Genomic DNA, 576,716 nt, shown 5'->3' with positions numbered 1-576,716 from the left:
GTCCGACTTACAGTCGGACAGACAGACAGATGCACGTGTGATCCTATAAGGGTTCCGTTTTTTCCTTTTGAGGTACGGAACCCTGAAAACGACTTTTAGGCGATTGCTCGACTAGTGGCGGTGTTTTTAGCCAAGACCGCCAGTGCGCACTCAGGTGGCCTAGGAAGCGCTGGTGGCCTAGAAGCGCTGGTGGCCTAGCGGTAAGAGCGTGCGACTTGCAATCCGGAGGTTCAAACCCCGGCTCGTACCAATAAGTTTTTCGAAACTTATGTACGAAATGTCATTTGATATTTACCAGTCGCTTTTCGGTGAAGGTAATTAAGGCCTAGTTTCCCCTCTCAGTTGGAAGGTCAGATGGCAGTCGCTTTCGTAAAAACTAGTGCCCACGCCAATTCCTGGGATTAGTTGTCAAGCGGACCTCAGGCTCCCATGAGCCGTGGCAAAATGCCGGGACAGCGCGAGGAAGATGATGAATGATGACCGCCAGTGCGCACTCACCCTAAGTGTAAGGCCTGAGTGGACGCTCGAGTTGGGCGTGCAGCGGGGCGGGGCGTGCGGCGTGCATGTCAAACAAATGTAAACGGATAAGAGCGGCCTTAGTACACGCTGCTCAAATCACTTGCGAGCCCGACGCCACGCTGCACGCCCCGCCGAACGCTCCGCTCCGAGCGTCCACCCAGGCCTTACACTAAGAAACCAATTTGTGATAAAATGGAGTTGTATTAATAACAGAAAACAACTTAAAGTTGAACAAAATTACGTCATTTCCACAATTCGAGAACAATTGAAACCTTTAATTGTTCTCTTTTCAAAGGATCAAGAATCTTTTTGTTAACTAAATGGAAGCTCTTAACACGTGTAAACAAAGGTGCGGATCAAAGAAAGCACTTCAGTGATGGGCGTTTCTTGGAACATTTTAGAAGCTTTTATTTTAACTTGGAATGTACCTAATGTGTTAACACGTGGTAATAATACAAACGATGAAACGTGCCGAGAAAAGACATGCACTGCCTTTTGCCCTCTTTGTCTCGTCTTGGCGGGGGCACGGCCGTGCCCCCAGATTTAATATATTTAGTATCATTGTACATCCAAGATAGCCGCCGCCGCTACAAAATGGCGGATATAAAACCGCCCAACTATTAGTTCAATACAGCAACTATGGTTCACAAGTTCAAAAGGTATCAATGTTCATTTTGGTTTACTGCGAGTTTTTTCTTTCATATGTATGTGTATACCTTGCCCTAGAACTACAAAAATATAGTAAACGACACACCTGGGGCCCGTTTCTCAAAAGCTTGTAACTTGTAATACAAGTGGAAGTCTCTTTCTAATGAAAGATGTCAAAAAATGACATCCGCTTCATAATTCCGGGTGATGTCACGGGGTTGTTTAAATATTGGTACCATAATCAAACCAATCAGGTGAGATGGGCAGGGGCTCTATCCGGTGAATACAAACTGGAGTGTGAAGTACGCCAGGGCGGGCTAACATCTCCGAAGCTGTTTAATATGTACACAAATGACCTGATGGGTGGGCTTGGCAGCATGCATGCGGGCTGCTATATTGAAAATACTTGTATGAACAATATAAGCTATGCCGATGACATGGTGCTGCTGAGTCCGTCTATCGGGGCATTAAGACAACTAGTGGCCAAGTGTGAAAAATATGCAAAAGAGCACGGACTTTTGTACAACGCTACCAAGAGTGAGATTATGGTTTTTAAGGCGGGTAGAATTAAACCATATTATGCACCTCCAGTGTCTCTTGGTGGAGTTGTACTGAAGGTAGTCAATAGTTTTAAGTACCTGGGACACATCATAACTGATGACCTTTGTGATGACAGCGATATTGAAAGGGAGCGAAGGGCGTTGTCGGTAAGGGCAAATATGCTGGCCCGCACGTTTGCTAGATGTTCAGTGCAGGTAAAAATATCGCTCTTTAAAGCTTACAACCAATCTTTTTACTCTAGCAGTTTGTGGGTAAGGTATACCAAATGAGCCTATAACGCCCTTCGCATTCAGTACAACAACGCCTTTAGAATGCTGTTGGGATTGCCTAGATGGTGCAGTGCGTCGAAGATGTTTGCCGAAACGTATACGGACGGGGTTCCATGCGATCATGCGGAAAAAGATCTCATCGCTAATGGGACGCGTCCAAGTTAGTCCGAATGGCATACTGAAGGTGATTGCGAGCAGATATAACTGTAGTATACTGGCACATTGGCTAGATCAGGTCAAGCCTTTGGCGACTTATGTAAAATAGGCTGGCCTGTAGGTTTTAAGAATAATTTAATTTATTTTACTAACATAGTATTTAAGTTTTAGCTTAAGATTTATTTTTATTTTGTAACTAACACGATATGGATGCTTTATCTGAAATAAAGAGAATTGAATTGAATTACTTACAAAAAAAAATCAGTTAATTTTGGACCATACTTGGGAGCTTTGAATTATAGTTGGTAGGTTTTATGGTACATATTTTTTCACAACCCCATCAATTTAAATATCAATGAAAGGGGTTGACTTGTAGAATACTGTAACACTGTACTTACAGTGTACTTACACTATATATGTCTATTCTTAAAAAAATCCAGTTATATTCCCAGTGGGAAGATTACCCAGAATCGGAACCGCATGCAAAGGTTCTTCACTAGAACCACCTACGACAGCTTAAATCCATCTTTTTAATGGTCAAAGCGAAATGATAATTTGTTACCAGGAATCGGTAACCATAAGTCTGGTACCGAGGCAGAGGCGAGGCAGGTACGATATATGAACTCGTATTTCAGCATGTCGTTTTAAAATGAGAGCGTAACTTCGATGAGGGTTGTAGCTTTTAGTACTTTTTTTATCGATTAAAAAAAATGATCTGAAATCTACCGTTTACTATTTATTCAAACTGTTGCCTCTTCAGCCTCTCAAACGGCTTAAACTCCCCCCCTCATTATCTTCGCCCCCCCTAACAGATAAGTTTAACAATAACATTTTATTTCTGCTGTTTTGCTTGGCCGCTAGTGATGTGCAATATCGAATATCGTACTCAAACCGTTAAGATTTTATTTTACCCGACCACTGCTAACCAACGCTAAAACGTTCTGGGCCCGGGCCAAAGCGTATGAAACTAGAAACATCACATGATTACTGATCACTCGTAATAGAAAATAATATAGAATATCGGATATCTCGGCCCGGAGCCTGACCGTTTTAGCAGTCATCATTAATACCCACCTGCCGGGTTAGCACATGATTGGCGCGACAGTATCTCGCGGCGAGATAGACTACCCGTCTCTCTTTTATTAACGTAGTTAGAAAAAGACGGGTAGTCTATCTCGCCGCGAGATACTGTCGCGCCAATCATGTGCTTAGGGTGCTGTGTCATAGCTCTGGATTCCCACCTATTCCGGAGCAGTGTTGGCTGAACTTAATTGCAATAGACCATTAGTACAAATTGAATCGTAAACCGTAACGGGCGATTACAGTTTGCGGTTCAATTTATAATGGTTAATGGTCAGTTGCAATAAAGTTTCGGCCAACACTGTTCCGGAGTGCGTATTTTGAGTTTTTTACGGTTGTTGTCTGGTTGGTATTGTCGATACTTTTGTCCGTCGTCGCACATCCCTAGTTCAGGCTAAACGATGTGAAAAGTCTTTCCTATTTGGATTTGGCTTCTAGTTTCGTAAAGCTTTTAACCATTATTTTGTTTTCTCTGTAAGTATTAAAGTTGAGTAAGCCATTAGCTCTTCAAATGAATCCTTGAGATCTTTGTTAAAGTGGTTGTTTTGAGAAATTACGAAAAGATAAGAATGGAATGATATTTAACCTGAGCCTATCTTAACAATATAGCAACATTAAGTCATGTTTAATAATATTAATATAGAAAACCGTAGTCAATTTTAAAATTCGGTCTGGCCACGTCGCTAGTGACTGCCTGTGAAGCTGATGGTCCTGGGTTCAAATCTTGGTAAGGGCATTTATTTGTGTGAAGATGTATTTGTATATTATATATATCGTTGTCTGAGTAAAATGTCATTCAATAGAACTTGCTAACTATGTAAACAAAAGTTACTAGTAAATTGACATTCAGTGTCAATTTTAGTATGGCGGTTTGTTTACATAGTTAGCAAGTTCTATTGAATGACAGTTTAGGTACCCACAACACAAGCCTTCTTGATCTTACTGTGGAGCTTAGTCAATATGTGTAAAGACCTCTTATAATATTTATGTTAATTATTTATGTAGAGTGTCTGTGTGGAAAGAGAAGACTCGTGGAATGTACTGGGCCCCATACATTCCACGACTCTTCTCTTTCCGCACAGAGTACATTTATTATAACACGGATTTTACGTGAAAGGCGAAAAATTATTTGGATAAAATAAGTGTCGGATCTTTTCGAGACAACAATGCAATTCATCCTAAGATCTAGACAGTGGCATCGTTGCTGGTGTTGCTGCAACGCTACACCAGCAACGCTGCTGCAGTCACAATCTGGATGTAACCTTAAGACACATGTGTGATGTGTTGTAACTGACGCACGCGACTTGTGCGTCACTCGTAGTAAAAACGTGCACGTGTGTCCACGTCAGCCGCACGCCCTAACGAATTAGCAACGTCAACAGCTCACCACACTAACTCAATATCTACCTTATCCCACGAACAAACAGTTTAAAATCCATTGACACATAGTAATCCTTCTATCCTGGATTACCTCCACGCAACAGTTATCGAGTTACAAATGTGCCGATTGAATTTAATCCTTGTTCCGTTGAGTTAAGGTCGTACTGGGTGAGGAGAAGATTCATTGATGATACTGGCTGCATGTATAAGCATGAATAGAGGCCGTAGATGGATTAATTTAGTTTGAGTTTAATAACCTTATTAAGAACAAATAATACAATTAGGTCCTATAGAAATTCTAAATGAACTATAAGAACCAAACACATTTTTAAAAAAGGTCATTTCTGTGCACAAACCGACAAAAGTTGTACGACCCAGGTACAAGTAGGTACATATATACCTATTTTGGACTTTTCTGCCCCAACCTCCTAAACCTACTAATGATTAAAACTTGCTAAAATACGTTTCAACGTAACAAAAAAGCCAACTCATTTTCTAACTAAAAGCTTTAGCATCAAGCGCTAATCCGTTAAAACATTAACTACTAAATAAAACCGCCTCAAAGCCGTAATAAATATATAAAGCCATTAATGGAAAATAAACGTCGCTGGCTCGATAAAACGTAAACGGATTACAATTAGGTGTAACGGAACAAACCAGTTTAATTGTGGGGTGTGAATAAATTGGTTTCAGGGACCCGACCTTGATGAAATAGTAACAAATACAGTAGCACAGCGGATCAGCATTGCCATACGACGGAGCAACGCTGCCAGCCTTCTGGGTACGCTGCCAATAGCCGGCGATTTGGGGCAAATTTTCTATCTATAGTTTATTTCTATGCTTAGTTTTTAAGCTTAGTTTTTAATTTTAGTTTGTAATTTTAATTATTTAAAGGCTTTTTATTAATTGTTATATACTACTTGTTTTATTCTTTAATAAATTCAGATGAGTAGGTAATTAAAAGAAAACAACAGTATTTTGCGATCTCAAAAATTATGCAGGTATTATAGAATATTTACGAAACAAATATTGTATGAGTCGAATGTTGTAGTCATTTTAAGTAAACAGGAAATACATATTTATTATGAAACAATAAAATCTCGTTAGACCCGTTTGTGTAATTAATTACACAAACGGGTCTAACGAGATATATTTTCATTGTTTTTACCTTTAAGGCCGTGCATCGAAAAATAACAGGATCTTAGAAAGGTGGCAGTGGCTAGCCCCGGAAACAAACAGTAGTGATTTTCGGATATATGTTTCTTGACTATATGATAAGAGATTTCGTAGTAGTCGAAACACGAATGCTTAAAATTTTCTCGATAGAAAATAAATCCAAACTTACGTGTTCATTTTTCGGTTTTAGCTTCGTGCAACTAGAAAACACATCCATATCCAGCACAACCCACCTTACAGCAAAGGTTTTCATCTCGTCTTAACTTTCAAAGAACTAAATATTAACTTATTATCCTTTACCGATGGATTTATTATCGATTTTTGATTTTATGAATTCAACAGCAAACGCCCATTTTACGCAGTTCCGTTTCTCTTTCTGTCATGCGTCAAAGTCATAAATGCATCCTTTATGCCAGTAATGTTAGATGGCCGTCGTGCCTCAAAGAGGTAAGACCTATGTCACTTCGCGCAGCGCTCCGAATTACGTAAAATGTTAATATCCAATAAACGTTGAGTCGTAACTCCATTGAGTAGTAACGGAATCGGAGGTAAACCTATGATGGTGCCTTCTTACAGGGCTATACGTTACGCATGTGTGCGTGTTTGCTTAGCTACGTCATGCTACGTCGAAATCTATACTCTTTGTCAGTTACAACGGGTTAGGAAATTTCGACAGATATTGAAATGTATCGGTAGCTGTTTGGTATTTAGCCATCAGAATCTAAGCGTAACTTTTTGCTTTATTTTTGTTTGAAAATAAAATATCTATAAGAATATATTTTTTGCTTTTTTTCTATTGTAATGATAAAAATAAATCTAGTATGTTTCATGCTCAAAAAATTTAAAATAATTGAATAAATATTAAAAACTAATTGATATTATTCGTTTTAATTATTATATTATTAAGTTTGTTTGAATAAAATATTTTATTTCAATAATACGAAAAGTTATTATATTTAAGTACCACTAAAAAAAGGTCCTACTTACAAAAACTCACTTGCACGGGCCGGGGTTCGAACCCGTGACCTCCGGTTTGAAAGTCTCACGCCACTACAATTTCACATAAGTAATTTACAATGACATGATACCGTAGAAAAAGTGAATATTACAATGTACTGTGTTACTATCATTTTATAGTTTATTTTGGCTTGACAAGGAGGAATGAGAAAAACGTGCAGAGCGAGAGGATTAAATCTCTCTGTCCCTTTCTTAAAGTAGCCAATCCTAATTATGACATCTGTTTTGATATTAATTCTTTGAACATCATTTGTCGATGTTCTTTTTTATATAATCGAGAAAGATTTTTATTTAAAAAATGTGTTGAATTTATATGTTTTATTTATGTTTTTTGGCATAAATTTCATTACTTTTGACAAATTTTGATTGTGATGACAAACGATTTGATGTGATGTGTGAAACGAACCATGTGATCAACGATTTATCTAATAAAACTTCATTTAGTCGAAAAAAATAGTTGTCTACTACCGGGTGGAAAAAAATTATGGGCCCTGGAGGGAAAGTGCCTTAAAACCTTAAGTTTGCTCATTTTACTTAAATGAAACATTATTGTTTTTTAAAGAAACAACTGCATTCAAAGATTTTTGAAGTGAAAACTTCTTTAGCGGCGCTAGGCACTTTTTGAGGTGGGGAAAAAATGATAAACTCGAGACAGCGTAACGCGATCATGTGACCGTAAGGTTTAGATGGCCAATCATTTAGATGGCATTTAAATCAATAAAGAAAACTCAATGACATTACATGAAAAAGGTTATAATCTTGTACGGGCTGAAATACGAGGATCTCACAGTATTATAACTTTATATCACTCAAATATAATTCAATAAAGCTACATCTTGATGAAATCGCTAATAAAAGTGAACTCTAGTACTGGTGAATAAAACTCAAAATATCATGACCAAATATATTTAGATGCGAGGTCTGCAAGGTAACTACAATTTCTATTCGAATTTTAAACAATTAACGCTATAAATTTGAATTTCTAATTTTAAACAAGCTCACTGACCAGCAATTTCGGAACCAAAAGTTTTCAATAGAAAGGAGGATGGGTCAATTATACATAGTGCTGCAGACATTTTGGACTAGTCATTGAGTTTTCACTTCTGTCGGCACTCCCGGAATGCAACACGTTGTTTTTTTTTAAATTCGCTTAGTCGCGCCCGGGAATCGAACCTACTTTTTCCACACTGTATAAAAGAACACAAATGCTTTTCTTCTGGTAACTTAAATGTTCTATCTATCTTGGTGATATGTCAATGCAATCAAATAATCTGAAAAAATAATAATAACCCAATTTATGAATTCCGTTCCTTCAGAAAAATGCGAAATGTACGTACAATTTTTAGGGATATCGTACTTTTCCCAGAGACAAATTTAGTTGGCTAAGAGACATTTTCACTGATTTGGGGTCTGGGCTCTAAAAATCTAACATAATATGATAAGGACTTAATCGTTTTAACCTCAAGAGTGAGTTTTCCTAAAGCTTTTTCTAAAAATTATGTCTTTATTAACGTTAGGAGTGCACTGCAGCATGTCAAATGTATGCCAAATTGTCAAGGGAGAGAACAATAAATTAAGTTTCAATTCCACTTCCACTCATCAGCAAAGTGATATAAGTATATCAGCAGTTTAAAGTTATTTTAGATTACAAAATTAGCGCATCAAAAAAATCAAAGTGCATAGAAAAAAAGTCTCCTGAGTCATAATAAAATTGATGTCTCTTGGGTCACCAGAAAAGTCACCAGGGAGAACGATGACCCAAATCACATTTAAAAGAAAATGTAAATTTTGTGTACTACCTACGAACATTTTTCAAAAAACTATGTTTTTATAACATATTAGACCCAGGATAGATCTAATACCTCTTTTCGTACCCCGGATAAAATGGTCGGCGACTAAAAAAGTAACTGAAACGTTACGTTATTAGGTTCACGATGCCGCGTTGTACCCTTGCCTTCGTTGCGATATGTTTGGTAAGTCAGGAAACTTAAAAAATGAGCCATGATTTTGGGACATATTAACAAATATTTTTTTGAATATATATTAATTTTAGCTGACTTTAATAATTTACCAGTTAAATTAGACGTAAATACCTTTTTAGTTAATCGTTAATATGATATATTAGTAGCAGTAAAACACTTTATTGTACAAAAAGACACATAAAACATGAAAAAACACACGTCCTTCGTATATGGTACAATATATTTTTCACACTTATAAGTAAAAACCAAAACCGATACGCGATTGGGATACGCTCTTTTTGTATGGGATACAAAAAAAAATCTCCAGGGTCACCAAGAAAAATCGACATATTAAAATAATTCAGTTCGTTTTTAAGTTCTAGTCAGATTGACTTTTTGGTTATTTGAGATAAATTACAATAACGCTTAGATTTGAAAAACATGATTTTCTATTTTACTATTTCTATTAATACGGCGAATTTGAACTTTTGTTTGTTGTCGTTGTAAAATGTATTAAAAAATAATGTAGGCACCCTTGACAATTGAAATTCAAAATTATCCAGAAAAAGCGGCCAAGTGCGAGTCGGACTCGTCCATGAAGGGTTCCGTATTTAGGGGATTTATGACGTATTAAAAAAAAACTACTTGATACTAGATCTTGTTCAAACTAATTTTCGGTGGAAGTTTGCATGGTAATGTACATCATATATTTTTTTTAGTTTTATCATTCTCTTATTTTAGAAGTTACAGGGGGGGGGGGACACACATTTTACCACTTTGGAAGTGTCTCTCGCGCAAACTATTCAGTTTAGAAAAAAAATGATGTTAGAAACCTCAATATCATTTTTGAAGACCTATCTATAGATACCCCACACGTATGGGTTTGATGAAAAAAAATTTTTTGAGTTCTAAGTATGGGGAACCCCCAAAAAAATTTTTTTTTTCTATTTTTGTGTGAAAATCTTAATGCGGTTCACAGAATACATCTACTTACCAAGTTTCAACAGTATAGTTCTTATAGTTTCGGAAAAAAGTGGCTGTGACATACGGACGGACAGACGGACAGACGGACAGACAGACAGACAGACATGACGAATCTATAAGGGTTCCGTTTTTTTGCCATTTGGCTACGGAACCCTAAAAATGAGTGTTTCAAAAAGGCACCCTGTATTCCTTACATACCTAAATAATCTCTTATTCAATAAAACATATAATTACTAAACACTGTGATTTATTTCAAATAAATGCAAATCGATCGGATAAAAGATATTAATACCTACCTATACAACAATGAGTACGAGTACAGTCAGCTGCAATAATATGTTACACACCGAAGGCCGTTTTGCGGTAGATCATGTTAGATCTTATTTGTAGAGCCATAAGAGCGTGTCACATATTTTTGCGGCCGTCGAAGAGTAACATATTATTGCAGGTGACTGTACCTATGAAAAATTCGAGGGTTAAAAAGCATTTCAACCAAAGCATTTATAATAATAACGACTATGGACGCCTGCAACCCCAGGGGTATTGTAAGGGGTTACAATACCCCTGGGGTTGCAGGCGTCCATAGTAACAATAAGGTTGAAATTTGCATTTAGTGACCGCAAAGTCAGGTGAGCGTAATCAAGTAAATCTGTTTTCATCATATTTTATCAAAAATAATCTCTTTTCTGTTCTTGTGCTATTTTCTTATTATCAATACTCTTAACTTATATGCTATATACGCTGCTGCTTCTATGCTGTTAACATCTTCCAAAACAACAATAAATATTCAGGTTTATTAATTAATTATTTTATTGTTTGCTATTATGAACAAGTAACAACGCCATCTGTTTAAATTTTTTCCGAATTTAAGTTTCTGGCCGACTGCAGCGACCGCGTATAATGGTAGTTACCTTTTGTAACGTTAGATGGTGCTAAAAGGTCACACAAACTTCACGTGCGGCGCGAAGCGTTTCCATGTGTGCGTGTTAGCGGGGAGGGAAGAACTAGCGGGCGTGGTTTACGAAGCGCCAGACGCGGCTGCAGTAGGCCCTTAATTCCGACGTTTCAGCTGAGTTGCACCAGCTGTGGTCACGGAAACGTCGGAATTAAAGGTAAAAACAATGAAATTATATCGCGTTAGACCCGTTTGTGTAATTAAATATGTGTACAAAACGCGAGAGTTTAAAATGTTATAATACATATTTAATTGTAATTATTTATTTTGGTTGTCTTTCACATTTCGAAAGGAAAAAATTAATATTTTCCATCTTGGATCGTCGCAAAAGTGACTTATAATTAATATTGTAGGGAAAAATGAGGTAACTAGTTTGCCTTTTAAGTCAAATAGAAAGCTGCATCGTTTTATTAGAATAAAATAGTATAACCCTAATAGGGTAGGTGCGTTAGTTTTCGTCCAGCTCTAGTTTTCGTCCACTTGACGAAATTTGAATAAAACCTACATTGGTGCGCAAATTTGTACGTATTGCAATCCTCAATGTCAAAAAAATACGTCTATCTACATAAAAATGATATTTCGCAAGTAGAAAATTAAAAATCTTATATATTATTTACGAATATATCAAGTGGACGAAAACTAGAGCATGGACGGAAACTAGCTCAATGACCTTATATTAAATAATACAAGAAAAACCTTTTTTCCTTTAGAAGTACCAAGAAGTACAGAACCATTAAAGGGTAAAAACTTATGGTTTTACTAAACCATTTCAACGTGTATTTTATCTGGTGTGAATGGAAAAATAGAGCCTTACCTACCTAAAATCCTCAATTTCACGCTTAATGTACCAGTATCGGAAAAACTACGGCGCGTAAAATATGGCGTCCCGTAAAAGAGTTATTTCTATACGGCAAACTTTTATTATCGGTTCTTTATAACCAACACTTCTTGTGGCAAGATTTTAATCAAGAAAGGTTTTTTATTGAAATAAGAATACATCATAATATTTTTTGTAGAACTTGGTAGAAGTTAATATAGAAAAAGTCATACTGAGTGATCCGTTTCCACTGAGTTCAAACTCACGTTCAAGTTCTTTTATAAGCCATTGACCCATTTGGATAAAAATATAAAAGTGCTATTTGTTTTAAAAGGGAGCAAAGTTGTTGTTTAACCGCTCGTGCTAATATTGATAGCCGAGTTAGCGAGATTCCAAAATGGAATCTTGAGCGTTGCGAGGGTTTTAAAACACGAGGGTTAAACAAAATTTGCCCCCGATATAACACAAAATTTTTCACCACACCAACCCGAAGAAAATATATCATACAAAATCAAACCAAATCAAATCCAAATTAATGTTTTTAAATATTTATTATGCAAAATCATCATTTAAAAGTCAATTCTACCAGCAAACATAAGAAAAGAACTCCACATTTGCATTTAAATACTTTGCCTCACATGTGAATAAAATGCAACTTTGCTATCAGTTTTTGAACAATCAAGAGAGCCTTTACCAGTTGGTGTGGTGAAAAATATTTAGTTACCTTTACACAAAAAATAGGACCTGCGAACTATGTTTTACCTACCTGTTACAAAATCTTTTATTCATCAGTAAAATGTATAGTTAAATACAGTATGTCGGCTCAGCAGTTCGGCTATATATATTTTTCTGCGAATATCGAAGCCTAAATTATTTTCCGAGAAGTTTAACCTCGCCGTTCAATCTTTCCTAAAACTTTGCACACATTGTGAAAGTAAATAGGTATAACAAGTTGGAAAAGTTGCCGAAATGAAATTAAAAATCTTAACGTGTTGTCAAGGTAAACAGAGAATAACCTCTAAAACTTCAGCAAATTGAGATATATTTTCAATTGGACAAGCAAACAGATATTACACTCGGCGCGATTCGGAAAATGAATAAGAGATTCACTAGATATGAAATAGTAAAGATATGTGACGTTCCACGGCAAAAGGTACCATTGCCCCGGCTGAATATTGGAGCGGTATTAATAATAGCGTAAACCCCAGCCGCCATAAGGTACCTTTTGTCGTGGAACGTCACATATCTTTACTATTACATATCTGTGAATCACAAATTCATTTTCCGAATCGCGCCGACTATTACAAACAAAAGTCTTGTCTGCACTAAAGTTTGTGTTACCGCGGTAGGTAACAAGATACGCTCTAGAGAAGAGAACGATACGATATGTACTAGATACCTGGTAGTTTAGATTTCAAGTAGATATCTTTTGCAGCTCAATTCGGGCAACCAATGTCACTTTTACCTTAAATTATCGTATTAAGATCGTTTCAAAATCGTTTTAAGATCTAAAAATACATAACGAGACGTTTACCATGTCCCAATCTGCACGAGATGAGATCTCCGTTGTTTATACACCTGATGGGTTTACTGGCCTCGGGTTGAGCAAACATATTTGTGATTAAAAATGATGTTACATTTTCTTTGGATAAGTTAATTTCACGAAGTTTCGTGAAAGGCACTTTATCTTATTGAGACGTTAGAGTATGTACTTGCGACGTAATATTCTTAATGCGTATATTAATGGTCTAACTTCCATTCAAATCTAATGTTTATCATTACAACTGTTTTATGTTACAATTTTAAAGTATATCCAAACCATCAAATAATCAAATATAGTTGGTCAAACCAATTTATCAGTAAAAAAAACTATACTCATCCTTTTCTTTTGGGGGCTAGTACTAGTGTAAGACAAAGATAGTAGATTATCTCTGTCTATGTTTGAAATGAGACAGTCCTTTGACAAACTATAGTTACCTACAGTCAGACCAAACTAAGACTGCTTAAGATTTGCAATTGAAAAGTGTGGCAATGTCATCATGAATGTCAAATGTCTATGAAAATAATGACACTATTTCACTTTGTTCTATTGAAGTCCGTGCAAAGTTAGCTGAGACGGACTCCAAAAAACTCGACAACATCTTCAATGTTGATGTGTATTTAAAATTGTTCCTCGTGGAGGCGACAAAACAACAACAAGACAAGACAAGACAAGACAAGAGGGCTGTCTCATGGCTCTTACCTCGCGCAACGCATTGGCATTGCCGTCCAGGGCTATAACCGCGAAAATCGAAGTTCGCAAATTGCGGGCATCTTTCTCTGTCACTCTAATTACGCTTTCATTGGAGTAAAAGAGAAAAATCCCCGCAATTTGCGAATTTTCGTTTTCGAGTGGGTCCTCTGCGCGGCAATGCCGCCAGCTTTCTACGCACCTTGCCACAAGGCAGCGAGTTGGAGCCAGTTTTTTATACTTAAGTTTAGTTGTAGTTTTAGTTTTAATGGTTCCCCTTTTTTTATTTATTTTAGTTTTCTGTAGTTTTGTTGAATATTATTTGAAATAAAAATTGAGAACATTCAAAAATACTAGATGATCTCCTTTTTTCCTCGATCATACAGCGTTTCTTATATTTATATAAATATTATTCGTATAAGACAAACAAGCTGAAATGATAATAAAATGAAGCTCGAAGATGCTCCTTGACTTTCTACAACATTTTGATGTACTTACTTATAGGTAATTTCTAAAATACACTTAACTAATTCAATTACGCGCAATAAAGTGAATCTAACAGCAATAAATAATCAAGAAATAAAATTCAACTTCACTCCATGAATAGACGGCTAACTTGAGATTTCTAATAAAATATTACCCTCGTAGCTCTAGACTTTTATGCAATTTAATATGTCGCACTTTGTCAAACAAATGTTGTATCCATTTGAAAAGAATCTCCAACCAACTACGCGTAAAAGAATTCTTTGTGCTATGCTCGCCGAAGTCCATTCGTTTAAAAAAAAGAAAAAAAAAACATTCTGCATACAGACTTTCAAACCTCTTTCAGAATTCTTGGCGCCGAGAAAACGAAAAACTTTCAAGTTTCTGCTACTAATATAGGACTTTATGATGTTGGGATTGAGTTCTTTTTTGCTTGGCCCGGGAAGGTGTTAGTCTTGGTTGATTAAAGAGGTTTCATTGACTCGAAGTAGTGGCACTGTTCATTTAACACTTCTTGTAAAAGTATTTCTAGTGTTATTAATTGTTCTTTCTTTCGTACGTATGTATGTTATAAATTTCATAGTCTATTTGCCGCACCATTGGGTTTAAATGTGCTATTTGAATATTTTTAAGTTACAATTTTATACCTACAAATGTGCGTAAATGGGCCGTTTCAGAAACTTGTTCTGGTTCGAAAAGGGAAAAAGAATGGATTCTCGAATTGTCGACTGCCAGCATATTTCGGATCGGCTTGACTCCTTGGCGCTGCGTAGAGATGTGACCTCGCTCTGCATTTTCTATCGCATGTATAACGGCCGGGAGTGCTACACACATCTAAATGATTATGAAATTAACTGTGTCGCACCGTTTTGCTTTTTTGGCCAATTGATATCAGTTTTGAATACCACTCCTCTCATTGCGGCATAGTCAATTAGGCCATTTTGGCCATTTTTAAAGGGCTCTAGCGCCTCAAAAAACAAAAATATCAAAAAAAGACAAACGGTCCGACACAGATATTGACAATATTAATCTGTGTTGAAAAAATCATTCCTCTAGCTTCAAAACCCACGGAGGAAACAGTCGAGTACGTTTGTATGGAGATATGACCACTCCTGTTGGCTCTTAAGAACCCGTCAAGCTTTTTTATTTTGTCATCAATCCAGTTCAAATTCTATAAATAATTCAAAATCACCAATAAAAAAATTGTAGCTTTGTAATTTTTTTTAAAATCTCAATTCGATTGCTAGTCGCTCGTACTATTGTTCGGATTGTGATGTACGAGTATTATAAGAAATCTCAAAGCAATATCTAGTTGTGATAAAATTATTAAAGTTCTTCAAGAACCTTACAGTAATATCTTGTTTATTACATTACTAGCTGTGCCCGCAGCTCCGCCCGCGTGGAATTCGGTCTGTGTCAGTAAGCGGCTAATTTATTTCTTTCTCTCCCTCTCCCCTGGAGCGGAACTTGAAGTAAAGTTGACAGATGGATACGATTAGAGGACTGAAGTCCAGATAAAATATTTTACAATTAGGTAGGTACCACTAAATAAAACTACACTCCAAAACCAATAGTTTTTTTCGCCCTTATTCAAATTTTTGACGTGATTTAAACGACACAGAGTAGCAGGCATATAACGGACAATACAGTACCTACTACTTTTGTATTTTTTCACACCTCCTATTCGGAAAAGAGCTTTTTCTTCCCTGCTAGGAGGGATCAAAGTGGCACTTTTCCTCCCTGAAGATTTATTTATTTTCCTCATAGTTGATGTGAAAAGCAATATGTGTCACACGGTATCAAAATTTATTTCGTCTTGGGCGTTAACACTTGAATCCCTCATTACGCTCAGGACTACTATTACGTCCTTGACTGTAAGTACCTACCATACAATTCTATCCTCTAGTCAAATCAGTCTAAGCATGAAAAGTTAAGAAATATACACATAGAAATCCATACTTCCTAACAAACTTTCGAATTTAGGTCTAATATTATATTAGTTAGAAGTAAGGATTAGAGGAAAGGAGAATAGATATCAAAAACTTGAGGCCGAGTATTTACACTTTATTCACAGTTATGTTTATGTATGCACAAATTGCACAACTAAATATTTTCATATATGACTGTATGTACCGGGGATTACTTTTTAAAAGTCTAAAACATAATAAATAACACTTAAAGGGGTAAGTATAATATATTCAAGAAGTATGTATGTCATTAATTATACTTATATAACACTTAAATTAAAAACTTATAATTAAAAACTTGGCCTAAGTTGTAGTCGCTGTGTCGTGTGTCGTGTGCCCAGAATAGCACCTTTATCAAAGTAGGCTCAATCAAGTGTATAAACAGATAAACAGACAAAAATTCTAAAAACTTTTGGAACGTGTTCTGTTATCGATTCTAAGTATCCCCAGCCAACTTTTTTTCGAATATCTTCCATGTACAGACTTTCGACCCTCTTCAGCTTTATTATATGTATAGATAGATGTATATATGTATAGATTGTGCCTCGAGCGAGGCCCTGCCATAAGTGGTTCTAAAATAGACTTAATTAAAAGAGAAAACCGTCGAAGTGAGGATAATTGAGTACCCTCCAAGTGAGAGGAAAATATCCCCGCATTTATTCTTATAATTGAAACAACAGCAATAGGGATGACGACACATGTTGAATTTTATAACAAAATCTAGTAAAATAGATAGCAAATCACAATATTGTGGAACTTAAAAAAAATATGGAAATGATACAAAAATGCAGCACCTGAAAGTATCATAATTTAAGTTTCTTTTTAAATTCCAAAAACGAAATAAGTAAGGATACCATTCGATTCCTCACATTTTACCCAAAAAAAGATTGTACAGCAACTATATACATAAACGCAATATTTCACCGATAAAAACGCAATTTTCTTGTTTTGTTCATACTTCAAGATGCGATCTCAGTGAACTTGACGTCACGTTCACATAGCGATTTGTTCGGGGCGTTTCGAGAGTGAAGTACGGCTGTCGGACTTTGACTATGATTTCTGACTTTTGTATTGCTTTAATGCAATGGATCCCATAGAGACATTTGATCCTAAAAACAAACCTGATTTATTGATGCCATAAATGAAAATTTGTCTTGTAGCCTATTTCACACAAATTATAATGTTTAAAGTTAGTTTAGGATATTTAACTGTATTCAATTACATATTTTTAATATATTTTTTTTAAATTATCTTGGTTATGCTTGTGTGAGACTCAATCCGTGTCATTTTACCTTCCAATATTATAAATTTCCAAAACTATAGTAAACGTACTAAAGTGTCATTCAATAGAACTTGTTAACTATGTAAACAAACCGCCATACTAAAATTGACACTGAATGCCAATTTACTAGTAACTTTTGTTTACATAGTTAGCAAGTTCTATTTCATTTCATTCATTTATTTCATTCATTAACAATATACATTGTGTTTGAATGTCATTCTATATAACTATCTTAATTAACCTTAAATATAAAAATAATATTTACAATATAAAAATATTACACTTTCATAACACATAACTAATAATGTTGTAAAAATTTAGATATTATTAATAATTATGATGACATGTCGAGATTAATGAGATCATTTAAGGTTAAGGTATCATACAAGAAAAGAAAATATACATAATTAATTATTTTTATCATTTATGAAATCAATTACCGAATAAAAACATTTTCCTAAAAGAAACTCCTTTAGTCTTGCATTGAAAATGCGATGGTTGGTAATAGTTTTGTATTCCAATGGCAAACTATTGAACAAGAAGACGCTTGAAATGACACTTTAGTGTTCGACATGCTAATGCCCAATAGATGACACCCTGCTGTCACCTCTATTGACAATGACTTAAGTTAATACGTTATAAGTTAAGACGTTATAATATAAACGTCAAATTCCTTTCCGATTTGTGGATAAAGCTAAATAATATTAGCTAGCTATTATTAGCTATTTAAAATAATAATTATAATAATAATTTGAGCCTATATACGTCCCACTGCTGAGCACAGGCCTTCTCTCATTTGCGAGAGGGCTTGGGCTATATAGTCCCCACGCTAGCCCAATGCGGATTGGGGACTTCACATACACCTTTGAATTTCTTCGCAGATGTATGCAGGTTTCCTCACGATGTTTTCCTTCACCGAAAAGCTAGTGGTAAATATCAAATGATATTTCGTACATAAGTTCCGAAAAACTCATTGGTACGAGCCAGGATTTGAACCCGCGACCTCCGGATTGAAAGTCGGGTCGGCTATTTAAAATAATTGCTCGAAATTGGCTATCTTGCTAAATCAAAATTCCATGATTAATATTGTCGACAGCAACATTTTCATTATAAACGACCTTCCGTTATCACTAGCTAGGGTCCTCTACTAATTAGAAAATCCCGGGTCACTGAAAACATAAGAACAATTTCTTCATATAATTAATTATGATTTACGCGTGTATCCTTTACTTTACATCAATGTGAGTCACAGACAAGACATCCTCTAGCTAGACTGAGCATAGTAACGCTACCCCCTCTGCCACTATATACGGTAGTTTTACTCCATCTTCGAGTCAAAGTGTCAGAATCCCGTGCCGTGATTGGTCCGTGTCTTTGAACGGACCAATCACGGCACGGGATTCGCTCACCTCGTCCCCCACCCCCGTATTTTTGGCAGCATCGGTTTCATGAAATAATTGCTCTAAACTCCGTCTAGAGGATTCCTAGTCTATGATGTGAGTATAAGGAAAATGCCGCGTCATTGCTTTTTGCATCGGCCCTCAGATTCATCCAGTACAGATATTATTTTGTTTTTATTTGTTGTTTTTGACATGTTTTTGTGTTAATTACAAAACTTCCATAGGTATTTAATACTAGTAACCCGTTCCGGCTTCGCACGGGTTACACAAAACCATAACAAACTCTACACTTAAGTGTTTAAACCTTCAAGAATCACTCTATTAAAGATGAGAATCGCATGAAAATCCGTTCCGTAGTTGTTCAGTTTATCGGGAACATACAGACAGACACGGCGACTTTGTTTTATAAGGTGTATAGATGATGTGATGGCGATGATGATGGTGTGTGTGTGTGTGTAGGTGTGTTTAGAGGTGTGTAGATATAAGGTGTATGAGATGTGTATGAGTAATCGTGATTCAGTGAAAAGTACGGGAGGCTATTGTCGTCATCCGAATTTTACAAAAACTGGAAAACTATTTTGCGTACAGAATGACTCACGTTAGACCGGGCCGACCGGGCCGGGTCCGGGCCGGAGCTTCCGGCGTTTACTTTTCTATGACAGGTGACAGGTTATCACGTGATGCTTTCCATATAAAACGAAGCGCCGGAAGCTCCGGCCCGGACACGGCCCAGTCTAACGTGAGTCATCCTTACTACGTCGGTGTTCAGTGTGGAAGAAAGTCCTATTTAAAACCAAACAAACACTGACCTAATTTAAAACAAAAGCTCAGCAAAAGTAAACAATTTACAAAAATGTTAAAATGTAAGCAAAAGGCTTTCAAAATCCCGCTCAATGTAAACAGTTTTCTTAAAGAAGATTAACCCAGATATTTTTAATGCCACCCCTTAAGAGGAAAGTGGAAAATCGCTTCTTCATACAAATGTAGTACCCATTTTCCTCTCTGGATATAAATATTATAGAAGATATTTTTACACAATTTAATTTGACATAGGTATTATAAAAAGCTAGAAGCTTTCAGAAATATACCCACAATTATATCGTAAAAAAATATTTTCCATATCAATATTCAGAGAGGAAAATGGGGACTACGTTTCCATGGACGAGCGGTTTTCCACTTTCATTTTAAATAGCCTTTAATCTGGTACGTGGACTAAGACAATGGAACGGGATTTCATTTGTCGACTCATTCAGTGAATGATTTACCCATTCACTCATTCACTGAATGGAACGGATTGAAACAAAGACCGGATTGTTTTAAAACGACTTTTCCTGCCGTTTAATGTTGTTTGCAGATTTCTTTGATGATATCTTTGTGTTCTTTATATTAAATGCTTAAATGCTTTATTCAGTGGCGTAGCTAGAGGATATGGCGCCCGGGGCAGGCACCAAATTTGCGCCCCCCCCCCCCCCCAAACGAAATGAACTAACGAAAGGGTTACTTTTTACTTATTAAAGTTTACTTTTGATTTAGACAAATAAGTGTACAACTGCCCCACCTTGCCCCACCGTGGGTACGCCTATGGATCTGTCTGCCCCAGAATAAAGTATCGCCTCCCTTTATTGAGCACACCGAGTTTTTTGGATACGAGCGCAGCCTACCCAGCAAGGTGGCTACGAAATTATTGGACGTCACTGATGGAGATGTCAACACCGAGGCTCCCAATACTCCCTGACATGGGAAGGGTTGTGCCACTTGTGCCTTGAAAATGAGGTTTTCTTAGCGGTAAACGCGCAAAATTGAGCCTAGGTGGGATTGAATTGGACTAAATTCTCCCGATCCCACACCGAAACTCTGGATAGAATGCTCTCAATACCTGACACAGGTTTTTCACGGCATTCTAGTATCACAGAACGAGCGATGTTGGCACGGCATGTGTTATACAGGTTGGTCCAAACCTTGCCGTCCAAAATTTTTTTTTAGATTCCTCACGCTGTGGGCTATCAGAATATGTATGTTAGCCGACTTTTCGTAGTTTTCGAATTATGATTTTTATTTTTATTACTTTTTACTTTTGTTGAGAAATTCCGGGGTGAAGCAATTATTTATTAAAAAAACTATTGAACTTTTTTGAATATTTCTTTTTGTAACATAATCCTTCACAAACGGCGCAGTTGCTAAAAACTGCTGCTGTATACAGGGTGGCTAAAAAATAACTGCATTTCCGTTGCCAGGGAGGTTTTGGGATTATACTGAGCAATTTTTACTATGAGAACAACCCCTAACCTAAGTCGCGAAAAAAAATTTGACTGTTTCCTACATTTTGGCTGGTCCATTTTCTATGGGAGGTCATTTGCCCATTTTGGCGCCCCCCTTTGGACGGCGCCCGGGGCACGTGCCCCCCCAGCCTCCCCGTAGTTACGCCACTGGCTTTATTATCGGTTGAATACTAAAGGAGCGTTTATTAATTTTGTTTTCTTTACGAATTTTACGCCTGACACTTTGAATATCAATTTAATTAATTTTATTAACCATATTTTTCGATATTAAACTTTCGTGAGACATATTTTTAACTTTTTAGACGACAACGGTTCCACTCACTTGAATTTTTAGTCTCTATTGGCGACATATTTCGGGCCCTTCGGGGGTCCTTCTTCAGGCTCGAGTGCTCGCGGCGACTGCAACTCGTGCACTGAGCGTGCCGACTAAAAATTCAAGTGAGTGAAACCGTTCACGTCTAAACAACAATATTTTTATTATTATTCAGAGCCCACTGTGTCCATGCTGTGCAAAGGCCTCCCCCCTCTTTTACCACTCCCCCCTTTTTTAACACGCTTTTATTAGGTCGACCTGTATGAAACTATGTAATGGAATCTTGCAAGTTAAATTTGATCCACTTCCCGGTTTCCGATTGAGCTGAAATTTTGCATACACATGTAAGTCTGGTGACAATGCAATATTATGGTACCATCGAGCTGATCTGATGATGGAGACAGGAGGTGGCCATAGGAACTCTGTGATGAAACCACGCAATCTAATTGTGTTAGGGGTTTTTAGAATTGTCTCGATGAGTATTAGTTGTCTGTCGTAAGAAAAGTACAGTCAGCGATAAAAGCGTGTACCAAAAATTAAATTTTTGCCAAAAACTTATTATATTTAGTGCTTTATCTGGCCAGTCTCACAAAGAGGAGTCCAAGTTATCCCGCCATCGCCGATGAGGTTTGCCGGATGGGGATCCGGCTTTACTTTACTTTCTATACATCTCGCTCGCACTAATATGCGAGTACGAGCGGGCGTGGCTCACTCCGCGATTTCGTCCCGTCGCTACAAGTACCTAAGAGTACATGCGGCCCACACCAATTTTGGTGTCTAGCCATAGTAGTTGCCGCGCACTGCTGCTATAAAAAGTAAGTTACGCATAGCGAATATGTCAGTGTGAAACTGGTGGTGTCCGTACTAAACCAACCATTAGCGTAATTTTTTTGCAGAATCGTACCTAATCCAATTATAATCAGGTTTACCCTACATTGTTTAATTCTATTTGTAGAGTGATAAAAGTTTAAGTGCATTACAATGTTTAGATCAGGCGCATTCAGGTTGTTAACATATGATTTTGATTTGACATTAGTCTTAGTATTAGTCACTGGAACTGCTACAAAAGTGCAATTAAGATGTACTGAGATTTATAAAATTAAAATCACATTTTTTAAACAAGAATGCGCCTCGGCTTGCCCTTTTACGACAGATTTCTTATCTTTCCGCGTTCATTCTCTATAAAGACTGCTACAGTGCTATTAAGTTTTTAGCACTTAAAGTGCACTCAATTAAGTACAGTGCCGCAGACAACGCTTAGACGAGTACAGTCAGCGGCAGTTAATAAGCGGGCGGGGTATTTAAAATTAACAAAATCTAGACTTTTGATAAATTAATAATTAAAGAGCGTGTATTTACGCTCGCAAAGCAAACAAAGTGTCTACTTATAGTAGACCATTTTGAACACCTTTCTTGCTTAGCCACTTATGTATCTGCTAACTACCTATGCCTACGTACAATTTAGATATTAAACTGTAAATTAATATTTCCTTTTGTGTACCCAAGAGTATTTTAATATCCCATTCATGCTGGATTTTTGGGATGCTGTGAGTAACCCAACATTCGCTGAAGTTTAAAGGATGACTCACGCTAGACCAGGCCGGGCCAGGGCAGAGGTGTCCGACACGTTTTCTATGACGGCTGATCGGTGATCACGTGGTGTTTTCCATAGAAAACGAAGCGCCGGAAGCTCCGGCCCGGCCCCGGGCCGGTTTAGCGTGTGATTTTTTGAAAAATCGCAGTGCTTGTTTACGTATTGGTTGCACAAAATATCAATATCAATCTTGAGGCCTTTCTCTAGTAACTCTTAAACTTCACCGATTCTAAACACAAAAGCTCTGCTGAACCCACTGAACCTAGGTGACAGTCCATTCCAACTGCAGCTGCACTATTGTTCATTTTACTATGGAAATTGACAGTAACAGCGACGCGTTCAGTACCAGTAGTGCAGCTGCGGTCAGAAATGGAATGTTACCTTCGAATACGACCTTCCCATTACTAAGAATTAAATATAAATAGAGAATTGGTAGAGTACTGCACTATTTTTCAAGCTGTAATGTTTGGCATGGCTACGCTATGTTGAAGCCACTGTTGACGGTACTTACAAAATTTTGATTTAGATGATAATTAACCTTTTCGACGCCGTGTCAAACACAAAAGCTTATACCAGTGCAGACGCGGTCAGAAATGGAATGTTACCCTAATAGCGATATGAAAAAGAACATTATGCAAAAGCTCCCCAATAAGGGCTGGTTGCACCAAACCATCTGTCAACGTCATCGCACTTTATTAAAAGCTAGTCTGAAAACTTTGACAGTTTTCTATGGGATGACAGTTGCCGTCGCCATATGTATGTTGATCGTTCGTCGATCGTTAGTGATGATGTACGACAGCTTAAATTACCTAATTTATGTGAACGCATTTAGGCACAAAAACATACCTAATATAGGTGTAGTTACTTAAGAGGCCGGTATCGATTTTAGTCGCAAAAATGTAAAATTGATAGATTTAGTCAATGAAATGGTCCACCTTTTGTTACGTAATAGAAATAACAAGTACTGGTATCTATTAGCACGTCTTCTTATCTTGCATTTGTACTGATATTTTTTTTGAAAACTGACTCACTAAATTCGTAATGATTTCTTTTCTGAGAGACGTTTAGGTAAACGCGCGTAAATCACTGATTTAGTCGATCTTATTTGTAAATTTCGTAATGTTTGGACTGCTAAAAATGGTAATTTTGTATTACACATATCCTGTACTCCAACTTTTATAGACTACATTTTTGTTATATGATATTGAACAAGAGTAAATGAAAGTTAGACGAAATCAATTTTCACCAGAAATTACTTCAAAACAAGTTAACATTTTAGTGAAAATCGACTTAATTTCAACGTAATTTTGATACTTAAAAATAATAGTGACGCACGCTCGACACCTCATTATTAAAAGGCAAGATGAGAAGACGTGCTAATAGAAACCAATACTTGTTATTTAGATTACGTAAACAAAAGGAGTACAATTTCAACGACTAAATCTACCAATTTTACATTTTGGCTCTAAAATCGATAACGGCCGGGCCCTTAATTTGATGCATAATTAGGAGAGCAGTGGCATAATTGCAATACATCTCACGCGCGCGAGCGTAAAAAAACATTATAATTTTTTTAATATACAGGGTGCCATTTGAGTCGTGATCAGTAATATGTTTTTCTAATTCCATAAACAACGAGCAATTTAATGCCCCTACTCTTACTAAAATCAGACAAGATTTTTTTAATTTTTTTGTTTATTTTTTGTCATTTATTTTACTTTTACAAGTGGCAATGTAGTATTTAAACAGCTTTAAGATATTTCAAATGAAATAATTAAGTAAATTTTATTTATAACTGGGACAAATGACAAAATTGATGTCAATGACAGTTCCGATTCAAAGAGGCGATTCAATTTACTAATTTAAATATCTTAATAAGCCGTTGTAATATCCTAAATCCACTTATAAAAGTAAAATAAATGACAAAACATAAACAAAAAATAAAAAAAAACTTGTCTGATTTTAGTAAGAGTAGGGGCATTAAATTGCTCGTTGTTTGTAGAGTTAGAAAAACATATTATCACGACTCAAATGTCACCCTGTATATTATTCTGAATGCCGCCCTCAACAGGTCGATTCTAGTATGCAACATTTAATGAATTTTAATTAAATTGGAAATCGCGATACCGGCTCGTTAGTTTTTAATATTGTATCTTTTATATTTTATTTCTCAGGCGTACATTTGATTTGCTCACTGGCTCACTGGCCACTCCATTATCCAGAGGTCAGACTAGCAATCCTCTAGACGGAGTTTAGAGCAATTATTTCATGAAACCGATGCCGCCAAAAATACGGGGGTGCGGGGGGACGAGGTGACCGAATCTCGTGCCGTGATTGGTCCGTTCAAAGACACGGACCAATCACGGCACGGGATTCTGACACTTTGACTCGAAGATGGAGTAAAACTACCGTATATAGTGGCAGAGGCTCCTCTAGACTGAGCATAGTAACGCTACCCTTACTATGCTCAGTCTAGAGGATGTCTTGTCTGTTCCAGAGGTCAACGGATATGCTCTTTTTTTTATAGATTTCATATAAAAAGAGATTCAGTTCAGCTTTCATTATTCTTTGCCATTTGTAGAGATTATATCTAATTTCATTTTCATTTAAGTACTAGGTAGTTACTACTAGCTAATTAGCTACTACCATGGGTCCTAAAATATAAAAAAATCTGAAATAAATGATCTTTATTCTAATTCTTTACCTTCGTTTAATTTAACATCTTTCTTTTAAATCTTATTTATTTTATAAGTTATTTAGCATCTTTTTATTGAAAAAAATTAACGAGTTTAACCTTGCATTGACATTAATTTTCATTTAATTAGGCATCATATTATACTCTCGATAATTGACTTTTTCTAAAAATGAAACCTAGTCGCTTCGATGTTTTTTCATAAAATCTACGAAGTAAACCGAGGCGAATCCGATCACAGGGCGAATTGGATCAGACAAAAAGTCTGTTAATACTTAAAACATTTCTTATGACTGGCATAGCAGGCAAAGAGGAGAAATGAAGGTACGGTGCAATTTTAGTGTACATATTTATAAATATCTTATATATGTCGCAGTCGGATCATATAATCCGCCGTATTACATTACGGCTAGCCGTTTTACAAAACAGGGGCGTTTTGAAATGCGGCGGTTCGACGATTAGCCGGATTGAATGCGGCTGAATGAAAATCCGCCAGAATGTATTCGGCGCCATACGTTCTATATTATATATTATACGATCTGACTACGACATATATATCGTTGTCAAAGTACCCACAACACAAGCCTTATTGAGCTTACTGTGGGACTAAGTCAATTTGTGTATAATATTTATTTATTTTTTACTATAATATTTAATTAATAAATAGCCAAATTAATATAGATAAATTAATATAGAAAAAGCGGTGGTGGCCGAGTGGATATGACGTCCGACTTTCAATCCGGAGGTCGCGGGTTCAAATCCTGGCTCGTACCAATGAGTTTTTCGGAACGTATGTACGAAATATCATTTGATATTTACCACTAGCTTGTCGGTGAAGGAAAACATCGTGAGGAAACCTGTATACATCTGCGAAGAAATTTAAAGGTGTATGAAGTCCCCAATCCGCATCGAGCTAGCGTGGGGACTAGCCCGATAGCCCAAGCCCTCTCGCGCTTGAGAGGAGGCCTGTGCCCAGCAGTGGGACGTATATAGGCTCAAATTATTTATTATAATATAGATAAAAATATTCAAAACCAATAATTTGTATTATGGCAGCTTAAATTTTAGTAATTTTATTCGAATAATTAATTAGTAAACAAGCAGTACCCAATAAAATAGATTATTTTGTCCACTCTTTTTTTACGCTTAATTCGCTAAGACACATTAAGAAATAAGTAATTTTAATAGGTACCTACTTAATAAATTAGCACTTAAATTTTAGTTAGCCGCTGTAATAATCAGATTTTTTTAATACCGATAAAATAAGTTCTCTTTATTACTAAAATTAATAGACGAAAGCTATAAAAAAACGAATACGAGACACGAAAAATACAGAATGAAACCATGAAATACGAATCCTTATTTATCTGTGAGATATACCGAACCCAAAAAATGTCCCCGAAAGGCACTCACCTGTTGTACCCGATGATAACTTCCTCACTCACTCGCACGGCTTACAATATATACAATACAATACAATCCAATACCAACCAATCAGTTATTATTGTCGACTGTCCAACTTAACAAAATCCTCGAAAAAACAAATGTCAAGCGATCATCGCTGGTCCAGACATCGATTTTTAAACTGCGTTCGAATTTCAAAATTATTGTCGTTTTTTTTTAATTTATTGTCGAGGGAGCGCGCGTGTACAGCCGCGTCGGGGGTTAGACTGAAATTGTGGGCTGAAAACGGGGTTGTATACTTAGCTCAATGAGAGTGGGTGTTTGAGAGAGGGACGCTCATATACCTGAATGTTGGTGTGAGAAAGAGTGCGTGGAAGTGCGGTAAGGGGGATTTTGCTCACGTACAAGCTCTGGATGCCAGGAATTTGTAGGCGTCAGTAATTGTACCTTTGATTAGGGTTTCCGAATTTAATAAGTTGTCTTTGGTGTCTGCGGTTGATGGGTTGTCGTTGTCATTAGACAGTAGTAGAATGTCATGTAACTGCGACTTAGCCACATGCTCGTAAGCGGAATATGACGTAGGTAACGATGAATCAAATCTACGATGTTGCCTACAAGTAGATACTTGTCTCTGCCTACAATTTTGTCCAAGTAGAAGTAAATTTACAGAGTACCCCCATTTTAATTACGCCCCCAATTTTTTAACCCCCATTTTGTTAAAATTGTGGATTTCTGGGTTAATTTAGGTTAGAAGCTATCTATATTTCTACGAAGTAGTTTATGACATACATACATATAAACAGACAGACGCGGTGGTGGAATTTGTTTTAAAGGTGGAAGCTTGGAAGGTGTAGTGATAATACTCTTCCGGTGAATGCCCCATCTAGGGCGCATATGAAGGATATCGGGTAAGCTTCGGTAGCTCAGTTGGTAGAGCGATGGGCTGGTATCTCAGATTCGCGAGTTCTAGTGAGTTTCTCCACTTTTTCTTTATTTCTAAGCACTGTAGTATCGTTTGCAGACGTTCTATTTAATTAATTTCATAATTAAATACCTATCAACTGAGTAAAATATTGTACCCACGGTGTACGAAAGCAATTAGTGCTTGACATAATTAATGATTATTTAACTTAGACACGATTTTCTTAGACATATAACCCAAATTGCAGAATTAATTTAATACAATTATTTACAGTTATCGACAAGCAATACAATAATTCGCCTTTAGTATATAACTTCACCTTACATTAAATAGGCTACATGACTAATTTTCATTTATGGTATCAATCGATCGGGTTTGTTTTTAGGATCAAATGTCTATATGGGACCCATGGCATTAAAGTAACACAAAATTCAGAAATTGTAGTCAAAGGCCGACAGTCGCACTTCGCTCGCGAAACGCTCTAAACAAAACGATAAGGGAACGTGACGTCAAGGTCTCTGGGAGCCCATCTTGTAGTATGGACAAAACAAGAAAATTGCGTTTTTGTCGGTGTAATATTGCGTTTATGTAATGTAGTTGCTATATCTACAATATTTTTTTGGATGAAATGTAAGGAATCGAATGGTACCCTTAATTTTATCGTTTTTGGAAGTTAAAAAAAAAACTCAAATTTTGAAACTTTCAGATCCTGTATTTTTGTAATTTTTCAATATTTTATTTTAATATCCACATTATTGTGATAAATTGCTCGTTTGCTATCTATTTTACTAGATTTTGTTATAAAATTCAACATGTGTCATCATCCCTATTCCGCTACCTATAAATTGTATCATGAGATTCATTAGACATATCGAATAAATGTAGTCTGACAAGCCATTTCCGTCAGTAGAAAAGAGCGGCCAATTTAAGAATAGGGAAAGAATTACACGCCTTTTTCTACTGATAAAATTGTTTGATCGGCTATAGTATTAGATGTATGTTTTAGTTTTTTTTAGTATAATTCTTTTAATTTAAAATAATTAAAAGTCATAAAAACGTGCTAGTTTATTAGTACCTACTAACCCGTTATACTTACTAGCATTGATTGTCTAGCACTTTATTATTTCGCGGATTAATTACCAAAGTAATATTATTTGTTTTAATTAATACTTATTTCGCGGAAATTAACGCCTGATTCTATAAATTCTTTGAAAGGAAGTAAACTGTTGAGTATCATACATAAAATAAAAATAGATATCCCAATCTAAAATTTCCCTTGACCTTTTTACTTAAGTATTGGCTTGTAGAAGCTTGGCAAGTCAGACGGTATTAGGATTTTTTTTAATATCATCGAATTTAAACTGTGAGACATACTACATGTCACGCGAGTGACTGAAAACAAGTGTGTCCAAACTGTAAAATTATTCAATTTTAATATCAGTTTAGCGCTGCGAATTCGATTTAATAAAGCAACGCATTTGAAAACCTTTAAAAATATGGATATTTTTTATCGAGCATCCTTTTTGTCTATCAAAAAAAACATTAAAAGTTTACGGCTTCAGTCAAATCTCACTTCATTTCAACAACAATTTTCAACAAGAGGCCTATTTGGCCAGACGAGGCGACAAGTCATACGAATATATGACCAATATCCTGATAAAAATTAGGTGCCTTTAGTGATGACTCACGTTAGACCGGGCCGTGTCCGGGCCGGAGCTTTCGGAGCTTCGTTTTCTATGGAAATTTATGTTAGTCATCTGTCATAGAAAAGTAAGCGCCGGAAGCTCCGGCCCGGACACGGCCCGGTCTAACGTGAGTCATCCTTTTTAAAGTAGCCTAGAGACAGGCGAATTATGGATGGCTTTATCTACGTGATATAGAGACGGATATTATTTTTATCACGCTGTCACGTAAACAAATACGACCAGCTCTAGTAGCACGGTCGCATTTTTATCATTTATCACCATGCCTGTCACGTTCTAACAAGTATGTAAGTGCGAAAGTGACGGGCTTAGTGATAGTGGATAAAAAATGGAACCGTGCTGAGCCCGCAGCATAGGTATAGGCTATTCGTAAAGGGATCGAATACCGGTATTATTTTCACTGAATACCGGCGGTGGTGGGTGTTGGATAACGGTATTATGGATCTACGAGTATATGATTTGAAATAAATAAAGAATTGAATTGAATTGAACTGAATAGTTTTGTTAGAAATTAACCCCTTCATTAATTTCCATACCGCCGTTGTAAATGCATGTGTGTGCGATATTTTCATTTGGTAATTCATTGTCCTAGCTTAAATACATTTTAGTTCAGAGTAAATGAAAAAAATGAGCCTGTACAGGGTGCCCAGTAATTAATGGATAACCATCTAACCACCAACAGGGCACCTTAGGCTGGTCCAGAAAATGCATTTATAGGTCTAGTAATAGTTTCGTGGTTTTCGAGATAATCGAACTTTTCTGTCTTTTTTAATAGCTAGCACCATACTTCAAATTTAGAAAAGTGCGATTATCTCGAAAACCACGAAACTTTTACTAGACCTATAAGTGCATTTTCTGGACCAGTCTAAGGTGCCCAGTCGGTAGTTAGAAGGTTATCCATTAATTACTGGGCACCCTGTATACGTCCCACTGCTAGGCACAGGCCTCCTCTCTAGTTATTTAATATTTTTGGTTATGTACCGGTAACGACCCCCATGCAAATGAAATCGCCGCGATATGTCAAAAAATTCGCCTCAGGCGTTGACATTTTAAAACACTGCTAAAGCCATTAAACGTGTTCGTTGGAAGAGGAATATTCACCTGTACTTTACCTTTTTTTTTACCCGGCTGATGGATAGGGCGGGCAGCTTCGGGCAGAAGTGTTCTCTTTGCTAGGCGAGGCGGGCGCGCGCTCGGTAAACGACGCGACGCCACTTGTTATTGGATATGAGAATTTTCTGCTTTTCGATGATTACTTTTTATGGTGTTTAAGTACAAAGAATCCTTAAATTTTGGTGGGATGGTCCAGTTTCTCAAGATTTTTACAAAATTTCATAGATTTTTATTAGGAAAAAAGTATCATCGAAAAATAGAAAATTTTCTTGTCAGCGTTTTTGCATGTTGAAACGGTTAATTACCGGGATCTCAGCGCTTCTCATTTCAAGTTACATTGGTTGATTAAACCACTCGACTCAATCGGCCAATGAGAACACAGCTGGGTTTACTCGCTTCAGCGCTGCGTGTCGAAACGGTTAATCAACGGGATTTCAGCGCTTCTCGTTTCAAGTTCAAGTTACATTGGTTGGTTCAACCACTCGACTTGCCAGGCCAATCAGAACACAGCTGGGGCTTCAGCGGTGCGCGTGGAAAAGATTTTCAACGGGATTTCAACGCTTCTAATTTCAAGTATTATTACTGGCCGCATGGCAAGGAAGCGTAGGGATGGACGTATGGCCACACGTTGGGCGGACAGAATAACGTCAGTGACAAACGCCACACTGCAGGCTAGCATGCACTGGGCCCAGGACAGAGCGGCCTGGAGAGCACTGCTGAAGAGTGCCCACAATCGTCACGTCCCTCAGCCATGAGATTACGACAAGGAAGAAGAATTTCAAGTTCAAGTTACACTGGTTGGTTCAACCGCTCGATTCGCTCAGCCAATGAGAACACAGCTGGATTTACTCGCTTCAGCGGCCCTGCGTGTTGAAACGGTTAACGCGGTGTGGGCTGCGAGGGATTTCACTGCTTAATTGAAAGTCGCGTGGGATCATTTGTGCTTTGAGTTCTACTTTTTTTAGAAATTAGAAAAATGCTAAAGAAAAAAGTTCCGGTGAGGCCTTCAATATTCAGAAGGTGTTATGGTATCCTATACAAAATGACAAGTAAGCTTGATCTTTAGAAAAACATTCTTCAATCTTTTGTCTACAATCCTGCACTAGGTATAACTTTTCTGTATGACCCATTGGTTGACTGGTAGAGAATGCCTTAAGGCATTAAGTCAGCCATTTGTACAATTTTTATTGTGCAATAAAGTTTACATAAATAAATAAAAACGATTTAGCATAAAGTTTCTTGCATTGCCCATCTAAAGAATGACAAACTTAAATTTTAGACTTTTGACTATGCTTTCTATAGGTATTTACTTATTTAATGTAAAGCATTTAGGCCTAAAAATCTTTAATTTTTAAATGAATCTCGAATTTCAGGTCACATAACTTTTAGCGGTATTTCATAATTTTCAGCCGTGACAAAGTTCAGTGATTCTCGTATTTTACGAGTAATTTAGAGAGCGGCTATTTCCATAAATTATATCTAATATTGGGTCGTTGCTGGAGGGCGTCGGGCCATTCAAGAGCCGTCTGGCTGGGCTTTGTTCTCATTAGGGATTGCAGAACCGGTACTGTTTAAAAGAACCGGGATTTTCGGTACCGGGCAAAAATGGAACCGGGATTTCCCGGTATTTTCGGTACTTTCGGGACTGCCTTCAAAAATCAGTTTTCACATCAATTTTCAGCAAAAAAAAGCGTAAAACGACCACGACTCTTTCTTAAAACAATAAAAAAGTAGCACAGTGAAGGTACACACTTCTTTTGTGCCATAATATGTGTCTTTAAGTCACACAATCATTAATATAATTTGTTTTTCTTTTCCTAAACTACATGATATTATTTTGACTATCTTTGTTGATTAGCATAAACTGAATTGTGGCTCAGTAATATCATCATTCTTTTAAATATGTAAGACGTTTTGTGAAAAAGGATGAAAAAAAAAAATGTTTTTCTCATGCGTTCAAAATGGGCTGTAAACCTTCGAACATATAATAACAGAACTATCAATACGACAAATCAAGAAATTATTCAGCCAGAATTATTAATTCATTTAAAATATCATTATCATATGTGAGTTTCTTATACCGTGTTTGAATTTGAATTAAAAGTAGTATTTTATTAATTACAAAATTGTCTCTATTTATTTTTGCTTCTAGTTAGTATACAAATATGAAATAACTAATTGTTCGTATAAAATTATTTATTGTTGCGAACGCAGCCTTTATTTGTATAAAATCTCAATACCTATATTCCTAATGCAGTAGCTAAACGCGGCCGTCGGGCTCGGCTAGTATTCGGCAGCTTTTTCTTAAGCACCAATAGGAGCGCTCCACATACTTTGTATCGCGGCCAATTAGAGGCACCTAAATTTAAACCACCTTTTGTACTATTGAAATTATGCAAATCACTCTCTCATCAGCCTTCATACAATAACTACACCACTTCTACATATAACCGTTTTGGCAAGAAACCTTGTAAACCAGTACTTGGAAAATTATATCAGTTCACTATAAGAATTGAAGCTTTTTATTTGAGTCGTCGAGCTCCTGACCTGCACGGCGGCTATATTTATCGTACAAACATTTATGCCCTTAACCTTAAGTATCAAATTACGCAATTTTACATTGTCGGCATTGTCAAACCCTTTGACTTTTTTTTAAATTTATTTTAATGTAGTGGTCAGCCGTAAAAGTATTACCATCAGCCTTAGATTGATAAAATATATTTATTTTCTTTATAAAACATGATATTTCATGCTAAGTAACAGAAAGCCGTCAAATATTGTACCGGAAATTTTAGTCCCGAAAATCCCGGGAGTACCGGGATTTTAATTTTGAAATCCCGGTTCTTTGCTTGGCTCTAAATCCCGGGAACTCCCGGTACTTTCGGTACCGGTATTTCCCGGGAGCAAACCCTAGTTCTCATTAGTTGTGAGTTCGGGTGAGTCGAGTTCTAGAATAAACCAGTTTTAATCTTGAGACAGCTCTCTCAAAGTTTTACCGCAAACTTGCGTAAACAACTTAATTAACCTACTTTACCCTCCTATTTCAAATGCATCAAAACTTTTATTGGTTGGCACACGTGCTCATGCTCACTAATAGGCTCCCCCGCGCGTTACATGACCAAAATATTTATACAAAGCTAGACAATCGTCCATTAATTAAAAAAAAAAGTTTTTCACGTCACTTTACTTATTTGTAAAGCAATTTCTAAGCGTAGTCAATCCTATTGTTCGTTGTTGAAGGTCGCACCCATCTATCACTGTATACTCATATCACAGACAAGACATCCACTAGACTGAGCATAGTAACGCTACCCCCTCTGCCACTTATACGGTAGTTTTACTCCATCTTCGAGTCAATCCCGTGCCGTGATTGGTCCGTGTCTTTGAACGGACCAAATCACGGCACGGGATTCGCTCACCTCGTCCCCCCGCACCTCCGAATTTTTGGCAGCATCGGTTTCATGAAATAATTGCTCTAAACTCCGTCTAGAGGATTCCTAGTCTATGACTTATATACTGTATAGGTACCTAGTTATTTATTGCGATAGTTATTTTCTTTTTCAATAGGAACAAGAATGAGAAGCAAGTATTGTTAAGCATTACCTTTTGTATTGTTTTCGAGCTCCCGATATTTCGACGCAGTTACATGCATCTTGTTCACGGGTAACTGAAGATAGCGGGTGGGTGTCAAAGTCCTTGTTAGTAAAGGCAATTATACAATAATATGCGTTAGTATAGGCCAATTAAATTAGATGCATGAAAAGCGTTTTGAGAAATGTATTGCCAGCTAGAAATCGTTTTAATTTAATATTCATCTGGTTCTAAATGAGTATTTATAATTCGAGTTTGCGTAATCCCAGGAGGTGTGTATATGTCGCAGGGAAATGATCAAAACAGAAATTTGAATAAATCTCTAAGGGATATTATCAAATCACGCAGGATGTCAAAATGGCGAATCCATATCATCATTTCCCTAGAAAAATTCAGTCATTTGACCAAATCACTGACTCTGTTTAGTGAAAAGACAAAATCGGCCAATAAACGCGAAACGCATTTCATTTCACTAGATTTGTTTAGGAATTTGACAAAATCCCTAACCATGACAGTAAGTTGACGAAACGAACTTAAAAAGTCAACTAGTTTTATCATTTCGCTAAACAGGTTTAGTGAAATGATATAAAGTCTCAATTGGAAGATGGTATATGGTGATTTGATTAGATAAATCTCTGAAAGGTTTAGTGAAATGACGAAAGCAAGTAACTCTACAGTTAAGCGATTTGATCAAATCTCTGACTGAATCTCGATTTGAGTAACTCTTTAAATTTGTGCAGAGAAGTCTCTTTCATTTTTTCAGCCGATATTTTCAAAAATTTTCACTTAATCTAGTCAGAGATTTGATCAAATCGCTTAACTGTAGAGTAAACTGTTGTATTCTGTACTTGCTTTCGTCATTTGACTAAACCTTTCAGAGATTTAATCAAATCACCATATACCATCTTCCAGTTGAGACTTTACCATTTCACTAAACCTGTTTAGCGAAATGATAAAACTAGTTGACTTTTTAAGTTCGTTTCGTCAACTTACTGTCGTGGTTAAGGGATTCTGTCAAATTCCTAAACAAATCTAGTGAAATGAAAAAGCGTTTCGCATTTATTGGCCGATTTTGTCTTTTCACTAAACAGAGTCAGTGATTTGATCAAATGACTGAATTTTTCTAGGGAAATGATGATATGGATTCGCCATTTTAACATCCTGCGTGATTTGATCATATCCCTTAGAGATTTGTTCAAATCTCTGTTTTGATCATTTCCCTGCGACATATACATTTTGGAAGATACATTTGGGTTGCCAAACCGCTCGATGTAGAAGGAATCATCAATTACAACAGTAAAGTTTGTCAGACATTTGTGAAAAGGCGTTATCAGATTTTAACACGATCATACCGAAAAATAAAGTAATTCAAAAAATGGCGGCGATTTTTTTACTACTTTGACTACGAATTCATATTAAAGTACCTTTCAGATATCAATTTTCATCATGATCAGAGCAAGTTTTCCGTCGGACGTACCGTTTTGGATTCGTCGGCGACCATCTCTCGGAACTTATTCCTATCCTGTGCCATTCTGCTCAGGTTGGCAGCGTCATTAAAGTCCAGATTTGAATATTATCCATCCAGGCTAGCTTTCTTCTTCCTCTTCCTCTTTTGCCCTTTATTTTGCTTTCTATTATTTTCATTTTGGATTACATACAAGTAAAAAACTGAAGAGCAAAAATTTATTCACACCTCTTGGGATTGCACAAACTCGGATTACACGAGTTTAGAACCAGATGAGGGTATTAAAACGATTTCTAGCTGTAAATCAATATCTTAAAACGCTTTTCATGGATCTAATTTGATTGGGCTATGATTAGGAGCAAACGAAGGCATAACGATTTCCTGATACTGGTACGCATAACGCTCGACACGTGACGGCGAATCATTGGAACAGCATATATTATCAGAGGGCCTACCGCGAACCACGTTCGACGTGTTGCCTCTCTGTCGCACTTGTAAATTCGTACGTAAGTGTGACAGGGAGGCAACACGTCGAACGTGGTTCGCGGTAGGCCCTCAGGCCCTTGGTTTGTGAATGGAGGGGCGGCCCGCAAGGTTCCGGCAAGTGGACGGTTTTAGGTCTCATAACGTTAAGCGGTGTGGATTTTTAGTCTCGCAGTAGTCGCAGTGTGTAAATCCAATACGGGCGAATATTTCAACGGTGGTTAGCATAGGACCTAAGAAGTAAATCATTACACCTTATAAAACAAAGTTATGTCTTGTCAAAGCGCTTCTGTCTGTTTGTATGTTCGCGATAAATTCAAAAACTACTGAACGGATTTTAATGTTTCAAGTTTTTATCTATCGATAGAGTGATTCTTGAGGAAGGTTTGTGTATAATTCGTTAACCCGTGCGAAGCCGGGGCGGGTCGCTAGTTAAAAGATAAATGAAATGAGTTGCTTAAAAACATTTACATATTCCCAACCCACTCACTTCCATATCAAATTTTAATATTTTCTTTTTCTTTGTCTTCATGTATAAGTTTGTAATTTGTGTTAAATATTAATTAGGTACTGAATCACATTTTGACACTGCCTTTACTATTCTGAACTATCTTCTTGCTCTGGGCTCCACGGAAGACCAGCGCTATAGCATATACATATGTTAGAGCATATGCTGAGTGGTGTCCATTTGTAGCCTCTATAGCAGCATCAATACTACGATTATTATTGCATGTTAGTTTAAGCTACAAATAGTTTTAACTGTTTAGTGTATAAGATCTTCTTTCTTAAATTTATATGTGTGGTGCTGTATGTAGATGGTTTTTGCAATAAACGTTTTTCTATTCTTCTATTCTATTCTTAAATACAATGAAAATATTAACCATACAAAATAACTCGGCCCGCAATGTAAAGCAACACACAATTAAAGTTACAGGATACGAGCTTTTTAAAGTAACTGTCAACTGCTTACTCAGCGTTTTTACACCAAAGAAAGTTTCAGCATTGTGATCTAAGCTCGCGAAATCATAAAAATGTTAAAAAGCAAAGTTATGCATATTTCAAAACGTTTTGAAGTTTTTTAACTGTCTACATATTATACCAAAAACAGCTGCAATAACTTTGTAATTTCTCAACGTCTGGAAATGTAAGGAAAATAAAAGTTTGCCTTATTTGACCGTATTCCTTTTGCAAAGTTGAAAAATTAAAAGTGTTGACATATTCATGTGCTAACCTTGAGTTATATTCTTATCGCTTACAAGCTAATAGTAATAATGTATTTAAATGCAAATAAATATTTTATATTTCTATTTCTAAGTCAAAATTAAATAAATCATGTTGAAATCGGGTTGGAAGGTCAGATGGCAGTCGCTTTCGTAAAAACTAGTGCCCACGCCAATTCCTGGAATTAGTTGCCAAGCGGACCCTAGGCTCCCATGAGCCGTGGCAAAATGCCGGGACAACGCGAGGAAGGTGATGATGATGTTGAAACAAACAACAAGCATGTTATGTTATAGTGAAATTAGTGAACTTATATTTGTAACTTATTCGTACCTAAATCGTTTATATAGCTAAGTAAGTACATAAGTAATAGCTTAAAAACAGTATGTAAAGAGATCCAGCCTACATATTTATGCCAACAAACTTATACAGTGTGGCGGAGGTTGTACCTATGCAAAAATATGCTGTTTTCATGAATAGGTATGTACATATATTTTTTATCAATTCCTATCTAAATGCTATGTCACCATGCATGCATCAATTATGATGCTAATAAATGATGTTATTTAGTTATTATTCGCGCGTACAGGGGCCCGATTCTCAAAAGCTTGTAACTTGTAATACAAGCGGATGTCACTATTTGACAGCTTTTGTTAGAAAGGGACTTCCACTTGTATTACAAGTTACAAGCTTTTGAGAATCGGGCTCCAGTTAGTTCATACTTGTCCGTAACATGCCTACTTATATTAGGTATTGGCGCGAATGAGACGCACGAGCAAATGATTTTTGAAGTGAAAACTTCTTTAGCGGCGCTGTGCACTTTTTGTGATGGGAAAAAAATGTTAAACTCGCGAGAGCGTAAGACGTAAGATGTCATTGAGTTTTCACTTCTGTCGGCACTCCTGGAATGCAACCCGTTGTTTTTTTATTTTATATAATGTAATGTGTATTTTAAGAACGAGCAGACTGGCCGCCTAATGGTAAGCAGTCATCACCGCCCATGGACATGAGCAACATCAGAGGAGGCACTTATGCGTTGCTGACCTTTGAGAACTCTAAATACCGGCTTCTTGAAGAACCCCATGTCATAGCAAGGGAAACACCTCAGAAAATGGTAATAAACTGAAATAGATATCATACACTAAAGAACCACCAACCCCTCCCACCGTTCCCGCCTCGGCCACCGGTGGATTTGGTCACATTTTCTTTAACCCTTTATAGGGCAAGGGTCTCAAAAAAGACCACCCTATAACATCATCTTTTTGTATTTTTTTCTTGTACAAAATTTTTTGTGCTATAGATTGGCGGTGAGGCTTGAATTGAGGATTTTTTGAGCCTTGTCCGCTAAAGGGTTAAACTTAGTATTTAAAAAACAAATCAACATATTTTCATAAAATAATTTAATTCGTTCCGTAGTTGGGAAATGGTAATACCTAAAGTGTCATTCGATATTAGAACTTGCTAACTATGTAAACAAAAGTTACGAGTAAATTGACATTCAGTGTCACTTTTTAGTATGGCGGTTTGTTTACATAGTTAGCAAGTTCTATTGAATGACACTTTATATATAATTTTGACAGACAGGTTACGTTACACTGGATGTTCTGCATAATTTTTTCGCCTCTTTCCCACAATATAATTGTATGGTCTTTACGAAGTCGGGAAAACATGGAAACTTTTCAAAGTTGGCTTCAACTTGGGAAACAAGGTGTGTAGTTTGCCGTGCCCAAGTAAAACTATTTTGTAATGAAAATATGTTTTAGGTATTGGCATTATTTCACAATGGAAACACGTTTTGCGCACTAAGAAACATTTGCAATCTAATTCAAGAGGTTTTTGTAACTTCGTGACACAGTGTAGAATCGATTCGCCATCTTAACAATAGTAACATCATCATCATCTTCCTCGCGTTGTCCCGGCATTATGCCACGGCTCATGGGAGCCTGGGGTCCGCTTGGCAACTAATTCCAGTAATTGGCGTGGGTACTAGTTTTTACGAAAGCGACTGCCATCTGACCTTCCAACCCAGAGGATAAACTAGGCCCGTATTGGGATTAATCCGGTTTCCTCACGATGTTTTCCTTCACCGAAAAGCAACTGGTAAATATCAAATGATATTTCGTACATAAGTTCCGAAAAACTCATTGGTACGAGCCCGGGTTCGACCCCCGCGACCTCCGGATTGCAAGTCGCACGCTCTTACCGCTAGGCTACCAGCGCTTAACAATAGTAACAGTCGAAATAAAACTATCTTGAGTCTTACTTTAATAAAACCATAGAGAAACCATCTATTGTCAACTAGCAGTAATGTCCGCTGCTTGACTCTTGATGTCGACTTCGAAATAACTCGCGTTTTGGTAAGAAAACTGATGTATGGATTTACCACTCTTTCTTTACTTACTTATATTTCTCTATGGTTTACATTGTAGTATTCAATTCTAAGTACCTACAAGTATTTTTTTTATTCAGACCCTTTTATTTTCTTTACTTAACAAGTATTTACTTAAGCAAAGAGTCTGATTCTGATCAAATAAAAACCTTTTTCTTAATATGTTCCCGGCTGGAAAGTTTCTTGAACCAAAGTGTATTAAGAAAATTGGTAATATACGACATAGTTCCACTAGACTACGTTTTACTGCAGTCAACAGAGACAATTTTTTTAAGCAGTTTTCTTGTGGTAAATAATAACACAATATAAAATACTAGAGAACATATAGGGAATAAAAAAATGTATATAGTTATTTATGTCTACCAATTATTACATTATTCCTCCCTCAAAAATGAACTTTCCGAGGTTTTCTCAACATTATGGGTTCATAAAAAAAGAGTGCACAGGTTTTAAAAAGTCAACAATGCATGTGCACGTGATACGTATCACTACATCGGTAGTAACTAAAGAGGTACCTCTTTAGTTACTACCGATGTAGTACAAAAAATCCTATTTGGTTCATTTTGTTCAAAGTTTATTTCACTTTTATTAATTTAGAAAATTTAATGTTATTACATTCATGAATCGCTCTTTCGATCCTAGTGGGAAAAAAGAAGGTAACAAAATTTTATTTCCATTCAGTTGCCATTTCTCATACCCTTTTAATGATCGTACCGAAATGCATGAAAGGAAAAATGGATGTATAATTTGGGACACTTTTTTTCACTTTTAAAACGATCTAAAATCGAAAGATCGAAAGCTCGTGATTCTGAAATAATATAAAAATCCCCAAATTTGAAAAAAGACACAACTTTGAAAAAATGCCCGATCAATGGGCGTCTTTGTTGATCGGTGTATTTTGCGCTTAGCTGCTTTCAATGTGTTCAATAACGCTTAGTAGCCATATTTCATTGCAAAATATATTCTGCGAAGGTCAACTGAAACTACGCAGTCTGGAACTAATTTATATTTGGTCCCGTTTTGTATTTAGAACTGGGTAATTTATATTTTGTCCTATTTTCTCGAAGTGCGTACTAAGTAGCTGTCGTATTGAACGAAATGATGGACGATGTTTTTTCTTGTTTTCCGCTACTCATTAATTTTGTTGAAATTTGACAGTCTTTAATGGATGACCGCCTACAAGAGGTCTTTCGTCACATGGCGGACACGCCATACATCAAAAATAATTTGCGTTTATATGTGTGCACGGCACGTCTATACATGCGTCATTGTGTATGTGTGGGTAAGTCGCTTTAACTGAGAGGACGCCAGAAGTCCGCCAGATTCATGTCGCGGGATGGTCGCGGGGCGAGGTAATGCGAGTCGGGGCGGGGCGGTGCGTGGCCGTTCTGTATGATAATATTGATAATACTATTACTTATTCTGTGCTTTCTTGGTTTTTACTCTTGCATTTGTAAGGTTGATGAAATAAAAAGTGAGCCGATCTCTCGAACAAGTTTGAACAAGATCGGCTCACTTTATATTTCATCAACTTTACACATACATATTACACACACATTGATGAATAGGAATAACTGCCAAAGCGTGCAATATATTGAGTACTTCCATTGAAACGGGATTTTAAATTTAACAACAAAGCACATAAATTTCAGAACTGGCAGTGACAGCCACCCATTGTTCGATATGGCCTCAATTTTTGAAGGAATTCGAGTGATTTAAATTTTTTTTTCCATATATCAATCGGTATTGGCTTTTACCAGGATCAAATTTAATATTGAGCACAATTGCATTAAAGCAAAAATCAAAAAATTAGAGTAAAAGTTAGTCCTTAGAGACGGAGATAACATTTGGAACTGAATGATATAGGAAAAAGGATCAACTAGATCTTTTGCATTTTTTTAAGATCATACATTATATAGGTATTGAATTTGAGGAAGAAAAATTATGGTTTTGTAACCACCCAAACTCGAAGATAAAATTCTCACATAGTGAATTATCATGTTATATTAAAAAAGAAACGATAGTTGTTCACCTAACTTTAATGAGAGTCGGATAATCCCGTCTCATATTATTCTTACATAATAACCATACACTCACCAACAATAAACAGGGTTACTTTACACTCTGTTTACACAGAAATGTCCATGAAGCGACCCATTTTGTTTGCCCTTGAGTCCAGTTCATTTCGTAGGCGTTCGTTTCGATCGTATCTCTGTGACCTTTTGCTTCCACCAAGCACCAAAGCAGAGGGGCTACCGCGAAAACTGTTTTTCGCAAATTGCGGGGATCTTTCTCTTTTACTCCAATGAAGGCGTAATTAGAGTGACAGAGAAAAATGCCCGCAATTTGCGAACTTCGATTTTCGCGGTTATAGCCCAAAGGTCTTTATGAGATGCCGCATACAACTACAATACTGAATGATTTTGGGATCTAGAATATTAAAAATGAAAACAAGATTTCCCATGGGGCCGATATATAAAATTGTGGATAAATTTACCTCTACTTACTTTTACGTTTCGTCTACTTCGGGCAATTGAGTTTGTCGTTATATTTTTTTTTCGCGAATTTTTGGTTAGGGCGATAGAGAAATTTGTTTAGTATGAAGTATGAACATCTTAACAGCTTTTTGACATTCAAGATCACGACTTCTAAATAAAGACCTCTAAATCACACGGTAGGTAAAACCACACTTTAATCGTAACAATATTCGGTTTAAAGATTCTTTATTCTCATAAGAATTTGTACAATTCACTTAAAATGGTTCACTTTATTCTCAACATAATAGGTTAGTATTAAATTAACTAACCTCATTGGAGTTCTAATTAAGTTTGTAAAAAAACAAAAATGTTAATCCATACCTACAACAAAGACGAAAGCACAGTCCACGCCAAATAAGTATGTAGGTACTACGATATTTTGTTAATAAAATAAATTCTCGGTAAATAGCGGTGGGTAGTAAATCTTATGTAGGTTGAGACTTATATACCTACGTTATACATCTTTTGGTGAGGGCGTTAGTTGCGAAGTTGCAAAGCTCTTTATTTGAATAAAAAGCAGGATAAAGATAAGCAAGAAGGGAAACGGGACACGTCGAAAAACACGGCTTTATTCAGTAATAATAGTCGCTTTAATTGTAATGACAGGCAAAGTTTGCATAAGGTAAAATAAAAAGGTAAATACCTATGTGATCCTTTCATAGACCCTTTCCCCGAAACACAGATCCTTAACTAAACCCCAACCCTACATTTTCTAAAATGTACATAGGTATTTTATTTACTTACCTAATACAATGAACAGGGGTCGGACAAAAAGTGCCGATGACGTAAAAATGACGTAGTCTTGCACACAGGATGATGTTTGAGTTTGTATTTAAACTTCCGTGTGACATGTAGTAACAAAGTAGTATTAATGAAGTAACAAAATAATCGTAAATAAATCCATGGAATTAATAATACAGGTGGTAGGGTGATGTAGTGAATGCCGGCCACAATATTCGAGTACAGATGACATTTTAGAGCGTTTTCTTATACATTAGTAAATATAAATTTTAGCTAAATATAATCGTGAAGATACAATAGCTAAACAATAACGATGTCAATTTATTGTTCATCTGATTGACAATGTGTCAGTCAAAAACGTACTTACTCATTTCAAGTGGCGATATCGTTTAATAAAGAGTTGATAAATGATAAGTGATAATTGTTTATGAAAATCAAAAATACTATTTGAAATCATCCTATAAGTGGTTTGACGTCATCCGCACTTTTTGTCCGACCCCTGACAATGAATAAAGGTAGTAGGGATTTCTCAAGTATTAGAGTTATGCCACGCTAAGTTGGCAGAGGATTTGATTGCCTAGACTATGCAAGTGTTAATTTTAAACGTCATAATTCATAAAAGGTTCGCATACGGAGTCTGGCTATCAAAATCACGGCTAGCTTAGCTTGGTCTAACTCTATCTACTTATTTATAACAAAACAACAGACTTGAGGTCACACAGGATACTGGACATCGACAATGAGAGTACAAACACAACCGTAAAACCACTCAATTATAGTTGAAAGTTCTCAATTATAGTCCAAAATATTTAATTACTGCGAAATTTAATATACAGAAACGTTAAAGAGCTGAGTGGACCTTTCCATATTCCCTTGTCGGTCTAGCTTTGAAATATTTAATCAGCATTTAATTTTGGAGGAGGGTTTTGTTATAAATAAGTGACGCTTTACACTATAAAAACATTAACTCCTTAATAACTTTGTAATTAGGTCATCTAGATAGCTTAAAATTCAAAAATAACCATGTGGCCAAATTTGTAACGATATTGGTAAATAATTAAATATTTGGGGACAGTTTTACCAAACCCCAAACTAAGCAAGTATTTTACTATGAATACATAAATATAGCTATAAAATTGATAAAAAAGTGACTCCTTCGAGCCGGATTTGAACCAGCGACCTATGGACGACAGTTGCAACATCTACTCTCTACAGTCCACCGCTCTACCAACTGAGCTATCGAAGGCTGGTTATCTTCTACGAAATTACATATCATTACCTACTCATTAAGTACGTACCCAATTAAGTACCTCGTTAAGCAATATTGCACTTGAATGTAATGTTGTGATTAAAATGTGAAACAATATCTTAAAAAGAAATACGTGATCAAAACATGAAATGTGATTATTTTTTAGACTGTCATTGTAGAATTTTATTAATCGTTTTATCAATACCCGAAATACGATATCAGTTAAGGTCGTAAGGTAATTTAGTGTAACTAAAATGATAACTTATTTAAAATAAACTATAGATGTGCGATTGCGCGGCTCGCTGAGACATCTAAAAGTAAAAGTTACATTAACCAAGTCTGCAAGAGTAGAGTCCTATGGCAATTTTTTTTAGTTTTTGCAGTCGATCAGGTTTGTTTTGAGGATCATATGTGACGTATTGTATTGAAGTAATACAAAAGTCAGATAAGGGTCAATTTCTGAACACGATTTTTTTTCTGTCCGTGATGAAAATCGTGGGTTAGCATCAGATAATACTTACCATTTTTTTTTTACATAAAGAAGTCACACTTTCACACCGAGTTCCATATGAATTCACTGATTAATTGGTTTTTAGAGTACACTTAAAAATACCTAAAGGCTCAAATTACTGCTCCCGTGCCCTGTCCGGAATCTACTTTTGAGCATAATGAAAAATCCTACGAAAAATTCTACATTAGTATCACTAATTTAGTGTCAAATACTTAAACTAGATGATATTTACTATCACTGAGCACATACACTATTAACTTCATTGTGGTAAATAACTCGTGATCGATGTTTAAATTTTGTCCGAGCGCGCGAGTACAATTTCGTCGGCAAAACTCACAGGGCTCTGACAGCCGACGTCTGTATTTGAACCGCCTCGTGTCCCGCCTCACCTGTACTGACAGTATTCGGCTGTCTTTCAAAGCAAACGGATGTACGTCAAGCCGTGGCGTGTTTGAGCAAATCGCGTAAGTATTTCGGAATCCGGGTGGGCGACAATTTTTTTCTAATTTCGATGCCCCTTATAAATTTTATTTTCCACATAGCTTTTCAATAACAATTGTCATATTTAGGAGCCCTTTATGTATCTTTATGTAAGCGATAACATAACAGTTTGGTCAAACACGATTTAAATTTTTGGCGAATTTTTTTATTACGAATTCTAATTTCCGTGCCCTAATTCCCATAGCAAATTTACCTAAAACAGCTGATTAAGTGGCACGGGAATTAGAAAGTATTACATTTATTGTCAACAAATCTTTTATTGGGGGCACTTTAAGTTAATTGGCAATGTTTACGTCATATTATTATTACATTTATGTATATTGGCATTGAATATATATTATATGTAATAATAATATGACGTATATCTTTCTATTTTGCATTTAAGGAAATCTTAAAGAATGCACAAAAATTTGTGAACGGTTTTTTAGTATAAGTACTATAGTACATACAGGGTGGACCCGAATAACCCGGGCAATTTTAATACGTAAGGTAAGGTGGGGTAAGACGACACCGGGGTAAGACTATCACTTGTATGGAATCCTTGTACTGTTAGTCTTGCCCCACCTTACCTTATTCATTGATCATATTATAACATTAAAATATTATATAAACATAAAACTATTTCTGGAATTATTACATATTATAATACCTGTACCTAAGGTTACATGAAACAAAATGAATCAAATTTGCAATGTTTTTTTTTTGTAAATTTGACAGCTGACAGCGTATACCGTATAAAGTTTAAATATCTGGGAGACCGAGCTTTGCTTGGAAAACATATACCTACCTAAAAACTCAAAAATGCGCGTTTTCCCAGAGATAACACCTAGCTAGATCGATTTTTCACCCCAAAAAACCCTCATATATGATCAAATTTCATTCGAAATCGTTAGAGCCGTTTCCGAGATCCCCGAAATATATACAAGAATTGCTCGTTTAATAGATTAGTTGTTATAAATTAGCTTTTCTAATACAAGAATAAATATATATCCTATTCTTACTATATTATAAATGCGAAAGTATCTCTGTCTGTCTGTCTGTTGTCTCGTCACGCTTAAACCGCTGAACCAATATCATCTTGATGATATTTGGCATGGAGATAGTTTGAGACCCGGGGAAGGACAAAGGATCTGGGGGCACGGCAGTGCCGCCGCCAAGTCGAGCAAAACAAAGTGGCACGGCCGTACCATCAAATCTCAATAACATTCTATCAAAATAACATTTAATGCACTTTACAATCCCTTAGTTTTGTCACTGACACAATCACTCACGATCATCATTATTTTAAGGTACTTCTAGCATACCCAAATTTGAAACGTAATTTGGTTTTAGCTTTTTAAGCCAATAAAAATCTAATAATACTGCAATATTAGTCACGTTCTAAAGATCTAATAACTGCATAAATAAGTTTGTAATCCCATAGAAATATATGCGATAACAACGTTACCTTTTAGTTCTTACAATTAGTAGGGAAAGTAAAGGTACACTACGACGTACGATGTGAGTATGAATAAAGATGTGTATACATAGTATCAGTATGGTATGGGTATGATTACCTGAAAAGAAGGACAGCCTACAAAAAGAGATGGGATCCTATCAAAAACATTACATGTAAAAAGATGCAAGTCTCGCAACGCAGTTCTTCTACTACAAAAAAGTTTTGAGATGTAATGGGAAACCAAGTCGGTTATTTTAGTCAGTGCCAGGGGGTATTAAAATCGTAATACTATTAGATACCTTATTAGGGTTCCGTAGCCAAATGGCAAAAAACGGAACCCTTATGGATTCGTCATGTCTGTCTGTCTGTGATAGTCTTACCCCACCTTACCTCATATGTGGTCAAACAATTTTTTGTGTTATGAATTTATGAAGGCAGCATATTCGATTTCTTCAGATTAACTTACACAATAACTTCTTCTCACTGTGCCCCTATTTACTTATTTCTTAGTATCATTTCCTATACGGCCATATACCAGATCATACGCCTTGTACCTATCTACATGCAGATACATCATGACACTTTTTAATTTAATGAATAGTTTTGTATGTATGTATGTATGTAAGTAGGTATTGTTTTGAAATATGTACATTTTACTAAGAAAGAGAGATTAGTTGCCATTAAAATCAAGGAAACGATTAGTCAAATACGTAGTTTTTAGTGTATCATACTTTCGTAGATTTGTCGTCCGAAACTAAAATTAAAGAAGGTAAATATGTTCGATGCCGCTTCAGTATGGTTAAAGTACATTATTGTAGATTAAAATATACATAAATAATAGTTTTAACTACCAAAATAAGTTAAGAAAACAATTCCTGTGCCATGTTCTAATTTCCGTGCTAGTAAAATCTAATTCCCATGGACACACTAATTCCCGTGCCCTGACCAAAATTTTAAATTGAAATAACTTTTATAGTTTTATGAATATTTTTACCCCATAAGAAAATTAATGTTTATTATATTTTTTATCAAATTATCAGCATAATTTTTTTTGTGTAATGTTAGTATTTCAAAATTCCATGGGAATTAGACAAAAATGCTCGTTTGGTGAAATTGACCCATAATATTCAAAGTTGAAGCCGTCTTGATGTAGGTTTAGAAAACAAGACAATTGAATATTCTCTTGCCTATCTACCGTCTTCTCTTCATAATTGGTTTTGTGTATGTAGTTAAGTATATTTTATAGTTTTTGATTAAGTATAATCTATTTCTAGGTTTAACTTTAGTTTTGATTTTGTAATAGGTAGGTATTGTGTATAATTTAAGTTAGTTCATATAGATTGTTTAAGAGCGTTTTTAGTTACTTATGTAAGTTTAGAAAACCATTATACATCGCATTTATAGATTATAAAAAAGCGTTTGACTGTATATCGCACCAAAGCATATGGGAAGCACTGGAAAATCAAAATGTCACCAGCAAGTACATACGAATAATAAAAAACATATACTCAAATAGTACAAGCATAGTCAAGCTCGACCGGACTGGCAGCAAAATCAATATACTTAGAGGAGTAAGACAAGGCGACCCACTCTCCCCAAAATTATTTATATCAGTCCTCCAAAACATAATGAAAGAGCTGCCATGGTCAAAGGAAGGCGTCTACATAGACGGCAAATATCTCAGCCACCTTCGTTTCGGGGACGATATCGTCTTGTTCGCGGAAAGCGCCATACAGCTAGAAAGTATGATGGTAGAACTTCAAGCTGTCAGTAGTAACATCGGATTGGAGCTTAACGTAAACAAAACGAAAGCTATGACAAATCACACCCAAGACTCGATCCACGTAGCTGGATCCTCAATCAACTACGTCGACGACTACATATACCTCGGCAAGCAAGCGTCATTCCACAAGCACAGGAACGAACTAGAAGTTGATAGACGAATCGCTCTGACATGGAAGAAATACTGGAGCTTTAAAGAGGTAATGAAGTCCAATATACACCCATCGGTAAAGAAAAAAATCATGGATACGTGCCTACTACCATGCCTTACGTACAGCTGCCAAACATGGGTATTTGATGCAAAAGCCAGAAATAAAATAATAACTACTCAGAGAGCACTAGAAAGAAGCATGTTAAAAATAAAATTAAAAAATAAGATCAGACACAGTAAAATTAGACAGCAAACAAAAGTACTCGACGCTCTATCCTACGCCCAAGGCCTTAAATGGAAGTGGGCAGGTCACGTGGCTAGGTACCAAGATGGCAGGTGGACTAAGAAAGCGACCACATGGAAAGGGCCAGACGGAGACCGCAGACCTGGAAGACCAAAAGGGAGATGGAAAGACGAGATCGTAGAGATTGCCGGGGAAGATTGGTCAGAAATAGCATGCGATAGAGACAGTTGGAAATGCCTGGAGGAGGCCTTTACCCGCCGAGGGGTCCACACCTAAACAATGTGTTCAAATTTAATGACATTCTATTCTTACTGTAAAATCAATATTTTCTTAATTAAATGGACAATTTCTAAACAATGGAATAATAATATAACTACGCGAACATAAATAAAAATAATAAGTTATTAAAAAAATATAATAATAATATTCTAGAACACTATCAATTTAAAACTATTTTTAAATGCATGCTAGTTAGCAAGAAATAATTATAATGTAATGAAAGTAAAAATAGTAGTAATGCATGTTATGTAAGACTTTGGAATAATAAAGGCTTTTTTTTTATTTTTTTTTTTATTTTTTTTTTTATTATGTAACAAAAGCAGGATCACTCAGAAAATTGATATTTCTCGAGTAATCCTGCTTCGTCGGCGTGCAATGATAATGAAGATGATTGATAAAAATATACTATGTTTTTCTTGGAGATCAATCTATCCCCTTACCTAATTTCATATACGTAGCTTTAGCAGTTTCAGCGTGTGAAAGTGACAGATAGGCAGGATGTGCGTGAAGAACTGCCACTAAGGTCAGAGTAGTTTTCAACGCGTCCTGCAAAGGAACTAATACATTTTCTAGGTTCATGACTTCAGGCTACGTCATATAATCACCATGAAGGGTTATGTTAATTTTCATCCCGTTTTGAAGCTGAGCTTTGGCGTCATAATTCATAATAATTATAATTTATAATTCATATCCCAGTTAGAGTTGTCATATAAAATAATGGAATACCCCAACAGAAGCCCAAACATCACTCTAAAAATCGTGGATCGTGATTTCCTCAAAACTTTCGGTGATCACAAGACCTCTCACTACCTACCTGAGGTAGCTACATAATAACCTTTCCTTTTCTTTTCTTTTTCTTAACTTTTCCACTCTTCCTTTATTTCAAAAATTTTAACTCCGTTCGACTTTAACAATAATTTATCTCCATGAAGTTTAATGCTTATAATGTCATATTTAGTAAGCATAGACCAAATTTTCATTAATGACAAATTCGGAATGACCACAGGTTAAGCATTCAGGCCTTAGTCGATCCCCAATAAATATCATTCAGGTTGCGCCTGGCATACCGTAATAATGCCATTCCCATTGAATTTGATGTTATAAGCTAGGGCGAGTAAAGTTTTTGAGCGCCAGTGTAACATGAGCTCAAGATCCGTACAACTATTGTTTTTGTTTTATCTTATTAACTACGTATACTCTTCTTCACATCTTCAATTCATTGATGTCAAGATGTTAAAAGCCTCATGACGTATATTCGTAATCTGCCTCGATACTTCATGTCGGACTAGACTGTCATAGGTTCCTAACGCTGATTGAATTTCTGGCTTCCTAAAGGAACCTTAACCTCGTAAGTCGTAACCTTTTCGATTTCGGCTATCCTCTATCGCATTTTTATCGTTTATCACCATGCCTGTCACGTTCTAACAAGTATGTAAGTGCGAAAGTGACGGGCATAGTGATAGTCGATAAAAATGGAACCGTGCTGAGCCCGCAGGTTCAGCCTTTTTTAGTTTATCAGGCTTTTATTGAGGCAATAGCCCAGAATTAGGTGTCTTAGTGGACGAGCAAATTTCGATCTTAAATTGATATATTGTTGCGAAGCCTTATGAAAAACACCTAAAACCCTCGAAGGGGGTATCGGACTGGTCCCTGGCTGCCACCAAAAGTCGAATGGTAAATAATGCCATTACGTAAGGTAGTAGTAGGTTTGGTGCAAGTTTTGGTAAGTTGGTGGTAGTATTTGTATCTCGAATACTGGTTCGTCTAGTTGTTCGACTCGGCCGTTTCCGATGGGAGTAAAATCCTGAATGCCTGGCGTGCCCGCGCCATAACAATGCCATCGGCATCTGGAATTTTCCATCGCTGTGACGTCAGGCGCTGACTTATGGTTAAATTGTGGAAGGTATACCTATAGTAATAAATATGAAGGTAGTTTAAAAGTGGTGTAACTTCGGCGCTTTTATTGAAGTTTAAAAGCTTGGAATTGAAACATTGTCTTGAACTCTCACATTGCAGTACCATCGCCCACACTGTTAACTGTACATCGGTGGACCTTATGTCTTTTGTAATAAGGTCCACCGATGTACAGTTAGGAGTGTTGCTGTTTATATTGACAATCTCAGATGGGAGATGGATTAGCTTATTCAGGGAAAATACTGCAAACCTCGTTTCCGATGAAAAAGCTATAAACAAGTGGCTCAATAGTGACGGGCAAAGTGGCCAAATATATCGTAACACATCTTTGTTACTATATAGATCCGATGTATTTGCCTACTTTGACAGTCACGATCTATTTAATGCTGACTGCACTATGCAGCATATGTTGATCTTGTTTTTGAGTGTTCTAAATTTTAATTCATGGCCGCTGTTTTCTATTTATCTAAAACCCTAAACGTTCATCTGTACAATATTATTTAGGGTTCCGTACCCATATTTAAGTGGGGCTCCCATAAAACAAACGTGATATTTTTTCCGTTTTTTTGCGTAATGGTAAGGAACCCTTGGTGCACGAGTCCGACTCGTACTTGGCCGGTTTTTTGTAATAAGGCTCTCGCTCGTCGGATTCTGGGAAATACTTAATGCAACCCCGTTTCCGTTTCCTATGAAAAAGCAATTATGAACAAGTGGCTCAAGTGATTGATGGTATGGAACGAGCACGCCTGTGAATACTCCCGACTTTACCACAGAATAAGTAATAGTATTATCATACAGAACGGCCACGCACCGCCCCGCCCCGACTCGCATTACCTCGCCCCGCGACATGAATCTGGCGGAATTCTGGCGTTCTCTCAGTAAAGCGACTTACCCACACATACACAATGACGCGTGTACAGACGTGCCGTGCATACATATAAACGCAAATGATTTTTGATGTATGGCGTGTCCGCCTTGTGACTTTACTTCAACTTGTTTAGTTTGGGAACTTTTGCTTTTAGTTCTTTACTTCCTGGTTTATAAACCCCCGACGCAACAAGAGCGTTGTTTGACGCCAATGTTTGTTTGTCTGTCTGTGGCATCATAGCTCTCCTACGGATGAGCCGATTTAAATGCGGTTTTTTTACGTGAAAGCGAGTTTTCTTGCGGTTGTTTTTAGGTATGTTTCATTGAAATCGATCCAAATTTTTGAGGAGCATCCGCTTTTTATCAAAATAATGTAAGGCATATTTGACATTAAATTTATTTTTTTGGTATTTTTTTTAAATTAAATGTATTAAAATAAATGTAATGTATAGGGTACAACACCCATAAATCCCAAATGCAGTGTGTTGTAGCTTCCTTTCCGATTTTGGTACCGTTGTCAACTCAATTTGTGTAGTTTTATCCATCGAGGAGTTCCGTTAGCCTATTCTGACGACATGTATATCCATGTTAGCGTATTATTTATTTATTTATTTATTTATTATTGCATTGTCTTCAAAAATTTCAATTCAATCAGACTGGAAAGTGATTCAATATTAAATTAAGAGATTTCAATCAAGTTTCTACTATTCTTATTACTTTGCTTATACCATAGAGAAAAAAATACGTTATAGTACCAAATGAGTGATTGATTGATTGATTGATTACTTGACAATAGATGTAGCAGTACTGATAGTTCCGCTACTCGATGCTAGATGACATTCCACGGGACAGGCATTGCCTAGTGTGGAGGTCAGTAAAAACTGTATACAAGTGAATATTTTTCGGAAATAAACGATTTTTTTTTAATAGTCTGAACTGATGTATGGAGTGAGCACTCTTGTCTTCCTATATTTCTCTATGCTTATCTATCTAATACCTTTAAACGAGCAATTCTCGTTTATTTATATATATATATGTATATGTATATATATATATATATATATATATATATCGCGGAGAAGGAGAGGGCTAAATGTGTGGGGCTATTTGATAGCGGGTGGTGGGCATGGTACCTCGATGTATTACTTCACAGCCAAAATAGTAGGTATGCTACCAACGCATGAAATAAACATTCAGACTTGTTAACCATACTAGTGCCTACTATATTTCAGTACTAAATAATCAAAATAACTAAACGATCTTACGATGGAATCGGATTCAATTAAAATAAAAAGATCAAATAAAATCGTTCAAATCTTTATTTAAGTCAAACTACACCGGCTCCAATCCTACACCTCTGACCCGAGAAGATTTAACCCGGCAACAAACTCGGCGGGACACATGTTTTCAAAACAACACATAGTTTCTTTATTTTTACAAAAGTAAGCTTCTAATGGCACATAAGAAATCAAAATAACACTTGGAATAAAACACTTAGCTAAACGGTTAAAGAACGTGAGAATCTATAAGCTTTCAGAATAATCCTTCAGGTATAAGCCTTCAGGAACGTAGCGAATTAGGCACGAGGTATGGCTAACGATAACGTCCGATCTCTAGCGCGGTCCGATCAAGAAGAAGGAAGCCAGTTCCAGCGGCGGAGCCAACCGCTCCCGCCTCCAATTCAAGTTGGTAAACCTGCCTGACCAGTCTAGCAACATAACGACAAAAATGCCAACTCGTGCCTACGTTCACTCAAGATACAACTCTTGACGTTCCAAAGCCTTCTACCTGTCATCTTAGTTTAACAATACGCCAAAAGATGGTGGCGTTACTCACTACGCAACTTTATTATTTCGTTACAAGCAAATAATACGTAGCCAAACATTGCTAATCGACTTTATACAGGCGTCTAACTATGAACTGTAACGCTGCAATTCGTCCTTCTGGTGTCTCGCTCCGACATATATATATATATTTCGGGGATCTCGGAAACGGCTCTAACGATTTCGATGAAATTTGCTATATGGGGGTTTTCGGGGGCGAAAAATCGATCTAGCTAGGTCTTATCTCTGGGAAAACGCGCATTTTCGAGTTTTTATATGTTTTCCGAGCGGAGCTCGGTCACCCAGATATTACTAAGTATACATGCGCTGACTAGATGGTATTATAATTCAAAATCATATCTTAAGAATGTGAAAGGGGGTTTAATTTGCAACGGAAGTTTTAATGTTATGCAAGCAAAGTCGCTGACAGAAGCTGGCTAATAACCTTAAAATATAATCTATATTATTCATTTTGACATAAGCATAAATATTAGGTATAACTTTTTTTATATTATAAATGGGCTTAGGTACTCATGGCCAAAGACTAGCCGAGGCGAAGACGTGGCCTACGGTGGAGCGACCCTGCCCAGAAGGTGTCTGTTCACCCTTAATTTGAAGACACATTCAATAACATATTCAATGACATGCATTAGAAATAAGGAAATAACATATTGAACGCAAAACACTGTCTGATTGTGAGTCACAATTTGTGACCCAAATTATGTAACTTATTGATCATTTGTACCTATTTGTATTTTGTATTAAAGGAAGCGAAGTAAAAGTATGTAAAAGAAATACTCATTATCGCCTACATACGATAAATGAAGCGTCACGCCAGTTTTGACAAAAGCAATTAAAGGAATCGATCGATCAAGGGGGGAGTATATTGTAATTTGTACGTGATCGATGTGTTCGCGTGACATTCACTCAAAATGGATGTATTTTGAAACGTTGTTTAAATTGTCTGTTATATCAAAGAATAGAGTTAGACCAAAATAAGTCTGCAACGATTTTGATAGCACACGACTGCGTGTGCGTGTGCACTGGCAAGTGTTATTTTAAACGTCAAACTTCTATGAAGTTATGACATACCTATAAATAACACTTGCACTGCGTATGCTATCAAAATCGTTGCAGACTTTTCTTGGTCTAACTCTAGTTTCCTATTCAGCGCTATTTTGTACACTCATCTTCCTCGCGTTATCCCGGTATTTTGCCTCGGCTCGTGGGAGCCTGGGGTCCGCTTGGCAACTAAGCGACTGCCATCTGACCTTCCAACCCAGAGGGGGTAAACTAGGCCCGTATTGGGATTAGTCCGGTTTCCTCACGATGTTTTCCTTCACTGAAAAGCGACTGGTAAATATTAAATGATATTTTTATTACGAGCCGGGGTTCGAACCCGCGACCTCCGGATATCCGGATATCCGCGTAAAAAAAACATATAAAATCGGTATCATACCAATGTCGCAGGGCGATTTGGCTACTTTTCCCGGCTTTAAACTTGTGAAATTGTTTCTCGTAATTCATAATTAAACATAATTAAACATATTAGTTAGTACTAGATGCTTATTAGAAAATAAAACTTCAGCGTAGGATGTAGGTAACTCAATGTAGTAATGTTTTCAATCTGACTACACAATACAGGCGTAGCCTAGTGTGACAGTCATAGGTTAAGTAAAACCTGTAAAATTTTTGGCAAATTAAACTATTTTTATTTTATTTTATGAAATGCGCCCCTGGGAGTGAGTTTTGCATTTGTATGCAAAACGCAGCTGTCGTTTCCTCCTAATTACAAACTTTTAAAATTCGCTAACGCGGCGTAATTAGCGTAATCTCGAGTGGCATTCACGCTTATTATCTCATAAATACTAGCCTAACTTGAGCTGCGGGTTCGAATAGTTATCAAGTATTTCAAGGCCAACTAATATTCATGCGACAGTTGCATAAATATAACTCCTGGGCAACTTTTACAGTATAGGTGCTGACATTGAAAATATTGAAATCTTATGGCAAATAAAAATCTTAACCAAACCGAATCCATCTTATCTTCTTCAAAACAATAGACATTAAGCTCAAATATGTAAGCTTTTGTACCAAGTGTTTGCCAACTTCAATATTAAATAACTCCAAAATGCTATTTGTTTTCGCGGCCTTAAATTAAATATCCTGAGCTCATAATGTTACAGCCGCCGTTCAACTTGGTCATGTCTTAAAGAATTTTATCATTTAATCTTCAAGCTTATTTCATGGTGAGAATACTTATTTTTGCATGGGATTTTATTCTGGAATTGTGTCTAATTTGGTTGCGAGAGGATAAAGCGTAATAAGAGAGATTCGGCTCAGCATGAATTATTTTCTTAATGTAAAGCGACGACGCTTATAACTGGAGTGGAAAATTTTATTCCTTTGAGTTATTGGGAAAAGGATTTTCATACTCTCCGCTACAGTAATCATATAATACAAATGTATCTTATTGCTTGTACCGTAAAAGAAGCAGAATTAAGAAATTCGAAGGTGTGCTAGATGTGGTGTTTTCTATTTTTGCTTAGCTTACAAACAATTTCTTCTTAAAACGGCCTGTAATCACATTATATTCCACTGAAAACAACTACTTAAGGAGAAATTCTTAAATTTGATAGATCTTTCTCCGAGATGTCCTGAAACCATATTTCAGATGACTGAAAACGCTTGAAAAGTTTAAAAAATGTCGAACGAGTTTTTCTAACCCGCGTATTTTATTCCGTTCAGAGAGTAGAAATCAACTGTTACTTGAATGGAGATCAGATCTAAGTTCACATCGGCTAATGATATCTTGTAGCTAAGATCAATGACCCTTTTAATTTTCGTCATTCAATTTTGAACTATCCTTCACCGTCTTAGAGTCGCTTTTCGTCTGTTTTCAACATTGAATTAGGAAGCTTGGAGCATAGAAGCCCAATTTCCCGTCTGTCATCGATCACGCGGGTCCCGCCCACACTCTTCAAATAATCGGTCACGTGACACCGTGACAGCTGTATGTAATGACTTCTGTTATATGGACCCACCATTTACAAAAACCCTGTGGACTGTAAACAGCATCGTATTTTTATAAACAGGTTCTTCCCGGACGATAGCTGGTAAAGTATCTGCTCAGGGTACCTAGCCAAGGTGACAATGGTTTGCTCTAGGATAACGAATCGCTTTGTGTCTCTCTATCACTCTTCCATATTAGTGTTACAATGACAGTTGCGGCGCGTTTTGTTCGCTACGGAGCGTAAACGATTGGCATGTTGACTAGGTACCCAGAAGTAATGACTATTAACCCCTTATTCATTAAACTTAGCAACCTCTTAAAATTTATATCAAATTGTGTCTCTTTCCATCAAGCATAATTGTCAAAATAACGGACAGGGACAAACGATTATCAACAGTTTATCTGGGGGCACGGCAGTGCCCCCGCCAAGTCGAGCAAAACAAAGAGGCACGGCCGTACCATCCTTTTCTCGAAGCGATTCAGGCCATTTTCAACGTCCTGTAATTTTGTGCTGGCTGAAGCTAGAACCCTGAATTTTCAGTAATATATAGGGCTAAACATGCTTAAGATATATTCTCAAAAACATTCAATTTGAACTAGTAGTTTAAGAATTATTGTACGTCAAAGTTCCTTATTTTCGACACTGACACACTCACTCACTCACTCACTCACTCACCTACGATCATCACAATTCTAAGGTACTTCTAGTATACCCACAAGCTTCAAATTTTAAACATAAGTAGTTTTCAGCTTATCAAGCCATAGAAAACCTAAAAATATTGCAATATCAGTCACCTTATAAAGATCTAAGAACTGCATAAGTAAGTTTTTAATCGCATATAAATATATGCTATTACAAAGTTACTGTTGCAGTTCCTACAAATAGTAGGTAAAGTAAAGGTACACTATGATGTACGATGTGAGTATGAATGAAGATGTGTTTCTTTATGATATGTGTGTATACATAGTATGGGTATGAGTACCCGAAAAGAAGGACTGCCTACAAAAAGAGATGAGATCCCATCAAAAACATTACATGTAAAAAGGTGCAAGTCTCGCAACGCTTCTACTACAAAAAAGTTTTGAGATGTAATGTGAAACCAAGTCGGTTATTTTAATCAGTGCCAGGGGGTGTTAAAACTAAAACAGATAACTCTAGAGAATCAAAACCAAAAGAAAAGGTCAAAGTTTTTCTAAATGGGCCCACTGATTACCAGTCCGCTGGACGATATCGGCCTGTCAGTTGTTCGGAGCTGTCAACTTTTTGTTCTAACTGACAGGCCGATACCGTCCGGCGGACTGGTAATCAGTGGGCCCCTTGAAATCTCATTGTCAATGAGTAAGCACATTTTGACGCCTGCCAGTTGCAGAAATATTGTCTCGAGTTAATTTTTAACTACATTTATTTTTATTTTCTAAGTTATCTGCCTTCTGTTATGAATTGTTCATATCTTTTGCATGTCTGCCTCGCACTAAAAGGCGAGAAATCTGCACCTTTACCCCGAGACGGGTCAAGACGGATCCTTATCCTCAATCCGGTGAGGTTTTAGCGGCTGATAAATGGCGGCTTTCGAACGAAATTTGAATTCGGACGTAGCACATGCACCCGATAGTTTGAGGGTCTAACTTTAGAAGAAGAATTACTCGTAAACACAAATACAAAAGAGAAAAATATAAAAACAGAAAGGAGAAAATGCCACGAAATGACACGAAGTTTTCTCATTCAGTGCACATTAGTGGTAGGGAGTAAGCATGCGAAGCATAACCGTGAAAATCAAAGTTCGCAAATTGCGGGCATTTTTCTCTGTCACTCTAAATACACCTTCATTGGAGTAAAAGAGAAAGATCCTATCAATTTGCGATATTCGGTTTTCGCGGTAGCCCCTCTGATTCCTACAGGTCGAGAAATCGAGAGCCTAAAAATAATTGAAAAGAACAAGGAAGAAAACCAACCATTTACATCAGCGGTCGGCAACCTTTTAGCAGCCAAGGGCCACATAGTAGGTAACGAAGTTGACGCGGGCCGCACTTAGTTAATATTTATGACTAGAATAGACATTGTCGTTTGTCAATATTACATACAAAATGGCCAGGGAGGCTCGCGGGCCGCAAGTGACAGGTTCACGAGCCGCATGCGGCCCGCGGGCCGCGGGTTGCCGACCGCTGATTTACATCATCATTTGATATCACGGCCACTCCGACAAGTAAGTACTTGTACGTAAGTACGTACATAGTATGTTCGACGAGGGAGCGAAGCCAAGCAAAGCGAAGCTCTTACATTCATCTAGGAAGACACGGCTAGCTAGGGGCACGTTCCGGCATTCAATTTTACATATCTATTGTTGCTGCAGTTAATCTGGAAGAGAGTTACTATCGAAGCATCTATTGCTTTACTTACAACAAACGCTCTTAATTACTCCTATTCATTTGCATTTACTGCAACCATGGTCGCTAGCAGAAAGGCTCTCCTTAACTAAAACACAATAAATCATTAAACAAATCCATTTGAAAATCAACTATATCACATGCAAATTAAGTCAACAATAGGAAAACCATTTGTACGAGTTGAGATCTTTCGTTTCTACGGAGAGCAGTGGTCATCTATCAGCGTGAAACGTGTACTCGAGTTATATTAATACCAGTTAGAGCGAAACTCATGCTCAAACTACATGGCATTTAAATCAATAAAGAAAAACTCAATGACATTGAAGTAACAGTTTTTCGATCAGGTCACGTGTTCGTCTTACGTCTTACGGTCACGTGACACCTCTCGCGAGTTTAACATTTTTTCCCCATCACAAAAAGTGCACAGCGCCGCTAAAGAAGTTTTCACTTCAAAAATAGGTTTAGGTATTATTCAATTGTACAACGGGACTTATCGCGTGTCGCGCGACAATTTAAACTACGGGGGTTCGAAAATACGACGAAACGTGCCGAGAAAAGATATGCACTGCCTTTTGCCCTTTGTCTCGTCTTGGCGAGGGCACGGCCGTGCCCTCAGATAATGTGTAAAAATCGTGAAAGTTTAAATCAGTGTTAGGTTTAGGTATATTACATTTCTGCGTAATTTCATACTCAGCTGCTAGACTCAGACATACCAATATGTGATCGTATCCCAATTACGCGTAACGACAACGTGACGTCCACGAGTTGCGCCATTCATTCAAAATCTTTCATTCACCGATGACCTGAAAAGGAATGAGGTCACGGGGAGGCTGCGCTGAGACATGCGCTGTTTGGCGCCGGTTTGGGCTAAACCTATTCATAGATTTGAGCTAGCTCAGTATAACTTTGTACTGTAAGTGTTTTGGAACTTTGCCAAATAATTTAATAGGATGAAGCGTAAATCGCCATGCGCGATTATAAGTTCATATTAACTCGCATTAATTTATAGACGGGTCTAACGCGAAATTTCTTCAATTACCTTTATTTACCGACGTTTCGACACACCCCAAACTTTTTGATACACTTTTCGTCGGGTAGTTGCACAAATCTCTGTTTTGACGTTTTGCTGGGACATCAGTTAGCCGCGACCACGACCAGTGAAACCTGTGTCGAAACGTCGGTAAATAAAGGTAATATTCGTAGGTCATTTTTAATTTTCATGTGAGTTAATATGTGTTCAAAACGCAAAAGTTTTAAATATTAAATATATACATTGTCAATAACATCGACGCGTTCAGGCCGCTGCGGTATTGTCGGAGCTTTAGTGCAGCTGCGGTCGGAAATGGAATGCTACCCTTAGGAATATAATACAATATAACGCACAGCCGCTGCGTCGCCAGTTCTTTTCTTTTGTACTTGGCTTGACACGCTCTCGCGCGTCTACTAGATCGTATAATAATTATAATGTTTGGAAAACTAAAACCGGGCCGAGCTAACTGCGTGTCGGATTTGCAATGACAAAGTGTGAAATGTCTTTATTAACGTCAGATTTCTCTGAAAACATGACGTTTAGGACGTTTATAATGACACCTAACTTTGTTCTGTTCTTAGACGGACGCTAAACAGTTTATACCAGCGACATATCAATACACCTTATAAAAAAAATCCCCGCCACGTCTGTCTGTTTGCGTGTATGTATGTTCGCGATAAATTTACAAACTACTGAACGGATTTTCATGCGGTTTTCACCAATCAATAGAGTGATTCTTGAGAAAGGTTTAGGTGGTAATTTTTTAAGGTTAAGTGTAACCTTTACGAAGCCAAGGCGGGTCGCTAGTTCTAAACAATTGGAGGAGTAGTAGTTAAGTACTTATGACGCGTTGGCGTTTCAAACGCCCAGAGTGGACACACAGTCGTACACAATAAACACTTACGTAACTAATTGCCAGGCATCGGAGTTTTTATCGCATGGTAAGACTAATAGCAAGCTATGGAGTCGACATTTGCCATAAATGTAAACTCTTATTCATACTCATACTCATTTACATATTTCATTTATCTTAAAATGCCTTTAGAGCGGTCGGTCGTGTATATTATCTTAGTCGAATTATATATAAAAATATTTTTCTATTACATTATGAATTCATAACTTCAATTATTTTAACATACAACTACTTATACAAACTACATCACTGCGAAAGACCTAATGTCATGTAGGTACTGACAGCTGATAAAATTGATTAGTATTTGTCATGTGTCAATCACTGGTGATTGCAAACGTAGTAGTTATTTATATCTGTAAGTGGTAAATACGTTGTGGAATATTCCATAATTAATTATTATGCCTAACCCAGAAATAGCTGCAATTTTGGCATGGATAGAGCCATACAACGATTTACAATATGACTATGAAAAATCTGCTATAGTGTGCTTGAGTTGTGAAGTACAACTCACCCAATTAAAACATACATTTATTTTAAAACATATCTGTGTCATATCATCATTAAACTCATATACGTAGTAACTATTTAGTAATCGAGAACAGATTACTAAATAGTTACTACATATTAAATAAAATTAATCATGAGTATGAGTATGAATAAGAGTTTACATTTATGGCAAATGTCGACTCCATAGCTTGCTATTAGTCTTACCATGCGGTAAAAACTCCGATGCCTGCTAATTGCAATGAGCATCGGACATACGAGGCGAATACGAGCTATTAAGCGCTTCTAGTGACATTTAGGACTATTTATAGTGCTAGCTCAAGTAGTATACTTATGGGATGTCCGGTTCGTCAGGCTGTACATAATAGTGTATAAGTGTAGGTATTAGAGGGTCGTCCATTAAATGCCAAGACCCCCCCCCCCTGCCCCTATAGTTTTCACGTAGTAACAAGACTTCAAAAATACCGAGAAACATGATTTCCGTTCCATTTTATTGCATATAAATAGAAACCACTCATGCCAATAATATCTCATTCATAATATGAGATCTACGGAAAATACGAGTACCTATTATTAAAATACAGTAGCGCGGGACATATTTCATATCGGGTATCGCCCCAAACACCCAGGTTGGCTTATCATTATAAACGTCATATTTTCGTAGAAATAGGACATTATAAACTGGAATAGATATCATATACCTACTAATGAAAAAGTGACCAAGTCCAACGGTGGCCGAGGTGAGAATCGAACCCACGTCTTCAGCTTACGCGGCTAACGTCCTGACCACTAGACCACCCGGCCACGGCGGCACCCGTCCCAAATTCTCTGGTGTATGTGCAGAGATGCGATTTATTTGAAATACTTCTATTTAAAATGCAAATACAAAATGCAAAATACCTATTTTGTATTTTGCATTTAAATGCCTTTTAGTAAAAACCATTTTGTATTTTATTTGAAATACTTTTCGAGATGTATTTTGCATTTTTAATATTCATTTCAAAATGCAAAATACTTTGTGATTAAGTTTAGCCAAAATTACCAGTCAAACAAAATGAAATGAACGAATAACGCTTGTATTGCCGAATTTGACCGATAGAGGCGTCTGCTAGCCATGCGCGCCCTTTTTTAGGGTTCCGTACCCAAATGGTAAAAACGGGACCCTATTACTAAGACTCCGCTGTCCGTCCGTCCGTCCGTCCGTCCGTCCGTCCGTCTGTCACCAGGCTGTATCTCACGAACCGTGATAGCTAGACAGTTGAAATTTTCACAGATGATGTATTTCTGTTGCCGCTATAACAACAAATACAAAAAACAGAATAAAATAAAGATTTAAGTGGGGCTCCCATACAACAAACGTGATTTTTGACCGAAGTTAAGCAACGTCGGGCGGGGTCAGTACTTGGATGGGTGACCGTTTTTTTGCTTGTTTTGCTCTATTTTTTGTTGATGGTGCGGAACCCTCCGTGCGCGAGTCCGACTCGCACTTGGCCGGTTTTTTTCTTTGGTCAGAGTGCGCGCCTTATAGCCGTCATAGAGAAAAAAAAATACATAGAGTGCTCACTCCATACATCAGTTTTAGTACCAAAAAGACTTAGCATCTAGTATCGAGTAGCGGAACTATCAGTACTGCTACTTGACAATAGATGTAGCACCGACCGGAAAGTCTTATGCTGTTGAGATAAGACTTTCCGGTCGGTGCGACATCTATTGTCAAGTAGCAGTACTGATAGTTCCGCTACTCGATGCTAGATGTAGACACTGAAATTAATAGTCTGAACTGATGTATGGAGTGAGTACTCTTGTCTTACTTATTTCTCTATGTAGCCGTTTAGACTCGCGGCTCGGCTCCCGGCGCGTCTCGTGGCTCGCCTCGACACACTCGCATTCGGCTTGTCATTCGGTTATAAACCTTATGCCGTGCCGTTAGTGTTTAAATTATATTAGCTCGACGAGCTTGCGAGCCACGAGAGTCTAAACCGGCTATTATGTCTGACTAGTGTCAATGTGAAACGAAAATGACAAACATTATCTGTTCTATGGCTATTCTCATGATAAATACCTAAAATAAACAAAAATATCTGAGATTTGGTCAAAAGGTATTTTATTTTGAAAAAGCATTTTGAAAATACCTATTTTGCATTTAGCATTTGAAATACAAAACGCAAAACTATTTGGTATTTTGCATTTGAAATAGTAAATCTGAAAAGTATTTTGCATTTTGTATTTAAATGCTTTTTTAAAACCATTTTGTACATCTCTGTGTATGTGTCGCAGTCGGATCGTATAATCCGCCGTATTACATTACGGCTAGCCGTTTTCAAAAACAGGGGCGTTTTGAAATGCGGCGGTTCGACGATTAGCCGGATTGAATGCGGCTGAATGAAAATCCGCCGGAATGTATTCGGCGCCATACGTTCTTCAACACGGCTAGCCGTAATGTAATACAGCGAGTCATTAGCCGCCGCTTTGACAGTTTTTAGTTCCCATTTTTAACACTCGTGGCGCTGCCTGACATAACAACAACAAACTATGAAAAACGCTGGGGTGTCCATCAAATCTGGAGTTCGTCGGACTGTTTCTTTTCAAAAAACGTTTCCTTCGCAACTTAACTAGACGGAGCCCCGCTTCGCGGGGCTCCTATTTCTGAGCGGTTTTCCCTTCGGGCATCTGAAGCTACCTAACGAACCTAACCTACCTTATACCTATTGATTTAGTGAGACGTCCGTGAAAACATTACACTTTGGGGAAAAAAGCGTAGGTAGGTAAGTAGGTTAGGTTCGTTAGGTAGCTTCAGATGCCCGAAGGGCAAACCGCCCAGAATTAGCGGGGCTCCGTCTATTTAAGTTGTGAAGGAAATGTTTTGGAAAAGAAACACATGTAGTGCGGTGGGACCATGGTAAAAATAAATTAAATTGTAAACATTGTCAAACTCCGGTTACGTAGGCGACCGAAAGAACTGGTCACTCTACAATCTAAATAGTAGATACGATGCGGCTAAACGTAGGCCGCCTTATTGAAGAACGTATCGCAATGACAATCCGGCTAATCGTCGAACCGCCGCATTTCAAAACGCCCCTGTTTTTGATAACGGCTAGCCGTAATGTAATATGGCGGATTATACGATCTGACTACGACATATGCATCTTTGAAAGGCCTTTGACCAACTCTAAGGGCGAGCAGTGTGTATGTCGTAGTCAGATCGTATAATCCGCGTAGGTGTACGTAATACGCCTCAGCCATTTTTGAAACAAGAACTAGATATGCCTTAAATTATATAGGTATACATAAACATTCATTCAAGATACGGAGAAGGTTCTTGTATATATAAGTACATTGGTCAACATAATCTTACTAACGGTTCAAGAATTATAAATTTTCAAATTTCAATTGTATTAGGTATTGAATCAAAATTTACCGTTGATAATTTGATACTAGAAAATATTTCTTGATCCAAAACATTTTATTCCTTATACGAAGACATTTTCTTGTTTCTTTATATCGTAATTCAAAAAGATCTTAAGAGCCCATCAACTTGCATACTAGCGCCACTGCTAAATAATCGTAATTATTTAAATTTAACGAAATATATTTAAAACAGGGGGCCGCTACGTACTGTATCTTGTATTAAAGTACCTTTTGAATACATCAAACTAGTTTCTATGTTACTGGATTCGTCAATCCATGCGTCCAAAGTTAAAACGGCCGTTTTTGTTTTGAGTTTATAGATTGACTAATCCAGCAACATATAAGCTAGTTTGATGTACCTATTCAAAAGGTGCTTTAATACAAGATACAGTCCGTAGCGGCCCCCTTTTTAGGGTTCCGTACCCAAAGGGTAAAAACGGGACCCTATTACTAAGACTCCGCTGTCCGTCCGTCCGTCTGTCACCAGGCTGTATCTCACGAACCGTGATAGCTAGACAGTTGAAATTTTCACAGATGATGTATTTCTGTTGCCGCTATAACAACAAATACTAAAAACAGAATAAAATAAAGATTTAAGTGGGGCTCCCATACAACAAACGTGGTTTTTGACCGAAGTTAAGCAACGTCGGGCGGGGTCAGTACTTGGATGGGTGACCGTTTTTTTTGCTTGTTTTGCTCTATTTTTTGTTGATGGTGCGAGTCCGACTCGCACTTGGCCGGTTTTTTAAATATCTTTCGTTAAATTGAAATACTTAATCACGATTATTTAGCAGTGGCGATAGTGTGCACGTTGATGGACTCTTAACACAAATCGTGTTCATTGGTGCATGATCTTTTTTTATCTGTGTAGGTATACGCAGTTGTAGGATGTAACGGTTCATTCTGAAGGCACCAGTTGCTCCATGAATGGGTTCATTCAATAATGCGGGGGGCTGCGCGCGTGCGCGGTATCGATCGTCCCGCGGCGCGGTGTTTTCCATTTGGTCAGTTACGATACTTTTCAAGTCGTTTCCGACTTTATTAATATTGCTGTTTGCTCTCTCGCTATTCTTAGCTTTTAGAAGAAAATTGGTAGCCTAGTGGTAGACTACTGTTAGTGAGGCTGGCAATTTTTCTTATTTTCTTCCAAGAAGTGTTGAACAACTGAATATTTGAATATTTGTTCCTGAGTCATTTGTATATTATATATATCGTTGTCTGAGTACCCACAACACAAGCTTTCTTGAGGTTACCGTGGGGCTTAGTCAATTTGTGTAATAATGTCCTATAATATTTATTTATTTTTATTTTATTTTATTTAAATTTATAGTTTGTAAAGGACTGTCTCATTTCAAACATAGACAAAGAGAATCATACCATCTTTATCTTACACTAGTACTAGCACCCAAAGAAAAGGATGAGTATAGTTTTTTTTGTTCTTATTTGCTGACAATTTGGTTTGACCAACTATAGATTTCTGATGACCCCAAAAGGTGGTGAAAATTATTAATTACCTATTTCTACGCGAACAAAGTCACGGCCGGAAGTTCTATAAGGAAAAAGCTTTTCAGTCAAAAAATTCATTATAGGTACAAGATTATATCGCTGCGGCGGTAGCACGGTCGCATTTTCATCGCTTGTCACCATGCCTGTCACGTTTCAACAAGTACGTAAGTGCGAAAGTGACGGGCATAGTGACAGGCGATAAAAATGGAACCATGATGCGCGTGCTGGTTGTAATTCTTTTCAACAGACAACTACTTAATACTCATTCATCAAACACAATTTGGTTTCGTTGTTTTATCACAGTATTCCTATGGCCACCTCTTGTGTCCATCATCAGATCAGCTCGATGGTACCTACTCTAATACGTATTGTAATGTCACCCAACTTGCATTATATATGTGAAGTTTCAGCTCAATCGAATAATGGGAAGTGGGTCTAATTAAGCTTGCAATATTTGACCCAATCATACAATTGTACCTATTTATACTCGTACAAACATTGCAAGTTAAATAAAAGACGATCCGTGTCGGGCACTTACTTTCCGACACAGAAGCGCTCCATTGGAAAACCGCCCCCGACCGGTATGTTACGTTTTGGGTAAATACTATACTTATATCGTATCCTATCTCGAGACGACATATTACACAAGCACACACAATAATTGGAACTATGATGTAGTGTGCCTGGAACTATTTGTACTGGGCCTGTGATTAGACGTAATATAATATAAACACATCGTTAATAAAAATAAATATATCGGCAGTATGCAGCTATAAAATAAAAAAAAAATGCGGCTGATTGAAAGAGAGACGTGGTTAAATTATAATTAACAAAATAAATGTAATGAATTCCCCGAGACTTGTCTAGAATTAATTAAGAATGTATATGCAGATTGACGTATTCATTTGCGGCGTTGTAAAGTACTTAAGTTAGGTACTCGTAAGTCCCCACTTTTTCATACAAGCTATATATATTCCTGCCGGAGTCGGCTATCTTAATTAATAAATTAGCATTCCGAATAACGCTAAAGCTTAATCAATGGTTTACCTAATATTATGCAAAGCTGTGCGTTGCTGCGTAAGAACCAAGTTGGGTTATAAATGTTGCTTCCAGCCTGGTCTTCGCACAGGCGGCATAAATAGATAGGTATATCTACTTATATATATATATTATGTACTAACATTGACATACTTATTTCAAACATTATTTTTTAATTTAGCCTAAGGGAGTCCAGTTAAATTTTTAATGCATTGTAATTATTCTGTATTGATACTTGTGACAGTTGTGACGTCACGTCAGTATGCCAGTGTGACGTTTTGTATAAAAACAAAGTAGGTACTCGTACATTGAGTGCTGAATTATTTTATAATTTCATAATAATTTCATAATTTATTTATTTGCGTAAAATATATGCAAGTTCATATAAGATTAAACATAGGAATCAAGTAGGTACCTCGTCGCATAGTGACATGCAAATCATCATCTTCCTCGCGTTATCCCGGCATTTTGCCACGGCTCATGGGAACCTGGGGTCCGCTTGGCAACTAATCCCAGTAATTGGCGTGGGCACTAGTTTTTACGAAAGCGACTGCCATCTTTCCAACCCAGAGGGTAAAAGGCCCGTATTGGGATTAGTCCAGTTTCCTCACGATGTTTTCCTTCACCGAAAAGCGACTGGTAAATATCAAATGATATTTCGAACATAAGTTCCGAAAAACTCATTGGTACGAGGAGCCGGGGTTCGAACCCGCGACCTCCGGATTGCAAGTCGCACGCTCTTACCGCTAGGCCACCAGCGCTTCGTGACATGAAAATAATTGGTCTTAATCTACATATTATTTAAGAAAGTACAATCTCTACCGAAGCGGCTAAGGTGTTAAGGTGACAAATATGAGACGTTAAAGGGCATGTTCATATAATTTGGATCACCTTGGCCGCTCTGATATAAGTATCTGATGACGACTGTTCATTAGTTTTTGGGTATTAATAGAATAGGAAAATGTTATGCAAATTCGTAAACCGTTGGCTTTTAAAAAGTTTTAATGGAACGACCGTAGTGAACAGAGACGAGATAATTTTACCTACTGTCGATATGTAGGTACGTATGAAGTTGCTTTCTCCATTATTTTTGTAGCTAAATGATTTGGCTTAGGGTGGTATTCCAACTGGCCAATTTCTTTGTAAAATGTGCATTGCCTTTCAGTCTCTCATTAAACAAAATGTGAGACGCAAATACACATTGGACCGACAGGTGGAATTGTCAACCTTAGGAAGTTCTCAGATTCAAATAATAATTATGTTTGGCGATTTCCCGTTTGGTTGAGAATTGAGAATAATTAAGTTTATTTTTGCGTCAAATACAAATGTTTTTGTCTAGTTTTTTCTTTTTTCTAATGATAATATGATACCAATCACCAGTAGAGAGTGCTCTCTCCAGGCGTGTGTTGTGCATGGAAACGAAGGCCAATGAGAGTTGGTTAGAAGTTGTATATATTGCAACTGACTTTCCAAACTCCGTAAGCGCGATGTAGGGAATGTGTAGTCTGTCAACTAATTTTGTCAGTAGAAAATGGCGCGAATTCCCAATTTTCTATGGGCGGATAAACCTTCGCGCATACATTTCTTTTTAATTTGCCGCTTTTTTCTACTGACAAAAATGGTTTGACAGTTTAATTATGTAAATAAGTAAATGTTCAAAAATGTTTGACAGACTATATATAGATTCATTTAGGCTGCACTCTTTGTAAGGAAGTAGCTGTAGGTAGTACCTACTAGGTACTAACGCCATCTGTTAGATCTTGTGACGACGTTGAAAGTGTCAGAGGAGCCACCACAGATAGGTATTTCTGTCATGTCCTGTATTTCACCCATTACCAGTTGCTATTTAACTTGTCTTTATTTACTCTCCCGAGGTAGACCGCCAGTGGGCGTGCTGGAGACAGAATGTGAAGAGTTGTCGGAACTTTGTTGTAGTTCCCGATCGATTCCAGAAACTTCGTACCTCTGAGCGAAAACTTGTGCTTAATGGAAGTTTTAGAAAAAGATTTCTCCCCGTATTGTATGGTTACAAAAACTTTCGAATAACTCATTAATAACTATACTCCCAGTGGTCTATATTTGCCAGGTAGTAAACGACCTTGATGTTCTAAATTTCTAATTGAGTTTTGATCCTTTTTGCCAACCCAATCCCATCGATAGGCACTATTACAACTACAAAGCTGTCTTTCTTTGAGATGAGCGGAGATTATATTAGAGGCACGGGCATCATCCAATAGAATTAGTTATTTTCCACATCTCTTTTCCGCTCCGCTTGGTTACAACCAATGCTATACTTTAAAAAAAGTCTGCTCAAACGAGCAATTATGAGCATATAAGAGGTAGATAAAAAAATTCAATGAAACATATTGATTTGTATATTCTCGTTTAATTTCTAGAACTCATGAGGTAAACAACACTAATCTATTTTCCATACCAATAGTTCTGTAATCTCAAACAAACTTCTAAACAAAGGTACAGATATTCGGAATACATTCGGATACTACATACAAATACACAAAATCAATTTTGTACGAAACTTTTATCAATTTAAATACTCTAGCAACACTCCTGTCTCGTTTTTGTGCAATAATATTTTAATAGAAATAATATTTTTAAAGTATACCCACTAAATTAAAGCTACGTATACTAAAATACATAAATACGCGATTAAATTATTTTTAAGTGTTTATGAGAGACGAAAAACATAAAAGTGTCGAAATAAAAACATTAAATGTAAAATTAGATAACAAAACAAGAAGAATAACAACCAATAATGTGAAAAATCATATTTTAATTGCAAATAATTGTGACTACTTAGCTGCCAATGCCAATAAAAATAAAAAATGAGAAAAAGAAATCCAAATTAAAGTAATCAAAGTTTTACAAGTGAAAGGTAACTTAAATAATGTTTGTCCAAAGTAGTCATAAGTTTAAAACATGACTACTTATTATATGGCACGGAGTTGATAGACGTAACAGTAGATAAACTAAATGAAGGACATTTACAATGATATAATTAGGTAAAGAACACAAAATTGAAACAGTACATTCTGCAATAATGAAAATACCCATTTACACAAAAGACTTATTAATTATTAATAAAACAACAAGGCCAGCCCTAGAATTGAGTGTACAAAATTACAATAAAATACAAATTCATAATATCATTTGATATTTACCAGTCGCTTTTCGGTGAAGGAAAACATCGTGAGGAAACCGGACTAATCCCAATACGGGTCTAGTTTACCCTCTGGGTTGGAAGGTCAGATGGCAGTCGCTTTCGTAAAAACTAGTGCCCACGCCAATTACTGGGATTAGTTGCCAAGCGGACCCCAGGCTCCCATGAGCCGTGGCAAAATGCCGGGACAACGCGAGGAAGATGAATTCGAAACCCAGGAGCAGATTTTAATAAATATTATGAACAATATTTCAAAATTGTTGTGTAAATGGGTAATGTGCGAAGAAATGACATAGGAACAATGTGAGAGAACTTACACTAAAAAAATACTGATACAAGCTAGGTATAGGACTCAAACTGGTTTGGTCTTAATACTGTCGTTAGAAAACGCAGTTCACACTTTTATTTGACTACTTTTCTTAACGACTGGAACCGTTCTAATTCTACAAAGGAATGAATATTAAGGGACTTACGCAAAAGTTACTAAATGTTAAAGGCACCATTATAGCTAAACAAGATATAATATGTAGGTACCTATAGTATTTTAATAGACAACAACCTCAAACCAAGTTTAGAAATCTTTTAAAATGTTATAGGATAGGCGATCCTGGGTAGTTTATACTCAACACTGATGCTTATACTTTTGGTGTTGGTGCAGTAACTTTTGCGATATAGACCTATTTAATACCGGGAATAATAAAGGAATGCAAAAGGTGATTTCCGAAGGACACTTCTGACTAATTTAATACTGATTTAAATTAATTTCAGCGATTATTACTAAAATATTTGTATGAATATGGCATTTTATGGCTACCTCACGAATCACAAACGTTAGCACTTGATTTATATCTGTACAGATCCGATTTTTTATACATACTATACCAATATATTTTTTATTAACAATGATTTTTAATATACTCTAAATTCTTATTTACATTGTTTATAAAATTGACGATTTAAATATTTTTTGTTAAGTTATAATTTTCGAGTTAACCTATAGCGGTAATTTTGACAGGGAATTTTGTAATTTAGTACGTTTTGTACTCTGTCAGTTACCACGGTATTGTCACGTTAGGTTTCAGGCACAATGGCGTTCAACCAAAATTAATGCCTTACTTTAAAATTTTACGAAGCCTAAATTAATAATACTATTCGTAAAAATGTCTTTTCTTGGGATAGTAATAAATATATAATTTTATATAAACTATCATCTAAGATTGGTCAGGATTTAGGAAAATACACACTTTAAATATATCATGCAATTTTGTAACTATTTTATAATTTTATCTCATCTAAAACCGTTTTTTCATACACATTTTGTAGAATATAATTTTAAATACGTGCCCTATTCCACAAAAAGGCGTGAATGCATAAAATGTCTCTAAAATGCAATCTTCCAGTTTAAATAGACTAACTCAAATCTTCAAACCCTGTTCTATTATTTTAAATTGTCCTCACACTATGATTTCTATTTAATAGAATAAATACAGTTAAATTAATAATATTTTTTTTTATATATTTACGCCTCTTCTGCTAGTGGAATAGGCTTTGCTTAAATTACAAAATCTAACAATTTGAATAGTGTTAATTTAATTTGGCACTTTTTTGCCACTAAATCCGTTCAAAGCGTCTAAGGCACTATTTTGAGGGACAAACACACTTTACAATCAAACCTTTTCAAAATTATTGCTCTCGTTTAGACAAAGTCAATATTTAGGTATAAAATGATAATTTTATATGCAACACACATGCAGTTTCCGTCAATGTCCATACCTATTCAAAACACAGTAACACATTTGTTAAGTATTTTGTTCACAAATCATGTCAAATCCTTAATCTAGTTTCACTATGTTCATCCAGTACAATCTGGACTTTATCTTTGAGCCATAAGGTCGTGATTCAGCTGGTGGCGCTAGTGCAAAGCCCTCTGGATGCTTATATTTTTGAACACCTCGTATATCCAGTTCACAACGCCAGTCTGAATTAGACTTTATCCTCTCGGTCATAGGGTCGCTAGTCAGTTGGTGGCGCTGGTGGAGGGGCCGAGGTTGGCCTCCTGGTGCTTGTACTTGTGTGACGTCATCTGGGAGAGGCCTAGCACGGCGAAGCCGCACTGCAGACAGTGGTAGTGGGTTTGCTTCTTGCTGTGAATGCATTGTGGCTCGTAGCCGCATGCTGGAACAAACATTTTTTTTGTTAATAACGAAAAAAGCCTTCCAAGGATCATTTTTTTTTTGTTAATAACGAAAAGAGCCGTCATTTCAAATGGGGGGTGGTAGCATGACGTTGGAGGAAACGGGGTCATTCGTAGCATGAGGGGGAGGGGGTCAAAAATCGTCAAAAATAGATGACGTAATTTATGAACCTTTGATTTAAATATATTGGAAAGTATTTTAGGTACACAAAAAAACTGGATCAGAAAAGAACACATTATTCATATTTTTCGGCGATACTTTAAACATCAAAATAATTAAATGACTGGATCGACTTCAAGATATTCTATTAACTAGTATTAACTACAACCTTCCAGAATAAATAGGTCAAGGGAAATTATCTATACGAACTGTGTAGTGTATGCGATTATGCGAGTAGCTGAAATAGCATACATACGCTGTCTCGTGTGTCCTTGTGTTGGCGGCAAAGGCGTAAAAAGTAACTGTCACTGTCTATGCTACGATGGCCGCGGGCTATACGACTGCTGTTGTGGAAGTGAAGTTATATTGTGTTTGCGAGGGCATTGCCGAGCCGGTGTTCATGTGTAGGCGTTACATAATTACTAATTTAACAAACACTATAGGGGGGATTAATCTGTCTAAGGGTCGGTTGCACCAACTGTTAGTCATCGTTAAAGAGTTCGCTAAATTTTATTGTATGGAAAGTTTCATAGTAAACCCGGGCGCGCGCCGGGTGCCGTTGATCAGTCTGTCAAGTGCGGATGGTGCAACTGGCACTAAGTCTGATAGAAGGATGGATGTAACTTACCTTTACTCGGTGGGAACTTCTCGAAGCCAGCAGCCTGGATGCTGTCCAGCTTCTGGTGCTGTCGGCGATGCGCGACCACCTTGTTCGTGTCCGTGCAGACGAAGTCGCACTTGAGGCAGTGGAAGTGCGAGGCCTTGTTCTGGCCTGTTCCTGACAGGAAACAATGTCGGCATGATACACGGTTTTGAAAAAGAACTGCCGGTATTTTACAGAAAGAAAGCGAAAGATGCTGGTGCAGATTAGAGAGAACCAACAGCTATAAACTTAGAATAGACAACAAGATTAAAAACAGGAAGCCAATTACAGAAACTCACAGGTAGTTACAAAGTACAGTAGTTTTACAGAAAGTAAGCGGGGCTATAGATGCTGGTGCAAAAGTTTTATTGATACTACTCTAACATCTCTAACTCTAACTCGGAAAAACATCACTTTTTACAAAAAAAATTGGCTGATATTTATTAAATATTTTTTTAACTTCCCTTCTCATAAAATAAACCTAATTAGGAACTTGAAGTTTAGCAAGTGTAACACCTTGGAAATTTTACGAAAATTTTGCAACTAAGTTGCTATACTTAAAATAAAATAATGCATTAAATAATTACCGAAAGTAGATGCATGCGGACAGTCCGGCCGCTGGCAGTACACGTTGGCTCGGTATTGCTGGAAGTCTCCGCCCATCAACGTGTCCAATCTGAAAAAAGTCATCAACTATTGAAGAAAAGGAAAAGTTGACCCTAGGCAGAACATAATAGACAAGACAACCGCAACGGTGGACATCAATGAAGCCAAATATGAAGAAGTAAACACTAAGCGTGTAAAAACAATAGACCAACAAAGCGAGCAAATCCCTTTTCTTTGTAAGAGGCGTGTGGCATTATTAGTCTCACCACAGATTTTTTTCAGTGTTATTTTGAATATATCAATAGTTTTGGACGAAGCTTACCTTTCATGTCGGGCTGTGTGTTGCACGAATCTGGTTTTATCACAGAACGAGTAGCCGCAGTCTTTGCGGGTGCAGTGGAAGTGGGTTTGGTGCTCCCTGAAAATTAAAATTAATCATAACAAGTTAATAACCCAAAAGTTTTCAATGAAAAATATTGTTTTCCTCTGATAAAAGTTTAAACTATTTGAATATAAAATATTTAGTCCACAACAGTTTAATTCTTAGTCACTATTGGCGACATGTCACTATTAGAAAAACTCAAGTGAATGTAACCGTTACTCTAAATATTTTGAAATATGTCTCATGAAAGTTTAATTTCGAGAAAATAATCCATGTTTAAATTGTTGGGGGTATTGCGCTAAACCTGCCGAAAAAATCAGAGGAAAAGGTCACAGTACCATCGTCTTAGATAAAAAGAGTCTTCAAACAATCCCAATTCGATGACTGGTAGAAGAACGGCACAAAAATTTGGAAAGAACCAACGCCAAATAATGTGAACAGGGATAGGAGGGATGGATAGAGATATGGAAGTTAAGTACCTGTATCCACAATGCTGGTAGGCACAGTCTTCGTTGAATCTGAAGCGCAGGTATCCCTCAGGGATGGGCTCATCCTTCAGCACTCGCATGTGGGGCCCTCTGGTGGTGTGTGAACGTCTCCTGAAAACATTCATCATTATTAATAAGCAGAAAAAAGAGTATTTCCGTTTGTTGCCTCTTCATGCTTAAACCGCTTAACTGATTTAGATAAAAATTGGTATGGAGATGGTTTGAGGTTCGTGAATCATCATTCCACATTTAGGATAAAAGTCGTATATTGGATTAAAACTCAATATATTGTATTTACTCCTCCTACCCTCCTACTTACTCTTTATACCTAAGATGGACTAATCACCTACCGTAAAATGGGGTGAGTAGGCGCAAAACTAACATTCAAACCTTGATAACATTTTCTTTTTACATATGCCAACTGAATGGTGTATATAATAAGTGTTCCGGACGTTTGTATTTTAGTTTTTATTTTATTTTGGGTAGTTCAATTTCATAACTTTGACGATAAACAGGAAAACCCACCTCACCCCGTAGTCCCTCGTATTTGGGGTGAGTTGGGTTTTCATACAAAGGTGATTTTGGAAGATTGTTGGATCGATTTTTTTTTATTATGCGTATTACTATAGCTCCATTATAAATTGGAATTATTTTTGTAGCAGTAGCCTTAAAATCCCTTCTCACCCCCCTCTCAAACCTTCTCTCCCCATTCAAAACCCACCTCTCCCCGCGAAACCTATTCACCCCGTTTTACGGTACCTATCTAACCCTTTATAACTAAGAACAGCTGTAAAAAGTAATGAAATAAATGCATATTGCATTTAAGAATAAGAATAAGAATTGTTATTTAAGCGCTGCTGATAGAGAATTCTGAATATAGGTACAACTTACGATTTAGCAATCATCTCAGCCTCTTTGTCCAAGCCTGGTGGCATGCCGTGACCTTGTAACAGGCTCTGCTCTAAGAGTAACTCTGGCGGGTACAGCATCGTCGGGTACAGTGGGAAGGGGGAGCCACTGAAAAACAAAAAGATTAAATTGATTTCTGTACGAATTTGGCATTTGTATTGGCTGATTCACAATGTATAATAGATAGTTGAACCCCTGCATACAAATGTTTACGCAAGGGGGCTCAAACACCTATGCACAATAATATGTATACCTATAATAATTATCACTTAATAAATGTCCTTTAGGTTTGGATGAATTTACTTCTCCTTTGATATGGAGGCATAATTTACATCCAAAGTATTTTTTTTAGTTCGCAATCCATTTTACGAAGGAATAACATTTCATTGCTGCTACAGTAAACTGTGTAGTCCTTCTTTCTCGTCGCCGTAAATACATGAGAATTGTTTAATTTAGTTATTAACGACTTTTGAGGACAACATCCTCTAATATAATAAAATTTCCAGGTACTCACCCCTGCGAGAACAGCGCCACTTGCGCCAGCCCCGGCAGCCCGGCCAGCGAGGCGGTGTACTGCTGCTGCATCTTCAGCTGCTCCTGGAGGCTGCCCTTCCGGCCGCCGGAGAGGTACTGCTGGAGGAGCAGGCTTTGGACGGCTTGGACCTGGAATTCAAGACAAAAATTTAGAGAAAAGCTCGATTAATGAAAACATACTACGGACACTTGTTCAAGTTCTAAGAGATTCCTGCAAGTACAACAGTTTATGTACCTAAGGCCCACTTGCACCATCCCCATAACCCGGGGTTAAGCGGTTAAACCGTTAACCTAGTGTCAAATTATACTGGTAACCATGGTAACTCCAGGTTTAATCGGTTAACTCCGGGTTAGTGGAATGGTGCAAGTGGGCCTAAGTATAAGCGCTGGTGGTAAAATGCCGGGATAACGCGAGGAAGAAGAAGAAGATATAAATTTTTTCACAATCGGTCGGAGAATGGGCCATTTTGGTCATGTCGTTACGAACAAAACTAATCATTGTGCTTTTGTTCAAAAGCGTTTGAAAATATGATATCTGGTCTAAAGTTAAATTGGATTTTATTTGGATTCTGTGTTAAATGAAATGAAATTTGTTTATTAATAACAATTGTTACATGTCAAGTACAATATTACGTATTCAATAGAATATAAATTTTATTAATTTGAATTATTATATCGGCTATTTCATTTTTCTTTTACTAATTACCTACTCACTAATCGGCTGGCTAAAAAACTCGTCATATGAGTAGAATGCCTCCTAGGCTATGTTAGGATTGTTAGGGTGAACTGACCAAATCTGATCCAATAATTAATTTAATTAACATTACAGCCGCAAATATAAAAAGAGTGTCGTGTAGAGAGAGAGAGATACATACCTGTTCGGCTGGGTTCGGTGGTCTGTGGCCAGGTGATGGCACTTGACTAGTTCCTGCTGACGATGCCGTTGATGGCAAAATGGAGATTTCAGGATATTCCCTTTCCAAGGTTTCCTGTTGAAGAAAATAATAACATTACTGACGTGACACACATTCTACAAGCTTGTAAGTTTATTTACGAGTAAGTTATAGAAGGGAAAACGGTCGCTTGAAATTATTTGTGTAACGGTATCGCTAGACTTGGTCGTGTTGAATTTAGCTCGGGTTTTAAATTAATGCAATATTTCAGAAAATTTAAAATGATTGAAATTCCTTACTTTACGTACCTTGGTAGCTGCTAATCCAGCAGGTCCACCGTCCATGGCATTACTATGCTTCTTCACCATATGGCTGAACAGCACCTTCAGATCCACATAAGGCTGGTTACAATGAGGACAGTGGTAATGCAGATTCATCCCCCCAGCGTTCTTGTTCAGAGGACAAGCTTGGTCATGACACGATGGCGGGATCGTTGGCCCAGACTTTGTGGCATCGTAAGGTTTCTTATCATAGTCCATGCGAAGCTTGAGGTCTTTCGATGGGGAAGCGTCGTAGATGCTGCGAGGTGAAGACGTGTTGCTCCTGAGGTGAGACGACGGATAGAAGGTTCCCGTCGCTTTTACTACTGGAAACAATGAATTGTATATTACAATACTGTTGAGGATTCCCAATAGTTTAAGTAGTTTCATGTGAGTTTAAAAAACACAAAAAGTATCTAATCTTAATAAGGCAAGTCAAGGGGTGAATTAATGATAAGTTAAGGACGAACACTCACCCGACATGTTATCTTGTTCTCTATCAAATTCACTCTTAATCGAGAAATTTGTGGGAGTATACGATTCATTAGGCTCTTTCGTAGAAACGACGCTGTCTACTGAAGCTCGTTCTTTTAAAGAATAATCTTTCACTTCCTCAAAAGGTCTGTCCTGTTCGGTTTCACTCTTGATAACCGGAGTTCCCCTTCCGTGTTTATGAGTAGCCAAGGCCGAGTATTGGGTCAAAATGGCAGGGCAATTGTTCCCTTGAGCACAATGGAAGTGGTTACGTAGCTGGTTTTTAAAGCAGCTCTTTCCACCGCAATGGTCGAAGGAAGCAAAGTAGTCAAACCCTTCTAATAGAGGGATGATAGAGTGAGATTCTCTCATGTGTGTTTCCATGATGATGTGTGTTTCACCAGCAAAACTGCAGTTGAAGCAGTGGAGATGCAGTCTCGTCATTCTTAGTTGACAGTTAGGATATGACTGGGAGCAGCCATCGGGCGTTGTGAAAACTTCGAAATGTTGGAATTTGATGCGCTGAAACGAAATTAATTAAAGTTAGGATCACTTTCGTAAATATCAAGAAACGTGATGAGTACTTTTGGTTGTTTATACTTACAGGAAACTCTTCAACTGTAGTTATAACAGGAGCTTGAGGGACGGGTGGTAGAGGTAGTTGATTGCTCTTTGGCAGTTTGAATGATGTAAATATCGCTTGAGGAGTCACCTAAAAACACAGATACAGTTTTAGTACACAGAAGCGCTTTTTTTTTCAAGTTTCATAAGTCACAAAATAACTTGTTCCGATACTTACATTGTCAGTCCAAACTTCAACCACCCTATTCTTAGGTGGCCTTCCTCGCTTCCTACTGAACATCTCATCCAGTGAGCTTGATGGATTAACTTGTTGAGGAACCAGTCCGTGATTAGGTCCAAGATTAAGCTGAGCTTGCAAATTCGGATTCATCTGCGAGGTCAGACTTGGCGTCATTTGTGCTAGCTGTGCCAAGTTCGGAGGAAGATTCGGTATGTTCGGGACTTGGCCGAGCTGAGCTGCCATATTTGGGTGCAGCTGGGCTGAGAGCTGCGGCGTGAAGTTGGGAGCGAATCTCGCCGCTAAATTGGGAGACATAGGGCTCAGGATTGCGTGCTGGCGATGGTGCTCCAGACGTCTAAATGGATGTTCTTCCGATAAGAGAATAACTGCTCCGCAATTTTCCTGAAAAATATAACATATGTCTTAACTCATGAAATTTGTTGGCGTGATATTAAGATTAAGGGATGTTCTGTTATTAGAATTGAAGGCAAATTTTAATGTAACTTACCCAAGTGCAATGATAGTGTGTAATGTCCCGGATATGTTGGCAGGCAGAGTTCGAGCAAGGATTATTCCTCGAGTAGGCCATGAAGTAGGCTTCAGTCACTTGATTCTGTTGTTCATGTTCCATTGCGTGTTTCACCATAGTGTTATGACAGCTGTAAAGGAGATTGTTATATTAATCATTTAAGTGTATTAAGTAAGTGGTTAAGACAAGTAGGTGGGTATAATCTAATTCTTTTCGATTTTGTGCTATGCCATGTAAATCTTCTTTACTCTTTATTTTTCTTTAGATGGCCATAGAATGCAGTCTTCGTGTGTTATATTTTTGGAACATAATTAAACAAACCTGTGAGCCATCTTGCAGTTTTCTGCCAAGCAATGGTAGTGCTTGTTAAAGGCACTGCATTTGCCGCATTTGTCTTCTGCTTCCGTCCCTCCGTTGAATGTTTCTATGTATTTACGAGAAACCTCTTCCACTACAGCTGGGTTCTGTAAAAAGAAACCATAGATTTAATGAAATTTTAGATCATCTTCCCTACACTAAGCAAATAACCTGATAATTTTGGTATCTAAGTATACCCATTTTGGTAGTTATAACCGATTTGTAAGACTAGGAAAGTATAGTGACTAAACAAATGTTTTGTAGATACTTACAAATGGATAAGGATAGTCCGAGTCCATCATTGAGTTGGACATATCATCGTCAATATGCAGATTCCCAGGAGAGTACATGCTGAGGTCAGCCCCTTGCTGCATTAGCGCGCTTTGAATCACAGATGTAGGTAGTCTGTGGAAAACAACATATTTTATGATTGGCTGCTCACTTGCTTAGCTCAGTTATTAAAGATAAGATAAGATAAAAGATAGTTTGTTCAAGTAGGCATAATTACAATGCGCTTATGAACGTCAAATAAAGTTACACCGGCTCCAACCCTACACCTCTGCCCCGAGAAGATTTAAATCCCCCCTCAATTGGAGGAGGGTATCCCAATATGGGACCGGCAACAAACTCGGCGGGACACATCTTTTCAAAAAAATTACATCTTATAATTAACATGCATTACGAGAAAATAAGGAAAAAAACACAATTTAAATTACTATAGAAATCATGCAATTATACACATAACATAAGGTATAATAGAAATTGGATTTAAAAAATATACATATGTACATGGAATCATACAAATTCGTAGCTCTTTCAGAAAATATTGCCACTAAGTTTATATATAAAAATAATTTGATTCAGTTGCTTCAAACGAAACATAATTAAAATGTCGCTTCGATGGGCCATGCTGTTTTAACTGTTTTTACTCGCTCGTAACATTGTATAGACTACTCCTGCTAATATGAATTTGTTACTGTATTCACAAACCTATTTTGTAATCGTAGCTTTGTTACTTTTAGCTTTATGTTGTTACCTAGCGCTATATATTTTAGATTTATCAGTAGGTAATCTAGTCATCTGTGGACGATGTTGTTGGTCTCACACTTTATTACCCTTTGTATTCTATTTCTGTGTCTTAACCCTGTGTGTTACTGTTTTTTGTCCCAAATAAATTGAAAAAAAAAAAAAAAAGTTATTAAGGTATTTATTGTTAGTGTGTAAACTATGCAATTGATAGCCAAAATATTTGAAAATCTCGAAGGATTTTTAGCAAATAACTCACCCGAAACTCATCTCCTGCTCCTTCCGCTCATGCTTCCTCTTATGCGTGAAGATCTGGCTGCTGGAGTGCAGCACGTAGTTGCAGTGCGGCCGTATGCAGTGGATGTGGTTGCAGGTGCGGCTGAAGCGGCAGTCGCGGTACGGGCAGGCCTCGTTCTTCATGTACTTCTTGAAGCCGTCTTTTGAGAGGGCTTCGTCCTTGATATGGTAGGTCTTGTGTTTTTCTGGAAGAAATGATTTGCTTGACTGAATATTTTATTCGATACTATGATGAATGACTTCGTATTTAGATTTTTATATTTTGCTTAATTTGGTGTCTCAGCGTTTCTTTTTCTTTAGGATACACTATTGATACAAATCAATTTGGCATGCAGAAATGCGTGAGTGACCCGGCCTCATAATCTTCCTCGCATTGTTCCGGAATTTTGCCACGAATCATCCATGGGAGCCTTGAGCGCTTGGCAACTAATCCCAGGTATTGACGTCGGCACTAGTTTTTACGAGTGCGACTGCCACCTGACCTTCCAACCCGGCCTAATATATTTAATATATCTGACATACAGATTTTAATCCAGCCTCTATTTACAGATTGAGATCCAAAATTTTATAACTTCAAAAAAAGGAAAACCTTTTGTCTGGCACCACTTACCCATATCAGCTTTATTCTTGAAAGTATACGTGCAGCCAGGCCGCCGGCAGTGGAAGTGCGTGGTCCTCTGACCTGCGAACACGCAGTGAGGAGCTGCGCAGCTCTCAGTGGCTCTGAACCGCTGGAAACCCTCCTGCAGGATGGCAGAGTCCTTGCGGTGGTAGTTGGCGTGCATTTGCACGTCTGACGTGGAGATGTACACCTGGAATGGATATAGATGACGATTAGATTTTGCACTAACGCAGAGAGTTTCTTGTCTCCTTCAAATTCTGTCAGACAGTTCAAACTTCTGACTTGTTTTTCTAAGAAGATCAATGGAGATCTTTCTTTTGGTGGATGTGATGAAGCAGTCAGAGATTTTTACGGTTTATAATCGGTCCATTAGCATGTTCAATATTTAATACGGCGTTTAAATGTGATGGTGCATTGATGACATTATTGTATCAATTATATTATTGTGATTGTGAGCTTTAAATCTATGGAGATAATAACAACTTAGTGTTAGTTAGTCATTCTCAATTAATATGAGACAAGCGATTCTAGCTTTCTAGCTAGAATTACAACATAAATGTATATAAATGAATTTTTGATGTACCTACATCAAGAATTCAAAATAAAAAATATATCCTAACAGGCCTAACATCGAAGTTAAGTAGGTACAAGTTAGGTAACGCAGAAAGACAGTTCTATAGAGAAGAAGATAAACAGTTAACGGGGGATTGTGTAAAGCTCTGTTTTCCTAGGATAGCAGTGCCGGCATATAGCGGCCGTCCCCATACAAAATAATACGGCTACATATGGATGAGCAGTATTTTGTATGAAGACGGCCGCCGCTAGACGGCACCGCTAGCTTAGGAAACCAGAGCTTAAAGCTCTTCAAGAGTTAGTTATTGTCCTTTCTCCTACCTTATCACAGCCATCCTGGATACAATGGTAGTGCGTTTGGCTGCGGTTGTGAGGACAGTCGCTGAATCGCTCTGAGCAGTCGTCCAGGGGAGAGTAACGCATGAACCCGTGCGCGAGCGACTCGTCGCGTTTCTTGTGCCACTGTTGATAAAACAAGATTATTGCATTAATTATTTTATATTCAAAAAGCGCTTATAGAATAGGGCGCTAAGTTTTCATGTATGGCGCTTATAGGGATATTTATGCATTCTTACTGCCACTTTGTGCAAAGTTAGCGTGCTCAGAGAATAGAAAATTTCAAATCAAAAAAGGCTTGTAAATGTCTAATACAAAAATACAGACTGAATAGCGAGATAACATTTTGCACACGGTATCTTTGTTATGCTTTCTATAAGCACAAAAAAGGGTGATAAATTGTTTAGCTGTAATTTGTTAGTACTTTCTGGAAAAGTTAAGAAAATCTTTATAATTTCGACGTCATCGGGTACCTTTTTTTTTAATTAATACTTTATTACCGTAACAAATTGATTACTTAAATTAGAAATGTCGAAATATCAACGTTTGTCTAAAATCTTAATAACTACTTACCTTAAAATGTCTGATCATCTCTTCTTTCTTGCAGAACACTCTGGCAGGGCAGTCCATGCAGTGGAAGTGTTCTCTGTAGCCCAGATCCTTGCAGTATGAGGAACCGCATTCCAAGGTCGAGCTATACCTGTACGTGGAAAAATAAAACTAGTGTAAGGCCTGAGTGGACGCTCGAGTTCGGCGTGCAGCGGGGCGGGGCGTGCGGCGTGCATGTTAAACAAATGCAAACGTATAGGAGCGGCCTTAGTGCACGCTGCTCAAATCACTTGTAAGCCCGACGCCACGCTGCACGCCCCGCCGAACGCTCCGCTCCGAGCGTCCACTCAAGCCTCACTTATGATCTTAGTTTAAATTCTTATTGTTCGAACAAGTGAAGCTCATGTAGTAACAGAACGCAAGAGTGAATAGGGTGTTTTTTCTTCTTTTACTACGGTTGTAGTTACCAAAGCACTATTTCGGGTGGTAGCTCGCCCTTTTTCCAGATAATAGTTGTAATAGATCATATTTTGATTATATATTCAATAGTATAATACTGATATTGTGTTACCATAATTCTCATACAGTAGCCTATATTTATACAAAAATATGTAATCACATAGCGTCTGGTTGACGTAACTGGTGACCGAAGAGCTGGCGGCTACCTCGCACAACGTATCAGCATTGCGATACAGCGAGGAAATGTCGCCAGCATCCTTGGTACAATGCCTCAAGGGCCTATTTTAGATTTAAGCTAGTTTTTAATTTCTTTTAGTACTGTATATATCTTGTTTGTAAATAAATGATTATTTTTCATCACATAGTAAAATTCATAGAATTCATAGAATAAGATTTATATTTAAAAGCAATCTATCATCATTCCATCTCCCATTCCAGTTCCCAGTGATATTTATCTAAAGAATAAACGCAATGTAAATTTTCTTTTCATAAAGCATAATATTTATGACGTGGGTACGCCTAAATCGAGTCCATCAACTATTCCTTCCTCAATGTTGCTTACGCAATTGGTGTCACTTATAGAGTGACATAAAAAATGATGTTCTTTAAATGGATGATTCAATACAATACAAATTATGATTCCAAGTATTAAGACCCTATTAGATACGACGCTTGCTCAATATATTTTAAGTATCATAGATAAGTAAAGAAAAAGTGGCAACTCCATACATCAGTTCTCTGACCAAAACGCGAGTTATTTCGTAGTCGACATCTAACGTCTAGTAGTGGTATTATCAGTACCGCTACTTGACACCAGATGTCACAAATTTCGCTACTGACGAAAAATGTACTGCTAAAACAATTTACAACTAATATTATAGGCGGAAGGAGTTGAAAATAGAGTTCCTGTGAATCCGGTTATATTATTAGCTGAAAATTGTTGAGCATTAGAGTTTTTGTTTGCCGCGACATCTATTGTCAACTAGCAGTACTGATAATGTAAGCTACTTGACGCTAGCTGTCGACTACGAAATAACTAGCGTTTTGTTTAGAAAACGGATGTATGGAGTTACCACTCTTTCTTTACTTATGTTTCTCTATGAAAGTATAGAGGAAAATACTGAAAAGAACTAAGATGATACTTGAGTTGCTAATGATCATTAAACTGTTGCACCTGATGATTGTTATATAAATTCAGACTGTTGTGAAATCCAATCTTAGTTGCCGAACCTGAATTTGAATGCAAAACAATGACATTCATTGTATTGCGCTGGTATATTATCTATTTTGAAACTGATAGTCTAAATTAGCGTAGGTTGTATGGATGTTTAAAAATGACATTTACAAATACCTTTTGACATATCTAGAGTAATCCACCGTCGTTTGCAAAGAATTCTTCCGCGCTTGGTCCAAATGATTCAAAGCCGATAGCAAACCTAAAAAAAACAAAAAAACATATGCTAATATCCTTGGAAACAATCATAACTAACGATACATTCAAGCATTCCTTTTCCGTCAAACTTATTCTTTTGTTTGGAACAGGCAAATCACCTCGATGCATCATATTCAAACGAACAATGTACTGTTTTCATCGTGTTGGAAATATTAACGTCACGCCATACGTTTACGTTATAGTTTCTATCGTTAAGAGGTTTAGGTCGAGAAAAAAGCAAAACTTTGTTGGTTGTGTAACCGGCCCCTCCCCGTATCAAGTTTTGGAGTATCAAATAAATTATTATGGTAATTAATCAATGTTTTCTCCGAGTCACTCTAGAGCGGGCATTGTGAGTGATCGTTGACTCTGCTCTAGTCTGTACATTGTAACTCGAAAGCGTTTTTGTGTTGCTCTTTACAAGTCGCCAAGACGCCGTTTTAAAGAAACAATTGTAATGATTTAATACCAATATTTTATCAACTTCATTCAACTTATGAATCGTTTAAGAAACATAATTGTTACAAATTCTGGCCGCATTGTTAATTAACTTTATCTGTAGTATCATCAGTGTTTTCTCACGTGAAACACTTTTGCGCACGTCATTACATCATCCACACACGTACCCACATTGTATTGAAAATTCGGATTATTCTCCAAGAGATTAAACTGGTGTTTGTGCCCCGGTGTCGACACTCCACCTCTGCCTTTTTTTACAAATTCGTTTTGAAACTCGAATTAATACCTATACTTATGTAGATTAGCGTTCAACACAATGGATGTTAACATACGGCTTGATAATTTGGCCGGTTACATAAGTCGTGCATGAATACTCGTGATTGTAACCAGTATTAGAGAGCAGGTTATTATTAATGAAACGGATCACCGGTTTCCGAGATCTTTCTTCACGTTAATGGCTCACGATTTTGTAACACTGCCAATATGATAGAGAAAAATAAGCATTGTTACACGTCAATAAGTGTTAATCAAATTTATTGCCTTTAATTTATGGAGATTAAAGATTAAGTTATGCGATAACGACGATATTTGACGAAACGTTGAAGTGAGATCGTAAAACTTTGGCCGGAATTGAATTTTCGATTCGTTGCGAGTACATGATGAATAATAAAAAGACAATGGACCGAGCCGGTATCAGATAATGCCCGTTCGACATAATAAACATTTATAATACGAAGGTGGTTTTTAGGAAATTTCGTAAGATATTGTATTGGCTCATTCAGCCGAGACAATGGGGTCCTCATAATGTTCTACATAATGGGTTTTTGAGCTCACTCAATGGAACCTCGGTGATCGACGAAAGTTGGGATTTATGATTCAAGAGAAAAGGGTGCGCGACTTCCTTCCTTCTTTGTATTCACGCTTTGATACACATATACGCAATGAACAAATTGCTAAATTCCACATTGCCTTAGTCTAAATGGATTCTTAAATTCGCAATAACCTACGAAATTACTAATCTTCTTAATTACTTCCTCGTTAGTATCCTTTAGTAAAAAGTTGATCTCGTTCACACGGCTATTACAAAAACGTCTTCTCTTCAACCGTTAATGCCGAAAACTAAACCATGGTTCTGTTATAATCCCTCACTGGCATTTACTTAAGTGAAAAATGTTCAAATGTCACTCCGCTAGTACGGCTTTACAATTCTGTCACTAATTGAAGTAAAATGTCATCCGAGATTTAGATAAATGCTCGAAAATGTTTGGTCTGGTGCCGCGTGGGGTTTGAAAGCGTCTTTGTTAATACAGTCTTCCTTTTGTTAATTTAAACTTTTTTACATTGTTCTTTTATGTAATTAATCTTTTACCAATACACAAATTCCATTGAATAGATAGTCAATCTGAGTATAATTTATTTACAATAAGTTGTAAAATAAACATCTCTTCTATATTTGTACTTTTTCTTACTATAAATAGATCCCTCTTTAAACGACTCCATATTCTGCGGGCCAGCCGTCAACAATCAGGTCATCACGAGTTCAATAACTGCGTCTTCAATTCCTCGTTCGTCTCTCAATTGACATTTTATTCTCTGCAACTATCTCTAAAATGTAAATGCGGTCTAGAGACATCTACAACATTACCAACTACATATCCGTTTGCATCGCTGTTCAATTCTGAATCTTATTCATCGACAAAAAGATTCAGATCAAAATTTACGACAGCAAAATTATCGTTGTCTTCAAACTTACACGTCCGGTCTTGCTTGAGACTTTATGCGGACTTGTTGACGGGTAATTTTATTGAATGCAAGAGGTCATTTTACGTTGGTAGATGTTCAGTATAATAGTACATTTTATAAGGCTGTGTATCGTATAGAGGAGGTAATGAGGCGGGGCCATGGGTGTATGTACGGACAAAGATATGGCTATTGACATGCTGTAAGATCATCTACGTATGTATCTTTAAGCACCTTTAAGCTTATTAACTACTCTTGTAACGAGTTTTGTCGACTTAATAAACTATTGTCTTTAACTCTTGAGTTTTTATAGATCTTTAAATTCCTCATAGACTCGCATATTTCTGATCATTGTATTTTACTTAAAGTTACTTAACATGATGGGTTGATTAGTATAAAAAGTTAAAAACTACTAACCTACTATAAAAACTGGTATTTTGAATACAATACATAAAAGGAGCTTCGTATATCTAATTCAATTAAACATGAATCTCGTATCCCTATTTGTACGTACTCCAAAACGAGATGAATCATGCGATCCTCGGAATATTACGTCAATATATGTGATCGATGACCAAGCTACAAATATACTCATACAACCTGATAATCATATCAAAACTTCTTTATCCCAAGGTAATAAGACTGTAAATGGTAAATCAGAAAATATAGTTGCTAGTAATGATAAAGATTGTGGTAACAGCGTACTTTTTATAACAATATTTCGGTTTGGAGATACTCCGATAAGGACAGACACGTCTAGTTTAATTTTTCCATATATCGATTAATGTATTGTGTCTTCGAGATTGGAAGTATCTTTAACGTTTTCCTGTGCAGATAATTTTTGTACTATTGTTATTTCCATCTTCGCGTGGGATCTTTTTGTGTGTTTTAGAATACCAGTTATGAACGTTTACGTGTTTCGTTTTTTTGACGTCTTCAGATTCTAATCTAAATTTCCAAGAATTGGTATCTATATTATTTTTGCTTACGCTAAAACATAAATTTACGTCAAGCTTTGGCGGATAACAATTTTTAAAACTAGCCTCATCAAAATAAACAATGGAAAATGCTCTAAGGCACATACTTTCTTCTAAGCAAGCTCATCAACTAACTCTCTAGTCGATGAATGGCCGACGTTAAACTTTAATTAGACAATAATTATAGCATTGTGTACACCATAGTTAATTATACATATGAAACGATCCATTAGCCAGTTGCCAATATGATTTGAGACATTTACACGGGTTGGAGACCCATAAAGTGAGTCGGCGGATGAAAGAGCCTGATAATTATGAACGTACGCATGCGTAGATCAAATCGGGTCCGTCGATAGATAAAGGATCTAGATGTGTTGCGCCGGCGATCGGTCGGCATTACGTGTCATGGCGATTGCTATTCCTATGGGCGCTACTTATTCCTATATGGCTATGGTTCAAACATAAACAAGACATCCTCTAGACTGAGCATAGTAACGCTATCCCCTCTGCCACTTATACGGTAGTTTTACTCCATCTTCGAGTCAATCCCGTTCCGTGATTGTTCCGTGTCTTTGAACGAGCCAATCACGGCACGGGATTCGATCACCTCGTCCCCCCGCACCCCCGTATTTTTGGCAGCATCGGTTTCATAAAATAATTGCTCTAAACTCAGTCTAGAGGATTCCTAGTCTATGGGTTCAAATGAACTAAGAAGAGATTGACAAAATGTTTAATTTTTATTTATGATTCAGTGCCTATATATACATTCTTTCTTAATTTGTACAACATATTTTTTTAATTATTCACAAGGACCTATTGTTACGTCTATCCAGTCCGTAGTTCGTGTCCCAGTCGCCCAGTCTATAGTTCGTGGATAATGCTTTCAATGATTAACCTATAAACCAGTCAAATATTCTTAATATACCACGTCGGTGGCAAACAAACATACGGCCTGCCTGATGGTAAGCGATCACCGTAGCCTATGGACACCTGCCACTCCAGGGGTGTTACATGCGCGTTGCCGACCCGTATACCCAAACCTGTATTTCAAAGCCGATATTCTAAGTATTGTAACTCGGTCCAATCCAAATAACTTGTGATTTTTCAGTGTTTGTTTGTTTAGGATGTCGCGGAGGGTCGCATAATGGCATAATGAAAACAAGTTACAAACAGGGGATATTCTTTTTGTACTTAGTGAGTCGCATTTAATGGGCTCAGGACCGCTTCGGCCTCAGTTTCATTTCGGCAACTTCTTAAGTAGTTCTCATTCGCATTTGGTCTACTGTTCCGATTCGCCAGCATTCCTATATCGTCACTTTCTTATCTCGCCCGCTTTCTTACGTGGGCCACTGTAGTAACTTGGTTATATTCCTAATTAGACTACAGTGCCGATTCGTCAACACTCCTAATTCGTCCATAGTGCTTACTCGTCAACATTCCTATTTAGACCACAGTGCCAACTCGTCAACTACATAGTGTTTGTGTGCCACGATGTACGTACAGGTCAGGTGTAGAATCGGTTGATCTCAACCTGAAAAACTCTTGTGTTTCAGCTTGATAAGCTTCCTCTACAAATCCAAGTAGTATTGATTGGCTATATTCGTTGTCCATCTCTGAAAAAAAAAACACTTGTAACTACCTATTTATCTGTCTTTCTTAGATACCTATTGAGCTAGAAAAAATATTTTATTTGAATAAAATGTGTGCTGCTTCTGACAGTTTAAGTGACAATCAGTATTAATTCTACATTCTCAATTCAAATAAAAGAACGCGGACGAGTTGGCACTTTGGTCGAAATAGGAACGTAGACAAAAATGGTATATTGACGATATCAGATATTGGACGAGTTGGCACTATGGTCAAAATAGGAATTTAGACAAAATGGGGTATTGACGATATCAGAAAGTAGGCAAGTTAGGAAGGTGACGATTTAGGAATTGTAGGCTGACGACATGGCACTGTGGACGATTTATGGAGATGACGAAATGAAACTGAGGCCGAAGCGGTCCTGAGCCATTTAATGTTGATAAACACTGCTCTATTAAATCAGAGTGGCAACTAAAATTTTCGGTAACGTTCACGCATCGCCATCGCAATCGCCATAACACGGAATTTCCATCTGTCCCGGCCTCGGCTTTGTTCGGCCGTCTCCGTCGGCCGTCGGGCAGTGCGAGCGCTGATTGGACTACGCAAATGATTCCGCATGATCTTGTTTAGTTTTTGTTCTGTTTACGCTGTCTCACTTGAGGAACCTTTTAGTTTGTTTTAGACTGGTAGTCAATTAGAGTTTTGCTGAGTTTTTTTATGCTTGTTAGTTTCCGCGGTTCGGGTGTCCGGAAATGTGTTACGGATACTTTTACTTTTGTTTTTGCGATAATCAAATTTCAGATTTGAGCAACTTGTTTGTTACTGTTATTATGGGTTTCAATACCGATCAGAGCAGTTTGGAATTATTTATTTGATCGCCGTTTTTATCAAAATGTAGTAGTTGAGTAAGGCTTTCAATCACAGTCATCAGATTATCGTCACGCGTCCAATGCTACACAAGAATATCCCGTGACCTTGCACTAATCGTCAAAATTTCATTCATCTTTCATTCCGCAAAAAGGTCTACCTTGTCGAGGACGCGACGCGTATGGTGGCTACCTTAATAACCTGCATAAATCTGCATTACTTATAATAATGTACCGTTGATATTAAAAGCTTAGTTATTAAACGTTATCATATCGGCTTTTTTGCTTTTTCCGAAGTGTAAAAAAAATCCACGTTACGTTACCAATTACGGGAATGCCTCAAAAGTTGACAGTTTCCAAAAAGTGCGATTGCAAAGCTCTGCAATTCAACATTGTAAATGTGACTACATACATACAATCGCTTTACGCTCACATCATTAACCTGGGGCTTAATTACCATTTCTGATCCAACTTATTGTTCGGGTCCTTAATAAAATAAAGGTAAACGCGCAATGATGGATAGACGGCGCAGATCGCATCGATACGACTGAATCGATTATGTGGATTAATGTGGCGATAATCGAGAACTTTGCGAGTCGGGGGCGGTATTCGGAAATGACAATGTAATGTCAATGTAGTACAAATTTGAAATTAATAAATATTGAAGTGTGTGCTGTTAAACATTTTTGGAAATATTTTTGCTAATGCATATTATGTACCTACTCGTAGCATATTGAATTGTTTCGCTTGTAAGCAAAATAGTACCTACTGTTCTGTATATGGCTATTACTATAGTTCGTTTTTTTAGCATTAGAAATAAGGTAAACAATCTTGATGTGTCTTTTAATTGAAAAACACATTTTAAAAATAAGTTACGGTAAATATGTAACAATTATGAATCTAATACGATCTTTTATAGTCTTTTGCTTTCATAAGTAATAGTTATTGATTTTTAAAAAGTGTTTTTCAATTAAAAGACATGTCAAAATCGCTTACCTTCTTTCAAGTTCTTTCTAATGCTAAAAAAAACGAACTATATTACACAGCACAAAAATTATGTAACCCAAGTCTAAATAGAAGTTGATTAAATTTAATATAATATAAGTATGGGATGTAATCACTTGTTTGTCTAGAAATGATATTTAACTATATTTATTCCTCTAAATTCTAAAATAAATCACGTAAAAATAATTAAAGATTTGATTAAACTTTATAAAATGTTGTACCAAATATCGGTTGTAAATATCACAAAGCATTTTGCGTGTAGCTTGCAAAATATCACTTACTTGCAGACTTTCAAGCGGCCGCGCACACGTAATCAATACGTTTCCAATATAATTTTGATACGTCAAAAGCACGTTGCAGAATAAAGCGTTTTACTTTTGTTTTTACACAGCAGATGTACGAACGAATGTGGTTTTGTTTTAATTTCAATAAGTTTAAAGAATTATCTTGATGCTGCAAAGTCGGCCGGTAAAGTCATTATGAATTGTTTGTTTTGTTCAAGAATAACTGCAGTAATTTAAAAAAAAAAAAAAACCTTGAATAAAGGAATTGAACGGTATAGTCGTGGGGCATCATCAAAATTGACATTAATTGTATTCGATATGTTCTAGACACTACCGACGAGACGCTTGTAATTATAAACCAGAAAAACTTGATCGTTTTCACATTTAGGTACGCAAAATTCGATTTCTGACATTCTTCAACTAAACACCAAAAAAAGTAACAATCGTAAATGTGCCTACTTTGCTCCTCCCGCTGGGTAATTGTGCTCCAACAGTTTTTATATAAAAAAAACTATATCACAATCTCATTGTAGTGTTACAACATGATAGGTAGTGATGGTCTACTTTAAGTCTGCATACCTACTCTTAATATCAACATAATTATCAGCCATAATATTATAATTTTAAAATTTAGAATTTTGGACCAATTTAGGCACATTTTACTTACATTTTATTTTTTAGGAAGTTTTTTAAATCGTGACAGAGCAATAAAAACATACTTTTCTTTCTCATAATTTTATTGGAACGCAATTGATAACCCTAATCAAGCGTTGTCATAACAGACGGTTGGCATGACCATAAATATGATTCCGTGACACGTATAAAATATAAAATCAGCATAATATGCTATTAACATTCTACGCATATAGGCGACAAATGAAGGGGTCACATGACTATTACGGCTGTCTATTACTAGAGATCTGTGTTCATATAGACTGTCAATGTCTCAATATGCAGTCACGTTGACTTACTTATTCAAGGAATGAGCGCTCAAAATCCGATTACTCTAGCAAACGGATCTTTGAAATTAAAATTTGACAACTCAGCCATGTTATTATGCAAATTTTATGTGGGGTCATGATAATTTTTAACGTTATTTTTTGAGAAAATCCAACAAGCATTGAAACCTCCCGTTGTGGCGCTACCTACAAAAGCAACTCAACTTTGTATAACGATTAACAGTCTTCATTTTCCATTAGTCTCTACTATTACATTTTGCCATTATTGTGAATTGGAAAGTAGGATACGACTTTTGTATGACTGTGACTGGTACTTAATAGAATCAAGTTTGAGAGGCGTTACCGCTGCGAATGCTCGTCAGATTGTTTATTTTTTTCTGTTTTCGAGGCGTTTCTTAAAAAAAGAGTTTATTTTAAATAAAATTGGAAGGTGTGGTCTATTGTTTTCCAGTTGGACAGTTTTTAGTATGCAGTTACGCCCAGAATTAGGCAATTCGGAGATTTTCGGTTAAATAATATCGAAGAATATTGTACGCACATGTTTATAAGTGTAGGTATTTCATCACTATTTTTAAACTAAGATTTCCCTAAGATTAAAAAATGTATAATGAGTCATTTTTGCAATTTTGAACACTTATTATTCCATTATTTTGATTTGACCTTCTGCTTTTAAAAATACATCGGGACTTAGAAGGATGTATAAGATTCTGCGGAACAAATCAAATTATTTTATTATTTATTAAATATTTTTGATGTTTTAAATAGTCACACTACTAGATATAGAAAATCAGCGTCTTCAGTTTACGAAGCTAAGATTCTGAGATTATCGCAACTAAAATCATTATAAGTTTAACATTACAAGCAAGAAAAACGCTGAGGCTTATCCCTTTTTTAGAAACAATCCATTTTGATTTAACACGCGTGCAAAAAGGTAAAATTAAACCATCGAAGAATGCTAGTATCTGCCTTTTATAACGTAAAAAGAAGAAGACGCTCCGGGTCACATAATGCATTATAATTTTATACAAAGATACAAACTGCAACTCTCAAATGAATATGCAAAAGCGTTGAGAGTGTATTGCGATTGAGTTATTGTGATCGCACGTGTGTGTGCATGGCTGATCGCTTACACACGCCAGATAGAGCGTGTAAGACAACTGGGGCATTACACAAAAAGGTCTACTTTGTCGGGGACGTATTGCAGTTACGTTAATAACCTGCAGAAATCTGTGTATATACTGTTAAATTTAAAGCTAATTTATCAAACGTTATCATTCTTAGTATGCAAGTGTTAAAAAGTAACGTCATGTACCCAACATTTTTCTGGAATATCCCAACTCAAAATACCCACGCAATACTGCATACTGGCGCTCAATATAATAATTTAGTTGGTACATGTAGTTTAGTAGTATGTAGTTTAGTAACTATGTACAAATATCAAAATTTAGTGGAGAAAAGATGAGTTGTTGTAATGTAAATTGGTGCTGGATGCAATTGGGTAGCGCGTGCGACTTATGGGGTGGTAGTATTTGTATGCGTGACCTCAAGTGTTCATATAATATGCTAAATCTATGTGAGGTAATCCATGCCCCTTCGCAAGCGTGTATACAGAGGATAATTTACGTCTGTGTGCGTCAGCGCGCGTGTGTGCAGGCAACGCGTACGCATCCAAAGAAATGCATATTTTATGACGTCTGTTCACATTCTGCGCGGTGCCACAAAGAAATTATACGCGCATTAAATCCATGGAGGTGTGATTTTTTTTATATATTTTCCGTACACGCTCTTTAGTATTTATGGAAGGGAAAAGTCGGCGGATCGCCAGGCTTTATTGCGAATTGACAGAACCTTTGAATATTAATAGCTTTTTCCTAGACTGGCTGGCTCTTGTATAAAATAACTTAAGGCTGAGACAGAGCTGTGGAGACGTTATTTATTATTTATTAAATTGCGTTTTTTTGTTGTTTTAAGTTATATTTTATAATATGTATGCTAGGTTTAAGAAATTTCCATTGGCCACAAGTTGCCTGAGAATAAAGCTGCGTTTCCACCAGAGATGTGCGAGGATGTATGCATCCTAGCGAGGGATGAGTTTGAAAACCAATAGAAAATTGCCAACTATTTAGAGCTGCGGTGAGTGAGAATACGTAAGTAAGCACACAAACCTCGCTACGCATCCTCACACATCTCTGGTGGAAACGCAGCGTAAAGATGTTGTATTTCATTTCATAACTTTGATTACCTACAAAAACAAATGAGGCATGAGTTCACACGCGTTCGCTTTACAAATTTTGTCGAATAACATCGTCCATTATTTTGAATGCGTTTTGGTAAATGAGTTCCATGGTCGGTACACATTCGCTCAACTGCGAAAAATCTGTTATTTTGTTTAAAATTAGCTTTTGTTGGGATAAATTATGGTGTCTGATATCCAATTGATTTCATACGAGTGTTACGTAATTAAATACCAGTGGATAAGGGAATGAGAATTCAACATTAAACATTCAAATCATGTCGCTTTAGCTTAAAAAAATATTTAGGACTAATTAGTCTTGTACGAGTAGAAAATAGATACATTACAACTACAAAAACATAAGTTACAACCCAAGTAAAACTACTTGTTAATATTCGAATTCACTTTACCTTTGTTGTTCGTTGTTCCTATATTCTGAGACCGATATTAATTTATTCTTATCGATACAACAGATCTTTTTAAATATTTTTAGTTGTAATGTAACCTTTCGACTCCACGCCACCTCTGTCTCGCCGACAGGATATGCAGCTCTAAGTTAATTAACAAAAGGGCTCGCATCCACAGTTCTACAACACTATATCTATACAACATTATGGAGGCCGATTCTAACGTAACAATTGTTATAGTCTTGTTCTTGTTATGACACGACCTAGATACGCAGTGCATCTCATGCGCACCGATAAGTGCGAGCGAATTGCCTAAATGATACGACTCTATCCCCGTAAGGTCCGCTATACAAACTTTTCCTATTTTTAATTTGAACCTTGTTGTGTAAGTAAGTTAAGATGAATTTCATTTGTTTGAAAAGCAATGAAACAAAAGATTTGCGACTATTTGGTTCATGAAAGGTTCGAATTAGATTGCAACGAATATGTACATTGAGCCTTATGGCCATTGCACCAACCCACTAACCGGGGTTAACCGGTTAAACCTGGAGTTACCATGATTACCAGTACAATTTGACACTGGGTTAACGGTTTAATCGGTTAACCACGGTTGGTGGGATGGTGCTAGTGTCGCTTATAAGGTTACGACGCGCGCACGCAGGGACCAGTCAGTCAGCGTCAGCGCTTGTCACAGTCGTATCAAAACAAGGTCAAACCCTTTTCAAATTGTAAAATCAGAATCAACCTATTCTAGCCGGAGGCCCCGTATTAACTAAGTGCCAATGTGTAACAAACCCCCTGAAATTTACGATTAAATCGATCCGAGTTTAATTACGGCTGATAGAATAGTTCGCGACACGATTGTACGTCTAATAAGATCGAAGGTATATTAATGCTACTTTATTTTCATTAGTACTTGTTGCTGATCAGGATACTTAAATTAGCAATGAGTGATTAGATTGGGTAGGAGCATGGCGGGAGGTTCCGGGTTCGATCTTGGTAAGGCATTTATTTGTGTGTGCATCACATATATTTGTTCCAGAGTTATGAATGTTCCCATAGTGTTTGTATAGTCTCATAGTATTTAAAATAAAATTACTGGAGTTACCTACCTATAAGTAATACCAAGGGCCATATACCAGGATCGCCGATACTGCAAAGCGTGACTTCATATTTAGTTCCCAAAAGTAAGGCAGATGTCTCTAGTAGTGTCAAATGTTGCAATAATGGTGATTTTGTGTAATTCGTTCATGGTAATACACAAGAAACAATAGCATGCATGCAATCCTCAATTGCATAGTATATAGTAAAGTTAGCTCCACACACAGACAAGACATCCTCCAGACTGAGCATAGTAGCGCTACCCCCTCTGCCACAAATATACGGTAGTTTTACTCCATTTTCGAGTCAAATTGTCTTTGTGTGACGTCCGTGTCTTTGAACGGACCAATCACGGCACGGGACTCGCTTACCTCGTCCTCCGCACCCCAGTATTTGTGGCAGCATCGGTATCATGAAATAATTGCTCTAACCTCCGTCTCGAGGATTCCTAGTCTATCGCTCCACATTAACAAATCAGAGCACCACAAGAGGAACAATTGTCAATAAAATCCCAATTTAACCGGCCGTTATTTTCCGTGATATCCTGTGGGGGCCGCAATAGGCGAATCAGGCGGTTTCCCATTTACTGGGCATCTAGGTTCGCGTCCGGTGGGTGCTTATTGCCGTGAGAGCGGGCCGCCTTGCTTGGTGTCGTGTGTATAAGTTTATATGTGTGTATTTACTAATATTATGTATATTTAGTTATGTCATCTCATCTTCCTCGCGTTGTCCCGGCATTTTTGCCACGGCTCATGGGAGCCTGGGGTCCGCTTGGCAACTAATCCCAGTCATTGTCGTGGGCACTAGTTTTTACGAAAGCGACTGCTACCTGACCTTCCAACCCAGAGAGTAAATTAGGCCCCGATGTATATTTAGTTAATGTAAATGTTAAAATATGTTTGTGTCGATATTTAGATGTTTCAAACATGCTTGGTCGTCCATCGCCCAAAAACAGGATTAAAGATTTTAATATAATTTGACACACAGTCTGGGAAAGGACAAGAATTATTTTTATCTCAGAATATAATAATTATCCCCTAAGAAGGTGAAAAAAATGTCGGGGTGGGCTAGTATGTAGGTAAAATAAAAGTGCAAATTGTGACCAAAATATGTTGTCATGGTTAGTGGCGATATTTCTTTTCAATTTCAACTAAATTAAACATTAATCTTTCTAAAATATCAGCTACGTAGAGTAAGATACTCTGCTATACTGCTATACTCGAATAACCGATTTTTTGTACTCTTGTAACCGATTTAGTTTTTGATAATATATATTAGTTAACATACTTTACCATACCAAAAAAGTACAGTCACGAATTTGTGTGAAACAATATTTCTCATAGTTTAATTTTATTAAAGTTATTGAGATTAATATCTGACGAAATCGAGTAAATTATGAATACTTTGACCTCAAAATGCTATAAAAACTATATATTTGACGGAATAAAAAAGGTAATAATAGAATCCAGCCAGTTATTAATGCCAAAGCAGAAATTAGAACATATTTGAAAAATCAAACGCTGCCGCCGGCGAACTCACTGCCTAGATATCGAATGACAAATCGATTGTTTGATAAAATCATCGATTATCGACTCGCAACCTCCCACCGGTCCCAACGTGCCTAATATCCCTGTCCCTTTTACTTTAAACAACTTTATATTCCCCTCCTTTTCTATAAATTATTGTACCGTGCGCTCCTAAGGCGATAGAGATATAATTTATTAAGAATTTGTTAATTATAGCAATTAAAAACATGGCTTCTTCTATATTTTTGATGTTTATAGTGTGTTAGGGTATTTATCAATATTACAACGTTTTACACCTACATACAGAACGGTTTATGAATAAGTTATTCTAATTCGGTTGTGCTTGTAATCGAATAATTAATCGATTATAATCGATTAGGTTGTTGTACTTTTAATTCGATTTTGGAATGATTTCTTTATTACGACTCAATTTGAAAACAGTTAAAACTGGTTACTGTTGTTTTTTTGTGAAATTAGGCAGTAGTACACGGTTGTCATTAGAATTAATGTGGGTTAAGAAATATTGTGCTTAATTTTATGCTAATTCGATTTCGTGTATGGGCATTCTGATAGCCAATTTCTTGAAGTTTCGATTGATTATTGTCAATGCTTTCAAAAACACTGCGTAATAATTTTAAATTAATTAATTCTCTAATGATATATATCTGTATACTTTTAATATCTTTGAAACAGTGACCGATGATTAATATAATATTGACAATTCAGCTCATTTTAAGTCGAATAAGACACAAATTTAAACTTTAGAACACGTGAAATACATACGTCTCAGTGTTCGATATACTAATTTCACTCAAAATTGTATAGCAAATAAAATAAACCGTTGCTGATAATGATACTTCCCTATAAAACCCGAGCATGTCGTCCACGGTTCATCGCGGCGTATTTCGAAACGCAAACAGATCATGTAGCCCATTAGCTACAATTGGTTGAACTAGCTCGATTGAGCAGATTAGTGTTGCTCGCCGAGGTTTCTGAGACCAGGGGCCAGGAGGAAACGCCTAAAAATACTGACAACCTGATTTGAGGAAGGACGAATTAAATTAAAGGCCAAAATTGCGTGATCTTTGAACATTTGCCTTCTATTTTTATTTAATTGTCGGATGAATTGAAAATTACAAAGATTTTGAGGTTAATTTACGACAAAATGAATACAAAAGAGTCTAAAGGTTCAATTTTGAAGGTTCTTTTCTTGGTTATTTAAGAACATTTTCTGAGATAAATTAACTATATTATAGAAACATGGCATAAGGTTTAGTGTAAGTTTAAAAAAAAACTACGAATATTTCGAAATTTGTGTGTTTTCTACACCTTAAACATGAGGCTACATCTTCGTGTACAGAAAGTAAACAAGACCATCTAAATGAGACTAATGAGACAATTTGAAAATACTCATCAGACTCTCACCGGGTTCAACGTACAAGACCAATATTTGTGTGGAATCGATAATTATGCGGAAACAACAGAAATGGTTGATCAGGGAATAAATTAAGCGGCCGTCACTTTTCACGGCAATGTGTTAAGAATGTATACTTTTGTGGAGAACTTAGATCTTGTAGGGTCGACTACAAAGAGGTGTATCCACTTTTTCACCTTATTACAAGGCAGTATGGTGAAAAAGTGGATACATCTCTTTGTAGTCGACTGTACAGCGAAGAATTTAAGTTGTTTCTTGTACATTATTGTTGTTCACTATTAAAAATAATGTTTAAACTGACTTAAACCTTTTTAGATGCATGTAACTACTGTGGATTATGGAGTCCCATCTTGAATAAAACAATTTCTTTTATAACACCTCAAACTCAAAAAACAAATGTATACTTTGGCCCAGGACTGTCTCATTTCAAAAGTAGATAGGGAGAATCAAATCAAATCTTTGTCTTACGCTGTACTAGCACACAAAAAGAATGAGATAATTTTCCTGGGTCTTACTGACTGACAAGTTGTGTTTGCCAGACTACATTTTATGAGAAGTATATGTACAATTTTATTATTTATTTATTTATTTAAACTTTATTGCACAAAATACAAATAAAATGTACAAATGGCGGACTTAATGCCTAAAGGCATTCTCTACCAGTCAACCATAGGGCTAAACAGAGATGTAATAAAAATGGCGTGAGAAGAAAAGTAAGAGAATTTAATTTTGACTTTTAATATCAGTTTAAGGCCTTATTTCAAACAAATTGAGTTGTGTATAACATAAGTATAATATTGGGAATTATTATAACATATAACATGTATTAAACCGGTAATGTATAGTCATAATTTAAGATGATCGATCGCGTTCAAAAGATTGGTCATACCTATTTAAATCGTGTGTAATTTGAGCGCATATCATTACTGATACAGTTATGCGTTGGTTTGGTACGTTAACTGATAATAAAAACCAGTAAATATGTTCGATTAAACAAGCTTCTAAGCATGGAATTTCTAAAAATATAGGAGGTAATCGAGCAGACGCAAGACAGAGTTTGCAGGTAACTTCCTCATTTTAAGAAAACTTTTTTCGACATTTTCAAAAATTGCTTTCAGTTACATTTTAGCGAGAACGTGTTCGAATTGCAAGGTTGCAGTTCCAATGACACATAAACACAGTTTCGCCGTTAAAAGACACTAACGAGAAGAAACTGAGAGCACGTGTTAATTCTCTCGCACCTGGACTTAGCGGGTACAGGCGGACACGAGGCGTTACGACATAAATGGAAAATTACATTTTTATGGGCTGAATTATAATTTTTTGTCGTTTTTAAGGTTCCGTACCCAAAGGGTAAAAACGGGACCCTATTACTAAGACTCCGCTGTCCGTCCGTCCGTCCGTCTGTCACCAGGCTGTATCTCACGAACCGTGATAGCTAGACAGTTGAAATTTTCACAGATGATTTATTTCTGTTGCCGCTATAACAACAAATACTAAAAACAGAATAAAATAAAGATTTAAGTGGGGCTCCCATACAACAAAAGTGATTTTTGACCGAAGTTAAGCAACGTCGGGCGGGGTCAGTACTTGGATGGGAGACCGTTTTTTTGCTTGTTTTGCTCTATTTTTTGTTGATGGTGCGGAACCCTCCGTGCGCGAGTCCGACTCGCACTTGGCCGGTTTTTTTTTCGTCAGGTTTTGTAAAATTTGGTTAACAGATAGAGTTCTCTATTCTGTACAATTTTAACTATGTTCTAAAAATGTTCCTCTGAATTACGAAAACGTAGGGAATTTCCGTAACTCAACTTAGTTCAGCCGTGACAAAAGAGCAGTTTTTGTACAATTATAACAAACATAATATTAAGTATAATCTTATGTTGCAATAAAATATTAATAAAGTGGCTTAAAATCAGCGTGAGCAGTTCATTGGCAAATATTTTATAAATCAAAGCAAAATGTGTTTTGACGATCTAACGCTGGTCTAGATTGATATTTACTCGCATAATATGTTTATCATTTTGTCTTTTTTTATACCTATTGAGGTAATGCATCAATTTGGTGGGAAAATGAAGGCATTGTTGAATTAGATCAACCGTGTCGATTAATGTTTTTTATAAATTCGTAATTCTTATGGCATAACGTTAATATTTCCACTGGTGTCAAGACGTTACTAATCAATTATGTGTCAGTGTTAGTGATGTGCCGCCGAGAAATTACGCACTTACCGTAATTCTCATTAGTGGAAATTACCGTAAATTACCGAGAATTTACGGTAACTTACCCATGAAGTATATTAAATTAGGATTGAATTTTGCTTACAAGTTTTGTGGTTTAAAAGTATTTAAATGTTTTTTACATTATTACTATTCTGTGTTATTATTATTTTTATGTTATCTGACATGTGGTTGATTGGTATAATAATTTCTAGTCTTATTTCTCCTTATATTAGTCCCACCTCTATCTGGGTTTATATGTACGGCGGCGGAGACAAACCGCTTTATTCTGGGTTACCAATGTTACCATAGGGTTTAGGTTCTGGGCTTTCATCTCCCTCTTGATATTGAACTACCATGTGCCGGGAGGTCTTCGTCTTCCCAGGAATGTTGTGAGGATATTGTATTGTATTGTAGCACGGGCAGATTTCGACGAGAGAACTCGACGACGGGCGCCTTTTTTTCATGACGGGGGGTGGGGGCTAGTCCAGCCAACCCAACCCCTCAAGAGGAATGGTCACCCTTCCTCCTGCTGGATCCTGAAAGAGCGACTTCGTGAGTCTTTCATTGATACCAGGCATGGCCTTTCGGTCTCCAGCCTGGTTTAGCCAGTGTGCTGTTTCTTTGTACGTTCTAGCAGCAGTGAGCGTACCTTGCTAAAGTGGTCGGGAGAATCGTTTCCGGGCCAATCGCCTCCGCACCTAATGCGGTTTGATGTAATTATATGGCTCAGGGCGATTAAGAGTGCTCTACTGTCGGATAGCATGTGGATGGAGGATCCTACTACCCTCCTTGCAGTGATGGCAGCCGCCGCATTGATGATGCCCATGCACTCAGCTTGGAATATGAGTTATGGGCTCCTAGCGGATTGGTAATGGACACGTTCAGGTCTTCTGAGAAGGTTCCAGAGTCCGACTCACTGTTTGGGGATGGCCTCTTGCTGTATGTGTAGGTGAAGCGATGGAAGGTTTAGCATGCCCTGAAGGGCATGAATGGCTGCAGACTGTGAGGACTTCGTGTTTTGTAGGGATGTTTAAGAGATTTAACTGGCAAACTATCAAACGTTTCATGTGGCCGGACCGGACCATCCTAAGCCTTCTTTTAGTTTGTCATAAATAAAGGACCACTCTGAAAGATCCTCTTACGTGCTCATTGCGCTATCGATACAAGTAACAGGACATAGAAAAGTCGAGCGCTATAAATGCAGGATCTTGAGGGCCATCAGGAACTATTTTGATCCGTTAGTACCCACACAGTACAAAAATGCACTTTCCACGTGTTTTATTTTTACTGCGGTAACTGGGTACTTACATTGCAAACCCAGCTGATAACAATATAACCTGTTTACAATATAACAGCCTACTTAACTTGAAATAAACACGCGACGTAATAAAATTGTATCTTAAAACATACCTGTTGTAATGGAAGTCATTACAAATCAAACTTTACTTTACACATCAATGCTTGCTTACATATGATATTGAAATATAATATCTGGGAGACCGAGCAGCTTTGCTCGGAAAACATATAAAAGCTCAAAAATCAGCGTTTTCCCAGAAATAAGACCTAGCTAGATCGATTTTTCGCCCCTAAAAACCCCCATATAGCAAATTTCATCGAAATCGTTAGAACCGTTTCCGAGATCCCAGAAATATATATAAATAAATATATAAGAATTGCTCGTTTAAAGGTATAAGATATGTTTTTTTAGATTACACAACATTTTGAATTAGGTATTTAAAATCACTGTCATAACTATGAGATGAATTTTATACATTTAAGCTAAAATAATAAAGAACTCACTTTATTTTTCGTTATGCAAGTTTGATTCAACCTACTTTCATTAAAAACACTTAATTCGCACATCAAATGAAACTTATTAAACATTAGTAAAATAATGTAATATTATTGTGTATTTAATCTCTACCATCTAATTACTTACATCATTGAATTCATTGATAAAAGTTAAAATTTCTCTTAGAAAAATTACCCGAGAACATTCGCGGGGAAGATTGCCCGTAATTTACGGCGGTAATTTACGGTAATTTTGGTAATAAACTAGTTCCTCTTGCCAGATTATTTTGAAAATTTCTATACAGATTGTATTACATAAATAAGAATCAATTCTGTAAAAAAAAGTTTAAAAAAATTTAAACTTAGACCACTTTCTCGATAATTACCCGTACGGAGAACGTTACCGCGAAAGTTATCCGACGATTCTCTCTGTTCTCGTAATTTACGGTAACGGCACATCACTAGTCAGTGTCACAGACAATCCAACCTCTAGACATAGCATAGTCGCGCTCCCCCCTCTGCCAGACATACGGTAGCGTTACTCCATCTTCGAGTCAATCCCGTGCCGTGATTGGTCCGTGTCTTTGAACGGACCAATCACGGCACGGGATTCGCTCACCTCGTCCCCCCGCACCTCCGTATTTTGGGCAGCATCGGTTTCATGAAAGAATTGGCCTAAGCTCAGTCTAGAGGTTGGATTGTCACTGGTCAGTGTTTATACACTTTTATTGCCATTGAATATAGTACTTACCGCTCGCTTGCAGTTTTCTTTCTTGTGAATCGTCCGCATCATTCATTGGTTTAGGAAAGAAACCCTGAAACGAATTATAATTTTATTGATTTGTCTATTTGAATACTTATTTGTTAAATTGGAATTAAACAAAGTGTAGTCTTCTTCAGTACTAATCTCAGAATGCACTTATTGAAATTGTTTTACTTTTATTTTTGTAAATTGTAAGTTATGACCTTATTTACAGAAGTAAAATCCTTGCTCTCATTTTGGATTTCACGGGCCTATACGAGTAAATCCCGGTCTGATAGGCTTGAGTGGGGATATGAAATTCTTGCTCTCATTATTATTACTTCTGGCGTTATTCATAAATTTTGTCAAATCTCACAAACCGTAGATAATCGTTTGTCCCTATCCGTCATTTTGACATTTCTGCTTGTTAGAAAGAGACCAAAATTTAACAGAGGTTTGTAAGTGGTTGCTAAGTTTTATGAATAGGTAAGGGTTGTACACACCTGCATCTGCAGATTCGCTAAATCCTCGAGATTCTTGCGCATGAGTAAGCTCTGCTGTTCGAACTCCGACACGCTGTTGCCGGCGCTAGATGTAGTTGATTGTTCCTGTACAAATAAACACTGTTAAACTACTTAGTCATAGGACCGATATATACAAACGTATAAAGGTCCTGTTAAACAATAAATAAAAATAAAACTACTCAGTAAAAGATGGTCGGATCAATATGGGAATTTATAATAGGTAATGATAGCATCGGCGTCTGCGTAGAATGATGATGAGATGATTGACAGCTATATCTATGTCCTTCCTCGGGCTTCAAACTCTCTCCATACTAAATTTCATCGATACTGTTCAATGGTTAAAGCGTGAAAAAGTAACAGACAGATAGACAGAGCTACTAGCGTATTTATAATATTAGTAAGGAACACGAGTAGCTTACGCTTGCGACATTGCCCGTGTATCTTTTAGAAACTTTCAATCCCATCATATTTCTCAGGAACGAGACTGATTTATTTATATAAAAGATATAAATGACTATCTGATAATTATACTCCAAAAGTTTTACCTGTCCGTCAGTGTCTCTTGAGACGCTCAAGTCCAAGGTTTGTTCTCCATCATCAGAACCGCTCCCTTCTTCTTCAGGAGCCCTGCCAAACAGCCGCATTGACTGCTGGTTGATTATTTGTAGTGCTCTTTGTCTGTGAAACGAATTCTTATTAGCATCATAGGAAACTACTTTCATAAGGTTTTACTCGTATATGATAAATATGAGCAAACGAATCGCCTAATGGTAAGTGATTACCATCGCCAATGAACACCAGAGGTTGCAAGATGGGAGTACGCCCTTTTCTTCAGATTCATGTATAAAAATCTACGAGTATTCAGCTAATTGCAACTTTTGCGGGTAAAAATCTGGAGAAGATTTTTCTACTTCTAGGCCACTTTCTTTAGTGGAAGCTAGTCAAAGAAGGAAAGTATTATAGTAGGTACCTGCAATTGCCTGCTCATTGAACTTTTCACAGTTAAGCACAGGTGGTTAACTTTAACAAACCAATAAAAAGGAAATGAAGTAATGAATGATGATACCTTTGAGCCTCCATATCATTGTCAGGTGTCTTCGGTGGGGTTATATTAGTAGAGCCTTCATCCTCAGTCGCTGACGAAGACCTTCTGCGGATTTTGTCGCCGTCTCCAGAATCGTGCCTTCGTTTTAAACTCAGAGGCAGTTGGGTAAAAGGTTTACCTGAAAAATTATTGGTTAATATTTTTTTCACAAGTAAATGATTTTTGAAGTTTGGTTTTAAAGGATTACCTTGGAGTGCTTCCAAAGCTCTGATCTGTCCGCTTATAGCATCAGCTACTTCATTGGAAGACAATCCATAAATCCCTAGCAGTTCCTTCATCGTGTTCATTGCATAGTCCCTTAACATTTTGTTAGTAGCGTTTGACCCATCTCCATTTTGCTGTGTCTCGCTAACCTCCATTGGTTCTTGGTTCTCTCCTAACCTATCATTTGCATTTATATCTTGACCTTTGTTATCATCATCAGATTCCGACTCCCTTCTTCTAGGAGGCGAGTTAGTCTTAATTAACTGAGATATTGCAAAAGGATTTTTGGCACAGAAAGATTTATTTTGTAAATTACTAAAATTTAGGACGGTCCGATCCCTTTGGCCGTCTTGGCTTATTTGTAAGCTATCTATATACGAGCGCTGGAACGACTCAATCTTTTTGTCATCGGGTAACCTATTTTGGTAATTTGAATCTATGTTTTCATTGGAGTCTGTGCTTAGTCTCCTACTTAGGTCGACAGCGACTCCTTTGAGAAAATTAAAATTCGTTACACCTATTTTAGGGTAATCATCTTCTGTTTGTTCGGGTGTGGTTCTTTCGTTGCCGTTGACGGGGCTTTGGTCGCCATTGGCTCCGTTAGAGTCGTCCGAGAAGGTCGTGGCGTTGGGAGCGCATCGCGGTTTGAAGTTCTTCCTTTTGTTTCTTTTTGGCATGTTGTAGTAGGGGGAGGCGTCGATGCTGTGCTCGTCCTGCTGGTCGGCGGTCTCGGGCCAGGGCGCGCCATGGTGAAGATACAGGGGCTCTTCCACTGGCTGTAGCCTCTCGTGCAAGGATTCCTGGTGGGCCGCCATCGCAGTCATCGCAGAGCGTAAACTCTAACGCCTTCAACCGAAAACGACCTGCGAACAAGTCAGTTTGTCCAGTTTGTCATAAACAATCGAATTAAATTGAATACATTTTAGCGGCAATCATAACAGTGATTCATTTCATTTCGATGTAAATGAAACAATGTGTCCAGTGAACAATAGGTCTTTGTTGACAGTCAGATTAGCTGAATGCTGTGGAATGTTTTGAATTTAAACTTTAACTCTCGGGGATGTTTTTATATGGCTGCCGATTTTTTTTATATTAGGGTTGTCGATGTTTTTAAACAATTGAAATGATTCTAGCAAAATAACAATTGTGTCAGGGCGGTTACAGACTAGTGTTTTATATGTATTAACCAAATGTAACGTGCATGTAAGATCGTACGAAACGACCGTATATTTACGCGCAGAAAAATACGCTAGTCTGAAACTGCCCTTAAGTAAATAGTTACCTGTGATTCCGCTTCATGGATCACTCATTTCCTGACTAGTTGGCTTCATATAGTAAAACTAATCAGTCTTTAAGATCAGCCAACAATTGTGACATCTGAAACAAACAAAAAATTTAAATTAGTCGCCTTGATTTGTTAAATTGATCCATTTGATAATAGTTAATGAAGTACAACCTTAGTAACGACAACAAACAAAATCATAACACGTGCATTCCAACGAGACCAGAGCATATGTAAAGTCAACTAATTCAAAACAAGGTAAACAGAAATCGAGCAACGTTAGATTGATAGCCAACCCGAAGGCGTACGAAGGCCGAGTCGTTGTATTAATTTTAATAAGTACCTCCACGTTACCAATTTCGACATACACTCGTGGCGTTTTTTGCCTCACTCAATCTCGTTTTCTCGAAAATAGATCTAATACTTTGAATATAATTAATTTTACCGACCAACTTGATCGATGCGTGATATCCCGATTTTTTAGAATATTATTCTTAAATTACAGTAGATTACCTACGTAAAAATCTGGTTTTTGCGAGATATCCGTTTACGCGATTCTTGCGTTTGGCCAGTTTTTTGGCTCAGCCATTTCATTATAAAAGTAATTTCGTGTAATGACATAGAAGCCGACATTCGGTCATTAGACATAGCTGTGATTTTGTATAAACAAGATATCAGTTACAGTTACAAAAAAGTTTCGCATTTCGCTTAAGCGACTCGCCAGATTAATTTTATGCACAAAATATATAATAATTTTCTGTTATTAGATAAGTTTGTTCGGTACTTATTTTTTAAATATTATATCGGGAGTATTTTAATGAACTCTGGTGTAAGATTGCATTAAGTAGACGAAACCTATCCACGTGGAAAGCTTTATTGAAAACTGGTTCCGGAATGAATCTGTCCACATCAAATAGAGTTCCGTTGGATTTTTAAGCAAAAGGAAACCAGAAATAGCAGGCACTACCGACTATTTCTGGTTTCCACGGATCTCTAAAAAGGGCGTAAATATGTTATTATCAATTATTATCCGGTTTTGACATTTCGGTGAATGATCTAATAGAGGGCAGAGCAAAAAAAACTCTGATTCATGTGAAGGCAAATGGAAAGAATATATTAAAATATACAATTAGTCCATGTGAATGCCTTTTGGGAGTCCGTAGGGATTTCGTTTGGTGGTTTCATAGTATATTAGAAGTATCGATGTTTTTAGTATTAAGATGTTTTAAAGACAGTTAGCTACCTACTATGATTGAATGTTGTAGCCAAGCTTTATTCTTTTTCCCAAGATATATGCAGCAATGGCAGCATGATGTTGGTTCAAATCCCGAGGGGCTGCCGCGAAAACCGCAATTCGCAAATTACTGGGATCTTTCTCTTTTACTCCAATGAAGGCGTAATTAGAGTGACAGAGAAAAATGCCCGCAACTTCCGAACTTCGATTTTCGTGCTCTGGCTTGTACCTACTCAATCACTTTTCGGAATTAAGTAGGCAAGGCTTAAAAATCAAATAACATAAAATGTCATGCACGTGTTTCCGTTCTGCGAATTTATAAAATTTTGCAAATGCAATATTTATTCTTAAATACGCTTTTATCCTTCATTTCAACAAGGAAGGTTAATTTGAAACTAACGATACCCAACCTCACATTTGAGGAAAAAACCTAATCCAACATTAACCTAAACCAAATTGACATTTGAGACGTTCGTGGTTACCGATGCCGTCTCAGATTTAGACTTGTTTTTGTTCAGAAAAAACAAGGTTTAGAGTTTAGTCACGGATTCATTTCCAATTAAACCTTTTAGATTTAATCTGCCATCTAAAGTCATTCATAAAAATGTTTCTAACATTTCGTAATTGCTTTCTTTGAAACTATGTCTAAACACACACTCGTGCCGATCGACACATCGATAATGTATGTGTCACATCACTATTGACATCTCCGAGAAGTTGTCAACATGTCACGTCACTACGCGTAAATACGTTGAAATTATTTATTCAAAAGTTAAAGTGAGTCCATGAAAATTTAAAAAATAGATTGTAGTTCATAATGTATTTGATTTTTGTTCTTATACGATTACGTTACGAGACATAAGTTATATTCAACCGATTCTGATTTTAGTAGTTAACGAAATAACTAAAGGAAGTGAACTTATATCAAATAATAACTCATTATTACCAATACACCATTGTAATTTAAAATTAGATCTACCTATTCTACATTGAAACATATAAAGTTAAATTTTAATATTACTTCGGCCACCTTGAATTTAATGAAAGTACCAATACACGAGTCATTGTTACATTCGTAGATAAAATTTGTTATTAAAAACTTTTGTTTACTACTTAGTCGGCTAATTGACTTTTGACTCTAAAAGGTCGTGTAATTAAAGCATAGGTTAGTTACAAAACTATTGTAAAGCTCAGTGTGATTAAAGATAAAGATTTACTTGTAATAATAAGGCCAATAGCTTTTGTTAAAAGTTATGTACAGCCGGACCTGGTTTTAAATTACTTAGTTTTGGAACTCGACGGTTTTTTAAAGATAAAAAATTCTTAAATGATCGCTTTGAACCAAATGACTTGGAATTATTTAAAATTTTGACAGCTCTAAAAAGGGAGCATTGAATAAGAAGCGGATGTTAAAAGTTAAAGTTAACACGCAAAAAAAACTTTGATATTTCTATTCAGTAAAAAAATTGAAAGTATTTTATTTTAGCACAGGTTTTATACATATTGGTATCTTTAGTCTATAAGGCTTTGGACTATATATGGGGCATTATCTATGAAAAGGGACCTTATTGTCGATGGCGCTTACGCCGCACAGCGTCGCGCGGCATTGTATTTATATCGGAGCATCGTTAATAATGGCGTAACCGCCATTGACAATAAGGTCCCTTTTCATAGATATAGTCACATATGGCTATAGTCTGTATGTAGTCTAATCAAGTGCTGGTTATGAACTTCACTGTGAGGTTTGGTGTTTCAGGGGGCCTAGTCAAGATGACAAATGACAATCGTTTAATAGAAAAACGCCAATGGAAACTTAACACACACAAAAGGGTTATTAGAATCTTAAGCCCAGAGGGGCTATCGCGAAAACCGACATTCGTTAATTGCGTGGATCTTTCTCTTTTACTCAAATGAAGGCGTAATTAGAGTAACAGAGAAAAATGCCCGCAATTTACGAAATTCGATTTTCGTGGTTAAATATAACCACATAAGCTAATAAGCCCAGGATACAATTTGCACTCGCCACCTTATCAGAATCTTATTGGATTATAAAATTAAAATGTAAATGAGCCGTTATAACGTGGCATAATAGAATGATTCATTACAGATCATTATTAATTTTTATCACAGCCGTGCTCAAATCGGCATGATTATAGTATCGTTTCCGACGTCCTTCGCATATTTTTTCCGAAGCGGGCGGGTTCTGCCCAACTCCAGCGTATTTTATGGTACTTAAGTATAATTTTCTTAAAGTTTTTAAATAATTTAAGACATTAGAATGTATTATTCTACGTGTTGTTTGTATATTAATAAAATGTTAATCACATTAAAAAAAACCATTAAAATCCCTTGTAGTAGGGTGGAAAAATGTCACAAATGGATGTAGGTAATTTTATAACTTGATCTACCTATAGTTAAATAAATATATCAGTTATCAATCATTCGCGTGTTATTTTGCCTTGTTCACACAAGCATTAGTGCGAGCGAGACGCCCGCGCGAATGAAAACTTACCGATATGATTCCAATATCAATCCAATATCGGTTTGTAAACAGTGTGCGTTCGAATTGGCCTACTGACAGTTGGTTCTTCACTACTAGTATAAAATAAAGTCGCTTCCCGTTGTCTGTTTGTCCCTATGTATGCTTAGATCTTTAAAACTACGCAACGGATTTTGATGCGGTTTTTTTAAATAGATAGACTGATTCAAGAGGAAGGTTTATGTATAATTTGTTAATCCGTGCGAAGCCGGGGCGGGTCGCTAGTAATAAATAATAATAACTGTATTTAGAAGTAAGTAGAGTCAGCACTGACCCGCGTGATCAATCCGTATATACGCGCAGGTAATGGGACTGTTTTATTGTTATTACTGGATATTGTCCTCGGTGTAAAAGGCACAGACAGACATACATACGTGTTAAAGGATAATGGGCCGATTGGCATTCGGAGATTACTAGTTACAGTGTCGGGCAAACAAGTTTTGCCAGTAATAGTAGAATAATAAACTACACACCCCGCTTTTACAGCGTTTTCACATTTTGATTTTGGCAGAAAGAATCATAGGGCCCGATTCGGATTTTGAAATAGACATCTATAAGATATCTTTTAGTCATCACCAAGATATGATAACGATATCTTTAAGATCTAACCAGTCAAATTTGACATTTGCGCGATTCTGGAGATGCTCTTGAACGCTTTCCACAAGATATGGCTTAGAGATCTAATTCACATCTATTACATATCTAACTCTATCTAACGTAAAAGTGACATTGGTTGCCCGAATTGCGCTGCAAAAGAGAACCTGTTGAAATCTAAACTATAACGTATCTAGAATAGATCTAGTACGTGTCGTCTCTTGTGAATATCTTGAAGTTCGAATACGGCAGAAAGTCTTTTTATTATTATTGAGGGTGATAATAAAAAGAGAGTATGATTCTTTTTGCCAATGTTTCACTGATACACATCCATTGCTAAACTAGATTATTATTATGTATCTCTAAAAAATCTGTCTTTTTAAACCACTTTGCGCAGCTTTCGTAGCCAATAGACGGTTGTGTTAAGAAAGCAGTATGACGAACTAAGATAGTCATCTTCAACTTCAATTTAGTATGATATCCTTAATAATCATACGTCTATCTTTGATCTTAAGTAAGACCGACGTATCTTTCATCTTTATAATTATAATTAGCTAAAGTCTATTTTTTTATTCGATAGACTAAAATGACATTTCATAGTACGAGTATGAAATGACACATGATGTTCATACTATGAAATGTCATTTTAGTCTACCGAATAAAAAAATAGACTTTAATGTATCGCAATCTTTTACTATCTCTCAAGATCATTGGCGACACAGTTTATACTAATACTAATGCAGCTGATTACGAACAAATAGGTATAATGCGCGCTGTACACACTCGTCGAGAGATCGCGAGACAGGCCGAGAACGAGTGTGTAATTGTGTAGGTACATACTGTTCCTTTCTGGTCTCACTCGTCCTCGTCTCGTATTGCGCTAGGTACTCCGATTGGATCGGAGCAGTGCCGAGACTCTCGGCAACTCTCGGCATATGCCAGTGTGTACTGCTGGCATAAGATGTATCTTACTATGTTCCATAAAAATCCTTAAATCTTTAAATTTCTAGCTAAAAACTTATAATATACAGTCGGATCACGATAAGTTTTCGACGAGCTTCTTATGTTTGCATTCTTATTGCCAAGTTTGTGCAAAGTAAGCGTGGTCAGAGTACCTGTACAAAATTTTGTAGTGTATACTGTATAAGTAACTTGTTTTTACTCAAGTTCCCATTCCATATTTAAACCCTTACAACAATTTTAACAACTTTAGTTTTTCAAAATAAACGTTATAAAGTTGGACCAAGCTAATTCTGCATGCCATTTCCAATTACAAAGTGTGGCAATGTCATGATTAATGTCAAATGTCTATGAAAATATGACGTTTACAGTGACACTCCCTCACTTAGTTCTATTCAAATCGGTGCAAAGTTACTTTGACGGACTTTACCTGCTTTTATGAGATATTTGGCAAGTGAAGTGTTAATCGTAAACAAAACGCCATTATGTTTATTGGGATGTACCCCGGGGCTGTAGAAAGCTAGTCTTCAATAAAACGTACCTAAATTGGTATAATTGTACACAAGTATAGTTGGCTTCAACGGCAATGGCATGTGTTGCAAATTTTAGACTATACAATACTCTATATTGCACACCTCACCAAACTCGTAGTTTACAACAAATTGTACAGTAACATAAACAAAGACAATAGAGGTAACAACCGGCGGTCTTATCGCTTTAGAGGGATCTCTTCCAGACAACCTTATATATCAATATATGTAAGGTAAGGTAAGGTAAGGTAAGGTACTACCAATGTAGTACCTACAGTTTTTTTCTGCTATTATTGCGTTAGGTACTAATTAGGTGCAATAACCAAAATGTTAATGTAAAGATTAAGTTTTCAGTCGTAGAGTCAGGCTAAGCTAACTGCACTGTGTTTGATAGCACAGAGTGTGCAAGTGTTATTTTAAACGTCATATTTTCATAGAAGTTAGACTTTTATGATAACACTTCCACACTCAGTGTTATCAAACAGGGTGCAGAGTTCGCTTAGCTTAACTCTAGTTGAAATTTATTAAGTCGGTATTCATTATTTTATTTTAAAGAGATAACTGATACCAGGCTTTTCTAAAATATATGATATCAGGGGCCCGTTTCTCAAAAGCTTGTAACTTGTAATACAAGTGGAAGTATCTTTCTAACAAAAGCTGTCAGAAAGTGACATCCGCTTGTACCTATTACAAGTTACAAGGTTTTGAGAAACGGGCCCCAGGCCCTATCTTAAGGTACCATTCACTTACACGGTATAGGGTGTTGTCACTATCCATTTGGTGTTGACTGTACCAATACGACCAATAAACAGTTACCTAATCCATCTTGCCCACATTGCCCGGAACGTACCTTGATAAACGCCTAGAGCAACTAATAAATTATGGTAAAAACTCGCCAATTGAGCGTTCACGGATTTCGGCATTCCACGGCTTATATAATAATAAGACTTTAAAAAGGTACTTACGAAATCTTAATAAAATTTAAACGGAAATTTTTGTCGTTTATTTGGTGGCAAAAAACATAGATGCCGAAGCACCAATTACAGCAAAATGCGCGCGGAAACCAAACGGTTTCATTTGTGAGGAGTTCGTTCGTAAATCATCATTATCATTTCTATTCCTGCAATATAGTACCTATTATATTACCATAGTACTTATTTCACAATATTTCAGAACTACCAATACAAGACGTAACGTAAAATAAGCCAATTAGTATTTTTTCTTGCGGTCTTTGACCCCTTACAGTACTAATATGGTCATGAACTTGTTAAGTCATGTTATGTGGTCATTCTACGGATAAACACTTTTTTTCATCGATAGAACCCAAGTACTCGAAACAAACACCCACGCTAACTCTAATAAAATTATGTATCGATTCCGAATCGATAGACTCACTCGATTACGGTCCAATCGATTGGGATAGTCACTTTATTAATTAAGCCAGTTTCTGTCACTGTAGGTGGAAAGCGTAGCTTTTTATGTATATTTCATTATGTTAATTATTTTATTGGGATTAGTTTTAATTTAAATAGTAACTTAATCTTTTTTGAATTTGTAGCGAGTTATCGCTGTCTATTTTAAGGTTGTCATTTATCATGTTAAGGGTTTTAATTAATTAAAGCTTTCAAAGATAAGGCGGTACTAATTTCAAAACAAACTGAATAATATCAATTAGCGTCTTGTAGGTTATTTTACCAATATATTATACATTTAAAATAGACTATTGGCGTTATTCATAAACGGCTGCTAACTTAATCAGTTGATTATCGTCGTTTGTCCCTATCTGTCGTTATGCCATAGAGAGGGACAAACGACGATCATCAACTTATTAACTTAGCAGACGTTTATGAATAGGGGGGTATGAATTTAATACTGCTACACACCTCCTTAAATCAAGATAGTTTTTATTTACACACAATAACATTGCCACTTTATATAGCGCTATCGCATATTATTATATAGCGCTGTCGCATGATGACGTAGGCTTGTGTCAGTCACGTGGTCGGAAGAGAGTACCAGGCGGAGTATATTATTATACCATGAACAAAGGCAAATGCCATGAAAGTTATTGAAGTAAAACATTAAAACCCGCGCGATTACCAAATCTTCCGTCACACGTTTCGCGCGGCGCGCCATATCTTTTGTCAATTTCTAATTCCATAGATTTACGCCCTTTTAAGAAACCATTACACGACTTCAACTAGTGCTGGAACGTAACCTTACGAAGCTCCGATTTCTTTTTTTTTTGTAGTTTTCAAATAAAGAAGCAATCGCTCGATTTGGAATATTTGAATATTCGAATGGCGTTAATCGATTTTACGGCGCCTTTATGGCCAATAATGAACGCCTTGGCTTATTTCCCCGGAACTCGAACGTTTTTACAATGTTCCAATTTTGAAATTTTTGAATTAATCGATGCTGCTGACTGCCAATGAATATGGAAGTTTTTCAAGTAATTTTTCTTAACCAATTAGTTGGTGACTTTTTTAGCAGTTATGGCCTGGATGGGAGTCATTTAAGCCAAGTTGATGACATATTGAAAGTTTTTTTTTCAATGAGACGTCTCTTTTAAGAATAAATCTCAACAAGAGAGAAAAGAAGGGGTAAGACATAGAAAACAGACAGAGCAAGCTGTACATTTTCTGAGTATTTCTTTTAAACATATTTTGTTACAAAGACAAACATATCAAATTGTTTTGTTATGTAGGTGTTTTCTTTGTAATTTATAATTATTGACTGACAAGGTGACACCAAACTTACTTACGTAATTTGAATTTGAAGCTTAAACTTATAATTGTATTCAAATTTTTCTTTATCAAATACTTATATCTAAATTTGTTTGCAATAACACGTTCGTTTTTATTACAGTTTGTCTTCGATTAGCATAATTTATTAAGCATTAAGTACCTTGTTTTGTATGACATTTAGCAATAATTTTGTATTCAGTAAATTACATGTTTTCGTGGTGTAATATATTTTGAAGTCTTTATAAAAACATTTATTTGCCATGTATCATTTACATGTAAACTGTCCGGATATCTATTGAAGTGTTATTCAAAAAAGTTTAATATTCATTTATTATATTTAACTTCGTAGCATGTACGATATTCGTAGCTCTACGCGAATTAACCGCCATTTCAGTAATTCCAAATTCAAACCGCCTAGATTTTTCGGCCAGTATCATCGTCTTTCTTAACTGACAAATCGTATACCTTATTGCAAAGGCATAAGGTCTACCAATGATTAATTAAAATTGTTGCTTTACAAACATACACTAGTATTTGTTTCCAAAGGTCACGCATACTATACGAAATTCCTCATTCCCTACAATTATTATTTTATAACGTCTAAGTAATAACAGTCATTACAAAGTTCTTCATCTACTCTAATTGGCTAACTGTCCGTTCTCGATCAAGCGGTACTAATCTCTTAAAAGCTGTCAACCCGAAAAACGGAGAATTTGAAAACCAGTAGTTATACCTATTTGTTATACGGTAATGGCAGAAAAAAACTCACATTCGGCGTTCACAAAAAAACATAAAAGTCAACGTTCTAAATTCAAAAACGGCGTTCGAATTATGATTTAAAACGTGTTCCGGAGAAACTCGACGTTTCTAAAAACGAGCATCTAGCCGCCGTCATTATACATATGGGTAATGAGAGCTCACACACGAGTAAAGCGGACACATATATTGGTTGAACTATTGAACGGATTGGTACCTTTTTTAGCATTTTCTGTTTTAGGTTTTTATATGTTACAACCTCGACATTAAGCATGTGCTTTGTCGATTGTAAAAAATATATATGATTGTCTACTCCAAGCTGCTGGTGTCACACGGTGTTTTATGAAGAATCCTATAAGTAGGTACGGTACTCTAGAATCTCTAGATCCTTAGTAAAAATAACTACATTGAACGAGTAACAAAAAACAACAATAGTAAAATTAAAATGAATAATTTATAAAAAAAGAAAACGTTTGTCTTCAGCCAACTTTTTAAAATAAATTATAAGTGCAAGCTAATTAACAGTTATTAGTGTTATTACTATTAAGTAAGTTCATCAAAAACTGATATCTCTTGAAAGGATAAATTTCTACGTCTTAATAACTATGTAGGTACCACGAGAACCATTATCTGTTACAAAATTCTAAGTAGAAAGCTAAAGTTCACAAAAGTCACTAACTCATCCACTTTAAATATAATAATTAAATGACCGCTTTACTCTTAAGCTAAACGAAGATAGTGTACTTTATAATAATATAATGTTTCAAATATTTCAAGGCTAACCGTTCTCAGCTGTCAATCATAATAAGCTATCCATCTTTGTCTTATTTACATGAACGTTCGGACCTCTCGCTCGCTCGAGCTTACGCGCCCGATCGACTCAGAGTTCTTTATTTGAAAATTTGATTTTAAATGTGGAATGAATAAGCATTATCTTAAGGAATCCGTTCTTTTATTTGAATTTTAATTTCTTTTTTCTGCCTCACTACCGGCTTTGTGATTTTTTCGTTTTAATTTTCTTTCGGGATTTTGTTTTCGAGATTTATTAAGAGATGTAAATGTGTTCGGTTGAACTTGTAGTTTTTATTGGTTTTCAATTGAGCCGGGCGGGCTGTTTAGCGTTAAGTGCGGCGTGTTATTTTTTATACTTATAAAGTATTTTTTGTTTATGAAAAACGATACGTATCACACCTTATACAGATTCATGTTAGAGGAATTCGTCTTTTGTTTTTATAGCGACAATGCAACGCGTGGTATTTATTGCTATACCAAGTGCTTAAGCCATCCATTATAATATTGGTCTAGACATCAGTTATATTTCTGTGATTGAAGCGTACAATTATACTGGTTTAGAATTACTCGGTAAACGATGTGAATACGTGTTAAGTCAGCGTCTATCCGCCCACGCTCATTTGCAGCAGTTATGCTTATTAGGACATTTCTTAATTACTTTTTCTTGTAATAAGACATTTTAATTTGCAAGAAATCTGTAGCAGCTGCTACGTCATTCTACGCCGTAGCTATATATATATGTCGGAGCGAGACACCAGAAAGACGTATTGCAGCATTACAGTTCATAGTTAGACGCCTGTAAAAGTCGATTAGCAATGTTTGACTATGTATTATTTGCTTGTAACGAAATAATGAAGCTGCGTAGTGAGTAACGCCACCATCTATTGGCGTATTATTGAACTAAAATGACAGGTAGAAGGCTTTGGAACGTCAAGATGTGTATCTTGAGTGAAGGTAGGCACGAGCAGGCATTTTTGTCGTTATGTTGGTAGACTGGTCAGGCAGGTTTACCAACTTGAATTGGAGGCGGGAGCCGTTGGCTCCGCCGCTGGAACTGGCTTCAGTCTTCTTGATCGGACCGCGCTAGAGATCGGACGTTAGCCAAGCTCGTGCCTAATTCGCTACGTTCCTGAAGGCTTACACCTGAAGGATTATTCTGAAAGCTTATAGATTCTCACGTTGTTTAACCGTTTAGCTAAGTGTTTTATTCCAAGTGTTATTTTGATTTCTTATGTGCCATTAGAAGCTTACTTTTGTAAAATAAAGAAACTATGTGTTGTTTTGAAAAGATGTGTCCCGCCGAGTTTGTTGCCGGGTTAAATCTTCTCGGGTCAGAGGTGTAGGGTTGGAGCCGGTGTAGTTTGACTTAAATAAAGATTTGAACGATTTCATGTGATCTTTTTATTTTTATTGAATACGATTCCATCGTAAGATCGTTTATTTAGTACTGAAATAATAGTAGGCACTAGTATGGTTAATGAGTCCGAATGTTTATTTCATGCGTTGGTAGCATACCTACTATTTTGGCTGTGAAGTAATACATCTAGGTACTACCCCCACGCGCCCACCGCCATCGGGACCATCCGTCGCCGACATATATATAACTATCCTCCGAAGTCCCAGAGTCATTTTTGCTGATAATATTTTGGAACCTTCTTTTATTTCATTATACATAGTTCTATATTCGATTTGAATTTGTCCTTTTTAAAGGACATCGGGACTAAGGAGGTCATATTTCGCGCACGAAGTCAATCTTCACTTGTCTCTTACCATCACACTCTTCTGGTTTCAAGGTCATGTTTTCATGTACTTCTTGCGCGAGTCTTAGTGAAAATATCGTTGTTAAATTTATCGTTATAAAAAAATTAAATTTGAATTAATTTAGGCTCAAGACCACCATGTACAATGTACAGACCCACCGGTATTTCTACTAAAGTCCTACGCACTATCGTACCAGCAATCATGGTAACCCAACACCCAGACATAAACATAACGCAAAAATGTTATTGTTAATTCAAGAGGACCTTCAGTTTCTTCTGAGAACCATTCTTCATATCAAAACATTAATTAACCAAGTAAAATATGCTCTCATTCGTATGTTACGCCGAACTCAACTTTAACGCGTTGCAATAAGATATGTTACGACTTTTCGGAACGCATAATTATAATTGTCGCAATAAAGATTTGAATTTAAGTGGAAATAGTTTGAAATTGGAACGAGTGCGTCGAGTGAGATGCGATTGTGCTGTTTATTTTATTTACTGCTTACCTTCTTACGTTATGACAGAGGTCATTTTTGAACACCAGTAATTTCTATTGCGGTCTAGCATGAGTTGCGTTCTCGCGCGCGATTCCATACATCTTGCGCGACTTCAAGTATGGAGTCGCGCGTGAGAACGCAACTCATGCTAGACCGTCTGGATAAGGTTATAGTTAATTCTATTGCTGAAAAGAGAAACGACCGTGTTTTTTTAAATTCCTGTTATCTAACCAGCCAGTAACAATTTTGTTCTTAGTGTAAACTATAGCCGGCCAAAAAAGTATGTCAGAAGAAAATGGCGCGAAATTAAAATTTTCTATTGATGATCAACACGTACACGTTTTTTGAAGTGAAACTTCTTTAGCGGCGCTGGGCACTTTTTGAGGTGGGGAAAAAATTATAAACTCGAGACAGCGTAAGGCGATCACGTGACCGTAAGGTTTAGATGGCCACTCATTTAGATGGCATTTAAATCAATAAAGAAAAACTCAATGACATTACATGAAAAAGGTTCTAATCTTGTTCGGGCTGAAATACGAGGATCTCACAGTTACATTCTAACTTTATATCACTCAAATATAATTCAATAAAGCTAAATCTTGATGAAATCGCTAATAAAAGTAAAATCTAGTACAGGTGAATAAAACTCAAAATATCATGACCAAATATATTTAGATGCGAGGTCTGCAAGGTAACTTTACAATTTCTATTCGAATTTTAAACAATTAACGCTAAAAATTTGGATTTCGAATTTTAAACAAGCTAACTGACCAGGAATTTCCAGGAACTAAAGTTTTTCAATAGAAAGGAGGATGGGTCAATTATACATAGCGCTGCAGACATTTTGGACTAGTCATTGAGATTTCACTTCTGTCGGCACTCCCGGAGTGCAACCCGTTGTTTTTTTTAATTCTCATCCTTTTTTACTGTTATGGTAGGTAGTTTTTAAAGTTAGAATTATTTTAGAAACGGAAACGATTGGCTTATTTATTTCAAACATAATCCTTACGGTCATGGAATGACACACGCATGCAATATTAAAATCTTTACCGTTTGCTATTTTCCTGTCAACGGAGGACAGAAAGACGGACATTTATAATGCATTTGACTATTGCATATGGCGACTAGAATATTAAACGTGACACCATAACATTTATTATCGAGTTTTATTTGAATTTGCATATAGGTATTATGTGTACAGGTTTTATCATTCGATGTTGTCTTGAATAAACAAAGTTTTATTTTATGTGAAAACATTATTTATGACCTGAAAATCATAAATACATATAAGGTATCTATGTTACAAAAGAAATAAGTACTATTTAATAAATTTTATTTCAGCTTGTAGAGTTTTATAGACGTATAAAATTTCCAAGTACCTAATGCTACATGTGGAATCATTAAATTTTTAGTTGTAATAACTGGAAAGTCTGAAAACCTACACTCAATGGCAATAAAAACGAAAACTTCTTTACAAGGTAACCATTAAAATTCGTTGCACTTGAGTTTAGTATATACATAAACAAAGTATATTTACGCAAGCGCATCACTATCATGGTCTAATAAAACATGGTCTTCTCTTCCCACAGTGTCACTTGCCTACGTCACAATAACATTGCCACTTTATTTCAACATAACATGTTACATGGGTACATTATAACTATGGTTAATAAGTTAAAATATTTCTTTATAATTTTATAATTTTCATTTATATGTATTTTATCTTAAATTTTACAATAACACGTCATTTTTAATTATTCGTTAGCAATATCTTCCGATTCACGAAAGAAATTTCAGACGTTCGGGTAATTCTGTTTACACTACTAGCAACACAGGATAGCGCTGTCACATTTGACAATCCGCCATTTTGTCCCTGACCGCCATCCTTGTCGAACGCGTGTTAATTGTTATTTCCTTCTCGCTCAGTGTCAGCAGTCGTAGTGTTTTCCAAACTTGTCACGTCGTAAGCTTGGTAATTAATGTTTTGTTACGAAAATGGTTGGCTGCTCTATTCGGAACTGTAAGAGTAGGAGTGAAAAGTGCACTACAGATTTGTTTTATTTTACTATGTTTCTACATGAATAACTTAAAATTAATGCCGTTTAAATAATTTTCACCGTTGGTTAAAATTCTCCCACATTTTAAAGTTTGAGAACCTGTCAACAGCATGATGACATTGATGACGTAGGCAAGTGACAGTTAGGTCATTCGCGAATCTCGGAAGAGAGTACCAGGCGGAGTATATTATTATACCATGATCACTATCAACAAAACCGCCACGTTAAACCCTATCAAAATCAGGTTTGCACTTACGCAAGAGTTATGTAAGGCAATGTCACCAAATCACGGTATTAGGCTGACAATGAGCGGCATTAGTAACTGTCAGGGGAACTGTCACGGTTCTGTCAGGCTTTAGACGTTGCACAAAGCTTTTCCGAATTTCTTAATCTACTTAACTTGATATAACAATTGATTTGAGCTGGTACAGTCGGAGGTAGATTTTTTTTAATTTTACAAGTATAAGTAAACAAGCATATTGTGAAACCGTAGCCCATAGACATCAAGGGGCCTAGCCAAAATGACAACCGTACATCGACAAACGACAAACGAAAAGATAACTCGTGTATCGGGATGACGGATGCTATGAAAAGTAACTGTTTCCATACAATTTTTAAGTTTCGGTTGGCGTTTTTTATCAACGATTGTCATGTTGGATAGGCTCCCAGAAGCTTTAGTGGTTTTACAAAATCTGGGAGGAGTAGCAATGTTATCAGATTAAGAGACAAATGTTGGACCCAGAGCGGGAACACAAAATATTTAGAACTCAATTAATTTAAGAAGTGAGGATTTTCTTATGTTATATATGACACCGTAAGATTGTGAACCCGTTAGTTTATAATCTAACGTAGGTTACGTTAGGTTAGATTATGTATGTATGTATGTATAAACTCTTTATTGTACAAAACACAAAACACAAATTTAATCTCCCTACCGTCAGTTTATAATGTAACTAGCCAGATTATAATATGACGAGTGTTTACAATTTTACGGTGACATATACACACACTGTGTTATAGACAAAGAATAAGGTAGTACCATTTTAGTAAAATAATAGCATTTTTAATGAAACCAAAATCATCACATCAATTCCCTAATATATCAGATCTAACCTGCAGTACAGTACAGTTTAAGAATAGCACTTTACACAGAGGCCACAAAATTACCAGCTTTTATTGCTATTGAGTGTAATCATACCAATCTTAGTAGATATCGTAAGACGCGTGCCTTGCCTATTGTTCTATCAATGTCCAATCCGACCGGTTTTTTATTTCTATTGCTTAATTTCATCGTGATTTAAATAAATTAGGTGACTCATTACTACTGAATATATGAAACGAGTATGTAGGTACTTACTTACGGCGTTGTCGTTATATCGTATCGGAATTTGAGTTTAGTTTTGAATATTGAGAAATACTGAGAATGCCTAAATATTACTTACATCCCAAAAAGAAAAGAATACAGAGAATACAGGAATTCACTTAAGTTTAATTTAAAAAAGGTGGTTGTCACAAACATTTAGCAGTCTTCTTTTTTCTATTCTACATAAAAGTTGAAAGATATCGAAATAAAAAAACTTTATTTGTAACAAACAACCGAAAACCATACTAAACTGTTGATTTAGGAAGAGTAAAACGCCATTCAAACCAAACTGAAACATTTATTAATTTTGTAATTATCAATATTAGCACTTTAAATGTAAGACCACGGGAATTAATAGGTAGCTATAATCCGATTTGTGTTTTTAACGATCTACCAAGTATACTTAATCAGTTTGGCTTGCCCGACTCGGCAATAGCCCGCTATGGCAAACTTTATATCTTACATAGTACAGTCGCCATCAGATATATCGGAGCGGCCAAGGCGCTCACTAATATCTGAACACGTCTCTATTGTCAAGGCGTTAAAGTGCTTGTTCACATATTTTTGAGCACCTTGGCCGCTCCGATATATCTGATGGCGACTGTACATAATTGATAGCAAACCACAATCAATCACCGTTGATTACTTGAATAAATATTTAACCCTTTAATATAATATATGTTTGAGAAATTTAATTACATTTTGAATAGCGGTTGGACTTTGAGTTGCGGCCGTTTAAAACTTTTCGTTCGGATGTGGTAAGTAAATTTCGTTGTGAATTTTTCGTTTCTCATTCTCAAGCAACGGGTGTGAACATCTTACAGTCGATAACTGTATCAATTGTTATTTGGCAATTTTATGGTTACTTTTTACTATACCTTGCTCTGGGGTGGTTCTGATGATAATTTAATTTTTCTTTAACTGACCTGAAAAAAAAAAGAAATCACCGGTTAAAAAAGTCTTCTGAATTTTATATGCTAAGTAATATTAATTTTATCGTCTACAGAATTATATAGTATATCAACAAATAATCTGTGTATAATTCTTCAATGTTGTTTTATGATATTCATATTTACTTCGAGTACGGAATTTAATTTATTTCTTTCTTCCGCCTTTCTATATTTCACAGATACCATCCACAATTCCTTCGAAAACAAAACAAAGGCAAACACAACAGATGTAGAAATTCCAACCAAGTTATAAGATTACAATTTCGTTGGCTAGATAATTCGAATTAGCATACAAAGGAGAATTACCGTCTGTGCGTCCGCGTGTCACGTATATATACATATACATAGCACACACGGCCACGCCTTGTAGCTGTCATGTGTAGCCCAATTAGGTACGCTTGCCCAACTATTTATTAAAAAAATTGCCGTGGCAAGACCATCGAAATTCAAAATGGCAACATTTTTTGCGATAACTCCAAGTACGCGCAGTTAAACGAGTTTTAGCTATTATTCTTTTCGTGCCCAGAGTATCATCTAAATTTGCCGTTTTTTTTTTCTCTTGCTCTTTATGTGTAAAGAATTACAATAACTGTACCATTAGCAAAGTAATATTTGTACACTACAACGTAATATATTTGTTAAAATATCTTTAAAACATAATCAAATATCCATTCTGAAATCTAGTAAATATCATTGTCTTATTACACTTAGTACCTCTATACTAATAATGATAAACCAACAATCAAAATTCTATTCAAGATAACATCATCAGCACCTCCCTTTCCAAATAACCCGTCAAAACACGAAGAAAACTCCAGCAGACCGCATCCGAAAACAATAAGTCAATCGGAATTAACATAAAACCATTCAATATTTATGTAACTGGGCATCAGGAAGAGCCTTACCTCGAACTCCTGTCATTAAATTCCTAACACTTTCTCATTTAAATTCATAAATTTCCGGTGTAAGTGACTTCTGATTGGTAATCGCGTCACGTACAGCTATTGCACACATACATACGCATTCCTATACGTACATTAAACGTCATAAGTTTCGATTCGCGGAAACTTTTTTGTCTACTTTTGCATGCATATTTTTAAACTCTTATCTTAATCTAATATTAATAAATAATACAATATGAAAAGAAATCTTATGCCATTGAAGATAAAACACATATCAAAACAACGACAAATTATCTGTTGTTATAATAATGTACTAGAATATTTCGTGTGTTATTTTTAAAAAGCATGAAACGTACTGGCTGATAATCAATTGGACGGACATCAAATTCAAATTTGGAATTTGCAACGAGCTATCAGTTGGTCAGTCACCGTTTGTATTTAGGGTCCATTTAAAAATACGCTCTATACATGTGCCCTTGCATAGACATTAAGGGTCACGTTATACTGGCAACACAGAATAGGTCAACGCATAGTGCACGTATTGCAATGAATTCCATTTACCAACAATACAATAGAGCACACACGATTCTGAATTCAAATTTTAATTTAAAAAACGAACAACGCTTGCATAGGCGGTTGCGAATTTCAAATATGGAACACATTATACTGATTTCGTTGTTAATATTCCATTTTGAAACGGTTTCGATTGCCGTGGGTCGTGATATTGAAATTGGTATTGTTATTGTTACAATAATTAATAATTGTTCTTGTTTTATGTGTAATTTTGGAAGCCCGTTTTTTTATAATGATGATTTATTTTGTAAATGATCCGTCAATTCTACTTTCCATAAAATGTAACTGCTGTAGGCGTAAAGGTTAATAGTCTTCTGATCCAACAAAATTGATGAATCTAAATATTGAAGACAGAATTTACATGAAGTCATCTTAACTTTGGCACTATTTCGAATCACACTAATAGAAGTTACCTACATTAAAATCATATTGGTTGATGAACCTTTAAATTGAAGGGATGTTTACAAAAACAACATAACTGACTACACTGGTTGACACCTGAAACGATTAACAATGTTCTTAAAAAAGTGTCAACCGCTCTAAGCAGTTATGTTGCAGTTTTAGTTGTGTGCGTGTTTTTTTTTATTTTTGTATGTTATTGACATGTACGTTTACACCGTATTAAACGAATTGAATTGAATTGAAATGAATGTTGTTTTTGTAAACATCCCTTCAATTGAAATCATATTTTCTAGAGCTGAATGTAAGGCAGTTCATTCTCTGACGTTGCATAGTCGTCGTCGACATGACGTCTTCGGTTGTATACATTAAAGTATATTAGGTATATATTTCCGAGTCCTACAACTGCTCAAGCCCTACAAATATCCAAACATGACACTTGAAATATCTACTGATTAGAGCGTAAACAGTTAAACACAATGACGTCACCAGTCCACTTTCGAGTACATTTTTCAATCCTAACGGACAGTTTTGGATCAGCGAAGATTAACGAGCTTGGTAAACGACGGACAATATTAGAATGTTTAAAAACGGCTTATACGTCAAAATAAAGTAATACTTTGAATCCCTTTTTACCGTACAACATAATTAGATACTAATATTAAAAGTCTTACGTGCTTTAGTAAAACGAAAAACTCACTACCTTTTAGCGAAACGAAAATTTCACAACTTGCCATTAATTTACCGTATTATTTGGTAATAGAACTAATAGACAGTTTGTGTCATTCTACATAAAAGGAACTTCAAGGCGATTGGAGTTTACGGCACAAGGCGTGGCATTTGTATTGGAGTATCTTCACTAATGGAGTAAGTTCCACTATCCGTAAGGTTCCTTTTTAAATGGAACGATACATTTTGTCGTGCTTTATGCAACCCTTTGGAAATTACGAAATTGTTACTATGTATTGACAATTGCAATACTTCAGCTTTAAATACCTTTAGATACCTACAAATACGCCATATTTTACGGCTTTAAAAAAATCATGCACATTTCAATTGGAAATTATTCAAATACGTAAGCAAGGAGGCGGAGCGTAGGTACAGATGTCGTCAAATCTTGTTTAGAATCAATGACTTTTGGCAACGGAACGAAATTTTCACTAACCAATTGAATAAATGTAATTTACGTATTTTACCAATGAAATATCAGGAAAAAACGATCATTGCTCGGCCCAGTACTGACGGGCCAATTCGAACGTACGCTGCCATCAGAATGATATTTGAATCATATTACCTACAAGTACATTTTCATGTGTTTTTTTTTGTTTATTTAGAACACAAATAGTCGTGATAAGCATATTACATAATATTGTACACAATGTACAGAAAAAGATAAAAATTTTTTTGCCAAGACGAGACCACTGTCAAAAAGTTCAGATCTCATGTAGAGCCGAGCTTTTAACTCTAACTCTACAAGCCCTTACTTCACAAACTCTACACCTTAGCCAAAATATGTGGCTTGGCCGTTTGATGTAAATACTTGAAAGATGTAAACACAAGGCCTAAAAACTGAACCAAAATCATCACAAAACTCGAATCCTTCAAGAAAGCTACATATCGACTCAGTAAACAGAGCTGTTATTATAACACAAGGGAAAAAACTAGGGGTCAACGCCCTTCAAGTGTTCCCAGCCACTCGACGGTTTTATAGAGAAAACACTTCAAAATGAATATTACTATTTCCATACTTTAATTACGCACTCACACACCCACACACGGGGCTAATAAGATAAACATATGGCATTTTAAATGAGGCAGCAGTCTTGGTTCGAAACATGTGAGGAATATTGTATTACTTTCCTGTGTTCATCTTTTACTTTTGTATATGAAGCGAAGAGATATGCGTATGGCAGATTTTGGTACACTTATAGTCGTCATCAGATATATCGGAGCGGCCAAGATGATGACAAATATTTGAACATTCACTCTAACGCTTTGACAATACAGGCGTACTCAGATATTTGTGAGCACCTTGGCAGCTCCGATATATCTGACAGCGACTGTACTAACGATTTGGTTCATTGGCAAGACGGCATAACGGATTTTAAGGACATTTAACACTCAAATACTCGTAGGTACTATATCATAAATTAACATATTAATGATATAATGATATATTATCATCCAAAAATTAACCGGGGTTGAAGTATTTATAAGAGTAGGTATAAACAACAAGTTTTGCTCAGTCCGAAGTTACGGACAGAAGCTAGTTCAAATGAAATGATATGTCGTTAAACTTCTTAGTATCAGACTTATACCTAATACAATCAATGTATAAGGATTTACGAGTATATTAGAATAGACGCTATAAGTGTATTCGGATGTGAAGAATCGGACAATAAAAACATCGAGCGCAAGAAAATTGTTTATTATTATAATTGCTTATTGTTACACACTATGGAAACGTTACGAACACGTACAGGAAAAAGAACTCGTTCGATATTCAAATTTGAATATGCGATTGTCATTGGTTGACAATCAATCATTACCGTTTTTGAATTTCGAATTCCGATCCGAACGAGGTTTTGATTTAATCAGAAACTAGAGTGGCCAGTTTTTGTGAGTCCGCGCAACCATTGTTTTAGATAGCGATAAAAGAATTTGTGTTAATTATAATTTGTGGTGGACATTTATAAAGATGTCAGTCGCTTAAGTATGTGAAATGTAAATAGCTACTTTTTTCGAAAGCACTCGTTAATGTTGTTTTTAAAATCAATGTTGGAATATTTGTTTCGGTGCTTGAAGCGTAAAAACGTAAGTACACACTAGAAGCGGAGGTGACGAAAAATTTAAATTTCCTCCGTTTGATCGTATTGACTCAAAGATTTAGAAATGCTGAGCGTTCTTCAACGATCTTATATGACTTAGTTAAGTGGTCTTACGGACTTAAAATTTTATGATGTTTAGATACGGCTACAAGTATACGTTTTTAGTTTGTTTTAAAGATTATTGACACTATAAAGTCGGAATGGTTAGCCAGAAGCCAGCAGTGGCAAATATAGCACTTTTTTACAAATATATGTTCAGTAAATATAAATATATTTATCTTATTATTCTAAATATGCATCACAAACTACGGTACACTATTAAGTACTTACAAATAAATTAGTTTTTATTCCACACAAGGCAAAAAATACGAAATAATTGCGATCTTATAACGGCTCAATTCGGACACGTTAAGATTTTTTTAACAATTCGTTATTAAACACAATCTTATGCATTCCTCTATAATCTAACCCCAATTTTCATATCATTCTAAAACAATTCATGTTTTGAATGACAGCTAACTGTTTCCATCAAAGCAAAGTTTCTTAACTCATATGTAGAGCGGCATACCGTAACCGCCTGAGGGCCTATACAGTATCAGTATCACAATAAAGAAACATTCAGAAACCAATTTGATACTATTTCTATAAAGACATCACGCTCACACACCTATGTGCTCTTCTCTAAGGCGAAGGAGCGCCCACGATCAATATATTGTCGATAATATTTCGATACATCAAATTTTCTTTTGAGAATAGACTCAAAGTTGATACGCACCGCGCACGTAAGCTTGTACACTCAATTCCAAAGACATTTAATCATATTTATACCTTATTGGCGTTGGAATACGGTTCCAGAGTGTATACATAATTTTGAGGTCGATGTCAATTTTACTACATTTGTATTCCGAACGAAGACTAGCGTGTAATGAGTACTGGCCAATTGTAATGGTATTGGATATGACGAATATGAAAAATAAATAAAGAATAAATAACGTATGCTCTTAAATTACACTGACTGACTTCCTATTCCAGAAGTGAATCGATTCAAATTCTGAATTTGAATTTGACGTGTTTATTATCAGCCAGTATCCGTTCCAAATTTAGAAAATCGAACGATGTTGTTGGTCGTCACCGCTTTGATATACTTGGTCAACCAGATCTTGTCAGTAGAAAAAGGCGGCAAATTTGAAAAATGTAGGCGCGTAGGGATATCGTCCTATAGAAAATTTGAATTTCGCGCCTCTTTTTACTGACAAGATTTGGTTGACCATCTATAGTTTGGCAATCCATTTCTGTCTGTAGAAAAGGTGGCAAATAAAAAAAATTAGGCGTGATTAAGTGGGTTTGCCAGAATATAGAAATATTTTTCACAATGTGAATATCCAGAGACGAAAATGGCAAATCGTTTGTTTAGAGAAGGGGTCATTCACTTACTCTTAAGCCTATTTAAAACGCGTAAAATGATAAATATGACCAGGTTTTATCTCAACTCTAAAGATTACCGTTAGATGTATCTCATGTATCCCTAACTTCGCAAGTAATATCACTTTCAAAGTATTTCACAAACATTGTACGTACAATAAACACTTTTTATTTTACAATCACATATATTATTTCCATGAACATAATCGGTAAGTGTTTTCGCTTATTGCAATTATGTGTTCGTATTGACTGACTTTAATGTTGATCTCTTACAGCCAAATAGGAACCATGGGTCCGAATTATTGACTTTCTTGGCACAACAGAACCTTAAACAACTGGTTCAAGAGCCGACGCGTGTAACGGAACATTCTGCTACGCTTTTAGACTTAATCCTGACAGATGCTCCTGAATTATGTAAACAAACCAATGTGTATCACAATCCGTCCTTAAGCGACCATGCGATGGTTATTTCAGAATTTCTCATCAAGAAGCCAAAAGAGGCACCGCGGTTAATAACTTGTAGATCTTTAAATAGGATAAACGAGGCGGAATTTCAAAGTGACCTGCATGCCGTACCTTGGTCAGACGTTTTGCTGGCGGGCGATGTTAATGAAATGGTAAAACGTTTTGAAAGTTTGTTGACAATATTGTTTGATAAGCATGCACCAGCTAAACGAGTTTGTGTACAAGAGAGACCGCATCCTTGGCTGACTGATAACATTAGGCTTATGATAAGTTTACGTAATAAAGCACTTGTAAAAGCAAACTCAACCAGAACCGAATCACATATAAAATACTATAAAGAAATGCGTAACTATGTAAACAGTTCTATTAAACGAGAAAAAAAAGCTTATTTTAATTTTTATGTTAACAATAATATCAAGACGCCTATTAAAATGTGGCAGCATTTAAAACGCTCTTCAGCGTTAGGTAGCGAAAATGTTATGATAATACCTGACCATCTGAACAATCCCGATGACATTAATGATTACTTTTTGGATGTGCCAGGTAATGGTCACCTTGATCTAAACACTTATAGTTATTTCATTAAGAACAGGTTTGGAGACAATACTTTTGATATTCTAAAATGTTCCGAGGATCAAATTTTAAAAATAATTACTAGTATTAAAACGAATGCCTGCGGTAGTGATTCAATTACTATTCAGATGATTCGTATGACCCTGCCGCTCACGCTGCCAATAATTACGGCTATAATAAATATGTCAATTTCTGAAAAGGTATTTCCGGAGGCATGGAAGCTCGCCAGAGTTAAATGTCTGCCCAAAAGTACTTCTGTAGAATCTCACAAAGACTTACGACCAATAAGCATCCTGCCGGTCATGTCAAAGGTTCTTGAGAGAGCGGTTTGCATGCAGCTGACTAACTACGTGGAACAAAATAATATGCTACCGAGCGTACAGTCCGGGTTCCGTAGCGGCCACAGTACGGCCACCGCGTTAGCCCAAGTTACGGATAACATAATATCAGCTACTGACGATGGCAAATGCACTATATTAGTATTACTTGATTTTTCACGAGCATTTGACTGCATCAGTAAGGAATTGTTAATAGCAAAAATGGCTTACTACGGATTGTCAGTATCAGCACGGAAATGGTTTATGTCGTATTTGACAGATCGTAAGCAGTATGTTCTTACAGAGGATGGTCAGGGACAGGAGATACGGTCGACTGTAAAACTAGTCAAAAGAGGCACACCACAGGGCTCGATTCTCAGTCCGTTGCTTTTTATTCTGTTTACTGCTGACCTTGGCAAACTACTCAAGCATTGTAGTGTTCATTTGTATGCCGACGATACGCAGGTATATTTTTCATTTGACCCAAAAGACACAAAATGTGCTATAGAGCAAATAAATGAGGATCTGGATGCAATATACAAATGGGCGTATAACAATAACCTAGTTTTAAACCCCTCAAAAACTAAGTACCTTATATTTGGATCTAAGTTACAGCGGAGTCGGATAATTAATTCTGATCCTAGATTAGTGATTAATGGTAAAAGGATTGAGAGAGTGGATACAGCCAAAAACTTGGGATTGATTATAGATAGTGACATGCGCTACATTGATCATATCAATACAAAAATAAGAAACGCATTTTACAGGCTTAAAATTTTGTATGGTATTCGAAATTACCTAACGGAAGAGGTGAGGCTGGTTCTGGTTGAGGCGCTAGTGTTGTCACAGTTTAATTATTGCGATATCGTTTATGGACCACGTCTGCTGGCTAAAACCGCGCATGCAATTCAAAGAGTCCAAAATGCTTGTACTAGGTTTTGTTTCTCGGTGCCAAAGCGAGCCTATATCACACCGTTTCTTAACGAGAGGAAAATTCTAAAGATGGCAGCACGTAGAACCTTGCATATGTCTAGTATGGTTAAAAATGTTGTTTCTAGTCAAAAACCAGAATATCTTTATAATAAGTTTCAATGGATGAAAGACATTCACGGTCGAAATACTCGCAGTAAGTTTCTAAATAAAATGTGTGCTCCGAAACATAGAACAGCTGGTTATCGTGGCAGTTTCAAATACTCTGCGTCTAAGATCTGGAACGACCTACCACCGCCATTACGAGCTAAAATGTCCCTTCCAACTTTTAAACGCAAACTGAGCCTACTTTTATTAAATCACCAAATTTCGACAGAGGATATAATTACTTAAAATGGTGTTGTGCTATACTTATATAGGGCACTTTCTTTTCCTATTGTTTATAATTTTTTTTTTTTGTTTATTATTATTATTTATAAGTATTCTCTCATACAAAAAAGTACTTATTATGTTTACTTACCTATTTAGTAATAAACTTAAGCACTTATAAATTTAACCAGTAGTTAATGTCAAGCTAATTCGTAATTTAACACATTGTAATATTCATTTGTAGTAAAAATAGTCCTGCAAAACGATTTTTAACATACTTCTAATAATAATGTCGGTTTTTTTTGTTTTTCTAACTGTTAAAAAAGTACTTATTTCTGATAAATTGCAAACTGTAAAATTAAGATAAGACTTATCCAATAACAAGACTTAAACTATTATTACCTACTTTAAATAGAGATCTTTGTAGTGGTTTTTTGTTTAGAATTTTTTTTTTTTTTTTTAACCCGCATAAATGTCAATGTGGTTCAGTGAAGGGGACGGACTGAAAATCAGCGCTGCGCAGGCAATTTGTAATGAAATTACTGACGCAGCGTATGCTGAGCCCGTTCCTTTTGCCGCACAATTATTCTTATTTTTTCAATCCTTATGTTTTGTAACCTGTATGCTTTTTGTGTTGCAATAAATGGTTTCTTATTCTTATTCTTATTCTTATTCTTATAAATTTAACTTGTTTAGTAAACTTTACTATAGTTTTAATTGTTTTCTATTCCGTTAACATAATACTCTTTGCTTCCCGAGTGTTACTTTCTTCATGTTTTGGTTCTTATAATTTTATTTTATTGCATATAATTATTTACGATGTAGAAAAGGTGTCAGGATTTATACTTTTAATTTAACCTCCATATAAAACATGCCAGTTGAATTTGAAATCAATGGTGATGGAAATATGGTTGACATTCTATTGATTTGAAAGCCGACGAAACAAAGGAAAAGCTACTCTATTCCAATTGAAAATGGTTTATATTACATTGAAGTAATTAGTACTACGGGTAGGACCGTATCGTGCCACGCGCTCTTACCTCTGTTACCACAGACAAGACATCCTCCAGACTGAGCATAGTAGCGCTACCTCCTCTGCCACAAATATACGGTAGATTTACTCCATTTTCAAGTCAAAGTGTCTTTGTGTGACGTCCGTGTCTTTGAACGGACCAATCACGGCACGGGACTCGCTCACCTCGTCCCCCGCACCCTAGTATTTTTGGCATCATCGGTTTCATGAAATAATTGCTCTAAACTCCGTCTAGAGGATTCCTAGTCTAAGCCTGTTACAATACAAACCGACTTCTACGATGGCAGACGATTAAAGCGCGACCATCATAGGCCTACAGTAATAGTACTCTTGTTAAACACTGTTTATTATTGACTTGTAAGTTTTATAGTCGTCGTTTATCGTTTATCGCCGTGTATGAAAATGACACTCTCGAGTTTGTTAGAGCGGGACGTATTACCGATTGTTTGAGTATATTGTATGTACCTAATGGGGTTGGCCGGCCGAAGTATTTTACAAATGGTGCGAGCTTAGGTTTTACTTGTCACTTCTAGAAATACTGTCAAATTCATATTTTTAGTTTGCAAAGCTTTTACAGTTGCCAACCCCATTTTGTCTATTCTGGTTATTCTCTAAGATTTTACTAAAAACAAAGTTACTAATTACCTACCTATAGGTAGTACCTATATAAGGACTGTCTCATTTCAAACATAGACAGAGACAATCATATTATCTTCGTCTTACACTAGTGCTAGCACCCAAAAGAAAAGGCTGAGTATAGTTTTTTTGTTCTTATTTACTGACAAATTGGTTTGACCAACTATACCTAAGTTCTGATAAAGCTCATTATACAAAGATAAACGAGATCTCACTTGACAAAAATCGCAGTTCTAAATGGAGTGGCCTAAGTAGGTATTAGGCTTTATCTGTAAGTACTGTCCGCAAAACAACTTTTAAAATTCAAATTAGTATAGAATTCTTTAAAATTTGAAAATTGTTACGATTTTCAAAGCTTCTGTACTAGTGAGGTAGAGTCCGAATGAACTAAGTTTGAGGGGCTACTGCGAAAACCGAAATTCGCAAATTGCGGGGATCTTTTTCTGTTACTCCAATGAAGGCGTAATTAGAGAGACAGAGATAGATGCCCGCAATTTGCGAACTTCGATTTTCGCGTTTGTAGTCCTGCATGGCATCTGCAATGACAAAGTGTGGCTATGTCATCATTAATGTCAAATTTATATGAAAGTAAGTATGTATGTAAATTGATGTGTTTCTATTTTTAAAAGTTTTTTTTTAATTCTCATTTTAATTATTACCTACTTAAAGAGACTACAAAATATTTATGCTTAGTTATTTCCCGTTTCTTTACAATAATATAGTTACGAAATTTAGCGGAAGAAATATTCCTAAGCCGATTCTTCTTAAGCTTTAGTAATCCAACCAGTTTTGTCATTAATATAACCTTTCATACATCAAAAGGCTGCGAATTCAAACCGAGGCCAAATTTCTATTGACTCCAGATCGTATATACCGATAAAAATTTAATCAACATTACAATATATTCCGGTTTCTACGTAACGGCTTATTATTTTAAACCATTGATAAAGGTTTCACAATCACAATATGCAAAATTTGCCTAATTAGCTTTGACAAACATGTTACCATTCATCTTGAACTACGACAGTCTCTCTACGACCAAAACATCTTAACTCCATCACCAAACACATTCTAAAATAAACTTTAAAAATATTGAACTAAATTCGAAATTAGTGTGACTTTCCGCGTCGCGTACTTACTCTTTTCGACAATAGCTTTAAAAGCCTAACGTTGTAACAGTCAAAACAATGCCATTCAAAAATGAACTTTAAAACAGCTACTCTAAACTCAAATTAGTTTTTTGTTTATCGTTTTTGTTTTATAAGTGTGTGTACAAACATTACGTGCGTGTCAAGTCAACAATAAAAATCTTTGATCTGCCGCGCGGATCACACGTGATTGATATAGACGCATGAAATTAATTAAATGATGCAATTCTAGAATTTAAATCCGGAGGTGCCAATCTCTAACTAAACATGTTTGTACAAATGACATGTGACCAATACAGAATAATACATTTTAAGTTTCGAATCCATACCATAACTGTAACATTGTAGGGGTTTTCAAATTTCTAATTTATAGTTAACAACTTGTAAACTTTTTAAATTGTTTACACAGTTCATAATTTAAATCCCATCATCAAATAAACTTTTTTGTCTGTCTGTCTCTCCGACCGTCCCCTCTCATCCTCTTTATCTCCGAAACTACTGGGTCAAACACATCATAGTTCTTTACTTACAGATGAGAGGAAAATCTATTAGAAATGTGCAGTCAAGCGTGAGTCGGACTTAATGTCCTACTGAACCCTTGAAACGCGAGTCCGAGTACTTTGACTGAATGCTGATACTTGTTAAACCTTTTCTGTTGTCATCTTGCACCATACGTATTCTGGCAAACCTATTCTATTCTAAACGGTCAGGTGTGAATCATACTTTCAAAATTCGAACGACAAACCAACCCATTCAGCCCGCTTTTGCCGACGCTACTCCTATCGGAATCGTGCATCTATAGTATTATTTGAGAAGTAATTATTAATGTAGGTAGTCACCGAATTTCGGCCGGCGCAGTACGGTCGGCAGGGCCAGCTAATGAATAATAGAAAACTGGACCTGTCTAGTAGCTGATGTCGATATCGATAAATGATGAATGCGTTTTCGGTGGAGATTTTTTTGAAGTAATTAGATATGGTATGCGTTTTTTATTGTGGAGTAGCCGTTTTCTTAGATTAGAGATAAAGCGTATTCTGAGAAATGGAAGCCCTTTAGAATCATTTATGTTTGAACTAGTGAAATTGTCATATAAGGCTGCCTTTCCACTGAAGCGGAGGCGAGCGGAGATGAGAGGAATCAGCAATGGCATTGGTTGTAATCCAGCGAGAGGAGATGTCACAATGTCTATTGTGGATTACGACTAATGCTATTGGATGATAGCTCTCATCTCCGCTCGTCTCAGCCTCAGTGGATAGGCAGCCTTAGTTTTGTCAAAATCACAGATAAGCGTTGGATGAAGGTAGCGCGTAGTGAAGATCCTTGGGGAACTTCATGCCCATTGGGCGTTATTCGGCTTATATGATCTTATACCTTTAAACGAGCAATTCTTGTATATATATGTAATATCTGGAAGACCGAGCTTTGCTCGGAAAACATATAAAAACTCGAAAATGCGCGTTTTCCCAAAGATAAAACCTAGCTAGATCGATTTTTCGCCACCAAAAACCCCCATATAGCAAATTTCATCGAAATCGTTAGAGCCGTTCCCGAGATCCCCGAAATATATATACATATAAATAAATGGGGGTTTTCGGGGGCGAAAAATCGATCTAGTCTTATCTCTGGGAAAACGCGCATTTTTGATTTTTTATATGTTTTCCGAGTAAAGCTCGCTCGCCCAGATATTGATGATAAAGTGTGATCAAAGTCAATCCAAAGCTATATGTAAAAATCTTCTTCTTCTTCTTCCTTGCTCCTTCCCACTTTAAGTGGGGTCGGCTCTCCTAATTATTTTGCGCCACGAGACTCTGTCGAGGGTTGTCGGGTCGGGTAAATCGTTTTTCTTAAGTAATTGGGCCATGCTGGTCCACCATGTTGTAGGCGGGCGTCCCTTGCCTCTCTCTTTCTCCGGCAGGTTCAGAGCTTTCTTGGCAACGTACTCATCGCCTCTCCGCATCACGTGCCCGTACCATCTGAGTCGGTTTTCTGTGAGTTTTTCAGGTATGGGGGCTACCTTGAAGCTGCCGCGAATGTACTCGTTTCTGACTTTATCGAGTCGTGTAACCCCTCCGGACCACCTAAGCATCTTCATTTCGGCTGTATGGAGTTTCTGAACGTTGGTTTCTTTGATATGCCAGCATTCCGATCCATATAGTAGCGCTGGTCTAACAGCCATCTTGTAGACCTTTCCTTTAGTTCGAACGGGCATGCGAGTGTCACACAGTACTCCAGACAGCGTGCGCCACTTTTGCCAGCCAACATTTACTCGGTGCGCTACATCTTCCTCTATCTTTCCATCTTCTGAGATAACCGAACCCAGGTACTTGAAATGTATAACTTTTGGCACCGGTTTCAAGTCGGGATAGCAGACTGTTGATTGTTGGTTTCTGCCAGTGAACCTGCAATGCAAGTGTTCGGTTTTGGTTCGACTGACTTTGAGACCCGCTTGTTCTAGGGCGTTAACCCAGAGATGTAGAGTATCCTGCAGTTCGCTTGCTGTGTTAGCCATGAGTACTATGTCGTCCGCGTACAGGAGATTCATCGGCAATGGGGCTTGGATTTAAGCTATATGTAAAAATAAAAAATATATATACCCAATTTAAGCAATGTAAATAGCATTACAAATACAAGTGATACCATAAAAATTATCCATTTCATTTAAAAAGCAATAACTTTTAATACGTAATGTAATTATTATTTTATTAATACAGCTTAAAGCTCAGCCAACATTCGTCGGAGGCAAAGACAACTAAATAATAAAGAATATTAAACTCAATAATCAATTGTTTTCTATAACAGGTGAGCCTCATGTTTTGTTACGAATTAGATATACCTACCTACGATTAAACCACGGTCTGAAAGAGGAAAAATAGATACAGCACGGACGACGATAGATAAAAGGGATCAAATAACTTTACAAAATGTAAGTATTTATCTAATAAACCTAGATATATTTTTCTTTCCAACGTTACAAAACGGGGACGTTACAATTAAGGGGAAATGTACAAAAAAACTACGCGCTTTTGTACAATCAGCATGAAAAGTAAAACTCAGATTGTGCGCAAAAGTATTTACCATTCTCTAAGAACTTAAGAAAAAAATAAAACCATTAAAGTTTAGACTGTCCCTGAGACCCTGTAGAACGCGAACAGATACATCTCTATTTGGAAAAAATCCAGGTTGGCAGACTATACTTGATGCTGACTGTATGACATTTGGCAGTTTTTATTAATTACCGGTCTCCGTTCAGGACATAATAACCAGCAGAAAAACACACAAATACACAGTAGACGATGATTTCGGCAAAGAATCCCCCACCACTTTATAAGGAACTCGGTAAATTTGACAAAAGAATTTTATGAAGGCATAAATTCGACCGCCGATACACTTAATACTTCCAGTTCGCAGAAACATCTTTTTGCCAGACTTTCAATTACAGACGAAATTAATGATTGAACACATTTATGTACACACACACAAACGCATACGTAGTGATGCGAAGTGTGGGTATATTCTTGTATTCCCGGGAATTTCGGAATATAGAATTTATTAGTAACGTAAAACCACCTAACTAGGTCCGAAAGCTCCCAACTATGACCAACAATTTACTCGAATATCTTTGTTCAGGTGTGGTGATTATTTAAATGTCGTAGTTTTCAGGTTAAATATTTTTACAAATGGAAGGAAATACGCAGACAAAATCAAACCGAACATTGGTAAAAAAATTTAAGAAATAATAAATAAAAATGATATTAGGCAGAAATTAACTTAACTAACTAAACTAAGTAACTGCAAAAAAAACAACATGCTGTAGCACGAAATTGTCCGAAAACAAGAAGTAAGTAACAAAATGGATATTCCCAAATATTTCTATAAGTTGTAATATTCCCGGGAATATGGGAGTAGGCCCATCACTACGCGTCTCACAATAGGATTACATTGCCATAAACGGATCGGAATAACCAGTTATGACCGCTTATGATTCTCCTATAGTAGCTGCTTTACATTTTTGTAGCTTTTGTTTTGTATGGAACTGTGCTCGTGCATTTTAATTCTGGCTTAGGCTACATGAATCATATTTTATTAATGTCAGCGTCATTTTTATGTCTTATTTGTCACCAACGAATCCTAATATGGATGCGTTTTAACGTAAGTTTTTGCGTTAGATTTATGAACGCTCTATTAGTCTTTACCTACTTGATTTAAAAATTATACTCGGTTTCGAAATGAGAGTAGAATTGAAATCATTATATGTTTATACATTTTTATCAAGCCAATGGCAATCAGTCTTACAGTTCACCGAATGAAAAGCGAACAACTTTACTTTTACTTGAAACTCTAGAGGTATCACATGTGCGTTTCCGGTCCTACATACGTCTTCATTGCGTTGACATCCGGTATGAATGTGGATATTTAATAATTTTAATTAAGACTACCTAAGTTCTTACCTATTTATTATTTAAAAAAACTAAAACGAGTCAAATGCTCTAAAGATACCTGCTATTAATACTGTGGGGTAAAGATGAACCAACTCAAAACAGGATCCAACGCAGCAATTACAAATATTAATCTTACTAAAGACATAAAATCGTTTAACGATTTTTAACGTCAATCTATTCGAATTTTATGTACAAACCGATCATTAAGACATCAAACGGAAGCAAACTCGAATCAAAACTAACATAAAACCGATTTGAATTTGGAATCAACCGTTAACAGCGAGTCCTGGCCGAACGCAATATTTCAAATTAGGAACAATTCAAATCAAAATCGAATTCTTGTTAGAGGACGCCCGTAGGGTTGATGACCTGTTGATATGTCAGCACATGACCGTCTCTTTCGCTCTTGTGAGTTGTGTAATAGTTTGTTTCTTTCTTTCTATGAGATGTTGATCTTGATACGTCACATTTTTAATAAACGAATGAGCGACATGGTGCACGGAAATTCGAATGATTAATACGGTCGGTTGGAAACTAATTATGCTTTGTTTTTGAAAGTTATTAGAAATATTGATAGTTTCATGTCATTGCTCGTGTTTTTGATTTCTCGATAAACGTTTTGGAGATAGAAAGTTGTTTGAAACAATCGAGTTGAGAGGTTATGTGTATTGTGTGGGCAGATAAGAAAAATGTTTTAGTACACTCGTTAAGTTTAAATAATGATTACTTATAATCGCGCTTCGATCAAATGACTTTTAAAATCAGCAAATAATGATTTTGAATAGGTTCAAAGGTTAGAAAATAATTATTGAAAATAGTTCTGTCGATCCATTACCTTAGACGTATGTCGTATTTAAACCATGTTGGTGGAAAACAAGTGCCCCATCCACCTGACCGCAAGCTATGGACTTTTGGAACTTCAGGAAGGATGTGTGTACGTACATGTATTATGTTACTTATTAGATCTTGTCTAGCATGTAACTCATTGGTTTTAAATATATTCTCTCTTGTTTTAAAGACCACAAAGATATTCTAATTTTGACATTAATACACGGGTAAAACTAATGAAAAACGACTGACGCGCCACAAAAAACGCTCAAACTCAAACGTGTACTAGACATCATACTGAGACCGTTTCATTACAACCGAAATAAAAAACTTCATATTTGACGTTTAACAAATTGTTCCTTTTTCAAATCGACCAATGAGACCATTGTGTTCTCTCCTAATGGCGTTCTATTTTCAAATCTCATTCTCTTTTCAAATCTCGTGCTCGAATTCGGAATGCGTTGGTACGTTAAATTTTTCCCACACGTTCTCTTTTCAAAGTTTGTCTTTTAAACGTTGATTAATAGGATTCGTTCTCTTTTTATTGTTGATGTTTGCGACACAAATCTAATATAGTACAAGATAACTTGTCAATTGCTTAAACGCGATATAATACTCAAACTACTTACTATTGGAAGGTAGATAAGTGGTCTATCATTTTCTCGATTTATTTCCTTTTTAGGGTTCCGTAGCCAAATGGCAAAAAACGGAACCCTTATAGATTCGTCATGTCTGTCTGTCCGTCTGTCTGTCCGTCCGTATGTCACAGCCACTTTTCTCCGAAACTATAAGAACTATACTGTTGAAACTTGGTAAGTAGATGTATTCTGTGAACCGCATTAAGATTTTCACACAAAAATAGAAAAAAAAACAATAAATTTTTGGGGTTCCCCATACTTCGAACTGAAACTCAAAATTTTTTTTTTCATCAAACCCATACGTGTGGGGTATCTATGGATAGGTCTTCAAAAATGATATTGAGGTTTCTAATATCATTTTTTTCTAAACTGAATAGTTTGCGCGAGAGACACTTCCAAAGTGGTAAAATATTCATTTGTAGTAAAAATAGTCCTGCAAAACGATTTTTAACATACTTCTAATAATAATGTCGGTTTTTTTTGTTTTTCTAACTGTTAAAAAAGTACTTATTTCTGATAAATTGCAAACTGTAAAATTAAGATAAGACTTATCCAATAACAAGACTTAAACTATTATTACCTACTTTAACTAGAGATCTTTGTAGTGGTTTTTTGTTTAGAATTTTTTTTTTTTTTTTAACCCGCATAAATGTCAATGTGGTTCAGTGAAGGGGACGGACTGAAAATCAGCGCTGCGCAGGCAATTTGTAATGAAATGACTGACGCAGCGTATGCTGAGCCCGTTCCTTTTGCCGCACAATTATTCTTATTTTTTCAATCCTTATGTTTTGTAACCTGTATGCTGTTTGTGTTGCAATAAATGGTTTCTTATTCTATTCTTATTCTATTCTATTCTTAAAATGTGTGTCCCCCCCCCCCTAACTTCTAAAATAAGAGAATGATAAAACTAAAAAAAATATATGATGTACATTACCATGTAAACTTCCACCGAAAATTGGTTTGAACGAGATCTAGCAAGTAGTTTTTTTTTAATACGTCATAAATCGCCTAAATACGGAACCCTTCATGGGCGAGTCCGACTTGCACTTGGCCGCTTTTTTAACATTAAATCCAACATCTCCTAAATGCTGCTTCCAGTGTTTTGCAATCCGATTAAGCTGTATTTTATTAGCAAGTTACTAAGAAAGCCAAAAAGTAAAAAGTTCTCTCTTTTGCACTCGTAAAATATTCTTAAGTGATGATATCTCTTGCTCGCTAAGTTCATAAGCGTTAGTGAACCTATGGTTCGCGGACCGTGTACCCGTCAAAAGCTGCTACACGGCTAGAGACATCCTTAACTACACGAGTACTCGCGTACCTACACGTGTAACTGACTGTACCTATGTATGATAGATCGGGGTCTATAACAAAAGCGAAATACAATGATTTATCGACTCAAAATAATTGGCACCGACGCATTATCGCTTGGGTGGGCGGGCGGCATTAAAATTTAATCTAAAATATGCATCTGTAAAATCCTCAAAACGGCCAAATGTCGCATCTAGCCAGATATTGCCAAAATGCATAACATCAAAGGGGTTTTTGTTAAAAAAAGATTTAAAAATTGAAGGGCGCGTCCCCTAGTCCGAGATTATAATAACGATTTTCAAAAGTCCCCCTTGCGTTCTTTTATTTTTATATTTTTGGAAGGGTACTGTAAGTGGACGCGGGGAGGTTAAAATTTGACACTAACACTTTTAAATAAAAGCGGCCAAGTGCGAGTCGGACTCGCCCATGAAGGGTTCCGTATTTAGGCGATTTATGACGTATAAAAAAAAACTACTTACCAGATCTCGTTCAAACCAATTTTCGGTGGAAGTTTACATGGTAATGTACATCATATATTTTTTTTAGTTTTATCATTCTCTTATTTTAGAAGTTACAGGGGGGGGGACACACATTTTACCACTTTGGAAGTGTCTCTCGCGCAAACTATTCAGTTTAGAAAAAAATGATATTAGAAACCTCAATATCATTTTTGAAGACCTATCCATAGATACCCCACACGTATGGGTTTGATGAAAAAAAAATTTTGAGTTTCAGTTCGAAGTATGGGGAACCCCAAAAATTTATTGTTTTTTTTCTATTTTTGTATGAAAATCTTAATGCGGTTCACAGAATACATCTACTTACCAAGTTTCAACAGTATAGTTCTTATAGTTTCGGAGAAAAGTGGCTGTGACATACGGACGGACAGACAGACGGACAGACGGACAGACGGACAGACAGACAGACAGACAGACATGACGAATCTATAAGGGTTCCGTTTTTTACCATTTGGCTACGGAACCCTAAAAATGGGGAGAGTATGCATGTTTGTGTCCGAATAGTTCGATCGATGCGGATTACGAGCGATTTACCCTACGGGGTGAAAACGGGAGTCTGCCCCTTTTTGCTACATTTTCCGGTAGATATACCTATTGAGCAAAATTTTGCTACAGCATATGCCTAATGAATGAAATCGACATAGAATCTTGTTAGAATACGAATCGTATTTAGAACACTGGTTGAATTAATATAATGTTTCTTACTTAACCAACATAATAAGATTGATTTGTGTCGTTATTTCAAGGTGGTAAAGTTTTGATTTGAATTTCTTTATTTAGTAACCAATATTTGGAAGTTTAATAAAATCGCAGTTTACATATTGTTTAGGTATTACCTCTAAAGTTGAAAGTAGAAGATAAAACCTAAACTAAAATAGCCGTAAAATATCAACATTCCGCACTCCATACAAATCGAGGTCGCTTGTTCCGTGGTTCGACCAATTTAAGACCAAATCCGTACCAATTGTTGTCGCGCAGCGCTTTTATCAATAAAAATAAAAATCTCCGAGGAAGTGACCACTTTAACAATGTTTGATGGAGAGACCCAAGCGCCCATACCATTCCAAACCTTAACAATAAGGGCCCAAGGTTCAAAACAGGATACCACAGATGTCAAGAACCTTAAATTGATTGTACAATAATTGTGAAACCAATTAAACGTACCTATTCGGATTCCGAACGCGTTCGAAATTCGAAATCGCAATAACGGACGATTAAATTGTGTAATAAATAGACAGTTATTTTAAGGAGTTGGACCAAAAATGTCGTAGAAAGTAGTAATAATAATAATACGTTTGACGTACGCACATATTTTCACCCAGCCGGCGCGTTCGATTTGTGCATACTGATTGACTGAGTTTGCGAGTTTCTTTGACTGAAAAGGTTCTAGTTTGTACAAGTTTTATATGTAGTTAGAACCTTTTTCTTTCAACAGTTGATTTCCCCGCTAACTCGTAGGGACGTATTATTGGAGTGTCGCTATTTTACGCGCGGACGGACGGATAAATATTGGGTAGAATACGGGAAACGATTTACTGAATTGTACCTAGATACAATTTTATTTTGCGTGCGAGAAAAATATTGTAAGATAGAATATTCGCAAATGCGAAATACACGAGTGTAGTTCGATAAACTATATCTATCAAACTTCACATAATTAAAAAAATGCCTTATCACTTTTCTAGATTTTTTTATAATTCTGATTGTAGAGCGTTACTGGAAAACTACATGATATTATTTATTAGTAGTAATAAATTTATACACAACACAGGTTTACATAAAATGTACAGGATTCACAAATTCGAACGTGTCCCTATAATTGTCATATAAAATTAGAACGCTCAACGATATCCATCGTGAAACCAATAACGTATGCGTAACCCGCATATTAAAACTAAACGAGCGAAAACGGGAAACAGTGTCATTCCATTTTTGAAATCAGAATGTTATTCCAATCCCTTGCAAAAGGATGGTGAGCCGAACGCTCACGGAAACCAATGTAAGCGCAGTTTCTGCAATCTTTGTATGGAGGGGTCACAGTTATGTTAGTTCGCCTGAGCAATAGACCCGCGTAGTGAGGAATGATTATGAAAATCAGTTTGAATATGGAACTATTTAAAATTTCGAATCCGTTGCGTTATCGCTGCGACGTGCAAGCGTTTCCGATTGTTCTTTATTTCTGAATTAGGACACGATTCGTATATCCGCGGCCGGCTTTGTAACGGTCGAATTTCGAACGAAATATGAATAACTATGCGATTTCATTCTTATAAGGTAAGGTTGAATACGTAAGTATAATACATGGTAGTCTGCTCATATTTCCGAAGCTCGGAGTTTTATAAGGATGTATCGATTTTTAATAAACTTTACGAAAGGGCAGATTTTTTATTCGATTACCTATGTTTTTTGGACTCAACCGATATTTAAAGTAAATTCTAGTATTAGATTGAATCGATTACTTTTGGGATGAGTAGATTACTATTTTAAAGTATGAATGAATGAATGACTGAATGAATGAATGAATGAATGATCGTTTATTTGCATTAAAGAAGCGTGTATGTATATACATAGATGTTCAATATTTCATTACAGAACGGTACCGTATTTCTCCATGGTATCTACGTTAAAAATATGTATGTGCATTCATTAGAGAGGTATTATTATACAACACTATTATGAGTAATGAAATACAATACTTTCGGTTTGAATTTCATATTCCCATCAAACCTCCAACCTCTTAATTTCTTTCTCCTGTTTTATCCCAACCCCAATAAAATGAAAATTACCTTTAATTTGCCTTTAATTGTCATTCGAAACTGCATCATTAACACAGCCTAAAACGTCAGTAACACTTAAAATCTACTTTTTACAACATAAGTGACACTGACAACCCAGGGGGCTCGCAAATTTTGGCCTTCATGTACCTACATAATACAAGACTTATATTCCGATCGCGTACCAAGCTTGCGTCTGTAGAAAACCAGTATAAACACCTTCTCACATACGCATAGTTGCTACGCATGTTGAGGTCTCACTACATTGGTTATAATCCAAGCGCTCGACTCGCCTACGATCGGTGACCAATAAGAATAAATATCCAGTAGTAAAAGGGTCGTAAACGCCACTGTAATTTGATTACATTTACGCCTTTTTATTAGGGTTCTGTACCTCAAAAGGAAAAAACGGAACCCTTATAGGATCATTCGTGTTTCTGTCTGCCTGTCTGTCCGTCTGTCACAGCCTATTTTCTCCGAAACTACTGGACCAATTAAGTTGAAATTTGGCACACATATATAAGTTTGTGACCCAAAGATGGACATGCAACGTAAATAAATGAATTTTAAATATGGAGGCCATTTTTGGGGTATAAAAAAGAAAATTAAAAAAATAAAGTTTTTCAAACTATCGTATTACATATCAAATGAAAGAGCTCATTGTAAGAATCTCAAATATATATTTTTTATAATTTTAGGATAAATAGTTTAGCAGTTATTCAAGAAAATAGGCGAAAAATATACCAAATAGTTCTTTACCTATAGATGACAGGAAAACTTATTAGAAATGTGCAGTCAAGCTTGAGTCGGACTTAATTACTTCTTCCGACCCCTACGGGTTTTTAATAGACATTTCACTCACGTTTCACATAAAAAATATATTATTAAAAATTGTGTAATGTACCTACGGAACCCTTGGAACGCGAGTCCGACTCGCACTTGGCCGGTTTTTATTTTATTAGTATTGACATTGTTGTCTCGCCAACCAATCATCGGATGGTTTTCGGTTGTTCCAAACTTTGTCCGTTTTTGTTTAACTGAATATGGAATACACGACATCGGGTTCGGATATTTCTGGAATCTGATAAATCAAGTTTTACTAATAAGTATAATACCTACTTACCAAGTTTAGTACTGAAAAGATGTTAAATAGAGCTAGAAGTTAATTTTCCTGTCCTTTTGAAATTATTTTATAATAATAAGTTAGCACAAAGAATATAAAAAATAAGTACCTACTCAATGTGCTTAGGTACTATCACTAATATTACATTAATGATAAAATGTGTGAAGAAACTAAGTTCGAAAACAATGAACTTAAAATCATTTTTTACTTCGATAAAAACCGCCTTGAAATTTCGAACAATAGGAAAACTTTTAACCGTCCTTAGTGACTTGTCCGATATCGACATAAATAATGTTAATGTGGTAAAAAAGGCGATTTTCGATAAATTTATACCCGAAATCGACCATTTTGCACCGAAAGTATGAAGTTGTTCATACATAATTCATGGTCGCGTACATTTTGGGAACTTAGTCACCTTTTACACAGTAATGCAATTCTATATAACTGTCACAAGGTAGTATTTACCTAAACATTGCCATTTGAGTTACAACCTTCTTACAAAGAGTATAAGTTTCAAATTTGAATAAAAGAAAAAAATATCACACGAGTTTGGTAAATTTCCTAAAGTACTGATAAAATACTGGCCTCTTGGAAATTGTCACTGCATCAACGGTTCTTCTTTTTTAATTTTGGAACGCCTTATACGGCGCTCATTATTGCCAGCCAGCCTTAAAATCAAAAGCATCAATGTTGCTAGATCGAAAGTTAATCTAACACAGATAATTAGAGAAAATGATTCGGAAATTGAGTGGAATAAAAAATTAAACGTTTTGTGAAAGATGGACGGACAATGGAGGCTAAATGCAAGTCACTTCATACACATTACCGCTTTTGTTTCAGTCGGCACAAAAATATCCATTTTAAATACAGAATCGATTGCCTATTGTAATTGTGAGTACATATCGATTGTATGGCGTCTAATTAAGATGTTGCTAGAATGAAATGTGCGATGAATTTTAAATTGACTAATCATAATTATAGTACCTAGTGTAACTACCCATATAGCCAGATAGCCGTGTCAGTAGCAGAGAAGCCTAAAATACGCAATAGCTATAGGTACTCTGGCAAACCCACTTTGTCAGTAGAAAAAAGCACGCACGTAATTCAATTTTTGTATGGAAGGACAAACCTTCGCGCATGCATTTTTTAAAATTTGCCGCCTTGTTCTACTGACGGAAATGGCTTGATATTTACTCGTAAACTATATATATCATATATTTGATCCTTTCCGTTATCCCTGTCTTTGGTCACTGATCGCGTACGAGGAAAAAAGCGAATTTTCGTGTCTAGATTTTTTTTATTAATAGCTCTTTGTCATGGAAATAACTTGCCTATTTTATTTGAAAAATGATATTTCTCTTTATTTCAAAACAAACTAGGTGCCTCATGAGTAATCAATTCTAATAGCACATGTTTTCCAACATTGACACGACATATTTTGTAATAGACCATTGTCCGGTCAGCACCAAAATAATTGAGCGTCGTGTTTCATACGATAATTTACATACTAGATAACTAACTACATGTATGTATGTCTGCCTGCGTGCGATCCCCTAAACGAACGGGATTAAAGGGGTGAGTCCAGATCCGTCATCAATTATTTTGGTGAATGCGCTCCGCTTTCCAATTTTAAAATAAACTCATATTTTAAGGGAAGGGGGACGGTAATAAAATTACAAGGGGGATGAGGAGATAAATCTTTAAAAATGTCGGCCCTTGTTTTTTTGGAATTCTTTATTTTACTCTTTAATAAAGTAATAAAAAACCTTTAATTGAAATACCTCTCTTGTTTAAATGGTAATATATATTACAGTAAACAAAACAGTGTAGAGACTATATTCCTTAATTATTTTCATTTTGGACCTTATTACCTACATTTCAAAAATTTTATGGTAATAATTTACTCACTTAAAAGTATATTTCAATTCTTCATATTTTCTAAACAGCTGCCATACCTGTAAAAAAAACAATTCTTATTAGTTTTATTATCAAATTCCATACAATTGTAAAACTATAAAATTTTAAACAAGATTGGTGTTCTAATTGGGAACGAATCAATCGCTTCCAAATTTAAAATTTAAGACGGGATTACTATCGTTGAAAGACCACGGGAAAGTGGAAGTGTAAAACTACCTGTATAAGAGCGCTCTCTCATTACTCATAGTTGTTACTGGTCTCGAGGTCACGTTATACTGGGCTATCTCGATTCAGCCGCGCTCTCGCAGCCAATTGGAATATAAAGTCTGATAGCCGTTGAACTGCCGCCGTTTTTGAACAAAGCACGGAACAGGCATGACGATTCGAATTTTGAAAATGGAATATTATAAAGTGCTATTAACGACGGAAGAGTAACTATTGGTTTGAGCTTAATAGAAAACGCAGTTGAATCACCGGTAATCTTAGTTGATTTTTTACTGTGTGTGATACGTACAGACTCTCTGTTGACTTAGAAATCGTGACAAGGTGCAACAAGGTGCAAGTTTATAGCATATTAATCAAATTCGAATCTTTTCACGCCTTGGGTATTTGTATAAGAACGTAGTAAAACACGTTTTGGTGTATTTTCGAGTTTATCTAATTAGATTCAAAATTGAATGAATAACAAGAATAATTATGACTAATCATATATTTTCCCATTACTTATGTTGTAGGTACGTTATATTATTTTTCCCCTAGATCTCGACACTTGTGTCGTCTAATCAGATATATATCTGCCCAAGTACTTATAGGTATGGTATCGGGGTCAATAACTTGTGCATTCTCAGTGCGTCGCACAAGTGACCTCTTAATGCGACTTATTGGTTACTCATTTGTAGCGCGAGACGAGGAATGTAAGACCCCTTCTTCAAGCTAAGAGGCCAATTCGAACGTACCTACACTGATATCAGAATGACATCTATCTGATATCATTCAGTTATCGTGCATCTCGCTCGTACTTGTCCGTATATGTATTGGCGCGGGCGATAGCTAAATAACATGATTGAAATATCATTCTGATGTCAGTGTACGTTCTAATTGGCCTGTAAGCTATACACCGTGTTGGGGGAAATGTAGATAAGATTAGTTACTTTCTCGGATTGTAAAATTACATAATGAATCTACCTATTACAAAGTCATAAAACAAGTAATATGCGTAGTTTTGTAAAAAAAAAAAACAGCACAATAATTTAGGACAAACTAGGATTTCTTTGTTAAATGGCTACTCGAGACTTTTATGTAGCATCTATTATGAAAGAAAAACAAACATTTGTAGCTATTGGGAAATAACTAGAGATGGATGAATTTTTATACACGGTAAATTTTGTAAACGGTCTTAAAAAAATCGAACAATTCCTATTTTCACCATAATTCGTATGGTGCCTTCAATACGGTCATAATATGGGCATAAAATGCTTTAAACTAGGATACTATTCTTTTTTTTATTAAGGTCTAATCTCTAAAACTGCGACCTATATTAAGCTTTTTGAAATAGTAAAATTCTATCAGCTACGTTAGGATCACGATCACGATGTATAGTTTCCTTCGACAGCGGCCATCGGAACCTTATTAGGCGCATGAGGGCTCATTGTGTAAGCAATAAACGCGGAATAACGCTCAATCATTTAAGGAGTCAATATCATTTTTATTATGGAAATAGCACTTCATTAAGGCTAGGGTTGGTACATGGTGTACCTATATTGTATTGTGGCATTTGAATCATATTTTGATCCTAATTTGATTTTGACTTGATATTACGAGAAGTTTTGTTATTTGTTCATCGGAAACATAAAAGCGCTCCATATATTTTTTTTATACATTTTAAGTATACTTTAATTTCTTAAAACTGACCTATTTTGTGATAGGAAAAATGACTGAATCATAATAAAGTAGGTAGTAATTTCATCACAATAGTTTGAAAAGTGTGTTACAGTCCACGTGAGCTAACTTTGAACAAAGTGAGGAACTATCATTATAAACGTCATATTTTCATAGAAATTTTCCATGATAACATTGTCAACCCGGCGGCATATTGTCATTGGGCGGGTAACATTGTCATTGCAAATGTCATGCAGCAGTCTGACTCTAGTGTGGTAATTTAAAACTATATGCGCAACTATCGTATGCGCACGCTATTGATAAGTTGTTATAATCACAAGGCAAGACAGATTGACTCGTGTTGAAGTGATAGGCAAATAGTTGCAGCTATTTCAGAAGATGATGACACTTTTACATTCTATTTATGGTAAAATAGCCATTTAAAATGTATTTAATATGCAATGTAAATTAAACTCTCATAACATTATTATTGTTTATATTGTACAAATACGTTGTGGAAGATAAATATTTTGCAACTTGCAAACAATTGACATTAGTTTTTTTTTTCATTTGCCGGTGTTCAAATATTTGTTTTACAAGTAAAGTTGACAATTTGTTTTGACAAAACTGTTAAGATATGACTGGCAAGATGGTGTTTACTGATTAAATACAAAGTGAAGAAATTGAGGTGAATAATAGATTAAAAACGCATTTCACTTAAGTCTTCAATATATTTCAACTGTGTTGTTTTAGCCTCCAAGGCACTTTTTTTTACTCTATGCTCCTTTTTGCTATGAGTAAGTTCCTTTGTAAGTGAAATCTCTTATAGAGACGCCTACACGCGAAACGGAACAAAAACAGATTGCGCGCAGTTTCACAAAACATCATTAAATTCAATATTTCGTTTAAAAAGCACTCCACATATCAGTGCCATTAATCACTAAAACTACCGACCTTCAAGAAGAACATCGGAATAAAATCGCCAATCGAAATAAAGCACTTAAAGCGAAACGTCATTATCGCACAACATAAATAAAAAAATACACTGAAATCGAACGCAAAAATTGAATATCGAACTCGATTTAAAACAGAATACGAATTTTAAAAATACGAGCACGGCCGAGCGGCATTAATTAAAAATTCTCGGTAGAATATTCAAAAATAGAATTCGCATTCGAACGCTCCTTGTACGGGAGAAGTTTGAATTTGGAAGAAACAAAAGGAGGAGCGCGGGAGCAACCCTTTTAGCGCTGATAATCTGTTCCTTGCCCGTGTTGTGTTTTGTTTTTTATTTGTTGTCACTTTTTGTCCGTTGAGATTGTACGCAACATTCTTTACTTCGAAACGGATCTTTTTAAACTCGTATTTTTTATTTGCTTTATCGTATCGCGTGCGGTTTAATTGACGAATGGTTTCTTTGGTATATTTTAAGGTCCGTTGACTTTTAGCGGGTGTCACCTGGTTCAAAACTAAGGTAGGTGTCCTGATCCTGATATTTTATAATTTAGCGCAACGGGTTTTTCGTAATACTTAGTATATTTTAACTTCAGTCTAGTGAATGTAAAATGTCTTTATATGTAAAATGAGCGTTATGACAAACATTTGTAATATGACATTATACCAAGCAATGAAACCGTTATGATCCAAATAAACATCCTGACAACGGTATTAACTGAGGATATCCCTATGTTCTTGTTTTATGTCTTGTAGAACACGTGGTTAAGCTTTACACATTGACTGTTCATAATTCTGTACACAATTACGCAACTGGCAAAAGAATTATTAAGTGTTCTGTTTACTTATATTACATATTTTCTAAAAAGCATACGAAAATTCTAGCTAAAGAAACCTCGACTACACAGTTTTTATCCGACTTAAAATCTACCCCATTCAAAAAGAAAAAAGACCGGCCGGTTTGAATTGCTTCGAAATATAAAAATTCAAAAATAGAATGCAATCCTTCCGCCCTCGGTGCTTTACATGAAATATTATTTTATGGAATCAACATCTGCACTACGTCTGTGTGCGTAAGTGGTCGGGTTTATGTACACAAGTGAAGTAATGTATAAGTTAAAAGTTTCAAGTGGTTTTCGTTTTAAAAATACGATTGGGTTTTTTTAGTGTGTGGTGTTTGTCGGGATGGAATGGGATGTAATGAGGTTCTGGTTTTTAAATCATGAGATTGGAGGTTATTAGTTACCTTTCATGGAACTGTAAAATTTTGTGATTCATAGAAGACATACATAATTAAAAAAAACTAAGGACATGATTGAGGACGGTAATATATTTTTGTGTTTTATAAAATACGTACGTACTATTATGTAGTCAGTGCTTCTTAATTTTGTGAGAGTAACACATATGGTGTAATAATAACTAGCGAACACCGTGTAGTATCATTACATTTTATATATGTAATGTAATAGGTATATTATTCCTAAATAGTTCTCTCTCGCATCACAAATCCTACAATCCTTCCGAATCACTCAAATCACTCGGCGTGGATTCATTTTTTAAAATTAGAACGAAAAGCGAAACCCTTCCATTTTTTGAATTGGATTCGTCACGGGCCGCCCTATTGTATCATTTTGGATACTCATTTTAACCACTTATCGCCATATTGCGTCGTTTTGAGAATTGAACCCTCCATGATTATAATAAAACTCATTTTGGTATGCACATTACAAGAACATACGATGTATTCGAAGTAAAAGGCGCTTTTTAATCCGAACAATGCATGGGATTTAAAAGATGTTATTTGAATTTCGAACATTACACTATTCAATCGATTTTTGTTTCTGTCCGAAATTTGTTCGCTTTTTAAAATTATGCGGGCACGGTTCGAATACAAATGATTATTAATTTTTACTTTCAGATTACAAATTGATGGACATGACATAACCTTTTATTTTTATTTAGATCTTGATCTTCGACATTTTTATTCGAGCTTTTTAATTTATGTGGCACGATTTTCACTGAAAAGTAATATTTGATGTTTCAGTAACATTCCCTTTCATAAATTACATTGAAAAACATATGAGAAATAGAGTGAATATATACAGGGTGTTTTCTGTTACAGGAGCAATAAATTAAACTGTAGGCTGTAACTGACCAACATTTGTTCAGCAACTTTTGAAAATACATAACTCATGTTTTGATTTTTATTACACTTTAAAGTTTATCCTAAGACGCAATGTATTGCAAATTTTGTTATGTTTAAAGCGTGGCAAGCAACGTCAAACACCAGTGTATGACGATGATATCAGTAATCAGTGATTCAGTATATCATCGTACATTGAAGGCAATATTTATTTTGTATGAAAGAGAGGAAGTCTAAAGGATTCATAATTTTTAAAAGTTGCTGAATAAATGTTGGTTAGTTTGAGGAGTACAGCCTTTAGTTTAATTTATTGCTCCTGTTGCAGGAAGCATCCTGTATAGAGCGATAGAGAGGCAGATAACGAAATATCGATTTTCGTTATGATTCGCAGACATCCCAAATGAAAAAGTTTACTTACTAATTGAAAAACGCCTTAAATCTGATACAATTTATTTTTATATCATACTTTATAGTGTATTCAAAGTTCTAATATAATTTGAAAAGCGCTTTGAAGCGCCATAATCGCTTGTTGAACCAAAACCAGAGTTGTAAGACTCAGCTGTGTTAGTTTTGGTATTACGTTTTTTCCTCCACCCTTTTTAAATTTAACTCTTTTGACTATTTTAATATTTCGAACGTTTTTAACTTGGGGCGAGGGTGTTTTTTGGTGTTTTAGTACAATGGGTTGTATTTTGGGATGGATGCGGGCGGTTGAATTGGATTCAAGATTGTATTGAAAAAGGGTTCATTTTAACCATGGATTTTTAACTATTATTTATCAATCAACAATTTTAAAGGATTATAGTACAACAAAAACGCAGATGTACCTAACTAGACTTTTGAAATCACATGTTTTAATTTCTACGAAAGATTTTTATTTTACGTGTCTACTTCGCATATACTTACCTAATTGATTTCATTAAAAACACTTAAAATTGTTAAACTATTCTATATTAAAATAAGCTTCATAAACCCTTTTAGATGAGTTTACAATTTATACAATAAGACAATTAAACAAAATGACTTGTCAACATTACAGAAAAAAGTCGAACCCTTTACAATTAAAATCGAATAAAAATCTTCGAACAAAAAATCAAAGGAAGCGATCGGTTTCGAGGAAGAAAAAAATAGGGTGAATGTCCTTGTCGAGGGGAAAGGGGCACATGTGGTGCCGGCGTATCGGTGGGCGCATCGAAGACAGCAGAATACGTTGCTTCCTCACTTCAAATACGTTCCCGTGATGTTCTAAGACAAGAGGTAATGGTTACACAAATGGGTAATAAATCGGAGCGGTACCCGATTACAGGAAGTCCAGACGAAGACACATGTTAGTGTCATAATATTACGCATTACACGGTATTTGTGAAAAGATTGAACGTCCAGGTGTTATTTGAATTTAGAATTTTTAATTAAGAATCTGTTTGAAATTTGGAACAATTGTCTATTGTTTTTGAGCCGTCCGTCAGTGAAAGGTTCGAATCACGAATGATATCCGTAGTTTTTTGTTTTATTGGAAGTGTGAGCTCACTCCATACATCAATTTTAGTACCAAAAAGACTATTAGCATCTAGCATCGAGTAGCGGAACTATCAGTACTGCTACTTGACAATACTGACAATACTTGACAAGCAGTACTGATAGTTCCGCTACTCGATGCTAGATGTAGACACTGAAATTAATATGGAGTGAGCACTCTTGTCTTACTATATTTCTCTATGGTTCTGCTAAATAGCATTGCTTGCATGAGCCCACAAATTGTTACTTTGAGCAATTTCCTGCGGTGGGCTCGTAAAAATTTATATGGCTCATATTTTTGCCCAAAAATGAGAAAAGGTTTTAAATTTAAACGAAATTTAAAATGTTATGGTTCCACGTCTTGTCATGAGGAGTATTTTCGGAAATCATTGTTTTCGAAGAACATATTTCAAGTTTGGTGAGAACTGGGAAGTAAGAAAAGAAAGCGTCCAATTTCAAAAAGGAATCGAGAACCTAAATAATGCCCAGCAAAGAAAGTTTATTAACTGACGATACTGACTTAAAATGTAAGGATCCTCATGCAATTAATAATAATAAATCATTTATTTCGAGTAAGTTACACTCATATCTTGGTTAGTAAAAATAATTCTAAATTATGTATTAGTACTTAATGATGATCAAACACTAAAATGAATTCTTTAATGACCAAAACTTAAAACAATGACCGACTTCTGTGACCTTTCACTAGGGTATAGCGGGATCGACTTGACCCCATACGGTTAATAAGGATTTTAATTAAGAGCCCATCAACGTGCACACTAGCGCCACTGCTAAATAATCGTGATTATTTCAATTTAACGAAAGATATTTAAAAAAAGGGGGCCGCTACGTATTGTATCTTGTATTAAAGTACCTTTTGAATACATCAAACTAGTTTCTATGTTGCTGGATTCGTCAATCTATATACTTAAAGGAAGCTTTGATAGCTTTAATGTTTTTCGTGTAAAAGTCGTGGACCGGTTCCAATGCCTTATTCAAAAATACATAATATAAATTTTCATCTGCATTGAGGGATAAGCTATGGTGGCGTTTACAATCGTTATCACACACCTGAGATATCACACAAAAGAAGACTCTATTGTCAAAGCATTTAAGCTCAGATGCTTCTTGGTCTTACTATGTTATTTGTTGGCTACTATACTGTGTCATCATTTAGAGAACACTTTGTATTTGCGATTGTATTTATTGCACACTCTACCCGACATACTAATGTTTAACTGACACCGTTATTTAACAATAATAGAGCAATACTTCCTAATAATAATAAATAATTCAGCCTATATACTTCCCACTGCTGGGCACGGGTCTCCAGGTTTAACAATTTTGTCAAGAGCCCCTAAAATGAGCAATTCTACAGCGTATTTTATTTATCCCTATTAAGAGAAAACTCAAAAGTGGGATTGGGCGGGACATATATGTAGGATTCACCCGGACAGATGGGCCAAAAAAGCGACCGAATGGGCACCACAGATCACCCGAGGCAGAGGCAGACCAAAAATGAGATGGCGAAACGACCTGCGGGCTCAGCATGGTTCCATTTGTATCGACTATCATATCACTATGCTTGTCACTTTCGCACTTTCATACTTGTTAGAACGTGACAGGCATTGTGACAAACGATAAAAATGCGACCGTGCTACTAGGACTGGACACATTCTGTGGCGACTGGCGACTGGCGGGAGCATGCACAAAGCCGTAACGAGTTGCGAAAGACAGGGGAGGCCTTTGCCCAGCAGTGGGACACAATATAGGCTAAAAAAAAAGAAAACAAGGTAATATAGTCTACCTCAAAATTTTACTAAATGAAATATGTACACATTTTTTGACGCTGCATGTTGTACGTCTTATTTTGACGAAACCTAAGTTGGATTAGCTTTCGTAGAATGACGAAGCCTACGCCGTGGATCTAAAGTTATACAGTTTTTTCAGTTAATTAAATTTATCTATTACACATTTATGCAACATCACAATTGTCTAATAACCGTAGTTAATTAAAGTCACCGCGACATTTGTCCGAAAATAATACTTGTCCGAAAATAATACTTGTCCGAAAATAATACCAGTCGCAGCGTATTTCATTCTAATCGTTTGTTTTCGGATTCCTCACGCACCTGTTATGCACTTTATTATAGGCATTATAGCTTTGTTGCAGGTAATTTCATTGTTTTGTCGATTTCAGGGATATTCATTATTCAATAATTAGGCAGTGCAGATGATTTATTGTAGGTACAAACTTGTTGTTGTTTAGCATTAAAGCTTTACACACATGAAACGTGCAATTATCAATATGGCTAATATTGTCCATCAAATAAGAAGGTACTTATTTTAATTAGCGTTATCACAGATAGAATCAATAAATAAAAAATATAAAAGTCATTTGCATACCATTTTTTTTTCTGCCGTTTTCGTTGCCTTTTGTGAAAATAATCTTACATTTTAAATTTCGGAACTTTCGCTAAGTTAGAACTTAGGCTTAAGATAATATTAATAGGTACTAGTTACCTAGAAATCAGACGAACAGGGCCACGTTCATGAATCAAAGCTAAAAAGGACCAAAACATTAAAATATGTATAATAATTATATCTTTTATCGCAATACCTCACAAGCCCAGAGCCCACATTAGCCTGTCATCCACATTTAATTGTACATACATTATAATATTTATAATTCTCCCATTAATAGAGTACGCGGTATCAAAGCATAAATCTGTGCATTTTTCACAAACGCATAAAATCCGGACGCAACTATTATTGAACGCATTACAACGCACGGAAATATAGTTGGCTCGTTCTCGCGCGCTAGCGCGCTCTCGCTTTGGCTGCGCGCGCGCCTCTATTGTGTCTGGCGCGACTTCGCGAGCTCTCTCCGTCTCTGTCGCCCGCGCTAGCGCTGTCCCGCTTTAGTGCGTGTCAATGCAGTTTATTGTGGACATTAATGGGTCTGATTACAAATGTAAATTTTCACCGCGCGACGGCGTTGGTCGGTTTTTTTCTGTTCGATTTCTCTTTATGGTATTAAATTGTAGTGGAATTAATAATGAATGTTTATGCTACAGTTTTTTTTAAAGCCCTATTGTTTCGAAAGGTTGTAGAACTTGTAGAGTAGTTTACATTATTCAGGCTTCAGTGTTTTTTTTTTTCTTATAAAATAGTGCTACAGTACTTATGAAATATTTACACCTTCACATTTTTAGTGTTACAAAACAAAACAAAAAGTTTGTTTACATTTTAAACTTACCGAAATCGCCCAAAAAACGCATTGCATTTATTTCATAGAAAATCTATTGTCACACAAACAGACATGCAACTGATGCTTAGACGAAAATAAAATAATCAAGAGTACATTACGCATGTCGAACGCACACTAACAAACTTACCTATTATTCGCATATCAGGGCACTTTATTTATAAAGCACGGCCAATATAAACTGAGCTACTCATTTAGTCGTATCCCGTAGTTTGGTAAAGCGTTCGGGGGTGCATCAGGGGTCTTGTTAAGTTGGTGTAGTGTTACAACGGTTTCCCAACTGAATGCCGCTCGCAAAAGATCTCAAACCGCTGCCAATTTTCAGAAAGACTGAGCTAAAATAATTGCAAACGCGCCCTATTTCGAGCGTGCATACTGTTTAGATAGAATTTAATTCTAGAACCTATTATACGATCTGTTGTTGGCTGGAAAGGTTAACGGTCGAATTTTGAAAATGAAGAACGATTTTTAAATTCTGGTTTTAATTACGCCCAAATTTTTTGGTTTCCAGTTAACGGATAGAAACTTAATTAATCATACCTACATATTAAATTAATATAAAATTTCACAGTCCATTTTTATTATTCTACGTTTCATACGTCATAATCGCAATAAATTTTACAAAGAATTTCGGCTCGATAAAATATTACCAATAAAAAAAAGATGGTAAGTTTTTGAAATGGACTTTAATATTTTTTTGGAATTCTAGTCTACTAGATTACAATTGATGTTTTTGATATTTTTTTTATTATTTGGCGAATTTGGTTACTTACTATAACGTTTGAAGAGACGTTTAAAATTTTCAGTTTAACTATTATTGTTATATGACTATAGGTATGTACGTATATACGTACATACGTCATATGACTGTATACGATATTTTAGATAACAATTTGTAAATTTGAATGACATTTACGGGTTTTCCATTTCATCAGACATGTTGAACAGCTGTAGTTCTATAAACGCGTCATTAAACATCTCAACCAAACAATATTGTCACATTACCGTAATACGAATTTTGGCACTAACACTTCGGCCGTACAAATCACATTAGATACATGTAACTTATGTTTACGCGCATTCTTATAGTCATTAAGACTTCCTGTAAAGTGTTGTTGATATATAAAAAGTCTGCAAGCGGCAGCTGTCTGAAAACAATGCGAAAAATGCGCACGGCAATAAACTATTAGAAGCGCCATTGCTCATCACCCGGCAACGGCATTATACGCCATAATCTTTATGGAGGCGAACTATCGCTCGCAATAACAGACGCAACGACAATTACATTTGCACACAATACACACAAAGAAAGCAAAATCAGCTTTTCTAAATTCGAATACAAAGCGATTCGAAATACGAAAAGGCAGGCGATAGAGCTAGACCGTTGCCAAAATGCCAGAGCGACGAGCGAACGACAAACAATTAGGAATGCGCTATATTCCAATTTCAAATGCGACTACAATTTGAATTTGGAATAAATTTGCAACGCGTTCGAAACGCGACACGTTTGAGTTCAATTTTCGAACGCGTTAATAATGTACTCGGACGGTTAATAATTTAATTTATAAATAGGTGAGAGAATTTATTCCGCGGAGTATTTATAAATTCGTCTAAATGTCACGGGAACAATGGAACGGCCGCGTCTATTTAAGATTGATGAGTAACGAATAATCCACGTTGTAGGAGAAGGAAAGTCACTTGCGTAACGCTCATACGAATGTCAGATTACGCCCGATAGGTACGTATTATTTTCAGTAAACGATACGTATCTCTGTCTGTGTGGAGTCGACGTAGCGTCTAATAGTTTAAGCATACCTCACTCGCCTAATCTTGACTGGCAACGGTTTCACTTAGAGATGATCGGATCTCATTTTTTTAACGACTCCACAGCAGCGCAGAATTTTAATGAAAATCGTGATTGAGTTTCTAAAAGCCAAATTATATCGCGGACTCTTAATCGCCACTAAAAGACGTCTTAAAATTTGACGGGCGCATTCATCAAAAATAAGAAAATAATTAATACCCGTTTGGAGCCGAACGCCGAACAACAATAAAACAATACTCGGCTCGCAAACCGAAACAAAACACAGAAAAATATGAATTCCGATCGGAACGGCCGTGGAAACAAAAGATGGCGGATTTAATGAAATGAAATAAAATATAAATTCCTTTGCAAGCGAGAATTCTTACATTTTTAATTTGCTGTGGAACGGAGCGAAAAACTGCGGGCCAGATTCATAAGCGGTTCGGTGCGATTGAGGAGGAATATTCATTTTTATTGAAAACCGATCGCGACCAGACCAATTTATTATTACTAATCTATTCATCTTTGGTTTACATAAAGGACTTTAAAGCTTGGTAAGATATTTGAAATATCTTTGATCCATTTCATATTGAATATCACCGCTTGATGATTCGACGAATTATCGACATCTTATCATTTTCCGATAAAATGGAAAGGCTAACTTAAATCGCGTATGCTTCCTTATTGAATACAGGTCCAAAAATCAGGTACCTATAATTTTATGCACATGCTTTTCGACCCTTTGTTAGCATATAGGACCCCGAATCCAAGAAGTTAACTTTTTCACATCACGGTTTTTCGTTTTAGTTAAAACCTTGTTGATTCTATGAATGTCATTAAAGTTCCTAACCTGTTCCTGTTCCTATTATTAAGGTATGTTATACCTTTCTATTTTAAAAGCACCTACATTTATTACGAGTATATATCTATTATGTCGATATTTGAACCCCAACCCCACATAACGTGGGATAAGGGCAGGAGGAAGAAGAAGAAGATTTGAAAATATACCCGATATTTTGAGTGTATGACACTCAAAATATCGGGTATATTTTCAAATCTTCTTCTTCTTAAGGCCGAGCCTTTCCCACCCGCTCCATCTCAACATTGTCACTTGGACACCATAATTTACCGCTCACTCCGTCTGTAAAATTGTTTTGATAAGCATTCCTTAACAGTCGTTTAAATCATCGTGTCATCGTTTTGTACAATTACAATGACACGCCCAATAAACGTACAAATGAATCATTTCGATGAATTAGGAAATCATTCGAATGAATCATTTAAAACACTGTAACCATTGTCATTGATCACACTTGCTTTGGAAGCGATGGTGACCTAGGACTTTATGTACGAAATATCATTTGATATTTACCAGTCGCTTTTCGGTGAAGGAACCGGACTAATCCCAATACGGGCCTAGTTTACCCTTTGGCTTGGAAGGTCAGATGGCAGTCGCTTTCGTAAAAACTAGTGTCCGCGGCAGTTACTGGGATTAGTTGCCAAGCGGACCCCAGGCTCCCATGAGCCGTGGCAAAATGCCGGGACAACGCGAGGAAGATGATGAACCATTGTCATTGATACTAGAAGAGACGTAAAGATTAAGAAACTAGTGACTCAGTGAGCTGTAGGCCTTGCAAACCCCCAAAACTACGCCATTTTGAAAAATTTCCAAAAACTGAATCGAAAAACGTATCCAAAAATTAAATAAACAAACAATACGTAACTAGGCAAGTTGGCTAAACTTATCGTGTTGCTCCACAAAAGTTGACTGTGGTATGGGTGCAACCTGTATGTAGGTACAGGTACTAATTCATTCTTTTTTGAACGATGTCTTATATTTTCCCTAGAGTTTTTCCTTGATTTTCGGCGGATTTAAGAATATTTCCTAGGTATTTCAATCGTTCGCACGAAATCGCTGTCGGATTTTGCGGTTGTTTCTATTTTTATGCGAATTCCAACGTTATGCCTTTCCTGGGAAAGAGGCAAAGACAAAATATCTCAGGTATGTCATTTTTTTTATCATAAAGATTATAAGTAGATATATTTTATTTTTACTAAGTTTTATCCAAAAGTTTTAGTCTAAGATTCATAATTTTGTTGGATTATCAGTGAAATTACACTTCACTTTTGTGTAATAACATTTATTTTTAAATGAATGCTATACCTAATCATCAATAATCATACACAAATATTTGTGGTTTCCCAGAACAAATCTTAATATCTTAGCTCATCCACAAATATGTTATTTAATGCATCAAGAGTACAGATGTGTTTCCAATATTGAGAAAGAGCAGATACAAATAAATACGCTATAAGAAAAACGACTTGAAAATTTGTACAATATCCATACTTATTACCTTTTCAAACCGGCCTGTGAAGAGGAGATTGAAAGATAGCAACTTCTGAAAAGTAGTATGTTCATATGAAGTTATTAATCACTTAAATCGTTTTAAAACTAAGTGTAATAATTTCCAGCGAAGTGACTAACAGAGTTATTTATTTGTTTCAGCTTTCATGAGTAAACGTGGATCCAGTTTCAAAATATGAACGATTCTACAATCAAATGTGATCACTTTACGTATATTATGAGTTACTTTGTAAACAAATTCAGAAATGTTGCGAGAATCTTAAAGAAAAGTATCTTAATGCTTAGTCAGTAAAGGTACTTGTAAAAGTCATACAGCAGTGATACTTGTACTTGTGTAGAGCATTTATATGACGCTATAATATTGTCAACTATTTATAAAACGATCCCTATTGACTATTGAGACTAATCGCGCTACTTTATAACGGTCAATAAATTTATAAACAGAATTAACGACGTAAAGTATCGATAAACAAGATGACACGTTCGAATTTAGAACAACAATAAAATCCGTTCTCGTATTCTAATTCGAAATCCGAACAGACTAAAAGCGGGCGAATAAAAACGTCAATTTCAAAAGCATAATTTAATTGAATAAACATTATTTGTGGGACTGGAACAGTCGAAATGGAACGAAAGTATTTTGAACCATCAATCCGGGAACGGAGTAATAAAATCAATCATTTTGTTCGTAACGACTGTTCGAGATATGAAATTTTTACATTTGCTCCATTCGATGGGGAACGATTTTGGCTTAAAAATAGATATTTTGAGTGCATGAGATAAGTTAGATGGATGCCGTGTTTTAAGCAGACAGATGATCGGTTTATACTGTTTTTGTACACACGTACACATACATGGTAAAATTGATGTTAAAAAGGTTTTTTTATCTACATGTCAGAAAAAAAATAGTCAGCAATAGTAATAAGATTAATTACATTCCAATAGGTATTACTCACACCTCACATATGTGTAACAGAATATTTAACCATTTTCACATCCAAAAAATAGTTTGGCTAGGCGAATTATTATTTTGTACCACTCGCCTTCGAGGTAACGGGGTGTTGGGGGTCTGACGCCATAGCTTTTATAAGAGAGGTGGGACGTAGAATTAGGGAGAGGACCTCTGATGCTCGCGCGGGTTCGTACCTGGTGCAAAGGCTAGCCATCGCTATCCAACGTGGCAACGCGGCAAGTGTCATGGGCACCTTTGCACCCGGTACAACTCGCGGAGGTCTTTTAGATTAAAATATTTTAATAGATATATTGGCTAGACTATTTATTATAACCAAAATGTTTTACAACAGTTAACTACTGATATCTAAGAAAGTTTTCAGGGTTTTCTACTAATAGTCCTGAGTATCAAAGATATCTAGAGATTAGTCTAGTATTTTTTTAAACATGGCGGCATTAATTCTTCACAGTCTATGTCATACATAATTCTGGTTGTTACGCTTCTAATCCTAAAAGCCGTTGCAGTTACGATTAGTGTCGTTTACGTTCATTAATAATATTTAACAATTTGTTAGACCAATTACTCTTTAACAGATGTCGGTTTCGTGCTGTCTCATTCATTAAATAAAGTGCGGAGTTTGTTAAGTTTCTAACAAACATAAAAATATATATAACAAATATGCTAATATTATACGGAATATACGCTTCATTCATTGTAGAAAATGATAGATTATCTATCTTCATTCATTGTAGAAAATAATTAAACGAAAATTGATACAAATAAAAAAACAGTGACTGTATAAACATATTCAATAATATAATTTGAATAGATGTTAACAAAAAATCTAATCGTAGAAACAACATTTGAACCAAGAACAAATTAAGCGTGTTCGCTAGCTTGTCATTTTTCAGTTCACATTCGATATCTGTTACAAACGGCCAGTACTCATAAAATTTCATCGTAGCACGTACGTGTATAATTTTCGAACTTTAGCCAACACTATGCATTCCATTTTCGAATAAGATAATAATTAAATGGAACTTAGTCGCGTCACTTAGATCGTGAGTAGTGTTTAGCGACAATGGAAGGCGTGGTTGCCGGCTAGCGGGGAATAATTACCCCCCTCCCCCCTTAGTAAAAGGAGGGGGGCTTCATTGAGCATTGTCTTATGACCCTGCGCAAGAGTTATAGGGTTGAAGTTTTTGAAAGATTTCTGTTTTAATGTCTTTAACAATGTTATCTCATACTTTACCGAGGCACGGAGAAGTATATAGTTTCAAATGATAATTGTGGCGTAAAAGGGCCCACCCGGCCAGAATGTGTTTCTTTTTTATTATTTTGGATGTTATTTATTAGGCGTTTGTTGAAATTTTTACGTACATAATTATTTTTAAGACTCATTGATTGACTTATAAGAATCTAACTAGACGTAAGCGTCCGCATAGCGAATGTGCGCTAAATGTGTTTGAATGTATGATGCAAGTGTCCAGATGGTTTAAATAATTATATTACGCAACAATGCTAGTTTATTTACAAAGCAACAAAATATTCATAAAACAACAACGACAAGTTTAATAAAAACTAATCCATTATCGATAAAACACCTTTCCATTGACAGATCGTGATTCTAATTATTTTATGTTAATACGACAAAAAAATGCCTGGCAACATGACATTGGCGGTCAACCTTTTTTTTATTTAGCTATCGTACGCGTAAAAGAATGCGAGGGCCACCCCGGGTTATTGCGAATACGTGGAGGTGGCGCGTGCCTGCCTCTTCGTACTGCCAGCGCTATCAAAAATGGCTAGCATGCAGGTACAGACCTAGTGAACTTAAGCCTTTCTTAGTAGGAACGCATACACAATACCTTACGTAACACAACACGCGTGCTGAATCACTGAATTACGATTTCTCTATCACACCTTAAACAACTTAAAACAATGCGATAGATACAAATTTATTACACAGTAAAAATGTCTAGACTGTTATTTTTAAAATTTCCTATTTCGAACGCCCGTAAAAAAACGAAACGGATTTCTTTATCTCGAAACCATCGTTCTAAATTCAAAATATAAGTGAAGCAATTGAAAAACGAAACGAACTTAGTTCATGTTACGAACGCGTTCCAAATCCGAGTGTATTCAAATATCGAAGGCGAGATGGATTATGACGGGCGGGAGATGGCTGGCTGGAATACATCTTGATAATGCCGGGCATTTTTTTTTTTCTATTACCGTTACGTTTCGAAATTCTAAAAAAGCGCATATGTTTATCGAACAAAAAACGATTTAAAATTGCAAATCGGTACAGCTTTCTATGATTTAACCACCTAGTTAATAAGATAATATTATTTATTACCGGTAATCTTTCTTTAAAGTTACAAACCGAAACATTCAATCAAGCAATGATTTGAATAAAATATTACTCAAACTTATAAAATCATAATGTTAGACGTAGAGGCCAGTTTCGGCGGCGATATGATATGATCCCATTGATTGATGGGTGACCACGCAGCGAGCGACCACCTAACGCGACCGGCTTTTTAATAACACAGTCATATTTTGAGAGTTCATATTAGAATGGACATTTTGTACTCTCTTAAGGATGTTGACCCCGCACGAACTAGACTTCCATGTTTTGGACTTAATTAAAAAAAAGTAAAAAGCACTCGTGCCTCCGTGTTTGTGGATCGAACTTTAATTAATAAGCGGTTTGAAGTCAACCAAGAATTATTCACGGTCGGTATTTAGATAATTTCCTGTTGGTGTCAAATGAAATGACGCAAGCTGTCAAAAAATGCAGTTCCTTGAATCATTGGAAGTTCTACGCAGTTCCAATTTAGAATCGCTCACGTTCTATTCTATTTTCAAAACAGAAATTTGAATATGAACCGAAAGTAACGGCGGGAGTGCTTCTGTGTTTGTAATTCGTCCGTTTGGAAATGGAACGTCTTTTTCTTATTATGAATGCGTTAAGGATGCGAGAGCATGCGTCCGACGGTTTAGTAACTGATGCATTAATGCCTCGAATGATCTGTATCGTTTTTTTGTCCGACGCTTGGAGATTGGTCATTACACATCTGAATATGTGTTCTCCACAAAAAGTCGGATCACGACTCTGTAAAAACTTTGTAGTGATGTAAGTAGATAGCAAACGTGCTCTTTATAGTCTTTATTCGATTTCCGTCTGATGGGAGAGTTTTGAACGGGAACTCATTTTAGTGCCCAAATTGATTTTTATTGACTCTTATTAAACGGGAACTAATAAGCCATTAGTAAATTGCTTAATAATGAAATATCAAATGTCTTTTACACAAAGCGAAGTACGCCCGTCTCTAATTAAAGTCTCCATATTCCTTAAACACGGGAATTAACCTCAATTGAGGGATCGCTCTATTTAAATTACTCGTAACGTACTATTCAGCTTTCTGGAAGCGTGTGACACGTCACTCTAATTTGCTCAGCAGCTGAGAAACGGGCCGCTACATTAGTTCATAATTTGTTCGATTCCAATTCGAAATTCGAATTTAAAAACGCAGAATGCGTTAACAACCCGCGACCATTTTTAATCCCGTTTTAATTGTATTGTCTGTATTAATCTATTTGAGATATGTTGCTAAAAAAGTATGAGTCGCTGTAAGAATTTAAATTTTTACCAAAACGAGTTGAGAACCTAAAATTGTATGGTAAATGAAACCTCGCGTCGCGTTAGCAAAAATCACAACGTGTATTGCATAAATAAATCTTTTATTTCGTGTTAAACCGGAGTTTAACACGTTTCCTGTTTTTGAATGGCTTTCTTTGTCGTGTTTTATACCGACCGGTATCAAGCGTTTCCTTCTTTTACGCTTTGCATGAAAATAATGTCGCTATTGTAGGAACTGTACAATGATATAAAATTATCATAAGATTCATGAGGCACACGCGGCCTTAGTAATAATCTCATATTTGAACCCGTCCCGTCCGCCATCTTTAAAACAATGAGCGTTATTGTCTCTTCTTAATTCCATTTTTGAAAAAATAATCCATTTCGCATTTCATCGCGGCTGGCTCATTGATTCCACTTACGTAAACGAATTTGAACTTTACTGGTAAGAATTTAAAGTTGTAACTTGTAAGTTGTTGCTAACACAGCTGGATTCCTTCACGTTTTATGTGCTCGGACTAAATTGTATCTTATCTTGGAGTATCGAAGGGCGAGAATTGTTTACTAATTGGTTTACGACAATTGCATGTGTGAGGAGCGAGATGGCGTACGTGGGAGAGAGAGGTGGAATGAATGCACGATTTTGCAATGTGTTTTATTAACATAATTACGATTGTCGGGACAAATCGGGTTGGTTCGATATATTGTATCTACATCTACAACGTTGATATATCTACAAATTATTTAATTTGTAAAATTTTGGACAAATCAAAGGGATAATATGGCTTTAGACCGTTCTACAAAGTCGTAAAGAACCTTCTTGTATCATAAACGAATTTAAATCATAAGAACAAATAAGTTATGACTCTTTTAAGAAATAACATTTCATGAGTAATTATGCTAATTATAAAGGGTTAAGTACATTAATTAACAATAACCTAACCAATCGATTAAATTATTGTTAACCATTATATCATTAATAAGAATCGTGCAATTATTGAATTTATACCTACTAAAAATAAGCTCCGTTTTCTTATATGCGTAAATTTAATTGATTTCTTGAAATGTATATTAAATATCTGTACTTATAATTAAAGTAACCTTTATTAATGCCACATTATGAAATTTGCACCTTGTTTTAAAGGTATATAACTGCATACAACAAGCATTTTAATGATTTGATTAACCGAAGTCCTTTAACTTTAACCCACTTCTGATCTATCAATATTTGGTGCACATAACGTTCTTTATCGCTATGGTTTAGTGCATTTAAAAACTGCTTCTATGAATAAAATGGACGCATCAACATACAGTTTTATATTTAACTTCAACTGGTACATACATACATCAGGCTTTTGGGCACTGAACAAAAGTTAAATCCATCTATCTTCCTCGCGTTGTCCCGGCATTTTGCCACGGCTCATGGGAGCCTGGGGTCCGCTTGGCAACTAATCCCAGTAATTGGCGTGGGCGCTAGTTTTTACGAAAGCGACTGCCATCTGACCTTCCAATCCAGAGGGTAAACTAGGCCCGTATTGGGATTAGTTCGGTTTCCTCGCGATGTTTTCCTTCACCGAAAAGCGACTGGTAAATATCAAATGATATTGATACTTCGTACATAACTGGTACGAGTCGGGGTTCGAACCCGCGACCTCCGGATTGCAAGTCACACGCTCTTACCGCTAGGCTACCAGCGCTTTTTTTAAAGTTAAATCTTAAACTAATAAAAATAATCTAACACGTTAATTGTAAAATAAATCATAAAATCGTAACGCTTATTATATATCAAAAACATTCGGTAGTCTGTTCATCGCCCCAATAGGAAATGATTTGTCGTAACGGCTTCATTTAGTCTTAATTTACAACGGAAGTGGGCTATAATAATATCCTCAGTATAACCGCTTGTGCCTAGTTCTAGACCAGAGAATAAATATGTTTACATATGCAATGGTAACTGGGAGAGAATCACGTAAAGTCTATTTTTTTATTCGGTAGACTGAAATGACAGTTAATAGTATGAAATGACATTTCATGTTCATACAATTAGCTGTCATTTCAGTCTACCGAATAAAAAAATAGACTTTAACAATATGCAAGGTGCAGAACATTCTCAAAACTGCCGGAAATTCCGGAAATGCTTCCTAACTTTATTTTTATTCACCGAAAAACGATTTTTAACCCGTGGAGCGCCCTACTGTCACACGTGTGATAGGAATTAGTATATAGGAGTTCCATACCACGGTAATACTGGGGCGTTCCACGGGATAACGTGTGTGTGCAGATACATAGAATACAACAACATCCAATTGTATTGCTGGAATCAGACGAAACTTTTTGCATGAATATCACCTACTAGTAAAGACATTAAATTAAACAATAAAAATAACAAAAACATCGATAAACTGGATACTTTATCTACTTTACTATAAACGTCCGATATAATTATTACCATTTAAAGATTAACTAATAAAATAAACGGACGATTTACAATTGTAAATAACAATTAATATAGACCGTAGAAGGGCCGAGTGACAGACGGACGGACGGACGGGCCGCTGATGTATGGCCCCTTATGGACGGACATGAGATGAGTATGTCGTAAGTGTGTTGATACTAGTACAAAACTGCGATTTAGAGCAGTACAGTTTGATGTTTACTTTATAAGCATTAAGTGACACTAATGAAAAAATGTGACACTAGTGACAATACAAAACTGTGTTCACGGAGCACGTCTGTTCAGTATGCCTCGCCAATATGCCAATCGTTTGCACTTTAGTTGACGTAGCGCCAAGCGCAAACAATTGGCATCTTTGCTAGGCCCCTAGAAGTGCTTCTTCGCGGTGACCGTTTGTGTATGCCTAAATTTGAAACAGTCATAGCAACTATATATCTACACTGCGAATGAGACAAAACTGCTTATTTCTTATGTTAGTGGGATTTTTAGGGGGTGGAGCGAAGTAATTTGATTTTTTTAAAGGAGTTTTACTTGAAAAAGTTATAAATCATTCATTATTTAACCAGGACATATCGTAGGTTTATAATAAGTTTAAGATCGCGATAAAAACACGCACCGGTTGCATAAGTAAATCAAATTAGAATAGCCTTTGAAAAGCACTGACCCAGTTGAAATTTTAATTCAATTTCAAAGAAACATATTGGATACATTATTGGCTATTTGGTGAAGTAACGTAATAGTTTCTCCTACTTACAGTAAGTTAAATTCAACCTTTGTTGCAAAAAAAAACTTTGGCATATTAAACTTTTCAGTAACAAAAAGTACATCTGGGCTCTTTAGAATGATGAATAAACTATTCACGATAAATAACTTATGGTCTTTAATTTTGTAGTTAAAACTAGGCCTTTCAAAACACAAAACACTTTTATTTTAACTACCGCATTTGTAACGACGACTATAATTTACTAAAGGCAACGGAAAACGTCGCTGCGAAACAATTTTTCCAATATCGAATTATAGTTCTCCATTACAATCGATTTAACCGTTCGATTTACGAAAAACAAATTGGCGGCGGCCGTTTTGAAAATTGAAAACAGTTTTATGGAAACCGTTTAAGCGTTCGATATATGAATCACGTATGACTCAAGTCCATTGTTCAAACACAATACTTCTATATTTTCGATAACGGCTTAAGTCTAATTAGAATTTCGATGTATGTTTTCCTTTCGGCTTTATTAGAAGTAAATTAGGAAATGTGTTTTTTATTGGAAATGCACGTGGAATTACAAGTGGAAAATATTTATGACACACGAATCGCTTCCCGCTACGGCCGTGAGACTATTCCGATGATATTAAATTTAAAATAGCGGCTTTTATTCATCTTTTACGGTTCGAGCGATTGACGGGGCCACTGTGCTAGACACAATTTCGATTTTAAAACTGATTTTAGATATTTGTAAGCTTATAAACCTATTAAAATATTAAGTTTTGATTTGAATGGAGTTTTTTATAAGACCGCCTGTTGTCTGTTACCTTTGTTATCTGTGTATTTATTCTATATTTTCTTTTTCTTATAAGGCGCTTTGGATTAATTTCGCAAACGGCGTAGATTAGAAAATTGCTAATCTCTAATAAACTAGAAACACTTTCCACTGTACCTATCAACAGTAAGCAAGATGACTTGGTTCGCGTTGCAGTAGCGTACGTGTTGCCAATTTATTGCGCTTCTAGTTAATTAGATATTATTGACTTAAGTGACTTTCAAAATTGTTTCGCTAATAGTAAATTTTTTACGACGGTAAATGATTTTTTATTTTATATTATGATACAAGTGCGAAAAGTAAAAAACTCGCAAGGAGTGGCGATAAATTGAAACACGACCTGCCAGCCTATTATGGATAGCTTTATCCATCTTTATCCACGTGATAAAATAACTGTCACGTAGACAAGAACGACCATCATATCCGTACAGTACGGATATGATGGTCGTTCTTGTCTACGTGACAGCGTGATAAAACGGTGTCCGTCACTTTCTTTCCCACGGTGTTAAACAGTGACAGTTATTTTATCACGTGGATAAAGATGGATAAAGCTATCCATAATAGGCTGGCTGTACGGCTACCATCAGTTTGGCACTGACATAAACGCTATCGAGCACGTAATTTACTTTCTATACATCTCGCTCGTACTCGCATATTAGTGCGAACGAGATGTACAGAAAGTAAATTATGTTCTCGATAGCGTATATGTCAGTTTTAACACTGTCAGTGACTCATAGTACGGGCTCTTAGAGTGTTTTAAACCAACACGAGCTGCGAATTACCTGTTCGCACGTGTATTTCACGTTACAGTACATATGATCCTTTAAATTTTCGACATAGGTATTGTGGTAATTACCGCACTAGGGCGGTAAAGTAGCACCATATGAAGGGTCCACGGAAAGAACATGTCTAGTCACATTTTTCGGAAAATGAGATTTTTATCTCAAAATGGAGAGCTCTTAATGAACTATTAGTTATATCTTTTGCTACCACTGTATAATAAATGTAAACACAACTTTATTTTTAGTTAAATAATACCTGGTCACGGAATTACCATACGTTTAGACATTGTTCCAAATTTTAAAACCGCGATTACTCAAAATGTCACTAGTGTGACTAGACATGTTCTTTCCGTGGACCCTTCATATGTACTATAGAATATTACTAACTTCTTTACACTCATTTCACGCTTAGCCTCGTTATCAGATGGCTTCCATACATGAATATGACCGTCCAATGTACATACATACATATATACATACACACGGACCTCCAGTGGCTACCAGTGATTGAGATTGATTGTACGATTTCACCAAACTGATTGTTATTAGATTTATTCCGTTTTTATTATGGACACTTTTTTACGGTCGGATAATTGGAATTTCTGAATAAATCAAAGTCCAAATAAATGAAACAGATAAATAATACCTAGTATCATATGTACTAATGTATAAAGAAAAATCTCCATACATATTTAAAAAAAAAATACATATTTTTTTTGGAGTGAAAACTTCTTTAGCGGCGCTGTGCACGGGTTGCACTCAGGGAGTGCCGGCAGAAGTGAAAGCTCAATGACTAGTGCAAAATGCACTATGTATAATTGAGGTTAACGCCATCTAGCGTTATTTCGTCGCATTACTTGAAACCCCTAAGCCCATCACTGTTAGTACTCGAGTTATATTAATACCAGTTATAGCGAAACTCACTAGATGGCATTTAAATCAATAATGAAAAACTCAATGACATTACATGTAATAGGTCCGTCTTACGGTCACGTGACCGTCTTACGGCCACGTGACGAGGCCACGTGATCGTCTTACGGTCACGCGTGATCTCACGCGAGTTTAACATTTTTTCCCCACCTCAATTTCTTTTCTATCTAGGAGTATTATCATGATCATGATATGTAACAAAAGAATACGTTTTAAGAAATTTTCTTAAATATCTATGAACCACTTGCTTAGTATTAATTTGTAATATCGATCCGTTTAATATATAATTCGCAGAGAACCCTAAAATAAGTAACAATTACACCACAGCCGGAAGAACGAGGAATAACGACCGAACCGATGTTTATATTTCGAACTTAAAACATTTCCCGGTTTCATTGTTTTCACAAGAAAAAAATATATTTATTATTATAACGCTCACGTAGCCCTGACGTCATATCCCCGCTTGATAAGGCAGCTTCCGGTCAGGGAGTGAATGGATGACCGAATGAACGAATGAACGAACGACCTACGCTGGAGGACGTTTGATAAGGATTCGGTGCAGTGAATGACATCTAGACTCGGGGATGCTACGGAGAGTGGAAGGTGATGCTGTAAATTCTTGATCTTCAGTCTGAAAACTGATAATGAAGTATGCTAATGTGGTTTCGCTATTTGGGATTTAACATCAAAAGTTACCGACTCGGGTATGATGGACGGGGCATATGACGTTTTTCTTATTTGAGTCTCGTTGAATTAAAAAGATGTATCACGTCTATAAGGGTACATTTCAAAACTTGTCGTATAATTCTCATAAGTTTGCGATGTTTACAGGGAACAAACGACAACATAAAATAAAATGTGTATGACACATCAACATCATCCCAGTATCATATAAAATACGGTTGAAGACAAATAAGCGATTTCAATTTTGATAAAAAAATGTGCCTTTAAATATGTAGGTACACGTATGTTTATTTGGGTTTTAAAATTCGGGTTATTATAGCTAAAGATATTTCACCATCGCATGATTTCATGCAGTTCATTAATAGCTGTCAAATTAAAAATAGATTCTTATTTATTTAACTGCGTCTGTAAAGTTTGTGCTATTCATTTTAAACACTACAAAGCTCATGTAGAATATTGTGTGGTTTAAGTTACGTCAGAAATAGAACTCCTATTATACCTTCCGTGATTATTTCTCACTTGATGGTCTCATCGGATGATCAGTGCTGGAAGTCGCCAGCAAAATGCTGAGATGGGGCCATTTCGTGACACTTTATTTTCACTATGTTCTTTTTGTGTAATTATGTATATTGTATGTGTGTCTACGAATAAACTATTCTATTCTATTCTAATAAAAATACAATTAGGTTTTTCTTAATAACGAGCCTATCTAAAATATTAAAAACAAATGCTATATATTACATTATATTTTAATGGTATTAATACATCAAAATCAAATGATTCTCAATCAGACGATGTAATTAAATCCAAAAGAAACATAGAAGTCTGAAACACACCGGATATGTTAAATTGTAAATCCATTTCCGAATGGCTTCACAACTTTATTCATTTGTTCCGTTGTAACTTTTATTAATGAAATATTTACAAATTTCATTGGCTTGATGAATTTCGCTGGTTTTTTTTCATAACTGATAAGTTACTTACACATATAATTTAAACTCAGTTTCAGTCACAATTTCAAGACATGATGACCTTAAACCCTAATTTATATATGTTAAACTCCAATTTAAATACTATACAGTAGTTATAACGGTAACATGTTTGTTAAAAATCAATATCATAACTGGTCATTAAATAATAGGTACGTAGGTACCTAAAGAAAAACATAAAGAGAAAAAAAATCAAAATATGTTTACCATATATGGGATTTTCCCTATAATATCTATTTCGAATTTAAACTGTTGTGAGACATACTAACATATAATTTTATAAATAATAATTTTACGGTATTGAATATCTAGTAGTATTTTTAAACCGTTAAAGAAAAACATACGACTTTTAATAATATTTTTCTACAAATTGATTGAGCGGCAAAAAAATGTTGAATTATTTAAGTTTCTCAGTAGTTTGTCGCTACTTTATATCTTGATAAAATGTCAATGATTTCTTTATATTTGCTTTTCTATAAACTGCAATAGAAAAACTACTTATTCAAACGTGAAATATAGGTTTATGAATGTTTTTAATGTTGATAATAAAACTTATCAGAATTTAAATAAATACAAGTGAGGCATTAAACTTTTTGACATATGAAAAAGTAAAGATACACCTAGGTTTCTGGTTGTAAAATATAGTACCTACTTACATACCAATCAATATCATACTAAATTCAGAGAATCCCTCCAGTGTCGCAACAATCCAATATTGCGAACAAGACGCACTAAGATTTGTATGATAGCTTTCAATAGTTTTGATGATGCATAATTTTATTAATGAATATACTAACATACACACACAAATATTAAAATGCACTCTTTCGTACACGTATTACAATAAGTGAATGCTACAGTTACCACAAATCAATTTCTTTCACTTCAATCTACACGGATGTAGTGAATAGAAAGCCATTTTGAAATTGAATTTCATACAGTATTGACTTGACCCCACCTGCGCTGACCCCGGAGTAGCGTAGATAACTTGATAAAGCTCATACTAGCCATAGAAGTTAGTTCGAAAAAATGACAGCATGTTTTCTGATCCGAATCAGTATTATATTTTGGTAAAGGAGTCATGATTATTAGTTTTAAGAGAACATAGTCTAAAAGAGACTTTACCGAGGTAGATTTCCAGTAAGTTGTAAATTGCCAAATATTAAATTATGTGTGTTTTCTATATAAAGTATCTATATACGAACTACTCACAATTTTCACTCATTGAATGTTCTCTCTCTCTCTGTATTTCTAAAATAAGAAACTCTGTAAACTCTGTATCTTCTAAAGTAAGAAACTTTTTTAATTAAAAAAGAATATTTTTATCTTTCTTATTTTATCCAAATTTTTGAAGTTCTTCCCAAGTGAAATCAGTGTGAATTTTAGATTTATCAATATTTCAGCTGCAAATATGTATGTAAAAGTAATAAACACGACGACAACAAAATTACATATTATGCCATTGCTCTCTATAAACTCTCACTTAACCATTATTTATAAAACTTTACAAGTCTTAATTAGTTAATTTATGGTTTATCTCTTTCTTGCAAATATGTACATAAGTCAAATGATTAAGACAAACGAAGGCCTAATAGAAGTTGGTAGCGCGTTTATGATTAACGCCAATATAATATATCTTCTGTACTCAATTCGCTAATTTACTGCAAAATGTAAAGCCTAATGTATTTTCAGTTTTGAATAGCGATTTAATTTAAGTGAGAAACTATGAAAAAGTTTAACTTTTGACTAGTCAATCTTAGAAATGACCAACGTAGACAATTAACGGAGTTTCGAACTTTGACTGCTACATATATACAAAACATTTTTCGATTTGTAATTTATCAACCATGTTTTATACTTTAACTATTAGTCTATATTTGTCTATCCTTGTTCAAACCAGAGCTAAAGAAATACAAATAAGGTAAACGTACAAGTGTTCGACGCGGTACCAGTACATGTCATCTTGAAACTTAAGTAATTGTCAATAGAGGTGACAGCAGGGTGTCATCTATAGGGCATTAGCATGTCGAGGACTAGTACGTTTATACCTTAGTTGTAATGGTTATAAAAGTAAATAAGGTACCTTTGTCTAGTACCATAGGTAAATCAACATTTCTATACACATATAATTTTGACGCTCTTCTCCGGACGGAACCCCAATACCTAAAACGTTGTAGGTACCTACTGAAGTAAGTAGCAAAGCTATATAAAGTTCTTTACTGAGTACAAATTATTACAAAATCCATTAACTATCTAATATACTTTAGTGCAGATTTATTCAAACACACCTACAATGTAATGCTGTTAAATCAAATTGAAATCAAACACAAAAAGGATCAATCAAAATCTAATAAGAGTAGTAAGAACACAAATATAGTTGTCTGTCTGTCAGTCTATTAATGCATCTCCTCAACATTTTAACTACATGATATGTTTATTAGCTTAACAGGTAAGTTTTAAGATCAATTAATTAGTGAAAGGTAGAAAATATAATTAATTAATTACTTTCTTATCTTTGAGATAATAAACAAACAAACATCGATTTTTAGTCGGAGTTCAAATATTAATGACAGAGTAATAATTAGTGGTTTAATTAATATTTTACATCATTGAAGATTTGTATTTAGCGACAACCGATCCAATCTATCAGCATTTATCAGTGTGTCGCGCTCTTACACATTGGGTTACAGATTATTGGAAGCAAGCGACCGCAACCGCAACGGATCAATGCATTTCCAATACATATTTCATATATTTGGAAATAACACAATTAATTATAAGTAACACAATAATAACTACTTGAATAATCTTTCAATAACAATGTGTTACTTATTTATTAAAATTGTTACTTGAGTTTTAAACTTAATAAAAATGAGAAGGCTTAATTAGTTAAGCTTAATACTAACTACTTATTAAACAAACGAAATAAACTTACCTTAATCTAAGACATCCAAATTCGAGCCAGACAGCACACAGTCACCAATGGTCACAGAATAGTCACTCACTTCACAGTTTGACACAAGTTCAACGTTTTTCCAACCTGTAAAGTACGTGAAAATTTAACGCGGGAAAACTCAAAAAGGTGGTAGATGCCGCGCGGTCGTCGCGCGACTGAAAAAACGCGGCGTCCGCGTAAGACTCGGAAACTAAATCAAAATACGCTAGAAGAGGGACGAGTCTCCACAGGCCCCACCCTACCCCCACTACGCACCGCGCAAAAAACATTCGTAAAAACGCGCGCCGCGCAAACTATCAATTGTTTATACCCAACAAAGTAACATCGAAAACAATCCCTAGATCAAAGTTAAACAATTAAAACAGGAACAATGTCGAATTTAAAACAATGGTTTAATTTGAAACGATGTTCATAAACTCAACACTGGCCAGTACTTATTGCTACAAAAGTAAATCGAACGAGTTTGAGCGATTCAAATTTGGAATCGGACCTTTTGAGTTTTCCTGCGACTGGCGACTAGGAAAAGTCGTAAAAAGTCGTGAAAGTTGATCGCGTATGACGTGCGACCGCCCGCAGCAGCCGCCAGGCTCTGAATGTGTACAAGCGGTCGGAGCGCGCAGCGTTTTTTTCTGCCAAAAACTTAAGAAAGGGTCCTTTAGAGGGTTAACCGTGGTCGGTTTTTGTGGACTATAAAACTGGAGCGACCTTTGACTTGATACGGATCGCATTGGATTCGCGGGGTCGCGGCTTTAATAGTACTTTTGGAGGTGAGCGGTAAATATGAGTTATGTTTACAATTCTTATCCTACAGTGTTTAAGCAATATTTTCAATATTAAGTTTTAGTTTCAGTGTATATTTATGGTCTTGTTAAAAGTTATTTCCTGGACATTTTTTTAGTTCAATCTTGTATTAGAGCTGAAAATAAGAAAAAAATGCACGATAGAATTTTTATGTTCACAAAATTTCTAAAATGTTAATTAAGTATTTATCATATTTATGTTAAATATAAGTACTATGCTACTACAATATAATCAAACTTTACACACCTTTAGTGAAACTTAAAAATCATAACCCTTCCTTTTGTCTTTGCTGTAGTACGAAAACAAAATAATAAATAAAGCTAAACTCACTTCGATAAGTACAAAATATACCTATTGATACCTTCATCACCTATTAACACCTGTAATATATCTGTGCTTAATTACCAATAAACATAGCCCTCTAATATGCTGACCATACATACTCGCAATCTGAAACGTCGTCGCATTTTTTCTGTCTTTACTTGGGTGATTTTATAGAGCGTGCCTTTATGATTAATAATTTAACGCTTAATTAGAGACTAAGGGGCCTTATAGGGACGAGTTTGATGTAGCACTATTATTTCTTAGAATATTATGCTCGGGAATTCTGATACTTGAACAGATGTAACCTACGTGCTTGTAGAAAACAACATTTGAAACACTATAAAATTAATTTCTGCGCTTAAAATTGTGTGATGCATATTTTGGAAACTACTATAAGGGTTATAATTATAATTATCACTTTTATTTAAAGAAACAGGTGCGAAATTTAACAAAAAATGTAGATTTAACCAATATTGCGGCATGAAATGAAGAGCTGCAAATGAAAATTATGGCAAAAAAATCATTTTATGCCAAAAATGCCTTACAGCATTTTGGAAAACAGCATACTCTTCAAACTGCTGGCTCGATTTTTATCAAATATAGCTAAGAACCACCGCAAGGAAACTCGCTTCCAAGTAAAAAAGACCGCATTGAAATCGGTTCATACGTTTGAGAACTACGATGCCACAAACAGACAGACATACATTGGTGTCCATTTTTTTTATCACAACAACGTATGGAAATACTAAATGTAATATTACAAATCAAATCCAAATTTGTTAATTTTAATATCTTTTAAAAGTGAACTCTACCTGCCATTGTGAGAAGACAACTCAAAATTTGCATCAAATTACTTTGCCACTCTTGTGAATAAAATACAACTTTCTCATCAGTTATAAATAGAGCTTTTACGAGCTGGTGTAGTGAAAAACATTTTTCTATTTAATAATAAGTGTGACTATAGTCAAATCTTTGGCAAGATAATATTTCTCGACAAGGCTCCGAATCTCTCAACTCGTATCGGTTAGAAATAAACAAGATTTTGTTTCTCGGTCTGCAGTCAACAATGATGAACTATATTGTTTCGACATTGTTGTTTATATCAACAACACAAACAAGAGCCGTCTGGTGAAAAGTTAATGAGATAAAATTGGCTACTTATTGAGTATTGAAACCAAACACAAGAAAGAGTGTAAACATGTAACTGCGTCGAAACATTGGGAGCTCGAAAACAATACGAAAGGTAATCGCGGTTCATATAACTCTAGTGAAACTAACCGTGTTCATCAGGTTAGCTGGAAGAGATCCCTGTTTGGGATAAGTTCGCTCTTGTGCCTCAAGCTCTATGAATTGTATCGTTATGTACAAATAAGTGATTAGGGTCTCTATTGGTTTCCATAAATTTAACTTCCGATTGTTTCAGTCCATATCGTTTCATCCATCATTCATCATAATTATTGTCAATAGTACTACGTGTTCATTAAGTTTAATTAGATATTGAGTTGTTCATGGACAAATTAAATAAAACAACTTTTAAATAAAATTATTGGGTAACCCAAAACTACGTACAAAAACTAATATTTTTCTTAATCAGCCGTCTTTTACAAACAACAGTCATATAACTAAAACAAAACGAAATATCTTCAAAATATTATTTTTAAGCTTTGATACACAATCGCAAAGGTCTGTTAAAATTAATTATCAAGGTATACTCAGCAAAAAAAAAATGACAATAAAGTATTTTTGGGCCAGCCTTTAAGTACCTCCAATTCATATAACTTTTTAAAAACTGTCGAGAAAATGAACTTATACTCTTTCTTTTTAATACCTTACTCCGTTTAAAATGTCACTCGGGCAAACAAACATCGATTAACACCTCATTCATCATAATCTGCTAACGGTTCAGTAGTTTTGACACTACGTTGGAATGGAGTATTTGAAATTAAGTAACAGACCTACGTTGAAATTGCGTTTTCACACCTCCTATTTAGAAAAGAGCTTTTTCTTCCCTGCCAGGAGGGATCAAAGTGGCACTTTTCCTCCCTGCTAGGAGGGATCAAAGTAACACTTTTCTGTTCTAGCACACTATTTTTACACTTTTTTGCACATTATTTTTTAGCTTAAATAATCTGTTTAAGCATCAGATTGTGTCAACACTAAGATTTTTTTATTTTCCTCATAGTTGATGTGAAAAGCAGTATGTGTCACGGTATGAAAATTATTTCGTCTTGGGCGTTAACACTTGAATCCCTCATTACGCTCAGGATTCAATGTACGCCCTTGACGGAAATATATCATTTTGATCCCTTGTTGTAACACAAACTACTATTATATATATTGTACAGAATAAGGAACTCTCATTTACTTAAGGCCCACTTGCACCGTCCCACTAACCCGGGGTTGACCGGTTAATTCGTTAACCCAGTGTCGAATTGTACTGATAACCATGGTAACTCCAGGTTTAACCGGTTAACCCCGGGTTATTGAATGGTGCAAGCGGTCCTTAATGTTATCTAAATCTGACGTAAAAAAAACGACAGCCAAAAAAAAATAGGACTCTTTCACAAAATTGAATTAAAATAATTTTTAATTTTCAACACCTCCGTTCCATGACATGACCTGTGACAATATGCCAACGTCAACCCCGCGCTGACGCGTTCCACGTCAGGCGCGGAAATAGCCTGACATTTGCGCAGGCGCGAACAATCCAGCCGCGTGTTTTTTAGTCTGTGCCGTCGACGCTGATAACTGGCCACTTGTGAACTCTACTCCAACGACTTAAGGACTATAAATGGTCAGTTACATTTTTATAAGTCCATAATAGTGGTAAAAAAAATGGAAACAAGTGCGAATGGTCACGGAAGCTTATTTATCTGAGCGTTGTTGTGTTATTTTGTTCTAAATTACAGTTTAATGAAACCATTTAAGATCAATGTATGCTCAGTGACATCAAAAATGAACTTATTTACATTTTTCGAATCGACTTTTTACTAAGAATGAATTAGTAGCCCATTTTTGATGTTTTTAAGATCTTTTCTAAAATCTTGATAGAAATGTAATTATCTTGTATCCTAAATATTTTAGAAACCATTTATTCTGACCTCCTGTTTCCAAATCAAACCCCTAATCACATAATATTTGCAAAAGGAAGTAGTTTTTTGCAAGAAGTGAAATAATTAAGTAATTTCTAAATAAACCCAGTTTCTAAACTTAGTAACCGTTTTGCTTTCACATCGTTTTCTTAGCAAACTCAAAAATAGAAAGACACAAAAAACGTTCCATAATAAACTAACCAGTAAGCGCAGTTTAATGCTAACCGATTAACGCCGACGCGACGGCTGAACTCAAATATCGGAATTCCATTTTCAAAAAGCCAATTCCAGTTTTAAACAAAAAATCCATAACATTTTCCCAAGTAGTCGAGTGCGCGTGTGTGCGTGAGCAAATGATACTTTCCACACATGAATTGTTGTTCGTGTTAACAATAAATCATACGAATGTATTTGTGATCGGGCGAGCGCAGGGTGGGGAAAGCGCGAGTTATTAATGTTCGTTATCGATTTGATTGAGTTTTCTGTTTATGCTACGAATATGCGTATATGCGGAAACTAAACCACTGGCAGCTTTTAACCACAGAGATGGCATATTCGCAAAGTATGATCTCACTACTACTGCTGCAGCTAGACGTTGAAAAAAAAAAACAAAAATTTGGAATATTTAATTAAAATAAATGAATGATGACGAATAAAAAGGAAATTATTACATATCTCAGTTTTTATCATGGATAGTTGCCACAGTTTTCATTCATAGTACCTATTCAGTATTCGATTGGTAAATTGTTACTATTTTCTTCAGTCTTGTCCTACCATGACATGACAAAACCTGACATCGTTTCAAGTAAAATAAAATAGGAATAAGACATTACAATATATTACGAGGACCGCCATAACAAAACGTAAATGTTCGCGACTACATTTTGAAATTTGCCGCTCTTTTTATTGGTGAAAATGGTTGACCCGACTAAATCAATCGATAGATAAGATGTCACAACCACCAACAACTCAAACTATCGATTCTATGCACTCATCACATCCCTTTCACCTCAGTGTGCGCGTATACGCACACGTATCGCATGTGTGCGTATCATACGCACTTCTTTATGCTCGTATTGTAATTTATTGGTCTGTAACGAAGTTAATTATTGCAATTTTTGTATTAAATGTTGGAAATTATTTTTAGCTTGCAGATGCTTCGGCTTTTTACGGAGAAACAGCTCTGCATCGGCACGGTTTAGTGGAGTTATGGAAATATGGTTTTGTATTGACATATTTGTGAATGAGATCGTATGTGAACGTGACTCGGTTTATTAATGATTAATTAAGAATTATTAAGAGCTTTTGTAGATTGTTATAATGGTAATATTATGATCGAACGTTGCCTATTTTGGGTTGTTTTCAAAGTAGTAGTTTCATCAAAGTAGGATGACAATGGATTTGAGCCTTATATTTCAAATTTGAAATCGCCAATGAAAATAATATTATTATATTATACGGTGTGGAAAAAAATATGGGCCCTGGAGGAAAAGTTCCTTAAAACCTTAAGTTAGCTCATTTAGCTTAAAGGAAACATTATTTTATTGTTTTAATAGAAACAAAACTGTATTCAAAGATTTTTCATTTTTTTTAAATGTCGCTTGTCTAAAAATATTCTTGAGTACTAGGTAAATATTAGATTTATTGGATATTTTGTACGACAGACGAGTGTAAGACCTAATGTTTCTTGGATAAATGTTATTTCAAGTTTCTTCCCTTGATATCTTATGACTTCGACCCCTGACCTGAAAGCACTGTCTTTACGTCTTAGAGACTAGTATACAGCCTTTAGGACTGGCTATACACCTGTCGCACACGTACCTAAATCTAATCTAGATAGTGCAAGACGATAAAGTATTTTTTAGTTCAAGATTTGCCAAACTTTCTTGCATTGAGTCTTCCTTGATGTAAAAAAAAGCGGCCAAGTGCGAGTCGGACTCGCCCATGAAGGGTTCCGTATTTAGGCGATTAATGACGTATAAAAAAAAAACTACTTACTAGATCTCGTTCAAACCAATTTTCGGTGGAAGTTTACATGGTAATGTACATCATATATTTTTTTTAGTTTTATCATTCTCTTATTTTAGAAGTTACAGGGGGGGGGACACACATTTTACCACTTTGGAAGTGTCTCTCGCGCAAACTATTCAGTTTAGAAAAAAATGATATTAGAAACCTCAATATCATTTTTGAAGACCTATCCATAGATACCCCACACGTATGGGTTTGATGAAAAAAAAATTTTTGCGTTTCAGTTCGAAGTATGGGGAACCCCAAAAATTTTTTTTTTTTCTATTTTTGTGTGAAAATCTTAATGCGGTTCACAGAATACATCTACTTACCAAGTTTCAACAGTATAGTTCTTATAGTTTCGGAGAAAAGTGGCTGTGACATACGGACGGACAGACAGACGGACAGACAGACATGACGAATCTATAAGGGTTCCGTTTTTTTGCCATTTGGCTACGGAACCCTAAAAAGTACAAATTGTAGATAAAGTAAGACCAAGATAAGTCTGCAACAATTTTGGTAACACACGCAGTGCAAGTGTTATTTATACGTGTTAATTTCAGAGAAGCGTGACGTTTAAAATAACACATGCACTACGTGTGCTATCAAAATCGTTGCAGACTTATCTTGGTCTAAGTCTTCTAAGTACTTATTACCTATTTGTACTACAGTTAACGTCAGGTCAAGTCTTTTAAAGAAGGCACTTTTGATGGAAATGTTGATTTTTGGGACACATTCAAATGTTGGTACCTATAGGTATACATAATATTTAGTAAGTAAATATTTAGTACTAACGACCCGCCCAAACAATTATTTATAAACCTTCCTCTTGAATCACTCTATCCCTTAAAAAACCGCATCAAAATCCGTTATGTAGTTTTACAGATCTAAGCATACATAGGGGCAGACAGCGGGAAGCGACTTTGTTTTATACTATGTAGTGAACTAAAAAACCCTAAAAGACTTTTAGTGCTCGGTCTATATTATTAACTTTTTTTTAACTAATAATATTATTGCCCTTGAGACTGATTACACTACCCTTACTTGAATCATAGAGAAATAAGTAAGGTTAGAGTGCTTATTCCGTACATAAAGTTTCCTTACTTAATAATAAGTTGTACGGGAGGTATGGTCAAACGTATTTATTAATTATTTCAAAACTCGCTTATTTTTAATTGGTATTCAATAACAACAGTCGTAAATATAACTAAGACATATTAATGCCTACATAAAATAAGGCCAATAACAGTTCATATTTTTTAATTTTATAAAAATAAGTTTTCACCAATCGAGCTTAAAGCTTATTTTATTATAAATGGCTTTTTATCTATGGCGTGTATATGTGCAAAGTGTCATTTTATGGAACTTGCTAACTATGTAAACAAACCGCCGTATTGAAACTGTCAAAAAATATGAATTTACTAATAGTCACTTTTGTTTACATAGTTAGCAAGTTCCATAGAATGACACTTTACATAGGTACTCTATCCTTGAACTTACCTGGGACAGTTGGGACCTTGAAACCATGTATACTCCGACAAACGTTTTTTTAGGAATTAACCTGAATCTTTTCTAGTACAGAATGACGGGGTGAATACCAAGTGTTCTCACAAGATTTTTCATCGCTACATTGCACTTTCTCGTCATAATGGATTGCAAAAAAAAACAGAAAAAAAATCCGTATCGGATATCAAAATAGACGAGGTTAAAGTTTAAACCGACCTCATCACAAAATAGGGTCACGATTTAGAGTTTTTTCACTAAAAAAGCATAAAGATACCACTTTTAAATGATCTTTTTTTGTATGTATGAAAGATAACCCTAAAATTTGGGGTGAATCGTGGGAAATGGTGCGCGGAGGGTCGCGAATCAAAGGGATCTCGGTTCAAGGTTGTTTTACATTAAATTAGTTTTTTAAACTGGATTTTTTGAATGAATGGAGATTTGCAAATGACGGAGTAAATTATAAGGAGGCTGGAATATTCACCCTTGGAATAATTTGATTCTACGTGTTCTGAATGATGGTGTGGTTAATGGATTTTATAGGATAGGTATAATTGAAAGGATTTTAATTTTTACTGTATTTTAATATTTTTTTTTGCATCTTTTAATTCAATATAATAAAAAATACTCTTAAATTGATTACCTACATTTGACTATCATACAATATGTTCAATTTAATATTTTTTATTTATTATAATTTTAACTATTCAACTTCATATATGTACCGAATTAAATGAAATAAGTAAATGTAAAAAATAGTCATTGTTATAAAAATACTCCATGAAAGAGTTCTTCACATTTCGTGGACAATGGGCACCAAGAAATATCCAATCAAACTGTACAAAAATCCCACAAAAATCAAAGAAATGGACATTTTACTTTCCCAAAACTAATTCATACCACCTGAACTACAAGGAAACAATATTAACCCTTCCACTGCTCAACAATACAATATGACCCATTTGACCCCAGGTCACACCAATATCGAATGTCTCAAGAAACACAAAATTCTGGAATACATTGTATTTTTTGCACAATCGCATGGTCTGGCTGACCCTTTTGAGGTTAAAATAGACCAAAGAAATTGGCTCCATTTATAACAAAGTTGCGACTTATGACCCAAGTGACCTTTAAGTGTTTTTTTTTTGTATTTTTTGTCCGCTGGTCAAAGCTTTGTTGACAATCGCCTCTGATTGCGACAAAAAACACAATAGCGGTAAAAAGTGACATTTATCAATAAGAAATTAAATGAAAAATAGCCGGTAGCTAAGCACATGAAATATAGTTTCGTTGAGCTCTTGAATTATAACAATGACTATTCTTCTTGTATTTGGTTTCATATTTTAAATTTACTTACTCCAGAGTCCGTCTAGGCTAACTTTGCACCGGTTTAAATAGAACAAAGTTTAGTGATTCTTCACTCACTAGTGTCATTATAAACGTCCTATTTCCATAGAATTTTGATATTAGCGATATTCAATGACAATTTCTGCATGTCAATACTACAGAGTTATCTTGGTCTGACTCTATTTAGTCACTGAAATAACCAATTCATATTATTTTATTACAAAAACAAACTGCTTGTTACTACTTCTCACTTAGACCATTTTGTATTTATCTATATATAAGATATGAATCATTTATTGTAAAAAAAAGATATTCCCGCAAAAAAATGTCTAAAAAGAGGAAATGACTCAGCGTCTTTTGTGCGAAAACCGTTATTAAATCTCCTACGACTGCGAAATCCATAAAACTCTCAAATTACTGCAAACAGTTATAAATCAAACGGCGAAAATAAAAAAAATATCTCACGGATCTCGCATCATCTGCAAAAGGGGTGAATCGAGGATTTTTTAAAACTGCACAATGAACGGTACCCTCGCCTAAACAGTTAGAAAAAAAACACGGAAGATATAGCGAAAAGGCGTTTTTTGAGCGTTACTAACTCTTTCCCATGGGTCTTAACCTTGGCGAACTTTTTGTCAAAAATTGAGACACCTTTGCCATCTTTCCGTTTTTTTGTAATTGTCAGTGTTTTTTTTAAAGCTAGGGCGAGGGTCGGGCATTGTGCCAACCGCTTTGAAAGCAAAGATTCAGCAGGTGGGTCAGATGTGCCGTCTTGGGTTAACTGGGATGAACTTTTTTAAATCGAATTATTTTTATAAGATTTTATTTATGAGAGTGTGAATTAAAATGTGGGATACCTAGAAATCATTGTCTATTAATCACTTAAATCTTAATGTTAGTACATTACATACAACAAATTAATCGATCCTCTTATGGAATATAGGTACCTAATACATACCTAAAACTAAGGGGTTTGGTTTCTGATTAATTTGTTTAGTTTGTTAGAGAAATTAAACCTAAACAGTAATTTAGTCAATTATTAATTAAAATTAAAAAAAAATACAAAAAAAGTAATCGCATCACAAGCTGCAAATTAGTGTTTCTCGTTTATTCTAAGAATTTAGAACTCAACGGTGTTATAAAAAGTTATGAGATCTAACTTCCTTGTTATTTGCTCAGACAACATTCCAATTAAAAGCAATTTTGTTAGAAACGTTCACCTGCGCATTGTTGTAAGTTTAACTTAAATTGAATACTTAGCTAAATAAAAAACAAAAATAAATCACTCAAACACCAGTTAACACCGCTTAGTGCTTGCAAAAAAATACAAAACACTTTCCCACACTAACATCTCATACCGAGTTCGATTTAATTCCGCTCTCCCAACCGACGACATAACACACTGATTACAAGTCGAAAAAGTTTTCGATCAAAATAGGTATAATTACAGATATTCGACTAACCGGGCGGCGAATTTTCCAAAAATTACGAGTTCGCAAAAAGAGTTCGGCCGCGGCGAAGGGACACAACTGCGAATCGCGGTATTTGCACCTTTGCTTTTGTTTTGCTCGGGTGTTCCTTCATTTTCGGTGTAATTATTGTTTTTGATGGGTTGTTAATGTTTAATTTATTTGTTATTGCCTCTTGTGTCTAAATGTTAATCTAATGTTCTTCTTTTAAAGCCTGTGTTTTAAAGTACATATTATAATTGATTCCATAAAAAGTAGTTAAGTTAAAAAAATCGAAATGTTATAACGATTTAAATTACTTAAAAGTTTTTGTGTTTGTTAGTTGGAGTGTTGTTAAGAGTTGTAGTTTTTAGTAGGTTAAGATTTTCGTAAGTATATTTTAAGATTTTCAAACTGTATTTTTTGACATGAATAATAAATTATTATTCTTTATCAACTTAAAAGTTACATCTTGCTGAATTTGTTTTACTTAAAATTAATATGTATGTAACAATATATAAATCACAAACATAGTACCATCACGCTCCGCGATTGTTGAGCCATTCAGGGTCCTAGCTAAACTAATCGTTCAATACTTGCGCTCTTCGATCAACACGGGCTTCCGACAGGTCGGAAGGGATAGGCCCAAGCGATATCTTGACATTCAAATCATTCTGCCAATTTTCGCGGGGGGGGGGGAACGTGCACACAGTCGCACTTCTCACACACTTGCATACAAAATCCAATCTGTAATGACGACACAAATACATAGAAAATGACACCCTACACAGACAAATCTTGCACACCTCGATCTGTTTTTGTGTACGGACGAGTCACAAGTGTCACAACACGCACACTAACACATTTTCGTCAAGAGATGAGAAGTCGGATTTGTTGCTCGACCGATCCGCAATTTGTACTGGGCGAGAAAAATCGATAAATCCAGCAATTACATGAGACTAAAATATAATAATTGTGTTTAAATATAATTAAACGTATGACATGTAAAAAAAATATTACGTGTGAAATGTAACACCTTCTTTTTGTGAATTTGATGTCCCCGACCTCTTTTTACAACAAAAAACCGAGCAATTAGGCATTTTTTCTGCTGCTGTGTTCACTCGCGCGTCTGGACTCGGTCTAGTTAAAAATCCGAGCGCAACTAGTTTTATTACCCGCGCTAGATCAGTTGATCTTGTACCTAGGCAGAGGGGAAATAGTGCGAATGCCGCATCCCTTCCGTGTTGATCGAAGCTTGCGCTATATGGAATGTCCATTTTAGCATAGATTTTAGCTAGAACCCTAAATGGCACAACAATCACGGAGCGTGACTGTATCTATGGCAAAAAATATTTACGCGCAAATCAGGAAGGAGGAAATATATCGCAAATGTTCAATTAACATGAAATTACTATCTGATTAGACCTCCATTCGTTAGCAAAAAGATTCCCACTTTTATTTGCACAAATTAGCAAGATTGTCAAATTCACAAAAATCTTACTTATCCAACACCACCTCCGGCTCCGCTGCGTCTCGCTCTTATGAAAGAAGCACCTTGCCCTCTCGCTCTCAGCGGAATTCAAAAATGGAACACAAAAATGTTTCCCGCGCAAAATGGCTGGCATAGTTGTCGAACTGAGAAATGTCAGTTTTGTTCCAAATTTGAAAATTAATAACGAGTGCTCTGGCATTTTTACCGACGTAATTAGAAATATTTTGTGTTTTATCATTTTTTGCGGCCGAAATACAGAGATCGGCTTTATAAATAGGTCGCGAGTTTGACGTTTATTAAAAACCTTTAAAGCTTGTGTTCCTCATTTTAGAAACGTTATTTTAAGTAATATTGTCTTCGGTTACCGCGATAGTCACTCAAGAAATAAAACTATTAAAACGGATTATATCGCGTATATTGAATTTATTCTACATCCCGAGGTTTTGAATATACAGTGTGTAAATCCAATACGGGCGAAAATTTAAACGGTGGTTAGCACAGGACCTAAGAAGTATATTGAGATAGATTTTACTTAGAAATACAATGAATTTTTTAACCATACAAAATAATTAGGCCCGCAATGTAATACACTACACAAGTTACGGGATACGAGCTTTTTAAAGTAACTGTGAACGCTTGTTGGCAGTTACAATAAAAAGCTCGTATCTCGTAATGTCATGTCATCTTATGTTTCTTAATGTTTGCAGTACATTGCTGCTCGGTACATCGGAAAAATAATAATTACGGGGTCATAATTAAGTGTAACTTAAAAAAACTTCTTAATTAATGATTAGACGTGTAAATTCTATATCTGGTTTAATTTATTGCCCGTATTGTACTTACACACTGTATAGAATAGAATAACATTGAGGTATATAACAAGAGGCGATATCTCGAACAAAATGTTTCCGCACCTCAGAGAACTGCATGCACTTCTTTGCTTTTAGTACGTCACCGACCACTGACGAGATGCCACACATGTACAGTTTTTTTTATTTATTTAAAATTTAAAACTGCCTTCGTGCGTGTTCTAAAGTTGCAACAATAGCACAAGAAAATATAATAAAAGGGATGGAATATCATTTCACCGGTAAGCAATGGAATAACTGTTGATTTACGATTATTTAGTTTATCACGAAACGTCACTTTCGAACCTTCGCGGCTGGAAGCCATTTTCTTCGGCGCAAAGATTAAGTTTCCCAGACGTGACACATTGGTACCTACCTACGAAATGGTTCTATACGTTGTTGGTTAATTGCGCAAAAGTTACGAAATATATATTTTTCACGTTATTTATTGAATGTTTTAGTTATAATAACGTATTTTATAATATATTTTATTTACGTTGTATTAAGGGTGGTAAGTGAAAAATTGTTACCGAAAATCAAATAGAAAATGTGATGAATAGTTATTGAATATAGTCCGTGTTACAAGTAAGTAGGTACTTAGAATATTGTACCTATAGAAATAATATTTTAAGAAAGAATCCTCGTTTTCACCCGTGCGATATATATTAAAAGTTATAACAAAGGTAAATTATATTCAAGTATGCGTTTTAGTGGTTGGTCCCATTAGAAAAGTTGCTCGGTATCACCTATATATTCACGTTGAATAATATTGCAGGTCATTAAAAAATAACCCTGTACGTAGGCAGAATATGAGCAGTTGTCATAACAGGTTCGCCTCTGGCCTAGATACGCTTATTCTTCACCTTAGTGACAGACGTCAAACGCCGAAAATGGCGGAGACATGGCGGACAGAATTTGTTCGAGATAGCGTGTCTAGTTTACATATTATGTCTATGTAGAATAAAGAATAAATTCAATATGCGCGATATAATCCGTTTTAATAGTTTTATTTCGTTATTTTAAGTGTTTTTGTATTGTGGCAATATAGGTACATAAAGTAACTACCTAAATGGTACTCCGTGTTTTATATATTATGTTCTAATGAATGCACGTGACAATTTATAATTAGTTAAACACTGGTAAAGTGTTTGGGTACAATCGAATCTCATTGTTTTTTTTACGTCTCATGACCTTGATTAGCTACTAATACTCGTATATGATTAGTTACAAGCCGCATTGATAGGGTTAATTATACTAACTTTGACTTTGCCTATAGTACAGGTACAGGTTCTCTAGAACAAAATGGCCTAGGTACGACGCCTGTAGTCCCTGTACTATGCAATGCGTTGTACCATGCATAATTGTTAGATTGCAGTTTAACTGTACTAGTCGCACTGCTTTTTTAAATATTTACGACACTTTTAAATTTAATAAATGGAAGTCCCGTATAGTAAGTAAACAGCCAAACAACAAAAACTGTAAGAAACTTCGTTATTTCTTATATTGTGTTTATAATCCCTATTTCCTACACGGCAACAGATGTCAAAGTTTAGTCTAGAAAAAAGTAACCTTTTCGGTTCAATCCTTTTATTCCCATATCCATAAGGAATCTCTTTTTTTGCCGTAACATGACGCCGCGATTTTGTCAAAATATTACTGTTGCTTTTTTTGTCAAAATTACCCCTTTGCGTAAGATTCTTTGTGAGAATTTCCGTCATTCGATATTTTGAGATAAATCTACGTATAATGACATTTTGCGACGAAAGGAGAAGGATGAAGGGGTGAACGGTAACTGTATTTTAAAATAAAAAGATAGAAAAACTTCTTGCCTTTTAAAGTCTATTTTTTTATTCGGTAGACTGGAATGACAGTTAATAGTATGAAATGACATTTCATGTTCATACTATTAACTGTCATTAATAATAAAAAAATAGACTTTACAGACGAGACTTTTTTTTCATAAATACACTGTTAAGACTTAAGACCATGTTTTAAGTTGTTTTCTACCCTTTCCAGATTTCAGGTTTCTAAGTTAAAATGTCTAAGAAAAACATCTGACAGACAGACAAACAGCAAGGTGATCCGATGGGTAAGTAGGTATCACCGTAGAGTCCGTCTAAGCTAACTCTGCACCAAATTGAACAGAATGAAGTGTGGGAGTGTCGTTATAAACGAATTTGACATTAATGATGACATAACCACACTTTGTCATTGTCAATACCATGCAGAGTTCGCAAGGTCCAGCTCTATTAACTTGCCTTTTTTAGGGGAGCGAAATAAATATAAAATAATTTCGCCTTTTCAGAAAAGTTTAGTGACATGAAACTAATTATTTCTCCACTATAGTTCGTTTTTTTTAGCATTAGAAAGAACTTGAAATGTCTTTTAATTGAAAAACACTTTTTAAAAATCAATAATTATTACTTATGAAAGCAGAAGACTATAAAAGATCATATTAGATTCATAATTGTTACATATTTACCGTAACTTATTTTTAAAATGTGTTTTTCAATTAAAAGACACATGAAGATTGTTTACCTTATTTCTAATGTTAAAAAATACGAACTATAATACGTGTAAAACTCAATCGCAGACTAATATGACTAAGAAAAGCAGAACAAACTATCATAATAAGAACAAGTCTAATATACGAATGCCCATATCAGCGACATTTTAAACGGTCGTCATAAAGAATTCCATTATTTCGGCAAAAGAGAAACTTAAGTCTGTTCAGAATCCCTCTTCAATATGAATTGTTTTATCCATAACAATATTCAGTAAAAAACGTAAAAGGAAACGCCCGTTATTCCATATTTCGAAGTTTCGAACGTTCCATTTTCGAACTGTTTCCAAATTCAAAAGAACTAAATTCTTATTCATGCCGCGTCGCGTTCTAAATATAAAAAAAACTCTTTTTTGTCAAATATGGAAGGGTTAAGTTAAAAACATTCTATTTTCGAATTGTTAAAAAGTCCACATTGTATGGAATACGTCAAAACCTCATACGTAGCACAGTATATGTAAAATATCGCGATGCTTCGCTATTTCGTCAAGAATACGAAACGCCCACTATTAAATATTAAAAAGTTAAGTAAGTCCGTTACTATATGCATAGGTATACATCTCGCGTCGAATTATGGTATATGACAGTTCAATTATACATTTTTTGTAAGCCTTAGCACGTTAATTTATTTAGAATTATAATATTTAAATAATAAAAATGGGGTAAAATACATTTCTTTACACAAAAATACTTCTATTTGAAGAAATATAATATACTACTACTGGGATTTCTTAATGCCTAAATTGAAGTATATTTTCGAAAATCTTAGATCAAAAGAAGAAGCTCAATTCATCATTCATCATCAGAACATCATTGCAAATTATTTCTAGTATAACCCATATTGAGGAAAATTTTGAATTACAAATTGTCTTATATATATTTAGGATTTTAATGGAGTCAAATCAAATGCATGTAAGTGTTGCACTACCGATCCAAATCAATAGCTTATTACTTACATGGTAAATAATATCAATATATAAATTATTCACCTTGAGGAAATTAATCTACGTGTGCAGCGTATACTGTACTGGCATTATTCCTTTTTCAAATGATACGAAAGACACAGGAAGCTCGGGTTTTTTGTCACTTCCACATCACGGACGTTACCGATTCACTGTCGCCGTCTCTTTTACATCTCCCTATTTTAGCGCTGTGCGATAGAGATGACATAATCCGTTCTTCTCAGGTGTGTTGACGTTAACAGATGTTCGGAAGATGGCGGGGCGAGCATATTACACAATTACGATTGTATTTAATTATTTTTTCTCGCGTCGCTTATTTGGGAGAGCGTGGGCGACGTTTGGGCTGCTAGAAGACAATTGAAGTTTAACTCTGTCATGTTTACCTTTTAAAATGGTTCCGTTAGACGGTTTTCTAATTTTGAAATTCGATTTGACTTTTTAATAAGCCTTTGTCGGGTCGGCCCACCTTCTGGGGGTTTCTGAACTCAGTTTTTGACATGATGGCGAAAAGCGAGGTACTTCAGTGACGTCACAAGTGACACATTTCATTTTTTATGTACAGTCAACTAATGTTAAAAATAAACTAAGTACTTATAATAAAATTAAAAACTAAACTAATCTAAATTAATTAGAACGATGATCTGTTGACCGTGAGTTACTTAGATTGAAATTGTATTACCATTTAAATAAAATACAGTAAAAATACCTACGAACAGTCCTTGTCATTGTCACATGTATTTTTTTACAATGACCTTGAAAGAACAAGTAGGTGTCACATTTTTATAAAATTATGTTTTCCACGATAGTGGAGGCAGCCGAACAACATAGAATTTGATGGAAAGGTTTTTCATAGGTTTGATATTCTTTTATTCTTAACTGGAAGAAACAGACTTATATAAAATGCGTATATTCTATTTATATAATAAAAGTGCAGTTTAATTTTGCAGACAGATATTTCTGATCTCTTTACAACCTAGGTACTTAATTGCAATTGGATAAAAGGACAATTGAAAGACCCGTTTTTAATTAAAATCTTTGAATTAAAAAGGCTTTATTTCTCACTGAACACCTTACGGATGTCTAAAATAATAATTAATGGCTAAAATTAATTAATGCCTTCATAATTCCATCGAAGCAAAACTGGAACTGGAAATTTCGTGCCCGATAAATTTAAAAAACGAGCATAAACCAGTTCAAAAACACAAAGCGCGTAACATAATATCTCATTATCTCGAAAAAACATAATTCGACCGAAAAAATGAAAGGGTTGACAGGGCGAGATAGAATATGGCTCTAGCGTTAGAAAAAACGGGACGGCGCGCGTAACCCTTTCGCCGCATCTGGACGTTTTTTGTTAAACTTTTTTGTGTCTAAATTTGAAAAAGTGCGATATTTGCTTTTTGTTAAGGGTCAATATTGATTTTTGGGTTCAAACATGGCACAATGCTTCGTTATCAGCTGGTTCGAATGAGGTCATAATTCTCGTAACCACAATGGACAGGATTTCTTAATGACCTACATTTCCATTGAAGGTTAATTTCAAATAGGGTTAGAAAAATCTTTTTAGTGAACCTCAATCAATAGTATTGATGTTTTTTTATACGATGTTAGCGACAGACGAGTAAACTAATAGAAAATTTTAAAAAGACATTTATGGTTACAAAAAGTTTCCATTACTATTGATTAAATTGCTCGTTAAAATATTTGGAAACCTTAATAGGTACCTGCAAACACTTACTTATATTCTTTCAAATAATATGAATAATTAAGTAGGTACCGAATATCTGGGAGACCTAGCTTTGCTCGGAAAACACATAAATCTCAAAAATGCGTGATTTCCCAGAGATAAGACCTAGCTAGATCGATTTTTCGCCCCCGGAACCGATAGGTTTAGCAAATTTCATCGAAATCGTTAGAGCCGTTTCTGAGATCCCCGAAATATATAAATAAATATATAAGAATTGCTCGTTTAAAGGTATTAGATAGATAGATAAGATACGTCTCTTATGTCGCTAAACCATCTATGTTCGATACCCAAGTACGTATCATTTATTTTGCGGTTTAGTACCTACTTATTGACTCATTTTGGTAAATCGTAAATCTTTGATCGCAAATCTTTCTTTAACACTGGTTTTGAAGAATTCGTGTAAAGTACATTATGACTTTATGCCGCTATTTAAGCCTTCTTTCGTTTTCGGTTGTGAGCAGCTCCATATTTATCTGACGATAGATAGATCTTATGTCGTTGCAATAAAGGTTACGACTGCTCAGTTACTTATGTCAACGATACTACAAGTCGTTTAAGATTAAAAACGAATTAATTTTGCCTAAAACGGGACACCGATGTTTGGACGTTTTTGATGTGTGCGTGAAGCAGAAAACAACTAATAGATACTCTTTTGTTCTCCTTAAACTCTTGCAAGCCAACTTTGTCAGTATAAAAAGGCGTGAAATCTAAGTTTTGTATGATTTCACGCCTTCATTTTTCAAATCTGCAGCTTCTACTAATAATCGATATAATGTAGAGAGGAACATTTAAGATTTTCCTCAGATTATAATTTTCTCAACCGGTTTTACCATTCCAAATTTGCCAAAGAAAGAACTCGCCAAATCGATAACCAAACGCAAAGGCGTTCCTCAATTAATTTACAAGCATTCTAAATTCAAACCCTTGATTGCCAGTATATTCATAATTCGAATTCGAATTGAACGTTTAAAAGAAACAAAGGCTCGGCCCCGAGCGGCCGATAAAAATATAAATTAAAATGTCTCAATGCTACAAAATCGAATGCCGATAGCCAGGTTAATGTGAAACCAGCTTTAACTCACTTGGGGAAAAAGAAGAGTAACACAATCAAATGAGGGAACAACGGGGATAAAACGAGAGACAAAAACATATGGCGGATTGTTTTTAATTATCGAGTATCGACATAAATCGGGCCGTCGCCGCAAGCCGGCGGAGTTGCGCAGAGAGTGCAGTTTTATATATTATTATATAATGCAGGTTTAATTGAAAAACGCATTTGTAGTTTATGAAAAATATATTGTTAGTAACTTTTAGACGAACTGAAATGTCATTTTGCAAAATTTGAATGGTATTAAAGTTGTGAAACAATTTTGAAAAACTTCGTAAGTCCCGGTGTACTTCTACCACTACATATTAAATTCGAGTTTTGATGTATTATAAAAACAAAAGATAGTTCCAAATTCAGCAACTTATTTGAAGAAAATAATCTTACCGAATATTTAATAACTAGGTACCGTAAAATGGGGTGAGTAGGGTACACGAGGAGAGTTGGGTTATGAATGGGGAGAGAAGGGATGAACGGGGGGTGAGATGGGTTTCTAAGGCTACTGCTACAAAAATAATGTATTCCAATTTAAAATGGAGCTATAGTAATACTCATAATAAAAACATCGATCCAACAATCTTCCAAATTCACCTTTGTATGAAAACCCAACTCACCCCAAATACGAGGGACTACGGGGTGAGGTGGGTTTTCCTGTTTATCGTCAAAGTTATGAAATGGAACTACCCAAAATAAAATAAAAACTAAAATACAAACGTTCGGAACACTTATTATATACACCATTCAGGTTGCATATTATGTAAAAATAAAATGTTATCGAGGTTTGAATGTCAGTTTTGCGCCTACTCACCCCATTTTACGGTAACTACTTTCATTCATAAGAATTTAGTTAAAAAGTTACATCAACACGAAACCTAGCGTCGTCTGTTGTAATATTTTATTTATTTTACAAAAACTATTCAGTTTTAAATGCCTTATGGAATTAAGTTTGCCTTTTGCAGCCGTATACTTTTCGTATTCTATAATCACTATACACAATATAAAACAAAGTCGCTTCCGGCTGTCTGTCTGTCCCTATGTATGCTTAGATCTTTAAAACTATGCAACGGAATTTGATGCGGTTTTTTTTTTCACAGATATAGTGATTCAAGAGGAAGGTTTATGTATAATTTGATAACCCGTGCACCGTGCGAAGCCAGGCCGGGTCGCTAGTAAAATATAATACGTATAAAGTTAAAGTTGGTAAGTACTTAACACAAATTAGAACACTTCACGAGTTTTCGTGCTCCTAATTTCAAAATAGACTAAATTTGAAATTAAACGCACCTCTTTAGTAATTAATCGTTGTGCAAAATAAAAATAAAACTTAAGAACTCTCCACACCTCCCTTAGCCAGAATTCATAAAATTCATATGTATGGGTGAAGGCACCGATCGACGATCGTACAATGTACCGAGATGTACATGTGTACTATATATAGTATACATGTACTATAGTACACATCCGCGGCGGATAGGCTCGGATTAATGTGATGTGCGATTGCGCACCCTACAATTTTCTAAGGGTCGATGCAAACATTGCAAACACATGTATATGGAGATAGATACCGTAAACTAGGGTTACTTTGACCTAATGGAGAGTAACTTTGACACATACAACACATACAAAAATAAAGATGAACCGTACTTAGGTGGGACGTAATTCGTAGAATGAAAGCAAAAAGTCTGCAGAATAAATGCAATAAGCAGACGTGTAATTTGTTTAAGAAATGCTCATTTAATAGTCAATATTAACTTAAGAATCGTATGCAAGTCAGGTCCATAAATATCCTTATTGATATAACATTACGTAAATCACATGAATGTTGCATCGGCTAACTTACCCGGCTAATGGCCGTTTCACACGGTGCTAAACACGTCACAGCGAGTAGACCGAGAGCCGATCGCCAAAAAGTGTTACCATCAAATATTTTCCATGATATATCATACAATATGTTATAACATTACGTAAGTCACATGAATGTTATCGGGTAACTTACCCGACTAATGGCCGTTTCACACGGTGCCAAACACGTCACAGCGCGTAGACCGGGAGCCGATCGCCAAAAAGTCTTACCATCAAATATTTTCCATGATATTACCATTATCACATGAATGTTACATCAGCTAACTTACCCGGCTAATGGCCATTTCACACGGTGCTAAATACGTCACAACGCGTAGATCGAGAACGATCGCCAAAAAGTCTAAAGGTGACGTTCGGATGCATACTGCAGATGCATTGCTGTCGCGGCGTCGTTGTTACCGCCGCTGTATCTGCCAATTTCTGTAAGTGACATTACTGCCGCGATTATGACGTTCATTTCGTCACACATTTTTAAAACAATACCAGTTTGCACAATGTTAGATTTTATTGTCGTTAGGTAACTGTGTACCTTATGTAGCGACAGAGACAAATTAATGTGGAAGAGCTGCAGGGCTTCCTGTCACAGGTATTATACATACTTAGTACTTACTAGGAACTCCCAACAGTCCCAACCATGAGAGTCATATGTTGTACTATTTAACGAAATAAAGGCTTTTTGATTTTTTTTTAAACGCGATAAGGTAAACGTACTGGTGCTCGACGCGGTCGCAGTACATGTCATCTTGAAACTTAAGTCATTGTAAATAGAGGTGACAACAGGGTGCCATTTATTGGGCATTAGCATGTCGAGCTACTAATACGTACTAATACGTTTACCTTACTACGATTCGTCACGTCGTCTCACGGTCTATAATGTGTAGAGTCTGGGATCGGTTTCCCAGCCAATAGTCCCGTATCAGCAGTCACTCAGTCATGCCTTTTATCGAACAGGAGATTATAAGATACATTAGAGTGGTCGTATCGTCAGGGTATAGGAAAACAATGAAACAATAAAAAACTAGCTAAGATATCCAGTGTTGGTCATCTTCCTCGCGTTATTCCGGCATTTTGCCACGGCGCATGGGAGCCTGGGGTCCGCTTGACAACTTATCCCAAGAATTGACGTAGGCACTAGTTTTGCAATCACTCAATCAATCAATTTTATTTATTTCAAATCCAAAGATCCATAATATTTACGAAAGCGACAGCGACCTTCCAACCCAGAGGGGAAACTAGGCCATATTAGGATTAGACCGGTTTCCTCACGATGTTTTCCTTCACCGAAAAGCGACTGGTTTTAATATCAAATGATATTTCGTACATAAGTTCCGAAAAACTCATTGGTACGAGCCGGAATTTGAGCCTGCGACCTCCGAATTGCATGCTCTTACAAGATATCCAATGTTGAGTGAAAACAAAAATTTTGTAAGTACATAGTAAAGTACTTATCCGATACAGTCTGACCTATGTAATGGCTCCTCTACACGATGGCCCAGCGCCGGCCACTCCAAGGGACGCAGCCATGCGGTAGAATGAGATAGCAACATCACTTGCTCCCTCTAACGCATAAATGCGTCCCTTGGAGTGGCCGGCGCTGGGCCATCGTGTAGAGGAGCCATAACGACGTTATTTTGTGATTGCATATATTGCCAACGTGTTCCTATAGATACCATAGACTAGTGCCTACTAAACAGATTCTTACTTGGACCACACAATAACATGGACAACGATGTAAAAGTTATCTAAGAATGTAATGTTTCCCATACTGACTTCGACTGTACTCGATCTTAGTTTACTGTAACAGTTAACTTAATCATGAACTTTAGAATATACTTAACATTGTGATACAGTAATTTATTGGTAAAATAAACATATACATTTACACGTCATTTCGTTACTTAATTACTATTTACATTTTACTTATTATAGGTATGTGTATACAATTTATAATCTAATACCTTTAAACGAGCAATTCTTGTTTATTTATATATTTATTTATTTATATATATATATATATATATATATATATATATATATATTTCGGGGATCTCGGAAACGGCTCTAACGATTTCGATGAAATTTACTATATGGGGGTTTTCGGGGGCGAGAAATCGATCTAGCTAGGTCTTATCTCTGGGAAAACGCGCATTTTCGAGTTTTTATAATGTTTTCCGAGCGAAGCTCGGTCACCCAGATATTATAACATAATATTAGGTACATCGCTGGGTCAATGATCTTACCGTATACTAGTAAATTCATCGATGCTGTATAAGCTTCATCTAAAAGTAACATCTTAAGTTTCTTTTTAAATATCGAATCTGTTTTTGAGTCTTGTATCTCATTGGGTACTGCATTATATATGTTTGGCCCCATGATACTGAGTGACCGTCGTGATTTGGCGAGTCGGCGTCTAGGAGCAAGTAACCTGGGTCGCCTGCGCATTTGAGACCCACGGGCATGAGTGTTAGATTTATACATGTCTATGTTCGATCTTACATGCATTGTCTAAATATAATGTCATCGCACCATAAAATTAAGTCTAATCATAACCCTACACCCTCCAAGAGCCTAATACGCCGAAGGGACCTTTCTTCAAATCTGTAATCCCGGCCGATGACCTCTATTGTCTCTGCCCACAAAGCGTTTAAAAAAACCCTAAAAAACGCCCAATATTCCGTCATTGTAAGGCTGTCATTGATCATTTTTCAAAAAACCAAAAATTCCTCTTTCAAATTGAATTTGGGTTGAAAAGGGTATAAAGCAAAGGCTCCAAAAACGTTGTCTGTGGTTTTACTTTTTTTTCGACGTCAGTTTTGTGTGTCGGTTTTGGAGGAAACGTGGGATTAGGTTTTTATTAATATTTTAGGCATGCGCTTCTTTGTGCTTGCTTTAGTGAACTGGTTAAGTTATTGGTAAGATGATTTGTATTTATCTATAACTAACACTACGTCCATGATAGATTAAATGCGTGCATGCGTTGTCACTGGCAAAACTGTTTTTGGTTTTTGGTTTGAAAAAAAAAATTGTTATTATCTCTTACTTTGGCCGTTTTGTATGTAGTTCTCGATTTTTTTTTGTTAGTTTGGATACAATTTGGCTGGTTTAAAGAGTTTCTTATTCTGTGTCGAATAAATATGTAATCCCAATTCGGGACCAAACAATGTACCCATGTAATTTTCCGTTTATTTCCATTATACCATACAAAAGATAATTATGTTTTCGTTACTAGTTCAAGATTTTGTAGGACATACGGTGAAATTGCGCTTATTACCTACATAATATACTTTATCTATACACAGAAATGTTATCGTAATCTAATAAAAAAAAATTAAGACAAAAAAAATATGGGCCCATTTTTTTATCTTTACCTACTTCATTTATCTCTTTCAACTTCAGTATATATCAAACCCACAATTATTAAATTAAAATCGAGGCATATTTATGACGAGCACAACCTTTTTCGGGCAGCCAGACCGTCTGGGTTACATTTCGGATTTGAATGTGACCTAGTATTATTGTCTACGTCATAAATAACTGAAATCAATACTTCTAGCTCTATTTCCTATACTATCACACTGATGTCACCGATCTATTAATAAAGGGCCTTAAAAAGTGAACAAAATCTATTTAGCTTAATATTTTTATTTAATTTTATAACACTATAAAGCTTGTCAAGATTCTATTTAGCCCTGAGATAGTGTCGCTACAAGCAACTTACATATGACAATAATATTCGTACGTCGTGTTCAAATAAAATGTCAAAACTACCGGTAGTACCGGTCATGTCAACGACTAATTTCAAAAGGCAGTTCAGCGGGGTAACGCAGCTAGCATTAAGGAGCCCACTGATTACCAGTCCGCCGGACGGTATCGGCCTGTCAGTTAGAACAAAAAATTGACAGTTCGGAAACTTCGGAACAACTGACAGGCGGATATCGTCCGGCGGACTGATAATCAGTGGGCTCCTTTAGGGACCTTGCCGCAGGGGTCTTTTTCGTAGGAAAAAAACCATCTGTTTTGATTGCTGAAACTAAAAGCAGTCGCTGCTTTGTCGATGAAATTATCAAGTTAGTTCGTTGTTCGAGAAAAACGCTAGTAGGCGGAATAGTCCCTATGACGGAATTTTTAGCCACATTGACCGTACGCACATTTTTGCAACATGTAAGCTGCTTGTAGCAACACTATCTCTGGGCAAATAGAATTTTGTCAGGTTTTACGGTAGATAAGACTATATGAATGTAGATATTTTGTATAAATTTAACTACCTATGTATATTCGTATGGTATTTAAGGTTTATTAATTTATACATGAAATTTATTCGTGTGTATAATTGTACTAGCTGTTCACACAGACCGGGAATCGAACCGAAGACACATGCGTTTTAAATCAGTGCGTCGCAAATAAACGCCGCGGGACGACGTTATAAACCATTGTAAATGCAGGACTGGGGCGGGTATGGAGTCGGCATATACATATTGTTTATTGTATTTATTTATTTTAACTTTATTGTACAAAATACATGTTATTACAACAATGTAAAAAAGTTTATTGAAATATATAACCTATAAGGATTAAAAATTATTTACCTACTTTATATACTTCTCGCTCGCAATAATATGTCAGTACGAGTGAGATGCATAGAAATTACATAAGTTACGTTCACGCTAGCGTTTATGTCAGTGCCAAGCTGGTGGTAGCCACACACAGATGACAATTAAATCTCATTATTTGTAAAAATAGAATTAAACTAAAATCAAACTTGTTTCATTACTAGTCGGTACGTCTCACTATTGCTATGGAGTTGGAATAATTAGAGAGTTTTGACTTTGGAACTGGAAAATTTAGATTTCCATACAAAAATATAAGAAGTTTCAGACATTTTTCTGTGTGAAAATTTCTCAATTTTTGAAACTATCCGACGGCATATTAGTAGATATTTGGCTCCTTCTATCTTCTACTAGAAAATCATCCAACTGCTTCATCAACCAACCAACCGATTTTACCTTTTTTTAACATTGACGACTCCATTCAGCTCTTGTCCGAGGTCCGACAATCAAATAAGATACGGGGAAATTAAGTGAAGCGAGTACCGCGACGAGTCCAGCGGGTTCCGTTCGTCACAACTAACAGGATCCAAGCTTCTGCAAACCTTTAATACCTAAGTGTAAGGCCGAGTGGACGCTCGAGTTGGGCGTGCAGCGGGGCGGGGCGTGCAGCGTGCATGTTAAACAAATGCAAGCGTATAGGAGCGGTCTTAGTGCACGCTGCTCAAATTACTTGTGAGCCCGACGCCACGCTGCACGCCCCGCTGAACGCTCCGCTACGAGCGTCCACTCAGGCCTTACACTAATACTGATTTAATCTTTTACGATTTTATACAATACACTTGCACCATTCTCTAACCCTTTTTTTTTTTAGGGGGGAAAATGCATTCCGCATACCACACGGGTGCGAGGGGTGACCCGAGTGGTTATGTGGGACTCCCGTCTAGGCTAATGAGGCCCACGGTGTACCCACTAAAAACCCCCCATATGCCACCTCGCCGCCCTATTGGTGGGGTTACGGGAACGCTTGCGTACGCATCCGCGACCCCACCGGCGGCAGCCGCCTACGAGCGGCTCCTTCGCGAATGCCCGAAGGCCCTTCACGTCAGGCGCGTCAGATGGTTCGACGCGCCTTCCTCCTCGGCCTCCGTTCTGCACTGTAGCGGACCCCCCCGAGCCCGCCACAAGGAAGCCACGGATGCCAGAAAATTCCCCGGCGCCCGGCGACAGATCAGGTCTATGGTTCTGCCGCAAAACCACAACTCGGCTGCAGAGGATAGGGAGAACGGCACATCGTAACACCGACACTCCTCTTCCTCTGCAGCCCCACCAACGCCGCTACAGCGGAACGGCCCCGCCAAGTTCGCAGGGGATAGGGAGAGTGGCGTATCGTAATACCATCACGCCTCTTCCCCTGCGATCCCACCTCGGCCGCCGAAGATAGGGAGAACGGCTCACCCCAATACCGACACTCCTCTTCCTCGACGGTCCACCTCCAACGCGTCACAAGCGGGCTTAACAAGCCCACTTGGAGCGTCCTCCTCGGGCCAACCCGCACCTCAAACAGGCCGGCCCTGGTTGCCTCTTCGCTTCACCGTGGGTGACCAAGCCACGGTTACTAAGCCCCTCCACCACGACAAGGTGAGCAACCTGCGGGGAGACCATTCTCTAACCCTGAGTTAACCCGGGGATATAAAAATGAAATAAGTAACAAATAAATAAATAAGAAGCAAACAATTTCAAAATCTTATTTACATGCGATTAAGCTTCTTTTTAATTGAATAGTTGAATAAGCAAAGTTCAGTAATGTAAGTTAAGTTTCTTTATAATTTTTTCTTCTAGTAGACTGCTGAATAATGATTTTCCGATAGCCAATGGGTTCTTATTATTATCTAATATTTATGATTGTTGACATTAAAATCGGTTCTCGCTAAGAAAAGACCTAAAGGATAATTCACGCTGTAACACTTCGGGCTAGAACGTTGGAAAACTAAGTGGTAGCCTTGGCCCGGACTCGGACCGTTCTAGCGTGAGTCATCCTTAAAGCAGCGAGGCCCAATCCTTGCCAATCACGTATCCCGTGGACCCTTACCGCTAAGTCGGAAAGCCCTAGCGGCACTATAAAGGCCTCGCGCCCGTACGGATCCCTAAACACGGAGAAATGATTTGATGTTACAAAAGTGAGTTAATACGTGCGCGGACGAGTCCGTAATTAATTACGCTGCGCGAGCGCATAATGCGTATTCGAACTTAAAAAATACGAACTTGATTCGATATTGATTTGACCTTATACGCAGTGCATATTGCTCGTACGTACATATCGGTGTGCGAGATACACAAGGGATTTCAAATCAATATATTCAATATAAGACTTTTGAAATTTGAATATGTATGGCTGCAGCATTACTTGACTGGAGGAGGAGAGTCCAGTTCATGAACAAACCAATGTAACATACCCATAAAATTTTAATAATTACGCGTATGTAATAGCTTAAGCTCAGAGAGATACCAAACTTATATGGCAAGGTATGAAGGTACTTAGGTCGTAGTACCGAAGCCGTTGGGACAGAAAAGTTCTCGAGTGGTGACCGCGAACCGAAGTACGCAGAACTCACTCAGGAGACCCCCAACGAGGCGTCAGTCCACCACGATCAAAGTTGCAGAATAGGGAGTATTACTGCAATGTCTTACCGCCAGATTGCAGCACTAGCGACTTAAGTATACTATAGAGTAACTTATGCATACTGTACCTTAAACGGTTTTTTGACAAGTTTCACAGACAATAAAATATGACATTGATACATCAAGCCGGTTAGTTTACAAAGGGCCTACCGGGAAACGCGAAATCGAATCTCAGCTATCTGCCTCTTTATCGCTCGAATATGCAAGAGTGATAGAGAGGTACGATAACAAAATTTCGACTCTCGTTTGCGGTAGACCCTGAGATTGTGACTTAATGTGGGAGTGGCGCCCCCTACGCAGAGTTTCGCGTAATATTCCCTATTGACTGAGGGCAGCGCACGATCAGCTGTTGTAGATCTTTAGGAGTCTAAATCTAGCAGTGGACAATTGGTCTTTTGAAGGTGATGATGATTAATCGAATGGCGCCTTTAGAGAGATCCCACAGCGTCTCCCGAGTGTTCAGCGTCTAGTGTTCAGTGGCTGCTCGACGCAACATTGGCGCAACCCCGCAGCAACACCATTTTCCATAGCGCTCGCTAGACGCCGACGCTCAAAAGACGCTGGTGTGGGGTCTCTCTTATACTGGTTCACCTATGCGAAATTCTCGTGAATGCATTTAGAATGACATTTCAGATCGAAGAATAACTTAAACGGGGCTTTAATTAATCGGAATACCATTATATCAGGGTGAGGCTGAAAATATTAAAAATGTCGAATTCTTGAAGGAGAGAACAGTAAACTAAGAGTACAAGTATCATTTCAGTAGTTAACTGAGTAGAAAAAGGAATAATTTACGATAGCAAAACAATTAAAATTGCGTGACCCTTTAAACAGCAATACTGATTATCTGTATCTCTAGTCTAATAATCGTCTAAAACACCTCACGCAACGCAACTAATCGACGCCATCTATAGAGACATAGGTACAGTAAGCTGCAAAGTTAAGTAACCCACCCGCAAACAAATTTCTATGCAGGGGGGTATTACTGTACACCTTTCAAAATTGCGAATTAAATAAGTATGATGGGTTTCGCAATAAGTTAATTACAAATCTGTATTAGTTCGTATAGGTACAAATACTAATACTACGTTGTAAACAAATAGTGAAGTTATCTGCCCAAAGTCACTACATTTTTGTACTATAGTCAGTATTTCCTCAAACAATATCGGAATGTGGATATTTGTGGGAGGCAGGCATTATCCGCGCGATCTACACTTGAGAACATTCATCATTCCAGGGGTCATCGGTTAAACGTTTCAATCGTGGCTCAGTTTCGAATATCCTATGACTTTTGTCTACATATATATTTAGTATTTTTCACGGATCTAACCAATTATGGATCTAACGCGATATCATTTTATTATTTTAACTTATGCGACGTTTCAACTGGGTTGCACCAACTTGCTGCTGTGCTGAGGTCACAAAACGCGAAAACTCGAGACAAATCGAGAGAGAGAGAAACACGGATCACCTGATGGTAAGCGATTACCGCCGCCCATGGACACCCGCAATACCAGAGGGGTTGTAAGTGCGATGCCGGCCTGGATGATATGACGCTCTTTTCTGGGAGCCCCACTTAAATATTTATTTTATTTTATGTTGTATTATTTAAACGAAAAAATAAAACACACAAACACAAAGCAGGGATGATAAAATTAATACCTTAAAACTAAACCTTAATACGCTCTTTTCTTGAAGGTTTGAAGGTCGTATCGATCCGGAAATACATACTTAATCTCCTCCAGTTTTTTGACTCACCTTCCTATATATTTACTAATTTTGCTAATACAGACAAGCCCTTGGTTTAACGTATTCAAATATTACGATTTTTATGGCAACAATACAAACGTATAACTGGGTCAAACAGATTACTGTGTTATCGTCTTTCCTGTAGACATACACAACAGTTATGGGCTATAAAGGTTAATTTTCTTATTTAACCCTTATTCACGTGAAAAGGTCCTCCTTTTATTTAAAGAACTATGATAAAATCATTACTTACATGCCCACAAGCTGTTAACTATTGCCTACAGGAGAGAAAAATGTACAGTTAGCGCTAACACACTAGTTTTCTCTCCTGTGGGTAATAGTTAACAGCTTGTGGGCATGTAAGTAATGATTTTATCATAGTTCTCTAAATAAAAGGAGGACCTTTTCACGTGGATAAGGGTTAAATAAGAAAATTAACCTTTATAGCCCTTAACTCTTGTGTATGTCTACAGGAAAGACGGTAATCTGTTTGACCCAAGTTCTGTGTAAGATTACAATGTTGGAACATAACCTTACTTCTTTTACAAGGAATAAGAAACAAGACAATAATTAACCAACCAACTCCATAAACCAGTCTTCGAATCACGTAAAAAATTCAAAAATGGAATGATTTTTAAAAAATGTATTCGACCCGCGCGCTCATTTATAATAAGAGAAACCGAAACAAAAAGAACGATTCGGATTTTGTTCGGAAACGAGCCGATGCTGCGATAAATATTGAAATATGGAGAAGATATGCTTTTTGGGGTTCCGTACTCAAAAGCACCAATGGCGCTCAATGGTGTAGGTACTAGTGTACTTAGTAAGTTCGTTTCGTTTGTCTGTCTATCTGTCCCACCTTTAAAAAGAAGCAGGTAGGTACCTAGGTACTAGGTTTATGAGTTTACACATAAACTCAAGTCCGTTCTATTGAAAAAATCATACTAAGTATACCATCGAAGAATTTATGCAGGATGATCTATTATGATAATATTTGTAAACAAAGTTCCTAAACTTAGAAAATAATAAATATGTAGCAAGTAGCAAAGTTTAAGTGTACTAAATATTATATTTAGTTAATGTAGTCATAAGGATAATTGCCATACCCTATTTTTTCTATTGTAACATCTATTATTATTGTACCATGGTTTGCAATAAACGATATACTATACTATACTTATGAACGAAATATTTATTGAAACTTTTATTGGTTATTGGGTTACGTAGAAGCGTTTTTATTAATAAATGTGATCTTCATGCAAGAATCATGTTTATATTACATTGACATTTTTATATGTACCTATAATAATTCTGATTTTGATCCCCTAAAAACCCAATATCCTATATTATTTACAACTATTAGTAACTAAACATCAAACCTGATCACCGTGCAATACAAAATAAACAACAAAATATAACAAACACCAGTCAAGCGTGAGCTGCGTGAGGCACATTTACGAAGACCTCGAAAATCAATAATTTAAGTCATACTTTTAAATACGGAAACCCTGCGCTCCGACTCACGCTTGACCGACCACATTTAGTTTTTTCTCATAATGGACGAACGACGCTATACCGGCTACGCTACTGTTTTACGACCTATTAAAACCATTAGGAACTGTGATACTAGCTTTAATAGGGCGTGTTGATTCTGGAACGAATTTGAAATTGGAACGTAGTTTTATGTGCGGCGTAAGTGAATGAAGTATTTTTATTGTCGTTGGCAATGTTGATGTTCTGTGCGTAGCGCGGGAGCGGTTTGGTCGATCTTGAAGAATCTTCAATGAAGTTACTTTATCTTTATAGGACGGGACAATGATCGTTAAATTACTGAGTTTTGAGGCGTTATTATATGATCTGTTTGAAGTGAAGATATAGGGCCAATTCTCATTAAGTCTAAGTAGGTAAGTTCTTATATATAATAGTTTTTCGTCGTCATTTTGTTACGTTTTGGTAAGTTCCTGTTTGAGTCTGATATCTGAATTCCAGACAAGTCTTGCAGGACTGTAAGTTGGTATTGGATATAATTAAATGTATTTTTCTTGGAGCTAGACATTCTTTGCGTAGAGCGGAGTAGGTACAGTCGACGTCAAAGATATGTTTACACCTTTGCACCTTACTGCTTTGTAATAAGGCGAAAAATGTAAATATATATTTGACGTCGACTGTACATGATGTACCTGGCTCGTTACCAAGTCACGTGGGTTTTTACATTCTACTAGAGCTTTTACAAGGCATACCTACACAGTACAATACAGATGGACGTAATTTATTTACTATACGAGTCACGTTACTGTAGGACTTCGATTGCGCTAAACAAGAGCAAGGACACCGTGAAGCTAAGCAGACACCGTAGCCCATTTGCGCTTACCACTCTAGTCCAGAGAAAGGTGTTTAAGTGACAATAAAAAGATTTAACAATGGGCGTTTTTACAGACTTTTTTTCTTATTACCTTGCTATTATCTAAAGCTTTTCAAATATTTTCGCAGTTTTTAAAAATACAAACTTTTTGATCAACACAAAATTCCTTCTCACTCCAACCTCCGAACATTAGGCAACTAGTAAATTATTCGAATATCCGGATGAGATCCATCAGAATTTCAACTAAACTCAAATCATAGACAAATCCCTGTACAGACAAAACAAAAAAACACACTTTACATAATAACGAACGCGTCCAAACCGCTCAGTCATTCACTCATCGCCCGATCCGAATTAAAAAGTAAAAAGTACATCAATACAAACTTAACTATGCTGGTGGTCAAAAAGAGAACTAAAATTTCCCTTTACAATAACTAGTAGTCTCTTGGATGACAGCGACAGTTTTGATAGCAAAGTTAATTTGGTATTTTTATAAAAGGAACAAGTTCCGAGGATTTCATATTTTGAAATGAGAATTGGTTTTGAATAAGGAATCCGAGTTAGTGCTAAGTCACGTTCGGGACCAACAACCTTGGGGAGTGGATGTCCATGGCGGCTTGCAAAAAGGAAATACTGGATGAAGGGTCTATGAGAGCTGCGAGTAGTTCTTAACTACTTCTTTTACCTACGTAAACATCAGTAAAATAACTTGTATTGATGCTTTTTGTCATCTTAGAGCTTTGATTAATACTTATAGACTTATTTTTGAATAGTAATATTAAATCTGTTTTGGTCTTTATTAACATCTTCCTTGCGTTATCCCAGCTTTTTGCCACGGCTCATGGCCATGGGAGCCTGATGGGGTCCGCTTGGTAACTAATCCCAAAAATTGGCTTAGCCACTAGTTTTTACTAAAGCGACTGCCATCTGACCTTCCAACCCAGAAGATAAACTAGGCCTTATTAGTATTAGTCCGGTTTTCTAACGATGTTTTCCCTGTCGACTCAACTAAGTCATACTGTTTTTTTGTTTTTTACTTTTACTTGTCTTTGTTATATAACAAGCCATCGCATCGTCGCTACCGAAACCAGCTGCTTCTTTCAACCTGTTGGGATACCTAATAACTTTATGATGGCCAATAAAACGATCCTGCCACTTTAAGATCTTGCAACTGTCGTTAATAATGTTCTGACTACGCATCAGAATACATATTTTCTAAAATAACATAACAAAAAGAGATATACATGTCTCTATATGTCAAACAATAAGATTGTGACAGAAACTTTTAAACTCAAACTGTAGGATATATATATATCCAAAGGTTGTCTGGAAGAGATCTGGCTCTTTAGCGATAAGACCGCCTGTTGTCTGCCTCTACATTTAATAAATTGTTCTTTTCTTTTGTATCTTTTTACTGAGGTGTGCCAATAAAGAGTATTCTATCTATAGATGGTCAAGCAAATCTTGTCAGTAGAAAAAGGCGCGATATTCAAATTTTCTATGGGACGATATCCCTTCGCGCCTACATTTTTCAAATTTGCTGCCCTTTTCTACTGTCAAGATCTGCTTGACCAAGTATATCTATAGATATATCTCTACGGTTGTATTTGGAAATGTATTCCAGGGTGGCACATACTTTTGGTGCGCTGTTTCATCCGCTACTATTGATGGTCACTACTGGTTTGTATGGTTTACATAATAAAATACCATTTACATTTTTAGGTATACATATTTATTCATAAATTACGCGGTCACATGATATAAATTAAATTATGTACAATTAAATAATACAGTTAAATTTATATAAAAATAATAATATTACAGACTTGGTCGGTACGCGGCGACCGTTTCTAGGATACTTTTGGTGGCTTTGAAAATATCCCCGGAAGGGTCACCGCGGGATCGAACCTAGGACCACATATATTAAATTTCAAGCTTAAATTCGTTTAAGGAAGCTGTTAGGTGAACAAATAAAATTAAAAACGAAACTGCATCGTATAACGTCGACATAAAATAAATTAACGTTAATAGTGACTAGAGAAATCTCGCGTCGATGCCACAGGGTGTAACACTTAACTTAAATAAATTAATAAACGTTTATATTTTTTATAAAAAAAAAATCATTTACACACAGACTCCGAATTGTATAAAAATGTCATCAATAAATAGGTTTCAATTTTTTTTTAATACTAGTGATGTGAAAGTCGTTATGCCTCGACGACGTTTAGGTAGAATGCGGCGTGCGAGTCTCCTTTCGAGCCGACGGCGCGCGCGGAGTATTGGCCAGCGTCGGCGGCGGCGGCGGCGGCGATCTCGAGCCGGTACCGCGCCGTGCCTTCCATGGTGAACCGGTAGCGGGCCGACGTCTCGTCGATAGGCTTGCCGTCTTTCAGCCATTGGAGCTGGAGCGGTGGCTGTGGGAGGAAACAGTGGATCAGTATTACAGTACAATGAAATTATCTAATACCTTTAAACGAGCAATTCTTGTTTATTTATTTATTTATTTATTTATTTATATATGACACCGTAAGATTGTGAACCCGTTAGTTTATAATCTAACGTAGGTTAGGTTAGGTTAGATTATAATCTCCCTACCGTCAGTTTATAATGTAACTAGCGAGATTTTAATATGCCGAGTGTTTACAATTTTACGGTGACATATATATATATATTTCGGGGATCTCGGAAACGGCTCTAACGATTTAGATGAAATTTGCTATACGGGGGTTTTCGGGGGCGAAAAATAGATCTAGCTAGGTCTTATCTCTGGGAAAACGCGCATTTTCGAGTTTTTATATGTTTTCCGAGCGAAGCTCGGTCACCCAGATATTCGAATTTAAACTGTTGTGAGACATGCTAACATTGAATAATTTTACGGTTTAGACTCACTTGTTTTAAGTCACTCGCGCGACATGTTTCGGAGAGCCTAGGTCTCCTTTCTCAAGCACTAACAGTGCGAGCAGCGTTCACGACGGCTGTGTATCGCGCGAGTGACTTAAAACAAGTGAGTCTAAACCGTAAAATTATTCAACAATGAAATTACTTTAATATAGGGTATTTGACTACTAGTCAAATCAGTTTCTTTTTTCGAACTGTCAAAACGATTTTGCTACTATGGAATTTATATGAAACACTTGTAAAGCTTTATACGTATTTTAAAATATAAATTGTGTCTAAAAATAACTGCTGTCTATGTTTCTCTATTAATCTTCTGGTGCTTTATTTCTTGCATGGTGTAAAATAATTTATTTTGAATACAGTACCCTATTGTGAAAATAAATGCACCCAAAGAGATGATGGTACCATCGCCCTCACTGTTAACTGTCCATCGGTAAACCTTATTACGAAAGTTACAAGGTCTACCGATGGACAGTTAATAGTGTCGCTGTTTGTACCTAACCTCAGATAACGTTATTTACTGTAACAAAAGTAATTTTGAACGAAGGGAACTGTTATATCGTTTAAGAATATAATTATTTGTAAACTTTATCTTAGGAAAACAATTGTGTGGCTTTCCTCAAATCTCCAAAGGTTTTCAAATGATGATAATTCTTAAGTGAAATTTTGAAAAATTTATTATAAATAGGTAAAGATGGACTATACGGGCACTATACTGTACGGGCACTCGAGTATACGGGCATTTTTACTTACTAATTAGCAATCGTCACAAAACTAAGATAAGATAATAAGATAAGATAAGATAATATTTATTCATTTAAAACTTATGCTAATTTGATTGATACAATGGTAATTATCCAATTTATGCTTAAATACTAGTACATTCATAGATTCAACTGACCGTCAATGTCAAATCCCATACCTACATTTTGTCAGGAATGTGACGGTTAGACGTTACTGAAACACGACTTAAGTCGCGCATTAAAGTACCTACAAGTTAGAATGAAATTGCCCATACATCATGTAGTGCCGAGTTGATATGCGCCCAAGTCCATGCCAAGTGATCCACTATTTGTTACCTTGTCGAGCTCGGCGGTGAAGACGGCGGGCTCGGCGGCGCCGACTGTGGACGAAGCGGGGAAGGCCTTGTACTGTGGCGCGGCACTAGTTTCGCCAGGCACGGACACGACCAGTGTGCACGAGGAGAACGATTCGCCCGCGTCGTTGAACGCCTCGCATGTGTATACGCCTGGAAAATATACAACAAACGTTAAGATCGGTTTTCCTACGATAGCGGTGCCGTCATATAGCGGCCGTCTCCATACTAAATAATACGGGTAAATATGGATGTCGTAGTATTTGCATGGAGACGGCCGCTATATGACGGCACCGCTTTCGGAGGAAACCAAAGCTTTACGCTTGAAACGTTAAAGTGCGGGAATTTTCGAGCTGAAAGCTAGTTAGAGAATTTGACATGGGACGCTCGACATAGGTACAAAGAACTCGCGCGGTTAGAAGATGTTGATGTCAACTTTAGCCAGTCTTCTCCAGACCACGGGGACAACGCCGTCCTCGAAACGTCGGAGGTAAATCTTAAAACTTAGATACGCGATTAAGTCCCGTTTTACAATTTAATAATGTGTAAAAGTCGTGAAAGTTTAAATCAGTGTTATATAAAAGAATATGCAAATCCACCCTTTTGTAACAATCTAACAAATAAGTACAAAAACAAATTAATCACATAAATCTACAAGTGATAAATCGACTTTGGCGATAGTATCTACTTAAAACTTAAATTCCGAAAAAAAAAAAACAGCGCCTGGAGTAAAACGGATACAAAATAATACCATCTGACATTGCTATTAAATTTCACTAGGCGCAACTTTTCAGTATATTTTTATAATTTTAAACTTCTATATCAGCATGAACGTTGTTCACTTTGATAAATATGAATATGTACGATTTTACTCACCATAAATATGTAGTATCATACTACATATTACTACTAGTATGGTATCAAGTACGTACGAATGGGAAAGACCTCAGCAATGTCGGAATTGGAGTACTGGAAGTCTCGAGGGCGTAACTGGTCAATAGTCGACCTTAAGTCGTTGCTATAAGGTTGAGAACGTACCGGCATCCTCGGGGAAGATCTCAGCAATGTTCAGCCTGTGAATGTTGGCCTCGCTGGAGTACTGGACGTCTCGAGGGCGTAACTGATCAATAGTCGACCTTACGTCGTTGCTATAAGGTTCAGAACGTACCGGCATCCTCGGGGAAGATCTCAGCAATGTTCAGCCTGTGAATGTTGGCCTCGCTGGAGTACTGGACATCTCGAGGGCGTAACTGGTCAATAGTCGACCTTACGTCGTTGCTATAAGGTTCAGAACGTACCGGCATCCTCGGGGAAGATCTCAGCAATGTTCAGCCTGTGAATGTTGGCCTCGCTGGAGTACTGGACATCTCGAGGGCGTAACTGGTCAATAGTCGACCTTACGTCGTTGCTATAAGGTTGAGAACGTACCGGCATCCTCGGGGAAGATCTCAGCAATGTTCAGCTTGTGAATGTTGGCCTCGCTGGAGTACTGGACGTCTCGAGGGCGTAACTGATCAATAGTCGACCTTAAGTCGTTGCTATAAGGTTGAGAACGTACCGGCATCCTCGGGGAAGATCTCAGCAATGTTCAGCCTGTGAATGTTGGCCTCGCTGGAGTACTGGAAGTCCTTCGAGGGCTTGATCTCCTTGTTGTTGTGCAGCCACACTACGTCGAAACGCTCGGCTCCCGTGATTCTGGACAAAATAACGATTTTTTTATAATGATAGCGAAGGTTTGGTTTCGTTGTTGACTCGTTTTAAAGGAAATAAAATATGTATTTTGTTATGACTTATGAAGTGCCTGGTGGTATGTGTTCCTGAAAAAGATAAAATGGCTATGGTACTTGACGTAACATTATTTAAAATACGGTAACCTTCCTCCCACAAGGGTTTATCTGGGTCTTTATTGTTTCCCAAATTTTTTGAATCCATAATGTATTGTTTGCCCGCATTTTAGTTAGGTATAATTTATTTGGTTCAGGAACGAGTCACTTTTCAGGATTGCCCTAAAACAAAACTAACCTAACCTAACCTATAAATAGGATAACCATACGAGAATCCTGAAAAGTTATCGGTTTCAGTTTTAGGACTAATAATAATATGACAAACAATACATTATGACTTAAAACATTATGGGAAACAAGGAACCCCTATTGTATAACTGTTGCTTGTCCGTAAGGAGAAGAAGAATAGTTCAAAACTCTTTTATATTTTATGCATTTATAATATTAGTATACTTCATATTCGAGTTTTAGTGTCACAAGTTAAAGCGTAACCGTACCTGCAGGAGAGCGTAACGGCATCACCATCCGTGACGATCTGTGAGGTGGCGTGATCCACAATCCTGGGTGGCTTGTCGCCAGTCTTCACACCGGCGGCCGCGCTACCTTCCATCGCTGCTAAAACAAACCAATTATTAGAAAAATATAGCCAAGAAGAGGCAATGAATTGTATAATTTCATCGAACTTGAAACTGTCGTGAGTTATATTACATTTATTTTACAGTACATTACGTGGCGCTGTCAATGTGTGTCTATTAAGTGTAAGGCCTGAGTGGACGCTCGAAGCGGAGCGTTCGGCGGGGCGTGCAGCGTGGCTGTGGGCTCACGCGTGATGTGAGCAGCGTGCACTAAGGCCGCTACTATACGCTTGCATTTGTTTAACATGCACGCCGCACGCCCCGCCCCGCTGCACGCCCAACTCGAGCGTCCACTCAGGCCTTACAAACCTAGTAAGTAAGTCGGGCGAGTGACTCAAAATATGTGAATCAAACTGAAAAATTAATTTAAATTGGCATTTAGTAAGTCGGCTGAAAAAAAATACTCGTCGACTTGAGAACCTCCTCCGTTTTTTTCGTCGGTTAAAAATAACACAAACGGTACAAGATAGTTTCTGACGATATGAAAGGGTATAGCCGGGTAAGCATGGCCAAACTGCCCTTAGCGAAAAAAACAATTTCCTTTTACTGGATTATTAACCTATATATAAGTATATATAGTCCGCGCTCAGCAAAATAAGTCGCGTTCTAAATTCAAATTGCGTTGGGAATATAACTTTCTAGTATAACGTACAAGTTATTTTGTATGAAGAGAGAGTATTATGGGATGTTTCAAATTTATTTTTCACACTGATAATCCCGATTTTAATTTTTGAAAAAAATATATGTTAAACATTATTAAATTCTACATAAAATATGTAAATTTGATAAGTATCGCTATCTCGCACGTATTTTTTTTATTTTTCTGAAAAATTTCATCTCAATTTTTTACTATTATTTTAAGAGATAATTCAATATATTTTTTTTCAGAAAGCGACCTTAATTATATATACAACATACACAAATTACAAAGAAATCGGATTAGTACTTTGGCTGTAATAAAATAAAAATGATTTTTCTTCTTTTGCATTTTTTTTAAAATCTGAAGCATTTGAGGCTTAATATTTGGTGGTAGCACTACATATACATAGGTTAATAATCCAGTAAAAGGAAATTGTTTTTTTTTTCGCTAAAGGCAGTTTGGCCATGCTTACCCGGCTATACCCTTTGGTTTAATTTTATATACTTACGTTTGACGGTGACCTTGCACTTGGTCTCGACCTGGCCCTGGCTGTTGATGGCCCTCAGGGAGTACTCTCCCTCGTCTTCGGGGAACACCTCGTGGATAGCTAACGAGGCAACTCCGTTCTTGTATTTCAGGTCTATCACCTGTTGAAAAAAATATTGGTATAAGTTTACAGAAACATGGCAGAACAAAACATTGTGAGGAGTAAATACACTTTCAGTTTAATGTCAGTTCTATAAAAAAAATATACCTATTGCAAAAGGGAAAATGATTCTTTAAGGGTCACCAATTTACTTTTAGTGAAACTGAAAAAGTTGACAGTAATTTTTCATATTTTACTTTGGATTGCTTCAGGAAGCGCTGGTGGCCTATCGGTAAGAGCATGCGACTTGCAATCCGGTCGCGGGTTCAAACCCCGGCTGGTACCAATGAGTTTTTCGAAACTTATGTACGAAATATCAATTGATATTTACCAGTCGCTTTTTGGTGAAGGAAAATGTGAGGGAACCGGACTAATCCCAATAAGGCGTAGTTTACCCTCTGGTTTGAAAGGTCAGATGGCAGTCGCTTTCGTAAAAACTAGCCTATGCCGATTCCTGGGATTAGTTGCCAAGCGGACCCCAGGCTCCCACTAGCTGTGGCAGAAATGCCGGGACAACGAGAGGAAGATGATATGGATTGCTGCTATAACCGATATTTGAGGAGAGAAGTCCGAGTCTGCCCGTGACCACGAACGTAATGTCACGTTCGAAACGTCAGGCCATAAATAAACGTAAGACTTACGCGATTAAGTCCCGTGGTAGTTATAAAGATGGAAGGACTTACATCAGAAGAGTGCAGCGGCTGACCGTTCTTGAACCATTCGACCCTCGGGTCAGGGTCACCACGCACAGCACACGACAGGTTCAGGGGTGTTCCGTCACGGGCCGCTAATACATCGGGCAGGGCTCGCGCGAATGAGGGCACGCACATTGTCGAGTCCGATGCTGGCACTGGAAGAAACATTCCTGTTATTTTTGGGTTACACATTTCAAGGATATTTAACTGTCAATACGTCCACTATACGTGGATGTAAATAAGGGCTCATTTAGACGGCGCGAGAACTCGCATGCGAGTTTCATTACATTGCGTTATTTGATCGGCCGGCTGAATTGATGTCACCTCAATGGTCCGCAATGTAACTAAAATCGTATACGAGTTCCCGCGCCGTCTAAATGAGCCCTAACGAAAGTGCTATCTGAAGGTGAAAATTTCTTTTAGATTAAGTCAGGTCCCCACAGAAAACAGCGCCACGGTTTGCCGCGGCATTATGCTGAGTGGGGATCCTATTTTAGCGTCCAAATGTCTTTTATGTCTGCATGACTTTCTTTTTTACATGTACCTACTGTGTTGTGGCGTTAAAATAAATGTATTTCTTCTTCTTCTTATAAAATTATTTTTAAGGAATTGTTAGACAGAATTAGAAAATACCGCTAGCATTTTGAACTTTTTCTCAGTGCGTACTGTAGGGCTAAGATGGCCGGCTCTTTATCATTTGTCACCATGGCTGTCACGTTCTAACAAATATGTAAGTGTGAAAGTGACACATGGCATGACAGGTGATAAAAATGCGACCATGCTAGCTGGTCTGAGTATTTTCAATAAAAACTTCTACTCAAGATATAATGACATCTAAAAGCTCTTCTGATTTTGAAGTCATGTTTTGGTTGGACACCGACAATTTTTAGGCTAATCCATTGAAAACACGATTGTACAAAAAAATTACCTTCCTAGCTTTTGTTGAATTATTAAAATTTGTAGCTTCCTAGCTTTTAACAGTCTTGAATGATTCACGGTTAGTTTCACTAGATTTATATACCCCGTGAACAAGATGCATGTAACTGCATCAAAATATCGTGAGCTCGAAAACAATACAAAAGGTAATCACGGTTCATATTCCTAGCTTTTGTAAGCGATATTTTGGTGAGATGCATAACACCATTAACACCTCTAGAAATCTGAATGGAAACCCGAAGTATACTCACAGACTAGCTCCTTGGTCGTACTTCTAGACCTCGACGAGGCGTCTGAGTCTAGTTTAGCGCCATATTTCTTCTTGGACGCGTCCACTGATGTCTGAGGCGAGAATTTGGGCCTCGCGATAGCGTGCGTCTTAACTGGCGGGTCGATTGTCACCTGTCAAATTAACATTCAATGGTTAAATGAATGTTATGAAGCGCTGGTGGCCTAGCGGTAAGAGCGTGCGACTTGCAATCCGGAGGTCGCGGATTCAAACCCCGGCTCGTACCAATGAGTTTTTCGGAACTTATGTACGAAATATCCCCTGATATCATTTGATATTTACCAGTCGCTTTTCGATGAACGAATCGTGAGGAAACCGGACTAATCCCAATAAGGCCTAGTTTACCCTCCGGGTTGGAAGGTCAGATGGCAGTCGCTTTCGTAAAAACTAGTGCCTACGCCAATTCCTGGGATAAGTTGCCAAGCGGACCCCAAGCTCCTATGAGCCGTGGCCAAAATGCCGGGACAACGCGAGGAAGAAGGTTAAATGGATGTTATGCTAAGTGCACGAACTGCAGCCGCCGCGAACACTTGATCATGAGGAAGGACCCCCGACGGGCCCGAAACATGTCGCCAATAGCATAGAGAAAAAAATACATAGAGTGCTCACTCCATACATCAGTTTTAATACCAAAAAGACTATTAGCATCTAGCATCGAGTAGCGGAACTATCAGTACTGCCACTTGACAATAGATGTAGCCACCGACCGGAAAGTCTTATGCTGTTGAGATAAGACTTTCCGGTCGGTGCTACATCTATTGTCAAGTAGCAGTACTGATAGTTCCGCTACTCGATGCTAGATGTAGACACTGAAATTAATAGTCTGAATTGATGTATGGAGTGAGCACTCTATGTATTTTTTTCTCTATGCCAATAGCGACTAAAAATTCAAGTGAGTGAAACCGTTGTCGTCTAAACATTAAATGTGACGTTATCTATGAAAAGGGACCTTATTGTCGATAGCGCTTACGCCATTATTAACGATGCTCCGATAGAAATACAATGCCGCGCGACGCTGTGCGGCGTAAGCGCCATCGACAATAAGGTCCCTTTTCATAGAAAATGCCCCAAATGGTTGTGCCAAATGAAGATTTTACAACTTATTAAACCATCTACTCCCACAGTCAAAAGAAAAAAAAAGCATAAAAAATTACCCCTTTAATATTGGCATAAAAACCGTTTAAGCAAAGAGAATAGAGTGTATAGAGATTGCACCATACCTTTGGCCTACTATCGGGTAGATGGCGTTAATTTCAATATTTAACAAATTAACACATATCAGTGAAAGAATAAGGGTCAAAGTCAAATGTAGAGATGGGTAGGGGTGAGTAAATACCGAGTATTTACTCGGTATTTACTCAATATACCCGTATTTACTCGTTTGTACCCAAATTGGTGGGTATGAACTATTTAGAGTGCTGAAAGGGGCATATAAATTTGAAATATTACGCTACTGGATTATGTGCTCAAAATTGTAAGAAATGTATTTTTAAGAGGGGCACTCCATACATGTAACTAATCGTCACAAAAAAAATTCGCTCACTACCCATCTCTAGTCAAATGGCGTTCTATCAGTTTTAATATTTTGTCGAAAGATGGCAGTGAATTTACTGTTGCTACATAGTTTACTTTGACAATCCGCCTCTATTTCAAATTCTCTTTGGTTTAAGCCATAGAGAAAAAAATACATAGAGTGCTCACTCCATACATCAGTTTTAGTACCAAAAAGACTATTAGCATCTAGCATCGAGAAGCGGAACTATCAGTACTGCTAAATCTATTGTCAAGTAGCAGTTACTGATAGTTCCGCTACTCGATGCTAGATGTAGACACTGAAATTAATAGTCTGAACTGATGTATGGAGTGAGCACTCTTGTCTTACTATATTTCTCTATGGTTTAAGCCATACCTTGGTCTTGGTGATGATTGGCGGAGGCGCTGGCTTGATCGGCTTCTCTATGTAGCGCCTGTCGCCCGAGTGGAGGAAGTTGTGTGCTAGCGCCGCTTGTTCCGCGCTCACCACCTCGCCTGTAAACACACACACATCATTGTAGCTTGATAGACTCCTTCAAATCCCACGAAAGTGCCAGCATGATGGATATAGTAATTCGCCAGTAACTGGCCACCGGCCAATAACTGGCCACCCTAAACTAAAAAAATAAAAAAAAACATACAACCGAATTGATAACCTCCTTCTTTGAGATTTGGAAGTCGGTTAAAAAGAATTCTATTCACCTATAAACAGAATTCATTTTAGTATAAGGGTTCAATAACTGGCCAGCCTTCAATAACCAGCCGCCTTATACTAAAATGAATTCTGTTTATAGGTGAATATAATTTATTTTAGTTTAGGGTGGCCAGTTACTGGCGAATTACCATATTTCGAATAAATCGATAAAAAGGCTGAAAGCGGCAAAATTTCAAGAGATTTATTTATTTTTATTCTAAACCTGGAACTAGTACTGGAAGATGGGACCTAATTGATTGCAACGGCACATTTAACAAAGGTTTTGAGCTTTTATTCTTTTTAAAATTTTGATAACAAATTTTGATTCATTTTCCACGGCACATTTAACAAAGGTTTTGAGCTTTTATTCTTTTTAAAAGTGTGATAACAAATTTTGATTCTTTTTTCACATACAGTCGCACAGTCGCCATCAGATATATCGGAGCGGCCAAGGTGTTCACAATATCTGAACACGCACTCTAACGCCCTGAAAGTAGATGCGTGTTCAGATATTTGTGAGCGCCTTAAGATCGGTTTTCCTAGGATAGCGGTGCCGTCATATAGCGGCCGTCTCCATACTAAATAATACGGCTAAATATGGATGTCGTAGTATTTGTATGGAGACGGCCGCTATATTACGCCACCGCTTTTGGAGGAAACCAAAGCTTTAGCCGCTCCGATATATCTGATTGCAACTGTACCACAGCGGTTTTTGGGATAACACAAAACAGGGAAAGGCCTACCTTCAACAATAACCACGCACGACGTCTCGTCAGTCCCGTGGCAGTTGGTAGCGACGCAGGTATACTTCCCGCTGTCTTCTGGTCGGCAGTCGACGATCTCGAGCGTTACCACGCCGTCCGCGCTCGTCATCGAGTAGTCGAACTTGGATAGCTCCTTTCTGTCCTTGAACCTGTGAAATATGACAAACATGAGATATCTAAACTGTTTAGACGACAACGGTTTCGCTCACTTGAATTTTAGTCGACATGTTTGCTATTGGCGACATGTTTCGGGCCATTCGGGGGTCCTTCCTCAGGTTTCGGAGCGGCTAAGGCGCTCAAAAATATCTGAACACGCCTCTATTGTCAGGGCGTTAGAGTGCGTGTTCAGATATTGTGAACACCTTGGCCGCTCCGATACATCTGATGGCGACTGTACTCAGGTAAATCTTACACTAAGTAAACAGACTGATGAAGGCAGCGGAAGTCCATTGGATAAGGAACCGATTGAGCAGGAAGGTGTCTGCCTTCTCGCTTTGTCCCTGATAGTTACCACTTGGCAGTCGGCGTCGGGCGTCCGCTGAGGCAGCACTGGATAAGGAACCGAATGAGCAGGAAGGTGTCTGCCTTCTCGCTTTGTCCCTGATAGTTACCACTTGACAGTCGACGTGGGGCGTCCGCTGAGGCAGCACAGCAGCTTGCAGGTGTCGCGCGCCTGCATGACGCGCGGCCGCAGCTGGAAGGTGAATAGTGGCGCCGTCTCGCTCGACTCCTGCCAGAACGTGTCTCTGATAGTTACCACTTGACAGTAGGCGTGGGGCGTCCGCTGAGGCAGCACAGCAGCTTGCAGGTGTCGCGCGCCTGCATGACGCGCGGCCGCAGCTGGAAGGTGAATAGTGGCGCCGTCTCGCTCGACTCCTGCCAGAACGTGTCTCTGATAGTTACCACTTGACAGTAGGCGTGGGGCGTCCGCTGAGGCAGCACAGCAGCTTGCAGGTGTCGCGCGCCTGCATGACGCGCGGCCGCAGCTGGAAGGTGAATAGTGGCGCCGTCTCGCTCGACTCCTGCCAGAACGTGTCTCTGATAGTTACCACTTGACAGTAGGCGTGGGGCGTCCGCTGAGGCAGCACAGCAGCTTGCAGGTGTCGCGCGCCTGCATGACGCGCGGCCGCAGCTGGAAGGTGAATAGTGGCGCCGTCTCGCTCGACTCCTGCCAGAACGTGTCTCTGATAGTTACCACTTGACAGTAGGCGTGGGGCGTCCGCTGAGGCAGCACAGCAGCTTGCAGGTGTCGCGCGCCTGCATGACGCGCGGCCGCAGCTGGAAGGTGAATAGTGGCGCCGTCTCGCTCGACTCCTGCCAGAACGTGTCTCTGATAGTTACCACTTGACAGTAGGCGTGGGGCGTCCGCTGAGGCAGCACAGCAGCTTGCAGGTGTCGCGCGCCTGCATGACGCGCGGCCGCAGCTGGAAGGTGAATAGTGGCGCCGTCTCGCTCGACTTCTGCCAGAACGTGTCTCTGATAGTTACCACTTGACAGTAGGCGTGGGGCGTCCGCTGAGGCAGCACAGCAGCTTGCAGGTGTCGCGCGCCTGCATGACGCGCGGCCGCAGCTGGAAGGTGAATAGTGGCGCCGTCTCGCTCGACTCCTGCCAGAACGTGTACGGGAGGGCGGAGCGCCGGCGCGGCGCTTCGGGCGCGTGCTGCCGTTGGACCTTCGGGACCGCTGGAATTATTATTGACAAGTGTTAATGTTCAGTCCACAAAATGCCTTCGAAGGTATAATTGAGGTCTCGTTTTCAAAATATATATTCTGTCGAGCTTTTCCGTTAGTAGAAAATAGCGGCAAATTTAAAAACTGTAGGCGCGAAGGGTTATCGTTCCGCAGAAAATTTTAATATGGCGCCCTTTTCTACTGACAAAACTGTTTGACCGGCTATACCATACGATATATTGATTCATTAAAAATCTAAAGCACAACAAAAAAACAAAGTAACATATTTTGCCTAACACAATTATACCATAAAATTATACCGCTACCTTAAGATAACAACAAGGTATCCTTTTGAAGACACGAAATGCACAAATAAATTTGCTACTAGTATAACTGTACTTCAAACTAATCTCTCACTAGGACCAAAACAACTATAACCGGAACTAGCTTTTGATAAGTAAACGACTACACAGACGAAAAAAAAATGCAAATTCGAAAACACCAATGAAAGTTTCAAATTAATGGTAATAAAGCTAGGGCAGTATTTTTTTATGAAACTAAGTCGGTTAAATTTTGATCTGTAAAAAATGCTGACTGTGTTTCACTATTTTTCAAGGAAGTAATGTCTAGTTATTTTTTTGTATTTAGCGCCAGACAAAACTATTATTGCCGATCTGTCTACCTGTGCCACTGAATTGATAGTAATCTATTTACGACCTCGGTTAATGCCACGAGCGATCTTAGGTCTAATAATACACCTGCGATCACAGTGACCTAGATTTACTAATTGGCTGTTTAATTAATTGATTACATACTCAAGAGACAGCGTTTCTTAAACTGGATTTATTGCTTTAATACCGATTTATCAATTTATAATTAGGACAACATTTATAGATAAATATAAGCTGTGTGCTGCGGTAATTTATAATTAGGACAACATTTATAGATAAATATAAGCTGTGTGCTGCGGTAATTTATAATTAGGATAACATTTATAGATAAATATAAGCTGTGTGCTGCGGTAATTTATAATTAGGACAACATTTATAGATAAATATAAACTGTGTGCTGCGGTAATTTAAAAACAAAGTTTACATTATGCTTATAATAATCGTGTCAAATAATTCCAAATGTATAAATTTACGTTTTCCGGGCGATAACTTCGTAATTCTCTAACCCAAGTAAAATATAATATATTTTATCCCGATTTATTCTAGATTCAACTTAAGAATGCCCATATTGTTAAAATTAAAGCGTAAAGTATAAATACTTCTAGATATACACCGCGGGATTTAATAACCCGAAAGATTTAAACCACGTATTTTTGACGACAGTACGAGTAAATAATGTTATATCAACATGGGTCCAATTATGTGTTTTAATTAAACTACTATTTCAGTAAAAATTAAATCATATTAATTTACCGCTTCTTTGTGAACAAACCTTTACTCCAGAGAGTGAGCGAGTTTAATTAATCTCAAGTAGAGAAACAGAGAGCGAGTATGAAATTTCACGAATCACTATGATATCATACGATGCACGGCGAATGCAGTGACTTGTGTTCCATGACAAGAAGTGTCAAGTTATGTCTAGGACATGTCTAGGATGATGTTTACGTTGAAATTATTTCAATTTATTGGCACCACAAAATACCACAAATTGTATCAAAACTTTATTAGTTACCACAACAGTACAGTGCAGTTATTAATGTTGAAACTTTGCGATAAAATCTTTTCCTTTGACTGAGGTAACCAAAGCCATTAACTATGATTCTATCCGAAAGAAATCATGCCTCTTATTGTTTTAACTCACACTACAGCTGGAAAGGGATGGTTACTTTGTTAAAAGCAATGACCTTTTTTTAAAATATCGATCATGCTTATCAGTACGTATTTTAAATTCTCGATGTGTTGATTTATACTGAGTAAAGTAAAATAAACAACTATGTTAAACAATTACGCTTTTTAGCTTTCAATAAAAGTTGATTATTATATAAATCTAATCGCATTTTGATTCATACAAAACCTTTTTGTAGGATAGATACCAAACTGGCTAATAAGAGTAATAAGTAATAACCATGCAGTTAGTGCGTCTGCGTGTAAAATTAGTTGGTGGCTACGTCACGCATTAGGGTGTGTTACAATTGAGATTTTGTAACTTGTTATTTGTTTTAAATAATTAATATCTCTTAAATTATGGGTTTTTGGACTATATTATTATGTTATATAACTTTATATACTCTAATCAGGCTCTAAAATCGTTGGTTTAAATCTTTCGGGTTATTAACGCCCACGGTGTATAAAACACGATTAACTGAATGCTGTGCTATTACCGAGAGCAGATTACACTTCATTTCAGGGATCGGAACCGGTTTTTTGCAAAAACTTAGAAATAACCATATTTTTCAAATTATTTTATACTCGAAATGTAGGACTCAGTTGTGTTTTCAGGTTACGACTTCGTATTATTAGATTGCCCAATTAGAAATGAAGTAATTAGCAAAGAACGAAAAAATACCGTTTCCGTTCCCATACAAAAAATACCGGTATCCAATCCCTGCTTCATTTACGTTGTGTCATGTGATACTATATATCGGTAAGGAAACTCTTTGTCGTATCGTATTAGACTTAAATGCACCAAAACAAGAAATTAACCTGAGAATAAAAGTATCCAATAGAGAATAATTTATTAATCATCCTCGTTCTAAGCTAATGTATAAACTACAATACTTACGTTGTACATTTAGGAAGACGACCTCCTCGCGGAAGCCGTAGTGGTTCTCCGCGCGGACGATGTATTCGCCGCGATCCTCTAACTTGGCGCGGTTGATGATGAAGTAGTAATCGTCGCCGGCGTATCTAAACAAACGAGAGGATTTTCATTACAAACCGATGAAAAAAAACACATACAGAATAGTTATTTTCGATACAAGTGCGAAAAAGAGGAAATTCGAAACGAGTGGCGATAAATTAAAACACGACCGAAGGGAGTGTTTTAAATCGACACGAGTTGCGAATTACCTATTCGCACGTGTATCGAACAACGTTTTACAGTACATATGGCACTTTAAAGTTTCGACATACGCACGAAAAGTGCTATTTTACGCACTAGTGCGGAAAAGTAGCCCCATATGTACTGTAAATGAAATTACCATGCAGCCATGATGGTTGCTCTGTATCATTGCGATCTTTGTGACTAACGGTAGTCCGCGACAGTTAGAGACAGCAATCTATATCTCCAATATACTTTCTTCATACATATATCTCTCAAGCTTTGGATTCCTCGGAAAGCGGTGCCGTCATATAACGGACGCAAAAAGACGGCCGTCTTTACATTGACGACACGTGGAAAGTTCCACGGCGTCATAACACACCGTCAGCCACCAAGGTCAAACGAAACGTATCCAGGAGAGAAAATGGAAGACCTTGATTTAGCTTTAATAATTTACTTGGAGGATGGAATATATCAGAAGAGGAAAATAATCTTAGTGCGGAAGATCGTCATTTATTCAAATCTCGTGATACAGAAGGTGCATGTGAGATTTTAGTACAAATAGCTTCACCGCTATCAAATAAAACGTTCACGAAACTATCGACACCGTCATGACGGCCGTCATGGAAATGGCGGCACCGCTTTTTGATGTTACGGTGTCAATCACCGCCCTCTAGGAAACCGCGCCATTTGGTTTACATAGACACCGTTCTAGTGACGTTATTCACCGCTATATTACGGCCGCTATATGACGGCACCGCTTTCGGAGGAAACCAAAGCTTCAGCCATATTTGGCAGCAGAAGACGTTTTCTGGTAAAAGATGCCGCTTTTGCAGTTACTAAAGTTTGAAAGTTAGTCAAGTTTAAGTATCCTGGTCACGGCACCAAAGTGTAACCACCTCTTCATGAACTTGACGGACTGTCTCAGCTCGTGGTTGTTGTGCGACCACGTGACGGTGGGCGTATCGTGGGTAATCCAGTACAGCATCAACTGGCCCTCGTGGAAGGAAACCATAGGGTTTGAATGAAATATCCTGGTCACGGCACCACAGTGTAACTCACCTCTTCATGAACTTGACGGACTGTCTCAGCTCGTGGTTGTTGTGCGACCACGTGACGGTGGGCGTGTCGTGGGTGATGCAGTACAGCATCGACTGGCCCTCGTAGAAGGAAACCATAGGGTTTGAATGAAATATCCTGGTCACGGCACCACAATGTAACTCACCTCTTCATGAACTTGACGGACTGTCTCAGCTCGTGGTTGTTGTGCGACCACGTGACGGTGGGCGTGTCGTGGATAATGCAGTACAGCATCGACTGGCCCTCGTAGAAGGACTATGAATTGAATGAAATATCCTGGTCACGGCACCACAGTGTAACGCACCTCTTCATGAACTTGACGGACTGTCTCAGCTCGTGGTTGTTGTGCGACCACGTGACGGTGGGCGTGTCGTGGATGATGCAGTACAGCATCGACTGGCCCTCGTAGAAGGACTATGAATTGAATGAAATATCCTGGTCACGGCACCACAGTGTAACGCACCTCTTCATGAACTTGACGGACTGTCTCAGCTCGTGGTTGTTGTGCGACCACGTGACGGTGGGCGTGTCGTGGATGATGCAGTACAGCATCGACTGGCCCTCGTAGAAGGAAACCATTGGGTTTGAATGAAATATCCTGGTCACGGCACCAAAGTGTAACTCACCTCTTCATGAACTTGACGGACTGTCTCAGCTCGTGGTTGTTGTGCGACCACGTGACGGTGGGCGTGTCGTGGATGATGCACTACAGCATCGACTGGCCCTCGTAGAAGGACTATGAATTGAATGAAATATCCTGGTCACGGCACCACAGTGTAACGCACCTCTTCATGAACTTGACGGACTGTCTCAGCTCGTGGTTGTTGTGCGACCACGTGACGGTGGGCGTGTCGTGGATGATGCAGTACAGCATCGACTGGCCCTCGTAGAAGGACTATGAATTGAATGAAATATCCTGGTCACGGCACCACAGTGTAACGCACCTCTTCATGAACTTGACGGACTGTCTCAGCTCGTGGTTGTTGTGCGACCACGTGACGGTGGGCGTGTCGTGGATGATGCAGTACAGCATCGACTGGCCCTCGTAGAAGGACTATGAATTGAATGAAATATCCTGGTCACGGCACCACAGTGTAACGCACCTCTTCATGAACTTGACGGACTGTCTCAGCTCGTGGTTGTTGTGCGACCACGTGACGGTGGGCGTGTCGTGGATGATGCAGTACAGCATCGACTGGCCCTCGTAGAAGGAAACCATTGGGTTTGAATGAAATATCCTGGTCACGGCACCAAAGTGTAACTCACCTCTTCATGAACTTGACGGACTGTCTCAGCTCGTGGTTGTTGTGCGACCACGTGACGGTGGGCGTGTCGTGGATGATGCACTACAGCATCGACTGGCCCTCGTAGAAGGACTATGAATTGAATGAAATATCCTGGTCACGGCACCACAGTGTAACGCACCTCTTCATGAACTTGACGGACTGTCTCAGCTCGTGGTTGTTGTGCGACCACGTGACGGTGGGCGTGTCGTGGATGATGCAGTACAGCATCGACTGGCCCTCGTAGAAGGACTATGAATTGAATGAAATATCCTGGTCACGGCACCACAGTGTAACGCACCTCTTCATGAACTTGACGGACTGTCTCAGCTCGTGGTTGTTGTGCGACCACGTGACGGTGGGCGTGGCGCAGGCGATGATGCGGCAATACAGCTTCACCGACTGGCCCTCGTAGCAGAAGGCGGACTGCGGTCGGATCACGAAGCGTGGCGCCGCTTGTCTGCGATCTGTTGGGAAGAGGAAATTCGATTAATATTTGACGTAAATTCGAACATGAAGTTGTTTGAAATTAGTTTGAAATAGTTTTGAATTTCTATTACAGGATACTTAAAGTAAAAAATATAAAAGGTAGATTGTAATATGTCGCAACAAGGCGCGGGCAGCCCAATCAGCAACTAGCACCTTCATAATGAGCTGCATGTGAAATACAAGCTGTAAGACTTTATCATCGACTGATTTATCAAAGGTTTATTGATCACTTTATTCTTTATTCAGGTAAACACTAAGTATAAGTTTACAGCTATAGCCAAGACACTTATACTGTTAATACATATGTAGTCAGCATCATAAAATTAGTACACTTGTATTACACATATTATCCACTTTTCGAACTATCTCTAGAATTAAACATACATATTATGCATTACTAAGTTACATAGAGATTTAAAAAAAAAATCTGATATTAAGTAACATTGGTAGAGTTTAAAAATATCCTGATACTACGTTGTAGGGACGGCCACTTGTCTGCGAATATGTCTGCGTTTTGGACTGTAGTTATGACTGATTTATCAAAGGTTCATTGATCACTTACCGAACTGTCCATCGTAGATCTTCCACTTCTCAATGAGCAGCTTCCTCAAGCTGCTGTATTCGCTCAGCCTGCCGATGGGCAGCGCGAACCCGGCCCAGTCGTCGTAGCGGCTGCGTAGTCTGTCGCGCATCTTCTGGTATCTGCGGGCTTCGATGGTAGCCGTGCGCGATGAGGTAGCATCGCCGGCCAGCCACGGGTGGAGCAGGCATTCGTGGGCCGTTAGACGTTTTCTGGGGAAAATTAGGTTGGGTTAGTCATGAAAAACAATTGACTTTTTCGGAACTTATGTACGAAATCATCTTCATCATCTTCCTCGCGTTGTCCCGGCATTTTGCCACGGCTCATGGGAGCCTGGGGTCCGCTTGGCAACTAATCCCACTAATTGGCGTGGGCACTATTTTTTACGAGCGACTGCCATCTGACCTTCCAACCCAGAGGGTAAACTAGGCCCGTATTGGGATTAGTCCGGTTTCCTCACGATGTTTTCCTTCACCGAAATGCGACTGGTAAATATCAAATTTCGTTCGAACCCGCGACCTCCGGATTGCGAGTCGCACGCTCTTACCGCTAGGCCACCAGCGCTCTCTTATGTACGAAATATCATTTGATATTTACCAGTCGCTTTTCGGTGGAAGGAAAACATCGTGAGGAAACCGGACTAATCCCAATACGGGCCTAGTTTACCCTCTGGGTTGGAAGGTCAGATGGCAGTCGCTTTCGTAAAAACTAGTGCCCACGCCAATTACTGGGATTAGTTGCCAAGCGGACCCCAGGCTCCCATCAGCCGTGGCAAAATACCGGGACAACGCGAAGATGATGATGATGATGAGTCATGAAAAACAATTAAGTTTATGACAGATTTCCCGAAGATTGAAAATACAATTAAATAGTATGTCCATGTATTCGTATTGTCACGGTAAGCGTACAATTGCCATGAAAATATGACGTTTATTGTGACAGTTCCAGGAGAAAGCCAATGGGCGAAGCATTTTCGCTGCAGAATCTGCGCAGAATATAGATGGACTCTAGGTCTTCTAAAATACCTCTGGGACCTCTGGGTGGCTGGAGGAAATTCCCGCAGCGGGAATATCTATTTAAAATTTAACTAATCGATATAAAGTTATAATTTCACCAACTCTAAACTGATGAGTGCTGCTTAAAGGGGTAAACAGAGCACAGGGGACATTAGGCATATAAAACACCTCAGGAAATATGTACAGTAGAACCCGCTTAAGACGACTCTGAGAGGACCTAGCAAAAAAAGCGTCTTAAACGGGAAATCGTATTAAACGTGAACAAAAATAACCATAATAATGGATGATAATGAGCGAATGTGATCTTAAGTGCAGGTAGGTATAAGTTAAATAATCTAGGAACACTAACGATAGGCTCAACTAGAAAGTCTTGGAGAAACTGGCTGCAAATAAATCTGGTAGCGATAGCTTGCACTCCGTGCTCCATAACGGTCAAGCAGATGGCATCGCCTTCTCACGCCGATAAGGACCCGACAAAAGATATTAGACAAAACAAAAAACCTAAGGTAGGTAATAAACACATAAAAAATGTTGGCTAACGGCGTATTGCATAACAATACGACGGTTATGACAAAAACACAAACGTACAGATGGTACGTAATGGGACGGATAAGTAATATATAATTTTAGATGGCGTATTAAGCGGGACTCGAGTCGTAGTAACCGTGAAAAAATGTATGAAAACAGGCCTAAAATTGCAGGGACCGGTGTAAAATGGCGTATTATGCGGGAAATCGTATTAAACGTGATCGTATTAAGCGGGTTTTACTGTACTTACTCCTTATTCTTAACTAGCAGTCGTCTGATAAAGTCCTTGGCGTCATCCGAGACGTGCTGGAACGCCTCCTCGTCGAACTCCCAGTCGCACGCCTTCACGTTCTTGAGCGTGTCGATGTCGTTGTTGCCGGCGAACGGCGATAGACCGGATAGACTGAAACAAAAAAAGTTTAGTATCCTGGTCACGGCACCACATTTTAATTCATGTTAGGTTGTTGAGGGAACAAACTGCATGATTTTACATCATCTTTACTTTTTTAACCGACTTAATGCACATTAAATGTGTGGAGCATGCTTGGGGCGGTTTTGGTGATGGATGTGACGAATCGTTGGATCGTCTTAATAGGGTATTTGACATTTTTTTATGAATGGTATCAGTCGATCAGGTTTGTTTTGAGGATTAAATATCTGTATGGGACCCATTGTCTTAATGCAATAGAAAAGTCACAAATGATGGTCAAAGTGTGGCACCCGCACTTTACTGACGGAACGCTTCATAGAAAATGGCAATACATCGTGACGTCATCATGTAACGTTAGAAGCCGTTTCAATGTATGGAAAACAAGGAAATTGCAATTTTGTCGGTGAAATATTGCGTTTATGTATATGGTTGCTATACAATATTTTTTTAAATAAAAAAGTGTTTGGTGCAACTGGCGCTAAGTGTTTTATTTGACACTCATTTGTCTAATCTGAAGTTTGATTGTAAAAACAATGGCAATGTCTAAACTTTAACAAATATGAGGCTCATCCAAAAATATACGCTACGCGCGACTTTCGCGATTGCGATTCTGTTTAGGACCTAAACTGAATTGCTAAGGGACGGAGTTATACGACTTATGTAGCTCCGTCATTTAGCAATTCAGTTTAGGTCCTAAACGGAATCGCAATAAGACATCATGGTAAGGCCCTTGATCTCTATTTCACAAAAGTGAAGAAAATGTTAAGTACTTACAGCACGTATGATAGTACACCAACGGCCCACATGTCTGTGTAGAAGCCGACCGGTTCCCTCTCGACGATTTCGGGCGCCGCGAATTCGGCGGTGCCCGTTGAGATCTTGACCACTTCGCTCGGGTCTAATTTGGTGGCAAGACCGAAGTCAATGATCTGGAGGAAAGAAATGACACATTAGGTATTTGTTTTTAAATTTCAATTTAGCTGATTGATAAAATCCACTGACTTGTCAGATTCGCAGGAAAAAATATTATTCTTTGTCGCACGAAAAACTATTTTGGCATAAGTAATCAAACGAACATGTAGCCACCTTGTGATGAGTAGATTCAGATTTTGTAAAGGAGTTTGAGTATTTTTAAACCTAAACTAAGGTAATTTTTAGTGTTTTCGTTTGTATAAAACTAGCGACCCGCCCCGGGTTCGCACGGGTTAACAAATTATACATAAACCTTCCTCTTGAATCACTCTATCTATTTAAAAAAAAACCGCATCAAAATCCGTTGCGTAGTTTTAAAGATCTAAGCATACATAGGGACAGACAGACAGCGGGAAGCGACATTGTTTTATACTATGTAGTGATGTCTGCATATAAATCTCCAGTCCGCTGTAGCTTAAAACAGTTTGACGGATTTCGTTATAATAGGAAGATATATATATTTGCCAGTAGTTAGGTTCTAATAACTTGTTTATAATTTCTCACCTTAACGTCTGTGCCTGTCCTCGTCTGGCACATAACATTTTCCGGTTTCAGGTCGAGATGGATGATGTTCTGCTCGTGCATGTGTCTCACTCCCTCGCAGATCTGTCTCATGTAATGCGCGGCTTCGGCCTCGGACATGTTGTAACCAGGTTCGGTGATGCGCTCAAACAGCTCGCCTCCAGACAAGCTGAAAGAAGTTTTTTTTTAGAAATAGGGAATAGGCTACATGACTAATTTTCATTTATGGTATCAATCGATCGGGTTTGTTGTTAGGATCAAATGTCTATATGGGACCCATTGCATTAAAGTAACACAAAAGTCAGAAATTGTAGTCAAAGGCCGACAGTCGCACTTCACTCGCGAAACGCCCTATACAAAACGGCCAGAGGCCGTGACGTCAAGGTCTCTGGGAGCCCATCTTGTAGTATGGACAAAACAAGAAAATTGCGTTTTTGTCGGTGAAATATATAGTTACTATACAATATTTTTTTGGATGAAATGTAAGGAATCGAATGGTACCCTTACTTTAATCGTTTTTGGAAGTTAAAAAAAAACTTAAATTGTGAAACTTTCAGGTCCTGTATTTTTGTATCAATATTTTATTTTAATATCCACATTATTGTGATAAATTGCTCGTTTGCTATCTATTTTACTAGATTTTGTTATAAAATTCAACATGTGTCATCATCCCTATATTACGCGAAACTCTGCGTAGCGGGCTCCACTCCCACAATAAGTCACAATCTAAGGGTCTACCGCAAACGAGAGAGTCGAAATTTTGTTATCTATCCTCTCTATCACTCTTGCATATTCGAGAGTAAAGAGGCAGTTAGCCGAGTTTCGATTTTGCGTTTCCCGGTAGGCCCTTTGTAAACCGCCTTGATGTGTCAATATAACACTTTAAACTCTCGCGTTTTGTACACATATTTAATTACACAAACGGATCTACCGCGATATTAAAGAAATCGGAATCGGAATTAAAGGTAAAAACAATGAAATTATATCACTGTAGACCCGTTCGTGTAATTAAATATATTGATGTATCAATGTCATTATATGATTGTCTGTGAAAACTTGTCAAAAAACAGTTTAAGGTTCAGTATGTATAAGTTATACTCTATGGTTTACTAAAGGCGCTAGTGCTGCACTCTGGCGGCAAAACATTGCAGTAATACTTGAATTGCACTTAAAATAAAAGTTGTAGTCAAATAGGAGTACTTACAACTCAAAGATGAGCACCATCTCGTCGTCATCTTCAAACGCATCATGCAGATTGATCAGCTTCCTATGATGCAGCTGGTTCATGATGTCTATCTCTTTCTTAATGAGTTCCTTCTCCATCGCACCGGTGCACGGAATGAACTTGGCCGCGAAGTAGTTGCCGGTGGAGCGCTCGCGGCAGCGGTGCACGACGCCGAAGGCACCTGTGCCTACAACAGTGGCGTAACCTCATGCAACTGTGTGCTTTGTTGCGTAAGTGATAAAATTCAAAATTCACTGATGCGCCAATTAACCGACCAATCGTAAATCTTATTGCAACTAGATAAGAACTACCAATAGTCAGTTAACTGTCAGCGGTGCACGACGCCGAAGGCACCTGTGCCTACAATAGTGGCGTAACCTCATGCAACTGTGTACTTTTTTTGCGTTAGTGATAAAATTCAAAATTCACTGATGTGCCGACTAACCAACCAATCGTAAATCTTATTGCAACTAAATAAGAACTACCAATAGTCAGTTAACTGTCAGCGGTGCACGACGCCGAAGGCACCTGTGCCTACAATAGTGGCGTAACCTCATGCAACTGTGTACTTTTTTTGCGTTAGTGATAAAATTCAAAATTCACTGATGTGCCGATTAACCAACCAATCGTAAATCTTATTGCAACTAAATAAGAACTACCAATAGTCAGTTAACTGTCAGCGGTGCACGACGCCGAAGGCACCTGTGCCTACAACAGTGGCGTAACCTCATGCAACTGTGTGCTTTCTTGCGTTAGTGATAAAATTCAAAATTCACTGATGCGCCAATTAACCGACCAATCGTAAATCTTATTGCAACTAGATAAGAACTACCAATAGTCAGTTAACTGTCAGCGGTGCACGACGCCGAAGGCACTTGTGCCTACAACAGTGGCGTAACCTCATGCAACTGTGTGCTTTGTTGCGTAAGTGATAAAATTCAAAATTCACTGATGCGCCAATTAACCGACCAATCGTAAATCTTATTGCAACTAGATAAGAACTACCAATAGTCAGTTAACTGTCAGCGGTGCACGACGCCGAAGGCACCTGTGCCTACAACAGTGGCGTAACCTCATGCAACTGTGTACTTTTTTGCGTTAGTGATAAAATTCAAAATTCACTGATGTGCCGATTAACCGACCAATCGTAAATCTTATTGCAACTAGATAAGAACTACCAATAGTCAGTTAACTGTCAGCGGCGCACGACGCCGGAGGCACCTGTGCCTACAACAGTGGCGTAACCTCATGCAACTGTGTGCTTTCTTGCGTTAGTGATAAAATTCAAAATTCACTGATGTGCCGGTTAACTGACCAATCGTAAATATTATTGCAACTAAATAAGAACTACCAATAGTCAGTTAACTGTCAGCGGTGCACGACGCCGAAGGCACCTGTGCCTACAACAGTGGCGTAACCTTATGCAACTGTAACTGTGTGCTTTGTGTTAGGGGTCAGTTTTGTGTCTGAAATGTGTGCCGGTAACGTTAAAATTAACTCACCATTCGTAAACTTTATTCTAAATAAGATAACCTCCTAAGCCCTACTAGCTAAACAAGGAAAAAACCATGTGTCATTTAAATCTACAGTTTACGAAACAGAGTTGAATTGGTTTAGTTTTGATTGAAATATGGACGGCACAAAACAAATTCAACGGTGTTCCTATTGAAAATTATTAAAATTTCATCGAACTTAATAATTATAAGTCCTATAGGGCCATGAGATTTAGGAGGATAAAGTATACTAATGCTCAGTTATTTTTATGACTGTTAGTAATATCAAATGTAGAGTGTAAAGTGTAAATTTTAAAATTTTGACTAAAAGAACAAAACATAGTCCAACGAATTGAGTCACAAGAGCTGACGTTTTATGTTTATAGAAAAGTAGGCAGATTATTTAGTACAAACTCCATGTCAGATCTTATGATTCAACCGACACTAGTCTATACTATACTGTAAACTATTTCAAAACTATGCAATTGATTTGAAAATTTAATATTTTTTATAGATATCGCCTTATTTTCAGTCATGACATGATGAACAAGATAACTTTACCATTTGATATCCTATAAATAAAATATTTTTTACGTATTTCTAGTTATATCGTGCCAATCATTTAAAACACTACAGAAATGCGCATTATATAATATAAAATAATTTACTGAATATATTAAGCGCTAAAACGTGCATGTGTTTTTTAACTACTGAAAAATTAAAATTAATAAAATAGTGTGATTCAAATAAATATTTAAATGCATTAGATAATTTTATCACTTGGGGGCACTGAAAACCTTATGGTATATCAGTAAATCCCTTTCTATAAAATTAAATCTTTTAGACCATGCTATTTAGAGCTAAGTATAAATAAATAATATAAGAGAGTGCGTGCGAAAGAGACGTAGATAGAGCAACACTACATCGACCTATTCACACACCTCTCGCCTTCCGTTTGGACGCGCACTTCACGAAGTCACCTGCGAAATGCAACTCTATAGTCATAACTGTAAGGCTCAAATTTGACTACCTACTTGTTAGTTCTACTTGTTACTATTCGCAGGCAAGTTCGTAAGTGTGGTTTAGTGTATTCTAGTGTTTATGTTCATGCTTATTCTGAATTTATGTTTAGTTCTACCATTCTTACTTTATTCTAAGGCATTCATATAATAATGTGTAATTTAATGTTTGTTCCAAGATTATGAATCAAACATTAAAATTGCATTAAAGTTAAAAGTTATAAGCTAGTAATTTAATTCTTTAATTACATGTTACATTAATGTAAAAAAATGACATTCCGTTATATCTGCATTCCATATTTTTTCGTATAATAGGTACGAATATCATACTTCAAACTGTTGCAAAGATCATTTTTTTTTGTTTAAATGTCTACAATACCGCGTATGCTTAGTTGGTTAAAATGTTTTTATTTTTCTGTCAAGTAATTTTGTATCTAGCCTACTATTTTTTTTATATAAAATTGTCTCTTCTGTTCACGATAATTAAGGAGAAGGGAGCGTTTGATATTCACATCTTCAGTATTCACCAAAAATATGTAAAATATAAACAATATGCAAATAGTACAGTCAAAATTTCTCAGTCTCCTGAACCTTCGAGACCATAAGACATCACACTGTATAGTCAATGGGGTTTAGCAGATGGCGCCATCATAGCTTGCCCTGTCAATACCTAGAATTGTGTAAATTTTTTGTTTATTTAATGCCCCGGATGCCAGCCCTTTAAGCCAAATCTCATAGAAAAAGGGGCAAGCTATGATAGCGCGATCTATGCAAACCTTTGACAGTTGCCAACCCCATTAATAAAGAACGAAAGCGTTAAACCTAACTGTGATGTAGCATAGCACTCACCAATCTCCTCGAGAATGTCGTATTTGTCGTACACGGAGCTTGTGCTGATGTCCACAGGCTGTGGTACATATTTGCTGTAGATGTCGAACACGTAGCTATCGTAGTCCTTGACTGGGCCGTGGTCGGCATTCGTGCGGATGCGCTTGCCAGTCTCGTCCACTGGAAGAAGGGGGTGGTTTAGAAAATATTTCTGTATACAAACATGACAGAAATTGCAAATTAAATCATCAGATTGATCAGGTTAAAATTAAGTATGTATCCTGGTCACGGCACCAAATTGTAAAAGTGTAGTAAGTAGAATAGGAAAAATATGCCCTGGCGCTCGTTTCCTAAGACATTTAGGCTAGCAACTTTAAAGTCTATCTTTAGGATTATTTTTTCTTTAATTATGTTGTGAATATTTTATTCTCTCATTGACATTACTAATACAAACATTGTTATATTTTAAGACTATTTTTGTGTTGCAACTATTATTACTATATTTTTTATTTTTTCTGTATACAATTGACGATCGTTTTGTGAATTTCTGCCTTTATTTATGGAAAAATAACATGTAAATTTTCAATGAGAAATAAATATTATCTATCTATCTGTAGCTTGGCCTCACTTGCCTCGGGACGATGATGTTCTATGGACTGTAAACCCCTGCTTGCCGCCGCGCAGATATTACCTACACCTATAGTAGAAATATTCGCACACATACTAGGCACTTAAGGCTCCGTTAACGATTTTAGAGCCAAAATGTAAAATTGATAGATTTAGTCGTTGAAATTGTACTCCTTTTGTTACGTAATATCTAAATAACAAGTATTGGTTTCTAATAACACGTGTTTTCATCTTGCCTTTCAATAATAAGGTCCCGAGCGTGCGTCACCGGCAATATATGACGAGAAGGGGCAGTTTTTAAAAATTCATCAAAAAAATATAGTTATAAATTATAAAAAATAATGTAGAAGAACAGTTTCGGGAAATGTTGTAGATTGTTTAAGTATTAAAATTACGTTGAAATTAAGTAGATTTTCACGAAAAATATTCACTTGTTTTGAAGTAATTTCTGGTAAAAATTTATTTCGTCTAACTTGTATTTACTCTTGTTCATAATCATAATCATAATCATTTTATTGGTAATAAATAAATTACATGTCAATCAAATACAATTGTAAATCTAGTTATTTACTAGTTTAAGACTAGGAAACTAACTCTTATTGCTAAAGAATAATTCTTTATGATCATAGAACGCCTGCTCTATAAGCCATCTCTTAAGTTTTGTTTTAAATGTTGCTAAACTATGTGTAGCGATAATTCACCCGGGAGGTGGTTATAGATCTTGCGACCCATGACGTGTGTGAGTTTTCCTGACTTGGCGAGTCGGTGTGACACGCAAGGTAGCTTTCCAGCGCGCGCGCTGCGTGTCTCATACCTGCGCGGGGCTACGTTACAGTTAGGCGTTGCGTCTACTTCTTCCCGTGTAGCCACTGCCATGTGAAAAATAGAGAGAGATGGCATCGTCAAAATGCCAAGTGACTTAAAGTGTGGCTTGGCAGTTTCGGTTTGAGGGATTCGCACTATAGCTCTTACTGCCCGTTTTTGTAGGCGAAAGACCCTCTCCCAATCAGCAGCTCCCGCCCACAGGTCGACCCCATACTGAAGGTGCGAATGTATGGACGCAAAATAACACATTCGAACCATTTCCGTCGGAAGTAGTCTCGCCAATCGTTTAAGCGCAAAACATGCCGTAGCTAGTTTATTGCATACTTTGTCTATGTGACAGCTCCATGTTAGATTGCTATTCAACTCGAACCCAAGAAACGTGGAATTCATGACTTGGTCGATGAGCTTACCGTTAGCCAATACTGACAGCGGTCTCGTTTGGCGGCTAGAGAGGTCAAAGTGGATGAACTAAGTTTTTTTGGTGTTTAAAATAAGTCCGTTAGCCATAAACCACTTTGACACTGAAGCAGCGGTCAAATTTAATTTGTGTTCAAGCTCATCATAGGTCGAGGCGTCCACCACCACAGCCACATCATCAGCGTACATGTACGTTTGTCCGGTATCGATGGCGTTCGGAAGGTCGTTTAGCAGTAGCGTAAAGAGGATATTGGACACGGACGAACCCTGTGCTACGCCCATACTCGTGGTGACTGCGTCTGATCGCACTTGACCACTCCCAGCGACTACAACTTGCGACCGGTTGCGTAATAGGTCAGCCATTATTGCAAGTGCAGAGCCTTCAAAGCCGTAGTGCTGCAGCTTCTTGATCAGGACTTCATGATCTGCGACGTCGAATGCTTTCGACAAGTCGCAACACAGCACAGCGACTTGGCTCTTGCGCTCGCGCGCCTCCATTATTTGCCGAACTACAGCTCGCGTTAATGTGGTCGTCGAACGCCCTTTCCGATATGCGTATTGCTTATCAGACAAAGCTTCGGTTGATTTTAAAAAGTCTGTTAACCTCGTGCTTAGACCGTGCTCAAAGATTTTTGCCATTACGGGAATGATCGCGACAGGTCTGTAGCCGTCGAGGTCGTCCCTCCTTCCCTTACCCTTGTAAAGCGGGGAGATGCGGCTTTCCTTTAGTGGGTCGGGAAAGACACCTTCGTGGAGGCATCTATTGTAGATGATGGTAAGTATTGGTGCCAGTTCAGCTGCAACGGAGTTGATCAGCGTCACAGAGAGGTCATAAATATCCCGTGTTGGTTTTTTAGCTAAACTACAGGTTATAATGCGGTATACTTCGTCCGGTGTAAATGGTTTCAGTCTAATGCATCGATCCGAGGGCGGGCGGGCGGCGCGAAGCAGAATACACGCTCGTGGTACGTCCGCGGGTGGCACTCCACATGTAGCGGCTGCACTCGCGAGTCTATTGTTCATGGCGTCTGCAGCCCCTTTTTTTGTTTTAAATTTTAGTCCGTTCGAGTCCAAAATTATGTCGGTAAAATCCATTGGGTCATGGGGAAGCTTGTCTTTTTCCCTGTTGATTACCGCCCACATAGTTTTGGTTGTGTTCGCGCTGTTAACAATTTTATTCCCGTAAAACATGGCCTTTCTTGAATTAAGGAGACTGTTATATTTCACACTCATACTAGCTATAAGATTAGTTACGTGTACATTGTCGGGTGTACGGTTTGCTAAATCAATAACTTCGAACATTAATGTTTTAAGGTTGTAAATATCATCCGTTACCCATGATTCAGATTTTCTGTTATTAATAGTTTTGAAAGGGAAGCAAATTTCAAATTTATTTTTGAGAACATTAATTACGGACATTATTAGTCGGCTTACGGATACATTGTTACGGTGTAAAATTTCATCCCAATATCATATAACAAAAATGTAGTCTATGCAAGTTGGAGTACAGGATATGTGTAATACAAAATTACCATTTTTAGCAGTCCAAACTTTACGAAATTTACAAATAAGATAGACTAAATCAGTGCTTTACGCGCGTTTACCTAAACGTCCATCAGAAAAAAAATCATTACTAATTTAGTAAGTCAGTTTAAAAAAAAAATGATCTGTACAAATGTAAGATAAGAAGACGTGCTAATAGATACCAGCCAGCCTATTATGGATAGCTTTATCCATCTTTATCCACGTGATAAAATAACTGTCACTGTTTAACACCGTGGGAAAGAAAGTGACGGACACCGTTTTATCACGCTGTCACGTAGACAAGAACGACCATCATATCCGTACAGTACTTGTCATTTCTATTACGTAACAAAAGGTGCACAATTTCATCGACTAAATCTATAAATTTTACATTTTTGCGACTAAAATCGATACCGGCCTCTTAAATGTAAAGATATAATAAATCTCACCAGGGTATTCCTTCTTCTTGAACTCCTTCTTGATGACAGCCTTGGTCAGCACCAGGCCCGTGGGTTCGCTGGGCTCGGAGCGGCCGTAAATGTTCTCGGCGTACACTCGGAACTCGTACTGCTTGCCCGGAACTAGCCCGGTTATCGCCATCGTTGTGAACCTGAGTCAATTTAAACATAGAGAAAAAATACATAGAGTGCTCACTCCATACATCAGTTTTAGTACCAAAAAGACTATTAGCATCTAGTTGCGGAACTATCAGTACTGCTACTTGTCAATAGATGTAGCACCGACCGGAAAGTCTTATGCTGTTGAGATAAGACTTTCCGGTCGGTGCTACATCTATTGTCAAGTAGCAGTACTGATAGTTCCGCTACTCGATGCTAGATGTAGACACTGAAATTAATAGTCTGAACTGATGTATGGAGTGAGCACTCTATGTATTTTTTTCTCTATGATTTAAGTGAAATTTGAGATATTAGAAATGGAAATAAGGTTCACTTTATATAACTTTACAAAGGTATAACCAAGTACAGTATATCCTACAAATAGGATACCGCCTTGAGTGGTTAATGAATATTATGAAAGCAAGTTATGTTAATCACTGTTTATATCTTATAATATTTCTATAAATGGGTTACAATTTACAAATTTTCATTACACAGTCTAACATAATAAGTAGTAAAATACAGCAAATAAGTATAATTATGTTAATTGTCCCTCTATAACTATCCCCAGTCAATAACGTCAAATATATATTGTTGCCCTCTGCCTAGAAGTCAATTTTGACACCTGTGTGTTCTACAATAACGTCTTCTCGTTTGAAATTCACTCACTAGACGAGGTCTAACCCTTTCTAGCTTTGTTTCACCACCTCGAAACCTAGAGCGGTGATGAGATATATGGGATACATTAGATTAGGAATATGTCTAAAATGTAATTTATTAATTTCCGCTACCCAGTCTGGAAGAGATCCGACCGCCTGTTGTTTACCTCTAATTGTGTTTATGTTTTCTTTTTGAGGTGTGCAATAAAGAGTATTTGTTTTGTATTGTATTGTATTGCTGTGATTATGAATTCACAGTCAGAATTGTTTTGTAATATTTTTGTTTTTTTGTTCTTGACATTCGACAATACCTAGGTTGGCCCTAGCTATGTATACATTAACATTTCTTTTTATTATGACATTTGTAAATTTTATATTCATATTTTTTTTTTTTCTGTTTTTAATGTTAAATTGACGATCTTTTAATGAAAGCCTTTGTTTTATCCTGTTGTGTAAAATACTGTGTCTTTTTCTTTAAGAAATAAATATATCTAATCTAATCTAAAAAAAAAAAAAAAAAAAAAAAAAAAAAAAAAAAAAAAAAAAAAAAAATCTACCTGGTATTGCCGACGCGTATCCAGCTGGACATGGGGTGCTCTCGTTTCTCGACCAGGTAGTTGGTGATGTCGGAGCCTCCGTCCCAGACTGGCGCCTTCCAGCTGAGCGCCAGAGAGTCCACGCCGATGTTGTCGCAGGCTGGGAAGCGAGGCGGGTCTGGGCGGTCTGAGGGAAAAGTAAACAGGTTACTGTGTGTAAAAACACGGAAGCAACAAATAAAATAAAAAAATACGTCAAGGGTAGCGTGATTTCTTACACCTAATCGGACAATCCATAAAAAGCGGCCAAGTGCGAGTCGGACTCGCCCATGAAGGGTTCCGTATTTAGGCGATTTATGACGTATAAAATAAAACTACTTACTAGATCTCGTTCAAACCAATTTTCGGTGGAAGTTTGCATGGTAATGTACATCATATATTTTTTTTAATTTTATCATTCTCTTATTTTAGAAGTTACAGGGGGGGGGACACACATTTTACCACTTTGGAAGTGTCTCTCGCGCAAACTATTCAGTTTAGAAAAAAATGATATTAGAAACCTCAATATCATTTTTGAAGACCTATCCATAGATACCCCACACGTATGGGTTTGATGAAAAAAAAAATTTTGAGTTTCAGTTCAAAGTATGGGGAACCCCAAAAATTTCTTGTTTTTTTTCTATTTTTGTGTGAAAATCTTAATGCGGTTCACAGAATACATCTACTTACCAAGTTTCAACAATATAGTTCTTATAGTTTCGGAGAAAAGTGGCTGTGACATACGGACGGACAGACAGACGGACAGACGGACAGACGGACAGACGGACAGACAGACAGACAGACAGACAGACAGACAGACAGACAGACATGACGAATCTATAAGGGTTCCGTTTTTTGCCATTTGGCTACGGAACCCTAAAAAGTAACGCGAGTAACGATTTTATTGCATGTTTTTGTTATTAATGATGAACATTTTAGAGTCAATGTTAATATATCAGAAGGAAAATAACAATAACAATAACAATATTTTTATTCATAATTGAAGTTTAGCAGGAACGTTACATTGAACCCCGCACTAGGCATGGCCTGTATCGCGGGGGTCATGATCATCACGAGTTACCAGAAATAAAATTTATAATTACATTAAACATAAGAATAGGAATAGGATAAAATAAGAAGGTACACTTATCTTCTTGGGTTTTCAATAGTTTTACAAAAAAAACCTAGTTATTTACATATAAGTAAGAATACTTTTCATTTGAAATAGGTAAAAGTTACTCACCACTGATCTCAATGTTGATGATAGCCGAGTCTGATCCAAGTTCGTTCTCGGCAGTGATTCTGTATGGACCAGAGTCCATCTTGCTTGCGTCGCGTATCGTCAAGATCGCGTGACGTTCTGAAACAGAAAACAAAATAGTAAACTCTAACTGCAACAAAAGTATATTGATTTTTTGTGAAATTGTATTAGGGATTAATCGGCGCAGAAATATCTATTTCTTTTCAAATTTCAAACACAACCCGAAGCGCCCAACATTTTTGCCACTTTCATAACAACAGATTTACAAATCCATCAAAAGGGTGAATTCTAATAGTTCCTCACCCTTCCTTTCCACATGGTAATGGTGTCCAGACTCGATCGTCTCTCCCTCTCGCACCCACGTGATCTTGGGCACGGGGTGGCCGGTGAACGGAATCTTAATCACCACGTTTTCACCCTTGTCGAAGTAGGCCGTGTCGCGGAAACGAGGAGGCACGTTCAGTTTAGGTGCAGCTGTAATGAAAAAAAAAAACTTACATGAGATCAGGTAATAGTCAAATCGATGGCTTAAGAAGTAAATTTATTCATATGGAGCTTATGGCACACGACAAAAGGTGTAATAATGTCATAAGGTAATTCACATAACCTGCGCAAGTCGGTCAACTTACGCAAGTCACTTGCACTGAGTGCAAACACCACTATCAACTGCAGATGAAGTGATTTTTGCTCAATGCAAGGGCTTATTAGGGGCTTATAAGCAGCTCAGCCTTCGTTAATAGCGCGGCACACGTACGAGTCAGCGTCCTCTCCGAACACGTCCACAACCGTTAGGAAGTGGTCGAATTTAAACTGTTGTGAGACATACTAACATTGAATAATTTTACGGTTTAGACTCACTTGTTTTAAGTCACTCGCGCGACATGTTTCGGAGAGCCTAGGTCTCCTTTCTCAAGCACTAACAGTGCGAGCAGCGTTCACGACGGCCGTGTATCGCGTACTGCGGCACGCCGCGTCGCACGCTGCGCGCGCGCCGAGAAAACCGGTTGGGGGAGGTATTCCGCTGTCATTGTAGGCGGGCATAGTGGTGTGTTTGTGACTTAAAACAAGTGAGTCTAAACCGTAAAATTATTCAACGTTAGGAAGTGGCTATCGTCTTCACTCGAGATGTACAAGTGCAACTTACACAAATCACTTGCACTGTGTGCAAACGTCATTACCGACTAGAGAAGCACTAATACTCACTCATAATAAGCAGCTCAGCCTTCGTACTCTTAGCGCCGGCTCTGTTAACAGCGCGGCACACGTACGAGTCAGCGTCCTCTCCGAACACGTCCACAACCGTTAGGAAGTGGCTATCGTCTTCACTCGAGATGTACAAGTGCAACTTACGCAAGTCACTTTCACTGTGTGCAAACGTCATTACCGACTAGAGAAGCGATATTAGTTCAAACCACAGACAAGACATCCTCTAGACTGAGCATAGTGGCGCTACCCCCTCTGCCACAAATATACGGTACTTTTACTCCATTTTCGAGTCAATGTGTCTTTGTGTGACGTCCGTGTCTTTGAACGGACCAATCACGGCACGGGACTCGCTCACCTCGTCCCCCGCACCCCAGTATTTTTGGGAGCATCGGTTTCATGAAATAATTGCTCTAAACTCCGTCTAGAGGATTCCTAGTCTATGGTTTAAACCCTGCCTGCTTATTTAACTAATACTCACTCATAATAAGCAGCTCAGCCTTCGTACTCTTGGCGCCGGCTCTGTTAACAGCGCGGCACACGTACGAGTCAGCGTCCTCTCCGAACACGTCCACAACCGTTAGGAAGTGGTTAATGTCTTCACTCGAGATGTACAAGTGCAACTTACGCAAGTCACTTGCACTGTGTGCAAACGTCATTACCGACTAGAGAAGCACTAATACTCACTCATAATAAGCAGCTCAGCCTTCGTACTCTTGGCGCCGGCTCTGTTAACAGCGCGGCACACGTACGAGTCAGCGTCCTCTCCGAACACGTCCACAACCGTTAGGAAGTGGCTATCGTCTTCACTCCAGATGTACAAGTGCAACTTACGCAAGTCACTTGCACGGTGTGCAAACGTCATTACCGACTAGAGAAGCACTAATACTCACTCATAATAAGCAGCTCAGCCTTCGTACTCTTGGCGCCGGCTCTGTTAACAGCGCGACACACGTACGAGTCAGCGTCCTCTCCGAACACGTCCACAACCGTTAGGAAGTGGCTATCGTCTTCACTCGAGATGTACAAGTGCAACTTACGCAAGTCACTTGCACTGTGTGCAAACGTCATTACCGACTAGAGAGCCATATTAGTTCAAACCCTGCCTGCTTATTTAACTAATACTCACTCATAATAAGCAGCTCAGCCTTCGTACTCTTGGCGCCGGCTCTGTTAACAGCGCGGCACACGTACGAGTCCGCGTCCTCTCCGAACACGTCCACAACCGTTAGGAAGTGGCTATCGTCTTCACTCGAGATGTACAAGTGCAACTTACGCAAGTCACTTGCACTGTGTGCAAATGTCATTACCGACTAGAGAGCCATATTAGTTCAAACCCTGCCTGCTTATTTAACTAATACTCACTCATAATAAGCAGCTCAGCCTTCGTACTCTTAGCGCCGGCTCTGTTAACAGCACGGCACACGTACGAGTCAGCGTCCTCTCCGAACACGTCCACAACCGTTAGGAAGTGGTTAATGTCTTTACTCGAGATGTACAAGTGCAACTTATGCAAGTCACTTGCACTGTGTGCAAACGTCATTACCGACTAGAGAAGCACTAATACTCACTCATAATAAGCAGCTCAGCCTTCGTACTCTTGGCGCCGGCTCTGTTAACAGCGCGGCACACGTACGAGTCAGCGTCCTCTCCGAACACGTCCACAACCGTTAGGAAGTGGCTATCGTCTTCACTCCAGATGTACAAGTGCAACTTACGCAAGTCACTTGCACTGTGTGCAAACGTCATTACCGACTAGAGAGCCATATTAGTTCAAACCCTGCCTGCTTATTTAACTAATACTCACTCATAATAAGCAGCTCAGCCTTCGTACTCTTGGCGCCGGCTCGGTTAACAGCGCGGCACACGTACGAGTCCGCGTCCTCTCCGAACACGTCCACAACCGTTAGGAAGTGGCTATCGTCTTCACTCCAGATGTACAAGTGCAACTTACGCAAGTCACTTGCACTGTGTGCAAACGTCATTACCGACTAGAGAGCCATATTAGTTCAAACCCTGCCTGCTTATTTAACTAATACTCACTCATAATAAGCAGCTCAGCCTTCGTACTCTTGGCGCCGGCTCTGTTAACAGCGCGGCACACGTACGAGTCAGCGTCCTCTCCGAACACGTCCACAACCGTTAGGAAGTGGCTATCGTCTTCACTCGAGATGTACAAGTGCAACTTACGCAAGTCACTTGCACTGTGTGCAAACGTCATTACCGACTAGAGAGCCATATTAGTTCAAACCCTGCCTGCTTATTTAACTAATACTCACTCATAATAAGCAGCTCAGCCTTCGTACTCTTGGCGCCGGCTCTGTTAACAGCGCGGCACACGTACGAGTCAGCGTCCTCTCCGAACACGTCCACAACCGTTAGGAAGTGGTTAATGTCTTCACTCGAGATGTACAAGTGCAACTTACGCAAGTCACTTGCACTGTGTGCAAACGTCATTACCGACTAGAGAGCCATATTAGTTCAAACCCTGCCTGCTTATTTAACTAATACTCACTCATAATAAGCAGCTCAGCCTTCGTACTCTTGGCGCCAGCTCTGTTAACAGCGCGGCACACGTACGAGTCAGCGTCCTCTCCGAACACGTCCACAACCGTTAGGAAGTGGTTAATGTCTTCACTCGAGATGTACAAGTGCAACTTACGCAAGTCACTTGCACTGTGTGCAAACGTCATTACCGACTAGAGAAGCACTAATACTCACTCATAATAAGCAGCTCAGCCTTCGTACTCTTGGCGCCGGCTCTGTTAACAGCGCGGCACACGTACGAGTCAGCGTCCTCTCCGAACACGTCCACAACCGTTAGGAAGTGGTTAATGTCTTCACTCGAGATGTACAAGTGCAACTTACGCAAGTCACTTGCACTGTGTGCAAACGTCATTACCGACTAGAGAGCCATATTAGTTCAAACCCTGCCTGCTTATTTAACTAATACTCACTCATAATAAGCAGCTCAGCCTTCGTACTCTTGGCGCCGGCTCTGTTAACAGCGCGGCACACGTACGAGTCAGCGTCCTCTCCGAACACGTCCACAACCGTTAGGAAGTGGCTATCGTCTTCACTCCAGATGTACAAGTGCAACTTACGCAAGTCACTTGCACTGTGTGCAAACGTCATTACCGACTAGAGAGCCATATTAGTTCAAACCCTGCCTGCTTATTTAACTAATACTCACTCATAATAAGCAGCTCAGCCTTCGTACTCTTGGCGCCGGCTCTGTTAACAGCGCGGCACACGTACGAGTCCGCGTCCTCTCCGAACACGTCCACAACCGTTAGGAAGTGGTTGTCGCCCTCGCTCCAGATGCGGTGGCGGGGACCGTTGGTTATCTCACGGGCTCCTGGAATAATACAAATGTCATTATTATGATTTCCAGACCAAATTGATAGAGTGAAGTTAAGGTACTGTAAGTTGTTTGTGTGACTAGTGTACTTGGTCAACCAGATCTTGACAATAGAAAAAGGCGGCAAATTTGAAAAATGTAGGCGCGAAGGGATATCGTCCTATAGAAAATTTGAATTTCGCGCCTTTTTTTACTGACAAGATATGGTTGACCAGCTATAAGCATTGAGACAATTTTACGACTATTTCGTTTTTTTTTTATTTAGCATTAGAGTGAAGGTATTAGGCATTAGGAATCTTGACGTGGCTTTTTATTCAAAATTATTGAAAAACGCTTTTAAAAAATAAGTTTATATTACTTATGAAAGCAAAAGAATGTAAATAAGCGTATATGATTTATAATTGTTGCAAATATGCTGTCTTATTAAAAAAAAGTGTTTTTTAATAAGAAGACACGTCAAGATCGCTTACCTTCTTTCTAATGCTAAAAAAACTGACTATAGTTGGTACAAATTTAGGGTGTCATTAGAGTGGATCGTCCATCTATTGCGGTCGCCGAATCAAAATAAGCGGTTATCAGGCAAACGAGAGGTACTTTAGGTAGAAAGCTTATTTAACTGGAATAATATTTAGCTACGAGAAATCAAATCAAGATCAAGAAACTGACTAGATAAAGCACTTTTTTACTAAATTGAATCGTCTATATGTAAAACCTCACGTCCTTATATTTTTAATTGATTTAACTTAACACATTCATTACCACCCAGCTAAACAAGACATCCGCGCCAGGCCACAAAAATGTCTTCATATAAAGGTGTAGTGCCACGATCCCGACTATCGGGTCCTCCGGTCTGGGAACAACATCATAAAATACCCGATAGTCGGGGCTTCGGCACTGAATGTGTAAATGTATAGTACTCACCCTTGTACCAACTGATGGTCGGCTTGGGGAAACCGGTGATGGTGCAGGTGAACTTGGCGTTGTGGTTCTGGATGCAGTTGGCGTTCTTTAGCGGTTTCACGATCTCCGGCGGAGTGGCAGCTGAAAATAAAATACGCATTTTAATATGTTATGTTTTGCGATGTTTTGCCGCCAGAGTGCAGCCCTAGCGACTTAAGTATACCATAGAGTATAACATACACACTACCTTAAACTGTTTTGTGACAAGTTTTCACAGACAATAAACTATAACATTGATACATCAAGGCGGTTTGTTTACAAAGGGCCTACCCGGGACACGCGAAATCGAAACTCAGCTGCCTCCTTATCGCTCCAATATGCAAGAGTGATAGAGAGGTTAGATAACAAAATTTCGACTCTCTCTTTTGGTAGACCCTTAGATTGTGACTTATTGTGGGAGTGGACGCCCCTGACGCAGACTTTCGCGTAATATTCCATATTGCAAAAATAGACTCTAAAGTATGAATTTTCTGAAATGATTTTTACACCTAAGACCCTAATCTGTTAAACAAAAGCCATTGTTTCTTTTACGCGAGCGATCACCTCCCGTGTTAGGCACGCGGTAAAGCAACAATATCATTTAAAAAGCAACTGTATCGTGATAATATTCAGAACAGAAACCCTTCGTGGCAAGTTTCACAACACGCCGCCATTCATCTCTGTTGAGTTGCCTTCCTGACACACTCGTTTACCAAGCCATACACTGCGGCGTTAACTTCTTTCGTCCATCTTAATTGTGGTTTATTACGTGGCCTGGTACCATCTAAATGTAGTTTTGTGGAGCTTTGTCCTTAACAAAAAAGTTGTAACTTTTGTGTAATAAATAACTAAAATAAAAAATAAAAAAAAATCTTTCCTGGACCTTACGTCCAATGATAGACCTATACGTAGAAAATTGTGAATAAAATTTCACATTTTCTCCATAGTAAATGTATAGAGAAAGTTTTTATTCATTTGTGGCTTTTTAATACATTACCGTAAGTTGACCCCAAAGAAACTATTGATACTGGATAGGAATGGAATCGATTGGCATACAAAAATAGGATGTGAAAAATAAAAGTTTTCATTTTCATACAAATTGTATGGGAAAAGTTTTCCTCGATTTGTGGCTTTTCTAGCCTGAAATTTTTTTTTGCTTCCATACAAGCTTCTGATTCTCAATAGGAATGGGATCGATTGGCATCAAAAAAAAAAGTTTGTCAAAAATGACCTTTTTCTCGCAGCCTGTATGTTTTTTCCAAAATCTGTAAAAGCCAATCTTCATTAATTTGAAATCTTCTAAGACCGTTTTCTCGTAGCAGCACGGGATCTGGTAGCTGCCCTCACTGACCCAAAAAGAAAATCCACCCTGTATAACAATTGATTCTAAAGCTCACCTCTCGGGTCGACGACCTTGACCTCCTGGCTGGCGGTGGACGGCGGGCTGGGCCCGGCCTCGTTGACAGCCGTGACCCTGAACTCGTACTGGCGACCCTCGATCAGGTTGGAGCAGTTGTACTGGTTGGGCAGGCACAGCGTATGGTTCACGCGCTGCCAGGTCGACGTGCCGACCTCGCGTTTGTCGATCCAGTAACCTGAAAATGATAAGAGATTGTGTAATTTTTGAAGGGTATTTACTGAATAATTTTACGGTTTAGACTCACTTGTTTTAAGTCACTCGCGCGACATGTTTCGGAGAGCCTAGGTCTCCTTTCTCAAGCACTACAAGGCACGTGCCGCAGTACGCGATACACGGCCGTCGTGAACGCTGCTCGCACTGCCTAGGCTCTCCGAAACATGTCGCGCGAGTGACTTAAAACAAGTGAGTCTAAACCGTAAAATTATTCAATGTTAGCATGTCTCACAACAGTTTAAATTCGAGGGTATTTACTATTGAATATAACATTATGCAACTCTGGAGTGCTTTAGGGAAATATAAACACAAAATATTGAATATCCGACATTGATTTGCATGGTTGGAAAATCACATGGCAGTCGTTTTCGTAAACGTTAAGTGCCTGCACTAATCCATAGCATTTCCGGAGGAATTTTTAAAAGTCTATTGACACCGTCATGACGGCCGTCATGCAAATGGCGGCGCCGCTTTTTGACGTTACGGTATCAATCACCTCGTGACGTCATTCACCGCTATATGACGGCACCGCTTTCCGAGAAAACCAGAACTTAAGTGATAAAAATACGAGGTATAAGTTTAGTAAAAGATTCTGAACTCAAAAAAAGAGACCTTTGAGTCAGACAGACCGGTCAGTGCTTACTAGAGATGCAACGGATAGTTGTTTGGCCGGATACCGGATATCCGGCCTGGACACTGGTCGAATATCCGGTATCCGGCCGCGGTTTTATCGGTCGGCGAGTTTTATCATGTCATTACGTAGTAAGTTCGTTTATAGTTACAAGTGCGCACGCGTATTTTTGTGTAAACAAATAAGTGTATTGTGTGACATTGGTTACGTATTCATTTCTGTCTACTGTGTCGTTAGCATTATGACCGTGACTGTTTTTTAGATTCCATTTTTTACCCCATTTTTTACTATCCGGTATCCGGCCGGATACTAAAATAACGGCCGGATAGGCCGGATACCGGATAGTAACCGGATATCCGGTGCATCTCTAGTGCTTACCTTGGATCCTAGCGCCTCCGTCGCTCTCGGGTTTCTCCCATTCAAGGTGAACGAAGTCACCTCCGACCTCCTTGATCTTGGGGATGCCGGGCGCAGACGGCGGGTCGAACGGTGCCTTAGCCTGTCAGTTAAAAAATACAAGTAAATACATCATGCGTTTCTAGACAACAGTACATTACAACAAATGCCAGGAAATTAGACTTGCCAGCCGACTGTGATATAAATTTAAGCGAGGCTATTTTATTATCACACTGGCGACCCGCCCCGGCTTCGCACGGGTTAACAAATTATACATAAACCTTCCTCTTAAATCACTCTATCTATTAAAAAAAACCGCATCAAAATCCGTTGCGTAGTTTTAAAGATCTAAGCATACATAGGGACAGACTGAGGGAAGCGACTTTGTTTTATACTATGTAGTGAAGGCCAGTAATTCCTATTGTGACCGAGGTATGTATAGCGGTCATTTTGACGGCCAAGGCCAAGGCGAGATACACTAAGGGTCGGTTGCACCAAACTGTTCATATTGTTAAAGAGTTCACTAAATTTCTATGTATGGAAAGTTTCATAGCAAAGCGCCGGGGCGCGCCGGCTGACGTTGATCAGTCTGTCAAATGTGGTTGGTGCAACTGGCCCTTAGAGTTGAGTTCACAGTCGGATCATAACAACAGCAAATGTAACAAACTGTAAAATATCTCCTCCAGTTCAATATCATCTAAAATCTACTCACCCTAATCGGGTTAGCGGCATCGCAGGCGGGTCCTTGGCCGTTTTCGTTGGCGGCGTGGACCCTGAAGTTATACTCCTGGCCCTCAGTGAGACCCTGGACGGTGAAACGCGTGTCTCGGACTGAGGACGCGATTGTGATCCAGGCGGTTCCTGCACAAAATTTGTAGGGTTAGAACTTGGAGGATACAACTAAACGGAGTAGCCATTAACAGGCTTTCCCCTCTGTCGAAAATAGGCGGCCAACGGTCATACACAATGTATGGACTGACGTTTATCTGACATGGCTATTTTTACGTTACGCATACATTTGACGTTCCCCTCCCCCGCAAAAATCGGCAGACTGTTTTGTACAGAAAATTACAGACATGGCGTCTCCGTTTGATTATATCCTCCAAGGGTTAGAATGCTAATTGTAAGAGATATGACGCTGCCTCGTTGGTTGCGATAAAATTTCTAAATACCCCTCTACCTATATTTAATATAGCCCTCTATCTATATATATTATCCTCCTGAGACCCAGAAGCATTTTTGTTTTTGAATTTGTAACAAGTTACTCAATGAAAGTTAAATAATAACTTAAATATTTTTTGGAATATGAACAAATATTTGTACGCAGGGTATTAGGAGGTTAAATATAGATAGAAATGGTGAAAGAAAATTACCTAGCAATATAATGGGGCTACGTTATAGTTCGGGTTACGAGATTATAGCAACGGTATAATCTCTTCTAATGTTTTTTTTAGACAATTTACTTATGAATATGTTCTTGATGTATAAGAATCTATAGCTGGTCAACCAAATCTTGTCAGTAAAAAAGGCGCGAAATTGAAATTTTCTATGGGACGATATCCATTCGCGCCTACATTTTTCAAATTTGCCGCCTTTTTCTACTGACAAGATCTGCTTGACCATCTTTATTTCTTAAGATTATTACACTAAGATATTTCGATGGTTAGCTCTAGTTTGGTAAACTTGAGAAAAACTGCACTTTATATCTCGCTAGTGACTACAGTATTTTTCAAACAGCATGAATACGGTGACACTTGTCATCTCCATACAATTTATAACCTTAAAACGCAAGATCTCGCCAAATAAAACTGAGATGACATGTGTCACCCGTACCCATGCCGTTTAACCTGTCGAATCCCACGATATGACGTCACCCATAAGCGTTCTGGCTCATATTTGAGCCGCTGGGAACTGACTGAAGATTAAAAATAGTTTGAATGAGACTTACCAGATGTATCATTACGCTCGACGACGTAATGCGTGACGGGCATGCCGCCATCATAGCTCGGCGGTCTCCAAGTGAGAGTGCACGAATGCTTGGTAACATCGCTCGGTACCAGGTCCTGAGGAGGTCCCGGCAGACCGGTGACGGTGACCGAGAATGTGTCCGATGTCTCGCCGGAGTTGTTCTTGATGGTAATCTTGTATGTGCCTGGGGAGGGGAATAAAGGTATTATGTCATTTTCAAAGAAAATTATTGTAAGAGAAAAAAAATAGGGTACTTAGTAGGATAATGTTTATTTGTGAAACTTGAATGCTAACAAGACGTTTGATAAAGGAGCATTTCACCAACGTTTTGCTTATACAGGATATTATTTTGATTTTTCTGAGGATAATAAGACAGGAAGGGTTTTATTGGAACTTAATCATAGAATATTATCAAACAATATAAAATCCTAGTATCTTCAGAAGTGTGAAATGCTACTGAAGTTGGTTAAAATGTATCTATTTTTTAGTGTCCTAAGTGTAAGGCCTGAGTGGACGCTCGAAGCGGAGCGTTCGGCGGGGCGTGCAGCGTGGCTGTGGGCTCACGCGTGATGTGAGCAGCGTGCACTAAGGCCGCTCCTATACGCTTGCATTTGTTTAACATGCACGCCGCACGCCCCGCCCCGCTGCACGCCCAACTCGAGCGTCCACTCAGGCCTTACACTTACAGTATCGTAACGTCGGTGTTATGTATAAGAATAAATCCTTACTTCAGTAGAAGTTGTTTCTATTTTTGGCGTCACATGGCGACCCTGCTAATGCAACCTGTAGTTTTACATGAATAATTATACAAGTAACTTACCCATATCATCCTTGCTGATATCCTTGATAAAGATGAGGATATAATCATCGAAGACGGTGAACTTGAGATGCGGCAACTCCTTGACGGCGCGGCCACAGGTGTACAGGATCTTGATATTGGTGTTATTACGTGGCAGTATTTGTAGGTGATGCATCTATTATGTTCCTAGTAACTCTGTGTGATTCTTACCAATAGAAGTTGTCATTTTCACGTCACATGGCGACCCTGCCAATGCAGCTTTATCTGATAGTAACATACAAGTAACTTACCCATATCATCCTTGCTGATATCCTTGATAAAGATGAGGATATAATCATCGAAGACGGTGAACTTGAGATGCGGCAACCCCTTGACGGCGCGGCCACAGGTGTACACTGTACAGGATCTTGATATTGGTGTTATTACGTGGCAGTATTTGTACGTGATGCATCTATTATGTTCCTAGTAACTCTGTGTGATTCTAACCAATAGAAGTTGTCATTGTCACGTCACATGGCGACCCTGCCAATATAGCTTTACCTGTTAGTAATTATACAAGTAACTTACCCATATCATCCTTGCTGATATCCTTGATAAAGATGAGGATATAATCATCAAAGACGGTGAACTTGAGATGCGGCAACTCCTTGACGGCGCGGCCACAGGTGTACACTGTACAGGATCTTGATATTGGTGTTATTACGTGGCAGTATTTGTAGGTGATGCATCTATTATGTTCCTAGTAACTGTGTGTGATTCTTACCAATAGAAGTTGTCATTTTCACGTCACATGGCGACCCTGCCAATGCAGCGTTATCTGATAGTAACATACAAGTAACTCACCCATATCATCCTTGCTGATATCCTTGATAAAGATGAGGATATAATCATCGAAGACGGTGAACTTGAGATGCGGCGACTCCTTGACGGCGCGGCCATCTTTGGTGAGCGTGACGTCAGCCGGCTGGTCTCCGGTGTACAGGATCTTGATCTTGGTGTTGTCGTGTTCGGGGAGGTGTAGGTCGCCCGGCATGCGGGTGATGCGTGGAGGATCTGGTGGGGGAAGATGATGATTAGATTTTATACTTCGATTAAAGTACCTGCGCCTAAAAAGGCAATGAACGGAACCCTCATGGATTCGTCATGTCTGTCTGTCTGTCTGTCCGTCCGTATGTCACAGCCACTTTTTTCCGAAACTATAAGAACTATACTGTTGAAACTCGGTAAGTAGATGTATTCTGTGAACCGCATTAAGATTTTCACACAAAAATAGAAAAAAAACAATAAATTTTTGGGGTTCCCCATACTTCGAACTGAAACTGAAAAAATTTTTTTTCATCAAACCCATACGTGTGGGGTATCTATGGATAGGTCTTCAAAAATGATATTGAGGTTTCTAATATCATTTTTTTCTAAACTGAATAGTTTGCGCGAGAGACACTTCCAAAGTGGTAAAATGTGTCCCCCCCCCCCCCCTGTAACTTCTAAAATAAGAGAATGATAATACTAAAAAAAATATATGATGTACATTACCATGTAAACTTCCACCGAAAATTGGTTTGAACGAGATCTAGTAAGTAGTTTTTTTTTTATACGTCATAAATCGCCTAAATACGGAACCCTTCATGGGCGAGTCCGACTCGCACTTGGCCGCTTTTTTTAGTATGTAAGTATGTATACTATCTTTAAATGTGCTGTGTAGAAAAACAATTGAAGTGTTAAACTCAGTGTTAATCTTAACCTTAAAATAGTCAGCAACAGAAGTAGCTAAGCGTATGGTCAAATCTGCACTGAATTTGACTCCCTTAACAATAAATCAGCTCAGATTATACTGAGAAGCTTGTCCGTTTAGTGACTTCTGCTGATGACAAAATACACTACACGGTTTTGCTTTCAAAGTTAAAATTTCTTACTTATCGTTCGAATTTCAACGTCACAATCATATCACAATGTACAGTGGAAAAGCTTCAGTAGTAAAAATTTTACTCACGTCATGGAAAAATCAACCATATTATACTAGACAAATATAATTTTTCTCTTTCACTCTAATTACGCCTTCATAAGAGTAAAAGAGAAAGATCCCCGCAATTTGCGAAATTCGGTTTTCGCGGCAGCCCCTCTGTTCTGGATCTATATCTGAATCCCTAAAGTCTTTTCTCCTATCTTTGAATTCCCTAATATTATTTGTCATAATGATCAGTTGTCCTAACACTAAAAACCCTAATTTTAGTTTCCCTAATTATTCATTACTTATCCTAATGTTAGTAGCATATTTTCTTTTTTGTGAGGGTCGCAGTTCTAACCTAACCCACTTTTGTGGCAGCAAGTTCAAAAACCTAACCATTTTTCGTTAGGGCATGTGCCCATTAGGACAAACCAGTTAGGGCAAGTGACTTTAGGACAAACGTTGTTAGGGATTCAGAATAACACCCTCTGTTCTCTACATTTTTTGCAACAAAGCCACGGAAATGGACACATCTTAATACAAGAAACACGTGTTAACTCACTTCCAATCTTAAGGTGACCAGTGCAGTAGATGAAGCCGATGTTGTTGACGGCCTCGCACGTGTAGTCACCCTCGTCCGCGTCCGCGGCCTCCGTGATGTTCAGTTTGAGCACACCATCGCGGGACTCTGCGATGAATCTGTAAATAAAAGGGTAAGCTGTGGTTATACGGCAAGTTTATATAAAGGGCATAAACTAGGAACCCTCTAGACGGAGTTTAGAGCAATTATTTCATGAAACCAATGCTGCCAAAAATACTGGGGTGCGGGGGACGAGGTGAGCGAGACCCGTGCCGTGATTGGTCCGTTCAAAGACACGGACGTCAGCGTCACACAAAGACACTTTGACTCGAAAATGGAGTAAAACTACCGTATATTTGTGGCAAAAGGGGTAGCGCTACTATGCTCAGTCTGGAGGATACCTTGTCTGTGATAAAGGGTAAGCTGTGGTCATACGGCAAGTTTATATAAAGGGTAAGCTGTGATCATACGGCAAGTTTATATAAAGGGTAAGCTGTGGTCCTACTGCAAGTTTATATAAAGGGTAAGCTGTGGTCATACGGCAAGTTTATATAAAGGGTAAGCTGTGGTCATACTGCAAGTTTATATAAAGGTAGAAAGTGGTTAATAAACAAAACTTGTTCATTGTACAGTCGCAAAAATATGTGACACGCTCTTATGGCTCTACAAGTAAGATCGATCCAAATATTATTGTGACCTTCTTTGTGTAATATGTTACAATGATATGTCATTGCAAGTGACTGTACAGTCAGCATCAAATAGGTGGTAACGGCCAAAATGGCCAAATATATCGTAACACAACCAGCAGATGGCGCTAATGCGTTTAAGATTATTTTACTCGTACGTTCTACAACGCGGTATCAAGTTTCAAATATCAATTGCATATACAGTCAGCAGCAGAAGTTGCTAAGCGAGCGTGGTGTTCAAAATTACCTTGGCACGCTCTTATTCTCTTAACAATAAAGTCGCGTCAAGATCATTTTGAACAACTCGCCCGCTTAGCAACTTCTGCTGCTGACTGTACACAATTCCCAACACATTTTATTCGACTTAAAATACTCAGATCTCCATGCACGAAAACCGTTTACTACCTAAAATAGATAATAGAGTATTTGATTGTATATAAAGTAAATTATTTCACACCATGCATGAAATAAAGCATCAGATAATTACTAGAAAAACATTTTAAACACACGTTCTATTTAATAAATCGGATAGAAATATAAAAAGTAAGGGAGTTGACCGTGACGTCACTGTGTAATGTTTCATATAAATTCCATATTAGCAAATCGTTTTGACAGTTCTAAAAAAGAAGCTGACTGGTAGGAGAAAACCCTATTTATGTTACCTGGTTCCTAGCACGACTTCTCTGCCGTTCCTAAGCCATCTGCCGGTAGGTATCGGGTTGCCGGTAGCGACGCATTCAATAGTGAACGGTCTGCCAAGCGGCGCGCACATATGTGGGGGCATCATCTTCACCCATTCGGGCTTCGTGCCTCCGATCTCTTCGCCGGTGCGGACTGGTGTTGTGCAAGATGATGGCTCGGATTTACCTGCGGAAATTATGCAAATGTTGAAAAGATACATCAGATTCTTATGAATGATTTAAAATACCTGCTTGAAGTCTAATTTGACTCCTGTTTTGCAAATTCAAGAGTGGATGTGTTAAATTTTTTCCCTTAATACGAAAATAGATAGTTAAATTCCGACACACTTATTTTTCGGTATCGTCTTGGGTCGTCCCATTAGTTTTACGTCAAGTTCTTAAATTAGTCCTATTCTGCTTTCGTCACGCATTTTACATTGAAAGCCACCGACGGTTGTGACGAATGTAGAATGGGTGATGAAAGCAGAATAGAACTAATTTAAGAACTTGACGAAAAACTAATGGGACGACCCATGACGATACCTATTTTTCATATTAGGCTTTGTGTGTCATATGTGTCATCTATACACATCAGAAGCATGTACTCGTAAGTACGACTAATTTTTCCCTTATAATCACTTATAACATTTAGACGGGTTTCTACGCCCATGATAAAGTGTCATTCTATGGAACTTGCCAAATATGTAAACAAACCGCCATATTGAAATTGTCTCTGACTTTTGTTTACATAGTTAGCAAGTTCCATAGAATGACACTAAAAAATACGATTCGCGATTTTACAGACGCACATACCATCGTGTGTGTGATATTTATGCTTTGGTTTCCTCCAATAGCGGTGCCGTCATATAGCGGCCGTCTCCATATAAATATTACGACATCCATATTTAGCCGTATTATTCAGTATGGAGACAGCCGCTATATGACGGCACCGCTATCCTAGGAAAACCGATCTTTAGTAAAATATCCTATTTTGTAATACATGCCATACGACTAAATAAATAAGTAGGACTTATTCTTTTCTTATAATCACTTATATTTAGATGGCTTTCTACGCTCATGATACAAAATACGATTCGCGATTTTATAGGCGTGTGATACTTACCGGCACTGTTGACGGCGATAATCCTGAACTCGTAATCGGCCTTCTCGATAAGCTTCATCGCAGTGAACGTGGTGTCGGCGACATTATAGTCGTTGCACTTCACCCATACACTGTCACCCACGTCGCGACGCTCGATGATGTAGCCCGTGATGCGGGATCCTGGAATATGGAACGGATTAACAATGAGTCAAATAGACGTACAAAGATTTTATTACCACATTCCGTTGCCTTCTTTTTATGTTTTTTTTTGTTACTCGTTTATTTAACCTTGAATTGTAGTTAGATATTTCATGATATTACTATAACACTCAGTATCAAATTAGACCCCATTGTCTATTCCCGTCAGGCGAGACTGCCGTGCGGTTTATCGCAGGTCGGTTTATAATAATAGAAAAACATGATTATTGAATCTGCCAATCCATGTTGAAGGTCGTACTATACTTCGTTTCTTTTAGGATTAGAAATTTGGTAAACAATCTTGATGTGTCTTTTAATTGAAAAACACATTTTAAAAATAAGTTACGGTAAATATGTAACAATTATGAATCTAATACGATCTTTTATAGTCTTCTGCTTTCATAAGTAATAGTTATTGATTTTTAAAAAGTCTTTTTCAATTAAAAGACACATCAAGATTGTTTACCAAATTTCTAATCCTAAAAAAAACGAAGTATAGGTCTTATCTTTATCGTTTTCTGGTGTGTCCTATTTGAGATTAAAACAGTTCGTGCTCACGATCCTGTAAAAAGTCCCCGGAGATTCTCAAAATGACGACTAGGGGCCCATTTCTCAAAAGCTTGTAACATTGTAATACAAGTGGAAGTCCCTTTCTAACAACAGCTATCGAAAAGTGACATCCGCTTGTATTATTGTCACTTTTTGACAGCTTTTGTTAGAAAGGGTTTTCCACTTGTATTACAAGTTACAAGCTTTTGAGAAACAGGCCCCAGACCGTGAAGCGTTGTGAGCTCAAGCGTAAGCTTTCATGGTATGATCCTACCGACTGCGCCAGTACCAAAAATCTCAAAACTCACCTCCATCGTTCGCGGGCGGGTCCCAGCTGAGGTCCACATAGTTCTTGCCGACGCGCACAACGCGCGGAGCCCTCGGGGGCCCGGGGGGCCCGCAGCGGGGCTTGACCTTGAAGCGTTGCGAGCTGGCCGAGTACTTGCTGAACCCGGCGGCGTTCTTCGCGCGGACGCGGAACTCGTACTCGCATCCCGGTTCGAGGTTGTATGCCTGGAAGATGTATGAATGTTAGTTAAATTTGTTTGGGCTTTTGTAGATCTAGAAATAACAAAATTACATATGGTTGCGTTCAGTATTAGCTAAAAATATAAATATATGTCCCTAATTAATTTATCAGAAAATTTACGACGAAAAAAGTAACGTGTTCGGTCACTTGTTCCCTCAAAATATTTATTTGTTTTCAGAGCGCTTCTGTGTTACTTACGTTGCTTCAAACTTCAATATTTAGATCGGAAACATGAGTATGGATTGTCTTTTAAGTAGGTATATGAATTAGGGCACATTTTACGCTAGGTTAAAAAATTCCATACCTAATATATGTAAGTAGATATTATTCGGCAAGTATTTTTTAAATGCCACAAAACATGTTAAGAAGCTAATACAAATATAGCATTACAATGCCTCTCATAGTAATTTGAATCTATGCTTCTCACAAGTTTGCATACTGTATAAGATCTCTGAAAATATAAGCAATATATTTTATCTCTTACTTGGTAGTTGCAGTCCTTGACAAGATAGTCGGCGCTGTTCCAGATATTGTCCCGCACGTCCCGGAACTCGAGCTTGTAGCCCTGGATACGTGAGACTCCGTCGGAGCGTCGCCATCGATCGATAAAGATATTAGAAGAGAATCACGAGAATATTCTTACCTGGTAGTTGCAGTCCTTGACAAGACAGTCGGCGCTGTTCCACACGTTGTCCCGCACGTCCCGGAACTCGAGCTTGTAGCCATGGATGCGGGAGCCTCCGTCGGAGCGAGGCCGGTCCCACACGAGCATCGCCATCGATCGATAAAGATATTAGAAGAGATTCACGAGAATATTCTTACCTGGTAGTTGCAGTCCTTGACAAGATAGTCGGCGCTGTTCCAGACATTGTCCCGCACGTCCCGGAACTCGAGCTTGTAGCCCTGGATGCGGGAGCCTCCGTCGTAGCGAGGCCGGTCCCACACGAGCATCGCCATCGATCGATAAAGATATTAGAAGAGATTCACGAGAATGTTCTTACCTGGTAGTTGCAGTCCTTGACAAGATAGTCGGCGCTGTTCCACACATTGTCCCGGACGTCCCGGAACTCGAGCTTGTAGCCCTGGATACGGGAGCCTCCGTCGGAACGAGGCCGGTCCCACACGAGCGAGGCCGTGGACCCGTCCCAGTCCACCACGCGGGGCGCGCCCGGCGGGTCGGGGATCGTGAACGGGAACTGCGGGGAAACAGAATTTATTTTTTCTACTCCCGTACTTTTATTTGTAATTTAAAGGGTCGTGCACACACCTTTAAAACCCTACCTTATAGTTGTCAAGACAAGTCTTTAGTCTATTCCCCAAAAAAGAATTTGTGCATACACGCACGACAAATAAGTGAACCATAAACATGTTTTTTTTTAAATTTCATTCATTCATTCATTCTTTTCCCGCCAGTAGCCTCCATTTTTGCTACTTCTTGAATTAAAAATATTTGTTAAATTTACAATTTTCATTTCAAAGTAAGTGCTTGGTCGTAGAAAAAGTATTGTATGCAACGTTGTTTAACTGAGTCAAAAAATACTCGTGGCGTCTTTATTAACAATTTTCGGCTTCGCCTCAAATTGTTACTCACGCCACTCGCCTTTTTTGACCTCTCTTAAACAACGGTTGCATAAAATACTATTATTTATTTATTTGTTAAGCAGGCAGGCAGTTGAAATAACTTATAATGCCTGTATCTCGAGTCATCAACAGAGTTTTCTGTGTTGAGTAGAGTTTGCATTGTGCTTATCTAATTTATTCTTGAACTCATTGACACTTTGGGCCGATACCACATCTTCTGGGAGTTTGTTCCAAGCTTAAATTTGCGATTTGAATTTGCTTATGTTTCGGAAGTTTGGAATTCTTTTTTAACCACCGATGCAATAAGGGGGTTATCATATGATTGCTGCCATTTGTGTATGTCTGTCTGTGTGTCTGTCTGTGGCATTGTAGCTCTCCAACGGATGAACCAATAGCGATGCGGTTTTTACGTGAAAGTGAGTTTTCTTGCGGCGATTCTTAGCTATGTTTGATAGAAATCGATCAAGTAGTTTGAAGAGTATCAACTCTTTTCCAAAATAATGTAAGGCATTTTTGGCATTTTAAAATGGATTTTGGCAGGTTTTTTTTATTAATTCTTATACGTTCAGATACTTTCATCTGACGAATCTATCATATATCAGGACTAAGATATGTTGTGAATTATAGTGACAGAACAATGATACAGTCACCAACAAAGACTTAGATAGAGTCTGTTCGGAAAGAGAAGAGTTGTGAAATATATTGGGCCCCATACATTCCACGACTCTTCTCTTCCCGCACATAGTCTATATTTAAATATCCCAAAAGCTCTAAAGTTTCTAATAGCATAAATTAGTAGTAGTAGTCGTGCAAACTCTTTTGTTTTTGGGCAAAGTGTGACAGATTACGAATATTGAATATTTATCTTTAAAAATATAATATTAATGTAACAAACCTTAGCAGTAACAGAGTCGTCCATGGTGAGCGGGTCAGAAACTCCATACTGGTTCTCGGCGCGAACGCGGAACGTGTATTTGCGGTTCGGTTCCAGACCCATCACGTTGTAGTGGCAGTTGCGTACGAACGACGAGATCTTCTGCCATACCTGAAAGAAAGGGAGATTTAGTTGTGTCACTTTTATACTCAAAGGCAATAAAAACGGATGGCTTTGGACAAAAATGTTTATTGAAAGTAGACAATTTTAATTTATATAGAGTGTATTGAAATAACATACTTAGTTTTATTAGGAAATTTAGATAATAATATACTTTACAAACAATATAGTTTATTCTACTGGACTGGGGATAGGATATATTTTCTTTCTATCTTATATATTTTTACAGATGAGCTGCACGTGTCTGGCATTATGTCAGACGCTTCTAGCGGGCCTACGGGCCTACTACCAATACCCTACAAGGATAAAACAATATAACAATAACAATATCTAATTTACCGTTCTACTTGACCATTTGACTGAGGGTTATTTACTCCGTTGTTGTCTATCTTCTCGACGATGTAGTTGGAGATGGGGACGCCGCCGTCGTCCAGTGGCGGTTTCCAGCTGAGCGTGCACGTGTCTGGCATGATGTCGGACGCTTCTAACGGGTCTACAGGCGGCATTGGTCGGTCTACCATCAATACTTATTTTACCGTTCTACTTGGCCATTTGACTGTGGGTTGCTTACTCCGTTGTTATCCATCTTCTCGACGATGTAGTTGGAGATGGGGACGCCGCCGTCGTCCAGTGGCGGCTTCCAGCTGAGCGTGCACGTGTCTGGCGTGATGTCGGACGCTTCCAGTGGGCCTACAGGCGGCGATGGTCGGTCTACTACCAACACCTAGAAAATAAAATATTATGTTATAATATTGTAAAATTTTCTTAAAAATATACTCAAGTTTCTATTCTCATATAAGAAGGAATTTGTTTCAGTTCAGTTCCAGATTGTAAAAGAGGGCCAAGACAAAACGTGGCCCTAAGTTTGACAGCTGAACTATATGGCGCCATATGTTTTGTGGTAAAAGAATTATCCACATTCTGACAACGAAAGTTACTGAATAATGTAGGGGGTGGGGGGAGAGGGGGCGTACAGCGGTGTCCACTTCAAAGGTCAAATTCGAAGCACGAGTTTTGCTTACACTTTCACCCATAACGACCCTTTTAAAATTATCACAAATATTTCCATAGTTATGTTCAGTTTGTCAACTTACTCTGCAAGTCGCGCTATCCGAGCCCTCGCTGTTCAACAGCTGAATGGTGTACGGGCCCGTGTCGGACCTCTTGGCCGACGAGTTGTAGAACACCGTGTCGATGTCTGACGTCACGAAACGGAGCCTGTTGTCGGGGAACACTTCCTCGTTGTTCACGAACCATGATACCTGGGGAAAGTGACCGTTGTTAAGCCTTTAATATGTGAAACTTTATTTTGAAATCTGTTTTAAAGTGATAGGGTTCAATTTTGCATAATTTTTGACTAATGCGTATACAAAAAGTTAAAATTTGTTGAATTGTACATAAGAATATCGTAATGCCAGTTTTAAGGACCTTATTGGGAGGTCTACTTCAATAATTAGGATTTAGGATGAGACAAAATATCGTATTAAAGCTCGTTATTTCAGTATTTTTTTACTTTGATTGTACTATTTGACCTTACGAAAGATAAGGTCTTCGTCTCAGCTTGGGCAAATATTATTTGTATTACCTGTTCGGCTGTTTTCCTCTACAGGTCGGTACTCAATAGATTCATGTAAAATTTGGTGCGCAAGTTCGAGATATATATCGATTTTTTATTATTATATTTAGTGATTGGGAATTTTTCAAAATGGCGGAGACATGGTGGTGGCTGGTTTTAGTATGCAGTCTACCGCTCACACTGCCACTAGTATCTCACTGGTAAATTTCCTAAAAAGAAAATATGAAAAGAAGGTAAACACACTCACCTTCGGCCTAGGGTTGCCAGTGAACGGCACGGTGATCTTGATCTCCTCTCCCGCAATAACGGTGATGTCCCTGAGGCTGAGGTCGCTCGTGATCTTCGGCGAGTTGGGCGGCGCGCACGCGCGGATAGGGTCCGAGCTCTGCGAGTACGGCCCTTGCCCGGCCGCGTTGATCGCCGCTACCCTGAACTCGTACTGCTGGTTCTCGATCAAACCAGTGACTTTAAGAGTCGTGTCGGGCACGTGGGCGTGCGAGGCTTTGGTCCATTTGTCTTCGGTTATCAGTCGCTTCTCTACGACATAACCAGTAATGGGTGAGCCGCCGTCGTGACGAGGTTTGGTCCAGGTGATCGTGATGGAAGACTCCGTAGTTTCGACTGATTTTGGTGCTCCAGGCGCGCCTGGTGGGTCGAACGGATGTCTGGCCTTGATTGGCTCGGTGGTTTGAGCCGGGTCGGATTGCCCGTATTGGTTCTCAGCCATAACTCTGAATTCGTAATCTCGGCCGACGTTCAGGTTCTTCACGCGGAAGAACGGAGTGGTAACGTAGCCGGAAACCTTCGTCCAGTTGCCGGTTCTAGCCTCGCGTTTCTCAACGACGTAGTTGGTGATCTCGCCGCCACCGTTGTCCTTCGGCGGGTTCCAGTATAACGTGAGAGCTTCGCCTTCGAATTCGTCCGCACGCAGGTTCTCTGGTTTGCCAGGTCTGTCGAGGACGCGCACGTTGATCGTGGCCGTGTCATATCCGGACGGGTTGCGCAGTTGCAGTCGGTACTGTCCACCGTCGGACCTCTTGGCGTTCTTGACGACAAGCGATGCCGATTCTGGCGTGATCTTCTGGAAGATTCTAGAGTCTCCCTCGACATCGAGGAGGTTGTCTTCCATGAACCAGGATGCGGTCGGTTGCGGGAAGCCGGTGTAAGGCACGTGGATAGAGAAGTCCTCTCCAGCACGTACAGTGATGTCCCTGACTCCTCCAAGATCCATGCAAGGTTTGTTAGGCTGTTCGGCGATGGTGATGTCGCCTGTAGGCTTGCTTGGGTCAGAGGGACCGACGTCATTGACAGCGATGACCCTGAACTGATAATCTTCACCTTCCTTAAGTTTGGGAACAGTGTGGACGAGGCTTGGAATAGGCACGTCATTGACATCCTTCCAGTCTTTGTCGCCCTTGCCCTTCTGTTGGATGATGTATCCCTTAATCTTGGATCCACCATCGCTCTTCGGCGGCCTCCACGACAATGTAACCGAGTCCTTAGTGATCCTGTCTGGTTTAGGCGCTTCAGGCGCGCTAGGCTTAAGTCGTTGCGTCTGAGCTGTGATAGGCTCGGTAGGCTTGCTAGGTTTGCCAGGTCCGGCCTCGTTGACGGCGATGACTCTGAACTCGTAGCGGTTGCCCTCGCGAAGGTCAGAGACGGTGTAGCAGGTGTTCGGTGTCGGGTAGTTGTTAACCTTGAGCCATTCGCCGCCGCGCTCGCGTTTCTCGACGTAGTATCCGGTGATGGGTTTGCCGCCGCAGTTTGCGGGCGGCTCCCATTCCAGAGAGCAGCTGTTCGCGCTGTATGCGGTAATCCTTGGCGTTTCTGGCGCATCTGGCGGGTCGAATGGCGACTTGGCAACCGTAGGCTTGGACTCCAACGGTTCTGATACTCCGTAGAGGTTCTCAGCGCGTACCCTGAACACGTATTTCTTGCCTTCGGTAAGGTTCTTGACGGCGAAGGAGCATTTCGGGCAGAAGCCGGCGACCGTTCGCCAGTCGTTGACGCCGTACTCGGCGACCTCGACGACGTAGCCGGTGATCTCGCTGCCTCCGTCGTCGGTGGGCGGCTGCCATTGTAGACTGATCGTGTCGTGTGTGACCGATGTTGTAAGGAGAGGTCCTTTAGGAATACCAGGCTTGTCAACAACAATGACTTCGATATCGGCCGAGTCTTTTCCGTGAGCGTTGGACGCCGTAATAGTGTATTTTCCAGCGTCGTCTCTTGTGGACTTCTCAATGTTGAGCTTGGCCTCATCGTTCTTGGTTTCCGTGGACAGTCTAAGCGAGGGCAGCAGAGAGACGGCGCCCTTGGTCCAGGAGATGGTCGGTGTGGGCGCGCCGGTGATTGGAATGTTTATATTGATAGGTTCGCCGGCGCGCACCTTGATCTTGCGTCCAATAAGGTGATCCAGGTATAGTTTGGGCTTCTCCTTCATTGGTTTGGCGATGAACATGTTGGACGGGTCAGACGGCTGGCCCGGTCCGGCAGCGTTGACTGCGGATACCCTGTATTCGTACTGGTGGCCTTCCTGTACCCTATCGTCTTCGTAGTCGCTGCTCCTGACTGGATCCTTGTTCAGTTTAATCCAGCGACCAGTAGCCTTGTCTCTCCTCTCGACATCGTACCCAATAATGTTAGATCCTCCGTTGGAGATGGGTGGTGTCCACCTGACCTTGATGTGATCCTTGTCCGCAGATACAAGTTCTGGTTTGCCAGGCTTGCCAGGAACTGTGTACTGGTTCTTAGCAACGACTGCCCTGTCAGTGACAAGTGGCTCAGAGCGACCTTGCAAGTTCTCGGCGAACACTCTGAACTCGTATTTGGTGCCTTCAGCCAGACGCGGTACTGTGGCGTGGTTGAGCTTAGGGTTGATGTAAGTGACAGCTGGTACCCAGCCACCTCCGTGAGTCAAGTCACGTTTCTCAATAACGTAGGCGGTCAGCTCGCTGCCACCGTTGTCCTTGGGTGGTTTCCATGATAGAGTGACGGACTGAGCGGTGATTTCTTCATACTCGAAAGGCGATTGCGGCGGTCCGGGAACATCCAGGACGATGAGCTCAAAGCTTCCCTCGTCAGATCCTGAATCATTCTTCAGGGACAGATGATATTTGCCTGCATCGGAACGCTTGCAGTTAACCGTGTGAATAATAGTATGGTGACCAACAGATGTGACAGTGGTCCTTTCGTTTGTAAGAACTGGTTTGCTGTTGCAAGTCCATGTGACTTCAGGAGTAGGTTCTCCAATGAAGTCGACGTCCAGATGGAAGATGAGTCCAGCCTTGATCCTGATCTCTTTAAGTGGCGTAAGGATCTTAGGCGCCACGAATCTGTCCTTCGCTGTGATCATGTCCGAAGGTTCAGAAGGCTCAGATTGTCCGGCCTTGTTGACAGCGATGACCCTGAATTCGTATTCCTGTCCCTCAGTAAGGTCAGGGACGGTGGCTTTGTTCTTGTTTGAAGGAACGTGAGCAGCGTTCACCCAGTAGGGGTTGCCCTTTTCTTTCTTCTGGATGATGTAGCCAGTGATCGGTGAGCCACCGTCGGATTTCGGTGTGGTCCATTGGAGGTCCACATGATTCTTGCTCCAGTCGGTAGCTTCGGGCTTGCCTGGTGCAGTTGGTTCGTCGAATTCATTCTTGGCCGTGATAGCGCGGTCCAGCTCCAAAGGCTCAGACTGTCCAATGGCATTGACTGCGCTTACTCTGAACAGATATTCCTTCATGTGGATAAGCCTGGTGACTTGATGAGACAGGTACGTGCTCATACCGGCATCGGACCAAGTGCCACGGGTAAGGTCCATCTTCTCAATAACGTAATGCAGGATTGGTGATCCGCCATCGTCGAGGGGTACCTTCCAAGATAATGAGCATGAGTCCTTGGTAACATCAGAGACTACGAGTGGCTTCTCTGGTCTCGCTGGTTTGTCAAGTACGGTGACCTGAGCGCTGGCGGAGCACACTCCCAAGTCGTTCTTGAGTGTCAATTTGTAAACGCCTCCGTCAGCGCGGACAGAGAATGGAATGTCTAGTATGACCCTGTTGTGCAGAACCTGGATATCGATATGGTCGTTCGGATGGACGACCTTGCCGTTGATCTGCCATTCGACTGTCGGTTTCGGGGCCGCTTCGATGGGGATCTCGTATTGGATCCTCTGTCCGGCCTTGACCGTCTTGTCTGCGAGCAGAGTTTTGTCGAAGTGCGGTGCGCAGAAACGTGCTTTCGCGACTTGTGGTGTGGAAGCATCGCTAGGCTCTCCATTGCCAGCCTTGTTGACTGCGATGACCCTGAACTCATACTCCTCACCCTCTGACAAATTAGGGATAGTAGCGGTCGTCTTGTTTCCAGGGACAGTGGCGGCGACTTCCCAAGGTCCGTAGCGTTTCTTCGCCTCGATAATGTAACCAGTGATCGGGGACCCACCATCCTTCTTTGGCGGCACCCATTCCAGATCCATATGGTCCTTGTCCCAGTCCTTGACAACTGGAGTGCCAGGTTTGTCTGGCGTTCCGTAAGGGTCCTTGGCCGTGATAGGTTCAGAGCCGACCAACGGCTGGGACTCTCCTTGCTTGTTAACAGCGCGCACTCTGAAGTTGTAATCGTGACCTTCGATGAGATGGTCGATGCGGATGGTGCAAGAGGAGACCTCTCCGGCCGGGATCCACCTCATGTTCTCCTGGTCCATCTTTTCTACGACGTAGTGAGTGATCTCACTGCCACCATCATCCCTGGGCGGGCGCCATTTCAGCGAGCAACCAGACTTGGTAATGTCATCAGCTCGGAGTGGTCCTTCAGGTGCTGTCGGTACATCGAGTACTGTGACCTTGATAGTGGCCGAGTCGGTTCCGTTGTGGTTCTTGGCCTTGAGGGTGTAAGAGCCGCTGTCGGCGCGCTTGGCGTCGACGACCTTGAACTTGGTGGAGTGCGCGTCGTTGACGATCTTGACGCGGTCGGTGTTGAGGACCATGTTGTCGCCGTGGAACCATTCCTTGGTCGGGGTCGGTTCGCCGGCGACGGGCACATCCAGCTCGTAATTCTTGCCGGCCTTGACCTGGAAACAAGTAAATAAAAATAAGACTACATGCAGACAACTTCATCTAAAAAAAGTTACTAGAATCCCGGGAAAGTTGCCACCAATGCAGTAGCGGGGACACCGGTATTAATCAGATCATAATAGTGTGGCACAGATCAAGCCAAAATCAAGATTCTGAGTGAATTAACCTAGTGATTTGGAAGTGGTCGAGAATGCATACACAGTGGTATTCTGGTTTTCACCCACGATGAACCGAAAAAGATGTATGCGTTTGTGTTGGTAGACTGTTTATTTATTAGTGAACTCAAATAATCATTCCATTAATGTCCAGAATGGATGGACTGAAAGTAAGGAATCTTTACATTTTAAACACACTCCAATTCATTCCATTATGTCCGTTTGCCCTGGGGACTATGGTATTCGCAGTACCTGGTTTGGCTGTAGGTTTTAAAAGAACGGATACGATATACTCGCAGGCCCTTGCCTGCACTAACTAGGTACGAACTAAATAATCCAGGGTATGCCCGTCTAGCAGCGTTCCTCACCTTGATATCAAACATGAAGTTCCTGTCGATCTTAGGCGCGAGGTTCTTCGGCCTCGCGAGGTGCGGCTTGGTCTGGTCGGAGGGCTCGCCGGGGCCGGCCTTGTTCACGGCGCGGACGCGGAACTCGTACGTGTTGCCCTCGATCAGATCGGGCACCTTGCCGGTTGTTACATCGCCTTCGATCTGTGGGAAAGGATAGATTAGTTATACAACTCGAGAGAAATATATGTCTACCGATAAATGCGATAGTTTCCATATGAAATATTTCAATAATTCTAAAAATGTCTCATGGGAGACATTTCAAAGAAATTCCCAATTTTTTCAAACCTTAGGTGTTTTCCCATTTGTCCCCGCTCACATATGAGGCGAGGACGGATGGGAATGATTCGTATGAATCACTATCTGTAACCACCTATGACCATCTGTGCCCAGCGAGAACAAATCGGGATACATCAAACTTTCAGCAACTTTCACTTTGTTGGACAATAAGCGAGATGAAGTGTTAAAGAAATTTGCATTTGATCGGGAAAAAAGTGAGACAATGCCTAAAGGCATTCTATTGGTGTGGTGAACTGAAATAGGTACTTATAGTTAGACAACTTACCTGAGCACACTCCTCCCAATCCGGCGAGAAGCGGTCCTTCTTCTCAATAACGTATCCAGTAATAGGCGCGCCTCCGTCGGATTCCGGCCTCGCCCATTGGAGCTCGACCCAGTCGCGGTCGAAGTCCTTGATGACGGGCGTGCCGGGCTTGCCGGCGAGGTCGTAAGGGTTCTTGGCCTCGGTGGCGTGCGGGGTGGTGAGAGGCTCGGATTTGCCTTGCCTGAAATAATAAAAGGGTGTTTTTTAGTATAGTCATCATCTTCCTCGTATTTTCCCGGCATTTTGCCACGGCTCATGGGAGCCTGGGGTCCGCTTGGCAACTAATCCCAGGAATTGGCGTGGGCACTAGTTTTAGTATAGTAAACAACTAAAACATTGAAATGAAGAATTATATATATTTATACAGTCAACAACCCTATTGGACTTATGTGCTTATTGTGTCTTTTTTCTTTTTCCTTGTTTGTTTTATTTTGTTACTGTGTTTTGCGACTATAATGACTTTTTTTTTTTAAATTTGATTTAAGTAACTGTAGATTTATAATTTGTCATCGAAGTCCCTGCGACCTCTTTCAAAAAGATTCCCGGTTTCCGATTTCGGTGACCCAACGTCTGGTTGCTTCATCCATACGGTCGGCGATGTATTGTCTATAAGTTTAAACTACTAATATCAATGCTAACCTGTTGACAGCGCGGACTCTGAACTTGTACTTGTGTCCGGGCTGTAACCCGTCGACAGCCAGGCTGGTCTGCGGTCCGTCGGTCTCGCCGGCGGTGACCCAGCGGCCCGTGGCCTCGTCCATACGCTCGACGATGTATTGTCTATATATTTAAACTACTAATATCAATGCTAACCTGTTGACAGCGCGGACTCTGAACTTGTACTTGTGTCCGGGCTGTAACCCATCGACTGCCAGGCTGGTCTGCGGTCCGTCGGTCTCGCCGGCGGTGACCCAGCGGCCCGTGGCCTCGTCCATGCGCTCGACGATGTACTTGTCGATGGGCTGGCCTCCGTCGTCAGAGGGAGGCAGCCACGACAGCTTGGCGCCGTTAGCGTGCACGTCCGACACCTGGAATATGGGAAGTTGTGAAATAAATTAAACACCACCAAATAAAATTACCGCCCACAAGACAAAACTAATTTAGATTAAAAAAACAAAAAAACAAAAAACAATTATTTATCCGATAAGACGATATTGTTTTCTTTCATTCATTTTGAAGGTTTTCTGTGGCATTTAAGAATGATGTTTATACCCTAGTTTTTAAGCTACCGAATACCACCTCTTTTACACATGTGCGTCTGATATTTAATCAGATAATGGTCAATTTATCAAGTGCACTCGTGTTTGGCGACTTGAAACTTAAACATTTAAAAATTATTGAGAAAAAACATAGGAATAGTACAGTCGCCTCTATTGTCAGGGCGTTAGAGTGCGTGTTCAGATATTGTGAACACCTTGGCCGCTCCGATATATCTGATGGCGACTGTACTGTACTACCTACACGTGGTTAATGGCTCCACCATAGCTGTCAAAATACAGCTAGAATGTGACTCATAAATAAGTTGCTATATCTTACCTTAAGCGGTCCATTAGGCGGGCTAGGCGCAGCAAGCACTATGACCTCCACCTCAGCCACATCCTTGCCGTTAACGTTCTCAGCAGTGATAGTATAGCGGCCGCTATCAGCGCGCGTGGCTGCCTTGCAGTTGAGCTTGGTGTTGTAGAGTGATGCACTTATAATAAGTTGCTATATCTTACCTTAAGCGGTCCATTAGGCGGGCTAGGCGCAGCCAGCACTATGACCTCCACCTCAGCCACATCCTTGCCGTTAACGTTCTCAGCAGTGATAGTATAGCGGCCGCTATCAGCGCGCGTGGCCGCCTTGCAGTTGAGCTTGGTGTTGTAGAGTGATGCACTTATAATAAGTTGCTATATCTTACCTTAAGCGGTCCATTAGGCGGGCTAGGCGCAGCCAGCACTATGACCTCCACCTCAGCCACATCCTTCCCGTTAACGTTCTCAGCAGTGATAGTATAGCGGCCGCTATCAGCGCGCGTGGCTGCCTTGCAGTTGAGCTTGGTGTTGTAGAGTGATGCACTTATAATAAGTTGCTATATCTTACCTTAAGCGGTCCATTAGGCGGGCTAGGCGCAGCCAGCACTATGACCTCCACCTCAGCCACATCCTTGCCGTTAACGTTCTCAGCAGTGATAGTATAGCGGCCGCTATCAGCGCGCGTCGCCGCCTTGCAGTTGAGCTTGGTGTTGTAGAGTGATGCACTTATAATAAGTTGCTATATCTTACCTTAAGCGGTCCATTAGGCGGGCTAGGCGCAGCCAGCACTATGACCTCCACCTCAGCCACATCCTTGCCGTTAACGTTCTCGGCAGTGATAGTATAGCGGCCGCTATCAGCGCGCGTCGCCGCCTTGCAGTTGAGCTTGGTGTTGTAGAGTGATGCACTTATAATAAGTTGCTATATCTTACCTTAAGCGGTCCATTAGGCGGGCTAGGCGCAGCCAGCACTATGACCTCCACCTCAGCCACATCCTTGCCGTTAACGTTCTCAGCAGTGATAGTATAGCGGCCGCTATCAGCGCGCGTGGCCGCCTTGCAGTTGAGCTTGGTGTTGTAGAGTGATGCACTTATAATAAGTTGCTATATCTTACCTTAAGCGGTCCATTAGGCGGGCTAGGCGCAGCCAGCACTATGACCTCCACCTCAGCCACATCCTTGCCGTTAACGTTCTCAGCAGTGATAGTATAGCGGCCGCTATCAGCGCGCGTCGCCGCCTTGCAGTTGAGCTTGGTGTTGTAGAGTGATGCACTTATAATAAGTTGCTATATCTTACCTTAAGCGGTCCATTAGGCGGGCTAGGCGCAGCCAGCACTATGACCTCCACCTCAGCCACATCCTTGCCGTTAACGTTCTCAGCAGTGATAGTATAGCGGCCGCTATCAGCGCGCGTGGCCGCCTTGCAGTTGAGCTTGGTGTTGTAGAGTGATGCACTTATAATAAGTTGCTATATCTTACCTTAAGCGGTCCATTAGGCGGGCTAGGCGCAGCCAGCACTATGACCTCCACCTCAGCCACATCCTTGCCGTTAACGTTCTCAGCAGTGATAGTATAGCGGCCGCTATCAGCGCGCGTCGCCGCCTTGCAGTTGAGCTTGGTGTTGTAGAGTGATGCACTTATAATAAGTTGCTATATCTTACCTTAAGCGGTCCATTAGGCGGGCTAGGCGCAGCCAGCACTATGACCTCCACCTCAGCCACATCCTTGCCGTTAACGTTCTCAGCAGTGATAGTATAGCGGCCGCTATCAGCGCGCGTCGCCGCCTTGCAGTTGAGCTTGGTGTTGTAGAGTGATGCACTTATAATAAGTTGCTATATCTTACCTTAAGCGGTCCATTAGGCGGGCTAGGCGCAGCCAGCACTATGACCTCCACCTCAGCCACATCCTTGCCGTTAACGTTCTCAGCAGTGATAGTATAGCGGCCGCTATCAGCGCGCGTGGCTGCCTTGCAGTTGAGCTTGGTGTTGTAGTCCGAGTGTTGCACTTTCATGTCGCCAGAGGACTTCACCTCCTTCTTGGCGAGGAACCATTTGGTCTCTGGCATCGGTTCACCCGAAACCTGCGAAAGAAATTATAAAATTTTTAGGTTTAAGAATCTTTATTTTTCAAGAAGATATAGCAAAACTTCACTTAAATGAGCGGATGTCACTTTTTGACAGCTTTTGTTAGAAAGGGACTTCCACTTGTATTACAAGTTACAAGCTTTTGAGAAACGGGCCTCTGTTCTAGGACTCTTTATTTGTGATTCCATAAGTGCTTTATCATAGAATTTTGGTACGGAATTGTAATAGTAAAAATTATGACTATAGAGTGTAAAATCCCTTTAGATGCCAATGGAAGTTTTCTCTACTATTTTCTGATGGAAGTCTTAGGAGTTGTCCTCTTTTGTTCTCTGAAACTAATATATGTTACTAGTACTAATTTCTACTATTTTCTTTACAGTCATGTTAAAAAAAACGGGAATATTACTTTGGAACACCCCACAAATTTAATTTGACGCTAAAGTCTAAAAACTAATGTGGTTCCATATCGACCTAAAGAAATAGTTCACAAAAAAACAAAATTTTAGCTTGACATCTAAATTGTTAACTATACTAAATAGTTTTCTGTGTTTTTGACTTGTGTAATGAATGATAAGAATAAGAATAATCTTTATTTCATTTAAAAATATCCAAAATTATAACAATCATAATACACTTAAATAGAACTTAACTAATGTAAATAAACAAATATGGTTTTAAAAAGTAAACAATGTTTACTTAACATTAAATATAAAATCTTCTATGTACTCGTAAGTAGTAATGTATCTGGCTGGAATAAAGGTTTGAAATAATAGATAAGAGTGTGAACTGACCTTGACATCGAAGCCGAACTTCTGTCCGACCTTGAGCTTGACGTCAATGAGGTTGGTGCGGTCGATCTTGGGCGCCAAGTTGCGCGGCTTGGCCACGATGGGGTGAGTGCTGTCGCTCGGCTCGCCCGGCCCGGCCTTGTTCACGGCGCGGACCCTGACATACATTAAATTGTCTCCATGAGCCCTTCCAAACTCGTGTCTTGAAACTTGTGTAAGATAAGAAACGGTGAATAATTTTACGGTTTAGACTCACTTGTTTTAAGCCGTCGGAGCGCGGATCCGCGTACGAGGAAAATATTAGAAAAAAATAATCACGGCACACGAGAGGTTAAGTCACTCGCGCGACATGAAGTGAGTCTAAGCCTACCACTTTTATTGTAATCATGTCGTCTGTATAGTGTGCCTTATATATAAAAAAAAGAGAAGAAACCGTAACATTATTCAATGTTAGTATGTCTCACAACAGTTTAAATTCGATAAGAAACATAGTTTGCTATTTAGTAGGTAGTTGATCTGCGATGAAGGAAATTTGAAAAATGGATTGGACTAATACCACTAAAGCTTAGTTTTTGCTCTCGGTCGCAAAGCCTTATTTATGGCAGTTAATTTCCTAAAAACCAGTGACTGGCCTTACTACCATCTTTGGGTCAAATTCAACTTTACAGTCAAATGTCCAACTTTCTTCGTCTGATTAGGTTAGATTAGTAAACGGCAATCGCTTCCGTAAAAGTAAGTAATGCCATTCTAAAATGAATGGTAGGAACCCCTGGCTTCCGACATTAAACACGAAAAAAAAAGAATACAACAGTCAATTAGACATATCTACGTAAAAGATAACACAGTGAGAATAAAAGTATCACGAAAGCTCATCTCAGCATGTTGCTGGTGATTTCCAGCGCTGATCTTCCGATGAGACCATGGCGAAAAAGAGGTGTACAGGCTCTTACCTGTTTTTAATTTTTAACAAGCAGAAACGTCGGCGAACGATGCTATTAAGCTTAGAATAAATTTAAAACTGGAAAAATTACTGTTTTGGGTGAGACTCACGGCCTCTGGATCGATACTTCAGCGCTCTGCCATCTGAGCCACCAAGACCTACAGACAAGACATCCTCCAGACTGAGCATAGTAGCTCTGCCACAAATATACGGTAGTTTTACTCCATTTTCGAGTCAAAGTGTCTTTGTGTGACGTCCGTGTCTTTGAACGGACCGATCACGGCACGGGACTCGCTCACCTCGTCCCCCGCACCCCAGTATTTGGCAGCATCGGTTTCATGAAATAATTGCTCTAAACTGTCTAGAGGATTCCTAGTCTATGCCAAGACCTCATCCCTTCCCTTCCATCTCTTTCAGTCTCTCACCTGAACTCATAAGTCTGTCCCTCCACTAGATCCGGCACGGTGCAGTTGGTCTGGTTGGCGGGTACTTCGAGAGCCTTCTCCCAGTTGCCGAACTTGTCCTTCTTCTCGACGATGTACCCCTCGATGGGCGCGCCACCATCCTCGCGGGGCGGGGTCCATTTCAGGTCCACGTGGTCCTTGTCCCAGTCGGTCACGCTCGGCGTGCCTGGCGCACCTGGTTTCAGAAATGTATAGTCAGAATTGCAGTTTATGGATTGTATTTTAGATGATTGTGGGAAATTATCGATCTATAATTTAACCGAATCTGCTTTTAATCTGATGAATACTGTAAGATTGTATGCATCAGGGGCCCGTTTTTCAAAATCTTGTAACTTGTAATACAAGTGCAAGTCCCTTTCTAACAAAAGCTGTCAAAAAGTGTCAGCCGCTTGTATTATGTATAAAGTAGTCAAAAACGCTACCTAACTCGTGAATATGTCGTTTGGAAACGATATGAATTAAATAGAGTCATACGCATATGAATCCGTAGAATACGATCGAAACATATAAGTTACAAAATGATTTAAAATTCATTTTGGTATAAAGAAACCATTTTAGAAACCATTTTAGAAACCATTTATTGCAACACAAAAAAGCATACAGGTTACAAAACATGAAGGGATTGAAAAAATAAGAATAATTGTGCGGCAAAAGGAACGGGCTCAGCATACGCTGCGTCAGTCATTTCATTACAAATTGCCTGCGAAGCACTGATTTTCAGTCCGTATTCATTTCAATAAATGTAAGCTCTTTAGTAGGGTGGCTCCCTAGATACTTTACTTTATTATTTAGAGATGTCACATGGTACTGACCAGGTTCGTCGAACGGATTCTTGGCGACGATGCTCTGTTCTGATGTGAGTGGTTCAGATTCACCCTCCGAGTTCACAGCAGATACTCTAAACCTGTACTCCTTGCCAGGAGTCAAGCCAGTAACGTCGCACTCTGGAAACACAAAATAAACATTACTCACTGTATAAGTTGCAGAAAGTTTTTAGAAATGCGGGAAGGTCTGTTTGTAGAGTTTACCCTTCCCCCTCCCCCTGACCCGTCCGCAAAAACAAGCGCCAGCCATTGAAATATATATATCTCAGGACTAGCCTTACGGGCAATAAGAATGGAGCATGAACGGGGCCAGTACAGCGGTGTGAAAACGTTGCAACGCGATTGGTTGATGAGTTCGCATCACGCGCGCGCGGCGATTAGTCGCAACTAGTTGCGTTTGACTACACGATTGGCTCGAATTCGTGAGTGACACCGCTGAACTAGTACTATTTTTAGTGCACGTAAGGCCAGTCCTGAGATATAAGTCAATGGCGCCAAAGCTAATGGTTTGATCGAATAGGACTGTCTTTTGAAACAGATGTCTAGACACTGATGATGATGATGTGTGATGTGTAGACACTGGCACTAGTGCCAGCAGGCTAATTTGCACCATTAAGTTCGAAATTTCTTGAAATTTTGAACAAAGGAAATTGAACTCTTAGATAACGGTCTAAAACTCAAAGTTAAATGTATCTTTGGGTTCAAATAAGTAGTTTTATAAAGAAAGGTACTCACTAGGCTCGTTGGAGCGGGCGCACGGCACCCAGACCCCAGTCTCCGTGTCCAGTTTGTCCACCTGGTAGTACTCGATGGGGGCGCCACCGTCGTCCTTCGGCCTCTTCCATTTGAGCGTGGCACCTTCCTTATGCACGTCTGAGATCTGAAAGTAAACGTAGTTGGGTGTCAATATAGACCTTATGATTTTCTGTCTATTGACAGATAAAATAGGGTTTTTTTATTGAGAAAAAAAGAACATTATTTATCTGCTCCGACAGCTTAATAACTACCCATTCTTCCCAAATTCGTAAAAGAGAAAGTATCATATAAGGTGCCATATCCGACATAACAGGTGCCAGCTAGAGTCTGTTCGAAAAGCAAAGAGTCGTGGAATGTATGGGGCCCAATACATTTCACGAGTCTTCTCTTTCCGAACAGAGGGCCTACCGCAAACCACGTTCGACATGTTGCCTCCCTGTCACACTTACGCACGAATTTACAAGTGCAACACGCAACACGTCGAACGTGGTTCGCGGTAGGCCCTCAGACTCTATAGATTATCATACTGGCGCAGTCAGTTGGATCGCATCGATATTGTTTGCAGGTAATACTTTTTACACAATTTTGACAATAAAATAGTATCTTATCTATATGGTTTTACCTGTAGCGGTCCTTCTGGCTTCGTGGGCTTGTCTGTGACAAGCACGTTGATGGTGACGGTGTCCTTGCCGCTGCTGTTGACGGCCGTGACGGTGTATTCGCCGGAGTCGTCGCGACGGACGGGCCGGATGATCAGCTTGGTGAAGTAGTCGGGGCTGTCGATGGTCACCGCCTTGGATGGGCGGAGCGGCATGTTCTGAGACCTGAGGGAAGAGAGGCTTTTTAGTGATTGAAGAGAAGTAAAATATGTACAAGTCATCTAGAGATTATCTTGGTCTGACTTGAAAATCTAAACAACCCAGAATGTTGGTCCACTATTTATCTTATCGGATCATATTTCACTTTAGATGACTTGGCCAATATCAAAATAAGGTTCTTCTTCACAGGCAGGCTTTATAGGGATAAAGGGAACTAAAGCTAAAGAGTATTAGTTATACTTTTTTAAATTTTGTTTCACTTTTTAACCACTGTTTTCCAGGTGAATTATGTATTGGGTCAACGACTTTTATCATGAGCCAAACTAAAATTTCACAAAAAACAAAATGGCCGCGTCCTACATCGGTTGATGAAATTGTAAATGTACTATTGTAACTTACCTCCATTCAACCGCTGGTGGCGGTTCGCCAGTGATCACAGCCTCCAACTTCAGACTAGCGCTAGCAGAGATGGTGACATCCCTGAGGTGTCTCCTGTCGATCTTCGGAGCCAGATAGCGAGGCTTGGGTCCAAAGTGTTTGCTTTATCTGATAGAGTATTCTAAAACTAACCTCCATTCAACCGCTGGTGGCGGTTCGCCAGTGATCACAGCCTCCAGCTTCAGCGTAGCGCCAAGAGAGATGGTGACATCCCTGAGGTGTCTCCTGTCGATCTCCGGAGCCAGATAGCGAGGCTTGGGTCCAAAGTGTTTGCTTTATCTGCTAGAGTATTCTAGAACTAACCTCCATTCAACCGCTGGTGGCGGTTCGCCAGTGATCACAGCCTCCAACTTCAGACTAGCGCTAGCAGAGATGGTGACATCCCTTAGGTGTCTCCTGTCGATCTTCGGAGCCAGATAGCGAGGCTTGGGTCCAAAGTGTTTGCTTTATCTGACAGAGTATTCTAAAACTAACCTCCATTCAACCGCTGGTGGCGGTTCGCCAGTGATCACAGCCTCCAGCTTCAGCGTAGCGCCAGCAGAGATGGTGACATCCCTGAGGTGTCTCCTGTCGATCTTGGGGGCCAGGAAGCGAGGCTTGGCGATGAAGTTCTTGCTCGCTTCGGACGGTTTGCTCTGGCCGGCCTTGTTGATGGCGATCACGCGGAACTGGTATTCGTTGCCTTCGATCAAGCTGTGAATAGGAGAAAAATAAATGACGGGTAGTAAGAAAACCTGTCTTCTAGTAAATAAGAGTTTTTAATAAGACCTGTATTAACCTGTCGAATCCCACGATATGACGTCACCATAAGCGTTCTGGCTCATATATGAGCCGTGGGAGCTGACAGATTAAAACATACATTTAGCGAATCGAATATGCCAATTCGAGGAAACTACCTGCATGTTCAAGGTACAAACAGCAATGTTTACTTCTCATAAGAGTTTAGGTTCATTTGATATCATCAAACGCTAAAAAAACAACCAGTTAATAAAGTGGAACTTTGCTGCGGGCACAGACAGAAAGTCCTAAGTACCAGGTCAAAAGGCTTGACCAAACCAAATTAATCGTCAGGACAAAAGGTTAGTCGTATTGACGACCACGGATAGTAAAGTACTGAGTAGAAAGGCCCTGACTATGTGGTTAGATGACCTGATAATGGCCCCTCGGATCTGACGTGTTCTACACAAGATCGCACTTTATGGTAAGTATGTGTATAAAAGACAAATTACCCATTGACAGTAGCAGATGGCGTAGGCGTATGCGTTTCCACAGCCTTCTCCCACAAGGGGCTGTATTTGTCCTTCTTCTCGACAATGTATCCGATGATCGGGGAGCCTCCGTCGGACAGAGGCGCCTCCCACTTGAGGTCGACGTGCGTCGCCGACCAGTCGTCGGGGACTGGCGCGGATGGGGCCTCGGGTACCGCTGGAAGGGCACAAATTAACCCTTAAATACATGATTTTTTCGTTTTGCCCGAAATTAATATATGTATCACATAATTGTTTGCCGTTTCTAGGAAAAATAGTAAAAAAAAAATATATCATCGATTTTCACTGGGAAATCAGTGTTAAAAGTTGCATAGTCTAAATCATATTTTTGGAAATATATAGCTATTAGTAAGGGGTATAGGAAAAATCTTAACTGCCAACAGAAAGGTACACTATTTGTGATGTTCCTATGATAAAATTTGTAAATATAAAATAATTACAAACCCCGAAAAATCTGCCCAAAATCACATACTAAAAATCATCAACTTCCAGGTTTTTCCAAGTTTTCCGACATTTCGTCTATAAACAAATGTAACTTTTATAAATTAAAATACTGCGTAAATGTATGTAATAATTCGGAAAATTTATTAGTTTTACTATTGAAATAATATACAAGAACAAATAGAATTTGTTTAATAATGCATAACATTTGATGTTTATGTTGTGTGTATAAATGCATCACTATGCATTTAAGGGTTAATTGAGTATTTGTGAGCGAACCTATATGAGATTTAGATTTCTTTATTTCACGATAATAATTACACTATAAATTTGCATCAATGTCAAAATTATGTTTATCTTCTTATCATGATCGTCAAACATAATTTAACATACTAAAAATATAAAATAAATTGATTGATGATCGCGCTCGAAGTTGCAAAAATGTGAATTTTCTTAATAGGCTCCTGACAACTTCAACTTCAAAAATAATTTATTCAAGTAGGCTTAATAATGAATTAATAAGCACTTTTGACAAGTCATACAAAGTATACGTAAATATTACAATGATTAATTAAAACAGAAAATAATAATATTAAAAAACAATACAATTGGTAACCATTAACAATAAATAAAAAGACCATGTCAAAAACCAATGTGATCCTCATAGCTTCCAGGCAGTGCGTCTCAGGCAATTATGACAAGACTTACGTCAGACGGTTAGGCAAATAAATTAATATTTTATTCAATATTCTGTTGTTTTTATTAGATCTCTCACATTGCCTCCTTACATGGCGACCGTGAAAGGACACTCGTACGAATCACTACATATCTAAGTAGTATAAAACAAAGTCGCTTTCCGCTGTCTGTCCCTATGTATGCTTAAATCTTTAAAACTACGCAACGGATTTTGATGCCGTTTTTTTTTAAATAGATAGAGTGATTCAAGAGGAAGGTTTATGTATAATTTGTTAACCCGTGAGATGCCGGGCGGGTCGCTAGTATGTGTCATACAGTAATGCATACATATTTCCTACTAATAGTAGTATTACCACCATTCACCACCAGTTATTCATCAAAGCTGAACATTTTATAAAAAGCTAGTGAAATAGTTTTCTCTTCTGTAGGTAATAGTTGAGGAGTGTCTTTTCAAAAGGGTTTATTTTTTCTGGTAATCTATTTCTAAATTGGACCTTAAGTTTTCTTGAGCAAGGTTCTCTCTAGAAGTACCGCTAAGAAAAAAATAAACCCTTTTGAAAAGACACTCCTCAGTTTTAGTATACTTACTGAAGGGGTCCTTGGCCACGATGGTGCCGAACGTCTCCAGAGGCTCGGACTCTCCCTCCTTGTTGATCGCCTTCACGCGGAACTTGTACTCGTGTCCAGGGATCAAGCCATCAACCTGAGAAAACAACACGTTTTAAAATCTATTCTATTCTATTCTTAAGTGTAAGGCCTGAGTGGACGCTCGAGTTGGGCGTGCAGCGGGGCGGGGCGTGCGGCGTGCATGTTAAACAAATGCAAACGTATAGGAGCGGCCTTAGTGCACGCTGCTCACATCACTTGTGAGCCCGACGCCACGCTGCACGCCCCGCCGAACGCTCCGCTTCGAGCGTCCACTCAGGCCTTACACTAACACGTTCACTATCCGTGCCCCGTATATTGGGTCACGACAAGCCTCTATTACAAAGCCGTAAGGTTAACAATCCAAATTGGGACAGTGAAGGTGTTAAATATTTTAAAAGAAATTTGATTCTATAACAGGACAAGGATTTCAATCACAGTCGCTTTCGAGAAAAATGCATTGCTTGCGTTTTTATGGCATTATTTATTTATTTATTTAAACTTTCTTGCATATTAAAAATTGTATTAAATCCGAACTTAATGCCAGAAGGCATTCTCTACCAGGTAACCCCTGGGCCAAACAGAGAACAAGCATTAATAGGTGCAAGAAATATTTACAAAGTACGATAAATTTAATTTAAATATATATCGTCACTGTGCCTACAAAAGGCGCTATGTGATTTTTAATGATTTTTAGGTTTTAATGCCATTTTGAACCTTATTTCCATACGCACATGCTCCAAAAACAGCGTGAACCTTATTTCAATATTTAATATGATGACAAAGGCCAGCTCTATGACGCGTCGCAAATTCTAGTACATATGTTAGGATCAATAATCTAGTTATTCCTACCTTCATCTCGGGCACGTTGCCCAGCGTCTTGCCCACAGGCACCCAGGACCCGGTCTCCGGGTCATATTTCTCGACCAGGTAGGCCTCGATGGGCTCGCCGCCGTCGTCCTTAGGCCTCTTCCATTTGAGCGAGCATCCATATTTGCGGATGAACTCTTGTACTAACATGATAAGAGGCCTGCAACCTAGAGTGGACCGTATGTATTCTGACGATGATATTGTTCTTACCTCCATCTCAGGCACATTGCCCAGCGTCTTGCCCACAGGCACCCAGGACCCGGTCTCGGGGTCATATTTCTCGACCAGGTAGGCCTCGATGGGCTCGCCGCCGTCGTCCTTAGGCCTCTTCCATTTAAGCGAGCACCCGTCTTTGTGGATGTCGGACACATCCAGCGGGCCTTCGGGCTTCTCTGGCTTGGCTGTGGGTAAGTTATTTGTGTTTTATTAATCTAGAATAGCAGGACAGATGGGTTAATCAACTTTTTCTTGTCACACGTTGCTATGGTTACGGTCTTCTGAGTTACTATTAAAATTCAGTTGTGACCACGGGGACAACGCCGTCCTCGAAACGTCGGAGGTAAATCTTAAAACTTAGATACGCGATTAAGTCCCGTTGTATAATTTAATAACTATTAAAATTCTAGGTTTTTCGTATTAAATGAACCAAACTTGCATTTTATGGTAGTTATAAGACCTTTCCATAATGGGACATTTACTGAGCATGTTAGTAGAACATAGTACAGCAGTTCTTCTAACAATCTATGCTACTATTGTCTCCTCGCTGATGGGACAGAATAACAACAAGAAATAGTTGGTTGACCCAGATACGTATACCTAGAAGTTTGTAAAGAAAGAGACAAATATTTAAAAATAAGAGGGTAAACGGCATGCTCTTATAATTACTAAAGTAGAAATTTGTATAAAAGAATGTTGACGACAAAAATTATGTAACATTATTCTGTTAACATCATAATTGTTTATATTAACACACATTTATAGACGGGTCTAACGCGAAATTTATTCACATACCTTTATTTACCGTCTATAAATGTTAGTTAATATGTGTTCAAAACGCGAAAGTTTTAAATATTATATCATAATTGTTTGTCGTAAAGATAATAAGAGATTACTTAAACGAGTTAAAGTTGTTTTTATTTCGCATGTTACAAAGGTAAGATTGGATTTTAAGTAAGGCAGTATCATGGATGATTATATTGATTATGATGTTGTGTGATATGTGTGTACATGTGTTATTGAAATTTACTTGAGCCAGTTTTTTGCTTCGGAATTTGTTTCTATTATTCTGTGAACATCATAGGTAAGTCTTGTTGTATGTAAAGGATTGAGAAAGAGCTAGACATGGGATTTATAGGAAAAAGTAGTCTTGGCAATAGAGGAAGTCTAAAGCTACGTTTGTGTGTGGATCTTTATAAACGCTTGCAGCACACTCCCACGACCACTGAGGACCGCCATAGGCTTGTAGATATTAATAAACCTTAAACATGCAAAGCGAAATTAAATTAATTAACTTTTTATACATGCCATGTCTCATAATATCAAGTTCAAACAGAAGGAATAGGGCGTGCGGCTTTTAAACCACAGGTATTAAATGGTCCTACACACTGTGCAATTCGGCCTTCGGGCATGCCGCTAACAAGCCCGGCGGTTGTAGTGTGTGTACTACACCTTACCCATACCCACACACATACATGCGCATAGGTACTATAGTATTTAAAGCCTTGTAAGTGTCATTTAATGCATTATACGTTTATACTCGAACCTAGTTGTTTGTCTCAACGCCCATACCTACATGGCGACCCTGCCAGCGGCTGCCTGGCGGCGGGTATTTTAGCCGCCGGGCTTGCAATGCCTGCCGGGCCTGATTATGCGCGGCAAAAACCCAGGCATAGTGTGTAGGAGACATTTATGTTCCAGCCCCAGATCACACCATTGAGTTATTCGAATCTGCATCATGTTCACTAGGTTGTCGCTCAATGAAGGAAAAAATCGTGAGGAAGATGAACTAATCTCAAGTTCAACAACGTCTCATTTCCTTTCTGGATTCTTAGATCAATAAAAAACGTCAAGCAGTCAAAAGGTAAACATTCGGGAAAATTACTATCTGCGACAACTTAAAAAAAAAACTGGTTTTAAGCTCTTTTAAGATACAATAGGGAAAGCGCAAAAATAATGGATCACAACGATACTTACAAGTAACAATGATCTCAAGCTCGGCAGTATCTTGTCCGTACTTGTTGACGGCCTGGATCTTATACGTGCCGGAGTCCTTGCGTTTCGGGCTCGAGTGCTGGTACTTGGTCATGTACGGGATCTCGATCACTGTGAAGGAAGTAACAATTGATTAATATTAATACATGACAGACAGAGATGGCGCGACGACTTAGACACCTTCATCAGTAACTGGCCGGAAAGAAATAGTTACTATAAAAAAATATCCCAGCACCTCCACCAGATGTACGGATGCTCTAGTAGTAAGCTCTAATCATATAAAGATATGTGTCTTTAGCTGACTTGGATGAACTATTCTCAACCTAATTACAATCCAGTAAGACTCACATTTGAGATCGCCGCCGATCTGTACATTCATGCCGACCAAGGCTTATAGCTGCTTTTAATGTCGACTGAGTTTAAACCTAATTACCATCCAGTAAGACTTCCATTTAAGACCGATCTGCACACTCTTGCCATCTAGGAAAGATGTCGTTCGATGCCGAGCGAATCTCAACCTAATCACAATCCAATAAGACTCACATTTGAGACCGCCGCCGCTCTGTACACTCTTGCCGTTGAGCGTCCATGTGACGTCAGGCGCGGGTTCACCGCTGACCTTGATATCAAGCATGATGGGTTCGCCCTCGCGGACCTTGATCGTGCGCAGGTTGCGACGGTCGATCTTTGGTGCCACTGTAATAAAAAAGTGATATTAGAATATTTTTAGACAATTAATATTTGTCACTGTAGAATTTAATTGCAGGTATCTTTAGACGAACGAATCTAACACATCCAAGCTCAATAACATTGCGTTGTTTTATTCAAATCCGCGCTATCATCAAGCCAATCTGACTGTAGGATAACTTTGCTTAGCGCCACTTGCACCATCCTACTAAACCAGGGTTAAGCGGTTAAACCGTTAACCAAGTGTCAAATTGTACGGGTAACCATGGTAACTCCAGGTATAACCGGTTAACCCCGGGCTAGCGAGATGGTGCAATGCCGGCCCTTAGTCGTCAAAGTAACGTAGGTGTGTTTCATTCTAACAGAATCTGACATCGGAAATTGGTACTACTGTTACTTCCGCGAGGTCGTATCGTTCACTTTTATTATGGAAGCCCCGAAATCGCAAAAACCGGCCAAGTGCGCAAAAAACGGTAAAAAAATCACGTTTGCAGTATGGGAGCCCCACTAAAAAAATATTTTATTTTGTTTATAGTATTTGTTGTTATAGCGGCAACAGGAATACATCATCTGTGAAAATTTCAACTGTTCAGGAGTTACGGCCTGGCGACAGACAGACGGACAGCAGTATCTTAGTAATAGGGTCCCGTTTTTACCCTTTGGGTACGGAACCCTAAAAAGCACACTTACATCGCCTAGGCTTGCAGACGACGCTCTTGCTGGCGTCACTAGGCTCGCCAGGGCCAGCCTCGTTCACGGCCTTCACCCTGAACTCGTATTCTGTACCCTCGTCCAGGTTGGGTACCGTGGCTTTCTCGTTGTCGTTGGGGCCGACCTGACGAAAAAATCCTTATTAGCCAACCTGTTGGCCTAAAATAAGTGTTAAGCTTTGGATTCCTCCGAAAACGGTGCCGTCATATTACGGCCGCTATATAGCGTTGACTGACGTCACTAGAACGTTGTCTATGTAAACAAGATGGCGCGGTTTCCTAGACGGCGTTACGTTACGTTGATTGTCAACGTAACGTAAGATGACGGCCGTCATGACGGTGTCGATAGTTTCGTGAACGTTTTATTAGATAGCGGTGACGCCATTTTGAATAAATGACACGAGATTTGAATAAATGATTCCGTACTACGATTATTTTCCTCTTCTGATGATATTTCATCCTCCAAGTAAATTATAGATGATCAAGCAAATCTTGTCAGTAGGAAAAGGCGCGAAATTCAAATTTTCTATGGGACGTTAACCCATCGCGCCTACATTTTTCAAATTTGCCGCTTTGACCTTGGTGGCTGACGGTGTGTTATGACGCCGTGGTACTTTCCACACGTCGCCACCGTAAAGACGGCCTTCTTTTGCGGCCGCTATATGACGGCCGTCATATGACGGCACCGTTTTCGGAGGAATCCAAAGCTTTAGTCTGAAAAATAACTAAGGCGTTACAATTTGTTGCTATTTCTGGGGACAACTGGACGCTTTATGATGGTAAGGATAAATCTGCCGATTAGCTGTACCGTGACGTGATTGATGACTGAATAAAATCCATCTTTCTAAGCAGTCTTTACAACTGTGACTGAGCGTTTCTTTTGTTTTGCGCCATTTTTATGTATTGTGACCTTTTTTGCCACTTTTGTGTTATTTCTACTCAGAGCCACGAGCTCTTTGGATCCTAATGGGATATAAATATGTCCCAGAGTTGTTTTTCTATTGTGTTACCATTTCGCCATACACTTTGTATGGCAGTAACAAAATGGAAAGTTTGAAAAATGTATGGACATTTTAGGACACTTTTTTCTCCTATAAGAATGAAAAGGGCTCGCGATCCTGACTGGAAATAACACAAAAGTGGCAAAAAAGGTCACAATATATAAAAATGGCAAAAATTAAAAGAAACGCTGGTTGGCAGTCCTCAACTGTGCGTTTCTCCAGAAACTTCCTGCCTCGCACAGCCAAACTGTGGAATGAACTGTCGCCTGCGGTATTTCCGAACCGATACGACCTTCAAACCTTCAAGAAAAGAGCGTACTCCCATCTTAAAGGCCGGCAACGCGCTTGCAACCCTTCTGGTGTTGCGGGTGTCCATGGGCGGCGGTAATCGCTTACCATCAGGTGATCCGTCTGCTCCTTTGCCTCCTATATCATAAAAAAAACGCTATCTTTATTTGGGTATGGAAACCAATAAGTAGCTTTGAACTTACCTCACAAGCCTTCACCCATTTAGGCGATCCCTTCTCCCTCTTCTCAATGATGTATCCGGTGATGGGGGCGCCGCCATCTTTGATGGGTTTCTCCCATTTGAGGTCCACGTGGTCGCGGTCCCAGTCGACTATTTCCGGTGTGCCAGCCTTGCCGGGCTCGTCTGTAAGGAGTTTTAGATTAATTAAGAGTTTTATAAGGTCAAAACACTGACAATCCAACCTCTAGACTTAGAGCTTAGGCCAATTCTTTCATGAAACCGATGCTGCCAAAAATACGGGGGTGCGGGGGGACGAGGTGAGCGAATTCCGTGCCGTGATTGGTCCGTTCAATAACACGGACCAATCACGGCACGGGATTGACTCGAAGATGGAGTAACGCTACCGTATGTGTGGCAGAGGGGGTAGCGCGACTATGCTATGTCTAGAGGTTGCATTGTCTGTGCGCCAAACCGTATGTCACCGTTAAAGCGTTGGCTATATTTTAGCGCCGGTATCCAGCGTCTGATCTGTGTCCATCTATTTCTACGGGCTCTTCTGTAGGTAAGTGGAGTTTAAATTAGTGAAATTTTAATGAGCAGTTGTTCAGAAGGAGTTTGAAAGAGGTTTTTTTAATGTGTTTTGTGTGCTCGAAGGAATCATTTAGTAAATTAAAGAGTGGATTTTATCAGAATCCCTAATGGAATTATAAGTTTGGGAGGTTTATTGGAAGTGTTTTGGGATATCGATAGAATAGTCATATTCAGTAATGTATTGATTCAAATCCCGTAAAAAGAACGGTTTTATTAAATGTCAATTCAATGCAGAAATAAAAATAAAGGGCATCTTAAAAAGGAGTAAAAAATATACAAAAATAAGGTCCAATATCATCCTACATAAAACCATCATTTTGAAATGCTTATCAATACATTATAAGTTATAATTCGCTTTTCACTATTTGATTTGTTGAAGGTTTTAAATATAAAGGTAGTAAATAAATACTCATCTGCTTCTAAATGCTCCCTCATAAGTCACCGTAGATACCCTAAACTTGTACTTAAGTCCGAGCACCAAGTTATCAAACTCTGCCTTGGGATCTTTGGTCTTCATCAGCGGCGTCTACGTCCCATCTGTGTCCATCTATTTTAAGTATAAAAGTAAGTAAATAATTCCTCACCGAACGGATTCTTCGCAATGATAGCATGATCCGCCTCCAGCGGTTCGGATACACCTTCGTTGTTAACCGCAGACACCCTGAACTTGTACTCTTGTCCAGGCACCAAGTTGTCAATCTCCGCCTTAGGGTCCTTAGTCTTCAGAGCCGGCATCCACCGGCCGGTCTCCGTGTCCATCTTCTCGACCAGGTAGTGGTCGATGGGGGCGCCACCGTCGTCCAGCGGCGGGTTCCATTTGAGCGTGCAGCCCTCCTTGTGGACGTCGGAGATCTGTGGGATTGTGACGTTTGAGTAATGGACTTAAGGTTCTGTTTTGGATGCATGGATTTAGGAGTTGTTTCCCTTGTCAAATTACGATGATAATTTAAGACATAGGTGAGTTTAGACAATTTAAGGGTTACTTTTGCAAAGGTTACACTTATCTCTTTCTCAAAATCTATTGATTCTAAAATTTGTTCCCTGCTATTTTCAACAACACATAAAAAGAGCTTGATCTTATACCATATAACCTTTTATTTAGAGTCGTAATTACCTTGAGCGGTCCCTCAGGCGCGGCACGTCCAGTACGTTGACCTGGATGGTAGCCTCGTCCTTGCCCCTGCTGTTTTCTGCCTTCAGTACGTAAGTGCCGCTGTGTTATCTACCGTATAGTCATAGTTATAGAGTTGTAGTTACCTTGAGCGGTCCCTCGGGCTTAGCAGGTACATCCAGTACGTTGACCTGGATGGTAGCTTCGTCCTAGCCGCTGCTGTTTTCGGCCTTCAGTACGTAAGTGCCGCTGTGTTATCTACCCTATAGTCTTAGTTATAGAGTTGTAGTTACCTCGAGCGGTCCCTCAGGCTTAGCAGCTACATCCAGTACGTTCACCTGGATGGTAGCCTCGTCCTTGCCACTGCTGTTTTCTGCCTTCAGTACGTAAGTGCCGCTTTGTTATCTACCCTATAGTCTTAGTTATAGAGTTGTAGTTACCTTGAGCGGTCCCTCGGGCTTAGCAGCTACATCCAGTACGTTCACCTGGATGGTAGCCTCGTCCTTGCCACTGCTGTTTTCTGCCTTCAGTACGTAAGTGCCGCTTTGTTATCTACCCTATAGTCTTAGTTATAGAGTTGTAGTTACCTTGAGCGGTCCCTCGGGCTTAGCAGGTACATCCAGTACGTTCACCTGGATGGTAGCCTCGTCCTTGCCACTGCTGTTTTCTGCCTTCAGTACGTAAGTGCCGCTGTGTTATCTACCCTATAGTCTTAGTTATAGAGTTGTAGTTACCTTGAGCGGTCCCTCGGGCTTAGCAGGTACATCCAGTACGTTCACCTGGATGGTAGCCTCGTCCTTGCCACTGCTGTTTTCTGCCTTCAGTACGTAAGTGCCGCCGTGTTTGCGTTATCTACCCTATAGTCTTAGTTATAGAGTTGTAGTTACCTTGAGCGGTCCCTCGGGCTTAGCAGGTACATCCAGTACGTTCACCTGGATGGTAGCCTCGTCCTTGCCACTGCTGTTTTCTGCCTTCAGTACGTAAGTGCCGCTGTGTGATCTATCCTATAGTCTTAGTTATAGAGTTGTAGTTACCTTGAGCGGTCCCTCAGGCTTAGCAGGTACATCCGGTACGTTGACCTGGATGGTAGCCTCGTCCTTGCCGCTGCTGTTTTCTGCCTTCAGTACGTAAGTGCCGCTGTGTTATATATCCTATAGTCTTAGTTATAGAGTTGTAGTTACCTTGAGCGGTCCCTCAGGCTTAGCAGGTACATCCAGTACGTTGACCTGGATGGTGGCCTCGTCCTTGCCGCTGCTGTTTTCTGCCTTCAGTACGTAAGTGCCGCTGTGTTATCTACCCTATAGTCTTAGTTATAGAGTTGTAGTTACCTTGAGCGGTCCCTCAGGCTTAGCAGGTACATCCAGTACGTTGACCTGGATGGTAGCCTCGTCCTTGCCGCTGCTGTTTTCGGCTTTCAGTACGTAAGTGTCGCTGTGTTATCTACCCTATAGTCATAGTTATAGAGTTGTAGTTACCTTGAGCGGTCCCTCAGGCTTAGCAGGCACGTCCAGTACGTTGACCTGGATAGTAGCCTCGTCCTTGCCGCTGCTGTTTTCTGCCTTCAGTACGTAAGTGCCGCTGTGTTTGCGAGCAGCCACGATGACTGTTAGCTTGATCTTGTAATCCTCTGCGTCTACGTTGAGATCATCCCGGGTGGCTAGACGCTCCTTGTTGTGGAACCTGAGGGAAGAATTCATATAAGCAAACGGTAGAATCAAATGATAAGCCGTTGAACGCCAAGGCGGCAACTGACACGCGCGGCTACAGTCAATATCAAACATCGTGTACTCAGACTAGATGACGCGCCGCGGGTGGCATTCAAAGGGTAGCTATAGCCAACGGATATTTTCCATTTGTGTCAAAAAATACGCTATATGGTATTACTGATTTTTGACAGGAAGTACCACCCGGAAAATATTGATGTTCTGGCAAATAGTAGACCCGTAACCTACGATTTATAAAAATCTAGGGGTGTCACTTCTTCACAATCGCCAAAAAAAAATCCAGACTCTGTTTAACGCAAGGGCCGACTTACTATGGAAAGCCGACTATGGCCTTTTTGCTAAGGAAAGAAACTAGAGAGAAGGTGGTTTCAGCCACTCCAATAAGCTACCCAAAAACTTATGAGTTCTCACAGTGAGTGAACATAAATCGATCTACATCAACCTACGTATTAAAGAAATTCTTAGTATTCTTTTTCGTATTTCGATATAAGGATGAAATATATTAAATAACGTACCAGGTCTTGGTTGGTGGCGGTTCACCGCTGACCTTGATGTCCAAGCGGATGTTCTGGCCAGCCTTGATGGTAATGTCGCGCATGTTCGTGCGGTCAATCTTCGGCGGCGCTGTAATATAATAAACATAATATTATACATACAGACTGTCAATTATTGTCTAACGAGACACAACTTTTGCTTTAAAATTTGTACATACATACATACATATAATCACGCCTATTTAAGATAAGATAAGATAAGATAAAAAGATAAAAGATAGTTTATTCAAGTAGGCATAATTACAATGCGCTTATGAACGTCAAATAAAGCTAGGTAGACCGGCTCCATTTACCGGCATTTCCCGGAGGGGTAGGCAGAGACCACGGATTTCCATTTGCTACGATCCTGACATACCTCTTTCGCTTCCGTTACTTTCATAACATTCCTCATACACGCTCGCCGGTTTAGGGTGCTCTTGACCTGGCCTTTCTTCAGGATTTCCCCGATCTGATCAGAGAAAGTCCGCCTAGGTCCGCCCCTTCCAACTCCCTCTTCTACTTCTCCCTTATACACTCAATTTGTCAGCCTTCTTACACTCATTATTTCCACGTGTCCAAACCCTCTCAACATACCTTTCAACATTTTTGTCACTACATCTTCGTTCAGTCCACACTTTTCCCTTATCACACTGTTCCTAATTCTATCTTGTAATCTCACACCACACACATTTCTCAACGCTCTCATTTCCACTGCATTAACTTAGCAGATGTTTATGAAGAAGGGAGTAAGTGTATGATAAGTGTACGTACCGAAGCGGTCCTTGGCCAGCAGGTTGTCCGAGGCAGCGGAAGGTTTGCCCGGTCCGGCCTTGTTGACGGCCTTCACACGGAACTGGTAGGTCTTGCCTTCGATCAGATCAGGCACGCGAGCCTCGCACTTGGTGCCGGGGACCTACAGAAGAAAATCGCATAGCTTAGTAAGCTAATATTTCGTCAGGCGACAACCAAAACTCATCATGGCATAAAATAAAACAAAAATCAACCTTGTCTTGTTACAGGTACGGTTCACTATGGCTCTGAATTTGTGGTAGTGATTACTGAGTGTTGGTCTGACGCGTTGTCGTAATTTATTCGACGAATTTATTTAACGAATAAATAAATAAAGTCGTAATAATTTTCAGTCATGATCATTTGTAACCGCCGGTATTACTAACTTGTAAAAATCAGTTACTGTCAAAACACTAGCATTTGGAACACATTGACAAAATCTATTAGAGACACTAAAATAGGATTCGGGCTAGTTTCAAATATTTTTCCATCACGACTTCCAAAACTTTTCGCGAGTATTATATATTACGAGTACATTAAACTAGATCATTTGCTCAATTATTACTTGGCACCGGTTTGGATTTACAACTCGTGCTAAATTCCGCAGGTTTAGAAATACTGTAATGAGCATTTCAATAAAATAAAACCATAATTTGCACATTTGTACATTGTTGTATATATTTTGTGCAATAAAGTTTAAATAAAACCCAATGATTTATAACTCAATATAGGTTATAGGCGTTCCAAAATTGAAGCGCTTACCTTGTGACAAATTGGACAAGTTGCCTTTAGTCGCGGCTGAACAAGCGAGAAATGTGGCGGCTGAACAAGCGAGAAATGTGCACGTGCTAACGAGCTCCCGTACAACGAAAGAGAAAGAGACGACCTTATGTTTAACAACGAGTGTGACAAAGATGGATGGAATGAGAAAATTAATCAAAAATAACAGATTTCTTCGTAGGCACAGAAATAAATATGGAAGTATTTTTTGTGCTCCTCAAGTATGAGTATAACCTATCTATGGTTATATATCAATCAATTCAATCAATTCAATTTATTTATTGCTTACTTTTACATAGGAGCTTAACTTAGGTACAAAAATCGGGTGTGGTACATTGCTATACATATAGATATATTTATACGAGTACTTGTATGGATGTGCAAGGTATAGCGAAAGCAAGCTACCCTCCGTACTAGTGTACACTGTATTACGGCATATAATATCATTGATAAAACCATAATGTCCGTACCTCAGCAGCCTTAACCCATTTGCCGCTGTCGCGGTCTTTCTTCTCCACGATGTAGGCGGTGATGGGCGCTCCGCCGTCGCTGGCGGGCTTCTCCCATTTAAGGTCCACGTGGTCCTTGCTCCAGTCCTTGAACTCGGGCTTGCCTGGGGCGTCCGGCTCGCCTGAGGAAAGAAAAAAAAGGTAAAGCTTTATGTCATATCCGAGTTTTTTGATCCGTCGATTTTTAGGGTTCCGTACCCAAAGGGTAAAAACGGGACCCTATTACTAAGGCTCCGCTGTCCGTCCGTCCGTCCGTCCGTCTGTCACCAGGCTGAACCGTGATGGCTAGACAGTTGAAATTTTCACAGATGATGTATTTCTGTTGCCGCTATAACAACAAATACTAAAAACAGAATAAAATAAAGATTTAAGTGGGGCTCCCATACAACAAACGTGATTTTTGACCGAATTTAAGCAACGTCGGGCGGGGTCAGTACTTGGATGGGTGACCGCTTTTTTGCTTGTTTTTCTCTATTTTTTGTTGATGGTGCGGAACCCTCCGTCGACCTCCTCCTCGACTCGCACTTGGCCGGTTTTTTACCCTTTGGGTACGGAATCCTAAAAAGATGATAAAACTCACCATAAGGATTCTTAGCGGTGGTAGCGGTATCTGTGACAAGCGGCTCGCTTTCGCCCTCGGGATTGACCGCCTTGACCCTGAACAGGTAGTCCTTGCCCTCGTTGAGGCCGGTAACGTCGGCCTCTGGGGTCTTGGTGGTGCAGACTGGGACCCAGCGGCCGGACTCTGTGTCCATGCGTTCGACTACGTAGCTTTCGACGGGTTCGCCGCCGTCGTCTTCTGGCGGCTCCCATTTGAGCTTGCAACCGTCGGCTTTCACGTCAGAAACCTGTAAGATTGTGAACCCGTTAGTTTATAATCTAACGTAGGTTAGGTTAGGTTAGATTATAATCTCCCTACCGTCAGTTTATAATGTAACTAGCGAGATTATAATCTGACGAGTGTTTACAATTTTACGGTGAGAGTTACAAGGGATCAAAATGATATATTTCCGTCAGATTTAGATAACATTAAGGGCCGCTTGCACCATTCAATAACCCGGGGTTAACCGGTTAAACCTGGAATTACCATGGTTACCAGTACAATTCGACACTGGGTTAACGGATTAACCGGTCAACCCCGGGTTAGTGGGACGGTGCAAGTGGGCCTTAGTAAATGAGAGTTCCTTATTCTGTACAATATAATAGTAGTTTGTGTTGCAACAAGGGATCAAAATGATATATATTTCCGTCAAGGGCGTACATTGAATCCTGAATGAAGCGATGGATTCTACAATAGAACCGAACGTGAGGGAATCCTGAACGTAATGGGGGATTCAAGTGTTAACGCCCAAGACGAAATGATTTTGATACCGTGTGACACATACTGCTTTTCACATCAACTATGAGGAAAATAAAAAAATCTTAGTGTTGACACAATCTGATGCTTAAACAGATAATTTAAGCTAAAAAATAATGTGCAAAAAATGTAAAAATAGTGTGCTAGAACAAAAAAGTGTTACTTTGATCCCTCCTAGCAGGGAGGAAAACTGCCACTTTGATCCCTCCTAGCAGGGAAGAAAAAGCTCTTTTCCGAATAGGTGGTGTGAAAAAAATGTTAATGTGACTGTTCATTGGTTCTTGCATGTACAAACGAAACATCCAAAATTTGCCACTGAGATTTGAACCTAAATTGTAGGAAATAGAGTTGATTTTGCGTTGTTTGAAAATTGAACGAAACAAAGCAAAAGCGACTCTGTTCAAATTGAACATGGTTTAAATAACAACGAACTGAATAGGTAGGACCTTGGGCCTTAGGATAATAGGGGAACATTTTTTTTATGTCAAAGGGCATTTGGGATAAAATGGGGCATTATGAGAATCTTTAGGAAGAGGCGACTGCTCTATCCATAAAAATGCAACGCTCATAAATAGGAGGAACATATATTTATGCGGCGTTTTCAAGCTAAAGGTACTACATTGTTGGTTACTTATAAGTATTATTTCTAATTGTTTTCTTTTTTATGGCAGAAGCGCCTTAATGTCAACCGACATTAAGTCGGTATTGTGGATATAAAATAGGTATAAACTAGTTCAGATTGAAAATTAATATAAAATCACGGATTGGAGGAAAAATCTATATTATTGATAGGTACCACCAGAAACGCGCATGTAGCACCTATAGAATTGCAGGCGTCCATAGGCTACGGTGACTGCTTACCACCAGGCAGATCGAGCTTCTTTGCCAGTATAAAAAAAGTATTAAAAAAAAACAACGGGTTGCACTCCGGGAGTGCCGGCAGAAGTGAAAACTCAATGATATTGTAACAGTTTTTCGATCAGGTCACGTGTCCGTCTTACGAATTTTCAATCTGTCGAATCTGTCGGTCACGTGACCTGTCGCGAGTTTAACATTTTTTCCCGACCTCAAAAAGTGCACAGCGCCGCTAAAGAAGTTTTCACTTCAAAAAGAATCAAAAAGCCGATCTCACCTTCAAAGGTCCCTTCGGCTTAGCAGGCTTGCTGACGACCTGGACCTCTATTTCTACGGAGTCGGTTCCGGAGTCGTTCTTGGCGGTCACCAGGTACGTGCCGCCGTCCTTGCGAGTGCACTTCTGCAGCGCGAACGACGTGTGGTAATCCTGGAGACGGAATAAGAATTTTAATTACTATAAAAACAGTCCACAGGTTATTATAGTTCGTTTTTAGGGTTCCGTAGCCAAATGGCAAAAGGGTTCCGTAGCCAAATGGCAAAAAACGGAACCCTTATAGATTCGTCATGTCTGTCTGTCTGTCTGTCTGTCCGTCTGTCCGTCTGTCTGTCCGTCCGTATGTCACAGCCACTTTTCTCCGAAACTATAAGAACTATACTGTTGAAACTTGGTAAGTAGATGTATTCTGTGAACCGCATTAAGATTTTCACACAAAAATAGAAAAAAAACAATAAATTTTTGGGGTTCCCCATACTTCGAACGGAAACTCAAAAATTTTTTTTTCATCAAACTTATACGTGTGGGGTATCTATGGATAGGTCTTCAAAAATGATATTGAGGTTTCTAATATCATTTTTTTCTAAACTGAATAGTTTGCGCGAGAGACACTTCTAAAGTGGTAAAATGTGTGTCCCCCCCCCCTGTAACTTCTAAAATAAGAGAATGATAAAACTAAAAAAAATATATGCGGTACATTACCATGTAAACTTCCACCGAAAATTGGTTTGAACGAGATCTAGTAAGTAGTTTTTTTTTATACGTCATAAATCGCCTAAATACGGAACCCTTCATGGGCGAGTCCGACTCGCACTTGGCCGCTTTTTCTAGCATTAGAAATAAGGTAAACAATCTTGATGTGTCTTTTAATTGAAAAACACATTTTAAAAATAAGTTACGGCAAATATGTAACAATTATGAATCTAATACGATCATTTATATTCTTCTGCTTTCATAAGTAATACGTTACTGATTTTTAAAAAGCGTTTTTTAATTAAAAGACATGTCAAGATCGCTTACCTTCTTTCAAGTCTTTTTCATGCAAAAAAAAACGAACTATAGTTTGTTAAAACTTGAAATATATTTTGAGGTTGCTTTTCCGCGATTAGTTGATAAAATTTGGTTTGGTTTGTGTTGTTTGTTGTGGTAATGAATAGTCTCAAAAAATTCTCTGTGATTGGCCTCCAACAATAACATGTTATGTTTTATAAAGGTTACATTTGCAATACTAAATTAGATTTTAGTTCTTTTTGACATTTGTATGCCAATCGGCAAAACATAGCGCTCAAATGTAACCTAAGACCCATGTATACGTATGTTTTACAAATAAAGCATTCTGATTCTGATTAAAAATAGCGAGATTATGAAATTAGCGTTTTTTTTTCATACTAAAAGCAAGTTCGAAAATAAATAGTCAAATCGTGCTTGAATCACATTCATACATTCATTTATTTACCACAGTTTTTCAATTAGTACTCTTTATTAAAGTAGATGTGTGTGTAATTAATTTCAACTCTCCTGCCGACACCTATTTACAAACTGATAACCCCCTTAAAAATGATAAAAAGACATAACTTCTTTAGAAATGTAATTATACTAATAGGGATGATGACACATGTTGAATTTTATAACAAAATCTAGTAAAATAGATAGCAAATGAGCAATTTATCACAATATTGTGGGTATTAAAAAAAAATGGAAATAATACAAAAATACAGCACCTGAAAGTTTCAAATTTTAAGTTTTTTTTTTAACTTTAACGAAATAAGTAAGGATACCATTCGATTCCTCACATTTTATCCAAAAAAAGATTGTATAGCAACTATATACATAAACGCAATATTTCAACAAAAATGCTATTTTCTTGTTTTGTTCATACTTCAAGATGCGATCTCAGTGACCTTGACGTCACGTTATGTTATGTTCGGAGCGTTTCGTGAGTGAAGTACGACTGTCGGACTTCGACTATCATTTCTGACTTTTGTATTGCTTTAATGCAATGGGTCCTATAGAGACATTTGATCCTAAAAACAAACCTGATTGATTGATACCATAAATGAAATTTGTCATCTAGCTTATTATAGAAAAGGAAGTACAGACTACCACGTTTGGACAGTAAAAAACCATATAAATGCGATATATGCGTACCTTGTTCTCGATCTTAAGCCGCTCCTCCGGCTTAAGCGGCTGCGCGTTGAGGGTCCACGTGATGGCGGGCTCCGGCTCGCCCTTGACGTCGGCCTCGAACTTGAGGGCCTCGCCGACCTTGACCTTGCGCTTTTGAAGGTTCTTGCGGTCGATCTTTGGCGCCACTGTTGATAAAATGGTGAGGTTATGAAATACATACATTTTTTTTATATCCGCAACAGGCTTCGTAATTTTTACACACAATAATACATACATACGTACATATAATCACGCCTATTTCCCGGAGGGGTAGGCAGAGACCACGGATTTTCATTTGCTACGATCCTGACATGAAATACATAGTCGGTAATAAGATTTTCTAAGTAAGAAATTAATTACAAATGCGAAATAAATAAACGGCTATTTTCGGCTTATGCAGTGCGGCTATCGAACCCCTCACGGATAAAAAGAACCAGACTTTTGACAACTATATTTAGGTATATGACTTTGACAAAAGAAAAAGCTTTATTTTGCTCTAGGTGTGAAATTGAAAAGCGTGCAAGGACTTTACGGGTCACGAGTTTTGTAGTATACCGCATGATTGGCATATAAATAAATAATAAATGAATAAATATTATAGGACATTCTTATACAGATTGACTAAGTCCCACAGTAAGCTCAAGAAGGCTTGTGTTGTTGGTACTCAGACGATAAATACAATACAAATACATAAATACATAGAAAACACCCAAGACTCAGCGACATCACACAAATAAATGCCCTTACCGGGATTCGAACCCAGGACCATCGGCTTCACAGGGTCACTATCCACCAGGCCAGACCAGTCGTCAAATGATATGATCATCAGTCGTGATATGATAATAATAACTAACATTGTTTTTCTGAATACCACTCGATTTAACGAAGCGCTGGTGGCCTAGCGGTAAGAGCGTGCGACTTGCAATCCGGAGGTCGCGGGTTCGAACCCCGGCTCGTACCAATGAGTTTTTCGGAACTTATGTACGAAATATCATTTGATATTTACCAGTCGCTTTTCGGTGAAGGAAAACATCGTGAGGAAACCGGACTAATCCCAATACGGGCCTAGTTTACCCTCTGGGTTGGGAGGTCAGATGGCAGTCGCTTTCGTAAAACTAGTGCCCACGCCAATTACTGGGATTAGTTGCCAAGCGGACCCCAGGCTCCCATGAGCCGTGGCAAAATGCCGGGACAACGCGAGGAAGATGATGAAGATTCGATTTAACGACACGAACGCGTCTTTATTGCTTGATAAATAAGATGCTTTTCAGATGGACACTCACGGAATCTCGGCTTGCAGGTGACGGACTTGCTCGGCTCGGAGGGCTCCCCGGGGCCGGCCTTGTTGACGGCGAGGACGCGGAACTCGTACTCGCGCCCCTCGTCGACGTCGGTGACGCGGCCCACGGGCCGGTCGCCTGAGGTCCGGAGGGCCTCTTGCCATGATCTGTCAAGAGGTTGTGGTTACAAATGGCCAGTACTCACGGAATCTCGGCTTGCAGGTGACGGACTTGCTCGGCTCGGAGGGCTCCCCGGGGCCGGCCTTGTTGACGGCGAGGACGCGGAACTCGTACTCGTGTCCCTCCTCGACGTCGGTCACGCGGCCTACGGGCCGGTCGCCTGATGTACGGAGGGCCTCTTGCCATGATCTGTCAAGAGGTTGTGGTTACAAATGGCCAGTACTCACGGAATCTCGGCTTGCAGGTGACGGACTTGCTCGGCTCGGAGGGCTCCCCGGGGCCGGCCTTGTTGACGGCGAGGACGCGGAACTCGTACTCGTGTCCCTCCTCGACGTCGGTGACGCGGCCCACGGGCCGGTCGCCTGAGGTACGGAGGGCCTCTTGCCATGATCTGTCAAGAGGTTGTGGTTACAAATTGTTGCCAACATAAGGAATATAATTGTTTTTTCGCATCTGTGGTACAGCTAGTAAACCACGCATTGTGTTATGTTTTATTATCTGTGTATTCTTGTGTCTGGAGGGCGTACTCTGGAGTGCCAAGTGGCGGAAGACCGTCTGGACGCCCTAGGTACCGCTGGAGAGATGAAGTGCAGAAATACTTTAGGGAACTCGGCGCCGTCGACTGGACAGAAACGGCTTTGGACAGAGTAGCATGGCGGTCTTTGGTGTCTGAGGCCAAGATCCACTTCGGGTCGTTGCGCCACAGCATTAAGTAAGTAACATGAATGAAACACGAGGTCTCCTAAAGGTTTATATTGCAACAGCGGTCTTACCGTTCACCCTTCTCCCTCTTCTGGATGATGTAGCCAGTGATGGGCGCACCACCATCCTCCTTGGGCGGAAACTTCAGGTCCCATAGTTGACTGTGGATACTACAACAGGTGTGGTAAAAATTGTCTTACCGTCCACCCTTCTCCCTCTTCTGGATGATGTAGCCAGTGATGGGCGCACCACCATCCTCCTTGGGCGGAGATTTCAGATCCCATAGTTGACTGTGGGTTTACAACAGAGGTTTGGTAAAAATTGACTTACCGTCCACCCTTCTCCCTCTTCTGGATGATGTAGCCAGTGATGGGCGCACCACCATCCTCCTTGGGCGGAGACTGCAGGTCCCATAGTTGACTTTGGGTACTACAACAGGTTTGGTAAAGATTGTCTTACCGTCCACCCTTCTCCCTCTTCTGGATGATGTAGCCAGTGATGGGCGCACCACCATCCTCCTTGGGCGGAGACTGCAGGTCCCATAGTTGACTTTGGGTACTACAACAGGTTTGGTAAAGATTGTCTTACCGTCCACCCTTCTCCCTCTTCTGGATGATGTAGCCAGTGATGGGCGCACCACCATCCTCCTTGGGCGGAGACTGCAGGTCCCATAGTTGACTGTGGGTACTACAACAGGTTTGGTAAAGATTGTCTTACCGTCCACCCTTCTCCCTCTTCTGGATGATGTAGCCAGTGATGGGCGCACCACCATCCTCCTTGGGCGGAGACTGCAGGTCCCATAGTTGACTTTGGGTACTACAACAGGTTTGGTAAAGATTGTCTTACCGTCCACCCTTCTCCCTCTTCTGGATGATGTAGCCAGTGATGGGCGCACCACCATCCTCCTTGGGCGGAGACCATTCCAGGTCCACGAAGTCCTTGTCCCAGTTCCTCGGCTCGGGCCTGCCGGGCTTGCCGGGCTCGTCTGTAGAATTAATTAAATTTTAGTTTCACAAATTCCACATTTTTTTTTTCAAATATATTTATAAATATTGGTATAGCTTTGATAGCCAACTGGTATTTTTATTTCATGAAAATAACATCGTTATATGCAAAGAAAAAATGAAAATTTAAACGATACATTAGTGTGGCTTTGTGACGTCATCATAGCAGTGCACAAAGAAACGTCAATGTGAAGTGCAAATTGAACACATATTTTTGCTATAGTGACGTCACTCGTGAGAGAAAATGGCGGTCGGCGTTTGCAGTCACGTGACATAAGAATAATAAAACTACGATTATATTGAGCTTGTAAGTATTCTGGCCTCGTTGATAATGACCTTGGCTTCTCCGTTTTGAGCTCTTCGGACTCGCCTTCCTTGTGTTGACGGCCTTGACACGGAACTAGTACGGCTTGCCCTCCTGCGGGCCGGTGATATTGGCTTTAGGACTTACCGAACGGATTCTTAGCGATGATAGGCTTCTCGGTCTCGAGCTCTTCGGACTCGCCTTCCTTGTTGACGGCCTTGACGCGGAACTTGTACGGCTTTCCTTCCTGCAGGCCGGTGATGTTGGCCTTGCAGTCCTTGGCCGTGCCGCATGGGACCCATTGCCCTGAACAAAACATTTATTCATGAAATAAAGCTATTAAAACGGATTATATATCGCGTATATCGAATTTATACTATATCCCGACGTTTCGAACCCTTTGCAGCGTTCGCGGTCAACAGGTGACATATTTTTTGTATTGGGCGATAATATTCATGAGAAACATTACGTTGCACGATTTCTTCGATATTGCAGTGTCCATCACTTTAAATATCGTAAACTGTTCTAATGTTGGACCCCGTCAAAGGATTGACCCCTTCAACCTTATGCAAAAGCAGCAATGGTGAATTTTCTACCAAAATACGGGCAATGACATTAAAGATCCAATCATTAGGTACTGGGGTAGTTTACCATTAATCATCTTATTCTCGGATTAGCAGAAAATTTATATTATTTTATTTTATTTGTGAAAAACTCTTGCGGGCTGAAAAACTCAAGAGACCCCAAAACGCTCACAAGATAATATATACAAGATAAAATTACCATACAAACAATGTCAACTTACCTATAGCACATGAAATTATTTAAAATTATTATATAAAAGTTATTATATAAAATTAAATTAAACGAAATGACGCCAAATTACAATTGAATAAATGTGAAATTACAATTAAATTAAATTACGTCAAATAACAGGGGAATAAATATAATATGTTTTTATTCCACGGACACGGTACAAAAACATAAGTTGTATATAAATCAGGGATGTTGCGGATGCAGATTTTTTGAGATCCGCGGATGCGGATGCGGATATTTAAAGGCTCACATCCGCGGATGCGGATGTCAAGATTAGGTACTTAGAAAACATCAAATATTACATTTTTAGTATTTTTTTATTAAAAAAAACGAAACGTTTAGTATTTGAGCAAGAATATAGGTGCGTTATATTTAATAAACAGTAACTTGGCCGACTTTTCTGGATCTAGACGATTTCGTTATAGGTAATGACGAAATTACCTAGCACTTACGCCGCCGCTAAGACGTTCCTGTACCGACTTGTTCGACATCCGCATCCGCATAAGCTCCGCATCGATTTTATGCGGATGCGGATGCAGATGCGGATGTTGAAAATAATGCGGAAGTTCCGCGGTTGCGGATGCGGATGCGGATGTTCGCAACATCCCTGATATAAATATAGGTAACTTACCGGTGAGCGGATCAAGTTTCTCGATCTCATAGTACTCGACGGGCGATCCGCCATCGTCCTCTGGCTTCTGCCATGTGAGCGTGCAGCCGTGCTTTGTGACGTCAGCGACCTCGAGCGGGCCTTTAGGCTTGGATGGCTTGCCTGAAAACGGTCCATAGTTTTAGTCATTTTATCCATAACCTGTGTTGAATGGTTGAGTTTTTTTTATAATATTGGAACTCCAGGTTTTGAATTAGAACAGTAACTTTGGACGGCTTGTCTCTAGGATATTGATTCTTCAATTTCAGATCTTTGCTTTCAATTCTTTATATATACTATCATTAAAATATTTTGCGATAATAAGAGCGTCAATCTGGCAGTATATATTTTCGAATAAAAACAATTTTCCAAATTGGAAATATCAAAATTAGATGAGAAATGACGGAGTTTCTAGATTGAAAAATTAAATGAAAATGTAAAATTACACCTTTTCTGTTAACATTGGTAGAAAACCAGCACAAATAGCCAAGCAACTCTGGTGTGTTACATCTATTATTTACTATAAAACGATTATATTCAATTATGCAGCTTAAAAAGGTCGCAAATTAATGCACCTTGTGATTAAAAAAAAGGGTAACCAAAACTCACCAAGAATAGTAATCTCGACTTCAGCCTCATCCTCACCAACTTCATTCTTGGCCTTAATCACATACTTCCCAGTATTAGCCCTCTTGCTCTTGGTCATCAAGAACTTGGTGTTATAATCAATGTTGATGATCTCCAAGTTCTCCGGAGTGCCGGTCTTGATCTCCTCGCCCTTGAAGAACCAGGTGACTGTGGCCGGGGGCTCACCGAAGACCTTGATGTCCAGGGAGACCGGGAGGCCGGCCTTGACGGAGACGGGGTTGAGGTTGGTGCGGTCGATTCTTGGTTTCACTGTAGGAAAAAAATAGGTAAGGTATTCGAAAGACAGTAAAATGGCCCGACAAAATGGCGTCTTACACAACAAAACTTTTACAATGGAATTATCAACTGTACCTGTTTAAAACAATTACTCTATTATAATTAACCACGTGAGACTCAAGACTGTTAGCCTTTGCAAATGACTCTAGATATGACTCTACAATTATAGAACGCACAAGTCGAGTAATTATCCGCTTTCATAATGCAAGTGATCCGTATCACACAAAAATCTAAACAACTGACAGTTTTAGAGAATAGGCTACTTTCCTTCTAGTCAAATCAGCTTCTTTTTTAGAACTGTCAAAACGATCTGCTGATATATGAAAACGTAAATAGTGACGTCACGGTCAACTCATCCACTTTTTATATTTCAGTCCGATTTATTAAATAGATATTGTGTTTAAAAATAACTGCTATCTATGTTTTTCTAATAATTATCTGGTGCTTTATTTCGTTCACGGTGTGAAATAATTTATTTTAAGTAGAGGAAAGTACCCAATTATAACTTTTTTTGCAGTATTTTTACAACAGGAAATATTAAAGCTGTACTTACAGAATCGGGCCTTAGCGGTGTGCCAGTTAGTGTTTTCAGAAGGCTCGGATTGTCCGGCCTTGTTTACCGCTCGCACTCTGAACTGGTATTGGCTACCCTCCTCCAGTTTAGGTACTGTGCCTTGGCACACGTTGCCTTGGATCTCGGCAGCCTGTGGAAAAAAGATGGGATAAGTTTTTGTAATATTTCGGAATGTTGTAACTTTCTTTTTGAATCACTAGACTTATATCCGGTTTCGGTTTGACGACCGGTCTGGCCTAGTGGGTAGTGACCCTGCCTGTGAAGCCGCGGTCCTGGGTTCGAATCCTAGTAAGGGCATTTATTTGTGTGATGAGCACAGATATCTGTTCCTGAGTCATGGTTGTTTTCTATGTATTTAAGTATTTGTATATTATATATATCGTTGTCTGAGTACCCACAACACAAGCCTTCTTGAGCTTACTGTGGGGCTTAGTCAATTTGTGTAAGAAAGTCCTATAATATTTATTTATTTATTTATTTATATCGACCGGGATATGAACCGTGATTACCTTTTGTATTGTTTTTGAGCTCCCGACATTTCGACGCAGTTACATGCATCTTGTTCACAATACAAAAGGTAATCACGGTTCATATCCCGGTCGATATAAGTCTAGCGAAACTAACCGTGAATCATTCAAAACTGTTTCTTTTAGAATGTTTAATGATCCTAGTATTCCTAGTCTAGTACTCGAACATGCTGTTTATATCCCCGTATAGGCCCGTTTCTCAAAAGCTCGTAACTTGTAATACAAGTGGTAATCCTGTTCTAACAAAAGCTGTCAAAAAGTGACATCCGCTTGTATTACTAGTTACAAGTTTTTGAGAAACGGGCCCCTGTTCTTCCTGCGTCTAGTTTGACCTATACGCCTCACGACTCGTAGCATATGTAATTATAGCAATATAGATAATCATTCCATGTTGGTTGCCTTTATGTGTCCTCTAACTAAGGGTGGTATTCCATAAGGGTGGTAATTTTAATGTTATATAAGAACTGAATAATGCTTGACCTGTAATATTTAAAATATTATGAATAATGTCTATGTCCACCTGTCCAATGTCTTAGTCCAATGTGTGTTGCCTCTCACATTTTGTTTGATGAGACAGTGAGACGCAATGAAAAAGGAAAAATAAATCATCAACTAACCTTAACAAACTCTCCCGTGTCCCTATCCATCTTCTCAATAATGTACCCAGTGATGGGCGCTCCGTTGTCCCTGATCGGGGGCTCCCACTTGAGCTTGGCGCTTTTCTCGTCCCAATCCACGATGTCCGGGAGCCCGGGCGCCGCGGGCACGTCATACGGATTCTTGGCTAGGACCCCGTGGTCGGTCTCCAAGGGCTCGGATTCTCCTTCCTCGTTGAGGGCCTTGACCCTGAACTGGTAGGTGTGGCCAGGCTCTAGGCCTGTGGGACAATGAAACATAGTGTCATAAGTCATAAGTTATTTATTTGCGAAAGATAGGGTATACATATGATGTTACATTTCATAGTTAAGTGAGCCAAGCTACCTTGTCACACAGTGACATGCAAATTGTATGCCTAATAGTAAACATGCACTTAGATAATCTAAAATTAATTCATATGTATTTACATAACAATAATATTAATATACAAAATAACAAAATTTAAGACTAATTATTTGGTATTATACGAATTAATTGAGATGTCACAGATTGTCAAAGGACGGTCTCATTTCAAACGTAGACAGAGAGAAACGTAGACTAGTACTATGCTCCGAGTCGTAATTAGATTCCAAAAAAAGTAAGAGAATGTTGCCACTGCAATAATTTGATTGTAAAATAGTAAATTCCTTTTTATAAATAAACACGCTAAGATAATTTATTTATTGGTAATTTTACTCCTACGATTTAAAAAAGTACTTTTATTTACTTATTTTTACATAAATACAAGACGCGCTAGTAAAAAGTGGCAACATTGTCTTACTTTTTTTGGAATCTAATTACGACTCGGAGTTTAGTGTAAGACATAGATAGTATGATTGATATAGCACCCAAAAGAAGAGGATGAGTATAGTTTTCCTGGTTCTTACTGACTGACAAATTGGTTCGACCAACTATAGTTTGTAAAGTGTGACTGAGAATACGATATACTAACTTGTGTGTTTACGTGGCAAGGCTGTTTGTTGTGTATACCTACAATGTTGGCTGGCTGGTAATTTTAGATATGACCGTCGAGACCGAATTAGGTAAACGGAATAGTGTAAATACCATAAGACTTGTAATCGCTAAAAGGTTTTGAAGATGTAAAAACTAAAGTCTTTATGTGGGCTTCTATTTTGAGCCTCTTGAGACCCAGAAGCGTTTGTTTTGTTATTGAATTTAGAACCCTTTGTACTCAATAAAAGTTCAAAATGGATTTTGGAATATTTACAAAAATCTGCACACTGGGTCTTAGGAGGATAAATATATAACTTGTAGAAAGAATTGTCTTAAACTGGCGCAGTCTGTAAGAGGCTGCTTAAAATTGCTCATTTACTGACCAGTAAACCCTACCCTTGGATTTACCAGTGACAGTAGCCAGTGTGTTTGGGCTTTTTACTTACAATCTTATAGTTGTAATGTCCTATTGGCGCAGTCGGTAGGATGACGCTGGAATATGACCATTCACTGCTCAGCTATAAAGCATACTTTCGCCTGAATTTCAACATACCAGTGACAGTAGCCTCCGTAGCATCCGGCTCGACAGTGCCAGCGGGCACCCATTTGCCAGTAACCACGTCCATCTTCTCAACCACCTATGCGCCGAGAGGCAGCCCTTTGGTATGCTTGGGCTTTTTACTTACAATGTTATAGTTGTAATGTCCTATTGGCGCAGTCGGTAGGATGACGCTGGAATTTGACCGTTCACTGCTCAGCTATAAAGCATACTTTCGCCTGAATTCAACGTACCAGTGACAGTAGCCTCAGTAGCATCCGGCTCCACCGTGCCAGCTGGCACCCATTTGCCAGTAACCACGTCCATCTGCTCAACTACGTATGCGCTGAGAGGCAGCCTTGCAGTGTGTTTGGGCTTTTTACTTACAATCTTATAGTTGTAATGTCCTATTGGCGCAGTCGGTAGGATGACGCTGGAATTTGACCGTTCACTGCTCAGCTATAAAGTATACTTTCGCCTGAATTCAACGTACCAGTGACAGTAGCCTCCGTAGCATCCGGCTCGACAGTGCCAGCGGGCACCCATTTGCCAGTAACCACGTCCATCTTCTCAACGACGTATGCGCTGAGAGGCAACCTTGCAGTGTGTTTGGGCTTTTTACTTACAATCTTATAGTTGTAATGTCCTATTGGCGCAGTCGGTAGGATGACGCTGGAATTTGACCGTTCACTGCTCAGCTATAAAGTATACTTTCGCCTGAATTCAACGTACCAGTGACAGTAGCCTCAGTAGCGTCCGGCTCCACCGTACCAGCCGGCACCCATTTGCCAGTAACCACGTCCATTTTCTCAACCACGTATGCGCTGAGAGGTAGGCCTCCGGTGTGCTTGGGCTTCTTCCACGCGAGCTTCACGTGGTCGGCGTGGACATCGGACACTTCGAGTGGGCCTTCGGGTTTGCCTGGCTTGTCTGTCGGAGAAAAATTATGGTTAATAAGTTTTTAGCAAAAATTTAATTTTTGGTACACGCTTTTATCGCTGACTGTACTTTTCTTACGACAGACAACTAATACTCATCGAGACAATTCTAAAAACCCCTAACACAATTAGGTTGCGTTGTTTCATCACAGAGTTCCTATGGCCACCTCCTGTCTCCATCATCAGATCAGCTCTATAGTACCATAATATTGCATGACAATGCAATGCAGTCGGGTGACAACCCGACTTACATGTGCTTGCAAAATTTCAGCTCAATCGGAAACCGGAAAGTGGATCAAATTTAACTTGCAAGATTTCATTACATGTTACTTACATACAGGTCGACCTAATAAAAGCGTGTTAAAAAGGTATGTTACGTTTGGTACTCTGGTGTCATGGATTATCTTCATTATTTGCAGCAGCATAAGAGTAACAAAACATATATCAAGAAAAGTCAAGATACTGTCGTTTACTAGGAGTATCAAGTTACAATTTTGTTCCAACCTATTCATAATTTTCATCTATTGTTTTTAAGAGCTGCTAATGCAGTCTTACTTTAAATACGGACTAGATTTCGAGTTAAAATTAGAAGATAAGGTATGCTTTAGCGTCTTCTGAATAATACTTGTAACTTTTGGTCGAGTTAAGGACGACAAATGGAAGCATCATTCATGTTTTGAGTATTTTAGAAATATACTTCATACAATTGAGGTTCGAGTTTGAGTTGGAGAAGTAGAAGAGGGAGTTGGAAGGGGCGGACCTAGGCGGACTTTCTCTGATCAGATTGGGGAAGTCCTGAAGAAACGCCAGGTCAAGAGCACTTAACCAGCGAGCGTGTATGAGGAATGTTATGAAAGTAACAGCGAAAGAGGTATGTCAGGGTCGTAGCAAATGGAAATCCGTGGTCTCTGCCTACCCCTCCGGGAAATAGGCGTTATTATATGTAATTGAAGTTTTAAGGTTTCCCAAGTTGTAATATAAACTTACCTAGCACAGTAATCTCAACCGTAGCCTCATCCGTGCCCGAATCATTGACCGCCTTCAGCGTATAAACTCCCGTATTCTTCCACGACGTCTCCGTCAGCGTCATGCGGGTATTATAATCCTCGTTCTCGATTTTGATGCCCTCGCCGGTTTCCAGTGGCTTGTTGGCGAGGATCCAGGTCTTGGTTGGTGGCGGCTCGCCCTTTATGTCCACGTCGAGCTTGATGGTGGTGCCGGCGCGGACGCGGACCGCGTGCATCTTGTCGCGGTTGATCCATGGTTTCACTGGGGATGATACATTAATAATACAGTATGGAGGTTAACGAAAAGTATAAAATAAAACCCATGTATTTTTAGTGACGTCTTAATAATTGAATATCTTATCTAGAGCTGCCCCGAATAGTGGTTTTGGCCGAATACCGAATTTTCGGCGACCGTATATTCGGCATGACATTTTGAGTCACAATTATTATGAAAACTGATCGCTAACAAAGCTCAACGTTAGATGACGTTAGCTAGGATATACTTTTTGTTGAACAGCATTAATGAATAGAGTCAAACAAAACAGACTAATAATAAAAATAAAAAAAAAATTAATCAACAAATGCTCAAAAAAGGGTCTTCGTATTTAACAACTTTCCAAGAACACATTCTAAATATACCTACATAGTTTTTGGTTATTTTTATTGTGCAATTTTTCTTTTTAAGTAGGTGCGACAGGAGTAGGTGCTTGATATTCGGTATCCGGCCGAATAGTAGGCAACATTCGGCAAAATACCGAATATTCGGCAAAGTGGCCGAATAGGCCGAATACCGAATAGTTGGCGAATATTCGTGGCATCTGTAATCTTGTCTGTTAGTTAGAATCTTTATTACAGGTTACGTACTCTTATAATTCATAGTCAGAAACTTGATTGCAATAGGTGGCGTTAACTGCTATATTTTATTTCCGACACGGCCATCCTAATACTGTACACGTCACCGTGTTGCCTTCAGATTATCTATCTTCAGTCTTCAGATTCTATGTTTAGAGGTCTAATTCACAGAGCCCTGTGAGTACTAATTTAAGCCAATAAATTGCTTAAGCTTTGGATTCCTCCGAAAACGGTGCCGTCATATTACGGCCGCTATATAGCGTTGACTGACGTCACTGGAACGTTGTCTATGTAAACAAGATGGCGCGGTTTCCTAGACGGCGTTACGTTACGTTGATTGTCAACGTAACGTAAGATGACGGCCGTCATGACGGTGTCGACAGTTTCGTGAACGTTTTATTAGATAGCGGTGACGCCATTTTGGAATAAATGACACGAGATTTGAATAAATGATTCCGTACTACGATTATTTTCCTCTTCTGATGATATTTCATCCTCAAAGTAAATTATAGATGATCAAGCAAATCTTGTCAGTAGGAAAAGGCGCGAAATTCAAATTTTCTATGGGACGTTATCGTATCGCGCCTACATTTTTCAAATTTGCCGCTTTGACCTTGGTGGATGACGGTGTGCTATGACGCCGTGGTACTTTCCACATGTCGCCACCGTAAAGACGGCCGTCTTTTGCGGCCGCTATATGACGGCCGTCATATAACGGCACCGTTTTTGGAGGAATCCAAAGCTTTACAACGTAATTAACAACGTTTTATATTATGCAACAAAATTCAGTGTCATATTTTGGCACTAGACATAATGGTACTACTGCTACTTACAGAACCTAGCCTTAGCGACGTGCGGCTGCGTAGGGTCGCCCGGCTCGCCGGGGCCGGCCTTGTTGACGGCGCGGACGCGGAACTGGTACGTGTTGCCTTCCTTCAGGTCCGGGACGCGGACCTTGCACTCTGGCGTCTGTGGAACAAAGGTATTCAGTGAAATGTCGGTAGTGTGTACCAGGGATGTTGCGAATATCCGCATCCGCATCCGCAACCGCGGAACTTCCGCATTATTTTCAACATCCGCATCCGCATCCGCATAAAATCGATGCGGATTTAATGCGGATGCGGATGTGGAACAGGTCGGTACAGGAACGTCTTAGCATCGGCGTAACTGCTAGACTGCTAGGTAATTGTAGTCATTAGCCAATAAACCTATTAGAAATTAGCAGTCAAGCGTGAGTCGGACTTAATGTACGGAACCCTTGGAACGTGAGTCCGACTCGCAATTGGCCTGTTTTTTGAAATAAATATTACTAAAATGTAATATTTGATGTTTTTATGTACCTATCTTGACATCCGCATCCGCGGATGTGAGCCTTTAAAAATCCGCATCCGCATCCGCATCCGCGGATGTCAAAAAATCGGCATCCGCAACATCCCTGGTGTGTACAGTGGGCCAAGAAAGTAGTCTACCACCCTACGGTTGAGATTCGTTTGAACGTCATGAGACAACAAGGTCGACACACGTACAACACACACGTCAACTGTACGTCATTGTCAACCTTAGCGATCGTTAGATCTCGCAGAAACTTTTGTCAAAACTGGTAGACCACTTTCTTGGCCCACTGTACGTAGTGGGGAGTCCTTCCAACCAGAATTTCATCAGTATGCCTATAGAGTCTGAGCGAAAAGAGAATGCGTGGAATGTATAGGGCCCAATACATTCCACGACTTTTCTCTATCCGAACAAACTCTATAGTTCGTTTTTTTTAGCATTAGAAAGAACTTGAAAGAAGATAAGCGATTTTGACATATCTTTTAATTGAAAAACACTTTTTAAAAATCAATAACTATTACTTATGAAAGCAGATGACTATAAAAGATCGTATTAGATTCATAATTGTTACATATTTACCGTAACTTATTTTTTAAATGTGTTTTTCAATTAAAAGACACATCAAGATTGTTTACCTTATTTCTAATGCTAAAAAAACGAAGTATAGGTTCAGACATATTGGTGTAGTAGTCCTTGCAAAATATGTTAAACAGGATCAATTCGTGACATCAAATATATTAATCAACCTATTTCAAGATAAGTTGCGATATATTTGTGTCTTTTGCTGTCACTGTTAATTTGATACAGACAGTAAGAACTAGCCGTTGATTTGCTTTTACCTACACCGCTGATTAGTCCTCAAACCACCTGCGGGCTCAGCACGGTTCCATTTTTATCGACTATCATTATGCCCGTCACTTTCGCACTTATATACTTGTTAAAACGTGACAGGCATGGTGATAAACGATAAAAATGCGACCGTGCTACTAGGGCAGGTTCGATATGTCACTTTGGACACAAACAAGCTTAAACACCACGACCCATTATTGAGAATTTGCGTTGATCTATTACTTAAAAATTGCTATTTGTTATTTCTTTAAAAAAAAAACAACGGGTTGCACTCCGGGAGTGCCGTCAGAAGTGAAAACTCAATGACTAGTGCAAAATGTCTGCAGCACTATGGATAATTGAGGTTAACGCCATCTAGCGTTATTTCGTCGCATTACTTGAAACCCCTAAGCACATCACTGTTAGTACTCGAGTTATATTAATACCAGTTAGAGGGAAACTCACTAGATGGCATTTAAATCAATAAAAAAAAACCTATTGTTACAGTTTTTCGATCAGGTCACGTGTCCAGCTTACGTCTTACGGTTACGTGACACCTGTTACGAGTTTAACATTTTTTTCCCCATCACAGAAAGTGCACAGCGCCGCTAAAGAAGTTATCACATCAAAAATCGCTTCGATTCAACTCACATTGGTAGTAAGCGCCTCCTGCCACGACCCGTACTTCTCCTTTTTCTCAATAACGTAGCCGGTGATGGGCGCTCCGCCGGTGTTCTTAGGCGCCTCCCACGTAAGATCCACACGGTCCACGTCCCAGTCCTCGATGGTCGGCACTGAGGGCTTGCCGGGAATGTCTGGGATAAACATACAGATTAGTTAACAAGATATACAGGGTGCTTCCTGTAACAGGAGCAATAAATTAAACTGTAGGCTGTACTCCTCAAACTGACCAACATTTGTTCAGCAACTTTTAAAAATTATGAATCCTTTAGACTTCCTCTTTTTCATACAAAATAAATATGGCCTTCAATGTACGCTGACATCAGTGTGTTTGACGTTGCTTGTCACGCTTTAAACATAACAAAATTTGCAATACATTGCGTCATAGAATAAACTTTAAAGTGTAATAAAAATCAAAACCTGAGTTATTTTCAAAAGTTGCTGAACAAATGTTGGTCAGTTTGAGGAGTACAGCCTACAGTTTAATTTATTGATCCTGTTACAGGAAGCACTCTGTATACAGTGGTATTACAAACAAGATATATACTACTCATCATCTTCCTCGCGTTGTCCCGGCATTTTGCCACGGCTAGGGTTTGCAATCCGGATCCGAAATGTATGAAATTATCCGGATCTGGATCCGGATCCGCGGATCTTCCCATACATTTCGGATCCGTCGTGCAAACTCTAGCCACGGCTCATGGGAGCCTGGGGTCCGCTTGGCAACTAATCCCAGTAATTGGCGTGGGCACTAGTTTTTACGAAAGCGACTGCCATCTGACCTTCCAACCCGGAGGCTAAACTAGGCCCGTATTGGGATTAGTCCGGTTTCCTCACGATGTTTTCCTTCACCGAAAAGCGACTGGTAAATATCAAATGATATTTCGTACATAAGTTCCGAAAAACTCATTGGTACGAGCCAGAGTTTGAACCTGCGACCTCCGGATTGAAAGTCGCACGCTCTTACCGCTAGGCCACCAGCGCTCTCTATATCTGTATATATACAGTGGTTATACTAAAAGAAATTAAAAACTAGCTTAAATCTAACATAGGCCCTTGAGGCATTGTACCAAGGATGCTGGCGACATTTCCTCGCTGTATCGCAATGCTGATACGTTGTGCGAGGTAGCCGCCAGCTCTTCGGTCACCAGTTACATCAACCAGACGCTTCGCGATTTATGCGCGCTGGGACCCCTGATTAGTTAACACATTCATTGCCACCCAGCCAAACAAGACATTCGCGCCAGGCCACAAAAATTTCGTCATATAAAGCTGACCACGATCCCGACTATTGGGTCATCCGGCCTGGGAACGGAATCATAAAATACCCGAGTCGGGTTTTCGGTACTGAATGTGTTAACAAACTTTTGACTGGTGCTGATACTTTTCTATAGATATTCAGTTGAAGACATGTGTCCATCAGAATACATCTAATGATTTTGATGTAGAAATGACGTAACGACACTGATATATGTGGCAAATCTTTAGGCAATGTAAACCCGAAAGTAGTCTTATCGTCAACCCTTAAATCTCTAGAAATAGAAGGCGTATTGATATCCCAAGGCGAACTAGCAACCTCAACTGCGCACCAGCCTTGATAAAGCACCAGCATTGTGGTGCTATGAAACAAGATGTCCTAATACATTTTTTAAGAGTCCGCGGGAGTGAGAAACAAAGCAAAATCCAATACGACGAGTACTGTGTTTTGAGAGCCCGAAGGGCGGGTTCAGGCTGGGAGGCCGAAGGCCGACACCGACCCCGAGCTCCCAAGCGTGTCAACCCTAAGTAATTTAAAGCGAGGCCGAAGGTTTCCAAGCGTTCTACCAACTTTTGTTCTTGAGTTGATGGGTACTTCATACATCAAATTGAACGTTAAAGGCCTCATGTGAATTATTTCTCTAAATTTGATTTATGATCTTTTTTTTTCCTTGCCATAGACACATAATAAATAATAGTACTAGGTACAGAAGACTCACTCTCTAACAAAACGCGTCTGCACTCAGGACCGATATGGCCGCTAGGTGGCGACAGCGCCACGCGCGGCTTATGGCTTTCCCCATAATTGGGGCCCTGTAGCAAATCGACTACTTTTAGCTACCTGTAGCAAAGCGACGAAATCGCGGAGTGAGTCACGCTGCCATAGATTCAAATAAACACTTCACCAACTCACCGTAAGGGTTCTTCGCGATGATGCTATGGTCCGTCTTGAGCGGTTCACTTTCGCCTTCCTCATTCACAGCGCGGACCCTGAACTCATACTCCTCGCCCTCCTGGAGACCCTTGACCTCCATTTCGGTGTCGTCGGTCTTGCCGACCGGGACCCAGCGGCCCGTGGCCTTGTTAAGCTTTTCTACTACGTAGCCGGTTACTGGTTTACCTGTGGAAAGTAGTACAGAATTAACGTATTTCTTTTTCCTTATTTTCTCGTAATGCATGTTAATTATAAGATGTAATTTTTTTTTTAAAGATGTGTCCCGCCGAGTTTGTTGCCGGTCCCATATTGGGATACCCTCCTCCAATTGAGGGGGGGTTTAAATCTTCTCGGGGCAGAGGTGTAGGGTTGGAGCCGGTCTACCTAGCTTTATTTGACGTTCATAAGCGCATTGTAATTATGCCTACTTCAATAAACTATCTTTTATCTTTATCTTTTTTATCTTTTAACGTCTGGATCCTAAATAGTCAAATCCCTTGTCTTGGCAATTTATCAAACATCAACATTTATTCAGCAAATAGGCCACAAGGGCACTTTTACACGTCAACATGGAATTTACATACAAGAAAAAAAAACACATCAACAATTAAAAATACACCTAGGCCGCAAAGATTATGTATCTTACAAGATACATAGTTTTACACCCTCTTTTTGTATTTTTTAAAGCATTTTTTGCTCTATCAGGCGCAGTCGAGGCTTGAACTCGCTTTTTTTTGTCAAGAGGTTATCTCAAAATCGGTGTCATCTGTGACTCTACAAACAATTTTGCCCTTGAGTTTGTTTAAAGGCAATCTAGTGTGAGACAGTAACCACCATCGTGTTTCATTTTCTTCCAAAACATACATCAACTTGCAACCGGATTTCCGAAACATCAGAGCTTTTCAGATCAAATCATCAGACATTCAGATGTGTCGCAGGCAGCATTGTAATCTCAATTTCAGATTCAGTGCCTTGCCTCGATGGACGTTTTCAGGTGAGGTGAATGAAACCAAGGGGAAAGCAACACACTTTGACATTTATAAAATAAGATATATAAACAAACAACTTCAGCTTTATTTGACGACCGGTCTGGCTAAGTGGGTAGTGACCCTGTCTGTGAAGCCGCGGTCCTGGGTTCGAATCCCAGTAAGGGCATTTATTTGTGTGATGAGCACAGATATTTGTTCCTGAGTCATGGTTGTTTTCTATGTATTTAAGTATTTGTATATTATATATATCGTTGTCAGAGTGCCCACAACACAAGCTTTCTTGAGCTTACCGTGGGGCTTAGTCAATTTGTGTAATAATGTCATATATAATATTTATATGTGTCTTGCTCGTTGGTTTCGATATCTATTGTTGCTCCCGAGTCTAATAAATACATAGATACATGTTTTACATTTTTGATAATTAAACGTTTTCTATTATAGCGAATTAACCTTTTAACCGCCGTAGACTGATAAGACATACAAAATCGGGCTCATTTCGCCGCTGTCTGATAAATAAGACAAGACTTCGTGTAACTACGTACCCCCCGGGCGACACGAGCACGTTCGATGACGTATTCTATGGCGGTTAAAAGGTTAAGAGAAATATATAGAGATTACTTACCACCATCGTCTTCTGGTTTTTTCCAAGACAGCTTGCAGCCAGACTTGGTGACATCAGCGACCTTGAGCGGCCCGCCAGGCTTGCCCGGAGCGCTCAGCACTGTGATGTCCACCTCCGCTTCGTCCGTGCCGAGTTGGTTGGTCGCCAGGATACGGTAGGTGCCGGTCATGGCGCGGACCGAGTCCTTGATGTCTAACTTGGTGTTGTAATCAACGTTGATCACGTTTTCTTTCACCTGTTAAGAGTAGATTATAAGTAAGTTACAGAAATGGGACACGGATTACGAAATGGGCCATTTTATTTAAAGTTGTCCCCTACACTTTTTTTAATTTGTGAATTTATATGTTATTTCTACTCAGAATCACGAGCTCTTTCTATCCTAATAGGAGAAAAACAGTGTCCCAAGGTTTTTTTCCCATTCCGTTACCATTTTTTCATAGACTTTGTATGGCGGTTTCGGAATGGAAAGATCGAAAAACGTATGGAAATCTTGGGAAACTTTTTTTCTCCTATTAGGATCAAAAGAGCTCATGGTTCTGAGTAGAAATAACATAAAAAATCCCAATTTTGAAATAAAAATGTTTAGGGGACAACTTTAAATAAAATGGCCCAAATATCTCCCATAATTTTTGGCAAACAATGACGATACCTATTTTTAGTATCAAAACGAACTCGTTTTTACTAGGTACTTAATATTTGTCAATTAGATTTGTGACGTTTACAGATAGATTCATTGCCTTAGTAGTGCCTTATCAACTCTCAGAAATAGTACCCCTTCCCTCCACATTGAAGGTCGTTCATCAACACATTTACTGCCTACCACACGCTAGCTGTATTCCTTTTTTATTGGAAATGGAGCGCTTGGCACTGAAAGTGTTAAATACCAAACGTAACGGTTTCTGTTTATTGTCTTTCTTGATATGTTTTCTGAAAGAGCTACGTATTTGTATGATTCCATGTACATATATTTTTTAAATCAAATTTCTATAAAGATAAGTACCTTATATGTGTATAATTGCATGAATTCTATAGTAATTTAAATTGTACTTTTTTCCTTATTTACTCGTAATGATGTATTTTTTTGAAAAGATGTGTCCCGCCGAGTTTATCGCCGGTCCCATATTGGGATACCCTCCTCCAATTGAGGGGGGATTTCTTCTCGGGCTGAGGTGTAGGGTTGGAGCCGGTGTAGCTTTATTTGACTTTCATAAGCACATAGTAATATGCCTACTTGAATAAATTATCTTTTATCTTTATATATCTTATCTTTCATCCAGTACTTATGAGTTAAAAAAAATTAAATGACAGCTTACCTCTTTTTCATCGCCTTTCCACTTCTGGAACCACTGCACGGTAGGCGCGGGTTCACCCCTCACGTTGACGTCAAAGAAGATCGGCTTGCCCGCGCGCACGGCCACAGCCTTCAGGTTGGTGCGGTCGATGCGGGGTTTCACTACGATAAACATTAACAGTTTTAGTCTAAGCTTTTATTTATTTTAGAAAAGGAATGTTTTTGGTCTTGTGAAAATAGGTAAAAAAAGACAACGGGTTGCACTCCGGGAGTGCCGGCAGAAGTGAAAACTCAATGACATTGTAACAGTTTTTCGATCAGGTCACGTGTCCGTCTTACGAATTTCCAATCTGTCGAATCTGTCGGTCACGTGAGCTGTCGCGAGTTTAACATTTTTTCCCCATCACAAAAAGTGCACAGCGCCGCTAAAGAAATTTTCATTTCAAGAAATGCTCGAGTTGCTTAAGAAAACACCCAAATCACCATACTAGTGCCTTTAAAAATTGAGGAGTTTCCTCAATTCCTCATGGATCCCATCATCAGAACAGCACCAGATTAATGTGGGACCATTTTGGAGGTAGTTCATTTCGAACAAAAAAAGAAATATTCAAATCGGACTACGGGACTCGGAGTAATCGGTGAACATACATAAAAAAAATAGTTGCAACCGAATACAGAACCTCCTCCTTCTGCTTAAAGAAGTGGGTTAAGAAATGAAAATAGTATGGAGATGATAAATCTGTCTCGTCATGTCTATACTGGACCGTGTTAATGCGTGTGTCACTTTCAGTGTTCAGACATAGAAGTTTTTGTGGCAAAATAAAGTGATTGACAAAATGAAATATCGACATGTCTCTTATCGATATTACCTTAACGTTATACATATTTATTACATTTTATAAGAAGATAGCTACCGCGAAATATACAACACGCTCGATCTTCTCTTTTGATATGTTGGTAGTTTTCTATTCGTTTGGCATTGTATACTACAGTTTACGTATACATTTTTAAGTACTAATAAAGAAATTATGTACCGCTTTATAATTGATTTGCATTCTTGAAATTTCTCGGTAACTTACCTACTGCAAGTATAAAAGTTCTGTAGAAAATTGTAAGTTTCCGTTTGGCCCAATGGTTGACTGGTAGAGATGCCTTATGGCATTAAGTCCGCCATTTGTACTTTCTTGTATTGTGCAATAAAGTTTAAATAAATAACTAAATAAATAATAAAAGTTAAGTACATCTTTTAAAATAATCTATTACTTATCGATAACAGATTTATCGATGTTTTTTCTCAAACACTCGTTTTTGCCACAAAAACTTTTGTCTGGTAATAATACATACACATATGACTTTAATGTATACTCACAAGCCTTGTGCCTGATGGTGGTCATCTTGGTAGGGTCAGAGGCTTCGGAAGGACCCGCCTTGTTGACGGCGATCACCCTGAACTGGTATTCGCTGCCCTCGGGCAGACCGTCCACTTTACCCTCCGTGGCGGTACCGGGCACCTGCAGAATAAGAGGTCAGAATTAAAATCAGAGACCTTCATTTTAACACCATTCATCATCATGTCCTAGCCGTTTTCGGCCTCAGCGACTGCTTTCTGCCGCTGAGAGCGTCGCTAGTGCACTCTCCGGTGACAGGCAAATGTGTGGCCACACTCGCTGCAGGTCCGCAGCCCTCCGTCGTAATTATATGTGATGGCTACAGGTGGCCGGGTACGTACAGAGGGACAGTTAATTGTAGTCTCAGAATAGGCTACATGACTAATTTTTTTTTATGGTATCAATCGATCGGGTTTGTTTTTAGGATCAAATGTCTATATGGGACCCATTGCATTAAAGTAACACAAAAGTCAGAAATTGTAGTCAAAGTCCGACAGTCGTACTTCACTCGCGAAACGCCCCGAACAAAACGCTATGTGAACGTGACGTCAAGGTCACTGAGAGCGCATCTTGAAGTATGAACAAAACAAGGAAATTGCATTTTTGTCGGTGAGATATTGCGTTTATGTATATAGGTGCTATACAATCTTTTTTTAGATAAAATGTGAGGAATCGAATGGTAATCTTTACTTATTTCGTTTTTGAAAGTTAAAAAAAAACTTTAATTTGGAAACTTTCAGGTGCTGTATTTTTGTATTATTTCCATATATTTTTTTAATCATATTGTGATAAATTGCTCATTTGCTATCTATTTTACTAGATTTTGTTATAAAATTCAACATCTGTCATCATCCCTATTAAAATCAGAGACCTTCATTTCAAGTTGAAATTTTCAACAACATTCATCATCATCTAGCCGTTTTCGGCCTTAGCGACTGCTTTCTACCGCTGAGAGCGTCGCTGGTGCGCTCTCAGGTGACTGACGTAGCCAATCTTTGCAGCAAATGTGCCACACTCGCTGCAGGTCAGCACCCCTCCGACGTATTTTTATGTGATGGCCACAGCTGGCCGGGTACGTAAAGAGGGACACTTAATTGTAGTCTCAGAATTACTAATGGGTTGCCACATTTCAGGAGTGAGATAACATAACAGAGACATCCAAGATGACAATCATACGTCGCAAAACGCAAACGAAAAGAAAAAATGTATCGGGATGACAGATGCTACAAAAAGTCACGTGACCATTTCCATACACCATATATTTCCGCGCGCACTGGTTAGCCATGTTACAGTATAATAAATAAGTTTTCGGCAAAAATTTCATTTTTGGTACATGCTTTTATCGCTGACTGTACTTTTCTTACGACAGACAACTAATACTCATCGAGACAATTCTAAAAACCCCTAACACAATTAGGCTGCGTTGTTTCATCACAGAGTTCCTATGGCCACCTTCCAGCTCCATCATCAGATCAGCTCTATGTCATAATAATATTGCATTGTCATCCGGTTAATAAATGCATGCAAAATTTCAGCTCAGTCGGAAACCGGGAAGTGGATCAAATTTAACTTGCAAGTTTTGATTACAGACCGACAGACAACGGGACAGGTGTAACTAAATAAAAGTTTGTAAAAGAAGTAGTAAACACAAGTACTTGTTTCTACATGTTTCTAGGGTTAGCTACTTCTTTTAAGTCTCGCCGTCATGTACGATTTATCTTAGTTTGACTACCATTTCATAATGTATCTCTCAGTTACTTAAAGGTTAGCTGGAAGAGATCCCTTAACGGGATAAGTTCGCCTTTGTACACATTTACTGGATTATCTCTGTGTTATGTACTTGTTTTGTGCAATAAAGTGTTTACTACTACTACTACTACTTGTTCTACTTACTTCTAGAGCGTTCTCCCAATCGCCACCCTTCGGCTTCTTCTGGATGATGTACTTCTGTATGGGCGCTCCGCCGTCGTTCTTGGGCGGGTCCCATTTGACTGTGGCGCTTTCATTGTCGTGATCTGCCACTTCGACGTTGCCTGGCTTCTCCGAGACGTCTGTAAATTAGGTCTTATTTAGGTATACCAACCAAAACTGTAATAATATTGTAATTGTAACTTAATAATAATTGTAACTTAATTTATCTAATTTATTTTCAATTTTGACGTGTAATATGTAATTATTTTATAAATAAATCTAATACCTTTAAACGAGCAATTCTTGTTTATTTATTTATTTATTTATATATATATATTTCGGGGATCTCGGAAACGGCTCTAACGATTTCGATGAAATTTGCTATATGGGGGTTTTCGGGGGCGAAAAATCGATCTAGCTAGGTCTTATCTCTGGGGAAACGCGCATTTTCGAGTTTTTGTATGTTTTCCGAGCGAAGCTCGGTCACCCAGATATTGAGTATGAGTATAGGTAAATTAACATATATATAATAGTATATTGTTAACCAAGGGGTGAAATAATGCCTTTCACTCGAGTTAAACGCCACGCCTTTATACAACGCGCCATTGTAAACCTTATCTGAATGCACGAAGGTCGATATGACGCTGTAACCGAGCGCATGGACGTCTTTGGAAGTCAAAGAGTTAAGGGTAAATTTTAAATAATACTACTATAATGTTATGTCTATGTTTATGTTTTTCATTGTTTTGATTCATTCTTTTTAGTAATTCGACTACGAACATATACGCACCCATAGATTGGCTGATATCATTACTCGACCGACTTCCCTTATCGCCAATTTTTTTAAATACTATTGTTTTTGCTTAATTTGTGATAAAAATGATCTGTCACTATGGCTAAACTATTAATTATTAAATTCTTCATCGTATGTGATTACAAACGGTAATGTAGGTGAATAATTAACGCAGCTAGATCACTCCAAAGTTAAAAATAAAAAGTATGCCGGTCTTGCCCGCAGTGACCTTAAACAAAGGGACCCCTCTTTAAATAGGTATAGTTTGTAGCTTTCTAATAGACCCCGAAGGCTAATCCTATTGTCTATTGTTAAGAAAAACCGCTCGTGCCACGTGCCACAACCACCTGCATAAAAAATCGGTACTTCGGTTACTGAGTGCCGGCGAGTCGAACGCTACAGAACCAGTCTAAAATGTGTCATCGAGATGCGTAACAAAGGCGCGTTATCGGAGAGCGCACCTACACTGGTTTTTGAGCGTTGGACTAGCCCGCGCTCAGGTGCCAAATAGAATAATTAGGACCCTTTTTTGCAGGTAAGTAGCACGTGCGGTTTTACTGAACAATAGACAATAGGATAAGCCTTCGGGGTCTATTAGAAAGCTACAAAATATACTCACCGTAAGGATTCTTGGCCAGGATAGCCTTCTCGGCCTCCAGGGGCTCCGAGTCGCCTTCGTCGTTGACGGCCGTCACGCGGAACTTGTACTGGTGTCCCGGCTCCAGGCCAGTCACCTCCATCTCTAGGGGTTTCTTGTCGCCGGCAACCCTGACAAACATAATATATCTGTTGTAATAATTCTACAAATATATTTATTTAAGCATATGGCGTAACATTGTAGGCAATTATAACTAAAATAACTATTATAAGTCGACATCCAGGCCACGCAGCCAACTGATCGCGTCAGGTGTCAGATTGGTGTAGAGATCCTCCGGGTCGCCTTGGAAACGCCTCTTTGGGCATCGTTCAACGTGCTGGGTGGTTTGTTCTTCAAGGCCGCAGTCACACAACGGACTCTCGTCCAAATATATTAAACTAGCGACACGCCCCGGCTTCGCACGGGTTAACAAATTATACATAACCCTTCCTCTTGAATCACTATATCTATTAAAAAAAACCGCATCCGCACCGCATAAGCATACATACAGACAGACAGACAGGGAAGCGACTTTGTTTGAACAATTTTATACTAAGTATGTGATATTGATATATTAAAAACGGGTCACTTCGGGCAGTCTGCGCCGGTCCGTCACCGTTAACGCAAGCTCCTGATGACACTCCTCGGTACGGAGTGAAACATGTCGCGAGTTTTCGACTTAAAATACGTCAGTGACCCGTTTTCAATATTTTCGTCTTACCTGCCAACGCGCACCCATTTGCCGGTGGCCATGTCCATCTTCTCCAACTCGTATTCCTTGACCGGGGAGCCTCCATCATCTTCCGGCTTCCAGAGGGCCTTGCAGCCGGTGGCGTGGATGTCTGACACCAGCCTGTCTAGAGACATGTCCGTACAGATGTATGAACTTTCGTCTTACCTGCCAACGCGCACCCATTTGCCGGTGGTCATGTCCATCTTCTCCAGCACGTATTCCTTGACCGGAGAGCCTCCATCATCGGCTTCCAGAGGACCTTGGAGCCGGTGGCGTGGATGTCTGACACCAGCGTGCCTAGAGACATGTCCGTACAGATGTATGAACTTTGGTCTTACCTGCCAACTCGCACCCATTTGCCGGTGGCCATGTCCATCTTCTCCAACTCGTATTCCTTGACCGGGGAGCCTCCATCATCTCCCGGCTTCCAGAGGACCTTGGAGCCGGTGGCGTGGATGTCTGACACCAGCGTGCCTAGAGACATGTCCGTACAGATGTATGAACTTTCGTCTTACCTGCCAACTCTCACCCATTTGCCGGTGGCCATGTCCATCTTCTCCAGCTCATATTCCTTGACAGGAGAGCCTCCATCATCTTCCGGCTTCCAGAGGACCTTGGAGCCGGTGGCGTGGATGTCTGACACCAGCGTGCCTAAAGTCTATTTTTTAATTCGGTAGACTAAAATGACATTTCTTAGTATGAAATGACATTTTATGTTCATACTATGAACTGTCATTTCAGTCTACCGAATAAAAAAATAGATTTTAGAGACATGTCCGTACAGATGTATGAACTTTCGTCTTACCTGCCAACGCGCACCCATTTGCCGGTGGTCATGTCCATCTTCTCCAGCACGTATTCCTTGACCGGAGAGCCTCCATCATCGGCTTCCAGAGGACCTTGGAGCCGGTGGCGTGGATGTCTGACACCAGCGTGCCTAGAGACATGTCCGTACAGATGTATGAACTTTCGTCTTACCTGCCAACTCTCACCCATTTGCCGGTGGCCATGTCCATCTTCTCCAGCTCATATTCCTTGACAGGAGAGCCTCCATCATCTTCCGGCTTCCAGAGGACCTTGGAGCCGGTGGCGTGGATGTCTGACACCAGCGTGCCTAAAGTCTATTTTTTAATTCGGTAGACTAAAATGACATTTCTTAGTATGAAATGACATTTTATGTTCATACTATGAACTGTCATTTCAGTCTACCGAATAAAAAAATAGATTTTAGAGACATGTCCGTACAGATGTATGAACTTTCGTCTTACCTGCCAACGCGCACCCATTTGCCGGTGGTCATGTCCATCTTCTCCAGCACGTATTCCTTGACCGGAGAGCCTCCATCATCGGCTTCCAGAGGACCTTGGAGCCGGTGGCGTGGATGTCTGACACCAGCGTGCCTAGAGACATGTCCGTACAGATGTATGAACTTTGGTCTTACCTGCCAACTCGCACCCATTTGCCGGTGGCCATGTCCATCTTCTCCAACTCGTATTCCTTGACCGGGGAGCCTCCATCATCTCCCGGCTTCCAGAGGACCTTGGAGCCGGTGGCGTGGATGTCTGACACCAGCGTGCCTAGAGACATGTCCGTACAGATGTATGAACTTTCGTCTTACCTGCCAACTCGCACCCATTTGCCGGTGGCCATGTCCATCTTCTCCAACTCGTATTCCTTGACCGGGGAGCCTCCATCATCTTCCGGCTTCCAGAGGACCTTGGAGCCGGTGGCGTGGATGTCTGACACCAGCGTGCCTAGAGACATGTCCGTACAGATGTATGAACTTTGGTCTTACCTGCCAACTCGCACCCATTTGCCGGTGGCCATGTCCATCTTCTCCAACTCGTATTCCTTGACCGGGGAGCCTCCATCATCTTCCGGCTTCCAGAGGACCTTGAAGTGGCGTGGATGTCTGACACCAGCGTGCCTAGAGACATGTCCGTACAGATGTATGAACTTTCGTCTTACCTGCCAACGCGCACCCATTTGCCGGTGGCCATGTCCATCTTCTCCAACTCGTATTCCTTGACCGGGGAGCCTCCATCATCTCCCGGCTTCCAGAGGACCTTGGAGCCGGTGGCGTGCGTATGTCTGACACCAGCGTGCCTAGAGACATGTCCGTACAGGTATGACCTTTCGTCTTACCTGCCAACGCGCACCCATTTGCCGGTGGCCATGTCCATCTTCTCCAACTCGTATTCCTTGACCGGAGAGCCTCCATCATCTTCCGGCTTCCAGAGGACCTTGGAGCCGGTGGCGTGGATGTCTGACACCAGCGTGCCTAGAGACATGTCCGTACAGGTATGAACTTTCGTCTTACCTGCCAACTCGCACCCATTTGCCGGTGGCCATGTCCATCTTCTCCAACTCGTATTCCTTGACCGGGGAGCCTCCATCATCTCCCGGCTTCCAGAGGACCTTGGAGCCGGTGGCGTGGATGTCTGACACCAGCGTGCCTAGAGACATGTCCGTACAGATGTATGACCTTTCGTCTTACCTGCCAACGCGCACCCATTTGCCGGTGGCCATGTCCATCTTCTCCAACTCGTATTCCTTGACCGGGGAGCCTCCATCATCTTCGGGCTTCTCCCAACGGACTTTGCAGCCGGTAGCGTGGATGTCTGACACCTCCAGCGGGCCTGAACAGAGAATACATGGTATAAGCACAGAATAACTAATAGTACTACCGTACAGAAAATTCACCCCTTCACAAAAGTCAGGTTTAGGTATAAAATTACACCTATATCGCCGCCTGCAAGCAAAATTGAAACCTATAACCGCGCACTAACCGTGAATCTCCTTTGCGCGCCGCAGTTTTATGACCAAGCTGTGAGTGTCGGCACGGGGTTATCACTTGACAAGTTTTTATACCTATACCCACTGATTTATTGTATTTAAGATAAATATGTAGGAATTACAAACGTTGATTATGTAAACATACATGTTTTATCCGAAAATAGCATGTCTGATTCTCGCGGAGTAAGTTTCGAAGCCATTGTGTATTTTCAATTTTGCGCGAGCGCCACGTGACACGACTATCGTGCACGCCGAGCGGCAGCCCACTGCTGTACGCCTGTCTGATGGGCGCGTCGGCCAAATGTACCTAAACTGCGGAGTGACACCCCCCTGGTATAAGGGCATTTTCACTTAACAATTAACTCAAATTCGTCAATGTCAAATCCCATACATATTGTCAAATGTGACGGTTAGACGTTACTGAAACACGACTTAAGTCGCGCTTTGAAGTACAAGTTAAAATGAAGGTTGTCTGAAAGAGATCGCTCTTTAGCGATAAGACCGCCTGTTGTCTGCATCTACATTGAATCAATTGTTCTTTTCTTTTGTATCTTTCTACTGAGGTGAGCCAATAAAGAGTATTCTATCTATCTATCTAAAGTGCCCATAAGATAACTGGGTCATCGTAATGTGTGTATTAGTGGGTTTTTTAATGGTTCAAACCACCAATTGGATTGATGTGACTGTATTAAAGAAAGTGTTGTAATTTGTAATTGAACATGAATTTGAGGATTTGGAACTGTTGTCTCGCGGCGCACCGCATTTGATATCATGTTGAGGTATACATATAATGATGAAGTACTTTGAAAACTCACCTTTAGGCGCCGAGGGCTTGCTAAGAACAGTCAGCTCCACGGTCTCAGTTCTCGGCCCTGAGCGTGTATTTGCCGGTGTCGCGGCGCACCGCGTTCACGATGGTGAAGTCGGTGTGGTACTCCTGGTTCTCGATCTTGAAAACTCACCTTTAGGCGCCGAGGGCTTGCTAAGAACAGTCAACTCTACGGTCTCCTCGTCGAAACCGTTGCAGTTCTCGGCCCTGAGCGTGTATTTGCCGGTGTCGCGGCGCACCGCGTTCACGATGGTGAAGTCGGTGTGGTACTCCTGGTTCTCGATCTTGAAAACTCACCTTTAGGCGCCGAGGGCTTGCTAAGAACAGTCAACTCTACGGTCTCCTCGTCGAAACCGTTGCAGTTCTCGGCCCGGAGCGTGTATTTGCCGGTGTCGCGGCGCACCGCGTTCACGATGGTGAAGTCATTGTGGTACTCCTGGTTCTCGATTTTGAAAACTCACCTTTAGGCGCCGAGGGCTTGCTAAGAACAGTCAACTCTACGGTCTCCTCGTCGAAACCGTTGCAGTTCTCGGCCCTGAGCGTGTATTTGCCGGTGTCGCGGCGCACCGCGTTCACGATGGTGAAGTCGGTGTGGTACTCCTGGTTCTCGATCTTGATACGTTCGGTGTTCACTAGCTTGATGTTCTCACGCCACGACCTGTAGTTGAACAGCTTGTGTTAATTTTAGTTGCAGTGTAGCAGTAGCTTAATTATTTATTACCACTGTCATTTAATATATGCAATTTAGGGATAATTGGTACACCGCCATTATACCGCCTATGGTCAGTACAATATATGGTATACTAGCGACCCGCCTCGGCTTCGCACGGGTTAACAAATTATACATAAACCTGCCTAGAGTAGAGTGATTACTCTATAGATCTTTTAAAAAAAAACCTCATTAAAATCCGTTGCGTAGTTTTAAAGATCTAAGCATACATAGTGACAGACAGATATCGGGAAGCGACTTTGTTTTATACTATGTAGTGATAATTTACGAAACAGAGACAACTTACTTTTATATTCCGTTTGCCGGTAGCAAATGACAAAACAAACATTAATGACATTATTCAAAAACATAAGTCAAATCTAAGAAGCTGCTGATAAAAGAATGAAAAATTCACAGATGTTTGTAAAGTTTTAAGAATAAGAGAAACGCCCACAACCACATCCAGGCAAACTAAATCAGTTTTTATACCACCATGAAAACTATGGTATATTAACAACATAGACTAGGAATCTTCTAGACGGAGTTTAGAGCAATTATTTCATGAAACCGATGCTGCCAAAAATACGGGAGTGCAGGGGGACGAGGTGAGCGAATCCCGTGCCGTGATTGGTCCGTTCAAAGACACGGACCAATCACGGCACGGGATTCTGACACTTTGACTCGAAGATGGAGTAAAACTACCGTATATAGTGGCAGAGAGGGTAGCGTTACTATGCTCAGTCTAGAGGATGTCTTGTCTGTGATTAACAAATATTATGTTAAACATACCAAGTCATGTCCGGGGCAGGTTCACCAGTGACATCCACAGACCACTTGTGGGTGCGGCCAGCCTTGATGATCACTGACTTGAATGTGCTTCGCTCAATGCGAGGCTTCACTGTAGAAGAAAGAAAATTATTAGTAGGTAAGTTATCGTCTGCCAACATTACATAATTATTACGCCTAGCGCACTCTTGGCAACGCTAAGGTATCTTAGGAATAACATTACATATAAACCAGTTAAGGACTGCAGAAATAATGTTTCTTCCTTTGTTCCCTGCGGATGCATACAGTCAAACAGAGGAGTAAGATATTAGCGGGTGAGGCATTTAAAAATTTACTAACATAGGTAAACTTTTTCGCTGCCAAGACCATGTATTTGTGTTCATTTTGTGGTATTAGAAATGGGGCGCTTGGCACTGAAAATGTGATCTTTATTAAAGTTGTATTTTGTATACCTCATATGCCTAATAAATCCTACTGCAGTCTGTTCATCAGGGCATTACATGCATAGATAAAAAGCCTTCGCAAAAAGACTAAAATGAAATCTTTTTTTAGATATTTCTGATAATAAACTTCTTTCTAGGATAAACTAGTATGAACCTAATACTTACAGTTTTTATGCTTGCAGAGGTGGTTGTCAGTGGGCGGTGACGCCTCACCGACACCAGCCTTGTTGTAGGCCTTCACGCGGAACTGGTAGATCATCTTCTCCTTCAGCCCTTCCACCTTGTACTCGGTCTTGGTGTCCTCGGTCTTGACAACCTGTCAGACATCATTTAATTTATCAAAACTTGTTATTCCGCTTAAGGGTCTCGCTAACTGATGGATTTTTCTTGTAATTTAATGGCGGCAGTGCCGGCCCGAGCCCTTGGTCAGGGTAGAGCGAAATCGGGTTTTGACGCCCTTCGTTAAAGTTTTGAAGCGTATTTTGGGCCTCCACCACACTCGCGTCTTTTTAAACTTTTTTTTTTCTCATTTGCCATTTTGGCGCCCCCCTTGCCATCCAGCGCCTAGAGCGGCCGCTCCACTCGCTCTATCCTAGATCCGGCCCTGAATGGCGTTATTCATAAACGGCAGCTAACTTAATCAGTTCATGATCGTTGTTTCTCCCTATCTGTCGTTATGCCATAGAGAGGGAAAAACGACGATGACCAGCCGATTAACTTAGAGACTTAGAGACGTTTGTGAATAAGGGGGTAAATCTTTATCAAAAACAAGTTGCTCACCTCAATCCAATCAGCGGAGAACTTGTCTTTCTTCTCCACAACGTAGCCGAGGATGGGCCGTCCACCGGTGTCGGTGGGGGCCTCCCATTGCAACGTAACCGACTGGTTATCATAGTCGATGATGACTGGCTTACTAGGTGCTTTCGGCGGGTCTGGTGAGGCAAATATACACGTTAAAGTATAATTGTTGTGAGGATTTAGGTTTTACACTAATGGAATAGTTATATTTGCTGTCTGAGGTTCAAATATTGTGTATAAATAAACTACAAATGTAAGATACTGATAGTTTTACTATGCACCATTGATTAGAGAAATTGTAGACACTATTTACTATAATTAAAGCTGGTATCGCTTATCAGCTGGACCGTGATTTCAACTGTTCTTTTTTATGATTATTTTACTGAATACTTTTTGTACAAATTTTATATGAATCTTAGTAAAATCGAGAAGGATTTTACCGGCTCCAGTGTTTTGTTTTGGTTTAAAATATAACAAGCCTGACAAATGTCATATGTGACAGTGACACCTGACAGCTGATGGCTGGTATTGCTATCATAGAGACTGAATAATTCCCCAAAAATAATCTCATCTTAATTGATTATTTTATTTTTAGGCAAATTAATAAATTGTGATAAACTGACTGTGTTTTAGAAATTGAATATACTGTCAAAACACTCAAAACACTGTAACGATGCGTATAAAAAAGCTACGGTTTCGATATTCATTCATAATCTGATTCCCAATTAAATCACATAATACCGATACTAGCTTTTAAATATAGCAACATTCCATTTTTGTTTAGAGGGGAACGTTTGGAAAACCATTAGATGCGTAAAATTTATACGTTATACATTCGCGTAAAAGCAGTGGCGTAGCTAGGCGTGGGCGAAGTGGGCCGTCGCCCACGGCCTCGCGCCCCTATAGGGGCCTCGCGCGAGGCCCCTTCAGGCACAGTGAAAGAAATGGGCCTCGCAGATGCGATTTCGCCCACGGCTAGATTAGTTCACGCTACGCCACTGCGTAAAAGTACGTTATTTCGTATTCGAACAACACTCACCATAAGGATTCTTAGCGAGAATAAAGCCATCGGTCTCCAGAGGCTCAGATTCTCCCTCTTTGTTGACGGCGCGAACCCTGAACTTGTACTTGTGGTTCGGTGTCAGGCCCTTGACCTGGAACTGTGTGGGCTCAGGCCCGCATTCGCCGCATGGTACCCAGTTGCCAGTGTCCTATAAAAAAAAACAACGGGTTGCGCTCAGGGAGTGCCGGCAGAAGTGAAAACTCAATGACTAGTGCAAAATGCACTATGTATAATTGAGATTAACGCCATCTAGCGTTAGCGTTAATTACTTGAAACCCCTAAGCACATTAGTGTTAGTACTAGAGTTATATTAATACCAGTTAGAGCGAAACTCACTAGATGGCATTTAAATCAATAAAGAAAAACTCAATGGTATTTAATGTAAGTAACAGTTTTCATGTAATGTCATTGAGTTTTTCTTTATTGATTTAAATGCCATCTAAATGAGTGGCCATCTAAATCTTACGGTCACGTGATCGTCTTACGCTGTCTCGAGTTTAAAAAAAATTCCCACCTCAAAAAGTGCACAGCGCCGCTAAAGAAGTTTTCACTTCAAAAATAGGTGTAAATTATCTTAAATTAATAGGTGTAAGCAGACTTAGGTATACTAGAGATCTTTATTACGACTACGTCCCATGCTTACAATTTACTACGCCTGATTGCGCAATTGCGGCTTACCTACCTACATCTATTTTAGGTACTTTTCTATGCTTAGGTAAAGATACATCATTGATACTTAGCAAGTAGGTGAAGTCAATGGCAAACACAACGCAAATCTCGCGTTTCTAACTTAATAGAATTTATATTTTAAGCGCGATAGCGACAAAACTTTATGTTCGATAAAAACGCGACAGGTTGTCTTCAAGAAACGGAATAAAATAAAAAAAACTCAATCACTATTGTAAAATGTCTGCAGCACTATGTATAATTGAGGTTAACGCCATCTAGCGTTATTTCGTCGCATTACTTGAAACCCCTAAGCACATCACTGTTAGTACTCGAGTTATATTAATACCAGTTAGAGCGAAACTCACTAGATGGCATTTAAATCAATAAAGAAAAACTCAATGACCTTGAAGTAATAGTTTTTCGATCAGGTCACGTGCCCGTCTTACGTCTTACGGTCACGTGACACCTGTTACGAGTTTAACATTTTTTCCCCATCACAAAAAGTGCATAGCGCCGCTAAAGAAGTTTTCACTTCAAAAATCATGAAATCATGATCATAAAAGAATGCCGCTAGGCGTCATACCGGCATACAATACTTTTTAAACATAACATACCATGTCCATCTTCTCGAGCGCGTAGCCGGTGATATCGGACCCTTGCCAGTCATCGGGCTTCTTCCATTTGACTGTGGCCTTCTCGGCACGGACGTCCTCAACTTCGAGAGGACCATTCGGCCTGTTCGGTTTGTCTGAAATAATAGAGATTTTATATTAGAAAAGGTTTCAAAAAAACAAATGGACAACGATTATCTACTTGTTGTACACATAGGTCACATACCCTTAGGGGTGGTATTGCACATGTCGAATTTATTTGTCCAATGTGCATTGCGTCTTACTTTCTCATTAAGCAAAATGTGAGACGCAAATTACACATTGGACCAAGATATTGGACAGATGGAATACAACCCTTAGTTATTTTCATTAACGCATAGGTAACTCCAACTGTTAGTAAGTGACTTCCACTTGTACTGTTTGATCAAAGTAGCCGCACTTAAACAAATTTGATGTTATAGGTCCGATTTTGTTTGTTCCAAGTTGGGTAATACCTAGTTATATTTCCGTACACGGCGGGAAAAAGTTGATAACTCAAGATATTTTATTGAAGAAAGAAAGAAATTAGAACTTAAAATAAAATTACTTAAGGTTCAAATTTCTTCCATTCTTTCCCGCCAGTTATCAACTTCTTCCCACCGTGAACGGATTTTATTCTAAAACATCTTACCTAGCACAACAACGTCAGCAATACTCTCGCAAGTGCCCGAGGAGTTGGTCAGCACCAGCTTGTACTTTCCGCTATCAGGCCTGGTGGTCTTCCTTACAGTGAGGACTGTATTCTTCTCATACTTGTCGATGGTGATGCGATCACCATCGTCTTTGATTTCCTAGAATTAGAACATTAGATTACAAGTTGCTTGTGGGCGAGGAATTGCGTCTGAATTGAAGATGTGAGAGCCGAGTTGATGTAAAGGTTGTCTTTTTGAGTGATTAGGTACTTACTGCTGTGTTTTAGATGAAACATTATACATATAATCAGAGAGCCTACCGCCTCATCGAAAATCATCTACTTCTGTATCGCTCGAATATGTAAGAGCGATACAGAGGCAGATTTCGATGTTGGAGGTAGGCCCTCAAAGGCTTTGGCACTTTTGTAAAAGAATAAGTAAGTAGATCCCGGGATTCAAGTGGGAAAGAACGGGAATGGGAAGGAGATGAAATGTTTGAGTACGATGAACTGTGTGAAGTTAAAAAAGGGAAGGAGTTCAAAGATGGAATTTTTTACGAGGAAATCGTTGACGATTCAGACACAATTCCTTAATTTAATATGTTTAGTGAACATAAATATTTACCACACCACTTGTCCCATTGTCAAAGTCAATAGTGTTATTACATTTATGGCGGAAACACAAACTTATTTGAGACTTGGTAAGAAAATAATCCAAAAGAGAAAGTGGAAGCCTCCTCAAATAAATTTGCAATGCATTTAAAAATCCTGAAAGACGTGATTTTAATAGTTTACTTTGTTCAAGAAGTAAATAGTGCTATATATAAAGTTTGAAAATGTTTATGAAGACGTTATATAAAATAATTTAATAGTAATACGCTAGGTACAGTCCTAGTATATTTATGATGTGTTTTTTTCTATCAAACAGTGTGTTACGACATTTAAAGCGATAATACATAAAGAAGCTGGTACATTTGTTTTCTTACAAGTGCATTTAGTCGCGTCCTTCGCGATTTTAATGATATGAATCGTTTAGTTAATTCTTATGTTTAACCCATTTATTATGGTCAACAGTTAATACTGTTATAGAAATCATAATTATAACTAAAGGATTCATTTCAGTAACGTGTCCAGGATTTGTGTATCTGTCTGTATTTAGTGTTAGCCACATTGTGTGTAAAGTATGTACATTAATGTAAAGTAAGTGTTTTAGGACATATAAAATGAGAACATCCAGTTTTTCACCCATCTAACCTTCTCCGTGTACGCCTTGCCACGTTTCTTTGTGGGAACAAAATTAAATAAACATGTTAATGACCATTTCTTGGGTAAAATTGTTGTCTTATAAGTGTTGGTTATGTAAATACCTAAAGCATGTAAGAGACTTTTCGAAAATTTATAATCTACATCATTCATTTTCTTGGGCACAATTCGGTTAGTCGTATAGGTACGAGGGGAGGTACAAATCTTCGCGGAATGTAGTATTTGCAAATTAAATAAAACAATAGAAGTATTTTTGTTTTTCAATATATTCCCTTGAGTTTAATGCATTTTTCAGATCGACTAATTAATTTATGTATACCATCGAAAATTAGGTATATTAGGTGTCTGCCTAAATACCTACTTATTTGTGTTCGGTCAAAGTGAGTTACAGTCTTTAAAGATATCCCTAAAGTTTCCCTTTGATTTCAATATTAGAATCTTTATCAGCGATTCTTAATGCCTCGAAAAATCGAGTCAATCTGTTCATAATTAAAGTGTATTTTTGACGTTATCTATGAAAAGGGACCTTATTCTCGATGGCGCTTACGCCATTATTAACGATGCTCCTGCTGATGCTGTGCGGCGTAAGCGCCATCGTCAATAAGGTCCCTTTTCATAGATAATGCTCCATTCCATAATTAACTGTAAAGTACTAAAAGGGATAGTTACCTCTTCACCCTGCATCCATTTGACCTCGGGTTCAGGTTCACCACCGTACTTGATGTCGAAGGTGATGACCTGTCCCTTTTTGATGATCATGTTCTGGAGACCCTCTCCAATGATGTATGGCTTGACTGCAAACAAATTGCATGATAAAGTCTCAAAATCTTATAAAATAAAAGAAGGGAAGGGATAGTAAAGGAATAGAAAAGATACGAGTACAGAAGAAATATCTAATAAAACCTAAAAAGTGTGTCAAAGATTCAGTCCTTTCAAGCTAAATATACATAGTGCTTTGTCAGTTCTTGTCAATGACGCGCAGCTGGTAGGACCAAATAAGGTTACCTATTAAAGATAGTTACAGTTTTACTTAGATTTTGGTAAGATAGATAAATGACAACTGGCGTGTAGGTACTCGTGTTGGAGGCCAAGACTCATTTTGGGTCGCTGCGCCATTAAGTAAGTAAGTAAGATACATAAATAAATGATTAAATAACTAAATGTGGGACTACCGGATCTATCGTCAACGCATCGACAATTTGAAAGTACTCACCGAATCTGCACTTAGCGACAATCGGTTTAGTGGTGTCGCTAGGCTCGCCGGGGCCCGCCTTGTTGATGGCGCGCACCCTGAACTCGTAGGTGCCGCCTTCCTTCAGCCCGTCCTGCGTGGCTGACAGGCAGTCGCCAGGCACTTCTTTGCCCTTAACCCAGTCCTTGCCGAACTTCTCCTGAAGATTGATAACACATTGAGTAGGTTATACGCATTAAAATCGGGAGAAGCGTTGTATATCGAAAGATTCCGCCCCGAAAAGCATTTTTTTAAAACATTAAAAAAAATCGTGAACTGTATTTTCTGCTTTGTAAGAGGTAGGTACAAAAGAGGTTTGAACCCACGATTATTGACCACCAACCACATATGAGGGTAAAGCACATTAAAGAGATACCTATCTAAAAAATCTGTTGCCATCAGTGTTGTGAATAACGCTTATTTTTAGGCTTAAAGACTCGAGCCCTTAAGACTCGTCGTCTTGAAGACTTGACTTACGCGTATGGATGTAAGAAATCATCTTTGCCGCCGTTGAGGCGTTAAGCCTCGAGAGTCTTAAGGGTTCGGGTGATTAATCCTCGAAATGAGCGTTATTCACAACACTAGTTGTGATTTTACCTTGTACTCGATGACGTAGCCAGTGATTGGTGCACCGCCATCGTTGTCTGGCTTCTGCCATTTGAGGTCTGCGTGATCTTTGTCCCAGTCCGTAAGCTCCACACTCTTGGGCTTCGAAGGTTCGTCTAAAACAGAAATACATTTAGCAACTGATTGCATGGAGCCAGGAAAAGTTAATAAGATATTGCTTGAGTGGACGCAAAAATCGAGGCAGTCGAACGGCCCATAGGAGTAGGTAAAGAGAAGAGAGACAAAATTGCGAGAGCAGTGGCTCAATATTAACAACGTTTGCAAAATACTACAGCCTTGAAACATTAAACTGTTCAAGTAACCATGCAGGTTTAATTCATTCACGTGCATTTCGTAGTACGATTGCATGTGTCAAAAGTTCCGCGTTTAGCTCGTTGCGCATTCGTAGAATGCTTCCGAGATCTGGACGGACCGGATAAGAAAAGAAAAATATTCAAAGCAGTCTATTATAAGAATCTTACCCCACGGGTCTTTCGCCAGAACAGGTTTGCCAAATATGCCAGGCTCCGAGGAGCCGATCTTGTTGACAGCGCGAATCCTGAACTTGTATGTCTTCTTCGCGATGAGATCCTCGACCTTGAACTTGGTCGGCTGGCCGGCGGGCACTTCGCCCACGTTGTCCCAGCCAGCTTTGAGAGACAGGTCCTGAGAGAAAAAAATGCTAATTTAATAAATATTTTATGACATTTCTCATTAGAGTAAGAAAATTAATGGTCGATTTACAACAGGATGGACCTTAAGAGAGCTTAGCAGGGTTGGTCGTAGTTATCCCAAAAATCAGACATAAGCACCGGTTTCACGATAGCTCTATTAAACCAACTGCTGCAAGTTCTAAAAAAAACTTTGCTTAGCTTTTTACAAAAACCACAAGGGTTGCATTATCACGAAAAATATGTTTAAATATACCTATCCGAATAAAATCCAAAATGTTCCAACACATATGTACTTAGTATGTAACATGGCATTTGGGTTAGGATTCAAAACAATTCAAGTGCTGACCTGTCTTTCAATAACGTAATTGACCAGTGGCGAACCACCATCGTCTTGTGGCGTCTTCCAGCTAACCACACAAGATGTCTGGAACACCTCAGCCACCTCCACATCCTGAGGAGGCGTCGGCACGCTCTGCATGGTAATGCTAACATCCTTGGCGTCTTCGCCCTGGGCGTTCGACAGCTTGATCTGGTATTTGCCGGACAAGTCCCTCTGTGGCTTTTTGATCTTGAAGAGGATCTTCTCTTGTTCGACCACTACCTCGACTTCCTTGATGGGCAGCGCTTTGCCATCTTTCCACAGTTTAGCCTCGATGGGCGATACTCGGGTGCCGGTAACTGTAAAGAAAATCAACCAGTTAGGGTCCAGTAATTATGCCGTAAATCATATTGGTTGCTCAAGCAATATTTTCGAGAATCTAGTAATGTCGAAGTCTGTGACATCATAAAAATAATCTTTAATTCTAGTGTGTCAAGACAGTCCACACCTGCCACTCGAAAAGTGAACCTTGGGAATCAAATTCACAGTGAAACTCACTTATATAGTACCATTTTCGTGGTGTACAAGTGTCAGTACTCACTTTTATAAGGCACCTCTATGACGAAAGGCTGTCCCGCGGGCCCGAAGAACTCCTCCGGGCAGTCGATGGTCGGTTTCGACTCTCCCTTCTTCACAGTCAGCTTGCAAGACGAGCTGAGCTTGCCCGACTCGCAGAGGATCTCGCCGTCATCTTCCATCTCCAGTTTGTTGAAGATCAGCTGGTGTTTACCGCCGCCCAGGTTCTTGATTTCGATTCTGTGAAGAATATGGAATTAGATATCTTCCAATAATATTGCAATTATTTATTTGCATAGGTAACAGATAAAACTCTTCGGCGGCCAATAGCGTAATGATTCTGGTTATTCAAGAAATGAAATAATCTCGCCGTTGGACGTTGTCGAGTTGCGGGTTAAAATCTATTGGCTCCCGAGATTTTTTCTGACCAATATATTATAGATCCACATTAATTGGGTCTTTAACATACTTAAGCAATGTTGTGATGGAGCCGCTATTTACCAAATCTTGTCAGTAAAAAAAGGCGCGAAATTCAAATTTTCTATGGGACGATATCCCTTCGCGCCTACATTTTTCAAAGTTGCCGCCTTTTTCTACTGTCAAGATCTGGTTGACCAAGTATATATTGGAAATCAAAATTCAAATAGAGCCTTAATTTATCTAGTACAGAAGCCATAAACTTCTAGAGAAAGAGGCTTCTGAGAAGACTTAAAAAAAATGGGAAACAGCTCCAATTTTATTACCAATTTAGTACGAATGATTAGACAAAACTTCTTACCTCTCGTTGGGCACAATGGGCTGTCCATTGAAAGACCATACGGCCTCGGCGGTCTGATCCTGAAGTTCTACCTCCAGAACCACCTTGTCTCTCTCAATTGCTTCGGTGTCCTTCAACTTCTTGTTGAAGCGATTCGAGTCTGGAACACATAAAATATAATATGTATCCTCTGATGGCGTTATGTCCAGAAGAGTAGTTATTAGTTTGTCTGGCATATTTTTGCTAACGATTTTCTTTAATTTACTCTAAGGGAGATAACCAGCAAGACGAAGTATAAAGGTTAAGATTAGAAGAATGCCCGTGACCTTAGCGTCCTCGACCTTGTTAAGTAGTACCTATATGTATGTCAATAAAGAACACTAGGTACTCACAATTGACGATCAGCTCGCACTTGGTCTCGTCGGCGTTGCTGGTGCACTTAAAGTTGCCGGCGTCCGTAACCTTGGCGTCCTTGATCACCACCTTGCGCTTGCGCCCTTCCTTCACCACGGTGATGCGCTTGTCCGTCTGGAGCGGCTCGTCGTTCTTGAACCTGGACATTTATATTATTATTAGAAATTTTAACTCAAACTCAAGATGTTTTATTTGAAAATATAGGCATACAGTGATGGTAATCTTACAATAAGTGACATCGCATAAGATAAATAAGTTGGTGACGGTTGGTCATCAAAGTAAGTAAGGGTCCTACTCAATTTTTTTATGTGAATTTGCGGCCAGTTACTATTTATGACAGCCTCGTCAAAACTGCAGGGAATCATTAGATAAATGCGGAAATAAAACTTGGAAAGATCTTTCCAGTTTCTAATAGAGGAAACCCGCCACCTTTATACTTATAAGTTATAATCCGTACATCATGATTTATGATCATTTTGTTTATGTCATGTATTTTTAACCCCTGACGTAAAAAAGGGGTGTTATACGTTTGACCGCTATGTGTGTTTGTATGTGTGTCGGTACCGTATCTCTTAAACGGATAAACCGACTAGGATGTGTTTTATTTATTTATTTGAAAGCAGGTTCATTCGTTGCATTTGTGGTCTTCGAAATTTTTGAATATTCGACGTTTTAAATAAGAGGGTAGTTTTACTTACCATTCTACTTCACCACCAGCATCGTCAAGTTCACAAATCAGCGTGATGGTGTCCTTTTCAATGGCCTGCTGTGACTTTAGCACCTTAGTGAATTTGTAAGGATACTCTGTAAGAAGAAGGTAAGTCATTTCAGTCTTATGCTACATTTAAGATACCCGATAATTTAAATTTTATGTTGGTTTCATACTGACCTACAATCTTCACATCACATTCAGTCTTGTCTGGCTGCTTTTCAAGTTTGCAGGTGTATTTGCCAGCGTCTTCGAACTTAGAGCTCCTTATGGTAAGCCTGCACACGCCGGACAAGTCTTTGGAGATCTGGTACTCTTCGCCGTCCTCCAGCTTCTTGTCTCCCTTCCACCAGGACACGCTGGCAAGACTGTTAGAGACAGTACACTCGAGTGTGGTCTCGTGCGCCGTGTAGCCACTGATGGTCTTCTTCAGATTTTTGGTGAAGGAATATGTCGGGTCTGGTTCCTCAACTTGGAGGAACGCAGTGCAGGTGATGCCACCAACTTCAATCGTTATTTTACCCGTGTCCTCCACTTTCGGAGCCATGATGATTAGTTTGTACGAGTCTTGCTCGTTGGTCATCTTATATTTGGAGCCAGCGAACAGTTCCTATTTCAAACAAAATTACGATTAGAACATTTTCTAGACGTAGAATTTCTGAAAGTTTTAAGTACATAATAATACTTACATCTTTACGGAAGAACCACTTGGGTTTAGCATTAGGCTTGGAGAAGATAGCTTCGAACACCACCTTCTTATCCTTGCCCTCCTTCGCGAATTGATCGACGAGGGGCTTCAAGAACGATTCTTGTTTCTGGAAAATAACCCCGAATAAAATTAATACAGATACCACAGCAACATTTGAAACGGTGCAGTTACAAAGAAACACGGTGCTATTCATACACGATGCAATAAGTGCTGACCATCAAGAAATTCTCAGTCGCACATCTCCTAACCGGCACTCAAATGGCGCAGTAACTCAAATGCAAGTAAAGTCAATAAAACATTTGAAACCATTTTCCGTTACTGAGGCGTTAGAATCTACAGCCATTCTTTCGTCGTCATTCACATAGTTTTAAAACTCCATGCTATTGTACAAAATTTTGATTCCCATTTTTCATATAGAATATAGGCTATGGTGAACGTTCTTGAAGATATTGAAAACCTAGTAAAAGAAGAATTTGTAAATGTACAAAAATGATGAATCTTATAGCTAATTTGCGCTAAATACCAATCCCATTTAAATATGGAAGGAATTTGGAATGAATGCATCATTTTTGGAAATTAACCTAATACATCGATCACTGTGCATATATCGAACATCCTGTGCATGTGCTGCTAGAATATTGACGAAGGAGTGCACAAGAGTTCATCAGAGGAAGATAGAAGTAGACACTCCTATAGTGGTGCTTTCTAGAGACTGTCTAAAGTGATCATCGTGTCCAGGGCAGTCGTCAAACTTTCCTTACACTAATACGGAGTTTATTAGTTGGTCTTCAAATTCAAATATTTTTTTAGATTAGGCCATAAAATGTTTCTAGAAGATGACCATACAGTTGAACTTGGGTATAAAGATACCAAAGGTAAAATCTCATATTAATGCAAGGATCTGACAAGTCCTGGAGCGAAACGTAGTTGGTGACACATATTGTGCGCGACAGCTAGATTCTGTGAAACAACAAGATGCATGTGTCGTCTACATCGACGGTGTTTCGGTGTCAAACCTCGTCTCTTTTGAACGAGTGCAGCACCGGCCAGTCGGGGATCAGTTCCGCCAGTGACGGTCTTCTATTATGGGATCTCTATAAAATATCCAGTGTCCTTAGTAACTTACTTTATCTATAGGTACTCTTTAACCTAAGCTACAATATGACACCATACACTGTAAAAAGGGAATATCAAATCCAAAAATTATGCTATAGGTTATTTCCTAGTAAAAAACCCACATTATCCATTACTAGGTAAATGTGTTAATTAAAATCGTGTACTAAATTACAAACGATACTCCTTCAACAGTTTGTAATTAACACATAAAATTATTGAAAACCCAACATCTGCAAACACCGGATGCATCAGCTGTAATTAATAATGAAAGTGAAAGTAAATATATAAATTTTAATAGTAATGACGTGACAGAAGCTCCTCATTCCGACGTCAAAGATAAACCTGTAAATATAACTGACGACAATCCCACAGTTGTGACAATAACAAAATTCATTCCACTTACAAATCTCCATAAAGTAAAAGTCAAAACGTGAAGTGGTGATACAAAAACCTTGTGCAAGTTATTTTAAAATCAAGTTTATGCATTGTTTATTTAGATCGCTCACAAGAGACAGTCGTCAACCTTCAATTTAAAATTGGCGCTAGACTAAATTTAAAGTGACAACTAGATTTATAAATAATTTGATGCGTAAATGGCTGTGTTGATAAATGCCACATACCAAAACCGATTAGTATTCGATATAAAAATAACATTGAAGACTATGACTTGGGCGATAAGTTTAGTTTAGTTTATCAATCATGTTTAATTCATTCATTTAAAAGAGCTTTTCCAGTCTTTTGAAATTTAATATCTCAGCAAAATATGCTATAAAATCAAATTATGATGCTAATATCATAATAATGGCATAATTTTGTATAGAGTGTGATGATGTTGTATGTGTAAATGTGTTTTTGTGTTAATGTGTTTATTTCAAAAACCTGGATAAGGCTCTATCATTTTAAGACTTTATTTATTTTTCCTTTTAAGTCGAACCTTTACTTTCACAGCCTCCATCAATTTGGGCCAATCGGGTATCATTTCTTGGAGAGACATACGTCTCCTTATATCAAATATACCCTATAATCATAATATTTAGTTACTAATCGAGTACTGACGAGATGGGCATGATCAAAAGCTGCATTAGTGAAAGCATCATTACTAATGGATGTGGTTTCGTGAAATGTTTAAATATTAGTGAACATTTTGTTTAGGTCAGCTGTTTTTCGGATTATAAATAACATACTAACTTTTCCAAATATTTTTCTTATCAACCACCCAGCCATTATCATGAACATGTAACCATTTGCGTATGGCAAAAATTGAAATCCACGTAACATTTGGTAAACACCATGTAAACGATGTAAACTCAGGAAATGGACACTGTCAAATTTGATAAGAGACATCATAGATTGTTGCTTATTGTTTTAATATTTTACTCACCAAAACGGTATGTAACCCCCGATATTTTTATAGAGCTCATTTGCGACAGAGTAACAATGGAAAAATAATAAAAATTAACATAAAGAAGTCTTTCTTCTATTGATATTCCATAAAAGCACGGCCCCGAATTTACTACGATATTTATAGGGTTAATGTTCTCATTAACGAATGAAAGGTCATGGCAGTCGCTTTCGTAAAAAACTAGTGCCCACGCCAATTACTGGGATTAGTTGCCAAGCGGACCCCAGGCTCCCATGAGCCGTGGCAAAATGCCGGGACAACGCGAGGAAGATGATGATTTATAGGGTTAATGAGATAACGATCTATAGTTTGTCAAAGGACTGTCTCACTTCAAACATAGACAGAGACAATCATACTATCTTTGCCTTACACTAGTACTAGCACCCAAAAGAAAAGGATGAGTATACTTATAGTTAGTTTTTGTTGTTGATATTTACTGATAAATTGGTTTGACCAACTATAAATGCATATTGGTAGTGTTTCACGAGACTGTAGACATGAAAAATGGAATGAACCATGAGAATAAATTCTAGAATACCGATGACCTTAAACCAAGACCAGTTGGAAGAGTTCTTGCGTCTGTCAGCAGGGAATTTATAAATCTCAACACCTTCGGAAATGACGTATATGAAGCCGTCCTCCTCGTAATACCCGGTCTCTAGGCCCTGGGACCAAATACAATGATCACAGAATAAGTAATAGTATTATCAATATTATCATACAGAACGGACACGCACCGCCCCGCCCCGATTCGGATTACCTCGCCCGCGACAGGCCGCGACATGAATGTGTGCGTAAGTCGCTCTACTGAGATTCCGTCAGGATTCCGTCAGAAACTCAATGACGCGTGTGCAGACGTGCCGCGCACACATATAAACGCAAATCATTTTTGATGTATGGCGTGTTCGCCCTGTGCGATGATGCATACGATGTTTTACAGGTAACACTAAATATGTTTGTAATTAGGATGATTTGTAACTACTGAAGCCGTTAGATTGCTTGTCTATTCTAATGACGTAATAATCTACATGTAACTACAATACTATGAATGTGTGTGTTTTTTATTTTAAACGGACTTATTTTAGAACTGCTATAATAGTAGGTACAATTAAATCCAAAAGTTGGGATCCACTTTAATACAAAATAGGGTACATTTTAATACAAAATTGATAAAAGATGAATTAATAAACTATTGATATTATGATTTAATATACATTCACTAAATACTAGTAAATTAGAACGTGTTTTAGGCGAGTACTTAATTTTGTTGAAATGACAATCGAAATTTACGGTATTTTTGAGTGGATTTCAACTTTTGGAGCATTATTTAGTCCCTTCATGTTAAACAGTGTACAAATAAGTATAAATGTCATTTAAGGTGTAGGTACTGTAGGTATTCCTTTCTCAAACCCAATGGAGCTGCTATTTAATCGTATTTAGAGATAAAATTATTATTAAGACGATGAAGAGATTTTTTTGTTGCTTATTTGTAAATAAGCCCTAATTTTTTCCCACTATCCCTCCATCGTCTTACATTGCCTTTTTATTGTTTTTTTTTATATCACCACTCTCAAGTATTCTTTAAATACATTAAACTTCTCTTGAATCTAAAAAAACATTATATTTAGTAAAAATATTTACATTAGACAAAAAAGATTTTACCTTTTCAACTTTCTTGAGAGCTGGCACTGGTTTCTCGACCTCCTTGAGGTCACCCCAGTCTGGGTCGCCGTCCGGTTTGCCCCATTTGGCATACTTCCTCTTCTTCAACATGGCACGGAAGTCCATGCCACTGGCGTCTAAAAACAACGAACATGTTTCAAAAACCACAAGCTTTTTAAAAAATTAAACGAGGTCTACTCTGATATAAGGGATCAGAGTTATACACGTTTGAGAGTAGAAGCTAGGTAAAAGGTTGAGGGTAGTTTAAAAATAAAAATACATTAAAAAGTATTTTAAAATCAACATTAACATGAAAACCTTTGTGCGTTACACGATACCTTCATGTTAAAAAACGAGTTACTGCAACTATTATCAATTGCCTATGACAAAATGTAAATATCGATGAAATATCGGGAAAGAGGATAATAATATAAATCATAAATCATAAATCATAAATCATATATTTATTTGTAAACATAGGTTTTCATAGATCACACAATTGTATATATAAGGTATCACTATGTTTAGCCATAGGGCATACAAATATTTACCAGATGGTGCATGCATATTTACAAACTTAATCTATAAAAAAAAAAATATATATATATAATTTAATAATTTACATTGTCACATATATCTACTTAACTAATATTCTGAATCAGACAGGTATTCTCCGATCGAGTAGTACGCTTTCCTAACTAAAAATTTAAACAGATTCTTCTTGAATAGTCTTATGTCATCTAATTTAGTAATATCGTCTGGCAGTTTGTTATAAAGTTTAGGGGCCATTCCGAAAATACTTTTAATATAATCGTTACGTCAGTGTCATTGTCTGTCAACATGACTTTTTCTCTGATACAATACTTTAATGCTTATACTTGGAGGCTTCTTGTCGACCGCCATCTTGGTCACATCGGGTCGTGATTAATTTCTTTGTTTTTGCCCATTAATGTTGTTTAAAGTGTAATACTGATAGCTTATTATACAGTAAACTAATATGGAAGTGTGCGGATAATGAAGAATTAATCTTGATACGAGTTTAATCGCCATTCTGGCGTCAACGCCGGGTAGCCCCACGTGGCCCTTGTAAAGTCCAGCTATCGCCTTACAAGAGCTCATAATACAACCGAACAACGTCGTGCTCTACGAGCATTTGGTATTTCTACCTCTAACCGTGGCTGGCTAGAGCCCTAGAGGCCATAATTTTATAGTTTTATATACCGTACACTGGCTGAAGTTTATTTATTACAAATAATATTAATTCGATCCCACGTGGGATCCACTTCGACGTTGGCGAAATCATCGACAGTATCGATGGAGCCATATTACCCAAAGATTGATTGATTGAATGCTTATACTTTTTTTTTAAGTCATATAACAGACTTTGTGCTTTGCCATTACACTAAGATGTTAAACTTACCGGATACATAAAGCTGCATCTCCGCCGAATCCTCCCCATGAATATTGCTGACAACAATCTTGTATTTGCCCTCATCGTTGGGCTTGACTTTGCGCATGCACAGCGTGATGAGCCCGTTCTCGTCCGTGACGAACTTGAACCTGCCACCCTCGATTAGCTCCGTCACACCCTTGTAGAACTTGAAGGTTGGCGCTGGGTTACCCTCCACTTGCACCGTCAGGTAGCCGGTTTGATCTGTTATTAAGTTACACAAATTCCTATTAGTTGCATAAGTTGCATTAAAGATCCTTGAGCCGACGCTTCGCTAAGTCGAATATTTTTTTACGTTTTGCGATTTATGTTTCAATAGTTCATTGTTAATCAACAAAAACAATTTGTCAGCAAAACGTATCATTATCAAAATGTTGACAGCGTACGATTTTCTGAATACGCTACAGCCAGCGAGGTGAAGAGGCTACATAACTTCTTACTATACTTACTATAAACTACTCCTTACTAAAGTAGGTATAATAAGCAGTTCTTCAAAAAAGAAAAATGCTGTACCTACCTACTGAATTTTTAAAGTGGCGGCGCATGTAGAGCGTCCGTGACTTTACAAGCCGACGAGCGTCTTTATTGCTGTGAGACTCGATTTGTGAATCCTACTCAATACCTATTTTTTTAACTCTTGAACGTTACCTTCAACAGCGGAGTAGCTCTCCTGCACGTCCACGATGACCGGCGGCCCCTCATCGCCCTTCGGCTTCAACGGCACCGAGGGCTTGTTGATGAGGTCCTCCAACTCCTGAAGGGATGGCCGGCGCGTGTCCGCAGACTTTCGCCGCTACACCCACAGATAAAGTCAGTACCGTCTTTTGTTGTTGGTTAACATGGATGTGAGAGTGTTGTTAGTTACTGTGTTCTTTTGTTAAGGTCTGTATGTAGGTACAGTCGTCATCAGATATATCAGAACGGCCAAGGTGCTCATAAATATCTGAACTTTAACGCCTGGACAATAGAGGCGTGATTAGATATTTTTGAACGCCTCTCCTATAGATCTAACTAATGGCGGCTGTACCTAAGAAGTTAACTCTAATAAACTTTTTTTTATTTTGCCATTGTCAGAATAAAAAGCTAGTAACAATCTGATGTTGTTAGAAGAAATTCAGGGAACTTCACAAAAGACAGTGTTATTGTAATTTAATAAAAATTGAATTACTCGACTTCATTTTTGTCCTTACTAGTTCTACTATAACGTTAACTTTAGTGACAATGCTTAAGAAGGTCATCGAAATATTATCATTAGGTCATCTTATCATATTATGTTTTCATGATTCATGATCATATAGTTGCTAATATGTAGATATAGACCAGAACACAATCGTACGATCAACAATATTGTTGATACATTTACATACAGACGCCATCAGATATATCGGAGTGGCTAAGGTGCTCACAAATATCTGAACACGCCTCTATTGCCAAGACGTTAAGAGTGCGCGTTCAGATATTGTGAACACCTTGGCCGCTTCTATATATCTGATGGCGACTGTACCTAAATATGATCGTAGTTCAGTTGGCCCTAAATTTTCAGTTTGATAGACTCAATCCAATTAATATAAGATTTCTGATACAATTGCATTGAGAATTTGAAGTTGTATTTCATTTCGCACCCTAATCCAATCGAAATCTATCACAGCTAACTAATCAGGGCGTTATTAATTTACCGACTTGAAAAATGATATCTGAAAATACGCATTAGTTAGTGTTATGACAGTTGCACTGCGTCCAAGCCACAAAGACTGGACTTCCTGACAAATGTGACACAAGTGTGGACGGTAATAGTTTAACTAGATAGCATTACAGAATGTAGCATTGAAAGGTGCTGAAGGTCTTCGTTGGAGGTTTGGGCGATGTGAAATGTGATAACAATTTGATTTTAATATTAGTTCGTCACGCTTACAAATAATACGAGATTAATTTCAACTTATTCTCCTCAAAATATGAGTGAAATATGATTAATTATCGCAAAAAAAAGGTTTAAGCTTTAGCATTTATTCTTAAACATATTGTATGGTCCATAATGCCAAAAAGATGTAATAACATTACCTTAATGTAGGGGCAAAAGGTCGTGTATAGATATTTAGGCACTTTATCCGTGTCGATATTTAGTAGGTACCTTGATTGTACCTACTTTCGTTAGTGTGCAAAACTGGATGTAAAAACAAAACTTTAAGATTACCAGTAGATAGGTATACAAGTTTAATAGTTGTAAACTGCAGCCTAAACTTAATATAGTCACTCATTGCGCAGAATTTCAAAGTGTGCAGCTCTACAACAAGCTTCTCAGTGAGTGGAGGAACATCGATAGCCTTGTTATCTTTAAAAATAAATTAAAAACACTACTGCTGAAAGAGTGCTTTTATTATATAGGGGAATTTACGACCTACTTTAGTAATTTGTCTTCGTAATGTTGGTAGTAATTATTTTAGATAAATACGTCTGATATTGTTCTGCATGTTAGATTTTATAATTCTTAGATTTAAGGACCTAGATTTAAGGAACTTAGTACCTATGTAGTTATATTCAAATACAATTGTCATATTGTTCATGAATAAATAAATAATAATAATAAAGTTAAAGCTAGAGTCCAGCAAATTTCTAAATCCAACATACTACATCTATTTGACATCCATGTTTATTTGATATCTCTGTTGTCAACCGATTATGAATCAACAAATGGTACTTCTCAGTCACAAGAAGCCGGTGGCGGTTCTAAAATAACACATAAATACACAAACCACTAGCAAAATATCGCAAGTGCCACCATGTTTCACAGATTGGAGACTTCCCATCTGTTTCTCATTGAGATTTACGTGTAAAAATAAATGCAAAAACATGTTATCTCGAGATCGGGCATAAAATTGTCCAAGATGATAAGACGGTAAGAAGCTTTTAGAAATAGATGAGTCGTTTCAATCATATATAAGATTTATAAATATATTTACGTTGCAGTTAACGCATTTTATAAAACAGCTGAGAGAGATGTAGATAATGAATAAAAACATCAAAAATAAAATATGACGCTTGGAATGTTCTTATTTTGGAAAGTCTTAGTTAATCATAATCTAGGGTGACCTGTGGGGTAACTTTCATGCATATTTATAAATCACTAACTATAATATGTGGCCCTGTGATTTATGTTTTAAATTTTTGTTGTCAGTGTTCTTTTAATTAACCGTATAAAGATCTGTTTTTTTTGCGTAAATTAAAGTACATAGCAAAAAATATAAATTAACAATTTTTTCATTTTAGAGGTTAGTCATTTCAATAACTGGGTAGATAGTGAAGTTCAACCTAAATGTTTTAGAACACCTAAAAAAATGTCTTTCATGCATATTTATAAATCACTAACTATAATATGTGGCCCTGTGATTTATGTTTTAAATTTTTGTTGTCAGTGTTCTTTTAATTAACCGTATAAAGATCTGTTTTTTTTTGCGTAAATTAAAGTACATAGCAAAAAATATAAATTAACAATTTTTTCATTTTAGAGGTTAGTCATTTCAATAACTGGGTAGATAGTGAAGTTCAACCTAAATGTTTTAGAACACCTAAAAAAATGTCTTGTTTTTTTCTGCCAATAGCTTGGTTAAAAGATTAATTATAATAATATTTCGACGACCTTTATTTATCTCAGAGCGATTTCCAATATTTTTTTATTATTTCAGAACTCTGGCTTTTCTTTATCATGCATTTTAATAAAGGATTTAAAAAATCTTTTCTTAATCGTTGTTATCCGAAACGAACAATTTAGGAACGTTATGTTACCAGGACATATCTTCTGCTTATACATTTGAGCAGAAAAATGCCAAAAACGTTAAATTCTGAAAAAGTTCGTCGTTCAAAATTTTTGGAAAAAGCACTTTATTGTCCATGGGAAATTGAATTTGAAAAAATGTACTTACCGTGTCGTCTTTTGGCGGTGCAAGTTTCTTGGCCACCGCTGCCATGTTAGTAACAAATAATTACACTATGCCACAAAACAACTTAAAATGTATGCCATAGATAGTTTCTTAAAATCACAGTTTATATCACAGCTCCATCATTCATACATTCTCACTAAAATAAACCTATAAATAATATTTTTCTATTTTTCCGACCACACTGGAGTTCATCCATTTCTTTTGTATTTAAATGCGTTACTTTCTTTTTTATTTATATTTTTTTATGTGTTACACCCTGTTTTGTATTTTTTATTTAAGTTATTTCGTTTTTGGATTTTTCGAATGGGACAGTTCGTTAGTATCGATCTAAAAATGGGCGCGAATGTCAAAAGACTGAAGTTAGGGTCGCGCAGACTGGCAAAGGGGTCGAGCGAGGCGCGGCGGGGGGCGGAGCACCGGGGACTTCTATTTGTGCATCAGCACAAATCAGCAGACCAATTCAATTAATTATCAGATTAAGGTGAGCTATCCGTGTAGCGTGCTCTTGGTTGTCGTTGCTAATTTATGTGAGAAGTTGTCGTCGCGCGTTTCTCGCTGTTTTCGTTTGGGACTTCGTATAGGAAGTTATTCGGAGTCAGCTGACACTGTCATCGGGTCCTGCGCCGGCGTTTATCATCGATTTTCAGAGACGAGTCGAATTGAAATGATCGGGCCTTGGCTGGCTTCACGTCTCATAAGCGCGTTAAGCGCTATTGACAAGACCGATAGTCGTCATCAGAATGATAGGTGTGGTGGGAAGACCGTCCTTTGTCGCGATAAATTACCGTATTGAAGGGTTGCGCAAAGTAGATTGATTGGCAGGCTAATATAAATATTAGTCAAACGGTTGTCATCGCTGGCAAAGCGCGCGCGCTGACCATTCTTGCCGAGGCGACAAATTTGGAGTTCATTCAATATTATGTCGTTAGACATAATATTGAATAATAGGCACAGTTATTATTGAATATTAGGCACGGTTATTGTGTAATAGGCACAGTAGTATACTGTGCCTATTACAGCTAGACTTAACTTTAAAAACAATATTATGATTTTTTTCACAGTCAACATTAGTATCACGTAAACTTTACACAGTTCTTAAACTATTAATCAACTTAATTGATACTAGGTTAGAGTAAGGCATACCTACCAGTGGTCAGTTAGATTTCAGTAATTGCCGTGCTGAACTAAGCTCCGGTGACAATGTTAAATCTGCTTTCGCTCTTTTTACATAAACATAATTTTTATATTATAGTTCGTTTTTTTTAGCATTAGAAAGAAGGTAAGCGATCTTGATATGTCTTTTAATAGAAAAACGCTTTTTAAAAATCAGTAACTATTACTTATGAAAGCAGAAGAATATAAATGATCGTATTAGATTCATAATTGTTACATATTTGCTGTGACTTATTTTTAAAACGTGTTTTTCAATTAAAAGACACATCAAGATTGTTTACCTTAAGTATTTCTAATGCTAAAAAAAACGAACTATAAGTAATCCATTAAGAAATGTATCACATTTCTCTTTAATTTCTGAACCAATTCCTAACAAACAAACAAATATAATCGCCGTTGAGACTGAGCTGACTTTTGTTTTGTAGCAATTCTGAACTACGAAAGAGATGTCCTACTTATTACCAAAGAATTTACTTTGAACTCGATATTTTTTTTAATTTCTGGCTATGGCAATTGGGATGAACGCTACGCACGTCTTTGACTGATTATCGAAGTATAGCCGATTGATAAACATGCCGCCAATCAAACTGCAACATATAAAATTCTCGGAATGCTTCACCCACCTGCTGGGGGTAAGATTAATGAGGAATCAATAGCCAATGGCGTCAGGCGTGCCAACGGCCTACACCGCTCCGTGCGCGCGCGCCGCGCGGCCGGCCCACGCGCAGGTATTCCTGCCATTTCCACCATTGCCTGTCAATCACTATTCATTTCTTTGTCGTTTCTATTATTATTGATATCATCATTGTTTGGTCTAAATTTAACATGCGATAAATATAGCGCTGAAAAATGGTATTTCCGATTTCTGTCAGTCAGTCTTTATATTTTTAATATTTGTCATAGCAATTTGTGAAAATATTATCGCCAATAAATTTTATTGTTATTTTTAAGAACATTTACAAAACATTTATTTTTGCATATGTGTTACATTTATTTGATTCTTAGTTTAAATGCTTCTGCTGTGACCGAAATTTTAAAATTCGCAAATGAATCTTGCAACTTAAAATAAAGTTCTCCAAATTTCCAATAGGCACTTACAAAAGGTCTTAGGATTTTTTTCTTTTTGTTCCACAACATCTTAGACTCTATTATTTGGCATGTGATGTTTTACTTTAAATCCCATAATGACAGGACGATAATTGATAATTTTAATAATTGGCACATTGTATCATTAAATACCTCGTTAAATATATAACCTGATGGTCTTATTGCCGATCATAACGGTAATGGGACATTAGCGTTAGTGTCTAATTAGACTGATTTACAACAACGCTTTAGAGTTAAATTTATGGGACCTGACCCAAATCCATGTTTTGGCGTTCAAACTGAAATCATATGGGATTAATATCAGATTATTAACCTCATCCTATTTGGCAAATAATCTTTAGATACCGACTGCATCATAGTATACATGTTGGTTTAAGTTTTACATTTTCCGTCATCATTAATCATTATTGATTCGATATTGTTTTCGACTCAACTGGTTAATTCGACAGGGCGTGTCAGCTGATTTGGAAGATGTACATTATCCCAGCAACAGTGTACTCGGCCATAACTCATGCGATCTGGCAGCGCCGAGCAGTAAGGGGTGAGAACGTCTCAAGAGCTTGCTCTTGGCCTAATACCCGTTCATATTTAGAAGAATGGCGATCAATCATAAGTGCTATCTGGCTTCTGCTGCTTCATTAGGATGCTGGCGTCACCGTCCCTCGACAGGTGCGTTTACTGAATTATAGTTCACCATTATTGTTTTTGCTGAGAGGTTGCATGCCTTGGCTAATGTTTGGAACACGTGTCGTTATATTTGTCTGTTTTTGGCTATTCTCTAAAAATATATTTTCCATATTCGTTCACTGGGCTTCCATGTAAAATGAAGCGAATTTTCGAATCAATAAACTCACTGCATTCACATAGAGAACAGCTGTTTTGTGTATAATCGTTTTGCTGTATTGTTACTTTAGTACGTAATTTATTTCGCTCTAAAGATATTGCGTTAATAATCTTTTTTGTCATTTATTTTATTTAAATGTCCAAAACGTTTTATTATGTTTATTGTCATGACAGTTTGCAATTCAACACCTTTTACATAAAATTAGTATTCATAACTCGCTTCAGATCTTTAATTGGCATCTACAGCAAGAATTAAAATTTATAGTTCAGCAGTGCACGCATTCACCTGAGTCATCCATTAAAGTTATTGTTATTCAGGTGACATATTTCTGCAGTCATTCGTTGCATTTACGTCATAGACTACAAGATTTGGCTCGGCACTGTACCCATCGGTTTATAATTATAGATATCTTTGTTTAGCTTCCGTTTCTATATTTGGAAGCACTTGATAATACAGGGTGTAATCTAAAACGTGATACAAGATAATCAAACTGAATCTTTTCATGATTTTGAACAACTTTTACTATGGGGTCAACTTTGTAAATTAACAATAAAAAAAATCTTTGCCATACATTTTTGTCTACCTCTCCTTGACCATTTCTATGGAACAGCTCAATTTTTTTTTTATATTACAAAATTGACCCCATAGTAAAAGTTGTTCAAAATCATGAAAAGATTCAGGTTTGATTATCTTGTATCACGTTTTAGATTACACCCTGTATATTACAGCATTCCCAGTTAGGAATGTTTTTGGTACTTATGATGGTTATCTTTACAATTTGATATTTTTAGCATCATCAAGTTTATTTTTATCATTCATACGAGTTTTATTTAACGCATTTGTGGAATTAAAAACGACATTAATACCTTCAAGATAGTGGCATTTATGTTTTATAAACCTTGAAACATTCTGAATTCCATTATCAGGTGTTTTATGGCATACCGAGTGTTAGCGTTTCATGGAACACATTATTTTGTGGTTTATGCGGAATATCAAAGCCAAACGTGCGTTTGCCGGTGTTGAAGCATGTGTTGATACATAAACATGCGCCGGGTTACTGGATGCCACTGAATCAGAGAATCTTGCAAAAATTAGGTTAGGAACTGACATGCTTTAGGTATTAAACATGGTTGGATTATAGTTAGCTTCAGTTATGGTTAAGATATAGGTATTTACAAGACGTTAGAGTGACAATGTTAGGCAGTTTTAAATTATTTACATCGATTTAACACGAGCTCTGTTCTAAATAACATATAATGCGAACCAATATGTAGAATAACCCACCAACCACAAGACGTCAGAACGCCTTGCGTTTGGCCACACCCAACCCCTCTCGGTAATCGAAAATTAATCACTTTGAAAAAAAAAACTATGTTAGACACGTTGCTAGAAGTTTTTCTCTATGACATATAAATCTAAACATATATTTCCACACATTGTATACCTCCTCTGATAGTTCACCCGGCCTGGCGCGTTTCTTTTTTGGAAAAAAATTAAAGTTTAGTAAAACATTCTCTGTTAATTTGTGCATAATTTATTTTAAAAATATAGAAATAGATAAAAATGTGTCAATGTATGTGTGATGCGTTTTAAAAATATATTATTTAGTGTTAAATATGAGTAGATGTGCGTTTGGTATTATCATTGTAGTATAACTTAAAAGTTGGTTTATTAGTGTTATATGTTTTTAAGAGTGTAGAGATGTAAAAGTGGAATGTGTGCATTTAATTGTAAATGTTTGACAGTTAGCTGAAATTTAAAATAGAAATTGGTGTTATTATTAAACTGAGGAATTTTCTATTAGGTAAATCTAAAGCCATTCTAAAAGTAAACTACGAAGCTTTGTCAATAAGAGAACTAGCAATTTTTTTCTAATTCCCCTCCTCCCAACTTTAAAGTGTCATTCTATGGACCTTGTAAACTATGTAAACAAACCGCCATGTTGAAATAATCTCTGAGTGATGAATTTACTAGTGACTTTTGTTTACATAGGTGGTTAGCAAGTTCCATAGAATGCCACTTTAAGTGGATAGGTCAAATTACAGCAGATAATAGATTACGAGTATAAGTCGTATCAATTAGTTCTCTTATGAACAGTTCGGTAAAACAAGTGCTTCCAGCGATTAGTCCCATTTTTCCGCTGGTCGGCGAAGCGGTCTAGTTAAACTATATAGACTAAACTAACATCTAAAGAAAGGGGGGAAGTCTAAATTGGACAGAGTGAACTTTAGGATGAAATAGATGGGTACTGGGGTCTAAAAATAGATAGGGGATTGTGTTTAGTAGCAACTTTATTTCCAAAAAGGACATTGTAAGGGGTGTAAATTTAAATGTCTAGTTGTTTGGCAATGTTGAATGTGCAATTCGTTACTGTAATGTTCTTTTAGTTGCCGCCCAAGGCAACCCTAAACAGAAGTCGTCCGTAAGTCATGTGTGAGATAAAAAAGAAAAATTAAACAAAATTGTTTGCAAAAGCGAGCAACGTCCACCTAAAAGGACCAGACCCAGACAAGCTCACCTTTTTGTCGTCTAAAACTTCGCCTGGACGTAATTTGGTGACCTGTTGTTAAAAAATATTGATAATAACCCCGTTTTATTATATCAAAGCCTACCTATCTCCGCTGCCGAACCTAGAGCCCTATAGCCTCTCTTTAGTTATTTGGTGCATCCTTACCAGCGAGTGCAAAAGTTATTTTTTATTGTTAATTCTCCTGTTAGTCCGCGATAAGAGCATTGACTACTCTTCAGTTAATGCCTAACCAGTCCCTGCTTCGCAAAATTTTATAACAATTAATTTTGTGTGCGTTTCGTGCTTACAAGCTGTGCAGTTTATCTGTGTGCGTACTTCACAAGTGTGTGCAGAATAGCGTGTGCTCTGGACGAAAACGTTTTTAGCAGTGTCTTGGATAAACACATAAGGACTTGTCCATACTGGTACAAATACTGACGCACCGATTTTGCACCAACGAATAAGAGACGTCACTGCGTATACGCTGCGTCAAGTCCTAGAGCGTGGTCGAGCTTTAAGTGTGTTGATTTATGAGTGGTATGAAGTTGTTCTAGAGGTTATGTGGTTATCCAAGACGCCTTAGATACGTGAGATATTTAACCGCGTCGAACGCAAACGCAATACAGAGAAAGTTAACTAATTACGGCATTTAACGGACAGCATTCACGTATAATATTCGCATTTTTCATTTTACCTTCTTCTCTTCGACGACCTCACCAGGTCTTAGTTTTCTATTGTCCTGTGGATTATTGTTTTCACGGTCTTAATATCGCAACGAACCTATGTATATAATCGAACAGGCTTTGGGTCTAGAACTAGTCTAAACAAGCAGGGATAGCGGGGGGCTAAAAATTTCAAAACTTACTCTAAAGCTCAGGGTGTTTCGAGAAGCTTCATCTTGAAAAGCAGATCGTAGCAGAGGATCAAAGGGTGTTAAAATGGGTTCGGCTTAAGAGAGGGTCTACCACTACTAAGGGGGCTAAGTCTTATATATACTAATCTACATAGACGACACAACTTTACGGGTATCTACATGGTCTAATCAACTAACCTTTTGATGATATTTGAAATCGAAAGATAAATGTATAGTAAACATATTGAAAATAATTATCGATAAAGTGAAAAGAAAGTGTACGTACCTCATCGCTGATGATAAGAGACGGTCTCCTGCCCATCTCCTCCGGAGGAGGGATGAGGGAGCCTCTCCTGCTGCCAGGAGCTCCTGGAGCCAGCGAAGGTTTCCTGGGCATGTCGGGTCGGGGTGACTTTTCACGGATCACCTCGATCTTGGGAGCCAGAGTAGCAGGCTTCTCCTCTGGTGCCTTGATTTCTGGCACCTTTGGCTATTCAAAAGACAATGAATTTTGAATTAGCTATAAGTAGGTCGATTTAAAATAGTTAAGCAGCTTATTGTTTATTACCTGGCTCTACTCCTAAGTTTGGTCGTTCAAACTGTATTAAATTATCATTATGTACATTGGTCAATGGGTTTACATTCTGTTGCTAAATATGACCCTCTTCTCATAGTCTAAGTTTCATCTTTAAAAATGTCTTTTCCGTAATGTTTTATTTGGTAGCATTGGAAAGGGAGATTACATCTTTATTTACCTTAGTATCTTTCTCGGGCTTGTCTTTAGTGGTCTGGGTGAAGGTTGGCTTCTCGAACTTCTCAAGATCCGGCCTATCATAGTCCGCGATCTCTGGAAGGTCTTCCGCCTTCTTCTTCACGCTTGTGACCTTGGCCTTTTTGACTTCTTCCTCGACTTTCTCTTCTTTAATTGCCACTTTCTGTAAAACATACTCGTATGATATTTCTTGCTTTTTAGTTTGTCTGTCATTTATTTTTTCAATTTATTTTTTATTTTATTTCTTAGATTCGCCGTGAATTCATCTTTGTTTATGTAATTAAATCACATTAGAAGAGTATGGTTAAATTATTCTTTAGCATCACATATTTCTTTATACCATCTCCGTTACTGATATTGAAGTTTCTTTTCGTTATGTTAATCTCGAATTAATATGATCACCAATCGAACATAAAGTAGCAATTATTGAAAAAATAAATGTCATGACAAACTAAGAAAATATATTTTTTTATCTCTAAGTTTTTTGTGATTTTTTCACCGTAAAATACTTACCTAATAAATTAATAATAAACAGAAATAGGCATAATACCACCTTATCTTACGCTAAACAAACTTAAACGAATAAATAGTTTATAGTTTTAGTAAGCAAAGCTAAAGCAGGAAATATTATTCAACAGTTATAAGAGAGAAAATCTGCAGAACATATAGTTAGGGCTTAAAAACATTGCTGAGATAAAAAATAACAGGAATATATGTAACTACGTAGCTTTGTGACCATGCAGGACTCCTGAAAACGTGTAAATAACAAAATACTGTCGTAACATTCCACCTACGCGTACCATACTGTGCGAGTGCTATTGATGACTTGGTACAAGAAATTTACGAATACGAACATTGGTTCGTAGATAATAAAAATTAAAAAAAATAATACTTGGTCTCTTATTTAATATTTGCGTGGTTAAGACGAGACAAATATTAAACCAAGGAGATTAGTTAAGCCAATTTCTGACGGTCAGAAGGACAAAGAATTTAATTTCCGACCCATTGCGTACCTTGTCACTGTGACAATAGGTCGCTAGCGACTTTCAAATTGATTGTCTGTGTAACAAGGTATAAAATGGGTCGGAAATTAAATTCTTTGACTGTACCTGGCGGCTAACAGTCAGAAATAAGTACATATTGGTAATTATAATTATAGTCATCAATAGAATTAAAAGTGTGCAACATTTTTAACTACATAATTCTACTTGTGCGGTGCAAACAGTGCGCTGAAACGCAAATTTGGTGCAAATGTGCATTGCCGGTTGTGCCAATGTGTACCTCCTCGGGTGTTTGAGGTCCGCTATAAGCTTGTGGGATTCCTAACGTTGCCGGTTGTTCTGCCTCAGCCTATAGATTTAAAATCCATTATTGGCGACCAATCGAAAGTGTGTTGATTTGTAATGATAATGATTTTATTAGAGCGAGGAACACCTGTGGTTTATGTGATGGGGTTGTGTTTTGTGTGTTACTTGTTTGAGATGTGTAAGTGTGTGTACCTGGGGAGACCATGGCCTTCGCCGTACCACAGGTTCTGGTGTGTGTAGTGTTGGATTGTATTTGTCCTCTATCTCTGGTGTTTGCTCAGCCTGATTAAGTATCAAAGTTCAAATTGTAATGTATGTTTTGAAAGTGAAGTAGGTATATGTATATAAAAATGTTTTGTGTTGTACCTGTGGTATTTCTGGAATCGAATCCCATGAAAATGGTATCTTTTTCTGTTCTGGCTCTGTCGTTGACAGTGTTGGTATCTAATAAAGATTTGAGTATAATTATATTATTGCCGTAAATTTAGATAGCAGAAGTAGTAAAATCTGGTGCGTTGTGAACTCAAAATTTCAAAGTGCTTAATAGATGTAGAGTGTAAGAAAGTAAAAGATCGTATAATATTTAAATGATTAATTCTGTCAATTTGTGTATTTAAAATATAAATCTAACTACTGATATATTAGCTTTGAATGTGCTTGTATATAATAATTGCAAATAATTATATAATTTGGTGTAAATATTTTAATGACATAGATATAAATTAAATGCGGTAGTATGTTAAACAGAGTTCACGCCAGGGGTACCTCTGGTATTGATTTTCGCCATGGGTACGGATTGTCAACGACAATGTCAGGTGTAATAACTATAATAGGGTCATCATCCCGTCCCTAATAAAATAAAATATGTGTTTAGTTTGAAATAAGTAATCCCTTCATATAAATAATGAATTTAATAGTACCTTAAACATTTTAACTTCCGCAGGTTCCTCCCAACCTTCTTCAGTAAAGATATTTTCCTAAAGAAGACCAATTTCGTTAATTTTGAATTGATACATTGCCAATTTAAATTGCCAATTCATGTAATTTTAGGAATAGTATTAATAGTGTTTTAAAACCATTTACCTCATCCATAACACTGCTTGTGCGTCGATAAGGGAAACGACGTTCTGAAGAGTCGTCAGTGCTTTCAACGTTGATTTCTGGCGTTTCTTTTTTATCATCCACTACCTTATCTGGTACGACCTGTTTAAAATCCCTATCGTTATTTACTGGATTCCCAAAAAAATATGCTTATTATCATGAGATTTGTGTTAGTGTAAAGGTGCAATATGTGTGACCAAAGAGTGGGAGTGCGTTAAATATTTAAATGTTTTGTTGATTGCTTTAAATAATGTTCCGTCTATTTACGTCATTGTAATGTAGGTACCTCAGTTTTGCTTTGCCGGCGCCAAGGGTATATAGAATCAGCCGGTTGTTCCATGCCTATCTTACGTTTGGGCTTCGGTTTTTCCTTAGGTTCCTAATATTGTATAAAAAAAGCATATTTCAGGTCCGGTATTTTACTTATACTTAAAATTTATTTTAGTAGGTACTTGATTGTTAATTACCTCAGATTCTTTAGTCGGGGTGGTAACAGATCTATCGAGAGAAGATTTCCTCTCGCTCTCAGTTACTTTATCGTCAACTATTTTAGTATCCTTCGTTCCCTGTTTAAAGTGTAATAAATTATTTATCGAATCTTTAAAGAAGAAAGGAGACTTTGAAGAGAAAAAACTTAAAAAAAAAGTCTTAGTACCTCTGTTTTGCTAGGTCTACGCCAAGGATACGGAGACTCAGAGGGACTATCTTTACGATCAGTAACCTGGTCAATGGATGACTTCCTATTGATCTCTGTCTTTTCCGTAATCTTTTCAACGACTATGTCTTCGGTTACCTGTTCGAAATGTTTATTAGGAATTTCTATTTAAAGTCGTATAGAAATAAATATGGGTTACAAAGATGAAGAGATACCTCAGTTTTACTGGTACGTCGCCAAGGGTACTTTGTCTCAGTGGGCCGATCAAGACTATCTTTACGTTTCGGTTCCACTTTTTCGTTTGGTTCCTAACGGGAGTAATATTAAAAGGTTCATTAAGTTTCTGTGTAAAATTGTGTAGGTGTGTATGTATGTGTATAATGAATTGTTGGTGTATGTATACCTGTGTCTCTGTTTTCGATGGTCGCCTTGGACTAACTTTTTCTGAAGGCTTATCGACAGTACCTGTTGTTACCTTTTCTTCAACTGTCTGTTTTTTGTCGTCCTATTTACAAAAACACAAAAATAAATCTATTGCACACGTGTCGTAAGTGCCCTGAAAACTCTTACCATTGTAAATGAAATGAAAATTTCTTACAAGTGAAATGTTGTTTGTAAAAGTTATTCACAGGTTGTTATTCACTGAATTCAAACAGAATGAAAAATATTATTCACTTTTGATTAAACACGATTGGCTTAACTAAATATAAGTTTATTTACAGACAGAGAAAGAAGTAACAGATTAGCGTCCTTTCCTCTGTTGATAAAGAGAGATAGATAGACGTGCATGTGTTTCGTAGTAGACTTACCTTAAGTTTTACTTGATCAAGTTCTGCAATTTCCGGTTCCTTTATGCTGGGCTAAAAACGAAGTTATTAGGAAAATGAATAAGCGTAATTGGGGTTTCTATGCGTCATTCCGATTTTGGGATTACGGGACATTTATATTATGTAATCAAAGCTTTACTATTTCAACTCAAAAGGGATTTACTGGGCATTTGTACTTAGGTTTAATGATTTGATGTCTCTGAAAGTAATGTCCAAGACACCTCAAATCAAGATCAGATTATTTGAGTTCGAGTATTGCTCCATTTACTAACATTGATTTAGGCACCTGTTAAATCCCTCTTTTTTTATCTATGACAGCTAAGTTTATATTCTATTTGCAACAGGTTCTCAAATGCTATGTACCTATGTCTTTTTAGAACTAAACATACCATTTCTATGTGATTATGTGCAAATGTTTAAGGATTATATGCTTGGGTGTTTGCAAGAGCTTGCTACCTACTTAATAATTTTTCTATCAGTAGATATATGTAGTGTGTCAAAATAAATAATCCATTCTATGTATAGCTTTAATATAATAGAATAAGACCAAGATAACTCTGCAACGATTTTACCAGTACAGTATGTGCAAGTGTTATTTATACGTCATCATTTCATAGAAGTTTGACGTTTAAAATAACACTCTGGGCTGTCAAAATCGCTGTGGACTTATCTTGGTCTAACTCTAGTCATCTTTTTTACTTTCATATTGGCAAATATTATACATGAAATAATAACTGGTTTGAAAATAGAATGGCTTCTATTTTGACAAACTAAACGTGTAAAATTTTATATATTTACCCTCTGGGCCGTCTTTTTGAGGGTAGTCGACTGCTGTTGCTCGGCGACCGCCGAAATCGAAGACTTTCTGCTTTCAGCAGTTTCTTTCGTGAGCTGCATAATATGAATTCAAATTTTAACTAATGAATAAACAAGTAACCGCCAAAAATATTTTTGATACACACTTTTATTGCTGACTGTACTTTACATGTCTATAAAGTACATGTCGAGACCCTTCAAATGAACCTAAACTCAATGTGTTTGTTTTCCCATCGAAGAGTTTGCTACCTTACGACTGCATCATCAGATCAGCTCCATGTTAGCATATTTTTGCATTGTCGTCGCAAATACGGAAGTAAGTATGCGAAATTTCAGTTCAATGAGACACCTGAAAATGGTTCAAATTTAAGTTACAAGATTTGAAGCTCCATATATATATATATATATATATATATATATACAAAGAATTTAGGTATATATGGGGTCAAGCTAAATAAAAGTGTGTAAAAGCACGTTTAATTTTAAAGAAAAAGTTGTTTAGAATTTATTTAGCTACCTTAAGTCCTTTGGTTTCGACGATCGAGCTCTTGCGGCTCTCGGTCCTAACCTCAGAAGTCTAAAACGAAAGAGACAGTTTAGACAACTCATTGCTAAGATATATATGAATACATTTACGACAGCCAAGCGTTAAAATTCTGAAGGATAAGAGGTCAATACGTAGAGTAATAAGTTAAATTGAAGATATCTATAGAATAAGCAATTTCGCAGAGGATTGTTACAAACCTCGCTCTGAACGGATGTCCTCCGACTTTCGGTCTGGGAAAGAGAATGTCACAAAATAAAAATTAGCACAATGATTTAAGTATTGGTCGATTAAAATTGCACAAAGTTTCTACGGGGACAAAACAATCATTATTATGTGTATATATATATACATGCGAATTTTTCTCATGGAAATGTTTGGATGGATAGAGTCCTATATTGCTGGATAGCTTGGATCTTGGATCACATATAACTATACAACTCAGGTTTGCTGCAGGGTACATAAATAAAGGGTCACACGGTACATGACACAATTTAGGATACATGTTTGGATTGTTGGGGTTCAATTCATATCAGCTTTGTACCTTCACTTCAAGGTGTTGCTGTTGTGCCATCACTGTAACCTGTTTCAGCTGAAAGATTTTTTAAATTTTTTTTTCGTTTTCATATCATTTATTTCGTATTTGCATTGTATCAATATCGCTTTTTTTAGTTTCAATTTTGATAACAATAACTGTCATTTTTATGGAGTGATACAGGAATTGTTTTTTTTTTGTAAATATGATTGGCATTTCAAAAATTATATTTATCTCCTTACAGAGTTATGCCATTTGGAAATATTGGTAAAGTTTAAATTTTATAATTACCTTGGTTGTTTCCTTTTCTTTCTTCTCCCGTACTGAGGGAGTTGGTGTAATCTTTTCATATTTCTCGAGGACTGGCCTCTCGTAGTCATCCACAAAGTCCAGTTCCATCTAGAAAGCATTATTTTATATCAATATTTGAATTAGTATCTATTGCGCTTTATATTTCTTTTTTTATTGCTATTGTTACCAGTTAAATCTTGACCAACAATACGTCTTAAGAAACTAGTTTACCAAATTTTGTATATTTAATAAAAATTACAAACCTCATGAAATCAGCTACACAACCTAAAGTAAAATTACACGAAACATAAAACACAAAGCTTGCATGCGACTGACGACCACAGTAACAGAACAACGACGACGAACATTCTTTCTGCTTCCTGCAGTTTGTTTCCTTGGATAAACACTTTAAAACGAACAACAGATTGGATTCTTCGAAAGGGTGTGTTTCATTCTCGGATATTTAGAGTGCTTGTTGGTTTTGGACTGGTATAGGGGGTGCAATTGATTTCGAAGAAACAGTGTAGGTACATAGATAGAATAGAGAGACATCTATTACAAGTGAAAAGACGTCACAAGTAGGTGTGTTAAAATAGCGGAATTGACGTCACGACAGGAAGTTTTGTTTACCCCATCCATATTTTCTTTGTCACTAGTGGTGGCTTTTTTTGCTGTGTCAGTGGTCTTCTTGCTAGTTTTCTTCAGCTGTGGCTTTTCAAATTTACCAGCTTGAACGGTCAGAGGTTCCTAAAGACGCAATCAAAGCTTTAGATAGGTATCTAAATTATCAAGCGGACCTTTTTAGTGCAGGTGTCAATATTGAATTAGTGTGGTTGTGCGCAGTAAAACTCACTTCGTGATTAAAAATGGGGTTAGGATCAATATTATACCCAAAATGTCTAAATACGTTAAAGGTAAATTAGTCACACAGTTTTTAACTATCTCAGTTGTAGATTTGTGTTGTACCTCATCATCGTCATCTTTTTTGACGACGGCTGCTTTTTTTACTTTAAGTGACGCTGCCTCTGCTCCCTCCTAGAGAACATAAATTATTGACTTGTTTTAGTTAACTCGAAGAAAGAAGGAAGTCAATAATAAATGTATTTTTATGATACTGAGATAATTAAAAATGAATAGTTTTGTATACCGTTTTCGGCTTTTTCTTAGCAGGAGTCTTTTGGGTAAGAGAGGCATCTTCAGGGGCAGTGGTGCTTGTCTTAGTTCGAGGTTTGGTGAGGCTGACAGACTCTTCAGTATCTTCACCCTAGCCCCCATTGAACACAAACAGTGGTTAAAGTGCTGTACATACATATAGAAGAAAGAATAGAAAAAGAAATATTATAAGGAAGTGTTAAGAATATAAACAAAAGATAAGAAGATAGAGAATAGATTGCAAAGGAGTATAGTGATAGAAACATTTTGATAATGTTTTACACATAAACTGTACATGTTAAGTATAAAAATGTGACAAAAGTGCTGTGTATTGAGTGTAGGTATCCCAAATTGGTAAAGCATTGATAAAAACAAAATATGTGCTTGAATTCTGTGCAAGTACACTTCGTCAATCTGTGTTGATACTAAATCACTACTCGATACCTTAACGAGAACTGAAATTCTCCTTAAAACGTTCTTATTAGTTACGGGTATATTAGAGCTGATAGGCTCTAGCTCTGTCTGTGAATCATTGGATATTAATGATATTATACATTATTTAAAATAAGAGTAATCTGACTTTCATAAATCGTGTACAATTTATACTGAAATATTTTTAGTATTTCAAAAATCTTTATGAATTTTGTTAAAAAATTTACCTTCTTTGCCGAAGGCCTCCTCTTTATTGTTTTCTCTTCAACAATTTCTGGTTTCTTAACCTTTAATTCGGCTGCCGCGGAATCCTCCTAATTTTGAATAACATTTTATATTAATTCGTTTTCATAACAATGAAGCAACCATATTTAAACTTTTAAAGCAGCGAACTTTACTAAAAGTGAGAATTTTCTTGTACAGACCGTAGGTTTAGTTTGCGCGGGTGTTTTGTGTGTGAGTGCGACATCTTCAGGCTCCTGTCCTGGTTTTGCTGGTGTTTTCGGCTTGGCTAGGCTGAAGCTCTCGTCAACGTCCATTGGCTAAACAATTGTTGTATTGTTATAAGTACCGTTAAATGTAATAAGTGCAACATCATTAAAAGGGCATAAGATTTTTTTACCTCTGGCTTGTCTTTGTCTTTAACAGAACGACGCCTAGCTGTGGCAGTTGCAGACGGTACCTCTTCAAGTTCCTCAGGCTTAATGTCGTCCTAAAGTAAAATTTATTTTAATTGAATGTTTTCTATTAAAGCGCTATTTTATCATTAAAGCTGTGTATAAGCTAAAGCAACGTGAGATGATTGTGTGTACCTTCTTCTTTTTCTCAATGGGTGTTGGTGTGATTTTCTCGTACTTTTCAAGCACGGGCCTCTCATAGTCGTCGACAAATTCCTCTTGCACGACCTTTAAATGTGTTAATCAGTTGTAAGAGACAGTAGTGAAATTTTGTAAAAAAAAATATATAGAGATAAAATTTGCAGAAAAGGAGGTAATGTAAATAAATTAAGGAAAGAAAAAAATACAATTTACTTGTTGCTCAATGTACATACTTGTGTTGAACAATTTAGTAATACGAACTAACATACGTAGCGAACTAGTAGTACTAAGAAGTACTTTTTCGGAAAATATTTAATGAGCGTTCTGAATCAATCCCTTTTCTTCTCAAATAATTCTCAACTGCAGAAAAACGATACCGTTTCCTTTTTTACCTTATTAACAAAACGTTTAAATAGATGAATACCGCCCTTGTTGCTCGATCATTGTCCATCTGTATGAAGCCAATATACAAGCGGAACATTTTAAAGCAATAGCCATGCGGCTGTTAGAAGCTTGCTGTAAATTACTTACTTTGTGAGAAACCTGAAAAAAGAAGCCTTGCCGCGATAGAGCTCAATAATTATTCGAAAAGTGAGGTGTGATTAAATTTCGCAAAAAACCTGAAACTTAGTGTGCCGTGTGTTATTGAGTGATTGCGATAGATATTTAAGAAGTGTGCATCCTTAATCACCAAATTCTGTTATGTGCATATGTTAACTTGAATGTTATGTGTTGTATATGTACCTCTTTCTCCTTGAGAGATGGACGTTTTTTAGCCTCTGGCTTGTCTTTTTCTGCGGGCTTAGCCTTTGGTTTTTCTTCCGGTTTTTTATCTTCCTCCTAAATAACAACGTATTCATAAATATCTGAGCTTTTATCTAGCTATTTTATAACTGTTTAAATAATTTTGCTTAGTTTTTTTTATACCTTATCCTTTGGAACCGAACGTTTACGCAGGGTAGGTTTTTCCGGTTCCTCTTCTGCAGGTTTCGGTTTTATCTTGCCTCTCATCATATCAACGTCATCCTAACAAAGTTCAAATTAGAGTTACTATCATGTAAAAAATAGTTTTATAATGTACGTAATACGTATTGAATTCGAGCGTGTTGTATGTTTTTACCTCTGTCTCACTAGTGCGACGTTTATCTTTAGGTGTAGGAGTGACCTTTTCGTATTGTTCGAGTTCTGGCTTTTCGTAATCATCCACGAACTCCGGAGTTTCCTATAAAAATATATCTTAATAATGCGCCTAAACGATAAACACGTATTTAACTTCTAGGATATTTTTTACAACCATGCATATTGCAGAACAGGGAATACTCAGAAATGTGTAAATTCATTCGTACAAATATTTTTCATTATTTTACCTCCACTCCGTTCTGCTTTTTAGTTCTATCACTAGGAGTCGGTGTCATTTTGTCGTATTTCTCGAGATCCGGTCTTTCGTAGTCATCAACAAATTCTTTCTCCTCTTTTGGCTTTAAAACGAAATTAAAATGTTTTAATAAAAAGAAAATCACGTTTTTATTATTTGATATTAAGTTGTGTTATACTTATTTAGGCATTTTTCTGATGTATTTACCTTAGCAACTGATTTTTTAGCTTTAGCCGCTTGAGGTTCCTCAGCCTTTGTTTCTGTTGGTTTAGTAGGTGTTTTCGATAATTTAACACCAGATAATTCATCTACAGGTTCCTCTGGTTTAGGAATACCCTTTTTGATGCTAGGTCTCTTGGCTTCAGGTTTCTCTTCCTCCTAGTAAACATTTTACGATAATTTGTCATTATTACGTTTAATAAAAAAACACTACTTTCACTATTGATTGTTAATTTAGTAAGCTTTATTTGGACTATTATATTCTATTCTAATATGATACGGGTATTGATTAAACGAAATAGGTAAAAACGTTATTTCTTATACCTTTTTGGGCTCAACCTTAGGCTTCTTCTCTGGTGCCGGCGCAGCCACCGACAGCTCTTCTTCACTTTCATATTGTTCACTTTTAACGCTTTCAGATACTGACGCGCGTTTCGACTAAATAGATGTAATAGGTACATTAATATTATAATATTTATTTTTAAAGTATATGACGTAGTGTGTTATGTATAAGTGAAGTGTGGTTACCTTGGGTGTGTCATCTTCTTTCGGTTTTTTAGCGAGTGGCGTTGGTGTAATTTTTTCGTATTTCTCCAAAACTGGTCGCTCGTAATCGTCGACGAATTCCAGTACGTCCTAAGTCCAAACACAGTTTAGCACGGCTATTGTTAACACAACACTCACAACAGAAAAATCAGTTATCATATCACATAATGATTGTAAACAAACAACTAAATAATATACAGGTAAACTGGAGAAAGACTAGTATTCTGTAAACCTTTCACAGATTTCTTTTAACTCAAATGTTTGCCTCTGAAAATATGAAGGTATATAATCGACTCTAAGCTATATACATTTTCTATTTTTATTTACACATTACACTTACCTCATCCTTCTTTGCAACGACCTTCTTTTTGACAACCTTTTTGGTCGTCGTTTTGGATTCAGTCTTCTTTTCATCTTTCTTTTCCTCAACCGGTTCTTCCTTAGGCTTGACTGGTTTGAGTTTTGGAATGCCTTCAATTTTAGCCTCAGGTTCTGATTTTTTCCTCTTCTCCAATTTCTCAAGCATTTCCTTCTTTTCCTCTTCACTTTTGGCTGTTTTCTTCTGAATGACCTTTTTGGCTTCGTCAACTTCCATCTCTACTTCTTCCTTCTTCTCTTCGACCTTAACTTCTTCCTTCTTTTCAACCTTTTTGACGGTCTTCTTTTGTTCTATGTGGTTTTCTTCAGCCACCGATCTTTCTTCGACGATGGACATCTCTTCTTCTGATTCGATGATCGTCTTTTCTTCTTCTTCCATCTTTTCCTCTTCCTCCTCCTCCTCCTTCTTCTGAAATAGGATTTTAAACGTTGGTATACTTATCATTATTTTTTTTTCAGGCTAGCTTGTGCAGTGGTAATCATTGAGTAATCTATTAATCTATTACCATTTGACTTGAAAATACTAGAAAAAGTATCCCCGCAAACTTATGATCAAGCTGTATCATGCATTTTAATAAATAAATACCAGAAAAATACTATTTATTTACATTGTTAAAGTACAATAGGTATATAACTTTGCCAAACAAAGGGTTTCAAATCTAAATAAAAGATCATAAACTGGAAACTCATAAACACCTCCATGATAATGGCGTTCTATAAGTTATTTTTAAATTCATAATAAACTTAAATAAAACTCTTGTACAGTCAGCATCAAAAGTTGCTAAGCGGGCGTGATGTTCAAAATTACCTTGACACGCTCTTATCCTCTTGACAATAAAGTCACGTCAAGATCATTTTTTGAAAACCTCGCCCGCTTAGAAACTTTTGTGGCTAACTGTAGTATTCAGTTAGTGAGCAATATTTGAAACAAGTAAATACCTTTTCCTCCACAATCGTCAAGTCAGCACTGGACTCGTCCTCTCCAAACTCGTTCTTAATGACCACGCGGTACGTGGCCACGTATTTGGAGGACACCTTCCTGATGATCAGGCGCGCGTTGGTCCCGTCGAATGACGTGTTGACCTCAGACGAGTCCCTGATGACTGTGGAGTTCTTGTACCAGGTGCATCTGCACGACTGATCCGATGTTTTGAGGACGGCAACGAACTCTGCCTCCTCGTTTTCTTTCTTGGCCTGTAATTTATGATTTTTTTATAATAGCTATTTTAGGTATTTTGATTATTTTTCAAATTTCCAAAAAGTTAGACTATAACTTACTGTATTCATAACAATAGTAATTACTTAATTTATTAATTGATAGGTTGTTACTACTGAAACAGTAAATTCAACTTATGGGCCTTATGGGGTATCGGTACGTTGTGAAATTTCACAAGAACTCAAGACTGCGCTTGTATAAGTATAAAAAATAAAGAACAAATAAATCATTCAGTGTCCATTTTGTGGTAATTAAAACGCTTGAGTGTCTCACTTGTAGACATTATCATCCGTCCATGTTCTAAAAAAAATCAAAAGTTTAAAATAAAATAAAAAATAAAAAAAGTTCTTACCAGGCTCCTGAAGTGCTTGATGATCTGTGGCTTGTCGCCCTGAGGTTCAGGGATTTCAGTGATTTCGACCACTTGTGACGTCGCCTCGCCCTTTTCGTTCTTGGCCACGAGCTTGTATGATCCCTTGTCGGTTTGTGAAACGTTTGAGATTTCCAATTTGACTGTGAATTCGCCCTGGAATAGATTTTTGAAAGCTCACAAATCATACGCGAATTTAGTTAAGTTTTTTATGATAATACAACGGCAATGTATTTAATTACTTTGAGTAAGGGTTGTGTTAATCTCTTGACGATAAAAAATATTATCATTATTTTATTAACAAACACTAGATAGTGAGTCTACACTCAAACGTTAGATCTAGGTTTTTCGTCACGAAGTTCGAATAATGAAGTTACAAAAACTCCCTCCTGCATAATAACTCGGTGAAGATGGTGACAGCTTAAACTTTGAATATGATGCCGAGTCTAAATCATTACCGTCAAAACTCCTAGTATAATTTTTCTTACCTCTCTAGAAGGCTCAATGAGCACAGTGTGTCTTGAGTCCTCCTTGACAGCGCCTGCTTCCTTGAACCACGTGCAAGCCGGTGCAAATTTACTTAGTACTTTACATTCAACAATAACAGTCTTCTTTTTAACTATCTTAATGACCTTTGGTTTTTCTTTGATAACTGGAATGACTGAAATTGAAAATTAAAAATTAATATCAAATCTAAATTTACCAAAATATCATCAGTCTGTGATTTTAGGTACTTACTTTCAATATTGAGCGTAAGATTTGCATTGAGCTCCCCAAGTTCGTTTTTAATGTTGCATTTATATAATCCGGAGTCTTCAATACCAGGATCGATGAGTTCCAAAACAATTGTGTATATGTCGTCCTTTACTTCGATTCTGGTCTTGATTTTCGATGAGTCTTTGATTTCTTTACCCTCATGGTACCACACGATCGTAGGTTTCGGGCTAGCTTTAACCTTGCATCCCATGGTTACTAGTTTGCCGTTATCCTTTGATTGGATTGTTGGTTTCTCGACAAATGTTGGGCCTTCGCCTTCTGGTTCTGGCTCGGCCTCGATGTTGAGGTTTAGGTTAGCATTGCTTTCGCCGTATTCATTTTTGACGTGACAGCGGTAAGCGCCACCATCCGCTCCCGTCGGGTTTGACAAAAGTAATACCAATTCGTAAACATCCTCACTTATCACACTCGATTTGATCTCAATCTTACTGCTAGCTGTGATTGCGTTTGTGCCTCTGTACCATGTTACTTCAGCCGCCGGCTTTGCCTTGCACACACAACGCATCGTGATGAGTGTGCCATCTTCGTTGGGAATGATTCGAGGTTTCTCTATGAACGATGGTGCGAAACCGTTCTCGTCATCCCCACCTACACAAAAAATAACAACGGTACAATGGAAGGAATTGTTACAAATACGAAAACTACCACTGAACTGTTTACATGCAGCTTCCAAGCTCAAAGCCTAGCATGCATTGCTACTGTATGCGTACATTATCTAATTTCTTATAACTAAGTCCTCCATTACCTTGGAAATTGAGAGCAATGTTTGCATTACTCTCACCAAACAAGTTGAAGGCATTGCACCTATAATTTCCACCATCTTCTCTAGTGGGGCCTAATATTTCTAATGTCAAATTAAACGTGTCTTTTCCCGTCGCTTTTCGGGACATCTTCATTTTTGATCCATCTTTAAGTTCCTTTTCCCCGTGGAACCACACGATGTCTGGGACGGGATACGCTTCGAGTACGCATTCCATTATTAATACATCCCCCTCCTGTCTTATTGTCGGCTTTTTGGGGAATCTTGGTGCTTTACCATCGGGAATTCTGTCCAAAATAGAAAATTTTAATAACGATCCTTTATATAGGATTGTTGAGAAAGAAAACAAAAAAAAGTCGTTTTTATAGTCTTACTTCGGTTTGTCTCCACTTTCAAAGTTGAGATTTATTTTCGCTACGCCTTCACCATGTTTGTTTTTCGCCAATGCCCGGTATTCTCCTTTGTCCGTATTTTCTACGCCTATGATTTCTAATCGCGCTATATGATACAATGTTTGGTCCTCTTCTAATGTTATTTTATGTCGACTACTTTCTTTTATTAGTTTTTTGCCATGGTACCTGTATTAAGGGCATTAGTTAGTGTAAGAATCTTTCTCTGTTTTATGGTTGTATACATTATTTTATGAATTGGTTCTTACCATGCGACGGTTGGTTTCGGTTTGCCAACACATCTGCATTCGAATGTGATTTTTGTACCATCCTCCGATTGCCTGATGACGGGTCTTTCCGTGAACGTCGGTTTGATATAGTCCTCAGGAACGGGCGCTTCGTCGCCTATGTTGTTAATGATTGCATTAATAAGTCATTGACTTTTCTTTTTATTAGAATCTTCATTTGCATGTTATAGTTAATCACTGTTCATATTTAAGATGTTTTCTAAAAGTTCGTGTTCTTGTCATCTACTTTGCTATTACGTTACTCGCATACTGAATATGTTTATAAAAATACATACATAAATATAATTTGGAAGAATTGTGTTTGTTTCACTACATTGATCAATCAGTACGCATGACAGTTGCACCAGTTACTTCATTACTGAGTTAAAATTGTGCAGTTGCTGAAGCAAAGTATTTGCAAACTAATTCTAACTACTGCATTATACTGTTAGTTAATTAACTATATATTACCAAGGAAAAATATTGTTAATAAAAGCAGAGAAGCAGAATGAAGATTAAAATGAATAAAATAAATAAATAAAATATAACATACGAAGAGAGAATTTGTGATGACGGTTAGGTGTTGGTGTATAATAAATACATAAATAATCCTCAAGTAGATTCAATAGATGTAGAATAGTGTTTAGTGTGTGGGTTAAAAATTAAACTAAAACCGAAAACGAAATTAAGAAAACATCTTAAATCGATAATATAAATAGAACATTGTTAAATTTAACTAATGCCGTAGTTTTGTGTAAGTATTATATGTATTGACAAATTGATAAAATGAGTTGATGTACATGATGCCGCCAAATCTACACGTATGACTTAATCTATAACAGAATGATTAGAATCACACAACAGCGTTATTAAACTAAAAGCAGACGTAAAATTGTGTGACATTTTAAATATAAATTTTATTTGTGTAACTTGAAATACTTTATAAAGGATAACAGGTTTTAGTGCCAAAAAGTGTAAAGTCTTATTAATTTGTAAAAAATCAAAAAATACTTGACGAAAAAGGAAATAAACTTGATATAACTGATTCAGTCAACTGTAAAGTTGACGGTGCTGTAATTAATGAAGGTGATGATGGAATACACAATATAGTACTCACTGTCGAAGTTCAGGCTGATCGTGGCGTTGCTTTCGCCGAGTTCGTTCTTGGCGGTCACCTTGTATTTGCCCGCGTCTTCCACGGTCACGTTTGCGATTTCCAGCGAGGCATAGTAAGACTTTCCGTCTTTGCTTACTGTTAACTGAAATTTGAATGAAAAGTGGAAATAAGCATAATGAATATAGAAAAGCTTGTTGAAAATTCAAAATATCTAGTTACCTCTACCTCTACCAGTCTACCTCTTGCAATATAATAATAAAAAACTAATGTACGTAATTAAGTATTTATTAAATATAGAAAATGTAAAATAATCCTATTATGTATTGACCTATAACTGTATGTTACGAATAATAAATTTAATTTCATTTCATTTCATTTACCTACTTACTTAGGTACTTAATAGTTTCAACCTAATCACCACTAACTTAGTAAGTACTTAGTTTTCGAATGGTATTTCAGAAGCTTATTAGAGAGGCTCATACTAAATTACAACATAAATTATTCATATACATAATGTAATCCTATCTGATCCTTTCGCATTATTTGCTATCATACGTATTCAATGCATGTGATTCATTTTATAAATGTGGAAATTAAATTTAATCCAACTCGCGTAACTTTTTCTACTTACTTCACACATTGATATGTTTAACATTCCGTTAGTTAAGTTTAAGTTTGAGGTTCTTAGTACATTGAATACTTAATGCTTAGAATATTTTAACTTTAACTCATTTTTTTTCCCCACTAATATCTTTTATTTTTAAATTCATTAGTAATGCCGACAAATGTTTGTTCTGTGGATATTGTTATTCCGTTATTTATTTTTTGTATACGTGTTAGTAGTTAGTGGCAACTTCATTGGTTCATGTATTGAATAATATTAATATCTGTAAGTATTATTGTACCGTTTGTGCCCAAATAAACATTAAAACATTACTGACAATATTATGGTTGTTTAAAATATGGGATTATATATAAGAATTCAATCCATTTACGGAGCTAGTTGTTCTGGGTTCTATGTTTTTACTTTATTATTCATCTATCTCTTACATAAATACATCATCGTCTGTACCCACAAAACAAACTCAATTGATGATAAATGAGCTGTTATGCAACTAGTTGGTTTGTGTAAGATTGTCTAATATTGAATTTGTTTATTATTTATGTATTTATATTAGTTTCCGATTTTTCCAAACTTATGACTAACAGCTTTGCATGAAAGGCGCCGTAACATTTACATTATGACTAACATGCATTATATTTTGTTTGCGCCAAAATAAAGTACGAGCATGAGTCACCCGCGCGTCTATTTTAAACCCGTCAAAAGTGTCACATTTCCTAGACTAACAAATGTTACTATTATCATTATAAAAACCTTAATAGATTGTAACGAACAGATTGAGGTGTAAAAGGTCACCGAGCGATGCTGTCGCCACCTGGTCGGTGTCGCAGCCAACTAGATCGGGGTCAAGGCCATCTTTGTACTCTTTTAAAACTGGGGCATCATCGGTCATTATTTTTACATCTCAATCTTCACTGCCGTCACTGTCACGCACTTTTATAATGACATTTATTTTAATCGCGCTGCCACGCGCCATTCATTGTTCGTTATTGATTAAGATTCAAATGTTGATCAAAATCACATTATAAATAATCACTGTTTTGTAAAGAAGTACGTAATAAGGATGAACTATAACTATAACATAACTTTAAGTTCTCTAGCGAATGCTTTGATAAGTATGTACCTACCAATTTTTCAGATAACTAAAGCCATTCCTGTTGCCATACTTGACTTTAGCCTATATTCTTCAAAACAAGCAAAAAATCACTACGCAGTAAATTTTGCTCGACTGATAAGAAGCCCACTGATTACCAGTCCGCCGGACGATATCGGCCTGTCAGTTAGAACAAAAATTTGGCAGTTCCGAACAACTGACAGGCCGATATCGTCCGGCGGACTGGTAATCAGTGGGCCCCTATAGAGCTAAGAAATTTCTTTGTTAGGACTACTCAAGAAATTATTGCTTGTTGTTATTGAATTTAGAAAAACACTCTCTACTCCATGTGATTTGCCCTTAGAATACAAAAAATGCTAGCGACTTTACCTATATAAGAATATAGGTAAAGTCAAAGTGGGGAAGACCGTTTCGAAGGGATGCCCGCCTACAAGTACTATGCGAATTCCTATTACGAGAATTAATATTAGGCGTATTAAGGGGCACCCCCTACAAGCTCTTTCGTCGCATTAAACTCTTGCGTTAGCTCTTCCTTTTTGGAGCGACGTACGTAAATATGAGAGTTCTTTACGGTCTTCCCTGCAATAACTGATATAAGTACGGCCTTCCCAACATTGACCTTAGCTCAATTTAATTTCTCAGTACCTTATGCCTCTAAAGCGCTGGTGGCCTAGCGGTAAGAGCGTGCGACTTGCAATCCGGAGGTCGCCCCGGCTCGTACCAATGAGTTTCTTGGAACTTATGTACGAAATGTCATTTGATATTTACCAGTCGCTTTTCGGTGAAGGAAAAACATCGTGAGGAAATCGGACTAATCCCAATACGGGCCTAGTTTACCCTCTGGGTTGGAAGGTCAGATGGCAGTCGCTTTCGTAAGAACTCCGGCTCCCATGAGCCGTGGCGAAATGCCGGGACAACGTGAGGAAGATGAGTACCTTATGCCTCGCGCCAGGGTTGACCTCGGCCGTGTTGTGGAACCAGGCGACCGTGGGCACGGGCTCCGCCTCGATGCGGCACTCGAAGATGAGCCGCTTGCCCTCATCCTCCTGCCGGATGGCGGGCTTGCGCGCGAACGTTGGCGCTTTACCGTCCACTTGTCTGGAATAACACACAAGTTACAGCCATATACAACTAAAAAACAACATAATAAAACTTACTATACCTACTACACTACACTAACTTATGCTACAGGTAAAAATTTGGCCTAAATCGCCGTCAACGGGCAGGGTGCCCAGAAGGCTGGCCGTATTTCCTTAGGCCATATTCGATCTTTAAGATACGTCAAATATTAGATATCTAAACTATATGGATCGGATATGTCTCAATGTGGAATCAATAACAGGTAACTTTAGATTATGATTGGCGTTGCTATACGTAATAACGAAATCATTAAATACTTACTTTTGTTTGTCTTCGTCAGCGGCTGAAAAAAAGTTAAGAATTTTTTAAATATTTCAATATAACAAAATTTGAAATCTTCTCGGCGTTAAGGTTTTTTAACGCAACGAAGATTCAAAATTTTAGAACATTTGAATTGAGGACGATATATTTTAAATATTGTTTCGAAACTTCCGGAACAAAGTAATTTTAACAATCTTAATAATCTAAAGAATTAGGTAGTAACCATAATATTATCTAACGTGTTCTCTTTAAAATTCATTCTTTTTCAAAATCGAAATTAGTTTTAAATGAACCTACAGTCGATTTAACGTTGGAATCTGCGTCCAGTTTCAATATTTTTCGTAAAAGCAAATCGGTGGCAAATAAAAATAGTCTGAGAGATCGTTTGACGCCGTGTGTTTATAATTTGATCAACACACAGACATAAACATTGGATCTTCGGGCAGTGATAGTCCCGGAATAAACTAAAGTATGTAAATGTGAACAACTGCTACTTGTTCTGGCGTGTACCCTTCAGGTTTTTAACTAAGCAGGTTAGAATCTTATTGCAATTTGCATAGGAGTTGTAATTCAATAACCAGTTAAAATGATCGAACCATTTTTATGCAGAGAGTGACACGTGCCGATTTACTTAACAATAGACAAAGGTTAAGCCGTTCGGGGCCAGGTTCAAATCGACGGACTATATATGCTCTAATTTATCCTGTAAGAATTCTTAAAACGAGATAGCTTATTATAAGGGACCTACACTACAATTATTTGCTTAATATTGTAGGCGGAAATTAAGCCATTAATAAAATGAAATTTACCTACGTAGGTACTTGTAAACGGGATATTTTTTCCACGTTTATTAGATTCTTAATTCAGTTAGGTTAGGACTACAGTTTTAGAGATGAGTTCTGTATTACAGCTTGGTGAAATCATTCCCGATCCTAGAACACATATTTAGCTGTCATAATATTTATGACTAATGATGTTATTTATCGTGAATATTCTAAAAAAACATGTAACAGATATATTAATTATTACATACTCCGAGCCAAGGAACACAAAACTATTTTTACACTAAGAAAAATATAGATTACTCAGTCAGCATGCCAGACCTAAAATTACTCAAACGTCCAATAACGATCGTAATGACAAAAGTTACATTCGTCACCGTGTTTACTATGTCTCGGGTCGACAGTGCATTGTCGTTACGTAATATTTAGTGTTGCGCCAGAGATCCTACCTTTCCACACTAAACAGTCTTATGTATATTAGAAATCTACGTGAATATAAGCTCGTTCAGAGTGTCCGGGAGTTTTGGCGAACGGTGCGTGGGCAATCTGTGCTGAATTTTTTTCGACATTTATTCTGGACCGTGACTAATACCGTTATTTACGAAGGTATTTTTATTGGCCCAGTGTTGGATTACGACTAACATTGTGGCGAATGTTTGGATTTATTTGCGAAATGTTTGCATGTTGCAGTCGTTACTTTAGGCAAATAACCGCAGTTTTTTTTAGCTTACGTTATTACATAATATTACCTCCTTGGCCTACTTAAAAATGTGCAAGGACTGTGTGTGGTGTGTTACTTACATACCTATCTAGGTCAACCCAACACTGGGAGGGTAATGTCAGATGTGATGATGCAACACATAACATTACCCCGCCAGTATTGGGTAGACCTAGATGAGTACGGGTAAACGCCAAATACGGATTAATGTTGTTTAAATTTTCGGACTTTACCCAAAAGGCTCGGGTAATACTAGTTATACCGGGGTAAACTTATTAAGTTTAATCAACGTTCTAACATTACAAGCTGAGTGAGAACCTTTTAGCACAATTTTCTGTTCGTCTTAATGAAGCTTTGTTATTTTATTTTGTGAATGTTTGTGCTAATAAATATTACTTACTTATTACTTATTATTGTTTTTATTGTTTTTATTTTTTCTGTTCTTGTATTCTCGTAAGTTCTGACATTGTACATTTATATTTTGGATTTGTAAGTATTTACCTACTTACTCTTATTCTAATTGTGTTGACAATCCTTATTGGAGCTATAATTTTATTTCATTAGTATTGTTATTATTTTCATTTTTTATTTTTTATTTTTATTTTGACGATCATGATAGAAATTCTTATATTTTTGACATCAATGAAAACTTATTATGTAATTGTCTTTCATGAAATAAATCATCTATCTATATATCTATCTATGAACAGATTACGATCCGTATAAAGAGTAGGTAAGCTTTGGTTAACTTACGGCTGAAGTTAAGATTGATGGAGGCGGCCACCTCGCCCATCTTGTTCTTAGCTTTAACTTTGTACAGCCCCGCGTCGCTCTCGATCACGTCGTCCAACTCGAGCACCACCAAGAACTTGTTGTTCTCGATGCTCTGGATCCTGGGGGGAAAACAAATCAGCTTTGAGAATAAGTTTTTTGACAAAATTGTTATTTTCTCTCGTGTCGATTTAAAACACTCCCTTCGGTCGTGTTTTAATTTATCGCCACTCGTTTCGAATTTCCTCTTTTTCGCACTTGTATCGAACAACGTTTTACAGTACATATGGCACTTTAAACTTTTGACGTACGCACGGAAAGTGCTATTTCCCGCACTAGTTCGGGAAAGTCGCACCATATGTACTGTAATAGTTATTTTCGATACAAGTGCGAAAAAGAGGAAATTCGAAACGAGTGGCGATAAATTAAAACACGACCGAAGGGAGTGTTTTAAATCGACATGAGTTGCGAATTACCTATTCGCACGTGTATCGAACAACGTTTTACAGTACCTATGGCACTTTAAAGTTTCGACATATGCACGAAAAGTGCTATTTTACGCACTAGTGCGGAAAAGTAGCCCCATATGTACTGTAAATTTAATTTACAGTACACATGGTGCTACTTTTCCGCACTAGTGCGTAAATAAGCTTTTCGTTGCTATGTCAAATATTTAAAGGGGCGTATGTACTGTAAAACGTTGTACGATACGCGTGCGAATAGGTAATTCGCAACTCGTGTCGATTTAAAACACTCCCTTCGGTCGTGTTTTAATTTATCGCCACTCGTTTCGAATTTCCTCTTTTCCGCACTTGTATCGTAAATAACTATTTTGATACTGGATGGTTTAGTGATCTTTCTATAAGTTTCTTTGGGTGTCGACACTTGAGCGCTAACATCAGACACTTGAGCGCTAACAATAGAAAGCTTTCATTGGTGCCAAAATGAAATGTACCTAATCGTTGAGCTAGGCTAGAACGAAAGTTTGCAACTTATAAAATTTTACTCAATGTAGAAGCGGTAAATAATATTGAAATTTCAATTTACTTTCTTAACAATTTTTCCCTTTTACAACTTTTAGGGTTCCGTACCCAAGGGGTAAAAACGGGACCCTATTACTAAGACTTCGCTGTCCGTCCGTCCGTCCGTCCGTCCGTCTGTCACCAGGCTGTATCTCACGAACCGTGATAGCTAGACAGTTGAAATTTTCACAGATGATGTATTTCTGTTGCCGCTATAACAACAAATACTAAAAACAGAATAAAATACAGATTTAAGTGGGGCTCCCATACAACAAACGTGATTTTTGACCGAAGTTAAGCAACGTCGAGTGGGGTCAGTATTTGGATGGGTGACCGTTTTTTTGCTTGTTTTGCTCTATTTTTTGTTGATGGTGCGGAACCCTCCGTGCGCGAGTCCGACTCGCACTTGGCCGGTTTTTTTTATTCTTTTTGATCGCAATCTCAACCTGTTCTTCGAAAGAGATAAATCCAACCTAGTTCAATGAACGAGACGACCCTGAGCCAATAACCGATTCCTTAGCAATCACATCCAAACTATTCACTTTAAAAATGTCACATGTGCCAGTAATTTGCAATGCAACCGCGACATTATTCTACCAACAGTTACATCAAAGACAGACGACGTTTGATTCATGGCTGACAAAACAGATCGGGATTCTAGATTTGTGAAGGCTATTTATTTAAAGTAATTTATTCGGATCGAGCGCGTCTATCGCTTACAGGATTATGTATGTTTCTAAGATATTTTTTTAAGTGCTTGATTTTGATAGATATATCCTGTTTTTTTTTAAATTTACTTCTTTCTTCTTAAAGTTTATTTTGTATGCGCCCTTAACAGCACTGCTTTCGGAGCCCAGAGTACGTGTTCAATAAATTTATTGCTCCTTTTACATTAAACTACTATTGTTTATTATTAAAAATGTTCGCCTTATGAAAAAAGGACTTTACTTTTACTGTATAACTTAATTCTTGATAGTTTATTTATCTCTGCGAAATATTTATTGATATGGAAGATTTTTTTACAATCGTATTAAGGGTGTGCCACTGCTGGGAAAATACCTCTCCTCTTTGCCATTTCGTCCTGTCTAATGCAGACTCCCGCCACTGTTTACAAAATGTATCAAAGTCGTCCCGCTATCTCCGTTTTGGTCATCTCTATGCCCCGATATTCGTCCTGTGGGGTCCAGTCTGTAGCTAGTTTGGCCCGGGTGCACTCAGCAGACGTGCCCTGGCCCCGTAGACAACATGCCAATCCCTAACGCTACGTAGCGAACGAAATGCAACTGCCACTGTCACACTAATATGGACGATAGAAAGACACAAAGCGAAGCGATAGCGATTGTCACCTTGGCTAGGCTGCCTGCCCAGACCCATTTGAGATGAAAGAATACTCACTTAAATTTAGTTCTAGTATCCTCCTTGAGCAGTTCATCGCTGCGGTACCAGCAGATCTCCGGTTTCGGCGCGGCCAGCAGCTGGCACTCGAAGACGAGCTTGTTGCCATCGTCCTCTTGACGCAGCTGCGGCTTCTGCGTGAAGCTCGGCGCTAAATCGTCCGTCCCCATGTTCGGCTAGCTGGGCATCCCGGGGGCGGACGCTCCGCGGACTTGTGAAGAGACCGGCTCTTCAACCTGTTGATGATACATATTTATAAGTGATGTCGTTCTCTAGAAGAGAAAGAGAGGACTAGAAGAACGTACATATAGCCTCATGAGACCCAGAAGCATTTGTTCTGTTTTTGAATTTGGAACCCTAACCGCGTACAAATTTTTGTAGGTACAGTTAGAACAAAAAGTTGACAGCTCCAAACAACTGACAGGCCGATACCGTCCGGCGGACTGTTAATCAGTGGGCCCCTTTAGTTACTCAATGAAAGTTCCAATAGTTATATTTTGGTATATGTACAAAAATTTGTACGCGGGGTCTTAGGAGGATAGGTGGTGGAATTTTTTTACTTATTTCGTATCGGGTAAACAAAGAAAGAGGATAAAAATACAAGCTAATTAATAATAATGATAACCGTTACACCAATATACTCGTAACAATACGTCGTCATTGTTACGTCTATAAACATCGTTTATGAACCGTAATTTATTAAAATCTTGCCGAAGGTCCAGCAATAAAACCTATTTGACAAGTCGTAAAACATAATTTACGACTGTTGAATGTTTGAACGGCTTCCATTATTTCATTCATTCATTTCATTCGGATTATGTGAGCCACGTGTAACCCTAGTAAACAAAATCGGGTCAAATCTGTTTTTGTCGGTTTCAAAACACAAATTGATTGAGTTTATATTAAACTTGTAAACATATTTTCAACGTCCGCGCTATATTTACGAATTTATTTATAAATAAAATTCAAATAATTGTGCAAAAAACGATGAATAACCTATGTTAAAAATTAAAAGGTTTACTAAGCTTAGACTGATTAGATAAATTAAAAAAAGAATAAAGAATTGCCTTATGGGGCACGGATTACCAGTTCGCCGGACTATATCAGCCTGTTAGTTGTTCGGAACTGTCACCTTTTGCGTTTAACTGACAGGCTGATATCGTCCGGTGAATTAATAATCTGTGGGCCCCTTTACCCATCAGAGCCCGTACCATGAGTCACTGACAGTGTCAAAACTGACATTTACGCTATCGAGAACGTAATTTACTTTCTATACATCTCGTTTGCACTAATATGCGAGTACGAGCGAGATGTATAGAAAGTAAATTACGTTCTCGACGGCGTTTCTTTCAGTGCCAAACTGATGGTAGCCGTACAGGCCCTCCTTATTTAATGAGTATGTATTTATATCAAAACATAGAAGGAAGATGATGATACTCGTAATTAAAAACAAATCATGCTAATGTTTTCTATGGAACAGCTCTTTTTTTCCCTATTTCGGGGTTCACTCCATAGTAAAAGTTGTCCAGTATGACCCAAGACCGACAACTACATACTCGTATTTACACCTCAGAATATGCGTTAAACTATACAGTTCTTTGAAACCCGACCGCTGGTAAGCGTCTCGATGAATTGTTATCAAACATTATGTTCGTCGTAATTTAGCGCACTGCTAACTATAAACACTTCTAACTTCAAAAACATTACCCTCCTTCTGACGCAGTCGGGTAAGAGTAAACCTGTATACTCATTTGTGGTGTGACGTATTTAGAAGCATTTATTTTTATTTTTTATACTTAAGGTGAAAAATTAAGCTTTAAACAGTACCTTTTTGGGTAAAATTCATAATTATGTCTTTACTAGCGACCCGCCCCGGCTTCGCACGGGTAGTTCAACGAATTTACACAAAACCTTTACAAATTATACACCAAAACCTTCCTCAAGAATCACCCCATCAATAGGTGCAAACCGCATGAAAATCCGTATAGTAGTTTTTGAGTTTATCGCGAACATACAGACAGGCAGACGCGGCAGGGGACTTTTATAATTTGTATTGATGATTGACGTGTGTCCTCGCACCCACATTACTTATAAAAAAATGTAAACTAATTATAAACATTGCGGATAAATTGTCACTAAAAATAAAAACTATTAACACAACACATCCCACATTACAAACATTTCTAAGATTTTTTAGGAAAATAATTATTTTCAAGTGGTTCATTACCTATAATTTATTCATTTAACAATAAATAATAATGATTTTGAATAAAATATATCATTGGAGTTTATTAACACGGTCCTACTACCGCATTTTCCGGTATTTTCTATGATACCTGCGTTATGAAACCGGTTACTATAATTTTATGTTTTGCGAAACCACAAAATGACTGGGCTATGAAACGTCCCTAGTTGACAAGCCCTGGCTCGTAAGTTGGCAGTTGTGTATAATTATTAATTATAGTAACCTTTTCTCTCCTCATTATCGTATCGTTGCGACGCCACTCTCTAACACCTGTCACTGTCACCATTATGACCACTTGACCAGAGCCCGTACCATGAGTCACTGACAGTGTCAAAACTGACATTTACGCTATCGAGAACGTAATTTACTTTCTATACATCTCGTTTGCACTAATATGCGAGTACGAGCGAGATGTATAGAAAGTAAATTACGTTCTCGACGGCGTTTATGTCAGTGCCAAACTGATGGTAGCCGTACTGTATCGTGGCAAGGTTATTGTTATTATACTGACACTTGTCAACTCTTGATTAATTTGTGTATTTTTCTAATTCACGTATCATGATAACTTTCAGTGTATAGTCAAGAATACATTTTTGTAGATAATACTTATAAGAAAAATCTTTAGGTAACTTCAAATTTTCACAAGCACCAAGGTAGTATATATCCTTCGTTTTTTACCGTCTTGAAATATTATATTGTCGTGATAGTACATTTCATCTAATCAACATTGCGTAAACAACACTTGTTATACTTCGTTTTTTTTAGCATTAGAAATAAGGTAAACAATCTAGATGTGTCTTTTAATTGAATCTAAATGTGTTTTACATTTTAAAAATAAGTTACGGTAAATATGTAACAATTATGAATCTAATACGATCTTTTATAGTCTTCTGCTTTCATAAGTAATAGTTATTGATTTTTAAAAAGTGTTTTTCAATTAAAAGACATGTCAAAATCGCTTACCTACTTTCAAGTTCTTTCTAATGCTAAAAAAAAACCGGCCAAGTGCGAGTCGGACTCGCGCACGGAGGGTTCCGCACCATCAACAAAAAATAGAGCAAAACAAGCAAAAAAACGGTCACCCATCCAAGTACTGACCCCGCCCGACGTTGCTTAACTTCGGTCAAAAATCACGTTTGTTGTATGGGAGCACCACTTAAATCTTTATTTTATTCTGTTTTTAGTATTTGTTGTTATAGCGGCAACAGAAATACATCATCTGTGAAAATTTCAACTGTCTAGCTATCACGGTTCGTGAGATACAGCCTGGTGACAGACGGACGGACGGACGGACAGCGGAGTCTTAGTAATAGGGTCCCGTTTTTACCCTTTGGGTACGGAACCCTAAAAAACGAACTATAGTGTATTGTAGACGACAAGGCTACGTGCTACACCGCGCGGTCTTGCTACGCTGTTTCGTAGCATTGCTACGCTTGTCTTAGTTGTTATTGCCCACGCGCACGAAACTTACAAATGAAAAGCTTTTGTTATAGTTCTATATTGTACTTTGGTTTTGAAGTTTTGGGCTACATCCTACTATTTTTTTATTCAATATTATAATATGTAATTGATTTGCAATAAATTTAGTAGGTATCTAATGTAAGATACCAGCGAAATATAAAAATAAGGAAAATTATAATAATTGATCCTTAAAATTGCTCATTAAAAATTTTCATTCGCAAATTCATATGTAGCATGTATGTTTTGAACAATAAAGATTTATTTATTATTATATTATTATTAAATACTCGTCTATGTATTGATTCAACTCAACTTCAAATTGAGGTTTTTGATCAGTAACCTTCCACGAGTTACTGACAGTGTCAACACTGACATACACGCTAACATGTACGATTGTACGTAGGTAACTTTCAGTGACTCGTGATAAGGGTACAGGTGCATTGATTGCTAATCCCTACATTATATTTAATGATGTTGAAACGACATAATGGCTGACTGTCGACATGACATGTTTATTGGTCATTCTATTTTAAATCAAGCTTATAATTGTTATAAATACAGGTAGCCTCAGAGGTGTGTTCACTATTTTCGTTTGTCACTGTCAATTATAATTAGTTTTGGATTTGTACAACTAATTAGAACCTATACTAAATTCCTAAAACTTGCATTCTAGCTTAAATTGCTTTCATGCGACTGTTAAGAAGCTTTGGTTGACGTTTGGGAAAACCACTTAACTTTAAGATAATACCCATAAAAATCAATATTTTAGCCAGTCCCATTCCTCAGTCATATTTTTTTAATTTGTGTTGCTTGAATGTAGAATCGCCATTTCCTGGTTCATAAGTGATTTAAGGGGCCCACTGATTAACAGTCCGCCGGTTGGTATCGGCCTGTCAGAACAAAAATTTGACAGTTCCGAACAACTGACAGGTCGATACCGTCCGGCGGACCTTTAATCAGTGGGCCCCTTTAGACGGGAAAAAAGCAAGCAGTGAATTTCACTCTTCTGAGTAAGTATAGCTATGGCAATATACCTTTTAAGATTGTACTCAGACAATCAACTCATTGTTGCTACGGTTGTTTCTTTCGATTGTCCGCTCACCTCTCTCTCTCTTTCTTTGTGGACCATGGAATAGCGTAACCGATAACACGGGAAAAAGGGTATGTAGCGAAAAGCGCCTACGAACGTGAGTTCACTGTTCCACTAAGGCCTGAGTGGACGCTCGAGTTGGGCGTGCAGCGGGGCGGGGCGTGCGGCGTGCATGTTAAACAAATGCAAGCGTATAGGAGCGGCCTTAGTGCACGCTGCTCAAATCACTTGTGAGCCCGACACCACGCTGCACGCCCCGCCGAACGCTCCGCTTCGAGCGTCCACTCAGGCCTTACACTTCGTAGGCGCTTTTCGCTACTCCCCTAGCGAGTCGCTGGCACTGAATGTGTGAAACTGCATAAAGATACCATTATTAGTAACGTTTCTTTTTGCAGTTGCGGTTTAGTTCATTTTGAATACGTCAAGATGTCGGATGATTCTTATCATTACCCATAATTTGTACGATATTGTAGTTAATTTTCGGAACCATCCGACTATCTCTGGTATTCGGAATTATCCGAATACAGCTTATTAAATTTCGAGGAATTTCGATCGTGACCGAAGATATTCCTTACAATCTTTCCAGTTCTACATAGTTCTAGTTGTTTCCAAGACGATATAAAAATAGTTATTCTAAAATACTGATCTATTCATTTGAAATATTGTTCGAATAAACCTAGATTTATTTGCTATTTGACTTTACACCTTGTTTACACTGCTGCTGTTGCTTTTAACATTTAACGGGATAATAAACTCTTTGACAAATGAGCTTGAAGTATGTGACCGTGATCAGTTGAACATTTGGGGCATTATCTATGAAAAGGGACCTTGTTGTCGATGGCGCTTACGCCGCACAGCGTCGCGCGGCATTGTATTTCTATAGGAGCATCGTTAATAATGGCGTAAGCGCCATCGACAATAAGGTCCCTTTTCATAGATCACGTCACATTTTAGTTCTATTTTGATTTATAAAATATTATTTCTTGCAGCGTAAGTAAGTAGATTCATTGTAAATGTAATGTTTGAGTGTCCGGCGGACGCAGTTTTAGATTGAGCTGAGTTATTGCAGATAAATTAAATAATTTGTCATCCTTTAAAATTGCTCAGTTAAAGTCTGTTCGGAAAGAGATCCTGGATGGTATGCTACCTTGTAGCCTAAGTTAGACTTGTAATTTAAGCTTGAACACTACCTATAGGTATAGCGTTAATACGAATAAACAGGGGTCCTGTACTTCCTTGTCGATAAGCTGGTAGCTAGGTCAAAGCTCTTGGGAATCACTCATATTTTCAGTTTGAAGGAAGAAGAAGACTAAATTCTGCATCAAATTTGTGTAAGATGCCAAGTATTAAAAAAACAACCTTTTGAAATTGCATTATATTATATACATATTTAAGTAGTTAATATTTCAGAATTTTTATTTTTATTGACCAACAATTCATCAACATGATTGATGACGGGGAGTATTATACACTAGTGTCTGATATACTGTTGCCATGCTGAAAAACACTTCGTATTAATGTACTACGATACATCAATCAGCTTGCCCTGCCAATACAAACAAATCCAATCGATCATCCGCGATCAGCTGAGAGCCCTACATTGAAACAGAAGCCGAGCGCACTCCACAGGAGTGACTCACTCACGCCATCTAGCAAGGTGAAGTCTAACCATGTGGGTGTCCAGTGTTAAACTTTTCACAAGTAAAGTGGCTACGTCTCGGGCTATTTTCGTTCGAAGGCCTCCTGGATTTCGACGTTCGCCGCACTGCTTGGTAATTTCAACGGTTATTCAACGCTCTGCAGAAATTCTGTCAGATGCGCTAGATGTTTCTAGTTTAAATATAAATGTATCTATAGACTGAATTTGATGTTTAAGCACCCGGAAGAGATCTTGACTTTAACGGTCGTATTTAAATTCGAGCATTAAATACAAAATCAAAGCTTGCACTTTAAAAAAATCATGACTGAGACTGGTTTGAACCAGCTTCTTTATTTTAGTGGAAGACACAGGAAGTAACTTTTGAACTTGTCTAAGCACAGACTTAACAACCAAAAAACTGTATAAAATTAACTGAAAAATCTTCAAAAAATCACGTACCGTAAACTTCAAGGAAAGTAAATCCTTTAAGGCACTGCACTGAGCACAACACCGTACAACGTAAGAGAGACGAAGCTCGATTTGTGGGATCGATTCGAGAAATCGGTAATTGTCGCCGGCGGCGGACGCGTCGGGTCGTTTTCGAAATCGTAACTAAACTATATGAAAGTGTTGGCCGGGCGCCGAGGCGGGGCGGAATGTGCGTGGGCCGGCGCCGTCACCCGTGACGTGGAGATGCAGAGGTGTTTTCCGCTGAAGATAGGTGGTGATCTAATGGGTGCATGTGTTGGGATAGGGTGCTTACGCATGGTACTTTCACGGACCCACTCTCTCGAATCACTGCAATCCTTCGGGAATAATTATGTGGACCTACAAATGGTTTCGCGTCAGGTTCGATTGTGAAACTAAACTTTTCTACCCAGGTTTTACTTGAAAGATGCATTTCCGGAGATCTTTTCATTGATCAGGATTAGAAAGCATTTGAGATGTTTTAATAAGGAACTCAAAGATGATGTATTTTCCGCTGAAGATAGAAGGGTGGTCGAAAAGTCCACTGAGGATTCACCACCTTTTCACAAAGATGCACTTTAGTGGAGTTAAAAAGAATGGTTCAAAATCCGCTGAGAAGTATTTTTTTTAACCTGGAGGGTGTTTTCCACGTTTTAGATGGTCGCAGCTGATCTAAGGGGTGTATATGTTGAGATAAAGTGGTCACCTAGGCAGTCCAGTAAGAAATCTTTGCTCTTTCTTTGAAAACGAATTAAGTGAACTTGGAGGATGTTTACGCTAAACCGAAAGTAGGTACCTAATCGTTGTGCATTTGATTATACGTATAATTGAGTCACTGCACTAATGAGAAAACAAATGGAGTAGAAATGGGACGGAATATTCATAACTATATCATTATTTTAGGACCACCCCAATTTTTATTGATAACAAGAAATGAATCACCCAAAACATTGACACAAACCTGCGCCTGACCTCAATGCCAAGTTCCTTCGGGACATAAGAACCGTGAAACCTGTCCAAAATAGATTCCATCAGGCAGACAGCTTTTATTCTTAGCCGCGAACATGGAGGTCGTAAAAACTATATTACCGCTCCTTGGCAACTGGAATCACCTGTATAATAAATCCTGTATGTCTCATCACGAATTTGTGTCGCAATTATGATGAATTTATATAATTGATGACAAGAAAATGGCCGCCAAGGCCGTGAAACCCGTAAGAAAGATGAATAATTACATTGCTGACATTACATGTGTAATGTACGTATGATTTCTAGGTACATATATTAAATTACATTAAATTTATATATTGATATCGATGTGAATAATGAAATGGAGATAAAATACAATGTAGAAGTCATTCTCGTAAGCTCAGATCTCGGGATACGCGTTAATGTCACAAGCACTATATACTAGTGGCTCTGTGAGCTGTAGACCTCGCGAGCATAGCTTATTGGGACCGTGCACGATGACAGCGCCACACAGCGGTTTGATCAATCAGCAATACAAAGATTTTAATTTATTAAAAAAAAATACGAAGTTTAAGTGAAAAAAAATACAAAAAGTTATGTCTTACTGGGGATCGAACCCAGACTTTCTGTGTGCAAACAAAAAAAGCGATTGTTTACAAAATGCGCCATGATAGTTCTTAGCTAAGCTGACGAAATTCGGCTACTCATTCTCGAGTACAAACTAAATATCTAAATACCGCCTAAACCAGCAATACAATTTTTCTGCATTTTTTGCCATCTAGTATGTAAATATGTCTCAAGAAGAAAATACTCTTATGATATCGATACGACTATTTGTTTAAGCGCGAGGTATCACAACTCCTCCATTTTTGAAAATTTCCAAAAACAGGATCGACAAAAAAAAAATTATTTACTCATAGAACCTGGTCACAAAATTTCACAAGAATCGGTTGAGAATTGTGACCTGTAGAGGAGAACATCCGGACATACAAAAGCAAAATGCCCGAGTCAAAACGTAGACCTTCGCTACGCTTCGGTTCATTATTTCTATAAAGGCGGGATTCCATCATGTGTGCGGCACTGTGGCACAAGCATTTTTGTACTGAATATGCTTGTACCGCACAGTGCCGCACACTGGTGGAGTCAAGCCTCAAAATGAATATAATATATTCTTATAATATTTTAGCAGATTTTTTTTTTTTATATTTGTCTACACTTTTCCTAGAACAGCCCTTATGGATTATTGTGAACGGCTTGTTTGGGTGAAAAGAACACACTTATTTAATATATGTATTGCGCAGCAAATTGGTCGTGCCTTTTTTTAATAAAAATAACTAATACCGAACTATAGTTAACTACACAGAGTTACATCTTCTGCGGGCGCATCATGGTTCCATTTTTATCGCCTGTCACTATGCCCGTCACTTTCGCACTTACATACTTATTAGAATGTGGCGGGCATGGTGACAAGTGATCAAAATGCGCCCGTGCTACCGCCGCTGGTCTGACTTTTATGTTGAAGTTTAGATCAAATTCCAAAAAATACACGTTATATTTTAAGACAGAGCCAGAAATTCTTTTGAGTACAGAAGCATTTATAAATTTTCTTTTATCCCCTCAAGCATTAAGGTGATTAATAGTATTAACCGTGTGAATTTATTAATGAGAAACTGAATCGGAGTGATGACATTCCAACAATTCTAATTTACATGTCACATAAATTCTTTAAAAAACCAAAACACTTGCCGACCTAAATGGTCTCAGTGACGACGGTGACATTACAAAGTTAAGTACTTTATGTAATGTTAATGAACGTGTCTCAATCCACGGATGAGTGCACTTGACATAAAATGCACGGCAACGTGCATTTTCCGTGCCAAAAGTTCGCGGATGTCGGTTCTGGTGTCACGCGTCTTAAAATAAACGTAACTTTCGATTATTGACAGTGTTTTTTGAAAATTTTTGAAAATGAAAATTTAAAACAACTAAATTGTGGATGACTACTTGCAGCTGTATTGTTTAGATCATGATTCATGAAACACCCACACAATCTAACACTTTCAAGGGTGTTAGTACCTCGTCTTGTTATTATATATTTTTTAATATAAGTAGTTCTTTTAAATTAATTTATGACTTATTTAATCACTAATCAGCGTAAATGCAAAATAGTTTTAGTCTAGTAACAAAGTGGCGATACGGTATGTTCATGCCTTCTGTTACTCTAATTATATCGCCCGGTTAACAATAATAATAATAGGCCTTTTCCATCTGTGTCAGATGTTTAAGCAGCATCCCGGTTACGACACTTGTGTTCGTGGCTGTAAAGCCCTATACGAGAAAGGATCCCTCGGCCACACACGCAGCAGGTATATGCTCCCCCAGGTGAGCGGGGGTTGGAGGCCTGCTCGTGGCGCCTCATGCGTTTTTCTTTTAATGAGGAAAACCAGGCATCGTCGTGCTTGGATTGACCATCATGAATAGCACGACGCCACATGGGTCGGTCTTCGGCCAGTTTCTGCCATTGGTTGCATGAGATGTTAAAAGCAACCATGTCACGTTTCGCGCAATCTTTAAAGCGCAGCATTGGCCGCCCGACCGGTCTTTTTGCGCCCGCAAACTCTCCTAGCAAGATTTGGCGTGGCAAACGAGTCCGTCCGTCCGTCCGTCCGTCCGTCTGTCACCAGGCTGTATCTCACGAACCGTGATAGCTAGACAGTTGAAATTTTCACAGATGATGTATTTCAGTTGCCGCTATAACAACAAATATTAAAAACAGAATAAAATAAAGATTTAAGTGGGGCTCCCATACAACAAACGTGATTTTTGACCGAAGTTAAGCAACGTCGGGCGGGGTCAGTACTTGGATGGGTGACCGTTTTTTTGCTTGTTAGGGTTCCGTAGCCAAATGGCAAAAAACGGAACCCTTATAGATTCGTCATGTCTGTCTGTCTGTCTGTCTGTCCGTCTGTCCGTCTGTCCGTCTGTCTGTCCGTCCGTATGTCACAGCCACTTTTCTCCGAAACTATAAGAACTATACTCTTCAAACTTGGTAAGTAGATGTATTCTGTGAACCGCATTAAGATTTTCACACAAAAATAGAAAAAAAACAATAAATTTTTGGGGTTCCCCATACTTCGAACTGAAACTCAAAAAAATTTTTTATTAAACCAATACGTGTGGGGTATCTATGGATAGGTCTTCAAAAATGATATTGAGGTTTCTAATATCATTTTTTTCTAAACTGAATAGTTTGCGCGAGAGACACTTCCAAAGTGGTAAAATGTGTGTCCCCCCCCCTGTAACTTCTAAAATAAGAGAATGATAAAACTAAAAAAAATATATGATGTACATTACCATGTAAACTTCCACCGAAAATTGGTTTGAACGAGATCTAGTAAGAATTTTTTTTTATGTCATAAATTGCCTAAATACGGAACCCTTCATGGGCGAGTCCGACTCGCACTTGGCCGCTTTTTTTACTTGTTTCGCTCTATTTTTTGTTGATGGTGAGGAACCCTCCGTGCGCGAGCCCGACTCGCACTTGGCCGGTTTTTCCGTATACGGCATGAAATCTACGGGCTATGCTGATAGGATATTACCCACAGACAAATTATAGGTGTTATTTGGGGCAACTGCCCCCCCCCCCACCCCCTGGCGACGCCCATGATGACGCCTACTTAATTTATCCCGGAACTCCCAACCAAAAGCCAGTCTCAAGCACTAAGTCCCTGTCGTGCCTGAATAACCAATCAGATCACGGGAAAACTATTTCAAACACTGGCTCTGTGCAAATAAACAGTTTCCCACCGTCCGAGTATTTCGGATTTAGCATCCGGTCAGATAAACTTTTGCTCAATGAATTCGCTTTACCTAAACTGAAGAGAGCAATTCAAATAGCTTGCCCAAAATGCTGCTCTATACATATAATGCGGGAAAATATTATTTGAGCGTTTTAACCGCATGACTTTCTAGGAGAAACGTTAAGATTTTATCGTAATATTAAATACTTCTACCCGAAAATAACATCAAAGTATAATGTCAACACAGTGATAGAATGTCCAGCGCTCCACACACAACGGTGTCGAAAATCATGTCGCTGACTAGAGCTGTAGGCCGGTTCTTTATCATTTGTCACCATGGCTGTCACGTTCTAACAAATATGTAAGTGCGAAAGTGACGCATGGCATGACAGGTGGTAAAAATGCAACCGTGATAGCTGGCCTGCTTTCTGTAAAATGAAGGATAAGGATAACAAGCCTAAGGCAGTCTTCACATTGGATGCCGATCCACACGCAGGGAGGGCGTGGCCCTCTCCCCTCAATCTCTCAATAATTCAGAGATCATAACGAGTAATTTGCTTTTAGACACAACTAAACTGTGTTTATGTTCCTACTACAACACTCTTTCAAATTAGAAACCTGTAGTCAACCGTCGGTTACATAAGCAGAAATGTATTTCTGAAAGAAATGCCATCGTCCTCTCTCATTGCCCGACTTATACGAACACAAACGTTTGTCCAAATACTCCCAAACATTTTCTTTGGCGATAAACAATTGCCCTACGTTGGTATAAAGATCTATTACTCACCAACTCGTGGTTTGGCAAAGCTATCACCGGATCTACATCACAAATTTCTAAATGTTTGTCATACCTTTTTCCTGATGAATGATGAATAGTAATTAAACGATTGCTATTTGCATCCGGCTGGTTTATAAGTAGTCAATATGTCATTTGATTGCGCAACCATTTTGTTAGTTTGTTTCTTGGAACGGGTTGCAAAAATATTTTTATGCTCGTCGTTTACAAGTGGCCGGGTAGAGAGAAAGAATTTGCTTCAGATTTTAAATTTTAAATGCAATGAGATTGTTATTTCGCGGATTAGACAAGGAATACGTTTGTTTTAATAAACGGTTACGCAGTCAAGTGCAGACCGTAAGTGCGACATCGGCAAGACCTCTTTAACAATAAGATATGATAAGCCCTGACATTAACCGAGATAAATATCAGATAGAAGCGCCAAAAACAACCCGTGTCAACAAACCAATATGTCAACGTATGTTGCGATTTGTACAATGGCCACTGGTCATTTATTTGCCGTACAAATTAGCGTGTCTGGCCACTTTCGATTAAAAGGTCTTGGGCGAATGTTGGTAAGCCTTTAATAAATTTGTTGGAAGCACTGATTTATAATGTGGACTGGCGTGAAAAGTTGCGAGAGTTGAGCATACAGGTGAAATATATTTGGAGTGCCAAATGAAAGCATTTTGATACATAATTTAATATACATGTCGTGGCCAGGAGGTATTAACCCTACTTGTTGGATATCAATTAGAACTTCATAAACAACTCTTAAAGAGCGCTTTACTTTTCAACGACAAAACTCTCCTTTAAAATGCACTGAAATTGAGAGTAATGTCAAATCGATATCGAATCAAGTTAAATTTAAAAAGCTCAAATGGTATTCCTTAATTATTGTTTTGCTGGCAGGTACTGGTGCCTACCCAGATTTTGCCTCATTTTCAAAATAACCTGTACGATCGAGGAAAGCAATGGGTAAAATAACTTTGACCTTAAATTACCAGAGAGCCTATATATCTCCCATTGAGATAAATCTACCAACATCTCATACAATAAAATCTATCAAGCCTTTCCACCACATAAAAAAACTAGCGACCCGCCCCGGCTTCGCACGGGTTAACAAATTATACATAAACATTCCTCTTGAATCACTATATCTATTTAAAAAAACCGCATCTAAATCCGTTGCGTAGTTTTAAAAATCTAAGCATACATAGGGACAGACAGACAGCGGGAAGCTACTTTGTTTTATACTATGTAGTGATAGTGATACACCAAACATTACTCCCTTCAGTCAGGTGACAAGGACATCTCACTTGACCTTGTACACCGCAACAAACATGTGTCTTGTCACGTCTAAATCCACGCTACACCCCCACCCCGCGGCCGTGGGAGGTGCATCGGATACCTGCGACTGCGAACTATTTCCAACCAAGTGCACCGATTATTTGGTTATAAATAACTCGTGTTTTGACTCACAAGTATTGTTTAGATTCGTTGAGTAAGCGTTTCAAGTGGGAATGGGATTGGAATTCTTTTAACACTCAGCAAATTTGTCGTCGATGATCATGATATGATTAATGCTCTTATTGAATCTGTAAACAACTGTTTACTTTTTGATGTTTCCACTCGTTTCTACTTAATGAAAAGTAGAACTGGAAGAGATCCCTCAAAGGAATAAGTTGGCGTGAAAGTGATCAACTACCGAATGGAAAAAAAATTAAGACCTTACGACTAAGGTCAATGTGGCGAAGATCGGTAAATAAAATCATTGGTTTAGAAGACCGTCACAGGGCAGGAACTCTCGTATTTTTAAGTGGAACATGTGTACTTGTATACAAAACGCAAGAGTTAGAAGCGACGAAAGAGCATATAGATGGTCTTTTAGTAATAGAGGACAATCAATTGCTTTTGTAAAAAAACTGTCCGGGACAAATGGTTGATTTATCACGTGCAAATAAGTCATATCAATTTGAATCATTTATGTTTTCAACACCTTGTCTTATCGTCATCCTGTCTTCCTACATAAATGCTCATTTACAAGTCATGGATATCAATCTCGTGACATGTCATAACGAGAAAACTATTGGCATTTACCTTCCCACTCATCACTGGCATCTATGGACTGAATATTTTATATAGGTAGCTCATTGAGATTAACGTAGAAGTTTAGAAGCGCTGGTGGCCTAGCGGTAAGAGCGTGCGACTTTCAATCCGGAGGTCGCGGGTTCGAACCCCGGCTCGTACCAATGAGTTTTTCGGAACTTATGTACGAAATATCATTTGATATTTACCAGTCGCTTTTCGGTGAAGGAAAACATCGTGAGGAAACCGGACTAATCCCAATACGGGCCTAGTTTACCCTCTGGGTTGAAAGGTCAGATGGCAGTCGCTTTCGTAAAAACTAGCGCCCACGCCAATTACTGGGATTAGTTGCCACGCGGACCCCAGGCTCCCATGAGCCGTGGCAAAATGCCGGGACAACGCGTAGAAGATGATGAATTGATGATTGAGATTAACGTAGACATTGTGAATAGCTGTATTATTAACAGGTTTCTTCTAACGGCCATATTAAAATTAGGAAAGACATTGATATTCGATAGTATTTTGAGTAATTAAAACATGTTTGCGTTAAAAATTTCTATTAAAACATTTACCTAAACGCCAACCACAAAGTTTGCGTAAACGATAACTAGTTTTGCGTAAACATTAATTCGTCCGAATTATATAAATGTTGTATTAATATCTGTAAACATTACAAGGTTAATAAAGCCATCCAACATTAAACATAATTTCGTATAAGAAATCTGTAATATAAATAAAATACGTGACTGGTTTTAGAAAAACATCCGCCAACGGCCGTCGTTAAGGAGAAGGCTGTAAAATCAACAATTTTCAGCTACGTGCTGATTCGCTTCAAGCGTCAATTTGTTAATAAAATTGTTTATAGTACTTTTATTACTTGCCGAATCGCTGATTTACTGACTTGTGAAAAAACTGGAAAACCGCGCCGCTGAATACTAATATGGTTAAGTTAAAATATCTGGTAGACCGGGCTTTGCTCTGAAAACATATAAAATTTCGAAAATGCGCGTTTCCCTGATATAAGACCTAGCTAGGTGTATTTTCGCCCCCGAAAACTCCCATACAGCAAATTTCATCGAAATCGTTAGTATAGAGCCGTATCCGAGATCCCCGATATATATATATATATATATAAACAAATAAATAAATATGCAAGAATTGCTCGTTTAAAGGTATAAAATAATATAAGATATTCTAAAAATATATATATATTTTTTTTTTTTTATAAACCTAGGTACAAGATAAATAATAGTTGGCTATTGCATCTTCTGATGCGCTTATTAAGGCCCTTCTCTCACGAGGCTACTCTCAAGCGATTTGTGTTTCGTACGCGTATCCTACGCGTCGCTTGTGAGTAGCCGCCATATGGCTACTGCATTTATAATAACCTGCGGGCTCAGCACGGTTCCATTTTTATCCACTATCACTATGCCCGTCACTTTCGCACTTATATACTTGTTAGAACGTGACAGGCATGGTGATAAATGATAAAAATGCGACCGTGCTACTAGGGCTGATCAAAGGTACAAAAACAAAACCTTACAATTGTGTGAAACAGTACGAGTATTTTGGTTCGGTACAAAATTTCAACCTTTCATATGCCAAAAATCTTTGTTTCAAACCTCGGTTTTGCTATATATGTAGAGCAGTAAACCCATTCTCAAAAAAAACAAAAAGATGACTACCTACTTAAATATTCTTTTGTGTGTAATGTATGTATTGTCATTAATTGCTGCTATTTATATGGAACCTATTTCACTAGATACCTATTGTTATAAAATTCGACATGTGTCATTTCATGTTATCCCCATGTGTGTACATGTTGTCTAGTTCTAGCGAAACTTTCTTGAAATGTTGGCCGATACTCTTCTCTAATTATCTATAAGAACGATCGCCAAACCGCCTACCTAATATCGGGACAATGATCGCCGAATAAACATTCCAACGGCGGTCACCTCGTGAGCCAAGTCAAGGTGCTGGCTAACTTTGATTGTCTCGGCCTTCGCGAGGTTCTTGTCCCATCTGTAGGCCTAGCACATGATTAGATAGACTACCCGTCTTTTTCTAACTATGTTAATTAAAGAGGGACGGGTATATAGTCTATCTCGCCGCGAGATACTGTCGCGCCAATCATGTGCTAGCCCGGCTGTAGGTACTAGAAATGAAAACACAGCTCATTAGAAGAACTTATCATTTATGAATGGTCATTACGAATTCGGTTGTCGATAGACTTATATCGACCGGGATATGAACCGTGATTAACTTTTGTATTGTTTTCGAGCTCCCGATATTACCGTGAACAAGCTCCAGCCCCCTTAAGCTCCAGAGGTATAAGCTCCGAATAATCAAAGTACTTACCTAATTGTAATAAGTGGTGAACGGTGTTGGTCACACATACTGTATATAGTGTTAAAAATACTTTATATTTAAGCCTTTCTTGTAGTGACTGTTTGTTTACCTAAATAAATTAAAAAAAAAAAAAAACAAGATGCATGTAAGTGCGTCGAAATATCGGGAGCTCGAAAACAATACAAAAGGTATAAATCACGGTTCATATCCCGGTCGATATAAGTCTAGTGAAACTAACCGTGAATCATTCAAAACTGGTATTCGGTTGGCGATATTTATTATTTATCGTATGGCATATTACTAGCGACCCGCCCCGGCTTCGCACGGGTTAACAAATTATACATAAACATTCCTCTTGAATCACTATATCTATTTAAAAAAACCGCATCTAAATCCACTGGATTACATATAAAAAGAAAACTTATAGTTAGAATTCCGCCCTTCTCAGGTACGCGATTGCTTCTACAGACATGATCTTAAAATCTTCAACATGGCCTGTGTATCTAGTATATAAGGGGCCCACTGATTACCAGTCCGCCGGATGATATCAGCCTGTTAGTTGTTTGGAGCTGTCAACTTTTTGTTCTAACTGACAGGCCGATATCATCCGGCGGACTGTTAATCAGTGGGCCCCTTTAGAGGGCATTCTAGAATGGTGTGGTTGATGTTGTGATCTGGGTTGTCGATGGACAGGACCTCGTATCTATTTTCAATGTTGCATTGAGGAATTGTCTGTGGACAATCTTTTCACTACACCAGCTGGTAAAGGCTTTCTTGATCGTTCAAAAACTGATGAGAAAGTTACATTTTATCCACATGTTTGGCAAAGTAATCAAATGCAAATTTTGAGTTGTTTTCTTATGTTGGCTGGTAAAATTGACTTTTCACTAAATAGTATAAAACAAAGTCGCTTCCCACTGTCTGTCTGTCCCTATGTATGCTTAGATCTTTAAAACTACGCAACGGATTTTGATGCGGTTTTTTTTAATAAATAGAGTTAACCCGTGCGAAGCCGGGGCGCTAGTAAATAATAAATATTGAATGACGTTTATTTCGAATAATTTGATTGATTTTGTTTGATATCTTACAGTTAATATTTTCTTCGGGTTGGTCTGTATGGAGGTCGGGCTGATGTAGGTATGCAGTGCTAACAGTTTTGCTGACTGTATTTGTAATTATGATTTTAATCAATTTATTTCTCAAAACCAAATCCAATGCCAGCAGCATTACTCAAGAATCAAATCATCAATCCAAACAATTACGATGCAACCGTAAACCCAGCAAATGCATTGAAAACTCTTATTAATATTCATAATTAGATTTCATATTTCGTAATGTAACGCATGTCTCAAAGTTGGCAAGCGGCCATAAAGAGCAAGATAGACATAGTAGTTTACTAAGTGTGAGAGGGACAGGTGGGCTTGTGTGAAAAATATGTATGCTAAGGTCTACTGTTGCCATGAATCCAGCTATGAATAGAGGCGGTTCAGTGGTTGGTTATTTTTGTGCGTCGTGAAGGTTAGGCGTTTGTTCGTGAGGTGGGAAGTTTTCTGGTTAAATTAATGTGTGCTTCAGGTTTACAGTTACGATTCTTGTAGGTATGCGTTTGATGGTTCTTCAGTGGTTGAAGTAAACATTATGATTTATGAAGTTAAGATGTAATGTATGTATGTTAATGTAATATTTTTAAAGTTTCAAAGGACGACCAGTGCCCCGTTTATCAAAAGCTTGTACCTAACTTGTAATACAAGTGGGAGTCCCTTTTTGACAGCTTTTGTTAGAAAGGGACTTCCACTTGTATTACAAGTTACAAGCTTTTGATAAACAGGGCACATAACACTGTTTTGGACACTTTTGCTAATATATAAGTAAACAAAAACCTATATGGTATTAGGCATGCCCTGCAAATACTTATCTTCTTATTCATAAAACTTTAAGAGCCTCTTTGGTACCTAATTTATGTTTTATTCCTTTTTTTATAAAATAGAGAATTGGTGGTTTTAGCGTGTTTATGAATAAAGCCATTAGTATCTACATCTGTTTGGTAATTATTCAAATTAAATCCAATGTACCTACTCGTTATTAACACTTTTAGAAGTTCCTTTTGTTTTAAATAAAGTAAATTATTAAAATATCGTGATTAAAATGGAATTAACTGATACTAATATTTTTATAGCTTCCTTTGTTAAATCACTGTTTTATCTTTTTTCTACAGGAGCTAAAAGGTGAAACGACAAAATTTACACAACAACATCAACAGCTAGCAAAACTTATTTTATTTATTTTTATTTTTATTACATGAAAAACCAACAGCTATAAACATGTCTAAGAGCTACAATAGATTTACTTACAGAGCCAAAATTACAGGTTCTCATTTATAAAAATTAAATATACAAAGAACAAATATAAATACAAATCAGTTCACAAAACTTGTGACAAATGTTTACTTCACGACGTGACCACAGCCACGGTTACTCTGCCGCGCTAGTCACACGTTGATATTTCTAATTCAATATGAAAAGGGGAAAGCAGCCTTAACAAATGTCTGGCTATGCCGCCTGGGTCCGGAAAAAGGGAAAGCTCTGAAAATGCTGGCTGGACGTTGCGAGGAATGTCATTGGTCTTACTAAAAAAGATTGACACAAACCGTGCAATTGGGAGGAGAAAGAGCAAGAAAGCGGACCCTGGGCTCAAAGCAATAGCGGAGGATGCACCCAGGATAAACACTAAGATAAGAGAGAGAGACGAATGAAACAGGGAAAACAACCAAGAGAAAAGAGTTATATGCTCTAGAGTAGGGCTATCCGTTTTATACAGATTTGCGACATCGCAGACTAAAATGTTCATGAGTTCCTCGGTTGAATACGTCATTAACTGGAGGCTTGTTGTATTTAGGCACGAGGCATGACTTTTTTTATAGAAATCATACAATGCGATCAAATACGTGCATCAGAACTGGAAGCGAAGATCTTAGAAAGGCTTGTTATTTAATAAACAAAATGTTCGATAGTTACTGAACCTCTGACTTGTTTAATAGTTACTGACTCAACAATACGAGTATACGAAAATTACAAGAAAAAAAACCTACGCTAAAAAGCTACGCTATTTATAAAATTTTCACTATTATAATACTTCAAAGCAGCCAATAGGTAGTTATTTTAATAATCTGAATCACCATTAGCCCTAATTATGCGTTGAGATCATTCACTTGGCGTTGAAAGGCCATTACGAGATGAACAGATTGGAAGAATTACACAATGTAACAAAGTGTTATCAGATCTGGCGTGGGACCAGACAGATTTTGCAGTTCAAGGAATTGTATAAGGATCCGCTGTTTATTGGAAGTGAGTGTGATTGGAGCCAAATGGGTTTGAGAAAATATTGGATTTACGTTCAATTAACGCATTCACTGCCAGCAACCCGCCAGGTGCACTATCCGTAGTCGCTTTTCGCAGCATACGAATTTTCCCATGTTGTCGGCTACGCTCATAGCGCGTAGCAAACGCAGGCACTGAATGTGTAGGGGCCCTGATTACCAGTCCGCCGGACGATATTGGCCTGTCAGTTAAAAGCAAAAGTTGACAGTTCCGAACAACTGACAGGCCGATATCGTCCGGTGTACTGGTAATTAGTGGGTCCTTTACAATGAAGTCAAGCATAGTGGTATCTTTTCAAAGTGATACGTTCGAACCCTTCATAGCAGGAACCTTTTTTAGGGTTCCGTACCCAAAGGGTAAAAAACGGGACCCTATTACTAAGACTTCGCTGTCCGTCCGTCCGTCCGTCCGTCTGTCACCAGGCTGTATCTCATGAACCGCGATAGCTAGACAGTTGAAACTTTCACAAATGATGTATCTCTGTTGCCGGTATAACAACAAATACTAAAAATAAAATAAAATAAATATTTAAGGGGATCTCCCATATAACAAACACGATTTTTTTGCTCTATTTTTTGTTAATGGTGCAGAACCCTCCGTGCGCGTGTCCGACTCGCACTTGGCCGGTTTTTTATTGTACAAGTTACAATTTTATGGCGTAAACCAGCAACATTGATGTAATTGATTAATGAGGTTTGTCGAATCTAAACCTGAAAATTTTAATTTGCAGCCTGTAAGTTCTTTTTCAGGTTTAACTTTCCACAATGAAAATAGCGTCAGAGAAAGTCTAAGTTGAATAAAAAATATTTCAAACTCCAAATTTTGTAAAGTATTATATCATGTAAGTCGTATAGGTAACACTAACATTCTAAAATCAATCTAAGACCATATGTACCCATGCAGTAAATGACGTGTGGTCACTGGTCAGGGTCAGGCGTGTCTCACTCCACGATTTCGTCGCTTTGCTACAGGTAGCTAAAAGTACATCCGTTCTGCCCCAATTTTGGGGCAAGCCATAAGCCGCGCGTGGCGCTGTCGCCACCTAGCGGCCATATCTGTGCTGATCGTAACAGACCCGTTTTGTTAGAGAGTGAGTCTTCTGTACTTAGTACTATTATTTATTCTGTGTCAGGGTATGTGAAGGATTTTTACAAAAAAGCTGCCGTAGCCTCTACGGCGTAGCACATAGAATTGTTGAGCGTTGTATACGAGTATGTAGGCCGGTTCATATGAAGTATGGGATAAGTTTGACTCATTATATGTTTGATTTGTATAAATATAATTACGAATGCTAATTAATAACTACTTGGGAAGATTTAAAAATTCCTATTAAACAATCAATCTATCAAATAATGTATTTGCCAGAATACAGGTTTTGATGAGTGGTAATAATTTTTTTTTGCTTTGTGTATTCGACCCACGCCCACATACAGGCATGCAAATATTGAATTACATAAATACCTAACACATATATGTATATTATAGCCTGTAAGTATTATAGTCGAAAATGTAGTCGTTTCCTCGCAATTGCGAACATTTTTTAGCTGTTCTTATTCTAAAGCAGGAAAGTATATCTGTATTCTAAAGCAGATCTGGATCAAAATTACATTTAGTTTCAGCTTCGTATCTTGACTTGAACTCAATTAATCAATAGCGGATATCTTTAATTAGCCAGTCCAGTATATTTCACGTTCTCAATCTCATGTAGGCTGATCGAAATTAGACTCTAACCTCATAATAATAGGAGCGTTGGGGACTTTACTGTCCTGTTTATAACAAAATGGTGTAAGTCGGCTAGAAAATAGTGGCAGTTACGTCTTTTTATAATTGATTCATCAGCGTTGTGCGTAGATCACCTCCCGATATTGCATAGATTTCACACTAAGCATCAAATACAAAAGGTCGCTTGTTCACTCTTGCGACGTAGATACGTGCTCTTATTGGTATTGTTACAAAATAATTTTCAGATTTAGATAGCAAAGATAGACATAAGTAGGTAAACGGAGCTGATCTCATACTTTATTAGGTAAAAAGTTGTTCATAAGTTGTAACCATTATACATATAAATAATGTTTATTACAGTCACGTAGTTTTGTGCCGATTAATTGTAAGTACCTACCTATTTAATTCTAATGAAAATGCCTAACACACAGCGCGCATGCAATCTTTAGGTAACAACACGACTTATCGAGAATGACAACTACAAAATCACCTTTGATGTAAATATGGATATGGAATCTGTCGGCTATTGTGATAATTTAGAAGGTCTGTAAAGCGATTTATTTTAGGTAAGATAAAGTTCATATATATCCATATCCGCCTCACTGTAAAAATCGGACAGTTCAATATAATATATAATATTATAGGGAGCAATGATGACTTTCTTAAAAAATAAACATGACAGTTTAGAGGGTCAATCATTGGATGTGTTGTCTCGTTTGTGTGCTTACGAATAAAATGTTATTTTATTCTATTCTAATATATCTTATTCTATACACCCCATCTAGTTAAGTGATCTGTGGATCGCGAAATGCGGGGCGACGGCCGACGACAGATTGCGGCCGTTCGAGTTCCGGCATTAGTAATTTATTTGTCTTGTGTATTCAAGTTACTCAGTAACAACAGAGAGAGACAAGAATAACTAAAAAGAGTTAAAAAGAAACATGAAACGTTCCCCATTACTACATACCTAACAAATGGGGTACTCAAATCATAGATGGTAGGATCCTAATAGACGTGGTATACGCGTGCGTCCGTGAGGGACAAAACATAGGCAATGCGACACTATGATTGGTCGAAATTATTTGTTGCCCACGATAATCCATACTAATTTATGGTGGGGAATAAAAAAAATGTGAGACTGTGACAAGGACAAACAATAATGGCGCTTTCGTTGCTACTCCTACTGAAAGATACATAAGACAATCCCGTTCGGTCATTTCCCCCCACCCCTCATGCCATATCCAGTTAAAATAGGTACAATAGTTTGTCAAAGGACTGTCTCATTTCAAACATAGACAGAGAGAATCATACTATCTTTGTCTTACACTAGTACTAGCACCCAAAATAAAAGGATGAGTATAGTTTTCCTGGTTGTTACGACTGACAAATTGGTCTGACCAACTATAGATTCATGACTCAAATAAATCGCGGTCACCAATTAATAAACGAGATAATGTTTGACTAATCGTATTCGTAGGTTCGATGCTCGGGTTAGGATCAATCAATGTCGTGAACGCGGATGGACGAGTTTTCCGACATTAGTCATTGCTAAATGATTAAATGATGCCGTTGTTTTCGTTTTGTATGGTTGATGTTTCTTGGTAACTGGATATATTAGTTTCTTAGCCGATACGGGTGGGCGCGAATAACACAGATTTAAAAATATATACTTACAATGTTGAGAAAAAAGATATATATTAACATAGTTATATGCTATCTATATTAGATAGGAACTGCGGGAAGACGGGTCAAGACCGGGATACGTGGAAAATAAGGAGAGAGGCCTTTGCCCAGCAGTGGGTCACTCTAGGCTCATAATTATGTATTTATAAATAAATAAAAATAAAAATGGCATAGTAAAAGCTATGGTGGCTCATCTGACTTCCAACTTTCAATACAGGGGTGTCATTTTAAACGTCATATTCAATTCAATTTTATATTATCAAATTTTATAGAAATTTGATATTAATGATCATTGCCAGACTTTGAGCCCGATTCGAATTTTGTAATAGACATTTATTAGATATCTTTTAGACATCGCCAAGATACGATAACGATATGTTTAAGATCTAACCTGTCAAATTTGACATTTCCGCGATTCTGGAGATACTCTTGAACGATTTCCACAAGATATTACTTAGAGATCTAATTCATATCTAATAGATATCTAACACAATCTATCGTAAAAGTGACATTGGTTGCCCGAATTGCGCTGCAAAAGAGAACTAGTTGAAATCTAAACTATAACGTATCTAAAATGGATCTAGTCGTGTCGTCTCTTGTAGTTCTTGAATATCTTGAAGTTCGAATACGGCAGTTTATCATTTCAAATGCTATGCAGAGTTAGCTTAGTCCGACTATAGTAGCAGTCCGTATCTTCGTTTGACGTGCGGAAGTGGCTGGTTATTCACGCACCAGACACAAAGTAACATAATGACGCATAACGTAACAAAAACGTCATAAACTCACTTGCTAAAACTCATAAACTTTAGTTGCGTACTCGGCTGCGTACTCACGTAAGCTGTAGAAAAACTTAAAATACCCTAACCCGATTAGGTATCTCAAATCGAAATTAAATGTTAAAAACATTCTTTGGGCTCAACGATACCCACGGCTGTCCGGAAAAATATGAAACACCAAATATATTTCTTAAAATAATCGTATTGTTTGCTTATACGAAAATGTATTATTTACATTTCAATATCTGGGAGACCGAGCTTTTCTCGGAAAACATATAAATCTACAAAACGCGGGTTTTCTTAGAGATAGACCAAGCTATATCGATTTTACGCCCCCGAAAACCCGATATAGCACATTTAATCGTTAGAGCCGTTTCCGAGATCCCCGAAATATAAATATACAAGAAATGCTCGTTTAAAGGTGTAAGATAATTAGTATTATAGGTGAACTATTGAGGGTGCGCCATGTTGCGGAATTTCACTGGAACTAATTTTTTCATACTACACTGAATTGTCACCCTATACATGACAGCGCCCTCTTGACAATTATCATATATGTTGCGGTTAAGGTATACGATACCTACCGGTTATTTTTTTAAATCATTATAGGTACTTAACGTGGTATCTTTCATTTCGCTTTCGTGGTTTTTGGAGAAGTTTTGTGTAAAGGTCTTTTTTGTTTTAGCCATTAAACTTTAGAGGCATTAAAATTTATAAATATTAAGTATATGGTTGGTTGCTATTGGTGGAAAATACAAGGAATAATTTATAACTATTTCCTAAAACTATGTCTTTGGCTTTTTTAACAAAAGACAGCTGTCTTTTCAGATATCTGTATCTAGAACTAGATGTTGTGTGGGATGCCAACGCACGTCTGTGGATTCTTGAATACTGAAACCTAAAGTTTTGTAAAAATGTATTTTCATTCGTGTTATGTACTCAGGCCTGGAAGGTATGACGTGGGGATATGAAGGTCTTTTTATAAGATGCATTAAGACAAATGCAAGTGATAATATGTAGGTACTGATAAAATAATGGACGTTAGGTACCTACATGAGTCCTCTCTTTCCTCTTCAAACTTACTTCATAATGTTTAGTGTCAAATTGTCACAACCAAGGACACAATTTATTCCAAGATTTATTTACGAACAAATATAATTTTACTTTTAAACTTTAAACATCAATTAATTTCGGAACCCTTAGTGCAAAAGCATGCATATTTTTTTTTAATTTGTTATATTATGCATTGTGTTTATGTTGATAGAACCAATTCACATTACACAACATTTGCGTAAAGTTCTGGGAAAAAAATATGCCAAATAAAACTTACACAGACATTTAAATATTGCCACCTACAAAACGAATTAGGAAAATTGACGAAAGGACATGTAACGAAATATGTAATTAAATCTACAGTAAATGAATACTTTACAATGTTGTTAAGGTAGTCAGACACATATTCGATTATTTTATTGATTTCAATCGTGTAATTTGGCAGTGTGTGTGTGTGAATATCTAGACACCAACGCTAGAAACTATCTAGACTGCCTACGTTATTATTTATATCGTTATTTTTCATAATACTAACATAAACTTGTCATCACACCAACGAATTTATCGATTACATTCGTCATTTGTGTTAAATTTATGTGTTTGTGCCATTTTTCCGATGTAGTTTTTAATTTTAGTTTATAATTTTTCTTTTATATTACATATTTTTCCGTAACATTAAATGAAATATCACGTTTTTTTCATACACATAAGAAACCTTTAAATGTAGGTAATAGTCGGGGCATACACATTACACAGCTTTAGGTTTTAATGTGACTATTCTGTTCCCGAACATTAAGGTCACTGGAGCCTAATTGCTGGTTGTGATTTACGTGTCTAAATTTTCCTAAAACTGCAGACAATTGTTTGGGCAATCTTTATACATTCGATGACAAAAAATACAAATTAGAAAAATATCTCTGCATGAGTCGATTATTCATTACCTACATTCAAAGCTTCATTATGAATATGGGTTTATATTCCTGCAATTATAGCAGCCACATTCAGAACCAAAAAAATGTGTGTATAGTATGTAATTTAATAAACGAAATTTCGCTAACATGGTCTCGAAATAGTTTGACTTATTTTACATTATTTTTTACGGTTCTTAATATGCTTTCAGAGCATCGAGCATACATGAGCATGTAACAGAGAGCGGGCGGAGGCGCGCGGCCGCCGCGCCGCCTCTAGAAGAACAGCACAAATATCCCGCAGTTCAAAAATAGTCCGCCGACTCGCCCGCTGCATACAAAAGTGGCGAGCCGTCCGGCACACATCTTGGCTTATCAAATTTCTCTACCCACACACGCCCGCGCCACACTTGGTTACCTACACGCCGCCGAGCCTTCATGCGTTAGTATGTTAGCACTCGCAAGCTAGCGTTTGTTACACTTCCTTGACACTTAAAGCACTGCGACATCCGAAGCAACACTCCTAACTTACACTGGAACACTGCACGTGAACACTGCTCACTAGGGTTAGGTTGGACCGAGCGCCGTGGTTCGGTGCGTTCGCGCCGCGCCTGCCGTCGAACTGCTGCTAGCGGACCCTGTCCGCGCCCGCGCGTCCAAAAATACCCCTTATTGTGTGTACATTCACTTATAATACCTTTCGTATAAATCTGAGATTATAAATAGATCGATAAGCGATATTAACCGATGCTATTAACCCTAATGAGCAGGTGTCCTGGTTCGCGCGCGACCACGCGTCGCGGATAGGTTAGCACCGACTAACTGCCCGCCGTTGTTTCGGTTAAAATTTATGCGACATATTGAAAACGTCGCACAAACTAAAGCTGAAAACATAATTGATGGTTCTTCTTTCGGTCGTAACTAACGACTAGTTTCTTGCACCAGTTCCCGTATTAGTTTTTCAATTTCATATATATAGTGATCGAAAGAATAAAATCAGGCCAATACGCTTCAGAAAATTCCGTTCTTAATCATAAAAACCTGTCTAACAATTTTAAATTCTTCCAACTACTAAGCAATTTATATACTAAATTCTTGCAGTCCAATCCTGTCTGGAAGATTGTAAAGCAGCCAATAAACCCCAATTCCAATCGGGTTCATTGAATAGCAGCAAGTTTATGAGTATCGGCTATACTTTTTGCCGCGATCGTGGCACTACGCCACGGGTAATCTGGTCAGTAAAGTTATGTACCGAATGGATACGATGAGAACTCGCCAGGTGACAACACTTACCAAATTCATAGGACAACTTGTTCTCTTTCGACCTCGTACCTATTATAAATTGACCTCTAAATCTTAAATAACCATGTGTCATCGGATAGCAGGATTATACTGGTACATCTCAAGCAATGCGGTAGATATGAAATGAAAATAATAACGCAGGTTTCAATGTCTAGAGCGACGTACTAATCCCTGTTTTGCAACTCTTACCTATTATTATTATGTCACTTGCGCCAACTAATAAAAGACTACAATTATGTAAGCAATATGAATGGCTTATTTAGTAGGTACTAGCCTCCTCCTGCGACATCGTCCAAATAAAAAAAGATAAGTAAGTAAATATTATCCACGTAAATTGTTTTAATTATGGTCGTTTGAGTCATCACTTCGTATTGAAAGGACGTAATTCCCACAGAGGTACACCGTTTTGCTTGTATGGTTTTTCATATTGTGTGAAGGTACGGAACCCTCCATTATGCGACACGCACTTGGCCAGTTTTTATCCTTGTGATAAAATTTAGTCAGATTTTTTAAAATAGATACATACCTACATTTATAAGTGCCATATACCGTACACCGTCTATTTTGCCATGAAGGCTAAATTTTCCCATCGAGAAACCACAAATAAAAATTCACTTAAAGAAGAATAAAAGTTCACTTCTAGCGGTTTGATTACTCTTAATTAACGGTTTACACCGTCCCATTTTTTACCCATAGATGTTTGATTGATACTTATATACAGATGGTACCTTCTAGGACAAAGTTGGGTGGTTCTACGAAGATCGTCCTTTTCCTTATAGGCTGCCTTTTCCACTGAGGGCGAGACGAGCGGAGATGAGAGGAGTCGTACAGGAAACAACCAATAGCATTGGTTGTGTTGTGCATGGAAGAAGAGGAAACAACAAAACACATTCTCCTAGACTGCAAACAGGTAGAAGTATACATACATACATACATTGGCCTTCGAGTCTATTACAGACTATACAAGCAGTGTCAGGTAGAGCGACAACGTTTTTCGTGGCTGTGTAAGTCAATACGGGAGCGGCAAACACGACCACAGGCCTGGCAGGTGTAATGTGTCCGTGGAGAACAGGTGTCGGGCTAATGACGCTTGGCTCGCTTACTTGCGAGTGTCTTAAACCAAGCTTCGTCATGAATTTTACGCCCGTCAAATACTAGTTACAAAGACGGTAGAAGTATACAGGAGCAAATACCTAGAGACTCCGTGCACGCTAAAAGAGGCATTTAGCAACCTGAAAACATTGCTAGGCTTCATGGAGGAGCTGGGGTGGTTAGAGTAGCGCTACCTCGTTTCACACAAAATAGGCATGGTTGTCGATTTGCGGAAAATGCCCAGAAGCACTAACTGACTGTGTTGTAATCTAGCGGAGTGAAGAAGAGATGTGGATTATCTCAAAGCCTTATTATTTTTGACGAAAGTAAGTTTATTTAGGTCATAAAAAGACAAACTAAACAATAAAATTAACTGTATGCATTATAAACCTTAAAATAATCTTATAAATAAACTTATAAGTAAAAAATGCTCCCCAGGTCGCTGCCATGTGTTATGGTGCCCAGAAGACTGGCAGCGATACCTCGTTGGATGGCCAGACTTAGTCTCTGGCCGAAGTAGCTGCCAGCCCTTTGGTCATATTATTATAGGTATACTTCACCTAGCGGGGAACTTGTGAAGTACCTAACAAAAGCCATCAACCGCGTCCTGTCGCCGGATTTAGATCCAGACCGAAGTGTTGTGCAAGCCATTATTGTTTCCCGGTAAATCAAGAGCGGGTCGGTACACAAACATTTTACAGTCGCCAACGTCGTGACCTCGGCCACGGTGCAATGTAAACTTTCAGGAAATCTCTGCAGGACGCAGAAACTAGTGAAACTACAGATGTATATATAGGAAATGTATCTAAAACTATTCCTACTGTAAAACCACCCAATTATATCCCAATAGGTACCACAACTTTACTTTGGTCCACCAGTTTGATCCGTATCTATTGAATCTAATCAATATCAATATTCTTTATGGTGTTGTCTGTGTTTCTTCTTAAATTTAATGAAAATATTTAGTCATAGAACTGCGATATTATAATAATATTATATGTGAATAATATTTTTTTTCCTTCGTATTTTCACGGAAACGTACGAACGTGTCTTGCTATTTTAGTCAGTCTAGGTACAAAGTGAGGTTGATTGAAGTAGCATGACAAATACGAATGTTTCCGAGAAAATTCGACTGAAAACAATTATGCACTACATCTGTAACTACTAAACTAGGATATTGAAGTCAATTTATGACCATAGTTGGGAGCTTTTCGACTAATTCAGCAGTCGGCAACCCGCGACCCGCGAGCCTTCCTGGCTATTTTGTATGTAATATTGACAAGCGACAATGTCTAGTCTAGTCATAAATATTAACAAAGTGCGGCCCGCGTCAACTTCGTTACCGTGGCCCTTGGCTGCTAAAAGGTTGCCGACCGCTGGACTATAGTATGGTGGTTATACGGTAGGTACTTTATCTACAGGGTGCTTCCTGTAACAGGAGCAATAAATTAAACTGAAGGCTGTACTCCTCAAACTGACCAACATTTGTTCAGCAACTTTTGAAAATAACTCATGTTTTGATTATTATTACACTTTAAAGTTTATTCTAAGACGCAATGTATTGCAAATTTTGTTATGTTTAAAGCGTGACAAGCAACGTCAAACACACTGATGTCAGCGTACATTGAAGGCAATATTTATTTTGTATGAAAAAGAGGAAGTCTAAAGGATTCATAATTTTTAAAAGTTGCTTAACAAATGTTGGTCAGTTTGAGGAGTACAGCCTTTAGTTTAATTTATTGCTCCTGTTACAGGAAGCACCCTGTATATGATAATAATATATCAGTGACGGCAGAATGTGCCACAGAATAAGTACCTAATAGTTAGGGCTCATTTGAGGAGTGTCTTTTCAAAAGGGTTTATTTTTTTCTTAGCGGTACTTCTAGAGAGAACCTTGCTCAAGAAAACTTAAGGTCCAATTTAGAAATAGAATCCCAGAAAAAATAAACCCTTTTGAAAAGACACTCCTCATTTAGACGGCGCGCGAACTCGTATACGATTTTAGTTACATTGCGGAGCGAGGTGACATCAATTTAGCCGACTTAATGAAACTCGCATGAGAGTTGTCGCACTCTAAATGAGCCCTTACTTAAAAGATTTTCTCGTATTATATGTTGATGTTTAGCTGTTCGAAATACTTAATTGATCGTAACGTTATTATTTGTACCCGTCAGTTTGCTACGCATAAATCAAATACAACCTCCTAAGAACCATCTAAAATTTACCACTGAAATTTGAACCTAAACTGTAGGAAATAGAGTTGATTTAGCGTTGTTTGAAAATTGAACGAAACAAAGCAAAAGAGACTGTTCCAATTGAACATGGTTTAAATTACATCGAACTGAATAAGTACTATAGGTAGGACCTTGGGCCTTAGGAGGTTAAAAGCTAAAATAAGTTTATTGAAGTAGCGATAGTTCCAATTACCGATATTAAGAGTCTCACGGACCCGCTGCCGAAATGCCGCTGCCATACAATCCAAGTTACGTTCTTGAATGTCCATGCCAAGTTTCATGATGTTTCAGCATGTCGTTTTAAAATGAGAGCTAAACTACAATTCTATGTAGGGTAGACCGAGGCAAATAGGATCACAGGGTGAATCGGATCATGATGAAAATCTGTTGATATTTGGAATATTGCACTAAAATAGCGCTTTTAGTCTGATTTCGGCCTGCTGTGATCCGATTCGCCTCGGTTTATTATATGGGGCTGCTAGGTTAGTGTGACTAAAAAAAAAATTGTTTTCTAACAGTAGGTAGGTACAATATGGATAGGTACGATATTTCTTCGTAAAGAACGATGAGATCATTTATTTGGTAGGATTTGCATCGTGTTTTATGGTTTGGCAGCGATTTGTAATTAGCTATAATTACTTAGTTGGAGATTAATGCATATCTCATTTGTTTTCTCGTTCGCGACTTACATCTGTTACGAATTTATGATGCAAACAATCCTGAGGGCAATTCTAAAGTACCATTGATAGGTCAGAAACTTTTTAAGTAGGTATGATTATTTGATTATTAAGGACGTTAAGGTTTATTTATTTAAACTTTATTGCACAAAAGAACAACTTAATGTACAAAAGACGAACTTAATGCCATGAGGCATTCTCTACCAGTCAACCTTAAGGCAAAGCAGAAAAGATTGACAGATAATTTGGTGCAATCGACCCCTAGGACTATTTGCGCGTTCCGGGGTTAGCCAACTAACTCGGAGTTAAGTTAGAGAACTTGTATTGTAAACTATGTAGTTAAATAGTACTTGTATAGTTCAGAACGATTATTGTTCAAGGCGCCGCACGCGCGATAAAACAAAGTGCTCCCATTCCGTTCAACAAATAAGTTTCAGTAAACATATGTAGGCCGCCTGCGAAGCTTGTAGCCAATAAACATATCTAGAGGTGGATTCTGGTTTAAAATTTGATATGGTTCTCATCTCATTTTGATTAGACCATGTGCCACCGATGCACTGTTCCGGAAACAGATAAATTAACTTAAAATAGAAATAGCCGTCTTAAAAACGTGTAAGAAAATAATTGATTACTGACGTACAGAGTTGCTGTGTGTATGGTTGTTTATTTGGCACTACTTCCTACAGCCCAATCTTGCTTGTGAACGGATTTTAATTAAGGTGTGAAGTCTTGGTATCTTAGGTATTCGTGTCAGCTGTGGATGCGACAGGCATATTTTTAGGTAGGTACAACATACAAAAATTTTATATCGTTACAGTGAAGACACAAAAAAAGTATATAGAGTCTGTTCGGAAAGAGAAGAGTCGTGGAATGTATTGGGCCCCATACATTCCACGACTTTTCTCTTTTCGCACAGACTCTACAAGAAATAACAAAAATAATAATTTCACGAACATCCAGGGTACACCTATTTGTACCAGGGAGCGAGGAAGTGATGAGTTCAACAGCAACAGTCGAGGGCTTATTAGATATAACCATGAAAATATTACCCGACCACTGGCTTATACTTTATCAAATTATCATGAACCGCTCCTCACGTAATCAACGTCAAATAAATTCAAACAAACTCTGGGAAATACAAAAATAACTGGCCGCCATTAAATCTCCGTCGTGAACCTCTGACGCGTCACTAACGTCTTTTTATAATGTCAAACCCCAAAAGTCAAACAAACACGTACCTCAATATCAACAAGCTATAAATAATGAATAAAAATAGTAAAACCTCGTGAAGTAACTTAAATAATGGAGTAAGCAAAATCAGATGATCACGGTCGGGCGTTGGTTAATGGTTATGTTAGGAACCACGTTAGTAGTAGCGTTCCTCGGCGTAGCCAATCCAGTCCAGGCACTCAGACACTGGGTCCAGAGGGCCACTCACGTTACGCAGAAGATCGACCTCAACAACCAAGTTTGCTACAGCGAAATCATCCCCGGCCTTTACCTGAGTAATATCAAAGCTGCCACAGATCGAAATGTCGTCCGACATCTTAATATCACCCATGTACTCACCATCGAAGCGCATCGCATCCCGAAGTCAATTTTCGCCAACAGCAACATTACTAACCTCTTCATCAAGGCATATGATACGAGCCAGACGAATCTCATGCCCTATTTCCCCATGTCCAACGCCTTCATCGAGGAAGGTCTCGCTAGTGGAGGGAATGTCCTCGTCCATTGCCGTTTCGGCGTATCACGATCGGCCACCTTGGTTATTGCCTACCTGATGCAAAAGTACAACATGAATTTCGAGCAGGCCTTCGAGTATGTGAAGGCGAAGAGGTTTTTCATCAATCCCAATCCTGGATTTGTGAGCCAACTCCAAGAATACCACCGGCTTCATTATGGCGTGAACCAGTATCAGAGATTCGAGGCATACTGTGCTGTGAAAGCGCGAAAGCACAAATTTAAGATAGTCTCAGCAGCTGTGCTCCTTGTGACCATCCTCGTGCCTGTAATTATTTTGGTGGGTTGACTACAGTTCCCGAATTTTCTATATCGTTTAATAGTGTCCGTGTCAACGTAATAACGTTTCTTTTTCCAGATCAATCTGTGGTAATGGAGCCTATAAATTGTGAGGCTTAGCATGCACTAGTCACCTTTGTTGTCGGCGGAATTGTACTGTTTCACTCCTAAAGAAGAGACCCACTAGCGACAAAAGTGGTTCGTGTGTGAGCTAAATATACCAAAGTAACGATTCTCGTGAATATAAATACATAATTATGTTAAATCAGTTGATTACCTACTCCGTTTTTCATTTCCTACATTGTGAATTCGAATAGCGAGACACATGCAACATTTCATTTCAGTAGGTAGGTAAGCTTTAAGTAATTTTACAAACTTTCAGATAAACTAAAATGTACGAAACTGATATCAATATAATAATATAAGGGCTGCAAGTGCGTTGCCGGTATTAAGATGGGAGTAAGCTCTTTTCTTGTAGATACCCATAATCACAGTTCACACTTAATACCAGTTGGCTTCAGGAAAACCGCTTGAGTAATAAAAACAACAGACAGGAAGTGCATAATTAATCGGCTACAGACTCAGAGCTACTGAAATCGAGCGCGAAATCATAATACTAGCTATTATTATATCGCTACTAAAATAGAATTACCCAGATTCGCGATCAGATAGACTGCTGATGTCTGAGATGTGCAAGTTTGATTCTTGAAACAGATTGACGATTAAATCACAGTTCATGATTAAGATTCATGCTTGCTACGTCTGTTTTCTCTTCGATATTAGGCTAAAACTGATAAAAGTTTATTTTTTACCCATACCTATTTCATTATAGAAAAATATAGAGTCTGTGCGGAAAGAGAAGAGTCTGAAGAGAAGAGATGTAAGGCCCAAAACATTCCACGACTCTTCTCATACCGAACAGACTCTAACTAAATTGGTGAAGATTGTTAACGAAATTTGTTTAAACTTGGTTTAAACGAATCAAAGCTCCCATAAAATTATCTACCTCCCAAATCTTATTTTGTATCGGATGCCGGGTTTGAGCCATCACCAGACACTGATGATCCTTCAGTCCGATTTCGGCCATAGCACTATATAATCTAGGAATACACATATAACACTCGTATAAATATTAGACAAGTTACTAGTAAGTTTTCTTTCAAGCGGATGTTACGTAAACATTTGCTAAAGCAAGACCTATCCATCATTATTATATTTATAGTATGTATTTTATAAATATGCGGTAGTTTATATATATTTTACTTATTTATGTAATTTATAAGTATATATATTTTTTAATTCACTCAATATATTTTCTCTCTGCACCAATTGTAGGTATGTACTAGCTCTGTTTGGCCCTATGGTTGACTCGTAGAGAATGCCATTTGGCATTAAGTCCACCTAATTGAACATTGTTGTATATATTTTGTGCAATAAAGTTTAAATAAATAAATATATAAACAGAATTTTCAGAAGTAACTAACGTTTGTTAGTGACGTAGACTGTATTTTCCTCATGGGTTTTCAGAAAACAGCTGTGGCGCCCACGGGATTCGACCACACAAACCCATCTAACCTGGTCAAGGAGTCACGTCTATTATCGTAGCAATTAGTATTTGATCCCACTCATGTAACGTGTCTATTTCAGATATTTGGATGTTTTTCATATCCTCCGTTCGCTCACTTTGTTGTTCGCTATTAATTGGCGAGTATTTTCGTTAAGCTAAATATAAATCTCGACTAACTTCATTACCGACCAAGCGAAAATAAACCTTATGTATTTGTACATTGGAATTTAAACAGGTAAATTGTTTTACAGGTGCTCCGATTGAATTACTCCAAAACTATAATATTTAATGAAACCAAGCCGAAGGGCATGTGTTTGTTTTGAAAGAGTAATGTTTCCTGTTTTTCTGGGTGTACGGCCACAGAATAAGTAATAGTATTATCACACAGAACGGCCACGCACCGCCCCGCCCCGACTCGGATTACCTCGCCCCGCGACTGGCCGCGACATGAATGAGTGCGTAAGTCGCTCTACTGAGAGCATGTCAGGACTCAGGATTCCGTCAGATACTCAAGGACGCGTGTACAGACGCGCACACATATAAACGCAAATCATTTTTGATGTATGGCGTGTCCGCCCTGTGGTACGGCATTCCAATGAGTATAGGGAAATCAGAAATGATGCAGACTTCTAAAACTCTTTTAGGGAATAAAATCAATTTTTCGTGTATAAAATTACTGTTCAATACAGTCAAAGTATTTAATTTCCTACCCATTTTGTACATTGACACAGTGACAATAGTATGAAGTCTCTAGCGACTTTCATATTGCTTGTCACCTGTGACAAGTACCTACAAATGGTACGGAAATTAAATTATTTGACTGTACGACAAGACCCAGCTGTATTTGAGTCGGCAATGTCCCACATCGTCTATATGTCGGCGGCAGATCGTAAAATCGGGCATATCGAGATACAAATAAATATATTCTATTCTATTCTATTCTATTCCTAGGCATATCATCAAACGCCGCCATTTCATGATAAGCCATCATTAATTATCGGCGTTAACTTGTGTTGGCATGAATCTTTTTAGTCCACTTGTGACAATACTACAACTTGTGAAATACTAGGTAGCTTAAGGAACTTTATTCTCCAATTTCCTCCATGAAATACTTACGCTGATCTTGTTTAACGCACTATAGGGTTTTTATGGGTTATTCCCACTAGTTACCACCAAGTTGTTACCAGTGGTAACTATTGGGAATTTTTTTCCCACCTTTTACCACTGGTAACTACTCGGAAAAATTATTCCCAGTAGTTACCACCAAAATTTTGTTAGAGTTAAATACTAATAAAAACAGTATAAAATAGTTTAGTATAAATATAGAGTGATTTAATAAACAATTATAAGTCGATTAGTGTTTTAGTAAACTGCCTTAAACGTGACCAAGAATATTGAAACAGTTTAACCGGTACTAGTACAAAAACTATAAAATATGTAAGATAAATTTAATAATCCATTTAGATTATTTATCAAGTGATTTTATTAGGTAATTCAAAATCACTATACATTTATACTATACTATTTTTATACTGTTTTTATTAGTATTTAACTCTAACAAAATTGTGGTGGTAACTACTTGGAATAAAAATTCCCAGGAGTTACCACTAAACCGAGTTGGTGGTAACTACTGGGAATAAATTTTCCCAGTAGTTACCAGTGGTAAAAGGTGGGAAAAAAATTCCCAGTAGTTACCACTGGTAACAACTTGGTGGTAACTAGTGAGAATAACCCGGTTTTATCGACGCCGCTGGCAACGCTGTCCGAAATAATACGTCTATTTCGAATATTCTCGTGACCCAGCGACGGAATGCCACTATTTTTATCCGCCATATTCTTTTTGGAACAATTATTACATGTACGATGTCGTCGAATTTATCAAAGACTAAATTTCTTATCCGTCGGCTGGATGATTAATGTGAAAGGTATTGTATATTTTTCATTTCAGTTGATTTTCATTTTGTCACCTAGTAATTTGAAAAGCAGCATTGTTTACACTATGTCCGCCGTCCGTCTGGTGGTACTAAATGAACACAGTATCAGGTGGGTTACAGCATCTAAGCATTTAAATTTACACAACTTAAAGTGGCAATTTCGGTAAAGCAAAAGTCATTATATGTATTTAAAAAATAAAATATCTAATCAAACGTAATACGCGGTAATCATCCATATCAAACGGAGTTCTGTGGAGGTCATGATGAGGATGATGATGATATTGATGATTGATAATAACTATCCTAGGCCTCAAACTATCAGTATATCAAATTTCATCTAAATCGTTTCAGCGTGAAGAGGTAACAGACAGACACAGTTACTTTGGCAGTTATACCTAATATTAGTGAGGATTATGAAAACAAACAAAAAGAGTAAACTGTTCAAGGTGCATATTGAAGCTTGCCTAGATAGTGTATGTGTCGAAATATCTAATAACACGGCAGCGAAGAAACTAGGTTAAAAATAAAGACAGTAAGCTTCATGATAGGATGTTTTATTTAATAGTTTCATAAAAATATTGTTCACAGATGTTCGCGGTCGCGAGAACAGAAAAACAATAAGTTATTACGAAATACGGTTTATCTATTACAATCATTTGTGCGGTCCTTTAGTCTGTATTAAATAATAAAAATTAACAAAGTTACAAAAATCTTAGTCTAGTAATCTCATAATAAAATCTAAAAACTAGGAGATTCGATGTCTCGAAGCACAATATTGCTTTAATTATTTTACAAACTAACATTAAAAAAAGTACATTTTACTTAAACTTAAGTAATGTTACACTAAAATTTCAACAAACGGTAAAAATTCTAGAAAATGTTTTGTACAGATTTTGTTTTATTTATTCGATTCTATTATTGTCTAATAATCTCAAAGGTCACTTGCATTTAAAGTCAATTTAGTTGCACCTAAATATTTATTGACCGCAAGAGTCTTTATAAAACATTATAGGAATATTTTAATATTGCTACATAATTATTTCAAAACACGTAGAAATTTAAGGCACACTGTTGACAGAATTTCCCTTGTAGCAAATCTTAAAATCCTATGTACAATCTATGTACATCCTAGAATAACGTAAATCTACAATATAAAAATATCGCATCAATTGTCATACAATATTGTACTTATTTAAGATGGAAGACATACAATAACAAAGTTTACATTATGTACAATATGTGGTTGTCTTTTGTCAAAAACCTTTTACGCTAATGTACTTGAAACATTTGAGCCTAAATTTAGAAATTTATAATTAATCAGTCTACATTGCATAAGTTTAACAACCATAGTTTTAGGTGCACCATTATCAGATCTAAATTCGACTTTAACGTGAACACATTTAGCACTAAATTCAATAAAAATTACAACTATTGGATCATCTGGAGGTACTGGTTTTCTTCATAAAATGAAGACAAGGATGTTTGGAGATCGTTCACAACCATGTTGTCGCCGCCCTGCAGAGGATGGGTGCTGCTGGAGACCATTTCAGAGCTCTTCCAGTTCTCGCAGTTTTCTACATACTCTAGCGTCCTCTGATAGGTTTCTTGCCGCATCGTACTAGCGTTCTGATTCTTTTTTCTCGCATTCGTGGCTTCAATCTGCGACTGCGATATGTCCCAGACTTGAACATCGCTGGCTTGATTACTCTGACTTCTTAAACTATTCATGCTGCAATCAGTCTGTTGTTCTCCATTCTTGATCTGATTGCAATTGATCTGTGGTCTAACACCGTTCACCGGCTTCTGGCTTCCAGTAGACATGTTGACAGAGTTCTGAGCGGATTTTTGCATGTTGTGTTTATTGAACTGATTACCGGGATAGTCCCACTGGATGTAAGGTCTCTGGTGATTGTAATATTGGTTGTTATTCATCATGGCTTGATTGTATTGATGATTGTTTTTAGGTGGAGGCGGTCCCATTACATTGGCAGCATTGACCACAGCATTGTAAGGAGGAGGTTGTGGATATTGCATGTTTTGGCTGTATTGGTTGTTTTGCATGGGCGGGCACTGGTTCTGTTGCTCGCAGTAGCTGTTTAAAGACCCTCGGGCCATATTGCCGCTGTTATCCACGCTCATCACTGAAGACCTTGACATTTGCATTTGATGCATTTGGTTCTGCTGATTGGGGTAGTTCATTGGTGGTTGATAATTGGGTGGCATCATTTGGTTGTTGTACATATTGTTGGGCTGATTTTGGTTCATTTGTTGCATGCCAGGCATCTGATTCTGGTTAAATTGTTGCATTTGATATTGTTGCATGTTTTGCTGACGCATATTGCTACCATTCTGCTGGTTTTGGATGGGATAGGCGGGTGCTTGATTGTAGTTTTGGTTTTGATATTGATTTTGAACGTTGTTATAGTTTTTGCTAACGGCTTTAGGATTACAATTTTGTCGGTGTTGCGGGTAGTTTGGTGGCATGCCTTGCATATGCGGCGAATTCATGTTCATCATCATGTTTTGGTTAGCGTTTTGGGGAGGATTTAGCGGCATATTGGGCATGTTTTGCATCATGGGACTCGTCACGTTTTGAGCCATAGGGCTTTGTAGACTGGGATGCATCGGACTGGGCATGCCATGGCTCATGGGGCTCGGCATATTTTGGTTCATAGGGCTTGCTATGTTGCCAGCTGGACTGGCCATGTTCTGAGACATAGGGCTGCCGATGTTATTGTGTCGCGGACTCATCATGATCTGGTTCGGCATTTGAGGGCTCATCAAACTCTGCATACTCTGTGGGCTCATAGCGTTGTGCTGTGGCGACATGACGCTCATAACGCTCTGAGGGCTCATAACGTTGTAAACACTGGGTGGACTCATGACGTTATGGGGTATGTTGTGCGGACTCATCACGCTCTGTGGACTCATAGCGCTATGAGGTAAGCTCTGCGGACTCAGCATGCTATGAGGCAAAGTCTGTGGACTCATAACCGTCTGCGGAGTAATTACCATGGTTTTTGGACTCATGGTCGTGTTTTGTTTCTGAGGTAGAAGATTCGCTCTCATCCTATTAGACTCTGGCTGATTCGCCGCCATAGTTTGCAAAGACTGCAAAGGATTTGTAGAGACATTGCTAGTCGGTGGTTTCTTATAGTCCTCACACTGTTCGGTGGGGACTTCAGGTATAACCTGTTCCTGTAACGGGTTCTTGTCGTCGGGCGACTTCGTGGCCAGTAAAGAGCCGCTGTTGCCCGACATGCTAACGTCTAATGACCTTAAATCGACTGGAATATCACTTATATTGAGATCACTACCTATGGCACCTAGATTTTTGAGTAGAGAATCGTCACTGGTCGCTACGTCACTGATTTTGTCACTAGAATTGTTAGCGTTCTGGTCGCGAGTGGCATTGTCTTTGGTTGCACTGTCTTGGTCCTTGTCGGCCTCGGGGTCGGGCGGGGTGGTAGAGTCGTTCTTGGCTGGTGCTACCGAGTCGGTTCCCAATATTGATTGGTTAAGATATTGCATCATTTCGTCTGGTATCACCAGCTTGTTCTCCACCATTTCTCCTTCTGCGACCTACAAACAAAACAGGGTGTTTAAACATCGGAACAAAAAAAACTGATACATTCAAACTCTATAAATGCACCTATCTCTTAAGGGATAAATCTATTACTATATTAGTCTAGGGATGAGGTAGCTGACCCCCATTGAAGATATACAGGGTGACATTTAAGTCGTGATCAGTATTATGTTTTTCTAACTCCAGAAACAACGAGCAATTTAATGCCCCTACTCTTACTAAAATCAGACAAGATATTTTTTATTTTTTTGTTCATTTTTTGTAATTTATTTTACTTTTACAAGTGGCAATGTGTTAAACAGCTTTGTAAGATATTTCAAATGAAAAATTAAGTACATTTTATTTCTAACTGGGACAAATGACAAAATTGATGTCAATAACAGTTCCGATTCAAAGAGGCGATTCAATTTACTAATTTAAATATCTTAATAAGCCGTTGTAATATCCTAAATCCACTTATAAAAGTAAAATAAATGACAAAAAATAAACTAAAAAATAAAAAAAAATCTTGTCTGATTTTAGTAAGAGTAGGGGCATTAAATTGCTCGTTGTTTATGGAGTTAGAAAAACATATTACTGATCACGACTTAAATGTCACCCTGTAGTATAGGACATATGACACTTTTGACTTATAAGCTAAGCTAAGCTAATAGTACAGTCGACTACAAAGAGATGTATCCACTTTTTCACCTTACTGCCTTGTAATAAGGTGAAAAAGTGGATACATCTCTTTGTAGTCGACCCTACACCCACAGGTGGAATAAACTAACTAAGATGCGCTTGCAAGTTGCAAGCCAAGGCGGAGGTGAAGACTCGCTGGAAGTTGCGTAAAACTGGAATGGATGGAAATTGAGACTTTTAGCCAACAGTGGGATACTATGGCTTGTAGTTGTATTTACCTGTTCGAGGTTGTCTTCCTTGGGATACTATGGCTTGTAGTTGTATTTACCTGTTCGAGGTTGACTTCCTGGTTGGGGTGGTGCACCTGCGCCGTGGTGACCACCACCGTGCTGGTGGAGTTGGATCGCGACTCCTTGTACACCGGCTCGTGCTCGTCTTCCGTCTTGAACGGGAATGGGGCGTCACCCTGGAAATAGAAGGATCTATTAAGGCCATTGATAATTTCACACTGGTTTTTGGCATTAGATATCATCATTATATCAGTCTTTTATCGCCCACTGCTGAGCATAGGCCTCTCTTCGAGTACGCCATTTATCCCGGTCCTGAGCCAATCTCATCCAGGAGTGACCCGCAATCTTCCGAATATCGTTCACTCAACGAGCCAACTGACGCCAGGCACTTCTTAGATAACGAAAGAGTAACTGCATTGTTCAATCGATTAGGCTATTAAGAGTATTTAAAAGAAAGAGAATGAGGTATTAATAATGATAATATGAAACTTTGCGAATGGTTTTAGGCATCAGTTTGGCTATCGAGTCTAATTTCACTCTTCACTACTATATTTAATAATGGATATAAGTAATTACAGAGTATTGGGTTGATGGTTATATTTTCTTCGTACCTATTGAAATAATGAACTTCAAGAAAGATCCATAAGTTTTTAGAAAACATTCCGTATTCACTGATACTTTAGGTACTTAGTAATTACAGTCGCAAAACAGGTTCTGTTCGGTTCTACGGCGGATTCATAATGATCTGTATACAAATTAAATATATTAAAAACGGGTCACTCACGGTTTTTAATATATTTAATATGTCTTTGTCTCACGGAAGTTTTGTTATTAAAATCTGTATACAAATTCGTTGTTAAGAGAATAAGAGCATGTGCAGGTAATTTTGAATACGGCCCACAAAGCCACTTCAGCAACTAACTGTACCTACCCAAAAAAACAACACATCTATATATATATATACAAAAAAACTTACCACGTCATCAGTCCCGCAGGGGTACGGCTGGTAGCTCTGCGTCTGATCACTCAGGTTGGACTGCTCCGAGAGCCTCCTGGCTTCCTCCTTGACCTGGACGTTGGGGTCCAGTTCCAGGGCCAGTTCTTCGGCGCGCACCTCTGAACACGTCACCCCGCGGAGTAGGACCGCCTATAAAACAAAAGATTGTAGTTTTAGAAACAGAATGTTTTTTTGAACTCCAAAAATTTGCAGAGATTCATTATCTTCAAGAAGAAGAGTTATAATTTGGGTTTCTACGAGTATTATTTTATATAGGAGCCAGGATAAAGATGGAAGAAATTATGTGCGACGTGTGAAAGTCCGTTCAGCTCTGGCGCATGCGCTGCGGTATAAATCGCACTATAAAATGCACAAAATCAGTTGCGATCTTTTCACAAAAGGTTCTCGAAACTGCTCTAGCGTCTCATTAACATAAGTTTATGGTATCTCAACATATGATCATCATCATCATGATGATGATGATGATGATGGATGGTATCTAAATAAATAATTCCTTACCTGATTGCCCTGGGACGTCCGGACGGCTTGGACGGCGGCAAGAGCTGAGGAAGGAGCTGGTGCGTATCCCACGCATGAAACTTGACTAGATCTGTAAAACATTAAACGTTTAATAATAACAATGTTTAGTTGAGGCATGCTCAAAAGCTGCTTTCAAAGGAATGCAACCCAGTAGAAAGAGACGACATTTCCAATTTGGCGTCATTTAAGGTGACATTCCCGCCTTAACGGAATGGCCTAGTCCAAAAGTCCAGTTTCTACAAGGTTCTTGACTAAAGTGAGGTGTTTACCTGCGGCTGCTATCCGGAGACAGCTGGTCGTAGACGCCGGCGTGCGGCATGAGGCGCGCCGGCGCCGGCGCCGCGCCCACCACGGACGCCTGGCTGCTCTTGCGGGAGATATCCGAGGACCTGGAGGTATTACATATTTTAATAAATATTTTATGGACTTACAGACATCGCAAAGCATAAAGCAGTTGTGGTAGTCCTTTAAATTTGAAAAATTCTAATGTTGTAATACTTTATTTGGAAAGGATTTTTGGAAATTATGAGAGGCTAAAAATGGGTTTGATGGTTGTTAAAAAGGTTTTCCCGGAAGAAGTATCAAGCAAAGGCTAGTTAAGGAATAAAATACTGACCTGAAATTGAAGGGGAGACTAGAAATATAGAAACTATGAAAGCTGTGATAATTGTTTCTAAGAAAACAACTACAAACCTTGCACTATAAAGGCTACTGCCGGACGATATTCCAGAGTCGCGCCTCGTGTTCGGCATCCCCGTCTTGATCTCTGCACCCACGTTCGTGTTGCCGAGGTCCGTGCGGCCAGGTGCGGCAGCTAGAATTAAAATCAGTTTGTTAATAGAAAGCTTAATTTATTTGATCGACTTAACTTATCAAGGCAGAGACAATTGATACTTCTAACATGTTTTCTTTTGATGTTTAAACTGTCAGTTAGGAAAAGTGTTAAGGTGATTGTGGTGTCTGATCAAGTTTGTAACTGTAGATGGGCGTTTTTTTTTTGTTGTCCCAAACATTTTTTTTACAAATTTGGTTTTTTTTTATGTTATTTCTACTCAGAATCACGAGCTCTTTCTATCCTAATAGGAGAAAAAAAGTGTCCTAACGTTTTTATTTCCATTCCGTCACCGTCTTCCGTCACCGTCATAGACTTTGTATGGTGGTCGCGTAATGGAAAGATCGAAAAATGTATGGAAATTTTGGGACACTTTTTTTCTCCTATTAGGATAGAAAGAGCTCGTGATTCTGAGTAGAAATAACATAAAAAACCCAAATTTGAAAAAAAAAGTGTTTGGGACAACAAAAAAAAACGCCCATATGTCAACGTCCACAAAAATAGGTATGAAAGTGAGGTACAGCTGGATTAGCTCCAACGGGCTTCTTTATATCCACATATTACTCAACAATAACAACTAGAATACAATGTACAAAATATGTACAGAACTAGAATTCTTGCCGTCGAATAGAACTGATATAGCGGAAGGAGTCAAATCATTTTGTCCCACCCTTACCCATAAAACATTAACTATTGCGCTCGCTAGACTGTGCTTCAATGACTTGAAGCATGGATACTTCGTGATCCTAACTTGCTCTTACAATTTAATGATACAGCACTGGCAAAACACATAATTTAATTTTCTTACCACCTCCCAAGTCAACGCCATGCCCCGGTGGCATGAGGCGATTGACCGCCATCTTGTTCTGCAAGCGCGGCATGTGGTGGTGCCGCGGCTCGCCGATGGCCACCATGGCGCGCAGCATCAGAGGAAGCTGGCCTACTTCACCCACCACCTCTTGTTCCACCTGGAAATAAATCACACCATGTACTTGATACATTGTCATTTTAATATAGGTACTTATATTACCTATAGTTCGTTTTTTTTAGCATTAGAAAAGACTAGGCGATCTTGACGTGTCTTTTAATTGAAAAACGCTTTTTAAAAATCAGTAACTATTACATATGAAAGCAAAATAATGTAAATAATCGTATATGATTCATAATTGTTACATATTTGCCGTGAATTATTTTTCAAAAGTGTTTTTCAATAAAAAGACACGTTAATATAGCGTAGTCTTTTCTAATGCTAAAAAAAACGAACTATAAATCAAGGGATCGTATGACTTTGCAATAAGGGTTTTTGAATTTATGGTTAATATTGTGGACGATGTTACTTCTATTTATTTGGGAGTACATAATAACATTCGTTATGGACTTGATTCTCAGTGAACGAGTGATTAGACAACGAGAATTACGAAAGAGTAAGGGCCACTTGCACCACCCCACTAACCCGGGGTTAAGCAGTTAAAGCGTTAACCAAGTGTCAAATTGTACTGGTAACCATGGTAACTCCGGGTTTACCCGGGTAACTCCGGGTTAGTGGAATGGTGCAAGTGGCGCTAAGAGGTTAAAGTCTTAGATTTGAGTTCGTTACCTCTCCGTCTAGCCTGAAGTAAGGGGCGCCATTTTCGTCACTGAAGCCACCCAAGCCAGAACCGCCGAAGTCCAAATCTCCGCCACATTGAGCTGATAACTGTAAAGAAACAATACAACATTTTTAACCTCTTTCTTCTTCTTCCTTCTTCTATTTCCTCCTACTCTAACTTCCTAACGTTGTCCCGCCATTTTGGTCAGGTCACTCAGTTGTAATTCGTGCAAGGTATGAGTTAACCTAAAGGGGCCCACTGATTACCAGTTCGCCGGACGGTATCGGCCTGTCAGTTGTTCGGAGCTGTCAACTTTTTGTTCTATCTGACAGGCCGATATCGTCCGGCGGACTGTTAATCAGTGGGCTCCTTAACCCCTCATTTCCCAGGACCTCTCAAATCCATACAATTCCGACTCATATTGGAGCCACTGGGAACTGACAGGTTAATAGTGTAATGCTCACTATTGAGGTAAATTCTAAATATTGTAAATTATTGACTGAATTGTAAATTTTATTTTTCTCGACATTATTTAATCTTAAAAATATTGTAATTGACTGAATTTGTAAGTTTTATCTTTCTTGACATTGTATCTGTTTGCATGTTTTTCTTTTGTTTTTTGTAATGTATAGATGTTTCTAGTGTGTAAGCGAATTGGTGTAGTACTGTAAGCTTGCACTGTATTAAATAAATAAAATAAAATAAAATAAAAAATTGAGTCCCCCCGTAAATTGAGTCCCCGCCGTAAATTGAGAAAGGAGTCTTGTACCTGATGCGCTGGAGTGTGCAGCCCGTGCGGGAGCGGTGACGCAGGGCTCTCGCTCTTGACGGAGGCCGAGGACGTGTGCCCGCGGACTCCGATGGGGACCCCGCCCTCCTCGGAGCGCGGGGAAGAGCCTGCTCCTCCGCCACCGGATTCGGCGGAGTCGTCGCCGCGACTGCAACCTGGAAATGGAGAAAGTTTTATGATATTGTATAGGTATTTATTGTATCAATTTCGAGCTTCGAATTTGACAGTTGATGCAGAGTGCACTGTACTCTGGTTATCAAAAGCTGGCACGATTGTTTATTTTACTTTACACATCTTATTCAGTCAAGGAATCATTGTTACCGCTAGTTGTGTTATTATTTTGAATGGTAAATTTAGTTAATTAGGTACAAATTATTTAAACAGATCTGGAAAAGGGTTCCAAAGACTTCTAAAAAACGATACCTTTTATGACTTATTTCCTTCTACTAGTTCAGTTCTTAGTTAGAAAAATAAAGATAGCCTCATGGCCAAACTTTAACAGAAGAGGAACCAAAATACAAAGAAATTACAACAATTTCTACGCAACGTATTATCGTAGAATGCTTTACCTTTGTGTTTCTTACTGGCATAGAACTCTGCACCGTGAACAGTCTTCACATGTTTTCTGAGAGACGATGGGTCTGTATACCGCTTTGTGCATCCAGGCGCCTTACATACATACGGTTTCTGAAATTAAATACGTGAAATTTAGTACATCGGATCTGCAGCGACATAATTGACAATTCAGACTAAGGTTCGGTTGCACCAAACCGCCTGTCACTTTTAAAACGTTTTAGCTAATTTTATTATGTGGGAAAATTCATAGTTCATTGCTGATTCTCGTTGATAAGCCCGTCAATTGTGGTTGTACAAATGGCTCAAAATAACATAGTAGGTAGTAACTTTTGAGTAAAAAGTTGGAGATCTAGATGAATCAGGTCTGAGTCCAAATGAACAAGGGACTAACAATTAGGTATGGTTGATTTAGATTGTCGAAAAGGCTTATTGTTTCTGAGTTGATTTTAGAACTTACTTCATTACTATGCGTTCGGTTCTGATGCTTCGCTCTATCGCTCGCGTTGGAGAACGCCTTAGCGCAGCCCGGGTATTCGCAGGTGTAGGGTTTTTCACCCGTGTGACTTCTGAGATGGGTCTTCAGGTTCTCGAGACGGGAGTATGCTTTACAGCAGCCTTCGAACTGGAAAGGAATTCACAGAGTTTATTAATTTTATTATTATTGAGCCATCTAACTTGGTATAAGGTATGATATAGAAATAAAAATAATTCCACTTAATAATATATTTTTTTGTTTTCAACCCACACTAAGCCCGTGTAAGGACTATTCAGGTTTCAGCAGGAAATATGTGGTGTTTAAATACACAGCTACATAAAATAAGAGTCCAAAAAAGGTATTGAATGAGGGTAAATGCCAGACTATTATTGTTATTACATGCTCTCAATTCATTACATGCTGTCATTATAGGTACGACCATCGTCCCCTATGTTAATAGATGCTCCATGATGACAACAATGATAGAACCTCTCTTGTCTGTAATTGATAAGGATCCTGACCGACTTTTAGTCAGATTTTTTTGCTTTATATACTTACAGCAACCGAGGTTTGAACCCACGAATTTTGACATCACATGTATTGAAGGTTGAAAGACTCACCGTGCACTTATGTGGCTTTTCCCCAGTATGCCTCCTCATATGCACGACCAGCATGTACTGCGCCTTGAACGGCTTCTCGTCTCTCGAGCAGCCGACCCAGCGGCACACGAACGCCTTCTTGCTCGCGTGGATGTGGTCTGTGTTGATGTGCTTCACCAGGTCGTCTTGCGTTGGGAACTCTAGTTTACAGTCCACCTGGGGATAAACAGATTATTAGATGTAAGTTCTATCATAAATGCTAATGAGCAAGAATTAAAAGATTTTCCCCTTTAGCGAGAGCTTACTCTGTCCACTAACTCCTGCGTTTGCTCACCTCCCGCTTATAAAAAAGTGCCAGCGAGTGATATATGACATATCAATGCAGTGTTCTGGTATTTCACGTTGCTCACCAGTTAACATTGGTGTAACATCAATATTATTTCTACGTACGTGGTTGCAACCGCTGCCCAACCTGGCTGGGTTTGCAATTCTACCACAATTGAAGTTCACAAGGCTTCACTAAATCTCTCTGAAGCATTTTAAGAAGTGCCCAAGAAGTATTTGTTCTTGAAAACCTATTCTTGTTGTGTACTACAATAATCCTTTGAACACCAGACATGCGCGACGCTGTGCATCATCATCATCGTGAATCTTGTGGGAATGCACGAAGGTTGATATTGGACTGTAGCCGCGCGCGTCAGTTAACGTCTTTGGTGGTCAAAGAGTTAAGCATGAGTCTTACCCAATGACAGTTAGTCTCGATGAAATCTCCGGGTTCGTCTTTGGAATCGAGTCCGTCATGGACCGTGCTCTCCGCGGCGGCCGATAGCGGCTTGTTGCTGTGGTGGTTGTCTCGATGCATCAGGCTCTGTGGGGACTTCCGCTGTGTCATCCCTGATGAAGCACTGTGAAAACAGGAGATCGGAATATTTACATTATTTTATTTAGTTAAGTTACATACACTATTTTAAGTGTGCATATTAGTATCAGTTATAGAATAGTGCCTTCTACTATTAGCAGGACGTGAAAAGGCGGAACAGTCAATATTGCATAAAACAATCCTATTAGGGTTTTCTCTTCTCATCAAGCAACGTACGTCATAACGTCATGTACCAGTATTTGTACCAGTCTTCAGACTTACTGATGATGGCCGATTATGTGGCTTTCGCGAGTGCAACCCTATGGACGGTGTTGCAGATGGTAGATCATTACAGCGGGGCCTGGACTGACAGATGATCATCACGCCATTGCTAGCCTGATACATCACGGAAGTTTTTTATGAATCTTGTTCATCAGTGGTTACAAGATGAATTCTTCATCAGTGATTTCAATGACTTACCTATCGGCCTCCATGATGCTAGTAACTTCAGGCTGCTGCGGCGGTTGTTGCAGATGATGAGGAGGGGACCCGTCCATGCCCAAGCCCTGTCGGATGTCCACGGGAGTCCCCATCAGAAGCTGCGTGGGCGATGATATGTGAGATCTGTTGAATTACAAAGAGTTAAAACCCAATATATAAATAATAAATGTTAATCAATTACACTTTGATGAAACAATAAACTTTATTAACAATACACTGAATACTGCGAGCAAGGGTACCGCCAATTACTTTCTCATCTGAAGTTCTTTCTCACCGTCTGTTATCTGATCTTCTCGGGGCAGAGGTGTAGGGTTGGAGCCGGTGTAACTTTATTTGACGTTCATAAGCGCATTGTAATTATGCCTACTTGAATAAACTATCTTTTATCTTTATCTTACCATCTCCATTCCGGTCTTTTTTATTATATTTTACAAGACCATTGACACACACGTCCAGTCAACGCTTCTTGTACTTTCTCTATTCTCAAGAACCTAACCACTGCTTAAGGATTAAGCAGCACTTCACCTTTCCAGAACATACCTATCAACTTCCACGGTGCCAACATGCACTGCACACATTTACAGCGATATATATCTTACCTGTGTATCCCGGCCACCAGGTGCGCATGGGCTGCGTGGTGCGCGGCCGCAGCAGCTGCCTGCTGGTGCGCAGGGTCGAGTAGTACTCCGCCCGCCAGCACGCCGCCGCCGCCTCGCGCCAGGAGCTGCTGCGCCAGCGACGCGTGAGACAGCGATAGGGCGGGGGATATCGCGCCTGGAATTCAGGAAGTATGTTAATTTAGATTAATCGTTAAAAAGGTAAAATATTCAATTCTGACTTAACTAATCATTTCCGGCATCCTGCTACTCCAAGGGTTATACAAGTACATATATAAGAAAAAAAACAGTTGCAGCCTTTTAATAATGTCATTCAGCTATAGAAGCTTCTGTTTCCAATACGGGCATAAATTCAACATTGCTCACCAGTACATGTTTCGGAGAGCCTAGGTCTCCTTTCTCAAGCACACCACTGCCTACAATGACAGCGGAAGACCTCCCCCAACCAGTTTTCTCGGCGCGCCGCAGTACGCGATACACGGCCGTCGTGAACGCTGCTCGCACTGTTAGTACTTGAGAAAGGAGACCTAGGCTGTCCGAAACATGTCGCGCGAGTAACTTAAAACAATTTTATTAAGTGAGTCTAAACCGTAAAATTATTCAATGTTAGTCTCATAACAGTTTAAATTCGATTATTGCTCACCAGCACTAAGATGGCCATAGCTTCCAGTAGACGCAGCCGAAGGCGCCCTAACAGCCAAGCTCGCCGGGGACGCTCTGATCACCGCCGCCAAGTCTAAAGACTCCGCGGAGTAAGGGCTCCAAGACACCGCCCGTTTGCGGTTGGCTGAGGCCCCTATCGCGCCGCCGGATAACCTGAGGCGGGTTGGGGAGGCTATTCTTGATCCTGGAAAGAGAAAAGATGTTGCTTAATTCTTTACACGCAAAACTACGTATGTGATAAAAAGCGTCGTCAGTTGTTGCGCCAAGAATGCTTACAAGCGTTAAAGCCTACGCTGTCAAAGTGTTATGTTTTTCACTGCAGTTTAAAGGCCTAAGTAGATATAGGTTACTAACATATTGTTAAGTCTAAAATGTTACTAACAAAATATGGATCGCTTTTGGTCTGAAATAAAGAATTTTTATTTTTATTTTTTATAAAGCGAACACATTTTTTTATGTTGCAGGAGCTTTGCATTATATCTGCTAAAATCCTTGCATAAAAAAGCACGCATAACACACACACTCCCATGATCCTATACACAAAATTGTTGTATAATTACCCGTATTACTGCTAAATATTTTAACGGTATCTTACTCGTATTTTCTATACTACCTATCTTCTCATTAATCGCCGAAGGACTTACCTTCTAAACTAAGTTGAAAGTCCTGGCTGGCCAGCGTGCTGCCAGCATGTAGTTCCGGGTGAAGACTCCGAGCCGCGCTCAGGTACTCTAAACCTGAAGCAAACATAATATTACATAAGTATTAGGAATGGGTTATTACAACAAAATGTAAGCATTGTTGCTGTACGATGTGCTAGGAACAAAACTGGGTAGCAAAGGTCTGTGCACACCGGGTGCGTTGCGCGTTGTAATCTTGGAGGATAAAACCAAACGGAGACGCCTTGTCTGTAATTTTCTGTACAAAACAGTCAGCCGATTTTTGCGGGGGAGGGGCACGTCAAATGTATACGTAACGTAAATAAGCCATGTCAGATAATCACTTTACCGTCCGGCCCGCGACACTGTTTTCCTCTCAAACGTCAGTCCATACATTATGTATGACCATCAGCAGCCTATTTTCGACCGAGGGGAACGCCTGTTAATGGCTACTCCATTTGGTTATATCCTCTAAGGTTGTAATATACAGATCCTTATGAGAGACGGCACACCGCTTGCGTGACTCGCACGTGTACGTATACGCACACGCAGCTGGTGTTCTCTGGCCTTAAATAAAACGGCGAAACTAAAGCGGTGGATCAACTTTTTCTTGTCACTTACGTCTCTTGGGTTACTATTTGAATCGAAGGATTTAAATTCAGCAATTTTAAGGGCACATAAAGTAATATTCGGAATAACATTATGTAAACTGTCACTGTGAGGCATGTGTTAATATATCAAATAAATAAACAAGAACTAACGCAAAACATGATCGTATTATCCATTTAGACTGTATATACCGTCGTTATTAAGTCATCCGATTACCATAATGTCAGTATTGGTATCAATTTACGACGCTAAGCGTCCAATAAAATACAATGTGAAGCCAAATATGGCTGAATAATCTTTAGAACTCAATTATTTAGAGTCAACAATGCGCTATTAAGACCTAAGTTGGCTGTATCATGGATAAATGTCTCGATTAAGTCAAAATGGTCACACGTGGCGCCTATATTTACTCGTGAGATGAGCAATCATAATGGGCCATTTGGTATGGAAATTGTATACATAATAATCCATCTTTATTGCTCTTGAGTGTAACATGTTGCAGATATCTTACGGCAATGCTTATAGAGACATATCGACATGTTAAATTAGTAACATACCTAAGTATATAATTTATCTGTGAAGTGTTCACATTCTCGCGCGGCTAACTTACAGACGTAGGTAAGTAGTAAAGTAACAGATGTAAGTAGTTCTGTGGATTTTCATAAATAAATAAAGTCAAACTATAACTACAATATAAATAATACAATACAATACAAATATGATGTATTGGTCACCATTATGAAAAAGAACAAGACATACAAATTAAGCATTATATTATAACTTAAACTATAGTAGACAACAGGCGGCCTTATCGCTAAAGAGCGATCTCTTCCAGACAACCTTAGGGGGTAATATATCTACGTAACTGAATAAATATCGCTTTACAACTCATTGATTATAAGCTCTTGTCACTCCTAATTACCAACTGTAAGTAATTTAGCATGAAACCGCAGTGTGTCCTAGAATTCCATACAATTACGCATACAATAAGGACGATATTTGAACACGATGACGTAGAAAACAGACTTGACAGGTTAATAGTTAAAGCTAGTTTGCCTAACCCACAGATCACTTGGGCACTAGACGCAGCATGTAAGATGATTTGCATTGGCGCTCGCATACTAGTTGAGTATAGAACCCTCATTTTAGCTGCGTTTATAACCTGTACGCATCTGAATATTAAATAAGTATCAATAAAATTGAGTTTAAGGGCTAGAAATGGAATCTTGTAAAATATAATACATATGTCGTAGGATATAACTAGGTACGCAAATGAAAAAGCTTTTATTATATTTTTTATTATATTTTATAAAACCACTATGTGTACCTCGCATTAGCCTTTTCTGACAGTTTTAACAAATGTCAAATGTTAAATAGTATGAAGTTCATTCCACAAAATCTAACATCTTTGCCACAACGTGCGTGGTCGTCGCTTATATTTGCTTCACCACTCATTTCGCACATAGCCAATATGTATGTGATGAAATATATTACTTTAATGCTTTATTTAAAAATAGGTACCTATCAATCAATCAATCAATAATCATTTATTTCAAATAACAAAGATTCATAATACATGGTTAGTAACATAATAAATATCTAACTTATTGTCTACGTTAGTATTCTTATATCTAAGGTATTTGTACATTAATAACTAAATACATACTCCATTGCAACAGTGCGCACATCACTCGACTACTTAAGCATAGTTAGTGATGTGCAAACTGCAGCAATGCCGTATAAAAGGACAATCAATCCTATCCGCTATCATGGCCAGGATGCTGTTGCGGCTATCCCGCACCCTCCGCACCAGGGACGCGCACTTCTTTCTAATTGTTGCATAAAAGCAGTCAACTCTCGCCTCCGCAAACATCCCTGATGCGCTGCAGAAGCGGGGCAGCCGCATCAGCACCCTGAACGCATTATTATATTGTACGCGTAGGGCCGAGTACGTTTTTCGAGTGTAGTTTACCCACAGGCTGCTCGTGTAGAAAGATGTGCAATAAGCTTTAAAAAGCGTTTTTTTAACTTCGTTGGAGCAACGAGCAAACCTGCGGGCTAACATATTGGCTCTCACTGACAGCGCCCTACGCTCCCTTTCTAGATCACTATCGTCTTTAAGACTCGGAGTAAGTATATGCCCCAAGTATTTAAATTGCTGCACTCTTTTTAGTGGAGAACCATATAATTTAACCTCCGGCACACTACTAGGCACTTGATTCCCCTTGCCAAAAACCATGCATTCGGATTTATTTGCATTATATATCAACCCATGATCTGAGGCATACTTTTCACAGGTACTCAGCAATTTCCTTAACCCACACACCGAGGCGCTCAGCAGGACCATGTCGTCCGCGTAACTTATATTGTTGACGGCTACGTCGTCCACATGGCAGCCAACATGTTGACCGCTAAGCTCCTCGATGAGTGAGTTAATATACACATTAAAAAGCGAGGGTGACGTCAGCCCCCCCTGCCTAACACCGCACTCCAGCCTATACCAGTCAGAGTATGTACCTGCCCATCTAACAGCGTTGATCTGATTTCCATACCAGTGTTTGAAAAAAAACCTATGAGGTTCCACGGGTAAACGGGTAAAGGCACATTATGGCGGTCGGCGCTTACGTCGCGTATTGCAGCGTAACGAATCTTATTAGGTAACGAATAAGTGTACAGATGTAGTGCATAATTGTTTAATTATTTTCCATCGTATTTTCACGGAAACTTACGAACGTGTCTTGCTAATTCAGTCAGTCTCGGTACAGAAAGTACTGACATTGACTGAACTAGCATGACAAATACGAATGTTTCCGAGAAAATACGATGGAAAACGAGAAAACGATGGAGTATTATTGATGTTTTAACAAACCCTACAATATAAGTAGGTACTTCTTCTAGTTTCTTACTTATAATGTATTTCCAGTACCTACCAAATATATAAATATAACTAACCATTCTATGTTGTTGTTGACACCGGGAGCCCTTAAGACTAACGGTGATTAGTTTAGCTCTGAATGAACATTATTCATACTAATTAGTGGTAAGCGCCGTGGGCCACACATATGGTAGATATTATGGTAATTAGTGTAATAAGTATAACTTGTAGCGGCTGTTTGTTTACCTAAATAAATGAAAAAAAAAAAACAATTATGCACTACATCTGTAAGCAAGCGCCAACCGCCATTTTGTGTTTGTGCTAATGAATAAATTATTTATATTCCATTCTATTCTATTCATAACATACCTTTACACGTGAAACGTCACATATTATAATGCGTTGTCTTTGAGAAGTAGTTAATGGTCTAACCTAAGGCTAGTCGAGATTGAGATGTCATCGTTTAGACCTATTTGAATATAAACTGCCCACTTAAAACTTCACGATGAAGGAGTGGCTTTAGATGGTATTCTGTAGAAATAATAGGTATAAAATAAATACTCGTTCCTCTGCAGGAAGATTTAATTATGTTTTATTATGTATGGCTAGTTTGAAAACCTCTATGGTATATTATATACAATTAAACACAAGCCTATGATGATTATCAATAGATGGGTGTTTTTACGGTACATACTTTTTTTATATTAGGATGCAAACGAGCAAACGGATCTGATGGTAAGCGATTACCGCCTCCTATGGACACCCGCAACACCAGAGGGGTTGTAAGTGCGTTGCCAGCCATTAAGATGGGAGTACGCTCTTTTCTTGAAGGTTTGAAGGTGGTATCGGTCCGGAAATACCGCAGGCGACTGTTCAGTTTAGCTGAACTAAGTATATAACAGTTTATCAAGTATATAAGTAGCTACAAAATGTAATAGCAACCATGGATGAAATATATAAGCATGAAGCCGATGTCTTTGCGACATTTTTTTTTTTACTTTTTGATAAGCTTTGTTTTTTTAAGGTTATGGGCACCCGTATAACTAATCATTCCTTTTTATAAATAACACGTAAATAATAAACATATGACAATTAAAACTACTAATGTGTGTATTTTCCAAACAGGTAGGTACATTACATTCGTCTCAAATAAATACACAAAATGAAAAAAATACCAAGTAAAAATCCCTGTTATTTAAAAGGAATCGGAATACTCATAGACCAAGTATTTCTCGCCGCATCTTTAATCCGCGCGATAAATATTAGGTGACGTTTACGAGTTCTCGGGAGCTGACCTCCGTGTCCAAAAATGGCACAATACCACTTACAACGACAAGGTGTTAACTGCCAACTCGCTTTAAAGTATTTAGGACTTTGTTAGCATAAAGCCTGTTACCATTAATTCGCAGTATCGCGCTCGGGTGACTAAGGTTTTATGTGGATATAGTAGCTATAGCCGCATAGGACCTTATTGGGTGTCACCCATTAATCGAGTTTGGGTTACATTGTAAATTTTTCGGATGGGAACAAAGTTGCGGCCAAATTAATGCGGTCGTTTTAGTTGAATGAATTAAAAAAGAAGTGGTGGGTGACTAATAACATTTTATGAGAATTTAATCGGGCCGAGACTTAAATAAAAATATTATTAGGAAAAAGATAACATTGCTGTTAAAGAAGCCTTATAATTTAATTAAAAGGAATTTTATGATTGTACAGATCTAAAGGGAAAGAACATGGCTAAATTACAAACAGGTTTATAATAATAATAATGAAAAACTGAGAACCGTAATACAATCGAGTCTATGTCGTGAACGCAGCGTTAACTATCTTTTTTATTTTTTATTTTACTTTATTAGGTACACTAAACAGACATCGTACAATATCATGGGTAATACAATTGTACATTATGGCTTAAATCTAGCACGAGATCCAAAACAAGTGTACACAGCATGTTTTACAATTTAGCGGAAATATTACAAACTAATTAACACCATATTATAGCTACAGTGAAAAATATCAGAGAAGAAAAAACTATCTAAACATTACAATATAACGAGTAACGAACTTTACATATAAAGACTATTAAACATCACAGATGAAACAAACTTAGAGGATTAAGGCAGATGTCATCAGTTTAGTGGGAGAAGAGGAGAAGAGGACGCCAGCCAAGCACTTCCTAAACCTAGCGATGTGAGGGTCAAAAATATCAATGCCCCTACCGCGATGATCACCGGCTGTTAAATCGTTATATTGGCGGCACATTCTTGTAATTGGATTATAGAAGGAAGTGTTGTTTTTGTACACTCTAAGTGCGAAAAGTTTAGTGTTACGACCTCTAAATCTAGGTGTGTTAAAGGTAATGGATGATAATAGTGCAGCAGAGTCAATTTTTGAGTGTATAATTTTATATAAATTCAAAAAGTCATACATCTTACGACGAGCTTCTAGTGTGGGGATATTGAACTTGATTAGTCGACTAGTATACGATCTGTATGTACGTCCCAGTTTAAATCTAAACGCAAGAACTTTCAAAAATTGCTTCTGTACCGCTTCTATAGCGGAGCTGTGTACAGAGTAATGCGGGGTCCATATAGGGGAACCATACTCCAGTACACTCCTCACCAGGCTGAAGAACAATACAAGCATACTATCTGGGTTCCTAAAGCCCTTGGTTGTTCTGCAGATAAAACCCAACAATTGCCTGCCCCTACTAGCTATATAATCATAGTGTGGACGAAAACTTAGTTGATCATCAAACAGTATTCCAAGATCCTTGACGACTGATTTCCTGTCGAGACTCTGTCCCGATAGCTCATAGTCATAAATGAGTTTACACTTCTTATTCGAGAATGAGATTACATGACATTTGCTAACATTTAGATACATATGATTTCGATGACACCAGTCTGATATCTGTGTAAGATCTTTTTGTAGCATTAAGCAGTCGCTCGTATCATTAATAGATTTAAAAATTTTAAGATCGTCTGCATACAGTAAGCAGGGGCAACTTAAACAATCAGCAAGATCGTTTATAATCTTTAAGGCGCTGTTTTATGATCAATTGCGCCCAATACCACGATACACTTCAATTGGATTCCTTCGTAATTGTAGAAGTCCATTTATAATCGATCACGAACATCGAAACCCGTAGAGTCACCACATCCGCTATAAAACTCGAATAAAAATATTAATCTCTCGCTCGGATACATTCACGACTCATCGCCACTAAAATTAGTATTGTCCAATAAACAAACCAACTTGAAATTAACCTGTCAACGAGCTGATATATTTGGCTTGTTACCAGTCATTTTCGTTACTTCTAAACGAAATCAATTCGACCCGAGAGCGTAAACATCTCGCCGAAAACATAACATTTACGGTTATTCATCAACCCGATTGAACCGAACTTTCGACGCGGGGGCGTCATTTTGGCCACGATTTCCATAATAATAACTTATTATATTATACCTCGAAAAACAAACACGCATCGTTTTATGAAAAAAAGGTAAAAAACGATTTGATTTGTTAATCACGTTCCTTTGCTGGTGTTCTGAGCGGCCCCGAAATAATAGGTTTGCGGTGAGAGGCGCGAGCGACCGCCAATTTAGCGAAAATCACCAACGAACCGTTGCCCACGAAACGCATGTGGTCTCCTTTTGACGCGCCGCTCGACTTCCAAACATTTTTATGTCTTCATTTTCTATGAGAACCAAAAACGTTGTATTTTTAAGGAAAAAAAGGTAAAAAAAATCGATCGATCGGAACCGATGTCCATTTCGAATTCCATTAGCCTGGTCACAGTGGTCACCCTGGCGACATTGGTGTAACCGCGCGCAAAAACCTCATTCGAAAATGGTCGCGTTCTTTTTTCCAATAGTCGAGCGTGTTTTGTCCAAAGGTGATATGACTGACGTATTCATTTTAATCAACGCTGATTGGGCGTAAAATTAGTACCTCCGAGTTGAGGTTTAGTCACGTTTAGCGTTAAAATATGGATGTGAATAGCTTTGTTAGGGCCGACTTTGTAGCAGGGCCTGTAAGTTATGTTAGGTCGTTGGTCGTCGGTCGCTCGACGGCGAGATGAAGGCGTTACGGGCTGAATTCGTAATGTCGAGGTATTTTTTATGGCCGCGCCTTTTAAATATTCAAAAGGGGGATATAAATTGATATTCGAGCCGCTTAATTGTAAGCATCGGATTATCTTTATAGTTAATTTATGGCTTCGCGCTAAAGAAGTAACTTAATTAGGGTGGGAAGGCACACACAAAGGTTTTATCGATGTCTATTGATAAAGATTAGGAACAGGTGAGACTTAAATGTTTCGAATTTGAAAAAAATATCACTCTTCAAATAGTTCAAATGTCCCTCTCTGTTACTGCCTCCTTTTTTAGGGTTCCGTACCCAAAGGTTAAAAACGGTACCCTATTACTAAGACTCCGCTGTCCGTCCGTCCGTCCGTCCGTCCGTCCGTCTGTCACCAGGCTGTATCTCACGAACCGTGATAGCTAGACAGTTGAAATTTTCACAGATGATGTATTTCTGTTGCCGCTATAACAACAAATACTAAAAACAGAATAAAATAAAGATTTAAGTGGGGCTCCCATACAATAAACGTGATTTTAGACCGAAGTTAAGCAACGTCGGGCGGGGTCAGTACTTGGATGGGTGACCATTTTTTTGCTTATTTTGCTCTATTTTTTGTTGATGGTGCGGAACCCTCCGTGCGCGAGTCCGACTCGCACTTGGCCGGTTTTTTTTAGTTTCATACTCACATAATACATTTAAAGCGCTATTGAATTTTTTTTACGTCCACTACATTATTATCAGCCTATACCTACATGAGCGTTTTCCAAAAAAAGTGTACATTTCATTCATGTCTTCAAAATATTGACTTCTTGGGCTCATTTTACTTAGAATCATTTGTACATTCACGCCTCATACATGAAAAAATGTGTCCCAAAATTTTGTATGAATTTTTTTTCCATTGCGTCACGTTCATACAAATAAAAAAAAATCATACAAGAATGTGACGATCTGGAAAGGAAATCTTTTGAAGACATGAATTAAATGTACACATTTTTTGGAAAACGCTCACATAGGCCTGAGGGCCTAGCCAATATGACAATCATTGATAGAAAACGCCAGCCGAAACGAAACTCAAATGAAAATAGGCACGTGAGTTTTCGTAGCATCTGTTACAATTTGTTTTTTTTTTGACAATTGTCATCTTGGCTAGGTCGCCAGATTCCATATAAAAAACACTTTAAATTAGATGCAGCGTTCTGACGAAAGGCTTGGGTTAATCACCAAGAAATATGTGCCTAAAAAGCTGTAAGATTATCTCACTATGAGCGAAGATTTAAAAAAAAGACAATAACTAAAACAGTTTCACCTAAACCGAAAGCATTTATTATAGCATCACGTCTCATAAAACGATTAGTTCGTTAGTAATTTGTTAGGTTGCAAAAAACCGCCTAACGAGGTTTTTATGAATCAGGTGCTCGGGCGCAAATATCACAAAAGGACGTAAAACATTTACGTTCACAAAGACATGCACAAATTTATACCTTAATGTGTTAAAATAGAGTTCATAAATGTAAAGGCTTTGGCTGAGCTTTAATGAGATACGTCGTTTTGAGGTTTCAAGGAATTGGACTTATAAAATAGATGTGGCTTTTTAAGTTTGAAGGAGTTGATATATTTCACGGTTGATGTGTTCTGTTAATAGTCGGTGATCGTTAAGTGTTAAAAGAGATAGTGACTGAAGATTTGCTGTCCTTTGATTTTTCCTATGAATATTTCAAAAATGTTTTCTTTCACCGAAAAGTTTATTGGGAACGAGCGGTCTGGCATGACCCTGCCTATGAAGGCGATGAGTTCGAATCCCGGTAAGGGCAGTTATTTGACTTATTTGTGTGATGAGCACAGGAGCACATATGTGTTCCTGAGTCATGGGTGTTTTCTATGTATTGAAGTATTTATATATTATATAATGTAACCCATAACACAAAGCCTTCTTGAGCTTACTGTGGGACTTATTTATCTGTGTAAGAGTGTCCTATAATATTTATTTATTTAACTTTGGCTTTATTTACTTACCTACATATATTTATTTTTGCATCTTCTACGACTAATATGAGTATTTCGTTCAATGATAATTATCCCATTGAAGTGCTAAAAAACTGCCAAATGACTCAAGCATCGCGATATTATATCTAACAGCATAATAACATATCGACTAACTAGCCTTCCATCTCATTTGCACTTAAAACACACTTATATTTCCATCTCTTTTATTTTAAAGATTCCATAAGATTTATTCATAAAACCTTTGTTTTATGCTTGTTGCCGTTTCGAAGAAGCTTACACTACCGAATTTAAATCATGTGCTTTTCAAAACGGCCTAAATGAAGGTACCATGTTTACTCGTGTTTCAACTTTATGTATTAGTATTTAAGGTTTACTTTCTTTTATATGCTTGAAATTGTTAACTGAAGATGATTTTCTAAAAGCTCGCGTTTAGGTTATGATTTAATTTGGTTGGTCGAGTTAAGGGCAGTTATTAAAGACGATTAAACTGGATCTGCTGTTATATTTAAATGGGATATTCAGAGTTGATTGGGGTTTAAACCTAATTAAGATGAATCTATAGGATTTGGTACTCCATATTTAAGCGGAAGGAAATGATATTCATGCAAGGTAGACTTTTGATTTGAATCGCCAGTATTTTTCGTTACCTACATGATTGACATTTATCTACAGGGTGCCATTTGAGTCGTGATCAGTAATATGTTTTTCTAACTCCATAAACAACGAGCAATTTAATGCCCCTACTCATACTAAAATCGGACAAGATTTTTTTTATTTTTTGTTTATTTTTTGTCATTTATTTTACTTTTACAAGTGGATTTAGGATATTACAACGGCTTATTAAGATAGTAAAATTAGTAAATTGAATCGCCTCTTTGAATCGGAACTGTCATTGACATCAATTTTGTCATTTGTCCCAGTTAGAAATAAAATTTACTTAATTTTCCATTTGAAATATCTTACAAAGCTGTTTAAATACCACATTGCCACTTGTAAAAGTAAAATAAATGACAAAAAATAAACAAAAAAAAAAAATCTTGTCTGATTTTAGTAAGAGTAGGTGCATTAAATTGCTCGTTGTTTATGGAGTTAGAAAAACATATTACTGATCACGACTCAAATGACACCCTGTATAAGCAAAGATAATTTACTTTACTATTCACACACTCTATGCAAACATTCTATTATCTTTGCTATAAGTATTTAAGTTAATGATAATATTATAGTGGTATCCAGCATCAGAAAAATACTTTTTGTATAAATTATAGTGACTTTTATTAACTAGATTCTCCGTTATCGTAATTATACCTACATGTTTGCAAATAAATATATCTTTATCTTTAAATACCTTTTAAAATATTATGATCGTAATCTCGGTACAATATTCAGTCTGACTCGTTGAAAAAATACAGGACACCTACTTATTACCCTATATTTATTTTTATTAATCCAATTTCCTTCTTATCTCATAATATATTTTTCCCTGTCAAATCAACCACAGCTATAAATAATAGTAAATCTATTTTAAACCTTCGTTAATTGTGAACTGCACTCTTAACGAGTAATTAAGATCAAAACAACCGGAAGGAACAGACAGACAGACATATGCGAGCAGCTTGTTGGTTTTGAGTTTCTTCTATAATTGCTGTATGAGGAGTGCCTTTTCAAAAGGGCTTATTTCTCTATGGAAACCATACAAAAAAGAACCCTTTTGAAAAGACACTTCTCGTATGCGTCCCGTTGTTACTAATCGTGTTCTTCTTGTAAGATGGAGTGTAAATTACTTTAGGAGTTTAAGTAGGTACCTAATTTGAAGGTAATTATTTCGGGCTTATAATTTTTAGAGCTATAAGTACAACTAGAGTCTTAGTGAGATGTGCGATTATCTTATCCTGACCACTATCCTATACAGATGTGTAAGTTGCAGAAAGTTTCCAAATATCTCGGATATTTCAGAAAAATTTCACAGAAATAAAGGAATCTTTCATTTTGGTAAGGAAAAACTACGATCCCCACACAAAAGTATTAAAAGTTTCCCATATTTTTCCACGACGATATTTCGCAATGTGAAAACTTTCGGAATCGAATTATTATTGGAACTGGTATTTTGTACAATTGTATTTGACAGAAATCATCTACTTCTTCGTCAATATTGAGTTTTTTTTAATATGTATACCTATGATTGAAATTCACACCACATCTTCTACTTTATTGAGGAATACGGAAACCGTGCAGCCGGTAACCAAATTAACACCGCACAAACCACCCTCCCCTAATGAGGTGTTTCTACCAAAACTCCCTTCAAGGAAAGCATAAATCACTATATTTTTTTGTGGCTCCACCAATATTCACGAATATTACCGAACGCGTTGGAGACCGACCAGTTTAAACGGACCTCTGATTAAAATAGTTACTAGGCTTAAAATATCGATATTATAATAAAATCTATTCTTAAACACAATTTATTAACGATATAAAATTATACAAATTATAAATAAGAAATCACTAATAAAGATATTAACGTCCAACAGACACAAAAAACAAAAACAGACACAATTGTTCTACCTATTTTTATTTTCAACTTTTCAATCATCAATAATTTTTCAATAATCGAAATTCATATTAGTAACGTTACTAAATAATAACGTTATAGGTAACGAATTTTTTTATATGTATAAATGTATATCCACTCTATAAATCAATAAAACTACAGGATTATTAAATCTCAGTTATAGTAGTGACAAAGATGCCATTTTCCTCCTTTGCCCTATTATTTTAATGATCTCTTGTTACTAAAATAAGGGTCGAGTTATACTTGATATTGACAGAAGCAACAAAATGCTTTACGAACAGAAAGTCGGCTCTGAAACTTCTGAGAACGTTAACGCGTCGACACGTGTTTTTGCGCGAATATTTGCGCCCATGTGCCCATGCCCTTATTGGATGGTTGTGACATATGGTTGTATATATTTACATTTGTTTAAAGGCGATTTAAAAAATAAATCGTAAAAGGTTAATCTAAGACATATATGAAACTAGTTGGACATGAAATTATGTACGATTGCAGCTTTTAGAAATTGCAATGACAATTTTGTAAAATTGTTTTAACATCTCGATCGATTTTTTAGTCGTAAAAAACTGACTATTATACACATATGTGCAGACATACAACTTAGATAGCCTGTTTTGGAGTACTGTTCTTATAAGTAGCTCATGAATCAGGTCGAAAATTTCACTATTTAATTATATATGTATAAGGGCTTGAGCGAAAAAATGATTTAGCTTATTATTATTGATTATGTGTGAGGTAACATTTTTAATCGTAGATGTTACAAATTAGGTATTACATTTTAATTAATGGATTCGTAATAGACGTAGACGTAGTAGAATACTCTAATATACTAAAATATTTAAATTGAATCCCTTTACAAATTGAATAAAGTGAGAGACACTTGATCACAACTCCACCTGCGCTTGCGCCGGCGTTAATTTAAACCAATCGGGCGCATCCATCATGTTCGATGACTGTTACGTAAAATTATTTGACAGTGACTAATCTTTGTCATCGCCCAGTTATTAATTGCTGTCTGTTGCATTGCATTTGAAATTGTATTTCAAAGGAATAGAGATTATATTTAAATATCATAGCAAGTTGATGCAATAAAAGTCGGATGTGATTGTTTTAGCAACTCTTGTTTGTTTAAAATAGTGCGTGATTCGTTATTGCAGTACTTTCTCCTTTCGAGGAACACCTATAACGCGTATTCTATAGATCCTATATATCTATAGATTCCTATCTTCGAAGCTATTAAAAAATGAATACCTTATAAAATAGTTTTGTTTCCCCACCCACGGCTAACGAAGCGATTGGACAATTATGTTGATTCCGCACGCCCCATTACTGAATAATTATATTAATTAAACCGAATGACATTACTATGATCCGTTGATCCGGTCTGTGCGTGTCAACGTTATGTGAATTATTTATTCAACGGGTTCTCAAGAATATTATGAAATTAGTGTATTGTTTGTCATGATGATTTTTTTTTATAACAAACAACATTGTATTTAAAAGTTTTCGGCGATAACAGCATGAGATTCCTAGTTTGGGATTCTAAACAGTCTTATTCCCACGGCAATCGGTATGCCAAATTTCCGGTTCTAAGAACGCTCAGCCGCTCTGATTCCGGTACCATATAATCTTGATATCTACAATCCGTAGGCATTCCTAATAAATTTCAACAAATACAGGAATATTTATGTTAACATTGTTTATACAATTTTTTAAGAATAAATTATACGAGTAGGTACTGAGTATTTTTCTTCTTCTTCAGTCGGTCCCTCAATACTGAGGATCGTGACATCATGTCCTTCTGTTGAAGGCCAGGTTCCTCCATAGGGTTCTGTTCCCCGCCAAGCGCATGGCCTCGTGCAGTGCTCGTGAGTATTTTTATCAAACCCATATAGGGTCATTGCGCTAGTTTCCGTCCATGTTCTAGTTTTCGTCCACTTGTCAGATTAGCGAATAATACATTTGATTTTTAATTTGCTACTGGCGAAATATCATTTTTATGTAGGTAGATATATTGTTTAGACATTAAGGATTGTAATAAGGCCAAATTTGTGCAGCAATGTAGGTTTATATTAAAATTTCGTCAAGTGGACGAAAACTAGAGCTGGAAGAAAACTGACGCACCTACCCTATTTGATCGCGTTTTTTCATTCAGAACATTCTTTATTTAAACGAATTTAAAAATAAGAGTTATTCTTTAGGGTTTATGAAATGGTTATACTATTACAAAACGCTGCGGTCCTAGTAAGGAGGAGTGTCAGTAGAGAATTGTTTAATTGCGTTAGGGTACATCGTACATATTACAAAAGTAGATAGATGAGTTTGATAATAGCCATACATATCATATTTCCAATAACATTATTAAAAACAAATCTAACTCCAATATCTCACCGCAACTACAAAACAGTCATTACACTCGAACCTACACTTAAACATTGTTTAACATCAATATAGATTACACTACTCAAAGAAATCTAACACTTATAGTTTCTCGAAGCTATTACCTTCTCTATAAACAAGGATAAAAAACTCGAATCGAATTTCTAGGGACGCACAATTAACTGGCGTGGGCGTTGAGCGGCGCAAGTTATGAGTTGAAAGTGTTTATGGGTGCGGGCGGTCCAATTTATAAAAAGTTGCGGAATTCAAAAATCTTTTACAGTACATATGCGGCTATTTTTCCGCACTAGTGCGTAAAATAGCACTTTTCGTGCGATGTCGAAACTTTAAAGTGCCATATGTTCTGTAAAACGTTGTTCGATACACGTGCGAATAGGTAATTCGCAACTCGTGTCGATTTAAAACACTCCCTTCGGTCGTGTTTTAATTTATCGCCACTCGTTTCGAATTTCCTCTTGTTCGCACTTGTATCGAAAATAACTATTTTGCTATTAATTCTTAACCTCCTGACAGGATTAAGATCATTACGAGGTAATCTAAACTTGGTATGATTTGTTTGAATGTTGGTCTAGTCCATTGCATCCAGCACAATTGGATATATATTTAAGTTACGAGATGAATGTCTGAGTAGATCCGTGCTAACGATATTTGATCAATGCATGGCAAAAATGAGTAACTATATACGAGTATTAACCTTAAACTGCTACCAAAGGTGGTCGATATAGAACTTGTAAGTGTTCAAAGTTTCTCATAATATTCGAATATTTGTTAATACTATCTAAAATGCAAGTCATTTTGTAAAAGCTCATCTTGTAAGCAACGTTCTCAGGGGTATCCAATGATTTACTTTATTTGTTTTGTAATGTAAAAAAGACACAGTGTTAAATAAACTCGCAGTCACCCAATAGCTCAGTTTTTGGGTAGCTTATTGAAATACTAATTGAATACTTACCTAGATAAAACTATATTCCACACCATAAGCGCCAGCGTTTAAGATTTACCACGTTCTCTCGCCACATCTCATGACTTGCACCAAAAATGTAAGCCTACGTGAGATGGAACTCGTTTGAAAGATGTCTCAATCGGCCGGACCGGATCAATCCACAGATTGGACTGGTTCCTCAATTGAGAAATTATTGTAAACTATTACTTTTAAACACTTTTATACCGATAATTTATATATCAATATATCAATCAGATATTGGACTGGTTCCAAAATTGAGAATTGAATGTAAACTGTTGTATTTATATAAGTACTTAATATTTATTTAAAAAAAAAACACTAATAATAAATACTCGTAAACATACTCGTAGTCAGTTAGACGCCCTGTGCAGCTTATCCCAGTGAAGCTGGAAAGGGCCGAAGCGTCTATAGTAGCTATTAGTTTAGAACCTGTTTAAGCGTTACTATATTAATTTGAAAGATATGGTTTTGGTTTTTAGGTGAGGTTTCTAGCTGCACGTTTTAAATTTGTAGGGGAGTAATTTTTTTCACGGTTTAAAACCTTAAACAGAAGATTCCTAGAAATTAATCATCCAGAACTAAACGCCCGAGTATGAAGCGATAAAAATAAATAACACAATTTATTTATTATTTACACGGGTCAAAGAATTATCGGCATTAGTGGTTGCGCGATATATGCGCGAGCGCAGCGGGAACTTCGTCGGTCTCGTTCGTCACTGGCTGGGGAGGCTTTCAACACGGACTGAAAAAGAGCTTATAGATAATAACGGTATTTTACTGTAACATTATTTACGTTAACTTGTAACGTTATCAAATTAAACTGCTACAATGTTAACGAAATAATATCGGTAATTAGTAATTGTTAACACTATGGTAACCTATATACACTAATTACATTCATAAAACGTTACGTTAGGCACAATCATGTTCATGTCCTATTTACATTGCCTACTAACTATTAAACCCGAGTACAGCGTTTGAAAATGAGCAGTAACATTTTCGAAACGACATTTCATTTTTCTTTCATATTATTTTGTTAAAATAAATGTTGTATATAGTATAATATTTATTCTGTAACTGCGATGATATGGGGTCAAATAATAACACAAATGATTTTTGATTTGTTTTTATAAGGTTATCAATACCGTTATAACACTTATAACGTTTTAACAAAGTAACGTGTGTGTAAGCGCTAATGCAACTTATTGGGTAGTTAGGACGTTTATCAAAGGGGTTCTAGATGAATAATGGTCCCTGGAGCTTAGATAGCACTTATTTATAGTGCGTAATAAACTCGCGAAGATATTGCTTTGTGTGATGAGTTGAGCAGAGTTTTCTAAGTATAGTTTTTTATAGAGCTATTTATTACTTATTACTAGATTTTCTTAGGTCTATGCAATATTTTACTTATGCCATTTTAATTTACAAACTTTATCTAAGGTATAAATATCTATAATTTAAGTACCAAGGAAAACTTGGCTGCAGAGGGGCTACCGCAAAAACCGTTTTTCGCAAATTGCGGGGATCTTTCTCTTTTACTCCAATGAAGGCGTAATTAGAGTGACGGAGAAAAATGTCCGCAATTTGCGAACTTCGATTTTCGCGGTTATAGCCCAGTTTACAAGACAATGCAAACCGACGACCGATCCGATAACGAATATGATTTTAAAAAGTTGCATGATTCAAGCTATCGTCTAGCTTACTAACACTATTTAAATTTGACTAAACCTCCATTTATTGATTGCGTTATTGAAACTCATTAATATTTTCCCACAAAATACTATGGTTAAATTAAACACCATCAGGCGTGTCTCACTCCGCGATTTCGTCGCTTTGCTACAGGTAGCTAAAAGTACATCCGTTCGGCCCCAATTTTGGGGAAAGCCATAAGCCGCGCGTGGCGCTGTCGCCACCTAGCGGCCATATCTGTGCTGATCGTAACAGACGCGTTTTGTTAAGAGTGAGTCTTCTGTACTTAGTACTATTATTTATTCTGTGACACCATATAATTACCTACGACCGCGAAACTAAGCGCTACCGTTACCCTCTAATGGGTTACCAAAAAACTCGTTCAATTAAAGACCCCGAACGGAATTAAGCCTTCTTCGTTTAAAATGCATTAATCCGATCACTTGTCATGCGCCCGCGCGTGCTGTCTCGCTCTAAAACCCGTTCCGTCCTCTCGCTCGCACGCTGACAAAGATTAAAAGGGTGCGAGCTGACTTTCCTAATAAACTTTGGGTCACCTTTTTTGACTGTTTTACCACTTGTAATTTTATTTATCTGTATAAGTAAAGATTTAAAAAAGTATTATGATGTATAAAAATTATGCTGATGTACTTTGATTTACTGATATATATTTAATTAAATATTGATGATTTTGCTAATATTATCATCACCAGAAAACATTTAGTGTTTTACATGCGTACACACATGCGAAAAAGTTTTTAATCATTTTAATTTTGGAAGCAGAACGAAATCTCAAAATCAAGGAACATCCTCCTCAAAAAACGTAAGCCCAAGATTAAAATTCCCCTTAAGCATTTGACAAAGGTTTGGTAAACATTCAGAAACAGATTGAACCTTCCACGTTGATTTGACACTTTTCAAATGGAAATATATTTTCGGACAAGTGTTTTTTGCACTTGAACGCTTGGCTTTGTGCAAAAAACCCGTTTGGGTTCGTGATTATAATTATAGATTACTACAGGTTTTAACGAGAAGAATGTATGTTAATTATTTGTATTATTTGGATTGTATGATCGGTGTCCAGTAGGTACCTATAAAATCCTGTCAGTTATCGATAAATAATTTCAAAAAACTCCTATCTAAGGCTGCCTTTCCACTGAGAAAGAGATGAGAGGAGATGAGAGGAAATGTGCGGGAATCAACCCTTAGCATTTGTTCTCTTCTCCGCTCCGATGGATCACAACCAATATTATGTGTTTCCCGCACGTCTCCCCCCATCTCCGCCTCATTAGAAAGGCAGCCTTAATCTGCTTAGATACATGTAAGTGTATGGTTTTCATTACTTACTCGTAGTCTAGAAAATTAATTGAAACTCAGACATCACATAACCACATCCTGCAGAAATGTGTCTGTCCAAGTGAGTGAGGCCTAAAAACTATAAAACAACAAGATTAATTTTCATAACTTTCCAAAGTCTTTACGATTAACTAATATACCATTCTAAATCCCCACTCTTTGCCATCTCTCTCACACAGTCGAAGCGCTTAACCTTTTTCCTTTTTCATTTTGGAAGTAACATGAACTCTCAATCTTGCGTTCAGTTTTTACGCTCGGTTTAACCAGACCTGGGCCTTAATTTACGATTATCGAATAAAGACATACACCTATATCGATTCCAGTTCCTATAGTACCTTGATTTTGATTATAATTCGATGCATGAGTTTTACTGAAGGTCTTAGAAGTGTTTCGAAGAATATTTTTATATCAGAACCGTGGAGGCATTTTACGGCTTTGGAAACGATTCTACAATGTTTCTGATTGCTAGTGGACTTGAAGTGCCATTTTTATAAAGGTCGTCTACTTCAGCGCTTATAACGCGCGCATTAAAAACGATAATTATGATATCATTATCTTCCTGATTGACAGCTGTTTTAATAACAACTTTATTTAAAATGTATATAAAAGTAGCTGCAAAAACCGGACAGCGAACATGGCTATTAACAATTTGGCCAGAAAAACCGTTTATGCATAATGAACGGGATCGGTGCGAACAGCTTTATTAAAAAGGCAAACAGGAGTTGCAATACTAGTAATCCTTCAAGGGGCCTTATAGAGAAAATTGACGTTACACAATATCATGAAATCATTACTGAACCATCGAATATATTAATTTATACCTCGCTTGAACTCACGCTGCAACAAGAAAGAAAAGGGTACAAATTGAGTGAAAAAGTGTCCCAATGAACCTTTAAATTGTTCTCTATACATGCCTTGAGAGTATCTGGCTCATCAGTTCTGATAACATCTGTCGTCGTCGCGTCATTACAATTTAAGACTTGTGTCTTTACTTCCAGGGTGTACTTTACATTGTTTATATTTACGCTCATAGTTCCTTCACTACTGGGGCGCGGTAAGACTTGTGTATCCAGCGCGCTCATTTCAGAAACTACAACTCTATCACCGCCACTGGAAAGCTTGTTCTCGTTTGTATCGTGATCAGGTTTTGCCTCTGCATCACCCGCTGCATTTTCAACTTTGTCTTCAAGAGTTACAGTATCTTTTTCATTGGGATTGCTCACTGAATGAGCACTTATTTGTTTTGAGAGGGTTTTATCGCGGCACGTAGGCCCGATTTGAATAAAAATACAATTTATATGTGTTGGACAGTTCGGTTAGCCGGTGTAGAGTTACGGAGCCGGTTCGGCTCCCAATTTGCTGGTGCATTTCTGAGTAAGTTATTAAGTTTCGGCTTGTCGCAGGTTTGCGAAATTTTGCAGTCGACTGAAGCAGGCAATGAAGCGGATCTATATTTTTATATATACGCTCTATAGCCACGATAAGAATCAGATCTGATAAGTTAATGTGAGTAGCGTGTTTGTTTTCTGATGCGCATAATATTATCATTTGAATAATGATAAGTTCATGTCATCAGATTGTCAGGTAGCCAATACTAATTTTAAATGCTATAATATTTTAATAGGATTTAATAATTGCATATATCAACTCCTAGTTAGCCAAATATGAATTTACAAAAAGTAATTTAAGTCATCATTGCAAATAAGTTTTGCATTAATATTCCTAACGCATGACCAGTAAAATATAATAAAGAAAAAACAAGTAAAGACAAAAACGACAACATGTAAATCCACGGTAGACAACAGGCGTCATACTACATTTATATCAACGTCCAACCCTTTAGCTGAACTAAAAACCGTGTAACCCATATACGAGTGACCGCCGAAGGTCGTGTGTATGCAAATAGTGTATAGACCATCCGGTGCAGTAGACGAAATATGAGCCCGAGTCAACACCGCGTTCCTGTTACCCGTTAGGACGGTGTTATGCGAGATGTACCTTTTCATTTATAGGAAATAATAATGTGAGAATGTGAATAAAGGGTTTTATATTCTCTCTTGTCTCGTCTGGTTAGTTTATTATTTCATCTTTACATATTTTAACTATACTACAGAACGATTCTATAATGCATATATCATCATACTTCAGGATGGTATAATATTCACCAACAAAAAGTACCTACGAAAACATAATATGTACTTGCAGTCGGCATAGATGTAGGTAATGTTATAATCGATAATGTTTTGTGAACGAAAGGAATTCCGATTGAACCATGGCAATTACTTAAGAATTCTTCAGACGTGTAAAAAGCGTCTGTCTTTTTCCAATGAAGTCATTAAGGATAGGTATGTGAAACATGCTGAAATTAACAATCAATTGATTTTATTTTTTGTTTCTTAACCATTCAAGGCTATAAACTCGAGATTCCAAAACAATCAACACATACATTTTAAATAAAAGTGATTCGTGTAAAGATCCGTTTTCCATGAAATCGGACATGTCTTCATGAAATCCGCTGAGCTAGAAATGAAATTTCACTTTGTACCGTCAGAATAGTGTTACAATGTATTTTTCACCTCAGCAGCTCGAACAAGGGTACTTTGCTAGTTAAAAATAGTGAGCAAAATCACATTTTGCTCACTGAGTAAGACTAAATGAGCAAAATGCGATTTTGCTCACTCAGTGAGCAAAATGCGATTTTGCTCACTGTTTTTAAGTAGCAAAGTACCCTTGTTCGAGCTGCTGAGGTGAAAACTTAATTGTTGGTATATCTTAAGAAAACATGAGTGAATAGGTAAGTGATGAAGAAAGAATACATTTTCCGGGTTGTCTAATATGTTCTCACTGCCGAGGTGAAAAGTTTTGTGAACTACACGAGATCAAAGTTATTTACATCTCGTGCGCTTTTGAGTCCCTTACTACGCTCAAGATTCTAAATTAGATTCACTCGCTACGCTCGTGAATCTAGTATAGAATCTTTCGCTTACTCGGGACTCAAAATAAGCACTCGAAGAAATATCAAACTTTGATCTCTTGTTGTACAAATAACTATTATGCAGTATGTACTTATTAACTAAATTATTGAATAATTCTTTCAACGTAATTACATGCTGTGTCAAATAGGGTATATCGAAATAATGTACGTACATATGTGTATTGAAATAGAAGAAAACCAGATCATTTTGACCATCATGCAGCGTCGTCAAAATTTACGTAGGTATCGCTTATAACTTGCGCTTGGATAAACGATTGGTTACTTATTGCTATTTTAAAAATGGCCAAAAACTTCGTGGCTAATTGAGCGTATTATAAAGATGCGTTTATCGTGTAAGCGGAGCCGCGAGGCGAGGCGAGGCGTGCGAAGTCGCCAATTCGGTATTGGTTTCGGTTTCCGAGCAAGCTGGGTTGGGTTACTTGCGTGCACGGTGGGTAAGTTCGGCATTTTATACTGCAAATAAGCATACGCATTTTTAAGTTAGTAGCACGACGTACCTTTATTTACAGAAACATAAAGTTTCAATTTGATTCTACTTCTATTGAATTCAAGTTTTTCTGTTGTATGTAAAAAAAAAGAAATTACATTTAAAAAAAGGCATTTAGAAACAAATGTCCACAGATCACAAGGGCGTTTTTTTTTGTTGTCCCCTACACTTTTTTTTCAAATTTGGGTTTTTTTATGTTATTTCTACTCAGAATCACGAGCTCTTTCTATCCTAATAGGAGAAAAAAGTGTCCTAAGGTTTTTATTTCCATTACGTCACCATTTTTCATAGACTTTGTATGGCGGTCGCGGAATGGAAAGATCGAAAAATGTATGGAAATTCTGGGACACTTTTTTTCTCCTATAGAAAGAGCCTATATAATACCTATAGAAAGAGCCCGTGATTCTGAGTAGAAATAACATAAAAAATCCCAAAAGTGTAGGGGACAACAAAAAAAAACGCCCACAAATAATTTGGTAACCCGTTTACGAGTACCCGAAAGGAAAACCATCGTTATATATGATTCTCGGCAATCGCAAATAAACACACGCCGGGCTCGAACCGGCGACCCCACGTCGAATCGCTAATATGCACTGCAGGCGGCTCGGGCGCATGTGCGAGCATATAATGCATATGCAAGCATATGGCGAATGGAGGTTAGTAATTGAGGAAGTACCATGGGTTTTGATTGCCTGTACTTAGTTCTGGTGTGGTGTCAAAGATATCTTAGGCTTCTTATAAATAAATAAATCTTAGGATAAAGAAAGGCATAGGTAGTTCAAATAAGCAACCCAGTGAAAATCGAGTTTTATTGACGTCTATCATACTTACTTATGGAGAGCTTTGGTGCGCAAAACAACGACCTCGTGTGGTCGCGACCCTCAGTCATGAGGAATCGAGGAAGAAGATCATACTTATCGAATAAACGTTTCAAAATGTAAAGCAATATAATATTAGATATCTTAAAACTCATATTATCGCGACGATAACTATAGAGCCACAGTTCTTTTCAAGTTACCTACAGCAAATAATGATAAACCTTGGTAAGTTGGTATTAAATATAAGTACAAATTTTCTGTAATTATGTATACTGTAACTTGTATAATTTTGTACTTGAACATGTAATAAAAAGAAATAGCCACAAGGAAAATGGCGGACACCAAATTTTTACTTTAATACGCACGCATGTCTCCAAGACAAATGTACTTAACGGCTTTTACCTCTTAATTCGATCTGTCAGTGAAGGAGATCGTAATCATTTATGGTCGCAATCATTAAATTATTTATGCAATCAAATTGAAGGGCTTGCACACTCGAGAATAATCACCGCGGCGTGTGATTTAAAATTCTGCCTTTACGAGACCCATTTAATAATCGATCACTGCATTCGGCCCAAAAATGTCTTAATACGGTATTTTACTCAACTCTTTTTATTGTGTTAAAGAAGAAAAATAAATCTATCAAAATTTAAATTATTGAGAAGTAAGACATTTAACGTTTTATTGTTTTTCATTAAACAATTAAGCTAACACTAATAGTTTAATTGTTCACTGCTAGAGCTCGTTTTGTAAAAAATAAACATGGCCAAATATAGATTTGTCATTTTTAACAAGGGTTATGACACTTATGACCTTGATAATTGCTTTGATTTAATTTTCAGTTTTCTAACCAGGCATTTTACTGAAATTATAGGATTCGAAATAGGATCATTTAACTAAACTCGTTATATGAGTCGATTGGTGTAAAATACCCCATTGCGAGTTATATCCGTCGTTACTAAAATGCATGCCAATTTTAACCCGTGACTTCAACCCTGTCCCTTAATAGTCCTTCGTCCTATCTGTCATCAATTAGAACCACGCGCGAATTTAAACCATAGCTCAAACCAACAAAGTTTACATTTGAACGTGTGAAATGAAACGAATGGTAGCAGTCGTGAGTTCAAATCCTAATTAACACCTCAGTGTATTGATAAATTGAGCCGATAGCATACACTGCTGGCATTTGTCGGGGTTTTGCATATAGTTTCTATGATTCTGTTGGCTCGCCATTGATTTGGCGTGCAAGTATTTTTGCAATCCAGTTTATGCTTATAGTGTTGTTTTTTGAAAAGATGGTGGTAGCTTTCATCGTTTACAAAACATTTGATATCGAAAAATCATTACTGCTTACAGATTCTGTAATGCAACACGTATTTAAGTGTTTTTAAACCACCAGTTGCCGCAATCTATATTCACCGGATAGGTACTTAATTATTGCGTAGAAATTACTCTGCGCTAATATCAAATATCAACATTTATTCAGCAAATAGGCCACAAGGGCACTTTTACACGTCAATATGGAATTTACATACAGCAAAAAAAAAACACATCAATAATTATAAAATACAACTAAGCCGTAAATATCAAATCAAACTAACATAGAGATGTATAAAGCCTCTAAATGTCGAATTACAAAAAACGCAATAACAATAGTATTGAATGAAAAAAAAAAAACAAAGATACAAAAACTATAATCTAAAATTATTTAGAGATGTAAATGTCTCTAAGTGTCATCATAACTAAACAGTAAAAATAATGCTTTTGGAAAAATAATAACTAAAGATAGTACCTACAATCCTAACAACTGTAGTATAATACAACTACGAGTATGTGAGGTGTATAATAAAGAGTATTGTATTGTAATACCGGACCATCTAATGATAAAAACAAGCAACAACGGTTGCGCTCTGGGAGTGCCGATAGAAGTGAAAACTCACCTCACTATGTTACCGACGCCCGGTAACACGATACATACTTTTAGCGGAGGTATTATGTATATTTATTTATTATATATTATTATCATTCTCAAATAAGATCACACTTTTACATTGACATGTTTTATTTACATACTGCCATGACAACGTCAACGTATTTGAACATAGGTAAAGAGTCTTGAAAAGGAGTCCGCAACATAAATGTCAAATAACATTGAGTTTTTCTTTATTGATTTAAATGCCATTTAAATTATAAGTGGCCACCTTACGGGGCTTACGGCCACGTGATCGCCTTACGCCCCTTACGGTCGCGTGATCGCCTTACGCTGTCTCGAGCTTATCATTTTTTCCCTACCTCAAAAAGTGCCCAGCGCCGCTAAAGAAGTTTTCACTTCAAAAAGTCTAAGTAAAATACTACGAGTATTATGAGACCTATTGAAAAACAATCTTTGAAAGGTAGAAAAAGCGCTCAAATGAGCAGACCTTGATTAAACGCCCAGCAACCATCAGCAATATTGTCCGTCTCGGTATGCAAACTACTATTGCTCGCAATAAAGACGCTAGTGTTACGAGTAATATTACACACTAACTACGGCAATATTATAGGCTAACTGCAATACTGCGAATACAAGCCAAAGAGAACCTTAAACGCTCCGTCGCAAAACATCAGATTTGCATTAACACGACGCCAAGTCTGATATAACTGACACATGCTTTTAAGGTCTGTTTTTCATTGGGAGCCGCAGTAAAGTGCAGCTCGGGTGAACGCTGGTCAGGTTACGTCTTTATTACGTCGTAAAACAAAATTTCTTTAAGTGGCTTTTGGAATGATTTTTTAACAACGGAGCCAGCTATTTGGATTTTGCACCAGCCATATCTATTAGTGAGGGTGATTATTTCTCTTCGTCTAACTAAATTGGCTGTCTGATTATATTGCTGTTCTAAAATGCGAAAGATTTATAAATACATAGAACGAAGTGTGAAATAGCTGAAAAAAATATCAAGGTATTTTTGACAAAGGGAAACTACTTACCTACTTTTAAGATATTCTGTCAAATCTCATAAAAATAGCCGTTATACGAAACCGACCCAAAAAATCGATCAGTGTGCCAAGGATTCAGAATATCCGAAAGCAGTGTTACCTACGTAGACTACTTACGTTGTAATACTTGTAAGTATAGCAATAATTGTAAAACATATAGAGTATTTCTCAGCAGAAATCTACGAGAAAGCTCTCTTAGCAAGCTACACTCATGCGCTTTGTTTTGGTCGAGCGCTTTATGTCCAAGCAGTCCTTAATGCCTCTTTATGGACGTGTTATGAAGGGCAGACCATTTCTGGATATGGTCTTTTGCTCAAAACTTCAAACACTCAACTCAACTGTTCAAGATATTTTTATAATACGCTTAATATGTACATATATGTAAACTTACCTCGTAAGGTGTTGGCTCCATACAGCGGGTGGTCGTAGGTGACGGGCCGGTACGCCGGGTGCAGCGCCGCGAGGTAGCTAAGTTCGCTGGTCGCGCCGGCCGCTGCCGCCGCCGCAGCCAGTCTGGAAAAGAGGAGGATTTACTACATTGGATAAGGCAAACGGCATGTCAATCAAAAGGTTACTCTATTGACTATATTTTGTATGGAAGGCGAAGGAATTTATACCCAAGTCATAAGTTCCATAACCACCTTTAGTGCGGGTTCGGGGCCACACTAGCGATTTGCGAACGAGTTGAAAGCGAGGCGAGCGCGCAACGAGTTCGCTCCCATTCCATGGGTCCGCTCTTAAAGTCAGTTTTAGCTACCTATTCCTTGGTGATTCGTTCAGTTACTTCACTGAAGTGGTAATTTTGATGCAAAAATATGTATATAAAGTGATGGTCACGCTCTAGGTCAGTGGTTCCTAACCTTTTCAGTCCGGTCACCCCTATGACTAACTAGGGAACCTGATATTACCCCTCCTCCCAATGGTAATAAAAAATAAAACGTGTACGTTTGTTGTATTGTTATATTAGGTTAGCTTATTTACCCCCGTAAAATACCAGTTTTACCCCCACGGGTATTTACTATTGGACATATCTTAACAAAAAGTTTACCAGCGCAGCCCTAACTTACAAAGATTGTGTGTGTACCTAATAGGGTGACTGATATAGTTATTGACCATATAGTAATGGCCACTCTTAACAATGAGACTTAATATTGGTTTGTTTCTTTTTGATTTGTTTGGAGTGGCCAATTACTATAGCAGTCACCCTATGTATATTATTGTGGGTTAAATATTTTTATTAGCCATGGCGCAGCTATTCGTAAAAAAATGATAATTTTGGCTTAATTATTTGCACTTGTATCTCATCACCATTGTACACGACTAATTTAAACAATACAATGCCAGAACCGATCCACAGGAGGCCTTACGGTTGATGAGCAAACTAGCATAAGTCCAGATTTAACGTTTCTCACAAAGGCACAATACCCTAAGTCTTTTTTTGGGCCTATTGAGAGCAGTCGAGCGACGGCGGGCCCAAGGTCTAACAGTGGGGTTCCGCGGCAAAAAGAACCCTTGCGATGTCTAGACGGTGAGGTGTCGCAAAAAATAAACATTTTGGTATATGGTTTCAAGCTGATGCGCGAATTTCGAATTGGTTTGGGAGTTCCGTTCATCCTCTTGGTTTTAAAATTTACTACATTCTTCGCTATTGTAGAATAAATTGCCTTTACTGACAATTTTGTTACAAGTTGTATTTTTAGGGTTTTTTTTTTGTCAGTTTAGTCGAAATATTTCATTCCAAATTAGATTTAATTGGTAACTCACTTAAATAATACATTAGTTACATTGGAATGTGTATTCCCATAGGAAAAGATCATGAAAACGCAATTCAATCCTATCAGCAATATCAAACGCGCGCGCGCAAGCAATCCTAACAAATAAAGCGAATAGCGAAGCACTCCGTAATAAAATTATTAAACAAATCAACCTCATAATAATGCAGCTCCACAAAATTGTCGGGTGGGCCGGGGCCGGGAATAAAGAAATTATCCAACTTACCAGCCCCGGCCGATTGCGCCCGCCGAACAAAGACGTAGCTTTCAAAAGAAAAAAAAGGATGGCGGCCGAGAAAATAAACAAAACAAGTGCAACAACACTCGTGCGCCTGCGCCCCGCGTGACGTCTTCATGTACCCCGTCCTTTTCACACACGCGATTATTCCACCCTCGCACGGTTGTGAGACTGAGACAGGGATAGAGCTCGCCGAATAGAAAGAAAGTTTTGAAGCTATTGCTGTGGATGTGAAACAAGTTTAACAGATTTCGCGCAGACAGGCGGTTTTTGATTTTGACGTTTTATTTACGGGATCTCTTTTGTTTTGATGAAATATTCCGGATCTCGTATAAGGACAATGAGGATTATATTTTTGTTTTGTTTTTACAGCTACGGTCATTGTAAGCGGTCAGTATGTTAGGAATTATTGAGCATTGTATATTACCGTATACAATGTGTGTGAATTGACTCTTATTATTTGATATTCAAAGCACCATCGAGCTTTCGCACCTAGGCGAAGCAGAGCCTGCATACCATTATAATAGCATATTATATTCTTTAAAATTTACTATGATACATACGAATACAATACACGTTACTTAGTTTTACAATAAACAACTGTCTTCAGTATATATATATTATAGTAGGTAACATAGGTTAGATTTATAATCTGAAAAAACATCCTGGTTTCGATCTTTGGGAAAAATAAATCTTTGTACATTTTAAGTAGTGATGGGTAGGACATCAATTTAAAATGACTTTGTATGAGTACCTCATTTTCTAAAATGAGGTGTTACAATGTCTTCATTCAAATGAGGTGAGGTACTAGCATATTTTCAGCATCGACTATTCCATTAATTCCAACAGCGACAATTTTTTTTATTTATATACATATTTATGTACTCATCACTTCCTTTATAAATAAATAAATAAATAGTAATATTTAATTGGAGTGCAATTCTGGAGGTAAAGAATAGAACTTTTGGGAGACTCGCGAGTGAATTTGAACGGATAAGAGTTTTTTGAAATTTGAAGTGTGTGAATGATTTGTGTGATGGTGGCAAGAGGTGTTTGTGATGCGCGCGAGTAAATGAGTAAAATGAATAGAGGAGTGAAGTAAGACATTTTTGCGGTACGAAGTACTGCGACAAATTAACAAAATGAGTGGTACAAATGAGGTGCCTCACGAGTGAGCGACTCAACACTAATTTTAAGGATATCTTTTTTTTTTAGATTTTTCTCCTCATGGAACCAAAGGCAAGAACGAACCAAACTATGTAGTTCCAAGTTCCCATTTTTTCCATCAATTGGCAATTAACGCAAGCGAGCCTTAAATGTAGCACATTTTGAAATTCTAAGTGCACCAGCAAAGACTCAATCATGTCACGTTGAATATTTCATCAGCCGTCCGTATGTTTCTTGCCGTATCGCCCGGTTTTTTCGCTTCGTTCCCAATTAGTTTTTAGTGCCCGCTACACGATGCGCATTTGTTTTAAATACATCCTGGTGGATGTTGTTTTGTTTCTTGGTGCAGTGAGTTTCGTAATTTGAATGTTAAGTTACTGGCTATGCGAGTAAATGTGCTTAGTAATATCCTATTTCTAGTTATACTTAAACATATAGGAGATATTCTATAACGATTTTAAATGTCATGACACACGAATGCTACATTAAAATTAGATCTCTCTTTCCGTGACCAAAACCAAGACCAAGACCAAGACCAAGACCAAGACCAAGACCAAGACCAAGACCAAGACCAAGACCAAGACCAAGACCAAGTTCGGCCTGGCCAGCCACATAAGGGCTCACGCTAGACAACGTCCATGATGTTTATTTGGGGTCGCCGTCATCGAAAACGATGAGGAGGACTATATATATATACATTAAAATTGTGACATAATTCGAGATAAGTATTAAATATTTGAATTTATAATTATTATATTATTGTACTGTTTGTAAAAGCGAGGTGTAATTATAATATTTTTAACATAATTAAATGGTTTGTAGTCGTATGTGGCACCTAATATGCGATGTATCAGAAAGATAAATAGATAAGTATCAGTAATTTTGTTTTCTCAAGAGCATCTACTCTTGGCTAGGAATATTTCTTATTATTAATATACATAATTATGTTAATAATCTGTTATGTTATGATTTTCTTATGTTTAACCTGCTTTCGCTAAAGTTTGTTGAGTAGCTACTTAGAATAAACATTTCGTAGAGTTCGTTTTTATATATGTGATTCTACTACTAAGATTTACCCCAAATTAAACAGTAACTATATAAGTACTTAATTATTACGAATATTAAAAGGATGGATATCATAATAACAGCAATGTCTACCTATTCCTGAACACGTTTTATATAAAATATAATATAACATTCCCTGATATAGTTTACAGACCGCATGTTGTTTACCGGATCCAAACACTCATTTGATAAATCCTGGAGACCTTGTTAAAGACAAATATATATTTACCATTTCCTAAAATATTTAATCAAGTACTAGAAATGCTTACTCGTACTCCAAACTCCAAACCGAGTACGATATCAGTTTGTAAGGAATCAGGAAGGATAAAATAAGGGCATATTAAAGCATTAGTGTCATTCTAAATACAATCCAGAACCTAAGTTCATCCATTTTAACCAGTCCACCGACATGCCCCTATTAGTGCCTCTGACTATAGGTCCGACAATCATCGTTCGGACCAGATACGATCGACGCCATCAATAACTTTACGATCATTTCTCAAAACAGCCTATTTACTATGTGATTCCACTACAATATTGGACTCTAAGATTTAATTAATTAGGTCCTTTTTCAAATGGATGTTTAGATGGATTTACGTTGATTGATAAAGCTTGACGATCTGATGCGCCTGAGCCTTTAACTTTACGCGTCACCGCGTGGTATGAGCAGGGACAATGTATTTATAAAACGTATATTTGTCTTCGAGCTCGTTACTTGTGTTATTTGAACTGTAGATTCGTTGAAAGTATTTGTAGTCGGAGGTCAGGGTTATATCGCCTGTAGCTTCAGGTGGTAGGTATAACTTTGTGATTCAACTCGGGGTATGTTGCTTGGACCAGATTCCGTCATTACTGATTGTAAAATTCGATGCATACTTACGACTAAGATGACATCTACAATAAGTCATGATCAAGTAAGCGTGTATCCAAAAAAAAAATTACAAGTTACAAAAAACATTCAAAAATAACTCAATCGTAGTTATTTATATATGTCAGGAAGTCATTAGTACTAAACATCAATTGACTACGAAACGCAAGCGCTGCGTTGGCGCGCTTCTACTGAGTCTGGCCTGACGTTCGTGCACGACCGGTGGAAGGGTTGCAGGTATAAAACCGGTATCAACCGACCGGAGGGCAGTCATTATTGTCATTGATCACTTGGCGTGCGGACGTATCAGGCCAGGAACAGTATTACGTTTCGGACCGTCAGTGTTATTGCGTGTGTGTGATTATGATTATAAAAGGTTAATTAATTTAGTGTTTCATCTTGCTCGCACCTACCTACTACGCTCACTATGTCTGGCAACGAGTCCAATATGCCTCATCGTCCGTCATCAGATGTGGGATTCGAGCGGGCCGACGAACGTGAAGATGGAACACAAAGCGAACAAAGTGGTACTCATCAGGACCAAAATTGGCGGCTTTTGTTCGAAATGCAAAATTCAAACATGAAGGCGTTAATCGAGGCTCTTCATAAGCCTCAGCAGTCCGGAAAACATGTGAATCTTCCGGAGTTTGATCCTGACAAGACCGATGTGGATGCACAGTCGTGGTGTGCTACGGCCGATTTGTGTTTTGCAGACAACCCTTTGGAAGGAGGTCAGTTGATTGTTGTTATCAGTAAAGCCTTGAAGGGAGTGGCCTCGGCATGGTTATCCCAAATATCCTATGCGGGTATGACCTGGCCACAATTTAAAGAGTTATTTAGGGACAGATTTGTAAGCGCTGAAACAACTGCGGCTACCCTCATAAACTTAACCTCGGACAAGCCTAAAGAAAACGAGACCTTAGCAGCCTACGGAAGTCGAGTGATGACATCACTGCTTAATCGTTGGAAGAAGGCCACAATTGAACAAATCGCTGTGTCACAAACACTTGCACACCTTGCTCAATTTGATACGCGATTGCAACGATTGGCATTTACGACTGAAATAAATACTCGTCAGAAGTTACAACAAGAGCTACAGGCGTTTACCTACTTGAAACGCAAATTTAATGCTGTTGGAGATCAAAAAGCGACAGACAACAAACGAATGAAGATGTCGCCTGGAATCAAATGCTTTCATTGCGGAAAAAAAGGACACAAACTATCAGATTGTCTATTTCGTAAAAAAGATGGAAAAGCAAAACCGGTGAAGCCTCAACAAAATACTACGATGACGAAGCCTAATCATCAACAACAAACCACATCAAGCGCTATCGTCTGCTTCAAATGTGGAACAACGGGTCACATCGCAAGCCGCTGCACCAGTGGAGGAGGAGCGGAGGCGACTGCTGTCAGGGAGCGTCGAGTGGACGTTTGCGAAGTGGATCCACCAGCAGGGACTGCCAAACACCAAGGTCAGTGTTTCACTTTTCATTATGATTCTGGGGCCGAGTGCTCAGCAGTGAAAGAAAGTATAGCGTTTAAATTTAGTGGAAAGCCTGAAAACAATGTTGTTAGTATAAAGGGTATTACTAAATCAAGTATTTTAAGTACCGAGCAGATTTTATGTGTTGTAGAAATTAACAACCATCTTATTGAAATTTTATTGCACGTTTTGCCTGACGATTATTTAAGTAGTGATATCCTGATAGGACGTGAGATTTTACGTCAAGGTTTTGGTGTTGTACAGACTAAAAAGCAGTTCAATGTTTTCAAAGTAAATACTGATCATTCTGAGCTACTCTCGTCAAATTCGATCAATACAAGTAGTGATGCCTTGGTGACTAATCGACTTTCAGTTAATGATTTTTCTGCTGTAGACACAGACGTTCCCCAGGAACAGAAATCTAAACTTGTTGACGTTTTAAATCGTTATTCGGAATTTTTCATAACCGGTATGCCTAAGACGCGAGTAACGACGGGAGAGCTTGAGATTCGTTTAACTGATCCTAACTTAACTGTGCAGAGGCGACCTTATCGTCTTAGTCCGGAGGAAAGAAAAGTAATGCGCGAGCGAGTAGATGAGTTGTTACGTGCAAAAATAATTCGTCCCAGTAGTTCGCCTTTTGCGAGTCCAGCTCTTTTGGTTAAGAAGCGCGATGGATCTTACAGGATGGTTGTAGATTATAGGGAGCTGAATAGAAATACGGTGTCTGACCGGTATCCATTACCGCTCATTTCTGACCAAATCTCGCGTTTACACGGGGCGCAGTTCTTTACGAAATTAGATTGTGCTTCTGGTTTTCATCTTATTCCAATCAATTCTGAAGAGTCCATTCAACGTTCTGCTTTCGTAACCGCAGACGGCCAATACGAGTACCTAACAATGCCATTCGGGCTGAAAAATTCGATTTCGGTGTTTCAGAGAGCAATAGTGAAGGCACTAGGTGACTTAGTAAATACATATGTCATTGTCTACGTAGATGATATTTTAATAATGTCTAAAACAGTTGAAGAAGGACTTGAAAGACTGAATATAGTTCTGGATAAGTTAACTAAAGCCGGATTCTCTTTGAATTTGAAAAAGTGCTCGTTTTTGAAAACCGAACTCGAGTTTTTAGGCTATGAAGTCAAGAGCGGGGAGATTAGGCCCAATCGTCGTAAGGTCGAGGCGTTGTCTTCTCTGACCCCGCCGACAACCGTAACACAGTTGCGGCAATTCATAGGGTTAGCAACCTACTTTCGACAGTTTGTTCCTAAATTCTCCCGTATCATGGGCCCACTTTATAAATTGACGTCAGCAAAAGTTCCTTTTATATGGCAAGAGCGGCACGAAAATATTCGCCAAGAAATCATCTCAATTTTAACCAAAGAACCGGTTCTAATGATCTTTGACCCTCAGTATCCAATCGAATTGCATACAGACGCGAGTTTAGAGGGCTATGGTGCCATACTATTTCAAATCATCGAAGGAAAACGTCGCGTTGTTGCATATTATAGTAAACGAACCAGTCCTGCGGAGTCGAGGTATCATAGTTACGAGCTTGAGACTCTGGCGGTTGTCAACGCAGTGAGGTATTTCCGGCAGTACTTGCACGGTCGTGAGTTCACTGTGGTGACAGACTGCAACGCTCTCAAGTGCTCTAGTAAAAAGATTGACTTGACACCGCGAGTCCACAGGTGGTGGGCATATTTACAATGTTTTGATTTTAATGTAGTCTATAACAAAGGCAAAGAAATGGCACACGTAGACTTTTTCTCTCGAAACCTTTTACCATTGGCACGACCTGATATAGAAAACACCAACTCCTCCCAAGTAGTGTCAGATGAGACTGTCCGGAAAGAGTTCAGTAAAGTAGAACCAAAGCGTATTAACATCACAGAATTGTCTGGTAATTGGCTTCTTGCAGAGCAGAAACGAGATAGCGAGATCTGTAAGATTATTTCAGACTTGAATACTGGTCAGATGAATACAGAGGTTGCGAATACCTACGAGATTCGTGCTGGCGTAGTTTATCGTAAAATTCAGCGCAACGGCAGGACAAAGTGCTTACCAATCCTTCCTAGGTCTCTCAAATGGTCAGTAGTCAGTAATATCCACGAGTCTCTTGTTCATCTTGGTTATGACAAAACGTTAGAAAAGCTTTACAACTACTATTGGTTCGATGGAATGTCACGGTATGTTAAGAAATTTATCGAGAATTGCATTACTTGTAAAGTTTCAAAATCACAATCGGGAAAAATTCAAGCTCAACTCCACCCAATCCCAAAAGTGTCCACGCCATGGCATACGATACATATAGATGCTACCGGTAGATTAAGTGGTAAAAATGATGTTAAGGAGTACGTGTTCGTTTTGATTGACGCGTTTACAAAATATGTCCTTTTGTTTCATAGCAAAAACATTGATAGCAAGAGTAGTATCAAGGCCGTTAAGGGAAGCGTAGCATTATTTGGTGCACCAACCCGTATTATTGCCGATCAAGGACGTTGCTTTGCTAGCAAAGAATTCAAAGAATTTTGTGATTCTAGTAATATAAACCTGCATCTAATAGCGACAGGGTCTTCTCGAGCAAACGGTCAGGTGGAGCGGGTTATGTCTGTTTTAAAATCTATGTTAACAGCTGTCGAAACGAGTGATAACAGATCTTGGCAAGATGCATTAGGGGAAGTTCAACTCGCGATTAATTGCACCTTTAATCGGACGACGAAAGCAAGCCCTTTGGAGCTTTTCATTGGCAAGGTAGCACGTCCATTAGCTATGATGACTTGTGAAGATGAAGATACCGAAGTAGATCTCGATAGAATTAGGGACGAGGCAGCTCATAGTATTGTAAGATCAGCTTCTTACGAAAAAGAAAGATTTGATCGTACAAAGGCAAAACTCAATAAATTTTCAGTTGGAGACTTTGTTTTACTTAAGAATGAAGAACGAAACCAAACTAAGTTAGACCCTAAGTATAAAGGTCCATTTCAGGTTACAGAGGTATTAGATGGCGATCGCTATAACCTGAAATCATTAAATTCGAGACGTACATACAAATACGCACACGATAGGTTGAGAAAGATGCCAGGGGATCAGAGCTTAACTGATGAAATTGAAGTAGAATTAGAAGTTTGTCCAGGCAACTATGAATCTGATTAGGATTGAGTTTACATAGTGATGGAGACCGTACCAGAGGTTGACGTGTAGCCGTAGCTCGGTAGAAATCGGTATCTACTTGCTGATTGCAGTAAGTAGTCCGTGAGTACGCGGTAGGCCGTCAACTCTGGCGGAGGTCGGGTTTCATGAGAAACCATGGAGTCCGGAGAAGGACTCGGCGGTCCGGAAGGGACGCGCATTAAGGGAGTGCAACTGTTAGTTGCCGGGCTATGTGTAGCCATATCACATGTAGAACTTAATCTTAGTTTTGCGTCGGGCATATACATACTGGGTCCGCATTAAAAGTTGGACGTTAGCAATCAGTGAAGCTCTGAGACCTTGTGTACGATTATATTTTAAATTAAACCAATTATTTGGAGGATTCAATGAGTAGTAAAAGTCGTTGTGACGTTTTGTATGTCGATCAAGCATTACCAAATGTTAATGTATTGTTGATTTTGTGAATTAAACTTAATGATCAGTTTTAAGGAATGTTTCTTTTATGACCCATGTGGTGGGTCAGGAGTGACCGAGCTATATGATCCTGTGCGCTAAACTTGTTACAGGTTAACACACGGGGACGTGTGTCTCGCAGGATGGCCGTGTCAGGAAGTCATTAGTACTAAACATCAATTGACTACGAAACGCAAGCGCTGCGTTGGCGCGCTTCTACTGAGTCTGGCCTGACGTTCGTGCACGACCGGTGGAAGGGTTGCAGGTATAAAACCGGTATCAACCGACCGGAGGGCAGTCATTATTGTCATTGATCACTTGGCGTGCGGACGTATCAGGCCAGGAACAGTATTACGTTTCGGACCGTCAGTGTTATTGCGTGTGTGTGATTATGATTATAAAAGGTTAATTAATTTAGTGTTTCATCTTGCTCGCACCTACCTACTACGCTCACTATGTCTGGCAACGAGTCCAATATGCCTCATCGTCCGTCATATAAATAAACTAACGACCCGCCCCGGCTTCGCACGGGTTAACAAATTATACATAAACCTTCCTCTTGAATCACTCTATAGGTATCTATTAAAAAAGCCGCATCAAAATCCGTTGCGTAGTTTTAAAGTATTTCTTTATTTATTTATCTTCTCTAAGCTAGGGTTTTTTACAATATGAATATAAAAGTAAAATATAAAAACACTTACAAAACAATAAAAAATACATATAAACACATTATAAAAAAACCTAACCTAGGGTGCCGCCGGCAGCGGGGCAGGGCCCAAGCTACCGGTGGTCAGGGCCGCAGAGAGAGGAACCGGCGGACTATCCGCGCCGTGTCCAAGATCACCGCCTTCTGCATCTGGCCCTTGATCCAACCACCTAGCGAGAGTCTCTCAAGATGTTGGTCGAGACTCTTCGCTATTAGACCGTTCGCTGAAACAACTATCGGGACAATGATCGTCGAATCAACATCCCACATGGCGGTTATCTCGTGAGCCAAGTCTAGGTACTTACTGGACTTGTCCTTCTCGGCTTTCACGAGATTCTCATCATGAGGGATGGTGATGTCAACGAACACGGCCCGGCGTTGCGCTCGATCTATTATCACAATGTCAGGCTTATTGGCTACAATAGTCCTGTCAGTGATGACAGATCGATCCCAATAGAGCGTGGCACGACCATTCTCGAGAACTTGCGCAGGTGAATACTTGTAGTACGGTACTTCGCGGTCCACAAGGCCGTATAGAAGAGCAAGCTGCTGGTGAATAATCCTGGCTACGAGATTATGTCTGTGCAAGTACTCGCCGTTAGCAAGATGAGAACAACCGGAAATGATATGCCTGAGTGACTCTCCGGGACGGCGGCATGCCCGACAAATGTCGACCGTACCGTCCTTCAGGATATATTTCCGATAGTTGTTCGTCATCATTAAAAGTCAGTATTTCTTATTATTAATATAATTATGTTAATAATCTGTAAATGTATGGTAACTACCTACCTAAGTACTGTAGTTATTTTAGTTTGAGTTTATTTGAGCGCATCGCCAACAAACTGTTTTACAGTTTGGCGAAACTTTAGTTATAAGTACACTGTACTTTGTATTTTGATAATAAAAAAAAAAGATCTAAGCATACAAACAGACAGACAGCGGGAAGCGACTTTGTTTTATACTATGTAATGATATATTATTGTCCGAGTTCCCATAATACAAGCCTTCTTGAGCTTACTGTAAGGGTTATTCAATTTGTGTAAAAAATGTCCTATAATATTTATCTTATTAATAAAACCTTATTTGCTAGTGCTAGTAAGATATACCTATTACCATATTGAGATTAGAAAGATTCAATGTTTGTAATAATCAACTTTAATGTTTAAAGCAACTTAACCCAGATCAAATATAGACAGTGTAATTGAATTATTATGACGGCTACTTCATATGTTCATGTAGACCAAACATAACCTATATAACATAATAATTATTTATAAAAACTAGAAGCTTTATTACTAACTTATGCTAATAATGTTAAAAGGCGTAAAACATGGTCAAATAAGTTTGGACCTTACGGGAATACCTAACCGTGACCGCTGATTAGGCCCAAAAGACACAAAAGCCAAAAAAGTCATAAACAGGTTATATATCTTCTTTATTGCCAAGCTTTCGTCAGCTGCGTAGCCTGCGTATACGCACCACTTAATCAGTCTTTGCGGACAAAACTGCCTTTATACAACCAAAAGGCCGTATAGGACACAATACCTAACCAGACTAAAGCTATTTTAAAATTAGATTGGTTTAAAACGTTTAAGCTCATTCTTAAAGGTCTAAAAGTACTGAATACAGATTTATTGAGGTGGCTGTTCAAAAAAGAAGGTCACTTTAAAGGATAAAAAAGGAGACTGTCCACGTATTTGGTGAGAATTAAAGCGTGAAGCTTTGAGTGCCGAGTTTTGATTTATTTTGTGGTTTTAGGTCGGTATTATAATTACAATTGGAAATGATATACTAACTGGGAAAATATCTTTATTTAAAACGTAGGTATTTTATTTAAAATAAAACAGTAGGTACAGTCGGCCAAAAATGTGGTCTACCACCCTACGGTTGAGGTTCGTTTGAACGTCATGAGACAACAAGGTCGATTTGACACGAATGTCAGTGACAACTGTCAACCTTAGCGATCGTTAGAACTCGCAGAAACTTTTGTCAAAACTGGTAGACCACTTTCTTGGCCCACTGTACCTAACCTTATCATGAATGGACCATGAGTAGACTACAAAACCGTCGTCAGTAATTTTTGTTTCTCAATGTTAAGTGCTTAGAAGCTATCAAAATCATATGAAACAAACGAGAATCATATGAAATGAGAAGTGAAGGCGTATGGACCCTGTCAAACAAATTACTTATAGAAACTTAATTATTTACCAACGTTTATATTACCAAACTTAACAGTTGTTACAAGTTACGGAGTTAATTTGACAAATTTGTCTAAAAATGATATCTTTACAAAGTAAAAAAATCTGAGTAGGTAAGTATACTACTTATACACATGTTATTCACCGAACCAATCATGTAGGTTAATCACAACCTAAAATAACACCCTGTGCACGGACAGTCTTCCAAGAAGGGCTGAAGTGGTCACCGCGGGAGACTCGCCTTATTGTCCGACGCCTTATTAAATTTATGGTCACACTATGTCGAGTTTTTGTTAAAGAAAGCAATCAGGGTAACCACCTTTGACATTCAAATTTGGACCTTGTTAAAACGTAAGAGTGTCGTGTTTTGAGTGAGGTTTTTAATCAGTTTGAAGTGCTGAAGACTAGACAGGAAGCCGTTTGTTTTTTGTGGCATATTCTGAAAATTATCTACCTACTGCGTATGATTGGCGAATGGGTCAATCGATGGTAGCAAATTGAGCTACTAGGAAGTCAATTTTAGTTTTTTTTATATATTCGAGCCGCATATAATCTTAATTCGTTAGCAGTGGTGTTGTGCCTTATCATCAAACATAGGCAAGCCGCAGTTGATTTTGTTTGTTTTTTCAAAATGTGACAACCGTGGGGGATCTTTAAGGAGTTGGGATTACTTTTAATAGACGCCTTATCACTGTTAAAAAGCAAATTATACAGGCTAAGTAAATGAAGAGTAATGTTGTTGTTGTGATAACGTCTTTTTGACACCTAACCGTTGAGATTAGAACCGAATTACATATACAAGCAGTTTACTATACAACACAATGTACCAACAGTAACACTATTAACCATCCATGGACCTTACCCCGTTGCAATAAGGTTTACGAATTGACAAGTAACAATGTAAATTCCTTACATACAGCCCCGTGTATGGAAACCCCTGAATCGATAGTAAACTGGCCGTTTCCAGAACTGCTTGTTACGGGCTTGGCGCATGACATAAGCGGACGGCGGGAAATTGGAATTAATCTTTAAGGGGCCCACTGATTAACAGTCTGCCGGACGGTATCAACCTGTCAGTTAGAATAACATTTTGACAGTTCCGAACAACTGACAGGCCGATACCGTCCGGCGGACTGTTAATCAGTGGACCCCTTTAGACCGCCGCTTCTTTCCGCCATTGCTCTACTTGACAACATTTCCATCTTCACGACCAAGATGGTTGCCTGTCCTCAACTTCGTTTCTGCAGAAACTTCCTGCCTCGCAAAGCTAAACTGTGGAATGAGCAAATGAACTGTCGTCCGCGGTATTTCCGGAGCGGACCGATACGACTTTCAAGAAAAGAATGTACTCCCATCATAAATGCCGGCAACGCACTTGCAACCCCTCTGTTATTGCAGGTGTCCCCTAGAACGCTTGCAGGTAATTAATTGCTTGCTATCAGTATATAATTATGAAAAATCCAAATTTTAAGAGTAACTTCACTACATAGTATAAAACAAAGTCGCTTCCTACTGTCTGTCCCTATGTATGCTTAGATCTTTAAAACTACGCAACAGATTTTGATGCGGTTTTTTTTAATACATAGAGTGATTCAAGAGAAAGGTTTATGTATAATTTGTTAACCCGTGCGAAGCCGGGGCGGCTCGCTAATTAGGGATAAACGACGACAATATTCAAAAATATTTTTAATCTTAATAGTAGCATTAAAACATTAACCGCTTATCTCTTGCCCCTTGCTCTGACAGATTGACATGTCAGCGCGGACCTATTGGCAAGCTGTTTACGCTCTTCTTTATAGCCCATACACCCAAGCTTATTCAGCTGCTTTATGACTTGTAGCTGAATAAGGACTCTGACAATCGATTTAGAAAGTAGTTTAGATTTAAAGTTATTGTCTTATATTTGTAGATTCATATTTATTGTACTATATTGTATCTACATTTTTACATATTTTGTAAGATCTGTATACTAATATGAGTGCAATAAACAATTCTGATTCTGAAGGCAATATAGTCACGTAATACACTATATGTAGAACGTACAAAATTCTCACTTTGTTAAGGATTTAGACGACACGCATACTCGCATGCGATTTTAGTTACATTGCGGACTATTGAGGTTACAACCAATTAGGCCGACCGATCAAATACCGCAATGCATGCGAGTCGCACCGTCTAAATGAGCCCTAAGAGTCCTTTAATAGGTACTACTTATTTTGTATGACGACAAAGTACTAAAGTGTCTGACGCCCCATTAATTACGGTCGTGTATTATGACAGATTATGGCGGCGCACGCGCACGCATCGCGTTAATGGACACGTTTATTGTTTAATTGGCGCTGTAGGATTTACTGGTGACGTCATTAACAGCAAGTAGGTAGTCACACTGGTTATGGGACAGCGAAGTCTTGGAAATTAAATATTAGGTACGTGGGATGGCTTCGGATACTTTTGAAAATTATAAATATTTACGAGACTTGGAACACAATCTACATATTAGCACAGAATAAATAATAGTACTAAGTACAGAAGACACTATCTAACAAAACGCGTCTGTTACGATCAGCACAGATATGGCCGCTAGGTGGCGACAGCGCCACGCGCGGCTTATGGCTTTCCCCAAAATTGGAGCCGAACGGATGTACTTTTAGCTACCTGTAGCAAAGCGACGAAATCGCGGAGTGAGACACGCCTGATATTAGTACATATTGTTGCGGGAAATGACATTCAACTATCTAACGCTAGAACATACCTTGTACCTACCTATTGAACGCTGAACAGTTGTTTTTTACAAACATACTTTTACTGAAAATAAAGTAATAATAAGATACATTACATTAGGTGAAGAAAAGAACAGCCCAAGTAAAATTACATAGTGTAATGTTTGTGATATGTTTTCTGAAAGAGCTACGTATTTGTATGATTCCATGTACATATGTATATTTTTTAAATAAAATTTCTATTACACCTTATGTGTATAATTGCATGAATTCTTTAGTAATTTAAATTGTATTTTTAACTTATTTTCTCGTAATGCATGTTAATTATAAGATGTAATTTTTTTTTGAAAAGATGTGCCCCGCCGAGTTTGTTGCCGGTCCTATATTGGGATACCCTCCTCCAATTGAGGGGGGATTAAATCTTCTCGGGGCAGAGGTGTAGGGTTGGAGCCGGTCTACCTAGCTTTATTTGACGTTCATAAGCGCATTGTAATTATGCCTACTTGAATAAACTATCTTTTATCTTTTTTATCTTTTTAGTTATTTTTATTGAATGTTGCGCAAACCATGAATCTTCAACAGTGGCCTAATATTTAACAAGTAATTAAGATAATGACGGTCGAAGTTTAGGAGCCGATTTGACAATAGTACAATGTAGTTACATATACCTACCATTCATACATACCTAGAGATACATTTAAGTCGGTTGTCGAATGTTTCCAAAATTGCGCAATTGCCTCATTGAAAACTTGTCATATTTATGTATGGAGATTAAAATTTTCTATTTCCAAACTGAAAGTTTCCTTGATAGGTATTTTATGAAATTTTCCTAAAATTTCCGAGACCTTTTGCAACTTTCCGAAACTTGCACAAATGAACATCTTTTTGTACTCATGCCTGTATTTCTTAAAAGAGTTAGGAAAGTGTAAGAAAAAAACATGATAATGGTAACTCTATTGTTGTATTGTGGTAATGGTAACCTGCTAATATTGGGTATATTGAGGCACCAATAAGCAAATAATGTGTAGGTAAGTATATAACAAACTCATATGACTCTGCATTCTGCAAATAAGAGAATTTTTTGTGCGCTTTGTCGTGTAAAATACTCGTATTTTATATACCTAATAGCAAAAACATATCGCTGGGATGGTCTCCGGAATAACAAAATTTTAAGATTGATTCAACTTTTAACGAAAAAACGTTGTAATCTTATGGATATTAGTACCTAACCTATTGGTTAATTCAACTTTTAACGAAAAAACGTTGTAATCTTATGGATATTAGTACCTAACCTATTGGTTACTTTTGAAGTAAGCGATATGAATTGAAAAAATATACTAAATTATATTTTGATTAAAAACAACGGCACACAATTCGAGAAACAACGCTCGAGGCTTCAAAACCGTTATATGGACAGTCAATCTTCACTCATTGATCAACCCAATTTAATCATTTATTCAAATCGTTAACGTTCTTTAACCATGGCCAATTCGATAGCCTTCTATAAATCATAACAATTACCTCATGATTGGACAATAAAAGGGAAACATCGACCTGGGAGTAACTAAGGTAGTTAAATTAAAGTAATTGAGATGTCTAGCAAGTGTTAGATTCGGAGTACCTATTAAATGCGTAGATGAACTGGTAAGTTAGACGCGTTACTGCATGAAGCAAGCATGTCAAAGACCAGCGCTCGTTTCATATCTAGTTGATTTGGGTTTATTATGCTGAGTTGGGTCAATTTTGTGATGCTCACTTAATGTTTTTTTTCTGCTCTTTTTGTCTGTAATTACATGTTAGTGATCGTCATGCATAAATTTATTTTATCTTTAAATCTGATTACAAAAATTCACTTTTAATTATCTAATCACTATACTAAAAAGCTGGCATACCGAATGGATATTATAATTAGCTTTCTAAGTACATACATATAAGTAGTACATAGTGTATTATAGGTATTTGTTGCATATGTTTGGAGTACTATTTATCTATAATGGAAATTTAAAACTCAATAAAATTGACCCTACACTGCCGACTCATCTTAATATTCATGTACTTAAATGAAAGTATTTCTAATTCTAACGTCATTGCATACTTGAGTTTAACAGTTGCAATAAAGGAAAAATTTAGAACAGCGCATCTGCTCTCCAAAAGAAATGGATTACCATTGCATCACACCACGAAACAACTTAATTTTTACGACAGAAACGGCAAATTAATATGGACCATAAACGAGAACTAGACCCTAATAGTTTTATGAGACACGTGTCGAAATCGGCTTTATGGCGGCTGCTTACCATTGATTTATGAATAATGGGCTTAACGAGCCCCAGATTTAATATTACGTTTATTTCTAATAAATGACGCATCTGTTCCTTTAAGTGAATCGACGGTTGGAATGAAATCGTCATTGGATGCGGGTTTGATGACAGATATTTGTTAAACCCGATTAAATATTTTCGCATTTATAGTAGCGATTTACTTGTATACTGTAATGAATAAGCGGTTAAGTTTAAAGTCTGTTGGGTTATAGTATAGGTCCACAACACAAGGTATACTTGAAGTTTATAGATACTTGACTAGAACTTCAGCAACAATCTTTAGTTTCAAATATTCCAACGCCCGTAAATTATTCTCGTGTCAGAACTAACAATAAGTGGTGCCTAGTTAGGTTAAGTGCCGGTTCTAGGCGTCAAGTGAAACAATAGCTTGAAAGTTATACTTGTTAGTTGTATAGCTTTATATAACAGAGTCGTTTACTCAGTTCACTTTAACTGGACTATAATAGGCACCTACATTATTTGCTTTACCGGTTACGAGGTATTATACTCTTAGAAGTCGTAGAATCACCTTCAGAGTCACAAAAACTTAGCCGCCGCCATACAATTGCAATAATGGTCTTATTTTGAAACGAGGTTTTGAAACATCATGCATTTTTGACATGAACATTCAAGTAACATTTATTATCTAAATATGTCTGATACCGTAAAATGGGGTGAGTAGGGTCAAAACTGAAATTCAAACCTCGATAACATTTTATTTTTACATATGAAAACTGAATGGTGTATATAATAAGTGTTCCGGACGTTTGTATTTTAGTTTTTATTTTATTTTGGGTAGTTCCATTTCATAACTTAAAGAGGAAAATCCACCTCACCCCGTAGTGCCTCGTATTTGGGGTGAGAGGGGTTTTCATACAAAGGTGATTTTGGAAGATTGTTGGACCGATTTTTTTTTATTATGCGTATTACTATAGCTCCATTTTAAATTGGAATACATAATTTTTGTAGCAGTAGCCTTAAAATCCCTTCTCACCCCCCTCTCAAACCTTCTCTCCCCATTCATAACCCACCTCTCCCCGCGAAACCTACTCACCCCGTTTAACGGTACCTAGGTATTTTTCGTTGCTACGAGTATAAATTTAAGGACAAAGAAATTATAGCGAGTACAAGTTTTACATACCTACTCGTTCTATGTAGGATAACAATTTTTTTACATGTTGTTTCTAATAGGCAGACGGCATGTTCAGTTAAGACAAAATATTACTCTTATAGCTTGGAAATTGTTTTTGTGCGCTAAAATTATTTTTAGCGCTAGTGCTGTTATTAGCCGAGCAAACAAAGAACTAAAACATGACGTTAGGAGCGTAGCAAGGGTTTATGGACATTTTCTGTCACTACTGTACAGTCGTCATCAGATATATCGGAGCGGCCAAGGTGTTCACAATATCTGAACATGCACTCTATAGCCTTTACAATAGAGGCGTGTTCAGATATTTATGAGCACATTGGCCACTCCGATATATCTGATGGCGACTGTACATCAGTTTACATTTCATCAACATAAGGGTAATACAAGATGAAATTTCAAACGTGCCAAGATATTTTTTTCGTGTATTTTGTACAAAGGTATAAAAAACAAGTTCCCACATTGTAAGAAACATGCAACAGCGATGTCTAAATAAGGAGCAATAAAGCCCGAAATGGAGTTTGGTAGCTTTTTAATCCATATGCAGCAAAAATAAACAAGATCGCCTATTGTAAACAATTGCAGTGCGTGCGCACAGCACACCCGCTGCGGGATGTGGTGTATGGCAAGTCAAGCTAAATACAACAAGTTGGAAGTGCATGCCTTATAAAAAAATACTTAAAACTTACTGGCAGATTTTATATGTATTAACTTTAATTGTTTTTAAATTGCGCGATTTTCTGTTGGCCTATTGTTTGTCTGTTTCATTTATACATTAGATAAATGTGTAAGTATGTATAAATGAATAAATTGAAATGAAGTCCAAAGTGCTTTTTTAACCGCCTTCAAAAAAAAAGGAGGTTCTCAGTTTGACCCGTATGTATGTATGTATGTATGTATGAATGTATGTATGTATGTATATTTGTTCGCGATTATCTCGCGTTTGGCTGAACCGATTTTGATGCGGTTTTCAGAAAAGTGTTTCTTACATTCTGGAGAAGGTTTTAGTATACATAGATCTGAGCTGATGCTGAACCCTGGCTGTACCTAGTGGAACTCAGGTTTGGTGCAACATAGGCTCACGCTGTTTTGGTCATCCGACACGTCTTGATGAGCACTTGGGAGAGCAGTACCCAAGATAGGGCTGATGCTGAACCCTGGATGTACCTAGTGGAACTCGGGATGTACCTAGTGGAACTCAGGTTTGGTGCAACATAGGCCCACGCTGTTTTGGTCATCCGTCTCATCTTGATGAGCACTTGGGAGAGCAGTATCCAAGATAGAGCTGATGCTGAACCCTGGCTGTACCTAGTGGAACTCAGGTTTGGTGCAACATAGGCTCACGCTGTTTTGGTCATCCGACACGCCTTGATGAGCACTTGGGAGAGCAGTACCCAAGATAGGGCTGATGCTGAACCCTGGATGTACCTAGTGGAACTCGGGATGTACCTAGTGGAACTCAGGTTTGGTGCAACATAGGCCCACGCTGTTTTGGTCATCCGTCTCATCTTGATGAGCACTTGGGAGAGCAGTATCCAAGATAGAGCTGATGCTGAACCCTGGCTGTACCTAGTGGAACTCAGGTTTGGTGCAACATAGGCCAACGCTATTTTGGCTATCCGTCACATCTTGATGAGCACTTGGGAGAGCAGTACCCAAGATAGAGCTGATGCACCAAACCACCCTGGCTGGCAGGGTTCACCCTGGCTGTACCTAGTGGAACTCAAGTTTGGTGCAACATAGGACCACGCTATTTTGGTCATCCGTCACATCTTGATGAGCACTTGGGAGAGCAGTACCCAAGATAGAACTGATGCTGAACCCTGGCTGTACTTAGTGGAACTCAGGTTTGGTGCAACATAGGCCAACGCTATTTTGGCCATCCGTCACATCTTGATGAGGACTTGGGAGAGCAGTACCCAAGATAGAGCTGATGCTGAACCCTTGCTGTACCTAGTGGAACTCAGGTTTGGTGCAACATAGGCCCACGCTATTTTGGTAATCTGTCACATCTTGATGAGCACTTGGGAGAGCAGTACCCAAGATAGAGCTGATGCTAAACCCTTGCTGTACCTAGTGGAACTTATGTTTGGTGCAACATAGGCACACTTTGTTTTGGTTAACCGACTTGTCGTCGTTTGCCTATGTTGCAGAGGTCCACTAGGTGGGTCGATGAACTTTTTTCTAACTGCCTTTAAAAAAAGGACGTTCTCAGTTTGACCCGTATGTATGTACGTATGTATGTGTATGTATGTTTGTTCGTGATTATCTCGCGTTTGGCTGAACCGATTTTGATGCGGTTTTCAGAAAAGTGTTTGTTACATTCTGGAGAAGGTTTTAGTGTACAGTACATGGATGGTTTGAAAAACCAATTGGACCCGGTAGGTGGCCATGCTATCGGTATTCGGTATACCTACCAACAAATTTATGTTGCTAAAACCGATTTAGATAAAATAGTGGGAGTGGGAGTCGGACTCGGACTGGGACTGGGAATGGGAGTGGGAGTGGGAGCAATATACATACAAATCGTTTAGCACCAAAACGTCATATTATGTTGTGTCGCGATTATCATCGAGTTAGGCCATCACCAACATTAGTAGACTAAATAGAGAGCCTAACAAACTAGTATTTTAGCCCAAAACCTAAAATAAATGAAGTACCTACCTATCACTAAAAAGTAAAAAATAAAATAAAATAAATAAAAAATAATTAAAAAATTAAAAATAAACAAAAATAAAACCAAAATAAAATTACTTAATATAATATCTTTTTAAAAAAAGGGAACCGCCTTCAAAAAACCAACCCACTGAAAAGTACAAAATAATTTTTATATGGCACCCCTTTACGTGTCCAGCCCCTATCCCACGGCGTAAAGCAAATTTTTGCCAAAAAGTAATTAATACCTAATAATAAGAAAATTAATAATCACCCGGGTAATTACTTAGTTTTTGAAGGCGGTGCCAAACCAACAAAAACAGTCTTTACTACCAATCAGAAAAACAATACGAGTACGTAGTACTTAACCTACAAGAACTAAATTAATGAGTAAACTAAATATGTATTTATAATGCAAGTAAGTGCAGCGTTCTTCGTTGTATAAAATATCGGTTCTCAAAAATTTTGGTTTGGCACCGACTTCAAAAACTAAGTAATTACCCGGATGATTATTAATTTTCTTATTATTAGGTATTAATTACTTTTTGGCAAAAATTTGCTTTACGCCGTGGGATAGGGACTGGACACGTAAAGGGGTGCCATATAAAAATTATTTTGTACTTTTCAGTGGGTTGGTTTTTTGAAGGCGGTTCCCTTTTTTTAAAAAGATATTATATTAAGTAATTTTATTTTGGTTTTATTTTTGTTTATTTTAAATAATTACCTGCGATATGGATTTTGCCTCTAATACTTCTTGCTTAATTCTTGGGTTTGGGTTCTTGGGTTCTTTTTAGTCAAAATGAAAAAAAACTGTAGAGTAGGTATCTTAACTAGGTGGTACTTATATGAATATTCATAATTATGCTAAAAGTAATGTTATTTTAGGTACAATACAGGACATACACGATTGCTTTACAACAAGTTGAACTGCCCTTGAGAGTAATTAAGAATCCACTACCTCCAGCATGTGTGCACACACAATATTACGCCCGTTCGCTGACGTACCGGCCGAGACTGTTTACAAATAAATCATCCAGTATTATTTTATTGCCCTGCCAGCCCAGCACACCCTAAGCCCTACGTCGTAGGGGTCAGATTGCAATGGCTGGAGTTGCAACTTCCGTTGCATAGGTCATCGGACTTGGTGCACGTGAAATTATGATTATTTTGAGGTACGGAACGGATGTTGGAGAAAGGGAAGGCTTTAACTGAAAATGACGGTTTAAGGGTTAGGTCACGGGACGGACACACCGTCGTTTTCGTGTCAATTCGTGTGCAAGTTCTTTAGGACAGGCAGCTGAAACACTTCAGCGTAACCGTGGCAACGTAGTACAGGGAAAAATGTGGTTTACTTACAAATAAGTTTTTGGCAAAAATTTTAATTTTTGGTACAAGCTTTTATCGCTAACTGTACTTTTCTTACGACAGACAACTAATACTCATCGAGACAATTCTAAAAACCCCTGTTGCGTTGTTTCATCACAGAGTTCCTATGGCCACCTCCTGTCTCCATCATCATATCAGTTCGACAGTACCATATTATTGTATTGTCATCAGAACTACATACAGCTGCCAATTTTCATGACGCTACGATCCTTGGAAGATGGTTAAATTAGTTACCATAGATTCCATTACATAGTTACATACAGGTCGACCTAATAAAAGCTTGTCAAAACTTACAAACGCGCATTATATACCACACAATACAACGGTATTTTGAAAGTTCCGTCAACGCGTTGCTATAGGTAGTATTTTTCATATAGCCTGGGCATGGTGACATGTGTCATCACAATTTTGCATTTAAGGTTATTAATGGGTTACTGGACCACTGGTACTGGACTGGTATTTTCTTTTTTTTATGAAAGCATAATAACAAGAACGATGGTATTTTTTATAGGTAATAACAAAATAAAAATAAACCCTGAATTTCAAATATGTATAATCATAATAAAAGACGAAAGTACAACGAACTTTATACTAGTCTTCCATATTCAATCTGTCGATATGTAAATTTACTCTTACTACGCAATGCAAAATAATGAGTAGGATGTAAACAAATCGATTAGGAAATAATGAAAATGGTCGTCACTGACATCACCAGTACTTTAGCAATGTTAGCAATGTTACCAATTGGCGAAGTTCCATCAAAACTATCAAACGCAACTATCCATTTGAAAGCTCTTAGTTCAAAAAGCTCAAATGGAAGAGTGACGTCATTTGTGGAAAGCTCATTGAGTCTAAATTTACATTACAGTAGTGTCACTGTGGGGCGGAGGTCGGTGGCCGATACAAATATGACGAGTATATATTATGCAATTAACATATTATAGACAAAGTTAAATGATCTTGCAAATATGTTATCAAAATACTTAGCACCTACTTCAAATAAGAATTATCAAAATACTGTGTTTAAAATGCTTATAAAAGTTAAATATTTTATTGTACCTACTTAAATTACTTATAGCTACATTTTTTCCTAAGAAAATGAAGAGATCAATAATTATAAATGTAATACTTTATTTTTAGATCAAATCAGGCATATGCGTAGTTAAATGCAAGCATCAGATTAGGTTTAAAGTTGATGCCATATAATGTAAAATTAAAAAAGGCAGTGCCAGGACATACACGCACATATATATAACTAGCGACCCGCCCCGGCTTCGCACGGGTTAACAAATTATACTATAAACCTTCCTCTTGAATCACTCTATCTATTTAAAAAAAACGCATCAAAATCCGTTGCGTAGTTCGTTAGCTCTAAGCATACATAGGGACAGACAGCGGGAAGCGACTTTGTTTTATACTATGTAGTGATTAAGACAGATTTAGCACAAATAATGGCATTTACAGATTTGGCCTTTCGGTACTATTAGAAGTATTCAGATTTTTTTTTAATTTGTAATTAAATATATTTTTTTTTTAGTTTATAATGCCTTTCGGTTTATACGCGCCTATTTAAAATATGAATGCTCATCCAACATTGCGTTAATGAATCCTCTGCCGATATCGCAGGTCGCTGTCGATAGCCCGAGGAGTATTTATTACCAAAGAATAATTAAAACACAGTGCCCTCGTTATGTTTATTACGATAAATTGAGTTTTTATATAGTTTCGCCAAGGCAAGTGGGACAAGTTGTAAGAGCGGTATTGTGGGAAAGAATTTCAGCTGTTCGGATGATTATTTCCTATATTATCATACAATAACTTGTTTATGGATGAATTGGATGATAAAATAAAATAAATGAAAAGCCTTTTTATTCCGCTTTACTAACTATTGCAAATATTACAATCTTATAGTTTAATTGCCTTTGTCGTTAACTGTAGTATTATTATTCAGAATTAGCAGTAGCACTAACTAAAGGGTTTTCTACATAGTGTAAAAATACAGTTTTACTCAATATACTTATACTTACGTTAGTAAGGAAATTTTGGACTTTTTAGCTAACTTACTATTCGAAATATATTCTTTCTTTCTTTCTTTCGTTTTTCTTTCTTTCTTTAGAAACAGTCTCTTAAAGTAATAAATTATTACAATGAAGGAATTATTATATAGCAGGTAAAATTACTTATGTTTTTTTTTGTTTATGCTTCGTTATATAGGATGTGCATTTTTAAATAGCCACAGTGTTTACTACTAGATATATACAGGGTGTTATAAAATCGGAATGAGTCGTAAAAGGCCCAGTTGTTGGCGCTGGTCTATTTTTTATTGGGATGCCGTTTAACGGCCAGTTCTTTAGGGCTCTGACCTTTAATGGTAACAAATGTATGTATACTATTTCCATACATGGAAACACATACAGCTAATAAAATATTCAAATAAATATGGTAAGTAAACAGGAGTTTAGTTGCCATAATTAATAGAAATAAAAAAAAATTTGAAAGAGAATTTCAAAAAAAAGACATGCTTACGTAGTATAACCAGCTGGATATGTTTAATTTTGATCTTAACAATATCGCATCGTGGCGTGACCGGGTGTTGTGGAGATATTTTTATTAATGTAATGATCATTTTTTATACAATAATTTAAAAATATGGACAATTGTCTGATATAAATTATTATAATTTTTTTATTTTTATTAACGTTTAAGTATGGTATTTATATAAAATATGTTTAGTTTATTCTAGAATTCATAAATTGTTCAACCTGGGTTTAGGAAAGTGGAATTTATTCCCCGTTTTTTAAATTGTATATCACGTTACTAACAATCAACTCTATCAATTTCTAACAATCGCTCTTTAGCGATAAGACCGCCATAAGTTATGCTTAAGGTATGTCATGTTATTTGTCATATTGGTGAGCAAGAAATAATATTTGTATTATATTGTAATCAATTACTTTTTGACGAGAAAAAAGACATCGTATTTATATCCACAAAAAACAATTTAACGCCGAGATCTTTGTAATCAGACTAAAGGTGACAGTCCATTTCCAACCGCAGCTGCACTATTGTTCATTTTACTATGGAAATTGACAGTAACAGCGACGCGTTCAGTACCAGTAGTGCAGCTGCGGTCAGAAATGGAATGTTACCCTAAGAAAAATAAACACTCGAATAAGTTACGGTTAGGGGTGTAACGCATCGCCTCTTAAATTATTTCTTAATTGTAAGTAGCAATTTAGTGCTCGACTTTATACCTACATTTTAAGGTCTTTGCCGTGATCGGGACCATAAAAAACACGGGTGTTGTGTCCGTGTGTTGAAGGTGCTAAAAATATTGTATTGGCAAGGTGCGCAGTCGGTGGAGGGGGAGGTGGCGCTGATCGTCACAAACACAAGTAATCTTACGGAATGTCTGACATTAGTACTAGCGGCAGCCGCTTGAACTAATTTTACTCCATAAGGTTTAACGTAGAAAGTCTGCCAAAATGAGGGCAGCACCAGTCGTGCACCTAGCGATGGAGTAACTTCGAAAACGGAGTAATTTTGAAAATAACTAATATCTACTAAACTAGAAACACTTTCTATTCAACAGTAAGCAAGATACTTTTATAAGCGTTGCATTAGCGTAAGCGTTGCTATGCTAAAGTATAAGGTGCTTCTGGTTTTTTTTTTTTCATTTTTAAAATTACGACGCTTTCGAAGTCACCTCAATGTACCTTACAGGGTGATTTAAAGAGATGCCCGCCAAGGAAAAGCAGACCAAAAACAAGATGGCGGGACGATTTGAACGTGTACTACCTACGTTGAATCGGAGGACCGAATGGGGAAAAAGAGGCATATGTGCAGCAGGGGGACACTAAAATAGGCTATACTAATTAAACATTATATGTGCCACAGAAATTTTGGTTTAGTAGTTTACAGAACAGTTATATATTTAAGTAGTTGAACAAATTATTTCACTGCCATTTCACAAACTATGTCAGAATAATGTAATATTAGAAAATAAATCAAGATTACAATATTTTTCTACACTACGTTTTTATATGCCTGTAGTAGATGAAACAATGAGAACCATAAAACGATTTTCCCAAAAAAGTACTAAATTGCTTTACTCGCTTTTCTTTAAAAGGCTTTAATAGTATTAAATGGTGTATTTATGTTATTCGAAAAGGGTCAAACGTCTCACTTCGCTAATAATCGAATGTCCCACGCAATATGGCGGCATAAAAATAATAAAATTTTATACTTTGCGATTGCATCAAATGTAATTTTATACCGAAATTTTTATGTGATCCAGTTGTGGATATTTTAGGGTTTTAAGGTTTTACATGATTGCGCTGTGGTCCATGTAAAAAGAGTAAGTTTCATGTTCAATATTTGGCAAATTAACTAGTAAGACTTGTATATTAGACATTCAACTTATGTAGATGTGTGTAAATAAGGGACTAAATATTTGAAAGGATTTTGCTATGAGAATCATAAGCCTTTAAGTCAAATTTTAATTCGAAAATATGACAAAACGCTTCAAGAAAAGGTTGGTTCTGTCTTTTGCAATGGCTTGGCGGGGACACTACCGTGCCCCTTAGAAACGATCGAAATAGTTGTAATTTTTTTATGTAATTTTACCGGTGGTAAAATATCAATTATTTTCATGTTAAAATATTAAATATTTATTCCTCGGGCTAAGTTTTGGCTCCCTTATTTCCGAAATACAATGAGCGCCACTTGGACCATTCCACTAACCCTGGGTTAACCGGTTAAACTGGGAGTTACCATGATTACCAGTACAATTTGACACTGTGTTAACGGTTTAACCGCTTAACCCCGGGTTAGTGGGATGGTTAGTCTTAAGGTGGGATTCCACCCGTGTGCGGCACTGTGCGGCACAAGCATATTCATTACAAAAATGCTTGTGCCCCACAGTGCCGCACACATGGTGGAATCCCGCCTTTACAGGAAGACAATAATTTCGCTCGTGACATGGACCACAAACAAATTTTCATTTTTTCTACAAAATGTCCGCATAATACTCGGACATCGAATCGACACCGCCGAAGTGCTCCTATAAATAACCCGTTTTATTTCCTCGCCCGGCATATTGGGCTCCCAATTTATACCGATATTATTGTCAAATTCACCTCAGCACTTAATTCATAATTTTACGAGTTAATAAACTTGTACAGACTTTATATTTTTGTACCGTTTATTGTCAGTGGTTGTTGCCAATGGCCACATTTTTTGTATATCAGTTGTGAACTACTTAAAACTAATAGAGACAGATTTGTCGCGACTGAAAACTGTATCTATTTCAAATTAGTACCTATTTTTTGTACACGATATTGTTATAGAATAGAATAAATGTTTATTGTATAACTGTGTACATACATATTGTAAATTACCACTTTACAAAGTAATAAGTAGGTATTAACAGTTGCCTGCTAGGGCGTAAAATTATGTTAGGCAACCTACCTATCTTAAAACTACGCTTATAATACATATTAACATTGTTATCTGTATATGTTTGGTATCTGTTAACTTGCAAAAAAATCATTGACATCATAAAATACTTTATCTATTAGCCAGTTCTTTAGTTATACATTTTGAGAACAAGATATTTTTTTAGTATCAACTTTACAGCACTATCCAATTTATAATAATGTGTTTCTAGTTTTTGTTAGGATAGAATTCTACAATTAGATTATTTTTATAGATCGTAGATAACTTTAACAAAATAAAAGTTATTCTATTTCAGTGTCAAGTATATTATTTTAAACGCACTAACGCCATCTGTTGTTGTCTGAGTAAACAGAAACAGGTGGCAGCTTTCCGAACGAAAGCTCTTTGATAACGTATCAGCTTTCAGGGTTGTGCTATTTTAATTTAATTTGTAAAATGTACCTGAGGGGTTTTTTCAACGAGGCGGATTCGAGTAATTAGAAATAACCCTATCAAGGTCGGATTATCCTGAAAAAAGTTTTTGGCAAAAATTTCATTTTTGGTACAAGCTTTTATCGCTGACTGTACTTTTCTTACGACAGACAACTAATACTCATCGAGACAATTCTAAAAACCCCTAACACAATTAGGTTGCGTTGTTTCATCACAGAGTTCCTATGGCCACCTCCCGCCTCCATCATCAGATCAGCTCGATGGTACCATAATATTGAATTGTCATCCGATTTATACATGCATGCAAAATTTCAGCTCAATCGGAAACCGGGAAGTGGATCAAATTTAACTTGCAAGATTTGATTACAGATCGACAAACAGACAGCGGTCAGGTGAAAGTAAATAAAAGCTTGTAAATAACCCGACATTCATTCAAAATTCCATTGAGTCATAGTCCAATTTCGGTAATAGGCATTTCCAGCCAATAGCAAGGGTAATAGGGTTTTTAGCCAGAGATGAGAGGAGACGTGCGAGAATCGACCGATAGAATTAGTTGTAATCCACACCCACATCTCTTCTCCGCTGGATTACAACTGCTTTAGTTCATGTTCGGAGGTGTTTCGTTACTACTTTTGTTTCTACATCATGCGCTCATCTTCGCATTAAGTGGAAAGGCAGCCTTATCCGACGTTTGGAAGTGATCCGTTGCTTCTGTTGTTTCTACATCGCGCAGTCGATATTTTAGAAGTTGTAATTTTTCTACATACACTGTTGTGTTTAAATTTTGTAACTTACAATTACAAGCGTGTATAAGTGTAATGTCAATGTTTATATGCACATTAGGTGCAACGACTCCAATTACGATATTAATCAGCGCAGGCAGGCTTTAATCAGTTTTACGCGACAGCGCTTGCGACCGTGTCGATATGTACAGTCGCCTGCAGTAAAAATAATATCTTACGGCGTCCGCCAGCTGGCGCGGGTGCGCGGGTTAACGGAAAAGCTAGAGTATCCGCGAAAATCGAAGCTCGCAAATTGTGGGCACTTTTCTTTGTCACTCTAATTACGCCTTCATTGGAGTAAAAGAGAAAGATCCCCGCAGTTTGCGAATTTCGCGGACGCGTGCGGCGGATTTTACCCGGATTTTACAATGCGCCCGCTCCGTGCACCCGCGCCAGCTAGCGGCTGCCCTCATATCCCGAACCATTTTTTTTTCGTTTTGCGGGTATCGAATATCGATGTACTATTTCTTGACTAGGCCCCCCGTACATTATGTCAGTTATGTGTATACTGCGTTGAAGAAAGTTACAATACCATATTGGAGGTGCATTGGAAAATACATACCTACACATTCAAGATTCAAATAAACGAAAGTACCTACCTACCTAACGAAAGAACCTACCAATGAGAATAAGTAGATGGTCATTTTAATAATAATAATCCTATTTAATACATATTTTCATAACGTCCGATAGTTTTAATTATTGGAAAAACTCCAGAACATGTGTCTCCAATAAAAGTGCCTCCGAGTGTAATTTCCTAGCTTGGTGAACGAAACCAAAGGAACTCTTAGCAATTGTTCTCTGCAAAATAAGGCTTTCGTTGGTTGGAACAAGCTCAATACCTCATTACTAGGAACTTTACCTTATTGTAGTATTGAGTAAGTTCAATGCATTTTTTTTATTTCGTATAAAAAATACAAGTAAAATTTTGAATTAGGAAACATTCAAGAACAGGAGCACAAAATAAGTAAATACATAAACAACACACCAACATTTAAACTTGATTATGTGAATTTATAAAGAGGCTAGAAAGCGACCAGAGATGTACTGGTGGATATACGGTTTAGTAAAAACACGTATGTGACACTTCACCCGATTATGCTGACCCCTTTGATTTTACATACATTCTAAATGTTTATACTTAAAACAAAATAATCATAATATATGCACGCCTCCCTATACCAAAGCTAGTCAGACTCAGAGTCAGTTTCCTTACCGACACACAAACATACATATTCATGCGCTTAAGCGTGACTAACGCGATTTGCTTACAATAAGTGTTAAATAATCAGTTATTTTTAGTTTTCGTCTTATTTTTAGGTTTTTAGCGGGAGTGATGAGCTATTGCTTTGGTGATTAACCTATATTATATTTAGCTGTTTGTTTCTAGTGAGTAATAGTTTAGTTTTAGATTGGGTAAAAATATAGGTGATTTTATTTGGTTTCTATTACGAAATAGTCCGTAAAGTTAAGTCATAAATTACGCAGACAAGTTTATATAAAAAAATATTGATACCAAAAATTTGGTAGATATAGGAACTTTACAAAATATGTACAAATATAATTCTTGAAGGTATTACGCCCTTATACGTATCAATTAATATTAATTAATGTGCAAACCTACAATAAAAATAAAAACAATTAACTTTTTTTATCAAATTGAAACTTAATTCAAACCCAGAGTTTAAGATTTATTATTTTTCAATTCCCAATAATCGAACTCGTGTGGATTAAAAAAACTCGGGTCATGCAACGTCGCGTGCGTGCGCGCACAGTAGCTTAATCTGCAAAAAGGTCTTAAGCGACTAAGAGTTGTACTTAACTTAGGCTCTTTTAGGTAATACAGTAGCCTGAAGATTATAAGATTAGTGCCTCGGATAACAAAGGGCTTAAGTGATACTATGTTGGACTGTACTTAAGCTCTTTTAGTTAGTGCAATTATAATGCAGAAGGGTGTAAGTTCTTGTGTCGTTCTCAGTAAAAGGAACCTAAGTGAGAGAAGCTCTTGAGCTATTTTATACGTTGCTACAATGTTATACGATCTCTTTGCAATGAAAGCTCCTAACCTACGAATGTCCCCTTTTTAATACAAAGTACAGTCAGCAGCAGAAGTTGCTAAGCGGGCGAGGTGTTCAAAATTCCCTTAATACGCTCTTATTCTCTTAACAATAAAGGTAATTTTGAACAACTGGCCCGCTTAGCAACTTATGTTGCTGACTCTATTGTGTAGTTAAGCTTTTTTGAATTGATGCAGTTGAACCATCGAAGCTCTTAGTTCTTAGTAGCGTGTTGGATCTAGAACCGATTTAGAGCCTCATCGATTAGAGGAAGTATGGGGCAGTTGGCTACAAGGGAAAATGGAAATAAAATAAATTAACGCAATTAAGTGAGTTCAGTGGCGAGACAAATATTTATTTAGTTAAAAAAAGTAAATTCCGATCTCGAGAACTTTTACTCTATAAGTCCATTTTCTAAACGGTCTAAGGTCTCTCGATAGTGTCGGTGGTTTACAGCTTGCCTATTTATAGGATGCCTATATTGCCTATTTACATTTTTATAACCATGTTAAAAATCATACTTACCTATAGTAAATCAAATTTACCTATAGTAAAAAGCTTCATTGATGACAAATGTATTATTTAAGTTTTTTCCATAGTAAAACTATGTAATACATAAGTTCTTCCGATTTTAAGTGTTGCTGTCAGGACTAATTGTACTTTGTCGTCATTGTTCTAGCAAATGTGAATTCCTACGCAACAGGTATGAATTCTTCCAAATTTTACAACAGACGCTCTCGAAGCAGATCTTAATTCCAAATCGCTACAATAAAAATACTGATCAATCTGAATTATCCCTATTAAGTAGTTATAAAGTTTCGTCCCTTCGGATCGGATCGGTCAATCGTCCCGGTTCCGGCCATAAATTGATCATTACATCGCATCCTGTTTGACAGTGCGTCTGTCTGTACGTCCACGCCCCTGTTCAACTTGCATGGGAGTAGGAATGTCATAAACTACATTAGTTAATACGTAGTTACATAAACATAGAAGTGAATTTTCATCAGAGAAGTGTCCTTACGCTTCATGTGCATAAGGACCCTTCTCTGCTGAAAAGCCACTAATTGTTTATTTGGTACCTATGAAATAAAAACTTTACATACCTAACACTTTGTTTGCATTGCACGCCTGAAGTATTCTGTCTATATTTAGACTTATTTTCTAAAGACATCACAAACAATCCTAAATAGTCTATGAACGAGGCACTTGTACTTGAAAAGATCTTAAACCCCCATAACTTTCAGAGCAACCATGGCCGTCAAAGATTACGACACCATTGGTCTGTCCGATTATTATTCTTGGAAATGCAAAAACTGTCCGAAGTTAGCACGTTTCTCTTTGAGTGATTTATTAGTTTGCCTTGACGTTAGTCTCTTCAGTTGGAACTGAAATAAAAGTGTATAAATATATCCCCTATACGGGAAACATCGAGTTTTAAGCTGGAGCGAGTTGAAAAGACAGAAAATCATTCACACAATCTTCAGCTGTCAGTAAAATGTCTTTGACTTCGACTTTGATCCCGTCTCACATCCCAAACTAAACTTAGATCCCAACTGATTATAGCACCTTTGACATAAATAGAAAAAAATACATTCAATTACACAGATTTCTCCTTTAAAGTCTTTATCAAATCCCAATACAATACAATTACCAGCCAACAATACAATATCGGAGCCGATATCAAACAAGATTACACGCCGAATAATATTGTATTAGATCTAATACACGATAAAGCTCTAATTATCGACACTGGGCTACACAATAGCGCCACACACAGCGACCAATCACGATTCGATAATGCTTTTGTCTTTACACCATTTTTTCCCATCAATGATTTGTGAAGACAGGACGCACAATACGAGCGGGATGCGGGCGGGAGAATATCACTTTGTCATGGCTTAGCTTTTGTGGCGACGCAAGTGTTGGAAGGTTTCTTGGGAACGCTATGAATAGTGCTTAGGATAATAAAGACTATCTGGTGACTCGTTGAAAACTAAAACGACCGTTTCAAGAGGCAGCTGCTCTAAGTTTTCAAGGAAACGCATATGATACTTACTTAGTAGTACATACTTACTTAGTTTTAAATGTCCAATTAAGAATACGATACTAAATAACAATCTATCGACCTATATAATTAATTGAGCTTATTCTAATTGGATAAATAGATGCTTCACATGTTATTTTTATCTTGGCCATAAAAAGTTAAATAAGACATCGTTCAGTCGTTGAACAATTTTAAATGAATGAAGACATAGAAGCGGATGGAATTAGATCAAACACGAATGAAGACGACGATTCCAATGATGCGAAGCATGAGGTTGCAACAAGAGTACACAGCGCTCATGCAACGGAATTAATAGGCGAAGTGGCACGCAAACCCGATCCATCAGTTCAAAGGGCTCCAGTTAATGAATCAAGCGACGGCCGCCTCGCAACACCTCTTTTGTAGCCGGACAAAATCGACTTTGACGGAGCGACGGAGCCAAAATAACCGATCGTGTCCAACCCATTGTGGGCTATAATTAGACAGGAATAAACACGTGGTGGCAATTATCGCTGCAGCGGGTTAAATGAGGCACCGAGTTGTCGTTAATGGTACACCCGGCCTGCGGCATCCGGCCGAAAACCGTGGCCAAGGGATTACTGAACTTCCGAGGAGAAAAGTTTACGATACAGCTTTATGTTCTAATATTCATAACGAACCTCGGGCAATAACTATAAATGAAACATAAATATAAATTGAGTACGACTTTCACCCTTAAAACAATCAGTGTTCAAGCAAGGATGATTGAAAGGTCGGCCAACTCTTTCGAAGAGCAGTATCGTTTGAACAAAGGGATTAAAAAGAACAAGGCAGCTTAAACAATAAATTATAAATTACCACAACTGTGGCAGAGAGCGATTACAACGTCACATCTATCAGTGTGTTAAATTCCAACTGTTTAGTAAATTAACATTTAAAAGTTGTAATATCCGAGATCGTTCGGTCCGAGCGTGCCGCAAGGTACAATTCTGGGATATTAATCATTGAGCGCAGCGCGGGGCATACATCACGCACCCTTTGAGCACCAAGGTTCGCTCTATACTCTTACAAGAATAACGACTTAACTACCGTAGAAGGCAGTGGCATATCTGACCTTCTAATTTTAAAGGGTTTGATTTGTAGTAACGCCGCAGCTTTTATTGCGTCCATCCTAACGCCGTAAACGTCTCAATTTCGACGACTTCCTGTTTGTAATTCATTAGTGCATCTAGGTGCCGATCAAACCTTATACGTCCACATTTTATTGGAACCAGTTACAAAAGATTAATGCTGTCGTCAAATAGAACGGTGCTGGGTGTTGTGCAATAAATAATCATTAAGTAACAGCTTGTCCGAGGGTTTAGAGCGCCGTAAACCACGCTTAATACGCCAGAGCTAATCTAATCTAAAATTTTACCTGCAAAGGGAATAAATTTTCCTATAACTATGGCGAGCAAAAAACCTCCGGAACCGCTAATGGACTTCGATATTCATGAAGGTGTAAACGTAACGAATATGAGTTTTATTACCGATAAGAGGGACTTTTTAATTGCGGTCGGGTATAAATTTAGTAAATGTAATATTGACCGCAAAAAGGTATTTGCAATTATGCAATAAAAAGGTGTATTGGTAGAAGACGGGTCGAGCTTAATGAGCTGCTCTAGTTTATGGCCTAGTGCCATAAAAGCGAGCTTTCGGAGCGAGTGGAGACATGAAACGAGAGCCGCTTAAAGGACACTTGCTTAGCGAGTAAATGGATGAGAGCAGATGGATTTCTCTGATGACAAAGAACAACTTTATGTACAGTTATAAAAATAATCATGAAAACAGTAGCTAAAATAAAAGTCATATTTTTACACAACTGACATGAAATGCAATGTCCCGATATTACGTAGTTGCTGTATGTAATTCAAATGAGACTTTAACAAGTCATATTTTTACACAACTGACACGAAATGCAATGTTCTGATGTTAGGTATGGTAGATGGTAGGTGTATGTAATTCAAATGAGTGAACAAGAGTTAAATTAACTATGATTTTTTGCTTGAACTACGAGTACAAGTAAATTCCTTCAGACTAAGTTATATTTAAATAGTTTAATATAAATAGTTCAGGTTTAAAACCGTTCTATAACGACAAAATAATAACAGTTATGGTCCATAACTTATGGGACAAAAACTGGTAGATATTCATAAAATGTCACTGTCTACAAACACGCAAAATGTAAATGCTAAGATAAATTCGCTAAAAGAAAACTTGGAGCATCAGCAACATTGTTCTCTCGCACTTAAACAAATGTCCGCCCATTCAGTCCTTCACTTAGCTAATGAATAAATAAGTTAAGTACGAAATGACTCTGAATTGATGATAGCAATTAGTTGTTGAGAGGATGCACTCGATATCATGTTTTGCTCTCAGCTGGTGACGTCACGCTCGTTCTTCCACTTAAGTGGTCCGAAGAGTTGTTATTTGATTATGTATACCTATATTTTGTTTAAGTTTAAACTGTGGGACTGTATTGCTGAAGACAAAGTCCATCATTAACTGCCTTTAGTGTACGGCCAAAAAAGCCGATGGCGAAATGTAATTGCTTAAGGTTCCGTCACACAGGCGCGTCACAAGGGTATAATATCCTATAAAAATAAGTTTTTGGCAAAAATTTAATTTTTGGTACAAGCTTTTATCGCTGACTGTACTTTTCTTACGACAGACAACTAATACTCATCGAGACAATTCTAAAAACCCCTAACACAATTAGGTTGCGTTGTTTCATCACAGAGTTCCTATGGCCACCTTCCAGCTCCATCATCAGATGATCAGATCAGTTCGACAGTACGATATTATTGTATTGTTATCAGAACTACATACAGCTGCCAATTTTCATGACGCTACGATCCTTGAAAGATGGTTAAATTAGTTACCTTAGATTCCATTACATAGTTACATACAGGTCGACCCAGGGTCGACCTAATAAAAGCTTGTTAAAAATAAAGCTGTGATCCCTATGTCGTATTTGGTTCAACAGATAGCAGTTCAACGGAGGGATACAGCGGGTACAATTCAAGGGTGGTTTATGTAGGTTTCTATAGGTCCATGGCAATATAATTTTGAAAACCAGAGAACTACTATTACGTACAGCCAGCTGCAAAATTGCATGGACACATTATTAATAAAGCAGTCATGCAATTTTGCAGCTGGGTGTAAACATTACTTCTAACAACAATATCATGCAACACGGTTACACAGACAATACATAAGGAGTTAAGTTTATATTAGGTTAGGCACTTAATTGCTGTGTAAGGTTTTCTTAAGTATGTATTTCAATTGTAATTAAAACATAGCTTTCCAAGAACCCATAAACATGCCATAAAAATGCAGGACATAATCAAGTATATTTACATCAGTTTTCTATAAAAGGGTATTAATGTCAGTTAACGTCCTATAAATGCCTAAAGAATCTTAGTACTCAAGTAAAGTAAGTCGTGAACCAGAAAAGGCTAAGTTAGCCTGATGCGGCGTGGACTAATGGCCATCCATTAGCTATGTATCTGCCAGTCAAAGGTCGTGAGTTCGATTCCCCCGTCACGACAAAGGCTTTGATAAGCTTATACGTCTTTGAGATTTCTTCGTCTTCGTCTTCTAGATCTTAACACTAATTATGTTTTATAACTATAAATATTTAAAAGTCATTAATTGATAAGTACATATATTTTTCTTCCGAAAATAAAAAGAGATCATTTCATTCTTTTATAAATTAACCTTTAAAACATTAATAAAAATTGCAATAATAGCCGTTTTTTTTTTTCATTTCAAAGATACAATTGCTAAGTTCAAAGTAATTAATAATAGACTAGTACAGTCAGCAAGGGAAGTGGCTAAGTAATTACCCTGATCATTTTGAACATCTCACCCACATAATTACTTCTACTGCTGATAGTATGAAGTGCAATACGAGTAACACAAATGAAACTTAGAACAGTTATTTCAATTAACTAGCATGTAGAAGCAAAGGTTAGCAATAATCGCCATAACCTTTCAATTAGTTATAAACACTCAAACATGCGGCGATAATAGCTCACGTGATGAGTTTTTAGTCGGAGTCATGCCATAATTAACTTTAACATGATTGTGTTTCATAAAACACAATGCCATATAAATGTGCAATAGCCACTTTGTTAGCTACAATCATAGACTAGGAATCCTCTAGACGGAGTTTAGAGCAATTATTTCATGAAACCGATGCTGCCAAAAATACTGGGGTGCGGGGGACGAGGTGAGCGAGTCCCGTGCCGTGATTGGTCTGTTCAAAGACACGGACGTCACACTTTGACTCGAAAATGGAGTAAAACTACCGTATATTTGTGGCAGAGGGGGTAGCGCTACTATGCTCAGTCTAGAGGATGTCTTGTCTGTGGCTACAATTATGATTAAATTGAGTAGATATTCTTATCATGGCATTATATTTCTTTAGAGCATTATCGTACATAAAAGCAAATGGTTTCAACTTCTCTTGGACAACCTATTCTTAAAAGAAGGGGAATTGGAAGGGGTAGTCCTCGGCGGACTTTCTCTGATCAGATCGGGGAAATCCTGAAGAAAGGCCAGGTCAAGAGCACCCTAAACCGGCGAGCGTGTATGAGGAATGTTATGAAAGTAACGAAAGCGAAAGAGGACGATGATGGCGGAGGAGGATGTCAGGACCTCTGCCTACCCCTCCGGGAAATAGGCGTGATTATAAGTATTCTTTAAAGATCTCAATTTAGCTCCTACGGGCGGCGTACTCAGAACTTCAGGGGGCCCAGGCCTAGCCAAGGTATCGGAATGACAAATGCTACGAAAGTCACGTGACTATTTCCAATTTTCCATACATTTTTTAAGTTTCTGTTGGCTATTAACGATTGTCGATCGGGTTAATCGATAACTGAAAAAGTAAAGGGTACTCACTGCGCATGATGGTGATAATGCTGTGCGTGATGCATGGCGGCGGGCGCGCTCGGCGCAGCGTGGAACGCAGCGAAGGCCGACGGGAACTGCAGCGGCAGGAACCCCCCGCTCCCGGCCGCCCCGCCCACGTCCCGGTCCGGCATCATCCAGACACACACATCACCGACTCAAAATCCACACACATACTAGTTCAGGTCACGGTTAGTCAAAATTCACGCACATATTTAGTCAGGGCTGTCAAGTCAACTCCAATCTAACCATCCCCATTTTTGTGGTTTTGTAGATCATTGTTAGCTGGTTGTGTGATGCCTCATTGTTGTACCTGTAACAAGATAATTGTAGATGAGAACATGAAAGTATCTGACGAATTAAAATCAAACCAAAAACATAAAAAACGGTGTCAGATAGCCAAGAACTCTAAATATAAAACGTTAATTTAATTATTTAAAATAACGTTTTTATGTATTTATATACGAATATATCGTAGTCGGGCAGTTCGGGTATACCTAAAGGTTTAAAGGCTAAAAAAACGTGTCCGTCTAAGGAAGGTTGAACCAACCTGAACAGAGTGTCATTAAAAATGTCATATTTTTAAAGGAATTTGACATTGATGATGGCTATACTTTGTCATTTCAAATGCCATGCAGAGTTAAATTGGTTCGACTTTGTCACTCCCAAAATAGCGATAAATGTAACGACATCTCACCATTTTATGGTTGAAAGCATGTGAAACAAATATGCCCACATACACACTCAAAACCATAACCCCCTTCCACATGTAATTAGTTTCACTTTAATTCGGTAGCTTTACAAAAAGAGTTAATGAGTCTGTGTTAAGTTCGCGTGTTCTTCCGTTGTTACTTCAATTGCCTCTATTATGGCTTAATTTTCAACTGGCCGATTGTGATGTACGAGGTAATTGCACTTAATGAATATATGAACACCCAAAGTGTTTTAACTTAAGCTAACTCGGCCACTTCCAACGCTAATTCAATGAACCGCTCATTTAAACTTTATTTGGTGCTAGTTATAGCTTAAATATAAGAATTAAATGAATTTGTATGACAAAGTATGTCCAACTTACGAGATAGTCCATGTCTTTAAAAACCTTAAACAATTTAAAGATACAAATTCACGCAAAAAAAAACATTTACAAAATTCTACTTTCTTTGCACTAGGTATGTGGGCAACACTGCACATTAGTTAGGTAACTTAAAACGAGCTGCAGAGATAACTGACGACCCTGTATACGAAAAAAGTTCTGTGGATAATTATAGGCCAATAACTATTGTACCTAATATTTCAAAACTAATTGAATCAATATTATCAAAATGTTTAATGACCCATCTGGAGACAAATGACTTACTGACAGACAAACAATATGCATACAGAAAAAATAGGTCTACTACAACTGCTGCATTAAAAATACATGATTACATAACAACAGCATTGGACACAAAGGACAAGGTGGCAGGGGTATTCTGTGACCTATCTAAAGCGTTTGATGTGATTAGTCATGACTTATTGCTAGAGAAGCTGAAGCACTACGGAATAAAGAATAACGTTCATAGGCTATTCACATCATTCCTAGATAACAGAAAACAGACAGTTGAGGTCAAAATTGAGGGTAAAAACCTCAAATCCATGGCGGGTAAACTAGAACTAGGAATACCTCAAGGTTCGTCGCTCGGAAACACCTTGTTCTTGATGTTCATCAATGATCTTCCTATTTCCCTTGCTGATGGTACGATGGTGCTGTTTGCTGATGACACCACTGTGATAGTAAATGCGTCCACATACCCACTGCTTGAACAAAAACTGTCACTGATATGCAGCCAACTACATGAGTGGTTCTCGGCAAACGGTCTCATCCTCAATGTCACGAAATCCAACGTGATTTTGTTTTCAACCGGAAACAACGCAAATATCCCACTGATACAGAGTCCGATGCCACGCTGTGACTCAACCAGGTTCCTCGGATTCATAATTGACGCCAAACTGAACTGGAAAGCACACGTAGACCAGTTGTGTGAAAGGCTGTGCAGTGCTTTGTTTGCACTGCGCAAACTGAAACCAATTGTTTCTAGTGATGCATTACTTCAAATTTATTATGCATATTTTTACTCAATAATGTCGTACGGTATAATTTTGTATGGTAACTCAACAAATTCAGACAGTGTATTTAAACTTCAAAAACGAGCCGTACGTATCCTGGCAGGTGTGAATCCGAGGTACTCATGTCGAGAGTTGTTCAAAAAGTACCATCTATTGACGTATTACTCGCTTTACATATACGAGGTAATTATGTTCACGCGTCTAAATATAAACTCGTTTAAACGTGCAAATATGCCCGGTAGAATTACCCGCCAGACGGGGAGATTACTACCAGTGCCGCGGCGGCTCGCATTGTTAGATAAGTCTCCGCGAGTGATCGGCCCGTCGCTGTATGAGCGACTACCCGCCAACCTCAAAAACGAATCCTCGAATGACAAGTTTGCACATAAACTGAAAGAACTTTTAATAGAAATGTCACTATATTCAGTTAAAGAATATAGCGAAAAATAATTTATTATGAAATAATTTTATATTGATTTTATACCTACTTTATTATTGTAACATTTAATTTAATTTTATATGAATTTTGACATTTCCATTGATATTATTATTATTATTTTTTTTTCTTTTTTCGTTACCTATTAAGATCGTTGACATTTAATATATTTTTATTTTATTTAAATAATCTGATGAAGTTATTTACAACTGAGTGTTTTTTTTTGTAATATTTTTGTTTTTTTTTGTTCTTGACATTCGACAATACCTAGATTGGCCCTAGCTATGTATACATTAACATTTCTTTTTATTATGACATTGTTTTATTTGTAAATTTTATATTCTTATATTTTTTTTTTCTTTCTGTTTTTTAATGTTAAATTGACGATCTTTTAATGAAAGCCTTTGTTTTATCCTGTTGTGTAAAATACTGTGTCTTTTTCTTTAAGAAATAAATATATCTAATCTAATCTAATCTAATCTATAGAAACTTGCTTTGAAAATGGCAAAGATCTGTAAAACCAAAAGCACTTCATAATTTAGCAACACACGCTGCTCCAACGCTTAAATACCAAGGCATTTTGCTTACTGTTGCTACAGTACAAAGTGTTTCTAGTTTAATAAATATTTGCTATTTTCAAAACGATCCCGCGTTCGAACTTCGAACTTATCCCAACGCACCATACTAAAAAATACCGACCAAGTTGCCTCGTTTACTTTATATAAAACCCATTTTCGAGATCGAAACGAGAAAAACATTACGTCGTAATTGTATCCGAATAGCCACATTATCCCATATAGTTCGTGTAATTAGCATCAATAGACATGGGAAAGAGTCTTAATTACCGTTGAATCTCGGCAACTTGAAGGCTGCGGGCAAAAAACAGAGCGACAAATTGTGCGCAGGCGGACGGGTCCGGGTCCGGGTCCGTCATTATCACATACGGGGAAGTGGGGTATGGGGTGAGAAGTAGCGGGTGAGCGGGTAAATTTAGGTTACATAAGGGGGTTTTCAGAAAAATGGTACCATTTACTTTTTTTTCAATAAACCATATCAACTTATGCGTTATTTAGACTCAGAATAACGAGTACTATTGAATGAGACAAAGAAATCCCACCAAAAACATTTTCATGTAACATTGTTGCCAAGACGAAACCATAAGGCTCGCACTGACAAAAAGTTATCAGATATCTTGTAGAGCCAAGCTTCTAACTCTACAGGCCCTACCTTCACAGACTCTACACCTTAGTCAAAATATGTGGCTTGACCGCTTCGTCACATGGGCGTAAGGTGAAATATGTATTCACTATTAATTATTTTTTATTATAAAATAGTTCTTGTAATAATGAAACGGCCAAGCCACATATTTTGACTAAGGTGTAGAGTCTGTGAAGGTAGGGCCTGTAGAGTTAGAAGCTTGGCTCTACAAGATATCTGATAACTTTTTGTCAGTGCGAGCCTTATGGTTTCGTCTTGGCAACATTTTACATGAAAATGTTTTTGGTGGGATTTCACATCTTTTTGTAAGTTGCTTATGACAATCTTCTGATTTAAAGGGTTGCGGGTGATTTACTATTAAAAATCCTGAAATACGTACTTGGGGGGCATCTTTTATATACAATCTGCTTTTTTACTGATTCCCCATACAAACTTCAACCCCCTTTTTCCCCTAATGCCTTTTACCACCCCTTTTCACCCTTACGGGGTGATTTTGGGGTTGTAACTATTTTATATCCTTCCCCATAACAATAACTATCTACATACCAAATTTCAACTAAATCGGTTCCGCGGTTATCGATATCCCATACAAAATTCCACCCTCCTTTTTACCCCCTTAGGGGCTAATAATTTCAAGTTTTTGAATTATTTTGTTGTTTGTGGACTAATACTATCTCACATATCAAATTTCAGCTTCCTAGGACTTCAGGAAGTACCCTAGAGGTTTTGATGATCAACAGTGAGTGAATGAGTCAGTGACGAAATCGGGGTTTTTTAGACATTAATAATAAAATCCAAAGTTTAAGAGCTATGCAATTGAAATTTTTTATGCTTAATAAGTCCACTATTGACATCATATCCCGAGAGTTTTGTTTATCTGGTATAATCCAAACCCAAGTTAAGAGGGTTCAAAAAAACGACGAAGCGCTTCGAGAAAAGGTAGGTAGTGCCCTTGCGCTTCGCTTTGCTCGTCTTGGCGGGGGCACTACCGTGCCCCCAGATAGTGTCCGCAGTTTTTCATACAAATTTTGGGTGTCCGTTTTGTAACGGTCCATACAAAATCTATGTGAAAATGCGTTACAAAACGATTTTTGGGAACATTTTTTTTAAATCGATAGTGCTCGTGATTCTGAGTAGAAATAACCCAAAAGTTGATTGATTTTCGAAAAAAGTAAATGGTACACTTTTAAGTGAAAATGGCCATAAAGTAAATGCAAAGAAAAAGCCCCATTTAGACCGTTATTGAACCATCTTAATTCGTCTTCTTGAACTTGCATGCTATTTTTGATTATAAGTAAGTACCTACTCTGTAGTCAGCATTGTATCGAATATTAGCCACTCTAGTACTTTGTCATAGTAATTGTAACGTGTAAAACACTAAGGAATATGCGTCAAGGTGTTAAAGTGTCCAGGGCTAATATAACCGCGCAAAATCTCTTTCACTCTAATTACGCCTTCATTGGAGTAAAAGATAAAGATCCCCGCAATTTGCAAATTTCGGTGTTCGCGGTAGCCCCTCAGCTCTTTTAATCGTACGTGAACGCGCTAAGTCTCTTGCTTGAGCTATCTCCCCGCGGGCTGCCAACGCAAAAATACCACTTGTAATTAATGAAGATGTGATTGTTTCGGACGTGACTCGAGCATTGTCCCTCGATAAGGCAATGAATCGATCGTAAACCCCGATATCGACATATCGATACTTATTTTCATTGAATGAGATTTACGATGTTTATGCGCGCGGAATTGGCGGGCGGTGTCGGGTTTTTATCGACCATTCAAAAATCGAATGGTTTTGAATGCGATCGATAAATAGGGCGCTTTTGTTTTTATGGGTTGAGCCATTCTAATTTCAAAAAGAAGTATGTGTTCTTCGACCTTACTATCGCTAAAGACTATTTGGACTGCACAGCTGTGAAACCTTTGTGCTTTCAGTCTTTTTGACGTTTAATGTTCATCAAAAGGCGATTCGTTTATTTTGGTAATTTTTTACGTTCGTGTAAAAAATATTGACGTGAGAAAATGACAGACGAATGTAAAAGACAAATTTTAAGCAGAATACGTCATATTCATTGAATCCAACCATAAAATTCACATATACAAAAATTAGAGTCACACCAAAAAAAAATTTTATATATTACTAGATTAACTAGATGTAAGCAGTTATGTCCATGTCAATTTATGGTCAAAGTATGTGATACATATTCTGTAAAAAAACATATTGCATTACATTAAAAAAAATGTGCACTAAAAAGAAAAACTCACATTTTGAAAAAACTTATCGATAATGTTTTACGATAATTAAAGCCGCGTTACGTCCCTAAGGTCCGAAATGAGCCGCAATGCGCATACTCAAGTCTGCGACTTAATACGGCTCTTAATTTCCTTTTAATTGTTTTTTAGCAGCGAATCGTTCGAAACTCTTCCGAGAAGCTGCCGCTAAAGCCTGCACGTTTGTATCCTAAATTTAACAGGTTGTACAGTCAGCAGCAGAAGTTGCTAAGCGGGCGAGGTGTTCAAAATTACCTTGACACGCTCTTAGGGGTCATCCATTAATTACATCACACATTTAGGGGGCGGGAGGGGGTCAAGAAAATGTGACATATTGTGACATGGGGGAGGGGGGAGACACAAACTTTGTGACGTCACTTTAACTTCATCAGTAACCGAAAATTTATTTAAATTATTTTATTCGCTGTACATTTAAATAACAAGTTTTTAAAACGATAATAAATAATTTTATTCGTTTAATTTTCTTTCCTAAGCAGTTTTGGGTTACAAAATTACTAATATTTATATCGTCAAAAATATTTTGATAAAATATTAATAATACTTAGGTACTTAATTCGATTTGGCGATTTCGTAGAAAAAATGTGACGTCACACTAGGGGGGAGAGGTTTGCCAAATGTGACCAAGTGTGACAAGGAGGGGGGGGAGGGGTCAAAAAACCTAGAACGTTAACGTGACGTAATTAATGGATGACCCCTTATTCTCTTAACAATAAAGTCGCGTCAAGATCATTTTGAACACCTCGCCCGCTGAGCAACTTCTGCTGCTGACTGTATATGCGAAAAATATAGTTTTTGTATCGTTAAAAAAGGTTGTTATAATTATTAAATATTTATTTATTGAAGATTTATTGCATATGAAATAGAAAGTTATTATTAATGGCGCCTTAAGGCTAAAAGAAACGTGACTGATACACATACATATCCCTCTAAACTCCATACCTACTGTTGTTAAACAATTCTTAGTTTTACTAATTTGCGCTTCTAACTTGAAAGTAGAATACATATAAGGAATTTATTTACTTAATAATTGCTAGATGAGAATATGTACTGATAAAAACTGCAAAGCTCTTCCTTTCTGACTGTCTGAGCGAAGTACCTACGTATATAAATACGAGAGTTCTATTAGGTGCCCTATGAGGGTCTTCCCAAGCAAAAATTTATATACCGGTTTTATAATATTTTTTGTTGCTTTATAAAATTTTATCAAATGACACTTTTCAGTAAAACGAATAACTGGGTCATTTTATTTAAAGTTGTCCCCTACACTTTTTTTTTCAAAATTGGGATTTTTAATGTTATTTCTACTCAGAATCATGGGCTCTTTTGATCCTAATAGGAGAAAAAAGTGTCCCAAGATTTCCATACATTTTTCGATCTTTCCATTCCGAAACCGCCATACAAAGTCTATGAAAAAATGGTAAGTAACGGAGTGGGAAAAAAACCTTGTGACACTTTTTTTCTCCTATTAGGATAGATAGAATTCCTGAGTAGAAATAACATATAAATTCACAAATTTAAAAAAAAAGTGTAGGGGACAACTTTAAATAAAATGGCTTAACTGCCAAATGCGCCTTTTACTTCATAGTATAATTCAACTTAGTATATTTACTCCCTTCCCTGAATACCCTCCGACAATTATCACAGTATTTTAATGAATATAATTGCTTACTTTTTACAGTTCACTTTACGGAATTACAAAATAAAGTTGCTGCAGTAATTTAATGTATAACAATCAGGGAAATTGGAGCGAATATGTCATTACTCTTTATGACTTTTTTTAAACATTCGTCTTGCAAATTTGAACTTTATTAAAACGGAGCAAGGTTTATTTGTGTTTTAAATGCGGTTGATACGAACGTTATTTTTGTTCTCCAGTCTGGTTCCTTATTTGTTCAAGTTACATCATTATTCCGGGCACTGAAGTATTTTATTGTTATTACCTTATAATTATTACTCACAGACAAGACATCCTCTAGACTTAGCATAGTAACGCTACCCCCTCTGCCACTATTATACGGTAGTTTTACTCCATCTTCGAGTCAAAGTGTCAGAATCCCGTGCCGTGATTGGTCCGTGTCTTTGAACGGACCAATCACGGCACGGGATTTGCTCACCTCGTCCCCCCGTACCCCCGTATTTTTGACAGCATCGGTTTCATGAAATAATTGCTCTAAACTCCGTCTAGAGGATTCCTAGTCTATGTTATTACTAGTCTGCTTGGTGACGCCAATTTCAGTCGAAAGCAAATAACACAAAATAATTAGCTCAGACTTTCATGTACTTACACACATGTGGAATTCGCGTCATTAAATGAGGAGTCTGACCACGCTAAGTTTTGACGCCAAGTGCTACATATGACGCTCCTATGGAATATATATTTTGTAAGTATGCATTGTTACTATTGTCGGTGCAAACATAACGTGGTCAGAGTATATGTCAACTTTTAGATTCGATTTTAATTTCTGAACTAGTTATTTAGCTATATCGTTATAAGATTACATAATGTGTATGTTTTACGCTTGACAGGAAATATAATTTATATTTTACATATCGGCCTGAGCCCAGCTCACCTTTTAAGGCGTTCTTTATAAACATATTTGAATATTTTGTTACCGCAAAATTGTATGTACATAGGTACTTTTATAAATTCAAAATAAAGCTGGTCAACCAAATCTTGTCAGTAAAAAAAGGCGCGAAATTCAAATTTTCTATGGGACGATATCCCTTTGCGCCTACATTTTTCAAATTTGCCGCCTTTTTCTACTGACAAGATCTGCTTGACTAGCTATAACTACTAGTATTTACATGATTAACACCACCATATGCCAGGAGGATCTAACTTTCAACCGTGGCTTGCCAAGAATTTGGTCACCTTTCCAATTCAAATCAAATCAAATAATTTATTTCAGAATAAAATTCCATATAAGTACATTCACAATAAAATAACTACAATAAAATTAAAATTAACTAAAGCATAATTAAATATATTAGTAACATTAGGTAATACTTAAAAACTATGTTAGCACAAAACATCACAAGTCTCTACCGTACTAAACTACACTTAACCCCTTTTTACTTCAAACTTAAAGCATAGACTATTTAAAATTCAATAACAAATCAGCGCTAATTATGCGCGGTGCGCTCGGGCACCAAATTCGTTAAATTCGCCATTAAGCGTCCCCCGCACGGAACCATTGCTGCGACATTAGCAATAAGTCTTGGTAGACAATGGCGTTAGCTGTCATTAGTCGCGGCCCTGCGCGAACGCATGCCTTGAACGCGAATTGGCTTATTAAAGCTGGGGTGATTGGGTGCTAGTTTGTAGGTGAGACTATTTGCAAATTAACCTTGGCAAGGACTAAAGCCAGGTTTCTCAAAAGCTTGGCAGAAAGTCTATGCCATTGCTGATTAAGTGCTTTATGTGACTAGACAAGCTTTGTATTGATTAAAGAATGTATAAATAGAGCAGGAAAGCATCACTCGAAGATATTGACGTATTATGGTAATTTCTACTTTGTGATGTGATACGGCATAGTAATTTGGGGTAATCATATGAACACCAAGCAAGTTTTCAAACTGTAAATAAATTTATAAAAGTCTAGGATGTCTTAACATTTACTTCTTTGTAACTTATGTACTGCATCCTAATACATTAAGTAGTACTTATGTCTTATAACTAATGCGAAGTGAACTTACAAGAGTAACTTTATAGGAATCGACGATTACATTACAACATGAGTTTTCTTTACTATTAAGGTAAGTAAGCGGTATTAGTATAATTTAGCCATTACCCCAGCGCAGAGGACGGAAGCTACAAGCGGCTAAGCCTTTCAACTCCACTTAACATTCTCTGTGCATCCCGCTGCACCATATATCACAATAGACCAGCCCTTCTGTACGTGTGCTAAAGTATAGCATGTGGTGACAGTACATTAACTTACAAGGATGGGTACCTGACTGTCCGGCTCCGATTTGATTTATTTTTATATATGTTATAGAGTAGTCTAAAATAATAGACACGTACGTCTTCCTTGTTAGACACGAATTTTATGGTCGAACGGTAATTATACATATTAAATCTAGGAAAATTAAAATTTTGGATGAGATTTGGTTATGTTTATGTAGCACGCATTATATGTAGTTGATATATGAAATTGTTGTAAATCAAATTAGAATATAACTACCTAACCTACACAATAATGAAAATGACTCAGCCACTTTACTCGGGCTCGGATGTTATTGAAAATAGAGGTATTCCATTTACTTCTGAAATAATGCTACACATTATAATGTGTGTAGCATTAAAAAACTGCATTTAATATTTTAATTATAACTTTATTGTCGTGTTTATTTCTAAAGATCGTTCGCAAGTACCTTTTAAGTATTAAAAGCAAGTCGCTTGGACATTATTATGTCTAGACCACCTCTATGCTAGTACATTTCATGGGAAAAATACATGGTTTGCAAGAAAATAACTCCCGCTGATCTTTGAATTTATAGTTATGACTAAATAATAATTTAGAGATAAAAAGGCATTGACAGGATATAACAAGAAATAACGAATAGCCTATTAGCCTACCTATTCAGTATTGCTGACGCGCCGCTATTTTCATTCACGGCAGACCTTTATTTATGTTTTCCACTTTTTTATTAGTTTTAGGCGCTGACTGCTTAATGACTTGACGCCTGAACTATCACCAACTTAACTTTGCTGACAGAAAAAATAAATAACACCTCTATTAGGAAAGGATAAGGCTTATAGTTGAACAGATACAAGAATTTTAGATGTTTTAGATACGTAGTCCATATTTGGGGTACAGTATTCCAGACACGATTGAAGGAAGTGGAATATAAAACCAGCAGCTTCGTAATATAAAGTCGACCGTAAAATTTGGAGGTGAAACTTTAATTTAGGAGGAGAATGATAAGTTTACTTTTATGCGAGGGTCGAAATGCGTTTTTAATGAGTATTATTTATAGTGTGTCCGTTAATTGGTGTGAATTAAGAGGAATTTAACTCCGCGACAAACAAGATGTTGATCGTTCAATATTGTACCTAAAAGATTAGACATAACAGTGTTCGGATGTTTTAAGTTAAGGTTCTAAATGTCAATTTTTTCACTCTCTTACTTATCTAGTAAATCTGTAAAAAAAATATTCGCAATAAAAATATTTACAGCAAATATTTGTATCGGCGGATTCACTGTGTCAATTTATTGAAGATATGCTGTTTTCGATCTATTTCAATTTTGTATCTCTCAATTTTACAGAAAACAAATCTACTTTTCTACTTACATCCATCAACACTCAGCACTCGTCTGTTCTTTACAAAATTCTTTATGCTTCCTCGCGTACATTTCTACATAAGTTTTTCTCTTCATCTCATTATGGACGAGAGCCAAATTCAAGTTCACGTTGTATTGATTCATGGTATGGCGCCGACGTATTTAGATTATTTATTATTATTGGTCTTATAAATAAACGCCGTATTCTAGCAGAGGAGACTGCAATTGATTCGTTATTGAGCTGCTGCCTCTAAAAATATTATAATAAAAGTCAGCCAGGATAATAAAGGGTTTCGGCAATCTTAAAAATTCAGTACGGTACTTGGGTAAATATGCTCATTGGCTTATTTTCAGGTCTATAATTTTTTTGTTAATTGTTCTTACTATTTTTATATATCATTTCCTTTATATGTTCATACTAAAGATCATCTTTATATTCCCGCAAAGACACTCGGCTACCTTGTATTTGGAACAAATGGCAGAAACCTAAAATCAACATCTTATTTGTCCTTATATAAGATTTCTTGAATCGGGTCTTCATTTATTTTAAAAACTGAGAAAACTTTTTCATAATTTACAATCAGGGTTTAAAAGAGTCCATTATGAACAATGGAACATCTTCAAGTAAATACCTTACTTTACCAATTTACCATGTCGTAGTCCCAAACGACGAAGCTCCAGTAGAATAACGATCTTCAAACCAAAGTAACCAGTAGCTAACCATGTTTGACATACAATCCTTTACCCATAACGAATCAGTGGCATTTCTAAGCATGTTTAGTGACCGAGACAACAGGAGCTAATGTATGCGACACTAACCGTCATTATAAAGTATAAACGTCACAAGTATTTATGAAACTGAGACTTAAACTTGATGTTTTTAGTTAGGGTTGCAGTACAAAAGTTCTGGGTAAAGAATTCGAAGGGCCTTTAGAGATATGCAACGTTTTAGTCAAAGTTAATTGTTTATTTTCAAGAACAATGACGTTTGTGGTAGTATCGGTGCCAGGTGAAGTAGAAAAAGAAAAATATTAACTGTAACTACTTACTAATTACAGGCGTTGAGTAATAACGAAGCCAGAAAAAGTTTTTGCCACATATCACAGTCGCAAAAGATTTCCGGTGGGTATTTTTCTTTCCTCAAGCTTTTATTGTGATTATCGTACCTAGGTAAAAGGAGCAAACGAGTGAAACTCTTGTATTTCTAGAAGTATGGTCCCATTTAATCATGCATATCCAAACTACCTCAAGTATTCCACAATTGTCTTTGCCCAAAAACCAGATCCGCAACGTTCATATTCAGCACAAGTACTCGGAATGCGAACCGATTGCGAATTCGAATCGATAGTTTTAATCGACACCTACATAAATCGACTCTGCTCGCATACGCGGATAATGTAGCAATGAGAATGTGGATAATGTCGCGTTGTAAAACAGACAGAATGATTTCTAATCGTACTGCGACAATGTTTATGAAGGACAGGTAAGTCTGTGTTTAAGCTAGACACAACATTTAAAGATACATAAGAAATGGGAATTTTAAAGGAGATATAATCATATGGAAGTCCACAAAGACACATGAAAAATAAAGAAGAAGACCGTCAAAGTCCGAGAAATTTGAAAATAGCTCACCTGAGATGGACTCATCTGCTGATGATGGTAAATAGCAAAATAAATATTTCTGCACCTTTATTTTCACTCTTGACAAGTTGAAGAATTTTTTAACTAAACACCTGCTGCATGTTCTTTTTTGAAAAATAATACTTTAATGAAAATGGTACATGATTATGTGGTGATAATGATTCACCTGTACGCTTTACACAACTTTTTCGATGTTTTTACAGCATAATGAGTACGAGCCTGATTCTGGGATCGATCGATCGCACATTACGATAATTTATCGATAGCCATCATCTTTGTCACTAAAACCTGTCTACGCTTGCGTACCTTGGCGCGTTCTATTGTGTTCTATTAGCTATGTTCCAGGTCTGGGTTTTGTGGGGATCTATATGACCAAAGAAAACGAGCTTTTTCTTTGACATAACTATTAAGGTAAGGCTAAAATGCTTCATAAGTTTATTCCATCTGCCAGCATCTATCTAAAGTAATAGATAACCGCTTTTCCTCAAGTCGGTTAAATATTAAAAGCCCTTTGTTCCAGCAAACCGCGTAACACAATTCACACTTCCTCGCGTGCTAGCTGCGGTTAGAACCTTTATAGGACTTGGACGTTTTTTCTACGAGCGCAAACTAAGCATGAACGGTTCACCACAAGGTACTCATCTAGGACCAGAAAGCTTTAACTCATTAGAATTTCTTAGAGAGATATGACTGTCTTCTAAGTTTTTGATTAGTCGATATTCAATTATGTATAATGTAATTTGTTTCAATTGAGAGGTAATTTGAAGTAATTGAATTGTAAGTATATTGGAAGCGATTGTGGTATTGGTTTCGATTAATACTACCCTTTTCTGATAGTGGAAGTTAAAAGAGGAGGGGCTAGTTCATCCCTGTGTAATTATTTAGTCTCATGTGGTAATCGAATAATAATGTCCTTCATATATAACTACTAGTTGATTTAAGTGGTTAATTGCAGTCGACACCAAAGTAGAGTTAGGTATAATATAACAAAAACTGTTACATAGCTTAGAATGTCTTGTTGAGGACGTCGTTGTTTGTAATACAACAGGCAACGCAGGGACGAGACGCTAATTAATATGAAATTAATTCACATAACCAATATAACCATCCAAATATTGTTACGTTCTTAGGGCCAGTTACTGACCAAAGTCACTTAAGCATTGATTAGGAAACCTCCCTTACAATAAATTTAGCGAATGCTCCCAACGCTGACAGGCAGTTTGGTGCAATCGGCCTTTAGTTTCAGAGAGTCTAATATCAAAGAGAGTATAGGCTAGATGAAACATTTTCATTTATGGTATCAATCAATCAGGTTTGTTTTTAGGATCAAATGTCTATATGGGACCCATTGCATTAAAGCAATAAAAAAGTCAGAAATGATAGTCAAAGTCCGACAGTCGTACTTCACTCGCGAAACGCCCCTAACAAATCGCTATGTGAACGTGACGTCAAGGTCACTGAGATAGCATCTTGAAGTATGAACAAAACAAGAAAATTGCATTTTTGTCGGTGATATATTGCGTTTATGTATATAGTTGCAATACAATCTTTTTTTGTATAAAATGTGAGGAATCGAATGGTATCTTTACTTATTTCGTTTTTTTAAGTTAAAAAAAAACTTAATATTTTGAAATTTTCAGGTGCTGTATTTTTGTATTATTTCAATATATTTTTTAATATCCACAATATTATGATAAATTGCTCAGTTGCTATCTATTTTACTAGATTTTGTTATACAATTCAACATGTGTCATCAACATCATCCCTATTAAGTTAAACGTCCGTGCTCGACGCGGTAACAGTTCCTACAACATATATGTCATCTTGAAACATAAGTCATTGTCAATAGAGGTGACAGCAGGGTGTCATCTATAGTGCATTAGCATGTCGAGCACTAGTACGTTTACCTTATACGTCTAACTGTTAAATTCAAAGTTGAAGGAACCAAATAGTTCATTTTTATGTATGAGACGGATTAACATATAACCTCTGCCTCTTGACTGGAACATTCTATACCAAGTTATGGTTAAATCTTCACATTACTCACAAAAGTACACATGTTTAGTTTAAATTCTTGTCGCTTTAGTTATTTGTTTGTTGTACAATAACATTGTAATCCTGTTATAAATGATTTATCGATATTATTTTACGGACGAAGGGGAAGCTGGTGCAAAATAAGTTATGATGGTTAAGAGCATTTAAAAAAACTCTTGTCAAATAAAAGAATTGATAGAACGATATTTAGACATATTCTATATCTTCTGCAGTAAGCATTTAGCACTTGATTTGGTCGCGTTTACGTAGATTTTTCTCTTATTAGGTAAGGTAGTATGAATTTAAAACTATGACTTTTATGAACATTTTGTTCGTCGGTTTTTGTAAGTCGTACGTTTAAGTCAAAACAAATCACTTCAATAAAAGTAGGGTAAGAGCAAGTGTTGTCTAATATTTTTTTAATTTGCGTCTTGCCCCTAATAAAAAAAAACAACATATATTCGTTTCACCCTATATGTATAACCTTATACAATTTAGTACCTATCCAAAAATTGCTGCCCCTTATTCAGGTAGCGGCGCGCGCTGCGCTTGCGGTGCGGTTCCACGAACGGATCAAACCACCCGCCGCACTATTTATTATGCTTTTTGAATTTTTCCAAGCTTACTTCTATGTATGACTTTGTACTTTGGGATGCCAGGCTGACTTGTATTTATGTTATCTCATTTCTAGGATTGTATGATATTAATTTCCGTTTTTTACGAGTTTTAGTTATAGCTAGTTTTAAACAATATTTAATTCTAATATACATGTAGTAAATGAGTTTGTTTTTGGTTTGAATAAATAATATATCCTCCTGAGACCCAAAACAGTCGTTTTGTTTTTGAATTTGGTATACTTAGTTACTCTATAAATGTTCAAATTATACTGTAGAATACGTAAAAGAATTTGTACCCCTCTCAGGACGATATTCATGTTATAAATGAAAAAGTTGCGTTACTATGTTAAAAATAAGTAAAATGGAACTAAGTTAACATGAACATAATAATATTACTAATAGTCGTCTTATTTTATATTCACAAAAGGTATAATATAAACATATGGAATGAGCGTAGCGTAAATATTTTATCTGCAAAATTATCGCTCACATTAATTTCAACCAATAATCATAAAAGTATAAAGGTTAATGATTCGTCTACAATATATTGCAATAACGTATCTTGAAGTATCATTACCTACATCCTACATGTCATGTTATCTACATTGCTATTTAAGGTTCAATGTCAATTTAAATGTTTACTTACGTTAATTTCACCCTGGGCTTAATATGAACACCTTACGTTAAGACAGACAGCAGATAACACATCACAATTTCCCTTCTACACTAAAATTTATTATGGCCGGTAATTGAAATTGTAAATAAACAAAGGTTAATGATTACTCCAGGTGTCATTCCGATCCACAGCTGAACGCAAGTGAGTCAATTTAAATATTTGCCAGCTTAAATTGAACTCTGTCAAATTGACAAAAAGTAAATTAGATACCTTATTGGGGCCTATGAACTACACTATTTTAGGACGCCGGGCGACCATCTTAATTAATTTATTTATTTAAGGTTTATTGAACAAACTACTCATGTGTCACACAGCCGCCAGGCGGCGCCAGTATCGCGCAAAAGACCAAGAAGAGAGCTCTCAGAATAGGTACGCAATAGATGTTACGGATCTTGAGGTCACCTTACAGTGGCGCCAACTCGCCTCACTTGCGTTCTGGCAGTCAATTAGCACATAACACACAGTATTGCAAAAGGGAACAGGAATAGGAATAGCAGAGAAACGAAAAAAATGTAGAAGCGAACGTCCGGCGAGCTAATGGCGCTTCGAGCGGATATTGAGGGAAATGCAAAACTGCGGTAACTACAATAAAATACTGTAAGATTTTTTATTACTTACAGGCAAATTACGCCGTGAGAACAAATTTTAATGTAGGTAATAATATAATTAATGTTATGACATAAACTTTTAATTAGCTCTATCAATTAGTCGATTTTTTTCTTAGTTGTATTTTAATTCGCCTATTATCTTACTTTAGATATATTTTCCTTATATTTATTTATGTTTTTGGTTTAATTTTCATAATTATCATATCAATTCAGATAGACTCCGCGTTAAAAAAATGTTAAGTGTGTTGCTCTTAATACGATTTATTATATTACACTCGGGAGCAAAAAAATCGACTCAAGTCACATTTTTTAGTTTTTTTCAATTTTTCTGAAAACGTTGAATATTTCAGTGAAAATGAAATTGCAGTATTATTGTTTATTAATTAAGCTATCAAAAACATTAACAACCGTTGAAATCGGTTTGGTAAATTTCAGGTTATTGTTATTTTTGTAGAAAACAACATTTTACCTGCTTTGATTATGCACGAGTTGCGCACCTTTGAGGGCCATAAAAACCGGTGTATCCGGTTATTTCTTATCAGTCTCTTATCAGAAGTTGACCTGTGCACATCTCCCGCAATCATTCCCTGGAATTACCTGCAAGAAAATGGACACGACAGAAACTGAAGCCGGCCAAGTTATCGTCTTGCTCAATCAAGGCCTTACGCAGCGTGCAGTTGCTGAACAGCTGAATTTAAGTCAGTCTGCTGTTTCCAGAGTCAACCAAAAGTTCATTCGGACTGGAAACCTTGCTCGCAAACCTGGATCTGGCCGTCCCAGGTGCACATCGAGGAGAGAGGACCACTTCATCGTTACGGCCAGTCTTCGTGATCGACAGCGTACCGGCGTTGACATCCAGCAGCAGCTGATGCAGAACCGAGAGCAACCAGTCACCAAGTGGACAGTTCGTCGAAGACTTAAGGAAGCCAACCTTACCCCAAAAAGGCCTGCCACAGTGTATATGTAAGTATACAGTCAGCATCAAAAGTAGCGTATCAGATTATGAGTCAAAAATATCTTACCATCCTCTGATAGTTTAAAAAAACAAATATGATTTATTAAACTTCTGCAGTTAACCTTTGAACTAGTTTGAACGCAAATTGTCGAGATTCTAAAAATGTTTCATTGGAAAAGTAAAGGTACGCTACTATTAATGCTGACTGTATCTATGCTCATTTCACGTTTTACCCGAAGACCCGACATCAAACCATTTCAAATGTAAAATAATAAACCTACGTCAGGCAGTTTCGCGGTTTCGCGTATTGTTTATTGTTATTATTTGTTGCAATACGTGTATTTGTTATTGAAGTGAGAACTTGATTGATACAGCAATCTTCATTCAGTCGGCGTCATACATGAGTTACAAATTTTAACTTTATTTCAATGGATTAAGGTGTAAAATGTAAATATATTCAACCATACAATAGCTTTCGCAAGTTCAACCAATTCACAAAACATTTTGACTTAACTCTGGGTTTAAACCTAAATAACTTGATCTTTAAATCCGTAGTCGGCAACTATAAGGTAGACTTAGCAACTTTTAAAGCCATCCACCAATTTTTTTCCGTACATATTAGCAACTTAGGTATTTTCGCAACTTTTCCTCTCTCGTCTAGCAACTATTATCATTCCGATTCGGCAAGACGGATCTGTATATCGAAATCACACTAATATTATAAAATAGCACCTATCTAGTTACTTGATTCTATTGGCTTCATGGTTGACTGGTAGAATGCCTTAAGGCGTCAAGTCCGAAATTTGTACCATTAAATATTGCAATAAAGTTTAAATAAATAATACACTTAACTTAGTTTGTATTTGTGAATAAGTACACAGTTAAGGCAAACTTTGTTATGGATAAGACGAACAAACAAGCTGACAGCCGCCGACAAGCATGATCGATGCGGCCACTTAATAACATGTTACTGCTTATAATATCGTTATTATTTTTATTTAGTTTTAATATCAGTATACACACCCACGGGCTTAAAACTACGTAGGGTGAGGTGGGGTAAGAGGAGGACCGGAGCAAGATGAACACTTGCCGCTGTAGTCAAAAATAAAACTTTTTTCTATTGAAATACTAAGGTATTTAAAAATGTATTATTATATGCATACGGGAAAGACCTATGCACTTTTAAATGAGCCTTGTATCAACATAACAAATAGGCAATTTTTGACTTATCAGTAGGTCTTATATTGATATTTACATAGTTAGATATAAGTATCAAGTTATAGTGCAATCTTATCAGGTGGGATTTACACGGTAATATATATTTAGTAAATACCTACGCCTTTATTTCTAAGATACATTAAGGCAACTTAGAGCCACATAGCGTGCGACCGGTTCAGTGGGAAGGAAATTGAATACTTGCAGGTACATAATATCTACACAATCACGGACCCTTACCTTAAAAAGCTTTCCCATATTTAGGTCAGTTTATAACAAAATGGCAGTTAAATTCAGTAAACAACGGCGTAAAACAGCAAAAGCGTGACTTACGAGAACCAAGGGGTTCACACAAAGTAACCAATAATACTGCCATGGTAACAAAAAAGGGCAACTCCTATTAAATACCAGTCATTTACGCCCTTCTTTGTAGTTTAGTCAGAAAATGCTGAAAACACGCCTTACTTTGTTTACTTTAAGCATAAACAAAACGCAATAAAACGTGTGTTTAATAATGAAACATTTTGTAACATGTTATTAAGAGAGAGGTATTTATAAGTCGTATTTCTGAAACCGAGACTTGGCAGAAATATTGAGTTTTGAAACGTATGTGACATCTTTGAAATGTTGTTTTTTAACGACAAACGATGATTTATTACACGTGCTCTTGTCTATTTCACTTTTTAGACCAAATTTTCACTTTGTTTCATGGTTGTAAAGATTTAAAAAGAGGCTTTCATTTCTACGGCTGTATCTACAATATGTACAGTCAGCAGCAGAAGTTGCTAAGCGGGCGAGGTGTTCAAAATTACCTTGATACGCTCGTCACATCGAGATGATTTTGAACACATGGCCCGCTTAACAACTTCTGCTGCTGACTGTACATTTAGCAAAACGAATCACATTTTCTATTTTATAACCATAGGTACTTAGCATTAATGTACCAACAACTTAGTAACACGTAGCATTTTTGCATCATTAATTAGGTACTTTAGGTAATATAAGGTTTTGTTTACATTAGAAAACTATACCGACAACAGACCCATTAAAAACATGCTATGTGAACTACACTTGAAATAAAATTAAACGTTACAAGATCTAAGTTAAAGACAAAGGCGTAACGTGTCAAGCTAATTGTTTAATAGAAAATTGCTCTGTCCCAATTACCTCCTCATTAAAGTGTGCGCGAGCGCAGACCGTCATTACCGGTGACCACTTTAATAAAACTTTCGTTATAGATCTTATGTCATTGACATAAAGTTGATGTTGGCTTGATTCAAGTGCAGCTGCTTTGGCACTGTATAGCTTCTGTATGATGAATTGATATTCAATGTTCTTTAGGTACAGATTAAATTATAATGATACATATATGTAGTGTTGAGTCGCTCACTCGTGAGGCACCTCATTTGTACCACTCATTTTGTTAATTTGTCGCAGTACTTCGTACCGCAAAAATGTCTTACTTCACTCCTCTATTCATTTTACTCATTTACTCGCGCGCATCACAAACACCTCTTGCCACACAAATCATTCACACACTTCAAATTTCAAAAAAACTCTTATACGTTCAAATTCATTCGCGAGTCTCGCGACCCTCAAAACTCATACACTCCTCACAACTCGCAAGTCTCGCAACAGAGTCCCTGGATCGCGCGAGGCGCTAGGTGCTCGCCTGCTCGCCGACACTCAAAACTCAAATGTCTCAAATGAAGAAACGAGTAATGATCCACACTGTCAACTGCCGAACTACAAACCTTATTGCAACGACAAAAGGTCCACCGAGAAATTCGTTGAGTTTGTACCACTCACCGCCTCTTTGTGACATGAACCCCTCAAAAATCCTTTCAAAATGAAACAATGAATTAGAAATACCCAAAGAGGAAGTGAGACCGACACGCGGCGTACTTCAATATCGCTTCGCGTCACCACCGAAAATACGTTAACAATTAAACACGAAAGACAACAAGCGTAAACGCTGCAAGCTTTCATACATCTTAAAAAAATTGTCGGTGTTGGAATTAATTGAATAGTTGACGCTGAAAATATGCTAGTACCTCACCTCATTTGAAGTAAGACATTGTAACACCTCATTTTAGAAAATGAGGTACTCATACAAACTCATTTTAAATTGATGTCCTACCCATCACTACATATATGTAATAGCCAACCATTTAAATAGCTACTTGGATAGTTGTAGTATGTTATACATAAAAAATACATAATTATGTCAGCAACTTTTTCGACCAAAGAGAAGACCTACGTAAAAAATATTTTAAAGTTTTTTCATCATTATAAAATCATTGCTGGGTAACATACCAACAGTATGTATAATTTGTAAAAGTATATAAAGACATAGTTTAAACTCACTTTTTCCCACATGTTAGTTTGATTTTGTTTTAATTTATTTTTATTTTCATTGAGTTTTCCCTGGTTGCCCTGAACACCAGCGCTACGTATCCAGGCTAAGTATCTTGGACATCGGCATATGCTGAGTGGCATCCATTTTGGTGTTAAAATATATTAGACTAAGATGTATTATAGGTTAAGTTTTATGTTTTACACCAAATAAAGACTTCAGGTTGCTGGTGTGCTGAGGGTAAGACCTTCCTTCGCGAGCTGGATCGTCGCCTGACTGAAAGGGGCCTTGACCCCCGCTCCGGGTTTTTCCTGATGCAAAGGCTGTCCATCGCAATACAACGCGGCAACGCGGCGAGCGTGATGGGCACCTTTGCATCAGGGACAGCCCGGGACGGGTTTTAGTAAGTAGTTATTTTTTATATTTTTAGTTTGTATTTATATTTAAGTTTTTGCAATAAATAAAGTATTTCTATTCTATTCTAATTTAGTCTTAAATATTTTATAAAAATAGTGCAGTAAATACACAAAGGATGGCTACCTTCCAATTTGCACTCCAGTTACAAAAAAGAAAAAAGTACTTAATAAAGAAGCAAAGTGCGTAATAAAGATGCAAATGTGAACACATGAATTAAAATGCAATTCAAGTTAAATTTGTTTTGCGTTAACGTAAAAAAAGACTTACAGTTTAATGTCACAGCTCGATTCATTCCACGTCCATCATTACCTGTAAAGAAATATTCCATTAATATGTTTAATTTGACACCAGTGTTAAAATAAATATCGACAAAAAACTTGAAACTATCGATATCGATTTTTAATGCGTTTTTGAATACGTTTATAAATTAACTGTCTTAGATAATTAAAGATGTCGAAGTTATATAGCCAGGATTTTTATTTTTATTTCTATAATTTCTACAATTATGGACATTGATTACATATAGTTTTATGGTCATACATGTACGATGTATTTAATTACCTACTTCTCATCGAATAATTATAAGGGGATTTTATTATGATTATTTTTAATTTAAGTTTTATTCTAATAGAAGTACATTAAATACAATATAAAATCATTTCAATGATTACATTAATGCAATTTTTGTTTTCGTTCAATAAAATTAACCAAAAAGCGAAGCTCATAAAACAAGTAAGTAATAAATAAACCTATCAGCCTATCAAAATAGAAACTGAAATAAACACGTTGCAAATCGGGAGTAAAACGACTAGAGTTAGACCAAGATAAGTTTGCACGAACTATTTTGATAGCACACTCGGCGCAAGTGTTATTTTAAACGTCAAACTTAGATATGAAATTATGATGTATAAATAACAATAGCACTGCGAGTGCTATCAAAATCGTTCGTGCAAACTTATCTTGGTCTGACTCTAAGAATATAATTTCGATTTAATGGGAAGAGATAGCAATCTCAATCAACTATGGTCAACTATTGGTCAGTGGTCAGTTCGCAACAAAAAATTAGTAAGCAAACTATCTACATACACTTAATCCCCATCAGCGCGGCGATACGGCGACATATTTTTATCATAAGGCCGTGCGCACACGCACAAAAAAGCTCTCCCGCGCTCATCAACGGCCCTTTCGATTATACATGCGCTACGCTGTCACGAGACGATTGAAACTATACAGAGCTGGTAATATGTACTAGCAAAGCAGGATCAAAGTCCAGGGATAGGAGCTAATATACCTTCTTCTTGCTTCTGATATACATAAACCCTATTAGTAGAATAAATTGATGGTCGTATATACTATGCGATTTTACGTATTTTATAACTATTTATTGTTTTGAAAGCTTTTCTGTTAACACATGTGTAAAATAAAGACACAGGTGTGTTTGTAATTTGTATGAAAATAGGTAACATGTCAAAACGGACTTAAAATGAACGCGTTCTGCACTTTGGTTTGATAATGTTGCAAGTTGCAATACTCGCAATCAATTAAAATATTTATAATTTTTCTGTATATAAATTATATACAAGTTTGTAATGACAAGGTTGTAATGCACATTATGCTCTCACATAATAATTGTTGAAAACATCATCCCATTTGGAACTGGCTATTTAACTAAAATTAATATTGAATAACACTACAACACATATTTACCAACACAACTTTTTTTTCGTATGACTTTTTGTGTTTCTCTACTCAGAGATTTACAGTTTTTAAGACCAAAACAACTATAAGTAAGTCCTGCCGGAAGCGTAATCCCATTCGCGTAGTTCCATTTTTCCTTTAATATAAAATTTGAACTATAAGTAAATTTATAAAAGCGTAATAAAAAGTGGCTACCTAAGTAATTAACGGCCGAATCTCCAGCCGGCGGGTGGTTTTATCCACTCCTCGATGTCCCCGAGTAATCGAGTGACGGCTGATAGAGTCGGTCGAGATAATGACACGAGCGGTAAAAACGCGGACAGTCGTTATTTATCACCGCACCTTAATTACCCTGGGTCCCGCCTTGCCCGGCTTGCCCCCGTGCCCTCGCCGATGAAGTTGTTTCCTTATGAGATTTCAGCTGATGACAATGAAATGTTGTTTTAATAAACGTGGATTATTTATTGTGAGGTGTGGCCATACACACACCGGTCAGGTATTGGAAAAAAAATCGCCTGAAAGAGAAGGTACGCAAGTCTTTGCTTAATATTAATGATTGATGTGCATACAGTGTAAGTATATTTAAATTTTTGGTCCCGCACTAATTCAATCTTTCGGGTTTGTCTATGGTTGACTGCTAAATAATTCCTACTTAAACTTTCCATTTAAATTTTCATGTGGGTAAGTAATTTACTAATGTTTAATCGCTCTCGTATCCGCGTACGATGAAACTACTTATTTGAAAAAAAACGCGCCACACATAAATATCATTGCACTTTTAATTATTTAGATTTCTCTTACTTTTTTTTTATAAATTAACAATAAAGTATATTTTCTCTTACTTATATAATCGTTTATTATTTATTTAGGACATTTTAGGTTGATATATGGGTCGAATAGTAGCATATTTATAAATACATAGATAGATACGATAAAACACTATTGTATTGTATTGTAGTACGGGCGATTTTCCGCAACTCGACGTCCTGCGCCTATTTTGCGTGATAGGGGCTAGTCCTGCCAGCCCAGCTCCTCGAGGAATCCTATCAAACCTTTGATGTTGAGTAGGACCTCGGGGAGATCTCTCGGGGATCCGAGATGTTTTGCCCTGTATGGGGCCACTCCGCTGCATTCCAGCACCACGTGAGAGGCTGTTTCTTCCTTCTCCATGCATCCACGGCATAGGGGACTGTCTGTGACACCTGTTATAAAAAGATGTTTGTTAAAAAGTCCATGACCTGTTATGACACTGGTTACCATACTCAGACGGACTTTTCCTAGTTGAAGGAGTGCCCTTGTGAGCTTACCGTTGATGCTAGGCATGGCTTGTTTGGCCTGTCTGCATCCAGTCTGGTTTAGCCAGTGTTCTGTGTGTAGTTTCCCTGTGCGTGCCAGCAGCATTGAGCGTACCTTGCTAAACGGTATCGGGAGAGTCGGTTCCGGGCCAATCGCCCCCGCACCCGATCCTTGTCTGGCAAGCTCGTCCGCAGCATCGTTACCTCGGGATCCACTGTGTCCCTTGATCCATTGTAAGGTGATCTTGTTGTTCTGACATACCTCCATTAGTCGTTTTACAAACTAATATGTTTTACAAACTTCACTAATTCGCAATATCTTGGAATCAAGAAAGGGCCCCTAATTTTTTTTTAAGTACCTACCAAGTTTTTATGCCGCAAATGACTGAAAAACACTACCAAAGCACTGGGAAAAACATACACCACAAGATCACTGAACTATGGCGCAATGAAAAAACGAATAATCGAAGAATTGTAGTTAGAATCAATTAATAATCAATAATAACCGCTTTAATCGTTCGTTCCGGGCGCTACATCATGCGTCTGCGCAGGTCACAGACCACCCCAACTAGACAACGCACAATAAATGTACAGACACGTACGAGTGAAATGTACGATAACTGAATATTGAATAACACGATTCAAATATCATTCTGATGTCAGTATACTTTCGAATTGGCCTGTATATGCTTGATATTAATCGCAAACTTTTTAAACATTCGTAGGTGTTAGTGCTATAAAACGATTCTGAAAAAAAAATATAATCTTTCGAGCGTCAGTGTATTTCTTACACCGTAATATAACATGTGGTAGTTGTGACATCGCGTCAGTAAATTGAGCTCAAACAATGTAGTGATACATAGCTTACTGATTTTTCAAAACGGAATAATTAAAATCGTACAATTTTATAAATCTATGAAAGTGGGTTCATTAGGGCCTTAACTAAATACCCTTAGACCTTAGACTATGCGGTGGTATCAAAAATACACGCTGAATATAATGACGTAGAATACAACTCATTTGTGCTGCTCTAATCGTAGCATTTCACAAGTAAATTTGCACCTAAGTATGTGATGTCACCTCGTGTTCTTTATGAACGCTTTATAATGCGGTGTCTGTGTAGTATGTGATGCAAGCTATATATCTTTCGGTGAGACCATTAACCAAGTGCCAACTATGCTTTATGTGACTTGGGTAACAGGATAGAGTGAAGTGAATGAGAAAAGGGTCCCTGTAACTGTAAAGTACACTCGTGAGCAATGAAAATAGGTAATTTTCTATTGAGATTTCTATAGAATGTAACTATTTTTAATTAATTTTGGGTGTAGTTATAAAATATAATTGATTTTATCAGTTTTGTAGTAAATTGTATCATTTCGGACAAATCGTGACAAAACTCATTAATTACATAGTATCAAAATTAGAATATAGGTTAGGTTACGATACGATGCACTGAAAAACGAAAATTGTAAAATGACCGTCGCTTATTTATAAGTGCTGAGGTAAAGAAAACCTAGTTAGGAAAATATACATTTAAAACGTTGAAAGATATTTCAATAGCAAAATAAAATATTATGTCGTAGCAAAAATAGTGATTAAAGCAGAAAATTTTTAAAGTAAAATGAAGCGTTAATAGTTTTCTTAATAAAAAAAGCAAACGTCAAACAGTACATTATTTTTGTCATAAATATTATTCGCATATAAATTGATGTCTGCCTAAAATACAATAAATTGCTTCAAACATAGATCATTAACCCTAAACTGCATGATTAGCACATTATCATGCCAATAACATACTGATTAGCCCATTCAACTAAGCCATCACTTTCCCAGGCCATATTTGACATCAGTTTGACAGCCCCAATGAATATATAATGTACAAAGTTAATTTTACTACCGACAAAACATGATACTAGCATATAAACTTACAATTCGCTATAGTGATGCTACTAGATAAATATTGTATGGAGTGTAAAGGCAAGTTTGTAAAAATATAATCAAGCTGTTGATCAGAAATAGATTGCTACAGAAGTTTTTGTAGCACATCCTTTAGAAAATGACTCTCAGTTTTTAACTGGATATCACTTATTTAATATATACATACCTACTAAGATTTAAATAGAAACATATTACTAGTCTCCAGTAACTTCGTCTGCTAATAAATGTGGCGCCACTCATTCGTGTACTATTGCCACCATTTTACCTTCACAGAAAAAATATACCGTATATGTTAATATAGGCTTTGATTCAGGAACATTCTATTGTTAACTTATACAGACGCATTTTAGGATTTGATTCGATATTAAGTTAATTTGCAACCGACCCTTTATCTAATACAATTCATCCTTGAAAATAACACTAATTAAAAAAAAACATAATAAAATGCGCATTATTACCATCAATCGGACCACTTGCCCACATATATAAAAACAAATGTCAGTTTTTTTGCCCCCAGATCGAAAAGTTACAAGTAAGTACTATAAAGTACTTACATATTTCGCAGCTCTATCGTAAGACTTATTGCTCGTACGTTTCTTCGGCCATAAGGTATGCAGATTAAGATCTATGGAACTATACTATACAATGCCTACAGCTATAGATCGTAGCGGGTTATCGCCGCGCCTCGTGGTAAAAACGATGTGATCGAACTTGTTGGGTGATGGGTGATTAATGAGGGTAATAAGTTTGTGATCATTTTTGGTGTAAACTGTTGTTTTACATGTATATATTAATGTTTCTTTTAAAGGTAGGTATTAATTATGTTCTCTAGTTACTTCAGGTACAATACAATCTATATAGAAGTAAATTATGAATGAAATTCGGTTAGTAACTAAGTTGTAGTAGAGGAGGCCTTTTCAGGCCTTCGGGCGCCTTAAAGTTATATTTTCTTTATCTTTCAACGCACTTTAAAATAAGAATTTTCTTTATAGGTATTCCAAGTGATTTCATATCATAAATACATACATGATAAATAAATTCAATAAAATGACCGACAGATTGGTCATTATAAATAATCTACATGCCTAGTGCCTAAATGTTGATAAAATAGTTCCTAATGAATTTGAAAAAGTTCAATATAATATCATATTGAAGGTCTGAATTGGCCTGCTAGAGGCAAATACTCGTAGTTTACTATATTTTACAATATTTTGCAAAAAGTTTAGACCTTTGGAAAAAAGGCCTTAAGCATTCCTCCAATTCCAAGAAACAGTTCCTGTTAGCGTAAATAAGAAATTAACGTATAAATTGTCGTATCGTACGCTGTGCACCGACAACAAATACGGCACTTATCGCAAAGTTCTTATTGCAATGAAAAAAGGCAGGTTATTGCTTAATTCGCAATCAAAATAACTTTGGTATTCCTGTAATGGCATATTCGCATATCGGTTATATTTTAAGAAGGGCGTAAGTGCCTAGTGATTTTAAGGTACTTAAGTTGGTTTAAGATAAGTGCGATCTTAAGATGGCATCGCGACCACACGTGACGCTGAGTATCGAATAAAGAATCGAATCGATTGCGAGTGAAAAATGCTCATCGATTATCGTTTTGTTCTTTTAGCGCTAAAATACATTCCTACTGCATTTTTTTAGATAAATAGTTCAGTCTTTTTATATAGTTGGTACACTTGCAGTTAAATATTTATTTATTTCCTTAAATATTTGAACTAAAGTCTCTATAAAATTAATACCAGGCGCCTGCGGCGTAGATTTCCCTAATTCCATTTAATAATTCGCATGCTACCATAGAGAAATATAGTAAAACAAGAGTGCTCACTCCATACATCAGTTCAGATTATTAATTTCAGTGTCTACATCTAGCATCGACTAGCGGAACTATCAGTACTGCTACTTGACAATAGATGTAGCACCGACCGGAATGTTTTATCTCAACAGCATAAGACTTTCCGGTCGGTGCTACATCTATTGTCAAGTAGCGGTACTGATAGTTCCGCTACTCGATGCTAGATGCTAATAGTCTTTTTGGTACTAAAACTGATGTATGGAGTGAGCACTCTATGTATTTTTTCTCTATGATGCTACTTACTTAATCGAAAACGTGTAAGACATTTGACATGGTCTATTTTATGGCCAGATATTAGAATTGAATATTTCATGAAGTGGATTTCATGATCGCTTGGCCAATCGTGAAAATGAAGTGATCAATTCTATGAAGGCGGTTAAAAATGGCATTTCATGAAATGATCAAAATGATCTGGTCACGACATTTACATCACTTAATATGAACCATAATAATGCATAAAAAAAGACTACCTACATTTTTCATCACACTCGATTCCTTAAAAGAGTTACGACTCAAAATTACTTTTTAAAAGTGTCCGCGCTCCCCGCGATTAATAAGCGATTAAGGATGTTTTGACTGGACTACGGTCAATTAGTGTCAAGAAGGTATGTTTTTACACTCTTTACAAGTGGCTTAAGGTGTGAATGAACTTTCGTTTTGGAGTTTATAAGTAATTTTGGGAAATTGATAATGGCGGAGCATATTTCCATGCTCATGCATATTTACTATAGCCAGCGTAACTTTAGAGAGCTTAAAAAATTCAGATTGTATCAGAGAGAATGAGCAGATTATTTTACTTAATCTATTTGCCAAAACAGAATTAGAATATAAATTTGAAATGAAATGTCAAAAACAGCCTAATCTTAAAATTATTTTTATTCATAGCAAATTCCGATTAGTACTAAAAATATCTATAATAGCATGGAAAACATAGAACAAAATTTAAACTACTTAAATACTTAATACGATACTTATAGTAGAATAATAGCCACCGCATCAGCAAAAACATAACACAATTACGATACAACAAATAGCAAAACGCATCTTACACTTGAGAAAAACCAACAGCGTTCGATCAAATAGAGACGCGAACAAAGTCACGCGTTATCGATAAATCGACGCATTTGCGTTGCACATGCCACAACACTATCATTATCATCTACCGATCCAAACTCAACCCTAACTCTTGACAGCTAAGTCGCATTTCCATTGGACACCGCTGAAGATAGGAGATATGTCAGACCGTTGCAAATTGAGCGTTGGATTATTGTTTTAAAGTTGAAATTCGCATGTTTCAAAGAGTTGTTGTGACCACACGTAGCGATCGTGTGCGAACGGCATTTATTAAGTAGTGTACTATTCAATTGAAAGACGTGTGCTCACTATATTTATTGCACCCTTTCAAAGGTTGAATAGAAACACAAGTCGCTTCGCGTTAGTACATTGTTGCGCTTAATTTAAGTTTTACATGTTTTTTGGAATGATAGTGGATCTTTTTATGCCTTCTTTATGGCTGGAGCTGACCCGCATGTCTTTTAAAAATGCGTGTTAAGATATAAACAGCAATAGGCAGAGACTCCACTTTGTTCCAAGTTCACAATAAAAATAAATTAAAATTTAACTTATCATTGTATGTAGTTCATTTGGATATGAAGAAGTTACGGTTTGTTATACCTACGCTTTTCATTTGGATGTTTTACTTTAACTGTCAGCGTAAAAATAAGAGATATAAATATTTAAACTATAAGAATTAAGTGTTTGTTTAGCCTCTTACAAATAAATTATAAGATTCATAAGGAAATCGCCCGAGCGTAATTATAAGGTGCAAAATAAAGGAACCGGACCGGCACCAAAATGAGACGTACCGAGAAAACTGTTCAACGAATTTACAAGACAGTGCTGTCATTATATAAGGCTTGATTGAAGACCCCCGAAAAGATTAACCGGGCCGCTAGTGACGAGAAATGTCGATATGAAACCCCGGTCAAGATTCCCTGACATCTCCCAGGTAGACACGTCAGCTCACCAATCCTCATGTAAAACTTAGCCAAGCCACCGGAATTTGTTGTAACTCAAATTACGATCACGGAATCATCTCGAACCGCAAAATTGCGAGGAAACGCCGTCCAAAAATGCTCAAACTGAGCACATAATTGCGTAATAACTCAGGAGCGATTACTGTAACAATTTCGATTGAGCATTATTATTCCGGGGCTAAAACACGTAAGGTTCAAAAGTGTGGGCCGTTTTTGCTGTAAGCTTTCCGAGATGAAGCCATTACGCGCAAGAACAAGCCGGGAGAGGAGAAAAAAATGCCCGAATCGCCTCGAGGAACACTCGTGCGCCGACATGCTGTCTTGCCTCGAGAAAAACGACCAAATCGGACTTCGTTAGGACCCGTTTCGGCCCCGGCGCAGTCCTGCTTTTGTTTTTCAAATTAAACCTCGGATCTCTCCGATGCTCGTTAAAACTGAAACCGGGGGCAGATGAACGTAGAAGCTTCGAAAATATTAATTAATTACTATTCAATAAAGGAAACGAAACTCATGCCGTCATTAGAGTGAAACCCTTCAGTTTGTTAACAAATATAACGTGACGCAGCATTTTTGTGTAAACTATTTCTTAATAACCGACGCCCGTTAAGGACTGAGTCGTTGAACCCTGATGTCTTGATATAAATTTCTATACTAATGTACGCGATACTTTAATATTGACTTGAAAGACTGTAAATAAATTCCTAAGTGGACACGTCATTTATTAATTCTGCGATAAAACGAGATAGGTACTGGCTGCGTCTAATAAAAGCATGCGATGTATATTTATAGAGTTGGCATCTGGTAAAAATAAATCACTACCTTTTAAAAACGTTGTAAGTACTTGTACCTTATATATACATATATATCATTCTTTGTAGCAGATTTTTCTTCTAATTAGTCATATTTCACTTTCCGATAAGTTCGTGCATTTAATTTTTAAGGGTTAAGGCCCTACTTTCGTATGCGTGTCGCTTAATAACTTTTTTATTACATCAGGCCCTAAAAAGTTTTGTATTATAAAAACACAATCGAGATTCGGCCTCGTCATCACCACGCCATCACACTAGTCATCAGAACATGTTAATCCGAGATCATTACTACGATAAAGACATGCAGACAGAAAACGACGTATGCGCACCAAATGTATAACGCTTTAAGATTTTTTTGTCGTAAAGAAAATAAAGACATACGGTAATTACCTTACAATGTGAGACAAAAAACGCCTTAATCAATTCAAGAGGGCACGAGAAAGCGACAAACGCCCACTATCCGGCTCGAAGGACCACTCGTAAAAAAAGAATGTGGTTTCACTGATTTTAATAAAAATAAACCTGTAGATCCAATGGAGATAAAATTATGGAAATAGCACAGAGCAGGTGGATAGGCCACATTAGGCCTGATCTAGGTGGCTTTAAACATGTCAATTTAATGGAAAAGTGCGCCTTTAAGAAGACCACTCAAAATAATGACACAATATACATACATTATGATAAATTTATTCAAAAGGCGGGGCACCGTCGTTGTTCATTTAATGATTATGTGTAAATTTTGTAGTATAATTATATCATAATCATAATTGATGTCAATGACCTGGTCGATTCCCATATTAGAGGCACGATCTAATTCGACCAAACACGTTCCAAATAAGTTCTCAAAGTCGACACTCCATATCAAAATCACATTAACCCTCGGAACCTGAGCGCATTAAGGCGTACTCGTTTATACCAGGGTACTAATAACTCAATCTTTACTCCGTACTAAATTATATGGAGCCGGCACATCACTATCATTATTGTCCGTTCGACGGAGCACGGTGCGTTTGTTCTTTTGTTTGTATGTAAGGAAACTATTGTGGTTAAATATAAAAATCAAGATATTAAAGTGTCTAAAGCAACTTGTTTGCTTATCTATTTAATATTGGAAAATGATTCCAGAGTATAAAAAAAATCACGTAAGATATAGCAGATCATCAACACAAATAAAATAACGAATGAATTAATGAAAATATTCCCAAAAAAAAATGTGGTACTTGAAAAGAAAAGTATGTACGTTTGTAAATTGCAGTGTTGTAAACTAGAACTAAGTAGTACATATAAGAAAATCCGATAGATATTGAATAAGATATATTAGACGTGTGCGCCGATTAATGCATATATGCGATTAAGGCATAAATGGTTCTGCACACAAATTGTTTGCATCGTTCTTGTCTGACCGTCAGCAAGTGGTGAAAATGTCACTCAATGGCAGAAAATATGTTTCAGACACTGGTAATGTAAATTTGGGCATTCCTCAAGGGTCAGCAGCCGGTAATACACTGTTTTTATTATTTGTGAACGACTTACCCTCTGCAATCACAAATGGGCTATCTGTGTTATTTGCAGATGACACAACTGTTGTCGTGAGTGCAAAAACACACGCGCAGTTAGCCGAGGGAATACATGATGCGTGTGACCAGCTACAAACATGGTTTTCATCAAATGGCCTACTGTTAAATATAGTGAAATCCAATGTGATGATGTTCTCGGGTCGCAGTATCACAGTGCCTCCATGTATTAGTAACGGTCCAATGCCATTATGCAATGAAACAAAATTTCTGGGTTTCATACTTGACTCGAATCTCAACTGGAAGTGCCATGTCGATCAGCTTTGTAATAGGTTGAGCAGTTCTATATTTGCTTTAAAAAAGCTACAGCCTCTGATATCAAGGAAGTCACTCAAAGCTGTATATTTTTCGCACTTTCACTCCTTGATGTCATACGGTACACTGATTTGGGGAAATTCCACAGATGCCACGAGAGTTTTAATTCTCCAAAAACGTGCTATCCGTTTACTAGCTGGAGTTAAGCCAATGCACCACTGTAAGGAACTTTTTAAAAATAATGGTATAATGACACATTATTCCTTATACATGTTTCAAGTTCTGATGTTCGTGAGAAGGAACTTGTCCTTGTTCAAACGTGTCGAAGTCATGGGCAAACAAATCAGATCGACGGGAAGACTGCGAACAGTGCCGCGTCGCATGGCACTTTCATGTAAGAATCCGCGAGTAATAGGCCCAACTTATTACGAACGTCTACCCGCCGAATTAAGAACTGAAATATCTGACGAAGCATTTGAACGTCGACTGAGGAACTTTTTATTGAATAACCCATTGTATTCAGTGGACGAATATATGGAATTAAAATTGTAATAATTGCTTGAAATTGTATACCTACTTTGTTTATGTAAAATTGATTTTATTTGACATTCGTTCTGATTTATTATTCTTACCGCTCTTAGTATAAGTATGACGATCATTATGAGATACCTACTATATATATTTTGTTTGACATGTATTCCGTTATTTATTTACGTATTCTGAAATTTCTGAACTTATCTTATAAATTGTTAGTGTTAATAGTTTGTATTGTTTTTTGATTATCATTGTTGACATTTTATAATTATACGTTTGCATGCTACATTTTTGACGACCATAATGTAAATTCATATAGATTAGCGTAAGAATAATTTATACTGTAATTTATCATTATGAAATAAATAAACTAAACTAAACTAAACTAAAAAATGATCGGCGGCGGCGTTTGCCAAAAAATCGGCGGCGGCGGCGTGTTTTCGGCGTGAAATCGGCGTGACCTTGACTTTTAGGTTTCTAAAGAAAAATCATTAATTGGTCGTTTTTCCTTGAAAATTCGATTAATCCAGGTTGTTAGTAAGTGAACTACGTAATCTACGTATAGTTTTAAATAGGTTGTGAGTAAAATAGGGTCGCCTTTGTAAATGAATATAGGATATAATAACTTGATTTTCCTAGTTATTTCCTAGTTATATTGCATTAAGGGGTTACCTGGTCCCAGTGACTTTCGATCCGATTGTATCTCTCTATAACTCCGTTTACTCATGCTTTCCATGGGTTATCTTCAAATATACTTGTACTTTGCTAGACTGGACTGCTATGACTTCCCTTTAATGGTGTTCTTGTCATACAAGCACCAGGCTCACTGAGCCGTATCTTCATCTCTCTCGTTTTCGATACAAATGTATTTATCAAAAATGTAAAATTATAAAAACAAAACAGAATGAGCAACAACAAAAACATGGCGCTAGTGCAGGGTGGAGGTAGACGGGTTAGGTAGGGCTGCACCGTCATTGAGACCGAAGAAATGTTGGATGGGTATGAATTTGTGCCGTTTCTTTCTCGTTTTCTCATTGCTGAGGATTGCGGCTACCTGTAATTTGTCTCCATTTCGTGCGGTTGCGGTCATAAGCCGTGTGGACTGCATGGCACGCCATCGACTATCTCACACATGCTCCACTCCGAGCACGTTTGCCATCCATTGGGCCTTAATTCATATGTTTCTCCACAACTTGCGTTGGAAACCGTATAATATGTCCGAAGAAAGATGTTGTGGAGAGCCGAGTGGCGATATTGAGCTCTTTGAGAATTAAGGGGTTTGTTTTTCTCACTGTCCTAGGTATAAGCAGCAGACTTCGCCAACGCCACATCTCAAAAGCGCCAACCTTTGGACGTCACACTTTTTGAGGCTCCACGTTTTGGCACCATACTAGAATATTGCCAAGATGAGAACTCGTACTAAGCGCACTTTAGTTGCACGTCGAAGCCATAGCACTGTTAGCCATGCCAGATCTGCGACATATCTTGACGGTGCAACCGCCAGCATTGGTTACAACCCAAGATATACAAACTACTTAGCTCCCTTTATCGTAATCGCCGACTACGTCGGTAACTCGGAATACGTTTTCCCTGTCTACTACCACTACTTTGGTCTTAGAATGGTTGATCTTAAGACCTCTCTAGAAACATAAATTTTCTTAAGAAGAGCCGCCATTTCAATGTATTTCTTGATGTTATTCCTGTGAGCCAGTCAACAATAGTAAAGCAATGATGATGATCGCAACATTAGTATAGTTAGTTGTCCTTTTCTGTCGCACCTTGCGGTCCCATGGTACATAAGCCCTGTGATTTACTTGCCTAGTTAATTGCAATGTAAGCATTCTGACTTCGTATGTGAGGTGAGGGCATAAAAAGTCCATAATTGTCTAATAGTTGAATGAGAATACACAATTAACAGGAAAAATCCTACTTCATATATTACTCCCACATCTTTCTTGAGGATTATTCATGAGGATTAACACTGGATAAACACTGAGGATTACTTAGTTACTTTAATCGATGTGTTAAATTGTTTGTACCACTGGCTTAAATATGTTTCATTTAATAAATAAATGATAAAAATTCCAAATACCAAGTTAGAATAGCTGATTAACAACACTCAAGGTCACGCCGATTTCACGCCGATCATTTATCGGCGGCGGCGGCGTGGCAAAAAAACCCGGCGGCGGCGGCGCGCCGGCGCGGCGCACACGTCTAAAGATATATATTATGTACAAAATTGCAATTCATAAACCAGTCTACTCAAAATGTTCAATGAAGCAATCGTTAAACTTTACGGGTTTTTAAATCATAAACTAGTTCCCAAGATAACTTAATCAAAGGCCTGAGACATGTGGAACCTGATGTTGAGTTATGGAAAACTTCTTCTTGGAATATATTATCAGATTACATCTAATAAGTCACATTAATACAGGTAGCAGTATAAATGTTGTTTAAGTATGTACAAATCCGGAAAGATTTACGTGTTAAAAATGCAAGGCGCTTTAGTCAGATTGATGTTGAATTTGCCGTGTATCACTAAGTACCTAGTACCTACATAATATCTAAAGTTTATGTTATGTCAGATTATATTATGGTGTTAAATCTGATGTATGCTTTTTTTCTATAATTTGTAGAAACCGCCATATTTACCTAAAGAAAGCACAAAATATAGGTACACCATCTGACGCATACCTAATATCACGTTTTTAAACCGTAACACAAAATATTCGACTTAGTTTAATACGTTTCAGGGCGTCCGCTAGTTAAAGCGGTTACACGGAGCGGGTGAGCGGGTTAACGAAAAATAGTATGCGCAACGCTAACTGGCGCGGACGCGTGCGACGGATTTTACCTACAATGGCACCCCCGTGCGTGCGCCCGCTCCGTGCACCCGCCAGACGGACGTCTGGGGTCAGAAATGACGCCATATAAATTGTTTAAAAATATGTCACTCGTATCTGCCAAGGAATATACTCAAAATATTTTCTATATTATATGAAAAAAAAATAGGTATATCTCCATTTAGCCTCGTCGTAAAGAACGCGCATGTTTATTCCACATATTCGTCACGTTGTAATAACAATATACCTGTTCTGTGGCGGTCGTTTTTTAGAGCCCGCGACCCGCCCAGCCCATTATTGTGAGAGAAGAAAGCGTAGGGATGCGCCGGCGCGGGCCAAGGGATAAAAATCAGGTAAATTAAGACAATACGGGCTAAATTAGTAGACAGGAATGTAAAGAGTTAAGATCATAGAGGGATTCTCGGTCAGAGTCAGATAATAATGTTTATAGCGCATACATACAGTTTTTTTAGCAAGTAGCAATTCTGTCCAATTTCTGCCTTTGCCGCGGATACATTTTAGATACAGAAGAAACACTTGAAGACACCCCACTAGTGTAATTCAAAGTAATGGCGCAGACTGTCAGTCTTCACTGGTTGGAGACGTCTTTTTGATACATGACACCGAAGTCGATAGTCCTTGTGCCTCTCTAGCCAAGAATTAATTATATCGATATCGATGATTCTGGAGCCCTTCCCTAGACCAGAGTGAGACGGAGCGGGCTCACGCGGTGACTTTATCACCCGCCGCGGGACAAGCCGAGACGCGTATTTATTATATGTATGTTTATTATTGGTATAAACGCGGGTATTGAGCAATCGAGTATGGCGCGAAGAATTACTAGGGAGGCTTTTATGGTATACATCGTGCTGTTTGAATGTACAAGCGATCTAGCTTGATATGGCTACGATATCTTCGGATCAGGATGTTGAGCAGACTTACGAGTTTATATAAAAACGGGAGGTAAAAAAATCTCTCGTGTGTTTTTTTTTAATGAACCTATAAAATAATAGGACAAATGAAATACATTTTGATAACCTTCTGCACATCTTCAGTGGTATTTCACTCAACTGTTCAGGCACAGTTTAGTGAGCAAGAAAGAGAGCGTATCATCAGCACCTTGTGTTAGGGGTTAGGGAGCGACAAAGATTTTCGTGACTTACATTGTAATCGGTTTTATTAGACAGTGATTATTCTGTACGTACATACTATGCTGTGATACTGTTTCAGTCAGGGAAGCCAGACATTCTAATACTGACGTCTAGAGACTGTTGATTAATTTTTCCACACTTGTAGCTCAGGTAGTCTGTAGTATTCAGGTCAAGGGCTGCCCAAGCATAAGCCTCGTTTAGCATAGCACCGTGACTCCAGGCCGTCTGTACCGGGAACTCATTGGAAGCCAGCACACGTGGTTATTTATGTGAGATGCACGTCGCCCGCCAATTCTCATCAGTCTGCGTTTTGTGTTGGACTTAAGACGAAACAGGAGCTGAGATATAAATATTTTAGGTAAATATACCCGTCTCGCTAACGGAAGCGGCTCCTAAAACTAGTGCGATAAGGACAAGGCGAAAAATCCTGCATAAATATCTCAAAAATCGAGGTTTCGTACTCGACTGTTTCCTCCTCCAAAACTTAACCAATCGTAACCAAATTTTGAAATCTAAATGATTATGAAATTATCTGTGTCGGAGCGTTTTGATTTTTTGGCTAATTGATATCAGTTTTGAATACCACGGCTCTCATTGGGGCATAGTCAATTAGGCCATTTTGGCCATTTTTGAAGGGCTCTAGCGCCTTAAAAAACAAAAATATCAAAAAAAGCAAAACGGTCCGACACAGATATTGATAATATTAATCTGTGTTGAAAAAATCATTGCTCTAGCTTCAAAACCCACGGAGGAAACAGTCGAGTACGTTTGTATGGAGAAATGACCACTCCTGTTGGCTCTTAAGAAGGACAAGGACTAGTATGTTGATAAAAAGTGGAAGGAATCTTGAAATAAGTATATGTATATTTACCACATATATTTACTTAGGGCAGGGCTTTATAAAATTAGAATTTTTTGTGACTTATAAAGTCTAATTTTTTATTCTAAAAAGACTAGATACTAGGTAGACTAAAAGTGAAAAGCTTAAACCTGTGTTGCGAATACCCAAATGAAATGCTTTATTGCAAGCAATAAAGATATGATAAATGTAAAGCTTTTTTTCTAGACTTTTTCTGCTACTCAAGATAGTCAAGATAGCATTAAGTTTGAGGTTTTTGATTTGTGTTTTAGTTTTGCAAACGTTTAAGTGAAGTTATGATTGCATAGACATTTTATAAAGTACAAAAAAGCGGCCAAGTGCGAGTCGGACTCGCCCATGAAGGGTTCCGTATTTAGGGGATTAGTGACGTATTAAAAAAAAACTACTTACTAGATCTCGTTCAAACCAATTTTCGGTGGAAGTTTGTATGGTAATGTACATCATATATTTTTTCAGTTTTATCATTCTCTTATTTTAGAAGTTACAGGGGGGCGGACACACATTTTACCACTTTGGAAGTGTCTCTCGCGCAAACTATTCAGTTTAGAAAAAAATCATATTAGAAACCTCAATATCATTTTTGAAGACCTATCCATAGATACCCCACACGTATGGGTTTGATGAACAATTTTTTTTTGAGTTTCAGTTCTAAGTATCGGGAACCCCCAAAATTTATTGTTTTTTTTTTCTATTTTTGTATGAAAATCTTAATGCGCTTCACAGAATACATCTACTTACCAAGTTTCAACAGTATAGTTCTTATAGTTTCGGAAAAAAGTGGTTGTGAGCCTGTGACATACTCGGACAGACGGACGGACAGACAGACAGACATGACGAATCCATAAGGGTTCCGTTTTTTGCCATTTGGCTACGGAACCCTAAAAAGGAAGTTACTCATCTTGTGTCAGCTTTGCTATGGATATTATTTAGGTACCATTATTATAACCCAAACCACAGACAAGACATCCTCTAGACTGAGCATAGTAACGCTACCCCCTTTGCCAGTCATACGGTAGTTTTACTCCATCTTCGAGTCAATCCCGTGCCGTGATTCAATCACGGCACGGGATTCGCTCACCTCGTCCCTCCGCACCCCCGTATTTTTGGCAGCATCGGTTTCATAAAATAATTGCTCTAAACTCAGTCTAGAGGATTCCTAGTCTATGACCCAAACCAAAAATTTGAGTGCTTATTATAAGGGGGCTACTTGCCACTTTCTTCAGCAAATATTATAGTTTATTTTCCTTTACATGAGACTGTAATATTTCGTATTAAAATACCCAACTTTTTTTGTTTACACCTAATTACCCCCAACCCAACCCCACTAGCTCCTATAGATTCCTTTCTCCCTGCTACAGTTCCAGCGCTAAGCGATAAGCGCGCACGCAAACAGCAAATATTGTCCAAGCGGGCCGTGACGTCGCGGCTTACTGCCAGCGTCAATATTGACTGCAGTAGGGCTGCGTGCGACGGAAGCAGCGTCATGGCTCCTCTACACGATGGGCCAGCGCCGGCCACTCCAAGGGACGCAGCCATGCGGTAGAATGAGATAGCAATATCACTTGCTCCCTCTAACGCATAAATGCGTCCCTTATAGTGGCCGGCGCTGGCCCATCGTGTAGAGGAGCCATCAGGTTATGACACGTTAAGGATTTGGGAAGTATAAAACCAAACTGATGATGGGGTTAATATAGCTGTACTGGAATGGGACTGAGACGGAGGTGGAGACGGACATGTTTGCCGCATGCGCCCGCAGACGTGGGCTAAAATAGCCACGGAGACTTTCGCCCAGCAGTGGAACACTCTACAGGCTTTCAATAAAAGTAAGACTTCGTAGAGTTGATTGGCAAGAATTCGGCCAGGCTCTTTTAAAGACCCGATAGAAAAAGCTAAGGACTGTTGGCAGTGGCTGCATGTAGAACTTTCAGGCAAGGATTGATCAATCAAGATTCTAGACCTACGTTTAGCAACAGAAAAAATTTTGGTTGATGATCGAGAGATTTTTCTTTCTTGCATCCCTTCCAGAGATTCAGAGAACCTGACGAGAGTGAATAGAAAAAAGTAATTTCTTCTTTTCTAGTTCAAAAACTGTTTCCCTGTAAAAAAACCAAGTGGAACAGTTGATAAGTTGCTGAAAGAAGGAAGGCTAATAGAATTTACTTTTATTTTAATAATGCGGCATAATTAGAGCCTTTATAATATTTGTTGAAACTAGCTTTAGAGAACCCTTATTTATTTAACATAATAAAATATATTCTAAGCTTGGTTTAACTCGGAGTGGCAGCCCTGAAAGCTCAAATTTTAAAAATGCTTCACCTGAATCTTTCAAGATAAAGACAATCCAACAAGTTTACATTCCATTGCTGGCGTGAAATGGATTTCCACATTCCCGCGACGGTGTGTACACAGCATTGTACCTGGCGCGCCACAATGATCTCAAATACAAATGTCACTGGATAATGTTTGCTATAATTTGACGTGTGTGCATAGGTGGATGTGGATTGTAAGTTACTTTAGATAATATTTGGTTTAGCTGTGTTTGTGTATGTAACGTTTTTAATGTAAATATAATCAAAAATGCTTTCGTAAGAATAATAAAAAGGTAGCTGTATTTGCGCTTCAATTTGTACTCTTAAAACAAATAGAAAACGTTGCTTTACTGTTCTTATAATTTATAAAAATAAACATAAAGTCTAACTACCCTTCCTGTAATAATCACCCTTAAACTTGCTGGTTTCTACGTGTAAACTGCTAAAACCAATATTAACCCGCGGCCATAATACCAATACGCTACTGTTCCTGTCAATATTAGTACGCGGGCAATTCTGGGAAACACTTTTAGTGGCACGGTGAGATATTGTGGGTAAACGAGAGTTAGAAATGTTAAGGGTAATACTGGAGCCGGTTTAAATCACGACTGTACAATTACAAAATAGCTACCGCAGCTCCTGAGTGTTTAGAATTCTAAGAAGCATTTGACAGGGATACAGTAGTCCTTGACGATATTATATATTATTATCGGCCTTATATATTATTATCGGCTATGAATTTACAGGTCACTTATCTACTGATCTAAACAGAAATAGGCCGACTATATTAGTGCGTGATAAAAAATCGCAAGACGTTATTTGGGAGCCCACAAGGAAGTAATCTAGGACACAAATGTTTTCTGCTCGGCTGGAGTACAACAGAAAAAAATCTCAATTGGGCTTGATTTGTAGAAGAATATCGTATCATAGTAATTATAAAATAGTAAACATATTATGTATATGACATACAATACCTAAAACAGCAAGCTGGACATACTAATTACTGGATAAAATATGTATAACCATAACCAAGTAACTAAGCTTAACACGTTTACCATAAATAATATGTTGCACAAATATCTAACTGCGAAGTTAAACGATAGTTAGGTTGCAGCAAGTTGTAACCAGTAGCTAACCAGCAGTCACTAATTGAACAGTTTGATGATGCTTATATGGTACTTACCTTTCACTCTTTATACAAAACAAATATAGAGAATCTGTTAAACGTAGTAGCCAACGTTAGACTTGGAAAGAAAAACTAAATACTAAATACTAGTAAAGTACGACAAATTCAAAACGGAAAATACTACATAACCCTCTTTTGTTTAACCTGATAGTAGAAAATACCGCGACAGTTAATTTAAAAAATGCATTGTCTAGTATTTTCCATAATAAAGTTATGTAGGGGCCCCGTCTACAAGTCTTCTCTTGCTCCAATGTTTCTCTTACCCCATTTAACCTCATATTTTTTATGAGGAATCCAACTTAACCAGTTGCAAAAAAAATTTGCACCAAAGAGTATACCTACTTTGTATTGTACCTAGGGCAATATGTTTGTAAATGGACTCTTTTTCATTGCACTTGAGAGTATTTAAAAAATGTTGAATATTTATATACTAAAACGAAAAAAGTAAGCAAGCAGGTGGAAACTCTATCGCTGTTTCATTATAAAACCAATATCAACAACAAAGTAACTAATAGCTTTGTAACTTCTGCACTGTAAGTGTAACTTATAAGGAAATTATATGGCGTTATCAGGTATTATTGACATTTAGAAACATGAATACTGGACAGTTTTTCATTAAAAATACAACTTTATATCCTATTTTACCAATCTACTTACGATACTTGAACCAAAATCGCGTAAAATAACTACTACCTGTATACTTGTAACATATGATATAATGTAGGTATGCCCCATTACCATCTAGTAAACTAATTATCTATAGTCGAGGTATTGATATCAAGTGAACTTTTTTAACTCTACTAGCCGTACGCAGCCGGAATATTCACTTATAGAGTGTGTGCGGAAAGAGAAGAGTTGTGAAATACATATAAGCACCGATATATTCTTAGACTCTTCTCTTTCCGCATAGACTAAATAGTATATTCGCTTTACTAAGGTGCATGTGAATACTATAGTGAATACGGGGTAATTTTGAAAATCACTTGTTAAAATGTATATTAAAATAGAAGCACTTCATCCTTCGACACTTATCACGTCATTTCGCTTACTGTTGGCATAGCAGAAAATGCTTGTAATTTAGTAGATATTTGTGATTTTTAAAATCAAGCAGTAGTTAACTCATTTTCGGGCTCAGATTACAGAATTAAAGAAAGTAAATCTGAACATAAACCGGCCTAAACTCAACACTGAAATTTTACCCCATAAAAAACAATACAAAATACTCGCAACAATTCCAAGTACCTACCTTCATTCAAATATAACATGACAATGGTTATAATTTTCACAAATCCCCCATTCTCCATACACCTATGGCACAATGGACACTTGAGCAGGCACTTGTTCAAACAATTCGTATTTGGGATTAAAGGTATTTAATGTAGCCTTTTCATCCTAATCTGCCCTTGGTACGCAAATGACTGACGTGTTTGATTTGTTTAGTACCTGTTGAGGTACTTATAATAGGGATGATGAAAAGTATTTAAATCATTTTAAAGTTATATAATATTTTGGACTAACGTTTTATATATTCCCTTTTTATTTTAAAATATATAAAATATAATTTTTAAATATTTGTAATAGATACATTCACTAAGAGTACTTTTCAATCTGAACAAGCTTATTGTTAACCACCTAGAGATGTTATTATGGGATCTATATCTGAATCCCTAAAGTCTTTTCTCCTATCTTCGCATTCCATAATATTGTTTGTCATAATGATTAGTTGTCCTAACACTAAAAACCCTAATTTTGGTTTCCCTAATTATTGATTGCTTTTCCTAATGTTATTAAGCATATTTTCTTTCTTGCGAGGGTCGCAGTTCTAACCCTAACCTAACCCACTTTTGTGGCAGCAACTTCTAAAACCTTACTATTTTTCAGAACTTTACATTATGTAAAATAATCGTTATAGACAATTGATCGTTAGGGCATGTGCCCATTAGGACAAACCAGTTAGGGCAAGTGACTTTAGGACAAACGTTGTTAGGGATTCAGAATGACACACGTTATTATGAGATCTATAATTTAAGTCACTAAAAATCAAGGATGCTCTTGAATAATAAGTATAAATGAGGAGACATAAACACAAACTTTCTTTTCAAGTGTGCAAGTGTCAAGATATTCTTGTTTTCTTGGATTTTTGTATTATGTTAGGTATGCATTATGATACGACTACAAGTGTAGGTACCTAAATACAGGGTCGCTTTTGGACCGTTAGCCATATTGTGCGAGGTGATTAGGTAGGCTATACTGAACAACTTTTTCTATGGGACCAACTCCGAAATCACTAAAAATTTTATGGCCGTTTTTCATACATTCTGGTCGAGTGGATGTCGACGTTTTCTATGGGAAGGCCAAATTTTTTTAGGGATTTCGGGGTTGGTCCCATAGAAAAAGTTGTTCAGTATGACCTACCTAATCACCTCGCACAATGTGGCTAACGGTCCAAAATTGACCCTGTACACCTAAAGAAAAAAGTAGAAAAAAATTAAGCGCTACGCTAATTTCTAAGCAGTCTAAGTCTAAGCACCCAGCGCGCAGCTTGTCGGACAATCTCTACCCTCCAGTGTTAGGATAGCACTAATGGGTGGTTAATTCCGGCGTAAACCAGTTTCGGCCGGAATGCGAGTGGGCGATCCCGGTTGTTTAGTTGGTTACACTAGGTCCAAGCTGAAAAGAAAGTTATTTGTACTTTATGTAGATTTTGGGTTACCGAAATTATATCATAAAGCTTTAGAAAGTAGTCAATTCGAAGTACTTACTCATTGCAGTTGTGTAAAATTAGTGCCGTGTCTTACACGTCAAAGATGTGGCATTAAAAACACTTAGGTACCTAATCCCAAAGTGTAAATAGCGAATAATATATTATAAATGATATATGTATAAGTACTTACTAGGTACCTATTATTAAAGGCATTTTTTTAGTTAAGTATTTGAAAAAATACAACATAAAATCGTACTTAGCCAGGTTTTTAATCCAGCTCTTTGATAACAATAATAATGTACATACATACATGTTTACAATCTATACTTGCTGATAAAGAAACTAGAAATAACCAGTAAATTATCCTAAACAAAGATGTTCGGCGAATCAATCAATCAACACCATATTTCTTATCTAACTACTTGCATAATACATGATAAAATAGTTCGTGTTCATTTAGTTGTAATTATACAAGTTAATGCCTTCCTATTCGTCTATAAATCTACGTTTACAGCTAGAAGATGTTAACTGAATAAGCAACATGAATATACTGATACATTTTGCATTAGGTACTCAGCCATTCGCATTACGCATTTGACGTATCTAAATTATACCAAAACCGAATTAGATTCGCGCTTCATCTCCTTCCAGAATAAAGTTACAGATGTGGGAGTAGAATGCACTGAGATTGAAATGAATTTGCTATTTCACTATTAATTTTTGCGTTTCGGAATAGACTTTATAGCCGGTTCTACGGCGGACTTTAAAATCATAATAAACTCGGTTTAATTGATCTGAGATAATTTAATTGACTTCTGATAGCATTCATTAACGAGGTAATAGAGTCAAGCTTGAGTAAAACGAACTTTATCTAGACTTTTGCCATTGCCTTGTAAGCTACTTTCGATACCTGTACCATGCCTATATAAAACGCAAAATTAACCTTATTTAACTCTTTTCCACTACATAGACAGTTTTATTACTTATTACCTATATTTTAAACCTGAAATACAAGTGGAAGCCTCTTTCTAATAAATTGAAGTTCTATTTAATATCAAGTTTATCATCAAAAGTAGTTTAATAATAATTTTATACAAATCTAATCTAAAAATATTATGATAAAATTTTACTTCTAGAACAGCAACTTAACTTAAAGTCGCAGATAGATGTAACAACAACAACTAAAATAAGTTCCACGGAACCCAAAAAACGGAATACATTAATCTCCATAGTTTTTGTTGACAGTGCTAGCACGCAGTGCGCTGTAAACAACGGCTTACAGGTGATAATGACAGTTTGCGTTGACACTTAGCGGCTGTACGCGAGCTACTGGCCTGCGTTACCATTGGTTGAGCGCGGTGCGCCCGCGCAGGCGTGATCAGATCTCGACAGAATTATCTGGTGCTGACCTGGCGGATGTATCTATGAAGCTTGAGGTCCTGGGTTCAAATCCTTGTAAAGTTTGTATGTTTATCAAGAATTTTTTCTCGAGTTATGGACGTCTTCAATATATCTACTTAGTACTCACAACATAAGCAATATTGAGCTTATTTGATATATAATTGTTGGGTATAATAAGGTAAGTACTTTCCATCTGAAATTCCAACAGAAATTTTGATAAAAATGTCCTTATTGTACATGAAGCACAGGACCCTTCTCTTGATTGATGGATCTAATTTGATTGTCTTACGAGATATACCTAATTACCTACAATACATTTAAATGTATATTTTAAATAGGTGGGTAATTCTAGTACTCATAAAGGTAAACAATTACCAGCTTACCCTATTTTGTAAACTCACATAGTAAATAGAACAAAATCGCATTTTGAACTGCGACCTTACGATATGCTATCATCAGGATCTGGTAATCGGAGTTACAGATACAAAGTATGGAAGCGATGAAAAGGGAACGCGACAAACTATTTACTAGCCTACAAAGTTTACATTTACGAGATCCTAAGTTTACGATGGAATAATAAAATTGCAACTAAAGATGTGCACAGATTTAGCGCCGATATGGGATTTTACTCAACAGTTTTAACCTCGTAAGTTCCAGCGTACTCATACAAATTAAATTAGAGTTTTGAACTCTTATTATTAAGAAGTAAAAGACAGTTCATGATTCAAAAGAGCAAAAATTGGCCTGGATATCCTGGATCATACGAGGATAGTTACCAAAATAAAAGACATGAAAGGAAAACGAAGATATGAAACATAAAATCTCGGGAAACTGATTAAAAAAAAATTCTTGATGACAGAGTCATTCTAAATATCATACCTACAAACCTACCTAAAAATCAAATACTTAAATCAATATTAGTACCTACCTAATTAATTTGTATAAATAGTTACCTATTTGTTCGGCCAGAAATGATTAGGTAAGACTAGACTTTTTGACTTTTACTCCAGGTTTTTTCCAAACAAGAACAGAAATTGGCCAGATGTGACTAAAACCCATTTGAATAGGTACAGGCCCTGATCCAAGTATAAACTTGCGATCATATTCACCCTTGCGTCTAAATTTAGTATCCCATCCTCAATTAATAATTCGCGCAGTAAAATCTGTCAGATCGTAATAAAGGAAGCCATTTGCTGTCTAATTAGGGTAAATGCACCAGTTCACATGTATTATTAGATAGGTATTAGTTAATAAAGTATGTACCTAAGAATAAAGTTATTTTCTCGTGTCGTAATATCAATAAATATACTTATTATTATTTATTGATACCTATTAATTTACAGTCTGCCCAAACTAGCTGCATGTAATTTACAATAATATTCTTAATTGCGCCAGAAATACGATCGCTTAATATGATATTATAATTATTTTAACATGATAATAATTAGCATTCAAACATATACAACTGAACACAAACTCTGTTTGAACTTGTATCAAATGTCGTAAGGAGATCTCTACTAACAAGAGGATCCGTCTGTCTCGGCATCCTGCGATAAGATAGTGTTAATGCGAGTGTTATATTGTTTCCGGTGGAAGGTGAGGTTTTAAGCTCAATTAAGATGGGGTTTGATAAAGGATTTATCTTAAAATGTCCCTTGACCACGCTTGGAAAATAACAGAAGTAATATGTAGGATAGGAAAAGCAAAATTATATATTATTGAGGTTTTAAGCGAACCCATAGTGTTAATGCAAATAACTTCTATGAACTTCTTTGACATGAAAGTCACACCTTAAATCAGCTTACAGTATGTTTAAAAGTATCACTTACAACGGATTTGACACGTTTTGCGTCAGTAAATTACACCTCATTTGACGCACAGCACCTTGCATTTTTTTCACATTGTGAAGCTACCTGATAGTTGTCAAAACGTGGTATCTTACTGTGAAATTCTTATAAAGATACGACTTTTAAATTTAGAGCGCCGGCAAATTGTTCGGCTCGTTTCGCAGAATACCCCCGTCGAAAATCGCCAAAATGTGTCGAAAATCATTAAAGGGCCGGACAAAGGAAACTGTTTTGTGTTTCCGAAGCTAGTTTCACAGCAAAAAACGTATTTTGATGTCTAAATAGATACGTCAAACGGTCTACCTGAGACCCAACGGTGAAAGAAGTGTCATTAATTTCGGCCAGCGTGGGTCCAAAATGTTCGACACACAGAAATGTATACTCAAATTTTTCGGTATCGTTCGAACAAGATGTAGAAATATTAATAGCTGGGATCGGGTTTTATTTATGTATAATTTTGTGTCGTTGATAATGACTATATTATGTAGATTTTGAACACGAATCGTAGGTTGTGGTGTTTAAATGGTCGATATAATTATAGCAGGTGGAATGCTAAATTACTATATTTGTTTTACGGAAACATGTGAGTCACGGGACATTCTTCACCCCCAACCGATCACATAACCCAAAAATAAAGTTGTTACAGCCGCCATCAGATATATCGGAGCAGCCAAGGTGTTCACAATATCTGAACACGCACTCTAGCGTCTTGACAAATAGAGGCGTGTTCAGATATTTGTGAGCACCTTGACCGCTCCGATATATCTGAAGGCGACTGTACATAAAACCCTTCGATGATATTCCAGAGAACAGCTCTCAAAATTGAGTATGGACTCTATGGACTATTGATGCAGTAAATTCTAATTTTGGTTTTCGAATTGAGGCTTCTGTGCCTAAACTAAACATTTATAAACGTTGTGGCTCCGGGTAGTCGACATTGGTTGAGCAAGATGCTAGTCAAATACGTATACTTGCTTACGCAATTCTAAAAACGTACATTTAACAATACCCAAATTCAGTAGATTTTGAGGCTTACCAAAAAATCCATTCATTCCAAAAGTACCAAAAAGCTGCAGTATTACAACCTAATAGCGGACGACAAGAATTCATCCTACCTGACCGTCCATTGTTCCCCGGCTGGTGAGCTTTTATTTTTTTTTCAAACCCTTGTTAGCAAGTCCTCGGAGGATCTTTGGGGGACAATAGGTTACATATTTATAAGTGGGTAGGTAGGCGGGGATACAGGTGTTTTGTCTAACCATCGAGCCGTCCTATCGGTTCATCGAATATTTACCGTAAATGATGACTTCACTAAGAAATTGACTGTGAAAGTTGAACTTACAAGATATGGTTATGATTATTACGAAACATCTGTTTTGATTGAAACAAGAGATATCCCTTTTATTAATTTAGATCTGTAAGGCGTATTTATAGTTTCTAAAGATGATAATTCAGATAGAAACGATACGGTTCAGATTACACATCTTTTTAACGGTAAAGAAATCTCAATACGTCGTCTAGTACCGTCTATCTCAAGCCCAATTATGTAAAATGCTGACAACTCCAGGGATTTCAAGGCGTTTGAATGTAGATCTGCTTTAATCAGTAGAATCCACGCATTAAATGCATCCAAGGAACGCCGTTCAGTGACGCAGTTAGCATAGTAATTGACTCGGTTCTATATTAATTCAGTTTAATCGGAAGTTGGTGCCGGTGCGAAGTTCCTGAGCCTATTAGCACTTTGGTGGATTGTAGCTTGAATATAAAGTATTATATTGATAACTTTTGAAAGTAATATTGAATTAAGTTCATGTTTTTTATCAGGAAAGCCTGAAAGAATAACTGGATTATGTAGTATGTGCCGTATGTGTAGTAGAAATTTAAAATATTGATACTACACTTTTAAAACATGCTGTTGTGAGGCATAATACAACAATTGAAACTCAAGAATCATGCGAAGGTTTTTTTCTCTGATAAAAACAAATCTATTCAATTTTATTTATGCGATTAATCCCACTTCTTCCATCTTACCGAGAAGCTTTATAAAAAGATACAAATCAAACATTTTATCGTTCCAGAACCACATAGGTTCTTCAAATATTCCAACCAAATTTGTTGATTTTATCAACTGACTCCATCAATAGTTCCCGAAACCTATCGGGCCGGTTTTTTGCTGGTCCTTCGAGGGATCAATCAAAATAGTGTTGCGTATAACAAATAAGTTTTTCGTGTGCCGGTCCACCAATTAGTTCTACTACTGACGGCTCAGTCCGGCCGAGAAAGTTTTTGGGGATCTGTTGAAGTGTTAAATAAAACCAGAATAGTTGTAGGAGAAGATGGATAAATTTTGCAAAGAGCGTCTTCGTCAAGCCAACGCCAGGATCTGAAAATACTTCTGTAGTGTTTTTCAAAAAGCCTTTTGAATACGAATGCTGGATGATTGGAAATATGTTGGAGGTTAGGTTAGATTAGTAAAATGTAAAACAGCAAAGAAAACATTTAAAATATATTTTACTGTTCACAAAATTACGGTTTTTTTAATAGACAAATTTTAAGGGTATAACATGTTTTTACAAAATACAGTACCTGTACCTGCTTACTTAAAATTATAATAGTATGTGAAAAAAAACATTAAAACTAACTATAAACTAAACATTAAAACTAAACTAACATTAAAATAAAACTACTTAAAAATTAAAACTAAAAAAAAAAATTATATATAAAAGATGTCATAAAAAGAATACCCCTTCTAAAATTTTAAGGCGGATAATATCGGTTGACTAAAAACTAGGGCTTTGGCGGAAGTGGCGGAACTGTGTGATGCACATGTGCCAAAGCCATTGTCAATAATATGGTCCAGTCAGTCAATAATGCCACAAAATTATAACAATTCCCAATTCCTCTGCCATCCTCTAACCAAACAACTGAACCCGGCGGAAGTCGCAGGTCATAAATGACCGCTTTTTTCTGCCTCGGACATTTTATTTAGAGACCAGATTCGACGCGCTCCTGTGTGTTTATTGCTGCTGACTGTACAAATATTTCCACTCGTATTTTCTGGTCATGTCACGGTTCTTGCTGCGATTAGGGTTTTGGGGAAAAGAAAAAAAGGAAAGTTTAATTAAGACGTGTATGAAAGTTTGATATACACACCTGCGTAGATTTAGAAAACATTATGTTTGCTTGAGGGTCTAAATACTAATATGTATTCAAGAGGAATAATAAAAAACATTTCTTAATTGATATTAATTTTTAGAATTAGTTAAGTACTAAATAGTTGAACAAAAAACCTAGAATTATTGATTGAATTATAACATTCTAAAAGTATGACTATTACTCTTATTATATTAACTATTAATATCTGGGTGACCGAGCTTCGCTCGGAAAACATATAAAAACTCGAAAATGCGCGTTTTCCCAGAGATCTCGTAAGACATAGCTAGATCGATTTTTCGCCCCCAAAAACCCCCGTATAGCAAATTTCATCGAAATCGTTAGAGCCGTTTTCGAGATCCCCGAAATATATATATATATATATATGTCGGAGCGAGACACCAGAAAGACGTATTGCAGCATTACAGTTCATAGTTGACGCCTGTAAAAGTCGATTAGCAATGTTTGGCTATGTATTATTTGCTTGTAATGAAATAATGAAGCTGCGTAGTGAGTAACGCCGCCATCTATTGGTGTATTGTTGAACGAAAATGACAGGTAGAAGGCTTTGGAACGTCAAGAGGCGTATCTTGAGTGAACGTAGGCACGAGCAGGCATTTTTGTCGTTATGTTGGTAGACTGGTCAGGCAGGTTTACCAACTTGAATTGGAGGCGGGAGCGGTTGGCTCCGCCGCTGGAACTGGCTTCCTTCTTCTTGATCGGACCGCGCTAGAGATCGGACGTTAGCCAAGCTCGTGCCTAATTCGCTACGTTCCTGAAGGCTTACACCTGAAGGATTATTCTGAAAGCTTATAGATTCTCACGTTGTTTAACCGTTTAGCTAAGTGTTTTATTCCAAGTGTTATTTTGATTTCTTATGTGCCATTAGAAGCTTACTTTTGTAAAATAAAGATTTGAACGGTTTCATGTGATCTTTTTATTTTGATTCAAATAATTTTTGGAATAGTGATTGGTCGTTTTGATAATTTAGTACTAAAATATAGTAGGCACTAGTATGGGTAACGAGTCTGAATGTTTATTTCATGCGTTGGTAGCATACCTACTTATTTTGGCTGTGAAGTAATACATCTAGGTACTTCCCCCACGCGCCCACCGCCATCGGGACCATCCGTTCGCCGATATCAGCAAGTGGGATAGATGCGGAGTTTCATGTATTGCTTACACAGCCACCTGGGAGCGTGGTGTATTTCTGGTGACCTACATTCCATAATCTGGACACTTTGTAATGGTAAGCTCACGTGTCTAACCTTGATTGAATGGTGAGTGTAATTCATTGTTATTTGGTGAGAATTATTGTGAAATTGTGAATTATGATTGAGGCAGTCGAGCATAGCGGTCGTTACGTGACGTCATCTCTGGTATCGCCGCGTTTCTTTACAATTAATTTTTGTAATCCATTTAGATCGAGGCGATCTCGAGTTATTTTGATTTGAAATCCATACTGTTAATTAAAACCAAGTATTAGCTATCACGACGTGATATTATTTCATCGCTCACTTGTGAATCTACCCTCAATAATTGATTTGAAAATACAATTAATTTTTAAAATCCGTTGAAATCTAAGTGATCTTAAGTTATTTTGATGTGAAATCCATATTGTTAATTAAAATCAAATATTGGCTGTCGCGACGTGATATTATTTCATCGCTCACTTGTGAATATACCCTCAATAATTGATTTGAAAATACAATTAATTTTTAAAATCCGTTGAAATCTAAGTGATCTTAAGTTATTTTGATGTGAAATCCATATCGTTAATTAAAATCAAATATTGGCTGTCGCGACGTGATATTATTTCATCGCTCACTTGTGCATCTACCCTCAAAAAATATTTTTTTTTTCATAAAAATACAATGCACCGTTAGAAATTGATCCTGCTGATTTGCCAATGCATAGGATTATGTAATCTTCACCCTGTAACGTTTAGTAATTAATAAAATTGCGACAAATTATTGCTCGTAATGCCGTGATAGATCACAAATCGTGCATACTATGAAAACATGAGCTACGCATATGAAAATTAATGTTACAGTGTACTACAGCCAGAGCCGAGCGAACTTGCAGACACCATTACGCCTGTGACACAGAAGCAGCTGTGCAGTATCTTCTGTGCTGGAGATTTGGAAATAAAAGGACAGGTTTCGTTCTAATTGTTTATTAGTGAATTTTATTTTGAGTGTAATGGCGAAGCATAACAGTCGAACGTAACTAATAAGCTGTCACTTTTCGTATTGGCCCATTTACCGTGTTACTTATTTTTGGAACACGTGTTTGTTTGTTCATGGAATTAAATAAAACGCACTCATTAAAGTTTAAATTTAATTCTGAGATTTTTGAAGTCCCGTATACATTGGAAACATGTTTTTTGTGTCCGCTACCTTGCATTTCATAAACCTTTTGAGTTTAGCCTGCATACATGATAAACCTGATACCGTGCAAATGATGATTTCAGTAACAGCCAGCTATGTTGAACCACATCGTGTCTCTCGCAATCTGCCGCAGCAACGGCAAGCGGAAAGGATTAGCCTCCGTGCTTGGGTTGGACCTCACCACCACCACCTTTGACTTGGTCGCGTGCATCATACTTTATTAAGCTGGTGAGCAGTTCCCATTTCGTTGGGATTATTTTGAGATGTTTTACTTCTGCATAGAAGTCTTGAGCGAGTTTCTGTTGTTAAAGCTAAAGAAGAAAGCTATCTTTAGTGATTTTGATCAGTAATGTTCAGTTTCAGTTGATTAGTTGACGCTGATAGTACCAATGGTTCTGAGTAACATGATTTAAAGACCTGTTTTTATTTTCTTTTTTTTTGGAATTCACTGTTAACATTGTTTTGCTTTCGACGGACTGAAAGCTTGTACTTTCGTAGGACTGAAATTATGCCCGATGGACTGGGCACTACTGTTTTGCTTTCAATAGACTGAAGGCGCGCCCGATGGACTGGGCAATACTGTCATGCTTTCGATGGACTGAAGGCATGCCCGATGGACTGGGCAATACTGTTTTGCTTTCGATGGACTGAAAGTACGCCCGATGGACTGGGCACTAGTGTTTTGCTTTCGATGGACTGGGTATTGTTTAGTGACCGCATCAGAAGTGCCGGAGCATGTAAGAGGTGCACGTGGTCTGCTTTTTATGTGCAGAATGCTCTTTGCGAGGAGTAGCACTTACGCGGCTGAGATGGTTACTTCTGACGAGGGTCTGGTATCTGCCGAAGGACTGGCAATGCACCGAAGGACTGGTGTTGTTTTGTTAAAAATGAATTCCTGTTTATGTACTGTGTTCATATGAGTGAAATTGAAACTATCAATTCAGAATGTTATTTATTTTAAGATGTCTTACAAAAATTTAGATCACATATGACCAACTTTTTTTTAAATGCCAGATAATTTCCCTGTAAATTGATATTGACGACAATAGTAGTGATACTGTCGAGCAATGAATTAGAGCTGTTGTGTTTTTGATGTTTGGGATTGTTTTATTTTCACATAAATTTGAGAGTATTCGCCAGATGGAGGCGATGATTATTGGAGTGTACCCGTTAGATAGCAGCGATGATTACTGACGAGTATTTTTATTTAGTCGTTGCTCGATGGACTATTTTTGACTAGAGAATTGAGGATTGTTAAAGTAATTTTGAACAATTTTTTTTTTTTCTGGTTTGATTGATAACAAACTTTGATTTTAATAGTAATTTGAATGAGACCCAAATTGTTGGTCAGGAATGACCGAGCGATGACATACTGTGCTGTATGTTTTGTTTCAGTATCAAATGCGTACACCCACACACGAGGACGTGTGTAGCGCAGGACGGCCGTGTCGGAGCGAGACACCAGAAAGACGTATTGCAGCATTACAGTTCATAGTTGACGCCTGTAAAAGTCGATTAGCAATGTTTGGCTATGTATTATTTGCTTGTAATGAAATAATGAAGCTGCGTAGTGAGTAACGCCGCCATCTATTGGTGTATTGTTGAACGAAAATGACAGGTAGAAGGCTTTGGAACGTCAAGAGGCGTATCTTGAGTGAACGTAGGCACGAGCAGGCATTTTTGTCGTTATGTTGGTAGACTGGTCAGGCAGGTTTACCAACTTGAATTGGAGGCGGGAGCGGTTGGCTCCGCCGCTGGAACTGGCTTCCTTCTTCTTGATCGGACCGCGCTAGAGATCGGACGTTAGCCAAGCTCGTGCCTAATTCGCTACGTTCCTGAAGGCTTACACCTGAAGGATTATTCTGAAAGCTTATAGATTCTCACGTTGTTTAACCGTTTAGCTAAGTGTTTTATTCCAAGTGTTATTTTGATTTCTTATGTGCCATTAGAAGCTTACTTTTGTAAAATAAAGATTTGAACGGTTTCATGTGATCTTTTTATTTTGATTCAAATAATTTTTGGAATAGTGATTGGTCGTTTTGATAATTTAGTACTAAAATATAGTAGGCACTAGTATGGGTAACGAGTCTGAATGTTTATTTCATGCGTTGGTAGCATACCTACTTATTTTGGCTGTGAAGTAATACATCTAGGTACTTCCCCCACGCGCCCACCGCCATCGGGACCATCCGTCGCCGACATATAAATAAATAAATAAACAAGAATTGCTCGTTTAAAGGTATTAGATAGATAGATAGATGAGAGTAGGGATCATAATTAAATTGCCATGAACATCCGTTAATTATGATAAAACGAGTTGTTTATTAACAAAACTATCAGACATAAGTCAAAAAAGATGACTGACATAAAGAATCATTGGTTCAAAAATATTTCAACGCACAATCGTCCTAGTACACACAACAAAGATATCAGTACATTGACTGCATACAATGTGAGATATGATCAAACTGTACGAACACTACGAACGTCTCCATTTCCATTTATATTTACGAGTACAATGCAGTCCATGGAGGAGCTGTACGCTATTTCGTATCCATTGATATGTAAGTGTCAATCCAAATGTTTTAAACACTTGCAATCTCTATTATTGGCTTAAAACATACCAAATATTATGATAAATCGATGGGTGTAGTACAAGAAAACTAGAAGCCACAGTGAAACTCATATAATGCTGGTATTCCACCTGTCCAATTTCTTGGTCCAATGTGCATTGCGTCTCACTCTCTCAATAAGAAAATGTGAGACGCAAATACACATTGGAGAAATAAATTGGACAGGTGGAATAGCAATAGCACCCTTAGACGTAGACTGTTGGATGCACTGAATTCAATTAAAGAGAAGGAAATGAAGGACAGAAAATGCACAAGAGAGACAGAGTAAGTAAAGAAAAATACGTCATGAGACTCATGAGCATGCATGTAAGATAAGGGCACAATAATGATAAATGCATGCAAGCATGTACGGAGTAATGCTACTGTACGTATTTCACTTGTGCTACAAGCGTCAGAAGATAGATCATTAGTAACGATGTCGCCGACAAGGCTCGTACATTTATTTATATATTCAAATGAAACATGGCCGCCGCTGTCATGGAGAAACGTAATAATGATACATCAGAAGGATGAAATTTATTTTTTAACCGTTTTTAATTACTTCTCGCAAGGACAGTTTAAGGTGCGCTTACCCTAAATTTTTTGACAGATGTGAAGCATGAATTGTCGTCTGCAATAAAAGAACACGTATTGAAAATTTAACACAAAGGAAATGTAAAAAAGCTATACTTCAAGATTAAACTATAATCAAAGAAATTTTCCGTAAAAGTTACAACAAATATACTTCATCATCATCATTGGCCTTATCGTCTATCGCAGAGTTCGCAGACCCTGACTATACAACAGATAATGTAAGCTTCGAGAGTAGTTTCCTTCTATTGGGTAAATATTAATATAAATCCACGGGAAGCAGGTAAATGCCATAAAAAAATCACGATTAAAAATTCTACAAAGATTCCTTTGTTTCTTTGACAATAAGAATTGTCAGCCAATGCAATGTACAGAGTATTTACTTAATTAATAAACGCATCTAGAATTTGTTTTAGAAAGCGTATGAAGCACGGTTTAACACCAGCCTTCCCACTAACACGATAATTTAGATAATTGTACGAGTCCTTTTGTTAGAACACGTTGGTATAAATAATGCTATTGTAATTGATGGTATGACTATGAAGGTGTAATTGATGGTTTGAGAAAAGTTTGTGTTGTAAACGAGTGGAGTAGAAGGAAATATATTTGTGGTTAAAGCTTCGTTGAGTAGTTCAAGTTGGCTGACCTTTTAATTGTAAAAACTTGTAACGATTGGGTTGTTTAGTTGCGAACGCGTGGTAAGGTGTTTGTTATTGTTTTATACAAAAGTTTTGTTTTATATTTACGTTCACTAATTTATAACAACGCAAGCCTCATTTTTAATGTATTTACTGTAGAATATGTTTTTACACTGCATTACATTGTAGTTCATATTTTTTTCCGTAGATGGCAATGTTTTAATATTTTTGGTACCTACCTAAGAATCAATGTTTTTTTAATGTACTAACTTCCAGGCAATTGTACTTTAATATTTTATGATTATTATAATATTTATCCGCTTTTACATCTAGATCGGTCTAATGTCAAAATTTCTCAAAAAAAAACATAACCAAAAAAAACACTCCCTTCAGTTCCTGTTCACAGGCGATTTTTCGAAAGCGACAAAACCCCAGTTTCAAACTTTACTCGCTTTCTACTGACAACATTGTATGGAAATTGCCGGCCGGCATTAAGTCATACTCCATGGCTCCTCTATCCTCCGAATGTCTTTATATATTAGTATACATATAACAATTTCACAAAAAAAGAACTATTCAACAATTCCACTTCACAAGTGATTTTCCTAAAGCGACCTATCCTTGTGAAACTTTTACCGACAACATTGTATCGAAATCGCCGGCCGGCATTAAGTCATACCCTCCACGGCTCCTCTGTCCGCCGAATGTCTTCATCTAAGGCCGTGACCGCTGTTGACCCGGCGAGACCAGTTCCAGAACATACCACGCGGGGATCGGATCGACTTTATTGAGGCCTATGGGATATTTGCTACGACGGTGTGTGATCCTGGATTTTTGGGAGAATATTTTTTTTTTGGGAAAGATGCTGAAGTTAATGGGACTCATCAACTAAGGAACCTAGATAGGTAACTTTAAATATTTTCAAACATTTATATTTTTTGACAGAATAATTTATTAGTATTTTGATAGTTCAGTTTAGATCTATAGACATCTGAGAATTTACTGTTGAGAAAGTTTTTTCTAGAAAATGTTATACCGTGGTGGAAAACGTTTAATTATCAAAAATGTAAAATTATAAAAAAAAAAACAGAATGAGCAACAACAAAAACATGGCGTTAGTGCAGGGTGGAGGTAGACGGGTTAGGTAGGGCTGCACCGTCATTGAGACCGAAGAAATGTTGGATGGGTTTGAATCTGTTAAGAAAATTCAAAAATTCTTCACTTTCTTCTTATTTTAACATGTTTTTCTTTGTTTAAATAGGATTTCAGAATGTGCACCAGATAAAACAATCACAAAACCCTTACAAAGTTCATCTCCGAAGACTTAAACCAAAATAATTTTTCACTCTCCGAAATTAATCGAGGAGGTATCATTAGTACCCTACCAATTACAAAGAATATTAAAGTCCTGAGACTCAAGATTCCAATGTTTTGTAATCAAACCACGGAAGCGAAGTAATTATTCACAAAGCGGATATTTCCCAATAACAATCGAAATTACCAATACATTGCCTCAGCGGGATGCTCGAGGCACATAGTTTCGGTAATCGCTTAATCAGAGAGAGAATTAATAGAGAGATTGCGCCTGCGCATCAAACCGCGCAGGGGAGTTTAGAAGAGGCAGAAGTGACAGAAAAGTATGGAGAATTTGAAGATATAGTTGATCAAACCAATTTGTCAGTAAATAAGAACAAACAAAACTATACTCATCCTTTTCTTTTGGGTGCTAGTACTAGTGTAAGGCAAAGATAGTATGATTCTCTCTGTCTATGTTATAAATGTGAAAGTCCTTTGACAAACTATACAATGTATTTTATTATACATACTTATTTATAGACACATGGGCGCGTTTAAACCCAAATGGAATTTTGCAAGTCATAATGTCCGCTGTTAGTAATAAAATAGTATGCTGTGCGGTGAGGCCCTTACTCTATGAATTTATGTTTTTTTGCTAGACTATACTAAGAAGAAAGGTTATGATTGTAATGAATGTATATGGGTGAATTAATCTATGTTTGTTTTGTGAGTTCCACAATTTTGACGAAAGATGTGATTTTTTAACCGACTTTTAAAATGAGGAGGTTCAAGAAAAAATATTATTGAGTTAATGTTGTGCAACTTTTTACTTGACAATTAACACAAATTAAGTACCTATAACTTTGAGTGTACCTACCTACTTCTACTTAACAGGTTTTAGCATAAACAATTTTTTTTTGTTTTTTTTTATAACAGATGATGACTTATCGCCCAAACGTGTAGGGTAGGTTATCGATATCGATATTATACAGAAACATGTACATGTAAAAGATTATGGCCTCTGTAATGGATACAATTATTGACAGACAAGAAAACATATAAAAGAAAAAGCAGGTAACTCTAATCCATTGCAAGTTCCTAACCCTATGGCATCGATTGTGCGATACAAACAAATCATTACTCTATCTCTTCGTGATCAAACGGATCGGGACTTCGGGGCGGGTCGGGCGGCTTCGTGAACGCTCGGCTTCGTGAAGTGCAAGTTGAATTATGTCTATTAAGAAAGGTTATGAAATTATTAGCGCTTATCGGGATATTTGTGATTAATGGGGATATGCAATAGGTTAAAGTGGGGGTGATGTTGTGACTAGGTTTGAGCATAGAGAAATATAGTAAGACAAGAGTGCTCACTCCATACATCAGTACAGCTACATCTATTGTCAAGTAGCAGTACTGATAATTCCGCTACTCGATGCTAGATGTCGACACTGAAAATAATAGTCTTTTTGGTACCAAAACTGATGTATGGAGTGAGCAATCTATGTATTTTTTATCTGTGGTTTGAGGAAATGATGCTTGTTTGACGGTTTCATGTGAAGTTTTCCGTCGGAGCCCTTTTTTCCGTCGCACAGGTCGCACTCGATCTTTACAGATATAAAAAAGCGGCCAAGTGCGAGTCGGACTCGCCCATGAAGGGTTCCGTATTTAGGCGATTTATGACGTATTAAAAAAAAACTACTTACTAGATCTCGTTCAAACCAATTTTCGGTGGAAGTTTACATGGTAATGTACATCATATATTTTTTTTAGTTTTATCATTGTCTTATTTTAGAAGTTACAGGGGGGGGGACACACATTTTACCAATTTGGAAGTGTCTCTCGCGAAAACTATTCAGTTTAGAAAAAAATGATATTAGAAACCTCAATATCATTTTTGAAGACCTATCCATAGATACCCCACACGTATGGGTTTGATGAAAAAAATTTTTTTGAGTTTCAGTTCGAAGTATGGGGAACCCCAAAAATTTATTGTTTTTTTTCTATTTTTGTATGAAAATCTTAATGCGGTTCACAGAATACATCTACTTACCAAGTTTCAACAGTATAGTTCTTATAGTTTCGGAGAAAAGTGGCTGTGACATACGGACGGACAGACAGACGGACAGACAGACGGACAGACAGACAGACATGACGAATCTATAAGGGTTCCGTTTTTTGCCATTTGGCTACGGAACCCTAAAAACAGACCTGAAATAAGGTTAGGTCAATGCGGCTAAATCCATTTGCGGGATAATTCTTGCATGATCATGCGTATTTTTTTCAATCGTCTGCTATCTCTATAGCCACAAAGTTAAATAGATACCTGCTTTCGACTGATAAAACTAAAAGAAATTGTTGCTTAACGACAAAGTTAATAAAAGTGTGCTGTTTGAAAAATGCGCTGGTATACGGAATTTTCCGCAGGCGGATTAAGTCGCATTGACCTTTCAACTTATCTATCGTACCTACATAATAGACATATGGTATCTAACCTAACCATACAATACAACGTACCAAATTTTAACTGTCGATGTCACAGGTATATTATAATAATTAGGCTTGCCAATGTTTTTGATATCAGGAAGAAAGTACTGCTTCGCTTGTTTTTTTTTTAATTATTTTTTATAAAAGAAAACCAATGTCAGGAATATGGGTGAAAGCACCGTTTCGTGTATCTATTTGACTACGCATACGAGTAACTAAACCGAGTTAAAGTTACGAAACCTAAATTATTTATTAAACCGCGTATAAGGGCTTGAAAGAGCTAGTTTTTTTTTTATAATGTTTGATGCCACATTGTACGGAATCCATTAGAAATGTTCTTGTATACAGACACAAGTCGAGTTCACTACAGGACCCTAAGGGTCAAGAATTAACCATAAACCTATCCATAGCCCCATTTCCCCGGTTCATCCGTGAAATGCGTAAATTATACACCGTGCGCTCCAGAAAATGTGCGAGATCTAGGCAAGCTATAGAGTTGATCAAGTTACATTAACTTTCTAATAGCTGTTTAGCGTTAAACAGTACTAGCCTACTAGCATAAAACAGTGTTGGTTAAGACTACTGGACGCGCAAATACAGGACAGATGTTAAATATTTGAATACGACCTACCCAATGTTATACATTTTTAAACTACATAGGTAGTATAAAAAAAACCGGCCAAGTGCGAGTCGGACTCGCGCACGGAGGGTTCCGCACCATCAACAAAAAATAGAGCAAAACAAGCAAAAAAACGGTCACCCATCCAAGTACTGACCCCGCCCGACGTTGCTTAACTTCGGTCAAAAATCACGTTTGTTGTATGGGAGCCCCACTTAAATCTTTATTTTATTCTGTTTTTAGTATTTGTTGTTATAGCGGCAACAGAAATATATCATGTGTGAAAATTTCAACTGTCTAGCTATCACAGTTCGTGAGATACAGCCTGGTGACAGACGGACAGACGGACGGACGGAAGGACGGACGGACGGACAGCGGAGTCTTAGTAATAGGGTCCCGTTTTTACCCTTTGGGTACGGAACCCTAAAAAGTCGCTTCCCGCTGTCTGTCTGTCTCTATGTATGCTTAGATCTTTAAAACTACGCAACGGATTTTGATGCGGTTTTTTTTAAATAGATCGTGATTCAAGAGAAAGGTTTATGTATAATTTGTTAACCCGTGCGAAGCCGGGGCAGGTTGCTAGTTCTTTATATATTAACGACTACTGAATAAGTACTATTTTCTAACTAGCGCACCTCAGGAATATCAGGTATAATACGATTCAGAAACTTGCCAATTGAAGAGTTATTTAAACCATCCCTCAATAGATCGTTTTTGCCATTGTTGTAAGTATTTTTAGTGCATTTTAGTGCAATAATCGTTTCTTTATGTATCGTTTTTGCCTCTTTTGTATTTGTATGTTTAATAAAGTCTCGATTTCCCGTCGCATGTCTGAATAGCAGCTATCAGACATAGATTAACATTGCTGGCGCTTAAACTTCACAATGTAATGCCTAATTGATCAAGAAAAAACACATTTCTCTTCACTTGAACAAGAAAATAGCACATTTTTCTTCACGATAACTAGAACCGACAGAGTTGTACGGAATAATGATTACTCTTGAAACAAATTAAAAGGAAAAAATAATAATTGAAAGATGCCGCGGTCATGTTAGATTACAAGTTTAGCAGAAATAGTTAGCAGAGCTGTTATTAAGCACTTTTATGTTTTAATTAAGATTCTTTGCAGTTTCTTTTAGATTAACTTCTCGCTGGGATGGAAGGATAGTTATCTGTTAAATAGTTTCTGTATTACTATGTTTATTTATGGTTCGGAAATATAGGTAAGTAATCATTTTTGAAAGTAAGTTTACGAGTATTATTGATTTATTATGATTTAAAGATGATTTATGTTATTAAGAATGCTTATGTTAATAAAACACTACAGTGCAATGGAACCTCAAATTTAATAAGTTCAGCCATTTTGTATTAAACATAAAAACTATTTTTATTTATGACGGATGATAGGTACCTACCAGTGGCGGCGCGTCAAACACATCCATAGGCAAGCCGGGGCTAATTTGGCTTACATATTTCCTTTACAAGCTCAACGTCCAAAAACAGGCAAGCCGGTGGGAATCGGCTTTTATGAACGCGCCGCCACTGGTACCTAGTTACTTATAATGGAATAGAGATCTTAACTTTTATTTCGCAATATTCGACAGGGCGTACATAACCTTTGACCCTATTTTTGTAACTAAGATGAACAACTCAACAGGTATCTTTTTAGAAACATGTAGAAATTGTTATACTTGTATTGAGTAGAATGGTGTTTTGAAATAAATAATAAACACGTGCGTATACAGGTAGGTAGTACAGGTAGGAACTACCCGCATGCACCCGTTTCATTATTGCAACTCCCCTCGTAAAATGGCAGTGTGGTCACGATAAAGAAAATAATAACAATAAGACAGGTTGCATTTTATTTTAAAGGAGGTATATTCCTAAAACTATATGATATTTTGTTATTTCAGGATTTTAAAAAGGGTTGTCAATTAAATAAACGGGCATAATTAGGGAAGGAAAGATTTTAGGCAGTGATTGAGAATGTCGAGATCTAGTTCCAATCTAGTAGATTTTTTTTTTGTATCCCGTCGGTGGCAAACAAGCATACGGCCCGCCTGGTCCTGATGGTAAGTTGTCGTAGCCTATGGACGCCTGCAACTCTAGGGGTGTTACAAGTTGCCGGCCCTTTAAAAAACTGGACACTCCTTTTTTTCAAGAACCCCATACTGTAGTCGCTCAAAATTCAGATTTGTTTTGAAAAAAAAAGTATCAGTGCGTCCAAGCAAAACTCTGTCGCTTAGATATAGGTATATATTTAATGCTTTAATAGTCGGTTAAAGTATTGCTAACTTTATTATAGCACAGCAATTTCCGTTGCGGCGTTTAGAATTCATAATTTCATAAAAATCCATTCTAGTGATACATTCCAGCGATTCCCGGGAACTAGGAACGTGACTGCGCGAGCGACTTTTGTTTTTAACGTACAAAAACCACGAGCAGGTATAAGATTTACAAAAGGCTGCGCCCCATATGGCCGAACTTACTAAACTTGTCACATCACTATTTTAAATTACGAAAAAAATAGTGTTGTTGACCAAGCTGCGTTGCATGTGGTGATTTTGACATTTTAAAAACATCCTAGATTTTTTTTGCAAGTTCCCTGTTTGAAGGGGGAGGTTTATAAATTATAATTAACACAGTTTAATGAGATAATTAAAGCATATAACTCACGTTTATGATAAATGGTTTGTCAGGTCATCTCGTGTCAAACTATATCGCAGCGGTAGCAATCCATTCGCATAATAATAAATAAAACACAACACCACCACTTGTCAATTTGTTAATTAGAACAACACAATCAATTATGGTTTTTAAATATTCAGTCACTGGCACTTCCGAAAAGTTAATAGTCCCAGAGTTTTGTTTAAAAACAATGGTAAAAAAAAAGTTTGTGGCGGCGACCGTCTCTCGCGCGGGCCGGACCGATATAAGTACCGGCGGGAGGACGTGCGCCCGCTGCCGGCGGTTTCATCTCAATCTACCCGTCGAAACGAGACAGTAACATGACAATAAACGATTGTAAAACGTCAAGAGTAAAAGAGACCACAGTATTCCCATTGCGCCCGCGTCGAAACTGACATTTCAATCGCACCGTCCCTCTCCCACGCCGAGTTATTTTCGTACAAATTGTATGCGGACGTATTTGTTTTCTGTCCCGCTCGAGCGTGGATAGTGCTAACCAGATAATGTCTTAATCGCATTTTCTTAGCGCTATGCTGACTGATGCACTAACATAAACAATGATAATTCATGGATTTGCATGGATGATAAGAGTTTTTTTATTGATTCAAGAATGAAGCAAACGTGATTGTGAATATGGGAGGTCTCAATTTTTAACTGAATAAATGAACTCGTTTGTTGAGACTACGAACTATCATAGTGTGAATAAATTAAATGAACTATTAGTGTTGTTATGTTAATTTTTCTGGTCATTTTTAATGAGGCATTTAAACATTTACAAAATGTGTTTATTTACATAATTTTTTTTTCATATACATATACATACCTAGTTATAATTTTACAACTCACAATATTTTTTTACATATAAAAAAACTTCAAACGACTTGGTAGCTACTAAGTACTAATTCATGCAAAAAAGTCTAAATATGCGTGCAAGATCTAGTAATGTGTATGTATACCTATTACCTTACCTACCTACAAAGTTTCGAAATCTGAAGATTAGACTAGACTAACTAAAGTTTAAAAAAATACATTAAAATACAGCATCTTCTTAAAATCAATCAAGAAACAATATAGCAGACGAATTCAATATTTTTCATTTCCGTGCATAAAATAGAGAAGAGAAAGCTTTTATAAAATCAAACGCTACGATAGCCATAGCTTCTGAAACGTTGAACCCATAGCTTCAAACACTTGAGGGAAAACTACAGAAATGCATCACGCGTATGTAAACCCGGACTAAATAATTTATCTAATTGTGAAGTGGTGGGCAAACACTCGCTATGTTGACTCCTGGAGTATCTTTCCACACGTTTAGCGAGTTGAAAACTTAGACTAACCAGTATAGGAGCCCTTTTGGATTATGCAAAGGTCTTACGGATCTCGAGGTCATCTTACGCTGGTTCTCCCTAGAGGAAATATCGCCTGTGCTTTCACCTCGAGTGCAACACACTCCCTGTTGACTGCTGACTGCAAATGTTTGTCCAGTGCTGACAGCCTGACGACTCAAGCAGAGATAATTTTTCTCAGAATCAGAATTCCTTACTCATACTGAACTAGTTTCTTGAGAAAACAATACGTTCCAATTACATTCTCTCGGATCGTTCAAATTACTTTGGTAATGGTATTTAGTAAACCAAAGTTATTAGCCACTTAAACTGTCAACGTGGCAAAATCTAGAAAAAATTTAAGGGACGGCTACGTGCGTGTGATAACCTTGCCAAGCACGCGTTTGCTACCATCTTTGTATAAAAAAACGTTCCGTTAACTGGAAGCTAAAGGCAAGAAAAATAAAATCATCACTAGCCTTTATAGCAAGTTCATTGGTCCTCCGAACCGGATTTAAGACCTTACCCGAGTATTGATCTTAAATAAACTATAGCATCCTCCAGTCCATAATATACCCCCTAGCTAAGGCAAGCAATAATTTAATATCTAGCCGCCTTTTTGATAATTACACGGTGAAAATGGCTCCCAGCTATAAACTAGCTTTTGAACAACTGACTTTTTTAAGGCGGTCGTTAATATGAGATATAATTTTAATTTGTAGGAAGTACGGACTGATTGTTGGTGGTGTCGGTCGAGCTAATTGGTAACTTAAGTGAACTTTGCAATTATTATAGACCAATGCTACCTATAAACGCTATATAATTTACGCTCCTAATGAAGAGACTCCTAAAAAACGTTCCTGCTAAAGCTTATGAGAAATTGTTGAATATTCTCATAATCAGTTTATTTTTCAATTGGTCATACTAACATTTTCGACATTTTCGTATCAAATATGTATATAAATACTGTAAGATCCTCAAAAACTGCGTTTATCTTAGGATCAAACAACTTTTTGACTTAACACCAAAGTGTACATTAAACATTCTCTGAAAACCCACAAATAATCTGATTTAGCGACGACAAGGTTTTATTTCTATTCCTGACAATGCTAACTTGCCTAAACAGAAAGGGTTAGACATTGGACAATGCTAACTGGCCTAAACAGAAAGGGTTAATATTTCTCAGCAACTGTCACTTAACGGAAGAATGTAACTGTCATTGCAATGCGTGAAATCGCATCACTCGCCCAATGAATCATGCAACAGATCCAGTGCAGTACAGACCCTGTATGTCTTACTTAAAGCACTGCCAACAAAAAAGAAACCATCGCATCGATAGGACGTGACAGTAACATCTTTACGAAAACTATTCAAACATGCTTTCAATCCCGCAAAAATCCACTCAAAAATAACCCCAACATCGAAAGAATAATGCTGTCTTTCGCTTGGGACGGGAATGGGATAAGAGGATTTCAAAATCGAACCCGTTTTCGTTACGAATGAAATGCTCTAAGAAAAGGGATGGGACTACAAAAAGCAATCGCCGTAAAGCAACTAAACTCGTATACTCAAAGGACTTGTGCTGTATTTTGTTTTGTCTGAGCGAGATAACTTGATCATCGTTCCCGTATGCTAAAGGTAACATAATAATCCAATAATATTGAAAAAGAACTTAAAAACTAGCTCAATAAAGTCTTGAATTGAAAAATGTGACGACAGATATGACGTTTCGCTTTGGGCAATACGTAAAAAGAACAATTTACAAGTTCGTCTGGTGCGAAACGAGACGGAAAATTCAAGTGCTAGCGCTAGAAAGGGACGCGCAATGGACTGGAGTCAAGACTGTGTATTTTTTCTGAGTTATTATGCCGGTTCTGATCTTTAATTAAGACATTTTGTGCATTTATAATGAAATAACAATATCTGAGTTAGCGTTACGGCCACCTCCTAAAATCATGCCGTGGTTTTCGACCCGCGAATGATTAAAACGGACAAGGTCCTTTAATGTTCTTTTTTATATGCTTTGTCGCATAATTTAGAGCTATGCCGTTTCGGTTGACTTTTGAAGTGTTTTTGTGGCTTTGTGACTAAATTGTACAAATGTCACGGTTATATTATGTTGATTGAGATATTTGTATTTGTCGACCAAACTGTATAATTTCGTACCTACGCAACACATAATAAAGTTAATCACTATGTATCTCAAAATCAACTGGTAAATGGCAACGTACGTAGGGTTATGTAGGGCGTATGCGTTAGGGTTGTCAATGTCATATATCCTGACAAAACTCCGAACATCGACTGAAAATCCATATATTTCCCGGATAGCTATCTTTCCAACCCCGTTTCTCGATATATTTTTTTTAATCTGCTGTAGCCACCATAATATGCTGTAGCTACGACTCCAAACATTTAGCTAGCTTGTTGGTTAGTTAAGTTAAAAACCCTGACACTGGCGAAATCCCCCCACAACCCTGACAAGGGACGAAAAATCCTGACTTGTCAGAGGAAATCCTGGCGTATGGCGTAAACTGTACAGTCATCAGCAGAAGTTGCTAAGCGGGCCAGGTGTTCAAAATGGTCTTGACGCGACATTATTGTTAAGAGAATAAGAGCGTGTCAAGGTAATTTGAACACCTCGCCTGCTTAGCAACTTTTGCTGCTGACTGTACCCAAATAGGTAGGTATGCGTGGTGCGTGGTAAGACTAGTGACGAACAAACTCACATTTTAAAAAGAAAATGTTTGAGAAAATAGAGTGATATAGAAGTTGTATGTAGCTAAATGGTCATACATTTCCATTTATACCCCGGCCATTTCATATACCATGATCTAGCCAGATCTAGCAAAGATCTAGACTTACTTCAGCTTAACCAACACTTCTCAACTTCTGCTACCTTCTCCGGGCCAGTTAAAACTAAAACTCTCGACCATCTTTCAAGTTTCTCTGCTCCTGACTATCCTCCTTTTGCACTTACTCAATTGACTGAGGGAGATGTTAAGAAAAACGTATTAGCCATTTCGTCCAATGCCGTAGGAGTTGATAGTATTAGCCGGAAAATGATTCTTCCTCTTCTTGACTTATTGGTCCCTATCATTACTCATATCCTTAATAGCTCTATTTCCTCTGGCATTTTTCCTTCTGCTTGGAAAGATGCTGATATCATCCCCCTTCCCAAAAAGTCCAATCCATCTTCTTTCTCAGACTATAGACCCATATCTATTCTTCCTTTTCTCTCTAAGGTTCCTGAGCGGCTGGTACATCAGCAGCTTACGTCCTTCTTAAACAGGTATGAGCTCATGAATCCTTACCAGTCTGGTTTTCGTTCCGGTCACAGTACAGTCACAGCCCTTGTCAAGATTACTGATGATATTCGGGCCGGAATGGACAACCGTAGACTCACTGTACTATCGCTGTTAGATTTCAGCAATGCATTTAACACAGTTGATTTTGATGTTTTACTTGGCGTAATGCGTTCTCTTAACATTTCTCCTTCAGTCATTGATTGGTTTCATAGCTATCTTGAAGGCCGTCGGCAACGCGTGAAAGTAGATTCCTCTTGTTCTTCGTGGTGCAGCACGTTGGCCGGTGTACCGCAAGGCGGCGTGTTGTCTCCTCTCCTATTTTCAATATTTATTAATAAAATTACTAGTGATATTTCCTCTTCATACCACCTCTATGCCGACGACCTCCAAATTTACTCGCAGTGTGCAATTAGTGATCTCTCTCAAACTATTAGCTCCACGAACCGGGACTTGGAATCCATCTCCAGTTGGAGTAAACGCTATGGACTGAAAGTGAATCCGGCTAAAACGCAGGCCATAATTTTAGGTAGTCCTCAACTCACCTCTCGGATTGACTTGCACAGCTTACCAGCCATAGTGTTTGATGGCGTCCAGGTTCCTTATTCGAGTCAAGTAAAGAATCTCGGTATTCTAATAGATCGTACACTTTCGTGGATACCACAGATCAGTGAGACCAGTAGGAAATTGTTTGCTTCCTTGGGGTCACTTCGTAGAGTTCGTAACTTTTTGCCGCTTGCCACCAAAATTGCGCTTGCACAATCTCTTCTTCTTCCCATACTAGATTACGCCGATATTTGTTACCTGGATATTACGGAGGACCAGCTAAACAAACTAGAACGATTACAAAATGCTTGTATTAGATTCATATATGGCCTGCGCAAATTTGACCACGTCTCGGAATTTCGAACCAAGCTCAGGTGGTTGCCAATTCGTCTGCGTCGCAACTCTCACATTCTCACCCTTCTTTATAACATTCTCTTCAACCCCACTACCCCCCCTTACCTTAAAGAACGTTTTAAATATCTCTCTTCTGCGCGGTGTGCGGAGAAGCATCTCCTTGCTCCTCCTTCTTCTTCTTCTAAATTTTATAATACCTCCTTCACTTTTCGGGCTGTTCGATTGTGGAATGCTTTGCCGTCGGATATAAGATGCGCCAAATCCCTTTCCATATTTAAAAATCTTTTAAAATCCCATTACCTGTCACTGCCTTAATTTGCTTTTATTTATTTATGTATGTGTGTATATATATATATATATATATATTGTATTTACTTAAAATAATTCTTCAATATATCTTTTTATATTTATTCTTGATATGTGAGGCTATTCTATTAGTATTCTACGTAATCTCGTATCAGCACTACCCGTTCATTGTTGTAAGTTATTGGTTTCCTGCTACCCAAAGGTTGTCTGGAAGAGATCGCTTTTGAGCGATAAGACCGCCTGTTGTTACCTAATGTAATGTCTGTTCTTTCTCTGTATTCTTTTTCATTATTCTCTTTATTTATTTTTGGTCTTAAGTTAGGTTATTTTATAATATGGATATAAAAATAAAATACAAAAACACTTACAAAAACAATACAAAATACTTATAAACATATTATAAAAAACCTAACCTAGGGTGCCGCCAGCAGCGGGGCAAGGCCCAAGCTGCCGGTGGTCAGGGTTGCAGAGAGAGGAACCGGCGGACTATCCGCGCCGTGTCCAAGATCACCGCCTTCTGCATCTGACCCTTGATCCAACCACCTAGCGAGAGTCTCTCAAGATGTTGGTCGAGACTCTTCGCTATTAGACCGTTCACTGAAACGACTATCGGGACAATGATCGTCGAATCAACATCCCACATGGCGGTTATCTCGTGAGCCAAGTCTAGGTACTTGCTGGACTTGTCCTTCTCGGCTCTCACGAGATTCTCATCATGGGGGATGGTGATGTCAACGAGCACGGCCCGGCGTTGCGATCGATCTATTATCACAATGTCAGGCTTATTGGCTACAATAGTCCTGTCAGTGATGACAGATCGATCCCAATAGAGCGTGGCACGACCATTCTCGAGAACTGGCGCAGGTGAATACTTGTAGTACGGTACTTCGCGGTTCACAAGGCCGTATAGAAGAGCAAGCTGCTGGTGTATAATCCTGGCTACGAGATTATGTCTGTGCAAGTACTCGCCGTTCGCAAGATGAGAACAACCGGAAATGATATGCCTGAGTGACTCTCCGGGACGACGGCATGCCCGACAAATGTCGACCGTACCGTCCTTCAGGATATATTTCCGATAGTTGTTCGTCATCATTACTTCGTCCGCAATTGCACAGGCAAAACCCTCGGTTTCTCCGAAGAGGTCCCCGAATCGTAACCAGTTCACCGATGCGAGCAGGTCCACATCGGGTCCCGTGAGGGCCTTGTAGAACCGCCCGTGTAGCACCTTACTCTCCCATGCCGCCTTGCGATCCGCAGTACTTAGTACCACAGGTTTGCGCCAGTTCTCGTTTGCCAAGGAGAGCGGCGTGAGGTTCCTGTCTACTGCCACCACATCACGATGCATCCCACAGTCGTTGTTAAGGAAATAATTCCTGAGATTGTACACCTCGCGGTTGTGGAGATCCTTGGCGTTTAGGAAGCCTCGGCCTCCACATTTCCGTGGGATGTACAATCTCATAACTGACGAGCGTGGGTGTAGCATGCGATGCGCGGTGAGCAGTGATCGGACCCTCCGATCCAGGGCATCCAGCTCGGTCTGAGTCCACCTTAGTATGCCAAAGGAGTATATGAGCAGGGGCATTACCCAGGCGTTGAAGGCGCGCACTTTGTTGCCTCCTGACAAAAGACTGTTAAGGACTTTTGTGAGCCGACTGAAAAAGCACTCCTTCACCGACCGTCTAATACCCTCGTCCTCAATACCCAACGACTGTGACATACCAAGGTATTTATAGGTTTCTGACTCAGAGATAGATCTGAAAGACATTGTCTCAGAAGGTTGTAAATTTGTTGAATTTACAACCCTCCCCCGCTGTACATGCATAACCGCACATTTATCGACACCAAACTCCATGTTGATGGCACTACTGAAGACGTCGGTGGTTTTCAGTAGCTCCAACAAGTCTCGGCTATTTGGTGCAAATAATTTGAGGTCATCCATGTACAGAAGGTGAGAAATGACTTCACCCCCACTCCGGAGCCGGCAACCTAGTCCCAAATCCTTCAGCAGGGTGCTGAGGGGATTCAAAGCTAGGCAGAACCACAGGGGACTCAGACTGTCGCCCTGAAAGATTCCTCGCTCAATCCTTATAAAATCCTGCGGGCCAGGGCGGTCATCTCCGCCTCCTGGTTGACGAAGGACTGTGGTCCACTGCCTCATACACGCGCTTAGGAAGGCTCTCAAAGCTGCATCAACTTTATAAAGCTCTAAGACCCTCCCCAGCCATGAATGAGGCACCGAATCATAGGCCTTCTTATAGTCAATCCAAGCGACTGAGAGGGCACCCCTGTTCCGCCGGACTTGTTGGCAGATGGTCATGTCTATGAGGAGGAGCTCTTTAGTACCACGGGACCCAACCCTACATCCATTTTGAGCGGAAGCCAGAATATTGTTTGCGACAATGTGCGCGTTGATTTTTGCTCTCAAAATGGATGTAAGGAGCTTGTATAGTGTAGGTAAGCATGTGATGGGTCTGTAGTTCTTCGCTTCCGTGGTACTACCGGACTTATAGAGCAGGAAGGTGACACCAGTTGTTAAGGAAGGTGGGAGAGAACCAAGCTCGAGGGCTTGTTGAAATTGTGCTGCCAAGCGCGAGTGCGAGCATCGGAACCACTTTAGCCAGAAGTTGTGCAATCCATCCGGCCCAGGACTTTTCCAGTTCTGGGCCGTGCGGATGGCACAACTCACGTCATCGGGGCTGATGGTGACTGCCCCCATGGATTCGATGGACTCGCACTCACGCTCGACAACACTCATCCAACCCCCCTCGGTGTGTCCGACAGGCACCGACCAGATGCTACGCCAGAAGTCAGTCATGGCAGTAGCATCCGGTGGCTGCGTGTCGGACGCACGAAGGTTGGTTTCCTCCCACTTTCGGTATACCTTCCTTTGGTCACTTTGAAAACGGCGATTCTGCTGGAATCGATCCACACGCTCTCTGTAGCGGCGAATACGGTTTGCCCATGCATAGACTTTCTGCTTTAGAAAGTCGATGCGCTCTGTGACATTGGCCATGTAGTCGCGGGGCCTGATATCCGTCCCCACGAACGCCTGGTTCACAAAGCGCATTACTCGGGGGCGATTGTTGCCCCCCCTGAAGCAGATCAGCTTTGCGATGAGAGTCCTAAACGAGCTGATACGTCGCTCAATCCGCGCTTGCCATGCAGGGACACCTCCGACGGTCCTAGGTGCACGTTCAGCGTCCGGAAACTTGACTCGAGCAACACGGCACGCCGCGATAGCTCCGCAGTACATGATTGAGTGCGTATCATCTAAATCTTTACTAGTCCGTAAATGTGGCTCTAGTAAAGCGTTTAGGGCTCCCATTAGCGCTAGATTACGTCTATTCATAGGCAGACGTGGTAATCGGGGCCTAGAGTTGGTTGTGGCACGATACTGCGTAATCGCCTCTTCCAAAGTCCTCCTCAGTTGCTCATTAGCAGTTGTACTCACATTCTGACTCGCAAAATCCCCCTCATCGGTGCAAAAATCAACCCGTGGCGCCCCCGGTGCCAGGTCGGGTGCGGGCACCGGATCCGGCGACATGGCGGGCAGATCTCGCACCGAGGTGGAGTCCGCGCGAGCAGAGAGAGCCTCCTGGCGAAGCCGATCAAGTGTCGCGTCATCCAGGCGCTTTAGCCTCTGAATGACGCGCACCTGATCCGATAATCGCTGCTCCGACACGGTGATGGTAGGTTCAAGAGCCTGAAACAGAGGCAGTATTCTTGAACGATAGGCGGATAGCTGTGTTCCCCCCTCTGTAGCCCCATAATAGGCGCGCATGACATTCTCGTTCATTTCTCGAGTCCATCGCATGCGTCGCACTATACCACCGGCAGCGGGAGCCGTGGGCGGGGCAGGATGTCCCGCAGGCCCCAAGCGTGCCGGCAGCGGTGGCCGCCCTCGTCGCGCAGGTGGTCGTGGCGGCGGCGGCGGCGGCCCGCTCTCATCACTGGACCCGTCTGTGTCAGGCGCCGTTGCGAACTCGTCGCCTGACGATGGTGTGGACGAGGAACTGGACGAGGCGGGCGGGGGTGGTGGGCGTGCGTTGTTGGTTGACTCCGCTGCACGTCTTTGACTCCTCGTAATCATTGTTTCATACGTTTTTTACCGTTTGCTGTAATATTGTGTTGACCGTTTTGTCAAACAAATGTCATGTCCGTGGCGTGTGAATATAATTTGAGTCACACGTATTTATAGTGGATATTTTATGTTTTCACATATTTAGCCAGGTCAAAGGTTCATTTGATGGCAAAATACACAATAGTTTTAACAATAAAAACGTATAAAAATATAATTATAGCAAATAAAATTTACGAGACGTCTGTCATTGTCAGAGCGGTTTTTTTTTTATTATTATCTCTTTATTTATTTATCATCTTAAGTTAGGTTATTTTATAATATGGATATAAAAATAAAATACAAAAACACTTACAAAAACAATACAAAATACGTATAAACATATTATAAAAAACCTAACCTAGGGTGCCGCCAGCAGCGGGGCAAGGCCCAAGCTGCCGGTGGTCAGGGCTGCAGAGAGAGGAACCGGCGGACTATCCGCGCCGTGTCCAAGATCACCGCCTTCTGCATCTGACCCTTGATCCAACCACCTAGCGAGAGTCTCTCAAGATGTTGGTCGAGACTCTTCGCTATTAGACCGTTCGCTGAAACAACTATCGGGACAATGATCGTCGAATCAACATCCCACATGGCGGTTATCTCGTGAGCCAAGTCTAGGTACTTACTGGACTTGTCCTTCTCGGCTTTCACGAGATTCTCATCATGGGGGATGGTGATGTCAACGAGCACGGCCCGGCGTTGCGCTCGATCTATTATCACAATGTCAGGCTTATTGGCTACAATAGTCCTGTCTTATTATTATTATTATTATACCATGGCCCGATTCCACTTAAGACCGTCATTACTTTAGGCGTAAACAATACGAGTAATACGTCT

General features: G+C 37.9%; 5 protein-coding genes, 1 long non-coding RNA gene and 2 other non-coding genes across 10 annotated transcripts in view; 2 read left to right on the top strand and 6 right to left on the bottom strand.

Moving 5' to 3' along the window:
* The window catches only part of LOC134658311 (uncharacterized), a 119,110-nt gene extending 91,793 nt beyond the window's left edge, over positions 1-27,317 (bottom strand). Inside the window, exon 1 of the mRNA XM_063513941.1 lies at positions 27,177-27,317. The gene's annotated coding sequence lies outside the window, so the exon portion shown is untranslated. The remainder of the gene's footprint in view (positions 1-27,176) is intronic.
* A 17,164-nt stretch (positions 27,318-44,481) lies between these two features.
* Positions 44,482-44,575, bottom strand: Trnay-gua (transfer RNA tyrosine (anticodon GUA)). Its single transcript has 2 exons — positions 44,539-44,575; positions 44,482-44,517 (listed from the first exon to the last, which is right to left on the bottom strand). It is a non-coding gene; the product is annotated as a tRNA-Tyr (tRNA).
* An 18,090-nt stretch (positions 44,576-62,665) lies between these two features.
* Trnat-cgu (transfer RNA threonine (anticodon CGU)) lies at positions 62,666-62,737 on the bottom strand. The gene has a single exon. It is a non-coding gene; the product is annotated as a tRNA-Thr (tRNA).
* An 8,929-nt stretch (positions 62,738-71,666) lies between these two features.
* On the bottom strand, positions 71,667-179,457 carry LOC134658285 (uncharacterized). Of its 3 annotated transcripts, XM_063513884.1 has the most exons (28): positions 179,372-179,457; positions 178,861-178,965; positions 108,095-108,189; positions 106,796-107,675; positions 106,570-106,726; positions 106,049-106,181; positions 105,483-105,587; positions 104,989-105,052; positions 85,568-85,652; positions 83,782-83,908; positions 83,194-83,334; positions 82,288-82,489; positions 81,640-81,862; positions 80,627-80,759; positions 80,319-80,461; positions 79,977-80,127; positions 79,466-79,870; positions 79,271-79,378; positions 78,669-79,188; positions 78,181-78,518; positions 77,855-77,968; positions 76,960-77,108; positions 76,428-76,553; positions 75,528-75,647; positions 74,989-75,084; positions 74,648-74,736; positions 74,046-74,195; positions 71,667-73,238 (listed from the first exon to the last, which is right to left on the bottom strand). In XM_063513884.1, the coding sequence occupies exons 4-28, from the start codon at positions 107,634-107,636 to the stop codon at positions 73,081-73,083; spliced, it is 4,878 nt and encodes a 1,625-aa protein (XP_063369954.1). In that variant the 5' UTR covers positions 107,637-107,675; positions 108,095-108,189; positions 178,861-178,965; positions 179,372-179,457; the 3' UTR covers positions 71,667-73,080. The 3 variants fall into 3 exon arrangements, with proteins under 3 accessions (XP_063369954.1, XP_063369957.1, XP_063369956.1); XM_063513887.1 differs by lacking the exon at positions 179,372-179,457 and having other exon boundaries at positions 74,046-74,189; positions 178,861-179,316; XM_063513886.1 differs by lacking the exon at positions 179,372-179,457 and having other exon boundaries at positions 78,181-78,515; positions 178,861-179,315.
* Positions 179,458-213,504: 34,047 nt separating this feature from the next.
* LOC134658315 (twitchin) lies at positions 213,505-392,044 on the bottom strand. The gene is made up of 150 exons (XM_063513946.1): positions 391,878-392,044; positions 384,984-385,219; positions 382,549-382,688; positions 380,296-380,317; positions 379,830-379,992; positions 377,159-377,300; positions 376,024-376,159; positions 375,740-375,943; positions 375,351-375,652; positions 374,567-375,193; positions 374,317-374,489; positions 373,811-373,984; positions 373,182-373,436; positions 372,205-372,648; positions 371,847-371,954; positions 371,643-371,756; positions 371,307-371,477; positions 371,092-371,202; positions 370,845-370,946; positions 370,652-370,750; positions 370,469-370,564; positions 369,719-369,811; positions 369,529-369,618; positions 369,332-369,448; positions 369,134-369,220; positions 368,470-368,586; positions 368,289-368,354; positions 367,953-368,069; positions 367,323-367,430; positions 367,041-367,079; positions 366,697-366,729; positions 366,470-366,529; positions 365,935-366,027; positions 365,119-365,169; positions 364,713-364,814; positions 364,525-364,617; positions 364,310-364,447; positions 364,122-364,220; positions 363,941-364,033; positions 363,637-363,756; positions 363,319-363,402; positions 362,920-362,997; positions 362,746-362,835; positions 362,528-362,596; positions 361,230-361,409; positions 360,761-360,964; positions 360,316-360,360; positions 359,631-359,672; positions 350,702-350,846; positions 350,024-350,257; positions 348,604-348,740; positions 344,404-344,529; positions 343,895-344,324; positions 343,704-343,809; positions 342,984-343,144; positions 342,613-342,751; positions 341,860-342,074; positions 341,286-341,617; positions 340,748-340,931; positions 340,257-340,381; positions 339,642-339,819; positions 339,098-339,222; positions 337,166-337,325; positions 336,499-336,632; positions 335,192-335,363; positions 334,135-334,286; positions 333,520-333,670; positions 332,915-333,023; positions 331,878-332,074; positions 330,289-330,430; positions 327,041-327,189; positions 325,611-325,768; positions 323,699-323,840; positions 322,352-322,491; positions 321,039-321,273; positions 319,407-319,613; positions 317,207-317,370; positions 315,229-315,364; positions 313,524-313,805; positions 312,331-312,528; positions 310,088-310,347; positions 308,923-309,073; positions 308,055-308,342; positions 307,428-307,568; positions 306,128-306,286; positions 305,519-305,657; positions 304,198-304,361; positions 302,493-302,656; positions 300,348-300,497; positions 298,439-298,706; positions 297,820-297,980; positions 296,552-296,693; positions 295,763-295,871; positions 294,999-295,203; positions 292,997-293,264; positions 291,844-292,004; positions 290,332-290,476; positions 289,498-289,650; positions 288,937-289,065; positions 286,954-287,144; positions 285,817-285,931; positions 284,053-284,248; positions 283,298-283,516; positions 282,190-282,391; positions 281,547-281,691; positions 280,800-280,931; positions 279,949-280,162; positions 278,587-278,740; positions 277,555-277,791; positions 275,012-275,226; positions 274,160-274,379; positions 273,556-273,738; positions 268,223-273,028; positions 267,494-267,661; positions 266,971-267,123; positions 266,241-266,390; positions 264,766-264,960; positions 263,544-263,748; positions 262,510-262,668; positions 261,369-261,573; positions 260,003-260,139; positions 258,339-258,548; positions 256,677-256,880; positions 255,441-255,589; positions 254,711-254,831; positions 253,466-253,663; positions 252,051-252,170; positions 250,962-251,126; positions 246,869-247,039; positions 246,548-246,664; positions 245,287-245,452; positions 243,903-244,063; positions 240,082-240,240; positions 236,700-236,907; positions 235,478-235,664; positions 234,776-234,930; positions 233,822-233,974; positions 232,010-232,239; positions 231,260-231,425; positions 228,338-228,462; positions 225,421-225,616; positions 223,913-224,082; positions 222,852-222,970; positions 220,905-221,055; positions 219,706-219,872; positions 218,885-219,023; positions 217,599-217,713; positions 216,876-217,012; positions 215,301-215,470; positions 213,505-213,737 (listed from the first exon to the last, which is right to left on the bottom strand). Exons 2-150 carry the CDS (start codon positions 385,151-385,153, stop codon positions 213,531-213,533), a joined length of 28,620 nt encoding a protein of 9,539 aa, XP_063370016.1. The 5' UTR covers positions 385,154-385,219; positions 391,878-392,044; the 3' UTR covers positions 213,505-213,530.
* Positions 355,648-411,909, top strand: LOC134658329 (uncharacterized). Its single transcript, XR_010097692.1, has 3 exons — positions 355,648-355,889; positions 356,718-356,937; positions 411,599-411,909. It is a non-coding gene; the product is annotated as an uncharacterized LOC134658329 (long non-coding RNA).
* A 5,864-nt stretch (positions 411,910-417,773) lies between these two features.
* LOC134658312 (uncharacterized) lies at positions 417,774-418,957 on the top strand. Its single transcript, XM_063513942.1, has 2 exons — positions 417,774-418,714; positions 418,793-418,957. The coding sequence occupies exons 1-2, from the start codon at positions 418,013-418,015 to the stop codon at positions 418,805-418,807; spliced, it is 717 nt and encodes a 238-aa protein (XP_063370012.1). The 5' UTR covers positions 417,774-418,012; the 3' UTR covers positions 418,808-418,957.
* Positions 418,958-422,752: 3,795 nt separating this feature from the next.
* Positions 422,753-501,501, bottom strand: LOC134658286 (transcriptional activator cubitus interruptus). Its single transcript, XM_063513888.1, has 19 exons — positions 501,273-501,501; positions 462,634-462,755; positions 436,394-436,486; positions 435,730-435,933; positions 435,069-435,243; positions 434,449-434,592; positions 433,852-434,014; positions 433,131-433,325; positions 432,493-432,657; positions 432,029-432,146; positions 431,439-431,614; positions 430,678-430,776; positions 429,889-430,048; positions 428,942-429,062; positions 428,518-428,637; positions 428,228-428,318; positions 427,688-427,858; positions 426,750-426,887; positions 422,753-425,796 (listed from the first exon to the last, which is right to left on the bottom strand). Exons 1-19 carry the CDS (start codon positions 501,416-501,418, stop codon positions 423,643-423,645), a joined length of 4,755 nt encoding a protein of 1,584 aa, XP_063369958.1. The 5' UTR covers positions 501,419-501,501; the 3' UTR covers positions 422,753-423,642.
* Between the last annotated feature and the right edge of the window lie 75,215 nt (positions 501,502-576,716).

The sequence above is a fragment of the Cydia amplana genome, chromosome 22 (genome assembly GCF_948474715.1).
Source record: "Cydia amplana chromosome 22, ilCydAmpl1.1, whole genome shotgun sequence".
In the NCBI taxonomy this organism is placed as follows: Eukaryota; Metazoa; Arthropoda; class Insecta; order Lepidoptera; family Tortricidae; genus Cydia; species Cydia amplana.
The sequence above is the reverse complement of the archived record's forward strand: the minus strand, read 5'-3'. Positions and strand labels throughout refer to the sequence as shown.

What these genes read in the sequence shown, in the direction of transcription:
- LOC134658285 (XM_063513884.1), bottom strand. Translation starts at nt 107,636, where the DNA reads ATGACTGCGATGGCGGCCCACCAGGAATCCTTGCACGAGAGGCTACAG. An exon ending in AGATGATCAGACATTTTAAG is followed by an intron (nt 83,335 to 83,781) that starts GTAAGTAGTTAT and finishes TTTTATCAACAG; the next exon opens with TGGCACAAGAAACGCGACGA. An exon ending in CTACAGTTGAAGAGTTTCCT is followed by an intron (nt 79,189 to 79,270) that starts GTAAGTATAAAC and finishes ATTTCGTTTCAG; the next exon opens with CGCATCAAATTCCAACATTT.
- LOC134658312 (XM_063513942.1), top strand. Translation starts at nt 418,013, where the DNA reads ATGATCACGGTCGGGCGTTGGTTAATGGTTATGTTAGGAACCACGTTA.
- LOC134658286 (XM_063513888.1), bottom strand. Translation starts at nt 501,418, where the DNA reads ATGATGCCGGACCGGGACGTGGGCGGGGCGGCCGGGAGCGGGGGGTTC. An exon ending in TGCACACTCCAGCGCATCAG is followed by an intron (nt 430,777 to 431,438) that starts GTACAAGACTCC and finishes GTTTCTTTACAG; the next exon opens with TTATCAGCTCAATGTGGCGG. An exon ending in AGGAAGTCAACCTCGAACAG is followed by an intron (nt 425,797 to 426,749) that starts GTAAATACAACT and finishes TTTTGTTTGTAG; the next exon opens with GTCGCAGAAGGAGAAATGGT.
- LOC134658315 (XM_063513946.1), bottom strand. Translation starts at nt 385,153, where the DNA reads ATGGGGACGGACGATTTAGCGCCGAGCTTCACGCAGAAGCCGCAGCTG. An exon ending in AATGGGTGAAGGCTTGTGAG is followed by an intron (nt 290,477 to 291,843) that starts GTAAGTTCAAAG and finishes TTTTTTCGTCAG; the next exon opens with GTCGGCCCCAACGACAACGA. An exon ending in GACCATCAGTTGGTACAAGG is followed by an intron (nt 251,127 to 252,050) that starts GTGAGTACTATA and finishes GTATTATTCCAG; the next exon opens with GAGCCCGTGAGATAACCAAC.